This window comes from Cetorhinus maximus, chromosome 14 (genome assembly GCF_964194155.1).
Source record: "Cetorhinus maximus chromosome 14, sCetMax3.hap1.1, whole genome shotgun sequence".
Taxonomy (NCBI): Eukaryota; Metazoa; Chordata; class Chondrichthyes; order Lamniformes; family Cetorhinidae; genus Cetorhinus; species Cetorhinus maximus.
In genome coordinates, this window is record NC_135892.1 from 87,922,931 (window position 1) to 88,499,646 (window position 576,716).

General features: G+C 42.6%; 3 protein-coding genes and 1 pseudogene across 6 annotated transcripts; 2 read left to right on the top strand and 2 right to left on the bottom strand.

Moving 5' to 3' along the window:
• Nucleotides 1-14,328: 14,328 nt before the first annotated feature.
• Nucleotides 14,329-317,534, bottom strand: camkmt (calmodulin-lysine N-methyltransferase). 4 transcript variants are annotated; one of them, XM_078557186.1, is made up of 11 exons: nucleotides 317,209-317,534; nucleotides 307,851-308,026; nucleotides 306,522-306,580; nucleotides 83,850-83,910; nucleotides 81,476-81,530; nucleotides 80,218-80,281; nucleotides 68,723-68,789; nucleotides 44,637-44,711; nucleotides 42,704-42,767; nucleotides 41,203-41,334; nucleotides 14,329-14,810 (listed from the first exon to the last, which is right to left on the bottom strand). In XM_078557186.1, the coding sequence occupies exons 1-11, from the start codon at nucleotides 317,344-317,346 to the stop codon at nucleotides 14,709-14,711; spliced, it is 993 nt and encodes a 330-aa protein (XP_078413312.1). In that variant the 5' UTR covers nucleotides 317,347-317,534; the 3' UTR covers nucleotides 14,329-14,708. The 4 variants fall into 4 exon arrangements, with proteins under 4 accessions (XP_078413312.1, XP_078413311.1, XP_078413313.1 ...); XM_078557185.1 differs by having other exon boundaries at nucleotides 306,522-306,586; nucleotides 317,209-317,492; XM_078557187.1 differs by lacking the exon at nucleotides 14,329-14,810 and adding an exon at nucleotides 35,657-35,829 and having other exon boundaries at nucleotides 306,522-306,586; nucleotides 317,209-317,492.
• Nucleotides 317,535-317,806: 272 nt separating this feature from the next.
• Nucleotides 317,807-387,898, top strand: prepl (prolyl endopeptidase like). Its single transcript, XM_078557184.1, has 14 exons — nucleotides 317,807-318,252; nucleotides 324,820-324,948; nucleotides 327,961-328,024; nucleotides 329,835-330,044; nucleotides 332,296-332,422; nucleotides 332,711-332,927; nucleotides 353,596-353,784; nucleotides 356,855-357,061; nucleotides 360,229-360,404; nucleotides 364,613-364,829; nucleotides 377,330-377,479; nucleotides 380,303-380,414; nucleotides 385,150-385,232; nucleotides 387,553-387,898. Exons 1-14 carry the CDS (start codon nucleotides 318,055-318,057, stop codon nucleotides 387,601-387,603), a joined length of 2,130 nt encoding a protein of 709 aa, XP_078413310.1. The 5' UTR covers nucleotides 317,807-318,054; the 3' UTR covers nucleotides 387,604-387,898.
• A 6,987-nt stretch (nucleotides 387,899-394,885) lies between these two features.
• Nucleotides 394,886-429,983, bottom strand: slc3a1 (solute carrier family 3 member 1). Its single transcript, XM_078557189.1, has 10 exons — nucleotides 429,437-429,983; nucleotides 419,322-419,501; nucleotides 413,251-413,405; nucleotides 411,925-412,050; nucleotides 410,181-410,300; nucleotides 405,473-405,597; nucleotides 403,338-403,539; nucleotides 402,626-402,808; nucleotides 401,549-401,671; nucleotides 394,886-396,241 (listed from the first exon to the last, which is right to left on the bottom strand). The coding sequence occupies exons 1-10, from the start codon at nucleotides 429,885-429,887 to the stop codon at nucleotides 395,801-395,803; spliced, it is 2,106 nt and encodes a 701-aa protein (XP_078413315.1). The 5' UTR covers nucleotides 429,888-429,983; the 3' UTR covers nucleotides 394,886-395,800.
• Nucleotides 429,984-469,916: 39,933 nt separating this feature from the next.
• Nucleotides 469,917-470,230, top strand: LOC144690158 (cytochrome b-c1 complex subunit 6, mitochondrial pseudogene; annotated as a pseudogene).
• The last annotated feature ends 106,486 nt before the right edge of the window (nucleotides 470,231-576,716 follow it).

Below are 576,716 nucleotides of genomic sequence, written 5' to 3' on the forward strand. Positions count from 1 at the left end.
ATATAGATTTTTATTTTCCCACCTATTTCCATTATTTTTATCTCTACCTTTTAGCCTTTTTTGATTCCTTCACCCCACCCCACCCCCACTAGGGCTATCTGTACCTTGCTCGTCCTGCTTTCTACCCTTAATTAGCACATTCCTTTAGATAATATCACCACCTTCAACATCTCTTTTTCCTTTTGTCTGTGACATCTTTTGGTTCTCTCCACCTATCACTGGCCCTCTATCCAGCTCTTCTTGTCCCACCCCTCCCACCCCCCCTTAAGCCAGCTTATATTTCACCCCTTTTCTATTTTTACTTAGTTCTGTTGAAGAGTCATACAGACTCGAAACGTTAACTGTGTCCCTCTCCGCAGATGCTGCCAGACCTGCTGAGTTTTTCCAGGTATTTTTGTTTTTGGATTTCCAGCATCCGCAGTTTTTTGCTTTTATGTTGGTCTAGGAGTTGAAGTCAGTGCTAGGAAGTCACCATGAGGCATGCTAAACAGTTGACTGCCACTTAAAAAGCCTGCTAGCTCTCATTAAAGTGGTTTCACAGCATTTTGATAGCTAGTGCTTCAACTAACACCCTCTCCTAATAGAGACCCGCAGTTTGAGCGTAAACATGGCATTGACATCAATTTCAAGGGCTACTTAAACGGATACTCACCAGTTCATGATCATTGCTGCTATAACGGTGAAGAGAGCCTTTGAAACACATCACAAGGCTTTCTAGGAAAATTTTCAAGATTTCGCTCAACACTCAAGCAGTATTTATTCTGGGAATTCTCTGAGGATATCACCTAATAAGAGCAAGCGCTACTCCATGTTATAGGAATCAACAGGAGAAAAGGAGTGCTCGGCATCTTTCTAGGGGTCCCCCTTGTTCTGGATGAGGAATAGGAGGAGATGAGGGCAGGTGAAGCAGTATGTGCTGCAGCACAAGAGGGAGACAGGAGGGTGAGGATAGGAAGGTGGCATCCTTCCCCCTTGAAGATACAGGACACCCTCCTCCACCAGGACCTCCAATGCCATATCCAATAATCAGTATGCCCTCTCCCCCTCCTGATCCTTCCTTCAGCGTGCCACTCTGTGCCAGCCAGTGCAATCCACACCTTTAGCGGAAGAGGGTGTGAGAAGCACATATATACTGCCTCATGAAAATTGCATCTCATCAACACATGAATGCTAAACCTGCAGGTGTCTGTGTGGCACCTCCAGGCAAGTTCAAATTATGGTAATCAGCAATTAGGATCAAAATTTTCTGCTAAATCTAGACTTTCAAATAGCTTATTAACCGTGCATCCATATAGCAACAGTTTTCAACCTTTGGCCAAAATAACTCCAATTTGTACAATTGCTTTAAGTGCTGAAAAAAAGCAACATATTATCAAAGTTTTTTGTCTTGCACTCATCAGGACAGCTACGCAAGATAAACCAACAGTAAGGGGACAACAATTTATACTGCATGAGAAGAGAATGCTGATTGGTTGGCAAGTGGACTCTGATTGGTATAGGTGTTGCCATGGAAAATGCAGCAGAGAACAGTTCACTGTTCCCTGCCAAACTTATGTTTCAAATTCAAACCAGACAAGTCAATTCTGATTAGTCAAGGCACTGCCATGGGGAATAAACTAGGGAATGGTTGTTCCCTCAAGCTTTTGTTCAGTTGGAAAAGGCGTAACATGTGGACATGCTTCTGTCTGCAAATGACAGGGCCCTGTGTGTATATATATGTGACTTCTAGCATGTGTAAATGAGCCACCCTGAGACCCCAAGTGATAATCTTAAATTGGTTTTTAGTATAATTCTTGGCACCATCAGGATTGCTTAACATGTGCTGTCAAATGGGGGGGACCACATCTAATGTTTGGCACTATGGCTGGAATTTTTTTGGCTCAGTTGGTGTTGGGCCTCATGGCAGGCATGGGGGCTGGGGGGTGAACAATATGGCAAGAAGGCCAAAAATTGGTTTCATGCTGGCGTGAAAGCACAGCAGGATTATCCGATGTGTGCCCGCCATGGCGAAACGCCAATCCTGCTGGAAGCTGGCTTGAACCGTCTTTGCATCCTGCGAATGAGATGCAAAGTAAGGCCCAACCAGAATCATCTACCAATGTCAGATTTACCCTTACACCGCAGGAAAACAGGCCAGCCCAGAACACGTCTAGACAAGTGTGTCGTGCAGAAGTCGGGACTTACTGTTAGGGTCTTGCTCAAATGGCGGACATCTGAGGAGCAGAAGGTGCTGGAGCCTTACAGCTACTGCATTGCATGCTGGGTAGATTCTCATGGACATGGCTCCACCGCGAAGCAGCTCATGGAAGGTGGGAGGTCTCCACTGATGTCTCGGATCTGCTTCAGAACATCACGGTCTTGGCCTAGGGTTGCTATGGATGATCGGGGGAAGGTCCAGCTGTGAGTGTGAGAGGAAGATGTACCGGGGAGGGTTTGGAGGAGAAAGTCTAGGTTTGACTGGGAGGGGAAGGTTTACCAGTGGTTGGGAGGTGAGGCTGTTGGGGGGGGGGCGTGGAAAAGAAGGTGCGGGGGGCTTGACGTTAGGAGGGGATTAAGGGGAGCAGGTTGCAATGAGGGAGAATGTGGCAAGCGGGGAGGTAGGTGTGGGGGGGGAGGAATGTGTAAGAGTAGGAGTTCGGAGGAAGGAGTTTGAGGGGGAAAAGAGTTCAGAGGGAGGGGAAGGAGTTTGGAGGGGGGGAAGGAGTTCGGAGGGGGGTGAAGGTGTTTGGAGGGGGGAAAGGAGTAAGGGTGGAGGGGAGAGGAACAGTGGAGGAGGGAGTAAGGGGGAGGGGATGTATAGATGAATGTGCAAGGGAGGTGTCTGTGGAGTCAATGAATGCCTCCTGGGGAGCGAATTGAGGGTGGGCATGGTAGGAGGGGATGGTGAATATGAGAGAGGGCAGAATGAACCGGAAGGGTGGGAGGGTGAGGGTGTGATGGTAGCAGTATAAAGGGCGGCGAGGGTGTTCGGTGGGGACTTGGAGGAAGACATGGGGGCGGGAAGGAGATGATCAGGGAGGTCAATGTGGATGGGGGTGGGATTCTCAGGAAGGAAGGGAACATGCACGTTCACCTGGACATCCTGGAAAGAAAAAGGTTCTTGTTGGTGGGTGATGGTGGGGAGGTAGAAGGTGATGCCAGGGGAATCAACAGTGATGGGGGAAAGGAAAGGGGAGCTTACAAGAAACTTGATTACGACCGTGTTTTTCAAATAAAAAGTGAGTGGAGCCTCGTGTTGGATGGGAACAGGTGCTGCATGGGAGTGCGGAGATGGACAACTGAAAGAGAACCAAAGCAGGCAGCATTGAAAATGCTCAGGACATTGAGATCAGTGTGATGGATGAAGGTTCTGCAATCGTGAGAGTGCTTGCATGAAGCTCCAAAAGGCCCTGCCACACACACACACACACATACTCCTCCCTCCAGAATCACTCATGGTCCAGCTGTGTGCAGATAAACTGCTAGTGGGGGGAGGATGCAGCGGGAGGACTCACGAAGCCTGTAAATGAGTTGAAAGGCACAATTACACATTATTTAGTGAAAGTGAATATATTTTCAGATTATAAAGTGACAAAATGTGTTCACCAGTGCAAACACTTGTGTTCAGAAATTCTTCATTTTTCCAGGCCTATCACTCCTTCTCGGTGCTGCCCTGGCATCCGCAGGAGGGTGGAGACAGCCTGTGCAATGGAAGGCCCTGCTGCCTTTCATGATTTTGGTGTGCGTCCTCTGGAGAGCCGAGGCCTTGAGGGCCCCGGCTTGCTTTGGCTGTGCTTCTGTGGGCTAGCACTCCCTCTGCAGTGACAGAGCAAAAAATTGAGGGGTTCACAGGCAAAGGGAGCTCGGAGGGTGAGAACAGCCTCTAAGACTCCTGAGGGTGTCCAGCTGCCGCTCCTCCTCCATTCGGGTGCCTGAGGGCCCTGGCCTGGCTCCTTGAGAGGTAGGAGCACCTGGAGGGATGTCAAGGTGCCCCGTTTCACTCTCGCGTTGCCACGGCAAGAACTCACCCATGGCTACCGTGATGGGGTGCAGGTCTACGTGCATTTTTGCGTTCAGCTGGACCACGGTCTCCATGGCGTCCGCCATCTTTCCCATGGAGACCGTGATACATGCTCATGTGGGCACCACTTCATCAGGGAGCAATGGGCCCACTCCTCTGACTCATGTTGAGGCTCCAACGGCTCTGAGTATTGTTCCCCTGCCTTCTGCTGACTCTCCACGATGAGTTGGAAGACCGAATCCAGGGCTTGTCATCTGACTCAGACCTGACGGATGCCTCTTCCCCATCAGTCCTCAGTGCCGGGAGGCTCGGCTGAAGGTGCCTCCTCCTGCTATGCACGTGTCCATGCGGTGACCACCAGATTGTGAACCCGAGCCTGCTCTAGATCTAGGTCCTGCCAAGGTATGTGTCTCTGCGCTGGTGCAGGGTGTGTGTAAGCGCTGTGACAGGTCTTCCAGGCTGCTTATTTCCAGCTCTTCAATGGAGGAGGTGTCTCCTTGGCTGGAGGTGAGGACGTGGATGGAGCTGAGGGACTGGTTGGCTGAAGGTGTTGGTTGCTTGGCAGAGTTCCCTGTGAACTGAAGTAGTGATAATTAGTGCATGGCAGCAGGAGAGAGAGCGTTCACAGTTGGGTTGAGAGGGGGACGATGGGGTGCAGGATCCTCACGTGGGTGTTCGCCGCTGAACTTACCCTCGCCGCAGGCACGATCCATATCCTCACCAGTCAACGTGACGGCACGCTCCTCAAAGTGAATGAGGCACTCCACCCCCTGGTCTGGGACCTCTCCCTGCTGTTGCGAGCCAGCTTCTCCTGCATGATAACAGATGGAGAGGGTGTGAGCAGGACGCATGGCACTGGGTGGAATGTTTGTGTGGTGAGCAGATCCATGGATGGTCTGAGGATGTGTGCTCCAGAGGATATGAGCCTGCTGGAGATGTGAGGGTGTGTGAGAGTTAGTGTTGTTGTCCCTTGAGATGAGAGATCCCTGTGGGTGTGTGATGAGTTTGCGAGTGTGTGTGTTGAGAGTGATGAAGTAGTTGACTTATCCTGGTGAAATGGATGAGAGTATTCGTCCTCTTCCTGCACTGGATGGCTGACCTCTTCTGTGCTCCAGTGACTGCCACTGCCACGGCCTCCCAGGCCAGGTTGATGGCTCTTGTGGACTCCTGTGGCTAGAGTGGTGGTAGAGGACATCGCACTGGCCTTCCACTGCACCTAGCAGGCGCCCCAGAGAAGCGTCACTAAATCTGGGGGCTGCCGTCTTCTTTGCTTTCGGGGCCATCTGTTGCCTGGAGCATTCCTGGTCTGAAGACACGAAGTAGGCATACGCTCTGGTGTGCTTTAATTATGGCACCTGGACGAAGGAAGTGCTGAGGTCACAGCATGGCAGGCAAATCCAAGCCTGCTGTGCCAGCAATCTGGCGTGTTCCCTGTGAATGCATAAATAACAAGGCAGGATGTGTTAGGAATGGGACGATATGGCATGAAAAGCCACCATTATGGCCAGCGGGTAAAACATCCTTTTTCCCGCCAACTACCTTCGTGCAAACTTATGTTTTGAGCTTTGCAAGCATAGGCAAAGTACTGACCATACCCAACCAGCCTGTTATGAACAGCTGAAGGTATGTGCTGTTTAAATTAACCTTAAATTGGTTTTCAGTGTATCAGTCGGGCTTGCAGTGTGGCTCACTTACACATGCTAGAAACCACATATATTCATACACAGGGCCCTATTATTTGCAGACAGAAGAAGAATGTCCACATATTGCACCTTTTCTCAACTAAACAAAAGCTTGGGGGAACAGCCATTACCTGGTTTATTCCCCATGGCAATGCCCTGGCCAATCTGAGTCAACCTGCCTGAACTGAATTTGAAACAAAAGCTTGGCAGTTAAGAGTTCTCTGCTGCATTCTCTGTGGCAATGGCTCTACCAATCAGAGTCCACTTGCCAACTAATCAACACTTTCTTCTCATGCAGTATAAATTGTTGTCCCCTTACTGTTGACTTATCTTGTATAGCAAGACGAAAAGCTTCGACAGTATGTAGCTTCATTTAGCAAGGCTCAAGTTCTGTACTACAAAATGATTAATTGTTTTTATGTTCCATCATCCTTGCTACCCTTGTCCAATCAATTGGTGAGCTAAATGACAAAAGGTGACTGGTGACCTGGTCTCAAGCCTCTGACAGGATTTCTTTGCAAGGCAATCACCAACATTTGCATTACTGCAGCTTTGGATGACTTTCCATCCAATTTTTCCTTCATTGGCGTTCCTCTTCCAAAGCTTACCTGAATTAAGGAACTTGTATGAGGTTTTATATTTTTATACACTCGATTCCCCTTCCTTCCTTTCGAATCCTTGTTTCCTATCTCTTCTCCCTGACATCTAATTGCCCCAACAAGAGATGGCAGATTCTCACTCATACTTGAAATATGTAAGCAGCAAAGAGAGAAATCAATGGATTGTTTGTAATTCCCGAGGTCAAGACACTTACATAAAATGAATGGGCACCCTCACCACAATTAGTACAGCTAGGTTACATACTAGATGGGAGGGAAGTAAATAAAAAAACCAACGGAGCCAAGTGCCAACGGATGCAAACAATCCAGCCAATTACTGCCCTATCAGCCTACTCTCGATCATCAGCAAAGTCATGGAAGATGTCGTCGACAGTGCTACCAAGCAGCATTTACTCAGCAACAATCTATTCACTGATGCCCAGTTTGGGCTCCGCCAGGGCAGCTGGGCTCTGCCAGACCTTGGTCCAAAAATGGACAAAAGAGCTGAATTTCAGAGGTGAGATGAAAGTGATTGCCCTCGACATTAAAGCAGCATTTGGCCGAGTGTGGCATTAAGGAGCCCTAGAAAAATTGGAGTAAATAGGAATAAGGGGAAAAGTTCTTCACTGGCTGGAGACAGCGTATTATCACTGCAGGGCAGCCAAACCAATCAACTTCTCTACCAGGGGGCGTGAACAGTACGACACCCACCTCTCCGCCCCCCCGTAAAATCCAGCCAATGGATGAGGTTTTTGACAGCAAATGGGCTCTGGGATAAGGCAAGGGTGGAAGTGGGTGATATTACGGAGGCAGAAGGAAGCAGTCTTTTTGATGTGGAAGGATTAGAAGCTCAGCTCAGGGTTAAATAGGCCACTGAGGTTTCAAATAGTCTGGCTCAGTTTGGGAATCTTCATATTTGGGTTGGGAAGCAAGTGACAGAATACCTTTGTCTTGGGAAATTTCACAACTAAGAATGGTCCTCTCCTCACCTAAAGTTCCAACAAGTACACAGTCAGCAAGATTACTGGATTTCACAATCAGGAGAAGAAACCTTGTCTTATGTTTCATGGGACACTGAGGCCGATTTATAAAAACACTGCTGTTCTGATTGAAATCAATTATTCAGCATAAATTGGGGTCAAAGCTAGGACCTTATGTACTGAATGACTCAGTATCACAACATTGTGCCTTAGCCACTGAACAATTGAGGGACCAGGCCTGCATAAGAACTGGAAGGTTTTCAGCTTAATACCAACATTCATGAAGGGAGACAGGAAAATTGAGGCAACTATACAAACATACTTACGAATGTACAACTTAGGAGCAGGAAAAGGCCATCCAGCCCCACAAGCCTACTCCACCATTTGATAAGATCATGGCTGATCTGCTTGTGGTCTCAACTCTACTTCCTGTCTACCCCCATGACCTGTGACTCCCTTGTTAATCAAGAATCTAACTCAGCCTAAAAAATATTCAACAACCCTGCCTCTATTGCTCTTTGGAGAAGAGAATTCCACATACTAATGATCCTCTGAGAGAAAAGAATTCTCCTCATCTCTGTCTTAAGTGAGAGATCCCTTATTTTTAAACTGTGTCCCCCTAGTTCTAGTATCTCCAACAAGAGGAATCCTCTCAGCATCTGCCCTGTCAACTCCCCTCTGGATCTCATATGTTTCAATAAGATCGCCTCTCATTATTCTAAACTCCAATGGATACAGGCCCAACCTGTCCAACCTTTCCTCATAAGATAACCCTTTCATCCCAGGAATCAGTTGTGTGAACCTTCTCTGAACTACTTCTAATGCAATTATATCTTAATTATTGAGTCAGAATATCAAAATTATGCACAGTATTCCAAATGTGGTCTCGCAAATACCCTGTATAACTGTAACAAAGCTTTCCAACTTTTATATTCTATTCCCCTTGCAATAAATGCCAACATTCCAAATTACTTGCTGCACCTGCATACCAACGGTTTGTGATTCATTCAGATCCTTCTGTACAACAGAGTTCTGCAATCCTCTCTCCATTTAAATAATACATTGTTTTTCTATTCTCCCTGTCAAAGTGGACAAGTTCACATGTTCATACATTATACTCCATCTGCCAAATTTCTGCCAACTCACCTAACCTGTCTACATCCTTTTGCAGACTCCTTATGTCCTCTTCCAACCTACTTTCTTATCTTTGTCATCAGCAAATTTTAGCAACCACACATTCCATCCTTTCATCCAAGTCATTGACATAGATTGTAAATAGTTGAGACTCCAGCACTGTTCCTTGTGACATTCCACTAGTTTTAGCTTGCCAAACCGAAAATGACCCATTTATCCCTACTCTCTGCTTCCTGTTAGCTAACCAATCCTCTATTCATGTTAACATTTTACCTCCTACACTATGAGCTCTTATTTTAAGTAGTAAATTCTGATGCAGCACCTAACAAAATGCCTTTTGAAAGTCCATGTACACCACATCTACAGGTTCCCCTTTATCCACATGGTTTGTTACTTCATAAAAAACACTAATAAATTAGTCAAACATGACTTCCCTTTCACAAAACCATGTTGGTTTTGCCTGGCTGCATTAAAGATTTTCTAAGTGCCCTGCTACAACCTCCTTAATAATAGATTCCAGCATTTTCCCTATGACAGATGTTAGGCTAACTGGTCTGTAGTTTCCTGCTTTCTGTCTCCCTCCTTTCTTGAATGGAGGAGCTATATTTGCTATTTTCCAATCTGACTGGACCTTTCTAGAATCTAGGGAGTTTTGGAAAATTACAACCAATGCATCTACTATCTCCGCAGCACTTCTTTTAAGACCGTAGGATACAGGTCATCAGGTCCTGGGGACTTGTCAGACTTGAGTCCTAATAATTTTCTCAATACTCTTTCCCTGGTGATTAAAATCATTTTGAGTTCCTCTCTCTATTTCTCCTCTTGATGTACAAGTATTTCTGGGACGTTATTTGAGTCTTCAGTGAAGACAGTCACAAAATATCTGTTCAATGCTTCTACCATGTCCTTGTTTCCCATTATTAATTCCCCATTCTCACTCTCTCAAGGACCAACACTTCCTTTAATTACACTTTTCCTTTTTAAATACTTGCAGATGCTCTTGCTGCCTCCTTTCATATTTCTAGCTACCTTTCCCTCCTTATTACATTTTTAGCCATTGTTTGCTGTTTTTTACATTCTGTCCAATCTTCTGACCTACCACTAATCTTCTCAGAATTGCATGCTTTTTTTTTCCAATTTGATTTTGTCTTTTAACTTCCTTCGTTAGCCATGGATGGCAAATCCTTCTCCTAGAGTCTTTCTTTCTCACTGGAATGTATCTTTGCTGAATGTTATGAAAGATCTCCTTGCCACTGCATCTCTATTGTCTTACCCTTTAACCTAATTTCCTAATTCACTTTAGCCAGCTCTGTCTTCACACCCTTGTAATTGCCTTTATTTAAGTTTAAAACACTAGTCTTAGATTCACTCTTCTCACCCTCAAACTGAATGCAAAATTCAATCATGTTATAATCACGACTACCTAGAGAGTTCTTCACAATGAGGTCATTAATTAATCCTGTCTCACTGCATATTACCATAGTTTGCTCTCTGGTTAGCTCTAGAACATCCTGCTCTAAGAAATTGCCCCAAAAACACTCTATGAACTCATCTTCCAGGCTACCTTGGCCACTATGATTCATCCAATCTATATGTAGATTAAAATCACCCATTATTATTGCAGTTGGATCAGTCAGCCTAATAAGTTAAATAGGAACATGGATTTGTGAAATGCAAGTTGGTATTCCCCACTAAGTAACAGGATACTGGTAAAGGAAAGTCAGTGGATATTGTTTATATGGATTTTGAAAAATCATTTAATGAAGTGCTGCACATAGAGATTTTTAATGACGTTAAGACAGTGTTAAAGTGAATGTGGCAACATGAAAATTCCATTAAAGTTTAGACAACAAAGGATAATGTTTCATGAATATTTTTCAATTAGAGGGATGTAAATCGTGTGTTCCAAGGCTTTTCTCAATGTCACAACTGAGCTAGATTTGAGCATAATATCTATATTTATAGATGACACAAATAAGGGTCCTGGTGAACTAAGAAGTGTACAGCAAGCAACTTGAGGAGGATACAAATTAGCAGATTGAGCAGATAGATGCTAGATGATATTTAATGCTGAGCTGATAAATTTTGAAAGCATGAATAAGGAGGAACTATAGATAACAGCAGCTTACATTTATATAACACCTTTGATGTAGTAAAACATCCCAAGGCACTTAATGGCGCATAAAATGATAAAACCTTATAGGAATACAGCAGTAGAGAGACCAGGGTTCAAATAAATAAACCTTTGAAAATGGGAGGGCATATTGACAAAGCTGTTAAAAAAAAAGTCAGGTCACAAGTTTTACAAATAGGCATAAATAGTACAAAGCAAACAAATGCAAAATGTATACAAACCATTGGTTAGGATTCAGTTGGAATATTGAGTTCAGTTTTGGGCAACCTACTTTTCAAACGATCTCAAGACCATGCAGTGGTTGCAAAGGAGATTCATTGTGATAACAAAAATTAATTGTTTTTGTTATGAGCAGAGTCTCTTTCTTCATTAAAGGAAGAAGGTCAAGAAAAAAAACTGTTAAAGCGTTCAAAATTGTTAGGGGTTTTGATAAGGTAACTGATCAATGATTTGGTAAGAAAGCACAAATTTAAGATCATCACCAAAAGAGCAAAGGTACAGATTAGATCTTTTTTAATATGCAGGGAATTGTTGAGTCAAGAAAGGGTCTTGCTGGAAAGTGGTTGAAGAATTCGTAACAGCTTTTAAAATGTAAGTATTTGAACAATAAGATTTAAAAAGGCAAGAATGCAGAAAACGGGCGGGGAATGGGACTAAGTTGGAAATTCAGAGAGCAGACACAGGTTCACTGACCTACTGGCTTACTTCTGTGCTGTAAAATAAGATTCCGTTATTCATTTTACATACACGGAACTCTAGGTTTATTGCACACGAGAAGTCTATACCAGGATTATTTTTATATGGCTTCCCCTTTCTACTCAAATGGTTCTCTCAACTAGCCCCAAATTACAAAACAAAACTTGACTGTCGGGTAAACCTTGACTTTTCAGTTGTATTTAAGTTTAGCATTCAGCACCATGGATGGTAATAACCTGTTTTTGATTGACAATCTTGCAATGTAATTGTATGCATGAATGGGCATGTTCTCATATAAGTGATGTGATGGTACGCTACCAAAACACCACGCCTCATTTGTAAACAATACATGTACACCCTGCTGTGTGGATGTAAATTGTTAAACATACAAGTCAGTTCCTTACGCCAGCAAAAATGTAAATTTTAAAATATGACAATGCAAGTTTTCTATCATGTCACAAGTCTTAAGTCTCATCATAGCTAGATGACTCACTGCTGTAAAACGAAGTGGAGTCTGGCCAAGAATAGTTTGTAGATTAAACTCTTTAGCCCTCTAATAGGATATTCAAGGTACCAGTCATTTGCTGCAGGACAGATGCATTATACATGATCAAATGGGCAGTACAAAAACATCTTCCAACAGTCATCGTATTTTTTAAATTGAGAAATGTAGGTGAAAGGACAAGGCTGATAGCACAGGACATAGCATCAAAGTTGAAAATAGCATTAATATAACTAAAATAGCAAAATTGTAAAGACAAAAAGAAAACAAATTTAATTAATTTTATATATTCATTATCAGTGGGGAACTGGAATGTAGAACACATTCCAGTTACAAAGGCCTTGATAACTCAATTGTGACTGCGAGCTTTCAAGTTTTCTTCATGAATAGAATCAATTCCCTATTCCACATTTCCCTGTTGTGTATCTTCTACATATATTTTTGAATTGATGCTGTGTGACATATTTGAATATGAAATTACTAACACTTGGTCATTTCATGGGACATTCAAGTATTACTTAAGATCTATAGAAAGTTGAGCTTAATAATTTTTTTCCAAAAATAGATATCTCGCAGTTTTACAATTTTATTCACAATCATTCTTTTAAGGAACATGTGGAAAGGAACAGCAGGCGAATAAGCAGCCTAGAAACAATGAAAGCCATTTCTATATGACAGCAGTAGAAAACTCAAATGGAATTAATAAAGAGTGGCCACAAATCCTCTAGCATTCTCTTCTTACAAAACTCCTCAGAGAATGCCTTGAAAAAGCAGGTCAAAGCCCAGAAAGCTCTTGAACTAAGATTGCCACTGGAAAATCTTCCCAGATGCTGACTAATAGGCAGCAATCACTCCGGGAGTAGAAAAGCCAAGTATGCTTGAAACATAGTCACAATTCCTAATAGCGCTTGTCACACTTAAGAAACTGCAAGCTCCTTCTGAGCAACTGCAAAACTGCCTGGCAATTCATAAAGCCAACAGTTTAAAGTTTATTATGATGAAAGCACTTAATGACACCCATTGCTGGAGGCCCTCCATTTCTGAAGCTGCATTGAATTTCAGATTTTTACCATGCCCACCAATTTCATATCGGAGGCCACAGCCACAAAGTTGACCTTTAAGGCTTGTGCTGCATGGGGTGGATGACTCTTCATTCACATCAGCACAGTATAGCTTTTCTTTAGAGGCTCCTATGCAGTCTGAATCTCCTTTAGAACTGGCATTACTTTAAAACTTTATCATTCTGAGGCCTTTCAGTGGTTAACTGCCACTGCTGTGATATTAGTCTGGCTCAGAGCACTCCCCGTTTGGCCTAGCAATAAGATCGTAGATATATATACACACACACCTAAGCATATGGATGCACACATAGACAAATTCAAGCTGCAATGGAAATTGCTGAAATAAATCTTACTCAAAGGGCACCTTGGCACTCAACAGTTTGTTCCCCAAAGCTTTAAAAAAAACCTTTTTAGTTCTTTATGAGCTACTGCACTGTAGTGCAGATGATACTTCTTCAGTAATGTAAATTGTTACTTGACAAACTCATCTGGGCCGTTATCATCTGCTGTTTGTGTTTAACAACAGGAGAGGAGCTCTGACAAAACTGTTGTAATGGCTGCACAAATTACTCAGCTGAAAGCTCTTCACAAAACCAAACACTATTAATCAGCAGTTCTTACCAAGGTGCTAATTAAAAACAATTTTCCTTCTCAGTTTGCAACACTAAGCTTCCATCATTTGCTCAGCTTCTTGGATTCTGCTACTGTATACATCCTACAACCAGATCCCAGTATTAACTGCTAAGCCCTTCTTTCAGGATCTGCTTAACCACAGGAAAGAAGAAAGACAAAGAAAGAAAAAAAATGCAATGAAAAGCACAAAATAGGAGTACAGAGGCAAAAAAAAAATGAATCATGCACAACACCTCTGAGATTTTACTTCCTTCAAAACTAGGGTTAAAGCGACAATTGGAAAAATAGCAATAAACATCAAGGTTAAAAACTACTTTTCAATTTACTGTCCTAAACTATTGTCCCAGCTTTTGACACCACTTTGGTTGTGTAAGTGATTGCTCATCTAATGTGTGCAATGATATAAGGATTTTCCTGAGAAAGTTTGATGAGAATTATATATGTAATATTTAGGAATCACTCAGAGCTGCAAGTTATCTGCTGTGATGCCATCAAATGGAGGTTTAAAATTAATTACTCCAAAATGTAGGTTTAAAAAAAGGTTACCACAGTGAACTGCTAGAACCAAATACTGCAAAAGATTCATTCACTGCAGAAAGTAAGAAACTGCATGGATTCCTTGCACCTAAACAGATAATAACCGCTCAGCACACTCCTTCATCTTGACACAACACACTGAGACTAATCATACATAATTGGAAGGGAGGGGCAGAGGGTTGGACAGGCTTTATCTCACAAAAGCTGTGGTCAAGTTTACAAGATTTCCTGCAATGATGCAGATAGGTAAAGTAAACCGAATTGAAAACCACCCAAGCTTAAAGCATTTTTGCATAAAATCTAGGTTTGTGCCAAAAGTTGGAGAAAACAAAGGGATTTGCAGATTGCTTATTATTAATGGAGTTTTTTTCTAGAAATTTATTGAAAAATAAACAAGTGTATAATGTTCTTTAGGTAGGAAAACAGCATTAGGAAAAAAAACCTTAGAAAATAAAGGACTTTACATTTTAAATGGCAAAGTAATCAGAAAATAACAATTACATGTATACAATCACCTTCAGTGAGGCAAATTGCTTTAATTGGAAAAACGTGGAACATTGCAAATTCTGTGGAGTTTGTGTTTGGGGGAAGGGGCGAGTTTACACTTGCAAATTTTTCTTACTCTTCAACAACAAAAGTATTCCTTCCATAATGAGCGTCCTCAAGGATAAATTGTTAACGAACTGTGCTTTCGTATTGATGAGTGCAGCCACTAGAAGAACCAGGACAACATCAGTACGTTCTCAGGTCTCAGCTTGGTTGGAGATTGATGGCTGTTTCCTGCTTTGTTAGAGTGACGAGGACAGGATAGTGGAGGTTCTCATCATATTTCTCGGCATTCTCATCCTTCATCTGAGAAATAAAGGCAGAAACATTCAGCTAAACTATAATTTAAACACTTTTGATTATTTTCAGATAGCCTCCTATTCCCACCTACACAAGGATACAAATACCCATAAATTTGGAAAAATAATGTCTCTTCTTTTTTATTTCTCCTGCCTCTTTCCTTCAATTTATCATTGTCTCTCCTCATTTCTCTTTTTTCTCTTCCTACTACCTCACCTTATAATTTTCGCTCTCCAGTTGGTACTCTTTTTCCTTCGCTACCTTCTCTTCTTATCACCCCTCTCCTCTCCTTTTTCTTTCTCATAATCTTCTAACCTCATATTTTGCTCTCTTTTCTGACCACCTGCTTTGGTCTCATCCTCCTTCACTTATGTTTCTCTCCCTGTGCCTTTCAATTCTCCCTTCCTCTCCATTGTTGTTGTATTTTACTTCATTTCCTCTCTTACTTCTCATCATCGGTGCAGGGTGTGGTTACTGAACAAGGAAGCAGAAAGCAGGGAGGGACCAGGTCAATTTGCTGGACGAGTGCACAGAAAGAAGCTGTCAGAAATTGGAGGTGCAGCCCTAAATGGACAAGAAAACCAAGTGCACTCCGAAGGGATGACCATGGTGCAATTGCAATGGCTGCAATCAATTGGGAAGAACCAGTGCTACTTTGGTTCTATGCCATTCAAGTTAAATTAACTTTCAAAACATCACTTCTCAGTCTTCCAGCCCCTTGCTACACCCTACTTGGATATGTGCCCTGCAGTTTAAGAAACCCTCATGCGCTGCTCATGTAGAACTGAGTCATATGGAGTAATGTAGTTCCAATTTAGCTCCATAGCCTCCACTGAGGCAATTGATCTCAGTGTTGCAACAAAGACATTGGGTGGAATATTGTGCCTTCCATGTGGCGAGTTGGTGGGGTGCATTTAATCAGGCAGGAGGGTGGTGGGTAGAGACCCCAACACCACCCCAATTAAGTCCAGCACAGGAAGGCCCTTAGATGGCCTTCCCGCCGCACTGCCAATTTAAAAAAAATTAATTTACGGGATGTGGGTGTCAGTGGCAAGGCCAGCATTTATTGCCCATCCCTAACTGCCCTCGAGAAGGTGGTGGTGAGCTGCCTTGAACTGCTGCAGTCCTTGAGGTGCAGGTACTCCCACAGTGCTGTTACGGAGGGAGTTCCAGGATTTTGATCCAGTGATAGTGAAGGATTCAAGGTCCTTAAATGACAGTTAATGTCCGCATAAGGGCTTCATCCCACTGCCGCTGATATTCACCCAGTGGCAGGCGTGGGACTAACCATGCAGGGAGCAAGACAAGCAAATCCTGGCACTTTGCTTGTGGGCTCCTGGGAGGGGGTTTGGGGCGGTCCCTCGAGGGATCTGGCATCAGGAAGAAGTGGGGTTGCCGTGGAAAGGCACCCTCCTACCCAAAAGAAAAACATCTAGGGCTCCTAGTCCTGACTGTGACCCAGTAATAAATAACTATGGAAACAATGGGCACTAGTTGGCGGCAAGATTGGGTTAAGCTCTGATAACCCAAGGGAGGGCAGTCTAACGGCCCAGTTATGTCTCAAAATGAGGGTGGCCAGTTGCTTGTGAAACCGTTTAAGTGGTGCTTTCAGGGGAGTATGGGAGAAAGTTGGAAGGAGGAGGAAATGCAAGAAGCTTAATTTCTCCATTTGGTGAGTCTTTAATGCCACTTTTGTCAACAGAGGCATCCAATCAGAAAATTCTTTGCACTTTCCAATGAAAGATACAAGAAAACTAAATTAGAAAGCAATTCCTGTACAATTCCTATCAGTTGACTAAGGAGATGAATGGCAGGCCCACAAGCAAGTCACCAGCCCATATTCTCTATGAAATAATGGTAGATGGGGTAAAGGAATTCTAAATGAATAGGCTCTCAAATCATGGTCCCTGGACATTCATTAGGAAATTGCAGACAGTCTATGAGTTAATTACATTTTTACACTTGTCGACTTACTACCACATTGGTCTGTGGGTTTACACCAATAAAAATAATATTTCCTGTATTGGTACTACTGTTTCCTTTTGTATAGCCTCCACTGTCCTTACAAAATTAGGGAGTATGCACTGGGAGTGTGTCAATATTCACACAGGCTCCCAGGAGGTGTCAGTATTTGCAGTGGACTTCTGGAGCATGTCAATATTTGTAAAGAGGTCCTGGGCATGTGTTAATATTTTAAGTGGTGCCTACACAGAAATGTTTGAAAGTCATTTCCTACAAGGGGTAAAAAAAAGATGTTAGTAAGGAGCATTTCATAGAGTCGACAGGGCTGAGTTTGCCATTGCCGTTTCCAGTATCTAGGTCGATGCTCGGTGGTCCGTCCAGTTCCATTCCTTTTTAGACTCTTTAGCACTTTGATACTACTGAATGGTTTACTAGGCCATTTCAAAGTCAACCACATTGCAATGTGTCTGGAGTCACATGTAGGCCAGACCAGGTAAGGACGGCAGATTCTCTTCCCTAAAGGACATTAATGAACCCGATGGGTTTTTAAGAGAATCAACAATGGTTTCAAGGTCATCAGTAGACTTTTCATTCCAGATTTTTATTGAATTCAAATTTCACCATCTGGCATGTTGGGATTCAAACCTGGGTCCCCAGAGCCTGTGGCTCTGGATTACTAGTCCAGTGACAATACCAATATGTCACCACCTCCCCTTCAGGGGAAAGTAATTGAAGGAATAAAACCAGTCCATGTCACTAGGCTATTGACATTAGACAGGTTATGGAAAAAATAAGCACATATGTATAAGTTACAAAGGCGGGACCCTGAAGTTGGGGTCAAATGGGGGTCACCGACCTGTAATATGTGGTGAACAGTCACCCAGCAGTGATTTTCCCTGAATTGCCAATTAGTGGCTAGAGGGCAGGTTTGCCGTCCAATTAAGGGTGGTGAGCAAACTTTTGAAGCTGGAGGGCTAACGGGAGGCCCTCCAGCTCAGGAGCAGCAGCCTACCGTTTCGGGTGAGAAAGAGAGAGAGGGTGTGCCTCAAGATGGAAGCCTCTCTCTGAATTTTTACCATTTAAACATTTTTTAAAATGCCCAGGCCACTATTGTGGAGGGGAAACCCTTCCACAGGGCAGTCTGCAGCTGCAGCTTGAGCAGGCAGGCGGGGAGAGCCTCAGCCTGTGTAGAGCACTGGTCTCCCAGTCTGCTGCCGAAGGCCGCCTCTCGGCAGCTGGTCTAGGCCCAACACCTTCTGGGGTGCAGAGCCTGAGTGGAATATTCCTTAATTCCCTTAATTGGCTACCTACCGTTAACAGATTGTGCAAAAGATGACAAAATTCTCTTTGGGGTAGCCATGCCGCTCACCACCACCACCCGAACTCTGGGAAATTGGCCCAGGGCAGGATGGTGCCTGCAAATTAGCATGTCATCCAGCAGCACGAATTTTCATTCCCACCCACCATCGGGGACTAAAAATCCAGCTCTGGGTGTTACAGATCCTTTTTTTTTTAAGAGCTGTGAACAAATTGTCGGTTGATGCAGTGACTAGTTCACTGCAAATATTCAGAAGGGATCTGGACAAGTTTCTGATTGATACCAAATAACTATGTAGGAGAGTAGGTGAGTATTGAGGGATGTGTCTACCAGTTAACACGGTCTTCTGGGACTTAACTGATGGCCTTTGGAGATAAGAAGAGCTTCCCAGAGTTTGGTTTCTTAAGTTGTCCTAAAGCTCTTTGCCAACAACTAACCATGTCATTTCCAGTAATGACGAGAGATGGGGAGAGAGGGGGTTGAATGGGGATCATGGTGTACATAATTCGCAGCCTGAAACAAGCGCAACACAAAGAGAGAATGCAACAACGTGTAGAACATTTTATCTTCAAAAGTATCAGCTAGCTGTTAATAGTATATTAATTGAGTATTGCTGAAAAAAGACATTTTGTCAAAGTTTTTCATCTAGCACTCATCAGGACAGTCACAAGAATACCAATGTCAGGGGAAGCAACAACATTATACTGTATGAGAAGAGAGTGCTGATTGGTTGGCAAGTGTACTCTGATTGGTAGAAGCATTGCCATGGAGAATGCGCCAGTTAATGGCAACTGGCCAAGCATTGTTTGAAATTTAAACCAGGCAGCCTGACTTTGATTGGTCAAGGCATTGCCCTGAGGAATGAACCAACGAATGGCTATCAATTACTTTGTTTAGCTGAAACAGGCGCAATGTGTGCACATGTTCTTTCTGCCTAAAAAGAACAGGGTCCTGTGTATTAACACATGCAGCTTCCAGTTCTCGCAAATGTGCCACACTGTAAGCCTGACTGACAATCTTCAATTAGTCATCAGGGTAATTTTTAGTACAGATTATTATTTAGCAAATGTTGTCCAATTGCGGTATGACATATAATGCTGGACACTCTGTTTTGAATTTTGCAAACATGGGCTAGTTGGGTACAGTCAGTACCTTGCCTGTTGCGAACAGCAGAAGGGACATGCTGTTTGATACAATCTGCCAGCCTTTGGGACATATGGTCTGCATTCTCCATGGCAATGCCTCTACCAATCAGGACCCACTTGCCAACCAATCAGCACTCTCTTCTCATACAGTATAAAGCTATTGCCTCCCCTGATATTGGTATTCTTGTGACTGTCCTGATGAGTGCTAGATGAAAAACTTTGACAAAATGTCTTTTTTCAGCAATATTCAATTAATATACTATTAACAGCTAGCATCACACTGGCACTGAAATTCATATACCACATTATTCATTTGTATGACAGGCTAGAACGTCTTTTTGGCTTGACGGCAGCATCTTGTTAGTGGCAAATACCACTTCTGTTGCTACTGCACAGTAGCAGTGTGTAACAACTAGCTTGAGCTGTTGCTCAAATTTTTGAGATACCCCAGTCTGAGGCAGTCTGGGCACTTCTCAGGTCTGAAAGTGACGGCCTTAGGCCCATGAGTTTACATAATATACAGCACAAAATGATCTGTTTAGGGTAGCCATTGTCCTGCAGGATGCCTTAGATGCGCCCTATTTCAGCATCAAGCTTGCAGCATGAGCAATTCGTTTGGGCCCTATTTATGAGGTCGCCAATAAGGCCAATCTTGTAGTGTGGGGAACTGTAAGAATCCCATCCATGTCAGCATGTAATAATTTCCTTGCGTGTCTTAATGGGCTCCATCTTGCTCATATTCACCTTTGAAATGGAGCAGTGAAATAAACTCCCTTTCCTTGACGTACTAGTTGAGAAATCTGCCAGGGGATCTCTACCACAGTCTGCCACAAACCTACCTTTACTGGTCAATACACACGTTGGGATTCTTACAGTTGCAGCTGTTTCAGCTAAACAAAATAAGTGATAGCCATTCGCTGGTTCATTCCTCAGGGCAATGCCTTGACCAGAGTCAAGCGGCTTGGTTTAAATTTCAAACAATGCTTGGCAGTTAACTGTCAGTCATCATTAACTGGTGCATTCTCCATGGCAATGCCTCTACCAGAGTCCACTTGTCAACCAATCAGCACTCTCTTCTCATATCGTATGAAGTTGTTGCTTCCCCTGACATTGGCATTCTTGCGATTATCCTGATGAGTGCAAGATGAAAAGCTTTGACAAAATGTCTTTTCAGCAATTTTCAAGTTCTGTAGTACCAATTGCCTATTTGTATATCAATTGAGTTTAATTGTAGACAGGTGGTAGGTATTAACTGGTGAACCACTTGAATCCCTATAAATAGACACAGACAAACTGTGATTGTTGGGAGGTATGTGTTTGTAGTGTTACTCTGTAAATAGATATAAGAATATGTAAAGATTGGCTCCAGTTCTATCCTTCACTAACTGGCTTTCTGGCGTAAAGCATGGTAACAGAGGATGGTTGCCTAAAGGTGAAGGTTGGAAGTTAAGAATGGAAAAAAAAAGACAGAAAAGCACAACCCAATTGCCAATGTTGAAAATGGCAGAAAGTAAGTGTAAATGATTATCCTCTGATGTTCTTGAGGTCTGAACCAAATGACCAGTGGAGGACCGAAGCAGATAGGTGGACACCAGTTATGTCTCTACCAAAGAAGGAAGAATTATAGTCTTGCCACTTCCTACAAAAGGTAAAGTCAGAAGTATGGTATTTTGTGAGCTGGGTCCTGTTAGTTAGGTAATGATGAACATTTGGATCTTCTATTAGAGTTCTTGGATGACATTTACAAGATCGATCTGCAAAGGCATAGTTGTACTTCAATAGATTTCAGGAAAAATATGGCCATTCTATGACAGAATACATCATGAATGTTAACAGAAAATATGAAAGATTGATGAAATTCACTTAAGAGTTCTCTGGATCAGTGCTGGTGTTTTAAATTGCTGGATTGTACTAAGGTGTCTCATCTGGACAGGCTATTGGTTCTAAGCAGTGTGCAGCTCTGAGAGAGATATCCGCTGCCTTGAAAGAATTACTGAGCAAGTAGTCATTTCCTTCATCCTTTATGGAACAAATGGCACATTCTGTGGTGACACAAAAAATAGAGGACTCAATGATTGCCAAGTTCTGGAATGGTTCAGATATGGGATGCAGATACCAAAACAATGGAAGGTTTAAAAGTAGGCAGAATTAGGAATGAAAGCACCTTTAGCAGATCTGACCATTACAACAGGAGATAGAATTGGAACAGCAATAAAAGGTGAATGAAACCCAGCAATGCCCAAGGAGCAGTTAATAGGTGCTTCAGCTGTGACTCGTAAGTACCATTACGTGATGAACTGCCCAAAGTGGAGAGGCAGGCTCCTCAAAATGACACATGACAAACAGAATTCTAAAGAGGATGAAGACAATGACCAATCTGAACAGATTATACTGATCGCAAGGAGTTTTTGTTCTGTGCTAGTTTTAGATTCCTTTAACTGTGCAGTGCTGGACATTGCTACACTTCGACTATTTGTGGAACAGATTGGTTAAAATGTTATGTTGATTCACTAAGTAGTGAAGATTAACAGATGGTTAAGGAATACAAAAGTACTACTTGCTTTAGGTTTGCTGGTGCCAACACATTGAGGACATTTTATATGTACAAATATGGTCACAAGTGGGAAACCAATGCTGAGTAAAGCTTCTATGAAAAAGCTACAAATGAAACTTGGCATGGAGCATGATAAGGCAATTATTTTTGGCAAGTCAGTGGATCTGCTGTTTCCCCATGCAAAACATTATTGCATCTCTTTAACAAAACCTGATGTTTCTCATTAGAACGTTAAACAAGTATTAGTGGCATAATTTGAAAAAAAATCACAGAGACAAAAAGCAAACTGTCTTAAAGTTACATAGACAAATTGCTCACCCAATTTATCAAAGCTCAAAAACTCTGCGAAAGGATTCAGGCGTGGTTGATGAAGAGTACACGTGGTTAATACAAGAGATTGGCCAGAAGGGTGAAATCTGTAAAAAGTATTGAAGGATATAACCACGTCCTATTGCAAGCCTTCCAATGGCATGATGGCATGTGACTTTAGATTTAAAGGTATGGGACAAAGACAGAAATATTTGCATCCTACATTTTATATTAACGAGAAGATTTGTCTTTCTACAGTAATACATAATAAGGACAAAAGGAATATTATAGACAAAATCATGGAGAAGTGGATAGAAACCAGACTTGCGAAATCAACTTGCAAATTTCTGACTGATAGTGGTGAGGAATTTGCTAGTAATAAGCTCAGAGATATGTGTGAAAACATGACAATCATGGCCATGAATGCCACCTGAAAATCCTTTCAGCAATGGACTTAGTGAAAAGAATCATGTGGTAATCGATGAAACGCTGCATTAAATTTTAGCTGGTCAAACAGGCCGTCAGTTAACAATTGCCTTGGCAAAGGTAGTTCATGAAAAGAATTCTCTTCAGATGGTCAGAGAATATAGTCCCTATCAATTAGTCTATGGGCGAAATCCCAAATTGCCTCCCGTGCTGTGCGTTAGTCCTCCTGCTCCAAGAGGTAGTACAATCAGTTCAATTTTTCTGCACATTTGTATGCTTTAAATGCATGGAGATGGGCTTTTGTCAAGGCCGAGGCCTCTGAGAAGATTTGGAACGCATCAAGGTATCGTACAAGACCATTCGAAACAGAATTTAATTCAGGGTATATGATGCATTATAAAAGGGGCGGGGCTAATCAGGAATGAAAAGTTAATAGGTCATGACATGTTATGAGGCTATGCCCCTTTATTCTTGAAAATATGATTTTTCAATTTTCAACTGACTGGAAATTTTGCAATTTGAACTGAGACAGAGCAAACTGCTTAAAAATGCAAGGCCACATTCCAAGGTGAAGGTGAGAAACAAACAAATCATCTTCAGGACAATGTTGAAGAGAGAGACGTTTCCTATAATCCAGACACCTATCGAAACTTGTTACTGTCTAAGGAAGAGACATTAAAAATGCAAGTACTGGATATGGAAACAATGGCTGCCAAAGTCAGACACAACCCGAAACCTCTTGGAAAAACACAATGGGTGAAGTATTTCAAGGCAAGGCTGCCAGTCATTAGAGAGAGATTGCAAGTGACACAGGCAGTGTCAAGAAAGTCTTCAGCAGAGGAAACAAGCTGAAGGCAGCTCTCCCTCTCTCTCCTTTTTTTGGAATAAGAATGAGGCCCAGTTCAAGAAGCCAACTCTACCAGAAACCTACCAGTGAACTGAAATCTCATAATAATTGAAACAACATCTACATTTGATCTACATTTGACCACATCCAAGAAACTAGCTAATCTAAATCAGCCGCAACGTTTAAAAGCTACGCCTCAAGGACAATCAAAGCACACTTAACCATATATTCTTTTACTTTTTAAAAAAAAATTGGACTCTAACTCCCCTTATTTCTGATACCTCTGTGTGTGTGTATATGTATGTAGGCCCAAATGATTGCGTGAGGGCCGAATGCTTTTCTCGGGTTTAGTGGTTAATAAATTTATTCTTGCTTTGACCCAAAAAACCTTATTTGATTGGCTCCTTATTGCTCATAGCTTAAATAGTTCAAATATATTCAGGTTTGAAAAAGGCATATCCTTGTGAAAAAGAAACTCAGAACTTTGTTATGACCAACCAAGGAGGTTGAATAGTGGGGTGCCAGTTCACCCCTTCTCACCTGGTTATAACAGGTGGTAAGACAATATTTATCAAACACGCAATCAAACTGCTAAGGTTCATTACTCTGATTGTTTAGAATTAATTACCCAAATCTCAAGCTCTGAACAGCTAATAGAAGAAAATGAGGCATCTTGTACCTTAACTGCTCATGTGTTTTGTGATGAAGGTCCTGAGGAACAGAATACCGCAGATTAAGGGCTGGTTGGTGGCGATGTGAGTGATCATGGCGAACAGGACAAAGCTATCATGCCCAAAGGCCAATTGCTCAGAGAGGGTACAAAGGTGACATATATTCCAGAGGGGTCTAATGAATGGAGGAACGTGACAATTATAGGACATGCAGAAAAAGCTAATGGAAAGTTTAAATATTGGTTGAATGTTCAGGATGATGGCCAAGAAGTGAGGCCCAAGTACTGGCAGAATGGGGTGAAAAAGTGTGAAAGAGTAGTGAGGAAGAAAGCACAGTGCAAGTACTGATAATGGGTCCAGAAGTGACTCGTGTGTCAGAAAACTATCTACTGGAGAAAGATAGTGCAAGAGGGAGATCTCACAGTTGTAGTCCTGACAAATGGAAAAGTGCAAGCAGAGGCTGTAGCTTGAATAGACTGCATAATGAAACAAAGGTCACAGAACAGTCTTGCAACAGAACTAAAAGCAAAGTTCTCATGATCATGAAGTTCTGGTGGTTGCCAATAAACTTGAGGATAAGCTATTGAGGCAAAACAGGGAATTAGATCATTGGAAAGAACTTGGAGTTTCTCTGAAATACCAGATAAAGGGTAACCAGCTTAGTCTAATTGGTGGATTTGTACTGAAAAAGTGCTTGGAAATGGAACTTCCAAGGCTAATGCAAGGCTAGTTGTTCGGGGCTTTGAAGAGCGACTGGGTGATACAGATGTTAGAGTGAACTTGTCCTACAGTTGGAAAAGTAATCTTGAAAATCTTTTAGCTCTTTTGACTACATATTCTTGGAAATGTAGGCCAATCGACATAAAAGCTGCATTTCTGCAGGGCAATACTTTTTAGAGAGAAATGTTTCTGAAATCGCCCAAAGAGGCAAAAGATACAGAAGGTAAACTTTGGAAACTAAAAAAATGCATCCAAGGCCTGAATATTGCTTCTAGGATCTGGTATTTTTTTCAGTGAGATCTGTTTGCTAAAAACAGTTATATTCAATATAAAGCAGATCCACAATGTTTTATTACTATCATAAAGGAAAATGTTCAGGCATTTTCATGATGCGTGCTAATGATTCCTTATGGGGTGGTACTGCTGAATTTGAGAAATGTGTTATTAATAAAAGATTCGAGTAGAATTTCGAAATGAGAGTCAAACTTGTGGGGCTTTTAAATAAATTGATTTAGGCATGAAGTAGAATAGGTCTAGAATAACTGTAAATCAACAAACCTATTTAGAGAGTATTACTCCCATCCAGGTTAGTCATACTAGATTCTCACAGAAAGATGTAGTACCTAGAGAGAGCAATTGTGAAGCTTGATTGGCCAATTGAGCTGGGTTGGCACTCAGATTAGACCAGATGCTAGTTTTGATTTCTTGGGAGTTAAGCACTACACTGAAACATCCTAAAGTTGAGAATGTTTCAAGGATGAATAAAGCATGAAAAAAATAAATCTGGATAAATGCATACTTAAGTTCCCATCCTTTGATGACCCAAAAGAAAACAAAACTAGTCATTTTTAGCAAATGCCTCCCATGCTAATCTTCCTGATGGGTATTAGAGTGCAGCTGGTTTCATAAATGGGAAATGTCCTTTCACTTGCGACGTTAAGAAATTAAAAAGGGTTGTTAAAAACACTTTGGCTCCTGAAATACTGACTCTTGTGGAGGCAGTGGAAATGAGATTCTCTGTCAAATATTTTAAGTGATAATCTGTACAACAGGCATACTGAAGATAGTAATATTCATTGAATTTTTTGTTGATAATTGTGTGACACAATTGTACTAATTGTACACTTTACAGAAAGTGAGTAAGAAGAGGATACACATTGACTTTGCTGGCTTGAAACAAATGCTCTAGAGAAAGGAAAACTCCAAGTAAATAGGCGGACACAAGTCATCAACTGCCTGACTGTTTTCCCACATGTAATACACATTCAGATAAATTGTTAGGGATCCAAGAGGGGTGTCTTGGAATGTATGCTTTGTACAGAATCAGAGCTTTTTGATTTAATTTGTTTTGAAATCTTGCTTGTACATATTAACTCTAATTTTTATTCAAAGAGAAAAGGAAATCTGTAACTTTATATTAATTGTAGGTGGGTGGTGGGCAGTAATTGGGGATTCATTTGAATCCATATAATAGCCACAGGCTGAAACTGTAAATAAACATAAAAGTGTTTAAGGTTGGCTCCAGTTCTATCCTTCACTAACTGGCTTTCTGGAGTATAACACTTGGTACTGATACTGGGTTCAGGGTTTAGTAAGTCAAAATGCTTTTTGGTTGGGTTCTATAATGGCACCTTGATTGTTTCTTATAAGAGGAGGATGGTGATGACAGGCTCTCTCAAATTTAGGATATTTTATTGCACCATTCATTGGAAGATATCAAGGATCCCAAATTTGAACTACATCATGATGATTGTGCATAGAATTGCAGGCTACATAAAAGTTCAAAAATCAGACTGAACAGCTAAAGCACAAAAAAGTCCCCCAGTCTCTGTGCTCAAGGGAAAGTCATTTTTTTTTGTGTTAACCCAATACTACCAAGATGAACATGATATTGTTCTACATGCGGTACAGAGAGTCTATTAAAATGTCAGTTTGCCATGATTGTTATTTCTTTCATACAAATGTTTTTCCTTCCATACAAAGTACTCTCATGTAGTCTGTTGAGACCAACAGTACAATAAGATCTACATTAGCAATATCATTCAGCTCCATGGAGTCTCTTTTTATGATAATAACATAAAGTAGGCCTGGGCAGCAGTGGGGGAATTCGCTGAAGGTGCAGCTAAAATAGTAGGTTATAAAAAACATTTTGAAGTCAGAGAAAGTTATAACAAGGTTGGCAAGCTTAGGGAGAGTGTGCAACAGATGACTGAATGCAGGAGTAGAAATATGTCAAAGCTGGAAAGCAGTGGGCACAAGCAACCACACAGGGTTGAAGATGGTTGCACAGTTAGAGTGGAGCAAAGCCATGCAAATATTTGTAGACCAGCATGAAAAAATTGAAGTCACGTGCTGAGGTATCAGGACCAACACCCATCAACTAAAGACCAACTTTGTCCAAGACTTCAATAACAATCTCATAGCTAGAAAAGCTTTTCCTTAATACCGCTCTCATATTCCGGAAAAGAATACAAAAAGTTGCTTGGTGTCTAATAGATGATCTCTCTCTGCTCATTTTTATCTTATCAATATATGATCAGTAGGTGTCAGCCTTGGCTCAATGGTAGCACTCTACCTCTGAATCAAAGCAGTGTGGGTTCAAGCCCCACTCTAGGATTTTAGCACATAATCTAGGATGACACGGCAGCGCAATAGAGGGACTTCTTCATTGTCATAGGAAACATGATTTGGATGAGATGTTAAATTGAGGCTCCATAAGCTCTAACAGGTGGATGTAGAAGAATCCCAGAGCAATTTTTGAATAAGTGTCCTGGTCAACATTTAACCCTTAACCAACATAATTTAAATTAATATCTGGGCATTTGTCTCTGTGGGACTTGCTATGCACTAATTGGCTTTTGTTTGTGCCTACATTATAACAGTGATTACCCTTCAAAAAACTGCTTTGGGATATCATGAAGAGTGCTATAAAAATACAAGTTTATTCTTTCTTCTTCTTCTGAAACTTAGAATAGAAAATAAAGTTCAAATAGGTCATTCTACATGCTCTTCCTGCTGACTACATTCTCACTGTATTGAAATTAACACTTCACGATTAGCCCGGTTGGCACAGCACAAAAAGTTCAGAAGGGCCATAAGCAAGGGAGAAAGGAAAACTCACAATGTAGGCGATATGCTTCTGAAGTTGGGATTAAGTCATGTTGCTGGATCGGAGTAGATAGACCATTGTTCATGATATAACCATATTGTACTTGGCCACGGAGTGCTTAAGGAGTGACAAAAGATTGAGAAGAGCCACTCTTCCAAGTCTTTAAAATGGGAGGTATGGTTAATTTTATGAAAGGATACACTGAATTTGGACTGTGATCACAGAATGAGGGGAAAGAGTATAAAATTAACAAGCTTCAAGCAAAACTAGAGATTAGAATCATAAATATCATAAAGTATTGGCAATATGGAATAAAGTCCCAAATAAAAGCAGTTATGCTAATTAACAACTACAAAATAAAACAAAATAAAAACATTTAATGAAAGCATCTCCTATGGATAGACATTGATGATTAAAAACTCCATAAAACAAATTGGGTTGTCCACTACCGAGACCATACTATGGAATTCAATGAGTCAAGAGTTGCAATTAGAGGTTGCAAAATTGGATTAATATTCTGAAGTTTTATCCACAGAAAGATTATACATAGTTATTTGGCCTCGCTTATTGGTAGCATTCACACCTCCAAGGGCTGGATAAAATGGGTGAGTGAGTCACAACAAGCTGCTCCCACACACCTAGGTCTGGATCATGAACACCAGGGGCAGAGCCCTGGTAGCAAGTTGACTGCCTGCCTATCAACCTTCTCAGCCAATGAATGCAGGATGGTGAATGAAAGATGGAAGAGAGAAAATAAAATGGGTTCAAAATTGGCATTAAAAAAAATGCACAAATAAGCTTTTTTTATGCATCAGGGCTCAAAATGTTGTGATTGTAGTCTTTCATGCTGTAATACCACTAAGAAGATGATATGTTATTAAACATTTGAATACATTTCAAGTAGCAAAAAAATTGGTTTTAAGTAAATTTGATAGCCCTACTCCTACTCTGTTGTCAGTTTCATGAATTCATCTATTAAGGCTACTCATACAACTTCAGACGAACGTGACAGTAATTCCTGAATAGTAAAAAAAATTATGTCCCTTTCTGCAAAACATTACAATATTATACACACAGTACTCTATCACAGTAGACAAGAGCATGTAATGCAGCTAAAAAAGATTGGTGCTGATTGTGTAAATAGTCATAGATCAAAGTGGCTCTTTCGATCTGGCTTAATCCATAAATCTAGAATTAATCTATTGACAGTTACCTGCCAATAACAATAGGTGTTAGGAGCTTGCCGACTGACAGAATATGTTAATCAAATAGAGGGTATTGTACAACAAGGCATAGCAGGAAATATCATACCAAATTAAGTGTTCTTGACCTAAATCTTGTAGTGTCTGACACAGGCATTTACCACAACAGCTGTAAAGTATTGTTGGAGCTTTAACAGTCTGGATTGAAGACCTGCATAAAAACCCAAAACAGAACCCTGTGATCAGGGGAGTTTAGAGCACATTATACACTGGACATTGTGTTTCCTGGCAGCCAACTGCAGGTTTTTTCTCATTAAACCTTCAGTAAAACTGTCACATTGAGAAAATCTGGGAACAGCAATATCCGCTTGCCAAGAGGATGGGTTAAGATGGTTCTTTCCAGAATTTTAAAAATATTCTTTCATAGCACGTGGGCACTGTTGGCTAGGCCAGCATTTGTTGCTCATCTTTAATTGCTCTTGAGAAAGTGGCGGTGAGCCACCTTCTTGAACCGCTTGAACAGCAGTCCATGCGGTGACCCAGCGACAATGAAGGAACGGGAATATAATTCAAGTCAGGATGGTGTGTGGCTTGGAGGGGAATTTGCAGATGGTGGTGTTCCCATCCATTTGTTGCCCTTATCCTTATAGGTGGTAGAGGACGCATGTTTGGAAGGTGCTGTCGAAGGAGCCTTGGTGAGTTGCTGCAGTGCATCTTCTATTTGGTGCACACTGGTGCTACTGTGTATCAATGGTGGAGGGAGCGAGTGTTTAAGATGGGGTGCCAATCAAGCAAGCTGCTTTCTCCTGGATAGTACTGAGCTTCTTGAGTGTTGTTGGAGCTGTACTCATCTAGGCAAGTGGAGAGTATTCCATCACACTCCTGACTTGTGCCTTGTAGATGGTGGATAGGCTTTGGGGAGTCAAGAGATGAGTTACTTGTTGCAAAATTCCCAGCCTCTGACCTGCTCTTGTAGCCACAGTATTGTATGATTGCTTCAATTCAGTTCCTAGTCAATGGTAACCTCCAGGATGTTGATAGTGGGGGATTCAGCATGGTAATGCCATTAGATGTCAAGCAGAGCTGGTTAGATTCCCTCTTGTCGGAGATGGTCATTGCCTGGCACTTGTGTGGTACAAATGGTATTTGCCAATTATTAGCCCAAGCCTGGATGATGCCCAGGTCTTGCTGCATATGGACACGGACTACTTCAGTATTTGAAGACTTGCAAATTGGTACTGAACATTCTGCAATCATCAGTGAACATCTTCACTTCTGACCTGATGATGAAGAAGCTGAAGATGGTTGGGCCGAGGGCATTACCCTGAGGAACTCTTGCAGTGATGTCCTGGAACTGAGATAATAGACCTCCAACAACCACAACCATCTTTGTTTGTGCTAGGTATGACTCCAACCAGTGGAGAGTTTTCCCTCAAACTCCCACTGACTCCAGTTTTGTTAGGACTCCTTGATGCCACACTCGGTCAAATGCTGCCTCAATGTCAAGAGCGGTCACTTGCGCCTCACCTCTTGATTCAGCTCTTTAGTCCATGTTTGGACCAAGGTTGTAATGAGGTGAGGAGCTGAGTGGCCCTGGCAGAACACTAAACTGAGTGTCAGCAAGCAGGTTATTGCTGTGTAAGTGCTACTTGATAACACTAACGACAACTTCCATCACTTTGCTGATGATTGAGAGTGGGCTGATGGGGTCGTGATTGGCTGGGTTGGACTTGTTCTGTTTTTTGTGGACAGGACATACCTGGGCAATTGTTCACATTGCCGTGTAGATGCCAGTGTTGTGGCTGTAATGGAACAGCTTGGCTAGGGCGCACTAAATTTTGGGGCACAAGTCTTCAGTCTCACCGCCAGGATGTTGTCTGGATCCAAAGCCTTTGCAGTATCCAGTGACTTCAGTCGACTCTTGATGATATGTGGTGTAAATCAAATTGGCTGAAGGCTGACATCTCTGATGCTGGGGACCTCAGGAGGAGGTTGAGATGGCTCACACATTCGGCACTTCTGGCTGAAGATAGCTGCAAAGGGGAGGCAGTGGCATAGTGGTATTGTCATTAGACTAGTATTCCAGAGACCCAGCATAATGCTCTGGGGACCCAGGTTCGAATCCCACCACGGCAGATAGTGAAATCTGAATTCAATAATTTGGTGATCACCATGAAACCATTACCAATTGTCGTAAAAACTCATCTGATTCACTAATGTCCTCTGGGGAAGGAAATCTGCTGTCCTTACCTTAAGTGAATGGGCAAAAAAGTGGCAGATGGAATATAATGTGGGAAAATGTGAGGTTACGTACTTTTGCAGGAAGAATAGAGGAGCTGAATATTATTTAAATGGAGAAAGACTGCAGAGGGCTGCAGCACAGAGGGATTTGGGAGTCCTTGTGCATGAATCCCAAAAAGCTAACATACAAGTTCACAGGTAATAGGGAAGGCAAATGGAATGTTGGCCTTTATTTCAAAGGAAATGGAGTATAAAAGTAGGGAAGTCTTGCCAAAACTATACAAGTCACTAGTTAGATCACACCTAGAATACTTTGAACAGTTTTGGTCTCCTTATCGAAGGAAAGATATACTGGTATTGGAGGCAGTCCAAAGAAGGTTCACTAGGTTGATTTGGGTATGGAGGGATTTTCTTATGAGGAGAGGTTGAGTAAGTTGGGTCTATACTCATTGGAGTTTAGAAGAATGAGAGGCGACCTTATTGAAACATATAAGATTCTTAGAGGGCTTGACTGGGTAGATGCTGAGAGGTTGTTTCCCCTTGTGGGAGAGCCTAGGACCAGAGGCATAATCTCAGAGTAAGGGGTCACCCATTTAAGACAGAGATGAGGAGGAATTTCTTCTCTTAGAGGGTTGTTAATCTGTGGAATTCTTTACCGCAGAGGGCTGTAGAAGCTGGGTCATTAAGTTTATTCAAGGCGAAGACAGACAGATTTTTAATCAATAAGGGAATCAAGAGTTATGGGGAAAAGGCAGGAAAGTGGAGTTGAGGATTATCAGATCAGCCATGATTTCATTGAATGGCGAAGCAGACTTGATGGGCCGAATGGACTACTTCTGCTCCTATGTCTTATGGTCTTACAATTCTGCTGCAGCTGATGGTCCACAGCGCCCTATGGATGCCCAGTTTTGTGTTGCTAGATCTGTTTGAAGTCTACTCCATTAGCACGAGCATAGTGCCACACAACACAACGGAGGATATCTTCAATGTGAAGATGGGACTTCGTCTCCACAAAGACTGTGCGGTGGTCACTCTTATCAATACTATTATGAAGAGATGCATCTGCGACAGGTAGATTCATGAGGGCAAGGTCAAGTAGCTTTTTCCCTCTTATTGGTTCCCTCACCATCTGTCGCTGACCTAGTTGAGCAGCTATGTCCTTGAGGACTCATCCAGCTCGGTCAGTCGTGGTGCTACCAAGTCGCGCTTGGTGATTCAAGAGTTCATTCTTTGCCCTTGAAACCCTCAGCACATCTTCCAATTGGTGTTCACATGGAGCAGCACTGATTTATCCGCTGCGGGGTGGGGGAGGTGCGGTGGGTGGGTGCAGCAGAAGGTTTCCTTGCCCATATTTGACCTAATGCGATGGCACCTCATTGGCTTCAGAGTCAATGTTGAGGGCTCCCAGGGCAACTCCGTCCTGATTGTATACCACTGTGCCTCCACCTCAGGCATGGTGATGGTAGTATTTAAGACAATATTTGAAAGGTACAATTCAGTAAGTATGACTATGTCAGGCTGTTGGAGAGCTCTCCCAATTTAGGCACAAGACCCCAAATGTTAGTAAGGAGGACTCTGCAGGGTCAACAGGGCTGACTTTGCTATTGTCGTTTCTGGTGCCTAGGTTGATGCTGGGCTGGTTTCATTCCTTTTTTTTTGTAAACGTTTGATACAACTGAGTGACATTTCAGAGGGTATTTAAGAGTCAACCATATTGCTGTGGGTCTGGATTCACATGTAGGCCAGAGCAGGTAAGGACAGCAGATTTCCTTCCCTAAAAGACAACAGTGAATCAGATGGGTTTTTACGACAATTGATGATGGTTTCATGTTCACAATTATTGAGACTACCTTTTAATTCCAGATTTATTAATTTAAATTCCACCAACTGTCATGGTGGGATTTGAACCCATATCCCCAGAGCATTAACGTGAGCCTCTGGATTACTAATCCAGTGACATTACCACTATACCACTGTCTCCCCATGGCCTACGCCACTTCTGCTCTACAGGCACCCACTCCAATACCATGCCCATTGCGTACTCCTATGTGAGTGTCCAGTGGGTTGTTTAACAGCCAATCTTGTCCTCACCTAACACCTACATCACTATCACAGCTAACAGTGGGTAGTTCAGCACCGTCCAGGAATTAAATATATAGCTTTGTGGTTTATAAAGCTCAGGACCACATCAAACAATGTATTTATCGAGTACATATTGGGGTAACCCTTAAGTAGTTTATTTTATAAATGTAAATATGTAAACATCCCGGAACTCCCTTCCTAACAGCATTGTGGGCATTCCTACAACACTTGGATTGCAGCGGTTTAAGAAGGCGGCCCACCACCACCTTCTCAAGGGCAATTAGGGATGGACAATAAATGCTGGCCTAGCCAGCAATGCCCACATCCCATGAATGAATAAATATATTTTTTAAAATTCTGAATTTCTTCCCCTCTATTCTGAAGATGCTGCAATATGGTTCTATAGATGTCAATAGCTAGCCTGTACTATTTCAACTAGCTACACTTAGCGAAGATAAATAGTTGAAATATGAAATGAAAATTTTGTAAAAGTGCTCACTAGAGGAATAATACTAATTTGTTCTTGTATTTTACAGATACCCTCAAGTGTGAGCACAAGCACATTATTAAAAGGACAAAAGCAAAATACTGCGATGTTGAAAGTCTGAAATAAAAAAGAACTGGGAAGAGCTAGCTGTGTATTAGGTTTTAAGCGAGTGAAAGAGCAGAGCGTGAAAATTGTACAAAAAGGAAGGCCTGTGATAGGGTGGAAGCCATGAGAAGTTAAATGATAAAAGAGTTGGTGGTGCAGGGCCAATGGGAACGGGACAAGGAAAGAAACAAAGCATGTGTCTGGGGAAGGTGTGAATGGCAGAACGCTGCTCACAATGCAGTCTGCTTGGGAGACTTGGGAGAGCAAACACATAGTGGGTGAACTGCTTTGCGGAACACTTCTAATCAGTCTGCAAGTGTGACCCTGAGCTTCTAGCCGCCTGTCATTTTAATTCCATGCCTTGCTCTTCCTCTGACCTTTCTGTCCTCAACCTCCTGCAGTATTTCAGTGAAGCTTAATGCTAGCTCGGGCAACAGCACCTAACCTTTCTCTTAGGCACTTTACAACCTTCTGGACTCAGCACAGAGTTCAAAAATTTCATAGCGTAATCTCTGCCCCCATTTTGTTTACTTTCTCTTTGCAGGTTTCAGTTTTATTTGTTTTTCTCTAGCTTTTGAATGAAGCTGTTCATCATTCTGCCATTCACGCCTCCTCTAGGCAAATCTTTTGTTTCTTTTCTTATCCCATTACCACTCCCTCTGCCTCTACTCCATCAACTCTTGTCATTCTACCCAATCACAGGTCTTCCCTTTTGTTTTTATTTCATGCTCCCCCTTTCACTTGCTTCAAGCCACTATATTTCTAACCTTTCCAGTTATGGTGAATGGTCATCAATCTGAAACGTTAACTCTGTTTCTCTCACCAAATATGCTGCTTGACCTGTTGAGTATATCCAACATGTTCTGTTTTTATTTAAATGGACAATCCAGTTCTCATTATCTACACAGCTACCATTATTGGCATCAACTAATCCATCACTTATCAGACAATGACGCTGAGACCAGAAGTATATCCAATGCTTCGGAGAATTTTGAAGCCAGAAAGCGTGATCATTTTGTGGGATTTAAAACTAATAAATGCTAGTGAGCCTCCTGTGATGACTCAGCAAATGTATCCAAGTGAATTGTTGTGCCATTCATGAGAGGATAGTTCCAGGTTCCATCCTGTGCTAAGTTAACTGTCCTCAGGTGGCGGTAGGGGAAAACACAATTGATTCTAGTGTTTCTGAGATGAGTAAAGGAGAATCAGCCTGTACGTTATCTAATGGAACTGTGCATATGTGATTTTTAGATAAGAATAGGAGCACTTGCATAGCCTCCCTAAACTTGCCATCAAGGCTCGCCCATGATTAATGTCCACTTGGTGAAGTATTGGAGGGTATCCTGTATTCTACCTCTAGAAGTAGTGAACAGTTTCAGCTGAGGAAAGGGCGGCAAGCAAATTGAGGAGAGGAGGCAACTGCACGAAACCAAGGAGGAAATTTGTAGTGCATTATGGTGGAAGTATCGCTGATGAAAACTGGAGGTAATCAACTTGCGTATTAATCTCTCTGTGCTTAGTATATGTGACTTATGTTATATATATTTCAAAATATTCAAGAAATGTCAGTATGTGCAAATACCACACATTGTTACAAATGCAGAACAATCTCATGATCCTGTGTGCTTCTGAGATGCAAGCTGAAACTCTTCACCATGCTTCCTTGATCACAAAAAACTCAGTGTCCTCAGGATGTGTTTAATTCTCACAATTAGACTTTGTGGCTATAAAGGACATGCCAGTTTAATACACAATTAACAGTGAAACAATTTGTTTTGTTGTATGATGCCCTTGCCACTGTGATACAGCACATCATCTAAATTACTGTGAGGAGTACAGTGGGAGATCTGACAATACATAACGAGAAACAATTTTAAATTTTTCATGCACATCACAGTTCAAGCATTACACTGGATAGATTCTTCAACTGACACTATCAGGCATGCAGGAAACAGTATTGCACCTAGCAATTCCTATTTCTCACCTGAAGCCATTGTCTCTGGTCTGTTCATTAACCATTAATTCCAACCCTCTTCCCCAGTAGCTCTCTGAAACTGATTCAGACTGGTCGCAGTGTCACAGTTGATACCGAGATGAGCTTCCAACTACATATCTTCTCCATCACCAAAACATCTTATTTCAACCTCTGTAACATTGCCCGACCCAGTCCCACCTCAGCTCATCTGCTGCTGAAATCCTCATCCACGTCTTTGTTATCTCTAGGCTCGGCTATTCCAAAATTAACCTCATCTGAAACACTGCTGCCCGCATCCTAACTCATACTGAGACCCATTCACCCATATCCCCTGTGCTTGCTGGCCGACATTGACTCCCAGTTAAAAAATGCCTCGATTTTAAAATTCTCATTCTTGTTTTCAAATCTGACCATTGCCTCACACCCCCTTCCCATCTCTAACCTCCTCCAGCCCTACAATCCTCTGAGATATCTGCACTCCTCCACTTCTAGTCTCTTGCACTTCCTGATTTAAATCGCTTCACCATTGGCAGCTGTGCCTTCAGCCACTATGGCCCTAAGCTCTGGAGTTCCCTCTCTAACTCTACACGTTCTTTTCTTCTTTAAGACACTCCTTAAAATCTACCTCTTTGACCAAGCTTTGGTCATCTGTCCTAATATCCCCTAGTGTCTCGGTGTCAAATTTTGTTTGATAATGTTCCTGTGAAGTGCGCTGGGACATTTTACTGTTTGAAAGGCACAATATAAATGCAGGTTATTGTTGTTGTTGGGAAACACTAGAACCCATACTACACGTTTTTCTGATTGGGTATTATAAAGTAGCAACTTGTCTTTCTTATTTCCAGACATGACTATTCCAATGATCTCTTACCTAGCAGCCAGTCTCCCATTCCCCACAAACTTCAGCTTATCTAAAACTCCTTTACTCATATCCTAATTTGTACTAAATTCCATTCATGCTTGGCCTGGTCCAGAAATGCCTTGATTCTTAAATTCTCAGCCTTGTCTTGAAATCCCTACATGGCCTCCTTCCTTTCTCCGTAATCTCCTCCAGCCCTACAATCCTCCAAGAAATTGATGTTGCTTCAATTCAGGCCTTCTGTACATTCCCGATTACTTTGCCTCACCATTAGTGGCTCTGCCTTCAGCTCTGGAACTCGCACCCTAAACCTCTCCACTCCCTCCACCGTTAAGATGCTCTTTAAAACCAACAACAGAATTCCAATATATTTTAAATAAAATTACAGAAAATACTGGAACTACTCAGCAGGTCAGGCACTATCTGTGGAGAAAGAAACAGAGCTAACGTTTCAGGTCAATAATCTTCCATCAGGATTAGTTAAAAGGTAGAGATGTAATAGGTTTTAAGTACAGAGGTAGGGAAGGGGAACACATGTGGGTGAGGCGGGGAGTGGGGGAAGGCCTGTGATAGAGTAGGTGAGATTAAATGACAACAGGGCTGATGGTGCAAGACAAACGGAGATGATAATGGGACAAGTGTGATGATATGCATATAATTTTATATTTCTGTGTTTACGTATATATTCTGTGTAAGGTGCACCTGTGTGTGTCCAGGGTTAATCAAAGGTGAGGTTGTTGGAGTCAGACTGCCTGTAGAATCTAAGGGATGAAAGACCAAAGTAGTTATCTTCTTGCATTTTATAATGAGGCCTTATGGTGGGTGTTAACTTACAAGGAAACAAGAGTAGATCTGAAATTAGCATTTGGGGATGAGTTTCGAAATTGATTTGTAGCTGTTGAATTTCAAAAAGTCTCAAAAGGTAGCAGAGAACATTTGCATTTTACAGGAGATTCGTGAGTAAACAGGGGCAGTCGTTTTAAATTTTATTGACCCGAAATAGAGGTGAAATAGGAACATGAAAGGTTTGATGTTTGGGAACCTGAGTTTTCAAAGAGACATTTAAAGACAATGGAAGACTAAGATGAAAGGGGTGAAAAGATATTGATGAAAAAGGGTTTTCAACTGTAGGGAGTTGCTGTGGGGTGGTGGGGGGGGAGGAACACGGGCGCGGGGGAGTGCCATTGAAAGCGAACTCCTGTGCCTTGGAGTGTGCTGAAAAGCTGTGAGAAAGGTTTTTAATTGAAGAAAGCAACTCAGTTTTGGGCCAAGAGAATATTTGTCCTGAGAAACGGTTTGTTTTGAATCTCCCTTTGGAAAAACCACATCAGCGTGGATTTCTTCTGGGAAGTCGTAGATGGTACTTCTGTTCAAAGTGAAAGGAATTTCTCGGCTTGGGTAATAGTTCCTGGATTTTATGGTTAGGAATCTTTAAGGGCTGTTGCCAAAAAGAGAGCTGTATTGTGTGCCTTTGATAAAGCATTTTGGGGGTTATTTTATAAGATTTCTTTCTGTGTATCTTTTATCTTGTGCGTCAAGTTTTATCTCTTCTTTTCTTTCTTTTAATAAATAGTTTATTCTTCAAATTTTTAAAAGTTAACACTGGAGCTTTTGTGTACAGTAGCTTTCCGCCTCATTTCTACAATACAGAAAATAAAAGTATGATCAGCCGAGATGGATTTCAATCTGAAATCTAGCTTGCTCAGCATTAACAGCAGCTGCAGTCGTAACATAAATAAACAAAAGATGGATATAGAGGAGATATAAATGGGAATATCACCAAAAAACTGCCATCTGAAAACATTGGGGCAGAGGTTATGATCCAAAATTGTTGAAATCATTGTTGAATCCAGAAGGCTGTAAAGACCTATTAGAAAGATCTAGAGCCTCGAGCTTACTTTGGGCTTTACTGGAACAGTGTAGGAGGCTGAGGACAGAGAGGTTAGACAGGGAGGAAGAATTAAAATGACGGGCAACTGGAGGCTCAAGGTCACATTTGCGTATAGGATTGAAGTGTTTTGCAAAGCAGTCACCCATCTATCATTGGTATCCCCAGTGTAGAGGGGACTGCATCATGAGCAATGATTACAGTATACAAAATTCAAAGAAGAATGAGTAAATTGCTGTTTTACCTTGAAGGTGTTTTGGGGCCCTGGGCAGTGGGAAGGGAGGAGATAAAAGGGCAGGAATTGCATTCTCCCATCAGATACTCTTCCCCAGAATGCTGAATGACAGTTGTATACCTTTGGTTGATGCATCTTACATACTAATTTGCAACGGGTTCTCTCCATAAAGCGTAGTTACTGTTGTTACGTAGGTAAACTTAGCAGCCAATTTGTACACAGCAAGATCCCACAAACAAAAATGAGAGGAATGATCAATTAATTTCTTCAGTGATATTAGTTGAGGAAAATTAACCAACAGACCAGGGGAAGCTCCCCACTCTTCTTCAAATAGTCCCATGGGTTCTTTTGAAATTACTCCAGAGTGCAGCCGTGTCTCATTCAAAAGATAGCATGTCCAGCAGTACAGCATCCCCCAGCGCTGCAGTTAAGCATTAACCTAGATCAAATACTCATGTCCTGCAGTGGGACACGAACTCATGACTTCCTGACACAGAGGCGCGAGTGCTATCACTGAGTTAAACTCAAAGGCAGTTGGGAACCGTGGCAATGGAAAACGTAGTGAGGTGTAGTTAGGTGTAAGCAGCTGACCCCATGCTTCCAGCCAACTGCCAGGGGATAACATGTAAATAATGAAGAGGAGGGCCAAGAATGGAACGTTGAAGGTGATTGTGCGGGCATGAGATAAGAAACCCATAAAGACAATGTAATATCTATTATGCTACAAGCAGGCGTGGAACCAGCCAGAGAGCAGTGTCATGCAGCTGAACCATCAGAGAAGAGATGTTCAAGGAGGAATGTTTGAAGGCAATGAAGAGGTCGAGAAGAATGAGGAGAGACCATGAGCTGCAGTCACAATTGCATAAAATGTTATTGGTGACTACTGCCAATGCGGTTTTGACACTAATGATTGGGTGGGAATCTGATTGGATATCTTGATAGAGGAGTAGTGGAAGTTTAATAAATCTAGATGTAAACAGTGTTTTTAAAAAAAAATTCAACTGCATTTTGAAGACAAAAAAACTATAGATTCAAAGGAATCAAGTTACATACAAGGTGAGGAACCATGTTATTTTCTTCTCATGGAGTGATTAATGTGTGCAATTGACTCCTATCAAAATCAAGACACTTTGACATCTGCATTTGTTTTATCCTGATTGCAGGAAACTGTGTCCATCTGCCAATTTTCATTGCAAAAATCACAGACCACTGGATCAATTTTGCCACCAGAGCAAGTACATCTGGGTCTAGCAGTGTAAATGCAGAGACTGTAGCATTGAAACTGGCTCTCTGAAATCTGAACTAAACAGGCTCTGTCATGAAGAAGTTTACAGTTACCGCTGATTCACTGAACTACTTTAAACAGAAGTTGGATGATTATTTTGCAAGAATTGGGATTGAAGGTTATGGGGATGATTTTAGTTTATGGAAAATATATGGATGTGATTCAATGTATGGGTAGAATACTCGGAGGAAACATTTTATTTTTGAGTTCCAGGTTTGATTTCTGTGCTGTGCTGAATTTGCTGTTATTAGCCAGTTTGGGAGAATAGTAGTTACAACTGGCAGCAATCCCACTGGGCTAGGAAGAGTACGAAAAAAAACACCAGCTAAAGTTCCCATTCCCGATTAGCGCTGGGCAGTTGCGTGTGTATACACGAGTTGGGGATAGTATTGGGCTCCGCTGTGATGCCCACAGAGTTGAACAGCTTTCTAACCTTGTGATTGGTTATTTGGGCAATGCTTCATAGGACAATTAGCATCCAGGAAAAGTCGGTCTTTTTAGGAGAGAGAAATTGATCATTTACTGAATACTGTTGGCTCGAACATGCTTATGCTCAGAACTGCTGATCAGTGTCACTAAAATAGCAGACAGTGCCTCTGTAAAAGCTCATGAGGAATAGTGAGGAATTGGGGGTGGAAAAGGCACCACTCTAGTAGTGAACACAATCAGACTCTACAAAGGGCACTGGCTTACAGAATGCCACTAAGTACAAGTCCCAGCAAAATAATAAAAAAAAATGGAACTGTTATCCTAAAGATTATGTAGAAAGTGTTAATAAACACTTCCTATAATGAACAGCTTCGGGCAAGGTAGTCTGAGAGGATTTGCTGCGCAAGAACATAATTAATATAATAAAGGAGGAGATGCCAGGGGGGATATTGTAGTCAAAGGCATTTAAGGTATCTGCCAAAAAACTCGTGATCCCTTCTTAATGCAAAATGGATTGTGATGCTACCCTAATATCGGCAGAGCTCTGACCTTGAGATGAAAGTTCCAAACATGGTCGTCGTAATTCATAAGCCTCTGGGCAGTTAAACAGGCTTTCTCTGCAAGGCTGCAAAACTGGTTTAAAGTGCCGCCTCTCTGAGGGGCAAACACAAGCACTTTTCCCTAAAAAGAAAATACAGTTATGAATGGTTACTGATTGTTGACAAGAATATTGCAATCCCACCAGCCATACAACATAGTGCTCCACAGCTCAACACAGAAACACGGATTAACATATTACATTGCACTGTACACCTCACTTAAACACCACATTAATCTGAACATTTGGAAATTAAAGCTGTTTTAATTTTATATACATGTAAAATCAAATGACGAGTAGTATTTCTGATAATGTGAATTCACCTTTAGCCTTAAAAAAATTCAACTATCCAATAATTTGAATTAAGCAACATAAATTAAACAGCAAAGTGTGAATTCAAAACAAAATTAACCAATTATTTGAAATAAGTAATTTTGAAGAATGGTCTTTATAAACTTTATTTATGTATCTGCTCTTTCTTTTCTTCCCACAATATTCTCCACTTCTTTCTGGTGATGACTCACACGGTCCCAGGAAAACCAGCATTTCTTGCCCAAATGGATGTTTTACTGGTAAGAGTCTAAACAAAGCGTTTTGGACAAGCTATGCAACAATGGAGTGCTTCACAGTCTAACCTGATCCTGCAGTAAACCCATGTCGACAGACAAAGCCTGTATAAAAGGAGCAGCTGAGTAGTGGATACGAGTGGAAACCCTAGATTGACTTTTATTCCCCTTTGTAAACAAAGGGAGCCAAAGTCAATTTTAGTGTCCTTATTGCTGCCATGTCAGATATCAGATAATACAGAACAGACTGAGATTAAACTTGAAGGCAACTGATCCTTGGGAGAACATGGGCATTTACGTGGTTTATACAACGCCAGAAATGATTACACTTAATTTCAAAATTAGTGGCTTCTGATTACCTTCCAATAAGTTTTCTTCAACATTCATTTTGGACTATTTAAATACTCTTGCATTATACAAATTCGAAGGTTTATCATCTTTATTTCAAAGAAGGCATCAATATTATTCCTTCTTGTTTAAATTATGTAATACTAAATAAAGGAATAATAACATTTAAAATATTGCATCTAATGGTGGTAAATAATTTAGTATCTGGTTTAACTTTTAAAAAAGGAAGAAAAATGTGCAATAGATTTTGATAACTCAAGACAGACTTTGATTTCAAAAAATCTCATGCATCTTTGGAGCAATTTCATTTCCTTAGCTTTACACTGTGCATCTTATCAGTCAGCTGAACACAAGAAGTTTTCTAGTTTATGATTAAGAAAGAATCAGATAGATAAGACGACTCAATTGAAGTTGAACATGATAAGTATTAAAGTATTACATGACATTAATCCTGCCATTCCATTACATTCTCAATCATTGTGCAGGGGGACTAATTATTCTGAAGTCCATGCTCAGAAGAAAATTGAAACACACTTACATTGGGTTTGAGTAATCTCTTCATTGCATCAACAAGGCTGGCTCTGTATTGGTCCAGAAACAAGCTAACATTGAGGGGGGGTGGGGGGGGAGAAACACAAGAAAAGGGTTTTGAAGCTATTTTGTTTGGTTTATGTAAAAACAGAAGTAGTTATTTTCATGTATCCGTTACAGTAATTGTTAGGAGTCTGACAGATATTTGAGTAATGAACACTTGTTTTTTTTTAAATGTAGGTTTTACTCATCTGTTGGTCAATATTTAGCAGATGGTCTGCGATCTATATCTATATATATATATATATTTTGTTTTTCCTTAAAGTGTTTTATGTCCCACCTAATTTCTTTGCCTTTTGACACAAACAGTTTATTCTAAAATAAGCATAGGCATAAAGACGGAACAGCAAGTTATTTCTGTACTGTGCAAAAACAAATTTAATTTTAAATCTTTTGGTTGGACCTCGCTTCACCTACTTAATCTGCGGAAAGTCCATATGTGAGCCATGCATAAGCTTCCAAAGGAGACCGCAGCCTCCTTCTCCAGTTCTCCTGGCTGCCTTCATTCTTAATCTGATCTAATCCTGACAGCATTATCTTTATCCTTGCAATAAAACCTGAAGTATCCACTCTAATATTAGGTGAGGAAGGCATTTGCTAAATTGCTTGCTGGAATCATATGGCATTGCTTAGCTCTTTGTTTGATTTGGAGAATGCACCTTTGGTTTATACCATTACTGCATAATTACTAATGCAGTCCATTTACCTTGTATAAAAGCAATAAGGTAGAGGGGGTCCATGCAGCAATACAACCTTGTGCATTACTTGCACTTATTTGTTTCTTCCTTTCTAATTTGCACCCTATTCTTTCCTGAAGGTGTTGACTAATTAATGTTGGGTATGACTTCATGGATGCAAGCTGACAGCTGTCCACTTTCTGGCCACTTGCTTCCACATGAAACTAGACAGTGAATGCCAGTGAGCTATTTAACAAAGTAGGGCTGAGGGTGTCGGGTTGTTAGAGGTAGATGCCACAGGAATCAGAGCTGAATCCAATGCTGTCTCACCTGATATCTATATCTGTGCACAATGCAGCAGCAATGACTAGATAGCCACCAGAAACAGGTGTGGTCAGGCTAACTGTGACATGCTTACTGCTATCCTAATTGAGATGAACTAGTGCTGTGTTGACCAAAGATCAAGCTATACATTACTTTCAATTAGGAAGGTTAAAAAATTATACAAAGCAAAGAAATCTGTCTTTGCACCAGTACAATAAACAACTGCAGAATTAGACATGAAATAATGTATCTAGCAATAATCAGTTCAGAATTTAAAAAAAAATATTACAGGCATCTGATACAGTAAGTGGTACAACAGGCTAAATGGCATAACGTATACATCTCTGTCTGACAAAGTTACAAAAATGGATTCTGAAGCTTTATTTATATCAAGAATAATTCCTGTACTATTGGTCAGATATTTGTTTTTGGAAGGGAGAAAAGGGGGCCAAATGACTCTTTTTAATCTGCAGAAAGAGCTGTTTATGTTGATACATTTGCTTTCTCCAGACTGCTTCTCACTGAGCCATAATTATTAGCAATTTGCCTAAGTTGTCCATTTACTGGTACGTCAAGCATGAAAAAGAGGCAATTTCAGAAAATGGAATGCCTCTTAAAATCAATCTTTCGAAATAATGTGGTAGAAGTTACTGTCTGATAGACCACTACTTGATAGCTGTCACATGAAGCTGCATATTAATTTGTCACCATTATGCTACTCTGCACTTCATCTGTTTACTTTGCTTGGATTTTTGGTAAGCAATCTTTCTTTTTCAAAAAAAATACACAGACAAAGCATGAAAAATTATCCCTCGAATATGTTGTGTGTCACAAAATGATATTTGTAATATTTTAAATATATAAAATGTACATACTCACCAATCAGCACAGATAATAACATCGAAATGTCCTTCCAGAAGAGACACATCCGTCTCATTATCCCATCGCATTATGCTGTAGTACAAGTAGCAAATATATAGTCAGGTTACATCACTTTATTCATGTAGCCAGTACACCTCTATTAGCTGTGTATTTTTAGCCAATTGTCTCCATGATTCCTGCTGAGACACTGTTCCATGAGGACCAGGCGCCCTCTGATACCCAGTTCAAGTAGTCTTTTCTCATGTCTGAGCCCAATGACTTTCAGCAGCCGTCTTATCTATGAACATTGCTGCTACTGAGCTCAATTCTGGCCTAACTTGATATGCAGTCCATAGATATCGCTGGATAGTGATCAAAAGGTGGGAATTCTACTTAACTTTTCTATCCCAAGGACAAATCCCTGAAGCTAACTGTAGTATTTCAATTGCTGCTCGGCCTGACAATGACTAACAAAACCCCAATTACAAATTGTATGTGCGACCATTTGGCTAGAGGTATGCCAAGGGCTAGGCTTTACGACACCCCCACCCAGGCCGCTGGGCATGTCTTTTGTTTGGTGGTGGGGGGGGGGTGTTGGCACATTAAAAGCTATGGATGGAAAGCCCACCACCCTCCCATCCATCCCTGGGTTGTTCCCCCATAATACAGTAAGTATTACCAAATTCACCAAAATTCAGCAACCTGCCTGCCATTTTAAAATAAATAAGTAACACAGTCAACTGACATGAATATTATGCAGCCCATGCCATAATGTGGTGGAATGGGCAGGCGGGTGGGAGTGGGCAGGCTTTTTTTTAAACACAAGTGGTTAAAAAGTAGGAAGGGGGCGATGTCATTTGGTGGGAGAGGGTGCCCTGAGCGCATCAGGGCACGCCCGTCCCCAAGTATGTTACCCCCACAAACTTTGTTCCTCCCCACCTGGCCTCCATAACCCGCTTGCCCCCATCCCCTTCCCTAGGCCGTCTGATTCCTCCTTGCCCTAAAAGAAAGGTTCCAGAATCCATCAATGTTCTGTGTGGGCCTCCCTCCAGTCCCAGCAGCACCCACTACTAAGTTCTGGTGCTGCTGGGACTCCCAGAGTTGCCAGCCAATCAGATTGGCTAGCAGCTTTTGAGGGCAGGGCTCCCTCCCACTGAGGGTGGCAGTCCAACCCACAGTCTGTTCAGCCCACCAACATCGCTTTATGGCTGCAGGCTGGGCCTCTTTTTTATAGGTATGTCCACTGCTGTCTGACCCTTACAGCAGGGTGGCAAACAATAGGCCAGCCCCCCAGTTAAATCTAGCCCCGTGTGGAATAGGCCATTGTGGAAATATTGGGGGAGTGTTTTTAAATGTCAACAGAGCGCTAATATATTTAGCAAACCATTACTAGCTTTAAAATTCAAGTGGACAAGCAGAGTGCTGTACATGTTCATTTTCAATGGTCAGGAATTTCCTTGAACCTGATGTCACTCTGCCACTGCAGCTTCACTCAAAGTGCAGTGATAGCCTCATTTACACTGTAACCAGGATTTCTGCTGCACGGTCAGTGAAGTTATGCTGATGGAGTGGGAGCAGCGCCAAGGGAATCCATGACCACTGTCACTTGGAAGAGTGACAAGTGTAATTTGCTCTTATATAGAAATGGATAATGGAAATATAAAAGTACAAGATGTGTAACTTTATAATGGGAACAGAATTAAGTCAAGGCACTCTGGTCCAATTAGTTCCCTGATGTCTAGCCTGACTTCACTGAAGCCTTCACTTGGTCATTAATCGCTGGTGAGTAATTTTAACTTTGGGCGATATTGTAAGAGAATGATACTGGATCAGCTGCCTGCTATACTCCCCTCTAAATTTTCCTTTAGATTGAAGTCAATGGAAATAAAAATTCAGTGGAACCTACAAAGAGAAACTCATCGGTTCCAATATTAGCCTTTAACACTATTTCCAGACACAGGAATTAACTCCCTCCACCATACCTCACCTTCACCACAAAATGTGTAAGACCATAGGGGATTGACATGTAATGCATTAAAAGTCTCATGTTTACAAAACCTCACTTCCTGCTGTCATATTTTGGTCATATTTTTGTGTCAACAATTTCAATTATAAATTCCAGTGTCCATAGCCATAATGGAAATGGTGTATGTAAACTTTTCACACACCAACTACTGCCTTCTGTCAAATTGTGGCACTATCATACTGTGGTTTTGTGTCTCCCAGTTCCTCAGCCTGTGATGTAGAGAAACATCTGTGTCCTAACTAACTTTTTCACTGCTTCCCAAAATGTCGTACATTTGGCTACTTAATTATAAGATAATATAAACTCAGCGCCCATTGTATAAAAATAATGAGGGCAGAATGTATGATTTTAAAATGGTAACTGAATTAAATGTGTGTGCCTTTGAACCAATGACCCTTATTCTCGTACCTCACTTGCAGGCCATATTTGGTTTTGACTCCCCATGTGCAATACCACAGGAGATTGGTGAAATATGAAAATCTAGGCAACCGCATTTCATTATTTTGTTAATGAGCTCAAAAACAAGCTTGAAGTTAGCCTGTCAAGTTTTTGTTCATTTGAGTGAGGCTTTCTTCGAAAGTAAAGAATGCAACTACCAGAATTCAGAATAAAAACTCACTCAAATTTAGCATTCCCGCTGTGTGGAAATCACATATAAAGTTGCAGTATACATTTGGAGTCAGGGCCTGGCTTGAGTCTGAGAGAAGCAGAGTGAGATGCCCTCAAGGGCTATAGACTTACTGCTTGAATTCAACACCGCATGCAATGCAACTCCAGTGTGGTGTCAAAGCAGGTTTAAAAAGGCGTCAGGTATACTTGCTGCTTGTACTCTCTGAATATTTCAATTTTAAACACCAGGCGAGAAGTTCAATGCATACAAATCAGTAAATGCTGTCTAAATGAAGCATAAAAGTGCATACTATTCATTCCAAAGCACAAAGTTAGAACTGCTTGTGTAACACACAATTTTTTTTTTCCTTAACAAACCCAAACGATGCGCACTGACTAGAACTGGGCCCCAGGACTTGCTTCTGAAGCTGCCAGGTTGAATCTTAAGTTTATTTAAGACAGTTATTATTTCAAGTGACTCCAAGCTAAAGTTCTCTGAACCGATAGGACTACAAGCTTATCATGCTGGATGATGGCATTTAATTATGACCATTTGTTTCATAAATTAACAAGAATATCTTTCATTTAAGCATTTGCCAACTCCAACAAATTGAATATCTCAACATACTGTCCACATAATGTTTTATTAATGAAGAACAAAATATATACAAAGATTGAGAACTCATTCAGTAGAGAATATGTAGATTCAGGTCATAAAAAGGGAGTTGGTTCTGTTTGTGAATCTAAAGGCTTAATTTTCTGCTTGAATGTTAGGTTGTCTGGACCAGCCATTAATCTCTTACTTTCTTCCTCCAATTTTCTCCTGAAGGCACTAACTTGTCCTAAGTACAATTTTGTAATTACTGTCCACCTGCCAGTAACTCACACATTTATGTAGTAGTCTTTACATATGAATCTAGACAACATCCTAACTGTTGTCCAAGCTCAGAAAATGGGACCTTTATTTATCTGCACCATGTTGAATTGTGCAATTATCCACTAACTACAGAGTTCCCTAACCTATTCTTTGTAAATAACCTAACTGACAGAAAGTTGGGTATCTTGCCATAAATCCTTGGCTTCTTTTTATTGGCATGTAATAAATGAAATGAAGAATGATGGATATTGGGCAATATCAATTGCCTAGCTGCACTCTTGTTTGAAGCTCCAATCAAAAATCAGGCATAACTTCAGGATTCTAATTTTTAAAAATTATATTGTTAAGCTGTTGTAAAGGTGCTTCTTTAAAAAAATTTTCATGGGATTTGGGCATCACTGGCAAGGCCAGTACTTGTTGTTCATCCCTAATTGCCCTTGAACTGAACATTTCAGAGAGCATTTAAGAGTCAACTATATTGCTGTGGGCCAGACCAAGTAAGGTTGGCAGATTTCCAGACGGGTTTTTACAACAATGATGATAGTCATTATTGTCACCGTTACTGAGACTAGCATTATACTACAAATTTATCAAATGATGTTAAATTCTACCAGCTGCCGTGGTGGGATTTGAACTCATGTCCCCAGAGCATTAGCCTGGGCTTCTGGATTACTAGTCTAGTGACATTACTGAATAAACACCAGTCATTAATCTCGGTGTTTGAATGTTGACTTCAGTTTGTTTTCTTGCATTGTTGGACTCAATAACCCCACCAATCATTGAAATCATGATACATAAACCAAAGCGGTGGTTGTACCCATATATCAAACTGAGCACCAGATCAATGGCTGCACCACGAAATTTAAGGTAGAAGTTATAGCTAAGGATAAGTTTTCATCATTTAAGAACTTGGGTTTCGGGTGCAGCTCATACACTGGTTTGGGAATGTGACTCGTGACCCAGTTTGAGGGCGTGGCATATTGAGCATTTTTTAAGTAAGTATGACTACAACAATTGTATGCAGATGGTCTGGGAGCTGAGTTGGTTCCCTTACTCCCACTTCCCCCATTTCCCTAATTTTAAATAAGGCAGCCATAAATTTCTAACGTATAGTTGAAGTTATAACAATTCTGTAAGGAGCCCAAATTACAACTGACTTTCAACCAAGCAATTTGATGTAGTTCTATAGGAGGATGTTTTTTGTAAAACCATGCACTCTTTGTGGATACACATTCCGAGTTGATATTTAAGACTTAGGTGCTAAAATGTGCTAACCAATTGTCTTTTCAAACAGAAAAAGTGTTTCTTAAGATGATATGCTGTCTCTGCCACCCTGTCATTTACACTTGAAAAATGTCATTGTGTTTCTAAATTACATGATCAACAGCACGTGCATTCCAGAGCAACCATGTCAGTTTAGACTGGAGCATATTGATGGTCAATCTGACTCTGTGAAGTAGCATTTCCAGTGAGTGAGTTGGTAACCTCACTGTTTCGCAAAAACTGATAATTTTGAATCATTTCTTTGTATTCCCCTCCCAATCCCACTTCTTTCTGTTTCTGATCCTGGGAAAAAAAACTCTCCCAAGTCACTTAGCTTTGCATTCTCAAATTTCCAACTGTCCAGCCTTTGGTCTTTAATTTCTTTTATTCATTCAGGGGATGTGGGCATTGCTGTCTAGGCCAGCATTTGTTGCCCATCCCTAATTTCCCTTCACAAGGTGGTATTGAGTTGCCTCCTTGAAGTCCATGTGGTGTAGGTACACCCACAGTGCTGTTAGGGTGGAGGTCCAGGATTTTGACCCAGTGAAGGAACGGTGATATATTTCCAAGTCAAGATGGTGAGTGGCTTGGAGGGGAACATCCAGGTGGTGGTGGTTCCCATGTGTCTGATGCCCTTGTCCTTCTAGATGGTAGCAGTATGAGTTTGGAAGGTGCTGTCTAAGGAGCCTTGGTGAGTTCTGGCAGTGCATCTTGTAGATGGTACACACTGCTGCCACTGTGCATCGGTGGGTGGAGGGAGTGAATGTTTGTGGATGGGTGTCAATCAAGTGGGCTGCTCTGTCCTGGAAGGTGATGAGTTTCTTGAGCGTTATTCAAGCTGCACTAATCCAGGCAAGTGGACAGTATTCCATCACACTCCTGACTTGTGTCTTGTAGATGGTGGACAGGCTTTGGTGGGTCAGGAGATGAGTTACTCACCGCAGGATTCCTACCCTCTGACCTGCTCTTGTAGCTGCAGTATTTATATGGCCAGTCCAGTTCAGTTTCTGGCCAATGGTAACTCCAGGATGTTGATAGTGGGGGATTCAGCGATGGTAATGCCATTGAATGTCAAGGAGCGATGGTTAGATTCTCTCTTGTTGGAGATGGTTACTGCCTGGCACTTGTGTGGCAAGAATGTTAATTGCCACCTATCAGCCCAAGCCTAGGTATTGTCTAGGTCTTGCTGCATTTGGACATGGACTGCTTCAGTATCTGAGGAGACGCAAATGGTTCTGAGCACTCTGCAATCATCAGCAAACATCACCACTTCTGATTTTATTACGGAAGGAAGGTCATTGATGAAGTAGCTGAAGACGATTGGGCCTAGGACACTACCCTGAGGAACTCCTGCAGTGATGTCCTGGTACTGAGATGATTTACTTCCAACGACCACAACCATCTTCCTTTGTGCTAGGTATGACTCCAATTTTGCTAGAGCTCCTTGATGCCACACTTGGTCAAATGTTGCATTGACATCAAGGGCAGGCACTCTAACCTCACCTCGAGTTCAGCTCTTTTCTCCATCTTTGAACCAAGTCTGTAATGAGGCCAGGAACTGAGTGACCCTGGCAGAACCCAAACTGAGCATCAGCGAGCAGGTTATTGCTTAGCAAGTGCCATTTGATAGCACTGTTTTATTTTGCTGTAAAACATTGTATTTAAAATATACAACAGCACAGAGCACTCAGTAGAGGTGCTGAGGCTTACCCATACTGCTCTTGATGTATAGGGCATGCATGTTCTGCCAGTTCTTCTTCAGCAGTGAAACTAGGAAGTTGATGGCCAAATGAATGTTGTCGACCAGCCCCTCTTCAGTCATTTTAATGTGGCCCACTGCAACTGCCAAGCACAGCACCTTTTTCATCTGGAACTTGATGGTCGATTTGACTTCATCCACGTTGGTTGGCATGTTCTCATTGTGAGTGAGGAGAGAGGGGAATTTGCCAGCCTTGTTCAGACCTGGACCCAGGTTACGAGGAATCTATTTAATAAGGGACTCCGAGGCAAGGAAAGCATCATACTTCTTTGCAAGGTTCTTGAACATCTTGTTTTTGTTCAGCTTCTTCAGAGCTTGATGACCCCTCCTATCACTTTACTGATGATCAAGAGTAGGTAATTGGCCGGTTTGGATTTGTCCTGCTTTTTGTGTACATTACATACCTGGGCAATTTTCCACATTGCCAGGTAGATGCCAGTTTGTAGCTGTACTGGAACAGCTTGGCTAGAAGCACGGCAAGTTCTGGAACACAAGTCTTCAGTACTATTTCTGAGATGTTGTCAGGGTCTATAGCCTTTGCAGTATCCAGTGATTTCAGCCGTTTCTTGATATCACGCGGGGTGAAGTAAGTTGGCTGGTGACTGACACTTGTGTTGCTGGGGACCTCTGGAAGAGGCTGTGATGGATCATCCATTCGGCACTTCTGGCTGAAGATTGTTGCAAATGCTTCAGCCTTATCTTTTGCACTGATGTGCTGGGTTCCCCCATCATTGATGATGGGGATATTTGTGGAGCCTTCTCCTCCAGTGAGTTGTTTAATTGTCCACCACCATTCACGACTGAATGTGGCAGGACTGCAGAGCTTAGATCTGATCCCTTGGTTGTGGAATCGCTGTGTCTATCTCATGCTACTTTTGCTTTTTGGCATGCAAGTAGTCCTGTGTTGTAGCTTCACCAAATTGACTCCTCATTTCTGGATATGCCTGGTGCTGCTCCTGGCATGCCGTCCTGCACTCTTCATTGAACCAGGGTTGAATCCGTGGCTTGGTGGTAATGGTGGATTGTGGGATATCCCTGGCCATGAGGTTACAGATTGCGGCTGAGTAGAATTCTGCTGCTGCTGATGGCCCACGGCGCCTCATGGTTGCCCAGCCTTGAGTTGCTAGATCTGTTTGAAATCTATCCCATTTAGCATGGTGGTAGTGCCACACAACATGATTGCAGATATCCTCAATGTGAAGATGGGACATTGTTTCCACAAGGACTGTGCGGTGGTCACTCCTACCGATACTGTTATGGACAGATGCATCTGTGGCAGGCAGGTTGGTGAGGATGAGGTCAAGCATGTTTTTCCCTCTTCGCGGTTCCCTCACCAACTGCCGCAGACCCAGTCAAGCAAATATGTCGTTAAGGATTTGGCCAACTTGATCTGTAGTGGTGTTACCAAGTCACTCTCGGTAATGGAAATTGAAATCCCCCTCCCAGAGTATATTTTGCGCCCTTGCCACCCTCAGTGCTTCCTTAAAGTGGTGTTCAACATGGAGGAGTACTGATTCATCAACTGAGGGGAGGGGAGGGGGGGTGGTGGTGGTCATGGTAATCAGTAGGAGGTTTCCTTGCCCATGTTTGACCTGATGCCATAAAACTTCATGGAGTCCGGAGTCGATGTTGAGGATTCCCAGGGCAACTCCCTCCTGCCACCTCTGCTGCGGCTGTCCTGCCGGTGGGACAGGACATACCCAGGGATGGTCTGGGACATTATCTTTAAGGTATGATTCCGTGAGTATGACTATGTCAGACTGTTGCTTGAATAGTCTATGTGACAGCTCTCCCAATTTTGACACAAGGCCCCAGATGTTAGTAAGGAGGACTTTGCCATTGTCATTTCCAGGTCAATACCAGATGATCTGCCCAGTTTCATTCCTTATTGACTTTCTAGTGGTTTGATACAACTGAGTGGCTTGCTAGGCCATTTCAGAGGGCTTTTAAGAGTCAACCACATTCCTGTCGATCTGGAGTCACATGTAGGCCAGTCAAGGTAAGATTTCCTTCCCTAAAGGACATTAGTAAAACAGATGGTAATTCTTATATATGACAATTGACAATAATTTCATGTTCATCCTTAGACTTTTAATTCCAGACTTTATGGATTGAATTCAAATTCCACCATCTGCCACAGTGGGTTCCCGGAGCATTACCCTGGGTCTCTGGATTACTAGTCCAGTGACAACACCACTATGCCACCACCTCTTTAATTCATCATGATCTTTTAATTCTTTAAAATCACACCCTCTGCATCATCTTTGATGTCTTTGTCCTCACTAGAACTATTAATCTTAATCACCCTAACAATAATAGGTCACTCTTGGCTCCCTTAAGTCCAAAGGCACAGACTGAATGTCCCTGGCAAACAACTAGTTTCACCATTAATCTCTGGATCAAACTAGAAAACTTGTATTATAGGGCCATGCTCTACACCACTAAAACTGCCCACTATTCAAAGATCATCCAGGAAGACAAAGACGAAGTTGACTTCTCTTCTCCGCCATCAAACATCTTCTTAAGTCACCCTCCCCTGCTGCCTCCACTCTCATAAACAACGATAAATGCGATGAGCTAATAGAATTTGTTAGTAAGATTGAGGCCATCCGTTCAGGTGCCTCTGCTGCTTTCCTCTTTCCCCCAGCCAACTGGGACGAACTTCCTCTAAGTCCTCCTTGCCCTAACTCTGAACTTTCATCTTTCTCTAGTTTCTCTCCTAATTCCCGTCATGTCCTCTCCAAGCTCATCTTGTTGATGAGGCCCACTTTTTGCCCCCAAGATTCCGTTCTTACTAAATTGCGGATCACTTAACTTCCTGGCTCCTGAGTTAGCCCACATTATTAATGGTTCTGTCTCCTCAGGTACTGTCTTCCTCTCCTTCAAATCTTCAGCCATCACCCCTCTCCTCACAAAAACCAACCACTGACCCCCTCCACCCTTGCAAAGTACCACTCCATCACAAACCTCCTTTTCCATACCAAAGTCTTGAATGTGTTGTTGTCTCCCATGCCCATCTTTCTTGGAACCCCTTATTTGAATCGTCCATTCAGGTTTCTGCTTCCGTTATAATACCAAAATAGCTCTTACTAAATCACAAATGACATCATAGTTGACTGTGACAAAGTTAAACTATTACTCCTCAACCTTTCTGCAGCCTTTGATATAACTGAAATTCTACTCCAGCGCTCCTCCACCATCATCCAGGGGGTAGGATTGCACTTGCCTGATTTCAACAGCAAACGGTGGTGGGGACAGTGGCATAGCGGTAATGTCACTGAACGAATAATCCAGATGTCCGGGTTCAAAGCCCACCATGGCAGATGGCGGAATTTGAATCCAATTATAAAGCTAGTCTCAATAATGGTGACAATGAAACCATCATTCATTGTTGTAAAAACCCATCTGGTTACCAATGTCCTTTAGGGAAGGAAATCTGTCATCCTTATCTGGTCTGGCAGCAATGTGGTTGACTATTAACCGCCCTCTGAAATGGCCTAGCAAGCCACTCAGTTCAATGGCAATTAGGGATGGGCAACAAATGCTGGCCTTGCCAGTAATGCCCATATCCCATTAAAGTATAAAATAATCAACTGCAATGGCTTCTCTTCTCATTCCCGCATCATTAACTTCTGGTGTTTCCAAAGGATCTATCTTTGGTCCTTGCCTTTTTCACATCTGCAACGCTGCCCCTCAGCGGCAGCATGCAAAATCATGGCATCAGGTTCCACATGTACATTGGTGACACCCAGCTCTACCTCACCTCTGCCTTTCTTTACCCCCACTCTATCTCAAAATTGTCTGACTGCTTGCCTGACAAGCAGTACTGGATGAACAAAAAGTTCTTTCATCTAAACATTAGGAAGATGGATGCTTTTGTCTTCAGTCCCAGTCATAGACTGGTTCCCTTGCAACTGACTCCATCCCACTACCTGGCAATTGTTTGTGGCTGAACCAGACTCTTCGTAGCCTTGGTGTTATATTTGACACAGGGATGAGCTTTCAACCACATATCCGCACAGTAGCCAAGACTGCCCATTTCCACCTCTGTAACATCACCCATTTCTATCTTGCCTCAGCTTATCCGCTGCTGAAACCCTATCCATGCCTTCATTACCTGTAGACTTAATTATTCCAATGCACTCCTGGTCGGTGTCCCATGTTCTAGCCTGCCAACCCCTGCAAATTGAGGACATCCAAAAATCTGGTGCCCATGTCCTAACTCGCAGCAAGTCCTACTCACCCATCTCCCTTTATACTCACTGATCTACATTGGCATCCAGTCATGCAACGTCTTGCTGTTAAAATTCTCATTCATTTTTCAAATCCCTCCATGGTCTTGCCCTTCCCTCCATCTGTAATATCTGACCTCTTTAAGCATTCCTGCTTTTAATCACTCTATCATTGGTGGTCAGGTCTCCAGCTGCCTAGGCCCCAAGCGCTGGAATTCTCTCCCTATATCTCTCCACCTTGCTTCCCACTTTTAAGATGCTCTTCAAAACCTCTCTCCTTGACCAAGCTTTTGGTCATCTGGCCTCATATCTGCTTTGTGGCTCAGTAACAAATTTTGTTCCACAATGCTCCTGTATAGCTCCTTGGGAAGTTTTATGATGTTAAAGGTACCATACAAATGCAAGCTCTTGTTGTTTACTCAATGGAGTCAGTCAATAGTCAAAGAATAGGCCGAAATATTACCAAAATTACTAAGAATTGATCATGAGGATCCCTTTACAAAGAGTGAGAAATGCTATGTTGCAAATCAACTTATCCTGCAGTATATTAGCAGTACAACATAAATCACCAATAACTGGTTCCTTTAGTGTACCAAATGTCCCAGTGGAAAGAGAGGGGGAACGAAGAGAGAGTGGTGAAGGAAGAAACTAGAAGGGATGAACAACAAGATTGGTTGAAATGATGGAGTTTGAAGATTAAGAGTAGAGTAAAACATTGTGAAGTGAAGGGGTTTACTGAGGAATTCTAGAGAGTGGGTTGAAGCAGCTGAAAGTTCCACCAGCAATGGTGGTATGAACAGAGTGTGGGGTGGGGAATAAGCCACAAATGGCCAGAATCAGGAAATAAAAAGGCTTGGGATGGATGCTCTTACAAGTTATGACATTTGCAGTTTGACTGAGGGACAGAGACAAACAGTGTTGCGGAAATCAAAATAATGGGTTCTGCTAATCAATAGGATACAAAGTTTGAAGTTCAACTGGACATAGAGGTTTTCTGTGAGCTGAGCAAATCACTAAGAAGGAGAATAGAGTCAGTGGCAATGGAGTAAAGTTTACTTTGGAAGTTGAAAATGTTTGCTTTTATCTTGCTGATGCACAAATTGCAGGAAGTTGTAGCTTTTCTATGTCCTTATGTTAGACAGACAGGTTGAAAGCATAGGGGCAGTTGTGGGATTGAGGGAGGTGGTGGAGAGGTAAAGTTTCTTATTGTCAGCATAAATGTGGAAATTAATCCCATGGTTATGGGTGACGACACCAAGGTACATTATGTAGATGATAAAGAGAGTGGGGGCAACTCCAGAGGTGATAGTGTGGGTTAGGAGGAGAAAACTGGCTATTTGGATAAATAGGAGCGGAAAGATGCAAAGATGGAAAAAAAGTCACCCCGATCATAGTCAAGAGATGCTATTTGTGACTGGCAAGGATAATTGGTGCTGTGAGAATAATAGAAGTCAGACTGGAGAGGTATATATATTGAGCTAAGCAAGTGATGGTGCATGGAGCTGGGAGAAGGTGGCATGTTCGAGGAAAGTGAGGTTAGAGATGGGGCAGTAATAGGAAAGGAGAGATTGAATGACGTGGAACTTTTGATAACGGTATCCTTGAATGGGATAGGGACAATGCCAGAAGAAAGAGAGGCTTCAACATTACAAGCATGGAGGCCTGCCTGGGATTTAGGTGGTCAGGAATCGAGTGGTGAGGGGATCAAGAGGGCAGCAAGTAGGTCTTATGAAAATGATGTGCAAAGAGCAGGCATTAGCGATGGAGAAGAACTGTAAAGGTGTTTTCCAAGGGAGTGAGAGTAGGAGTCTGGAGGAGTTAGGAGCTGGGAGGGGTAGGGGTCCTTAAGTGAGGTAGTCTGTATAGGTAGAAATGAAGAAATCCATGTGTTATTCACAATTTTTTTACCACGAGTAGAAAGGGCAAAAACAATTAAGTGCATCGATTCATAAAGCGAGGGCAAGTAACTTTTGCCTATCCAGTGTGTGCACCATTTTATCAGCCATGGCAGTTCTTTATCCCTTTAATTGCATTTACCTGCCTTTTTTCACAAACCTTACTCACTTCACTTTCTAAATATGCATCCACTTCCCTGTTAAACACAACATTTGACTCTGCACTTTGAGCCTCCTGGGATAACACATTCTATGTTCTCACAGCCTTTTTATAAAGGAAATCTTTGTGGTTTCACTTCTAACTGACTTAGTTCTAATTTAAAGATTATGTCCCCTTGTTCTAGATCCCCCTACTAGAGGAAAGAATGTTTACGTTATTAAATCCCTTTACCACAATCGGATTAGCTCTTAACGCCTCATATCTGAAGAATATAACCCAAGTTTACCTATTTCACATAATAGCCGAGTGCTTTCATCTCAAGTTATCATCCTAGTGCGTCATTATTGGGACTCCCTGAAGGCCTGTTTATCTTTCACAAGGTGGAGTTCCTAAAATTGAGCACATTATTTCAAACACAATCTGACCAAATTTCTGTATAATTCTAATAGCCATCCTAGGCTTTATATTTCTGATTAGTTCAGGTTTGAGCTAGCCTTTTTTGTTGTGTCTTACACCCACAAATTCTATGACTTGCATGCATCATTCCCTCCAAAAGCCTTTGTTCATTATAATGCAATCTGTTTAATTCAAAGAGTAAAGCTGCTTCTTATGCCTAAAATGATTTGTTCTAAAACTGCAATGTTTTATTTGTTAGAATGTTTGAGACCGTTTTTTAAAATTGCCCACTCACATCAAAGTTGGTTGCCTGCACTCATGTCACCTTCAGATATAAGGGCAGGCATCTCAAGACTTCCATTGTTAGTCTTATTCTATGATCTACCCTATGAGAGACACACTTGCTGGATCTCAATGTGGATCAAGACCATGCTTGCATAGCATGTTTTGCCCTCCATTGTCTTGCTTTCAAATATATTGTGGCAGAATGGGACAGAATGTTTACTTTTGCTGTGAAGGCAAAAACAAAAGAAAATGATTGTGAGGAAGTGTCCATCAACAAAAGGGGAAAAAAGTGGAGTGACTGAGAGTGGGAGACAGAAAAGAGATAATGAGAGAAATGTTTTCTGATACTTGTACACTTAGAGTCATAGAGTCACCATAGCATAGAAGGAACCATTCAGCCCATTGAATTCATGACAGCTGGTACAGCAATCCGGTTAATCCTATTCCCCTGCTCTATCCCTGTAGCCGTACAAGTTTATTTCCATCAAGTGCCCACCCAATTTCCTTTTGAAATGAATAATCGGTTCTTCTTCCACCACCCTCATAGGTAGTGATTTCCAGGTCATTGTCACTCTCTACCTCTCATCCCCCTTCATCTTATGCCCATAACCTTAAATCTATGACCCCTAGTCCTTGTACCATCAACGAATGGAACTGTTTTTCTTTGTCTACCTGATCTAACCCTGTCATAATTTTGTACACCTCTATCAAATTTCCCCTCAATCTCCTTTGCTCCAAAAAGAACAATCCAAATTTCTCCAACCCAATCATGTAGCCAAAATTCCTCATCCTGGAACCATTCTTACAAATCTCCTCTACGCCCTCATATCCTTACTAAAGTGCGGTAGCCAGAACTGAACACAATACTCCAGCTGTGGCCTAATCAGAGCTTTATAAAGGTTCAGCATAACCTCCCTGCTTTTGTACTCAATACACTATTAATGAAGCTCAAGATAACATATTGCTTTGTTAATTACTCTTTCAATATGTCCTGCCACCTTCAATAATCTATGAATATGGGCATCATGGCCCCTCTGTCCCTGCACACTCTTAAGAACTGTGCCATTAAGTCTTTATTGCCTATCCCTTCTGCCAAAATGAATCTGCTCACTTCTCTTGGCATTAAATTCCATCTGCCACTGGTCTGCCCATTCTGCTCACCTATCTATGTCCTGTTGCAAGTGATTGATATTATTCTCACTGTTTGCCACAAGTCCAAGTTTGTATCACGGGTAAATTATTAAATTTTACTGTGTATCCAATATCCAAGTCACACATATATATAAAAAAAGGCAGTGGTCTTAGCACTGAACCTTGGGGAACATCATTGCCTAACATCCTCCAGTCTGAAAAGCAAGCATCTATCACAATTCACTGTTTTCTGTCCTGAAGCCAATTTTTTATCCAAGCTGACACTGACCCTCCTATTCCCCAAGCCTCATATTTGTTAACCAGCCTTTTATGTGGTACTTTGTCAAACACTTTATTAAATGCCACACAAACAACATCATTGTTTTATCAACCTTTTTATTTCATAAAAAAACTTAATGAGATTAATCAAGCACAATATGCATTTTATAAATCCATGCTGGCTCTCCTTAATTAGATCAAGCCCCTCCATTTGCCTGTTGATTGTTTCCCCCGTTTGTTGTTTCTAAAATCTTACCCACCACTGATGATAAACTGACCAGTCTGTAGTTACTAGGAGTGTCCTTACATCCTCCCTTAAATAAGGGTGTCACATTTGCCATTCTCCAATCCTCTGGCATGTCCCCTCAATGTAGGGAAGATTGGAAGATTATGGCAAGCCCATCCATAAGCTCCACTCCCACTTCCTTTAACAATCTGGGATGCCGGCCATCTGGACCAGGCAACTTATCCACTCTAAGCACAGCCAGCCTTTTCAGGACATCCTGCCTATCAATTTTCATAACATCCAATACCTTTATCATCTCCACTTCTACCAATATTTTATCAGCGTCCTCTTCCTTAGTAAAGGCCGATATAAAAGACTCATTAAGAATTCTAGCCTTGCCCTGTGCTACTAAGCATTTATCAATTTCTTTGTTCCTAATGGGTCCTACGCTACCTCTTACTACACACTTAATATTTCCATGCTGGGAGAAGATTTTTGGGTTCCTTTTTAGGTTAACTCCCATTATATTCTCATATTCTCTCTTTGCCAGTCTTATTTCCCTCTTCACTTCCCTTCTCAATTTATTATATATGGTCTGGCTCTGGCTTTAAGAATTCAACTAACAAGCATCATAAACCTGTTACCATCCCAGCTGATGTTAATACTGAGCAAGTCAGATTCCTGAGTGCAACCTGGTTGATAGATCATAACTTTTTTTTTAGAAAACCATGGAGGTAAGTTACTGAACAAGTTCACAGCAGTCTGATGAACTTTTAACACAAAAAATAAAATATTTATTAAACAAGAAAAATGAACTATCTTACATCAGACAAAAAGATTGGAAAGATCTCAATACAAACACAAGACGACGATCCAAATTCACACTATTCCTTTACCCCAGCAATATCTTTACAGACATATAAATTAGGTGAAGAGTTACCACTAGCTTAATACAAAGGTTTCTCGCTTGGGACAGGCACAGTTGCAAACGGTTTTCTTCCGGTGAATTCCTGAGCATTCACTGGATGCTTCCCACCCAACTTGTATCTCTCCCCAAGACACCCAAAAACTGCACTCTAAACTCACCCCTAAACTCAGTCTTCCTGTAGCATCTCCGCTAAATTTATCACTTTACTGAGTTCTATAACTGACTATTCAGTCAACTACTGTCCTCAATAGTCTTGTAGTCTTTCATATCGGGGAACTTAAAATTCCTGTCCTCTCTCTCTGGTACACACTGAACTCTCTCCTCTGTCTTTTCCCTATGTCTATCCCTAGACCACTGTCACTAGGCAACAGCAAAGTTTTTCTACTTTGTGCGTTTTCCCCAAAATCACGACTTTTAACCCATTTTTAACCCATCTCTTTAACTTCAGGACTTGTAAAACCTCATTAAAAATGTATAGATACAAAAAACCCAAAATACATGACCTTTAGACAGGAGTCTATCCAGACTCCCAGGCACCAAGACGCACAAACAATCTAAATGAAACTGAAACCATTTTATATTTCTTAATAAACACATATGTCATAACACACCCTCTTTTTTTTGTTTCATCATGTTCTCTATTTCCCTTGTCATCCAAGGAGTACTGGTGTACCTAGCCTGTACTTGAAACATCTTCTCCTCAAAGATCTTCCATTGCTCAGTTACCATTTTCCTTGTCAGCCTTCAATTCCATTTTACCCTGGCTTGATTTCTTCTCTTCCAATTTAGAAGTTCTACTTCAGATTGCTCCTTGCTCATCTTCATTACTAGTCTAAACCTTACAATATAATGATCATCCTTACCCAAGTATTCCCCTACTGGCACTTGGCCCACCTCATTTTCTAACACCAACTCCAGCAATGCCTCCTCCCTAGTTGGACTGAGAATATACAGGTCAAGGAAATTCTCTTGAACACATTTCAGAAATTCTGTCATCTCCTTACCCTTTACACTTTAATTATCTCAATCCAATTTGGTTAATTGCCTAATATCACCACACTATAGTTCTTGCACATCTCTGTGATTTCTGTGCAGATTTGCTCCTCTGTCTCTCTCACTATTTGGAGGCCTATAGAATATCCCCAAGTAGCGTGATCATGCCCTTTCTGCTTCTCAACTCTAACCAAAAGGATTCTGCCATGAGACCTCAAGGTCATCCTCTCTTTTCAACACTACAGTGTCTTCCATAATCAACACTGCCACCCTACTTCCCTTATTTCCTTCCCCATCTTTTCCGAACATTTTGTATCCCTGTCCAGTCCTCAGAATTTTTAAACCACGTTTCCATTATTGCTGCTGCATCATATTGTGCTTGTAGCTCATGGTTATTCATCGCATTTTGTGCATTTACATACATACATTCTAAATCTGTCCTTGCATTCCTTGCAGTTTTTCTTAGTCTGCTCCTATCGAATATGATACTATTTATTTCTATGGGACTATCCAACACACTTTTCTTTATGCACCTTATTCCTCTTTTCTATTTCTATATGCTGGTGCCCATCCCCAACCTCCTGCCTAAAAATTTAGTTTAAATCTTGCCACACTAATGAACCTCCCTGTGAGGACATTGGTTCCAGTTTTCCTGAGGTACAGCCTCTCCCTTTTCAATTGCTGCCTCCTGCTCCAGAACAAACATACGAACGAGGAACAGGAGTAGGCCATTCAGCCCCTCGAACCTGCTCCACCAATTAATAAGATCATGGCTGATCTGATAGTAACCTGAAATCTGCATCCCACCTACCCCCAATAACCTATCGCCCCCTTGCTTACCAAGAATCTATCCACCTCTGCCTTAAAAATATTCAAAGACTCTGCTTCCACCAGCTTTTCAGCAAGAGAGTTCCAAAGACTCTCAACCCTCTGAGTGAAAAAAATTCACGTCATCTCTGTTTTAAATGAACGGCCTCTTATTTTTAAACAGTGACAGCAATGCCCCAAGAATCCTTCTCTCCTGCACCACAAGCCATGCACTGATCCTCCCTATCTCCCTATTTCCACTTTCACTAGCACATGGCACTAGGAGTAATCCTGAGATTGTTACCTTTAAGGTTCTATTTAGTGTTTTAAGGTATATAAGATGTTGGTCGGTGCACTATCGAGTGTGAAACTGTGACATACAAATGAAGATGGTCTCAGGTTTGTGATCTATACTAAGTTAGCCACTTTCAACCAAAGCAGCTGTAAGGGAACTACAATTGCCCGCTGCAGCTATCAACTAAGAAGAAAATAAACTTGCTAGGATTCTCACTCTTGGCCACTACCCTGTCAGTACCCGTAAGTTCTAGAACAGGAGTTGGTGTGATGCATCCCATAACTAAATAATTAATTTTGGTTCATGTGACAAAATGACCATTTTGGCAATTTATTTAAGAAACAGCTTCATTCAGAAACCAGTAATATAGCATCAGCCCAGATCAGTCAGCAGAGCACAGACCTGGGATCTTCCTAGTCTACATCCTCAATCCTATACTGGGCAGTGCCTTTACTTACCAAGCAATTAGGAGAGGCAATTTGAACAGCTTTAAACTAAACCACTCAAGTTGAATGCCATCCCTAGTAGGTTGATTGTTAGAACATTGTTCTCACTTTGCTGTAATTAAAACATGAACAAAAAACCACCCAAAGCCAGATACACATTGTTTATATTTAAAACAGTATAAACCCTTTACAATGTAAAGACAACAACTTACTATAGCAGTAGCAAGTACCCTCAGCAATGTGAAATAACTGTGCTGTTATTCCCATCACTGAGATTTCCTTGAACCCCATTCGAGAAACTCTGTCCTGTTCTAGAAACATTCTCTATGCTATTGACATTTTCTAAAAATTAAGTAAAAAAAATAATTTTTGTTAAATTATGTTTATCTCATTGTCTCAAGTTCTGTTGGTTAAACAGTGATATTGTGGTAGGATGCACAAATTACTATGAAACAAAATAAGGAAAAAAATTCTTGCAAATGATTTCTGAGTGAAATGATCTAAAATGAAATTGTTGATTATGTGCATTTGGATAAATTGGAAAAGTAAACATATAATTACTCTGCAACATGCTGATTCGTTCTTTTATTTTTTTAAACAGCTTTTTCCCTGACATTGATTTCTGATGTTTAAGGTTACATGAGCATGTTAGAATATTTAAATATTTTGCACTGGTGAATAATACATTTCTACCTCATACCGAGAAAAGAAAATTGTTGAGAAATAGTGCTTCCACAAGACATAATTCTGTGTACTGGGTGTTAATAATGACTGGTTATTTATCACTAACCTCGCTCATCTGCAAAATGTTGCATTTTTGAGGGCAACAGTGCTCTCAGTAATGTGCCTTTAGACTACAGCTGTAGTATTAATGTGAAGAGGTATCACTTCGTAGCAACACTAAAAAGTTACTATGTAAATCCAATATCTGGGTCAGATCAAAAATCTGGAAGGAAAGAATCAAAGCATTTTGGCGAGTAAATTTCACTATGCTTTGTTTTTCAGGTAGGGATCTGACTCTGGATTTACACAGGAGCTTCTTAGAGTTGCTGTGATGTAAAACCAATTCCCACAATTTTCGTTCATAGGCAGTCTAAGATTAAACTAACATACATTTTCAAGTCATTAAAATATAATGAAGCAGTATATTCTGTTTGCTGGTGGGGGGGCAGAGAAAACACTATAATTTTAATGATATAGGTAATTAAATAGCTTACTCAGACACATTAAACTATTAGAGTAGTAAGAATCCCACTTAAAAAGCATTTCAGTGTTCTGCGCAGAGAAATACATAAAACTTAGAATGAAAATGAACCAGCCACCAAGCCCACTTGCTGCACAAATCATGTCCAAACTGTCCAACTGAGGTCTCTAATCCATCCATTTAATATCCCAAGAAAATGTTTTACATTAAAATCTGTGTTCTCAAAGTATCAAACAAATTTCAGAATACAGGGCCATTCATCCTTAGCCTTCTGTCCTGTACTGAAAATATTCCCCACAAACTAATCTGGTGGCAGAGAACCAATGTGTCAGAAGCATTTTATTAAGTACCTCTGCCTACAGCCCTAATTTCCATTCCCAACTGAAAGCTTACCCAGCTCCTTTTAAACTAGTTGATTGTCTTAATCTCAGCTGTTTTTCTGGAAATCCAGTAGTCTGTAAGAAAGGTTTCCTCTTACCTCCAGTCTCGCTTAAGTTATTCTATCTTTAAAAAAGCTTGTGACATCTGGCCAACTAAATATTTTCGAACTATTTCAGCGTTCTGTTTTGACAATGTCTACAAGGTCTACAATGAACCTAAAGAACTGATTTAGGATGTACAGAACAAATGTTGCAGCTATACTTGAGTAGCTCAACAACAATCTGATTAAATACTGATTTAAATATTGAAACCAATTAATCAATTCTGTAGAACTTTCAGGTGGCATTAGAAAAAAAAACAAAATCAAAAATGCACAGGGTGGAATTTTATCAGTGGTGTGCCTTCCCAACAGTAGAACTGGGAGTGTGCACCACTTCTACATTCTTCCCTTTTACTGTTTCCCAAGCAATTACATGCAAAATCTAAAGTGCCAGCAGCATGCACGGGAGACATGTGCGATTCTGTGGTGGGGGAAGCTTTTCAATAGTGAAACCCGCCATCAGCTGACAAGTCCACAGCTACAGGTGGGCTTTGAAACAGCTTCCTGGTCAAAAAGGGAGGCTCTGTATCACAGCCAAAACTTTCCAACCTGATTCCATTGCAATTAACATAAGGCTTATTGAGAGCACAAAGGTGGCACGGGTGTTTTTTCAAATTTAAATTTCACTTGTAAATATGTCACATTACATTGGTTTCACTTTGTTCATGTATGCATCATTGTTATCTGTTGAGGCTAGCTTAGTCAGAGACCTAAATGTACTGGCATGCCTCATGGTTGGCATGCATTGAAGATTACAGGGGAGTTAGGGACATTTCTTTTATTGTGGAAGAAACAATGTTGTGTATTTTTGTTCACTCTTTATTGAATGTTCATGTCAGTATTGTACACGCCACTCTGTGGGACATGGCTGAATTTGCAGGCTCAGCTGGCCCTCCTTTCTATGCATTCTAAAGGACATTGTCTGAGATCACTCTCAACGGGGATAAGTGAAATGTTGTAGGTGAACTCAAAGCCTAGTTAGGACTTTGCCAGCTAACACCCTGAGTTGGACCATACTGATTCTGCCCTCTAGGCCCCTAATCTTCTTACCTTGACTGATTGTCCTCACAACCCCCACCACACCCACGACTCCAGGTTGCTCCCACTTCACTCCTCCAGGTCCCCGACCCCACCCTCTATCCTCCCTTGGATCCCTCTTCTACTCCTCTATGCACCCGAACCTCAATCTTTCAAGCCTCACTCCACCCCTCCTCACCCCTGACTCGCCCTTTCTGGTCCTGAGCTCCATGAAAGCTGCCAATCGCCTGTCCCATTCTCACACATCCCTTGTGCCACAGTGTTTAAGAGGGAAAATCATTGATCTCGGACACAGCTGCACAAGCTCACTGGTGTACACCATCTTTAAACGAACGTCTCTTGTGCCGCTGACTTTATCTTGAAAGTAGGACGTAATTACAAAAACTTTTATACTAATGAGCATTCATGACATGCAAATGTATTGCAAGTATGAACCTGTCACAGGACGTGAGGCTCGACATGCCACAAACACGCTGTTGACATCTGCATCTCAGCCAACAGTCAGGAAATCAAAATTTTACATCCTTTCTACTACAATCACGTGGCACACCACATTTCCTGTTCTTGCGGGCCTCATAAAATCACCCCTATATATTACAGCTAACATCTCACCTCCAAAACTGAGACCGAGAGAGTGGCCTTGAAATCACCCCGAAGCGTCAATTCATCTAAAGACTTAGTATGTGGCAGGAAGTTTTATTCAATCATGGTTAGTTTTTTTTTGAGCCAGTGGTGCTGCTTGGTACAGACATCAATATTTAGCGCGTTGTTATTCCGTTTGCCATTCCCGCAAGCAGATCAATGATTGTGACGCTGTTATTGCAGGTCTATTGAGGAATAATCCACAGTAGATTATCCAGAAATCCTACACTCTATCTATTTTAATCGGCACAGCTTTAAGTGATACTAATCTGACTGATACTAGACCAGACAGATCATTTCATCGGGGAAAACTGTGTGGACTGGATTGTTTTTTTGAAAAGGAATCTCTGATTAAATTAATGAGGCAGTAAAGTTCCTTAAAATGATATTTTCACTGCTTAATTTTCACTAACAAAGAGCTGAAATGAATAAAAATTAAAACATTAAAATGGGGTTTGAATATTAAATCCTTTATATTACAGGTATAAAGCCTCTAAAAGGAGATTAAAGATATTACTCTTTATCTCTGTCAAGCATTTATCTCCCTGATTATTAACTCTATTGTCTTAAAGCTATCACAGATATTAAAACCTGTTTAACTGATTAAAACATTGTAATCAGCTATTTTTTCTTGTGTATACACAAAAGGAAATGTTTAATCATTACTTTGATGCACTTCCTGTAGCAATGTTCCTTTACCCGAGGCTTTGGGTTACCTCGAATTAGAATCATTGTTTTACAGCAGTTACTGTTCCATTTCTTGGCAGAATTTCATGCTTTTATCCCCTTCAATTTCCTCTAGTCTTCTTTTGATTGAAGTGGAGTGTAGTTCTGAGCTATTCCCAATTAGTCATTCTTCCTATGTGTGCCTTAACTAATGACTGTCTGCAAACAATTCACTAATGGCAGCATTACAATTGACCAGGTTCTATCTTTACCCTACATCATTGGCACTTTCCACTGCACAACAGCACTTGCCTAATTCTTGCCCCTTAACTAGGGATGCTGAATCCAATTGCCACCACCCTACCACTCTGAAGAAGAGTCATACAGACTCAGAACGTTAACTCTGTTTTTCTCTCCACAGATGCTGTCAGACCTGCTGAGTTTTTTGAGCATTTTTTGTTTTTGCTACAACCCTATCACTGAGCGGCCTGAGATTGGCCAACTCTGCATAGACCAGGGGTCAAGCCTGTGGCATTACTGGTTTGCACGCACTTATCAGTTCATACAGTGCGGAGCATATCCTCATTGAGCTTTATTCTTGGCTCTAAACAAAAAATTCCTCCCCACCACCTCAACGTGGTTGAAATTTGTTTCAACACACATCTGTACTGCTCAGTACCAATTTACCCTAAAGCAAATATGCCTCCAATGGATTAGATCATGGAACAGGATTGAAACTATAGGTGTTTTTGGGCAGTGTTTACCTGCCTTTAAAACTGAAGGTGAGATGAGTATAGGGAACCAGTTATGATAAAAGAGAAATTTTTAAAAGTGAACAGGCATTTATTTTATTTCCAACCCAAATCATTTAGATTTTGACAAAACAAATAGAATTGCTCTCTTAATGGAATTAAATAAGTTGCATAAAACAACACGCTCTTACTGTCTTCCCTTTAACCATATAAACAATGATTTTCATTGTATTTATTGTATTACAATTTATTGTGATTCTAAAAGAATACAATGAAACATCATAAAGCCCACTTTACTCTGTTATATATAAAAAAAGATGAGTCCCATTGATAACACTTTCCATTTCCCCTTAAGTAATATAAAAAACTTGTACTAGTTAGGAAAACACAAAAGTACATTTGTTACCAATTTGATCCATTTCGGTTGATTTCAACTTCTTTTCTTCACTACCATTTTTCCATCCCTTAATCCCGTTTTCCCAGAGATGGTCTATTTGATGCAGTGATTTTCCCCGTTATTGTTTACATATATTTATAGAATTCTACTTTAAATGTTATTGTAGTTTCAATATTGTTGAAAGACGTTTCCTGCATAAATCTCAAACGGTCCACCAGTGGTGGTATGTGCTGTTTTATAGAATTTGCAGGTTAAAAATACATACAAATTACGATCATTTTTTTCCAATAAAGGAACAGAAATAAGGAACTTCTTACCGACTTGAAACAGAAGAAGCCCTGAATAGTCCATGCTTCTTGTTTCTTTCAATGATGTCACTAACATCTGTAAGGTTTGTTTAATCAAGGATGAAAACAAAGTTATAGTTATGAGACATATAATTCTATTCAAAGTAGAAACTTTTGGAGTTTATATTACTTGGCTCATGGGTGGCCACACCTTGACCCCTAACTGAAGCCTCTCTGCCTAGCTATACCTTCCACCACCTTTCCCACACAAATTGCTGTGATGGCGATGTGGCCCTCATTACCAAATCACATCTTGGTCTCTCCCCTTTACTCCTCTGGTACCTTCTCCTTTTCTCAGTGCCTCACCTTATTCCATCCTTCACACCTCTCCTTTGAAATTCCCATTGTTTAGCAACCACCAGGAAGCTTCTTACCATGATATCTTATCTCATATTTTCCCTCTGCACTGAATGAAATCAACAGGATGAGGAGTCAGTTTCCATCTCATCTTGTCTGCTTTCCTCTGAACTCACTGGCTTTTGTAATCCTAAAATTCTCCCTCTGTGCAAACTCTCCTAACCATATTTATGGCTGCCTCTTTTGTGTTGTGCCTATCTGCTCCCATGGTTTCAATCGTAGAAAATGTAATATTTGATCACTTCTTTGAATCTCTCTTCACCCACATCCCCAACCGCCTTCCGGCTCCACATCATTCTGCTCTGCCCATGGATAAAGCTCTCCCTCCAAGTCACTTACATCTCCACCTTCCCACTTTCCCACAGTACCTTTAGCTCAATCAGTTCTCCTCTTCCACATTTGATGCCCATATCCACAATAAAAATCTTTACTCTCTCCAGTTCTGGTCATTCACCTGTTATAGTCCCCATCTTTCCCTCAAGGACAAGGGGTTCAGGTTGTATGGCTCACAACTGGTTCAGCCATCCATCGCCAGATCTGGCTAGACCACATCAAGTGTTACTGGGCCTTACTCACCCTTGTCAGAACCACTCATTGTTCTAGAATCATCCACTGAGAAAAAAGATACTTTTTCCTAAAAGCCCCTCTCCCAACCCGTCCACTATCATCTCCAACAAGGATAAGGAGCATGTGGGCTTCTTTATCAGCAAGATCAGCAAATTCATTCAGCTGCCTCCCTCGCATTCCATCTTTTCCTTACCCAACCCAAATCTACTCCCCCTCTCCCACCACCCCCCCCACCCCACCACCCCACAACCTGGCACCTCAGGCTCCTTTGTCCCATTCCCAATTAACAGCCAATTACCCAACTTCTTTTCCTGTCCTCTATGCCAGCTGACATTGTAAATAGTTCCCTCTCCTCTGGTACTGTATCTGGTACAGTGCCCATCTTTACACAGGCTAGCAACAGATCATTATTGTATAGCTTCTAATTGAAATGAAGCTCCAAACAGTACATTACAGTTATTAGAATATGATCAACTACTTTTGAAATGTTAGAAACAAGGTGCAATTAAAGAGTTTTGACAATTTTCTTAACAAATCTCATTCAGGGAGAAGTATCAAAGTGGTGAACAAACAGTAGGTATTAAGCAAAAGAAGGAAGGGAAAAAGAATGATGGGGAGATAACACAGAGATAATATCTTAAGGATGTTTTGAAGGCAAGTTGAAAGATGCAAGGCAGAGGTATAGGGAAAAGTTTCTAAATCATGAATAAACTGTAGCTGAAAGACCTGCTACTGATGGTAAGTTGATGAACAAAGGGTAGACCAGTGTCAGTGAGTGAAAGCTAAGTGGAGCGTTAGAATAGATTGTAGAGATAGGATGAGTCAAGACCATGATTGGATCTGAGGCAGGAATGAGGATCTTAACGTAAATTCACTATAGCACATGTGAGAATTGGGATAGGAGTTTGTGGTCTGTGGGCCACAACATTCTGCATTAGTTGTAGTTTCTGGAGGGTGGAGACTGACAAGGACAGAATTATAAAAATTAAATCTTAGATAATGTTTCCAGCAAGAGAGAGAAAGAAGTAGGGACAGAGGATGGAAATGCTACACAGGTGCCACATAGTAAGCTTGCCAGCAAAGTTAAAACCCATGGAACAAAAGGAATAGCGTCAACATGAATACAAAATTGGCAAAGTGGTAGGAAACAAAGATTGGTTGTGAATTGTTCTTTTTCAGCTTGGCAGAAGGTATACAGTGGTGTTCCCCAGAGGTTGGTACGAAGGCCACTGCTTTTCTTGATGTATATTAATCACTTGGACTTGGGTGTATGGGGAACAATTTCAAAATTTGCAGATGATTCAAAACTTGGAAGTGTAGTGAACTATGAGAAAGATAAGTGATAGACTTCAAGAGGGCACAGGCTGGTGGAATGGGTCAATATATGAATGATGAAATTTAATGCAGAGAAGTGCGAAGTGACATATTTTAGTAGGAAGGAGGAGACGCAAAATAAAGGATGCAATGCTAAAGGAAATACAGGAACAGAGAGACCTGGGTTATATGTACAAATCATTGAAGGTGGCCGGGCTGGTTGAGAAAGTGTTTAATAGCGCATATACTGGACTTTATAAACAGAAGCAGAGAGTATAAAAGCAAGGAAGTTATGATGAACCTTTGTAATACACTGGTTCAGTCTCAACTGGAGTATTGTGTCCAATTCTGGACACCCCACTATAGGAAGGATGTGAAGGCTATACAAAAAGTGCAAAAAGATTTACGAGAATGGTTCTAGGGATGAGGAACCTCAGTTACGTGGACAGAATGGAGAGCCTGGGGTTATTCTCCTTTCACCAGAGAAGGTTGACAGAGGATTTAATAGAAGTATTCAAAATCATGAAGGGCCTACACAGAGTAGATAGAGAGAAACTGTTTCCAATGGTGAAAGGCTGGAGAACTACTGGACACAGATTTAAGGTGATCGACAAAAGAATCAATGGCGATAGGAGGAAAAGCTTTATGTAGCAAGCAGTTACGATCAAACGGGTTACTTGAATGGGCAATGAAGGCAGATTCAATTGTGACTTTCAAAAGGCAATTGGATAAGTACTTGATAGGAAATAATTTGCAGGGCTATGGGGAAAGTGTTAGGGAATGGGACTTGCTAAATTGCCCTTGTAGAGAGCAGCATGGCCTCTTTTGTACTGCAATCATTCTATGATTCTATTAGTTGTAGTGGGGGGGGAAGCTAAATTTAGGGCAGGCAGCATACCAAAGTTCTGTACCTCTGTGTTTAGCCTGAGGTAGAAGTCAAGGAAGTTTATGAAATTGAGGTAAGTGAATTGAAGGTATTTGCGAGATCTGCAATGAGTGGCTTCAGTTTTGCTAACATTCAGCCTGATCAAATTTCAATTCATCTAGCTCTTAGTGTCGGATAAGCACTTGTAAGTGGCAACAACCTTCATTTTGGTTAGGAAGTAGTGGGGTCGAACTGGCTTATTTTAGCTTTAAAGGAAGAGGAATAGTCAATTTGCTCACGTCTTTTCTGGATAATAATGATTCTTGTTGGGTTATGGTTCCATGGCTGCCTACCGCCCTCATATAACTTTATCCAAGGGGCCGTTTTCCATGTGCAGGGCTAGACAGTGTGTATCATTAAGTCTTTTTGCTATTGCAGAAGAGAGGAATGTTTCACTCCAAAGGTCAATCCTCTCCATTCATATACCCTCCCTAGCTGTTTTTCCCCTCTCCTCAGGCCAATTGCAGTGCTCCTACTATCACTCTGACAGAGATTAACCAACTCACACAAACCAGAATCAAATCTCGGAGACTCCTGGCTTGTAGCAAAAATCTTACTTAATGTTAATAGCCTGTTATCAGATTCAAAACCAAATATCACCTTCTCAGTCCATAAACCATTTCTTTAGCACGAGCAGATAGTGCTGTAAACCCATGTGTATTTCCACAGAAAGCTGTTCAAAAATGTCTTATTATTTCCTTATAAACGCTCTTGGGCACTTGCCAGTATTTCTTCAGAGGTGTTACTAAGGATCAAGCAGTGCTTTACATTGAGAAGGTGTGAGGCAACCTACTGAATTAACAAACAGGAGCGTCCTTGGAGGCGACGTTTTAATAAACTAAAAAAAGTTAATTATAGATACAGCAAAATCCCTCTCCACGTTTATGGAGTTGAATTGCATATATATAGTGGAATTAGAGTGCATATATAAAAGAGGCTCCTTGTAAACAGTACATTCTTTTTTATTTTGACCACTCGTACACTACATATTTAATCCGTCTCATTGCTTAAACTGACAAAATGCATAACGATTAGCCCTACAGTGCATTAACAAGGTGGAAAAAGCTGAGGAAATTATAATGGACAGAGATTCTGCAGCAGCAGCCAAGGTTTTTCTTTTTTAAGAATCCCCTCAGGCTTTTTAGCATTGAACTGGTTAGGATATAAAATCAGTGGGCCAGGGATCAACAATAATTTTATACCACCTAAATAGCAAGAACTGGTATAGTTATTATCTATAATTAATTACAATCCTTTAGCTTTTCAATCTTTTTTCTTCCAAAATGATGAATGGCAATGGCAAGTGAGTAAAATGATTGCCATATGGACTCAAAAGTTGCAGGTTCCATTCCTGGCCTTTGCCAAGTTGGCTGATTTCAGCTGGGATGCTACATTGGCCTCACCCATCTTGGCTGGGAGGGCTTCTGCACTTGATCACTACCCAGTGGCCCTGTTTGAAGACGTGGGTGATTGATGTTGGGCGAGAACAGCACCTGGCCTTGGCAGTGATATCACCAACAAGACTGCAGTCACCTGAAATCTAGACATGCACAAGAAAAATCGGCATATGGGTGATATGCTGGAACTATAGCCTACCTCCTGGCAAGAGGAGTAGGTGCTTCCAGCACAGGTGAGTGGACAATTGGGCAAAGGAAAGGAAAAGAAAACACAACACATATTGAAAGAAAGCACTTGGAATCATCATAGTGTCTTATCATGTCCTCAAGATGTCACTGTTGTTTCGTACAGCCAACCTAAGCACAGCAAGATCTCACACTAAGCAGATAAAATAATAAACACATAATTCTTTTTAAAATTTTATTGAAGGATGAATGTTAGCTAGGACACCAGAAGAACCCACTGCTTGAATAGCGCTGAAGGATCTTTTAGAGCCACTTGGCCATACCAACTAGGCTTCAGTTTCACATCTCTCCCAAAAGACAGTGCCTCCAATAATGAGAACACTCCCTCAGTATTGCACTTAAGCATAGCCTAGGTTATGTGATCAAGAGGGTACTTGAACCCTCAACCTTCTAACTCAGAGGTGAGTGTGCTTCCTACTGAGTAAAGCTGACATCTCCTGGCTCCCCAGAAGTCTGTCCACCATCTACAAGGCATAAGTCAGGAGTGTCATAAGGTGTTTTTTTTTTCAATGACTATAGGGGTAGGTAATACTATACAACTGCGGCTCTTAAGAGTTTGTGCATTATAGGAGAGCACGTCGTGATGCAGAGGGAGGGAAAAGTTTTGGTAGTTGCTCAGCTCTGAGGAGCCCCTACATTCTCTGATGCTGCTTGGTGCTACTGCTACACAAAGTAAGTAATAAGAGCACAGCACACCAGTGAGAGTCGGCGTCCCAGATGCAGGGGTTCTGGGAGCAGATAAAATCTGCCAAGGATGGACAACCCAGTCATGCTAGCTCTCTCTGATCAACTCCTATTTGTTCAAGTGCTCAGCCACTCTGTCCCTAGTGGCAGATTCTAATAACTTCCCACGACTGTAGTTACTTGGTTTCTCTCTCCCATCCTTCTTAAACAATGGAATGACATTTTCCATATTCCAATCCGACAGTAAAATTCCTGAATTAAGCAAGTGTTCTGAAGATTATGACCAATGCATTTGCAATTTGCTCACTTACTTCTTTCAATGCTCCAGAGCCAAAACACAGGGACACCTTAAATCTCATCATTTTCCCACTTTTAAAAATCTTGTTGGAGAAAATTTAATACAAAAGAGAATCTAACTATCTCCCCATGGTATTCAATGGCATTACCATTGCTGAATCCCCCTCTATCAACATCCTGGGGGTTACCAGTGACCAGAAACTGACCTGGACCAGCCATATAGATACTGTGGCTACAAGAGCAGGTCAGAGGCTGGGAATTCTGTGGCTAGTAACTCACTTCCCGACTCCCCAAAGCCTGTCCACCATCTACAAGACACAAGTCAGGAGTGTGATGGAATACTCTTCACTTGTCTGGATGAGTGCAGCTCCAACACTCAAGAAGCTCAACGCCATCCAGGACAAAGCAGCCTGCTTGATTGACATCTCAACCACCACCTTCAACATTCACTCCCACCACCACCAACACACAGTGGCAGCAGTGTGTACCATCTACAAGATGCACTGCCGCAACTCACCAAGGCTCCTTTGACAGCGCCTTCCAAACCTGTGACCTCTACCATCTAGAAGGACAAGGGCAGCAAATTTGTGTGAAAAGACCACATGCAAGTTCCCCTCCAAGCCATACATCATCCTGACTTGGAAATATACTGCTGTTCTTTCACTGTCACTAGGTCAAAATCCTGGAACTCAATCCATAACAACACTGTGGGTGTACCAACACCACATGAACTGCAGAGGTTCAAGGAGGCAACTCACGCAACACCTTCTCAAGGGTAATTAGGGATGGGCAACTAATGCTGGCCTCGCCAGCAACGCTCACATCGTATGAAAGAATACAAATGCCGTGGCCGGAATTTTCCGGCCCCACTGGTGTCGGGCACCAAGACTGGCAGAGGCGGTGGGGGAGGAAACAATATGGCGAGACCACCAAAAATCAGTCTCACACCATCATAAGACAAGTTTGTGATTATCCGCTTTACCTGTCAATGGCAGGCTGCATTTCCCGCTGCCGCACGTCGGGAAACTATTTTCAATACTTTAGCATTTCATTGTCAGCCCTGCTCGCCGGAATCATCGCCCTACATCAAATTTACTGCCCACGTCGGTGTGGCTTCCGGACGGTGTGCTTCATGACTACCTTTAAAAGGTGTGCACCTGGCGACCTGAACTTCGAGGGGAACACAGATGTGAGTGCACACAATCTTGCACAGCACTCACAAACATTGCCTGTGGGACATCAAAACAGAGGCACCGCTCATTCAAGGGAGGCACAGGCAAGTTGCTTTTTCCCAGCTGGCAAGGCAGCACAGACTGAAGGGAGTACTCAAGCACATGCCGGGGGGCGCTGCAGGGAGGGCGGGTGAGGGAAGGAGCCACGTATTTGGACAGGTTTGTTAAAAGTGAGCATTTTTCCACAGCTGAGACCATTCAGCTACAGTCCCATTGACATGCTTGGGGTCAGGCCTTTGAAGCTTTTCTGCCTATTCAAGCAATGCAAAAGCATGAAAGTGCCACCAAATGTCCCAGAACTATTCACGCCTCGGGCACATACTGCAAATTAATGTGCGGATTAGGAGGCAGCAGAGCAATTGGCCGACTGCGCAAGTTGTACAATCCCCTTGCAAAAGGTGGCCATGGCGCAGTTACTGATGGAGGTACTCACAGCCCCTTGCAATGTCTTTATTAAGGTTTTGACCAGTATCCCTCATGGTTCAAGCTAACAGGGCTGCCATGCAGTGCGGGTTGGGAGAATGTCTGCACCTAAGCTGTGAGCACAGCATTCAGTCCAACGGCCAAAGCTGCCGCCAATCGGTCAAGTGGAGTGGGGCAGAGGTGGGTGTGGGTTTCGGACAGCGATAAGTGCACTACACACTGGCCATCCAAGTGGTGGCCAGCACTCTCCTACATGTGTGAAGGGGTCTTCAAACTTAACCCAGAGAGGTTCTTAGGACACACATGCTAACCCACGCGTCTCTCTCTTTGATCCTGCAGGAGGAGAACATCAGGATCATGGAGCCTGGCAATTTAGCGGCATGCCCCATGGCTTACAGAGAGCAGTGAAGAAGAAGAGAGCAGTGAAGGCACCTGGCTCGGCAAAGGGAAGAGCGCCTCCCTCAAGATGAAGGGACGGTAGGGCCTGCTGTGCACGCAGCTGAAGATCTACAAAGTGTCGTCGCTCATAGGCGTGTTGCTAGACTCAGAGTCTATCGACGGCACTCGTCATTCTTGTAGATGACTGAGAAGTGTCGCCGAAGTCTGCGCTTGTCTGGGAACTAGGTCACATATGCCACCTGCTGCAGGATTTGGCACCATGAGGACATGGAGGATACCTACTGCCAGTGGCTGTGAAAGTGACCTCGGGGCTCAGTTTTTACGCCCGTGGCTCCTTCCAGGACTCCACAGGTGAGCTGTGCAGGATCTCAAAAGTCTCCATGCACAATTGAGTCCAGGATGTCAAGGGTACCGTCTTTGCGAAGGCACAGACTTTGTGCATTTCACTCGGGATCAGGAAAGTGAGGAAGCAAGAGCACTGGGATTTGCGCAGATCTCAGGTTTTCCACAGGTGCAGGGTGCCATCGACTGCACTCACGTGGCGTTTAGATCACCGTGGCAACAAGCAGTCAACTACATCAACCGCAAGGGCTTCCACTCACTGAATGTTCAGCTGGTGTGCGACCAGCACAAACACATTAGTCATGCCTGCACCTCGATGGTGCTTGTCATTGCTGCCAGAATGTCATGATTCCCAGGAAGTGTCCACAACTCTTACATCCTTAGAAGGTCTCAGATCCCTGACGTCTTCCAGGGTCCAGACGGGCTGCAGGGTTGGCTCCCCGGGGAGGAGGGCTACCCACAGAAGGCGTGGCTGATGGCGCCCGTGTGGGGGCCTCAGATTGCAGCAGAGTGATGGTATAACGAGGCTCGTGCCACAACCCCGACTTTGGAGGAGCAAACGATAGGCATATTGAAAATGAGGTTCCGATGCCTTGACAGGTCCCCACAGGGTGTCACGTATCATCGTCGCTTGCTGCGCGCTCCACAACCTGGAGCTGCACCGGGGGGTGGGGAAGGGCTGAGGGGGTAATGGTAGAGCTGCACGACTCCTTCGCTGAGGATGACATCAAAGAGGATGAAGGTGATGAGGTCCTCGAAGGCAAGGATGCCGGTGATAAGGCATCACACTGGCCAGATGAAGCAGATAGCCTTGGGAGGCCTTCGTGGCTGCAAGATTCGTGGAGGATGATGACGAGATGCAGTGAGGACAGTCCTGAAATTCTCACCTTGCACCTGTGAACATTTGGCTCCTGTGTAACTGATGGTAGCGCACACACCCACAGTGCTCAGGCTCAAGTCATGGAGATGCAGCAGAGACCCTAACGGTCACTAGATTCTAGGAGGATGACGACGACATGCAATGAGGACACTCCACAGATCTTCACATTGCCTTTGTGAATGTTTGACTCCTTTCTGGTTGAGGGCAGCTCACTTGTGCTCTGTGATCAGGTTCATATCATGGAGTTGCAGCCGTGAAACTTTAAATGCACCTGATCCTTTGTCAGCCTTCAGCACCTGACCCCTTCAGGAGCACAGTGTCACTGGTCACGGATGCTGAAGAGATGGGGGCCAGCCTCACGTCAAAGGTGCTGAGAGCACACAGAGAGAATGACGGAACTCTGTGACGCCTGCCCACAACATTCTGGCAGCATTGACAAGCACCATCGAGGTGCAGGCATCACAAATGTGACCCGTGAATGTGAAGCTGGACCATCACTTTGGTCTGAAGGTTACACACTGCACAGAGAAGAGGCCCTGGACTTCCAACATGACCTTCTCCAATTCACTCCAATGATTCTGGACCCGCAGGTTCAGGGATCAATGTACCATGTAAAATTTGAATTGTCATGGTTTATCAACTTATTTATATTCCCAGAGAGATATTATTAAACACAGGGAACAATTGTGAAGTTCTTCTAGAATGAATCAGTTATCATTAATGGACAGGAGTGATCATTGCAGAAATTTCAAAAGAATATCATCTTCACAGTCATACAGCAAACACATGCAGTAGGTAGCTGAGTCAACAGATCTAATCAAGCAATTAAACATTTCTATTAAAGCAGGAGAGAGAATAAAATAACCAAAGAAAATACAATTTCCTTTTTCCTGTGAATTGCACTTAATTGTCAGGGTAACAAGGATCTGCCCAGCATAGTTGTTTGATTGTTGAATGTGGTAGGGAAGTTGGCCTTTAGAATACATCCTGGTCATAACCACTGGAAAAGAAATATTATACTACTGTCACAGCCATTTAGCTTCTCCCATCTGCAAAGTGTTATCTCTGTCAAAGAGGCAAATATCCCTTATAAATTCAGTCTTTGCTTTCTTCCATCCCAAAGGCACTTACTTTCTGCTGATTTGATTTCCTCTTATTTCAATTCACATTTTCGCCAAGCAGTGAAAAGTATATCATTTTGAAAATGTTAGAAAACGTCATTTTGATCTACTAACGGAATTAAATAAACCATGCTTTCAACTGTTCCTTGTTATCCAAAGTTTAGATCACACTAAATACTTTTCATTTATATATAGAAATCTATATATTCATTTGGTTGAGACTCTGTACATTTATGGATATAATTCTGAGTTTGGCTATATTGGAGAGCAAACTGTGTGCAAGATATTGCGTTGCATCTAAGTGGGCCACACATTTGCCAATCATATGGGTCTCAAACATCCTTTTGGGTGTTGCCTCCCACCTCACCACCCGCACCCTGACCCCTTGCAGTGTTTCCAGTTACGCATGATCATCTTGCTATCATTTAATGGATAACCATTTGATAATAGCAACTTGTATTAAGATAGCAGCTTTGATGTAGGAGCCCAAAAGGAACTTTATAGAAGAGAAGCAGATGCCAGAAACAGTAGGAGGCCTAGAAGTAGATAATTGGAAGCATGCTTGAAAAGACAGGAGGACTCTAAAGGCAGAAAATTTTGAGGAGGGGCTGTAGGGAGGGAATCATGCTGAAGACCTTACTATTGATGGATCTGGGGGAGAGAAAACACAGAGGAAGCCAGGGTCCGAGGATCACAGATCACGGACTGAGATACAGGGCCGGGGAAGTTTGAAGTGGGAAAATCAATGACCGTCTTTTCATCCTTCCCAGGAAATTCTATATAATACTGGCTTCATGTAAAGTTTCTAGAGATTAACTGAGCACTCATTTTTTGTTTGATCAGCTACTTAATTGTAAGCTACTTCAGTCTACCTCATTTTTAAAAGCATCCATGAATCGGCTTAATGAACACAAGATGAATTCTGGTTTACTCTATCTTGATGAATAAGAAGCAACCTTCATACCTGGAATAAGAACAGAAAATGACGGAAGATGCAGAGCAGGTCAAGTAACATCTGTATGGGAAAGATAGACACAGCCTTTTGGGTATGACAATTGGCATTTCCAAGATTTTGCTCTTTATTTTAGATTTCCTGTATTTGTGGATTTTCCTTTTAGTTTCGTGAGTTATTTCTAGAAATTCATCAGTTTTTTTCTTATTGAAGCCATTCGACTGGAAACAAATGTAGTACAATTCTAGCGATTACCAAATCAAAAACTCTTCTTACATTTAAAAAAAAAACTTCTGAGTTTTGAGATGAGATTGCATGAGGAAGGATACTTTTGATGGCTTTTTCATTCCCATCAGTTAATAGAAGTTCTTTGACATCCGCAGAAATAGCAACCTGCAAAAAGAAAATAGCATCGAACGATGAGCAAATATGCTTGTCTTGTGTGGAAGTGAAGACAGAAGTGACAAGCCTTCAGTATCATGCTTCTTCACCTATTTCTTAGTAACAATCTTCAATCTTTTTTCATTTTATGTCTGCATTATTTTAATCATTCAATCAAATCAGTCAATACTTTTATCATTCCATTTGCGGGAGCCTCTATCTTGCTATCATTCTGTTCGGTAATTGGATTGTGACAGTGGATGATGGTATTCTGAGAGGCTTTCATTTGCAGCCTTCTGTTTATCTAGTACAGCCATCATACTAGGCTGTCACTCTGCCTTTCAGCCTGCCTCTGTCTGCCGGCCTGATGCCCTTCACATAACTTTGCATTGGAAGCAGATGGCTTTGTAAGGGTAATTTTTTTGTGTCTGTGTGTGCGTGTAGCTGACATGCTCGCACATTTGTGAGTAACCTAGACACATTATATAAGAGTACGACAGGTTTGTCAAATGTCAATCAGTGCAACAATATGCTTTTTATTTGAAGAGAAATAAAAACTTGTCTCTGCTGCACTGCAATGGTACATAATATCTGCTCAACACATGACTCAGAGTTTAAAGAATGCAGGGTGACAGCTCCTGAATGGTCAATCTAAGTTAAAAGAATCTAATTACTGGAAGTCTGGATCATGTTTGTTGATATAATAATACAACCAAACATTAACAACTATATCATAGTGCTCCAACTGTGATATTTTTTTTGTTGATGCTTTTCATGTATTTGGGAAAATGGACTGTCAACTGAAATGTTTGACTGTGGCAATGAAAGTAGCTTTTCTTGGGGCCTGCAATGTCACAACAAGGGATATTGAGTGCACCCGGATGAAATGCTTCTGCTCATCTAAAGCAACCATCAAAATCAATATGATACGAAAGCAAGTCAATCTAGAGGGTCTCTCAAGACTGTACAGCTTGACCGCAACCGATGCAGATGACAGTCCCTACGACTGAACAGTCGGAGGCAGCCAAACACTTTCCTCCTTTCTTTATTCACTTCTGAATGGAGTGGGCAGTGGGGGGGGGGGGGGGGGGGGGGGGGCGCGGGGAGGTGTGTGTGTGTGTCAGTGTGTGTGTGTGTGTGTGTGTGTGGTGGTGGGGAAATGTTGCAGGGAGCAGTGGGGAATAGAAGAGAATTGAGAAGACCTACCATGAGCCCAGCCAAGCATGTCATTCCACCTCCCAGTTCACAAACTGCAAGACCTCTGCAGAGAAATAACATTTAAAGAAAAAGGAAATTACAGAACCCAAAGTAAATTAGGCAACATGATTTTGGAGGCATATACATTACAGCACAATTCAACATCTACAGAAACACATCAACAAGCAGGAAGTTACAAAGATATGAGGCAGAAGTCTTGCTGCTTCACTGGACCACCACATGTAGCTTGCTTTTTAAAAATAATTATATAAAAAATAATTGTGTGGCATGCTAAGCAGTGGGGGTTCTCATTAGCGTTCACTGCAACACTAACACTGCTGTGCTGCAATTCTGAAAAGGTTCCTTTTTTTTCCAGAGAGGCTCTGTGTCTTGATTATGCCTCCTGTGATGGCACAGTGAATCACTGAGGAAAGGCTAAACAAAAGAGAGGCAGAAGGAGTTTGAATGTTTCCTTCAGCCAAATACTTGTTCAACTCAGTAACTACTGTAATAGAAGAAAGGCAAGGCAAATAGATTCAGTGGTTCAGCATACTTAAAGGGAGATCTTAGCACAGGACCACTTTGCACATCTTTAGAAGAAGCCTGAAAAATTATAACAATATCTTTTCATTTGTGTTAATTTGATGAGCACTTTTAGTTCAGCTGTGAATAGTCATCATCTGGAACTGCTAGTTAGGAGAACTTACAGATATCAACTATGCAAGCGAGTTGGATTAATGTACTCAGCTGAAGCCAGGATCACTGTAGTATCCAGAGTAAATGACTAATTCAAATACATCACATCTTTGGACTCAGTAATTGATCCCAATCTATTTCCTAGATAATATCGTTAGGCTATACTGCTGAAACCAACATAAATATTTATAGTATTTTAACTGAACAGATAAAAAGATTAAATCGTACCCCTTCCTCATTTTCTCTTCTTCTCCCTCACTCATTAATGGTGGATTATCATCCCAAAGGTACCATCAGTCTTCAGGTACCTCACCAATTTTGCTGCTGTGTGTGTCTAATCGTTGACACAATAAGGTGTCACAGCTGATCCTGATTCTGTCTTCACCAGCTGTATGTTGATCACATGCACATTCCAGCAGAGGTCTCCAGAGTCTAATCACGACTGGAAGCCCTTCTGATTTTTGCCCCCTTATTTAGCCCAGTGGCATTGATTGCCAACTGCAGTCATCTAACTCAGTACCTTCTGGGGATAAAAGCAGGGACCTTCCTAATCTGTATGGCTCAGCTCCACACTGGGAGGTGCACTTCTCAATTTCAGGAGTCATAATTTCTTTTCAAATAGCTGTTCCTTTAATTGGAGTACTGACAATGAGCAAAATACTAAAATAAAACAATAATCTAAGCATAAATAATGTCAATAAATTCAACTGTACCTAACACATTTACAAGACTTAACACTTAGTTTCATGAAAAGATAGCAACATGCAAAAATGGTCAGATCTACAGGGCTATTGCAAGAATTTTGCCAAACCTTAACAGTGAATATTACGGAGTCAATAACTGGCATTGCATACACTTTCCTTTTTAAAATGGAACAATTTAAAAACTGATCTGCCTTCATCTTACCCCAACAACCCAACAAATGTAGAGCTCGCTTTACTTTTAAGAAAAGCCAAAAAAGTATCCTCGTTTCAGTAATTGCCTGACGACCCTCTACTATCATTTATTTGTTTAAAATATTACCTTTTAATTGGAATTGGTTTAATTGTGAAAGAGAGAGAAAATGTCTAAAATGAGATTATTCAGCTGTCAAGTCTAAACCCAAAGAGAAACTGCATTTAAAATGTATGAAGCCTTGCACAGTGTCAACTGTATACGATCAGATCTGACAAGCTGTAAATACTTAGTGACAACACTAGATCATCTGATGTAAATTTCTTTTCCAAAGCGATAAAGTAAAAATAAGTAAATATGTTCATTAAAATATTATAGTAAAACATTAGAGAAACAGAATGAATGTTGAGGCTATATTTGAAAAATGTTTGATGGATAGTTTCAGTGAATCTCCTTTCACATTATATGGTACGTCGGTGAATTCTGTCATTGCCTCTCTCCTTCTGACCTTCACAATGAAGGTTCATCGATTGCAGCTTCACTTTATTTTCCCAAAAAAAAGAAAAAAAAATCAAAGTGAAACCAAATGCCTTGAGTGAAAATCAAAAATCTTCGACAAATTTCACCAAGCAGGAGGCATATACAGTGATCTGGTACCTCCAGGCAATTCCACAAAGTCCAACTGCAAAAGGTACGATTCACCTTGAACTAGCTGGGTTAATATGTAATTATGATAAATTAGCACTAAATAAATGGAGAACCACCAAGTCAGTAGACAATTCCTCTCACATACCTAAATATATCACTGTGCTTTATGCAGTAATAAGCCAAAACCTCTTCTGAAGGCCAGATGCCTGGAACAAAATAAAAGCAAATGTTATTAGCTACTGTACAACATCAACATGAAATCATTACCTTTGTTTACAGAGGGAAAAAAAACCTCACTGAATAATGCGCTCCTAACCAGCATTTTCCATAGCATATTGCATTCATTAAATTGACAAAATAGTTCAAAGCTTTAGAGTTATATGAGGGGAAAAGTACTGATGTTAATTATATAAATTATCTCAGGAACAGGAAACAAAGAGAAAGCTCGTCTCCAAATATCACAAATTATTGATTCATGCAGGTGTCTAATATAAAACCCCATGTGTGTGATAAAACAGCCTGGTACCAGAGCTTCACTCATACAGCTTTATTGGTACCTAAAAAAAAATGTGGAATGAAAGGGTCCAAAGAAACCAAGTCAACCATTTCTTGCCAAAAAAAATGTACCAATGAGCTCAAAACAAAATAAATGAGTAAATGAATGTTCAGCAATAAGTCATCTTATCAGCTACTGCAAGTTGTCATTGTCACTGAATCACACAACACTTACAAAAAAACTTCCTTTGTTTTCCTTTCAGAAGCAATAAACAATTTTTAAGCTTTGATGTAAAAAGCAGCAGAAACACAACAAACAAATTATAATCTTTATTTAATTATTTATGTGGTTTCATTTTTAGCACTGACATTTTGAAACAAGCTTTGATTATCAACAAAAAAATTCCAGGATTTAGTCTGAATTGCATGCATTACAAATGACCAATTGTTGGAAATAGTTTTGGGCATTACCCTTTTGTGAGGTAGAAATGCAGTACTAAAACAAAAAATGGGGAGGCGGTGGCATTGTGATATTGCCACTGGACTAGTATTCTAGAGACCCAGAGTAATGCTCTGAAGACCGGCAGAAGGTGGAATTTGAATTCAATAGAAATCTGGAATTAAAAGTCTAATGATGACACTGAAACCATCGTCAATTGTCATAAAAACCCATCTGGTTCACTAATGTCCTTTAGGGAAGGAAATCTGCCATCCTTACCTGGTCGGGCCTACATGTGACTCCAAAACCACAGCAATGTGGTTGACTCTTAAATGCCCTCTGAACAAGGGCAATTAGGGATGGGCAATAAATGCTGGCTTAGGCAGCGACACCCATATCTCATGAACAAATTTTTAAAAAGTGGTTGCAATATGTTTAAGTCTTTGGCTTTGCATAAGCACAGGTTAAGTTTTAAAAAAGTTTTGTCATAGAACAGCATTGGACCATTCATTTTACCAAGTCTGAATTCCCCGTGTTTAATTTAAGAGACTGGTGGAGATCACCCCTCTCTCAAAGGGTTATAAAGCATTGAAAGCATCTCCCCATGATGGAGATAGAACCTGATCACACACTGTAGATGAGAAAATCTGTGACCTGATTGTTTAACTGCATCTTCACCAACACAGATTAGCACATCACACTTCAGTATCAGCTTTTCCTTCGACCTACACCATGGGTATTTGATGCTGAACTAAAACATCTTAATTTCCTCATCATTCTGCTTTAGAACCTGTGCAATAAGGTCATTAATGTAGACTCGTGAGTCACGTGACTACATTATTCAATTGAACTTTGAAGTGTTTTTCAAATTATTTCAATACTACCAAGGCACAATTAGAATTAAAAAGATTATGTATGCCACGGAGCAAGTAAAATGTTGTAGTTTAATCTCACTGTTCAGATAACCTATTTAACTATCTGAACTTCACTCGCATGGTTGTTTTGGTCTTCTGAACTCCTTTATTAAACTGACTTATTTGCTTCTAACCATCGTAATGCTGTGAACAATACAAAGAAAAGCAAAGGTGTGCAGCAAAGTACCATGCTAGTAAACAAGTTATGTCCCTAGGAATAATGCATTTGAAAATCAAATGCACTTTATTTTGAAACGCTGAAAATGCAGCAATAGTTCTCAAATGTTTATTAAATACACTGAATAGCTTGATGATTTTATAATAAGAAAAAAAAGACCTGCACTTATATAGCACCTTTCATGGCCATCATATGTGCAAAAGCACTTTACAGCCAATTAAATGCTTTTGAAGTGTAGTCACTATTGTAATGTAGGAAACGCAACTGCTAACTTGCACACAACAAACTCCACAAACAGCAATGTGATCATGACCAGGTAATCTGTTTTTGTGATCTCAACTGAGGAATAAATATCGGCAAGAACACTGGGAATAACTCCACTGCTCTTCTTCAAAATAGAGCAATGGGGTCTTTTATGTCTGCTTGACAGGGCAGATGGGACCTTGGTTTAACATCTCACCTGAAAGACAATGCCGCTGACAGTGCAGCACTCACTAAGTACTGCACTAGAGTGCCGTCTTTTGGATGAGGTGTTAAACTTATCTTGGCACAGATCAGAGATTAAACTTGGGATCTTCCTGGCCTGTATGTGTACATAGCCCACTCACTTCACAAACAGAGCCAACTGAGGAACTACTGAAATATTCTGCAAGCAAGAACAAGGCGATCCAAAGACAGTATTAACAAATTATTGGCTGAGATTCTTTTTTGTTCTGTCCGCACGTCGGCATGTTGGCAGAGAGCAATGAAATAAACAACCGGAGAACGGCTGGGATTTTCTGTCCCTGTCATAGCAGACCTGCCGCGGGAAATTCGGCAGCCTAGCCAAATGTCCAGGACCGATTGATCCTGGCAGAGGGTGGAAAATCTCACCCAATGTGTTTTTTATTGATGATGTTGGAGGGATAAATATTGTCCTGGACACCAAGGAAAATTCTACTACATGCTCTTCTTCAAATAGTGCAACGGGATCTGAAATGTCTCCAAGAGAGAAGATGGAACCTTGGTTTAGTTTCTTGTTTTGGATAAAATGCTATGTTAGATATTTGGCACGTAATAATAGTTTCTCTTCCCGCTTCCGCGCCATTACCTCTTGAGTCTCCCAAGCAACAATCCATGGCCCTTTCCTATTTCTCATTTACTGTCCTTCAACAACATTATCCAAAAACACATCTGGTTCCACATGTCTCTGACAACAGAACTCTACCTTGCCAGTCACCACCTCTCTCAATCCCTCTATTGTCACTAATCTGTTTGACCAACATCCAGTACTTGACAAGATGAAATTTTTTCAAAGTAAATATTGATAAGACTGGTAGAAATTCCATTCTCTAGGCACTAACTCCAACCATCTCCCTGGCAACTGGCAGAGATTGAACCAGACTTGCAAACTTGGTGTCACACAAAAAACAGGTGGGAAGGCAAGTGGTGAGGATGACACAAAGAGTTTACAGAGTGATAAAGACAGGTTAAGTGAGTGGGCAAACACGTGGCAGATGGAATATAATGTGGGAAAATGTGAGGTTATGCACTTTGGCAGGAAGAATAGAGGAGCTGAATATTATTTAAATGGAGAAATACTGAAGAAAGCTGCAGCACAGAGGGATTTGAGGGTCCTCATGCATGAATTCCAAAAAGCTAGCATACAAGCTCAGCAGGTAATAGGGAAGGCAAATGGAATGTTGGCCTTTAGTTCAAAGGGAATGGAGTGTAAAAATAGGGAAGTCTTGCTAAAACTGTACAAGGCACTAGTTAGACAACACCTAGAATATCGTGAACAATTTTGGTCTCCTTATCTAAGGAAAGATATACTGGCATTGGAGGCAGTCCAGAGGAGGGTCATTAGGTTGATCCCGGGTATGGAGGGATTTTCTTATGAGGAGAGGTCGAGTAGTTGGGCCTGTACTCATTGGATTTTAGAAGAATGAGAGGCGACCTTATTGAAACATATAAGAATCTTAGAGGGCTTGACAGGGTAGATGCTAAGAGTTTGTTTCCCCTTGTGGGAGAGTCTAGGACCAGAGGGCATAATCTCAGAGTGAGAGGTCGCCCATTTAAGATGGAGATGAGAAGGAATTTCTCCTCTCAGAGGGTAGTTAATCTGTGGAATTCTTTACCACAAAGGGCTGTAGAGGCTGGGCCGTTAAGTATTTTCAAGGTGGAGATAGAGAGATTTTAATCAGTAAGGGAATCAAGGGTTATGAGGAAAAGGCATGAAAGTGGAGTTGAGGATTATCAGATCAGCCATGATCTCATTGAATGGCGGAGCAGACTCGATGGTCTGAATGGACTACTTCTGCTCCTAAATCCTACATCATATTGATGTCATATTTGAGATGAACTTCCAACCGCATATGCGCCCATCACTCACATTACTTACTTACTTGCACCTCCATAACATCACCCAGCTCTGCCTCAGCTCACTGATGGCTGAAACCCTCTTCTATGTCTTTGTCACTTTCAGACTTGACTACTTTAATGTACTCCTGGCCAGCCTCCCATCATCCGCGCTCCATAAGCTTGAGCTCATTCAAAACTCTGCTGCCCACATCCTAACTTGCGCAAAATCACATTCACTATTCGTCCCTGTGCTCGCTGATTTACAACCCAGTTGCAGCAGGCTTCAATTTTAAATTTATCCTTTTTCAAAACCCTCTATTGTTTATCCCATCCCTACCTCTGTAACCTCCGTCAGCCCTACAACCCTTTGCGATATCTGCGCTCCTCCAATTCTGCGCACCCAGGTCTTTTCACTCTACCAGCTGTGCTTCCAACTACCAAGGCCCTAAAGCTCTGCAACTCCCTCCCTAAGCCTCTCCACATCTCCACTTCTCTTGCCCCCTACAAGATGCTCCTTAAAACTTACCTCTTTGGCCTTTGGATCATCTGCCTGAAAATCACCTTATGTGCCTTGGTGCCAAATTTTGTTTGATAACTCTGCTGTGAAGAACCTTGGGACTTCTTGCTAAATTAGAGTCATAGTTTTAACAAATACAAGTTGTTGTTGAGGTATTAAAACAATTTGTTTTTAAATGTTCAGTATTTTCAATTTTGAGGACATGAGCTCCAATTTCATTTATTTGGTTATGGAGATAGCTCACACAGGTTACTTTCTTCTGTTAAAAAGCTGCCATCATGTAAGCAACTGTACTCTAAGCGCTCTGTTTGTAACTGGGACTCCATGCCTGGATAGGTGATAAATTAATTTCTCAGTTAACATGCGGAAAATGTACCATCTTCAACGTTAAACAAGTCTGACTAAATAGTTCCCTGGAAAGTCAATTTATGGAAAGAAATAAAGCTGATTTGCTAAATGCAGTCACCATTTTAACACTATCTCGTCACTCTGATCCATCTGAACTTAGCTTTTTAGATGATTTGCACACTAAGAAGTCAGATAATTCTTAAGCCTCCTCCATTTCAGATCCAATAATGGATAAAGGAGCATCTCTAGATGATCAACCTGCAATCTACCCAAGCATACTGGTTATTCTAGGATTAAGAACAAGGTTTGCATAGTGTTAAAGTAAAACAAAAACAGCTTTCAGAAAGCACTACTTTCCGGTAACAGCTATCAATATGATTCCAAAATTTAAATCTTCACGTGTAGTAGTTCTCTCCTCACCCAAAACTTTTAACCCATACATCATTTCCTTATATATAACAATGTTGATATTTCTATGACAAGACGGAAGAATATGATTGATGAAATGTAATGTGAAAACAGAATAGTGGAAATATATAGTAGACAATCAAGGGACATTCAGACCTCATCAGCCACTCTTCACTACATCTGGCCATGCGGTAGCTGAAAAGCGAATCTCTAATACTGACACTAGAGATGAAATCCTGAGAACATCTTCCAACTGAAAAATTTTGCAGGCCCTTTTGAGGGGGCAGAAGTGTGACAAGATAGCACTTCCACGTGCTGCTTCTGTGCTATGGAGTCTGTCCCAAATCTTGAGGGTGGTGAAGCTATTAGAATATCTGGGGTGAGAGAACATGTTTGTAAGCAGAGCAACAGGGACTTGAGCTTCCTCGGGACGGGTGTCTGAGCGACACTTGGCTGCTCCAACAGGGAGCGCAGGAGGCCAAAGAAAAGAGGCCTTAATTTTTTTTTAAAATGTTCACTATGGAGTAGAGGGCTCACTTTATATCTATGACTGATCCCTCTGGATTGATCATCTATGTTTTTTCTTCTTGGGACTTTCAGTACACCCACATGGGGCCTTCTAGCAAGTGTACATCTCACTGGGCCTCTTGGGGATAGATGAGTCGAATTCCCTGGTTGGTATCACAGCAAACCCAGATATAGCCCTGAAGTTGGGGTATTGATCTAATTGGGGTGGGAAGAGCAGCACCCTGCCCTACCTCCACACCAGCCTCCAGAGCACAATTATGGGGCAAATTATGAGATGGAAATGACCAATTCAAGTTGCAACAAAAATGCAGCCTCGCTGCCAGAATTGTCGGAGTTAGGCGGAATTTCTTACCCATCATTTTTATTTTAAACATACACAAAAAAAAGGAAGAAATACTCCATATTTTTTTTTATTTTTAAACCAGTCCTTTCAGGAATTATTTCCACAGCAAACATAAGGAGCACATTATCAAGTTGACTTAAGAAGAGGGAAAGAGTTAATATTTTGAGTTGAATGTGACTCATTTGACTCGAAACGTTAACTCTGTTTCACTCTTCACAGATGCTGCCAGACCTGCTGAGGATTTCCAGTACTTTGTTTTGATTTCAGATTTCCAGCGTCTGCAGTATTTTGCTTTTATTAACGTAAAAAGAGTCGGGTGTAGAACAACTTGCAGCGAACTTGCAAATGAAAAGCAAATTTTATTAGAAGGTCCCATTCAAAACACACAGATGTGTAAAGATCACCTTTGCTTGGGTGTACTTCAGCTATCAAAACAAAAATGAAACCAACTATTACCACAAATTTAGTCCCATAGAAATAAATGGCTAAAACCAGGAGAATTGCAGGTTTGATTCCTGGTTTGTCGGCTGATCCAGCTGGGTCAGAAAAGGATGAGGTTCAGTTTGGATTGTGCCCATTAGCCTGCAGAAGAAAAAAATAACTGGGCAGGATTGGCCAGAGGTTGCAACTCAGAATGCGCTGCTGGAAATTTGGATGTGTGGAGTCGGGCAGGGTGGAATCGGGATTATCTACCGCTTTTATAATGAAAGTTCTGCAAGCTACACACATTTCCTGCAAAATGTCTCTGTCACACTCATGCAATGCACAAACTTGTTTCCAATCCTCTTTGTTATATTAGCGTCTGGCTGAGTCTTCCATGGCTCTGATGTGAATTTCCAAGGTATGTTGCACTGTTTTTCCATTGTGCCCTGTGCCAGAGGCCAACAAAAATAGGCCCTGTTCTCACCTCTCCAATTCTTGAACCTCTCTGAGCATTGGTGGCCTTTCTAACTTTCCTCACTTGCAATTCCCCACTCCCTCCTGCTGCCTCGCCCTTCTCCTGCCCACATTGCTGGTGCCTTTTCTCCTTCCTGTTGGTGGGAATAGCAAAGGAATAACAAGTGCTTTAAAGAGCTCAAAGATATTTCCTGGGTCTTGGCCAGGAACAAAGCAATAAAGTTTTTGTGGAAGCAGCAATGCTCACAAACTGCTTTCCTGGCTGTGCTGGGTGTCGTGTATTATTTATTTAAAGTGCATAATGTGCTTGTGCCATTATTTGTTGCAGTTATAACATTATATGTTTCAGTTACTTAAAATGTTCAAAGATCAAATTTCTTTGGGGGGTGGGGGTTGGGGAGATGGTATATTTCATTAAAATTTAAAGCCCTCAGTCCCACAATACTGTTATAGAAATTTCACTAATGAAATCAACTCAAATTGGTGATTTTAATGATATGTTGTGCAACATATAGCATAAAACACAATAGCTGGGATTTTCTGTGCCTGCTGGTGTCGGGCGTGTTTGGTAGGGTAGCGAGATAACAGCATAGCGAGAAGGCCAAAAATCAGTTTCATGACATGGTGAAACCGGCTTGCGATCGCCCACTCAGCCTGCCGACGGCGGGCCACGATCCCCACCATCGGATGCCGGGAACCTCATTGTAATACATCAACGTACCATTATAAGGCCAGCCCACCAGGCTCACCACCCCTCCCCTGCAACCACTGGATCATCTGCCCACGTCGGCAGGGAAACACGCTGGTGCAGAAGACGTCTTGGCAACCGTGACGTGCAGAAGTTGGGACTTGGTCACATCGCGGACATCCAAGGGGCAGAAGATGCTGGAGCCCGACAAAAACGGGGTCCTGGAGGAATGTCAATGGCATACTGGGTGGATTCTCATGGACATGGCTCTGCCGCGAAGCAGCTCACGGAAGTTGGAAAGTTACCGTTGATGCTCACAACGGATGATGGTCGAGGGGTGGGAGAGGAAGGTCTACGGTTGACTGGGAGAGGGAGAGGTGTTGGGGGGTGGAATGAAGGTGTCGGGGGAGGTGAGGTTGGCGGGGGGGGGAATAAGGGTGTCGGGGGGGGTGAGGTTGCGGGGGGAGGGAGTATGGGGAAGGAGGGGTAACAGGGGATAAAATAACAACTGGGGAGATAAGTGTAAGGGGGGGATGGAAGGTGTAAGAGGAGTTCGGAGAGGGGAAGGAGTCCAGGGGGAAGAAGGAGTGTGGAGAGGGGAGGGAGTAAGGGTGGAGGAAGGAGTCAGAAAGGGGGAAGGAGTAAAGTTGGAGGAAGAAGTGAGGCTGAAGGAAGGAGTTGGGAAGGACTAAGGGTCGCAGAAGTAGTAAGGGTGTCTGAGGGAGGCAGGAAGGAGAAGGGACTAAGCCGGGGGTGGGGGGGGGGCAATAAAGGGGCAGAGGGGTTCTGGGGTGGGAATGTCCAAGTAAACATGCAAGGGAGGGGTCTGATGGGTCCATGACGGCCTCCTGGAGAGTAAACTGAGGGTGGGAGTGAGGAAATGGTGAGAATGACCGAGGGAAGAATGAAGCGGAAGGATGGGAGGGTGAAGGTTTGACGGTAGTGGTAGAAGGGGCAGCAAGGGTGGTTAGTGAGGACTCGGAGGCAGACAAGGACCCTGGGGTTGGGAAGGAAGAGGTCGGGGAGGTGAATGTAGATGGGGGTGGGGTTTTCAGGAAGGAAGGAAACATGCACGTTCACATGGACAGACCCGAAGGAAAAGGGTTGTGGCTGGTAGGTCACGGAGGGGAGGTGGAAGGTGATGCCGGGGGTGGTCAACTGTGATGGGGAAAGGGAATGGGTAATTGGGGGAGGGGAAAAGGTGGGAGAGCGCACAAAAAACGGAATCCAGACCATGCTGTCCAAATTGAAAGTGAAACATCAGTCGTGGTGGGTGAGATCAGCTGCTGCATGGGAGTGTTACCATTGGGTGGGCGGAGATGCAGGTCAGCTTGGATGGATAACTGAAAACGAACCCCAACAGGCAGCATTCAAACTGCTCAGGATATGTAGGTGAGTATGATACGTGAAGGATCCGCGTGTGTGGGAGGGTGCTTGCATGAGGCTCCAAAAGGCCCTGACACACACACACACACATCTCCCTCTAAATTCACTCATTGGCCAGTTGCTCCCTTTGCGGTGACAGACGGCAAGGCTGAGGGGCTCACAGGCAAAGGGGACTTGTAGGGGGAACTCAGCCTCTGAGATTCCTGAGTGGATGACCCAGGGCTGTCCAGCTGCTGCTGCTCCTCCTTTCGGATGCCCGGGGGCCCCGGCCTGACTCCTCGAGGGGAAGGAGCACCTGGAGGGGCGTCGAGGTGCCCTGCTTCCCTCTCATGTTGCCACTGCAGGAACTCATCCATGGCTCCCACGATGGAGTACAGGTCTGCACATATCTCCTTGTTCTATTGGACCAGGGTCTCCATGGCGTCTGCCATCCTCCCCATGGAGCCCTCCATACATGCACATGTGGGCATCACTTCATCAGAGAGCAGGTGGGTGCACTCCTCCAACTCACGTGTCACTCTGCTGAGGCCTTCCAACAGCTCTGCATGACGTTCCCACGCCTTCTTCTGGCTCTCCAGGATGAGTTGGAAGGCCAAATCTAGAGGCTCGTCATCTGACTCAGATCTCACAGATGCCTGATCCTCAGCAGTCCTCCGGGGAGCTCGCACAAACCTGCCTCCTGCTGCTGTGAACGTGTCCATACGGTGACCATCAGATTGTGAACCCGAGTCTGCTGTGGATCTAGGTTCCACCGAGGTGTGTGTCTCTGCGCTGGTGGAGGGAGTGGGTAAGCGCTGTGACGAGTCTTCTAGGCTGCTTATTTCCAGCTCTGCAATGGAGGAGGTATCCTCTTGGCTGGAGGTGAGGATGGGGATGGAGCTGAGGGAATGGCTGGCTGAGTGTGTCAGTCACTTGGCAGAGATCCCTGTGAACCAAAGTAGAGATGAGTAGTGGCAAGAGTCAAAAGCAGGAGAGAGAGCACTCACATTTTCAGTAAGAGAGGGATGATGTGGTGCAGGATCCTTATGAGGGTGTTCGCCGCCAACCTCACCATCACCGCAGGCATGGTCCATGTCCTCACCAGTCAATGTGTTACACACTCCTCAAAGTGAGTGAGGGGCCTAATGTGGGCCACTCCACCCCCAGTTTGCTGATGTGAGCCAGCTTTCCATCTGTTTTCATGCAGGAGGAGTGTGTGTGAGCAGGACACATGGCACTGCATGAATTCTACCATTCCATGCGTGGAATGTTTGTGTGATGAGTGGAACCATGGACAGGATAAGGATGCGAGTTCGAGAGGGTATGAGATGTGTGATGGAGATGTGAGGGTGTGTCTGAGAGTTAGTGGTGTTGTCCTTTGAGGTGTGAGATCCCTGTGGTTGTGTGATGGGTTTCTGAGTGTGAGAGTTGAGAGTGATGATTAACTTGGCGGAACAGATGAGACCATTCATCCTGTAGCAGCACTGGGTGGCTGTCCTCTTTTGCAGGGCATTGTCACTGATCACTGGTGCCACTGCCGCCTAAGCCGGATTAATGAGGTTGCTGCCCATTCAGCAGCCAGAGCAGGGGTAGAGGACGTCACGATGAGCCTCCACTGCGTTCAAAAGGCACTCGAAGGGCGTGCCACTGAACCTGGGGGGGCTGCAGTCTTTTTGCCTTTCAGGGCCATGTCTTCTTTGCAGCAGTCATGGGCTGGAAGCACTGAGAGGTTTGCGCGCGGCTGGACTTTAAATATGGCGCCCGGCATATGATGATGCAGCCAGGTGATGGCATGGCGGGCAAATGAGAGCCCGTCCGCCATGGAAACGGTGTGTTTCCCAGGAATCAATAATTAATGTGGCGGGTTTGGGATGATAAGGCGTGAAAAGCTGCCATTGTGGCCGGCGGGTAAAACGTCATTTTACCCGTCTGCTACTGCACTTAGTGCAAATCTGGGACGATTCCGCCCATTATCTTCCAACTGACATTGAGCAAAACCATGTGACATCTGCTATTATGAAATAAAAACCACTGCAAGTTTATTTGGAATTGGCGGGGGGAGGGTGTGGTGGTGATCATCGGAGTTGAGCCAGGGGACCCTGGAAAGATGTGGAGATGAGCTGGTTGGAAAGATTGCCTCGGTGCTTCAGCATTTTGTCGAAGAGATCAAGGAATGAATAAAACAAAAAAAAACAGCCTTCCAGCCCTCAGCACATCACACACACATGCCCTGTCTCTGCCAACTCATGCCCCCACCTACCCCCATTGTCTCTCATACTTTCCATGCCAATCTATTCTCCTCCACCCACCTCATGGCCCTTTATAGCCCCATGCCAACTTTTTGCCAACTCATGTCAACCCATGCCCCCCACCCTTTGCCCTTACACCTACCACGTCAAATCACCCAGTATCCACCATAGGCAGGCATTAGGACCCATGCTGAGGTTAAATAAAGTTGTCTCTATTGATGAATTCATTATTTCAAAACAAAATACACTCATTGATAAAAACCCACTCACTAAATTTAATTCCTTTAATTCCCTTATAAAAACAAGCATTTGTATTCGTAACCCTACTTCAAAGAGTTTATAACCACTTGGAGCTGTCAATCAAACTGTGAACTGACAGGCACACCACTGAGATAGTAATAGGTTGTGAAATCAGTCACGGAAGACTGATCCTGTAATAATAGCCCTCAGGCTTATGTCAATAGAGTGAAATAGTAAAGCACAGATTTTGTTTAAACACTGCAGACAGTTTTTTCTAATATTTAAAGGGCAGGATATTTAAATATCTGGACAGTTCTCTTAACAGTTCCAATGACTTGCACTTTTTACGCACATTCATGACCACTTTTAATATCTCAAAGGGAACCTGACCTCTCCCAAAGGTGTCCGGGACCATATCCAAAAGTGTACCTTACTTTCCCAAAAGGGTACCCTAACTCTGTAAAGAACTCTGACAGCTTTAGGCCTTCTACTGCCCAGTTCAAAAATGCAAAAGTGATGTTTTAGATATTACCTATCCGAAATCAGATCAACTGAGGCAGCTGCACTTTAACATGCACAGTTGCCTCCGTGAACCACAGATGTGCACAGTAGAACCCACCCTCATTCCTCCCCCTGCAAAAACCGTGGAGGCCTGGTTTGGGGGTGGGATTTGCAGATTCGGGCCTCTGCTGCCATTTTCGCAATGACGGAGAGCCTCTCTGTTTATGTGAAGGTTCTGGCCTTAGTGTCAGACTGTCTGCCCTGTTCTATGAAAGCATCTTTTAAGAAGATTCCCTCCAAAATTATTTTGACTTCCAAAAATGATATAGATTCATTAAATTATAAAGAGCTGTGGTTGACCTACTCGAGATCTGAGCAGAGAATCTAGGCTGACACTCGAGTATAGCATGGAGGGAGTGCTGTACTGTCAATGGTGCTTTCTTTTGGTTCAGACTTTAAATGTCTGGCCTGTCAGGTGGACATAAAATATCCTAAGATACTATCCCAGGCAGAAACAGGGGCATTTTCCTGATGAACTGGCCAATACTTATCCCTCATTCAACATCATTAAAAACGGGTTGTTATCTGGTCACTAGTCTACTGCATTCGTTGCTCCCAATGCGGTCTCCTCTACATTGGAGAGACCAAACGCAAACTGGGTGACCGTTTTGCGGAACACCTGCGGTCTGTCCGCAAGAAAGACCCAAACCTCCCTGTCGCTTGCCATTTTAACACTCCACCCTGTTCTCTTGCCCACATGTCTGTCCTTGGCTTGCTGCATTGTTCCAGTGAAGCCCAACGCAAACTGGAGGAACAGCACCTCATCTTCCGACTAGGCACTTTACAGCCTTCCGGGCTGAATATTGAATTCAACAACTTTAGATCTTAAACTCCCCCTCCCCCCATCCCCACCCCGTTTCTTCCACCCCCCCCCAACCCCACCCCGCTTTTTTTTCAATAATTTATATAGATTCTTCTTTCCCCACCTATTTCCATTATTTTTAAATCTAAAACTAAAACCTTGTTAGCCTTTCCACCCCACCCCCACTAGAGCTGTACTTTGAATATCCTGTCCTCCATTCTTAATTAGCACTTTTCTCAGACAACACCTCTTTGACCCTTTTGTCTGTGACATCTTTTGATTATCTGCTCATCTCCACAATCACCACACCCTCAATGTCTCTCTCTCCCCCCACCACCCTCCCCCCCGCTCCCCAACCTTAAACCAGTTTATATTTCTCCCTTCTCCTAACTATGCTTCAGTTCTGCCGAAGGGCCATGAAGGCTCGAAACGTTAGCTGATTTCTTCTCCGCCGATGCTGCCAGACCTGCTGAGTTTTTCCAGGTAATTCTGTTTTTGTTTTGGATTTCCAGCATCATCAGTAGCTTTTAGCTTTTTGTTTTTATCACATTCCTGGTTGTGGAACCCTGTTGTGCACAAATTGGTTGTTGTATTTTCAATACAGCCACAATGGCTACTCTTCAAAAATACTTCATTGAGTTAGGAGGTCCTAAGGTCATCAAAGGTGCTACATAAATGCAAGTCTTTCCTACAAAAAAAGGTTTTCCACACGCACATAGTTATTCATACCAGAAGCTGCAGATACACATGAACGTTAGGTGGTTTTCCTCTAAGATTGACCACAATTACTAGTGCAATTGATGTGCTGTACTAGTCCCTGGATGGGTTCACTGCTGCTTCAGGGTGGATCATGGTATCATTAAACTGTATGCTTGCTGCCAATATGGTGCAAAGGGAGTCACTGTACAGGAACCAAACATTCTGTAAAATGATGGCATGTTCAACACAAGCTATCAATTTTCAAGCTGCATCTGGGATTTGAATGAAACAGCAACAGATATTACTGGCATCTTCGCTGTACACTACTGAACATTATGTCTATCCCCATATGTGTTGAGTTAAGTGACAGGACATCGGTGGGGTGCCATACTCGACCTCAGCCACACTACACTGGGAACAGGGAGGAGGGAAAATTAGCCAGGGCTCCTGTGGCTGGCTGATATTCAGTGTTTCGCTAATGGAAAGTCTGCACATGTGGGTGTCTGGTGTTGACAACCTCATTCAATTGTGATACTTCCACGGTTGCATATCTGACCAACATTCGTTTGCTCGGGTCACACAGAGAGAATGATTACTTAGGCAAGGTACTGGCAGGTAGCAGATGCATATAGAACCACATCTGAGCATGACTCAGAATCTCTTCAAGAGGGGAGTAAAAATCACTGGAAATTACAATTAGATTTACCAACTGATCAGTAATAGTTTCTCTGTAATTTCACTTTTCCAAAATTCATATCAAAGCTCAAGGGCTCTAGGGTAGATGACAGAAATTATGACAGAAAATTATGCATTTTGACAGGTATGAAGGGAACTCAGTAGTACAAAGGGTTAAGCTAAAGGTTTTTTAATTCCATGCCAAGCCAATTCTTATTTCAACTAGATGGAGGAAGATGGCTAAAGCTTAACTGTCAAAGGCCTGGATTTTTGCTCCCGAGTTGGGTAGTGGGAGTTCTGAAATCTCCTGGCTCACCATGTCCGCCTCCGGAGAAACTCACCTGATTGGCAGGATCATGGTCCAAGTTGGTTTCTTAAATATTAGGCCTTCTGGCTCTCACCTCACCTCTGGAGTTCAGCTCTTTTGTCCATGTTTGAACCAAGGCTGCAATGAAGTCAGGAGCCGAGTAGCTCTGGTGGCACCCAAAATTAGCGTCAGCGAGCAGATTATTGCTGAGCAAGTACCGCTTCATAGAACTGTTGACGACCCCTTCTACTGCTTTACTGATGATTGAGGGTAGACTGATGGGGCGGTAATCGGCCAGGTTGGATTTGTCCTGCTTTGTATGATGGGACATACCTGGGCAATTTTCCAGATAGCCAGGTAGATGCCAGTGTTGTAGCTGTGCTGGAACAGCTTGGCTAGGGGAGCACAAGTCTTCAGTACTATTCCCGGAATATTGTCAGGGCCCATTACCTTTGCAGCATCCAGTGCCTTCAGCTGTTTCTTGATATCATGTGGAGTGAATCGAATTGGCTGAAGACTGGCATCTGTGATGCTGGGGACCTCTGGATGAGGCCGAGATGGATCATCCGTTTGGAACTTCTGGCTGAAGATTGTTGTGAATGCTTCAGCCTTATCTTTTGCACTGACATGCTGGGCTCCCCCATGATTGAGGATGGGGACATTTATGGAGCCTCCTCCATCAGAGGTTTGTTTAATTGTCCACCACTATTCACGGCTCGATGTGGCAGGACTTCAGAGCTCAGATCTTATCCGTTAGTTGTGGATTTGCCTAGCCCTGTCTATCACTTGCTGCTTATGTTGTTTGGCATGCAGGCAGTCCTGTATTGTAGCTTCACCAGGTTGATGCCTCATTCTTAGGTATGCCTGGTGCTGCTCCTGGCATGCCCTCCTGCACTCTTCAGTGAACCAGCGTTGACAAGGTCCCACATGGGAGACTTATAAAGAAGGCAAAGGCACATGGGATACAGGGTAATTTAGGTGGATTCAAAATTGGCTTAGTTGTAGGAGGCAGAGGGTGATGACAGAAGGATGCTTTAGTGACTGGAAGCCAGTGTCCAGTGGCGTACCACAGGGATCTGTGCTCGGTCCCCTATTATTTGTCATTTATATAAATGACATAGATGACTATGTGGGGGGTAGGATTAGTAAGTTTGTGGATGACACAAAGATTGGCTGGGTGGTTAACAGTGAGGTTGAGTGTCTTGGGCTACAGGAAGATATAGACAGGATGGTCAAATGGGCAGATAAGTGGCAGATGGAATTTAACCCTGCAAAGTGTGAGGTGATACACTTTGGAAGGAGTAATTTGACAAGGAAGTATTCAATGAATGGCATGGCATTAGGAAGTTCTGAGGAACAAAGGGACCTTGGCGTGTGTGTCCATAGATCTCTGAAGGTGGAGGGGCATGTTAGTGGGGTGGTGAAAAAGGCATATGGGACACTTGCCTTTATCAATCAAGGCATAGATTACAAAAGTAGGGAGGTCATGTTGGAGTTGTACAGAACCTTGGTGAGGCCACAGCTGTACTGTGTGCAGTTCTGGTCACCACATTATAGGAAGGATGTGATTGCACTGGAGGGGGTGCAGAGGAGATTCACCAGGATGTTGCCTGGGATGAAACATTTAAGCTATGAAGAGATGTTGGGTAGACTTGGGTTGTTTTCGTTGGAGCAGAGAAGACTGAGGGGCGACCTGATCGAGGTGTACAAGATTATGAGGGGCATGGACAGGGTGGATAGGGAGCAGCTGTTCCCCTTAGTTGAAGGGTCTGTCACAAGGGGGCATAAGTTCAAAGTGAGGGGCAGGAGGTTTAGGGGGATGTGAGGAAAAACCTTTTTACCCAGAGGGTGGTGACGGTCTGGAATGCACTGCCTGGGAGGGTGGTGGAGGAGGGTTGCCTCACATCCTTTAAAAAGTACCTTTGAGCACTTGGCACGTCATAACATTCAAGGCTATGGGCCAAGTGCTGGTAGGTAGGTAGGTCAGGTGTTTCTCACATGTCGGTGCAGACTCGATGGGCTGAAGGGCCTCTTCTGCACTGTGATTCTGTGATCCCCTGGCCTGGTGGTAATGCTAGAGTGGGGAATATGCCAGGCCATGAGGTGACAGATTGTGGTTGAGTACAATTCTGCTGCGCCTGATGGCTCACAGCGCCACATGGTTGCCCAGTTTTGAGTTGCTAGATCTGTTCAAAATCTATCCCAATTAGCGCGGTGGTAGTGCCACACAACACAATGTAGGGTATCCTCAATGTGAAGGCGGAACTTTGTCTCCCCAAGGACTGTGCGGTGATCACTCCTACCAATACTGTCATGGGCAGATGCAACTGCAGCAGGCAGGTTGGTGAGGATGAGGTCAAGTATGTTTTTCCCTCTTGTTTGTTCCCTTACCACCTACTGCAGACCCAGTCTAGCAGCCATGTTCTTTAGGGCTCAGCCAACTCAGTGTGTGATGGTGCTACCAAGCCACTCTTGGTGACAGACATTTAAGTGTCCTGTCCAGGGTACATTCTGCACCTTTGATGCCCTCATTGTTTCCTCCAAGTGATGTTCAACATGAAGGAGTACTGATTCATTAGGTGAGGGGTGCGAGGGGTGAGGAGTGGTGTACGTAGTAGTCTGCAGGAGGTTTCCTTGCCTATGTTTGACCTGATGCCATTAGACTTCATGGGGTCCGGAGTTGATGCCCAAGGCAACTCCCTCCCGACTGTATACCACTGTGCCACCACCTCTGCTGGGTCTGTCCTGCCAGTGATACTGGACATATCCAAGGATGGTGATGGTGGCGTCCGGTGCATTGTCTGTTAGGTATGTTTCCGTGAGTGTGACTATGTCAGGCTGTCTGTGAGACAGCTCTCCAAATTTTGGCACTAGCCCCTAGATGTTAGTAAGGAGGACTTTGAGGGCTGACAGAGCTGAGTTTGTCATTGTTGTTTCTGGTGCCTAGGTCGATGCCAGGTGGTCTGTCCGGTTCCATTCCTTTTAGACTTTTTAGTGGTGCAACTGAGTAGCTTGCTGGGTCATTTCATGCAAAAGTCCACTACATTGCTGTGGGTCTGGAGTCACATGTAGGCCAGGTAAGGACGACAGATTTCTTTTCTTAAAAGGGCATTAGTAAACCAGATGGGTTTTTATGACAATTGAGAACAGTTAGACTTTTAATTCCAGATTTTGATTGAATTCAAATTTCACCATCTGTCATGGTAGGATTCAAACTCGGGTCCCCAGAGCACTACCCTGGGTCTCTGGATTACTAGTCCAGCGGCAAAACCACTAGGCCAGTGCCTCCCCACTCACGTTCATGAAAGCCCATTAAAAACATTTAAATACCCTCAAGTACTTAATCCCTTATAAAAACAAAGATTTATATTCATGACTCTATATCAAAGCCAGCCAATCCTTTAATAACCTCTTTGACCTGTAAATCAAACTGCGAACTTCGGGCCCCCTCCTCAGGTATTAATGGGTTGTGGAAAGTATCAATGGGATAATGTCATTAAACAGCTATTGTAACTGCAAGAACAGATTTCTTTTCAACTCTCACTGACACAGGCAGTCTATTATTTAATTTTAAATGGCTGGGGGTTTAAATAACTCCACATCATGGCTGTTCTACAGAATTCATCCACCCTTCAAGAGCATTTATGCCTAATCTAAAAATTCGTAATTCCCACACTACGTTAAGGCCCTTACTACAGTGAAAATAGGGTTTGTTTGAAGCCAGCATTGAGTTTCTCCACTGGCCGAAAGTGGAATATGTTGGAAATGGACGCAGGGATTCTGAATCCGGGCCCCACCATTTTGGAAGCTCTTTGAAGTCTCCACAACTCCCCAGAGATTTGAGACAAAATATCTTAAGGTTCATTCCGAGGAATATAAACTTCCAGCTAATCCTTTCAAGAAATTAAAGAATATGGGAGTCACAGACCATAATTTGTTATGGACAATTATCACCAATGCAGATTTTTTGTGTGCACTGATCTACAGCAAGAACCACGTTAATTTACATAGCAAAACATCATAAGGCCCTTCACTGGGAAGTGGACAGAGAAGAGATTTAACCACATGCACATGATCCATTCATCATCCCCTTCCCACAGTGGAGTGTCTCAGTATGTTCCGCTATGTTAAAAGTACCATAAATGTACACGTATGTTATGCATAATTATGTGGTCAACGTAAATGATACCAAATTACACTATAGGTTGTCAATAGTTTGGGTGAAAATATTGTAGGTCATGGCATATAAGTCGACCTCTGAAGCTTCAAAAAATCCTTCCAAAAGCAGGGAGGTCAACTTATACATTAAATATAAAATGTGAACAGTCGATGTTGGTGCAGGAGAACCCATTTCTGTTCATCGGTCACCATGCATGGTCTGCTGTGTGGATGTTCGAAGCTTCCATGCATCTTCTTGGCAACACAGCCTGTATTGCCTGCTTGATCCGATAAGCCCAACTTATAAGGCGAGTATAGCCCTAAACATGTATCTCGGAGCTGAAAAATTGAGGAAAGTCCTAATGTGGGTATAGCTCTAAACATGAATTTACTAGCTGAAAAATGGGGTGTCAATTTATAGGCCAAGTATAGGCCTAAACATGCATTTTGACACCCAAAAAATTGGATTGTCTTATATGCCACAATCTATGGTAGTTTTGTTCTTCATTTTAAACAGGTGTTTGCACATGACGTATGTGTGGACTTAAGAGGAAAACAGAGCCAGGGTTGCCTAGGATGCTTTCCATGTGTGAATGGCTTGCCAACAAACACTGTCTAGGATAAAAAGAAGAAGAATAAGTACTTGGCTGAGGTACTGGAGGGTTGCCTACACAGATGGTAGCAAGAATCAGTACTTACAGGAGAAGAGGGGAAAAACTGGGGAAAAGGAGAAAAAAGGAACAGAATCAACAACAAAAATGGCAGCAGAACACAGTTGAGGATGTGTATAATGATTACTGAGTTCAAATCTAAAACCAATGATAACCAACAATTGTGTCGTCAATTAGTACTGTAATATTGTGACAGATCCAGAAGTTGCTCGTACTGTACATACCAGTCACAGCGCATCATATCTCATTTCATAGCTACCTTATAATAAAGGCAAAATGATAGTTTCCAAAATAAAAATTATATATCCAACATATACATATATACTTTAATGGCATCAATACAAAATAATTAAAAGCTACAAAAAATGAATTTTGTATTTTTATAAAAAATCTTCATGTCTAATCTATAAATAGCCTGTGCTTGATATCGTGAGCAGTGGGGTACTTGATTAGTATTGTATTGTCTTGCTCTCCAGGCTTTACCAGATTTTTTTTTACTTTAGTGTTTATCCGGGATTGTGATAGCTCAGTTATCTGCCTCCAAATGCCAGATTGAGAGAATCTCATCAACCAGAGACCAGCTGCATGATGGGCAGTTAATAGATATATCAGACCTCAGGATATATGCTAAGCTGAAGAGATGATTGGTCGGTTGATTTTACTGATTGATTAGCATAGGCTGAATGGGTTTCTTCTTGACAACCCAAGATTACGCTTCAGCTAAGCTCAAATTGCTTACTCTCTTCCTAGTGAGTTTTCAAATAACAGCCTTGTCACCTGGGTTCTCTGGAGACTTTTACAGGAGAGAAAAAAAATCAAGCCAAAGATGGAAAACCGGGTGACAACAATTAGTAAAGGTTTGAGAATAATAATATTATAAAAAAAAACACACAGCAGTGACCTTTCTAACAATCCTCTGCGCAAAGCCATTATTCAGCATTTCCAAACCCCCTGCCTGTGCAAACATGGATTAGGTTGTCATCTAACTTTGGCTAAGTGGTTCATTAAGAAGGTTAAAAACTGCATTAACAAACAGGGCTGGCCCCCTCAGATTTTTTTTCTCCCTATCAGCTAAGTGGCAGGGGATCAGCTGCAGCTCAATCCTTCAGCTGAACAGCCCGCATATAAGCCAGTGAGCAGGCCAAGAACAAGATTGCTCATTGCTGCTTGTTTTTGCAAACAAAAGTCCGCTGGATGCACAATATATGTGGCACATGCTCGCTGTAAAATGGAATTGGATTCTTATACAGAAATAAGACCAAATCCAGCCTTTCGAAACCAGCTATCCTATTGCTTGTACAATGCTGCTTAATGCGATCCAGCCTGAAGCCCTCAGAGGATGAAGGCAATGATATCCAAGGGCAGCAGATTTAAAAAAAAATAAAAAAAGATTTTTGAATCTGATTTAAGAGATAACATGATACTGGAGGCAGCTCCCAGGAGCTGTTTTATACATTCACTCGAACTTAAGACAAGAAGTTAAAGCTTTAGCAGGGGTCAGCAGTGGCATATTGAGTTATCATTTCAGGCCACTCAGGGCAAGAGAGAGACTTTATTTTCAGGTGGCAAGATTAGAACTGCGATTTTCCCCCTCCCCTCTCTCGCTCTTTCACATCTTGATGCCTTTTAAATGTCACTTATTTTACATGAAGCTCTTTGCAGAGACATGAGTCAACAGCAATCACAACCATTATCCCCCACAGCGAGCCCTGGTCCTAATGCATTATGACACCTTAGCTGGCCAGCCATGATTTACCTTTCCACTTCTCAGGGAATTAAGTGGCATCATGTGAAATGGTTGTGATATGAACAGCATGTGCATAACTGGTATTAAATTTACCTCTTGGCCTAAGTGAATTTTAGTCGCCGCAGACTTAATCAAAGTGAAAGCCACAGACAGGGAATGCATTCGGCCAGAAGTGCTCCACTCCTGAATTGCAGCGAATTTGTGTGTGTGTTTTTTTTTAATATCTCCTGTGCAAGCCGCCATAAGTTTGAAGTAAAGAGATAATCCGGAGCGGGTGTCTCTATGAAATAACATCCTTACATGAAGAGGCTTTTAGCTGTCTGCCGCTACGCCTATCAGAGAGAGTGTGACAATCTCATTTTGCTGAGCACCCATGAAAAGAGGAAATAATAGCCAGAACTGTAATGGCTATTACTGACCCCACACCATCCATTATCCACTGAATAGTTGGAAACTCCGTTTTACATGCATTATGGGAAATTAAAGGACTATTAGAAAACAATTACAGTTCATTTAAATTAATTGCAACACAGGGATCAATTGAAACACAAATTACCAATAAATCAAAGCTGTAAACATCAGTTTCATCAATGAATGAAAAATACATTTCTTCTTTCTTTTGGGGTGAAAAACTAATGCTCATTAAAACAATAAAAATCTAAGAATTTACAATAACAAGATAAACACTTGTTATGCTATTTATTGCACAAATATGGTTAAAATAATTCCAATTTTAATTCAAAATTGTTTTTCAGCAAGGTGACAGCCATCCTATATATGGGCTAGCTTTTTTGGTTAAAATATTGACACTGTGATGAACTGATCAAATGTCTTATTAACAACATGCCGATTTTAGAATTTTTATGATCCAGAGAACATGCTCTCAAGTTAAAATGAGAAAACAAATTCGTCACAACTACTCAACTCTTTTTTTCAACTTCCATTATTTCATGTTTGATTCCAAAGTGGCTGCCTTAGGTTTCAGAATTGGACTGATGCTGGAGTAGCATCCTTACCCGACCTGAATTGCTTGACGTCTAGTTGACTGTGCAATGCTTCACGTCTAGTTGACTGTGCAATGCTTCACGTCTAGTTGACTGTGCAATGCTTCATGGGAACTCGAGAAAACTAAGGATGGGATGCCAGAACTTGACTCTCCTCCTTTGCAGTGTAATAACAACTTGCATTTATATAGTGCCTTTAACATAGTGAAACGTCCCAAGACGCTTCAGAGGAGCGATTATCAAACAAAATCTGAACTGAACCACTTAAGGGGGCATTAGGACAAGTGGTCAAAGCAGTTGGTTTTAAGGAACATTTTAAGGAAGAGAGAAGATAGAGAGGCAGATAGTGAATTCCAAGAAATTCTGCAGTAATTCAATCACATGAAGCTCACAAATGGTTAATGCACACTAGATTCATTTATGGCAATTGACATATTAAAACGCACATGCAGCCGTATCATTTTTTATGGCTTGTTATGGGGATTATGTAGATTGGGCATGTTCTCAAGGTTAAGAGGTGATATAATTGCAGTTTTTATGATTCTAAATAATGTAGAACATGGCAACCTGTTTCACCTTGTCCAGAACAGTAGAACCAGAAGGCATGTCCTCCTGCACCTGAGTGGGGGTATATTCAAAACATTATTTCTATGGCCAAATGTTAAATTTATGGAACAGGCTCCCTCAGGAGATGGTGGGAGGCAGGTCATATTGATTCTATCAAATGCAAATTAGATAGATGCCCTTCAAAAAGTTACATTTTGGGACACAGTGAGTAATTTGACATGACATCTGGCAAGTGCAACATGTTTAGGTGCATGGAAAACTGGACCTATGATTCCCAACGTTTCCCATTACTGAACTTTTAGTCATAGAGTCATACAGCACAGAAACAAGCCCTTCGGCCCATCGTGTCCTTGCCGGCCATCAAGCACCTATCTATTCTAATCCCGTAGCCCTGTATGCCATGGCTTTTCAAGTGCTTATCTAAATACTTCTTACACATTGTGAGAGTTCTTGCCTCTACCACCCCCTTACACAGTGTGTTCCATATTCCAACCACCCTCTAGGTGAAAAGATTTTCCTCAAATCCCCTCTAAACCACCTGCCCCTTACCTTAGATCTATGTCCCCTGTTTATTGACACCTCTGCTAAGGGGAAAAGTTTCTTCCTATCTACCCTATCTAAGCCCCTCAATTTTGTATACCTCTATCAGGTCCTCCCTCAGCCTTCTCTGCTCTAAGGAAAACAACCCTAGCCTATCTAGTCTCTCTAAGAGTGTCCACTGCAGTCACCATCGCCGTGAAGCAGTCTGGGAAGAGTGCCCTGTGCAGTCACCATCGCCGTGAAGCAGTCTGGGAAGATTGTCCTCTGCAGTCACTGTCGCCGTGAAGCAGTCTGGGAAGATTGTCCTCTGCAGTCACCATCGCCGTGAAGCAGTCTGAGAAAAGTGTCCTCTGCAGTCACCGTGAAGCAGTCTGTGATGAGTGTCCACTGCAGTCACCATCGCCAAGTGAAAAAAAAAGTGACATCACAGGAGAACCATAAATTCAGTGGTTGGTAGTAACTGCTAGTTTGAACTACCTATTCTAACTTGATTTCAGATTAAAGGTGACCACTGGGCCCTAGGATCAGAGGCCTAACACTTCAGCTTCAACTCAGCATAGAGCGCGAGTTCCAGTTGATTTAAAAAAGTGTATTTTGAACCTCCATTCTAACTTGCTTTCAGATTAAAGGTAAATAGGAGAAATACTTTACAATTTGATAATCTAAAGACCAGTTGGAAATTTAAAAACAAATTGAGAAACTAATTAAATAAAATAGAGATGCAGGGACAGGCGATGTGTTATAGCTGCATGATATGGGAGCTGGTGGACCCCATTGTGGTTCCTAGTGACTACATCTGTAGCAAACGTTGGATGCTCGAGGAACTCTGGCTCAGAGTTGAAGAGCTGGAGTCTGAGCTTCAGACACTGCGACACATCAGGGAGGGGAGAGTTACCTGGACGCTGTCTTTCAGGAGACAGTCACATCCTTTAGATTAACTACCTTAAATTCGGCCAATGGTCAGGGACAGGAGGGTGTGACTATGTGTGAGGCAGGTAGAGGGATCCAGGAAATAGCACTGCAGGAGCCTCAGCCCTTGCCCTTATCCAACAGGTTTGAGATTCTTGCTCCCAGAGTGGACGAGAGCTGGGACTGTAGGGGGGATGAGCAAACTGACCATAGCACCGTGGTACAGAGAGCCTTTCAAGTGAGGCGGGAAAAGAGAAATGTAGTTGTAATCGGGGATAGTATAATTAGGGGAATAGATACTGTTCTCTCTAGCCAGGATCGAGAGTCCTGAAGGCTGTGTTGCCTATCTGGTGCCAGGGTTAAGGATTTCTCACCTGGGCTGCAGAGGAACTTGGAGTGGGAGGGCAAGATCTAGTTGTCATGGTCCACGTAGGTACCAACGATATAGGTAGAAGAAGGAAAGAGGTTCTGCTGAGGGAATATGAGCAGCTAGGGGCTAAATTAAAAAGCAGAACCAAAAAGGTAATAATCTCTGGATTACTACCTGAGCCACAAGCAATTGGCACAGGGTCAATAATTAAAGAGGTAAATGCGTGGCTCAAAGATTGGTGTGGGAGAAATGGGTTTGAATTCATGGGACATTGACACCAGTACTGGGGAATGAGGGAGCTGTTCTGTTCGGACGGGCTCCATTTGAATCATGCTGGGACCAGTGTCCTGGCGAATTACATAACTAGGGTTGTAGATAGGGCTTTAAATTAAATAGTGCGGGGAGGGTTCAGTTGCATGGAAATATAAAAAATCAAAGTTTAAGGAGAGGATAAGAGTGCAGGTTAGTGACGAGGCTGATTATTATCAAAAAGTGAAAGGGGCAGAGTGTGTGAACGCCATATTGCACCAAAGAATTATATAAGAGTTGGGAAAATTGACAATAGGGCAAACTTAAAGGCTTTGTATCTGAATGCGCGTAGCATTCGGAATAAAACTAACGAGTTAACAGCGCAAATAGAGATAAATAGGTATGATTGGGTGGCGATTACTGAGACGTGGTTCCAGGGAGAACAGGTATGGGAGTTGAATATCTAAGGGTACTCTGTTTCGGAAGGATAGGCAGGAAGGAAAAGGAGGTGGTGTAGATTTGTTAGTAAAGGAAGAGATCAGTGCTATAGTGAGGAATGATATAAGCACTGGAGAGCAAGATGTAGAGTCAGTCTGGGTAGAAATAAGAAATAGCAAGGGAAAGAAGTCCCTGTTGGGTTTAAACTATCGGTCCCCAAACAGTAGTTCAGCAGTAGGGCACAGTATAAACCAGGAAATACTGGGAGCATGTAAGAAAAGCACGGCAATAATCATGAGTGATTTTAATAAGCATATAGACTGGACTAATCAAATTGGCAAGGGTAGCCTCGAGGGAGGGTTCATGGAGTGTATTAGAGATTGTTTCTTAGAGCAATATGTTGTGGAACCAACCAGGGAGCAGACCATTCTGGATTTGGTTTTGTGTAATGAGATGGGATTAACTAATGATCTCAGAGTAAAGGATCCTCTAGGGAAGAGTGATCATAGCATGCTAGAATTTCAAGTTCAGTTTGAGAGCGAGAAACTTGAGTCCCACACTAGTGTTCTGGAGTTAAACAAAGGTAACTACGTAGGCATGAGGGCAGATTTGGCCCTAGTGGACTGGGCAGGAAGACTAAAAGGTAGGACAGTTGATGAACAGTGGCAGATATTTAAGGAGATATTCAATTCCTACCAAGTAAAATATATTCCAAAGAGGAAGAAAGATGGTAAGGGGGGGAAAAGCATCCATGGCTAAGCAAGGAAGTTAAAGATAACATTAAGGCAAAAACTGAGGCATACCAAATTGCAAAGGTCAGTGGCAGGCTGGAAGTTTGGGAAACTTTTAAAGTTCAACAAAGGGTTACTAAAAAAATAATAAAAAAGCAAAGGTAAATTATGAAAGTAAACTAGCGCAAAATATAACAACTGACAGCAAAAGCTTCTACAAGTATATAAAAGAAAAGAGAGTAGCTAAAATGAATGTTGGTCCCTTAGAGGATGAGACTGGGGAGTTAATAGTGAGGAACGCAGAAATGGCAGATGCTTAATCAATATTTGATGTCTTCATGGTGGAGGACACTAGTACCACCCCAATAGTAACAGGTAGAGCAGAGGGTATAGAGAAGGAGGAACTTAGAACAATCACGATCACTAGAGAAAAAGTACTGAGCAAACGATTGGGATTAAAGGGTGACAAGTCCCCAAGATCTGATGGCCTACATCCCAGGGTCTTAAAGGCAGCAGAGATAGTGGATGCATTGGCTATAATATTCCAAAATTCCCTGGATTCTGGAAAGGTTCCAGTGGATTGGAAAAATGCTAATACAATGCCCTTATTCAAAAAAGGGGGGAGGCAGAAAGTAGGAAACTATAGACCAGTTAGTTTAATGTCTGTTGTTGGGAAATTGTTGGTTGGAATCCATTATTAAGGAAGTAGTAATGGGGCATTTGGAAAGTGAAAATGCAATCCATCAGAGTCAGCATGGTTTTATGAAGAGTAAATCATGTTTGACTTATTTGCTAGAGTTCTTTGAAGATGTGACAAGCAAAGTGCATAATGGGGATCCTGTAGATGTAGTATATCTGGACTTCCAGAAGGTCTTTGATAAGGTGCCACACAGAAGATTAATACACAAGATAAGATCACACGGAGTTAGGGGTAATATATTAGCTTGGATAGAGGATTGGCTAATCAATGGAAAGCAGAGAGTCAGGATAAATGGGTATTTTTCTGGGTGGCAAGCTGTAACGAGTGGAGTGCCACAGGGTTCGGTCCTTGGGCCCCAACTATTTACAATCTGTATTAATGATTTGGAATTGGGGATAGAAGGTACTATAGCTAAATTTGCAGATGACACCAAAATAGGTGGGAAAGTAAGTTGCAATGAAGAAATAAGAAATTTACAAATGGATATGGACAGGTTAGGTGAATGGGCTAAAATTTGGCAGATGGAGTTTAACGTGGATAAGCGTGAGGTTATCCATTTTGGTCAGAAGAATAAAAAGGCGACTTATTATTTAAATGGAGAGAAACTTCAGAATGCTTCAGTGCAGAGAGATCTGGGTGTCCTTGTGCATGAATCACTGAAAGCTGATATGCAGTTACATCAGGAAATAAGGAAGGCAAATGGAATTTTGGCATTTATTGCTAAAGGAAGAGAGTATAAACATAGGGAAGTGTTACTGCAACTGTACAAGATATTGGTGAGACCACACCTGGAGTACTGTGCACAGTTCTGGTCCCCTTATTTGAGGAAGGATGTAGTTGCATTGGAGGCAGTTCAGAGGAGGTTCACTAGATTGATTCCAAAGATGCGGGGCTTGTCTTATAAGGAGAGTGGAGCAGTTTAGGCCTATACTCGCTAGAGTTTAGAAGGATGAGAGGAGATCTAATTGAGGTATATAATATGCTAAAGGGGATAGACAAAGTAGACGTGGAGCAGATGTTTCCCCTTGTGGGGCATTATAGAATGAGAGGCCATAGTTTTAGGCTAAGGGATGGTGGATTTAAATCAGAGATGAGGAAGAATTACTTTTCTCAAAGGGTCGTGAATCTGGAATTCACTACCTCAGAGTGCAGTGGATGCCGGGATGCTGAATAAATTTAAGGAAGAGATGGACAGACCTTTAATTAGTAACGGGTTGAAAGGTTATGGGGAGAGGGCGGGAAATTGGAGTTGAGGCCGAAATGAGATCAACCACGATCGTATTGAATGGTGGGACAGGCTCGAGGGGCTGAATTGCCTACTCCTGCTCCTAGTTCTTATGTTCTCTTCATAGCTGAAATGTTCCAACCTAGGCAACATCCTGGTGAATCTCCTCTGCACCCTCTCCAGTGCAATCACATCCTTCCTATAGTGTGGCGACCAGAACTGCACACAGTACTCCAGCTGTGGCATAACTAGCTTTTTATACAGCTCCAACATAACTTCCCTGCTCTTACATTCTATGCTTTGGCTAATAAAGGCAAGTATCTCATACGTCTTCTTAACCACCTTATCTACTTGTGCTGCTGCCTTCAGGGATTTATAGACGTGTACACCAAGGTCCCTCTGTTCCTCTGTACTTCCTAGGGTCCTTCCCTTCATTGTTGGAGATCAATCATCTCAGTTCCAGGACATCGCTGCAGGAGTTCTTGTCATGTCTGTTGTAGACTAATAGATTGCTATGATTAGTCAACAACTCCCCTATCATTGTATTATGTAGCTACCAGAATGGCAGAAAACTAGATCGACCTTGGTTTTTGCCCTTTTCACAATTCTTACATTCTGAAGGTTTTGGACCATTAGAACAAAAAATAACATTGTTTTGCATTCTATTGGATGCATTGGGCTGGGTAGTGGTAGGGGAAGTAAAGATTTACAAAATTAAATCCAAGTCTGAAGTGCTGCCAAGCATGAACGGTATTGCAAATTTTAAGGGGAAAAAAAATTGCTAAACATCATAAACATGTTAGAAGTGCTGGATCCAAATCTGTGAACTCTGTTATGGGTAAACAAAACACGTCTTTATTATCCAGTAACATAGGTGGCAGGGCACCTGCGTCTCGACTAGGTAACTCAAAGGTGCAATCTGCCACTCAGGGACTGAGTTCACAGGCTATTGTCCAGAGCAGTAGATTTTTAATTATGTTAGGAGGGTGGGAGATGGAGAAGGTAAGGAAGTATACCAATTCAGCTCCTGCTGCAATATACCATAAGGAGAGTACACACAGAATGAGTGGAAAAATCAGTTGCATCCAGCTGGCCAAAGCTCTGGCTCATACACATGAGGGAAATGAAAAGTAGGAATGAGGTGTCAAAAGGAGGAAAAGGCTATGCTGAGTCATCTGATCTTAGTCAGGACAAAAGTGAGCCACTCATTGATTTCTGCATTGTTCTTTGGACTCTGACAGCCCTCTTTTACCTTGACAGAGCCTTCATCCTTTCACGTATAAGCCCACATGCAGGATTGAGGGATTCCAAAAGGATGCTTGGGATATAGAAGGCTTCCTTTCAGGTCCTGCAGGAACACACCTGCTCCTCCTAGATCCTAAGGAATCCTCCCAAGGAATTAAAATGTTATTTACTTTGGCCTCTTTGGGCCACTCTTCAACATCCGGCTAAGTTTCTCTGCTGCGTTTGTCACTTTGCAGGGCCCACTCTGAGTCTTCATTAAAATCCTGTTGCAACGCTGATGATTGATGTCAATGGGCCATAATCTTTCAATTTAAATTATGTATCACCTACTTGTGGTGGGAAATGTGACCAATTCCAAAGTTGGCAAACACATAATAATACCATGAGGAATAAACAATACAACCTCAGGCCAATATAAAGGCTCGGCCAAATTTAACCTCTCTCACACACACTGTTACTGCCTGGCTTTTGGTGGGGGGTGGGGTGGAAGGAGTGGGAGTGGAGAGAAATGGTGGATGGCGGGGGGATAAAAATCAATGCTACTGTGAGCACAACCACAGCCAAATCCAATCCTTTCCTCACCATACTTCCCAATTTATCAGTCCAATGTGGAACAGTACCTTTAGAGAAAAGTGGCAGGAAATTGGGAGTAAATTAAGAGAAATGAAGTGTTCCTTTTCAGAGATTAAAAAAGACAAACTTTTACAAGCAGATAAAAGTTGCAGCCGATCCTGTAGAAATCACAGGAAAAGCAATTGACACTGCGCACAGCAAGGCTAATGATTATTCATATTTGTTGCATCTCATTCTGCAGCTCCCAATGATATACATTACTGTCACTACAAACGTTTCCAATGTTTTTCTAAACTATGGACCTAACATGTTCACAAGTGTTATTTATATCGTCCCCAAAATTTTAACACTCATCTGTCCTCATTTAACAATAAGCTGTTCTCTCCCATGCTCCTGTACACAATTTAAAAGAAAGAAAACATCATTAAAGACAGATGGGGTCTCCAGCAGGGAAACTATTACCAGCTCAGACAATGCTAACAAAAAAAAAGAGAAAGAAAATCATTTCAAACCGGGTGGAAACCAAGGAAATAAGAATGACAACTGTGTTGCAGGTAAAAAATGCAGAATTGGTGTCTGAATAAACAAGGCATCAGGTTGTGAATAGTAGTGGAAGCTGTAAAGCATTGGTAACACAATCAGTTTAATGGAAAGAGAAGTTGCTCTGTGAAGCTGTGAGGTCATGTGATTGTGCCAACAGTTACTGCAGAAAAGAAGCATGATTCCTATTCAATTACACAGGGCTCAAAATGGAAAAATAGACAAACCAAACACTTCATTTCATTTCTGCCAGGGTCTTATCAAACAGTGCACTTATTTTTTTTTGTTCACATTGAACCTGCATTCTGACGAATACAAATATTTTATATATTAGTGGATCTCCTGTGGACCTGCATACTTTGAGAGAGAGAAATATTTCCCTCACCTACCTCTCATCTGTATGTTGCTGCTTATCTCTCAATTAAGTTGTGCTTTTTTTTCTGCTTCTCGCACTTTAACTTCTCATGTCAGTCTTCCTCAGCTCTTCTCTTTCACTTCTGCTTTTCTCTCCATAGTCTTTTATTTCTATCAGTTTCTTTCTCTTCTCTTAGTGTCTCATTTTGGGTAGGTGGTGGCAGGGTATGAGTCTGTTCAGAGCCACGTGAAGGGCAGGGGAGGGTGTGCGAATTTCTGGTTGGATGGAGAAATTCATCCAAGGCCACAGATCAGTATCTGGTAGGTGGCACATGGCTACAATAATACCTACCTTTAGGAGGACTGGAAAGTAAGTAAATTAATCTTACAGATTAGACTGTGGCATCCAAAATCACGACCGAGGGAATAAGTGTGGCATAAGTAGGAAGGCCTAGAATGGATATGTGATCCCAGAGCAGTAAATGCCACATGTGCCAGGTGAAGCTAGCATATTACCAAAGAGCTGCCAATGCCAGTCATGGCCCCAATGGCACATGGCTGGCTGGGGGAAGGAAGCTAATGTTGTGTGCAGAGCCCAGGTAGGCAGTAGGGAGCGAGGGCAAGTGGTGGCTGGCAGAGACAAATTTAATGTGGAGCCAGAGGAAGCATCGCTACATCTCCCAGGACCACAATTGGGTGAATTAAAAAAAATTGACACTTACTTACCTTCCCAGAGGCAGCCTCCAGTGGTCTCTTTGGTGACTGCTAGTTTGGCTTCCAAGCACTTGAGAATACTGGTTGCAACATGTTGCCCTTAGTCATTGATGAATTTTTTAAATGTGGCCTTAAACAGGCATTAGCCACCTCCATCTGCATATGCAAAGGGGCAAATGGTTGTTTCAGGTGCGAGCACAGGTTGCCAATGCAAGACCCTTTACCAATATGGCAGACAATACATCCCGCATAGATGAGTGCCTGTTTGCCACCTGTAAAATGGATGTGGCATCACCTACCTATATACATATATACATGCTTTTTATATATTAATGGATATCCAAGGCCTTGATAACAGTGAATCAGAACACCAGCTCTTTTATAAGATGAGCTGGTTCAGCCAGATAACAATCATCCTTCTTGTTCCTTACAAAGACAGATGCTCTTGGTAGGATTTATCTCCCCCTTACACCCTGCTGAATAGACTCACTTCTTCTTGGCTCAAATGGTCTTCTCTTCCCTGCCATTCAACAGATTCTTCACCCAGTCTCCAATAGAGCAATGATTTGTTGTTCTACATCTGTTCGCCACACACTGCATGATTTGAACATGCTGCTGCTGACCTCTGCCTGTCCTTTCACTTCTAGCATTAACAGCTAGATCAGCTAACATTCCTCTGGGATCAGTAGTGCTCTCCATGAAGTTGCTAACAGCAGGACAGTAGGTTTGTGCTCCATGGAGCCACTGCCATTCCCCTGGGGCAAAATCTCAGCAATCCTAGTAAGCTGTTGAAGCACAGATTGCTGGGGCACCGAGAGACTCTGCAAATTCCTTTGAGCACTCGTATCCACAGCCACAATGGCAGCTGTCTGAGCCTCCATAGCAGCAAGCTGAGATTTCATGACCTGAATCTGAGCATCCAGTGAAGCATTCAGACGTTGGGTGGCTTCTGCTTGTGCTGCAATAGAAGGCAAAACATTGGTTTCAGATGCAGCATGATGGGGTCCACAATTGCTATCATGATGCTGGCTATCATTTTCATGTTGGAAAAGACAAAACCCTGTGCCAAATTGGTGCTGGATTGCTCCATGCTCCTTGACAGTGACAGCAGGTTTCCTTCTGGCTTGCTAATGCACCAAGCATTCTATTGTGCGTGCCCATCAGCCTTTTTCCGTATGTTGCTCCATCGATGTCCTCATCTGAGTCCCTTGCAGCAGAGCTTGTGCGTGATCTCGCCCTCCGAGGAGCTGGCACCTGCTCTACTTGCTCCCCTTGCCCTAGCGGCAGCTTGTGCAAGTTGACTCACCACATGTGGATCCTGCTTCTACACTATCTTGCAAAGTTCACACAGTGCCAGTATTTGAGCTGGTGATTACAAGTGTGAGATTGAAGGATAGTGTCTCTGCATCACCAGTGTCCTGTGCCTTTTGCACTTCTTGCTCCCACACCAGTCCTTGATCAGATAGCAGTTCTTGGACATCTGAAAGGAGAAAGGCATAAGGGTAGGATTGCAGCTGGAGGATAGTTAAGGGGAAAGCAAGTGGTGCATGCTTACACCATGTGCAGCTTGTATAAAGGAGGGCATGATGGGGCAGGAGGTGGTGTATTAGGTAGGAACATACCATCATCTCCAGCCCCACAGCCCCAATACTGGCCAGCACTTTCCCCTCCATGGGGCTGAGGGTATGCAGACGTACCTGTCTCCCATCGGTAAAGTGCTACTACTTGCAGTTACATGCCACCTTGGTGTGCAAGAGAGGGGGAAATGTTAGTGAGTGTGGTGCAGTGTATTTTTTATAATATGCTTGCCATTGTTGAATATCTGGCAGTGGCAGTGTATGTAAGCTGAGAAACATGAGTGTGAGGCAGGGTGACAAACCTTCCTGGAATTTCTGGGACTATCCCGTAATTCAGCATTTCGCCCCACATCAGGCCCTTCCGAGATGTATTTTGTCCCGGATTTCTGGTGTTGCGGCGGGCCTTTTATCTGTGCACTTTTCAGCAGTTCAGGGCAGTCATGTGTGTGTCTGGGGGGCAGTGGATGTGGCAGGTGGCAGCATCAGAATTGGAGCAGGGCGTGCAGCTGCGGGTACCCCACTCCCACTCTCACAGGTTCGCACCCCCCACCACCCCCAAACTACAGGTTCATCAGCAGCTGCATGACAAAGTGCCCCTTCTTCCTTTTGACCAGAATTGGTCACGCTGGTGTAAGGCTTACAGCAATTGTAAGTGTGCAAGGTTGAAATGAGTCTGAGTGTTAGCTATGAGTTGTACTTGTAAGACAATGTTGGTAGGTGAGTGAAAGTGAATGAAAGTGAATGCAGCAGTCTGTTGGTTGGTGTTTATTTGTAAGGATAAGGTATCTGAAGATGAATTCATTGATCCTGACCACTTCTTTGAGAACTTTAAACTTATTTCTGCACTGCATTCAGGTCCTCGGGGCTAGGCTGCTTTCACCGACAGCAACGGCTATGGGCTCATACTGCCTCCTCTGTCTGGAGGGCCTCCTGGCCCCTTGTGGACAAAAAACCTCTGTCTCCCTGTCCACATCATGTACCAAAGCTGCCAGCACTGCATTACAGAATATTGGATCACATAATCTGTCCTGTTGTGTCATTAGTCACTCTTCTTGCAGGTCAGACAGTCTTCCCCAGTCACTTCCAGCACCTGCTGCAACCAGAATGCTCTTCCGCTTTAAGAGGTGCCAGCCGGCATTAAGTGGTGTTAACATTGCACAAACTTGGGTCCCCTGCTGAGACTTGCAGCCAGTCAGCAGTGCGTTTAGCAGTGGGTTTTATGCTACTATCATTTAAATTAGCAGGCACTGCCTGCATCGCAACAAATGGGCGCAGGTTAATTGCACATTGCAATCCTCACATCTGCTCTCGGGCCTTATCCAATTTTTCTCCCAGACTTTTGCACATTTAAAGCTGCAATGTGATTCATGATATGGGAAGCATTACAGCATTGCACCCTACACTGTTTACATATAAAACCTGTTGCTATGGTAACAAAGCTCCTTTAAATTTCCGTTTCATCCCTTTTGCTCACCTCCTCCCCAGGCTGTGAGCATAAAAGGATAAGTTCCTGTGGATTGTGAAATGATATGAGATACTGTGCCCAAAACCCTTGGCAGCTTATTGAGCCATTCTGTGGCTAGAGTGAATTGCAATAAAAATCATGGGAAGTCGTGAGGAAATAAAATGCAGTTTTAAAGTGGTGTGGAGGATGGGAGACAAAATTAAATAATTTATGGAACTGAAAGGAGCAACTTAGAATGGAATACATAGGAACAGGAGTAGGCCATTTAGCCCCTCGAACCTGTTGTCATTCAATTTGTCTTGAAAATTTCAGCTGACCCAGGATCCACAGGCTTTGGGAGAGTAAGTTCTCAATTTCCACAACATTTTGAGAAAATTGCTTCCTAATTTCACTCTAAATGGCATAGCTCTAATTTTTAAGATTATGCCTTCTTTTTCATGGCTTCCCCCACAGCTTCTAGTCTCTTGCCATGAAGAAAATATTTTGATTTGTCTTTCTCAGATCCTAATTGGATGACCTCACACTTTTACCATAGTGAACTCAAACTGTCTCAGTTTTGGACATTCAGGAAGTCCGACTGTGTCCCTTTGTAACTTGCTTCTCCCATGAAAGCAACTTATTGTGCCTCCTTACTTAGTGTCAGCTGCAGACTTGGATATACAACTCTCCGTTCTTTCATCCAAGTCATTTTCATATATTTAAAAAGTTGAGGCCGCAGTATAGTTTCCTTGGGAATGTCACTGGGACATCCTGCAGTTTTAGAACCTGGATTTCCTAGTCAGGGGTAAAGCGATGACCCTCGCTGTGACCTCAAAAAAAGCTGTCCACAAAGATCTAACGATTTTTATGGTGTGGATTTTCCCTTTCCTGGCGTTACTTTGATTTCCGGGTCAGCTCAAGAGGATCTGTAGCATCCAGCAACAGTGATGGCATCCAACAGGCTAAGCAGCCAATCATATTGAAGAATTTTCACAGATAGCAAGCCAGGAAGTAAAAAAGACACCAATTATTTTTCACTTTTAAATCATTTTATAGACAGTGAAATAAAGATTGAGACAAATAGATGGCATTAAGGTGAATGTAAAAATATTATAAACAAACTATAATTTTATTATTTTAAAAATCTTTGTCATAAAGGAGAAGATTGACAAATATAAAAATTAGTTTTCAGGGCCAGCAAGGTTGTTCAGCTATAATTATGAACTTAGTATGCTGTTAAAAAGCCAGTTATATTCCATTCCACAAGGCATAACTTTTCTGTGAGACTAACTGTGTAAATGCAGAAGTTCATGTCAGTTCAAGTGATTTCAGAAAATTTCCAAGTGTGGGTCAGTTGGTTGTGCGATCGCTTAGCTTTGTCTATAGCAGGTTGTTTCCACTGTTTGCAACACATATATTCCTGTGCTGTAGCTTCACCAAGTTTCCACCTAATTTTTTTTTTAGGAATTCTTGGTTATGTTCCTGGCCAGCTCTTCTACCCTCCTCATTGAACCAAGATTAGTTTTCTCGCTTGTTAAGTGAGGGACATATGCTGGGCCAGGAGGTTTCAGATTGTGGAAGACCACAATTCTGGTGCTTCTGGTGGCCCGCAGCTCCTCATGGCTACCTATTTTTGCTAGATCTGTTCTGAATTGATCCTACTTAGCATAATGGTAGTAGCACCTGGAAGGTGCCCTCAATGTGATGATGCAATTTCATCTCCACAAGGACTCCTATCAATACTCTCATGGGTTGTTGCATCTGCAACTGAGAAGCAAATGTTGAGGACTCCCAGGGGCTTGTATACCCACTATAGCGCTACCTCCGGGTAGAACTGCTATCCAGGGAGGTGATGCAGGAGTCTCTCTTTTTGGCTGAAAGATTTGATTGAGAGTATAACTATTTCAGATTTATGAGGACAAGGCCAAGCAGGTTTTTTTTCCCTAGTGCTGGTTTTCTCAGCACCTGCTGCATCTGACTTGGTCAGCTAGGTCAGTAATGATGCTATCGAGCCACTCTTGGAGATGGACACTGAAGTTTCCCTAACCAGGGTACATTCTGTGCTTTCACTATTCTCAGTGCTTCTTCACGTTCAACATGGAGGAGAAGTACTGATTAATCAACTGAGAGCAGTAGGTGGTAATCAGGAGGAGGTTCTTCACCTATGTTTGACCTAATGCCATGAAAGATCATGGAGTCCAAAGTAAACACTGAGGACTTCAAAAGTCACTCCTCCCTTTCAAATGTACACCTTATAGTGCTGCCTCTGGAGTAGTGCGGCTATCCAGGTGATGCAGGAATCTGGGACTTTGGCTGAAAGTCATATTCACAGAATCAATCTATCTCAGGCTGTTGCTTGACTAGTCCTTGGGGCAGCTCTCCCAATTTTAGCACAAGTCCGCAGATGTTAGTGAGGAGGCATTTGCAGAGACAACTAGGGCTGGGTGGGCCTTTGTCTTGACCGGTGCCTAGGTTGATGCCAGATGAGTCATCTGGTTTTATTTGTATTATATATTTCTGTAGACGTTTGATGTAACAGAATAGCTTGCTAAACCCTTTCAGAGGGCAGTTAAGAGTCGAACACATTGCTGAAGATCTGGAGTCGTAAAGGCCAGACCAGGTTAGGACAGCAGATTTCTTTCCCTAAAAGACATTCATCCATCCGATGGGTTTTTATGACAATCTGGTAGTTTCATGGTCACCATTATTGGTACTTGTTTTTTTAAATTCCAGATTTATTTCATTAACTGAATTTAAATCCCTCTGCTACCCTGATGGGATTTGAACTCTTGTCACTGGATCATTAGTCCAGGTCTTTGGTTACTTGTCCAGTAACATAACCATGATGTTACCATACACATTGATGAAGAGGAGCAGATATTAGCCACTCATAAACAAACTGATGTAGGTACCTATGAGTTGGAGGAGAAACAATACAGGGCCTTGTGGAAAATGGATATATTTCTGTTCCTCAACCTTTGAAATTTTTTATTTTTGTTACAGAAACTCATCCAGAGCATTGGTTGATGGCAATGGCTGAAGACCGAGTGAAGGCATATTTAAGTACCAATATTTGGTAAGTTCCTACCTCGTGTAACTGAAGGGGGAAGTGCTCAGTGGAGGCCAAACATGTACTCTCAAGAACAGAGGAAGAGAAAAGCCACAAGGTGTGCTCAAGTGTAACAACTGAAGTCTGCTTACTCCATATTGCTGCTACATTCCAATTCCATCATTTACATCTAATAGTTAACACTCCAAACTGGACATTACAGTTGTTCTTCTACCTTTTCAGTTATCTGCCAAATGGCTTTTGCTGGGGTATAGTCCAACTGGCTGCAAGTTTCTTGCTCGAGTGGCAGTCTTCTTGCCTGTGCTTGGTAGTGTGTAAACAAGGTACCCAATTGTGGGGTGGGTATCAAGGTGGTGCCTGATCACTGCCTTGCCCAAGGTCAGCAAACATTCTCCATTTCAACAGGTGTCAGCTATAACAATCAAGATCAGTAACTCAGATCAATTCCACCACCCACCTGTGACAGAGAGACAAAATCTCGGGTGGCCATTGCTACTCAATGTAGGCTGGGAAATTTCTGTTCTGTATAGCTACACTCCGCATTTACTATCTGAGCTAGAAGGATTCCTAAACATTACCACTTCATTTGAAAATATTGAGGGCCATACAAAACGCACATTTTTCATTGTGCCCGATTAATGTTTTAAATAAAATGTATAGCAATTAATACGAGAAGTAAAAATCAACCAACAAGCGTATGAACATACAAAAAGATGGATAATCTTCTTTACAACTAACCTTTTGGCTGTTCTAATGGCAGATTTTATATGTTAAGTTGAGTTTGGTAACACTTCGCTTTCTTGGGACTTGCTCCCTCTTAACTTGTAAAAATATTTTCATTGCAATCTAATGTTCTCGACTTTCCCGTAATACTTATGTACTCGTTTTCACAGCTTTACAGGCACAGAAATATTGCAATAAGGACTGCAGTGGTTCAAGAAGGCAGCTCACCACCAACTTCTCAAGGGCAATTAGGGATGGGCAATAAATGATGGCCTAGCCAGTGACACCCACGTCCCATAAAATGAATTTTAAAAATGTTAATAAAAAATGATAGCGGTTTTTGTACCAGTACTTGTCTCATCGTGAATAACTATCCTGCTCAGTTTGAGATAGCGTTGCTATAAACTCAAGACCCGCAATGCTTGCTATTTATATCTAAATTTAAACAAAAAAACTGCGCAATTAAATGCAATGCACAAAATAATAGCTCAAAGTTGTACTATAAGACTGTTTGAATGCGATTAGTGATCATAATTGCACGGCCAATGTTTTAGAATGAAACAGGAGAGGGAAGAGGAGGGGAGGACAGGGGAGAAAAATGGTCATGACCTACAATCCCAGAGTTTACCATAATCTGTACATTCAGTCCAGTGCAGTGATCGATTTTGCCACCGATATTTTACGCTATTAGGTGTGTTTTTTTTAATTGGGAAAGGGGTAGCTTAAACACACTACTATATATATTTTAAGCTGTCTTTAAAATTTAACTTTGAACTGGCGCAACAGGGCAGTCTAGAGAGTATTCCACCAACAGCCACAATGGGGCACAATCTCTCAAAATTCTACAAAATTTCAAAAACCTCATTTAAATCTCCCCTTAGCCTCATCTCCCAATATCTTAAATCTCTTCCTCAAAACTAGAGTCTCCTATGCCTGTCCCTTCCTTGTGAATCTATGCTGAGCTACCCTCAAATGGCTATTATGCCCATTCTATGTGGTGGGGGGGGGAGAGAGCCAAAAGCACACAGCACCCTCCCCCTTGGCTTAACTAGTGTTTTGTATCAATTCATCATTATTTCTTGCATCCTGAGAATAAATCTCAAAATTTTGCTGGACTTTTTATGGTTCTATCTACTTGCATTCGTACTGTTAGGGAATTATGTGAGAATCTGTAGGTCTCTCTGTTCATCCACACCGTTCTGAAGCATACATGCACATTCTGCATTTTTTCTCCAAAAAAAATTACTCTCACTTATTTGCATTAAATTGTAACAACCACCTATCTGTCCAATCCACAAATTCTTTCGACAGTCACAGATTGCAACTATTTTGAGTACAATCACAGTTCTTGGTTTCCGGGAGTGGGACATGAACCCACAACCTTCTGATTCAAAGGCGAGGGTGCTATGGACTGAGCCACAGCTGACACCTCCTAAAAATTCTTTCGAGTTATCAACAGTCACAGATTGCAACTATTTTGAGTACAATCACAGTTCTTGGTTTCCGGGAGTGGGACATGAACCCACAACCTTCTGATTCAAAGGCGAGGGTGCTATGGACTGAGCCACAGCTGACACCACAACCTGCCCATGTCTTCCTTAAGTCTTCTCTAGGCCTTCTCATTGTTTTCCAAATCTGATTTTGAGATTGTGCTCCCTCTACACAGTTTTATATTAAGAGTGAAAATGAAAACAGCACAGATCCTGAGGATACACCACTGCTAACCCTTCTCCAGTCAAAATAACACTGATATATCCTTGGAACATTCCTTGTTCCAGTACTACTCCTGCCCCCGCCCACAACTCTTTCTCCGGTACATAGATGATTACGTTGGTGCTGCTTTATGCTCTCGTCGGGACCTGGAAAAATTTATTAATTTTGCTTCCAATCTCCACCCCTCCATCATTTCCACATGGTCCATCTCTGACACTTCCCTTCCTTTTCCTCTCTGTCTCAATTTCTGGTGATAGATTGTCCACCAATATCCATTATAAGCCTACCGACTCCCACAGCTACCTCGACTACAGCTCCTCACACCCCGCTTCCTGTAAGGACTCCATCCCATTCTCTCAGTTCTTTCGCCTCCGTTGCATCTGTTCTAACGATGCTACCTTCAAAAACAGTTCCTCTGACATGTCCTCCTTCTTCCTTAACCGAGGTTTTCCACTCACGGTAGTTGACAGGGCCCTCAACCGTGTCCAGCCCATCTCCCACGCATCCGCCCTCACACCTTCTTCTCCCTCCCAGAAACATGATAGGGTCCCCCTTGTCCTCGCTTATCACCCCACCGGCCTCCGCATTCAAAGGATCATCCTCCGCCATTTCCGCCAACTCCAGCATGATGCCACCACCAAACACATCTTCCTTTCACCCCCCTGGCAGCATTCCGTAGGGATTGTCCTCTCCGTGACACCCTGGTCCACTCCTCCATCACCCCCTACTCCTCAACCCCCTCCTACGGCACCTCCCCATGCGAACGCAAGGTATGCAACACCTGCCCCTTCACTTCCTCTCTCCTCACCGTCCAAGGGCCCAAACACTCCTTTCAAGTGAAGCAGCATTTCACTTGCATTTCCTTCAACTTAGTCTACTGCATTCGTTGCTCCCAATGTGGTTTCCTCTACATTGGAGAGACCAAACGCAGACTGGGTGACCGCTTTGCAGAACACCTTTGGTCTGTCCGCAAGCATGACCCAGACCTCCCTGCCGCTTGCCATTTGAACACTCCACCCTGCTCTCTTGCCCACATGTCAGTCCTTGGCTTGCTGCATTGTTCCAATGAAGCTCAACGCAAACTGGAGGAACAGCACCTCATCTTCCGACTAGGCACTTTACAGCCTTCCGGACTGAATATTGAGTTCAACAATTTTAGATCTTAAACTCCCTCCTCCATCTCCACCCCCCTTTCCGTTTCTTCCCTCTCCTCCTTGTTTTTTCCAATAATTTATATAGATATTTCTTTTCCCACCTATTTCCATTATTTTTAATGTATTCCACCGATCATTTATCTATACCTTTTATGCCCTTTTAGTCTTATTTCACCCCATCCCCACTAGAGCTACCTGTACTTTGCTTGTCCTGCTATCCATTCTTAATTAGCACATTCTTTTAGATAATATCACCACCTTCAACACCTCTTTCTTCTTTTGTCTGTGGCATCTTTTGGTTATCTCCTCCTTTCATTGCTTGCTTGTCCCAACAACACCCCCCCCCGGCCCCACCACACTCTCTCCCCCCCCACCCCTAAACCAACTTATGTTTCACCCCTCTCCTATTTTTACTTAGTTCTGTTGAAGGGTCATGAGGACTCGAAACGTCAACTGTACTCTTCTCCGCCGATGCTGCCAGACCTGCTGAGTTTTTCCAGGTATTTTTTTATCACTGATATATCCTTATTTATTGCTTCCTATTGATCAACTAACTTTCCATCCATGGTGTTACAATTCTTATGGCATAAATCTTCATTTTTCTAACAAGCCTCTTATGAGAAACCTTACCAAATGCTTTCTGAAAATTCAAATAGATTATTGTATTCCTTTTGTCAATGCATCGCCATTTCTTCAAAAAAAAGTCTAGGCTATCCGTGATACACGACTTGCCTTTAAAAAAAAATGTTGGACTGTCTCTGATTAACCCATGCATCTTAAATGCTTAGTAATTTCAACTTGCAAATTCTCAGTTTTCCAAAAACTAGCATTAGACTAACTGGTTTATGGTTACCTCAGTTATCCTGTTCCTTTTCAGTCCTGTGGCACAACTTGCATATTTATGAGGGACCTAACTGTTACCTTGCACGATCTGGGTGCAGTAACTTACTTACTCTGTTTTAATTTGTTCAGAAACAACTGCTTTTCTATAATTATCTTATCAGCTGTGCCACAACCTCTTGCAGCACACTTTTGTTCGCATTTCTACCATAATTTGTAAAATCCAATGCAAAATTATTTTTATTTGTTCATGGGATGTAAGTGCCATTGTCTAGGCCAGCATTTCTTGTCCATGTCGAGTTGTCTTGAGAAGGTGGCAGTGAGCTGTCTTCTTGAACTGCTGCAGTCCATTTGGTGTAGGCAGACAAGCAGCTAATAAAGTGTTGTTAGGGAGGGAGTTCCAGGATTTTGACCCAGTGACTGAAAACTCTGCAATATGGGCCTAAACATTACATTCTGATGGGCACGTGCCCGACCCAAACGCACGTAAAAATGCGCAAAATGACATCAGGCGTGTGTCCCAACATCAGCACATTGAGGTCCCGTGGGCGCGTGTGGGAGTTGGAGCCATACCCCCCAATTAAAGGGCCAGTTAAGACCATTAAAAAGCCTACTGACCAAGATTTTACGCTGCCCACGCGAATTTGCACTCGTTGCATGGGCAAAACCGATGGGCAGGCAGCACATTTTTATCAAACTGTCATTTAAGAGCGAGATGAAAGATCCCCGGAGCACAAGCACTTTTATTTTCTTTGTGATTTTGTTGCTGTCATATTTCTGAGTTTTGCCAGATATCCTTTTGATTCCGCTAGATTTCTAAGCTGGTTCACCTACAAATCTGTGCCAAAGTTCTAACAAAATAGATTAGTCTGTACAAACCATGGGATCATTGTCATTTACAAAAGATATTGACCTTGAGAATCCATAACCATTTGGCATATTGCCACTACATGGGGAGGGGTGTGGGGGGGCCGTCAAACTGAGGGTAAGGACTCTTTGAACGTGGACCTTAATTGGCCACCCGGCGTGAAATTGCGTTGTAGAATCCACTCCTTGCCCATGAGTGGATTCTACAAATGTTTCCGGGCCCACCAACTTCACACGCATGCCAAGTGTGAAATTCAGGCCATAGCCCAAGTCAGGATGCCATGTAACTTAGAGGGGAACTTGCAGCTAGTGTTCCTATGCATCCACTGCCATTCTCCTACTATGTGGTAGAAGTCATGTATTTGGAAGATGCTGTCAAAGAAGCCTTGGTGAGTTTCTGCAGTGCATCTTGTAGATTATGCACATTGCTGCCAGTTTGCGCTGTTGGAGGGAATGAATGTTTAAGGTGATGGATGGGCTTCATACCCTGGATGGTATCTAGCTTCTTGATTGTTATTAGAGCTGCGCTTATCTAGACAAGAATTCCAGAGGTGAGGTGAGAGTGACTGCCCTTGATATCAAGACAGCTGAGTGTGGCATCAAGGAGCCCTAGCAAAATTGAAGTTAATGGGAATCAGTTAGGGGAAAACTCTCCACTAGTTGGAGTCCTATCCAGCACAAAGCCCACAAAGCGCAAAACATCTCAGGCCCAAGACATCGCTGCAGGAGTTCGTCAGGTAGTTTCCTAGGTGCAACTACCTTCAGCTGCTTCATCAATGACTTGTATCAGTTATCAGTCCCACTTCAATTCCCTCCTGGACTTGAAACACATTGATGTAAGAGGGAGTCCAGAAAAGCTTTTCCCGTTTTTATCACATGCACTGCCTCTATCCCAATCCAGTTTGGGATAGTTTAAAATAGGCAATATTATTGCCCTCTTTTTACACATCTCTGAATGGTCTGCAGACTATTTGGTGGCCTGTAGGGTTTCCCTACCTTTTCCTTAACTCTATCCTGTATAAAAACTGATTTAACAACCCCTTAAGACATACTTATGTTCTAGCGATGTGATAAAATACTTCAACATCATCATCCACTCCATTTATTACCCTCCTGTTATGGCAGGAGGTAAATGCGGAGTTGTTCAAATCCCTAAAGGAAACTTGAAACAACTGCCACAACTTGTTTTGCAATTTGTATAAATTTTGAGGTACGTGCCCTGAATTCAGTAGTAATAAGACCACCAAGTCTTATAGATTTTTTACAAAACTACATTAAACATTTATTAATAGAAGAAATGACTTTAAATATATACATAGATCTACAAATTACTACTAAGATAACTTCTAAATCCCCTAATCAATCTAACTCCCAGTTACACTTTCGTTAAGGCAACAGTAAGACACATAGATTTTAAAAGACCCAGGAAATGAAACATGATAAAAACAAAAATACCTGAAAAAACTCAGCAGGTCTGGCAGCATCTGCGGAGAGGAGCACAGTTAACGTTTTGAGTCCGAATGACCCTTCAACAGAACTAAGTAAAAACAGAAGAGAGGTGAAATATAAGCTGGTTTAAGGGGGGGGTGGGACAAGTAGAGCTGGATAGAGGGCCAGTGATAGGTGGAGATAACCAAAATATGTCACAGACAAAAGGACAAAGAGGTGTTGAAGGTGGTGATATTATCTAAGGACTGTGTTAACTAAGGGTAGAAAGTAGGACAAGCAAGGTACAGATAGCCCTAGTGGGGGTGGGGTGGGGTGAAGGAATTGAAAAAGGCTAAAAGGTAGAGATAAAACAATGGATGGAAATACATTTAAAAATAATGGAAATAGGTGGGAAAAGAAAAATCTATATAAATTATTGGGAAAAAAGGTGGGGGGGATCGGAAAGGGGGTGGGGATGGAGGAGAGAGTTCATGATCTAAAATTGTTGAACTCAATATTCAGTCCGGAAGGCTGTAAAGTGCCTAGTCGGAAGATGAGGTGCTGTTCCTCCAGTTTGCGTTGAGCTTCACTGGAACAATGCAGCAGGCCAAGGATGGACATGTGGGCATGAGAGCAGAGTGGAGTGTTGAAATGGCAAGTGACAGGGAGGTAGAAACATGATATCTTGAACAGGTCAACTTCCAAGTTAGTTTTCTAAACGTCAGCCCTTTGAAGGCAGCAGCTTGAGGCATAGATGCTGAAGGCTTTTCACACACTTGTAAGATCTTAAAAATGCCATCCCTTACACACAGCCCTTGCTCCTTCTTTACACATATCTTTCTCTTTGAATGCAAATACCCAATTGTTTCACTATGTCTTTGGGCTTTATCTCCCTGATAATAAAACCCTCTCATAGCACTAAGTTTACCAGTGATCTTTGGGAAAAATAAACACGCCGTTTCTGAACTTCACCTGGCTAGGTGACACATTTCACCCCTCCTTTGAAAACAATCTAGTCTGGTCTATTTCAAAACACAAAATGTTCCCTTGACACCTATGTTTCTAAATTCCCCCATGTTTAATCTAATTAATATTTCAAACCTAGCCTCTCTTTTTAAATCAAAGCACCCAGACTAGCTGCCTCTAATTCAATTAAATCACACACACATCCCACTATTAATCTTTTTTACAATAAATTCCAATAACATTATGAGAATTATTATATCTTCTTGATACGCCCCATCTCTCCTGAGAAACCCAAGGATTGCCTCTCTTACTTCGGTCCAAACTTAGGCCACGACTCCGTCACAGCTATATATCATATTCCTCTATCAATCCCTCCATTATGAATGCTTCTATCCCACATTCACATTAATGACTCAATTTTGTTTTGTTCATTTATTTTTTAATATCCCTCCACAGCAGTGTTTTTACCTTGCACTACATTAAAGTCTATTTACCTCCCTTTCTCCTGACAGCATGTTCTCAGTTGTTTTTATTTCAATAGCTTTATTAATTCTGATCTTCCTCTTCAGTAGCCTTCTAGGCACCAGGAGAAAACATATCAGAATAGACGTCCTGCTAGACTGTAAAAGATAGTAACCTCTTGGAAAGATAAGAGCTGATTCTGCAATTAGGCATTCTGGCATGTCGCGAAGTTAGCAGGGAGTGCAAGTTAGGAAATTACAGGCCCACACAGCCTGTGATCTTCTATCCATTAAAATTAATGGATGGAAAATCACAGGCTGTAAGCCCCAAGATTTTCTAAGCCACACACCCTCACACTGCCCAATCACATATTCAGCAATGCAGTCTCCTAGATTGTTAGAGAAGTGCATCTTTCTGACAGATGGCCACCTATACCACCAGAAAATCAGACACTTTGAATGCATAAGCGCATTACAAAGCATGCACTGAGAAAACGTCAACCAATAAAACTCATCTGCAATCTACTTTTTCATGGATGCACTCAACTAACTTCAATGCCTGAGGGAACACTCTACATAATTTACCCACTAGAGGCAATCAAGTAAAATCCAGAATATTCATCAATCCTCACAACTTTCACTTAATGACAACTGGATACCTTCAGTATTTAACTCTTTCACCACATGGCTCCAGGAGTACAGGAATCACAGTGTCCCATGGCACTTGATTACATCTGGTTAAACTTATCCCTATAATCTTCATTTCTGTTGCTAACCAAAGTATTTCTTTTTGAAAGGAACTAATTGACATTATATCAGCTGCTTTTGTTAAGAAATGACCTTAAAATCACGAAGGAAACACACATCTCAGATGGAATAGCATGGAAGACCGCAAGACAAACAGCAGGTGTTACGGACAAGGGAGAGATGAAACGGATGGTTCCCCCTTTTTTCCCACTTCTCAACTGACCGAAGACAGATGTGTTTTAGAAGAAAGTAGTGTTTAACAACTATCTCCCATCCTCACCACCACCGAATGCCATAACTGTCAAGAACAGACAAATGACAGGTTTTCTCGTAAGTTTTAAAAATGAAAGATAAATGATTATTCATCACCCAAATGTACGCACAACCACACCCACTCAAATATTACTATAGTAACGCACACTCAAGCATAGATTGTAGGTAGGTCTTAAAAGTTCAAAGGTTCTCTGTTACACTTGCTTTTCCTGAGATTAAGTTTTGAAATGTTGCAGGCCTGAGAGTCCTTTTAGGTTCACTGAAGAATAGAATCTGGAGGAAGACAAATTTACGGTGGTCTATTGCTCGCAGTAGCAGGTTCTCCAGTCCAGGTACAGTTGAATCCCTGTAGTGAAAACCTGGTCCAGTTCCTCAAATAGAGAGGTAAAGGCCAACCCGAATTCCCTGCCTGATGGTTTTTTGGCAGCGTCCTGGTCCTTCACTGGTCTGGATCTTTATCCTTTGCTGCTCCAAAAATATGTGCCTCATTAAATGTCCTCACAAATGGTTTCTGACGATAATGCCATCGTCAATTAATGGGGTCCAAGTTTCACCCATTGACATACCACCATGAAAGAATAGGGTTTTTTCATACCCATTCTCTGGAATTTAACTCTGAAGCCCAAAAGTTTGCAAGCAGTATTGTGAAAACAGTTTCTTTAATTATTTGGAGAAGAGCAACCATTAACCACGGGAAAGATCTGCTGCGTTTTAATGACTTCCCAAAGTTCTGTCTCAGAAGTTTACTTGCATTTTAATAACTTGTCCAGATGGGAAAATTAGCTCGAGGGTCTCGAGTAGATCTATGGTAATGTTAACAGGAAAGAAAAGTTGACCTGACCTCTCAACTCCATTTTGTTTTAAAGTGAATTGTCCATTTTGAAATTATACTCCATAAGTGCATATTGTGAGAGCATGACACAGATCTCAACAGGAGACATGCAGCCATTTGGAAAGTCCTCTACTTGCAAGGAAAATAGATACATCATGCATATTGCAAGGAAATGGGAGAGTAGGATATAGTACTGTCAAGGCTAGGAGATACATGGATACTTCAGGTGCAGAACATAAGGTCACAGCAATAAATGAAACAGAGCTGAAATGAACATCATAAAAGTAACTAAATACTTGCAGATCTGCCTCTGCACTGCTTGTGGATAATTAGAATGCATTGCGCAGCTTCTGATTTTTATGGTAGTCCTGTGACAGCCTAAATGTAACACTGATTCAATTGCTGCTGCTATACAGCAAATTTAGTGAAGCAACATATCACGAGTGGCGTGAGGTAAAAACATCATGTGCCTTACTGAAAGGTCTTACATATGTATCTGCAGCACTATTTACACCCTACATTCAAAACTTGTCTAGGCTGAAAGATCTTCATTTTTTTCTCCCCTACACCTCTTATTCTCAATTAATCACGTCCTAACAATCCACTAAAGTAAAATGGCAGTATTTGATCACGATCAAGATATTTAACTCAAACCATCTTCTTTACTCAAAACCCCTTTATTCGGTTATTTAGGTCACATATAAAAGTTATTTTCCAAATTGCCGCTCCCCACCCCAACCTCAGCTCACCACTTACTGTCCATTCTAAGTTTGAAGCTGTCTTTGGTATTGATAACACTGGGGGAAAAATATCCTTTAAGTCTCCAATAGCCAATAATTTAGCAGGTGCTTTATTGGCATGTTGCAGGAATAACTGACTTACCGGGCAAAATTTTACGGCAGCGGGATTTTATGTTCCCGCCGAAGCCAATGAGGTTTAGAACGTCTCGCCACATTTTACGGCCCCGTCCCCGCCGAAATGGGGCCATAAAATTCTGCCCACCAAGTCTGAAGTGCATGAAGTTCCCCATAAATAACCCTTTCCCCGTGCGATTATCAAGTTCCCACGGTGGGAAGATGATGGGGACAAAGATCATCACAAACTGCCAGCCCAGAATTTTTGTTAACTGCTTAAACCATTTGAAATGCTGACAAAAAAAAACTTAAATCTATGTAATAATTGTTTTATTCCTGCCACTTGCACCTCAGCTTTTTTTGGTAAACTTTTCTACCTTGCTCACATTCTGAATAAGAGCAGGGTCAAACTTGTTTCCACAACTGCTATCAGACCTCAAGCCCTCGCCAACAACACCTCCATTCTCCTGACAACTGCTGACTGTGACCAGGTACCTCTCTCAACCGCCAAATCTCAAACAGCCTCTCCACCAAACACCAACTCAAGTTGGCAATGCCAGGGGAGATATGCTAATATACAGACATAAACATTTTTTAAAAACTTTCCATTGAAGAAGTTGGCTTAAGATATGTGATTATTGTAGGATATTAAGAAATGTAGCGAAGTAATCCACGAGTGATTTTTTTTTTTAAACACAGCCTCTTAAAATACTATAAAATATATTAATCATTTGATGAATGCGCATGGAGATCTCCTTGGACTTATCGAAATGCTTGTGCCTTATAATGATTGAATTTCACACAAAGTTAGACTTGCAACATATTTCTTTTTCTGACATCAGTGAAAAGGGAACATTAACCTTTCAGCACACATCCACCATACATGTACTATATATTGCACTCATCACAAGTATATTGTACTGCCTCTCTGCAAATTTGAGAAATATTCTCTCAAATTTGAAACATTTCCACCTTGACATTTGTCAAAAAAAAATCCGTCAGTGCTCCATTACAGTTAGCATTTTATTTTTAAAATTTATTCCACACTATCTCCTTGGACCTCAGTATCGAAGTTGAAAGCACCAACATTTAGTTGGGTCAGTGTAGCCCCTCCTGCTTGCTGGAATTAGCAATTCTTTAAAATTCTACATTATGTCCAACCCTAATGGCAAGTGAAGTCACGATATCATTAAAAATGAAATGTAACTTTCAGAAATTCTCGAAAAATATTGCGATCATCCAAACTGTCTTAACTGGGAGAGCAGTTATTAAGCGAGACAGTATAAAGCCACTAAACTTGATGCAAATTGATTGACTAAGTCAAGTTGTTTTATGAAGTATGATTTCAGGGTTTCTATCAGTGTTTTGGAAATTATTTTCCACAATTCCAACCATTTATAATTAGGCCCACTGACCCAAGAGTGACTGAATAATCAAATTCTACTTGCATCATCCATTTTCCCCCATATTTTGAGAATTGTTTTCCATGACAGTAACCCCTTGTTAGTTCAGCATGTGTGGTGTCAGCCATGGATAAGTAGGTACTACTCTTGCCTCAGAGTCAGAAGGTTGGGGTTTCAAGCCCCAGTCCAAAGAATTGACTCCAGAGAGCTGAGCACAAAAATCTAGGCTGACACTCCAAAGTAGAGGGAGTGCTGCACTGTTGGAGGTCTCGTATTTTGGATGAAGCTTTAAACCGAGGTCCCATCTGTGCTTTCAGATGGAAGTAAAAGATCCAATTGCAGCATTCCGAAGAAGAGTAAAGGAGTTATTTCTAGTGTCCTGGCCAATATTTATCCCTCAATTAACATTGCTGTTTTGGGACCTTGCTGTGTGCAAATATTTCCTATATTGCACTCGTAAATACTCTTCAAAAGTACTTAATTGTCTGTAAAGTGCTTTGAGCTTCCCTTTTGGAAAGAGGTGAATTACAGCTTCAATCACAAGGACACAAGTATTACTGGCATACAGTGGGATAATAAAGCATGTTGGAAAAAGCAGCTGACACCTCCAACATCCAATTTCATAACTTGACAGCTCTTTGTGAAAGATGTTAATCTTTCCTTATGTTCTAAAATTCTCAACATTCTATTTTGCATCTGTGGCACCTTATTACAGTCCCTTGAAATACTGGAAATAGTACGATGTTCCACCCTTTAACATTAAACCAGATTCTGAATTATTCTAACCAAAAGACGACTCTGAGGGCAATTTTGATAGTACTGCACAGATAGTGGACTAGCTGTCCTTCAGGTCTTTGTGGCCAAAATTACACCCCATTCACAGTTTTCATGTTGAGTTGGACTCTCTATCACGCTCAGTTGTGAATGTGATTTGGTGGATCTGTCCTTTGATAGGTTGTTCTATATGTCAAGCATTTCCTGTACCCTCCGAACTCTGAGGCCACCCTCTTGTCTTGCTGCTCTAAGTTACCTAACAATAGTATTATGACAATAGTACCTGAACGTACCTGACTGGAAATGAAAACTCTTTTGTATTATTCATTTCATCAGTGCTGTAGCAATATTTCATAATCTTTCTTTGATTAACACCCAATTGTGAATACAGGACTCATTTGGTTGATATCCACTTTGCATAACTTTCATGGTTGATCTTAGAGGGACTTGATATGATTTTTCTGCTAACTTTCATTAATTCATATTGGGTCACAGGAGGAACAGCAATATGTAATGGTCAAACATTTTTTGTTCCTTTTCTATTTTATTTGTGAAGAGAGGGGGAAAATATTTCCTCATATTTATGAGCTGCTAAATCTATCAATTGAAGAATATAGCAAAGGTGCATGAAGATAACGTAGACTTTGTAGGGTGAAAAGTAAAGTATATTTACATACATGAATCCTATAAAGTTGTTTCCTTATTTTTTAATATTGAGCTGGATGAAAAATTAAAATACTGTGCCATCATTTGTTAGACAAGAGGCAGATTTTTCAAACAGCCTGAGTACAGGTCTTACGCAGCTAGTAATATTGAAAAAATTCAAGTAGAAAGATTCATATTATATGCAAAAAGCAAATACTGTTTTTTCTTCATGCCTTCCCATTTTACATAATGCTCATCCACTTCAGTCACTGCCACATCTCCAAAAGAGCTACACAAAATGTCTCCACCGGCACAGAGATCCTGGAATTTTCAATTCTATGAAACAAGGCAGAGCACATTAGCTGGAAAAGCCAGCAGATTTGCAGAGTGCAGAAAACCACTTTATTGCCTCTAGTGCAGGCTGAATTTCACCCTTTCAGTACATTGCAACATTGTCTAGAAGTAGTTGTATTTCGGGCAGTGATCATAAGCCTCTGCATCAACAATTATATGATCATAATCTATAGAGTGCAGACACTCCCCACTCGCATGTTTTTTCTTTTACATTTCCTGGATGTACACTGAACTACAATTCAACCCTTGGTACTATTATAACATGATTCACATCTGTCAAAAGCTTTCAATCTGTTGCCTACATTATGAAGTAATTGTTCAAGTTCCTTTGTCAATGGTCAAGTGTCTTTGCTTCTTCCCTTACTAATTGTTGTTATTACTTCCATTGGAGGTTTATTATTCAACAATCATATTGAGCCAAATTTTTCTCCCCTATTTCAAACTTCACAAACACATTCTACTCAAAAGAAACAAGGAAAATACTGCAAATGTTGGAAATCTAAAATGACAACTGAAAATGCTGGACAGCAAGTCAGACAACATCTGTGGAGAGAGGGGCAGAATTAACATTTCAACGGATTGTCTTTCAACAGAACAAAAAAAAATCAGCTCAATCAACATTGCAGCAAAACAAATGTGAGATATGGTTGCATTGATTGTTTTTCATACTTAGCCCTCAAAATAAAAAAAGTTACTTAAGAAACACACCTATAAACTTGGCTCAACTACATCCTCTCCCATAAAAAGCAAATGCGACCGAGGTGGGAACATCCAGAATCCTATGTACAGCCTCTACCCTATGCTTTATGAGCCCCATCTAACTAGCTGGTTCCTCATGTTCAGGGAGTTCCTGATCCTAGCCATCTGATCCAACATTAACTATACTCTGATGGCTCACAAGACTACTGCATCCAGGAGCTGGAGCGCCTTCACACATGCAAAGAAGCATGCTTCATTCCCTGGTAAATCCCTCCTAATCATGTATATTCTTTATATGGGTGATGCGTCCCATTTCCGCCAACAGCAACCCCTGCCCCCATCTCTCACTCTCTATTGCAACAATGTAAATGCTGCAGAAAGTAGAGGGGAAATCATTACAGAACCAACTAGGAAATGCTAAAATAAATAGGAGAGAGAAAATGAGGAAATCTGAAGAGAAACAGGTTACACAAGAGAGAGGGAGAGAGAGAGAGAGAGAAAATGGAAAAGAGGAGAAATATAGAACTGAACGAGGCTCATTTTTGAATGGGGGTGTAGCATTTGCAATCCTCCCGTCCTCTGGGATGTCACCAACATCAAAGGAAAATTGAAAGATTGTAACCAGATCCTCCACAGTTTCCACCCTTACTTCCCGCTGTAACCTAGTATACAACCTATCAGGATCAAGTGACTTTGAAAACCAGCAGCCTTTTAACTTTTTTTAAATCTATTTTTATCCGACCCAATATTGCTGTCACCTCCTCTTTTACTGCAATATTGACAGCACCCTCTTTTCTACTGAAGACAGATGCAATGTACTCATTTAGTACCTTAGCCAAGCCCTCAGGTCTCTACAAGAATATCTTCTTTTTGGTCCCTAATAAAGGAGATAGAAACAAAAATAAATTAGAAAAAATATCCTATTTGTCTGGGTAGGGAAAGAGAAGCAGAGAAGTCATGTTGCAGCGGAAGGGTGTTTTCTCTGAAGTTGCTGGCAGCAAAATGGATAGCTGTTGTCGGGGTTCAGTAGAAGCTAGCTAACAGCCAACAGGTAATGAGCTATCCACTTAAAAAAAAACAATTTTTGTAGCAAAACATTTCATGGCATCACAAGACACTAAAGAGATCAGAGCACAATAAATCCATGAACATTCTCCACATTCATGAAATTGCATTTAAGCTCGGAAATCTCCCCTCCCCCTCCCTTTTATCGCACATTATTCCTGTGTAGTTAAGACTAAAGATCTAGTTGTCCAGGCAACTCTTCTGTCTGTACCAAACAAATTGGCTGTTTTTTCACCTTCACAGTTGCTCTTAGAAATCTGAATATAGGTGGTGCCTTGCAACCAGCAGACAGTGTGCTTAGTTGTTAATTATTTATATTGATACTTGCAGGTTTACACAAAAACCCAGAACAACAATTACTTTCCCCCAAGACAGTCTTTAAAATTTACCTTCATCACAGCCTGCTTTACACATAGACAAAATATAATGTTCTTTAGCTTAAACACAAAAGGGCATGTCAGATACATGTTGTTCATGAAAGATAGGGAAGCAAAGAAAGGAGGACAGATGGCAGTATTAAGGAGAATATTATAATGCTGGAGAGCCAAGTTTTCCTGCAGGGACCAAGGACAGAATCTATTTGGTTAGAATTAAGAAACAACAGAGATGCCATTACAGTACTGGGTGTGTTCCATAGGCCACCAACTAGAGGGAAAGATATTGAGGAGCAAATCTGCAGTGAAATTATAGAAAAAAGTGGAAGAACTACAGAGTAGTGATAATGGGGGATTTCAATTATCCTAATATAAACTAGAATAGTAATAGTATAAAGGGCAGAGTGGGGAGGAGTTTCTGAAGTGTGTTCAGGAGCATTTTCTGTACATTTCAGGCCCAATGAGCAAGAAGGCATTGCTGGATCTGGTTCTGGGTAATGAAGTGGGTCGAGTGGAGCAAGTGTCAGCAGAGGAACATTTAGGGAACAGTGATAAATGTAGCATAACGTTTAGATTAGCTATGAAAAAGGTGAAGGAATGATCTAAAGTAAAAACACACAACTGCAGGAGAGCCAGTTTCAGGAGGTGAGCACGGATCTGTCCCAGGTGAATTGGAATCAAAGATTGGAAGGCAAAGCTGTAATCCAACAGTGGGCTGCCTTTAAAGAGGAGATAGATGGATTGGGTAGGTACAGATGCTGTACATATGCTTCAAACACCAACACTGTGCCTTGCTGTCATGAAAGAAACTCCAGAGAATGCATGCTGCAAATGGCCATTATTTTTCCTTTCTTGCCAACTGTGATTGCAGAGTTCCTGAAGCCAGAGCCTATAGCGAAACAGTAAAGTAGTTGTGCATCCTCCATCTTCTTACACCGAACAGGGAGAACAAACAGTTCAAATTTAAACACTGTTCTTCCATGCTTTCTGCTGCCCCACAATCACATCATCCTTTTGGCATTTCTGGAGATTCACAAAGAACCAAGAGTATTTCTGCTTCTGTACTCCAGCGTGATCAGAGACCCCCCCAAAAGCAGCACTCAGCCCCAGCAGGAGCTTGTGCTACAGTAACACACCGACTTGTTCACACAGTCCACCAGGCCAGTGACATTCTGGTCCACCCAGTCTTTCTGGCTGAGATCAGCGCCAGGCTGCAGCCACTGCTCCTTGAGCATGCGGATTGTTTTCATTGGCGGAAAGGTCGAGAACCAGAGGACAAATATTTAAAGCCATTGGCAAGAGAACCAAAGGATGGAAAAACTTATTTTTTTATGCGGCACGTGATTGCGATCAGCAATGCACAGTTTGAAAGGGTGCTGGAGACAGTTTCAATTGTGGCTTTCAGAAGGGAAATGGATAAGCACCGGAAGAGGAAAAATTGCAGGGCTACGGGGCAAGGACTGGAGAGTGGGACTAGCTAAATTTCTCTTGCAGAGAGTCAGCACAGGTCCAATATGCCAACCATTCTATGATTCTGCAAGGATATGGATTGAGCAATTAGTGATGAGCACGTCTAAATGTGGCATTGGACCTGGATGTCAAAAACTAAAAGATGACAAGTACAACACAAGATGCCTTATTGAATTTTTTCCACCATGCTGAAAGCAAATTTCCACTGTATAGCCAATAAGGAAATTTTGAAACTAGAACTAGCTGCTGCACTGCTTCCTGAAGTTCAGATAAGGGAGCACACAGACATATACCCAGAAATTGCTGCTTACCATGATTAGGTTGCAGAGAAATAAAAAGCTCTGAAGAAACAATGCAGCTCCACTGGTAAAACCAACATTCAGCCAGACAGTGCGTGTCCATAGTGTGGTGGCAACACACTCATACACCTATCAGTGAATTGAACTGTTTATCATGCTGCTCACCATACAGTCAGAGTCATTCACAGCACAGAAGGAGACCATTCAGCCTATCAAGTCTATGCCAGCTCCCCATGGAACAATCCAGTCAGTCCCACTCCCCCGCTTGAAGGAAATAAACTTGCAGGGCTACGGGGATCAAGTGTCTTCCTTTTGAAATCATTGATTGTTTCTATTTCCACCACTCTCATGGGCAACAAGTTGCAGGACATACCACTCTCTACGTAAAGCAGTTCACATTCCTCTGTATCTCTTACCCAAAATCTTAAATCTGTGTCCTCTAGCCCCTATCCCATCAGCTAATGGGAACATTTTTTCATCAGTTGTGTGACAAACAACTAATGATTACCTACCACAGGGGAAGGTAAGTGGAGCCTCTTTGGGGTTGTGATGGCTGTAAGAGAATCAGAACCAAGTCATGCTTCTGTGGCAGGTCCAGTAATATGATGTCTCCACCGGGCAGGTCGACAGTACTCCAGGTCTCCACTGATCATTGACCAAGCAGCATCCAGTGAAGAAGCTTGAGGCAGGGAGGTGGCCGGGGGTGGCGAGGGTGCAGTGTGGGCAGAATCTCATCAAAGGGTGCTGAGATTCTTCCAATTTCTCTCCATAGCCACTGCTGCTTCTTCACCTCTTCCTCTTTGGAGCCTACTCAAAATCTACCCTTTAACCAAAACACATTTCCCTTTTGAAAACAATAAGCTGGGGCTGACTGATACACAATTCCGCAAGCGTTCTGAAAACACAATTGACTCCTGCAGCATGGCAACACTATTTCTCAAATAAAATCAGCAAACACTGGAAATACACTACAGATTGATCAGCAAATTCCTTCATGGGCATCGCTGGAAAGGCCAGCATTTGCTACCCAACCTAATTTTTCTTGAACTGAGTGGCTTGCTAGACCATTTCAGAGCGCAGTTAAGAGCCAACCGCATTGCTGTGGACCTGGAGTCACATGTCCTAAAAGGACATTATTGAACCAGATGGGTTTTTACGACAACCAATGGTTTCATGGTCACCACTACTGCGAGTAGATTACAATTCCAGAATTATTAATTGAATTTTATCAATGAATTGAAGTTCAATTCCATGGGATTTGAATTGAACCCACGCCCCCAGAGCATTAGCCTTGGTCTCTGGATTACTAGTCTAGTGAAATTACCACTATGCCACTGTCTCCCCCTATTACAATGCAATTCATCAGAAAGTTCAAAGGAAGAGTTGCAACCAAAATGTCAACCCGTAATTTTTTTTACCTTTGATGCCAAATATAGATATGTAGCATTTTCTCTTTTAATTTCAGATTGCCAATACTTAACCTTTGCTTTTCAAGTTAACACTTCCAACCTGTTATTGTTTTGCACGTGTTCACTGCTTACATAATGCTAAATTGTAAGTATTTTATTACCTGGTAACCCACAGTTAAAGAAAGCCTTGGTAAAATTGTGCTGTGGCATAGCAACTGAAAGTGTATGGCAGCATGTTGCATATGCAATAAAACCTCTCTGCACCAGTATGATTTTTAATTATCCTTTCACACCTCCCTCTGCACAGCTAAGCTTACCTGCTGAGTGACAATTCTTTCTTTAAAGTTCCGAAAAAAAGAACATTAAAAATATGAAGTCTATAGTTTGTCAAAAATATAAAGATCTGTCAATAAATTAAAGGTTATAGTGCAATCTAGGGCCTCTGCTGAAATTCAAAAACATCACTATGATTGTTCAGTTGAATTACTACCTTCTAGCTTGCTGCCAGTTCTTTATTTACCATACTTATTCTTTAATACATCTATATATTAAAATTGCTGAGTGAGTCTCAATATTGCATCTCATATTGCATTGAAATCTCTGTCAAGTGACCCTTTTAGCATTTTCCCATGATCTATCTGCAGAACCTGTTATGTCTGTAGGGGGTGTCATGTTGGGAGGTTTCAGTGTTATTTGTTAATGTTGATAATGCCATATTGCCAGGGGCAATTCCTGCCTCTTCAAAAATGAAGAAACTTTCAAGATGCAGGCAAATGGCAAAAGGAGTAAATGTGATGTGAGGAATAAATTTTTCACCCAGCAGGTGGTTGAGGTCTGGAACAAACTTCCTGAAGGGGTGGTGGAGACAAGTTCGATCGAGGTATTCAAAAGGGAATTGGATTACTACCTGAAAAGAAAGAATGTGCAAGGTTATGGGGTTAAGGCAGGGGAGTGGGACTAGATGGAATGCTCTCTCAGAGAGCCAGTGGAGACTCAAGGGCCAAATGGCCTCCTGCTGCACTGTAAAGATACTGTGATATTGAGAGGTATCTTACAGATGTACCCCAGTCAAGGGATATTTTAGGGTCATTAATTTGATATAAATAAATAATACTTTTGATGTTGTTTTTGACCATATACTGATCAGAGTAATGACAGTCTCTGAAATGCAAAGTATCATTAAATGCCTCCACATGTATTCAACCATTGGTTTTATACTGCAGTACTTCCAAGTTGGACCAATCATGCATCATATATTTGAGGGCTTGTTTGTTTGCACATGAATCACACCATCTACATTGTGAGTAGCACCCACCTCAGCCAATCTTCTCAGAATCACAGAATTGTTATGGTGCAGAAGGCAGCCATTTGGTCCATCGTGTCTGCACCAGCTATCCGAATGAGCAACTTCTTTTATTTATCACTTTAAACCTGTGCCCTCTCATTCTCGATCATTTCACGAGTGGGAATGGTTTCTCCCTATCTACTCTATCCAGTCCCCTCATGATTTTGAATACCTTTATCAAATCTCCTTTTAACCTTCTTTTCTCTAAGGAAAACAGTCCTAACTTCTTCAATCTATCTTCATAACTGAAGTTCCTCATCCCTGGAACCATTCTCGATGTTCTTTCTACCAAAATGAATTACTTCACATTTTTCTGCATTGAACTTCATCTGCCACCTGTCCGCCCATCCACCAGCTTGTCTATGTCCTTCTGAAGTTCTACACTATCCTCCTCACAGTTCACAATGCTTCTGAGTTTTGTATCATCCGCAAACTTTGAAATTGTGCCCTGTACACCAAGATCTAGGTCATTAATATATTTGAGTAAAAGCAGGGGTCTCAACACTGATCCCTGGGGAATTCCATTATACCTACCTCCAGTCCGAAAAACATCCATTAACTACTCTGTTTCCTGCCACTCAACCAATTCTATATTCATGTTGCTCCTGTCCCTTTTATTCCATGAGCTACAACTTTGCTCACAAGTCTGTTGTGCTGCACTGTATCAAACACTTTTTGGAAGTCCATATACACCACATCAACAGCATTTCCCTCATCAAACCTCACTGTTACCTCTTCAAAAAACTCCAGCAATTTAGTTAAACATGATTTTCCCTTAAGAAATCTATGCTGGCTTTCTGTAACTAACCCGCATTTGTCCATGTGACTATTAACTTTGTTCCAAAGTATTGTTTCTAGAAGTTTCCCCACCGTTGAAGTTAAACTGACTGGCCCTAGTTGCTGAGCTTATTCTTACATCTTTTTTTTGAACAAGGGCGTAACATTTGCAATTCTCCAGTGCTCTGGCACCACCCCCGAGTCTAAGGAACACTGAAAAATTAAATTATAGTAAATGCCTCCGCAATTTCCACTCTCATTTCTCACAGTATTCTTGGGCGCATCTCATCCCATCCTGGTGCCTTATCTACTTTAAGTACAGATAACCTATTCAATACCTCCTCTTTTTTCAATTTTAAACCCTTCTAGTGTCTGAACTGCCTCCACTTTTGCCATGGTCTGGGTAGCATCATCTTCCTTGGTAAAGACAGATGCAAAGTATTAATTTAATACCTCAGCTATGCCCTCTGCCTCCATATGTAAATTCAGTTTTTAGTCCCTAATCGGCCCTGTTCCTCTTTTTACCACTCTTTTACTATTTATGTGCTTATAGAAGACTTTGGGATTCCCTTTTAGGTCAGCTGCCAGTCTCTTTTCATACTCCCTTATTGCTTCCCTCATTTGCTTCTTCACCTCCCCTCTGAACCTTCTATATTCAGCCTGGTTCTCATTTGTAGTTTCTACCCGACACCTGTCATAAGCACACTTTTTCTTCTTTATCTTAATTTCCACCTCCTTTGTCATCCACGGAGCTCTGTATTTTTTTGCCTTATCTTTCCCTTTCAAGGGAATATACCTTGATTGTGCCCATATTAGCTCTCCTTTGAAGGTAACCCATTGATCAGCTACTGCATTTCTTGCCAACTTTTGACTCCAATTTATTTGGCCCAGATCTGTTCTCATTCCATTGAAGTTGGCTTTCCTCCAGTTAATTTTTCTTACTCTGGACTGTTCTTTGACCTTTTCCATAGTCAGCCTGAACCTAATGATGCAATGATCACTGTCCCCTAAACATTCCCACATCATTTCCAAGAACCAGATCTAGCAGTGCCTCCTTCCTCGTTGGACTGAAAACATGAAGAAAATTTTCCTGAACACACTCTAGGGACTCTTGAGCCTCTCTGCCCTTTACATTTATACTCGCCCAGTCTATATTTGGATAATTAAAGTCCCCCAATATAAGTACTCTATAATTTTTGCACCTCTCTAATTTCCTTGTAGTTTTGTTCCTCTACATCCTTCCCACTAGTTGGTGGCCTGTAGACTACACCAAGCAACATAATTGCATCTTTTTGTTGCTTAGCTTTAGCCAAATAGATTCTGTACTTGAACCCTCTGGGTCATCCTCTTTCTCCAGCACTGCAATGATCTCCTGAATCAATACCGCCACCCCTCATCTTTTTTTTCTTTCTTTTCTATCTTTCCTGAACATCTTGTATCCAGGAATATTTAACATCCAGTCCTGCCCTTCTTTGATCCTGGTCTCTGTTATATTTCTACATGGCAATCTGCGCCTGTAATTCACCAATTTTATTTACCTCCGTGCATTCACCTATATGCACAGTAACCCTGATTTAGCTGGCTAACACTTTCTCTTTTCCTCTGACCCCACCTATTAACTTACTATTCCCTACTCTAATACTATATATCTTTCCCAATATTCTGTGCACCTTTGGTTTTCCAATTCTGGCTTCTTTTGAAATTTCCCTCTCCCTTCACCTCAACATCAGACCACGTCTCCACGGTTCAGGCCTATGCTATGATTTTGCACCAGTAAATTTCCTCGACTCGCATCCTCTAAGACTCTTCTTAAAACTTCTCTCTGAAGAAGTTTTTAGTCACCCTTCCAAATACCGTCTTTTTCTGGCTTGACACCCATTTTTGTCTGATTATGCTTTATGAAGCCCCTTGGGATGTTTTTCAATGTTAAAGGTATAGTACAAATGTAATGACCATTATATTTTGCACAAAGCAGTTCAAACAGGAGGATCTTTTGAGTTACACTGCATTTATAATGCAGCATTGCCACCACAAGCAAAGCTAACGCTTCTATTGAAAATTTTGCTACTAGCGGTTTCTGCTGTTGGTTGGACGCAGTATGTTTTCGTTAGCTGCTTGGCCACTTTTGTCCATGGTGAGACTGCTGGCCCTCTAATGTGCTGCCTCCTCTCTTCTGCAAGACAGCGAGCGGAAGGTCCTGTCATGGGCTAATTAGAGCATTTACATTTGAAGGTTGAATTATGTGAGTGATGCAGATGCAAAGCAAGATTGGGAGACGGAAATTATCTGGGCATCAGGTTCCCAGCCTGGATTGACAAGCAAGCCTTGCTGCTCTAGAATACACCCCCAGTGTAAATAGGAAAAGTTCCACTGGAGCTGGAGGCAACACATTCAGAATTATTTGTAAAGTGGCTTTCTACAATTATAAACTTACCTTAACCAAGATAACCCTATAGTATGGCTCAAATTAGCAATTAGAAAGACTAATTATCCACTTAACTGAAGTTGAGGTAAAATTTAGAAATTGGATTGTATGACGACAAATGGTATGCTGGTGTACATCAATAATATAGCAGTTTCAGTGTGTTTACATAAATTTGCGCTAATGTAATCTTTCTCAGTTGCAGAGCATTGTTGTCAATGTGAAATTGGAATAAAGGACAGAACTGCAAATGAGCAAAATCTCACTGATATATTCCCAATAAAGGCTGCATGCAGATGGTCACACAGTATACTTATTATATTCATGATTCTCCAAACAATTTCCTGATATCATCTGAACTATTAAGGAGAAGAGGGAGGGAGAGGCGCGAAATCACCCTGCAGTCTGCATTGTGTCACCCGAAGCATGAAATTTAACATGGACAAATTTAAGATATTGTATATAAGGAGAAAAATGGGCATCACAAGTACTCTAAATTTTTTGAAATAGGGGTGAATATAAGGATCTAGAGGCATTTAATACACTTCATGCATAACCCAATTGATGCCAACATGCACATTCACTGCAGAACAACACACCATATGACGAAGGTAATCTATACAGCCAAAATGTTATAGTTCAAATTGGACACCATTGTGTTTAAACATTAGTGTACTAATCAGACCAGATTTCAAGTATGGTATCCCATTCTCTCAGAGACACAAGGGAAGCTTTGAAGCCCTGGAGCCAAAGTAAAGAATAGCCACAACACAGTGTGAGATGACAAATGTGAGGAAAAACTGGGGAAACAAGCTATTTCTTCTTGAAAGGAGGCAACTGAGAAGAGATTATATAGAGATTCACAAGATTCTAAGCAGTAGAGTCATCGAATGATACAGTGCAGAAATAGATAATTTAATGCAGATGCAGATTTTCATCCTGTGGCCTACCTAGTCTAATCCTACCTTGTTTAATATTTATTTTTTCAAACAAGTGTTGTGCTTTAAAGAATAAATAATCTCTGCTTCAACAACGATTTCTGGTGGAGACTTCTACCTTGCGTAAAGATATTTTCCTAATCCCCGCTTTAATTTTTTGTTGTAATTATGACTGTTTTATTAATCAGTGGAAACAACCCACCGCTATTTACAATATCATAATCTTGAACGTCTTCATCAATTCACCCTTTAATCTATTAGCTGCTGAGGAAAAGGCCAACTTCTCAAGTGTTTGTCCTAATTGCAACTTATCACTCCTGATCGCATCCTCATGAATAGTTCAGACAAGACATAGTTTATAGCTCATTGACCACAGTCCAATTGCAAAGATGGTAAATATCTGCTTGTCTGTCATTCACTTACCAGTCATCTAAAAATAAAAATGGCAGCAATCATAGTTTAAAGTTAGACACCAAACCATGGAAATCCTCTTGGTATTAATTATTTTGTAAGCCTGAGAGAGAACAGTTCCTGAGACCCACAGTTAAAAATGGCCACGGGGAATCAGCAGAGCGAGCGTGAAAAAGAACAGTGCCAGGGATCCACAGTTAAAAGTGATGGCGGGAAGTCAGCAGGAGACAGGGAAAGCGCATTTCGAAAAAAGTGAAAAATAATGAAAATGTGACATCTGAACAAAGTGGGTTATTGATTGGCAGATGAGTATTTCTCTTTTACTCTCTCTAAACTAGGGCATTCATTTAAACTAGGAGATGGGAAATTAAATATTTCAAGCAGGCTAAATATAATAGTAACTGAATAAATAAGCGTAATAGCAGAGAGCAAGTCTACAGGCAATAATTAAAATTGATAGTTTAAACAAGGTACTAACTAGATTCTAAAAGAGGGAATAAAGATTAGTTAGATCATGGATGGGTGGTTAAGACCTACTGCTTACAATCCCTGCATCATGTAGGAACTTCAGACCACATCAAATGTCTTGCAGGACCACATGTGTAAGAAGTGCCTCCAGCTGCTTGAGCTTGAACGCAGGATTTCTGATCGAGGGACAGCTGGAGTCACTGTGGGGCATCAAGGAGGATGAGAGTTTCCTGGATCATACGCTTCAGAAAGTGGTCACCACATGGCACCAAGAGTTCAGGATAGTAGATGGGTGGCCATTTGGAAGAGTCGGAAGAGGCAGGGCGTGCCAGAGACTTCAGGGCATGTGCCACACTCAAACTGGTACTCAGCATTGGAGATTGCTGGGAGTGATGATACCTCGAAGGTGTGCAGTTCAGCCCAAGGCACCAATGGGCAAGAAATTGCACAAGGAGGAATAGCAAAGGGTAGAATCTGCTAAGAGATTCCATAGTTAAGGGGAAAGACAGGCATTTCTGTAACCATTATTGAGAGTCCTGCATGTTGTGCTGCCTCCGTGGTGCCAGGGTAAAGGATATCAAATAGAGGTTGCAGAACATTCTTCAGGGGAGGGAAGTGAGCTAGATGTGTACACATCAGTACCAATGACATAGAGGGAGCAGATATTGAGGTTCTACAGTAAAATTTTCAAAAGCGAAGGAAGAAGTTTAAAAGTAGGACCTCAAAAGTAGTAATCTCTGGATTACTTGCAGTGCCATGCGTGAGTGATAGTAGAAACAGGAAGATAGTGAGGATCAATGTGTGGCTTGAGGCATGATGCAGCAGGGAGAGCTTCAGAAACCTTGGGCATTGGGACCAATTGTGGAGCAGAAGATACCTGTTCAAAAGGGCTGGGCTGCACCTCAACAGGACTGGGAGCAATGTGCTCACGGCAAGGTTCCCTAGTTTGGCTGGGGAGGGTTTAAACTAAATTGGCAGGGGGGTGGGGGTGGTAGGAACCTACAAATAGGCCAGGATTTTCCAGTCCTGCCAGTGGTGGGCATCAAGTGACTTATGGCTGCTCTCCAAATTTTCCCATTCCGCCCCCGACGATGCCCACCACTGGTGGGACCATAAAATCCCACCCATAGAAGCAAAAAAGAGGAATAACGTACATAAGGAAGTGTGTTGGATGGTACTAGAAAAGAAATAGTCTGATATTAGATAGGAACAGACTAAGAAGGATTACGAGGAATTCAAAGCCGGGTTTACAATGCATGTATGTAAACACAGATCACATGGTGAATAAGGTTTGTGAGCTACACACACAAGTAGCCTCATGGGGATATGATGTGGTGGCAATAACGGAAATTTGGCTTAAAAAAATGGTAACGGCTGATGCTTAATATTCAAGGGCACAAATTGTTCAGAAAAGATAGGGAAGGAAAAAAGGGAGGTGGGGTGGCAACACTGATTGGGAAAGGCATTGTAAGATTGAAAAGGGACAATGTCCCGAAGGGGGCAAAGACAGAATCCATTTGATTTAGAGTTGAGAAGGAAAAAGGACTTGATCATACTACTAGTGCTATGATATATGCTTCCAAATAGAGAGAAAGAGATAGGTGAGCAAATCTTCAGGGAAATCATGGAAATGTCCAAGAACTGTATAGTAATGACATTGGGGGACTTTAATTACCAAAATATCATAGGAACATAGGAAATAGGAGTAGGCCATAAAGCCCCTTGAGCCTGCTCCACCATTCAACTAGATCATGGCTGATCTGCTACCTCAATGCCATTTCCCACACTATCCCCATATCCTTTGATACCTTCAATATCTAGAAATCTATCAATCATTATCTTTAATATACTCAATGACTGAGCCTCCATAGCCCTCTAGGGTAAGATTCAACGCCCTTTGTGTGAAGAAATTCCTCCTCATCTCAGTCCCTAATGGCCTACCTCTTATTCTGATCAATACTGGTGTAAAGGATAAGGAGAGGGGTGGAATTTCTGAAATATGCTCAGGAGAACTTCCTTGACCAGTATGTTCTCAGTCCAAGTGGGAAGGAGGCATTGCTGGATCTGATGCTGGGGAATGATTGGGCCAAGTGGACTGTCTGTCTGTGAGGGAAAATTTGGGTAAGTGTGATCATTTTATCATAAGGTTCAGTATAGCAATGGAGAAGAACAAGGACCAATCCAAGGTTGAACTACCAAACTGGAAAAGGACTAACTTCAATGGGATGAGAGGAGTTCTAGCTAGAGTGAGATGGAACCAAACAACAACAGGAAAAACTGTAATGAACGATGGATGATCTTTAAGGAAATTATGTTTCAGGTACAGCCTAGGTACATTCCAACAAGAGTGAAAGGTCAGTGAACCAAAGCCAGGGCTCCATGAATGATGAAGGAGATCAAGAATATGTTGGAACAAAAAAAGAGGATATATAATGCATGTCAGGTGAATTCTTTAAGCGAGAATCAGGCCAAATACAATAAGATTAGAGGGGAGGTGAAGAGGAAAATACGATACCAAAGAGAGAATGTGTGAACAGAATGGCAGTTAACATAAGAGGGAATCCAAAAATCTTCTACCAGCATGTAAATGGTAAGCAGAAAGCAAGAGGTGGGGTAAGGCATTTTAGGGGCAAAGAGGTTTATGTGTATGTAGAGGCGTAGGACAAGAATAACACTTTTTATCGGTGTTCACTAAGGAAGAGGATGCTGACAAAACATTGTTAGGAGCGGCGATGGTAGAGGTAATGGATGGGATGAAAATTGATAGGAAGGATGTACTGGAAAGGTTGGCTATATGGTGAGTGGATAAGTTGCCAGGACCGGATTGCTTACATTCCCAGGTTGCTAAGGGAAGCAGGAGTGGAGTAGAGATAGCAGACTGCCTTAATCTTCCAATCTTTCCTAGATACAGGAGGGGTGCTAGGGGGGTTGGAGAATGGCTAATGTGACACTCTTGTTCAAGAGAGGGTGCAAGGGCATTCCTAGTAACTATAGTCTGGTCAGTTTAACATCAGTGGTGGGTAACGTTTTGGAAACAATAATCTGAAGGAAAAAAAAAATCAACAGACGTTTGGAGAGGTTTGAGTTAATTAAGGAGAGCCAGTACAGACTTGTAAAAGGCAGATCATGCTTGACTAATCTACTTGAATGTTTTGAAGTAGCAGGGAAATTCAATGAAAGGAAAGCAATGGATGTCGTCTGCATGGATTTTAGGAAAGCCTTCTACAAAGTACCACATAAACGCAAGAACACAGGAGATAGGAGCAGCAATAGACCATACAGCCCATTAAGCCTGCTTCACAATTCAATACAATCATGGCTGATCTGGGGCTTCAACTTCACTTTCCCAACCGCTCCCCATATCAGGGTTCAAAATACGGGGGTGCAGTGGGTGAATTCACTATTAAAAGCCACCTAAAAGCCCTAGAAAATTCAATCACGGATGCAACCAATGAGGGAAGTCACCCATGTGTATGTGAAAGAGACAGAATGTGAGAAGCTGTTCCTCCAATCACAGATTCTGTCTCTCCCAATCTTACTACTCCTCTATAGCCAGGATCTGAGATTGGAGAAACAGCAAGGGCAGGAGACCAGAGGCATTTTTTTCCCCCAAACAGTTGCTGGATGGGACAGCTCAAAAGGCTAACCCAATGAGCAAACTTTTGTGAAAAAAACTCGACCCGTGGCCGGACAGAAAGATGATCAGATTAAAAGGAAGCAACCCTTTTTCTCCAATCCTCATGACTCTCTATTCCTAATGCTCTGATGGAGTCCTGTGCCCACAATCTCCAGGGTTCCATGGGTCTTGGGACCTGGATGGGAGCTGCCCCTCTTCCTGCTTGCATCCACTCCTGGATACTGTGCCCCAATTTGTTCTGAAGAAGGGGAGCTTCTTCATCTGTAGCACAATCTAAGGTTAGTGCATTGTGTGGGAGCCATGTTTGAACCACGAGCATGACATGCAGTAGGCAGTGGACAGAATGGGGAGGTGACATAGTGCAGGGAGGTGGCAAAAACAGAGAGAAGCAGAGCGCAATCAAGAGAAGTAACTGAAAACAAAAGTGAACAAATCAGAAGCCAGTCAATCCACCGGGACAATAACTCCATCTCTGACTCTCTCAGACAGTAACCAGTCCTTTCGCAGATCCTGTCGGTAGCTCTGAAAATCAATTATTAGATTTGCATCTTGATCATTCTGTGCTGGTCTAGCAGCACTCAAAGAGTGCTTTACCTCCTTCCGCTGCTGGACTGGAACCCTTGCTCTCAATCCAACTCCCAATCTATCCCCTCTCCCTCTGAGGAATACAGGGCAGGATGTCCTGAGCTTCAGAGATCCCCCACGTCTATTTAAACTCGCCTCTCAGTCCCGGCACCAGAGTGAGGGGATTGACAGTGAGAGCGAATGTAACAGCACTGCAAAGGGACCCATGCACCATAAGCCCAGTAGCATCATGTGGCCAGAGCAACCTTACACCCCAACAGAATTAACACTTCAAATAAGTCTAGCCAGCATATCAGTCTTAATAATGGTTGCAGCCAAAGTAAGCTAATTTTAAAATAAATCATCATTCCTTTGCTGGTGCATTGCCAACAGGGAAAATGCATAGAAACAAAATATTAGACCACAGAGGAAACTGATTATTTTATTCTTATTTATTATATTCAAATTATGCAACAGGCCTCTGACCTTTTGATACCTCAGATTAAGCTTTGTAATGGTAGATCTTGCTAGCCTAGCTATAAGGTAAAGTGGCAGAAGGCATGGACTTACAATATGGGATTGGAAAAGTTATTGAGTGAAATGTCCTAGAAATTTATGCCAGAGCCTCTTGATCTATGTAAATAATCTGGACTGAGTTATAGTGCTAGCGAATTACATTTGAAGCTGGGGTAGCTCACCACCGCCTTTTCAAGGGCACTTAGGGATGGGCAATAAATGGTCAGCCTAGCCAGTGATGCTCACTTCCCATAAAACAAACAAAAAAAAGTCTGAAGGCCTCAAAGCCTTAGATGGGGAACAAAGCAGCATTTAGATTTGACTAAATGAAGTCCAATACAGCAGCTTAAATGTATATAGTGCCTTTAGCATAATGAAACATTCCAAGGCACTTCACAGGAGCATTATAAAACAGAGTATGACACAGAGCGACTAAGGAGATAGTAGACCAAATGACCAAAAGCTTGGTGAAAGAAGTAGGTTTTATTGAGTGTTTTAAAGGAGGAAAGTGAAGCTGAGAAGTGGAGAGTTGTAGGGAGGGTCTAGGCAACTGAAGACATGGCCAATGGTGGAGCAATTAAAATTGGAGATGCCATGGAGGCCAGAATTAAATAGCTTGGAAGATTGTGGAGCTGGAGGAGATTACAGAGATAGGGAGGTGTGATGCCATGGAGGGATTTGAAAACATGTATGATGGATGAGAATTTTAAAATCAAGACATTGCTTGATTGGGAACCAAATGAAGGTCAACAGGGTTGAGCGAGGAACAGAAATTGCTGCAAGTTAAGATACGGGCTGCAGAGTTTTGGATGACCTAAAGAATAAGGAGGTATATCTGCCTTCTTGTTGCCCACTCACTTAACCTGTTTACATCCCTTTGCAGGCTCTCTGCGTCCTCCTCACAACTTACATTTCCACCTAGCTTTGGTTAACAAACCTTGAGGCTTATAGAATCAGAGGGTCAGGGTCAGCTTGGATAAAAAATTGGCTAGAGGTCAGAAAACAGCATGTCATGATAAATGGTTATTTTTCAGACTGAAGTGGTGTTCCCCAAGGGTTACTGCTAGGTCCACCATAAGGAATAAATTTCAGTAAAAGTAGTAACATTTCAAACCTTGCCAATTTTTAAAATAAAGCCCTGGATAGGCCACAACTGGAGTGCTGCTTCCAGTTCTGATCACTGCATTTTAGCAAGATTGAGAGGTCCTTGAAAGGGTGCAAAGGTGATTTACCAGAATGGTTTCAAAATGAGAGATTTTGGCTATAAGGTTCGGATGGAGAACCTAGGGTTGGTCTCCTGGCAGCGAAGGGGATTGAGTGGAGTTTTGATAGAGGTGTACAAGATTATGACAGGTCTAGATAAAGTAGAGAAACAAATGCTATTCCCGTTAGCTGATGGTGCAAGGACTAGGGTATACAGGTTTAAGGTTTTGGGCAAGAGATGCAGAGGGAACGTGAGGAGGAACTTTTTACACAGTGAGTGGTAATGACCTGGAACACACCATCTGCAACAGTGGTGGAAGCGGAGAAGATTACTGATTTCAAAAGGAAATTGGATGGCACTTGAGGGAAATAAACTTACAGGACTATGAGTACACAGCAGGAAAATAGAACTGATTGAATTACTTAATAGAGTGCCGACATGGACTCAAAGGGCCAAATGGACTCCTTCTGTGCTGTAATAACTCTATGATGCTACAGGTACGCACAAAATAAACTCTGTTGCAATACTAATTCCATCAATAGGACATTAAACAAATTACAAAGTGCCATTAAATGTTTAATGTTCTGTTTTTATTCAGTTATATTTATTGTTTTGAATAGTTTTGCTTAAGCAGGGAGTGCTGATGGCATTGTCGGGTGAATCGGCCTGGAGCCTGACAATGTAATCAATACAAATGGCTGAAGGGGAAACTCTGGAGTAAGAATGATATCACTATTGGTGTTAATTTAGGTCTTTTAGTGATGTTGGGCACAGTTGTTCTCACTCGTCCCTTGATGATGCTATCAACAGTCATCGCTTCTTTAACACAAGACAAGCAGGGCAAATAAAAGGATGTGAAAATTAACGATTCTTTGTAACTAGCTTTTATAAACAAGATTCTGAAGACCAGACTTCCTAGCTTTAGATTTTTCATGGAAACGGGAAAGTTACAGCATAGAAAGAGGCCAATGGAAAAGAGCTATCCGGCCTAATCCCATTTTCCAGCTCTTGGTTCTTAGCCTTGTAGGTTACTGCACTTGAAGTACATATCCAAGCTGAAGATCCTGCATTGTCTGTAGAGGCTGCTTATGGAGCACAACAATGCCTCAGCTCAGGAGGGGAAAAAAAAGAGGGTGGAAGTGGGGAAGAACAAAAAGTTGCCGTGAAATCAAAACAATTTTTTTTAAAAATGAGCCCTGCTATTTTCAACATTTCCAAAATAAACAAAACACAGCTAATAAATTCACAAGAGCCCAAGTTCATTTAAAAGATAAAAATACAAATACTACTTCAAGTATTCTCACAAAGTATCACAAATAACATACAACACAAACACCAATATAAAAATTCTTACAAAATTCTTTTCAAAAAGAGGGATTCATTTTTGAATTGCAGCTCTTCCCAACACTGGCAACATAATGAGTATCATATCAACTTAAGTAGGCTTTGTGACTAGTTTGCACCCAAATCTGGATCTATAATTGGTATTCTTTTGGATGGAGCAGGTAAGCACAATATTTTAAAATTTCCCCCATGGATTTTTTAAAATGACTGCTTTGACCATAATAGCAAATTGCCTCGTGCTAGTTCGGAAAACCAGTTTGTGTAATAAAACTTATGTTTTCATTTCAGGCCCATTTTGATGATGATCTGAAACCTGCCTGCACCGATTTGAAAGTGAAAGTCTCTCTCTCTACTGAAAAGCTAAGTTATGCTGAAATGTAATTTAGGCCAGCATCAAAGAATTACCGCTTAGGGCAGCAAAACAGCATGTAGAAGCAGTGAGAGCTTTACTGCTAAACTCTGCAAGAAGAAGCCTTCAAATGAATATTTCAAACCTTCATATGAATATTTTAAGCGTGACAACCACACGTAAACACACAGGCAAAGTGCTCAAATCCACTCAAGAAAGACTATTAAGTCATCAAGCTGCTTCTGACAGGATCCACTGAATATGGCAACAGTGAGAAGTCAGGAGACAGTTGGAATCATTTCAAGACTGCTAATTTAACTTGTCTTAAAAACCAACCGATGCTCAATGTGTCATCATCAATGTCATCTTACCGCAGTCAGAAAAGCCTACGACCTAAAGCAAAAAGGTCCCTGAGTGCCACCCTCCCTGTCTGCTGGTTGAAAATCTAATTGGTTCTGTTGACAGCCTTGGGAATTTGCAAGGAAGGCTGCACAGCTAATCTCCGAGGGCCAGCAAACAGCTCAGTATCCATCTCAGAGCTCTGCTCTCAGGCTGTCGGGAAATGACTCTGATGCTAGCGCAAGCTCTCTTCTGCTTCAGCTGTCTTCTTACTTCCATGAATCAAATTCAATAATATTTGTCACTCAATAATTTGTGAAGTACCCAACAAAAACCTCTCTTGTAATCAATATCAGTTTCCCTGCTCTTACTTGTGAAGGTGACCTATGCTAAGACTGAAAAATAGAAAATACAATTGCTCCTTCAATGCCGCAGTGCCAGAAAGACCCACTAACTTTAAAATCATTCATATGTTTTATTCCCTTGCTCCAATATAAAGCAAAAAATACTTGAATTGACATTTGTACTTTACTGGAAGGGAAAAGAAATTTGCCCTTTCCTATTCCACTTATTCAGATACCTGTGTCTATCCATTCTCTTTCACATAGGTATAATCATAATAAAGTTTTGCTTATTACTCAAAAATTAAACTAGGCCAAATTATTCCTACTTAAATATGTGCTTTGTTCATATTTTGCAACGGAACAACCTTATAGACAGGTAAAAGTACCTTGTGCTGCAGTGCTGAGTACAGACAGACCAGGAAGGTCCAAGGTTAGACAATTGATCTATGAGAGCAGTTGATCTTGGTTATGCACTTACAAAGTCACGGCAGTGAGTCAGTGTGCACAGTTATTTGCTATAAGCCTAGGGAGAAAAAAAATCTTTATCATGATCAGTGTACAATGATACTGCCTCTGCTAGAAAGCACTTATAATGCTGGCCTGCCATGGTTGAATCTGTCAACATTCAGCATTAGGCTCAAGAGTGAAGAAGAGCCACTTCGACAAAGTGATGGAGAGCAGATGGGACCCATGAAATTGCCATAGCATTGGTCAGCATCTTTTGGTGCGGGGTGGGGGAAGGTGTGGTGAAGGAGATTTTGAATCTTTGAAGTGCAGGGGAAAATTCAGAATAATTCAGAAGAACGTTTCCTGGAGATTATAATAGGTGTAAATGGGGCAATCTCGTGCCTAAATTGCAGATTCATGATTTTTTTTAAAATTGGCCCTAAATATAGGAGGTTACTTCTAAAACACATGACTTATGAGAACTTTACTGGGGTAGTAAAATGAACTGAAACACTTGTCTTTATTTGGAGTCCTTCACAACCTCATGACATCCCAAAGCACTTTATGGCCAATGAAGAACTTTTGACATATAGTCACGGTTGAATATGTGAAATATAACAGCCAATTTGCATGCAGCAAGCTCCTGCAAACAGCAATGAAATAATGATCAGATAATGTGTTTTAGGCGTTATTGCGGAATTAATGTTGGCAGGGCCCCAGAGAATGGCTCTGCTCTTCTTCGAATAGCTTAATAGGATCTTTTACAAACATCAAGGAGGGCAAATGGGGCCTCAGTTTAATATCTTATCAGGAAGATGGCACATCCAACATTGCAAGATTCCTTAGTACTTCACTGCAGTTTCAGCCTGGATTATGCGCTAAACTTTCTGGAGTGGGATTTGAACCTATGACCTTCTGACTCAAGAGGAGAGAGTTTTACCATTTAGCCAAGGTTAACACTGGAATTTATTCTGTCATCTCCAGTTAACTCAAAGTTGCTTAGTTTGAATAACTGCACAATGTTTTTTTTAAAAGGAAAAAAAATTCTGTTTTGTTTCAATTGTTTAATTCAAAATATTGGATAATTTGAATGTTTTATTACAAAAAACAACTTTCAATTAACAGGAGCAGATGGTGTAAGAGATTAATAAAAATATACTGCATCAGGATTACCCATGTATCTCATGGCTCAACTACTATAAGGTAGAAGTTAAAACTCATAATTCATTTGTACCTGGTATTGCTTAAGTTCAGTTGAACTCAGAGCACAACAACAAATGGGCTCATGCCTAGCGTCAGCAAGCCATACCCAAGTCTGTTACAGCCTGGGGTGCTCAGCTTCCCATCTCCCGATTCCACTGGAGCAAGCAGCCACCTGTCAATGCCTGCGAGTTTTGGCACACCTTTCTCCATTGGAGCAGGAATGGACTCTGAGGGCTGAAACAAAGTGTTATCTAAGTAGTGGGGTTTCTGCTAGGCTTGCAGAGGGGCCCTGAATGTTTTTGGTGTCCAAGGCCTCAAGAGTTCTTAATTTCACTCTGGTATTTGGTGAATTGTATATCTATAGGAACAAGTTGAAGCTAACTGTTCACTCAGAAACCAATAATGACAGTTTAGGGAAAAGCCACTTCCTAATGGACAATGCCAGACTGGCACTGAAGGCAATCAGTAGGAAGATTGCTCAACTGAGCAAAGCAAAAGCAGAGAAAGGTTGCACAGGAAAAATTAAGAAAAAATAAATTACCAGGAATAGCAAATAAAATATGTCTCAGTGTCATGTCCTTTACGTGTGTTGTATGCACAGAGTTCAATTTGACAATTCACTCGTATCTGATGCCACACTTGCTGTGTGTGCATTTCTCAGTGTCAGTTCTTATCAATGTAACAACACAGGGTCAGTAAAATATGACAACTCACTCAACTTCTGATATTGCATGGTGTGTGCATGTCACAGTGTCACCTCTGGTACATGTACAGTACGTACCAAGTTGAAGCTGACAATTCACTCACATCTGGTACTGTATGGCTTGTGCATATCTGTGTCTCCTTCTGTACAGTCAAATTGTATGCCCACCATAGCAGAGCTGCTGATATCTGGGAGAAAGGGGAGCTGGTATGTGAGAATTTAACAGCTCTGCTAGTAATGGAGGAGTGCTGATTAAGATTATAACCAGCACCCATGTATTATAGAATACATATATTCTATAAGCACCAATATTAATTTTCTTTACATGTACTCTTCTGACAGCACATCTAATGTCACCCTTTCTCACCAGGAATCCCTATTCAATGACATTTATCCAAGTATTCAACTTCGGCATACACAGTCATAGTAAGTGTGAGGGTATGAGGGTACGTCCACAACAAAACACTGCCACTGACCCCAGCAAAGTTTACAGGTCAAATGGAGGTGCATAATTATCATGCTAATGGGCAGCCACACATACCTCTAGCAGCATATCTGGGATACACACAAATTTCATAATGGTGGAAAGTCTGGGGAAGGTGGAGGACTTGTGGTGGGGTGGGGAATCTTGGGGCTGTTGGGTCTCAGCCCTTGCATGGTGGGTGGGGGGGGGTGGGAAAAGAGTGTTTCGCTCACTGATGATTTTTTTAAAACTGTCATTCCACTTCACAGGTCCTAATTTCTGTCCCTGTTGAGATAAGCCTGGTCTGGCAAATCATCTGGTACTAACAGAGAAAAAAAAAATCAACTCTGGGTAACTAAAGGAATACCTGTACTCACAGGGAAGTTAGTTTACAGTTTTGTTATCTAAGGGCAGAGTTACATGTTCAATACCACTCCGGTTTGGAATGAAAATTAAAATAAGGACGTAATGGCATCTCACTTTGTTAAACCGGAGAGCAACAACATGGCCCTTTCAATTCCTGCACAATAACATAAATGTTGTGCACCTGATCTCAGTCATGTTGCTACAGGGAAAAAGTGTACACAGGGCAATTGACAATCCTTTATCATCAAATGCCTCAATATTCTGTAATTGAGCTCAGCTGATGTCCCACATATGTAGTGAAAAAGATTATAGCATGGGACAAAACACTAGCATTACACTGCATTGCCTTAATAACACTGGATCAACCAAAACCTTCTGTCAGTCAAGTTGTACTTCTTGTTCTTATTTTGGGTCATCACAGGTTGATCAATTCTATGCAGATTATGCTCAATACACTAATGTCCTCTGGCAGGTAAAACATACTGATGAAATTTAATGTGTTTTCCAGATACCTGGGATGAAACCTTTCTTTACATGAATTGAATATGTTCCATTAGGTGAAGGGCAATGACTAGGACAGAAGACTTATTCAATTACCGCATGTTAATACAGAGAAAAAACCTTGAGTTAAAAACAGCAATTCACCAATCAGATAATCCTACTTGGTGTAATAATGAACACATACATATCATGCAGAACCCAGATTTAATCCCTTGTCTGGAGTATCAGTTAAAGCACTCATTATTTCTGGAATAGTGAGATACAAATTTGGTAGAGTTCCCATTTCTGGTTGCAATACAATGAGCCCCTGCTGGAAAATACGCATGCATGGATGTTCGGGTGATGGAGGTAAGGCTCGTCTATGACATCCACCATGCTAAAATACTCTACTGATGCTGAATGTTAATTCACACATGTACCAGATTGTGGCAGGGATCCTGAAATGGTCATAGGAATCATTTGCTGCCACTTGAAGCCTTTACAAGTGGCTATCCAATAGGTTCCTTTTGCATAAACCTAAGCTTTATTACATGCCTGTGAACAAATGACAAGTAATTATCCCACCAATGTCCAGAAGTGCAAAGAGTAAGGTAGAAGGTCAATAGGCAACAGCCAATAATTTATCCTAAAATGAGGAATTTTGTCCATCTGCAGCCGCCATCTACTTATTACGTGATCAATATGCCTGGGATGAGAACACCCAACAATTGATATAGACAGATCAATGCTGGCAAATAAGCACTTCATGACAAAAAGTTTGATCCAATTCCACAGGCTTGGTAAATGTTGTTTCTATTACAGCAGCATTCAACATGATACTGCTATGATTGCACTGTTATTATAGGTTTAACGTTAGGCAATCAAACTGTAATGGTTTAGAGATCAACAAACAACACTGTGTTGCACTTTTCTTTTCATATTTCAACCATGATATTTTTTTGAATATCATAGGGAGGGGGTTGAGAGAATATCATACGAGGGAGTAACTGAAATGAGAACAACACATATCAAAGAGTGATTGCAAGGCAGCAATCTCAAAAATCAAAATACAGAACTGAATTGCAATCTGGAAATTCTGTAACTTGTATGTGCATGCACACGTAGATAAAGGGTGAGAATGAGGGGATTTTCAGGCAGTAATTATTTATCATATGCAGTTCACTTTTATAGTTTATACCGTGTAGTTGACTTAGTTTATAGCTTTTACTCCTCCTTAAAGCAAGTCATGAGAACAATGGTGGCCAGGATGCAAAAGATTTGATGCATGATAGTTCACTCAGTGAGCACTTATTAAATGTGATTTGAATGGCAATGCATTTATTGGATAATCTCCACTTGATTATTAGGGCTGTTTACACAAGTTGTGCGCCCTATTATCACTAGTTGTAGTGATATCATAAAGGTGTTTCCAAAAGTGTAATCTGGTGAAATCAGAACCATTGTCTATGTCAATTGCTGGGTGTTCTCATCCGGGCACATTGACCATGAAGTAAGTAGATGGCAGTTGCAGATGGGCAAAATTCTTAATTTTAGTATAAGTTATTGGCTGTTGCCTAGTGACCTTAGTCTTTGCACTTCTGGTGGGATAATTACTCGTCACTTGTTCACAGGTATGTAATAAAACCTAGGTTTATGTAAAAGGAACCTATTGGGTAGCTACTTGTTAAGGCTTTAAGTGGCAGCAAATGATTCCTATGACCATTTCAGGGTCCTCGCCACAATCTGGTACATGTGAGAATCTATATTTAGTATTAGTAGAGTATTTTATGTAAGCAATGCTGGAAGTTACTTTGTCAAAATCATATTTCATCACATTTTGTAGCTGGTTGCGCCAAAAGATTGTAATTAATTCCAAGTATAAGGCCTTCTTACAATTTACATACCAGCTTGCTTCATTCACTGATATTCATAAAACATGTAACTGGGATATACTTGTGTAACAAATGAAAATGAAAGACTAAATAATGCAATGAGTTACCATGCTGCTTTTTCATATCTGGGCCCTGGATTTGAAAGCTACGCACACTGATGGGAGGAAAGTCTCCTCTTATTGTTCAAGGATCCTACATGAAATGTGCTCCGACATTAGTTCCTCATGGGGAAAAGCCTCTAATACAAAACAATTTACATTTCTACACCTATAGAACAGCCAGAACGTTTTGCGAGGTTGTCGGTATAGAACAGAAAGAAGAAAGGAAAGATAGGATGGGAAGATAACATGGTCAAAGAGAAACACATTAGGGAAGGTTGGAGATGAGTCACAAGGTTACAAACACACAAGAGATTGAGGTTTCTTTGAGAGGGCTGATGATGCCAGTTTTGAAAGAGAAAGAGGCAGTATCTGAAAAGAAGGAATCTTCTACAATACAGGCACAGTGTCTCAAATCTGGCTATCTGAAAGCCGGACATTTTTATAAGCTGCCATGCATCAATTTTAATTATTAAAATGGGTCAAATAACTCAGCGGGAATTCGGCTAGGTGTTGCATTGGTGTAGTGGCATGCCAGACTAGTTATTGGTTTCATGCACCGGTCCTTCCCTGTACTCTGAGTGGTCTGAGCAACCCTTGACCCCAACTGACAAGGCTTGGCCTGATCTGCCCTTACCCTATTATTTAATTTCTTCTTCAAACATTATTTCTTCAAACTTTAATAAAATGAAACTTATTCATTTGGTTTCTTGCGTCTCCTGTTAAGGTTCCGATTCTTTTCTTCAAAAACCGGCAAGATCCAAAATCCATCATGGGCTCGATCCTGAGGTTGCCAGTTTTGGGACACTGTAGTTGAATCATGGAGGCCATGAGTTTAAACAGAAAGGGGTTAAGGGAACAGGAGGGGGATTTCATGACTAAGATGATCTCAGAGGGACTTGAGAGTAGATATAAGAGAAACACACGGGTTCAGGACTAGGGCAGGTAGAGGCTGGCAGACAAGGGAAAACAGCAGAGGCAGATGAACAGATAGCTTCAATCTTAGCAACAAATAAATCAGTGTGTTTTTCAACACTCCTTTAGCTGCAACCAGTCAAAGCTTAGTGATTAGGAAGGCTGAAGAAGATCCATCAATAAAAACACAGAAGCTGAAGTGAATGACTCAAAATACTTTTTGAAATTTCTTTCTTCCTGTCATTTTCCATCTCAGTTTGCCAAATAGGGGCTCAAAATCAGATTCCTATCATAAAAAGGTTCTGAAAATTACATATTTCACAAAATATGATTAAACTTACCTGTAAAATTGTCCTGCATGGCATTAATGAACACTTTCATTCACACTTGCACTTTGAGACCTCAGCATCTCTCTGAAGCTTGGTTTTACAGTTGATGTTTGTCCCCAGAGGTTTTGTTCAGTCATCTAAAGAGAATTTAAATCATGTTCTTCCAAATCATTTGAAAACCCAAGTGAAGAGGTAAAAATTTAATATGCAGATAAAGTAACATAATAATAATCAAGGTCAGCGACTTACAATTTTCATATAAAATTGAATAGATTCATGAAATGTGATCCCAAAACACCTATTAAAAAAATCCAATAATACCATCTCATACAAATGCAATCATTGACTGCACTGCTAACATTTCCCCTTTGTTATAAAATAACACATCATCTGACTCACAATAAGCAACGGCATCAAAAAGTACAAATAAGTACTCAGATATACACAGATACAGATGCTATGGAGTGAGACTTAGGACATATTAGATAATGCTCAGTACTCATATGATTTTTACTAGGATCATTTCATTTTCAAATACAGCATGAGCATTAAAAAGACATATAACTGAAATTATAACTGCTAGTTTCAATGCATTTCAAGTGATGGAGGGAATTATGCTGGTTTTCAGAATTGATTCCCATGACAACTCTGCAGCCACCAAAGAAATCACTGGTGCACTGATGTCAATTCACATTGGGAAGTTGCCTGTTTTCTCACATTTGCTCACGGAAGCATTTTTAATATGAATTAATATTTCTCCGATAACTCTTCTGTAGTCACATGTAATTGCTAACACAATAAACTTGATTACGTCACTCCTAATTCTTCAGTATGAACACCTTTAATGATAAGGAAGGTACTGGCCATTGATATTTGCCTTCCCATCTGACAGGCAAAAAAAACCGCCAAGGTAATAAACAGATTACAACTACCTCACATCTCAATTGCTGCCATAAAGCACTTACAAACAAGTAAAACTTGCACTATATTGTGCCTTTAACATAGAAAATCACCCCATGCACTTTACAGAGTTATATAAGAAAAAATAGATGCTAAGGCAGAGAAGGAGATAACTAATTGAAAAAATAGAATACTGCAGATGCTAGAAATCTGAAATAAAAACAGAAAATTTGGAAATACTCAGCAGATTAGAAAACATCTGTAGAGAGAGAAATCAAGTTTCATTTCATTTCAGGTCTGTGACCTTTCATCAGAACGGGGAAAGTTAGAAATGTTATAGGTTTTGAGCAACAGGGTGGGTGGGACAAGGACAAAAAGGAAGGTCTGTGATAGGGTGGAAGATAGGAGAGATTGAATGACAGAAAAGCTAGTTTTACAGGGCCATAGGGGATGGGGATGGAGCAAGAAAAGAAACAAAGAAACAAAACTAAAGCAGGTGTGCTGATGCCAGAAAGCAAATGTGAAGAGAAAACCAAAACAACCAAAGAAAAGGAAACAAAACCAGCACAGAGATTATGGTCTGAAATGTTAATTATAATCTCTGCGCCCATTTTGTTTCCTTTGTTTCGATTTCCCTCTACTTTTGCTTTTATTTAGCAGCACACCTGCTTTAGGCACATCTTTGTTTCTTTTTTTTTTGCTCCATCACCATTCCCTTTGGCTCTAACTTTTGTTTCTAACTAAGAATAACGTTTCTGTCATTCAATCGCTCCTGTCTTTCAGCCCATCACATACCTTCCTTTTGTCCTTGCCCCACCCACCCCTTGTTCAAAACCTATAACATTTCTAACTTTTCCCAGTTCTGATGAAAGGTCGCAGACCTGAAATGTTAACTCTATTTCTGTCTCCACAGATGCTGTCTAACCTGCTGAGTATTTCCATCATTTGTTGTTTTTATTTGAGAAGATAACTAAACTAGTTGTGTGCCACAAGTGCTCAAGTCCGTGCTTCTTAGGTTTGAGAGAGCAAAGATGGGGGCTACACCATGGGGAATAGCCAGGATGGGAGGTCGTCAAAGTGGAAGGGAAGGACTATTTTCAAAAATCAAGAGCTACAAAGATATTGTGACAAATGAAGGACCCAAGAACTTTGGAAGTGAAATCATAAACAATTTGGAGTTTTTTTCTAGGAGCAGGCACAAAATGAAATGGGGTTGGGGATGTAGGTAATGAGGAATATGGCAATGGTTGGAAATTTCGTCGGCATATTCAATTCCTGGCTGGCTCTGACTAAGTCCATTTTATCCAGGGCAACAGTGCTAATTGTGTTTAATTTTATGCAGATGAGGGGCAATGATTGGGGTTTCACTCGAGCAGATACAAAGAGACACTTTATTGAAAGTGGGGTGGTTGAGCTCAGAATTGAATGCTTGTCATGTTTCACTCTGTAAATAAATGTAAGACTGAATAAAGATTAGCTCCAGTACAAGCCTTCACCAAGTGACTTTCCAGAATAGAGCAAATAGTTGGGACACGAGTGGCCAAGATATCTCCGAAGTAGGGATGAAAAAATAATCAACTAGGGTTCGGACTCCTCATCACTAGCTAATGGTGTCCTGCTGGAATTTACAAGGGTGTTGCCTGCGTGCAGACGCCTGGCGAACCCAGGATCGGACTTTGCTGTGATCCCTTCTATGATGGAATAACAAGCTGGCACTCAGCACTTAGGTTTATGGGATAACCATTTGAGCAAGGCACTGGAGAGACTGCTCGTGTTCCAAGAACCTTACCGTAGGAGAAACTTGCAGCTTCAGAAGTGCATCTGTATCTATTGTGAAATGAAAGAGCAGTGCGTGTGCGTGTGTAAAAGTGTTGACAAGAACCTGTCATCTTGAGATTGAAATAAATGCAGCTTTACGTGTGCTCTCCCCTCCCCATATTTCACGCTGCAGAAATCAAGACACGTACCAATCTCCTTTTACAGGAGATCAGGAACTGATCCAAGTTGTACTCTGATCAGTTAGAATATCTTCAGAAACAAGTACATGGTGATCATAGTGGGAATCACACATTCTTTCATCTTTTTGTTTCTCTCCACGCTGGAACAGGTAAGGTAAATAGCGGACATATTTATTCCGGTGGTAGTAGTCCATTCATAATTACTGCTGTATAAAGCATAAATGGTGGTTTGGCAGTTGCAATGATGGAGGTCAGTGCCTGAGCAACATCAACCTTTGCCGGATAGCATTCTAGCTGTAGGTAAGTTTGGTAGTGCTGGTGGAAGGTAAAGGCAACCCAAGTAAAAAAAATACTGCATATCCCTCTCTTGCAACACGTTTGTAATGGGTATTGAGAAACTAAAGCACTTATCAGATATGCCAGGGGTACAGGCCTCATTTGTCTGGACAAATGGGGCCTTGATGACCCTTGTTCATAGTTTACACAGACTCCTTAACATCCACATGCCCAGTGCACAGCACCGTTACAGCTGATAATATGGGACACCGCTGTCACATTCATAGTCTTCTATATCAGAACACTTTTCATCCCAATTAAAAAGTAATTGTCATTAATTATAACTGTTAGCTTTTTTTTAACGTTTGCAGTTTTAAGCATTAACTTTTTTCAGCCAGAAGTCATTGAAGTCAAATAACTTACCTGACCAGTATTTTGCAGGTTCTTTACTGATTGGTTCATTTATCCACAGCCTGGGGCAGATCACCTGCTATGAGTTATTTGTTGAGACAGAAGACCCAAGACAGGTGCAATACTAAAGAATGACAAGGACAAGAAGGGTAGGCCACGTTAAAGCCTATTATTACTGCTAACACAAGTGTCATTTTTCCTTTGCCTACCTAGGTTAAAGCTTTTCTTTTCAGCATTTCCTTTTTTTCTTCTCTCCTTCCTTTAACCCTACTGCCAATTCAAAGAATTTGATTTAAATTAAAATCTTTTCTTTTTTCCCCCCTCTCAAAGATGGGCTCATTTTTATTCAGTGACAATCCCGATGATTGACAGGTGAGTGCTTGGTGCTGAAATTGGACCTGCATAAAGCCTTTGCATTTCATTTGCTCCATTACACCACTGCATGAATTACAGAGCATTCTCTGGCATCATTCCATTTCTTTCAAAAGACCTGACATGAGCAAAAATGACTCTGCTGACATTTGTGTAACAAATTCATTCTGCAAGAACATTTATTATACAATATTATACATGTAGGTAACACAACCTTTTGCCCTAATCTGGCCAGAAAATTTTCGAGTGCATAAATAGCAGCTCATATTGTGAACACACTGTAAGTGACAGCTCAAAAACCAACAATAATATTAAGACAAGTAAATACAATGCATTTTTTTTTTACATCCATGCCGAGCTATGCCTGGCTTTCTAAATACAGTTATCCATGCAATTTATATTTCCAATGCTGTAAATTAACATTTTGTTATTTTAAAAATTATGCTAAATGTCACACGGCGGTATAATGCATTTGACAACATATTTTCTGATTATTTTTCACTCACGCAGACACTGCTTTTATTTTATGGAATTCTCATCCCTCAGCTCTCAGACACAAAAAAGGCTTTGAGAGAATACAAGATTCAGGGTAACAATTTTTTAAAAAGAACAAACTACCCAGGCAATGTTTCCTATTTCATCTCACATAGGTACTTACCAAACATAAAAATAAGCAATTTATCCTTGTTATCATTATTTTCCAGCTCAACACCCGGCTGCACATAATGGAAGAAAGTCCTTTTTTAAAAAATAATGACATTTATCAAGGTTTATTAACTGTAATTATATACTGTAGCTTCTACCTTTTAGCAGGTGAAGAAGAATTATGGATATATTTTGTTCTGTTTTTAGGTCTTCTTAAACCAAATCAGGTAAATTATTTACAATGTGCATGTATAAAGTGGAATAAGAAGCCTCAAAGTAACTGGGCACTTAATCGTTCAAAATATTGCCACTTTAGGCAATGTGGCAATATCGTTATACCAATGCAATGTGATATCATAGGATACTGATTTATGGCCACAATCCCTCACACACAGAAAACGATCTCTGCTGTCCCATAAATGTGAGGGAGAGGGAACAGAGGAAATAAACAAAATTCTAAAAACAGAAGTCAGCCAGCATTCTTGAAAGTAAATGGGGTATTGCTGCTGCTTCTGAAGGTGCCTAGACTTAACCTTAAGAGGTAGTTTACGTTGTTGGCTCTGTGTGTAGCCATGCTATGGTAACCTAATATAAATACTGCCTCTGGAGGTAAAGCATGTTTCTGGCTGCTGTACTGAGTACTCACCCTCCTAGGGGCCAGTGATGAAATGACTTGACCTTTGGCCTGTACAGACTGCATAGAGTCACTTAGGGGGTCCAATGGCCAGAAATTAAGTTGTGACTTTCAAAGAAAAGTGCATGCTCAGCTGCTGTGGGATGCATCCTATGATATGAATTCTACAGCACTGGGAGCTCAGCCTAAGATGGAACTTGTTTTCATGAAGCACAGCATAAAGAAGGCGATAAGGTATACTTGACCTGGCTGATCAGTGCTGCTAATGGGTAGCAGAAGCATGAAAATATTTTCTCTCCAAAGCAGAGAAAAACTTGGCCACAAGACATTTACAAAGCAGTAAGACTCACTCTTTGGAAAGAATCAGTCTGGCTACTTGTCCTCTGCAAAAGGGAAGGCTCTCAGATGAGGAAAGACTTGTCCTTCTCAAAATAAAATTATAATGAATTTAGATTACCTCTATTTTTTAAATTGTTTTATAGGTTCAATATATTATTTTCAGTAAAAATGTTGAATGTAAGAGTCATTATGTAGCACAAGGAGTTGGAATGCAGGAATTATACTGCCACTGAAGTTAAATATTGCATATATTAATAGCTTTTTTAAAGCGGTGTGAATTTATTGTGGGGACAAAAGCAGGGGCTGCAGGATGGATGAGCACATTTACCATGGCACTGTGGAACATTCAAGGGGGCGGGAGGGGTGCAGCAGAAGTTAAGAGGAATGTGGTGGTAATAGGGGACAGTATAGTCAGGAGGATTAAGACAGTTCTTTGCAGCCGAGAGCACGAGTCCAGAAGGCTGTGTTGTCTGTCCAGTGCCACGATTCGGGACATCTGCTCAGAGTTGGAGAAGAACTTGCAATGGGAGGGGTAGGATCCAGTGGTCGTGATCCACATTGGTACCAATGACACAGGTAGCACCAAGAAAGAAGTTCTGCTTAGGGTGTATGAGCAGCTAGAAGTTACATTAAAAAGCAGAACCTCAAAGGTAATAATCAGATTAGAGAGTTATTTGTGAGGCTAAAAGATTGGTGTGGGAGAAATAGGTTTCGATTCATGGGGCACTGGCACCAGTACAGGGGAAAATGAGAGTTGTACCATTGAGACAGTCTTCATCTGAATCACGATGGGTCCAGTTCTCGAAAGTCGCATAACTAGGGCAGTAGAGGCTTTAAACTAAATAGCGGGGGCGAAGGATCAAGTAAGAGAAGATATGATAAATAAAAGAGAGAGGACAAGGCAAGAGAACAGGGTAGCAATAAGGGAAATGAATATCAGAGCGTGGCAGGAAGGGACAGAGCGGACAAACTTAAGAGTCCGCCACCAGATAAGGCTAGAGATTGCCAAAATAATAAAAAGACAGAACTAAAAGCTCTGAATCTGACTGTGAACAGCATTCGCAACAAAACGGATGAATTGACAGCTGAAATAGAAATAAATATATATGATCTTACAGCCAATTCAGAGAAATGGCTGTAAGATGACAAAAGCTAGGACCTGAATATTCAAGGGTACATGACATTGCGGAAGGACATAAAGCTAGGGAAAGGATGGCTAGCTCTGTTAATTAAGGATAATATTTGCACATTAGAGAGAGATGACCTTAGTCTAAAGATCAGGATATAGAATTGGTTTGGGTAGAGATAAGAAACAGTTAAGGTGGGAAGTCACTTCTGGGAGTAGTTGATAGGCCCCGTAACATTAACCACACTGTAGGATGGAGTAGACAGGAAGAAATAATGGAGACTTGTGAGAACTGTATGGTGATAATCATGGGTGGTTTTAATCTACGTATAGATTGGACAAATCAGATTGGCAAAGGTAGCCTGGATGATGAGTTCATAGTGTGTTCTTAGGACAGTTTCTTAGAGCAGCATGTTCTAGAGCTTCCCAGAGAGCAGGCTATTCTAGATCTGGTAATGTGCAATGAGACAGGATTAATTAATGACCTCATAGTAAAGGTACCCCTAGGTAGAAGGTCTAAGAATAGTGTTTTAAACTTAAAAATAGCAATTTATGAGGGTCTGAAGACAGAGCTGGCTAAAGTGAACTGGGAAAGTAGGTTAAGGGATAAGTCAGTAGAGATGCAGGGCAGACATTTAAGGAGATATTTCATAACACTCAGCAAAGATACATTCCAGTGAGAGGAAAACACTCCAGGGTTGGGACACACCATCCGTGGTTAACTAACAAAGTTAAAGGTAGTATCAAATTTAAAGTGTACAATTCTGCAAAGATTAGTGACGGGCCAGAAGATTGGACAGAATATAGAGAATAGCAAAGAATGACAAAAAGAATAATGAGGGAGAAATTAGAGTATGTGAAAAAGCTAGCTAGAAATATAAAAACAGATGGTAAAAGTTTCTACTGATATTTAAAAAGGATAAAAGTAAAGTGAGTGTTGGTCCATAGAGTGTGAGAATGGGGAACTAATAATGGAAAATAAGGAAATGGCAGATGAATTGAACAAATATTTGGCGTCAGTCTTTACTGTAGAGAATACAAGTAATATCCCAGAAATAATTGTGAATCAAGAGGTGAAAAGGAGGGAGAACTTAAAAGCTGACAAATCCCCAGGTCTAGATGTACTTCGTCCTAGGGTCTTAAAAGAAGTGGCTGCTGAGATAGTAGATGCATTAGTTGTGATTTTCCAAAATTCCTGAGATTCTGGAATGGTCCCATCAGAATGGAAAATAGCAAATGTAACTCCTCTATTCAAGATAGGAGGGAGACAGAAAATAAGAAACTACAGACCAATTAGCTTAATATCTGTCATAGAGAAAATATTGAAATCTATTATTGAGGAGATTATAGCACTTAGAAAATCTTAATGCAATCAGGCGGATCAACATGGTTTTGTGAAAGGAAAATCATGTTTGACTAATTTATATGAGCTCTTTGAAGAAGTAACAAGCAATGAGGATAAAGGGGAACCAGTAGATGTGGTGTACTTAGATTTCCAGAAGGCATTTGACAAGGTGCCATATCAAAAGTTACTACATAAGAGCTCATCATGTAGAGGTAACACATTAGCATGGGTAGAGGACTGGTTAGCTAACAGGAAGCAGAGAGTAGGCATAAATAGGTCATTTTTGGATTTGCAAGATGTAACAAGTGGTGTGCCATAGGGATCAGTGATGGGGCCTCAACTATTTACAATCTATATCAATGACTTGGATGATGGGACCAAATGTATGGTTGCTAAATTTGCTGATGACACAAAGATAGGTAGGTAAGTAGCTTATTAAGAGGGCATAAGGAGTCTGCAAAGGGATATAAATAGGTTAAGCGAGTGGGCAAAAATTTGGCAGATGGAGTATAATGTGGGAAAATGTGAACTTGTCCACTTTGGCAGGAAGAATGGAAAAGCAGCATATTATTTAAATGGAGAGAGATTGTAGAACACTGAGGTACAGAGGGATCTGGGAGTCCTCCTATATGAATCCCAAAAAATTAGTATGCGGGTACAGCAAGTGATTAGGAAGGCAAATGGGATGTTGTTGTTTATTGCAAGGGGAATAGAATATAAAAGTAGGGATGTTTTGCTGCAGTTGCACAGGGCATTGGTGAAGCCGTACCTGGAATAATATGTACAGTTTTGGTCTCATTTAAGAAAGGACATAATTCCATTAGAGGCAGTTCAGAGAAGTTTTACTCAACTGATTCCTGGATTGGGGCAAATGGGGCAGGGGCAGGTGGGGTGTAGGTGGTTTATATTAAGAGGAAAGGTTGGGCAGGTTGGGCCTGTATCCATTGGAGTTTAGAAGAATGAGGGGCAATCTTAGTGAAACATATAAGATCCTGAGGGAACTTGACAGGGTGGATGCTGAAAGGATGTTTCCCTTGTGGGAGAGACAAGAACTAGGGAACACAGTTTAAAAATAAGGGGTCTCCCATTTAAGAAGAGATGAGAAGAATTTTTTTCTTTCAGGCAGTCATGAGTCTTTGGAAATCTCTTCCCCAAAGACCGGTGAGGCAGGATTATTGCATATTTTTCAGCAGAAGTAGATAAATTCTTGGCTAACAAGGGAGTCAAAGAGTATTGGGAGTTGCCAGTAAAGTGAAACTGAGTCCACAATGAGATCAGCCATGATTTTATCAAATGGCAGAGCAGACTCAAGGGGCCAAATGGCCTACTCCTGCTCCTTATGCGTATATATATGTCTGTATAATGTGATTTCTGCTACCAGCACTGCTGTGCTCACTGGTCTGGCACATGCAAACTCGCACATGTGCACAAGGCTTTCTACAAATTAAATGTAAACAGCATTTAAAGAACTGATGGGACCATCATTCTCATGCTAATATCAAAATGATTTTGAAGTAAAATTTTAGGAAGCTAGACCATTGCCAAAGTTCCCCTTTTACACTTCAGTGCATGCAAAGCTGAAGCAACATGAGACAACCTCCACATGGTGGTCATACATTGCCTGTCTGAATTCAATATAACATCCAATCAGCCATTTATCTCTGCAGTTTTTGGATCGACAAAAACTCCTGTATAAACGGATTATACCAACTATGGTCATCTTTGTTCTGTGTACAGGACAATGGCTCACGTTTTCATGAATATTTCTTTATGAGTTAAAGAATCTGTAAACATAATATTTAACTATATGAGCAATGTGCATTTTAACACATTGCTGAAAAAATATTTTAAGGAAAATTTTCCAAAGATGTTATTACCTGGAAAATTGTCCTGTACATGTTCTGGATTTATTATCAATGGCAAAGTAATCTGTTGACGTTATGCGGTTCAGTTTTATAGTGGATAACAGAAACCAATAGAGGGAGAAGAGCGTTTCTGATTGCATTCCTATCTCAGTAGAGACCAGTAATTTTTACAGAAGAAATTAATAACAAAGAATTATGCCACAAGATTTCACACTTTAAACAAAAACTTTTACTGGACAAGAGTTAAAAAGAAGTAAGTATTACTAGGTTAGCACTATATTTTGTAGACATACTTTAAACTCGAAAATCGCAACAGCACACTCCTTGTTCTACTTTTATTTCCTCCCAAGAGTTCCCCTATACTTTATGGAATCTTGAGGGATCCTTCACTTTTCCTAGGGCCAAGCTAAGATGTGCCACAGCTCTCAGGAATTCATTGATTCTCCTTTGTGTTCCCGCTCTTCTCGGAGGTATGAGATTTCTTGGGGTCCTTTCACGAGCATCCGGCAAGGCAAATCCTCCAAGTCTCTTCAACACTTCACGATTGTGAACACCCCAACTCAAGCATAGGCCTCATTGCATTCTTGTAGAGTCATTCCAAATCAGAAAACACTTTGAGAGTCCTCTGCTTTTAGTTCCAGCTGCTTTACAGCTTCTGACAGATTGACTCTTTGCCCGTCTCAAAACTGTTCCCAAGCTGACTGCCCAGACTTCAACTAACTGTTCCTGTGAGAAATCACACAAATAAAACCCAAAATCAAAAAAAAAACCTCCCTGCAATCTATCTCCACAGCAATGTGGCATATCTGGAATGTCCCAGAAAGAAATTTAAATTAATTACCTCCAACTTTAAACCTGTCATTTGATTTGAAAAGTATATGAATACTTTAATAACTTGTTCATATGTTGCTTTCAAACCTTACTTTGATCTGGGGAAATTACATGAATAATGTAAACCCCCGATTGTCTCCACAACAAAGCCTAAACAAGGGTCACCAATTGTTTAGCACCTTCGCACAACCAACTCTGACCTTGATTTGCAATCACTTTAGGTTTGTTTACCGGCTTCTCAAACTGGGTGTTTTCATTTATCTTACATTTAAAAAATACAATTCGCAAACTAAAAGTTATACTCTAAAAACACAAATCACAAAATTAGATGTTCGTAACACACTGCATAACAACATTATTGACAAGTTCCTTTGATACTTTATGACATTGCTACGTTTAACAACCAGGGAAATTTTTACCCTAGAGGCCTCAGGAGCCAACAACTCTAATGTTAAAAGATAGATTAGGAGGAGGGGATCATCTAGTTGAAATTCTTTCAAGCATAAGTTCCAGCCTTAAACACTGATCCAATCTGGACAGATTTAATACTGATAGAGTGCAGAGGAAAGCATATCTGCACAGAAGTCTGTCAACTAAAGAGAAAGCATCTACATTCATATTACACAGCTTGCTCGATTTATTTTCAGGGATTCATTGCATGTTGGGAATTAATATTTCTGTCCATCTCAAAAAAATAAAAAAAACATTGACACTTTGCAAAAATATTACACTGGTGGCAAAATTCCAAGCTTGGAAAATATTACTGAGCCTTAGGAATGACTTAACCCTCAGTGGTAAAAGGGTTCAGAAGTCAACACCTAAAGAAAAAATTTCAGTGTATAAAAAACACAATCATTTTTGCTATGTTGTTCAGTGCCTTTATAACAGCAGACAATCTAAGTCCCACTGAAAAATCAGATAGGTCTAGAATGAGTAAATCAAGATATTGAATAAAAAACACCACGTCGAACTTCAGATGACTGCAAAAATGCAGCACAACATGGATCAATTTGTGAACTACAAACCCAAGAATGGAGCGTTATCTCCAAATTACTAGATTACTAAATTACTTCAAAAACAAAATTGGAAAGCTAACACAACAGTAATAAAACTACGGATTCCATTCAGAAAAAAATTATTTTAAAGCAAAATCTTGTTTTCTCAGAAAAAGAAAAATGAAGGTAAAGACCTGGTGCAGGATAGCATACGGACAGCAGAATTTTGGATGAGCTGCAACTCATAATGGAGGTGTGTAGGATAGGCCGGTCAGTAGAGAAGTGGAATAGTCAAGTCTGGAATTGACAAAGCATGGACGAGTGTTTGGGCATCCAATGGGCTGTGATAGGGATGGAGACTGGTGACATTACAGAACTGGAGGAAGACGGTCTTTGTGATGGAGAGGGTGTGGAACTGGGAACTCAGCTTGGGATCAACTAGTATGCTCAAGTTGCAGAGAATCTGGTTCAGCATGAGGCAGTGACCAGGGAAGAGGGGAATGCAATCCTTGGGTAGGGCTGGAGTTTATGGCAGGGACCATATTTGTTTTTCCTATTTTTAATTGGATGAAATTGTGGCTCATCTACGACTGGATGTTGGACAAGCAGTCTGCCACATAAAGAGGTGAAGAGAAGTGGTGGGCATGTCCTGGGAGGTGACATTATGTTCAAAGAGAGGGAGGAAAGAGAGGCTGGAAATGGGCAATAGTTTTCAAGAACAGAGGGTTTTTGAGGTGGGGGCTGATGACGACAGTTTTGAAAGAGAAGACGACAATACCTGAGGAGTGGGAACTATTTACAATGTTATCAGCTATCATGAAGATCAGGAAAGGAACTGCAGTTTAGTGTGAATAGGATTAAGAGAGCAGAAGATTGGTCTCAAGGATAATATGAGACGGCATGAGAAGAGGTAGGTGAGAAATAACGATTGCGTCAGCAAAATTTAAAACTTGGAAAATAAAGTTAAGTTAGCGCTTCGTACTCAATCCTTTGTTGGAAAATGCTAAACCATGTTTTGTCACAATTGATGATGGCTGTGCATTTCTACCACATTTTTAAACATTTCTGGTTACTAGCAATCATCTTTTTTTAAAATTACAATTGATCGTTTCTATCTTTTCACCCCCAAGTACAAGATTTTGTTTTTTGTTCCCATCACCCTAATACCACGCTTAATTGATCATTTTGCTTGTTTTCTTAGAAGACAGACACCAATCATTTATTTTGAAAGGCAATTACAATGACACTTTGAATCCTTCCAAGAGACTCCTAAAAATAGGACTGTTAGCAGACCAGCCACGGCAATATGGCAGCCCTCATCCTCTTAATTCCAAGAAAACAAAAACCAAACCATCAAAAAAAATACACAAAAAGATAAAACAAAAAAAAATATTTTATCATAGCTGAAATTTCACCTAAACATAACAGCCCTCTCTGGCCCTTTCATTGAACAGATGCCCTTGCAGATGAATAGGTTTAAGAAAAATACAATGCCTTTTAAAAACCACTGCAGAACACCAAAGCATGTTCCAAAGCACAGTTTTTTTAAAAAAAATTCCAATAGCAAATGCCGAAGTATAAATATTTGCCTTATTCCTGAGTTGAATTCAGTACAATCCAAACTAGTGAAAATGCAGAAAGCTTCCTCTGCATGTTGCATGGAAGCACAGAGTAGATATAAGGGTTGCCATGTGCACAATTTGGGAAAAAGGGGGTGAAATGAAATATAGTATCCAGGAATCATTACTGAGATATCTTCTGTTCTTGGTATGTCCATAGTATCAATAAAAGCCAGTTAAATTTACAAATGAGCAAAATGACTTATAGAGGGCAGTCAAGTTCTAACAATAGAGCTTGAAATGGTTTGCATCCAGGCTGATCAGTGGCAAATTGAATTCAATACAGATGACTATAAAGTTCCTGCAGAAAAAGCAGGTACTTAAAACGTTGGCAGTCCTCCCAAGTGGAAAAGTCACCTGCTCTGGATGGGAAGCACCCTAGGATAAGGGTGGAAATTGCAGAGACTGTGACCACAGTCTTCAATCCTCATTAGACATGGAGATGATGCCAAAGGACTGGAGGAACCCAAATGCTTAAAGAGGGGAGATGGATATCCGCAAATAATACACCACTGTTTAAAAAGGGGGAGAAGGATAAACCTGGTCATGTTAAATCAACCAGCCTAATGTAGGTGTGATAGAACTTTGAGACACGATAATCAGGGACAAAAATAATTGGAATATAGGTAAGCATGGGACAATAACTGAAAATCATGGATTTGTTCAAGGCAAACTGAGTTTGACTAATTTGATAAGTTAATTGACGAGACTGATGAAGATAGTCCAGCTGATGTTGTGGAGATGGACTTTCAAAAGCTGATAAAGTAATAAGTCTTTTTTCCAAAATTAAAACCCATAGGATTAAAGACAGAGTGGATATGAAATTGGCTAAGGGACAGAAAGCAGAGATTGTTGGCAAATTGTTCTTTTAAGGCTGACCCCTGCACACTAGGACCACTGCTCTTTTTGAGATATGTCAGTGATTTGGACCTGAGTATGCAGAGCATAATTTCAAAGTTTGCAGATGACACAAAATTCGGAAATGTAATAAACGATGAGGAGAATAACAGACTTCAGAAGGATATAGACCGGTAAAATAGTTCTACACTTGAAAATTAAAAGTAACAGAGGCGTGAAGCAATACATTTTGGTAGAAGAAATTAAGAAATTAGAGAGGCAATATGAAATAGTACAATTTTGAATGGGATGCAGGAAGAGAGAGACCTGGGGACTGTACATAAATATTTCAAGGTAGCAAAAGTTGAGAAGACTTTGAAAATACAAATGTGATCCATAGCATCATAGAGGCATAGGGCAGAATTTTTGCCCCCAAATGGGGTGAATATGGAAGGGGGGGGGGCATGTGCACATGAAAATTCATATCACTGACCTTTGTACTGATTCCTGCTCGATTCAGACAACGGGCCAATTCATCGTTAATGAATCTGTTGTTAGCTGGTGCTGCTTTTGCAAGTAGACCAGTTTCGAATTTTTGTGGGGGGGCAGATGGGTTACACGATGGATCAGGAACCATCCAAGTGAAAAGAGGCGACAAAACAGAGGGGAGTCAGTTATAGACACGCCATTCAATTAAGTGGGCCTGTAAATGGGTGCACAGGTGAGGGGGGCATTCGGCCACTGGCACACAGATGCCATTGGGAGAGCAGAGTTAATGGAGCAAGTAGTCTAGACACTGGAGCAGTGGAGGCAGTCATAACTCTCCAGAGATCATGAGATCCTTAAGACGAGGGTCCATTAAGCATTGTGATGCAGCAGACCACATGCAAAAGCTGGACGTGGGATTAAGTTCCTCAGAGATAGGGCCAAGGAGCAACATCCTTGGGAACAGATGCCGAGCCCTAGCTACAAGGGCAGAGGAAAGGAAAAATGAGCAGGAAGGCAATGTAGGCCATACCCTCAGCCTCAAGTGCATCACCGAAGAAGAAGCTACCTGGAAAATTCAGAGAATCAGCGCTGCAGGAGACTGTGCCTATCTCGGGAGATGGTCACTGAGATTTGTGTCCTCATTGATGAAGACCTTGGATCTCTCAGTACTGCTCGCCAGTAGCTGTTAAAGCCGCAGGCCTTGAACTTCTTCACCTCTGGTCCCTGCCAAAGATCAGCAGAGGATCTTGGTAGTGTCTCTCAAGCAGCAGCAGGCCACTGTATCGCGCAATTCACTGATGCCCTATTTGCAAAAGCAGCAAAGTATAAGCAATTCCAGACAGAGGGGGCCTCGCATGCTCAATGGGCAAATCAATTCGCCTCCACCACTGGATTCCTGCATTATGGTGCTGCAGCTCTTTATTGCACCACCCAGACTTTGTGGATGAATTCTAGGGGACAAGGGATATCCCTTGTAAAGATGGCAATTCACTCTTGCTACATGGCTGGTGGTATGAAGAGGTGCAGAAGCCTGGGCTAGCGGAGTCATGGCAGCTGCCAGACGAGTGCACACATGCATGAAGCTCTTGTTGTCGTAGACCAGCTCAACATTTAGGGATTGGAAGCCCTTCTTGTCGATGAATCTCATTGGCCGCTCACTCCACACCTTGATGGTCACATGGATGCAACTGATGATGCCCTGCACCTTTAGGAAACCAGCAATGGAGACAATTCCCTTTGCATGACCCGAGATGGACGCATAGAAACGCTACAGCCGAAGCCATCTATTCACAAGGACCACCAATGAACAGACCATTAGGCTTCTGCAGATGCAGTTCTGGTGCCTGGTCTGATCAGTGACGCCCTACAGTACATTCCTCAAGAGTCTTGAGTATAGTAGTGATCTGTTGCAATCTTCATAAATGGCCTTCCAGAGAGGAATGTATATTGAAGAGGATGCGGTGCTAGATCAACAAAGAGCAAGAGGAGAAGGAGGTTGAGGAGGCAGAAGAGTAAGAGAAGAAAGGGGAAGATGCAGCGCAGAGAAGCCCCATGCTGAAGAGAGAGCTGCACATGCTGCGCAGGCAAATGCCCAGGCGCAGCGTAGGAGTCAAAGGTCTCAGTTGCTTGAAGTAAACGCCAGGGCACATCTGATCCAGGCACATTTCACCTGAGTGCTTCTCATCCAGTAGGGCTGATGCTCTGGAAGGTACTTTGATCTGATTGTGAGAACACTTCCACTGAAGACACAACCTTGAATAGATCTGATCACCAAGGCATGGTGCACTCTATCTAGTGGTCTCAGTGTCCCCATTCAAAGACCATGGCTTCCTTTCACCATTTCATTCATCTTATCCATTTTTGCCATTAAAGGATGGAAGCTCATAAGTCCGAGATCACAGCTCAACATTTCCATTGTTAATAAGAAATGACAACATGCACATTAACAAGTGAAATAAAACTTAGTGAATCACCCAGTACTCTGACCAGGGCAGTGGCCTCCGTTCTTGGCCACTTCTATATGATACCCCCCTTGTGGCCTTGGATGAGGTGGAGGTAGACTATTTGAGTGTGTCTGCTTGTGGCCGAGAAGCCATTGATAGTCGCCCTCATCACAGAGATGCCAGTGGAGCTACCTCCAGCGGGTGCTGCACCGGTATCAATGCAGGTCAGCCTCCATCACAGGGCACTACTCCATCGATGGTCCATCAGTCACAAGGGCCAAGAAGGCTACTGATAATTAAGGTGCTCCATATGGGGTGGCACCCTTATCCTCATTGGTGACTGCCTCAGCCCTTGGGTGGAGTACTGGATGACTGAAGGGGACCACCAGCTGGGACGCAAATAACATCCACTCCGTGCATCTTTGTGTCATCAGCGCCACAGTCTGGTCAGTGCTATAGAGCATTGGAAGCATTCTGTTCATGCATCCACTCAGAGTGCTGCTGCAGAATGCTCTCCTTGAAGTTGGCCACTCTCTCAATGGAGAAGCACATGAGCCAGGATGGTGCACATGAGCTGAACCGGAGCCCCTGACCCCATGTTGCCTCATGGAACTCCGACATGTGGGTACACATCTTGCGCTGCTGGTCAAAGAAGAGTTGCCTTGCTTGTGACTGCCAAGGCCCTGCATCTGCATGCAGCTGAGCATGTCTGTGTCTGTCCTCCATCCTCTAATGAGGACTGCCAACATTTGCCTCTGCTGCTCCCACTTCCTCCTGCTCACGAGTATCGTGTTCTTCACACAGTGTCTCCCTTTCTAACCGCGCACAAGGAATAAGAGTGTGTCCGTGCTGGTGGAGACTGTGTTTGAATAATAGGATTGTGCTGGCTCTGCTGGTCTGCTTTCCTGGAAGGCTCCCCAAGATGGTGCTGCACTCATGCTTCCTCTTAATGACTGACCCTGTGGGAGACATGAGAACTTGCCTGCACAGCAGAAGCCTCTGCAGAGCTGCTTTGGCATGCTATCAGACAGGGAGGTGTGCATCTACAAAATTCAATATCTTTTCATCCCCTCTTCCAGGTATTCTCATCTCTCCATCGCCCACTTGGTCATGCGGGGCCACCCTGGATTTCTATTGTAGCCTCCTCCATGGCAGTGAGGAAGGTGAGCTGGACACTCTTCCTCTGTAAATTCTCCACCCTCTTCTCTGCAAGGACAAATAACAGAGAGATAAGGTAATGCTGGCCTCTCTCACCAATGCTAGTGGCTCATTTTAAGAAGAAGTTGCATGCATCAGTGCTGCCAAGTCCTCAATGCCACTAGGGCTCTGGGCATTAGGTGATTAATTACCCTCAGCACACATTTCTCATGTTCAGGAGCAGCATGCACCCTCAGGCTGCTCAAATAGCATATCTGCTGGTGGCTGCAAACCTGGAGGTCTGTGATCTGCACTCATCTTGCCGGGGGTCATTAAGCCTCATGTGGCACTACAGCCAGTTTCTCCAGATGACACTTTGGCCACTGACAATTTCTGCCACCGCCAGCCAGGCCTGCTTGCCACCCTCCAAAAGGATCTCTCAGTGCTCTCTCACTGCCTCCAAGAGAACCTCATGAGCTACATCTGTGAACTGTGGGGCAGCCCTGCCCAGATGTCAAGCCTCTGCCTCTCCTCCTGCTGACCTCGAGTTTCCACTGGAAATCAATTGGCTGCAACAGTAATGGCTGCTATCATGCCGTTAAATCCGGTCCATACTTTACAAGATCCGCCTCCACCCCACAGCTGTCACCACCAATTGGTCACAAATCCCACTTCCAGCCAATTAGCTGCTGACATCGGGGAAAATCACAGGCGGAAAACCTGTGCGTCTCTCTCCACAGATGCTGCCAGACCAGCTGAGCAGTTCCAGCTTTTATTTCATATTTCCAGAATCTGCAGTACTTTACTCCTGACAAAAGTTAAACTGAAATTTTATAAACCACTGCAAATCCCCAGCTGGAGTTATGAGCTTTAACTTCCCAGCTCCCCAGCGCCGGATTGGAGGTGGTGCCCCGAAGATGTGCTGGGGAATCCCCTTCGGAGGTTCCCAGGTAGGGTTTGCATGGCAATTTCCCAGAAGTGCAAACTTCCCCTGGGCAATTGCCCTGCACTGGGAACCGCCCGAAAATACGATTTTGAATGGTTCCGAATGGGTTACACAATAGTTACCCAGAAAAAGTTAGAAGGATTAAAACCACTTTTAATTTCTGGATAACTATTGCACAGACCCAGACCAACCCTCACAGGACTTCCCTGTCCTCACGCCCCCACCACCCCAATGGGACTTCCCCATCTCCCAGGGGTCTCCCCACCCCCCAACAGGGCTCCCCCATCCTGCAGGGGTTTCCCTATCCCTCTATCCCAAAAGGACTCCCCCATCCACCATAGGTCTTTCACCACCCCCCCGCCCCCCACCACCACCCCCCACCACCCCAAATGGGATTTCCCCCATCCCTATCTGCTTACCTTCTCCCTCTGGCCTATCAAGGACCTTTAAATGTCAATGGACCTTTAAACTTACCTGGTTTACGACAGCTAGTGCCATAAAAATGGTGTGTGGCCTCCTTCTCTTCAATTCTCTTGCTCTTCAACGCTAGGCTCCAGCGACGCGCTGCACTGCCTGGATCTTACCCAGCCTGAGTCAGAAGGTCAGGCGAGACAGGCTGGTAAAATAAAATCAACTAAGATACTGGGCATGGAATGGCAATCTGACACTGATGAAGTTCAGGTCCATTATATTCAGTTCATGGCACCACACTTTACGAAGGACATCAAGGTCTTAGCGAGTGTGCAGAAGAGATTTATGAGAATAGTACCAGGGATGAGGGACTTCAATTATGTGGAGAAACTGGAGAAGCTAGAGTTGTTCTCAGAGAAGGTTAAGAGGAGATTTGACAGCAAAATCATGAACAGTTTTGATAGAATAAATAAGATGAAACTGTTTCCAGTGGCAGAAGGGTCAGTAACCAGGTTTAAGATGGTTGGAAAAAGAACCAGAGGCAACATGAGGAATCATTTTTAGTGCAGTGAACTTTTGTGATCTGGAATGCATTGACTGAAAGGATACAGATTCAATAGCAATTTTCAAAAGGGAATTAGATAAATACTTGAAGGGAAAAATGTGTAAGGTTACAGGGAGTGGGACTAATTGGATAGCTCTACCAGAGTCAGCACAGGCACAATGGGCAGAATGTCATTCTTCCGTGCTATATTATTCTATGATTTTGAGATATTGGAAGTAAGCATAGGATGGTAAATATAATCTATTGATAGGACTGAACAAGGGAGAAATTGGAAGTGATGTAAGGGTATTGGTTGACTTGTTGCTCATCATGCTAGTTGGCAGTGCCACATACTGATCGCAATGTGACTTATCTCCTTTGTCCATGGGGAGGCCTATGAGGAATGGACAAGTTCGGCCTCTCCAGTCTCACAGAGGGATGTTTCAGTGGGGACTTTATAAAGATGTATAGAATAATCACTGGGCTAGAGAAAACGGACCCAATAAAATAATGTCAGATGTGTCAGAGCCAAGACACAAGACGACAGATTCAGCGCTATGAAGTGCAAATTTAGAATTGATGTTCAGGAGTATTTCTTTACGCAGAAGGGTATGACTTCCGGGAGGGGTGGAAGCTGGGATACTAGACTCATTTAAGAGTCACCTAGATGGTGTAATCGAACAACAACAATTTATATTTATATAGTGCCTTTAACATAATGAACCATCCCAAGGTGTTTCATAGAAGCATCATAAGATGTGACACTGAGCCCTGTAAAGAGATATTAGGTCGGGTGACCAAAAGCTTGGTCAGAGAGATAGATTTTAAGAAGTGTCTTAAAGGAGGAAAGCAAGGTAGAGAGGCGGAGGGGAGTAGGTCAGGAATTCCAGAGCTTGGGGCCTAGGTAACTGAAGGCACGGCCAACAGCGCCATGATGGCTTGGATTACACAAGAGGCTAGAATTAGAAGAGTGCAGATATCACAGCGGCTTGTGTGGTTGGAGGAGAATACAGAGATAGGGAAGGGCAAGACCGTGGAGGGATTTGAAAATAAGGGTGAGAATTTTAAAAATCAAGACATTGCTTTACTGGCAGTGAATGTAGGTCAGCAAGCACAGGGATGATAGGGGAACGGGACTTGCAAGTTAAGACACAAGTAGCAGAGTTTTGGATGACCTCAAGTTAACGAAGGAAAGAATGTGGGAGGCCAACCAGTGGCGCGTTGGAATAGTCAATCTAGAGGTAGCAAACGCATGGATGGATGGTTTCAGCAGCAGATAAGCTGAGACAGGGCAAAATAGAGTAGTACAGAGATGCCTTCAGGAATGGTGGCATATGAGGGAATAATGAAAAGGCAATAATTTATTGCTTGAAAGCAATTAATTCTCATTGATGACACATTTTGAACACAACACATTTATCACTTCATACTGTGGCATATTATCTGATAGAAAACATGTGGACAACTTGAGTCTGCTGTGATTTTTCAATAAGCTCTGTTTAATCATTTTCCTTGCTGGACTGTCATAAAAACATTACCAGTAGACCCACTTGAAGCGGTATGTCTGCATATAATAACTCCAATTATATAAAAATGCAAAAACAAGGAAGTACATAACTGCCTGAATCCACGAGGCCACTGCCTGAACGTATAGCTGTTAGCAGATATAAAGATTCAGTACCGCAAACAATGCCCTAGATTTTGGTGTAGTGGCACATCTCGCGGTGTGCCTAATTAGTTATGCTTTTTCCCTGGGCCAACATATTGTCTGGCTTAAAAAGGAGTTGCTCAAAAAAAAAAGCAGACCGTACTGGATTCTGATAGCAAATAGCAAAATCAGTGCATATAAAATGCAGAATTCATTCAGCTATGGAGGAAGTCGGGGCTGGGGCATAAAAGAGGGCAGGAGGGAGGGAGGGAGAGAGAGACAGAGGGAGAGAGAGACAGAGGGAGGGAGGGGGAGAGAGAGAGAGAGAGAGGCGGAGGGAGGGAGGGGAAGAGAGAGAGAGGCGGAGGGAGGGAGGGGGCGAGAGAGAGAGACGGAGGGAGGGTGGGGGAGAGAGAGAGACAGAGGGAGGGGGAGAAAGAGACAGAGGGAGGGGGAGAAAGAGACAGAGGGAGGGGAAGAAAAAGAGAGAGAGAGATGATGGGAGAGCAGGAGAGATGGAGTGACAGGGAGAGACACGGGGTGAGAGATAGAGGAGGCAGTAGGGGAGGGAGGGAAAGACAGAGAGAGAGAGAGAGAGAGAGAGAGGGAGAAAATCAGGGACTGCTAGATTATTAGTTTACTAACAAGAGTGCTAATTATTAAAATCTAATTTTATTAGTAGAAACTAACCTCTAACCTTATAGTTTACTAACACTTGACTTTATTAGATATTCTTCTTGCACAATAGTAAAGTGGGAAAACTTAGAAATAGGGCAGAAAGAAGATGTCAAGGTAGAGGGATCTTGTGAGTTTATGTCAAGTTGTAAAAAGCTTACTCTCATGAAAAAAACCAAAACCTTGAAGCTGTGAGACAACTTGTATATGTGAAAGCCCAGGATCGGAATGTCTAGGCCCCTCTAGGAGATAAGTCCTTGGAACATTGAGATAAGAGACACAGGTGGATATTCACATGAAAGATGCCGACCTGGTTGATCAGAGAAAATATCCTCACACACGGGGCTAAAGATTAGTGGGGTAAGGGAGGGGTTAATTGGATAAAAACTAGGATAAAGGATGCCCTCATGTTGGTTTTCACACAGCTGAGGGAGACACCATCCAGAAACAGAACAAACAAGACACAAGTGAGAGTATAACACGGATAGTATAATGCAGGTATAACTGTAAATCACCACCCAGGTTTATTGACATACAGTAGTTTATTCTAGAATTTAACAAACCTAACCTGACTTTGTCTCAATAAAGTTAATTCACAACAAAGCTTTACTACCAAGTCTGCTGCTGCCTTAAAGGGGCGCAAGGCCCCCAAAACCTTACAAGGCAGACAGTGAGAAAGATGGGGGGTGGAGCGAGCGAGAGAGGGGAGATAGGGAGCGAGAGAGGGAGTGAGGGAGGGGAGAGAGGGAGAGGAGCGAGGGAGGGGAGAGAGGGAGCGAGGGAGGGGAGAGAGGGAGCGAGGGAGGAGAGAGAGGGAGCAGGGAGGGGAGAGAGGGGGGAGGGCGTGAGAGGGGAGCGAGGGGAGGGCGAGAGGGGGGTGCGGTGGGAGGGTGGGGTGGGATGGGCGGGGACGTGGTAGGGAGGGAGGTGTGTAGGGTGGGATGAGGGAGAGAGGGAGGGAGGGCTGGGTGGCTGTAGGGAGGGGGAAAGGGAAGGGAGGGGGAAAGGGGAGGGAGGGGGACAAAGGGGTGAAGGGAGGGAGGACGGAGGGAGTAGGGTAAGGGGAGGGGGGAGAGAGGGAGGGAAGGAAGGGGAGGGGAAGGGAAGGAGGGAGGGAAGTTACCTGCCAAGAAATTGAACTTATATTTTAAAATTTGATACTTTTAGATAATGTACACAGGGTGTATCTTTTACATATTCCGAACAGCACGGCTAACTCCCTAGCTTCTGTTGATATTTACTTTGTATCTTCCAAAATTGTGTTTGTATGTATATGAATAGCTATTTTTAATCCATCAAACAAGTACCTGAAACTGCACAACATGGTCATTCCATTACGGGTCAAGTGACAAAGAAGGATAGAATCTTTGCAGCCACTTAAGAATTAACCTTTCATGCTCTGTTAAGCCTAAAGTCACCTGAGCCCTTTACAGTGGTAAGAGCTAAGAGCTGCTGAGCCTGTTTAGGCCTAATTGTTTCCAGTGAACACAAGCACCATACTCGCCTAGCTTACTTAATTCTTTCCAGATAACCGTCTAGGAGTAATGCAGCAACAACTTAGGTTATCACAGTTACAGGTCGTTTTTTTAAAAAAAGGCTCTAGCCAATTATTAGTCACATTCTAATTATTCAAGCTTCTATGCAAACTATGTCCAGGAAGTTAAGATTGGAAAGAAGCTTCAGCGAAAAAAAGCTTTCACTATATTGAAGATAAAAGCACCATAGCACTTTGATCAGCAAATTAGAAAGAATCCTTGCTGTAATAGGATTACAATGAAAAAAATACAGTTCAATGACACATTGCTACTGGTTGTACAACCACATGATCTGTCTATGCTGAAGCTTCTACCCTGATCACAATGTATTTGCATTCTATGAGAAAATAAGTAATAAGTGGTTCTAAAGTATTTTAGGTTATCATTAACTTGTGGCTACTGGCAAATTACCACAGCAACAGTCTCTCTTTCCTCACAAGTTTCATGAATTATCTTCCATCAATGTGTCAGGCCTTGGGTTTAAAATGTAACATGGTGGCAATGGAAAATTTCATGTTGCTTCATTGAGGGTTAATTTTAAATTCTTTCTTGGCTGTTTTAACTGTTGGGTCATAGCAAAACAAGGCTTGCAGTGCATTTCTTATATTTTCGTCAACGTTTTAGGTTAACTTTTTTCCTCCTGAATAAAAGTCAAACTAATTCCACAGTTTGCAAAGAAACGTGACTGACATGTTTGAGGGTGTGAAAAGGTACAAAATGAAGACAACACAGATATTCTTTTTCCCATTTTATATTACAAACGGCAGCAAAATCACATCTTATTTGCTGTATATGGGGCTATCAACAATAATCATATTTTTTCACAAGAAAAGACAGCGCATTGACTTTGCCTCCTTCAACAAAAGCGTATTCTTAAAAAAGCCTTAAATGGAATTATTTTCCCTATGTATTATATTGAAATGCAGATCAGGAGTTTCTCAACATATTCTTTCATTTTTAAAAAATGACAATTACAGATTATGCAGTTCCCAAGAATAAGTATTCAGGAACAAAATCCTCCCAAATACCATTACATGATTTTATTTTTAAAATGGGGAATTTTAGATATTTCTTTTTGTAATAAAAAGTGATTTACTTCAATTCCATTAAACTTGTGTATTTTTAATCAGGGAATCACATTGCAATAAAATGTTTGGTTTCTGACAAGAAGCCACTGAACCATATTAGGGACCAAAGCCTACAATTGTGCTCCTTTGATGGCTCAGCAAATTTACACAGTGTGTAACTGAACCATACAGATCAGAAGGTCCAATGCTTAATCCCCAGTTTGCCATGTCAGCAAACGCAGTAAATTGGGCACTATAATTAACCTCAGCACCCTGGGTTAGGATGGAGACAAAGATCCATTTTCCTGATCACTAGCTGATGGTCCCTGCTGGAGGTTGTTTGAAACTGGGTGATAACAGAATTGGACTCAGCTATATGATTCCCCTTTTCTGCTGTCTAACACTCTCTGTCAAAGCTCACATATAAGTAGCGTTCATATAATAAATTCTGATAAACTGCTCTTGTTCTCAGAAAGAAAAGGTTTAGACTTACCTGAAGATATGCTTCTGCCTAGCGGGAAAGCTGTGGCGACTTTCCCGCTCAGGCCTCCATTAACTTAATAGGACCCCAACTAGCACAAATGTATGAGTCTCCTGCCTTCTTTTGTTTGGGGCTGCTTCTGCCTGCAAAACCTTGCAGGTTAACATCAGGAAGATCAAGATCTGGCCTGTGTACGTACCCTGCTGGTTTTCAACCGCTGACCCAACCAGTTATCATCAGACACGTGTGGTTAAAATCAATGTATCAATTCATCCACCATCATCTTTAACAGTTTATCCAGATCAGGTGTACGGCACGTGGGGAAAATTGCTGTCGCAGCCTCACAATCTGCCACTATTACTTACAGCCAGAATTTTACATCCCTTTGGCAACAGGCTGGGAGGTGGGCCCGCGTATTCCTGCCACCATATCATTTTGCCAGTGGCAGGAAAGCTGGCAGATGAGCCACCCACTGGAAACGCCAATCCAGTCAGAAGTGGCCAATTAAAGGCCACCTCCCACCTCCACAGGATTTTAGTCTGCATTGGGAGTCTTTGCAGTGAAACCTTTCTGCTTCTCAGCAGCCTCTGGGTGAGGAAAGGAGCCTCCTTTTTGGGCCAGGAGAGGCCCCTCACGACAACGGCATCGCCTGTCCACGAGACTCCACATTTTCCAGCATTACCATATCCAACCACCCCCCGCCCCCCCCACCAGCCCTGCAAACTGAGGCCTGCCTGTCTGGCCCCAGCATCCCCAGGCCCTACTTACCACTCCAAGGGCACCCAGCCATTGAAGCGCCCTCATCCTGCAGCCCAATGGAATGGCACCCCCAGGGTCAGTGACTTATTTGGTCACCACCAGGAGTGTCTGAGTCCAGCCACCAGTCTTAGCAGGGTCACCTCCTGCTTTCAGCCCCATGGCAGGACTTCAGCTGTCCTGGAAAAATTCTGCTCCATGATACCACCTGCAAGTAGCTTGAAAGCAAAAACTTGCAGAGAAAAATGTCAAATCACTTCAAAATTTCAAGATACAGCTCGTCCAGTGGCATATGGGGTGAATACTGGAGAGTGTTGCGGGTGGGGTAAGCGGTCAGTGAAGTGGTTATCCAGGTTATCTACTCCTAATCGGTATTTAATCACCACAATGGCAAGGAGCAGGATTAATTCTGCAATAATGCAAATTGTGGTGGAACAGCCTATCGACGTCCAGCTGAAGAATGACCATAGTACTGATAAGATTGTGTGGTGCGGCAGCAGGATGGGGATGGGTTGGGGTTGGGGATGGGGACGGGGAGCACTGGTTAGGTTTGCTTTGAATTATACCTCAAGCAACATTAGCATTTTCACTTTTCTGAAGCATTTGTACCAGCTCACACTCAATACAATTAGTAAAACCTGAATTGATACCTGAAACAACAAGCTTATAATTAATAGACCTATTCAAGCCGATTCTTAACCTCAGATGGGTTGACACTGAGAAATAATCCTCGGCCTGCCAAGACTGACAGACAACTGAAACAAACAATTAAGTACATCAGACTAGGCTACTGGCCAAAAAACAATTACAAATTTCAATCAAATCAACCTAGAAGCTATTTGAAATCTTTTCCCCTCTTCACATCACTTCAAGTTACAATGTTGTCAACATACATTAAAATTTGAGTGTCAGCAACAACAGATAAGATTTTTTTCATCGGTTTTTTTCTCCCTCTTCTCTCTTGCAGGTGCCAAATGTCACTGGGAAATGGGTCTCCAGGCACCCTTTGGTACATCATCCAAGTGTCAAGTATCAATATCTGCAATGTCCAGCAGAGGGTCACAGGACAGCAATCAGGATCGTCTGATTTTTTTTTATTCCCCTTCTCTCTTGCCTAGAGGTACAGAGACCAACTGTAATAATCCTGATTGCTGTCCTGTGACCCTCTCCTGGACATTGCTTATGTGCAGATATTGATAACGTGACACTTGGATGATGTACCAAAGGGTGCCTGGAGACCTATACTCCAGTGACATTTGGCACCTGCAGGAGAGGGGGGTGGGGGGGGATGAAAGAAACCATAATAATCAATTACTGCTAACTCAACAAGGATTACGGATCAGGGGATAGCCTATTGCATTAATTGTGTGCTCCGATGTGGCGTATCAAACCATAAGTTCACAGGCTCCAACTTGAAAATTAGAAGTTAATGCTACAAAACAAAAAGAAAATCTCAGGGTGAAGTCTCACAGATACAACAGACAGCAGTGATGATCTGTGTCCATCAGACCCTACAATATGCATTCTACGGTGTATCGTATCATTAACCAATTCCTGGAATTTACAAACTATTGTTTGGAACATATTGGTTCAATGTTCTATCGAAATGATGCAAATAAGATTAGCCAAGCCTCATACCTGGTGAATAGAATTTGTAAGTCAAGTAAAGTCGAATGGTGCGATGTGGATGAAAATCTATTCCATATTAATGAGGTTAAATAAAGGACAGGTGCCAATATAGTGCAAGGTGAAGTTGGCTCTCTGCCAGGGACAAACAAAGCACTACAATTGTGCGCACTGAGGTATAAAGATGGATGCAGTTTTACAGCCTTATACCTTTGAGATAGGCTTTTGCCTGTGATCCTGTTTGGATGTACTCAATGAAAGTCTCTGGAAAATTTGCCTGCGAACCAATAGCATTAACCCTGGCTTCCTGTGTACATACTAGTGGATACTTCTCCACATTAACAAAGGCTTTAACTATCTGATGTTGGGAGTTTCCAAGCAGTTTAGCAGGTAGACATCAGGAAAAATCTCTCATCTTCTTCTAATTTTGGAGTTGTCAAACTCACCTTTTGCCTTTCAAATGCATGTTCACAGAGTCAGAGATGACCACTGTCTATCAGTCAGCAATTTTAACCCTTTTCCAACTTTGAATAAGAATCTATTTACTGGCATATCAATAAAATCGGGATCCCCTTTGAACAGTGGTTGGTATTTTTGCAATCATTGCCTTCACCTCCTGCTCTCTCCTTAACTCTGTTTTGCTGAGTTTTATAAATGGGCGCAAGAGTGGTCTTTTTTTCATGTCCATTGAAAGGCCTCCAACGGAATTGTTGCTCTAGTTGTTCTCAAATGCTGATGTTTCTGCACAGTATTTTCAGTATTCTTTCATTTTTATCCTTAGGTTTGTGCAAAGTTAGCTGATCTCCAGTAAGATGTCAGTGGAACTACTACAATTTGGAGTCAGTATCCTCCAAAAGGGAAAGAAATGAACATATCGGCCAGGTTTCTTAATCCTAATCTCTGTCCAGTGAATCTTGCTACATAGTGAACATCTCCGAATTGGCAAAATTGTGATCTCCCACTAAACAAATAACCTGTTGACTAGCCTCACAAAGAATTGCTGAGATAGCAGAAATAACCCAGTGCTTTAGAAACAATGCCTCAGCACATATTACCATCTTCAGGAGAGGGTAGGGAAAAAAAAGGAAGAAAACTGTCATGGATGGGGAGCAGAGGGATGCTGTGCATGTTAAAGGCAACATACAAAATTGCAACTTGCAATTTGTTTGCACCGCTCATTGGGCTACTCCACTGTACCACCCATAAGTAGAGATTTGGAGAAAATTGATTAAATTCCTACACTTCCTTATCGATGCAGGACTGGTGCATTCTAGAGTTTAGTAATGACCAGATGAAAGTCACTGAAGACCTAAAGGAACTTTGAGATTTAAGCATTCTGAAGCTCATCTTAGGCTCAGTGTAAATTTATACCCTTATCTTAGCCTCACCATTAATATATCTGGCTTGTTTCCCACCTCCATGTAACAGTTGCAGATATTATGTCTAGGCTTTTTTTAAACAGGGGCACTGAGTTATAGTCTTGGTGCTATTTAATCCTACAGTACCCATTTCACTTGAAAATGAAGTATGATTCAAGAAACCTGAATTTAAGGTATGTAAAACAGGATTATCCTTGACTTTATTTTTTAAAAATATACTCGCAAGTACCTGACCATATTGACAAACCAACAAATCACAGACTTTGAATAATGAACAGCACCACTGATTTTTCAGTAATACTCTAGATTACAAATAATTCATATATGTAAAAATTCTGATTTGTTTACAGATTAACAGAATCACATTTTAAATGAAGTCAGGAATAATCAAATTCCATATGATACTGCTGTTCAAACCCCCTACATCCAAATGTATAAATATATAAGTCGTCCTTCCCAAAAACTGTGGACTCATGTCAGGCCACAACTCCATGGGGCTTGGAAGTCATTTGGTACTTCAGCAAAGTGGTCATTCTTCATGTCTCACTAGATGCTGAGTATTTCATTATGGAGGGCATCATTCACATATACAGTTTTTAATAGCATACAATTGGAGCACAAGGAACTCAAACACTGACTGCTTTTCTCCTCAATAGCCAGGGGCAGTGAGGTTAACTGTAGCAGCCATCACAAGCTTGGCTAAGAATCAATTACCTCAGGAATGATCCTGGGTTGAACCTGATCTGTTTGACTCAGTGGCATACAGCATGTTCCTCTGATGGTTCTATGGATAAATGATTGGTAATTTTTGTAAAATGCTGATTTATAACATAGATACTGCAGCATTTAATTTGTGGCACTTCCATCTGCTAAAATCTAGAACATTACTTAGGGATACAGGAGCAATGTAAGCACAGGACAGCACTAAGATTGAAAAGAGTTGGTGAGGAGACAGTCAGTCTCAAGTTCCATAGCTTTGAGAAAGGAGCTAAAAGATGGTGCAATGAGTCTCAAGTGCAATGTAGAAAGGGATGCAATATGCCTACCAATATATTAATTTAAAATAACTAAAGCTATTTTGTTCACGTAATCTGGCATTCTAATAATAAAGGCCAAATTAAATAGAATAGTAATATTTTAATTTGCAGTCAATAATTTTGTGTTGTAATTGATAAACTGGTGTTAGTAAACAAAAGAAAGGTTGAGCAGACCACTTGCCATTTATGCAAGCTACAATGTTAGCAGTAGCAGCAGTCTAGATTATTAACTTCTAACCTCATTACAGGCTGTACATTTTTAAAATAACCTTGGGAAGTAAAAGCACAGTCTTTCTAGGACTGCTGTTGCTAACATAGTGGATCAAAACACGTCACAATAAGCTACTCTGTGCTCATAAATAGAGAATGAAGCATATGTGAAGGTAAAAGGTTCAAATCTAATAGGTATTTGCATATTATCCAAATGAGGGCCACTATTTTACATTGACTGATTAAGTCAAATGACATTTTTACTAATTAGAATTCAGCCTTTGAGAGATCATATTAGGGAAGCCAGTCCATTTGTTAAGGAAAATCTCATATAAACAGTGGGAATAAACTTTAAGAAGTTTATAATTGTTGTTAAAAAGTTACAATGAGATTACAACATGAAATTGTGCCTTCATATATTTGAATATTGCTGAAAAAAAGACATTTTGTCGAAGTTTTTCATTTTGCATTCATCAGGACAATCACAAGAATACCAATGTCAGGGGAGCAACAACTTTAAACTTGATGAGAAGGAAGTGCTGATTGGTTGGCAAGTGGGCATTGATTGGTAAAGGTGTTGCCATGGAGAATGCACAGTTAATGGTGACTGACAGTTAACTGCCAAGCATTGCTTGAAATTTTAAGCCAGGCAGCTTGGCTCTGATTGGTCAAGGCATTGCCTTGAGGAATGAACCAATGAATGGCTATCACTTACTTTGTTTAGCTGAAACAGGCGCAATGTGTTGTTAGATCTCCATGACCTCCCCTGCTCCATGACCTCCCTTAGTTCATTCATCCTTGATGGATGAGCTAAGTCTAGAATTGGACCATTAGATGTGGTGGTTATTAGATTGAACACATTTGATGATAGCTAACTTGTCCCATTCACTGTGTTTGAAGCAGGCTTGATGTTTCTCGAGTCAGTGTGTAGGCTTAAACCTGTTCCCCAATGTAGATAAATCTACAATTGCATGGTATGTTGTAAATTCTTGTTATATAGAGATAATTTCTTGTTTTTGTCTATTTGAAGGATGGAGTGGGGCTTCTTAGATGATTTGTATCAGACTTCTATGTCCACTGACTTGAGTGTAAATTATAGTCCATGTGAGGTGGAAGGCTGACTCACCTTAATTGAAGTAGTTGTTATGCAGCAAGTAACGGCGTGCGTTAACAACAAGAAACATCTACAACAAGAGCTTTGCCATATTAAGTCTACACTTCCACTCAATGGATTCCCTTCACACAAGATTAACATACGCCCGCCTGTTGCTCTTTTAGCAGGCTCCTGAGGATGTAGGGCCAACAGGAAGCCCTCCAGTGCTGATAGATCAGCAGCCCCACCAAGGTGAGATCTGCCAATGTAGAGGAAGAAATGGGAGGGTGCCTCAAGACGGAGGTGCCAGCTGACAAGTTTGCAAAGTTTAAAAATAAGAAGTGGCCCCAGCTGTCAGACCGTCACAGGGCAGCCTGCAACCCCAGTTGTGGCCTTCTGGCAATTGCAGTTGTGGGGTGGGGAAGGATTAAATTGAATGAGGCATCAATGGCTCCTCTATCTGTCACCAGGAGGCCACCTCCATTCATCAGCTGGGTTTCAGCCTCAGCTGGGGAGTTGCTTGCCATCTGAAAAATTCCAGACGACTTCTGATCAACGTCCTCAATTGGAAATTTAATTAGCCTCATTAGCTACTCACCACTGGTGGACAGGTAGCTGTTCCCACCCTCGGATACAGCATCCCTCAAAGTAACCTGGAGGTGGGCCCATGGCAGCAGGCTGGCATGCTTACCAGTAGTAGGTAATCAGCCCATTAATTCTGATCTTTAAGGAAATCAGGAAAAGGGAGCTTGCAGCATTATTATGAAGCCACCTTGTAGATCATCTGGTCAACCAGATAGTGATAAGTGTGGGAATAAACAACTAAAAAATGGTTATATACAAAGTAATTTAAGAGTAGGTTATTCAGCCCCTTGAGCCGTTCCACTATTCATTTAGATCATGGTTGATCTGTTGCCCAAATCCAATTACCCACCTTTCTCCATATTTCTTGACATACTTACCTAACAAAAATTATATCGATCCCAGCCTTGAAAATTATAATTGGCCCTACATCCACAGACTTCTGGGGGAAATTTTTCCAGATTTCCATAATGTGAAAAAATGCTTCCCGATTTGTTTCCTAACTGGCTCAGCTGTAATGTTAAGATCATTTCCCCTTGTTTTGGATTCCTCATTAGTGGAAATAGCTTCTCTGTATCCAACCTTTACCTTTTTAAACACTTTGATTAGAATACCCTCAAACTTTATGAACAAACCAAGTTAATGCAAGCTGTCCACATAAACGAATGCTTTAGCTCCGGTATCATTCTGCTATCTCGGTGCTGTACCCCTCCAAGAATAATGTATCTTTCCTGTAGTGGCCATGAATGTATTAAAGCTAACATATCAATACATTTACCTTTTTTTGACCTCAAAACTCAATGAGCATTGATGATTGTAGACAGAAGGTTATTACCGATGCTCTAGTGCTCAGGAAATCAGCTACAAACTTGGGCATTGTAAGTGAACACAAGTACCATCCACACCCTTGCCATCAGGCTAGATTTTGATCAATGAGCCGGAAGCTCGATTTCCCCAAATTTTACTGGGACTGTCATTTAATTTTCAAGAAAACTTCCCATGAAATGTTACTGGTCCTCAAAAATAGTTATAAATGCATATTTTGTACTCCAAGACAGAGTAAGCAGATTACATAATTAAAATATTGCTGAAAATAGAGACATGTCTAAGCTTTTCATCTTGCACTCATCAGGACACTCGCAAGAATGTCAATATAAGGGGGAAAAACAATTTATCCAGTATAAATTGTTGTTTTTCCCCCTTATATTGATATCCTTGTGAGCGTCCTGGTGAGTGCAAGACGAAAAGCTTAGACCTGCCTCTTTTTTTCAGCAATACTCAAGTTCTGTGCTACCAAGCGTCTATACTTAAAATAACTGACACTGATCACAAGGCTGTACCTGAGGATGTTGTGAAGCTCAAAATTAGGTTACAGTTTTTAACTCAAAATTCTTTGGTGCAATATTTAATATGATATATATATTATACATGAAATGCCACAGTTAAAATTGCACAGTATGTGTGACAGTTCTTTTTTTTTTGACATTTGTGCAAATTTTTCAATACTTGGCATCTTTCCATCTGTGACAGATGATGAGAATGCAGCCTTAGATTTGGTGAGGTCAGACAAGATTGTCTGCTGCATTTCTTTTGATGGCTGAGCAAGCCAATTCTGGAAAGGCAAAGTCTGCCACAAGTGCTGCACTTGAAGTTGCCCCTTGCCAGTGAGGCGGGGTGATTTCTGCTGATGCCTTGTTTGCAAGGCCAGCATCTGCTTTGGAGCTTCTAAAACCACACGTTGCCTTAGTGGCGGCCTCCTGCCCACAGCTCGTGTCACCATTTTCAACAGTTGTAAGCCTGAGTTTCCCACTTGTTGTGATTGGCGTTGAGGGCTTTCATATCTTTATTGACAGCATTCTTGAAGCAGAGTTTGGGCTTGCTGGTTTCTTGGCACAGACTACCTCCCCATAGAGCATATCCTTGGAGATACAGCCATCTTCCATCCTGTGCACATACCCAAGCCAGCAAAGCCCTCTTTGTTTGACCCGCGCTAACATGCTTGGCATGTTTGCCCTAAAAAGAACTGCTTTATTGATGACTTTGTCTATGTGATGCCAAGGATGCATCTTAGACACTGGTGATGCAAGTTATTCTGCCTTTTCTCTTGGTAGGTGTAGGTTGTCCAGGCTTCACTGCCATATAGCAATGAGCTGAGAATGCAGGCATCTTGTTCCTGTGGGTCAGTTTGTTGTTTTTCCATGCCTGTTTTGTTAGTTGGCCAAAGTTGATGGCTGCCTTTCCAATATGTGTACTGAGCACTTGGTCAAGAGGCAGATTATTTGTCACCATATATCCAAGGTAGCAGAATTTGCTGACTCCTTCCAGTGGTGTGTTGTTGAGTTTGATCACAGGCCCTGTCCCATAACTACAGTTTTCTTGTCATTGATGTAAAGGAGAACATGATACAGGCATAGGACAGATGATCCATGAGCCTTTGGAGCTGGTCTTCTATTTGAGCAACTAGTGCCATCATCAGCATACAGAAGTTCTCTGATCAGGACAGGCCACATTTTACCTTGGCTTTCAGTCTAGATAAGCTGAAGAGTTTCCTGTCTGATCGTGTGTGAAGGTACACTCCTGCCATGTCGACAGGAAAAGCATAGTTCAGTAGGACAGAGAAAAAGATACCAAACAGAGAGGGGCGTAAGGCACAGCCCTGCTTCACCCCCATTTTTGATCTCAAAACTGTTAGAGGTGGAGTCGTTGAACTGAATGGTGCCATGCATGTATAATGGACGGACTGTACGAGACTGTGAAGCTTGGGAGAACAGCCAATTTTCTCTTGTATCGGTAGAGGCATCTCATACTCTCAGTGTGAAATCTTTTGTGAAATCCACAAAAGCTATACAGTTCGCTGCACCTCTCTTGAAGCAGACTTAGAGAGATCATCTGCCTGCTCTGAAGCCACGTAGTGCCTCTGGATATCTTCTGTTGGCTGCTCGATGGAGCTTCGTTAAAATGACTCTGCAAAGGCCTTCCCAGTGATGCTGAGGAGTCAGATGTCTTGGTAGTTGTTGCAATCAACTTGATCACCTTTCTTCTTATGTAATGTGATAATATTTACAAAGTCTCAAAATGTTAGTTCAAGTCTCGTCCCAGGACTTAAGCACAATTTAAGAGAGGGACTGCTGTGTTGTTAAATGTATGCTGTTTGTAAACACTGCTAAGTGAAGACCCGAGCTGTCTGCTCAAGTTCAACCTTCTGACTTCAAAGTGAGAGGCACCACAGAGGAGCCCAATGACGTCTTCACCCAAACATGTGCGCCCACAGACCAGTTCCAGCAGAAATCTTGACTTTGTTCCCTCTCCATCATCCAGGGCAAGTAGACCAACTGCAGTTAGTGTCCAATGACTGTCACCGCTGAGGTCAGCAAACCCAGAGTCCAGTAATGAAACTTGGAAACTTCTGTATTGCTTTGTAGGACAAGGCACCACAAAAAAAGTACATAACTTGTACTTTTATCACTGATTTATTTCTTATTATATTTCCCCACACATAATCCCCGTCTTAAAACTCATTCTGATTCTAAGACTAATTTTATTGCCACAAATATAGTATACTTAACCTACAATAATGTACTTTGTCACTTTTAATACACAGATATTAAAAAAATATTTCTACTCATCTGACACAGGCTCATATTGCATTTCAATAGGAGTTTGGGTTGCGTACTAATCAGTACTTCATTAACCCTGGCCTAGATTAAATTCTAAGTATAATTTTTTTTTACATAGGAGTGAAATGTGGTTATGCACAGGACATAAGATACAGGATACAACAGCACAAACCTATATATGCTATATCCATACTAAATATTTCAATACATAATCAGTTCTAGTATATTGCACTGGATCAGCATCAGAGAAAATTAACTGAGGTAAACACTGCAGCAGCCCAGGGACACTTCTACGTAAATTTTGTGATTACATTTTAAGTGCTCCCTGTCACAGATATCATAAACTGATTAAATCATTTTATGCCTGACCCCTACTGACTATGCTAAGTGGAGATGGAGCTATTAATAACTACCCATTTCTGACAGCCGCCCAGGGGCAATGCAGCCTTTTGCGGCAACAGCCTCTCTCTCTCTCTCTCTCTCACACTTTCCCAATGCTGAATATTGATTCGTATTCTAAATGTTGTCAAACATGGTACACAGTTCAGTAGATCCAGAGTGGCAGGTCGTCAGCAGCAGCATTAGCAGATGTCAGGTCAGGAATCAAAGGGTCTGCTGGACGCTTTGGGGATGAGATTCATCGATTCTATAAAACCATGAAACAGATCAAGCACTTGAAATGATGGAAGCAGTCATGGCAGAATGAGGATGAACCTTCCTACATGATCGTCCCAGGAGAAAAGCTTCATATGTAAGTGCTGGTTTACATCTTTTTATTAATTATTTTTATTGGTATTCCCAATCTTCTTCCTCTTCCCCAACCCCACAAAGACACAATGTTTTCTTACTTTCAAAGGCCTCCAGCAACATATGCTGCATCCTTTGCTAAGATAGAATGCTGCTGGCTTGACTGCTCCTCAATTCCAAAGTCAAATTCAGCACCATTATCTTTTTTTTAAAAAAAAAATCTTTCATGGGATGAGCGTCGATAGCAAGGGCAGTATTTGTTGCCCATCCCAAATTGCCCTTGAACTGCTCAGCCACATCAGAGGGGAGTTAAGAGTCAATCACATTGCTGTGGATCTGGAGTCACATGTAGGCCAGACCAGGTAAGGATGGCAGATTTCCTTCCCTAAAAGGACATTAGAGAACCAGATAGGTTTTTACAACAATCGATGATAATTTCCTAGTCACCATTACTGAGATAAGCTTTCAATTCCAGATATATTAATTAATTGAATTTAAATTCCACGAGAGAACGTGGTGGGATTTGAATCTGTCTCTACAAAGAATTAGGTTGGATCTCTGAATTACAAGTTAAGTGTCAATACCACTATGCCAGCATTTGCCCATTGCCTCATAATAATCCACATCAGGAGTATTTAAGAGGGGCAAAAAAAAGTAACAGCACTTATATGTTCAATGCCCTCGATTGAATATTTTGTTTCGCAAAGCAGACCACCCAGCAATCTATTTCAGAACTGACAAAACTCACTTAAACTGAGTGAAATGTGGGTCATTTCAGTTAAAGTAATTTTTAAAAGAAAGTATAAAAGAAACCAAAAGCAATGGCAAGCACATAATAAATGTGTTGTCCAGGATTGTACCCAAGACCAAAATCAGGAAACATATGAACTTCAAGATCATTCTAAGATAGCATTACCTGTGATTGCTTGCAGTAACTATGCTTCTGGCAAGATGAGAATCAATAAAGAAAAGTATCAAAAATTCCTTTTTCACATACTAAAGCAACCCACCCCCAGCTGATGTTCTCCCCGTCATTCATGCTGTTGGCATGCAAAGTAAAATTTGCAGCGACATTGGTCCTAATGTGATGCAGAGCATTGCATTCCAAACTTACCGCACCTCCCAACTTCACTGCTAATGTTTCATCATGTAACCCACAAGATTGGGTCGCACACGCCAACTTGCAAACTTTATCGACAATATTGCGTATTATTTATGCTTTCTGCATGCCCCAACTGAGAAACAAGTAAGAACTTTCAGTTACTACTGATACTGCTAATAATGTTAGTACATATGCAGGCAGAAATCATACTGCAAACCATATTGCTGTGAAGAGCTAGGACAGCAGTTCTCAAGTGTATGATATTGAACACAATTCTCCTTTAAACTTGCACTAGAAAGCTGGTACGGTTTCTGGGTCCCATTAAACAGCCAATAGTTGAATCCTTTTGCACTTATCCAACGTCTGCTATTGTGTTGCACTAAGAAGTGGGTCTTGGAGAACTCCGCACCTTCGATAATGTCTTTTATACTATGTGGTGCTATCAGCAGTGACAATGCCACATACCATGCACAGATGGTATCATTCAATTAATAACTGCTTGTAGTGTGGAACCTACTGCACTTAGGTTGGGTGCATCAATTCCACATCATTAGCCACAACAGAGAAATAGCTGTACATGCACAAGCTTATGTATGGACAAATGTTGTTCTCCATATTTCCCAATGTCCACAAAAAGTCCATATTAGCTTGCAATTAGGAAAACCTCATAGTTGACCTGCACATGCAGGTGGGTGTTCAATGTTCAGTCAGAAGAAAATGGCAGCCAGCCACAGTAAAGTTGTGATTTGCCACTGAAAACAACCCTGGACACCACCCGTTAAGGCAGGTCTTGACACCTCTGAAGGTAGCAGCACTGCTATCTTTATTTTATAAAGTTGCTGCAGTCTATTGATGGCAGATCTGTAGAGTAAATGTATAATTACACTATCGTTTTACCTGGAACAATGCAAATACACAAATCATTTGACTTTGCACATTGTGTAGAAAAACCACGGCAACTTGAAATATCTCAAATTAGACAAAATCAATTTAATGCTAATTCCCTTAGTAAGGCCAAATTAATTAGATAGTAATCAAAACATGATGAACAAATGCCTTAGTGCGATTATTTAACTTTTGAACAGCCTCACCTTTGTTATATCTTCTGAAAAGAAAAATTAAACAGTTAAATGGATTTACAACCAAACAACCTTTCTTCCATGCTATCCATCTCAGACAATGTTTGAATATTTCAGTCTAGCCAGTGCTGATGATATCAGTGGTACTAGCTCGGGGAAGTTATTGATGGAGCAATGGAATTGAATTAACATTGGGAGATGCAGCCATAAACTCAGTGACTCAGCACGAGTTGTGTCTGCTATTCTGCTCACTCACACTCTCAGATTCAGTAACTGCTCCAAGCCAGTATTCCCAATATCAACAGTACTCACTGTTCAACAAGCTCTCCAAAAAAAAAGATTAAATGCACGGACTCAAGTTTGTGTCCAAATGTAACATCCTTACTTCTCAATACGAGAAGGGAACTACAGTTAGAGTTTTTCTTTAATTCTTTCATGGGATCTAGGTGTCACTGGCTAGGCCAGCATTTGTTGCCCATCCATAATTGCCCTTGAACTGAGTGGCTTGCTAGACCATTTCAATCCAATTTTTAAAATTAATTAATTGAATTCAAATTCCACTAGTTGCTGTGGTGAGATTTGAACCCATGTCCCCAGGGTATTAGCCTGGGCCTCTGCTTTACTAGTCCAGTGACATGACCACTACGTCACAATCTCCCCAAGTCCATAAAACCTTTCCAGTGACTCCAGTTGGAATGTTAGATGGTTGAAATAACATACTGAGATTTATTGTTGTTCATACATGAAGAGAAGATACCACTGTGAAATCATAACCCAATACAAATGGAGGAAAGAAACCAACACAAGACTTCATAAGAATTTTCCCTAAATAGAAAGGATTTTTATGATCAGTACTCTATTTATCAACTAAATTACAAACAAAAGCTACAATCAATTTTTAAATGTTCTGTTTGTGTAGTAAATGCTGACATCATCAGGAAATTGGCTTCCAGGAGTTAGTGACAATGTGAAGGAGCTGAATTAACATACACAATTGAAATGACACAATTGCTGATGTTAACTCTGTTTTCCCATAATGTCAGCTCAGTAACTCATCCAGCCCAGTTCCCCAAGGATATTTTTTTGAAAAAAAGACAAGACAAATATACAGAAATAAAAAACAAAACAAGTTATTAAAGTGCATTGTATTGGCAGTGTAAGTCAGAGTGGTCTAAACTGTTGGATTAGGAACTTGTCTCTTCAGAGATACATGCTGAAACCCAACACTTCCAGATTTTTTTATTCATTCATGGGATGTGAGCATTGCTGGCTAGGCCAGCCTTTATTGCCCTTGTCCAAAGTGCATTTAAGAGTCAACCACATTGCTATGGGTCTGGAGTCACATGTAGGCCAGACCAGGTAAGGATGGCAGATTTCCTTCCCTAAAGGACAGTAGTGAACCAGATGGGTTCTTACAAAAATTGACAATGGTTTCATGGCCATCCTAGACTTTAATCCCAGTTTTTTTTTATTGAATTCAAATTCCAACATCTGCCATGGTGGGATTCGAACTTGGGTCCCCTGGGTCTCTGGATTACTAGTCCAGTGACAATACACTATCTAGACTCTCAGAAGAAAACTTAAAGAATTGCAATTCTAGTTTCTCCAAGTTTTCATTTACTCAAATGCTCCCTAGACTTTCAGTTGATGGAGGAGCTATGACTATCATTGCGAGCTTATGCAATGGTTCAAATGGCTACTTGAGTGAGATACCAATGAATGGCTGGTGCCATGGGCCATGGTCAACATGCGTTACTGCTTTCAGAAGAAAGGAGAACAATTGGGGGGGAAAGTTTAAAGAGGGGGAAAGCTAAAAAATAAAATCCCCAAGTTGGAACATTGTTCATGAAATCGCTACACAGCTGTCATGCTAATGAGGGAGCTATGCATTGTTAGAGATACCCTATTTTGGATATGTTAAACTGGTATCTGAGTGTTCCAGTGGTTCATGGAGAAATTAAGGATCCCAAGGCACTATTCAAAGAGCAACAGAGTGTCGGCATGGATTCCTGCGAAACATTCTCCTTCAAAATACCATCATTAAAGCAGATCAACTGATCATTCATTTCACTAACATTTGCGGGAACTTGCTGTGCACAATATGGTTGCCACGCTTTTTCTTAATCATTCTTGGGATGTGAGTATCACTGGCAAGGCCAGTATTTATTGCCAATCCCTAAATGTCCTCGCGGTGGTGATGGTGAATCGCCATCTTGAACTACTGCAGTCCATGTGGTGTAGCTCCATTCACAATGAAGTTAGGCAGGGCATTCCAGAATATCAGCCCTGCGACAGTAAAGGAACAACGATATAGTTCCAAGCCAGGATGGTGTGTGACCTAGAAGGGGACTTGAAGGGGGTGGCATTCCCATGCACCTGCTGCCCTTGTTCTTCTAGGTGGTAACACTCATGAGTTTGGAAGATGCTGTTGAAGGAGCCTTGCTGAGTTACTGCAATACATCTTGTAGATGGCACACACTGCTGCCACTGCGCACCATTGGTGGAGGGAGTGAATGTTTAAGGTGGGGAATTAGGTGCCAATCAAGCACCTTTTGGCCTGCTTCATGTCAAGCTTGAGAGCTGTTGGAGCTGCATTCATCCAGGAAAGTGGAGATCTTTTGAGCACATTCCTGACTTCTGCCTTGTAGATGGTGGACAGGCTTTGCGGAGTCAGGAGGCGAGTTACTAACCACAGAATTCCCAGCCTCTGACCTGATCTTGTAGCTGCAATATTTATATGCTGGTGCATTTCAGTTTCTGGTCAGTGGTAACCCCCAGGATGTTGATGGTGTGTGATTCAGCATTCTAATAACATTAAGTGCCATGGGGAGATAGTTAGGTCCTCCCTTGTTGGAGATAATCATTGCCTGGAACTTGTGTGGCATGAATATTACTTGCCACTTATCAGCCTAAGCTGATACATTATCCAGATCTTGCTATATATGGGCAAAGACAGCTTCAGTATCTGGGGAGTTGCAAATGATACTGAACATTGTGCAATCATCAGTGAACATCTCCTCTTCCGATCTTATGTTGGAGGCGGAGATGATTTGCCTGCAGTCATCTGCCTTTGTGTTTCCTTTAACTCCAACCAGTGGAGAATTTTTTCCCAATTCCCACTGACCTCAATTTTGTTGGGGCTCCTTGATGTCAAATGCTGCCTTGATGTCAAGGGCAGTCATTCTCACCTCACATCTGGAATTCAACTCTTTTGCCCACGTTTGGCCAAGCTGTAATGAGGTCTGGAGCTGAGTGACCCTGGAATACCCAAATTGAGTTGTTGCTGAGTAAATGCCCTGAGCGAATGGCACTTTCAATGACACCTTCCATCACTTTGCTAATGATTTGAGTATAGACTGATGGATGGGACAGCAAGTTGCTGAATTGTATTTGTTCTGCTTTTTATTGACAGGAGATACCTGGGAAATTTTCCACATTGTCAGGTATGTGCGTGTTCCATAATATCAGTCATTGTACTTGCATGAAACATTTTGAGACATTTCTGAACCATGATTTAAGTATTTTTTCTAAACTTTGCTACAGTGCCAATTAAACAGTACCACTATTCGTACTACCATTCTATACTCAACAAACTCAGAGGTTCAAACAATACCAAAGCACTTATTATGTATGCATGGTTCATGCCACTCTCCAGCCGCATACAAACTGGCACCAATCTACTAGCCTCCAGTGAAAGGGGGGTGCTATCAGACTTCAATCAATAATTATCCTGATCACCCTTCAATTGTACGTTTTAGAGTCTGCATAAGACTCTATTTCCAGAGAGGTGAGAAATTGAAATAGTGGGGAATGGCAGAGGAGGGCATAATCTCTACAGTAATAATATACTGTTGGTATCCATTCATAATGGAGTGGTAATTTGATTTAACTGAAGGCATTCTTGTCACCGAGTCAAAACTCCAGGGCTTGAGCACATAATCCAGGCTGACACGGCAGTGCAGTTGGAAGTTTTGCATTGCTGGAAATGCCCATTTTTGGAAGTTAAGCCAATGAAAATTAATCCCATTGCAACAGGGAATTCTCCTGCTGTCCTGACCAACATTTCTCCCTCAACCAACAGAAGCAGATTAATTGGTCAATTATCTCACTTGACTTTCGTGTGACCTTGCTGTAAAGGATGCAAAAACCTTATAAATGCAAGTTCTTTCTTTGCACAGACAATGAAGTACTTTTTTTAAGCAAATTGCTTATAATCGCAGCACAAAAGCAACAATTTAGAGGATAAAAGCAAGTTTGGCACTAAATAATCGACCAAAGCAGAGGTACAGTTTGTTCTAATTTTCTGTATTGATACAACTTCTACAGTCACTTGCACTTTTACTTATCTAAAAGTTTTAGAAAGAACAATATGTCCAGTACTGCACTAAAAGGAGTTTGGGAAGAGCAATTATTCATCAGTGTGACACACTCTTGTCTTACACACAGAGGCCTTCAGTGAGTTACAAGCATATTTGGGTTATAGAAGGACAAGCTGCAAAAATGTTTACTTCACACTGTGAACTCACAAAGAAAGGAATGGCACAAAATCAGTGGGGCAGCAATCAATGGCAACTTACCAGATCAACCCCTTAGATAAAGAGGAATGGAAGATGCATCATCTGAACCAGAAATTTCTCTCTCTAGAACAATACACTCAAGTGTCAGAAAGCACAGCTAAAATTCCACCAATAGGGGAAAAAACAGATTTGTTTTTCTGTGCAAGGCTTTCTGTTACACAGATGGCACATGGTTTGCAACACAGTAATGTAGAGAACATCAACAGCAGTACCAAATAAAAACAAAAGATGCTGGAAAAACTCAGCAGATCTGAGAGCATCTGTGGAGAGAAAAACAGAATTAACATTTCAAGTCCGTGTGACTTATTCAGAGCTGAAGAGAAGTAGAAATGTAATCCCTATCAGAATATCCTTCTATTCCTTTCTTCCTCATGTAACTTATCTCGTTTCCCCTTAAATGTATCAATGCTATTCACTTCAACTACTCCATGTGGTAGCAAGTCCCATATTCTAACCAGCAGTCCCAAATTTGGCAACAATGCAACTGTTCCCAGAATGGTAGAGAATCAACTATCAAAACTCTCCCAGAAGCAATATTGCTGGTGGCAGAAAATGATAACAATTTCTGCCACCATTGGTTGCCTATTTTTCCAGCTGCAATCTAACTAAGTGCACACCCTGCCTGTATATATTAACAAAGTAATTTTGCATTGGTGGCAAGCAAGGACCCCTCCCCCTTAATCAAGCAAGGTCTGCAACTGGGACTCATGACTTTTGGTAACCTGTTAGGAAACAGATAGTTTAAGTTAGTTATATTGGTATTTGTAGGTGTTAGGAACGAATTTTAGCTTTAAAGTTTAAGTTTGATTTGTATTTCTGTGTGTGTTAAGAAAGGTCAAATTGAGTTTTAGTTTCATTTTTAAAAAGTGCTTGCATTTCTAATAAGGTTTCTTACAGCTGTTGCAACAGGGGTCCAGAGAGGCAGGTCCCTTCCACAGACACTAACAGAAGAAAAGAAACAGCAGTTTGTTTTGGAAGGTGTTGGAGTTCAGCTGGTTTTGAAGATAGCTACCAGACAGGCAGCCTAGAATGGACAGATAGCCAGTTCCAAGCTAAAGTTGGTTGAAAGTAGCTGCCAGAGAGAGAGACTGGAGCAAGAGGGACAGATAGCCAGTCCCAAGTTAAGGAGCAAACCCAAAAATCCAGGGTAGTGGAACAGGGGAAAGTCCCAAGCAGACTTTCTAGTCAAAGGAAGGATAGGAGCCTGGAAAAGGTCCTGTTAATGAGGTTAAGAGTGAGGGGCAGAGAGAAAGGCTCCAAGCTTCAGATTTAAAGAGACAAAAGCTGCAGAAAGCAGATTTAAAGCAAGAACAGCTTGCAAGAGGCAAGAAGGACCAAAGATACAACTGAAGGTCTGCAACTCTTTGCTATGGGCATGTGAAGCAGTGGTACTGTTGACGGCTGAGACGGTGAGAGAAAGTGTGTGGAAGACAGCTTGAATGCATGTGGTGACCCAGGGAAGAGGAACATCAGAAGGAGAGTTCGAAGCCCTGGAGGTGAATCCTTGCAGAAGGTGTCTGTGAGAGAGCATCGGTTTGGGAGAAGATACCAAAGTGAGGCCTTGGAGAGTGGCGATTGAAACCCTTGTGTGAAAGTAGGAGAGCAGTGAGACCAGTTGGCTCACAGTGTGACAAGCATCTGCGGGAAGTTGAGGAGAGATCCATAGCATATGGTTGGAGTGGCATCTGTCACTTAGTTTCAGAGTGTGGTGTGTCTGACCACAGGGTGCCTACTGATTTAAATGGACTGTGTACTTACTGTGAACAGAGTATAAGAGAGCTTTTTGTAACTTGTGTTATCCTTAAAAATATATATATATATATATCTGTAAAGGTATAGTTGTGGGGGAAGGGGTATTGTAATATTGTTCTTCTTTTCTTGTTTAATAAATGTTTAATTCTTTTGTTAAAAGTTCATCAGCTGCCTTCTGTAACTCTGTTCATCAGAAGATAGGAACAGGAGAAGGCCATTCAGCCTGTCTAGCCTCCTCTGCCACACAATACGATCATGGCTGATGGAACACTTCAATGCTTTTTACCCACACTATCCCCATAACCCTTTACGTTATTGATAGATTTCTGATTAACAATATCTACCTTAAATATACCCAATGACTGAGCTTCTACGGCTCTCTGGGGTAGAGAATTCCAAAGATTCACAAACCTCTGAGTAAAGAAATTTCTCCTCATCTCGGTTCTAAGTGGCTTTCCTTTATTTTGAAATTGTGTTCACTAGTTCTAGACTCCCCAACCGGGGCAAACATCTTACCTGCATCTACCCTGTCTATTCCTTTAAGTATTTTGTTGGTTTCAGTAACTACTCTCCACGCCTCTAAACAAACAAATAAAAGTTAGGGTCTATCAAGCTGGGTTCCAATCTGGGATCAGGCTTGTCCAGGGGTAACCTCAGCTGGGATAATAACAAACTTCACTTGGACAGTTGTCCATGCATGGCCACTGGCACTCCAAATTCCCAGGACTCTAGAACACTAGCATCCCTGGAATATTGCAGACCAACATTATGTAGGAACAATTCATAGAAATTACAGGCCAATGTCAGTGTTTATGCTCCCCATAAGGTTTCCCAAGAATTCTTTATTGAATTTATTAGCGACTATCTTATATCTATGGCCTCTAGTTTTGGACTCCCCGAAAACTGAAACCATCCTCTCCAGCTCTACCTATTGTTACAACCAAGTTAACAGGGGTGAACTGACTCCTCTCTTTGCCCAACTCCTGGGTTGGTTATAGAAGAGTTTGAATTTATAAAGTACGTGATATTGCCAACTCAATATACATACTTAACTGCGTGTAGTATGGTGTAAGAAATAAGCCAGCTAGGTTCCTTAATTTAACAAGTAAAGAGTTAGTTTTTATTGCTAAAATTCACTCAGGAAAAATTGCAGAAATTATCAAAAAGCTTTAAAATGTATGAATATATCCAACCTCCCACTAATGCAAAAACACACACAACCCCCCAAGCATACACAAAAGCAATAAAACTTTATAGAGTATCAGATCTTAAAGCCTGGTCAAGTAAAAAATAAAGTCAGTAAAAAAACTATTCACGACTGTCGGATGTTTGTTTGCAGTTAAAGTCAAACTACTTTCCGCAGTAGCTACTGGTACTGGGGTTTCCCACTGAAGCAGTTTCTCTACAGTCGTGGCTGGTTAATTCTCTTTTCTTTTGGGGACAGTGGTGTTGATTTGGAATCCTCCTTTAAGAACTCTCAGTTTGCAGCTATGAGGTCTTCTGGTGGGTTTTCAAATCACAAACAGCTCAGCTTTGATGAGAGGGATTTCAGAAGATAGACAGATGAGGCATGGTTGCCCCTTCTATCCCCATGGCAGTCTCTCTTCCTGTTAGGTCAAATCCAGTATCTCTTTTACACCCAAGAGCTGGGTCACATGATCTCTCTCTGTGGTTTCAATCCCCCTAGGCTTATTTTAGCCATTGTCACTGAGATCCCCATAGTCTGTGTCTCCATAAAGCAGCTTATGCTCTTTCTCAAATACAACAGTAGCTGCTGTAGTTCAGTGTCCTTTCCTCAGCAAAAGTATATATATATCCAGCTGATGACATTATAAATTAATATTCTGTATAAATGATCTTCATAACAATATCAAACCCCTTCATAATTTTAAAGACAGGTCACCCCTCAGTCTTCTCTTTTCTAGAAATATAAATTCTGTAATATAAAAGGGGCTGTCTGCAAAATGACACCTAAAATGTTAAACTGCTGCTTTTAACACACACAACAGCCTTTGTATGAAATAATATACAAAATTAAACGTTTTAGCAGGGGGTAGTTCATTAACGAAACTACAATGACAGAGACTTACCTGGTGAAATTGGCTGTTCTCTTGTTGTTTGGAGGTCACCATGACAGCATTGAGTGCATTTGATCAGTCACGTGATAGCTTTTCATGTCAATGATTTTAAGTTATCGATCATGCAGCCCAAAGAAAAGAAAAACTAGGCTGCATTTTCAGGAGAGTTACAGGGTTATTCTCTGTATTGTATATATTATTACACTATCTTTTCTTACGTTGTCAAAGGTTACGGGGAGAGAAAAGCAGGCAAAAAGGCATACAAAACACTAGTAGAAAGAAAATGAATGATGAGGTCAAGAAAGAAAATTCTGCACAGCCTTACACACACTCTGGTTACATCAATATTTCTTGTCTGGATGCAGATCCAATCAAAAACAAATTAGGCTTGGAAAGATATCAAGAGCAATCAAAATGTAATTCTTTTACGCACACCTCGTTTTCTACACGAGGCTCCATTCTGCATTATTAAACAGCAATCATAAGGTAGGTTTCACAACATAAGTGAGTTTCTCTAATCTCAATTGACAAATGCAATATTAGGGAAGAATAACAATGTGACAAAAAAACAGGAATTGGTAGTTCTTGAGGCTTGTGGGGGGCAGGAGGGGATGGAGGGGAAGGTGGGACAAATGTAATAGAGAAAGCAAAAATTGGTGCATACTCTTGGAAGATTAGACATAAAAATACTGTGGCTAGGATTGCTAACAACAAACAATAGCATTTGCTCAGAAGCCTAAAGACCTCTTTCAGAGAGCAAGTGCACACTTGATGGGCCAAACGGCTTCCTTCTGCACTGTGAAGATTCTGAGATTCTGTGCTAAATGTGACCGACCCATCCTACCCTTCTCGTTGCTGTGCATTCTTAGCATTCACATTTCTGCTTTGTGGCTCGACATTTCTCGTTGTTGCCATTCTTGGGCAATGACTGATGTATTAGTAACATAGTTATCATTCATATGACAGCATTAAACACCTTATATAATAGAAGAGTTCAGTGGGATCTCCCTCATCCATCATAGAGGACCCTCAGCAACCTGCTCCAGTCCCAAAAATACTCAAACTTCCTCTCTTCCCATCAAGGCATATGGAGTTACATAAGAATGACAGCAACATATAATAACTTATATAACATGTAACCTCCATTATTGCTACTTTATAAGCTCAACAAATAATTTTCTGCGACAAACTTAATTTACACTCATGGGTTAAGGAGGAGACTATTTTAATGTGCTGCTGCAAATGGCATTCTGAATACAGTATTTTCCATGCTGCATATCTTTTAAAGTCCATTGCACATAATACTCCACCACCAGGGAGGAGTATTAGTAGTACATATAAAAAATCTTTTCCTGCTATTTTTCTCTCCTCATCAAGATGCTAGCACTAAGGAAGACAACAATTTCCCATTTCAAGTACCCAGTGTCAGCATCAAGCACTTCCAGGTCAAGCAGAGTGCCCCCAACATGCCCCCAATCTCTACAGCACAGTGAGAGATATTTTTGCATTTTCCATTCCAACAAGATGGCAAAATTAGCACTAGATTACAACATAAAGGATAATACTAAAATCTGACACAAATTACAGAAAATGTCAATGAAGAGTGCAGGATAGCATGCCAGGAGCAGCACCAGGCATGGCTAAAAATGAGGTGTCAACCTGGTGAAGCTATGACACAGGACTACTTGCCTGCCAAACAGCATAAGCAGCAAGTGATAGACAGAGCTAAGCGATCCCACAGCCAATGGCTCAGAGCTAAGCTCTGCAGTCCTGCCACATTCAGTCGTGAATGGTGGTGGACAATTAGACAACTCACTGGAGGGGGTAGCTCCACAAATATCCCCATCCTCAATGATGGGGGGGGGGGTCCCAGCACGTCAACGCTAAAGATAAGGCTGAAGCATTTGCTACAATCTTCAGCCAGAAGGGCCAAGTTGATGATCCATCTCTGCCTCCCTCGGAGGTCCCCAGCATCACAGATGCCAGTCTTCAGGGAATTCGATTCACTCCACGTGATGTCAAGAATTGGCTGAAGGCACTGGATTGTGCAAAGACTATGGGCCCTGACAATATTCCAGCAATAATACTGAAAACTTGTGCTCCAGAACTTGCCGTGCTCCTAGCCAAGCTGTTCCAGTGCAGCTACAACACTGGCATCTACCCGGATATGTGGAAAATTGTCCAGGTATGTCCTCTACATGAAAAGCAGGACAAATCCAACCTGGCCAATTACCACCCCATCAGTCTACTCTCCATCATCAGTAAAGTAATGGAACGGGTCATCAACAGTGTTATCAAGCGACATTTGCTTGGCAATAACCTGATCACTGACGCCCAGTTTGGGTTCCGCCAGGCCACTAAGCTCCTGACCTTATTACAGCCTTAATTCAAACATGGGCAAAAGAGCTGAAATCCCAAGGTGAGGGGAGAGTGACTGCCCTTGGCATCAAGGCTGCATTTGATCGAGTGTGGCAGCAAGGAGCCCTAGCAAAACTGGAGTCAATGGGAATCAGGGGGAAAACTCTCCACTGGTTGGAGTCATACCTAGCAAAAAGGAAGATGGTTGTTGGAGTTCACTGCAGGAGTTCCTCAGGGTTGTGTCCTAGGCCCAACCATCTTCAGCTGCTTCATCAATGACCTTTCTTCCATCATAAGGTCAGAAGTGGGGATGTTGGCTGATGATTACACAATGTTCAGCACCATTTGTGACTCCTCAGATATTGAAGCAGTCCATATCCAAATGCAGCAAGACCTGGACAATATCCAGGCTTGGACTGACAAGTGGCAAGTAACATTCGTGCCACACAAGTGCCAGGCAATGACCATCTCCAACAAGAGAGAATTTAATCATCGCCCCTTGATGTTCAAAGTTCATTACCATCACTGAATTCCCCACTATCAACATTCTGGGGATTACCATTGACCAGAAACTGAACTGAACTAGCCATATAAATACTGTGGCTACAAGAGCAGGTGAGAGGCTAGGAATACTGTGACGAGTAATTCACCTCCTGACTCCCCAAATCCTGTCCACCATCTGCAAGGCACAATTCAGGAGTGCGATCGAATACTCCCCACTTGCCTGGATGAGTGCAGCTCCCACAATGCTCAAGAAGCTTGACACCATCCAGGACAAAGCAGCTCGCTTGATTGGCACCACAACCATAAATATTCATTCCCTCCTCCACTACCAACGCACAGTAGCAGCAGTGTGTATCATCTACAAGATGCACTGCAGGAATGCACCAAGGCTCCTTAGACAGCACCTTCGAAACCCACGACCAAAGGACAAAGGCAACAAATAGATGTGGAACCACCACCTGGAAGTTCCCCTCCAAGTCTCTCATTATCCTGACTTGGAAATATATCGCCGTTCCTTCACTGTAGCTGGGTCAAAATCCTGGGACTCCCTCCCTAACAACATTGTGGGTGTACCTACACCACATGGACTGCAGCGGTTTAAGGAGGCAGCTCACCACCACCTTCTCAAGGGCAACTGGGGATGGGCAATAAATGCTGGCCCAGCCAGCGAAGCCCACATCCCGTGAATGAATAAAACAATAAGTCCACCACATTAGTCAATGTCTGTTAGGAGTAAATATAGATAATCATTCCAGACTCATGCCTCTTATCAGAACTGTTATGACTTGTAACCTATCTTTTCTCTTCACAGAAGCTGACTGACATGCTGTGCATTTCCAATATTCTGTTTTTATTTTAGTGATTTACATTTGGGGCAGCTTAGTACTGGAAATTAAATCGAGACAAGCCAAATTCCTTTGATGGGTGGCGGTTCACTGGCATCCTTCAGGTAAGGGAACCTGCCATGCCTATGTCTGGCATACACTGCCGGCTGAAGCAATAAATATTGCTTTGCCTAAATTCAAAGAATTAATTTTTAAAAATTAAGAACCTGGGTTGGAAAATAAATATTCCTTCCTTCGGTCTAGACCGAATTTGCATCCAGATTCCAGAGATGATAACAGTGGATTAACCCATTACTTTTAATAGTCTCAATAGTGTTTCCAATCTTTCAGCCTTCAACACAGGTACAAAGTAATCTCAGTACTTTATAGGAACAGGAATAGATCATTTAGCCCATTAAGTTTGTTCTGCTGTTCGATGAGATCGTGGCTAATCTTCAACCTAACTCCACATACCTGCCTTCACCCCATATTTCTTAAAACCCTTGGTTAACAAAAACCTGTCACCTCAGATTTAAAATTAATAATTGACTCAGCATCAATTGCCATTTGTGGAAGCAAGCTCCAAAGTTCTATCACTCTTTACGTGTATAAATGTTTCCTGTATTCCATCCTGATAGGCCTGACCCCTATTGCTAGACTGCCCACTTATTAGAAATAGTTTCTATCTATCCTATCAATTCTCTTTAATATCTTAAAAACTTTGATCCAATCACCCTTTAACCTTCTAACATCCAGGGACTACAACAACAGTTTGTGAAATTTCTCCTTGTAGTTTAACCCTTGGAATCCAGGTATCATTCTGGTCAATCTACACTGCACTCCCTCCAAAGTCAATATATCCTTCCTAAAGTGTGGTGCCCCAAAATGCTCACAATACTCCAGGATGGGGTCTAACTAGGACTTTATATAGCTAAAGAATGATTTCTACCTCCTGGTTTTCTAGTCTGCTAGATATAAAACCCACCATTCCTTTCTGATCATTTCCTGTACCTGTTCGCTCTGACCCTCCAATTTATTGTTGATTTTGCCGTTTAGGCCATATTCCCCTCCTTTCTTCTTCCCGAATGTACCACTTCACAATTATCTACATTTTACTAGCCCACCTACATTCTTCTTCAGTCTCTCACCTTACTACTTAGTTTGTCATGCCCCTATTGTGGTACAGTCAACAAGTATTGATGTTTCTCTATGCTTATTTATAATATTCTTTTAATTAGTTCTTGTTGTTACCAATCTGAGTGGCTTGCTAGCTCACATAAGCGGGCAGTTAAGAATCAATCATGTTGGATTGGAACTGTAACCACATTTAGGCCAGATCAGATAAAGATGGCAGACTTTCCTTCCCAAAAGGACACTAGAGAACGAACTGGATATTTATGACAATTTTTCAGCTTTGTAGTCAAATTCTACAAATCATTAATGTAAATGGACAATAAGATAAGTTATACCACAGATCCCTATAACTGGCTAGATCTTGCCAGACAAATAAGGAACTGGTCAAATAATAAATAATGATCCAATACTTCTGCATTTCTGTCAACAGGAGTATCTTTTCTTGCCCGTGTTTTGATTTCAGTAGAGACCAGTAACTTTTTTTTTAGTAGATGAAATTCGATATCCCGCTTATTTACTAAGAGAATGAAGCCAAAAGATTCCACAGTTTCAAACCAAAGAATTTTTACTACACAAGAGTCAACAAAGCAAACACTAAATACTATCTATCCTATACTCTAACATCCAGAATTAACATGAGTTAACCATGAATTAACAGGCAAATTATGGTTGAATATGGACTATAAGTTGCGCATTAAAGGGCAGAAACAACAACAAAGAAAGATCTTACGAATTGATTCAGCAGTCCACTCCAGATTTTAATGATCATAGGGAGTCACAAAGTCCTTCAAACTCTGACTTCCTCATGAGAAATTTCAGCTGCTCCTTCTAGGATGTAGTCGGATCACCAGCCAAGAGCAGCGCACAATCAACCTGAGTTCCACATGCATAATTTGCACCACAAATGTCACACATCTACTCAACTTGGTCTGGATGGTATAGATCCATCACTGTTATCTTCAAGTAACAGAAACAGTTACAACAACTTATTTTCTTTTGCTTATTCTCAGCTTCTGGATCTATCCTCTTATTCTTGAGTCTTCATCAGCTTGTCTGTTCTGCTCCAGCAGCAAGGGTCACATTGGGGCATCGTTGCTTACTGGGGAGTTTGGTTAATAAGAGAGACAGCTACCAATCCAGCATAGCTTTTTAATACAGTAATTTATTTTCTCTGAAATCTTCATTGAAGACTCCTTCATCTAAAAATGTTCTTGAAGGGGAGAAATTTCTGACAGCAACATTTTTAATTGCCAAACAAGAAATTATAATTAAGGTGGTTGTTTTCTATAGAGTTGCATACTTGTTTAGATTAGTTAAATAAAGAATTTGGACCGCAACAGATGTAAAAAAGTCAGATTAGCTCATATAGAAAGTGGGGAGGTGTGCCCACAAATGGAAGAGGTACATGCGGGATTTACTCACACACACACTTGGAGTAAGAGTGGCTGTAATGTCCAGGTCCTTTGGCAAGTAAGCTGGGGTATTCCCTTCAGTTTAGGGGAATAAATACAAGAATTATACCTCTTAATAGTAAATGATTGTCAATAGCCTAATGTTGCAAATATTTTTCCAAATGGATGTAGAGACAGCCGCAATTGGACATTAGCTTAGTTCTTGCAATCAGGGTTAAAATCATTTTAATGTTTTACACAGATCACACCAAGATCCGCTTAATAAATACTATCAGTGCTTTGAAGGCCATATTAAGACAACAGGAGTATTACCAAATTAATTATGGCTCTTAGTAATACCAAAAAATGTTTTTAAATGTTTTACTACGTGGTAACGATATGTCTATTTCCTCATCGAGACAAACTACAAAAATCTCTCAAAATCATTTTGTACAACAAATGAATTTGACCAACGAGTCGGGTCTTTGTGCTATATAAATACTTCTGTACTGGACCTTAAATGGATCATATTTACACAATAAACTTGCTCGTGTATTTTTTTTAAAAAGGCTTAGAAATTAATTTAGATGTCATACTCAATTCTGAAGGTAGCATGGTACTTGGCAAAATGCATTTATCAACTACAAAGACCCAATGCACCCTCCAAAGTCAGGCACCCGTTTTAAACATCAAATTCACACATCACAAGAACAGCAACGCCAAAATAAGGACAAGTTTAATGGCATTCACCAATTCTAATACGTAAATGGTTAAGCAACATGTGCCAAGGGAGAGATAGTCCTTGAATTGCAAATCGGCACAAGTTGATGGACGATTTGCACTGCTCCACCATTAGCCTCGCGAAGATTCAGCCCACGCTTCACTTCCTCATGGGTTCATGAAATTTATGGATTTTCTGCATACATTGTCAATTAAATTCAACACAGAAAGTTAGGGGCGCTACTTAAGATCGTAAATCCCCTCAGTAAAATAATGTTTATGTTCTTACAATGCCCCTCAAACTCTCTGGAAGGGAAAACTTATGCTGTGCAGTCTTACTCCCACATCAAAGGAGGATTTTTAAATTTAAAGTTCTTTTTCTTACTTTTGTTTTGTCTCTTTTCTCTCTCTCATAATCCAATCTATCATTTCTTTATTTCTTTTTCTGTACTGGATTTAACTCTAAGTCAATGTCTTTCCCTTTCTAATGTTCCTCGGTTTCTTTTTCAATCCTTAAATCTCATTGGTTAAGGAGATAGACTGCTGACTCTATAATTCACCAAGGGTTCGGATGCCCATTTCCCCAGCCACACCATTATCATCTTGCATTTCCAACAACTTAGAAAGCAAAAACAAAAATCGAGCTGAAGGTTGAGGGGGAAAAAGTCCAACAAACAGACCATGCCACACGATATCCCACTCCAGCAAAATCTGAGCCACTGTATGTACAATAAATTACGAGGTGTACCCTTGCCTGGCTGAATTAATTCCACCTCTCCCCATGGCCACTGCCACCAAGACAATCCAGAACCTGAAGTGTGCAATATTGTTATACCACTATATTCAACTGGACATATAAAATATATGGTGGATAGCACAAAATGTGCATCTGTACCAACCTATGTAACTTTTTTTATGGCTTGGAAAGAGTGCGCATACCATCCATCATTTTTGATTAGACAGCTCCGTAGGAGTTCAGGGTGTGCACCGAAAGTTTGTAAAACATAGTTATAAGACAGAAAATTAGCAGTACTAGAGAATATAATTTGAGCAGGGATTATTTTGTGATAGTGTTCAAGTTTAGTTTGTTAATGTTGGATAGCCTAGCCAAGCTGAGTGACTATTCACACACTTACTGTGGTTTTCATGGTTCCTAATGAAAAATTTGAGAATTGGGTTTGTCAGTGATTAAATTTACTATCAAGAATTGATGCTGTGGTAATGCGATTAATGGCTTCCTCTTGGTTTAGTTTAATTTAAATTATATAAACAATAAAGCTGTTAGCCGCAGAGTCCATATCCTAATATGCTACTGACGTGAAGTGTTTCTACAAGTCCAAGGTGGCAGTGTAACAGTAAGAGCTTGAGGCAAGTGGCAGCACAGTTTTGAGGATTTGGAAGAGATATTTAATAGCACAGCAATGGAATGAATTAAGCATCAACAATGTAGAGTTTGATTCCTGCAAGAATAAGTTACGTTAAATAAATTTAAGGAGGCATCTGATCAAAATGTAAACATGAATTTGAGGATGCATACCTTAGTACTAACTCTTTGCCAGGATGCAGTAAGCACAATACAGTAACAAGTGTTCATGATCCCCTTTCATATGTGTACAGGTCATTAAAGGTGCTGGAACAGTTGAGAAATCAGTTAATAAGGCAGATAGGATCCTGGGCTTTATACACAGAAGCATGGGGTACAAAAGCCAAGAAGCTATGATGAACCTTTATAGAACTTTGGTTTGGCCTCAACTGGAATACTGTGTCCAATCCTGGGCACCCCAGTTGAGGGAGGAAGGAAGTGATGACTTTAAACAAGGGATTTGGGGTCCTTGTGCATGAATCACAAAAAGATAGCATACAAGTTCAGCAGGTAATAGGGAAGGCAAATGGAATGTTGGCCTTTAGTTCAAAGGGAATGGAGTGTAAAAATAGGAAAGCGCTGCTAAAGCCATACAAGGCATTAGTTAGACCACACCTAGAATGCTGTGAACAGTTTTGGTCCCCTTATCTAAGGAAAGATATACTGGCATTGGAGGCAGTCCAGAGAAGGTTCACTAGGTTGATCCCTGGTATGGAGGGATTTTCTTACGAGGAGAGGTTGAGTAGGTTGGGCCTGTACTCACTGGAGTTTGAATGAGAGGCAACTTTACTGAAACATATAAGATTCTTAGGGGGCTTGACTGGGTAAATGCTGAGAGGTTGTTTCCCCTTGTGGGAGTCTAGGACCAGAGGGCATAATCTCAGAGTAAGGGATTTAAAACAGAGACGAGAGCGGATAGTGAATTCGTGGAATTCTTTACTGCAGAGGCTGGGACGTTAAGTTTATTCAAGGCTGAAATAGACAGATTTTTAATCAATAAGGGAATCAAGGGTTATGGGGAAAAGGCAGGAAAGTGGAGTTGAGGATTATCAGATCAGCCATGATCTCATTGAATGGCGGAGCAGACTCAGTGGGCCAAATGGCCTACTTCTGCTCCTGCGTCTTATGGTCTTATGGCTCTATAGTTCTATGGAGGGTGGTTCCAGGGATGAGGCGTTTCAGTTCTTGGATAGATTGGAGGAGCTGGGTTGTTCGCCTTAGGTAAGGTCAAGAGGAGATTTGATAGAAGTGTTCAAAATCATGATGGGTCTAGACAGTGTAGATAGAGGGAAACACTTCCCATTGGCAGAAGAGTCAAGAACCAAATGGCACCAAGTTAAGGCAATTGGCAAATGGGAACGTGAGGAAAAACACAGCGAATAATTAGGATTTGGGATCCACTGCTGGAAAGTGTGGTGGAAGCAGAAACACTTAGGACTTTCAAAAGGGAATTGGATAAACACCTGAAAAGAAAATAATTGCGGGGCTGCGAGGAAGGGAAGAGAGAGTGGGATTGATAGCTGAACTGTTCTTGCAGAGAACTGGCATGGTGCAACAGGCCAAATGGCCACCTCCTCTGCTGCAACCATTCTATGATTCAATTTTTTTAATAAAAACTTGCTAGGAGAAATGTACTTGCCCCATGTTCACCCTCCAAACAACCTACCTTTATGCAATGAGCCAGAATTGCACAAACCTCTAACATACTTCCCTATCATTCCCACCATATTGTATTTTAGAACTACAACAGGCAGCAGGAAGGTGCTGGAGGAGGGGAGCAACAGATCCAAAATTTCAATTAACTGTACCTTGTTCAGATTCTTAGTCCATAAAAAGGTCTTTAAAAGGAGGAAACAGTAAGTCTTGCAAGTTTGGGGATGTAAATATGGAGAGGAAAAGTAACAGCAAAACATTACCCGGGTTTTTCTGGCCCACTTTGAAACACAGGGTCAAACATAGTTTAGTACATTTTTGTGATATTCTCACAGAGAGGAGAAACCGATCCTAGTTCCTATCTTGCGGACGGCTACTTTCATACCACCATAAAGTTGGTGGCGTAAATAGGGGTGTTCGAACTCGAGGAGTTAATGACAATTAGAGGAGATTAAAGTCACATTTTTATGGTAATTTGCATTCACCAATGAAGTCTGAATAAAGACATTTCACACAAATTAGGGAAAGTATTGGAAACAAGAAAACACAGCAGATGCTGCACACATGAAAATAAACTGTTTGCCTATTAGTCCTGAAACACAGTCAATTTACAGAGCAACAGCTCCGCTGAGAAGGAAAAGAGAAGAAACAGTTCATTGTCCATGATGCAGGTTTCCGTGGTGCGGTAGAGAGTGATATATTACAATAACAAAGAGCTCTGAAATCTGCTAAGGTAGGTGGTCGCTGAATGTGGAAAACCCTGCGTATACGTGTGAGAGTATGCCAACCAAAAAAAAATGAGCAAGAAGAAAACTTAAAATTCATTTTGTATTTTCTTACATCCCTTAAAAAGAATTGAAGCATTGAAGCAAATCTACATACCATTGCAAAGTTTAAGAGCTCCATTGTAGATTCATTGCCTTAGAAAGGAAAAATATCCTACTTGAATTTTAGCAATTTCAAATTAAACATTCTTGCCCAGATAAATTATATTTTTCCTTCAAGGCTTCTAACAGTTTTGAGTTCATGATGCTAACGTTAAATTTAAGTTTACCTTCGAGCCGTTAGTTCCAGTTTTAACTAAGATGAGATACTTTGGTGAAACATTTAGGAACATCAAAAGCTCAAAATTATCATCAGGGCCCTAAAAGTATCTTTTATCCTCCCTCACGTTTTTGTACAAACGCAAAGATTTTGCTACCAGAATTTGGGAGCAGGGATCTGTGAAATCCTTCAGTTATGCTGGGTATATTTCAAAAGTCACTTAGATTTTATTGACCTAAACAGGTACTGGGGATCCTACATTTCTAGTACACTAAATCTATTTTTCTCTCCACTTAACAAAAGATTTGGACAGTGAAATATAAATTTAGTTCCACCGCCCCCCCACCTTGAACAAATTTGGGGATGGGTTAAATGCAATAGCCACTGAGAAACTGTATCACAGGAGAGATTATCTGCTGGGAGTTTGATTCCTGGCCTGTATTGAATTAGCTGATATTTCAGCTGGCAGCAGTAGGAATGCTGTGATTGGACTGTGAACCCCCAGACCGTTGAGGAGAAAAATCAGCTAGCTCATGGCTAACTTGTTGTTTTATACCAGAGACTTAGCAAAAGTTGATCAATAGCTTTGAAAAGCTAACAGATCAAAAGCAGTCCAGAATATGGATTTACAACATGTCATTATGCTGAAAGTGCAGTGGGCCCTGGGCTTGTCATAATTAAAGCTGCAGGATAAATCCAACATTATCACTTGCAGAACAAGTGGCATAATTTGAAAGAATTCTTAGTGTATTTCTTGCTAAGAGATTGTAGGCTCTTATTGATAAGCTTTGGCACTCTATGTTCCTAAAGTCAATCAATAACTTAAAAAAAGACTTGCATTTATATAGTGCCTTTCACTACCACCATCTGACATCTCAAAGTATTTGACAGCCAATAAAGTACTTTTGAAGCATAGTCGCTGTTGTAACATAGTAATACGGTGGCCAACTTGTGCACAGCCAACTCCCACAAACAGCAATGTGATAACAGCCAGATAATTTGTTTTTCTAATGTTGATTTTTTATTTATTCACTCATGGGATGCTAGACCACACCTTCAAAGTCAGGATGGTGTGTGGCTTGGAGGGGAACTTGCAGGTGGCAGTATTTCCATGCATCTGGTGCCCTTGTCCTTCCAGGCAACAGAGGATGCAGGTTTGAAAGATTGAGATATAAATATTGGCCAGGGCACTAAAGATAACTGTTTTTTGAAATGGTGTCATAGGTTCTTTTACGTCCACCTCATAGGGCAACCAGGTCTCGGTTTAATAATTCACCTAAAAGATGGCATGTCCAGCAGTGCAGCACTCCTCAGTACCGCACCAGAGTGTCAGCCTGATTTTTGTGCTTAAGTCTTGGAGCGGCCATTGAATCCACAACCTTCTGACTCAGAGGCAGCCAACTAAACCCCCAACTGACGCCTTAATTATTTTAAAATTGTTCTTTTTTTAAATAATTGTCATAAAGAGATTGGAAATTCTTCTTTTTTCCTCCCACACCATTTGTGCTGCAAATTCTCTCTTTCCGATTTCATGGTAGAATTTTCCTTCTTTCCACTCACGCATCCACAACTTGCACCAGTGACCACCTCTTCATCCTCTGTCAGATCATGATGGCAGCACCATCCCTTCCCAGGGCACACTGGCCCTTTCGTCCTCAATTAAATTGATCTGACCATAAACTGCAGCATTTTTACGAGTTGAAAATTCAAAGGAGTTAGAGGGTAGATATCAAACAAGATTGTTCCAATCCAGAGGCCCTTCTGAAACCATTAGGAGATGAGCAGAATAGCTCTATTTTTATACTAATTAAAGTCTGCTTTTGGTTTTGCTATTGTTGACTTACCCATTTACAGTAAATACAAATTTGTTCACTAGTTCCTGGTCAAAGTCATGATCTGAAAGATTGCTTATTCAATAGTTCTGTTCTTCTCATGTGCACTTAAAAACGGTTTTGTGCTTGGGAGTGAATCACCAGCCCACATCAGAATGGAATCCATCAACTGTTGGAATATGGCAGATGCATTTTTCATGCGGCAAAGCATAACTGCAAACTCATGTAGCCCTGACAGTATGACTACATCAGAATGCAATTGATTCTCCACGCTAAGTGGCAAATGCAATGAAATTAGTTTATGAGCACAGTTGCCAGCTATTTGCTGCCCTCGAGCTTCTCCAAGAGTAATCTGCACAAAACTCATGTGATCTTGTTCTTCTGAGAGACCCATACTACCAGCAATGACCATGAACCCATGTTATATGACATGGGCATTGTGCACTGGAGGACTAATTTTGACGTGCCTATACTTACCTCATTTACAAACTACTCTGCATGGTTCAGTTTGCTCAAACAGTAGGCAAAAATGTAGCAGTTTCTTGATTTGCTGGGAGAGTTGATAGATTAAAACAAGATCCTTGAGATTACTCTAAGATAGAAAATCAATAATTTCACTTTCCTTTTCTTCCTTCAGATGATAATGCATAGAACCCACTTCCTTGTGAGAAATGCAGGTGCTTAAACATATTTAGGTAACAGACCAAGCATTTGCAATCAGTGTGTGCCACAACTGCCTAATCAACCTCACAGTGTCTTTCCACATACATATGTGGCCAAAAAATCTGTAACTTGTTTGGCTTCACTGGTAGTAGCATCAAGGTGCCTATCTGATACAACCACATTCTTAGATATTGGAGTATCAGCACTTTTTGGTGGTGGTGCACATTTTAGATCCTGTGCAAGTTAGGGCACCCCATAATTTAACTGATCAACTCAGCTCTCTTTCTGTCCTCACCTAAGAGGTTTCCTGACCGCACCTCTCTGATTAGTGTTAACCATGTAATCAGCAATTATATAGTAGCTCAGTTGCTGAGACCCACAGATTCTTGGAATACTAGAGCCATACATACTTGTCAGTACTTTGTACAATAACAACTTGCATTTGTAAGAAGTCTTTTTGTCAAAAAATGTCCTAAACCACTTCAGTGAAGTATAGTCAGACAAAATTCTGCTAATCTGAGGTGTTGTGCGACAGACGAGTTGTCAGTATGTATGGTGACACATCAATGCTTATGATATGGATCTGGGTATCAGGTCAACAGATCACTGGCTTATAGAACTCTTGGTCAAAACTGCACAACAGAGGTAAAGAACTGAAAGCTCTATGCTGGGCTGTGTGTCATACTTTTGACTATAATGTTAAAAATCCTAATACAACAAATATCAGAGAGGCCCACAAAGACAGCTAGTGTGCAAATTGGTAAATGGCACATCTGAGACTCTGAATAAAAGCACATTGTTGAAGCAGAGTACACAGAACTTCATCCTGTTATCTGTGACCTGGGAGAGCCTGATGCAGACAATGGATAACAAAGTCCAAAGAGGTTCGGTTCCCCCCTGAAATCCCTCACCTTGGTAAGCACAATTAGAAAAGCAAAGTGAATAATAAGAAAATGAACAAAAGCCGTGACAAAATAAAACTGAAAACTGAAGCCCTTTAAGTCCCCATCTTAAACTCAAGGTAGGCAACATAATCCTAAAAATTACATTCACGTTTAAACTCCACACTTAATACTCAAATTTCTACTGGATGCACTTTTAAACAATTCCAAGTAAACACCTTGCAATCATGTTGATTTGAAAGTAAAGTAATTTCCTGCCATCCAAACACCGATATTATTTTTGATCTGTATATATGCAGCCGCCTGGTGAAGAAAAGAGGTAACAAAGTTAATGCTTACGACATGCAGGAAGCTTTAACAGTCTGCTGTTGTGTTATGCATTGCTCTTATCATTAGCTTAATCAGACCTTTAATGAAAAATTAGTTTATGCTATTCATATTTTTCTGAAGGATTAAAAGGGTAACCATGCTGAAATGCTCAGATTTTACTTTCCTTACAAAGCCATTACTGCTCTACAACACAAAGTAAATTTCAGCACTAAGGAGTTGCAGACAGAAAAATCAAATTCCAAAGAAATTAAAACTTGCAAGGGAATTTCCTTAGTTGTATATTTTTTTTCACCTTGTAAAACACACAGATAATCAAATGTCAGAATGACATAGCGGAGTCACCAGACCCCAAGTAGAATTGTAAATGAATATCCACACACTTCTGTTAAAGCAGAAAAATATTTTTCCTGAGTGTATCCCAACAATAATTTAAAAAGAACCACATGCCTTAACCCAAACCAGAAGTGATGGGGAACTAAAATATAATGTTTGCCAAAGCAAAGCTTTGTGTGTGGCAAAATATCATATAATCTTCTATTCCCCACAATAATATACTCTCAGTTCTGTGATAATTTTAAAAACATATTTAGTTATAACGTTGAAGCTGCAGCAGTATGAATGACAGATTTGCTTTCACGTAGCTAATGCAATGATTTTAGAACACAAAAACAAAAATACCTGGAAAAACTCAGCAGGTCTGGCAGCATCTGTGGAAGGGAGCACAGTTAACGTTTCAAGTCCGCATGACTCTTCGACTGGGAACTCATTTATGAGGCAACAACCTTTTTAAAATGAAGTATGGCTAAAACTGCAAGTGAATCTTCAGAAAATCCTTAGGCATAAATGAGTGACAGGTACTTCATACATCACTCCAGCTGGACCTTAATCCTTCCAGTGTTGAATTACATTTCCAGCTTTCCAAATAACCACAGTTATACAAAAAGCACCTACAAAGATGATTTTTTTTCTGCTCGCATACTTCTACTATAATTCTGATTATGTCTCCAATACTGATTTATCATAAAGAACTGCAAAATATTTGCCAATTAAAAAATTGATATTTTTAAAATTGCTTATAAAAATTTATTTTGATATAGAATCCTTTTTACAGTCCTCAAATAGCTATATATTCGTATCATGCAACATAAAATTAAACCAATTTAGATAAGCGCAAATATAGACCAGAAATTACATTATTACAAATGCACTTAAGATCATTTCAATCGTAACTATTCTCTTTTCTCAAGTAGAAACCTCTTGGAAAGCGAAATGACTTGGCATCATAAAGTCTACAGGGCAAGAAAGATGAAAAGTCAGATTTGATTTAATAACAGAAGGTTTTATTTAACGTGCAATGTGTTGTTTAATGAGATGGAGGGTCAAAATCATTGCAGGTTATTTTTTTCTGGTCATGAAGATGATACAAATTACAGGCAGTCAAATTGTGGAGTCAAAGACAAAACACAGGTGACAATTTACTGGGTGGCAGGGATAATGGGAGGAAAAGATTAGCAACTTTGCATTGCATCTGGATTTTCTGAACAGAGAAATTGGCTAAATAAGAAATCAATACCAGCCCAGTAGCTCCAAATACCAGAGCTTTGGGATTCTCAACTATATTAGAGAACTGAAGCACAATACGAAAGTTGCTAATATTCAGTATTCAGGCTTCCTCAATTTCTGATAGATCTACTGAAGGAAGGGCAGGAAGAACATTCATCCCACTATTGAAATGCAAACTCATTGTGGGTCAGCAAGGTACTGGCTCTTACAGCAATAAGGGGAGATGTCAATTGATTGAACTCCTCTTTGTTCCCAACTATAAAAGATCTGAGGAAATTAATTTGAGAAGGGAAGAAATCTAGATTTGATGAGTACAAATACAAGTCCTGGGTGTAATCTGATATGTTTTGTTATAAAAAGCATGAAAAAGAAAATTATTTTTGTCTTCCCTTAACCCATTTAAAAGAACAAAAAGATGACTTTCGCTATCAGGTGTGCAAAGAAAGTTTGGAGAGACTTCCTATGAGTTCTGCTCCTTTCTTCCCTCTATTAGGCTCCCCTCCTTAATTGCTCTGCCAAGATCCAGAACTCTCTGCTGTTGGATACAGTGGTCTGGAAACCTGCATTCTACCAAACTGTGACAGTATCCTGGAAAGCCCATGGATTGTACTAGCACACAGCAATGTGACCCAGGTCAATTTAGCCAATCAAGGTTCAGTTTTTTTCAGTTTCTCGCCCCTTCAAATCTTGGAGATCAATATATAATTTCTGCACAAAAATAAACTATGATTTCTTTTCTCTAAAACAACTACTAATCATTTAAAGTTTTATTTTGTCCTTTGTTCATTTATGGTATTTACAATAAATAATGTATAAAAGATATTGGGGCCAAAAATTGACCTGTGTTATTTATTTTTAGTGATTTGAGTATCTATACCCACCCTCCTCCCATCCCAATTCCAAAGATCTTCTACCTCATTTAGACACATGGGGGCGGCATTTTGCTACCGAGGCAGGTAGCTCAAGTCAGGAAATTTCCTGACTTGGCAGACCTGCCTCTGTTTCAAGGGCTTAGTTAGATCCAATTTTTTCTTGGGGGAGGTTGGGGGGGGCGGTGTGGTGGGCAGGGGAGGGATAACATTGGGCCTACCAACCCTGGAAGCAGATCCTGGGCGGCCATGGGGCAGGTAAGTGCCAAGACAGGCTGGTTAGAAGGCCTGCTTTGGTTCTCTGGGACTGCATCCAAATTGCATTAGAAGCTGTTAAGCCCTCTAGCCCTCACCTCTTCATACCAAACCATGACCTCCATCCAACCCCATTTCCCCTCATAACCCCTATGACATCTCTATAGCCAGTCACCCAGTATCCAGTGGAGATGAAAAAAAACCTTCTAACAATCTAATACAGCTCTCACTCTTACACACTTGATAGTGAAAAAACTCCAATTCATGAAACTCATTCAAAGCTTTAAACTGCAAGCAGTTAATCTCTTATAAAAAACAAAATTTATATCCAGACCCCACATCAAAGACGGCTAATCCTTTAATAGCCTCTTTTAAACTGTCAACCAAACTGCGAACACAGAAGCCCTGGCTGAGATAATTGTAGCTTTTGAAACTTGGCCAAGCATTCATGACAACATAATAATAGCCCTTGGGAAACGTTAACAAAGACCTCTATTGAAAATGCACAAACGGATGGTAGTTTTTTTTCTAACCTACACCAGATGGCTCGTCAATCAAAGCAGTCCAGCAGAGGGTTGTTTTAACTCTCAATGACAGCTTCAGACTGTTTTTTTTTAATGTTTAAAGAGCGAGAGATTTAGAAAATCTTCAGATAATGACACAAACAGACCCTATCCACCCTTCAAGAGAATTTATGTCTACTCACCAATTTGTGACTCCCACACTGGGGACTAAGGTCCTTGGATCAGCCAAAACAGGGTCTGTTTGAACTCAGCAACCAAGTTCAAATGGCCTTGCTGAATTCAGGTTTCCCTCCAATTCCCAGCCCCTCCCACCTGCTGGCATTAATTGGATCTGTTGGAAATGGGGCAACACCTCCAGATCCCTCCCACCATTTTTAAAGGTTTGGCGGAGTTTCGCAACTCTGTGAAAATCCAGCCCTTATGCCCCAAGGGTGTATGTGGACCCTTATTCTTCCTATCAAAATGTACTACCTAAAACTTATCTATGCTGAAGTTCATTTGTCAACTGTATACCCATTCTGCAAGTTTATTAATGACTTCCTGTATTTTGTCACTCTCCTCTTCTATCATCATAGTGGTAATGTTACTGGACTAGTAATCCAGGGGCCTGGACTAACGCTCTGGAGACACTATTTCAAATCCCACCACCGCAGCTGGAGGAATTTAAATTCTGTTAATTAATATATCTGGAATAAAGTTCTAATCTCAATAATAATGATCACGAAACTACCAGATTAGTATAAAAACCCGTCTGGCTCACTGATGTCCTCAGGGGAGGTAATCTGTCATCCATACCCGGTCTGGCCTATAAGTGGCCCCAGAACCAGACCAATATGACTGACTCTTAACTGCTCCCTACACTGGCCTAGAAAGCTACTCTAGACAGCTCACCACCAGCTGCTCAAGGGCAATTAAAAATGGGCAATAAATGCTGGCCTTGCCAGCAATGCTCATATCCCACGAACAAACAAAAAGTTATACACATTCCAATTTGAGATCTTCAACAAATTTTGATATTTCCTTCCAATTTCAGAGCCCAAATTATTTATGTAAACGGTTAGCAACAGTAGTCCCTTCATGGATCCATGGAACACCACTACCTTTTGTCAATTTGAGCAACTACCTTTAACCCCTGCTCTCTGATTTCTGCTTTGCTGCCAGCTTGTTATCCATTCTGCTACTTGTCCCTGACTCTGCATGTTCTGACCTTAGCTATGAATCTACTATGCAATATCTTATCAAAAGCATTTGAAAATCTAAATATATTACATCTACAATGTTACCCTTATCTATCCTGCGTTATTGCTTCAAAGAATTGAATAAGAATTCTCAAGGATTACCTTCCTTATTAAAATCCATGCTACTATATTTTCGGTTTCTAGATGTTTTCTGTTACATTATTGGCTAAGGATTCAAATATATTTCCTACCACTGTTGCGTTAATTGGTCTATATTCTTCATCTCCCCTTTAAAATTTTTAGTCCCCCATCCTCTGACAATATTTCCTTTTCTAATGAATTGTTTTATATATTACCCCTCATTTTTTAATATGCATAGATGCAGTCCCTCCTGATCGGAGGTTTTGGCTTCTCTAAGCCAAAATTATTCTTAATGAGCCACTTCAGCCCATGAGGTCCTATAGCACAGTTTGGTAGAGTTTCAGGATTTTGACAAAACACGAAGAAACAACAATATATGCTCAAGTCAGGATGTTGTGTGACTTGAAGGCATACAAATATAAACACTAAACTGTTGACTGTATATTTAGGTATAACAGGGCACAGCACAGATAACTGTAATGTTTTTGCTGCAGCAAAATTGATCTGCCTATATGTCACCACAAAATTCAGATAGAGCAGGACTCTTTTGATAGCAACAAGCAGCATTAAAACAAGCCATCAAACTGCTGCATTAGAGTCCCATAGTGACTAATGGGGCATCTTGCCCTTTGAGAGGGAGTCAATTGTTTGCATATTTGAATGCTCCTTGCTACTGTTAAAGAGGCGTTTGCTCTCCTCAAAACTTTATTTGATGTATGAGGCAGATCGTTTCAATGCTGTGGAGGGAATACAAATATTTTACAGTCTTAAAACGATTTAGTGTATCAAAAACTATTTCTGATTATATCAACATACTGTCTAGCAGAAGGATTTGAATTTAAAATAAGCATTTAGCACTGAGACTGTTCAGATTTTGAAGCCCAAGCATGATATCAAAGCAGAGTACAGGATAGTACAATAGTTAAGAGTTTCAAGTAGTTAATTGGACTGCCAATGATGTATTTAAACTCGACTTTGCACAAGTCTAGGAGGCAGTCTCACATTCTTTGGTTCCGTATGATTCTACAAATCACCGAGTGCCAAATTGTTACTAAAAATCTAGAACAACAGATGCATTATTTAATGGATAGGTGGGGAAAAATATCAGCAATCAAAAACCTGGATTGACTGCAAATTATAATTTTATGATCCCTAAAACTCAGCCATGACTTGACTATGGGTGTTTCCTTAAAATTCCCTTTCCTTCCTCAATGGCATCTTGCCTTTGTAACTCAGTGATATTAGCTCACGAGAAGCAATAGACACGGCCTGACTACCTCAGTTGGTCTCCACCTCCTGGACTGGTTCAACTTCCAATATAATAGGAGCAACATGTGATACCTTCGCAACCAGCCATGATCTCATAATCCGAAAATTGCCAACTTGGAGACCAACAAAAGCCAAAAACTAATCTCTTGAATTTCAAATATGGGCTTGGGAAAGAATAAGGTACAGTACAGACAACATCTATAGTTTGTATCGAAGTGTTGCAGCTATTGTGACAGAACCCAAATTTCACAGAAGCCAACTGTAATAATAGCCTTTTACACAAAAATAATTAACTTCTGAAAAAAACGATTCAAATCAAGGTTGGAGCCAAGCATTTTGTTTGCATTAGGTTATGCATAAAGAGGAATTATTTAATTCAAATGGCATTCATTATCAACTAAAAATTGAGTTTGAAGTGTCCTGCTTTTGTGTTCAACAAAATTACTGTTTGGAAGGGGAAAGAGGTTGTGTATGTACAAATCTTATGTACAGCAAAAATATAAAAGTTGAGCAAATTTAGGCCATTAACTGCATACTGCCCCTCCCCCCAAACCACACCAAGTTGCAAAAATGCTCACCCTTATATAGGTTTCATTATGAAATTGATATGATTTTACACTTATCACCTAGGCAAATCAGCCCCGCAATAAACCTCCTCACTACCATCTGCAGGCTGGTGCCAAAGTTGGGATAGCTGTCCCATAGACTAATCAAGTTGACAATTCAAGCTGACATCACTTCTTGACATTTAATGACATTACCATCGTTGAATCTCCCACTACAACATCCTGGGGTCACCACTGACCAGAAGATGAACTGAACCAGCCATATAAGTACTATGACAAGAGAGGTCAGGTGCTGGGAATTCCGTGACAAGTAACTCACCTCTCAATTCCCCAAAGCCTGTCCACCATCTACAGGGTACAAGTCAGGAGTGTGATGGAATACTCTCCACCTGCCTCGATGAGTGCAGCTCCAACAGCACCCAAGAAACCTGATAGTATCTAGGACAAAGCAGCCCGCTTGTTTGGCACCCCACCCATCATCTTAAACACTCATTCTCTCCACCGACAGTGGCAGCAGTGTACAATCTACAGGATGCACTGCAGCAACTCACCAAGGCTCCTTCAACAGCACGCTCCAAACCTGTGACCTCTACCAACTAGAAGGACAACAACAGCAGATGCATTGAAACACCACCACCTATAAGTTCCCCTCTGAGCCACACGCCATCTTGACGTGGAACTATATTGCAATTCCTTCACTATTATTGTCAAAATCCTGGAATTCCCTTCCTAAAGCATTTCTTTCCTAGACGGTGCACCTGCCCCACATGGACTGCAGCGGTTCAAGGCAGCGGCTCACCACCACCTTCTCGAGGACAATTAGGGTCAGGCAATAAATGCTGGACTAGCCAACGATGCCCACATCCTGTGAAAGAATAAATAGCATAGATATGACTCAATCAGTATGACTATCTGCCAATGTCCCAGACTCCTTAAACTCTATCCTAATGGCAGGACATACCTAATAGATGTGGCAGTATAGTGGTATACATTTGAGATTAAGGGGCCAAGGAATCCTCAACATCGACTTCAGACTCTGCAAAGTTTTATAGCTTCAGGAAAACTATAGACAAGGAAATCTCCTGTTGATTACCATCCACCTCTCTCCATCAGCTGATAAATCAATGCACCTCCATGTGTGGAGGAAACACTGAGGGTAGCAAAGGCCTAGAATATACTTTAAGCGGGGACTTCAATGTCCGTTACCAAGAGTGGCTTGGTAGTATACCCAAAATCTCAAACCCATGAACTCCACAATCACCTAGCAGGAGGACAGCAAGTGCTTGGGAACACCATCACCTCCAAAGCATACACCATCCTGGGTTGGACATACGTCACTATTCCTCCTTCAACACCAAGTCAAAATCTGAACTGCCCAACTCTGGGAGCATTTTCATCATAAGGACGACTGCAGTCCAAGGTAGTAGTCCACCCTTCTCAATGGAAACTAGGTCTTAAGAAATAGGAGTAGGCCATTTGGCCCATCAAGCCTGCTCCACCATTCGATAAGATCATGGCTGATCCAATTGTGGCCTTAACTCCACTTTCCTGCATGTTCCCCATATAGCAAATCAATGGCAGTTTTGTCAGTGGCACTCACATCCTAGAGATTTTTTTTTAATTCCTGGCATGATGTTGAGGAACTCATTACAAGGGGTCCCTCTGAGTTTGCTATTACTATACAAACACAGCATTCTCAGTGTAAGGCTATTTTTTTTCCCGAATTAATCCTTTATTTTTGACGCTACTGAATTCTAATTCATGCAAGAAATTGGGCATTTTTGTTCTACTAACATCGTGGAATTGTTTCTAAAGAACTCCGAGCAATCGACTGAATTTTTTTCATCTTTCCACTTTAAGAATCTAAGAACTTCCTGTGCAAAAGAAGACTATCATGGCCATCTCAATCCCATTCTCTGGAACTCTCTCCCTAAATCCCGCCACTATCTTGCCCACCACCCTGCCACCTCGCACTGTTCAAATGTCTCCATAAAGTCTCTCACCTCAACAGCTCCTTCAGCCACTTCCCCTACTCCCCTATGACTTTGAACATAAGCTGCTATTGTAGTTGGAAACAGTGCCAATGGCAACAGGGGCACATCAGTCTCTCTTATATCTCAAATAGCCAATCTCCATTTTTGAGAAAGCCTGTACAGTAATCAGCAATCTATTTACCTATGATGAGGAGACTTCTTATGTCCTCGACTAACATACAGTCATGCTTCCAGAGGCAGGTGTTGAATAGTGATCTGGAATGGGATCCTTGATGAATATTTAGTTCTCAAACAGTTTGGGGGCATCAAGGCCAATTGTGTGGAGTCCACTTCCCAATCTGACAAAGATCAGTTAGCAAACCATCGAACCTACAATCTTACTGTCTACGTGATTCAGTGCCATACCACAGAGGGCATTTTCCCCCAAGGTGGTCCCTAATTTCTATTTGTTTACTCAATGAGTAAATTAAACCATAATTTAAAGAGCGTGCTTTTTCACCATTGGCATCTCTTGAAAAGATCAAAGTTTTATAGCTACCATCTCTTTACTATGATTCAAGTTTCTTTGTTTTTAAAAGTTTTTTTTAAAAATAATAATGGTCAAAGTCATTGGGGAAGAAGTTGAACATGGCAATGATAAAACAGACAAATTAAAATACGAATGTTGAGCTGATGATTCTCCCTTCTTCGGCGTCTCTAGATGCGGGAGCTACTAAGGCTTCTTAGGCAGTCCCCCAGGATGGAGGAGACTTGCTTCCACTCTGATTTGATGGGTTCTGAAATGGATGACAAGTCCAATGCACAATCTGCAGACTCTGCCACATGCTGGGCAGATGGTGTTTGAAGGATTGGGTAGGTGGGTTGTTTGGAGGTTTGCATGCTCCCTCTGAAGCCTTCACTTCACCTCTGCATATTCCCAATGAAGTCTCTCGGTGTGTTCAGTGCCTTCCCAAATGAGCCTTCTCCATTTGCTCAGTCACAAGCCAAGGTCTCCAATGAGTTGATAGTGACCTCTTCAGGGATGCTTTGAGGGAATCCCTAAAGTGTTTCCACTGTCCTCCTGGGAGTCTTCTACCATGACCGAGTCCCAACTAAAGCAGTTACTTTGGAAGTCTGGAGTTAGGGACATACAAACTACATATCTCACACAGCAGAGCTGGTTTTGAGTGATTAGTGCCTTGATGCTGGGCAAGTTGACTTGGGAGAGGACACTGCTGTTGGACCGCCTTTCTTGTCACTGGATTTGGAGAATCTTGTAAAGGCACTGCTGGTAGTACTTCTCCAGTGCTGTAGGTTGTCTAAGTCTCCGAGGAATATAGACACATGGGGGTCACTGTTGTCTAGTGAACCATGGAGACATTAGTCTCAGGTTTGAGATCCTGGTCCTCAAATACTCTTTTCCTCAGCTGGCCAAAGGCTGAGCTGGCACATTGGAGATGACTACGAATGTTGTCATCTATATTTATGACTGCAGTATGGCTGTAACACAAGGTGCCTTGACCTGTTTGATTCTGATCACAAGTGCATGCCATTTAAGGGCTGATTCCCCGTTTATATTGCTGAAACCAATTCCCTTAAACCAGTGGTAAAATTGAGAAAGGAAAACAAGGCAAAATCAATTCAAATCTGAAAGTCTTCAAGCTTCACTTGTTTTTGCTGAGATTCAAAGATAAAAAGTGTTCTGAACATCACCTACAAAAAGAATCAACCATGAAGAAGTCAATGGCATAAATGGGTTACAATGCACGAGCCCAGAACGCAATGTATTGCAAAGGAAAACAAGCCAAGAACACAATAGGAATGAGGGCATGTGGTAACGGCAGAGGAAACGATATGCAAGATCATGAAAACAAGGGTTAGAAGGGAAGCAACAAGGATGGAGTAAAGTATAGGACACATGAAAAGAGGCACATCTTCCCTAACGCCCCACCGCCAGACCTTGCAGCAACCCTATCCACAACACCGCCATCAACTTTCACCTGTGAAAAAGAATAGAAAGCAGAAACTGCATAGACACATGGAAGAAATAATAGAAACACAGATAAGTAGATGAGGTGAGAAACAGACTTAACATGGGATACAATGCAGCCAACATCATTTTGAACAAGCTGAAGTTTATGCAAGAAGCTCAGAAGGTCAGCAAAGAACATGTAAAACAAAGAAACACAAGAAAGATTTCTTAAGAGATCAAATCTGGTTTTGAGACTGACATCGTTGAAGCACAGTCGCAAGGGGGTGGACAATGTTACAGAAGATTCCTTTAATGAAACCATCCCAAAATTCCTATTTACCTATTAATACTCTTGGCTTTGTCCACCTCTTTTAAACTCAAGCGGAATCCCTTCATTTCCTCACTTATCAAATTCCTCCAAGAACCTAGTTTTTTTCTTTGACACTGAACACGTCTTTTCCTTCAAAAGCTCAACTCTCCATAACATTCTCACATATAAAAGGTTCATCCAGCATCATTTTTGAACTCTTAGACAGGACTCAAAAAATGGTCATCTAATAAGCAATTCCTCTTTCCCTCCAGTCTCCTACATTTCGTCTTCCAATCCTTTCTTGTGTGTCTCCATTTTATCAACACTGTGGTGGTTAGTGCTACCCTTAATGTTTCTCACTTATTTCTTCTTCCTTTCATCCAAATGTGCTATATTACATCCTCCTGCTCATATTCTCACCATGTTGAAATCGCACCTCATTCCCTCAAAAAAACATGAACTGATACTAGGAACATAGGCACAAGAGTAAGCCATACAGCCCTTCGAGCCTGTTCTGCCCTTCACTGAGGTCATGATTGATACTAATTTGCTCTTCACTCAAAATATACAAAAACAAATTTGGGAAATAGAGTCGAAATAGTATAGTTGGGAGTGCTGCTCTTAGTTTACAGTACAAGTACCTCATAAGGGTAATGTGAAGAGAATTGTATACTTCTAATCTATGCAATGCGTGACTTGACCATACATAATGAGCGCACTTGGCGCAAATTGGGGAAATGTTCCAGTTCTGAGCAATGATTACCTGATCTTGATGAGCACAAATATAGAAAGAAATTGCTTAAATTAAAATGCACAAAACTACTGAAGTCAACCCAATAAGCACTGCTTGAGCAGCACATATTAAAATAATTCAAAGATGTTCAACAAAGTCAATTATTTTTTTCTTGACCACTGCACCATATAAGTGAGATACATATTTAATTTCATTTAGTCACTTCAGAATTTCATGCATAAACATTCCTGCACCTGCTCTTCCTATCTCTAATGCAAATCCTTTATCCGTGGACTGGGATGGAAATCTTTCGTGTCTGGTTCAATATGTACTAAGTAGCTGTCAACTTGGGTCATGTAGTCATCTTGCTAATAATAGTTAATCACAAGTCTGCCCAATATGCCGTACCATACTAATTCTACCGGTGCTGCCCCCATTTTGCAAAGATTCTGAATTTCACAACCTTCAAGTGTTTCTTCAATCACATTTCAAACAGATTTTTGATTTTTTTTTACAGCGTTGCCTTAAAAAACTGTTTTAAAAAGAGTATGTGCAATTTTAAAGTCATATGATACTTGACTGCCTTTAATAGTTATAGATCTGTTATTAGCTTAAGTATAGGAATAAAAGAATGTCCTAGAACCAAGGTGATCCAATCTACAACATCGCTGCTACTCTTTGAAAACTTGCAATTTGAAAACCAGGATAAATAATGGAAAACACCTGATTTAATCTTTGAATAAGCATATCAAGTGCTTTTATTAATATATCATTTTATAAATATATTTAACCTATAAAGGATTTCTTTAGTAACGATAACTATATTTTGCTTATTAACACATATTTTGGAAATGGTTCCAAGGTGTGCATTGTTATGGTTGATAGAATTTTTCCCTGTGTATTTATGGTCACGGCAGGGTTGGGCTGAGGGGTAAGTGAATACAGCCTCATTGTGAAAAAGATTGGCATATGGCACTCCAGGGTCATGTGCATCATGGTCAAATACAACATGCTGCTTTCCTTACATTACTATGACAACACTGGCATTGAGACAACTTCTCCCATTTTCACCTACTCGATATTTCTATTTTGCTCACTGAGATGTTCTTACAACAGCTGAGAAAAACTGAATTTGTGTCAATTGGAGGGTAGTTTCATGCATTGAACATCTTCCATTGTAAACTGGATAGAGGTTAACTTTTAAGTGACAATATTTTTAAAATATATTAAAAAAAACTCATGCCCACATTCACAAGAAAGGCTGCTGTACATCAGGAGGTATCTTTAAAAATTAAACCTTTTTTCTCCACATACTTTTTCTGGATAACAAAGATTAGCTTAAGACCCACTACCAGGCATCAGCCAAAACCACGCACATCAGAAGAGCAGCATAGCATAACTGATCGTTGCTTGTTCCCAATGATGAAGCAACTTTCCTCCAATAAATCCCCACAAAGCATAGTTAATATTTGGACACGCATCATGTAGACAGAATTACATGAAACACAAAGTCTTATATTAGTACAATTTAGGATGTTTAAGAAATATATCTGGTGTCCAAATGCTATTTCTTTTTTTTATTCATTCATGGGATGTGGGCGTTGATGGCTAGGCCAGCATTTTTTGCCCATCCCTAATTTCACTTGAAAAGGTGATGGTGAGCTGCCTTCTTGAACTTGTGGTCTATATGGTGTAGGTACACTCACAGTGCTGCCAGGGAGGGAGTTTGTCCCAGTGAGTGAAGGATCGGCAATATCGCGATTACCAATACCGTTGGGACGGCCTACACCTGAACAGTGCTGGGAGTGAGCCGCACAAGTAGGGAAGTAGAGACAGCTTTAAACTAAACAAGGGGTCGTTGGGCGGCGGGGGGAGGCGGGGGGAAGGTGTGGTTAGTGAGAGATCAAGCTTGGGTAGATGTAGCAAATCAAGGGGTAGAGTCAAAGCAGGAAAGCAAAATAGTAATATGGGAAATAACAGTCAGAGAATGGCAGGATGGGACAGATGTTACAAAGATAACAAGACGACAAAACTAAAGGCTCTGTATCTGAATGTGTGTAGCATTCATAACAAAGTAAATTAATTGATTGTGCACATAGGATGGCATTAGTACAATAGTTACAAATGACCTTGGTTCAGGAGAGGGGAGATGGTGGCCTAGTAATGCAGAGGCCCAGGTGAATTCTTTGGGGATATGGGTTCAAATCCCACCAAGGCAGCTGGTGGAATTTAACTTTCAATTCATAAAATCTGGAATTAAATGCTAATCTCAGTGATGGTGACCATGAAACTATCATTGATTGTTGTAAAAACCCATCTAATGTCCATTAGGAAAGGAAATCTGCCATCATCACCTGGTCTGGTCTACATGTGACTCCAGACCCACAGCAACGTGGTTGACTCTTAAATGTCCTCTGAAATGGCTGGACAAGCCAGTCAGTTCAAGGGAAATTTGAGATGGGCAACAAACACTAGCCTTGCCAGCAAAGCCCACATCCCACGAAAGAACAAAGAAAAAAAAAGAATTGGTCTGGGTAGAGATGAGGAATAGTAAGGGAAAGTCGTCATTAATGGGAGAGGTCTACAGGCCCCCTAACAGTAACCACAATGTAGGGAAAAGTATTCAAGAAGAAATATTGGGTGCTTATGATAAAGGGATGGCAATAATCATGGGTGATTTTAATCTACATATAAACTGGAAAAATCAGATTAGCAGTAGTAGCCTGGATGAGGAGTTCATAGAATGCTTTCGAGATAGTTTCTTAGAGCAGCATGTTCTGGAACCAACTAGAGAGCATGCTATATTAGACTTGGTAATTTGTGATGTGACAGGATTAATTTATGATCTCAGAGTAATTTATGACCTCAGAGTAGCAGCAGCCACAATATGATTGATTTTTACATCCAGTTTTAAAGGGAGAAGAGTGGGTCCAAGACCAGTATTTTAAACTTAAATAAGGGCAACTATGTGGGCTGAGCTAGCTGAAGTGAACTAGGATACTAGGCTAGAGGATAGATCAATAGAGAAGCAGTGGCAGACATTTAAGGGGATATTTTGGAATACATAGAATAATTTATTCCTACTATAAAGAAAAATTCTAAGGGGAGGACTCACCATCCGTGGTTAACTAAAGAAGTTAAGGAAAGCACCAAACTTAAGGAAAAAGCATATTACTGCACAAAAATGAGAGGCAGGTCAAATGATCGGTCAGAATGTAAAGAACGACAGAGAACGACCAAAATCAGGAGAAAGAAATTAGAGTATGAGGGGAAGCTAGCTAGAAATGTAAAAATGGATAGCAAGAGTTTCTACAGGTATTTAAAAAGGAAAAGAGTAAGTAAAGTGAGAGTTGGTCCTCTAGAGAGTGACAATGGAGAGTTGATAGGAACTGGCAGATGAAATGTTTTGCTTCTGTCTTCACTGTAGAAGATACAAAAAATGTTACAATAATAGCTGTAAATCAGGAGGTGGAAGGGAGAGAGGGACTTGATGAAATTACAATTACTAGGGAAGTGATACTGAGCAAACTGATGGAGTTGCAGGCTGACAAGTCTCTGGGCCCAGATGTACTTCATCCTAGGAATTTAAAAGAGATTGCTAATGAGGTAATAGATGCGTTGCTGTTAATTTTCCAAGATTCCAAAATTCACTAGATTCTGGAAAGGTTCCAACAGACTGGACAGTAGCAAATATAACCACTCTATTCAAGAAGGAAGGGAGGCAGAAAATAGGAAGCTATAGGTCAGTTGGTTTGATGTTTGTCGTGGGGAAGGTGTTAGAATCGAACATTAAGGAGGTTATGGCTGAGCACTTAGAAAAACTCAAGGGAATCGGAAAGAGTCAGCTTGGTTTTGTGAAAAGGAAATCATATTTAACCAATTTATTGCAGCTCTTTGAAGAAGTAACATGTGCAGTGGATAAAGAGGAGCCTGTAGACGTACTGTACTTGGATTTCCAGAAGGCATTTGATAGGGTGCCACAAGGTTATTGTGGAAAATGAAAACTCATGGTGTGGGGATAACATATTAGCCTGAATAGAGGATTGGCTGGCTGGCAGGAAACAGAGTACGTATAAATGGGTCTTTTTCTAATTGGCAGTATGTGACAAGTGGAGTCCCGCAAGGGTCTGTGCTGGGGCCTCAGCTTTTTACAATTTATATCAATAATTTAGAAGAGGAGAGCAAAGGAATGGCTGCTAAATATGTAGATGACACAAAGATAGGTAGGGAAATATGGTGAAGAGGATATAGGAGGTTGCAGATGCATATAGGTAGGTTGAGTAAGTGGGCAAGAATCTGGCAGATGGAGTATCATGTGGGATAATGTGAAGTTGTTCACTTTGGCCAGAAGAATAAAAATGCAGAGTATTACTTAAACAGAGAACAACTGCAGAATTCCAAGCTGCAGAGGGGTCTAGGTATTCTAGTGCATGAGTCAAAAAAAGTTAGCATGCAGGTACAGCAAGTAATTAAGGAGGCTAATGGAATGCTCTCCTTTATTGAGAGAGGAATTGAACGTAAAAGTAAGGATGCTATGCTTCCTTATACAGGACATTGGTAAGACCACACCTCAAATACTGAGTGCAGTTTTAGTCTGTAAATGTGTTGGAGGCAGTTCAGGGGAGGTTTACTAGATTGATACCTGGAATGAGTGGGTTGTCTTATGAGGAAAAGTTGCACAGACTGGGGTGACTTGGTTGAAGTATATAAGATCCTGAATGGTCTCAACAAGGTGGACATGGAAAGGATGTTTCCTCTTGTGGGTGAGTCCAGAACTAGGGGCACTGTTTTAAAATTAGAGGTCACCCTTTTAGGGCAAAGATGAGGAGAATTTTTTTCTCTCAGAGGGTTGCGTGACTTTGCCACTCTCTGCCTCAGAAGGCGGTGGTGGCGACGTCATTCAATATTTCTAAGGCAGGTGTGGATAGATTATCGTTCGGCAAGGATTTCAAAGGCTATAGCAGGTAGATGGGAATGTGGAATTTGAAACACAAACCGATCAGCCACGATCTTACTGAATGGCGAAGCAGGCTCAGGGGGCCGAATGGCTTATTTCTGCTTCTATTTCATTTGTTCGTATGTTGTTCGGATATTTCCAAGTCCGGATGGTGTGTAGGTTGGAGAGGAACTTCCAGGTGGTGGTGTCCCCATGTGTCTGCTGCCATTGTCCATCTAGATGGTAGCAGTCATGGGTTTGGAAGGTGCTGTCTAAGAAGCCATGGTGAGTTCTTGCAGTGCATCTTGTATATGGTACACACTGTTGCCACTGTGTGTCGGTGGCGGAGGGAGTGAATGTTTCTGGATGAGATGCCAATCAAGCGGGCTGCTTTGTCCTGGACGGTGTCAAGCTTCTTGAGTGTTGTTGGAGCTGAACTCATCCAGGCAAGTGGAGCATATTCCATCACATTCCTGACTTGTGTCTTGTAGATAGTAGACAGGCTTTGGGGAGTCAGGAGGTGAGTTACTCTCCGTAGGATTCCTAGCCCCTGACCTGCTCTTGTAGCCACAGTATTTATATAGCTAGTCCAGTTCAGTTTCTGGTCAATGGTAACCCCTAGGATGTTGACAATGGGGGATTCAGCGATGGTAATGCCATTGAATGTCAAGAGGAGATGGTTAGATTCTCTCTTGTTGGAGATGGTCATTGCCTGGTGCTTGTGTGGCATGAATGTTACTTGCCACTTGTCAGCCCAAGCCTGGATATTGTCCAGGTCTTGCTGCTTGTAAATGGACTGCTTCTCCTCTCCATATTCTCAGTATGTTGAAATCAAACCCCCAATGCACAATCTCAGGTTCTGAAATCTTTCTAGAATTGTGGATACTGGGAGTCCTGCAACCTATGCATGCCATTCTTTGTTTCTCTTTTCATCTATCACACCCAGTTTTTATTGGAAGGAGCCCACGATCTGCTATGCCTCTCAATGCCCAAAAGTCATCAACAAATTTGGATTTTACCTACATAGTCATTGTGTCCACTTGCTTTGCATTAAGGTGCTGTCAACAGGACCAGCTCATCACAAAGGCTGCAGGCTGCAGGCTGTGTTATCAATATAAAACAGCCTTAGCTCATCTGTTGTTAGGACCTCAGAACTTCCTCCAACAAGCTTAATACTTTTAAGTTTCCATCACCTACCCTGTACCTCTTTTGTCTATGAGTTAGAGTGACATTAGTTTCCTTAATTCTGTCACAGTACATAAGGTATTAAATATCAACTTCACTCAGAAAATTTACCCTGGAATATATTAGAATTGTCACAGATTTTAGTTGTTTTTATCTTGGAAATTCAATTTAAAGACAACTGTGTTACGGGATTTATCAAAATGTGTTTAATTGCCAGCTTTTTGTTAATTTAACAGATGGTTCTTTATATTTATTTAGTCCCAGTCATTTTCAGAAAGGTAGTTCTCAGTCTGGTTCAAGTTCAGGAGTCTGCCTGAAGCCTCAGAAATGTGAAAAATCAGACAAAATTGCTTCCGGTTAAGTTTAATGACTATCATACAGTTAAGCTATGGTATTTTTATAACTCATTTATTTCTTTAACTGTTTAATAAATTTGTTTGGCAGTTATTCAGAATTTACAGCAGAGGTACAGGCCATTCAAACCAACTGGTCTATGCCAGTGTTTACGCTCCACAGCAGCTACCTCTCATCCTATTTCATCTAACTCCATCTAACATCAGCACAACCTTCTTATACCTTTCTATTTCGTGTACTTATGTAGCTGCCCACTAAATGCATCTATGCTATTTGCTTCAACTGCTCCTTGTGATAGCTAGTACCACGTTCTAACCACTCTAGGTAAAAGATGTTTCTTCTGAATGAGCTTAAATCTTACATAGTATTATTCTGCAACCTTTGAAAATAGAGATAGATTATTTGAGGGTACTTGCTAAATGCAGAAAGCAGAAAATGGTTCTTTATTAATCTCATGGGCATGCTACAAATGTATCTAGATATTTGGGCAACTGAATGCACACCCTGGCTGTGGGTGCAGTTAGTGATACTTAAACCTAAATAAGGAGTAAAAATCCTAAAAGCATAACATAGCAAAAGCTCCCTAGTAAGTGTTGGTTGACCATTCATCTAGTAAGCATCTGGCAACCCAGCCCAATCCTGTCCTTCTCCGATGTCCGCACATGCATACTTCTAACAGGGTCACTGGGTGTTTGTCGTCCTCTTTTCAACCTCAATTAAATTAAAAATGACATTCTCTAGTTTTCATTTTTCAAAACTTAGATTTCACCATCTCGTGCACAAACTGTCAGCACTAAGTGAACCCCCCCAAGAGAGTTACTTTGAGAAAGTACAATATCTGTACAGCTCTTGAAATGCAAATGTTAAGTGGCAGAAAATAACTTTAAATTACCGTGAATTGCACAGCATTTTAAGACACACAGGAAAACAACTCCTAACTTCTATGCATCACATTCACAGCCATTTAATAATAAAGCTATGAACTATAGGGACATTACTCAATTTTTGTCCATAAAACAGATTTAGAACATCTTATCTATGTTAGGGATATGCTTTTTACAACCGTTGAGCCATTTGTTCAATATAACAAACCTTTTGTGGGAAAGCCAGTGTTTTTTGGTTTATGAAAAATGCATTCACTGTTTTTTACATATTGTATATATTTATATTACAGTCAATCCCTTTAAGTGAATAATCAGCTTTCCACACTACATTATCAAAAATTCATTCAAATTGTATTGGTGTACAATGCATTGCATACTTTCAATTGGAATGGAGGATTTTTGACAAATGTAATTTTTTTTTAAAAAACAGTTATCATTCAAGCTGCTATATTCTGAAAGACTTCCATAGATACTACACACCAATGGTTTAGTTGGTAACAGCAGTGTGTAACACAAGATATGCAAACCATGAGATTCCAGGTTCAATTCCCTGCTTGTGCTGATTTAGCTTACCTCAGACAGATTTGTTCTAATTGGCCTCAGTGTCCCTATACTAGAAGAGGATAATAAGCCAGAGTTCCGGCTCCTGCTACTGGAAAAAAAATTGTGCTGATGTCACATGTGGCAAGGGTCTGGCATGGCAGTGATGCCCCTTCCCCTCTCCCACAGTTGTCAACCTTCACTGTTTAGGTTAACTATGAAGAAATGCCACTTGGGTACCAGAAGACAGCCTGTGCCCATGTCCAAGAATGAGCAACAGCAAGCTTTAAATGGAGATTTATTTTCTGCCAAAAGTTACCTTCTACTTTAAATAGAGGTTAAGGCCTTTTTAGCTTTCCCCATATTTTTATCCTTTTGTCCAGTAATAGCTTTCTTTTTTTAAAAAAAAATTAAGGACCCACCACATATAATTTCTCACCCAAGAGGACAGGCACCCATCCAGGAGGGGGTGGCGGATACCTCAAGTGGAAATGCGAGTGCAATGCAGATTAATTCTACGTTCAGATTTCCCTTCCTCTTTTCCAGGAAAGGAAAAAATTGATCCTCTTCTCTTCCTCAGTTGGGAATCCTAATAAGGGGAAATGTTATCACTGTTAGTGAACAGTTCAAAACATTTCTGACAGAACACCTGGTATTCTGCCTGCCCTATATGCTGCCATTGATGTTTGGGCTGGGAAGTGTCCTGAGAAAGGGAAGGGCAGTACTTACCTACAGGCAAGCACAAAGGAGACAATTAACTTACAATCATTTTTCCCTACTGCTGAAGAGAAAGTGGAAGATTTAGTGTTGATTTATAATCAGAATCAGAATATTCACATCCAGCACACCTTCTGTAATGTATCCGTTAATGATTATTTTATGAAATTAACCATTGTACTAACATATCTATAAATAACCAAAAGCTGCCTCGTCTTTAGTCTCATGTCATTTTGCAAAAGTAAGGTTTTACCGGTGCCGGGGTGGGAGCGAGGCTACACCAGGGCTGGGGTTGTGGGAGGGGGAGCAGGTGGGATGGGGGGGGGATGGGAGGATGGGAGCAAGACTACGTCAGAGCTGGGATGGGGGTGGGTGGTGCGAGAGAGAGTGAAGTTGGGCAGTTGGGGTGCAGTGCTAAGGCTACACCGGGACCTGAGGTAGGTGGGTGGGGGGTTGGGGGGGCGTTGGGAAAGGGGTGGAGAGCAACACTACACTGGAACATGTACGGGCCAGGGTAAGTGAGGCATTACTGAGGCCAGGGAGAGCGAGGTGACTGAGTCGGGCAAGACCAAATGGGACCAGAGGGAAGCGAGGATCGCTGAGGATGGGAACTAGTGAAGCTGCCTACCATTAAATCATGTACGACTGCCAGGCTGCATGAACTTGCAGGAACTACAACATTGTGAGTTACACCCATAATTTTGCCCATGTTGGTACCAACAAGAGACAACCTGTTTTCAGGGCCAAAGTGGCCTCAATTCAAATGAAGAGGGAAACAAGAAGGCATGAGAGAGTGTATGAAATGGAGAGGGCAACATTTATCAACAAGGGCCAACCTGATTTTGGGGCCAGGGCAGCCTCAATTCAGGTGAAGGGGGAACAAGGAGGTGTGAGGCAGTGAGTGAAAAAGAGGCTGATGTCCACCACTTCCAGTCATTACTCTTAGTAATGAAAGTTTAGTGAGAAATAAAGATTGATGAGATTCAGATCTGCATGAGATTTTTGTCAGAATTCAGGGAGCCAAGTATGCTCTGTTTCACCAAAATCTGGTTAACTTCAGACATTCCAGACAATGCAATTGACATTGACAGATTTGCTCTACCATGCAAGGATAGATCCACTACTGCCACAAATACATTCCGAGGAGGAGGTAAAGGTATGTGAATAAACGTTGGTGCTGAAATTTTCAGGCTAAGAAACATATCTGCTTTGCCAACATTGAATTACTGTGTATGGCTTTAGGCCCTTCTATCTGCCCCATGAATTCAATTAATTGTACACTATTAAATGTGGAAGAGGTGTCAAGAGTTGTTTGTGAAACAGTCCAAGAAATGGCTGCTCCTTCTTCAGATTCACCAAAGATCATCCTTGGTGATATCAATCATTGTTCACTGTCCGTAACTACACTAGGTGTGTTGACAAACCAACACGCCTAGTGTAGAGAAGACATTGGATCAATGTTTTTGCTCCATTCTTTACTCTTACAAGTCCTGGTTTGACCAGGGATTTAAGATTCAGATCATAGTGTTGTGCATCGCCTCCCTAAATATTGACAAAATCTGAAAACAGTAAAACCTGACAAAAAATGTGGTTAAAGTTCGGGATAATGTGACCATTCAAGATCTGCAAAGTTGCTTTGATAACACAATTTGGGATATTTTTTATGGAGGATGAGAATAAGAGCACAAGTATCATAAATCTTCGGTGAACAGCTTCATGTCTAAACTAAAAGAATTAAGATCTATCCAAATTAGAAGCCCTGGATTGCAAAGGTCTTGAAAGTAATAAGAAGAAAAGACAAATTGTATTTAGTTTAGGGGTTCAAGACAAACATGACAGACTAATAAAAATCAAGCTGAGAAAGGAAATTCAGAAAACGAAAGATGCATATAGAGACAAGCTGCAAAGCTGGTTTTGGGCAAATAATCCCAGAGATGCACGGAAGTATGTGCATAAAATGTCAGGTTCACATCGAAAAGAGAAATTACCTCATTTTGTCTGCAGATTGCAAGCGAATGGAATAGATTTTTTAGCTGGTTTGTAAATTATATTTAAGGAACAAGTGATTCGGCAGCAGGCTTCACTTCGTGAACTAGGGGATCCTGTATTACTATCAACAAGTGAGAGAATCCACGGAAAGCATGTGGTCCAGATCAGAGCAGTGGAAAAATTCTTAAGGAATGTACTCATCAGTTGGCAGTTCCTTTCTCTCTGGTCCTTCAGAAATCGTTTGACGTGCATACTGTTCCTTGCTCTTGGAAATCAGCCATCATCGTCCCGGTGCTAAGGTGTTACGGCCAGCTAAGTTGAATGTTTACCAACCAATTGCTCATACATCGATAGTCAAAGTGTTGAGATCATTGTGCCAAAGCATCTTTGAATCCTCTTGCTCCACATATTGATCAGTTACGGGTTGCCTTTCAACCCTGTGTCAGTGGGTGAAGCTTTGTTGAACTTGGTTCATCTAATCAAACAGCACATGGATAAATTAGACAACTATGCTATGCTACCTTTGTTGATTTCTCTTCAGCTTTTAATATCATGCAACCATTCAAGCTTATTGAAAAATTGAAAAACCTTGATGTTAATCCTACTTCAGATCAGTGATTTCCTTCCCAACAGGCGTTAGTTTCTGGGATTTACTCAGAGTCTATGTTAGAGAATACTAGACCTCCTCGGGGCTGTCACCTTTACTTTTCATCCTCTATACGAGTGATTGTCGATCAGAGCACGATCCTGAAGTACGCTGATGATACAATACTGATAGATCTCATAAAGGTAACAAAGTAAACTATAGGAACTTGGAGAAGTTCGTAAAATGGTGTGACGCAAACAAGACAAAAAAAAAGTTATAGACTTTAGGAAAAAGCCAATTAATGATATTGCTCCTGTGAAGATTCATGATGTAGACATTGAAGTATTTACTAACTACAAGTATCTAGGTGTCAAACTGGATGGTAAATTGAATTGGAGGGAACAGTGTACCAGTGTAGCGGTCAAGGGACATACACGATTCTACTACCTCAGAAAATTAAAATCCTTTTGAGGTGATCCCACAATTATGAAACTCTTCTGTACAGCTGTAGTTGAGTGTCTACCCATTTTTGGATGTGACGCCTGATACTGTTGATAGGAAAGCAAACCCCTTAAGGGTACATTATTGAACCAGGCAGGAAGGGTATTTGATGAGTAGATCTTTCCTGACGAAAGTAAAGAGTGTAATGAACAATGAGAATCACTCTTTGTCTCAGTGTTACTGTTGGATGAGCTCAGGGAAAAGGCTACAATCCCTCAGATGCAAGACAAGTCAGTTCTTTAACTCGCTTGTTCTCTTCTCTATAAGAACTTTTAACAGGGGCTTGATGTCTGGATGATGGTATGTACTCAGGGTGGGACTCTCTGACTGATTATTTAATACATATTTTAATGAGATTAGATCTCTGTGATAGGGTGATTTTCTTCTTATTGTTATTATTCATTTATATGTAATGTTTAATGTGTGATCAATGTACCAAAATTAATTTCCATATGGACATTTTTTTAAATTTCACTTTGTTAAGCACAAACATAATGGAAAAACACTGCATGGGCCATCTAAATAAATAAAGGCACTAATAAGTGCTAATTGCAACACCAGAGATCTGGATTGCAGAATTGGAGAAACAATCTGGGAACCCTATGTTTTACTGAGGTTTGTATTTGTATATCCAAAAAAGGCAATGTTCCAGGAAATGTTTAGTTCTGTCTTTCCACTGAAGGAGGAAAGGAAAACTGGTGATCAAAGGCTGTTCTTACAAGCTCCTTAGGCTAGAAGTATCAACCCACGTGAAACATGGGGTGAAATCGTCCCAGATTTACACTGTGTGGTAGCGGACAGGAAAAAGGACGTTTTACCCACCGGTTGCAGTGGCGGCTTTTCGCGCCATATTGTCCGCTTCCCACCTCATTAAATATGCAGCCACGGGAAACATGCTGGCAGGCAGCCTCTGAATCGCTCGCCACGCCATTATCTCTCTGTTCCCTCACTTTGGGTGCGATATCTAAATGGCAACTGCCCACACAGTTCTCAATGCTAGCAGCTCAGGACTGCTCCAGTGAAGACATGGCCCTGAAAGCCAAGAAGAGTTCAGTGACCCATTGCTGAAATGCCTTTCAGAGGCCCACTGTGATGTCCTCCACTCCCACTCTGGCCGCAGAAGGTCCAACAAGTTTACCACTCAGGCTTGGGGGGGTGGTGGCAGTGGTGGCCGGTGCCAATGCTGCACAGAAGAGGTCGGCCATCCCAGTGCAGAAAGAGGATGAATGATCTCATCCCTGCCACCAGGGTAAGGCAACCATCTCATCACTCTAAATTCACACACACACACACACACAAGCCCATCACACATTCATTGGCATCTCACTAACTGCCAGCTCAAGGGACATCACCACTCACTCACTCTCTCACACACACCCTCACATCTCCATCTGACCTCATCTCCTCTGGAGACTGCCTCCTTAGCCCTCACCATCTTGAGGCCACTTGCACAGATCAACATGTGACCCCGCTTGCACCCTGGGATAGCCCCCTTCCCCAGCACAACCTTCACCCAACAGCCTCTTTCCTTGCCTTAGGCCATTTCTCCCCATTCCCCAATCAAGCCCTTGCCGTGCAGCCATTGAAAAGCCATCCCAGTCTGGTAGGTACAGATCTACCCATGAGTCCCCCTAAAAGTGATGTGATCGCTGCGAAGCTTGGCGCAGATGACCACAAGTGCTACCCAAAGCAAGGTAGGCAAACAAACCTTGAAGTTCTGAACATAGTGCAGTTCGCCAGGTGCATGTCACACAGTTGTGAAACACGTCAATGTGTGCCCGGATGATCCAGTGTGGGGGGATGATTCTGGCGAGCAGGGCTTATAATGATATGCAGATGTATTAAAATTAAGTTCCCGACATCTGGCAGCAGGAAAGGCAGCCCGCCATTGACGGGCACAAGACAATCGCAAACTGGTTTCATGATGGCATCAAACCGATTTTTGGCCTTCCCACCATATTGTCTGCTCATGACACCTGACACCAACACGCAAGGAAAATTCTGCCCATGGCCTTTTCCCCCAGCCAGCAGTGTTTTTACACAATGTGGTCTACAATTGCTCATTCCGAACAAATTGGTACCTCACACTTTGATTGGCTTTCAGAGTAAACTGGAGTGTAGATTTAATTTTCGTGTATACAATTATGAGTGGCTGAGTTAAGAAGGAACTATTCTCCTTAATGAGTTTGGAACCAGCTATGGCTCAGTTGCAAGCATTCTCACCTCTTGAGTCACACAGTCGCAGGTTGAAGTCCTACTCCAGGATTTCAATACAAAAGTTAAGGCTTGCACTCCAATGCAGTACTGAGAGCGTGTTGCACCATTGGAGGTTATCGATATGGAGTTTACTGATAGAGAGTTGAAGGTGCTGTGTTGGTTGTTCCGTTGGCAGGTCAGATGCCACACAAGTACTCTGGAAGGACTTCCTCTACAATTGGCAAGAGGCAGTTAAGAGGTAACCTAGCCTTGACTTTGCCAACAGTTGAGAGTAATGCCGTGTCTCTGCTACAGTTTGACTTGTCTCCTTTCTTGAAGATTGTGATCATTACATCACCTCTAAAGTCATTTTGAATTTCTTTATTCTGCCAGAGCTTCACAAATAGGGCATGTATCCAAGAGATCCGTATGTTTCCTCCATGATTAAGCACTCCCACGAGATATTATCACAGGGATCGTGTCAGGACCAGAAGTTTGACATTTTCCAACTGGTTGACAGTAGTTATCATTTCGTTGAGAGTGTTGGATCACTGTCTAGATCACATCTGATTTTATTTTGTGGGAGGTTTTCCAACAGGTACATGGCCACAGAGGAGTTCTGATTGACTTGTTCCAGCTCTTTCGAGCTTGTGTTGATACGGTCAGTGTCTTTAAGTGGAGTCTTTGGATCTTACCAGTGTTGATCCATTTGTTGAGGATCCGATGATCCCTTCGGTTGTCTTGAAAAAGATGTGCATGTCATGCGTATCAGTGAGGAGTTGAATTTCCTCAGCCTTCTCGGTTCACCAATTGTCCTTCAAATTGCTTTGAGCTTCAGCTATTTTGCGGGCAAATTTTTATTTCTGTGGAGCTTGGATCCTGTTGCCAGGTTTGGAATGCTGTCCATTTATAATTGATTAATTTGCATATTTCTATATTGCTCTCAAACCAGTCTTGTTGTCTTTTAGTTGTGTGTCCAAGGATTTCTTGGTATGTATTAGTGATGGTGGATTTCAATGATTGCTAGTCATCTTGGACATTGGGTGATGGCGTGACTATCCATCCCTGCAGTTTCTGATTGATTTGTTCTTGAAATTCCTTGAGTTTGGTGTTTTTTTGACAGGCGAGAAACCTTGAACTTTCTCTGTACCTGTCGCAGCTGTGGGGGTCACCCAAGCATGATTCTGCATTATTCGTGTGATTTCCCTTTCCAGAAGAAAGTATAGCCACCTCCACATTCGTTGATTGCACATCAAATACAGGAAAAGTGCAAAGAGCCAGAACATTCCTTTTCATATGGCTTTCTTTGATCTTACAAAAGCCTTCCACTTTTGATTCGAACAATCCTTTGGAAAGCGTTACAGCAACGTGGCTACCCAGCTAGGTGTTACAATTATGAGATTTATAAGACTGTTGTTTTTGGACTGTATCTTTAAATTTAAGGTAAAATGAAGGAGATCACATGACCTGTTCTGAAGTCAGCCTGACAATAAGCCTGGTTGGTTTGATTGTTAGAGTTCAAAGGAAGGTTTTGATTGTTTTACTGCGAAGAGAAGGTGCAAGGTATTTACTTGGAGGCAATGGCAGCAGCCTGTGTGTTAAGAATAAAAACAGAGAGTCTCCAAAGTCCCAGAAAAGTGTTGAGAATGTTGTTTGTAAACAGTTGTGCTTTAAATTGTCCATTTACTTCCAAAATAAGAGAGTTGGGGTCTCAAGGAGAGCTAGTTAGCATTTCTACCTAGATACAAGACCAATGTGATTCACATTGCCACGGAGAAGGATGCAGAGGAAGCCACCGTAAAGCTCAGCTTATAGGCTTTCCTAGGATATCACTGAATACCACAGGCAATGTTTGAGCTTGCCTGTATCTGGGAGGGAGGTAAGGAGCAGCTGGAGGCCAAAGAAATCTCTATGGTTTGAGCGTAGAGACCATGGTGATCTCTCATTAGCTGAGGTGGACCAGGATCTGTCATCAGAATGCCCGACTCAAGACTGTCCAAACAGGCATTCTACTCAGAACTGTGACAGGGAGCCCATTCATAGGGGGCCAAAGGAAACAAAGACAATCTCAAAATCTCCATGAAGGTCTGCTCTATTAGCATCAACACATGGGAAGCAGATGCCGAATCCTGACCAAAATGGCGATTCATCTTCAAAAATGGTGCCAAGACCTTCTAGTCAACAAGAGCAGCTATTGAAAGAGAACAGTGAGAGAGATGGAAAGAGAGGGCAGCTGTTTGAGCTAACAATCTGCCACCTCCTCTACTGACTGACAACCGATGTCTTCGCTACAGCAGAGCCTGAAAGGCTAAGATAGGGTTCATAAACTATCTGCAAACCCACAACCAACAATGACATCTCATTTCCACTGAGCCACCTGCAAGAAAGAATCATCCTCAACATGAGGGATTGCTGATAGAGTAATGGTTTCCAAACTTCTTTGGTCATGACCCTCTATTCAAGTTTACCAACTTTTGGTGCACTCGTACAAGCAATTACTTTTTTTGAAACTATCCCTCTAATGACCATACATTTTGTAAATCATTATAATTACACATAACAAGTCTGTCTATAATAAGAATTTTTTAAACTTATCATTAATGTAATGGATGAGCTTATTTGTTAGAGCATTAGCACTTGAATTTAGGGGAAGTATTAATGAACCCTCTTCCTCTGCCCCCCTTCCCCACAGAATCATTCACTCAGCAGTCCCTCTTCCCAATCCTACCAAGTCCCTCACTCAACTCAGCAGCCCCTCTACCCAAACCCCCTACCCCCACTCACCCCTTTGTATCTTTGTGAGAAGGCTGCACCAGGTTGATGGCCTTGGCCAGGCAGGCCATGTCCTCCCTGCTGACCGGCCGATCAAGCAGCTGCCTCTCCTATTTGGACAGTGTTTCGGCCAGCAGTTGCTGCCCTTGCACCGCCAGCGCGCCAATACTCAGGATCACGCGCCGCCACTCATATTCCCGCTGCTTGCTGCTCCTCCAATCACTAGTGCGCCTATTAGTAGCAAGCATAGGAAAGGAAAAACCTGTGATTGGAAAAGCACTGAGCAGTGGGAAGGTGAATGGCAGTGCATTAGCCCAAGCATTAGAGACACTTGCCTTTGGGAACCTCAACTACGGAGAGGGGGAGGCAGAGGTTGGGAAAAAAAGCGTGCTCATCCCGGAAAATCTGCCATTACGCAATTAAGAAAAAAGTACCCCTGAAAGACATCTGTCGTACCCCCAATTGTTCACATACCCAACTTTGGCAGTAGAGAGACCAAGAGTTGGAGGTGCAGTCTTTCGGATGAGATGTCAAACCGAGGTCTCATTAGGTCTCTCGGGTGGATGTAAAAGATCCCATTGCAAAGAGCAGGAGGGAAGTTATCCCTGGTGTCTTTGTCAATGATTTATCCTTCACTGAACATAACAAACACAAATTATCTGGTCATTCTCACATTGCTGTTTGTGGGAGCTTGCTATGCATGTAGTGGCTGCCGCATTTCCCACATTACAACGGTGACTGCACTTCCAAAGTACTTCACTGGCTGCAAAGCACTTTGAGTTGTGACACGTACTACATAAATGCAAATCTTTCTTTAGGTTAATAGCCAGGGGGCGTTGATTTGAAGTAGTTGGTGGAAGGATTGGAGGAGAGTTGAGGAGAATTCTTCTCACCCTTAGGTTGATGGGGGGAACTCACTGCGGAGAAGGGTGGTAAAGGTGGAAACTCTCTTTACATTTTTAAAGGGCTTGGACACGCACTTGGAAGTGCCATAACCTACAAAGCTATGGACCAAGAACTGGAAAGTGAGATTAAGCTGGATAACTCTTTTTCTCATGCATAGGCATGATCAGCTGAATGGCCTGGTGTGAAAGATCCTGTAAATTGCTGTGATTTTGGGTACAAGAGTTACTCAGGAAATAGGTTGAGTCAAACAGGCATAAAATTGTCTAGTTTTCAAATTCTTAATTGTTCTACTGGTCCTGTTACATCTCTCTCCAGTTCAGATGCTCCTCAATGTTTTCCTAGGTTAACAAGACTGTGTTAACCCCACAAACTTGTGTTAGATGAGAGTAAATCAACTCCCAATGACTTTGGAGTCTTCATTACGGGTCAGCCATCAAAGATAAAGGGTATCCGCATTCTACATTCCTAAATTACTTTGTTGCCTTGAACCAGCACGCAAGTTGATCTGAAAATGAGTATGTAGTATGGAATGCAGGGAGCCTCAATTTCATTTTGTGCCTGTAGCAAAATTAGTCTTTAATCCAGTCGTAAACACATGTATCTGGCCCTGAAATGTTGGGTGGTGTCGGGAGTAGGAGGTAGAAAGTCCCTTCAGGAAATGAATTTCTTCATAAATTTCACAGCTCAAATGAACACATGATTTACTGGATCATCCTTTATCTGAGACCGCTCAAAGAACGATTTCAGTGAAAAACTCAGTGAATGCCAATAGGTTAGACCCATCTCCCAGACTGAGGGATAATGTGGTTGGAATAGTGCAAGAAAAGATGGTAAGTGATGCTTGCAGACTGTTACATGCAGAGGATTCTTTCAAACTGCCAAGATTACTTTTAGGTGTCACTCTGCATTTCACAATCATTTAGTCTGCATGGCCTCATTAACCAAGGGATAATGCTTGAATGCTAATTTGCATTAAGAACATAGAATCACGCCACCACCAGATAAGACGGGCTGCAACATTTCCAGTGTGTCGGAAATTTACTAATGTTCATGAAGCAACTAAACCCTCTTTAAACATTATTTTATGTGGATATGTAAATGAGCATATCCAAGCATGCATGTATGTGTATTCAATGGGAAATAAATTATGCAGAATTAGAACCAGTTTCATACTTTGCATTTGTGCTGGATTTAAGGGAAAGAAAAATAAAGCTGAAAATGTCATTAGCACACTGGTTTCTTTACTACTTCTGTGCAATCATAGAGTTGGAGATTTATGGCAGGCTTTTACTGCCTAAGACTTTGCTCCATTAAACGTTTCTCTATGTGTTTGTTTATGCTACACTCAGTGTTAGGACCTGAATTTCCAACCACCAGTGCTAAGAAACATTTATAAGTGCTCATGGTAAAATCACAAACCCACAGAAAATATGGAATCATGTAATGTCCAACGCTGCCACCAGCAGCCATTTATGTTTGCTTTTGCTGTGCTTTCAGGGGACAAAACACTTCGAAGTGCTACTCAGTTCAGCTAGGGGCACTGGCACTGCCTTATCTACTGCACTGTTGCCAAAGTCAGAGCTGCCTCCAGCATTTTAGAAGCACACTATTGATGCAATCCATTTTGACATCTGGTTAAAGAAAAATACCTTTTTTTTTAAAATCGCTCCCATTTTTCCCTCTTTCTACATTTGGATATGTCATCATTGGTTGCAGCTTAAACATAAAATAATTCTTCCTGCTAAATCAACCAACTAAAGAGTTTTAAATGCTGTAATCGTATCGGTTTGTGGTTTATTTAAAAATGTAACCCAGGTTCAACGTGCGTAAAATCTTATTGCACAGGAACTGCTGCCACCTATAGCAATCCAAGATAGAGATAAATAATCTGTCAAGCTCCCTCTGGTGGTAATGACGGAAGCCAAATGAACCCTGCAGCTGCCTGTTTTCAACAGCAGGTGTCTCTTCACCTATGCAGATACTGTTCAGTCCCAGGACAAACAGCGGCCACCCAGATGAATGATTCCAAATAGCCCAAATCAAAATGGTCTATGTACACACATACATCTGCAGCAACTCAGATTTATATAGCACCTTCAACATAGTGAGTGTCCCAACACACTTCACAGGAGCATCAAGCAGAATTTGACACTGGGCCACATATGGCATAGGACAGTTGATCAAGAGCTTCAACAAAGCAGTAGGTTTTAAAGAACGTGTTAAAGGAGACAGTAGCAGAGGTTTAGGGAAGGAATTAAAGAGCTTAGGGACGGGGCAGCTGAAGGTACAACTGTGAATGATTGGGCGAAGGAAATTGGGGATGCGCACATTGCCAAAATTGCAGGATCACAGGGGTGTAGGACTGGAGAAGGATACAGAAATTAGGAAGGGAAAACAATGCAAGGATTTGGAAGCAAAGGTGAGAATTAGTAAGAATGAATGTGTTTATTGCATTTTGGAATCTCCCAGCTAAGGCAGGAAAATCAATATATGATTATGGCCCCATATTTTCACAACATTATCTTTGCACGGTATTTTCATACGGCTATCAACCATTCAAAGTTCACTTTAAAACAATCCAAAACTGAAATGCCCAAATATATTTAAGCTGTGAATCATTTAGAAAGATTTTTAAAGGCTTTCCCAACGGCCCCAGGGGAAATTACAAAAAAGATGCGGCAATCAAACACGGAGACTAAAGAGGTCCACTGTTCAATCACCGAACCGTGCAACACCAACCGTTTGTTGATGTCATGAGGTTGTGAAATTGAACTCTCAACAATTTTTTGGGCTGGCACCACAAATAACACAATCATGAAAGCCGCCAAATGTTTCAGAATTGTGTTTCAGGGAACTGCACTGGCTACCCCTGCCCAATCTAGCCTATACATGACTTCAGTCTCCTCAATATGTCGCTGACTTTTATTGTCACTTGGTTGTAAATAAATGTGGCCTTTCCAGTATCACCCACATTTCAAAAAAAACACTTGAGTCTGGCTGTTAAACACTGCTTTTCCCTCTTCTACTCTCATCACCAGAACTGAATAGCTCATCTAAATTCACTGTCAAGGATCTTGTCAAGAATAGCCACTTGAACAAGGTACCAGAGGGCTCCAGTTATTTTTCAGCACAACAGGCCTGTGGCTAAAGCTTTCCATGTTGATGAAACATCATATTTCCAGGGGAAGGAGGAGAAAAAACTGATGAGGCCACTCCAGTTATGCAGAAAGACAAGTCCTGCTGGCCAGTCATGCAGAGGTGTTGAAACTGGTTCAGTTTGCCTCACCATGTTGGATCAAGGATAAAGCATAGCAATCAGTAGCTACAATGGAACAATTAAAGTGACTGATTGAAGGAGCTTTTTTCATACAATCGCCAAATCAGGCAGCCAGCAGTGTATACACTTGGCATGTAACTATATACTGCAGAGTCAAAACCATGTACATTCCCAGAGGTACACTTCAGCTGCATGGCAAGGATTTGATCCCCAATTAGTTTTACCTTCGTGATCTGAAAACTGTCCATAAACGAGGTCTTTTCCCCCAAACCACCATCACCACCACCTCATTTTCACCGCCCACCCACATCCACCCCCCCGCCACCCCGCCCCCACATAATGTTCTTAAGGGAGTGTCAAGTGTACAGTTAAGACTGGGAGTTAGGCTTAAGTTTCAATACACTCCAAACCATCTGTCTACTTTTAAATGGCACTTCTAGAGATGTCACATGAGTTTACTAGGTACTAATTTAGTTAAGTAATCAAATAAATAAATAAAGTTTGGCAAAAATAGGCAGGTGACAAGTCGTGAGCGCACCACGTGGGTTTGTGGCACTGCAGGGACAGGCAACTATATCTGTGGTGAGTGTCTGCAGCTTGAGCAACTTTGGCTCAGAGGTGCTGAGCTGGAGTCTGAGTGCAGCCATTGCAGGGCATCAGGAAGAAAAACTGTTAACCAGGCACTTTGTTCTAAGAGGTAGTCACATCCCCTGTAACTTTCGAGCTGGTCAATCGTCAGGGACAGGAGGGTGTGACTGCAAGTCAGGTAGGTATGGGGATCCAGCAGAGAGCCTCAGCTCTCAATCTTGCCCAACAAGTACAAGGTACTTACTATCTGTATGGCTGAGAAAATGTACAGCAGGTTGGATGAGCAAACTGGCCATGGCATGAGGTGCAGGATGCCATTCAAGTGGGGGGGAGGGAACAGTATAGTCAGGGGGATAGATACTTTTCTCTGCAGCTGTGACAAGGAGTTCCGAAAGTTGTGTCGCCTGCCTAATGCTGGGCGAGGGACATTTTACAGCTGAAGACAACCTTGGAGTGGGAGGGGGAGGATCCAGTTGTCAGGGTCCAGATAGGAACCAATGACATAGGTAGAACTAGGAGTGATATTCTGCTAAGAGAGTATGAGGGGCTATGGTCCAAATTAAACACAGAACCTCAAAGGTAATCATCTCTTCATTATTACTTGAGCCTCGGGCCAATTGGAATAGGATTAAGCAGGTTAAAGAGTTAAATAAATGGCTCAAATAGTGGTGTGGGAAGAAGGGATTTTGATAAATGTGGCACTGGTATCAGTGCTCAGGAAAGAGCCCAATGAGATGGGCTCCACTTAAACTGAGCTGGGATCAGTAGTGTCCTAGTGAATCAGATAACTAGGGCTGTGGATAGGATTTTAAACTACAACTGGACAGGGAAGAGGAGGAGACAGAGGGTTCTGGTGAAAGGAAAATTAGAAATCTAAAGAGAAGGCAAAGGCAAGTGGGTAAAGGCAAGTGAAGACAAGTGGGACAGGAAGGGACAGTGAGTTTAATGGTAATAGTGCATCAATGAACAAGGTCCATGCAAATAATAGTATAGAGTAAAATTAAGGCTCTTATCTGAACCCATGAAGCATTCACATTAAGATAGATGAACTACTGATAAAAATAGAGATAAATAGTTTAGATCTATTTACCATTACAGAGACATGGGTGCAAGGTGACCAAGGCTGGGAAATCATGCCACACAACCTTTAAAAAAAAACCAGACAGAATGGAAAAGGGTGTGTAGCCCTGATAATAAAGGATGACAAAGGACAGTAATGAGAAAGGATCTTGGCTCAGAAGATCAGGAAGTAAAATTAGTACGGGTGGTGATTCAGAATAACAAGGGTCAAAAATGCCAGTAGGAATAGTTTATAGGCCCCCTAACAGTAGTTACACTGTTGGACAGAGCATTAAGCAATAAATAATTGGAGACCGTAATAAAGGCAATGTAATAATTGTGTTGGACTTTAGTCTTCATATAGCTGGACAACACGGCAAAGGTGGTCCAGAAGATGAGTTTGCAGAATACTTTGTGGAACCAACTAGGGATAAAGCTAAAATAAAAGCAAAATACTGCAGATGCTGGAAATCGGCAATAAAAACAAAACACTGGGAAAAACTCAGCAGGTCTGGCAGCATCTGTGGAGAGAGAAACAGAATTAATGCTTGGAGTCCAATATGACTCTTCTTTGGAACTGGTTCCAAAGTCAGCATTTTCTGTTTTTAATTAGGGATAAAACTATTTTAAATCTAGTATTGTGCAATGAGGCTGGGTTAATTAATAATGCAATCACAAAAGATCCGCTGGGGAAAAATGATCGTAATACAATTGAGTTCATTAATAAGTTTGAAAGTGACATACTCCAGATCCGAAGAAGAATCTTAAACAAAGCCAATTAGATAGATATGAGGGAAGAGCTGGCTAAGGCTGGGTAAATAGATTTAAAAGTATGGTGGTAAATAGATAGTGGGAAACATTTAAAGAAACAGTTCAAAATGTTCAACAAGAACGTATTCCATTAAAGAACAAAAACTCAGCAAAAGTCTATCCATGGCTCACTAAGGAAATTAAGAATAATATTAGGTTAAAAGAACAGGCTTATAATGTGGCAAAGAATAGTAATAAGCCTGAAGAATGGGAGTGCTTTAGAAACCAGCAATGGGTCACCAAAGCGTCAAGAAAAATGGAAAAAACAGATTAGAATAAACTAGCCAGGAATATAAAAATAGATTGTAGGAGCTTTTACAAGTATATAAAAGGAAGGGAGTAGCTAGAGTAAACATGGGTTTCTTAGAGACAGAGGCCAGGAAAAATTATCACAGGGAATGGGCACTGAACAAATTCTGTGTGTCTGCCTTCACAGTAGAAGCCACCCAGAAATACAGGGTAACCTAGAGGCTAAAAAGAGTGAGGAATTTAAGGTAAATATCATCAACAAATACTCAGGACATGATGGCTACATCCCAGTTTTCTAAAAGAGATAGCTGCAGAGATAGTGGATGTGTTGGTTATGATTTTGCAAAATTCCCTAATTTTAAGAATGGTTTCAGCAGATTCAAAGTTAGCAAATGTAACATGCTATTCAAGAAAAGAGGGAGAAAGAAAAAGCTGGGAATTACAGGGTAGTTAGCCTAACATCAGTCATCGGGAAAATGCTGGAATCTCTTATTAAGGAAGACTTAACTATGCACACAGAAAATCACAGAAATGATTAAAGTCAACATGGTTTTACAAAGGGAAATTGTGTTTGACAACTTTATCAAAGTTTTTTGAGGAAATAACTAGTAGGATAGGAAAAGGGGTGCCAGTGGATGTAGCATACTTGCATTTCCAAAAGGCATTCAATAAGGTGTCACACATAATACAAGGACTCATGGAGTTGGGGGTAATATATTAGCATGAATTGAGGATTGGTTAATGGACAGGAAGCAGAAAATAGAAATAAATGGGGCATTTTCAAGTTGGCAGGCTGTGACTAGTGGAGTGCTGCAAAGATCAGTGCTAAGGCCTCAGCTATATACAACCTATATTAATGGATTGGATCAAGAGACAGGTCTGAATTTTCACAACAGATGGGGTCTCTGGCTTAGCCAAAATGGCACTGGAACTCTGATTCTGGAAGTCCCACTCTCCAAGCCTGGCACCCACCATTTTCACCGGTGGGGGTGGGAGGATCTAGCCATCAATTTGTACTTTGGTTCATGGAGACAGCTGCACGTGCAGAAGTGCAGCTGCCTTCAAACAGATACAATTTTCATTAGTGGGATATCCAAAACATGACCTGTGTGCTTTACACTTTTCAAGAAGATTTAAACTTACTGGAGTTCTTTGGAGAGGTAGGATACCCTTTTGGAGAGGGAAGGTACCCTTTTGGATGGGTCAAGGAACACATTTGGGAGAGGTCAAGTGCTCTTTGGGAGAAATCAAGTGATCTTTGAGATTCTTAAAATTAGACATGCATGTGCATAAAAAGTGGATAAACTCATTGGAACTATCAAGTAGTCAAAGCATTTAAATCCCCTTATAGCTGTCAATCTGTCAAGGCAATTAAATCTGCTGGCCTTTAAATTAAAACAAAATGTCTGTAGTTCAAAGAAAAAAAATCAATGCTTGCTATTTTACTCTGTCTGTTGACATAAGCCTGAGGGTTATCATTATAGGATTTGTGCTGCATGACTGATTTCACAACTTACAATTTGATTGACAGCTCCAAGTAGTTATAAAGTCTTGATGTGGGAATATGAATACAAATGCTTTTTTTAAGGGGTTAAGTTGTTGATGGAATTTAAATGCAGTGAATGGGTTCTTATCAAAAAGAGTGTATTTTTTAAAATTGTGAAATCATCAATAGGAATGTAGAATTTTATTTTATTTCATCTCAGCATGGGTCCTGAGGTCTGCCAATGGTGGGGATGTGTGAGGTCATTCACTTTGGCAGTAATAGAGAAGCAGGGTTTTTTTTTAAAGTGTGAAACTTTGTAAATGTTGATAATCAGACGGACATGGGTGGACTCATACTAGGAACACAGAAAATTAACATGCAGGTAGAGCTAGCAATTAGCAAGGTGAGTGACATATTGCAAGCAGATTGGAGTACAAGAGTAAGGCAGTCTTGCTACAATTGTACAGGGCATTGGTGAGACCATACCCAGAGTACTGTGTGTAGTATTGGTCTCCATATTTAAGGAAGGATATACTTGCATTAGAGGCAGTGCTATGAAGGTTCACCAGATTGGTACCTGTGTTGAGAAGGTTGTCCTATGCTGAGAGGCGGAGTAAATTGGGCCTATATTCTCTGGAGTTCAGAAGAATGAGAGTGATCTCATTGAAACAGACAAAATTCTGGACAGGTTTGATAGGGTAGACACTGAGACGTTGTTTCCCCTGGGAGGGGAATCTAGAATACACCGATACAGTCTCAGGACACGGGGGCCAATCATTTAGGGCTGAAATAAAGAGAAATTTCTTCACTCAGAGTTGTGAATCTTTGGAATTCTATACCCCAGGGGATTGTAGATGCTCCATTGTTGAATCCCCTCCATTATTAAGACTGAGATAGGCAGGTTTTTGATCTCTTAGGGAATCAAGTGATATAGGAAGCGGGTGGGAAAGTGGGGTTAAGGCCAATGACCAGCCATGATCGCACTGAATGGTGGATTAAGCTTGATAAATTGTATAGTCTACTCCTGCTCTTATTTCTTATGTTATATTCTTATGAGCTGAAGAAGCAAAATTTAATTCTGGACTAGCATAAAATAGATCAAGTCACCTGCTCAATTAAGCTAAGGCATCACTTTTTCTATATGACTACTATTAATATATTTTTTTTAAAAGTTAATTCATAAAGTCAATCATTTTAAAATGAAAAGGAGGAGGGTTGACTTAGCAGACTTACCCAACTGTTCTCTGACTTTTTGGCCTCAAATTCAAATCTACGCCCTATCTTTTAAATATGTGTTTGGCAAAAGTGAGGAATGAAGCGTTTCCAATCACACCACTGAAAACTTTGAGCATAAAATTCACACAAGGAAAATTAAAGAAAACATCAGAAAATTCTTAGTACTTATTGCAAAACTACTCTATTAATCCCCATTTCTAAATCCATCCAAGTATGCAAAGGTTGCTGAAGGTTAGCAAATTGACCTGAAATTGATCCATTGCTTGGACTAATGTTACTCATACTGCTTTGTTGTGAAACAAGAGGTAGCAATTTAGTCTGCAAGGTCTTAGCAAAGACACTGTTGTTGATACAGTCAGGCTGATTCAAATCACCAGTACCAACAAATGCATTGTTTGACACTGCTATCATAAATTATCAATGTAGGTAATGAAAGGTGGGTGTTGGTGACTAATGTACTTTAAGTTCTGATCTGAAGTTAATCTGGATGAATGGCTTCGAGATCTGGTGATCATTAAGAATCGCACAGGGATTCCCCCAACAACCTGGTGCATTCCTAAGCCACAGAGAGCAATCTCTGGTGCGATCGTGACTATCTGTTAAGAGGGAAACCCCTTTGAGGACAAGATCAAATAACGTGCTCACCATCTAGAATAATATTTACAGAATTGCAAATTTGACAAGGCACCAACAAGCTATTATTATACATTATCCCTTACCTATCCAGAAGGTTAAAAAAAACTCCATGGCAGGACACTAATATGACAATTAAGTTGAAATGTGACACAGAAAGCACACCATACTCGATCCCTAGTGATAAACACATTCCATTAAAGAAAAACAAAAACTCAGCAAGAAAAACCCATCAGTGGATCACTCAGAAAGTTAAGGACAGCATTAGATTGGAAGAAGAGGCTTATAGTGTTGCAAAAAACAGTAGCAAGTCTGAGGACTGGGAGTGTTTTAGATAGAAGGAAAGGGTCACCAAAAAGTTGATAAAAAGGGGGAAAAAGAATAAACTAGCTAGGAGTATTAAAAGAAATGTCAGGAGCTTTTACAAGTATATAAAAAAGAATAGCTAAAGTAAATGTTGGTCCCTTAGAAGCAGAGGCAGGAAAAATTATTGTGGGGAATGAGGAAATAAATATGTATTGAACAAATTGGATGTGTCTGTCTTCACAGTATAAGACACTAGTTGCATACCAGAAATAGACTGTAACCTAGAGGTTAAAAATAGTGAGGAAATTAAGGTAATTAATATCAGCAGAGAAAAAGCATTGAAAATACTTAAGGAACTAAAATCCGTCAATTCCCGGAACATAATGGTATATATCATAAGGTTTCAAAAGAGATAGCTGCAGAGATAGTGGCTTTGATTTTTCAAAATTCCTTTAATTTGGGAATGGTCCCATTAGATTGGAAGTTGACAAATGTTACACCAAGAGAGGAGGGAGGGAGAAAACAGGGAACTACAGGTCAGGTAGCCTGACATAATTTGTTGGGAAAATGCTGGAATCTATTATTAAGGAAGTTTTAACAATACACTTAGAAAAGCATAGCCTGATTAAAACAAGGCAACATGATTTTACGAAAGGGAAATCCTGTTTGACAAATTTAGAGTTTTTTGAGGATGGAACTAGTAGGGTAGATAAAGGGGAATGAGTTGATGTATTATACCTAGATTTCCAAAAAGCATTCAATAAGGTGCCACACAAAAGGTTACCATGCAAGATAAGGGCTCATGGGTTTGGATAGTTATTAGCATAGTTAGAGGATTGGTTAATGGGAAGAAAGCAAAGAGTTGGCGTAAACAGGGCATTTTCAAGTTGGCAGGCTGTGACTAGTGGAGTGCTGCGACAATCAGTGCTGGGGCCTCAGCTATTTACAATCTATATCAATGACTTAAAAGAAGAAACAGAGAGTAATGCACCCAAATTTGCAGACAAAAAAAAGCTAGGTGGAAATGTAAGCTGTGGGGAGGACAAAGAGAGGCTGTAAAATGATAAAGGCAGGCTAAGCTAGTGGGCAACAACAAGACAGATGGAGTATAATGCGGTACATGTGAAGTTATTCACTTCAGTCATAAAAAAGCAGAATTTTTTTGCAAGTGTGAAACTTATAAATGTTGATGCTCAGAGAGATTTGGGTGTGCTTGCACAGGGAATGCCAAGAAGTTAGCATGCAATTAGGAAGGCAAATTGCATGTTGGCCTTTATTGCAAGGGGACTGGACAACAAGAATGAAGAAGTCTTGCTACAATTATACAGGGCTTTGTTGAGACTATATCTGGAATACTGTGTGCCGTTTTGGTGTCATGTTTAAGGAAGGTTATTGGATTGCATTGGAGGTGGTACTGCAAAGGTTCACTAGATTGAACAACCCTTTCATCCTAGCACCAATAATGAGAAGCTGAGTAAATTGGACCTATATTCTCTGGAATTTAGAAGAATGAGTGGCAATCTCATTGAAACATGCAAGGTTCTGAAGGGGATTGATAGAGCAGACGCTGAGAGATTGTTTTTGCTGGCCAGAGAATCTAAAACATGGGGGCACAGTCTCAGGGTAAGGAGATGATCATTTAGGATTGAGATGAAGAGAAATTACTTCACTCAAAGGGTTGTGATTCTTTAGCATTCTCTACTCCAGAGGATTGTGAATGCTCCACCGTTGAATATATTTAAGGATAGGACAGCCAGATTTTTGGTCTCTCAGGAAATCAAGGGATATGGGGAGCGGGTGGGAAAGTGAAGTTGAAGCCAGAGATCAGCCATGATCATATTGAACGGCAGAACAGGCTCAACGAGCGGCATGGTCTGCTTCTGGTCCTTTTTCTTGTGTTCGTGTATGCACGAAAGATTACAATGACTTGTGATATCATGGATTCTTTTGTATCTGTGGGAAGTGAGAATCATCAGGCCCATTTGGCACTCAATGTTGTGATAAAAAAATAAAGCATTTGTCTCTAGGATTTTTATTTTTGCCATGGGTGAAATCCACGCTGGTCCAGAAAACTTATTTTGTTACAGATTTTATTCATTTCGTATGAGGGATCTCCAAGCCATTCAACACATTCCTCTTGGACATATTCAAATATGCATTTGACTGGTGACAGACAATAATTTCAATTTATTTGATCCTGATTACATTTTGAACCAGCAGAACTGCGGAATACTTTCCAGAAAGTAGAATCTGTTTGGAGATTTTGGAGAGAGATATTCTCACTGGCTACTGGGTTTGGTGATAAAAAAAAAACCCACTATATGAGAATGAATAGTCATTTTCTACTTACCCAAGGATATAATTAAATTTCAAAACTACTATACAATCTACAGTGAATCATTGTAACTGCTCATTTATGCTTTTACCGTTGAATCAATTTGTTTGGCAACTAAGGAGGAGGCCAAAAATAGGGATAAGTAAAAGTCAGCCATTAATAAATCAAATAAGAAATTCAGAAGTGGTTAGAATGTGTAACTTACTACCACTAAGAGGTGATTACGGTGAATAGCATAGATGCATACAAGAGGAAGCTAGATAAACATGTGAGGATAAAAGGAATGGATGGTTATTCTGATAGGAGATGAAAAGTTGAAGGAGTCTGGCATGGAGCACAAACACTAGCATGGATCAGCTGGACTGAATGGTGTGTTTTTTTGCTGTATATTCTATGTAACTCTGTATAAAGCCAATATCAGTCAAAGAACACTGTTATTTTGCTCCCTTCCAAAGATGAAGATGATCAGTTGAGGGCACATGATAAAACCAGTAAGCCAAATGCAATGAAAAGGATTCTCTGTTCAATTTCCACTGCAAACTATATAAATAATGGGCAAGTAATTACACTGTCTTGGATGTCAGAAGCAGGGGTTCATTTACAGGAGTGGCTTGAGATACTGAACTCAAGCAAAGAAAAAAACTCCATTGCACAAGAAATTCTGAGAAGGGAATTGGCAGGAAAATAGGACTATTGAAACAAAAATTGGGTAGGTGTTCCATTTTCTGCTAGTGCTCATCACTTTTCTCCCATAGTGACCCAACAAAAAAAGTTACTCAACTTCAAAACAGTAATTAATTACCTTTTAAAACTTTTAGGCACCACACGATGCACAATGTGATGAGGCACCAACATGTAACACCTTGCAATCACCTATCCAATTTTGTTCTGAGACACGTCACATATGGAAGCACCAGGTGAGTCAAGATACCTTCACACAAAGGGGATGGGGGTGGTGGTGGGGAAATAATCAGGCAAGGCTATTCTCTATGTCCTAATAACCAGTTACAGACCAGTATTTGAGAAAGCTTGCAGCAAGACAGCCATCCACTCAGTCAGGTCAAGGCTCTAGGAGACAACTATGGAAAAGGGAACAAAGTAAGTCTGACATACTGAAAAAAAAATTATTTAAACCATTACTACCTACAAAGGTATTTCTAACACATCACTTGGGTATGATCTTCTGTAATATTTTCAAAAGATGTTTAGCTTCTGAACTTTTCGTCATAGGCATTTCAAATTCAAAACCATATGATAGCAAGTCATAAATTACAGAACTTAGAGAGATTCAACTTGCACGTAAAGTGCTCTTTGGACATTCTCATTAAAAATTACTTTTTAAAAAATAATTAAACCTTGAACGTTGGATATACTTTAACGTCCTTTGAACATGGAGCTTACTTACACCCATACATACATAATAGTGGAAATTCTGCATTTTTTCTTACTGCTGAATACACTCCATAAGTCTGCATAAACATAAAATGTTTCTAAATCAACTACATTCACAAATTTAGTGTCAAAACTAAATAGAGGCTTTCAAAGACACAACAGTATTACAAATTATCCTTACTACTTTAAAAGGTTGCTGACAAAAACAAGTTAAGCTTCTAAAATACAAACCAGTGGAAAGAAGTTAGTCTTGTACCATTTTTCACAAATCTGGAGATTATAAACACAGAAGATCTCATTAATACTCCCCCAAAGGCCTGCACCTTGTAAATCTCAAATAGGGATTAAGTCTTACATTCATTGCACTGCCTCAGCTATAATTATGACTTGACTCAGCAATGAGTCAGAATTAACCTGAATTTTGAATTCCATGATTCACAAACGAATGTTCAAATAAAAATTAAATGTGGTCAAATTTACCATCGCTTGCTACATAGAAATAACACCCACTGTACTACATGGTCTGTGACTCATCGCTGACTCAAACTGTACTAAAGGTCAATGCAACTGCCTGGAAGAGGGAAAAGCTGCAAAATTTCCTCAGGAAGTAGCGTTTGGAAGTCGAATTGTTCAATGCTACCTGTGAATGCCGATTCTATTTTCCAACTATAGAAATGCCATTGTGAAATGTAATGTGTCAGGTTTGACCAGTAACTCTGATAATATAAATCAGCCTTCCCATTTAAACAAAGATATTATTCCTCGAATAATCAACAGAGGGACTGGAGTAAAAGCTTCACAATATAAAGAAAGAAGTTCAAAGAATTACTTCATTGAAGTATGTAAAGTATTAAGTGGCATATACAAGATAAGTCCAGAATATAACGCTGTCAGACAGGTCAGTAAAACTGGAAGATATGCATTTTAACTAATAAAAAATACATTTAAAACAACTTAGAAAAAACATTTGGATGCCAGGTTGGGGAATTGAAAAATTAGAAGGATGAGTTCCATGGACCATGTCTGGTTAAACACAAGCAAGCAACTTGGCAGGAGGGATAGAACCATGAAATAGATACTGTTTATTTGGCAGGGACCAAATAGGATCACGTTAGTTTTCCTCACTGTTTAACTAGAGAAGGCTCAGAATTATCAATAGCTTGAAGTTGAATAGGTAGTCTGAGGTAGTTCTGAAATCAAGTATGGTGGTGGAGGTGTATAGCTGGGTGGCAGCAGTATACAACGAAATCTGACTTTAGGTTACAGAACATGAAACCAAGAGATAACATGTAAATGAAGGAGGGAAAGGAATCAAGGATAAAACCTTGGGGTAAACCCAAGGTAACTGTGAAGAGGCAAGAGTAGAAACCATTGCTAGAGATATGCTGTGTCTGTTGCAACAAACAGAAATTGGAACCATATGCAGGCCATTTCCAGCAGGCAAACAGGATTGGTTGGCCCATGTTTGCTGACATGGTTTGGTCAAGAAAGAAAAGAAATTACGCACCTTGGGCCCTTTCAAGAATTGTGCCATTACTGACTCAGGTGGTACTGTGGGCAGGGCAGAAACCAAACTGCAGAGATTTTTAAGGAGGAAGGAAACAATGCAGTTTGAAGCATATGTGAATTTCACCGGAACTTACTTTTGTGTCCGTGTGGTTCTCGCCTTTTGTCCCAGAGTGTGTGTGGTTTTCTCTCTGCCCAAATGCATCAGTGGATTCTTAGTCCCATGTGCGTAATTCATTATCGCTCATTCTCTCTGTCTAACTGTGATTCTGCCTCTGTGTATAATAGTGAACCTTACTCTGCCATTGTGTAATGTGATTATCACTCTCCCCTTTCGTGTATCTGTGATTCTTTCTCTCCCTCACTATACATTTCTGCACTTCTCCTTGTCCCTGCATATCTTTTCTCTTTTTCTTGCCAAACATATATCTATGATTCTTTCTGTTCATGTTTTTGATTCTCTTGCTGTGTGTACCTATGATTACCCCTTTGTTTTTGTGTATAAACTGGTTTTCTGCCTCTAGCCTTGTGTGCATCTATAGTTCTTTTCTCTCACTGTCACTCTTTATACTTGTATGTGCTACCTTAAATAAAATGGGCGACATTACAACCAGGTGAGAAGGGGTCAACTGGCTCCTCTCTATTCAACCTCCTCGGTTGGTCACAACAAAGGTTTAAGTTTCTTTTTCTTGAGGATGTGCCTTTTCCAAATCAGAATATACTTAATTATTTAAACTGTGAGCAATATGGAGCCAATCAAACAAGGTTTTCTTGAGTCAAAGGAAGGGCAAATTTATTAACCACTGAGCCTGAGAAAAGTAATAAAAATCCAATGTCAAGCATTTGGCCCTCATGCAGTCATTCAGACCCACACACAGGTAACAGAAAAAAAAATGAGCTAGAGTCCAATTAAAAAAAGTAAAAGAATATATGGTTAAGCATCCTTTGATTGTTCTTGAGGCGTAGATTTTAAATGCTGCGGCCAATCTGGGTTAGCTGGTTTCTTGGATGCGGTCAGATGTAGAAGACGTTGCAATTATTACGAGATCTCAGTTTACTGGTAGGTTTCTGATGGAATTGGCTTCTTGAACCAGGTGGCACATTTATTCCAAAAGAGAGCAGCCTTCAGCCTGCTTCCACTGCTGAAGACTTTCTTGACACCGCCTGTGTCACTTCCAATCTGTCTCAAGTGGCTGGGCAGCCTTGCCTTGAAATGCTTCACCCGTTATGTATTTCCAAGAGGTTTTGAGTGTATCTGTCAGTGGCAGTCATTGTTTCAATATCCAGCACTTTGCATTTTTAACACCTCTTCCTTAGACAGTTATGGTTGTCTGGATTATAGGAAATCGGTCCCTCTTCACACTTCCCCGAGGGCGACTTGTTTGTTTCTCACCTTCACCTTGGAATGTTGGCTTGCATTTTAAGCATTTGCTCTGTCTCAGTTTAAGCTGCAAAATTTCCAGTCAGTTGAAAGTCAAAAAATCATATTTTTAAAAATAAAGGGGCATAGCCTCATGACAACGAGACTTTGACAATGCAGTTATCGGCGTTGCATACAGTTATTAACTGCCTAGCAATGTTAGAGTCAATTGTAAGAAGAGAACCATTATATCCAAATATACTAATACTACAGAAGGGGCATTTTCCAGCAATGTAAAATATCTGTCTGTAGCCTCTATACCCCTAGAGGCTATTGACAGATTCTCTATATCCTCCTGAATTTCATTCATTTGGGTCCTAGTTGCTCCCCCATGTTGATCTGTCCAGAGAAGGAACAAACTTTCTTCTAAAGGCCTGCATTTCAGCTCTACCTGCAACAATCCAGGCCCAAATCCAATTTGAAGAGCAATTTTGAATAATTCATACTAACAAATGATTGTTGAGTTTAGTTACAAATCCCTTTAGCTGACATTTGCAGCCATCCAAGCAGAAGATCACCCAAATGGCCAGACAGTTCATTGACACATGGTCTGTTGAGTCACACATGAAAAATAAACTGCTGGGTGGAATACTGGTGAGCAGCTGGTGTCCATGGATCACACTCCAATAGGAAAGGAGAGGCAGAATTAAAGGGAGAATTGGGGGAGAAACAAAATCAACTCTTTCCTTAGAAAAAACATTTGCTAATCATTTTGTTCTTAAAGGTGACCCAATAATCTGCGAATCTAAACTGAACCATATACTCCAAGATAATCACATAATTCAATCCCTGATCTTTGTTTTCAGCCAGTGTGCAAGCAAATGTCCTTCAATTGGCCTCAGTATTCCTCAATTAGGGAAACATAGAAAATAGGAGCAAGTCATTCAGCCCTTCAAGCCTGCTCCGTTATTCAGTATGATCATGGCTGATCCACTACCTCAATGCCATACTCCTGCACTCTCTCCATATCCCTTGATGCCTTTAGAGTCCAGAAATCTATCTATTTCATTCTTAAATATATTCAGCGACTTGGCCTCGAAAAACTTCTGTGGTAGAGAATTCCATTGGTACACCACCCTCTGAGTGAAGACGTTTCCCCTCATCTCAGTCCTAAATGGTCTACTGAGACTATGACCCCTTGTTCTAGACCCTCCCCAGCTAGGGGAAATATCATCCCTTCATCCAGTCTGTCCATCCCTGTCAGAATTTTATATGTTTCAATGAGATCTCTTCTCAGTCTTCTAAACTCCAGTGAATGCGGGCCTAGTCGGCCCAATCTCTCCTCATATGACAATCCTGCCATCCCAGGAATCAGTCCGGTAAACCTTTGCTGCACTTTCTCTATGGCAAGTATATCCTTTCTTAGGTAAGGAGCCCAAAACTGCACACAATACTCCAGGTGTAGTCTCATCAAGGCCCAGTACAGCTGCAGTAAGAATAGATTAAAAAGTCATTTGACTTTTGGCCGCTCTCCAAATTTTCCCATCCCAAAGACTGGCAGATCATATCAAACAACAGGCAAGGTACAGACCATACCCAACCAGCCCGTGCTTGCAAAACTCAAAACACAGTGTCCAACATTAGATGTAATTTCGTGATTGGACAACATTTGCTAAATAATCCTCAGTGTGCCGACAACCAATTTAAAATTGTAAGTCGAGCTCACAGTGTAATACATTTGCATGTACTGCAAGCTACATATAGTCATACACAGGGTCCTGTTCTTTGCAGACAGAAAGAACATGTACACACATTGCACCTGTTTCAGCTAAACAAAATAAGTGACAGCCATTCACTGGTTCATTACTCAGGGCAATGTCTTGACCAATCAGAGTCAAGCTGCCTGGTTTAAGTTTTAAACAATGCTTGGAAGTTAAGTGTCAGGCACCATCAACTGGTGCATTTTCCATGACAACACCTCTACCAATCAGAGTTCACTTGCTAACTAATTAGCACTCCCTTCTCATACAGTATAAATTTGTTGTTTCCCCTGACATTGGCATTTTCTTGCAAATTGACCTGATGAAAGTAAGATGAAAAGCTTTGACAAAAAATCTCTTTTTCAGCAATAGAGTTTCTTTTGTGAAAATAGCAAACCATAATATAACACTAACATCCTCTATATCACAAGTTTTAACGCCATTAGTCTTAAAAACTTCATCTTACTAATTTTTAGTATGCAATCCTTTTGACATCCTCGCAAAATATACTTCTAATAGTAGGATTCAATAAGCATGCATACTTGTCAGAGTCACCAACAAAAGATTGCATGTACTGGTGAACACAAGTAAAGTAATTTTTCCCCTCTTTACCTCTGCTGTCTCAAGGCACTCATCCAGATAGCAATGGGATCGGAGGCACCAAGGGCTGGCAGAAGAAATCACCTTCAAGTCCAAGCATATCCCCACTCAAAGACCATACATGCACACATGCACTTTCCAGCACAGTTCATCGGATAACAAATCAGCAGGAGAATTTTGGCTGAATTTTCCCTTCCCCATCCCAAGATAACTGAGACCAAACATAATGCTCCAACCTCAGACTTGCTTGAGGTCAGATAACTCAACACAGACCAGGGCTTGAATCCGATACTGCAAACGTTGCTGCAGGCCGAGGAACTATCTACCCACTAAGTCAATTTGGAAGGGTAAAGAAACTGGATTTTTTTGCTTTCAACAAACTATAATGAATATAATTTTTCACGTAGTGATTTGTTAACCCCACCAAAATTTCCTTTTCAAAATGTTTCTTTGACCTATTGTGCATATCCAGTGTGTTCAAGCATGTTAAGCATTGCTTTTAATTTCACCGGTAATAAAAAATTAAGAACAGTCCGTATCAAATCTATTATTATATGAATTAAATATAGATTTGCAGCTGATCAACTGCACAGTATATCTTTACACACGTGGCAAAGTGGAATTTTAAGCAATTTAGTGGCAAAAAATGCTGACCCAATCAAGAATACATTCCAAGTACATAAACTTGAACAGAACAGTTTATAAATGATAAAAAGACAATGCATGGATAATGTGGTAATGGAGGACTTTGGCATAAAGGAGGGACCGGGCATAGGTTGAATTCCAGAACACCACTTATTTCCTAATCTCAATTCTATCATCCTAGGGAATTGCAAAGTTCCAGCAGGAAACATACCCGTGTGAATGGGGAATTCAAGGCTGACAGAGAGAAAACTTGAGGACCCACTGACACTGGGCTGCTCACATATCCCTCCAACTCACATTTAACACAGCCACTTTGGAGGAGGCCTAGATACAACTCTGTAGAGGATCCTTTCAAGCACAGAAAGTCAGTCAAAATTGTGGAAGGAGTAGAGAAAGAATACAATATACAAAAACAGACCAGGGAACGATTTCCGGTCTGTCGTCCATTTCATGTTTTTTTTGTACATCAATGGAACTTCTCCCTCAATCTCTTGGCATCCTCTGCACAGAGTCTTTGGCAGATTTCAGCACATAATAAGGAAATCAAGGAAGTTGTTGACTTACCTTCATCTTAGAATAGGTAGGCATCTGAATTTGTAAACAACTTTTTAAATTCCCCAACATGCATAACCAGTAAGTGAAAGAAAAATGCTTATATGGTTATATCATAACGTAAATCAGGTAAAAGTTTTGCATAGGTTTTACTTTCACAAATTTTATATGAATTGCTTTGTTGTTAACCCACTAAATGTATGTTTATTACAAAAATTAAACCCATACAAATTTTTCAGTAAGTTGTGACTCACAAACGTTTAACCTTGTAAATATTATTTAACGTATTACATTTTAGTCTTGATAACACACAAGTTAAATGCCTGTGCCAGAACATTAAGCTGCCCTAGCCATTGCTTTAGGTTTGGAATCAATAATATATTTTAAAATAAATGCAATCTACCCAAGTTAAATAATGTATGGAGATCTGCTTCTATCTCTTTACTAACATAATAATGGTTTCTCTATTTTACCAAATCATTAAGCAGCAAAATGTAAAATGTTCATTCTTTTCCACCTCTTCTGATCATAAGGAGTAGATCTGTTGTTATGTTAAAGTATCAGAGGCTTGTTTGCATGTTTGGTTTCAAGCAATACTGTACGTAAGCAGTCAGTTGGTTTGGGTCTGTCTACCCATATCAGTTCGATCCAAACCCCAGTGCTTAATGGTACCTCAGGCCAAAAACGAAAGCTGATCCATCAGTCTAACATTAACATAGAATAACACTTGATGATTATTGATGTGCACTCATTGCACCTCTAGTTGCACAGTCCCCAAACCCCGGCCGCCAGCTCAGTCCATTATTTTCATTACTGAATCAAGTCATCTGTATGGGGCTTGTCTGCCCCAGTTACTCCTGTGGCAAGCCCAGTATACTTAAATGAGTTTCTGATGGAAAAAGACAAATTACCTCCTAACTTGAGGCACTTTCATCCCCTCCCCCATTGCAGTTTGTTAAATTCATTGGGAATATCAGTGATGTGCATATCACATTCAATAAAACAATTCATTAATTTGTAAGTTTGCTTTGTTTTTAATAGAAGGGGTTCGTGAACTTGGACTCAAATTTACAGAGCAAAAAAAATTATGCCACTAGCTGAATTTCATTTTTGTCCTGTCAAGTTGAATTTTTTCCATTTCAAAAGCAGTTCATTATATTCTATAATAGGCTGTCAAAGCACCACAATGCCAAATCCAGAACATACACAATCAGGCAATGAGCATTACACAGTTAGGAGATCCATATTTCTACCAGTCCTCAGGCTAATTTTTAAATGCAGGGTTTCAATGCAGTCCTGTTACATTTCACTTAACTGCTATAACCCATTTGGAAAAATAAGTTATTGAATATCATTACTGTCAACACAAGATGAAAGTTTATTTATTTTTGCTTGGCTTTCATAAACATAGGACACTTAATAAAAGAGACAAGTTTTTTTAGGTTTGCTTCTTGAGATTTTTAATCTCCACTCTTCTGTTTAGTCACACTATATTCATTAAATGATGAATAAAAAAAAAGTCTGTTCTTCCAAAATGAAAAGCACAGTAGGAAAGCTTTACTATAAATAAGTCTGAAGCTTGTTTCAACAGAAAGCCGCCTGTAATCCTGTCCGGAAATGTCTGAGTCCGAGCCATGAATATTACACCTCTTTCAATAAATGTTATGAAGCATAAAACTGGAAGATGCAGTTAAATGCCTTTTCCAATATTAGATCTTGCAGCCAAACCATGCAAGATCAAGTGCATCTGTCATGCCTTGCAAATGGTTTTAATTTAGCTCAAACAAATGCTTAAAAAATATCTCAATTAACACTAGTAAAACAGCAAATAAGGGTAAGTGGGATGGTCAGTATTACTTTAGCATCTAGTATTTAAAAGAATGAACCATTTAAAGGCTCAAAACATATTTATAAACAATAGTTTCATCAGGAAAAAAAACTCTTGTAGGTTTAATTGGTTGATCCAAAATGCATTTTGTTTCAGTATTTGCAAACTCAATCGCAGTGTTTCCTAAATAACACAAAAAAAGCTAACAAGACTAACAGAGCCAAACAATTGAGATTCTTTACCTATTGCACAACAAAACTACTTGCAGTAGCTTTGATTCCGTACACTTTAATATAAATTTCCAGAACATTCTGCTGTAATTGAGCCTTGAGGTGTCATGTTTCAAGTACGTTTTCAAACATTCCTATTTTTTTCAGATGAATTGGCAGTGTTTGTAACAAGGGCATAATTAACACTAAGATCTTCAAAACTCAATGACTGAAAATAATTACTTCTGTTCTTCTTTCTTCAGTCACTCTGAGTCCCAGCCAAAGATTCAGAGATGACTGGACAAACATAAAGGATGTCAGGAACACTGCCCACTGACATACCATTCAAGGCACATGGAAGAGAGTTCAGGCTTGAATGCCTTAACCTGCTCACTGGTAAGATCAGCTATCAGAAAGACACAGCGTAAGTCAGCACTATTCACTGAGCCAGCTATGACCTTAAAATCATTGCTCCGGGGGCATGTTCATCCACCAATTAGTCTCTTCGCTCACTGGCAATCCTTTCTGCGGCGATGCTCAGGTCGCTTCATTCCACAGTGTTGATGAAGTGTGTGTGATGGTTTTTTCTCTTCATGACTGACCGCAAAAAGCTGACCCATTAGGAACTTAAATCTATTCATGCCACTTGAACGCACCTTCAGTTATTGCAAATTTTGACACTTTTTCCACCCCCACCACCCCCACCCTTGCTCTCCAGAATGCCGTATAAGCTGTTGGAAGATTTTAAACAAGTGCGATTTGCAAACACTGAATCATACACAGGCTGTTGCCGAAATCAAAGTTAGCATTTGATAGCTTGCTGACAATATCGCTCATGCTTCAATCCTCTTCATTTAGTTTAGTTCCAATTTTCCATTTGAATGCACTGTAAGAGGGTGATTTTTTTTTCATTCTCAGGTCAAACAGGAATATGTTCATCTATAAAGCTTCTAAGTTGTATGTCATAACACACATTTCCCCCTCACTGAGCTGAAGCCAAGGCACATGGGTCCATCTTATTCTTTCCTGGGACCTCAAAACTGTGGAACTCACCCAACCACTACACCCCACCATACTCCAAACTTTCCTCCAATCAACATGTTTTTAAAGTTTAAAAACTTTGCATACCATAATTTATATTTCTTAATTTACTTTGCTCCTATCCTATCCGTGTCAGCTCTGGTCAGCACTATAGGCCTTTTCACCTCACCATGGTTTAATGTTTACAATGTTTAAAAAAATTACTAGGCTTTGACATCTAGTGTTTTTGAATCCATAATGATTACATTTTACACCCAGGAGTATCAGAATCTGACTGACACACATTGTTTTAACAAGCACACAGGAAAAAGAAACAACTCCTAGCTCCCATCAAGGAGTAGTTCCAACGAGGGCCAAATATGTTGCATCCATTGTGAAGGCTGTGCCTTATTCTACTCTGGCCTAGTAAGGAAAGGCACTGTGCCGTGCTAAGGTACAGAGATGCAATCACAGACAGGGATGAGATGAAGAAACCCCTCATTTTTTGGCATGAATTATCTCTCCTCCATCTTCCAGCTGCAGATTGCAGAACTGACCCCGTTGTCCCCTTCCCTGCAAAGTCTTTATGTGTGGTTACTCCACTAAGGATACAGACAGAAGGTCACAAAGGTTCAATTCCAAGTCTGCCTGATTTAGTTGATATCAGTCTGGACAGTAGCAGGGGTGCTGCAATTGTTAGCAGTCCCACTGGGCTCAGGGTGGAAAAATTAGGTATATGTGCAGATGTTCTGGGAGGACAAGACCAGGCTCAACGGTGACGTTCCCTATGGTCAACTCACCTGCATACATTGGTGAGGTTCACAGTGAAGAAAGGTTGTTTGTGCAAAGTTTTGAAGGTTCTTTCAATTTGCAGACAGATGGAAAACAGAGTTTTGCCTTTTGACACTCAGTGACGAGTTCCACTATGTATTCCTGTGGACTTTTTTTCAATTTAAATTGATCAATAGCAGGAATTGAATCCTCTTTGTGAAGGGCTTGACCAAATACTATCCTTGAATTACCTTTGGAATCCACAGAACAAAAAATGATCCACAACAATATGAGGAGAGCACTTATGGACAAGATTTTAATCAGCTTAATCATGATCTATTTATTTTAGGAACGAAATGCTGCAAGAATTTAAAGCGAAAAACCAACAGCAAATTTGCATACGAAAATAGTTGCTAGGGTGACGACAAAATTGTTTCTAGCTTGGGGAATAATGGTAACTGTATAAAAGATTGCATTATTCATCACCATTTTAAAACAACAGCATTTAATTACATTTGATGTTATATGCCACACACAGAGACTTGTATTTTGGTTTCAGGTAATGGGAATTTTTGATTTCAAGTCAGTAATTGGTATTCACCAGTGAAGCTGCAAAAACAAAGGACATTCTGTTTTTAACCATTGTTCAAATGGAAGGTGCAATGATTTCACACAGTAACTTTCACTGTACTAGTAAAAGTACCTTCTATACTACTACTTGGGGTTTTACAAGAAAGGTGCATCTTTCCTGAAATTACTTTGCAATGCACACTATCGGATCCTTGTGAACAAGTGGCAAAATGCATTAAGATGGGCAACCATGCAGAGAGCAGCCATAAGAAACTAGTGACAACACATCAGAAACGTAATTTTTAGAATTTTATGGCACAGGAGGAGAACATTTGGTCCATCATCCCTGTGCAAACTCTTTGAAAGATCTATCCAATTTGATTCACTCTCTTGCTCTTTCCCATAGACCTGAAAATCTTCCCAAATGCAAATTGCATTATGCCACTGACCAATGATAAATGATTTGCACTTATATAGAGCCTTTCATGACCCCAGAACATCCCAAAGCACTTTACCAAGTACTTTCAAAGTGGAGTCAGTTATAATGTAGGTAACACAGCAGCCAATTTGTGCACAAAAAGCAGCAATAAATGAACTATTTATCTGTTTGGATGTTGGTTTGAGGGATAAATGTTAGCCAGGAGAGCTCCCCTACTCTTCTTGAAATAGTGAGGCTCCATCTTTTAAGTCTAGCTGTGAGGTTAGACAGGGCCTTAGATTAATGCCTTATCCAACCAAAAGATGACACTTCCAACAGTGCAGTACTCCACATAAATGTAAACCTAGATTATGTACTCTGGTCTTGAGCGCAAATTATTCAAGGCTTCTTTCTGAAGCCATTTAGATTGGCATGTACTTGAGCTGTTTGTGGAAGTTGCTGCTAATGCCCAGCTAAGTTTTTTTTCTGATGTAAACTGTATATTTTTCCATTGAAATCTTTTGGTTTAGTTGTCTCACAAGGCAGTCATGCATGTGATGATGTTATGACTCAAGGTCCCAAAGACAGTGTGTGTGTGTGTGGGGTGGGGGGGCGGAACAGTAGGCTTAATCTCTACAAAGATTGTGTTTTTTTTGTCAGACTCTTTGTTGACTCTGTCAACAAGGAGTGCGACTTTGAACAGAGGGCTGGGAGTTCGGTGAGTGAGGGAGTTAGATGGGGGGGGGGGGGGGGGGGGGGCGAAGAAGGGGAAGAGAAGAGTGGTTCTAGGACTAGTATTTGAAACTTGAATAAGTGCAAAAACAAAAAGCTACAGCGGGTGCTGGAAATCCAAAACAAAAACAGAATTACCTGGAAAATTTGAGGCCATGAAAGCAGAGCTAGCTAAAGTGAACTGGCAAATTAGGTTAAGGGATAGGTAGGCAGACATTTAAAGGGATATTTCAGAATATACAGAATAGATGCATTCCAACAAGAAAGAAAAATTCTAAGGTGAGGACCCACCATCCGTGGTTAACTAAAAAAGTTAAAGATAGTATGAAATGTAAAGAAAAGGCATATAATTGTGCAAGGATGATGGTAGGTCAGAAGATTGGACAGAGTATAAAAAACAGCAAAGAATTACTAAAACTCAATAAGGCGGGAAAAATTAGAGTATGAGAGAAAGCTAGCTAGAAATATAAAACAGATAGTAAGTGTTTCTGTAGATATTTAAATAAGGAGAGAGTTAATGCTATAATGTCTTTAATAATAGCTTCTAACATTTTCCTTATGACAGATGTTAAGCTAACTGGCCTGTAGTTTCCTGCTTTCTGTCTCCCTCTCTTTTTGAATAAAGAAGTTACATTTGCTATTTTCCAATCTTATGGAGCCTTCCCCGAATCTATGAAATTTCAGAAAATTCAAACCAATGCATCAACTATCGCATGAGTCACTTCTTTTAAGACCATAGGATGAAGTCCCTCAGGACCTGGGGATTTGTCAGCCACAGCTCCAACAATTTTCTCCGTACCAATTCCCTGGTGATTGTAATTTTCTTGAGTTCCTCCCTCCCTTCCATTTCCTGATTTACAGCTATTTCTGGGATGTTACTTGTTTCCTGTATAGTGAAAACTGATGCAAAATGTTGGTTCAATTCATCTGCCATCTCATTTTCCATTATTAATTCCCCAGACTCATTTTCTATAGGACCAATGCTCAACTTTGTTAGCTCTCTTCTGGATATATAAGATCCTGATGAATTGAACCAGTATTTTGCATTGGTCTGGATTGTTGGAACTCCTTTAATCAAAAAGAGGAGACAGAAAGCAGGAAAGTACAGGCCAGTTAGCTTAACATCTGTCATAGGGAAAATATTAGAAGCTATTATTAAAGACATTACAGCAGGCCACTTAGATAAATTCAAGGTAATCAAGCAGGGTCAACATGGTTTTGAGAGGAAAATCATTTTAACCAATTTATTGGAGTTCTTTGAAGAAGTAACATGTGCTGGTGGATAAAAGGGAGCCAGTGGATGTACTGTACTTAGATCTCCAGATGGCATTTGATAAAGTGCCATATTCAAGGTTATTACGGAAAATTAAAGCTTGTCATGTATTGACATGGATAGAGGATTAGCAAACAAAGAGGAAGAAGAGAGTAGGCATAAATGGGACATTTTCTGGCTGGCAGGGTGTAACAATTGGTGTGCCATAAGGATCAGTGCTGGGGCCTTAACTTATTACAATTTACATAATTGTCTTGGATGAAGGGACCAAATATATGGTTGCTAAATTTGCTAATGACACAAAGATAGATAGGAAAGTAAGTTGTGAAGAGGACATAAGGGGGCTACAAAGGGATATAGATAGGTTAGATGAGTGGGCAAAGATCTGGCAAATGGAGTATAGTGTGGGAAAATGTGAAATTGTCCATTCTAGCAGGAAGAATAAAAAAGCTTATTATCTAAATGGTGAGAGATTGCAGAGCTCTGAGATGCAGAGGTTTCTGGGTCTCCTGAATTGCATGAATTGCAAAAGGTTAGTATGCATGTGCAGCAAATAATTGGGAAAGTTAATAGAATGTTATCGTTTATTGCAAGGGGCATTGAATACAAAAATAGAGAGTTTATGGTTCAGTTATACAGGGCATTGGTGAGACCACATTTGGAGTACTGTGTATAATATTGGTCCCTTTACTTAAGAAGGATGTGAATGCGTTGGAAGCCATTCAGAGAAGGATTACTAGACTAATGCCTGGAATAGGAGGGTTGTCTTATGAGGAAAGTTTGGACAGGCGAGGCTTGTATACAATGGAATTTAGAAGAGTAAGAGGCACCTAGATTGAAATATATAAGATCCTGAAATTGAAATACTAAAGAGCCTTGACAGGGCGGATGTGGAAAGGATGTTTCCTCTAGAACTAGGAGTAACTGTTTAAAAATAAGGGGTCGCCCATTTCAGACAGAGATGAGAAGATATTTTTCTCTCAGAGGGTGCTGAGTCTTTGGAACACACTCCTCAAAAGGTAGTGGAAGCAGGGTCCTTTGAATATTTTTAAGGCAGAGCTAGATAGATTCTTGAAAAGTCAGTGGGTGAAAGGTTATTGGGGGTAGGTGGGAAAGTGAAGTTGAGGTGACAATCAGATCAGCCATGAAATTATTGAATGGTGGAGCAGGCTCAAGGGGCCAAGTGGCTTACTCCCGCTCCTAATTCGTATGTCCACATGTTGTTGCAGAGATTTATTTATCTGCCCACAATTAGACTGCAGGAGATATGGAGATCCTGGGAAAAACAGGCATTCTCTCTACCATCCTGGGGGAAAACGTCAGATTAACATTCATCTAGGTGGCAGCCGAGGAAACTGCAAGCACAATTCATCTTATTGGTGCTTTATGTATGTTTTATGTCAAACCCCTCCAAGACACACACCATCCTGACTTGGAAATATATCACCATTCCTTCACTGTCACTGGATCAAAATCCTGGAACACTCTCCCTTTGAGTGTACCTACACCACATGGACTTCAGCGGTTCAAAAAGGCAGCTCACCACCACCTTCTCAATGGCAATCAGGGATGGGCAATAAATGCTGGCCTAGTGAGCGATGTCCACATCCCATGAATGAATTAAAAAAAGCCAACAAAAATCAAAAAAACTTCAAAAGGTGGGCATGAAATATATCAATAGTACCGAGTAAAACATATGATACAGTGTCATATTTCAGAATTGAATTGATGTTCAAGTTTCCTTAAAATGTAGGCTAATGAAAAAAAGCTACAAGACCACCATCTTTACTCATGAATCTCTATGAGCAATATTTCATAGCTATAATTCCTCCAGGAGTTATTTAAAAGCTCAATTGAATACACTGTAGGGACATTATATTTTTTCTCCAATCAGAACATCACAAGTAATCAGATGTTTCAGTACCTCTAGCAATACCTTTATATAACAATGAACCACTCAAAGATCAGTTCCAACAAAAGGCCACCAATCTGAAAAGTTAACCCTGTTTCTCTCTCTGGAGATGCTGCTTGATCTGTCAATTATTTCCAGCATTTCCTGCTTTTATTTCAGATTTTCGGCATTTACAGTATTTTGCTTTGGCACTCAAAAGCCTGGATTTTCATCTTTGAGGCGGGTAGTGGGAGTTGGGAAAATTCCCAGCTTTGCCTGCCTACCTTGGGAGAAAGTGACCACAAAGGCTGGATCTTCTTTGCCTGGGACAGGTGCAGGCTACAGGTCAGGCCAGCTGACCCAGGAAGAGGTTGGAGGCAGCCACAGGAGCTGCTAGGTGCCAATGCAGGCTGTTTAAAAAGCTTGCCTCAAAAAAAGCTTTGAAAAAAGTAATTCATAACTTACCACTGCATTTTTAAAACAAGTCCTTTTATTACAGAGCAATAAAAGTGTCCATCATCCAGACCCTTTAAAGTAACAATAGTAGAAACTGTAAGCACTTAAAACCTCTATCTTGCGTAAACATTGCTGTCAATTGCACAGAGATCAGGCAGCCAGAGCTGTCAATCAAGAAATGTTTTCCCTGTTTCAACAGACTAATGAATTTCTAGGGTCTCAGCCAAGCCTCATAATTCATTCTTGGCTGAAAGCCCAGCCATCCATCAGAGTATGAAAACACCTGATCCCCAGAGAAAACATAGCTTGATTGACAGCCCTGGCTCTCTGATCTCTGCAGTCAATTTCACAATGTTTATTTACACAAGATGAAGAGGTTTCAAGTGGCAGTTTCTGAAATTGTTACTCTAAATGGTCTGGATGATTGACACTTAATTTCCCTGCAGTAAAAGGACTGTTTTTTTAAACATAGTGAAAAGTTATCAATGGCTCTTTTTAAAAGTTTTTTTTTAAACACATCCTATTGTTTAAATAAGGTTTAATTGATCCACTGTATACTATAGAACCAATAGGCATGGAAGTGCCGTAGCTTGGCATAGGGGGCATGAGGAGGACCTTTTGAACTTACCTTTCAAAAGGTTTCCTCCTACAGGCTATGGTTCACAATGCCTCTGAGGTGCGTGAACCATGGCTCTTTAAAAAGCTGGCTAGACTTCATGAAAATTGTGGAGAACATGCCTAACTCTGCAACGGAGCCAGCCAGGTCACAAGCACAGGATACAGGCTCATGGCCCGAACCAGCTCACACCTTTTAGAGGCCCTGGTGAAAATTGGAAAGCCTAGGGATGGAGTTGGGAATCCTGGAATCGGGACCAGTATGCCAATTTTAAAGGGCTCCCCAGTCACTCTGACTCAGCGAAAATCCAGGAGAAAGTGTCTGTTTAGCTTGTGTCGTGCCAATTTACTTCAGATTTGCTTGTGATAGCAGAGACCACTTTGCGAACAGGTGGCACTGGGTACAACAAAATCTTCACTGACACTCTAGTGCAATATCGTGGCAGAGCTCCATGTCAGAGCTGCCATTTTTCAGATAGGACGTTAACTGAAGCCCTCTCAAGTGGGCGTAAAGGAAGGCAGGAGGAGCTTTCCCTGGTGTCTTGATTAATATTTATCCCTCGACCAATATCACTAAAAACAGATTGCCTGGTCATTATCACATTTCAGTTTGTGGGCCTGTGTAGGAATTGGCCACCATGTTTTATACAGTACAACAGGGACTTCGCTGGCTTCAAAGTGTTTTGGGGCATCCTGAGGTTGTGAAAGGCGCTATATACATGCAAGTCTTTCTTTCTTTCATTAGAGGTGCATCTGAACTGGTGGCAGTGCCAGCAGCAGCAAATATAAAGTTGCAGATTGTGACTAAAGGTACAGTCATTATTTAAAATCTTACTGTAGGTAGCTGGCACCTTGGCAAACTGTAACAGGTTCCACTGCTGTTTCTGGGTGTTCCACTTAACAACGGGTTTATCACCAATTTTATCCTTTGTGTGGTTTTTATAGAAACAGGCAAAACCAAAAATCTTTCCACTTTGATCTTCTTTATGGGAGGAAGAAACTCCCAAGTCAATAACCTTGAAACCATTTTAATAACACATTGAAAATAATGAATAATGCTCAGTTGATCATTTTATTCATTGTAAATAACACTTTTTTGAAAATGTTTTGCGTGTAGTCCCTTCATTATTCTCAAATTACATGGTCTGGAAGGTAATATCCTTAGTTCCACTGACGGTTTCTCAATGGTATCCAGGTGCCTTTTATTTTCGCTTGTCTTCACTATTAAATTTAATTTGCAGACTTCATTTCCTTTCCTAATCTCATGTCACCTCATCGAATTAGTTAATTCCTCCCGATACACTACAAATGCTGTTTCTCCCACCCACAGCTTTCTTCACTGGTCATTTACTTTTCACAGTGTAACCAAACTTATTTGGATGAATAATCTTGCCAGCAAATCCTGCCCGGGATAAGTGTTCTTATTTGTGCAGCATCTTTGTCCCTTGAATTGAAGCATTATCGATCAGGGTAAGCAATAAACAAAAACACCTCAGGGGCCTGGGAGGAGCAATATAACCAATTACATTTAATTAAATCAAAAGATGGGAACCCTAGGGCTGAATGAGCTGTAGAACAAATCTGCATTAACACCTTCGCAACCAAACAAGCACTTCTTGGTTTAGTCCAAGGGTGCAATTGTTGACGTCTATGCTTTACACAGGAGGGAGCCATTAACTAAATTCCTAAATCATTGTTTATGTACTGATGGGAAGGGGGTTGGGGGGGTGGGGTAACCTTCACTTTATTTCATATGGAAATTACTCAATCTAAAACAAAGAAAGTCAGCAAACAAATATCATCCTCCATAATCTGCAAAACAAAGACGAGAACAAAACAGCTTGATACTTCAGGTAATTGATCCATTATTTAACAAGAAACGTATCCCAAAATTGTTTGGATGCAGGGAGGATGTTTGCCCCAAGGCATAAACACCAATCATTCTTTGCATTATAAACACTAAAAGAAATATTAAGTGACAATCAGATCCCAACAAAAATATATGATAAATCAATTATACCACACCATTTTTTGTCAATGTGCTTTTTAGTTATCATCAATATGAACAGTATACATCAGCACAACTCAGGTGTAGTCACCTAAATCATACTTGGGTTCGATATGAATGATATAAGTCCAGCTTAGCAGATAAATCTCCCTTTGTATCAGTTTCACACCAGCAACATGATGACGACAGCCCATGCAAAGCTCATTGTAAAATGTTTCCACGCTGTCCAATTAATTACACAAGAACTTTTTAAAACTTCGTTTTAAATATTTTTCATTGCAGCAGGGAGCTTATGGGGCAGTCTCTCAATAACAACAGTACAGGGCCTTGGTGAGGCCACACCTGGCGTATAGTATGCAATTTTGGTCTCCTTACCTAAGAAAAGATATACTTGCCATAGAGGGGATGCAGCGAAGGTTCATCAGACTGATTCCTGGGATGGCAGGATTGTTGTACGAGAAGGGATTGGGCCAACAAGGTCTGTATTCACTGGAGTTTAGGAGAATGAGGGGGGATCTCATTGAAACGTATAAAATTCTGACAGGGATGGACAGACTGGATACAGGGATGATATTTCCTCTGGCTGGAGGGGTCTAGAACAAGGGGTCACAGTCTCAGGATATGGGGTAGGCCATTTAGGATTGAGATGAGGAGAAACTTCTTTACTCAGGGGGTGGTGAACCTGTGGAATTATCTACCACAGAGGGCTGTGGAGGCCAAGTCACTGAATATATTTAAGAAGGAAATAGATTTCTGGGCCCTAAAGGCATCAGGGGTATGGGAAGAGCATGGGAGTATGGTGCTGAGGTAGAGGACCAGCCATGATCATATTAAATGGCAGAGCAGGCTTGGAGGGCCAAATGACCTACTCCTGCTCCTATTTTCTATGTCTATATAGCACCTTTACTGTAGCAAAATGTCCCAAGTTGCATCACAGAAGTGTTATTCGATCAAATTTGACATCAAGCCACTCTTCCCAGTTCAAAAAGGGGAGGCAGATAAACCTAGCAATTTCAGGTCAGTCAGCCCAATTCCAGTGGTGGGAGTCGTTCAGGGGCAAAAAACAAAATTGATTGCCATTTGAAAAATTATGGATTTGTTAAAAGCAAATCATGTTTAACTAACAAATTCCTTGATGAAGTAATCAAGAAGTTTGATGAGGGTAGGGTAATTGATATTTGTATCTGGATATTCGCAAGTGGTTTGACAAAGTGCCACATAACTCATTGGTAAAATTGAAGCCAATGGAATTAAAGAGACAGTGACAACGTGGGTACAAAAATTGGCTAAGGGACAGAAGCAACTCTGTATTGTATTTCAGTCTGGAGGAAATTATACAATGATGTTCCCCAAGACTTTGGCATTTGGACCACTGCTAAATGACCTGGACTTGGGTGCGTGGGGCTTAACTCTAAATTTGCAAATGACACGAAACTGTGAAACGTAGCAAACAATGAGGAAGATAGTGACAGACTTCAGGAAAACATACGTTGGTGAAATGGATCAACACATGGCAGATAAAATTTAATGAAAAATGTGACGTGATACACTTTGGTACGAAAAACGAGGAAAGATAATGGCCCAGATCTTCTGCTCTCCAGATTGTTGGAGGCCGGACATACAACCCAAGATGCACATCAGCACTCCATGGAAGTCCCGATGCGCTGACCTCCATGGGAATTGTTCCAGGAAGTTTGAACTTCCGACGGGCAGTTCCCCTGCTCCTTGGCACCCTCCGTAACAGTCTCTGATTCAGTTAGAGTTGCAGTCTTCGGACAGTTCTGTGGGACTTACTTGGATAGTTAGTCAGGAAAAGTTAGGCAGAAAAAAAACCTAGTCTAACTCCTGGGTAACTATAGAACTGTCTCCCCATCCCCTCGCCCCCACATCACTCACACTAATGCCCCCCAACACCTTCCTACCCTCAACACCCTCCTGGCCGCAACCACCTACCGCCTCACCCATATTCACTCAGTCATCCACTCATTAATAGTCACACTGGACATTTAAACTTGTCATAAGGCAGCTTTTGACCCCCCGATGCTACAGCACTACAATGGAGTTTTCCAATGGATGCGGCGCACTGCATTTCTAGGAAAGCCAGGCTCAGAAGACCTGGGAAGAAACGTGGAGCAGTGTCAGGGCGTGGATTGGCAATGATGATTGCGGCTTCATGGAATATCCAGGCCAATATAAACCAAATAGGACAATTTTAAAGGGCTCCAGTAACAGAAAGACCTTTGAAGGTGATAGGACAAGTTGAGAATGTCATTAAAAAGCCATGTGGGGCCTTTGGCATTATTAATAAAAGAAGAGAGCACAAAAGCAAGGAAGTCATGCTATAAAGCATAGGTTAGGCCTCATTTGGAATGCTGTGTTCAATTTTGTGCACCACATTTTTGAAAGGTTGTCAACGCCTTAGAGCAGGTGGAGAAGAAATTTACTAGAAAGCTATCAGGGATGACATATTAATATGGAGAATGTAGGGTTGTTCTCTTTGCAGCAGAGGAAGTTAACAAAAGATTTGATAGAGGGGTTCAAAATTATGAAAGGTTTAGACAGAGCAAACATGGAGAAATTTTACAGAGTCAAAAGGATCAGTAAGCAGGAGACAAAGATTTTAGTTGATAGGCCAAAAAATTAGAGGTGATATGAGGAAAGGGTTTTTTTTTAAAAACACCAAGTTTTTTTGGATTGGAAATGCACTGCCTGAACTGGTGGTGGAAGCAGGTTCAAAAGTAACTTTCAAAAGGCTCAATGCTTAAAGTGCAAAATTTACAGAGTTAATTTACAGGCTCTTGCTGTATCTGCATGCTAACTTTTTGTGACTGATGTACAAGAACACTCTTAGCATTTTTCAGTCTTTTTCCATTTAAATAATATTCTGCTTTTCTATTCTTCCCGCCAAAGTGGACAACCTCACATTTTCCCATATTATAGTCGATCTGACAGATTTTTGCCCACTCACTTAACCATCTATATCCCTTTGCAGACTCTGTATCCTCCTCACAACTTGCTTTCCTACCTATCTTTGTATCAGCAGCAAAATTGGCTACAATTTACAGTCTGTCCCTTTATCGATAACGAAGGGAAACCAATGATGGCAGCACAGGAGGAGGCCTTTTGGCCTATCAGGCTTGCGCAGGTCATACAAAGACTACAACAATTCAGCACCATTGTAAGAAGGGGCTGTTGGTCAATTTAAGTTACAACCCTCATCACCAGAGACAAACTACAAAACAGTGAATAGCACTTTAAACAGTAAAGCTCTCAAAAGTTCCTCCTCACTGCTAATGGGGCGCGCAGCATAAGGTTAGTTGGATGGTGGTTTTGCGTGACTATGTCAATTGCATGTATAATTCTCCCACAGTTAAAGCAACACTGGGTGAGATTTCTTCTTACAAATCAGCCTCCTATGGTAGTTACAAATTCAGCATTAATAGGCATTTAAGCTCCTTGCAGGTCACCAGGTCATTGACTAGTAAATTAGTGAATTCCACAATGGAAAAACGTGGTAGGCTGACTAGATGCCTTTATTTCAGATGCTAAGCAACAAACTTTATAAATCATTTTACAACAAACAATGTTAGTTATTAAGCAGGCCATTGTTCAAGGTTGCAGTCTCACAGCCTGGCTCACAGGTTTCAAGCAGTCATGTTTCTTTTACTTGCCAATATTATGGTGCAGAGCGTTGAGTATCTTTGCAGGGCGCCAAGGATTGGCTTACGTGTTGCATGTTTGATCCCCCATCTGATTCAGTGAAGCACGAAGTGGAGTAGTTTTCACCAATCATTCTCCAGCACTATCAGATGGCTAGCCTACAATGGTATTGCAGCCGCCTGGGAGTGTGCTGTTTCCCCCCCATCGTTCTCTCACCTTGTCCCCTCATTTTCTGAAGGTTCATAGTTCCACAGGCAGCGTCAGACCTCTAGTATCTCAGTCAAAGTAGTGACATCTTTTTTGTATTAGAGTGCCACTGACAGTTACAGCTTTGATGTGGGTGACAGCACTGTTGTGCAAACAGAGCTTTTACACACTCCAGTGGTGATGGTGCTGACACCACCTAGTGGTTACTTCGCAACACTAAGATCGATCTAGCACCAGGTCCTCTACCTGCTTGCCCACCGATTCAGCAAGAAACGGAAGCTGGCCAAAATAGTTCCAGGTAAAATGGGAAAAGATAATTAAACTGGGAAATAAGCGTACCCTGATTAAAAAAAACAACAAAACTGATCAAACTTCAGCAGTGTCAAACGTACAAACTTTTAAGGGAATCCAGACACACAATCCAAGCAACAGCCCCAAGGCTAAGTGCCACTCTTGGCCCAGGTACCAAGACCTGGTTCAGAAGGTCATGGATTCAAGTCCCACTTGAGACACTGGCACACAATCTAGTCTAAAACTTCAGAGCATCCAAGAAGGAAATAGGGAGAGTACAGGGCCAACATATTCCAGTAAAGACAAATGGTGGGACCAACAAATCCAGGGAACCCTGGGTGTCGAGGGATATACAGGATTGGATAAAGAGAAAAATGAAGGCTTATGGCTGATACCGAGGGCTCAAAACAGCAGAAGCCCTAGAGTATAGAATGTGTAGAGGGGAACTTAAAAAGGAAATTAGGAGAGCAAAAAGGGGGCATGAAAAAGCATTGGCAGATAAAATAAATGAAAACTCAAAGTTATTTTGAGTGCATTAAGAGTAAGAGGATAACTAGGGAAAGAGTAGGGCCCATTAAGGGTCATAGTGGTAATTTGTGTGTGGAGCCGGATGACGTAGGTAGAGTTCTAAATGAATACTTTGTGTCAGTGTTCACAAGTAAGAGGGACAACATGGATATTAAAATCAGGCAGAAGGACTGTGATATAATTAAAGAAATTAGCATAGAAAGAGAGGAGGTTCTAAGTGGTTTGGCAGGCTTAAAAGTAGATAAATCTCCAGATGAAATGTATCCCAGGCTGTTGAGTGAGGCAAGGGAGGAGATAGCAGGGGCACTGGCAATAATTTTCAATACCTCTCTGGCCACAGGAGAGGTGCCAGAGGACAGCCAATGTGGTACTGTTATTCAAGGAGGGAATAAGGGATAAACCAGGGAACTACAGGCCAGTCAGTCTAACCTCAGTGGTGGGGAAACTATTGGAAGCAATTCTGAGGGACAGAATTAATCTACACTTGGAGAGGCAGAGATTGATCTAGGACAGTCAGCATGGTTTTGTTAAGGGGAGGTCATGTCTGACCAATTTGACTGAATTTTTCGAAGAGGTGACCAGGTGTGTAGATGAGGGCAATGCATTTGATGTAATCTACTTGGACTTCAGCAAGGCTTTTGATAAGGTCCTGCATGGGAGACTGATAATGAAGCTAAGAGCCCATGGGATCCAAGGCAATTTGGAAAATTGGATCCAGAATTGGCTGAGGCAGGAAGCAGAGGGTGATGGTCGAGGGGTGTTTTTGTGACTGGATGCCAGTGTCCAGTGGGGTTCCACAGGGATCACTGTTGGGTCCCTTGCTGTTTGTGATATATATATATATATATATATATAAAAAAGATTTAGACTTGCATGTAGGAGGGTTGATCAGTAAGTTCACAGATGACATGAAAATTGGTGGGGTGGTAAATAGTGAGGAGGATAGCCTTAGATTACAGGAGGATATAAACGGGCTGATCAGTGGCAAACGGAATTTAATCCGGATAAGTGTGAGGTGATGCACCTGGGCAGGACAAACGAGGCACGGGAATACACAATGAATGGTAGGACCCTGGGAAGTACCGAGGATCAGGGGGACCTTGGTATGCATGTCCACCGGTCCCTTAAGGTAGCGGGGCAGGTAGATAAGGTGGTTAAGAAGGCATATGGGATACTTGCCTTTATTAGCCGAGGCACAGAATATATGAGCAGGGAGGTTATGCTGGAACTGTATAAAACACTGGTTAGGCCACAGCTAGAGTATTGCGTGCAGTTCTGGAATCCACATTATAGGAAGGATGTGATTGCACTAAAGAGTGTGCAGAGGAGATTTACCAGGATGTTGCCTGGGCTGGAGAGCTTTAGTTATATGAGGAGAGATTGGATAGATTGGGGTTATTTTCCCTAGAGCAGAGGAGATTGAGGGGGGACATGATTGAGGTGTATAAAATTATGTGGGGCATAGATAGAGTAGACAGGAAGGAACCTTTCCCACTGGTGGAGGGATCAATAACCAGAGGGCATAGATTTAAGGTAAGGAGCAAGGGGTTTAGAGGGGATGAGAGGAAGAATTTTTTCACCCAGAGGGTGGTGGGAATCTGGAACTCACAGCCTGAAAGGGTGGTGGAGACAGAAACCCTCATAACATTTAAGAAGTATTTGGATGTGCACTTGCAATGCCATGGCATACAAGTCTATGGGCCTAGTGCTGGAAAATGGGGTTAGAACTTGTTTGACCGGATGGGCCAAAGGGCCTTTTTCTGTGCTGTAGACCTCTATGACTCTATGAGCAGGGCAGAGAAAGTAGTACAGTGTCAAAGGTGCTGTCTTTGTAAGAGATTGGATGTTGAACAAAGACCCTGCCCTGCCTAGGCAGAGGATAAAGATTGCATGGCTTGATTTGATTTGAAGTAGAGCAGAGCTCTCCTGGTGCACTGACCAAAGTGTATCCCTTCAATACCACCACTAAAACAGATTATTTGGTCATTTATTTCATTGCAGTTTGTGGGACCTTGTGTGCAAATTGTCTGCTGTGTCATCTACACTATAATAGTAACTGCATTTCAAAAAATAATTCATTGACTGTGAAGAGCTTTGGGACATCCTGAGGGCATATACAAGTTCTATCAAATTCACTCAACTTCAAAGGGAATATTTGTTTATGACATCATTTAAAATCTGATCAGATTATTCACAGGCATCCAGTATTGCCAATATAAAACAAAACATAGCATATTAATGAAATAAAGCAAAACTGTTTTCAAAAGGGGGCTGCTGATGTAGTAACTTTTCAAGTCATGCTCATTTTAATTTCTTACCTTGCCTCCTACCTCCAAGCCAACAGCTCCTTCCAGATACCTTTCTGGTATCTCCTAGCATGCAACATATTCCTGCCCCATGCTCTTCTATCTGATTGCCTTTCATGTTTATTGGACCCTCTGCCCCCATTCCTTTAATTTTTAGAGAATATATTGCTGCGCTCTTGTGGCAAACACTTTGCTCTGGAAATCCTGATCTGTAAATCTTAACTTGCATCTCAGCGCTATCCTTCCATATTTAACAGCAGTTGCACTCTGTAGCTGAACTGGACCACATATTATTTATATGGGTTAAGTCACCATTTAACTAGTTGAGCAACAGTCTTGCAGTTGTTCACTGATTGGCATTAATTGTGTGTACAACTAAATCTTCCAGAAAGCGCATACAATAAATTTGGCCAGTATCATAAAAAGTCCATAAAAACGCAAACATGCAAGGAATTTTAGTGATCCACTCAATACAGTGTTTAGGCAGAGAAAACAATTGCAGCTGCCAAATCTTTCTAATCCTCAATTCAACAACATTTACCTGCATGGTAAAGATTTTAAGCCAGCTGTAAGCATTTTGACCAAGTGTTTAATTTTAGATACAAGGTATTTAGAGAAAACTCAAGTTCCATTCTCAAGAACATTTCAAAATCTTTTGAGATAATCAAATGAAATAATCTCCATCCTCCTTCCCCATTGAGACAAGTAGATTGGCCCATATTTTGCTATCACAATAGCTCAGATCTTCATGTCTCCAGATGGTTGTACCCCAGGAGGTATCCTCCCAGGAGATATCCTGAAAGATGTGCGGAGATACCCTGGAAGACGTGCTGCTGGCCCCTTCAGAAGTCCCCAATGCAAGAAATACGCTGAAATTGCCTGGGAAGTTTCAACGTCCAATGGGCAATTCCACTGCGGCCGGAACCCTCCGAAAAAGTCTCGAACTCGGAGTTAGAGATGGAGACTTCGGAGGGTTGCAACTCACTCACTTGGACAGTTACCCAGAAATGTCAGACAGGAAAAAAACCATATCTAACACCTGGGTAACTAACTGCACAACTGACCACCACCCCCCACCCCGACCCAATCCTCGGATGCCCACCCTTGAGCCTCCAACCCAACCTCACCACCCTGCCACCTTACCCAGCAGGCACCTTACCCACCTGCCGGGAGCTGGCATTCTACCCACCCTATCCACCTACCTCGCTCATACTCATTCACTAACATAGTGAAAAGCTATTTAAATGTCCCAAAGCTTTTCACTGTGTTAGTGAATGAAGACTTTCCAAAATACAGCACCTTGTGCCATTACAATGGGTGTGGTTTGGCTTCCCACAACAATCCTGCCCTACAAGGAAAGACTCCGAGAACAGGTACACGCCATACTTCTGAAGAGGCCCAGTTCAGTAGTCCAGGCATGAAATGTGGAGCTCCGGCATGGTGTTTAAAAAAAAAACAGGAGTGGAGTGGCAATCCAACTGTGATTGCGACTCCTCGGAAGATTCGGTCCATTAATGAACCAAACAGTACTCACTGTCGTTAGGGATAAATTGAACAGCAATTTCTGCCGTCTGCACATATGCAATTAAATGTGGAAATCCAATGGTTGCCGTCAGAGATCCCCTGCTCCACCACAGGGTTTACCTTTGCTATCTTCATCGACAGACTGAAATGACTGAACCAATGGAATTTGGAGTACTGAACCACTAGTTTTGCACTAAAAATGACTGAAGAAATTAGGGCTTTTGCATTCAGGAATAAATTAGTTTTTAAATGGAGTGATAAGTGATAATTGCTGCTGAACTACATTTCTGGCCCTTGTTATGATCCCAACTGAGATTATCCTTTGACAAACCTGATCCCAGGGTGGAATCCAGCTTGATAGATCCTAGCTTTTATTTGTTTGTTTAGATACATAGAGAGTGGCTAATGAACAGAGTCAGCGGAGTCAGCTAATGAACTTTTAACAAAAGAATAAAAATTTATTAAACAAAAGATGAACTATATTACAATACTCCTTCACCCAGAACTATACTGAAAGAATAATATATATAATAATTATAATAAAAAATATACTGAAAGAGCACTGTGCAGTTTTGGTCCCCTTACTTGAGGAAGGATGTAGTTTCATTGGAGGCGGTTCAGAGGAGGTTCACTAGATTGATTCCAGAGATGCGGGGCTTGTCTTATGAGGAGAGATTGAGCAGTTTAGGCCTATACTCGCTAGAGTTTAGAAGGATGAGAGGAGATCTAACTGAGGTATATAAGGTGCTAATGAGGATAGATAAAGTAGACGTGGAGCAGATGTTTCCCCTTGTGGGGCATTCTAGAACAAGAGGCCATAGTTTTAGGCTAAGAGGTGGTAGATTTAAATCAGAGATGAGGAGGAATTATTTTTCTCAAAGGATCGTGAATCTGTGGAATTCGCTACCTCAGAGTGCAGTGGATGCCGGGACACTGAATAAATTTAAGGAGGAGACAGACAGATTTTTAATTAGTAACGGGTTGAAAGGTTATGGAGAGAGGGCAGGAAATTGGAGTTGAGGCCGAAATGAGATCAGCCATGATTGCATTGCATGGCGGGGCAGGCTCGAGGAGCTGAATTGCCTACTCCTGCTCCTAGTTCTTATATTCTATGTTCTTATACCTTTACAGATATATACAGATTTGTAAGGGTAACACAAGTCACAAAAGCTATCACATACTCTCATGTCCACAAATATGTAAATCTATGGCATCCTGCGGTCAGACACACCACACTCTGAAACCAAGTGACAGAAGCCACTTCAACCAGATACCATGGATCTCTCCTCAACTCCCCCCAGACGCTTGTCACGCAATGAACCAACCGGTCTCACTGCACTCTGTCTTTCACACAAGAGTTTCAATCTCCACTCTCCAAGGACTCGTTTTGGAATCTTCTCCCAAACCAATACTTTCTCTCAGATGCCTTCCACAAGGGTTCACCTCCAGGGTTTCGAACTCTCCTTCTGATGTTCCTCTTCCGTGGGTCACCACATACATTCAAGCTGTCTTCCATGCACTCTCTCTCACTAACTCTGCCGAACACAGTACCACTAACTCACATGCTCATAGCAAAGAGTTACAGACCTTCAGTTGCCTCTTTGGACTTTATTGCCTCTTGCAAGCTGTTCTCATTTTAAATCTGCTTTCTGCAGCTTTTGTCTCTTTAAATCCGTAGCTTGGAGCCTTTCTCTCTGCCCTTCGCTCTTAACTTTGTTAACAGGACCTTTTCCAGGATCCTGTCCTTCCTTTGACTCGAAGGCCTGCTTGGGACTTTCCCCTGTTTCCGTCTCACTCCCTTGGCCCTGGGCCCTTTTGGTTCTTTTGGGAAATCTGCAGTTCCCTCTCCCACTGTCCAGTCTCTCTGGGGTCTTGGCTTCAAACTGAGCTTAAAACTACAATTTCTTTAGTTTTTCTGTGTATCTGTGGGAGGGACCTGCCTCTCTGGGCCCCTGTTGCTAGGCAACAGCCCAATTCTTCCATGCTTGTTTATTTGACCTAGCTGCAAGTGTTTTAAAAAAATCCTCATTAGAAATGCAGGCACCTTTTTAAAGTGAAGCTAAAACCCAATTTGACCTTTCTTAACACAGTTGCAAAAATACAAATCAAACTTAAACTTTAAAGCTAAAACTCATTCCTAACACCTACAAATATCAATATAACTTACTTAAACTATTTCCTAACACCCTGAAAAAAATTTCTAAAGTGTGAAGTTTCATTCCCTAAGAAAATGAATGTTGGAGGTTTGTCAAAAATAAAAAAAATATTTTTGTTTCACTTTTTCTGTCTGCCTCTTTTATCTCTCCCCCTTAATCCCATCTGTATTCCCCAGTCTTTACTTTGCTTTTGGTACATCATTTATTCAATTTATATTTCCTGTGTTATACTTCTTGTTTTGGGCTCTGCATGGCTCAGTGAAGATTCTTCAGCCTGGCTGGTTGAAGAGCCACGCTGTTTCTTGCCCTGTTCACCGATGCCCTTTAGAGGCTGCCATGCTGGAATAGATGCCTGATGACAAAGTACCCACTCTAAAGCTGGTTAAATCTTTGCACCATTCCTTCATCGTTGACTGCAAAATACAGGCCATTATTAACAAATGCAGTAAGTCTAGATCACATTTTGTTAGAATTAAACAAAGTCGATTTCTAAACCAATGTCACACCAGCACCAGAGGTATTCATCAAACTATTGCAGCATCCATATGGGCCAGCAAACCAGGCTCGAACTAGTTGGGCAGGTAGATCCATGAAAAATAGTCTAACCAGCAGCCTTACACTGATCCTGTGTAATTTTTCATGGCTGGTTCCATGCGCACGACAATTTTTGGGTCTCTTTCAGCTTCAACTCCATTCACGGAAGGCTAATCTAACCATTTTTCTTCCCAAGTGCAGTACTTTATACTTGTATGCATTAAACTTATCGAATTTTGCCTTCCCGCTTATGTATTTTGTTCAACTGATTTTGTAGTCTCCAGACTGCTCCCTCAGATTCAACTGCACGCGCTAATGACATAATTTGCAAGTTTGACCAGCATGTACTGCACCTATGTTAATACTGAGTTGTACCAGTATGCATTGAGCCAAGTCATTGTAAACTAGAAATTATAACTGCAGTACTTCCAAGCTTCACTTTTAAATGAACAAATTTCATGCAACCTAAATTGGTATAAAATTCATTCTCCTATTGGCTTAATGAGCATCTAAGTCGCATAGATCAGGAAAACTTTAGGTCCAATTCTCAGTCTGTGTTGAGCTTGCAGATCTCTTTAAAAGGCATTACAATTCACTTCAGTATCCCAATTAGTTAGGAAGGCAGAGAGAAAAAAAAAATCAGCCCACGCTCCCACTCCTGATCTCTATCCAATATCACCAGTTGGAGGAGCAGTGTTTGGGTTCCTGTGACATTTCCCATGTTGAAGCCCTTATTGATATTGTTGGAAATCCATATCTCCAAGGACTATGTTTTTTTTCAAAATGGAAGGGCATTGAATTATTCAGACACTCTCCTGAGTTTTTTTTTCTACAATGCTACAAGTTCACTCTGGTCTGTGAGCAAGCTGTTTGTTCTAAGAAATCACATGACTTCAGCTAAGTAACCAGCTAGACACCTGGGGAAATGAGAGTTATTTTGTTTACTCGAGTTAAAACAAAAATAACTACTGTTTCCAGGCTCTGTAGGCTCCTGCTGATTGGCTGAAAAAACACCTAGCCTGGGAGAAGTTCTGTCTGAGCATATTTTTTCAACTCAGTATGTGTCTCAGGGGCAAACTGTGACAGAAAATTGCTCCTCTGTTTCTCCCTGTATTGCCTGCAGTCCAGAATGGATGTTCACCTTCAGTCAGAATAACTCATCGCAGAATAACTCGTCTGTATTTGAAAGCCTGCGAAGCTGCGACAAGGGAGGGTTAACAAAGAGTGCTTCACAGAAGATCCTTTGGAAAGGGCTTCCAAACAACTGTGACCAGCGCTCTTTCCTCACACACAGGAACACCAAATCGACAGCGTCAAGACCTTTTTGAGCTTTACCTTTTATTGAAAGGAGCCTGATTAAAGTCATTTTTATTCTGGGTCTAGTAGTCGCGAGGGTAAACAATTGGCCATTTTGGTGAGTGAATTAAACATTTACACTTATGGTGCAACATGTGGAGTCATGGGGCCAGAGAAACTGTGTTCATTCTGGTCATAACAACATTTGCTTATCTATTTTGATACCATTACAATTATGTACTTTATAAACATTCTACCAAAAGAAACAAGTTTGAAATCTGTAATACTTGAGGATAAGGCAGTGCAAAATACCAACGACTTGCTTTGACAGAGCACTATTAATGTAGTAAAACATCCCAAGGTGCTTCACAAGAGAGTTATCAAACAAAATCAGGGCAGATGACCAAAAGCTTGGTTTAAGGAGCATCTTAGAGGAGGAAAAGAGGGTAGAGAGGCAGAGAGGTGTAGAGAGGGAATTATGGAGCTTAGGGTCTTGGCAGCTGAAGGCACAGACACCAGTGGTGGAGCATATAAAATCAAGTGCTGCTCAAGAGACCAGAACTGGAGCAGCATAGGTATCTGGAGGATATTACAGAGATAGGGAGAGGTGAGGTCATGGAGGGGTTTGAAAACAAGGATGAGAGTTTTAAAATGAAGATGTTGCTTGACCAGGGGGGGCTAACGTAGTACAGCGGTGATGAATGAATGGGACTTGTGAGTAAGGACATGGGCTGCAGGGATTTCAAGTTTACAGAGTGTAGAAAATGGGAGGTCAGCAGGAGTGTGTTGGAATAGTCAAGTCTAGAGGTAACAAAGGCATGGTCGAGGGTTTTAGCTACAGATGAGCTGAGGCAGCAACAGAGTCAGATGGTGTCATGCAGATGGAAATAGGCGGTCTTAGTGAAGGTACAGATATGTTGTCCAAAGTTCATCTCAGGGTCAAATGCGACAGCAAGGCTGCAAGCAGTCTGGTTCAGCCTCAGCTAATTGCCAGCGAAAGGGACGGAATGGGAGGCTAGAAGACGTATTTGTGGGAGGAACTGAAGACAATGGCTTCAGTCTTTCCAATATTGAGTTGGACGAAGTTTCTGCTCATTCAGTACTGACTGTTGGAAAAGCAGTCTGACAATTTAGAAATAGTGGAGGGGTCGAGAGAAATGGCGTTGAGTTAGGAGTTGGGTGTTGTCAGCGTTTGGATGATGTCGCAGAGGGGCAGCTTGTGGGCGAGAAATGAGAGGGAGCCAAAGACAGATCTTTGGGAGACACCAGAGGTAACAGTGGAGCAGGAAGAGAAGCCATTGCAGGTGAATCTCTGACTATAATTGAAAAGATAAGAATAGAACCATGCAAATGCAGTCCCACGCAACTGGACAAACGACAGATAGGCATTGGAGGAGGATGGCGTGGTCAACCATGTTAAAGGTTACAGGCAGGTCAAGAAGGAAGAAGAGGGATATGTCATGGTCACAAAGGATGTCATTTGAGACCTTAATAAGAACAGTTTTGGTAGTGTGGCAGAAGCAGAAACAATTAGAGGGATTCAAGCATCAAGTTCTGGGAAAGATGGACAGATTTGGGAAGCAGCAACACATTCAAGGACTTGAGAGAAAGGGGAAGTTGGAGATGGGACGCTTGTTAGCAAGGGCAGAGGAGTCGAGGGTTGGGTTTTTTTGAGGAGGGGGTGACAATGGGAGATTTGAAGAAGAGCAAGAACTAATAACAACAGCAGTTAACATGGGGACCAGGAAGGGAAGTTGTGAAGTCAGCAGTTTATTGAGAATAAGGTCAAGGGAGAAGGCAAGTGCACCTCATGGGCCAGATCTGCTCAGAGAGCGCGAGTGACGATAGGACAGAAACTACAGAAGGATGTAAGTTGAGGCTAGGCAGGGGGGCCCTTAGAGAAAGGGTGGCCTGGTGGGCTATGAGTAGGGAGGAAAGCAGCAGAGAGAGCTGATCAGATAGTTTTGACATTGGTGACAGTAATTTATGAGTTCCTCACACTTGTTTGAGAAGGTGGTCGATGAAACGGGGGAGGAGCTAAAGAAAACAGTTTGCATTCAAGAAAAGAAACTGAGGGTTATCTTTGTATTCTGGGTTTATATTAGAAGTGAGTAGTTTTAGCAGGTGAGAGCAGGAGCCAAAGTGCTTTATGTGGTCCAGCCAGATCTGTTAGCAAATAATTAAACCAGTTGTCCGCCATATCCATTCAAGTCTGCTTCCCTTGGACTTAAGGGACAGGGGATGAGAGCTGTAGTGGGGGAATGGCCAGGGTGATGCTTATGAAAACGGATAAGTTTCACAATCTCCATTTTAAAAATCATGACAAAATATCATTTATACCCCTGAAATCAGCCCTTAAAATTAATCCCTAAAATTAGCCCCCAAAAGGTAGGCAGAGGGTAGGATCCATTCGAGAGTCAACAGGTGCCAACATTGTCAACCAATCAGGCAAGAAGGGAACCCTTCGATGCCCCTGCTCCTACCAGTTTTCAACCCTGCTGCAAAATCCTGCTGTGGTGGCAAAATACGCCCTCTAGGGGGAAACCTGAGATAAGCGCATCTCTAACATTAAAGCTGTATACATATTTAATGCCTTCTGTAGCAGACTGCGATACAGTAAATTAAAATCCAACCTCAGATAAACACTAAGATTTAGACATATAGATCGACTAACTATTCTGTAAATTACAAAACTGAGCATTCCAGTTGTCCGATTAATAAGTGCACTTTGCAACGAATCCACATAGAATGGAAAAGGTCAAACTTTTGATCCCCCATCTATGCTTATTTGGATGATCTCAGTTTATGAAGCAGTCTTAGCACATGCTCTGGGATTGGAGGAGCTGGGAATCAGTGAATGGGAGTTTGACTGCTAAGTCCTCAATACTTTTTTTTATTTGTTTATGGGATGCGGGCATCAATGTCAAGGCCGGTATTTATTGCCCATCCCTAATTGCCCTTGAGGTGGTGGTGTTGAGCTGCCTGCTTGAGCGTATGCTGGCCATGTGGTGAAAGTGTTCCCACAGTGCTGTTGGGAAGGGAGCTCCAGGTTTTTGAACCAGCAACAATGAGGGAACAGTGATATACTTCCAAGTCAGGTTGATGTATGACTTGGAGAAAAATTTGCAGATGGTGATGTTTTCAAGTGCCTGCTGCCCCTGTTCTTCTAGGTGGTAAAAGTCACAGGTTTAGGAGGTGCTGTAGAAGAAGCCTTGGTGAGTTTCTGCAGTGCATCTTATAAAAGATACATACTACTGCCACAGGGAGCTGGTAGTGGAAGAGGTGAATGTTTAAGGTGGTGGATAGGGTATCAGTGAAGTGAACTGCTTTTGCCCTGAACAGTGTTGAGCTTCTCGAGAGCTTTCAGAACTGCATTCATCCAGGCAAGTGGAGAATATTCCATCACCCTCCTGACTTGTGCTTTGGGGGAAGTCAGGAAGCGAGTCACTCTCCAGAGAATACCCAGCCTCTGACCTACCCTTGTCACCAGGGTATTTATTCTGCTGGTTCAGTTAAGTTTCTAGTCAATAGTAACCCCCAGGATGTTAATGGTGGGGGATTCAGCAATGATAATACCATTAAATGTACCATTAAAGGGGAAGTGGTTAGATTCTTTCTTGTCTGAGATGGACATTGTATGACAATTGTGTGGCACGAATATTACTTGACAGTTATCAGTTCAAGGCTGAATATTTGCCAGATCTTGCTGCTTGCAGGGTACAGACTGGTTCATTATCTGAGGAATTGCAAATGAAACTGAAATCAGTGCAATCATCAGCGAACATCCCCATCTCTGGCCTAATGATGATGGAGAGAAGATTTCTGATGAAACAGCTGAAAATGGTTGGGCCTAGGACGCTTCCCTGGCGAACCCCTACAATGATGTCCTGGGGCTTAGAGGATTGGTTTCCAACAACCTTAACAATCTTCCTTTGCAATAGGTATGACTCCAGCCAGTGGAAGGTTCCACCCCCAACCCTGAGTCCCACTGAGTACAATTTTACTAGGGCTCCTTGACAGCATTTGACCAAGTGTGGTATCTTGATGTCAATGGCAGTCACTCTCACGTCACCTTGGGAATTCAGCTCTTTTGTCCATGTTTGGACCAAGGTTGTAATGAGGTCTAGGGTAGCGTGGCCCTGAGCAGTTTATTGTTGAGCAGGTACCGCTTGACAGCAATGTCGACAACACCTTCCATCACACAACACCTTCCATCACTTTGCTGAGGTATGAGAGTATGCAGATGTAGCATTAATTGGCCAGGTTGGATTTCTCCTGCTTTTTGTGGACAAAACGTGCCTGGTCCACTTCCCACAGTGTCATGTAAATGACAGTGTCATAGCTGTACTGGAACAGCATGGCTAGAGGCACAGCTAGTTCTGAAGCAAATCGACAGCACTACAGCTAAGATGTTGTCACAGCCCAAAGCCTTTGTCATATCCAGGATTCTCAGCAGTTTCTTGATATCAAGTGAATCGAATTGGTTGGAGATTGGCTCCTGTGATGGTGAGACCTTCAAGAGGAGGCAGTGTTGGATCATTCGCTCGCACTTCTGGTTGAGGATGGTTGCAAACGCTTCAGCCTCATCTTTTGCACCGACATGCCAGGCTCCACCTCATTAAAAATCAAGTTGCTCATAGTGCCTCTTCCTCATGTTACTTGCTGAAACGGCTATCACTATCATGACTGGATGTGACAGGACTCCAGTGCTTTGAATTGATCCATTGGTTGTGGGATCACTTAGTTCTGTCTATAACATGTTGCTTCCACTGTTTAGCTTTGTCAGGCTGGATACACTGGACCAAGGGGTTATAGATTGTGCTGCTGCTGCTGCTGATGGTCCACAGCACCCCATGGATGCTCACTTTTGAGCTGATAGATCTGTTCTGAATGGGTCGCATTTGGTGCAGTCATGGTGGCACTCAACATGATAGAGGGTGCCCTCAGTGCAAAGATAGGACTTTGTCTCAGAGCTGTGCAATGGGCACTCCTGCCAATACAGTCATGAGCAGATGCAATTTCCACAGGTAGAGTGGTGAGGACAAAGTCAAGGGGGTTTATCCCTTATGTTGGTTCACTCAATCACCTGCCACAAGCCCAATCTAACAGCTAAGTTCTTCTGGACTCAGCCAGCTCGGTCAGTAGTGGTGCTACTGAGCCATTCTTGGTGATGAACTGCTTCAAATGTAGTTCAGAAACGTAAGGTTTGCTGCAAAACCTGAAGGAATAAGCATTTTTAAAAATCCTTAGGTTTGTATATTCCACTACACAAATGGCTGCAATTTTTCAATTATAACACAAAGACCTAAAAATAGCATTAACTCAGTGAACCTAAGGGTCATTATGCCAAATTATTCTAAAGGCAAAATTAGTTAAGAGCAAGAGGAAAAAAAATGTAAATACCAGCATTGTCAAAGAGTAAGACTGCAAGGCTTCCTTTTAAAACAAAATATAAATGTATTGCCATCAAGTTGCAAGGCTCACTGAATGTTTATAAGAATATATGAGTGCTGCGACTCAATTATCCTTTGTATTTGCTGAAAGACATATTGCTTAAAGATTATATTGGTGGCAACTGACTTCATTATTGCTGGAGATGGCATTCTATGAAGCAGCAGGAGTTGATGCTCTGATGCAAGTGATACCATGGATTTGAGACATATGGATTATTCAGTCTTAAAAAAACTGCTCAACAAAAAAAGCTACAATGTTTTCAACAAATCATGTAATACAGCACAATATATGTCAGATATTACTTCTTATATAGTATTTTGTTTATTAATACATTAATATTCAGCAAAATTCAATTAATGATAACCTGGTCTTTAAAATGTCTATTTCTTCTTCTCCATCGTGCCTCCCCACCGCCCCATACCATCATGTAAATGCTCATCAGAAACAGTACAACTGAAGGAGTAATTCAAACCTATCCTGCTTAATAATCCAGACTTTATTTTACAACAATGGATTCCTTAACTAGCTGGAAGATAAGGATTACTGTACCAGAGAATTATACACTGTTCATTTGAAAAAAAAAGAAAAAGAATTGTTTCATAAATCTATATAATCAACCCCAGGATTTAATAGCATGATGATTATGACAGTGAAATAGATATTGATAAGACAATGCACGCATTGTGTTTGATCACAGGGTTATTTCAGAAGTACTAAACATCCAATTCTCATGAGAGATGAAGTTGGGAGGTAATTATGTCGCACTCTAGCATGAGAGATGCAACCGTGTAATTAAGACCTAACAGCATAATGTTCCTTGCATTATGTTGGTGAGTCTCAATAAGTGGAGAAATTGGAAGTGTTGGAGAAATTGGAAGTGTTTTTGGAGAGGGCTTTAATTACTGGATTAAGTGCTTTTGCAGCTCGAGTGCATATGCGGTATGATCGGGCTTTTCTTTTATTCCCTCCAATGAACTCTCATCCTTTCAGGCTGGACTACAGTTCCGCAGGCTTTCAGCACCCTCCAGTACCTGGTGCAATTTGAAATTCTTCACATGTGAGCATACACAGTGAATCTTGACAGACTGTCCATACAGAGTATAAGAGCAATAACTATTCTACCTTTGCCCAATATACACATAAACATAGCATTTTCCAGCGCAGGTCACTGGACTATGAATACCAGCAAGCAACGTGGATGGTTATTTCCCTCCATATTACAGAGGCACTCAGACAACATTAGGTACTCCTGCCACCCCAAACAAAAACCTGTATATCAGACCATTCCTTTGTACCCTTTATAATGCAAACCAATTCATGGAATCATAGAAATTTATGGCACAGGAGGAGGCCATTTGGTTCCTTGTATCTGTGCCAGCCGAGAAAGAACTATCCAGTCTAATCCCACTTTCAAGCTGCTGCTTCTTAAGCTTGTAGGTTAGAGCACTTCAAATGCATATTTAAGCAATTTTTAAAACCGATGGAAGTTTCTGCCTTTACCATCCTTTCAGGCAGTGTTCCAGACACCCACCAACCTCTGGGTGAAAAAGTTTCTCCTCAACTCCCCTCTACCAAATACTTTAAATCTATGCCCCCGGTTATTGACCTCGCTGCTAAGGGAAATAGGTTCTTCATATACGCTCCATCCAGGCCCCTCATAACTTTATGCAATTAATTCTTCCCTCAGCACTCCTCTGCTCCAAAGAAAACAAGTCCAGCCTATCCAATCTTTCCTCACAGTTAAAATTCTCCAGTCCTGGCAACAGCCTCATTGATCTGCTCTGCACTATCAGTAGTGGTATCACATCTTTCCTGTTAAGTGGTGACGAGAACCATATGCAATACTCTAGCTCCGGTTTAGCTAGTGTTTTATACAGATCTATCCTGACCTCCCTTCTCCATCATCCAATGCCTTGGCTAATAAAGTAAAGAGTCCCACATTCATTTTTTCTTCATTCTTGGGATGTGCACATCGCTGGCACGGCTAGTATTTATTGCCCATAGCTAATGCCTTCTTACCAGCTTATCTACCTGTCCTGCTCCTTCAGTAATCTCTGGACATGCACTCCAAGGCCCCTGTTATTTACACTTCACAGTAATCTACCATTTATTGTATAATCCCTTGCCTTATTTGCCCTCCCCAAATGCATTACCTCACACTTCTCTGGATTGAATTGCATTTGTAATTTTTCGGCTCACTCAACCAGTCCATTGATGTCTTCCTGCAGCATATAGCTTTCTTCCTCAATATCAACCACACAAACAATTTTTGTATCATCCTCAAACTTCTTTATCATGCCATCTACATGCAGGTCTAAATAATTGATATGTATTATGGAAGGCATGGAGACTGAGTACTGAGGCCTGTGGCACTCTACTGGAATGAGTCACAGAAACATCCACTGATCTTCTGCTTCCTGCCACTGAGCCAATTTTAGATCCAACTTGTCACTTTCCCTTGGATCCTATGGGCTTTTACTTTTCTGATCAATCTACCACTTTGGGCCTTAACCTCAATGTCTGCTGCACTCCCCCTCTTTTGTGAAGACAGACGCAGTGTTCCCTCTAAGCTGCATGCCTACACGGCCACACAACAGTCCAGCAAGTGCTGCACACTTAATTATTACAGCCGCATGCATCCTGATGGTTAAATAAGTTCACTGCCACTGTAGCTCATGAGCAAAGAACTGGTAGGCTACCCCATGATAGGAAATTAACAGATGAGAGTCAAGCCTGATATAATTAATCAGGTGGAATTAATCAGCCGAAATTCCCCCGTGTCAGTTCCTGGAGCTCAAAGCGATGTCAGTACTTGTCTTTCCCATGGTCCACTCACCGACCCTTTCACTCACCACTTCCCTCCCTAACCCTTCCGCTCGCAGCCCCTTTCACTCCCTCGCTCGCTTCCACCCTCTCGAATCACTATCAAACACTTGTAGGCAATGGTGGCAAGTGCAGATGTAGACAAAAGCACTTTCTACAGCATTGCTGTGAAACTTTCTACTTCCCATTCAGGGTATTACTGGTAATTCAGTGCCAAGTTATGTTGGCTTATGGGCAGATTGGTGCTGTGGTGCACGCTCAGTAGCTGAGCAACTGGGCTGCTATAGCCACAAACCCATTTTACAGGCAGTAAAGAGCTGGCTTTCAACCTATAAATGTGACTACAGTGGTGCCAAGACAGTGTGCACCCAGTTGCTCCCACCCTAGTAAGAAAATTTAAACCATTGCTCTGGAGAGAAAAAGTTCAACCTACCCATTACAAAACAGACATATCAATGTATAGTCCCACTCTGATTGTGCCCCTTGGTGTCAGCTGTGGCTCAGTCCATAGCACCCTCGCCTCTGAATCAGAGGGTTGTGGGTTCATGTCCCACTCCTGGAAAACCAAGAACTGTGATTGTACTCGAAAGAAGTTGCAATCTGTGACTGTTGGTAACTCGAAAGAGTTTCCACTGACAATCACCTCCGAAGCTCAATCACCTGAACAATTGGATTCACTGTCCCAAACATACAAAACACATGAAATGATTTACTTTTTCAAAAATCCAATAAACATGTTATAAAAACATTCAACTAAGATGTTGTTTTAGTACCTCAGGCAGATCACAAAAGGGCTTTGATGTAATTAGACTTATGTCTGTAATACATTTTTTGGTCCTAAAAAAAATTATAAATTCTGCCAATCTGTTACTGAACAATCATCATTCTGTTCTTCAGCATAACTGCACATCCCATCCACCCCCAAATAAAATAATTAATGCACATGGTGACTATTCTTAAACCTAAACTCAGCAGAAATCACACATACACACAAATAAGCACAAAAAACACAATAAACTAATACAAAGAAATTAGGCATACAGAAAAATAAAATCTGCTGCATAATTATAAATTTGAAAGCTGCAAAACAACCTTCCTTAAATCATTTCACTAACCAATATATGAAACTATGTATTAGTGAAGTAACAGATCTAAACAAATAAACACATTTACAGTGTAATCAGTTCCATCATTAAAGAGGCACTGTTTTGTCAAAGTCTTTGACAATTTTTTCATTTGCCAATAACTCAGCATACGAACCCAATCTGCATTACTCATGACATAACACTGTGGAAACACCACTGTCATGAAATAACACATAATGATTTTTCTTTCCATGATATAGACGGTGCCTCTTTAAGAAAAATGCAATGAGTTTTCTTTCCCCCAACATCACATCACATTTGAACATAAAATGAAATGGACTCACAGACATTTCCTGTGTTGTCAAAACTGGTGAGAACATCTTCAACATTCAGAGGGCCAACACTGTGTCTTAACAAAGTAAATGGTTGTTAAGTACAAAATCTTCCCATGATGAAAGATTTTTAAAAATCAAGTCCCAATCTATATTTATCAATTATTATTATACAAACTGTGTCACGCTGAATACAAATAAAAATATGAGTACATTTCTAATATGCCTTAGCAGCTGATTTTAGCAATGTGAATAATCTCTGCCCAGTCCTTGGTTAACAAGTGGGGAAACTTTAGATATCAATCCATATAACCCTATCTGAGAAACCTATATAGACGGTTAGTGTGGACAGGTCCAGGTATAGCTGTAATGCCCCATAAAGACCCATCCAACATTTAGCAATACCCATTCATGAGCAAGGGGATTAAGTAAAGATACAAGAGAATAACTTAAAATATGAAGCAACAAGGTAAGTTGGTACATTATCAACTACATCCATGATTCAAATATGGCAAAATTTATAAAAGTTATACATTAATGAATGTCTTTGGAAGTGTTTTATTTTGTGCAATTTAGTCCTGTAAACAGAAGAAATCTAGAATGCTGCACATGGATCGATCACGCAACTTAAACGAGAAGGTGTTGGCATTCTCAGGTATATAGGGGATGAATATTGATTGGCAATTAAAAATGTTTTAACTTAATGTATTGTCTGCGTATAAGAAAATTTTAATGGATCACATGGAATAAATCAAGTTGTGATTATGTACTAGGGCAACTTATTAATTTCACAGAGTTCAACAAATATACCAGACAGGGACTGCAGTAATCATTTGGATTAAGAATCTTTTACTGCAACACCTAGTAATTTAAAATATTCGCATTCATTCTCTGCTGTTTTGATTTTTTGTTACCCATCAATGTAATTAGAAAGTCAGGTAAATTTAAGCATCTGGTGGGTATAGTAATTAAGTGAACCATATTGTGATAAGACATAGGTTTCAGCTCTACCGCTCAACAGCGTAGGTTCCCCGATCTTGGCTGGACTGGCCAGAAGGGGCAAAATGCTTTCCCAACGTAATGGGTAGATCACCCTAGTAGTCGGTTAAAGTGTAGCAGTGTCAGGAATTTCAGAGTAAATTGCTATCCTATCTGGCATCCCTTACTGCATGTGATGTGTAAACAGACACAGAGGAAGTCAAAGAAGAGACAACATAAATTCCCCAAATTGGAGGGGCAAGGAACAGGGTTAGGAAGTCACATAAACGGAGATGAATATTTTTGCAATTTAGTACTACACATCAAACAAACAAGAACAAGACATTTAAGACAATAGATTACCTTAAATACACCCTATACTGTGGATAGGGAACGCAAGTGTATTCAACCCACATTTCGTTATCAGAATCGGACTCCAATTTCTTCACCACATTTGTGGAAAATATGTTGAAAGTCAAACATCTTCTTACAGAAACCTGCTGCAGATTTTCTTTATCTATATTCTTCTGTTTCAGCACCTGTTGAAAGAAGAAACGATTAGTCCGACTCATACAATCACATTTGTCTTGAGAAGGTTCGAACAATGGTTCATAAGAGGAGGCTGAGAGGAGATTTGATTGAGATGTACAAAACTGTGAAGGGCCTATTTACTTTAGCAGAGGGGCCATTGATTAGGGGGCATAGATTTAACGTGATTAGTAGAAGGATTAGAGTGGAGGTAATGAAAAAATGTTTCATCCAGAGGGTAGTAGGGGTCTGGAACTCACTGCCTGAAAACCGTAGGAGAGGCAGAAACCCTCAACTCATTTAAAACGTATCTGGATATGCATCTGAAGTACTTTAACCTGCAAGACGACAGACCAAATGCTGGAAAGTGGGATTAGGCTGGTGGCTTGTTTGTTTATCGGCCAGCGCAGACACGATGGGCCAAGTGACCTCTTTCTGCACCGTAAACTATGATTCTATGCAGCTTACATCTTTATTGACTGCACAATAACTTATATACACCAGTAACTTTCCTGTAGAGAGCCATCTGCCCCAAGATTTTGTGTATCTCATATTTTATCCTCTCAATTCCATTCAATCCTTCAAGCATGTTCTGCCATTCACTTAGATCATGGCTGATCTGTATCTGTACCGAAACTCCATTTGCCTGCCTTTGTTTCATATCTTTCGATATACCTACTTAACTAAAATCTAATCAATTTCACTGTTGAAGATTTCAGTTGACCTAGTAGCCACAGCTTTTGGATTATCCTTTGTGTGAAGGCCTGGAGACAGGATGGTGGGAGAAGGGAAGTAGGGGGAATGCACGACATTCAGGACCAGCGGCATCGACAAGAAACAGAAAAGAAACAAAAATAGCCCCATCAGGCTGAAAAAAGACCTGGTGGAGGATGAAGGGCCGGAAGTGCAGAAAAAAAAATGTCAAAGGCCCATAGAGTTGAAGGAAGCAGGGGAAACCATAAAGCTAGTCTGTGGGGTTGAAGAAACAGGCAAGGTGGAGACAGGACTAGGAGGGAACGAAGGGCCTAAGGGAGCAGTACCTTTGAAATGGACTGTACAGGCTGGAGCTTGAGGCCCAATGAAGGTGTGAAAATCAAATTGGGAACAGAGGCACAAAGTTTTGTGAGCATATAGTTTAAATAGAAACACAAGTTTAAAATTCAACATAACTTTCAGGATAGTTGCGCAGGCCTTAAACTTAAATGAGTGGGCTGGTGCTTTGTAGTTGGGAGACAAACAAGAGATAATTAGGCAGCAGGTAGTGGCAGAATGCCTATAACTACAGCTTGGCTGGCAGCATTTACATAGGAAAATTTCCGTTACAAATATTCACATATGCAATTCCAATTGTAAATGCTGACATAAAAATGTTAACAAAAATCTTGACAACAGGAAGCTCACGCCATATGTAAAATATTTTATATATATTCTCGTGATGTCTCTCCGTGGCAGCTGTCTGGGACTAAACTAGACTGTTTGTAACCTATCATATTTGACCCTAAGATAAGCTTCTGACAACTTATCCACACAATCACTAAGATTGCCTATTTCTGCCTCTGTAACATGGCCCAGCTTCACTCTCTCTCAGCTCACCTGCTGCTGAAACCCTCATTCATGCCTTTGTTACCTCTAGACACGACTGTTCCAGTACACTGCTGGCTGGCCTCCCACATTATACCGTCTGTAAACTCGAGGTCGTCCAAAACTCTGCTGTTCGTGTCATTATTCACACCAAGTCCGGTTCACTTTTTGCCTCTGTGCTTGCTGACCTACATTGGCTCCTGGTTAAGTAACACTTTGATTTCAAAATTGTCATCCTTGTTTTCAAATCATTACATGGCCTCGCCCTTCCTACCTCTGATTTTCTCTAGTCCCTTAGCCTTCAGAGATATCCTCTCTTAACTAATTCTGGCTTCTTGAGCATCCCCAATTTTAATCGAGCCACCACTGGTTGCTGTGTCTTCAACTGTGTCAAGGCCCTATGTTCTGGAATTTAATTCATAAACTTCTTTGCCTCTCTACCTCTCATTCTTCCTTTAAGACGTTCCTTAAAATCTACCTCATTGACCAAGCTTTTGGCCATCTGCCCCAATATCACTGTATGTAGCTCAGTGTCTAATTTTAAAATGCTCCTGTAAAGCAATTCAGGACTTTTTATAGCACGAAAAACATTACACAAATGTAAGTTGCTGTTTTGGTTGTTGGTCGGGTGTGAAGTTTCAGTTTGATAAGGGCAGGAACAGTTAAAAGACAGCCCTCTAGTTTTTCTGATCTGGTTGATCTGAAAAATATGCAAAACTCACCACAGATTAGGGTCCCTCCAGTTCACTGCCTTATGCAGTTGCCCTGTAGAATTTCTGGGTACCATTCATGCAGCTGTAAGTGTGCTCAGAATTTTGTACTTATACCCTTGATGCTGTTTCCTCATGTTCCTGCCAGTTACTGCCACTTCACCTACTTATCCAAAGAAAACACGTCTGGTATTGCTGGCCCAAGTTGCTTTTTGAATCACTTTCAAAGAGTGCTGCCTTAATACTATAAAGAGAATTTTTTTGTGTGTGCTCATCCTCTTTTTCATTGCTGAAGTATCTTTGGGACAACTGCCGTAATCTCAGAACCACAATTAGTCTCTTCATGGAAAGCTCCTTATACTTGTATGCTTTATTTGAAAAATATTTGTTCTTGGAATATGAGCATTGCTGGCGACGATGCATTTATTGCCCATTCTCTAGTTGCCCTGAAATGGTGGTTGGTAGTCCTACTCCTTGAACTGTGCAATCTTTGTGGCGATGATGCTCTCAAACAGCATTATGTAGGTAATTCCACATTTTTTGACTTGGTAACAGTGAAGGAATAGCAATATATGTTCAATCTGGATGATACAGGATTTGAAGTGGAGCTTGCTGTGATAGTGTTTCCACAAATTACTGTTACTGGGTTATGCAGTACTGAGGGAGTGCTGAATTGTCAGAGGTGACGCTTCTTGAGCAGGAGTAAATGAACCCCCAAGGCACAATTTCAGGGGTGTGCTGATGAAAGGTCACAGACCGGAAACCTTAGCTCTGTTTTTTTTTCTCCTCAGATGCTGCCTGACCTCAGTATTTCCAGCATTTTCTGTTTTTATTTCCAATTTCCAGCATCAGTAGTTTTTTGCTTTTGTTTTCTCCCATCTCACTGGGCAACAGTCCCTCAATCAACATCACTTAAACTAAAACAGATTATCTGATCATTTATCTCACTGGTGTTTATAGGACCTTGCTGGGCACAAATTAACCACAGTGTACCATGTTTACCTGCATGACTACAGTGATCACTTTTCAGATATACTTCATTTGCTGTTTTGGAACATCTTGAGTTCGTGAAAGGCACCAAGTAAATAAAAGTTCTTTCTTTTCTACCTCCTCAGCGGTAGAAGTCACAGAGCTGGGAGATGCAGTTTTAACTTGTAGCATTTGAAGGAAGAAGAGGACCACCAACAAAGCAATGCAGGTGAAGTAAGATGCACCAGTATTATACAGCACTCACTATTACAGAGTGAGGTATATGTCAATATGTCAGAGATGCAGCTCTTGTCTAGCTGAGATTTACAAAGGGGCTGTGATGTAGTTGTGTGCATGTTCCAACGTGGCCTGCAGCCAAAATCTTCCACAAGCAAGGCACAGCCAATGGTTATGAAGGTCACTGCAGCCCTTGACTTCTATGCTTCCAGGTCATTTAGGACATCAATCACATTAATTAATCTGCAACAGAGATTTTAGGAAACAACTGACACCTTGTTGCTTAAGCAAGTAATCTGATAACCTTCCCTGTGGAAAGCTTGAAGCAGCAGGCAAGAGCTGCAAAATTTCACAGAGCAGCAGGGTGTCTGTAGAATCTGGGCACTGCATACTCATATCTGGCTACATGCTCCATCGCATAATTCCACTACATACACCAAGGAAAAATGATTACTTTCTCTAAACGTTCATCTTATTTGGAATTTTCATTACAGGATTATGCAAATCAATGCTCACATCCCTGGCAGCTCTTACAATGTCTGCATTTTAAGACTGTCTACCATCTCGCAATTATTTGACCGACAAATGTAAGTGGATTCTGTGTGATGCTGTAGCCATCTGCCCCATCTGGCTCATGATATCCTCGCAGCAAGGGCAAAGTAACCAAAGAGCACGCCACTGGCATGCTGATGCACTGCTTCAGGTACTTGAACAGATCTGGGGGCATCCTGAAGTACAACCAGGTAGAGGTGTCAAGGATCATGGTAATCTGCTGGAACAAAATGGCACCTCATTAAGGAGGCCCTGGAAAAGGAGGGAAGCAAGCCACAGCAATGAGGTTAACTTGGAGAACAGAGGAACCCAAAGAAGCTTCAAAAGAGGATTTGTTTCCAGCTGTGAGCACCATTTGGGAAGATGTAATGCAGAAGATATAATCTAATCACTAATAGCTGTGGACAAACAGAGACACCTAGGGGTTTAAATAAATAACTCCTTTAGAGTGTGGATACAGATTTGCAGAAACTATTAAAAAAAAGGCCAGTAGCAATATGAGTTTTACAAATGGGGCATAGTGTACAAGAGTTAGGGTGAATTTATACAAAATATTAGTTAGGTCACAGAATACCATGCTGGTTTGGTCAGGCTAACACTGAAAGGGTATTAAAGCCATAGAAAGATTGCATACCGTAGATTCACCAAAAATTATGTCAGTTATGGTAAACTATAGAGACTACATTACAATATTCAAACTATTTCCAATAGAGCAGAAATAGATAAAAGGAGGTTTGATGAAGGTTTTTAAATGAAGACGACTGTCGGTACTATGAACAGGAAAATACTATTACCTCTGACTGGGGAGTCAGGTCTGAGTGGCTGCCAATTAGAATTCTGGTAGGTGACACAGGTCAGTGGCTGCCTGCCTGCTCTTAGAGCAGCCTCCATATAATAGAGGAGCAGTGCAAGATATCTTGTTGCAAAACACCTGCATGCAGCAAGGCCTCCTTTGTCCTTGCCTCCCTCACCATCTTCTTTGAATCTCAGTGGGTCTGTGCTGCCATGCTACTACTGCTGCTCCCCAAAGTGTGACAGCCTGAATGACGCTCCCAGAAACATTTCCACCTTTTTACAGGATTCCTGCAGACACATTCATTTCTCCAAAAGCTAATGAATATTAAAAAACCTTCCAAAGTCAGCCAAAGCAGCAAAGAATTGCCTCTGAAAATCCCAAACCGTGAAACTGATATGTTGAACGCCAAAAAAACTAGGCAAACCTTAATTTCTACCTCAAAGAGAGTGTTTATATTTTCTAATTGTTAACATAACAGGTAATAACTGAGCTGTTCTAACTGTCAACACAACAAGGGTGATAATTAAAGACTATCTGCTTCAAAATTCAGTAAGTCAACTCAATTACAATGAGCAAAAGACACATGGAACTTAATGCACTGAAGAGTACAAAAGGCTGAAGTCTGCTATCAGCAGTCTCATTCTTCAGTCACACTTCACCAAAGAATAAACCAACCCAGCTAAAGAACACTGATGCATCCTGGGAAATTTGGTATATCGTATACACTCAAGACTACACGGCAAGCTTATCAAGTCAAAGCCCAGAATTTTGGGGTAGGTGCAGGCCTGAAGTTACAAGGAATAATTCAATGTGTAAGATGGCTATTGTGCAAATTTCTTAACACAAGTTTTAGTCAAAAACCTTAGTTTGACATTAGAAATTTCAATTATTGGGAATCAAAAGGAGAAGACTTATTTTTGAAAGAAAATGACTTATTTAGTTATAGTTAACCTTCTTATGTTAATGTTTAATATCATACAAGAGGTGACAATCACATTTTTAAACATAAATTAAATGTAAGAGGCATAGTAGAATTGTTGACTTCATAAATGTTGACACAAGGTGGCAACATTTCTGTCATGCCTCTCAAATTAAACCATATGAAAATTAATGACGTTGAAAGAAAGTTAAATGTATACAGGGAGTGGGCAGTATGTACGAGACTTCTAATATTGAAAAATATAAAAGCATACATTTGCATGTACATCTATTCAACTTATTCCATTATTAATATCTACAACCACATTAATATCCTTTGACAGCACCTTCCAAACCTGCAACCTCTACCACCTAGAAGGATAAGGGCAGCAAATGCTTAGGAACATGACCCCTTGCAAGTTCCCCTCCAAGCTATACGCCATCCCGATTTGGAACAATAATTCAATTTCTTCAGTTGTTGGGTCATAAACCTGGAACTCCCTTCTTAACAGCACAAGTGTACTTGCAACCATATGGACTGCAGCAGTTCAAGAATGTGGCTCACCACCAACTTCTCAAGGGCAATTAGGGATGGGCAAGAAATACTGACCTTGCCATCCTATGAAAGAATAAAAAAAATTAGAGGGGGGCAAATTTACATTGGCAGTATACACCGAGGGCATATCTTATCAACAATCACAATAACCTGTATTCATATAGCATCTTGAAAGTAATGCCTAAGACAATTCGTAAAAACAGAATCTGGCAAAATTTGACACCAAGCCACGAATGGTAGGGGCAAAAGAAGTGGGGCACATAGAATAGATCAGAATTGGAGGAACACACAGAGTTTTCGAAGGGTTGAAATCATAGGGTGGTATTTAATGGAGGCGACTGACCAGCTGGAGAGCCAGAAAAATCCCCGCATCGCCTCTTTTCAGCGAGGTCCAACAAATTAAGTGCCAATCCAGTATTTAAATGGACAGTGGCAGGCCTTCCCCAGGATCAAGCACTCCAGGGGCAGAAGTCCTGCCTACCGAGGGCTGCCAGCCAATCAGGGGCTAGCAGCTCTTCATTGCTTTCTGGTGCCACCAGGCAGGTGGTGGCTGTTGCCAGTACTACACCCACCCAAAGCCCAGGATTACTAATGGGCCAAGGCACAGGTGACATCGGGAGCAGGCAGCAAGGACAAGGGTCTGGCTCTCAGCAGCCACACCCCTGATGTCACGTCACTTGATCAAGCACTGAATACCTCTGAACGATGGACCCTGCACCACCACCCCCCAACCCCTCAGAAACCTTCAAGCAACCCCGACAGGATTTACTTTACTGGCTTCCCAAATGGCAAGTCTTCCGCCCATCACTGACTGAATTCCAGCGACGATGGGATGAGGCCCTCGAGTGGGCATTAACATCCCACTTAAGCACCTCAACTGGCAGCAGGGCGGGAAGGCCGCTCACAAGCCTCCCCACCATGGACTTAATCGGGGCAGAGGCGCGAAGGCAGCAGGGTCCCACCCACTACGCTCCTGCCCAATTAAATGCCCCCCACCACCAAACTCGCCACAGGGAGGGCATTAAATGCCACTCAAAATCTTACAGCACAGAATGAGGCCCGTCAGCCTATCATGCCTTTGCCATTTAGGTAATACTGCCTCTCCATTTTGTTTCTCCCAAAGTGGGTTCCTTCACACTTCTCTGCTTTAAATTTCACCTGCCATGTATCTGCCCATTCCACCAGTCTGTCTATGACCTCATGAAATTTTCAACTATCCTGCTCACTATTTACTACATTTTGTATCATCCTCAAACTTCAAAATTGTATTCCCTCTACCCAAGTCCAGTTCATTTTTGGATAAGAAGAAATGGTTCTAATACTGACCCCTGGGGAACCTCACTGCATACTTCAGTCCAATCAGACAAACAGTTGTTTGTCATGACTCTCTGCCTCCTATACCTGTTAATTATGTACCCAAGTTCCCACCATCCCTTTAATTCAATATGCTTCGATGGCTGAAGAGAGATAAGACCATGAAAACACAAGGATGAGAACTTTAAACTTGAGATTATGGGGACCGTGAACTAATATTGTTCAGCGAATGCAAGTATGATGGGTGAACAGGATGTGGCACAGGACAGGAAGTAGGCAACAGAGTACTGAATAAGCCAAAATTTATGGAGGCTTCAGGATGCAAGACTAGCCAGGAGACAATTGGAACAAGTTGAGACTGGAGGTGGTGACAGCATTGGTGAGAGTTTCAGCAGCAGGTGGCCTGAGGCTGGACATAGACTGGTGATGTTATGGAGATGGAAGGAGGCAGTGTTTATGATGGAGAGGATTTGGAGTTAGAAGCCCAGCTCTGGGTAAAATAGGACACCAAGTTTACAAAGAGTTCCATTCATCCTGAGACAGTGGTTGGGTAGGATATGGATGAGAGTCAGCTATGATCGGATGTCAGACAAGCAGACTGACAACACAGAAGCAATGGAGGAGTCATGACAGATGGTGGAGGTAGAGCTGGGTTTCTTCAGTGTACATGTGGAATCTGGCTTCGTAGCATTATATGCTGCTGCCAAGGGGTGGCATACAGATGAAGGAGAGGAAGTGGCCACATAGATGCTTAGGTGGACTCCAGGGTTAAGAACATTGAGATGTGAAGAGAGCCCTTTGAGGCAGATGCTCTTGGTTTGATTGGATAGGTAAGATTGGAGGCAAGTGAGAGCAATCCCACTGAGCTGGACAGAAGTTGTTGAAGGAAAATTGCGAGGTCAACAGTGTCAAAGGCTGCAAAAAGGTCGACAAGGGCAAGGAAGAAATAGTGCACTACCATCACAATCACAATGTATGTCCTTTGTGACTTTGGGTAGAGCTGTTTCAGTACTGAGGTGGGGATGGAAAGCTGATTGAAGAGATTCAAACCTGGAGTGGTGGGAAAGATGAGCACACATTTGGGAGGTGACTATGTTGAAGCACTTGAAGAAAGGAAGATTGGCAAAGAATGATCATTTGGAAGACAGAAGGATTGACGGTGGGTTTTCTTTTCTGAAGAGTGGGTGATGACAGCAGTTTTCAAACAGGTGACAGCACCTAAAGGGAATTCAATTAAGGCCAGAACTAAAAGGCCTTCTGTGCCATATAATCTGATCTAATGTATAACTTTAAAATAAGGACTAAATTGTCTGCTCCCCTTCGTCGAATTATCCCTTGTTCTCGAATCTTACCACTTTAAGACGACACTTGGTCTTGACAGTGTGTGTGCAATGCAGCGGCTAATTTATAACAGATATGTGATGTAGAATACAGCACTTCCATCATATGCATTGTCGAAAATTATGCTGCAGCCTTCTGCCTTCCCGCTCTTCCCAATGTATGCATATGATAAAAGGCGAAATCTCTGCGGCAACACCCTCCCCCAGGTTGGCTCCTTACCCATTGCAGCAGTTTCCAGCGGGCTCTCGCCGGACTGGACGGGGGCTGCTCGCGCGCCCTCCCGTTTCCATGGCAGCCCTGGGCAGCCCCGAGTTCGGAGCCGGCCGCCGCATTCTGATTCCCGGGGCCGCATTCCATCCGCGCGACAAACGATCAACTGGTTCCCAGAGCAGCAGAAAGAACAAAGTCTCGCTCGCTCTTAAACTACTGCTATTCTCTTTGGTTTAATCTGATTGACACACGCTTCACAGTGATGCATCTTAATGATGGCTTCCCGCTCACAATGCTCCAGTCTTTGTTCTTTCTTTCTTTCCCCCCCCCCCCCCAGAAAAGGCACAGAAATTTTGCTAAATAAATATAGGGAGGGGGGGCGGGGGGGGTGGCGGTTTGGAAAGTGGAGCAAAAAATAAGTCAGAGTCAGAGCCGGCTCGCGCGTGCATTTGTTTTACTTCCGGTTAGAAGGCACTGAAGACCAAAGCGATCGACATGGAGTTGAAATCGACGTGAAGGGCGGTGGTGATTGGACGGTGATTGACGGGTGGGTGATTGATTTGTTCAGTCTCAGGGTGACATCCTAACTGGCGCCTGGGTCGCTGACAGGACAGTGAGGCTATCGGCTGTCGGGACTGTTCATTTGTCATTTCTCCCAGTCTAAACAGTAATTGTCATCTGTAGACTTTTTTTTTGGAAACAAAATTTGGGGGGGGGGGGGGTGGGATTAAGAGACCAGCACGTGTGGCCTTTGATTTTATTTCCTGTGGTCCTCCAAGGCAGCGATCTCCCCATTGTTTGGTTTGACGTGTATTCGACTCAGTGACTGACTTTACGGCGTGGATTGGGATTAAAATGCACAGGGTGCTCAGTATGTTGCTGAAGGGGAAGTTGGCCGTTCATCGGTCCGGGTGCTTTGCAGCAGCTCCGTGTGCTCTGTTAAGGAACCCCTATGAAACTCAGTCTAGCAGCCAGAGCTTCACCAGCCTTGCGAGAAACTGTAAAAACTTAGAAATGGAAAAAAATAAGCAATCTCGAGGTTTTAATGATCAGGTGAGTACTGCTCCCCCCCCCCCCCCCAAATGAATTGAGCTTCATCAGCAAGACGATCAAAGTCACTTGTATAATTTAGAATATATATCTCAAATTTTTCTGCACGTGTACATTGTTTTACAGTTATGGCCAAGCCTAGTTATGTCCTGTTGCTTTCACATCTGTGTTTTATACCTCAAGTATGTGCTTTTGTGGCAGTGTCCCCTGCCCCTGAGCCAGAAGCTCCAGATTGGAGTCCCACTCCAGGACTTGATGGCTAAGGAAGGTGTGTTCATAACGTAGTCATTATCAAACTGTAAATCCTTCCAATCCACCTTTGGCAGGTGGTAGCAACGGGGGAGTCTGCGGAGTGGTGCCCCTCAAGCCTCTGGCGACAGGCCATCAACCTGTTCCAGGAAAAACTAGCCATGGAAACAAATATAACCACGTTCTTTGTTTGCCTTACATGCCACTAGACATGGGAGAGAACCAAGGAAGGATATACTTGCCATATGCAACTATTGTATTTAATACATATGCATGCGTGCCCTTCCTTTAAACTTTCCCGTTGTATTTTGCTGTATTCACCTTTATACTGGAAAGTGCTTATGAAAACTTGTCAACCTGTATTTATCATTTTCTACCAATGGAGATGCTGCAGTGACATCATTGGTGGGGTTGGCGTAGGTGGTGGTGTGTAATTAGAATGTGACATGTTTACATAGGGCAAGATCCATCATAAATGTGGACATAGAAAGCTTTAATTAAAAAGAACAGAATGACTGACTGAATAGACTTGCCTCGCATTTTCTCCATCACTTGATGTCTAAGTAACATCTCTTGATGTCTCCATCCCTTGTGTCTAAGTGACCAAACTGGACACAATCCAAGTTTGAAGGCAACTTTCTCCAGCTATTTTGGCTTCATAGTTTAACGTGCTACCACAAAAGCAAAATACTGCAGATGCTGGAAATCTGAAATAAAATCAGAAATTTCTGGAAACACTCAGCAGGAGAGGCAGCATCTATGAAGAGAGAAACAGAGTTAACTTTTCAGGTCAATGCCCTTTCATTAGAACTAGAAGAAGTTAGAGATTTAACAGTTTATAAGCAAATACAGAGCGTCAGGATAGGGAAGTTAGGGGGAGAAAAGGAAAGAAGGGAAGGTTTGCAATAGGGGAGAGGGCAGGAGTGACAGAATGATAAAAAGAATGATGGTGCAAAGCAAAAGAGGGTAGTGATGAACCAATAAAGAAACAAAAGATGGATCCGGAGGAGATGACATTGTGGTATTGTCACTGGATTAGTAATCCAGAGGCCCAGGGTAACGTTGTTGGGACCTGAGTTTGAATCCACCATGGCAGATGGTGAAATTTCAATTCAAAAAACCTGGAATTGAAAGGAGTCTAATGACCACCATGAAATGATTGTCATAAAAACCCATCTGGTTCATTCACATCCTTGAGGGAAGGAAATCTGCCGTCCTTACCTGGTCTGGCCTACATGTAACTCCAGACCCAGCAATGTGGTTGACTTTTAACTGCCCACTGAAATGGCCTAGCAAGCAACTCAGTTGTATCAAACCACTAAAAAGTCTAAAAGCAATGAAACCGGATGGACCACCAGGCATCGATCTAGGCACCGGAAATGACAACAGCAAACACAGCCCTGTCAACCTTGCAAAGTCCTCCTTACTAACATCCTGTGGCTTGTGCCAAAATTGGGAGCGCTGTCTCACAGACTAGTCATGCTTAGTCATACAGAATTACACCTTACAGACAATGTCCCAGACACCACCACCACCATCCCCTGGATATGTCCTGTCCCACCAGCTGAACAGACCCAGCAGAGGTGGTGGCACAGTGTGGTATACAGTTGGGAGCGAGTTGTCCTGGGAGTCCTTAACGTCGACTCCAGACCTCATGAACTCTCATGGCATCGGGTCAAACATGGGCAAGGAAACCCTCTGCTGATTACCACGTACCACCCTGCCCCCCCCGCCCCCTCTGCTGATGAATCAGTACTCCTCCATATTGAACACCTCTTGGAGGAAGCACTGAGGGTGGCAAGAGCACAGAATGTACTCTGGGTGGGGGGCTTCAATGTTCATTACCAGAGTGGCTTGGCAGCACCACTACTGACTGAGTGCTAAGTGACATAGCTGCTAGACTGGGTCTGCAGCAGTGGTGAGGGAGCCAACAAGAGGGAAAAACATACTTGACCTCATCCTCACCAACCTGCCTGCCACAGATGCATCTGTCCATGATAATATCAGTAGGAATGACCACCGCACAGTCCTTGTGGAGACGAAGTCCCGTCTTCACACTGAGGATACCCTCCATCGTGTTGAGTGGCACTACCATTGTGCTAAATAGGATAGATTTCAGACAGATCTATCAACTCAAGCCGGCAACCATGAAGCGCTGTGGGCCATCAGCAGCAGCAGAATTGTACTCAACCACAATCTGTAGCTAGATGGCCTGGCATATCCCCCATCTAGCATTACCACCAAGCCAGGGGATCAATCCTGGTTCAATGAAGAGTGCAGGAGAGCATGCCAGGAGCAGCACCAGGCATACCTAAAAACGAGGTGTCAACCTGGTGAAGCTACAACACAGGATTACCTGCGTGCCAGACAGCATAAGCACTAAGCAATTCCACAACCAATGGATCAGATCTAAGCTCTGCAATCCCGCCACATCCAGCCGTGAATGGTTGTTGACAAACAACTCACTGGAGGAGGAGGCTCCACAAACATCCCCATCCTCAATGATGGAGGAGCCCAGCACATCAGTGCAGAAGATAAAGCTGAAGCATTTGCAATAATCTTCAGTCAGAAGTGCCGAGTGGATGATCCATCTCAGCCTCCTCCGGAGGTTCCCAGCCTCACAGATGGGCCAAGCACAGACTAGCCAATTCAATTCACTCCACGTGATATCGGGAAACGGCTGAAGGTACAGGATACTGCAAAGGCTATGGACCCTGACAATATTCCAGCAATAGTACCGTAGACCTGTGCTCCAGAATGTGCCGCGCCCCTAGCCAAGCTGTTCCAGTACAGCTACAACACTGGCATCTACCTGGCAATGTGAAAAATTGCCCAGGTATACCCTATACACACAAAGCAGGACAAATCCAACCCGGCCAATTACAGCCCCATCGGCCTACTTTCGATCATCAGTAAAGTAATGGAAGGGGTCATCGACAGTGCTATCAAGTGGTACTTGCTTAGCAAAAACCTGTTCACTGACACTCAGTTCGGGTTCTGCCAGGGTCACTCAGCTTCTGACTTCATTACAGCCTCGGTTCAAACATGGACAAAAGAGCTGAACGTCAGAGGTGAGGTGAGAGTGACTGCCCTTGACACCGAGGCAGCATTTTATCGAGTGTGGCATCAAGGAGTCTTCGCAAAACTGGAGTCAATGGGAATCAGGGGGGAAACTCTCAACTGGTTGGAGTCATACCTAGCACAAAGAAAGATGGTTGTGGTTGTTGGAGGTCAATCATCTCAGTTCCAGGACATCAATGCAGGAGTTCCTCAGGGTAGTGTCCTTGGCCCAACCATCTTCAATTGCATCATCAATGACCTTCCATCATAAGGTCAGAAGTGGGGATGTTCGCTGATGAATGCACAATGTTTAGTACTATTCGTGACTCCTCAGATATTGAAGCAATCTATGTCCAAATGCAGCAAGACCTGGGCCTGGGCCAGAATTTTATCCTCCAGAAGCGGGCTCGTGGCCAACCCGAACTTACGTGAGAAAATGTCAGACGTGCGTCCCAACTTCGTCTCACCATAGTACGGTCAGCGGGCACGCGTGGGTGTTGGAAGCGTGCTGCAGACAATTAAACAGGCAATTAAGCCCATTGAAAAGGCAATTGTATGAAATTTTACGTGGCCCGTGCGAGTTAACGGTTGGCGCATGGACCACACGGACAGGCGGCCATCCCATTTTTAATTGAAACTCAGTCCAGGGCGGGATAAAAGTTGACCAGAGCTGTGGCTATGTGAGTTGGTAGGAGTTTAGGTGAGATAAAAGCAAAAAGCTCCCCTCCAAGCCACTCACCATTCTGACTTGGAAATATATCCCCGTTCCTTCACTGTTACTGGGTCTAAATCCTGGAACTCTCTCCCTAACAGCAATGTTGGTGTACCTACACCACGTGGACTGCAGCAGTTCAAGAAGGCGGCTCACTACCACCTTCTCAAGGGCAATTAGGGATGGACAATAAACGCTAGCCTAGTCAGTGATGCCCACATCCCTTGAATGAATGAAAAAAGGTGTAAATGGCAACAGCAGAACCCCTAACAGCACCTGCTCTCGAATAAATGGTGGTTATGATCTGAAGTAGTTGAACTCTTTATTAAGGCCGTTAGGCCGTAAGGTGTCTGATCAAAAAATGAGGTGCTGTTCTTCGAGCTTCCATTCCATGGAACAGTGTAGGTGACTGAACACAGAATGCTCAGAGTGGGATGGAAAGTTAAAGTAGCAAATTACTTGAAAACTCAGAGTCACACTGGAGACTGAAGAGAGATGTTCAGCAAAGCGGTCACTCAATCTGCAGGAGACCCTGATGTTTAACCTTCTGTTGACTTTGGTATTTGCTGCTCCATACTAGTTGAATATGCTGAGTATCATGCCTTATGATTCCTAGGTCTTGTTATCAAATGCCTTCTGAATGTCTAGACACAACTTGTCTTAGGGGTTGTCATAGTCTACTTGAGATGTTGTAAAGAACATATCTTTTTATTTCTGTTAGACTGTGGATTAAAATTACAATGGCTACAGTTTGAAGGACATGTCTACTGGAACAGTGTCAGGGATATATGCAATGTTTCTGTCCTGGAACAGAGTGTGCCATGAAAGACAGGATGGTGCCGAGGAGGAGTCCGGTCGAATAGGGAACTGCCTGGCAACAACATTTTAATTGGCTCCTGACCGGGTGACTAGGGTTTGTGTGAGAGCAGTGCAGCAGAATAGCTCCTAGCCTGAAAGAGAAAAGACCTAAACCCTCTTGACCCTGTGTGTGTAAGATTCCAGTAATATTACAATAATAGCTAGCTGGCTTTTTCTCCTCATATCTCTGTAACCTGCTCTCTCTCTGAAAACCCCTGTCAAGAGGAAAAGGTGAAAATCACTGTTAGAGGCATTGAAAGGCTCAACCAGTGAACTAAAGACTGAAAATGCTGGAAGACCACCTCGTATCATCAACAAAGACCAATTTAGAAGACATTGATCAAAATCAACCCCTCGAATCCTGTACTCTGGAATTAGTGCTATTGAACTGTTTTATCCCACCCTTAAAATCCATGTTCTTTGTGTGTCTTATGTGTCTTGTATGTGTGTATAGGGATTTAAGAAGGGGTAGAGTTTAAGTTATAGATTTAGAAATTAGCAGTTCATATTTCTCTCTTTTGCCACTGGTTAAAGTCAATTTGTTCAATAAACAGTTATTTACTTATTAAGTTTACAAACCTGATGCTTGTATTCTGTTAACCTAAATTAAACAATATGTGGGTTAGTCAAACTTTTTACATTTGTCGCGGCTCGGAGAGCAGTGAGGCTTGATATTGCAGTGCACCATCCTCAGTTAGTCGTGACAATGTCACTTCCTCAAAGTAGGAAGTTGGTCAAGCAGGATCATTCCTTTTTTGATTCATGGCTGATTGTTATTCACTAAATTATTATTGTAAAGATAATCATCAAATTTGGTCCTAATAACTCCATTATTTTACATAATATTAAAATAAGTTACTTTTTTGTACGGTTAATGTGTTTTTAAACCTTTTCAGTGTCCAGTGATTCCCTCAATGCCATACAAAACTCCTCCCTCATCTTCTTTAATATCTTGGGATAAGCGCCATCCATCTCTGGGGATTTACTGTTTTTGAGACCTTTTAGTTTTATCAATATTTATGACTTACGACTTCAAAATCTGGAGTCACATCTACCTTGACAGTTCAACTATCAGAGCAGCAAAATTAAAAAAATATATATCTTGTTTCATTTAAAAGGAAACATAAATTTAAAAATGGTCCCAGTGCTTTCTGAAAGGAAACTTGTGTTGACTAGTAATTTGTCACTTGGTAGTACAGAATTTGAATATCGCTGAAAAGAGAGACATGTTGTCAAAATTTTGCATCTTGCACTCATTAGGACAAATGCAAGAATACCAAATTTCAACCAACCACCACAATTTTCCCCTGTGGTTATAAATTATTGTGATGATTTGAAATTTGGCATTCTTACGTTTGCCCTGATGAGTGCAATATGAAAAGCTTTGTCAACGTGACACTCTGTTCAGCAATATTCAACAAACAATTTATTTTTGTTTAGTGTGTTGAAAAATATATCCTGGAACAATTCCTTGTTTATGTTAGCTTTTGAAACTACGCGTCCTGTCCCCTACCTTCATATCACAGAAGGGACGCTTTTAAAAAATCTTCACTTATATCATAATTCAGGATGTATTGAAATCATCTAGATATGAAAAATTGATATATAGTTATCCAATATTGGCTTTATAAACGTTAACAATTTTTGGGGGGATTTCTAATGAATAGCATACTCGTTTTTTGTCTCTCAAGGAACTTTTGGAAGCAGAACTAAAATATTACAAATCTAAATCACGCAAGTACAGTAAACTCGAAGACTGGTTTAAAAAGAGGTTGGAAGCCATGTGCAACAAATATGTTTCTAACAGTTACAGTCCTGTGGTAAGTCTATTCCAGCATATTGCCGAAAATAAGTCATTATCATTGATTTTACAATGTTTTTTTTAGAACGTGCTTTATGTAGGCACCAATCCTTGATCGAGCACAGTACATCATCTTGAGTTATGAGCTTTGGATCTTGACTCGATGAAGGGAGCGGTAATGCACAAAGGCGGAATTCAGAGGAATGGAGAGTTAGGCCTGTAGGAGATTGCTGAGATAGAGGCCGGAGCAGTACTATGAAGCGTATAAACACAATGTTCAAATTTTTAATGCAAGATGTTTGGGGGACTGGAAGACAAACATAGCAAGGAAATAGCGATGCAAGCAGATCTAGTTATGGACTAGGATCAGGGCAGCAGAGTTTTTGATGAGTTGAAGTTTGCAGAGCGTGAAGAATGGAGAGTCGGCAAGGGAACATTGGAATAGTTGAGTCTGAATGAGGGTTTCAGCAGTGGGCGGTTTGAGGCTGGGTCAGCAAATGACAGCATAGTCAGCGTATACAATTGCAGATCTTCTGCTCACAAATTCATTTCAGGTCAGATCAATGTTTTCAGGTCAGATCAATGTTTCCAGGTCCTGCGGTTCCCACCTCATCACTGCATTCCATCTTATATTCATAGATAGCAATATCACCTTTAATGTGTTCAGGCAAAGGTGCTGGCTAAGCACTCTTCAAGTGCTGCCAGATCCCTACATTCCAACACTCAGTGCTACCAAATCCAGGTACCCGCTTCACAGTATTGCCGTGCCATTGAACTGGCTCCTAGTCCCAGCAAAGCCCACTGCTTTACCGCTAAACCTCACATACCAAACTCCAAACTACAACATATTGTCCACTCAATTTTGAATTGTATTTCCAAAAATTTTGGAAGGCTTAGGAGGTAGTGATTTGATACCTTCCTTCAGGGCAGGGTTACCCAATTTATTCTCTTTGTGGGCTGCTTGGATGTATACCATGGAGCCCATTGTTACAAATGAAAGTTTGACCCAATGCCTCGAACGCAAATTGGCTTTGAAATTTGGCATTTATCCATGTCTGAGTGAGCAATGCTGAGAACAGAACTTCTCAAATTACCAAGACAGCAAAATTCAAACTGGAGAAATCAAATGAGGAAGATGTATTAACATGTCGAAATAGTGAGAGTTTGAGGGTTGCAGAATGTTCAAGCACATCATTTGATACCTCATATCCAGATCATTAGCTTCATATAGTCTATTAACTTTTGGGATGTAAGTGGTGGGATGCGTCTGACCCCTGGCAAAGTTTGTGTGCTTGGCGTTGGGCCACGTAAAGTTGTACTTATGTGATGAATCTGGGGCATCCCCGACCAGAAGAGTTTGAATCAGGTGGTGTAAGTGGTCAGCTAGGAAGGGGTGTAGAGGATTCCTCCCACCATAGAAACAAAATGAAAGAATCCCCTGCAACCTCCTGGAGGCCAGTATGCTTCTTCTGCTTTGGCAGACTGACATTGTAGTTAAACCTTGGCCAGGATTTTGAGGCCCTGCCACAGCGTCTCCCCCACGGTGGATGCAGCAAGCCATTTAAATCTCCATTCGGGGGCTGTAAAATCCTGGCCCATGTCACTTGTAAACAAGGGCACAAGACCTCCAAACTCGCTGCCCTTCCCTCCACCTCTCCGAAATGGATTCTATATTAAATAGAATTACATTTAAGTCACAGCCCAGAAACAGGCCATTGATTTGTAGCAGTGTTTATGCTGCACCTGAACCTCCTCTGCCTTACTTCATTTCACCCTTTCAACATACCCTTCTTTTCTCCTTCACGTACTTATCTAAATCCCCTTATATGCACCTATGCTGTCTAATGTGTCCTGTGGAAACTCTCAGAAACAGTGGAGACCCAGTTCAATTCCCAAAGTATTTTGGCCTTGTAATATTTTGAAATAGGCCTAGTTATTCAGCAGACTAACGGTCCAAGTAGGTAACCTGCTTATTAATAACAGCACACAAAAGGTGAGAAATCAGTCACCTGCCATTTTAAAGTTGATGTTGTTTCGACTGGAAGTCAACTTAAACATTCAAATCACCCGTCTTTGTTTCTAAAAGGTGAATGTACCATTGGCTCCTGAGTGTTTTGTTTATGAACAAATTTGCTAGAATGAAAGTTGTAAAAATCTAGTCAGATTCTCAAGGACAAAAATATTCTGCCTTTTTTATTCATTCACAGAATTTGCATGTCACTGACAAGGCCAGCATTTATTACCCATCCCTAATTGTCCTTGAGAAGATGGTGGTGAGTCAGCTTCTTGAACAGCTGCAGTCCGTGTGGTGAAGGTATGCCTACAGTGCTGTTAGGTAGAGAGTTCCAGGATTTTGACCCAGCAGCAATGAAGGAATAGCAATATATTTCCAAGTCAAGATGGTTGTGGGATTGGAAGGGAACTTGCAGGTGGTGGTATTCCCATGCACTTCCTGCTTCTAGGCAGTAGAGGTTACGGGTTTAGGAGGTGCTGTTGAAGAAGCCTGGCAACTTCCTCCAGTGCATCTTGTAAGTGGTACCCACTGTAGCCACATTGTGCTAGTGGTGGAGGGAGTAAATGATTAAGGCAGTGGACAGGGTGCCAATAAAGCGAACCGCTTTGCCTTGAATGGTATTGAGTTTCTTGAGTATTGTTGGAGCTGCACTCATCCAGGTAAGTGGAGAGTATTCCATTACACTCCTGACTTGTGCCTTGTAGGCGGTGGACAGGCTTTGGGGAGTCAGAAGGTGAGTTACTTGCCGCAGAACTCCCAGCCCCTGACCCGCTTTTGTAGCCAAAGTATTGATGTGACTGTTCGAGTTAAGTTTCTGCTCCGAGTTATTTATTCGGGCATAATCCATTTTCTGACCCAGTAAAACATGTATTTGTAGATTTTTCATGTTCCTCTTCACTGATCCCTCTGTGTTTGGTAGGGACAGGGCCAATAGAGTGCTGGATTGTGTGAATAATAATAGACGTGTATTGTGATTAGTATTTTGATGTGGTTACCTTTGTTAAATTGTTTTCACAGATACAAATAAATGACCTTGAATACTTCGAAGAAGATGGCTGCATTTATAGAAGACTTCAGAATAGTAAGTCTTTCAGTATAACATAATCAGCATAGAAACCATAATGAATAGAACCTAACTGAAGCCACTCAGACACTGATACAAGATGAGGCTTTTCAGCTGAAGCATACTGGCTCAAATCTGCCTGAGGCTGATCACTGAGATCTTTTTCTCTGAAGATATCCATAGCCCATACATTAAATGGTGCTGTAACAATATCAATCTTGTGAACCTGTCTAGAGGACAAAAGTAATAATTCTGTGCCAGTTCAATTAAAATCCATTTGAACTCCTTAATTTTTGCTCTTAAAAGACTGTTAAATTTAACTTCCCACTGCAAAAACTTAAGTAAACAATTTTGTGAATTAAAATTGAGCTTGAGACAACTTAAATTTTTCTTTGAAAAACCCCAAACTTCCTCTCCTCTCCTAAAAGCACTAAGTTTTGTTGAGGTGCAGTACCAGCTGTGACCTTGTTCCAATATCTCATGCAAGTGATCATTCTTAATGTCTGATTCCAAACAGGCTGGTCACCACTCAGAGCATTTCAGTCAAGCACCATCATGTTATCATCCAAATTCCACATTATTGTCAGTTTGGCTAAGTGGGACTACACTCACCTTTGAGTCAGAGGTTTAGACCCCTGACTTATGAGAGAAAATTATCAGCCTGATTTCTCATTACTGATCACTGTCTACAGAATCCTGTTGAAAAGTACATTAACATATGAGTATTAGGCTCACGCTCATACCGCCCACCGACGTTCACTATCTAGGTTAACACATGACGAATAATCATTTGGGCAAGGTACTGGGGGCTGTCAGCATGAAATAAGGACAAATAAATTAGCAATTAGAAAATTGGCAGAAAGGAAGAAAATTGACAAAGAGAAAAGTTAATGTTTGGAAATTCCATAGGCCCTAGTTCCCAAACTTGCTGTGATTTAACAGGCTACTACCTTCCAGTCATTAAGAGTTTTTATTTTTGCAACTACAAACATTACAGTTTTATGCTGAATATTATCTTAAGTTCAGCCTTGTCGGTCACTACCATAAGCAGACCTCGCATCCACTACAATCTGGAGTGCACTTTTTCTGTCCAATTTCTCTTATGATCTTGTTAGGTCATTGAACCTCTTTGCGCACTGAACCCAGACCCTAGATATAATGCTGATGGCACTTGATCCTGTCAGCCACCTCTTTCCACACTTGCTTTATAGAAGCCAAGGGGATGCTCCTGCAGCCACTTGGGAACAGCACCTCCCTCCTTGCTCTGACTTCTTCCATCAGGCTCTCCAGGGAGGCATCAGAAGAATAGAGGGACAGATAAGGAGACAGCTCTTCAATTCATTTATGGCACTAAAATTTGTTCTATGGTCGGACAAGCAAAAAAAAACAACATGAGAATGTGACCTCGTTTTAATTAGGACTCAGGAGGTGCAGTGGAAATTACATGCGTCATGTGGGCAGGTTGCCAAATCCCCATCACGATTGGGAAAGCAGCCCATTAGTTAAGTAGAAATGAGGCCCAGAAGTTAAAATTTCCTGGGGCTCACCCTTGGGATGTCATAGTTTCCTTCTGGCTTCCTGATATGTGCCCACAAGTTAAAATTGAAGTATTATTGTTTATTGATTTTGTTATTTAAAGAAGCCTGTATAAAAAAGGAAAATGCGACAATAACATTCTTGTACAATATCATAGGAATTTACTCCCATCATCATAGAAAGACATCCAGTTGCATGTATGGAGCAGAATTCTGTGCTATTGATTTGTAACTGAACATTTCAGTTGTTCTACTTTGTACTGTACAATGTGAAACATTATTTATGTCCAAAGGTGATCAAGTTCCTGAAGTTGTGTTATGCTTGGATCGGCTGCATTTTCTTCAAACAAAGGATACTCAATTTCAACGTATCAGAGTCTCACCAAACCAGAAGTATTTGGCTTCAAGCATACATACTTTATCGGATGAGTCCACTTGTGTTGTGGTCAAGCTTGATCCTAAACCAGAGGTGGTGCATGTTTTGCCAAGAGCATTTAGTTTTGGTGAGTCTGGGACAGTGTTTCATGAATTCACACTTACAAGATCATTCTCAAGTTATTTGTTTTGTTCTGTTTTGTGGATGAGATACTAAACTGAGTCCTATCTCTGTGTTTGCAGTAGATCAGCTGAAGGTTACAGATCCTTTGGCACTATTCAAAGACATACAGAATGTTCTCATGGTGCCATTGCAATATTCATCCCTTGTCCAACACCAGTAACATCATATGAGCTAATCATTCATTCCTTTGCTGGCACCTCCCTAAGACAGTCACTGAATTTCATTCTGACATGATATGTTGCTATATAGATACAGGTATAATTTTAATTTATGTTAAATTTATATTACGGAACTTTTACAAAAAGCTTCTTTCAAAGAAAGTCTTTCAGATGAGACCTTAAACCTGTCCTCTCAAGTGGGCGTAAATGATCTCATGGCACTATTTTGACCAAAAGCAGAGACGTTCTCCCTGGTATCCTGCCCAATATTTATCCCTCATCACTAATTAACTGGTCATTTAACCAACATCACTAATTAACTGGTCATTTTCACATTGCTGTTTGTGGGACTTTGCTGTGCATAAATGGGCATTCACGTTTCGTACATTACTACAGTGACTATAAAAGTAATTCATTGGTTGTAAAGTAGTTTGGGACATTCTGAGGTCATGAAAGTTGTTATATAAATGCAGGTCTTTCTTTCCTTAATGTTAATCATACTCCCCCTCTCTTTTTCCCTATCCCTGCAATTTTTGCTCCTTCAAATATTTATTTTGTGGTTTGAAAGATAATAGAGGTCTGCACATATAGTCTAATTCAGGACTATTTCACTATGTGCTCATTACTAGTTGAAAATTATGATTCTATTTAAATCTTATTGAGACCCATGTACCCTCTAAGCAACATAGCTTGCAGCAACCCAGTAGTTGCCACACACAAGTCACCCCATTTAAGATACCATCGCGCAAAATAATTTGCGTACTTATATTAATAGGCCGCATAAAAAATGAGGGGCTGTTGATTGGGACACTGGTGATTTTTCTGAAGTGAGGAAGACGAGGTATTTTTAATACATTCCTGAGATGTGTGCATCACTGACAGGGTCAGCATTTATTGCCCACCTAGTTGCCCTGAACTGAGTGGATTACCAGGCTGCATTAGAGGACAGTTGTCAGAGACATAGGCATGGCAATGAAATTATTGAAACAGATTTAGTATATAGAGGTGGATCACCTGTTGAGGAATGGGCGTTGAAGTGGAGGTGAGGTAATTATGGAGCAGGCCAGCAAAGGCACCAGTCTCAAAGCAGGTGATGGGCCAGCTGGAGACTGGAGACATTTGAAATGGAGGTGATAGTTTTATTCAGTGACAGACTGGGAAAGTGGTGTGTGTTGGATCCAGCAAGGGAATGTAAACAAGGATGAGATGTGGAAGCTGATAGAGATGAACATGTCTGTGAATTAGATGTGTAAGACAGTGAGGTCATGTGTTGTGGTGAGGTCGAGGGGTGGGGGTGTTTTGAAGGAGAGTGATTGCAAAAACAGAGCAGAGAATACAGAGGATGTGGCTCCAAGTGAAAGTTCAAATCTCCAACGGTAGCATCATGCATTGCCGAGTCTAAATGAGGCTAAAGGAGAGGAGAATTCAGTAAAGAAGGTAGCTGCAAGTTGAGGGTGTGATAGATAATGAAGGTCTGAAAGAAGGGGTAGAACTGGTGGTAAAGAATAAGGTGCCTGGGGACTAGGAGCTGTTTAAGGGAGATGAATAGCCAAGATGGAACTTAAAGTCAGTTGCCACAGTAAACCATGGCAATTTGACAAACGATATGAAGCAAAAAGTAGCTGGCCATTACAGCCTTTACAACAGAGAAGGAGTCATATCAGGAGACAGATCGATCAGGCCCAACATGTCAATGTACCCCTTCAGAATGAGAGCATGAATGGAGAAGCAATCCATTGTTGCAAGACTTACAGAAATGTTAGAGTTAATATTTGACTGAAACAGAATGCAAGAAATGACAGTCATTGTACAGTTTGCTGTGTTGATGTTTCTGTTTAACCAGTTAATCCAGGGTGCGGACCTGCATCTGAATCCAGCCCTCTAATACTTCACTTTGGGCTTGTGAGGTCTGTAATAATAGACTCCAGTACCATACAGTTAAAACACTTTATTTTATTCATACTTTTAAAATGTACTGTCTTTGCAAATATACTTTCTTGACTTTAAAGCCAGTTAGCAACATGTTGTTTGTTTCAGAATGGGGCACAGACAATAGTCTGTTTTACACCAATTTAGAGAAACTTCAGTCCCATCATGTTTTCAGGCTTCTACTGGAAGACACAAGAGCAATATCTGAGATGGTTTACAAAGAAAATGACCCAAGGTAATATTAGGGTGGAACAAAAAATGCCAGTCAGATTACTGTTTTGGACATGACTTTTCATCAGATGCTGTTGAGTCTATTGTGCATTTTCTGTCTATTCAAGACTTTCAGTATTTGCACATTTCTTTTTACATAATAATGCAACATGTTTGAACAGGCTAGTAACTATTATATAGTGGAATTATATTCCTTGGTTCCTAAAATAACTTAAATACTAATCTGATTTAATCTGAATCACGAGCAATTTGTTTAAAGAGTTCCTTCTGTTCTTTCTGTCAATGTTTCAAGGTTTTTTGTGGAACTGACCTGCACCAAGGATGGGAGATTCATCACCATCAACAGTAACAGTAAGAATAGCTCAGAGGTCTGGTTACTTGATCGTTTGTATGCACTAGGTAGCCCTAAGATTGTGCAAGACCGAGTCCCTGGAGTAATTTACCATGTGGAACATTGGAGAAATCAGCTGTACATTCTGACCAATTTTGGTGCAACAAAAGAATACAGAGTAAGTTTTTTTTTAAAAGTTGAACACCATCTCACTACCAGACAGCCTGTGGCGTGTAATTAAAAGGTGATCTGACAGCAACTATGTTAATACATTGGTCTGCTCACTTTAGGACCTGATGAACTCTGTTCCCAATTCCAACTAACATTTGTATTCTGTTATCCCTGGATTTCGCTGGGTCCAACAGGATCTTCTCTGGGTGGGGGCAAAGGAAAAAAGGAAGCTCACCTTGAAATTATTAGAGTGTGGCTCCTGGTGAGTTAAACACAAGGCAATGTTAACAACAAATGAAGTAAGGAATTTCTTTATCTTCATGTGTTCTTTAAACACATGAAATAGATTTCCAAATAGGATTTCCAGGCAAATAGCTGGAAATCAAGACATATTTGGATGCAATGATGAAAATACACAGTCTTTCTGGATAACTGAGTTAAGACTTCCTTATCTATAACTAATGACCAATAGGGTTAGTTGAAGGCTCAACCTGCCTGTCCTCCCAAGCAAACATGAGTTTAGAAGGAAGAATAAAAACAAAACAATTTCAAAAAAAGCTGTTAAAATGAAACAATTAAAGCATGAATGTAGTTATGAATTTGTCCAGTGACCATTGAATTACTTCTGACAGAGATGCTCATTAGGTTGAGGTTCACACAAATAAAAGGTAATGAACAGGTTTTATCCCTTAAGGCTTGTGTTGTTTATTCTATAAAATAACAACTTACAAAACAGCAGTGTCAATTTGGCTGAGTGGTAATCAACTGAGTTAGAAGATTGTAGGCTTAAGCCCCACTCCAGAACCTGAGCATACAATCACAAGCAAACCCTGGCGTGTTTGCCTGCAGGCTTTCAAAGGCACTCAGTGCCTGATTGAGGGACCTAGCATTGGAGGGGGTGCTGCTGAAAGCACCCCCGCCCTTGCTGCAAACCCCCAGCCCCCACAACCACCTGCCCCATGACCCCCATTCCCTGCCATCACACATCGGTGCCGGGATCCCTCCTCGATCCAAGACCTTGGGTGGTTGTAGTAATGCCAGAAGCAACCACCTCCCCATGGCACTGCTGAGTACGAAAGAGTTGCCAGCATCTGATTCATCAGCAGCTCTTGGTGGGCGTGACTTTCACCCTAGGGTCCTTGATCGCGGGAGAAAGGCCCACCATTGGCCTATTAGGTGCCTGAGTGGCACAAGATGCGGCGGGACCCCTCAAAAAGCGACAACGCAGATGTCTTGCGAATCTTCAGCCAGTGGCCGGGACCCCCATCTCTTCCAGAAGATTTCACCCTTTTGGATAAAATGTTACACACAGTCCTGCCTGACTGGGTGGACACAAAAGATCTTATGGCACTGATGGAAAAAGAGCAGGGGAGTGCTCCTAGTGTTGTTGCCCAAACTTATCCTTCAACCAACCTGACTAAAACAGATAGTCTGGCCTTTTTTCTGATTTCTGTTTGTGGGATCTACATGCAAATTGGCTAATGCGTTTCCTTACATTTCAACAATGACCACACTTCAAAATTATTTCATTGATAGTAATGCACTTTGGGTGCTATGTGGACACAGGCTTATTTTGTTTTTCTAGCAGACAGAAAAGAATCAAACAGAAAGTTATAGATGAGATAAGTGTGGAACCAGGTTGCAAAGGTGTATTCTAGAACGTTTGAGAGGAAAGGAAGGTTGGAGATGGCGTAGTGGTCTAGATGGGTTACTTAACGTTGCAGATGGTGATGGCAGTTTTGATGGGGACAGATGGCAAGCAGTAAAAAAAAAATTACAATATCATCTAGCATTGTGGTGAGGAAAGGTAGTTGGTCAAGTGTTAGGAAGAAAGGTGATTGGGGAGCATGATCTGGGCCTCAGCAATCCACCCCTGCCAAACATCTAATCCCTAGGCCGACCCCCACTCTATTAACAATCCTCAAAAAACCTCAAGCTGCAGCACCCCAAGTCCAACCAAGTTCCACTAAACCAAGTGCAAACTTCAAGACTACCAAGCCCAGAACCTTACTTGATATAAGTCAGTGCTTTCCCCATTTCCCATATTTGCGACATACCTGCTGCCTTCCTAGAACTGTTAGTACCTTCGCATCATGTTGTGCCCTATCACTGGCTTTAAAAAGTTAAGACATAAAGCCAAGCATATAATAATAATTATTAACAATTTCCTTGAAAAACACTTCACTTGAACGTGAAAATACTGCTAGTGTTCCTTTCTTACTTTGTAATAAAATGGTAGTGACACTGATATATACGGCAAAACATTTTTATAAAATGCGCCCTCCAACTCATCATGAATAGTAACACGGAAGATCTGTCAATATGAAAAAATACATCTATTTGCAAAGTGAACCAATCAAAAAACAGTTAAACTAAGTGACTTGTTCTTGAGTTTACTTAACAATATAAAGTTAAGACTTTATTGTCTTCTCTGGTTGCAGCAAAATAATGCACTACATTTATTTATTTTTTATTCGTTCATGGGATGTGAGTGTCTCTGGGTAAGATGGCATTTATTGCCCATCCCTAATTGCCCTTGAGAAGGTGGTGGTGGTGTGGTGCCTTCTTGAACCGCTGCAGTCCATGTGGTGTAGGTACACCCACCGTGCTGTTACGGAGGGAGTTCCAGGATTTTGGCCCAGTGACAGTGAAGGAATAGTGATGTATTTCCAAGGCAGGATGGTGAGTGGCTTGGAGGGGAGCTTCCAGGTGATGGTGTTCCCTTGTGTCTGCTGCCTTTGTCCTTCTAGATGGTGGTGGTCATGGGTTTGGAAGGTGCTGTCTAAGGATCCTTGATGAGTTTCTGCAGTGCATCTAGTAGATGGTGCACACTGCTGCCACTGTGCATCAGTGGTGGAGGGAGTGAATGTTTGTGGATAGGGTGCCAATCAAGTGGCTGCTTTGTCCTTGAGGGTGTCAAGCTTCTTGAGTATTGTTGGAGCTGCACTCAACCAGGCAAGTGGAGAGTATTCCATCACACTCCTGACTTGTGCCTTGTGGATGGCGGACAGGCTTCGGGGTGTCAGGAGGTAAGTTACATGCTGCAGGATTCCTAACCTGAATTGCTCTTGTAGCCACAGTATTTATATGGCTAGCCTAGTTCATTTTCTGGTCAATGGTAATCTACAGGATGTTGATAGTGGAGGATTCAATAATGTTAATGCCATTGAATGTCAAGGGGCAATGGTTAGATTCACTCTTGTTGGAGATGATCATTGCCTGGCACTTGTGTGGCATGAATTTTATTTGCCACTTGTCAGCCCAAGTCTGGATATTATCCAGATCTTGCTGCATCTGGACATGGACTGCTTCAGTATCTGAGGTGTCGCGAATGGTGCTGAACATTGTGCAGTCATCAGTGGACATCCCCACTTCTGACCTTATGATGGAAGGAAGGTCATTGATGAAGCAGCTGATGATTGTAGGGCCGAGGACAGTACCCTGAGGAACTCCTGCAGTGATGTCCTGGAGCGGAGATGATTGACCTCCAACAACCACAACCATCTTCCTTGTTCTGTTGGATTGACCTCCAACAAGTGGACAGTTTTCCCCCTGATTCCCATTGATCCCAGGGATCCTAGATGCCACACCTGGTCAAGTGCTGCCTTGATGTCAAGGGCAACCACTCTCACCTCAGCTCTTTTGTCCATGTTTGAACCGATGCTGTAATGAAGTCAGGAGCTAAGTGGCCCTGGCAGAACCAAACTGAGCATCAGTAAGCAGTTTATTGCTAAGCAAGTGCCGCTTGATAGCACTATTGGTGACACCTTCCACCACTTTACTGATGATCGAGAGTAGACTGATGGGGCAATAGTTGGCCGGGTTGGATTTAGAAACATAGAAACTAAGAGCCATTCGGCCCTTAGAGCCTGCTCCGCCATTCATTATGTTCATGGTTGATCATCCAACTCAATAGCCTGCTCCCGCTTTCTCCCCATACCCTTTGATCCCTTTCGCCCCAAGAGCTAAAGCTAACTCCTTCTTGAAAGCATACAATGTTTTCATCTCAACTACTTTCTGTGGTAACGAATTCCACAGGCTCACCACTCTCTGGGTGGAGAAATTTCTCCTCATCTCAGTCCTAAATGGTCTACCCCGTATCCTCAGACTGTGACCCCTGGTTCTGGACTCCCCCACCATTGGGAACATCCTTCCTGCATCTACCCTGTCTAGCCCTGTTAAAATTTTATAGGTTTCTATGAGATCCCCCTTCAATCTTCTGAACTCCAGCAAATATAATCCTAATCGACTCAATCTCTCCTCATATGTCAGTCCCAACATCCCAGGAATCAGTCGGGTAAACCTTTGCTGCACTCCCTCTATAGCAAGTACATCCTTCCTCAGATAAGGAGACCAAAACTGCACACAATATTCCAGGTGTGGTCTCACCAAGGCCCTGTACAATTGCAGCAAGACACCCCTGTTCCTATACTCGAATCCTCTGGCTATGAAGGCCAACATACGATTTGCCTTCTTTACCACCTGCTGCACCTGCATGCTTACCTTCAACGACTTGTGTACAAGGACACCCACGTCTCGTTGCATATTTCCCTCTCTCAATTTGTAGCCATTCAGATAATAACCTGCCTTCCTGTTTTTGCTACCAAAATGGACAACCTCACATTTATCCACATTATACTGCATCTGCCATGCATTTGCCCACTCATTCAGCTTGTCCAAATCACACTGAAGCATCTCTGCATCCTCCTCACAGCTCACCCTCCCACCCAGTTTTGTGTCATCTGCAAATTTGGAGATATTGCATTTAATTCCCTCATCTAAATCATTAATATATATTGTGAATAACTGGGGTCCCAGCACCGATCCCTGTGGTACCCCACTAGTCACTGCCTGCCATTCGGAAAAAGACGCGTTTATTCCTACTCTTTCTTTCCTGTCTGCCAACCAGTTTTCTATCCATCTCAGTACACTACCCCCAATCCCATGCGCTTTAATTTTACACACCAATCTCTTATGTGGGACTTTGTCGAAAGCCTTCTGAAAGTCCTAATAAACCACATCCACTGGCTCCCCCTAATCAACTCTACTAGTTACATCCTTGAAAAATTCCAGTAGATTTGTCAAACATGATTTCCCTTTCATAAATCCATGCTGACTCTGTCCGATTCTGCCACTGTTTTCCACGTGCTCAGCTATTAAATCTTTCGTAATGGACTCTAGAATTTCCCTTGTAAGCCATGGTTTGACCACCTTTCCTGTTTTACTTTTGCACTAGACAGGAATAAACAATTGTTGCAGTTCACCCATGCGCTCTTTGAATGTTTGCCATTGCTTATCCACCGACATCCCTCTAAGTAACGTTTCCCAATCCATCATAGCCCACTCGCGCCTCATACCATCGTAGTTTCCTCTATTAAGATTCAGGACCCAAGCCTCAGAATCAACTACGTCACTCTCCATCTTGATGAAGAATTCTATCATATTATGGTCGCTCATTCCCAACGGGCCTCACACAACTAGATTGCCAATTATTCCTTTCTCATTACACAATACCCAGTCGAGGGTGGCCGGTTCTCTCGTTGGTTCCTCAATGTATTGATCCAGAAAAACATCCCGTATACACTCCAGGAATTCCTCCTCTACAGTATTGTTACTAATTTGATTTGCCCAATCTATATGCATATTAAAGTCACCCATAATTACAGATGTTCCTTTATTACATGTGTCTCTAATTTCCTGTTTAATGCCATTCCCAATGTCACCACTATAGTTTGGGGGTCTATATGCAACCTCCGCTAACGTTTTTTGCCCCTTAGTGTTTCTCAGCTCTACCCATACAGATTCCATATCGTCGGAGCTAATATTTTTCCTCACGATTGCATTAATTTCTTCTTTAACCAGCAATGCAACTCCGCCGCCTTTTCCTTTTTGTCAGTCCTTCCTAAATACTGAATACCCCTGGATGTTCAGTTCCCAACCCTGGTCACCCTGCAGCCATGTCTCTGTAATCCCGACTGTTTCATACCTGTTTACATTTATTTGCGCGGTTAATTCATCCACTTTATTGCGAATGTTCCTTGCATTAAGGCACAAAGCCTTAAGGCTTGTCTTTTTAACATTACTTGTCCCGTTCCCACTATTTTTCACTGAGGCCCTGGTTGATTCTTGCCCTTGATTTCTCTGACTATCACTTTTCTTATTCCACTTTCTGTCTTTTGTTCTTGTCTTTGATTCCCCTTCCTCTGACTCCTTGCATAGGTTCCCACCCCCCTGTCATTTTAGTTTAAACCCTCCCCAACCAAGGGAGGTACCGGAGGACTGGAGAAATGCAAACGTGGTTCCATTGTTTAAAAAGGGATCAAATGAAATGCCAAACAATTATAGGCCAGTTAGTCTTACATCGGTGGTGAGTAAATTAGTAGAATCAATCCTGAGAGATCGGATTAACCGTCATGTGGAAAGGCATGGACTATCAGAGATGGTCAGCATGGATTTGTTAAAGGAAGGTCTTGCCTCACAAATTTGACTGAATTCTTTGAGGAAGTGACAAGAAGGGTTGATGAAGGTAGTGCAATGGATGTTGTGTACATGGATTTTAGCAAGGCATTTGACAAGGTTCCACATGGCAGACTGGTAAGGAAAGTAAAAGCCCATGGGATTCAGTGTAATGTGGCAAACTGGATGAAAGGTTGGCTTTGTAACAGGAAACAAAGGGTAATGGTCGATGGATGTCCTAGCGAATGAAAAGTTGTCTCAAGTGGTGTTCCACAAGGCTCAGTGTTGGGACCCTTGCTGTTTGTGTTATATATTAACGATTTGGACCTGAACGTGGGGGGCACGATTGGGAAATTTGCAGATGACACGAAGACTGGCCGAGTAGTGGATAGTGTAGAGGATAGCCATAATCTCCAAAACAATATAGATGGGTTGGTGGAGCGGGCAGTAAAGTGGCAGATGGATTTTAACATAGAGAAGTGTGAGGTCATACATTTAGGGAGGTCAAATAGTTACAGGGATTACAAAATAAATGGAAATATACTAAGAGTAGATGAAGTGAGAGATCTTGGCAGAGGTATAGAATATAAAAATAAGGATATAATGTTGGAATTGTATAAAACACTGGTGAGGCCACAACTGGAATATTGTGTCCAGTTCTGGTCACCACATTACAGGAAGGACGTAATAGCTCTGGAGCGAGTGCAGAGGAGTTTTACAAGGATGTTGCCAGGGTTGGAAAAGTGTAGCTATGAGGAGAGATCGGATAGGTTGGGGTTATTTTCCTTAAAACAAAGAAGGCTGAGAGGTGACTTGATTGAGGTGTACAAAATTATGAGGGGAATAGATAGAGTGGACAGGATAAAATTGTTTCCCTTAGTGGAGAATTCTAGAACCAGGGGATTCAAGATAAGTGGCAGAAGGTGTAGGGGGGACATGAGGAAGAACTTTTTTACGCAGAGGGTAGTGGGTGTCTGGAATTCGCTGCCCAAGTTGGTGGTAGAGGCAGAAACTTTAAACTCTTTTAAAAAGTACCTGGATCTGCACCTTAAGTGCTGTAAGCTGCAGGGCTATGGGCCGGGTGCAGGAAGGTGGGATTAGAAAGGGCACCTGGATGTCCTCGGGCTGGCATGGATAAGATGGGCCGAATGGCCTCCTTCTGTGCTGTAACTTTTCTATGACTCTATGGTTCTAACCACTATAGCAAATGTTCCCCCTAGGATATCAGTCCCAGTCCTGCCCAGGTATAACCCGTCCAGTTTGTACTGGTCCCACCTCCCCCAGAACCAGTCCCAATGCCCCAGGAATCTGAACCCTCCCCTTCACACCATCTCTTCAGCCACATATTCATCCAATATATCCTGCTATTTCTACTCTGACTGGCCTGAGATCACTCCCTTTGAGGTCCTACTTTTCAACTTACTTCCTAATTCCCTATATTCTGCTTTTAGGACCTCATCCCTTTTTTTACCTATGTCGTTTGTACCTATGTGTAACTCGACCACTGACTGTTCACCCTCCCCCTTCAGAATGTCCTGTAGCTGCTCTGAGACATCCTTGACCTTAGCACCAGGGAGGCAACATACCACCCTGGAGTTTCGTTTGCGACCACAGAAACGCTTATCTATTCCCCCTACAATCGAATCCCCTATAACTATTGCATTCACACACTTTTACTCCTCCCCTGTGCAGCAGAGCCAACCGCAGTGCAACAAATTTGTCCTGCTTTTTGAGTACAGGTCAAACATGGGCAATTTTCCACATTGCTTGGTAGATGCCAGTGTTGTAGCTGTACTGGAACAGCTTGACAAGGGCAAGTTCTGGAGCACAAGTCTTCAGTACTATTGCTGAAGCCTCAATTAGATTATATAAAACTGCTCTGCTTATGCAATGTTGCTGTGTTCATTGTGTTTTCATTTATTCATTCTTGGAATGTGACCGGGCTGGAGTTTGACATGCTGAGGCCCTAAGCTATGTCAAGCTTAAGAGGCCCTATGGCATTACCAAAAAAAAGCGTATTATCCTAACGGAAAGGACAATGAAAATTGAAGTATTAAAGCTTTATATTTACATACAGACATAGGCAAGGCGCAACAAAAAAACTAATAATCTAACTAAAACATATATCTTGCCTATTTGCATTATGAAATACTTACAGATTTCTTAATTAGCTTGCATGAAAACTTTTAATCTACAGCAACACAAGAGCAATTATACAGATCAGCACTTACTAAATGGAAGCAGCAATACAACCTGCACAAAACTTAAAATATTGTTTTCATGATTTTTGGGCAGCAAAGTCACTGATGATGTCCTCAAATGATAAGCTACAAAGTTTATCATTTTCACTGCACGAAATGCTTGGTGCAGACAGCTTTTCCAGCAGCATTGTTGTCCGCAGTTCATTCTTGCTGTTTTCCAGCTACAAAAATGACCTTTCTCCTGAGCAGTTTGTCACCAATATACTCAAAAAGAGCTGCAATATTGCTTCTATATTAGGGAAATTTGATACAGGTCCTAGTGGCATTCAAACTGCTAGTTTGAACTACCTATTCTAAGTTGATTTTAGATTAATGGTGACTACTGGGGCCCAGGATCAGAGGCCTAATGTTTCAGCTTCAACTCAGCAGAGAGAGCGAGTTCCAGTTGATTTTTAAACAGTGTAGTTTGAATCTCTATTTTAACTTGCTTTCAGATTAATGGTAAATAAGAGAAATATTTTACAGATTGATAAATTAAAGACCACCAGGAAATTTAAAAACAAATTGAAAAACTAATTAAATAAAACAGAGATGCAGGGCCAGGCGATGTGTTATAGCTGCATGATGTGGGAGCTGTTGGACCCCATTGTGGTTCCTAGTGACCACATCTGTAGCAAATGTTGGTTGCTCGAGGGACTCCGGCTCAGAGTTGATGAGCTGGAATCTGAGCTTTGGACACTGCGGCACATCAGGGAGGGGGAGAGTTACCTGGACGCTGTGTTTCAGGAGACAGTCACACCCCTTAGATTAACTACCTTAAATTCGGCCAGTGGTCAGGGACAGGAGGGTGTGACTATGAGTGAGGCAGGTAGAGGGATCCAGGAAGTAGCACTGCAGGAGCCTCAGCCCTTGCCCTTATCCAACAGGTTCAAGATTATTGCTCCCTGTGTGGACGAGAGCTGGGACTGTAGGGAGGATGAGCAAACTGACCATAGCACTGTGGTACAGGGAGCCATTCAAGTGAGGCGGGAAAAGAGAAATGTAGTTGTAATCGGGGATTGTATAGTTAGGGGAATAGATACTGTTCTCTATAGCCAGGATCGAGAGTCCCGAAGGTTATGTTGCCTACCTGGTGCCAGGGTTAAAGATATCTCATCTGGGCTGCAGAGGAACTTGGAGTAGGAGGGGAAAGATCCAGTTGTCGTGGTCCACATAGGTACCAACGATATAGGTTAGAACGAGGAAAGAGGTTCTGCTGTGGGAATACAAGCAGCTAGAGGCTAAATTAAAAAGCAGAACCAAAAAGGTAATAATCTCCGGATTACTACCTGAGCCACGAGTTAATTGGCACAGGGTCACTAAGATTAAAGAGGTAAATGCGTGGCTCAAAGATTGGTGTGGGAGAAATGGGTTTGAATTCATGGGACATTGGCACCAGTACTGGGGAAAGAGGGAGCTATTCCATTCGGGTGGTCTCCACTTGAATCAGGCTGGGACCAGTGTCCTGGCGAATCGCATAACTAGGGTTGTAGATAGGGCTTTAAACTAAATAGTGGGGGGAGGGTTCAGTTGCATGGAAATATAAAAAAATCAAAGTTTAAGGAGAGGGTAAGAGTGCAGGTTAGTGACGAGGCTGATTGTTACCAAAAAGTGAAAGGAAGGGACAGAGTGTGTGAACGCCATATAGCACCAAAGAATCATATAAGAGTAGGGAAAATTGACAATAGGGCAAACTTAAAGGCTTTGTATCTGAATGCGCGAAGCTTTGTATCTGAATAAAACTAATGAGTTAACAGCACAAATAGAGATAAATTTGGTGGCGATTACTGAGACGTGGTTACAGGGAGAACAGGTATGGGAGTTGAATATCCAAGGGTACTCAGTGTTTCAGAAGGATAGGCAGGAAGGGAAAGGAGGTGGTGTAGCTTTGTTAGTAAAGGAAGAGATCAGTGCTATAGTGAGGAATGATATAGGCACTGGAGAGCAAGACGTAGAGTCAGTCTGGGTAGAAATAAGAAATAGCAAGGGAAAGAAGTCCCTGGTGGGTGTAATCTATAGGTCCCCAAACAGTAGTTCAGCAGTAGGGCACAGTATAAACCAGGAAATACTGGGAACATGTAAGAAAGGCATGACAGTCAATGCATATAGACTGGACTAATCAAATTGGCAAGGGTAGCCTTGAGGGAGAGTTCATAGAGTGTATTAGAGATTGTTTCTTGGAGCAATATGTTCTGGAACCAACCAGGGAGCAGGCTTTTCTGGATTTGGTTTTGTGTAATGAGATGGGATTAATTAATGATCTCAAAGTAAAGGATCCTCTAGGGAGGAGTGATCATAGCATGCTAGAATTTCAAGTTCAGTTTGAGAGCGAGAAACTTGAGTCCCACACTAGTGTTCTGGAGTTAAACAAAGGTAACTACGTAGGCATGAGGGCAGACTTGGCCCTAGTGGACTGGACAGGAAGACTACAAGGTAGGACAGTTGATGAACAGTGGCAGATATTTAATGAGATATTCAATTCCTCCCAAGTAAAATATATTCCAAAGAGGAAGAAAGATGGTAACAGGGGAAAAAGCATCCATGGCTAAGCAAGGAAGTTAAAGATAACATTAAGGCAAAAACTAAGGCATACCAAATTGTAAAGGTCAGTGGCAGGCTGGAAGATTGGGAAACTTTTAAAGATCAACAAAAAAGGTTACTAAAAAATTAATAAAGAAAGCAAAGGTAAATTATGAAAGAAAACTAGCGCAAAATATAAAAACTGATAGCAAAAGCTTCTACAAGTATATAAAAGGAAAGAGAGTAGCTAAAGTGAATGTTGGACCCTTGGAGGATGAGATTGGGGAGTTAATAATGGGGAACGCAGAAATGGCAGAGACGCTTAATCAATATTTTGCCTCAGTTTTCACGGTGGAGGACACTAGTACCACCCAAATAGTAACAGGTAGAGCAGAGGGTATAGAGAAGGAGGAACTTAGAACAATCACCTTCACTTTGGCTTCATTATAAAAATGTCTCATTTTGTGCAATGGCATTAGCGCACTTCATGCTTTCAATAGGGTATAGGCCTGGGAGTCGTGTGTGGCACAGAGGAAGGACTGCAAATTTTATTTCAGAGGTTGGACCTTAACTTAAGGGTGACAAAAGCATCTCATCAGGAAAGACCATTAATGTGTCGTACCCTTTGCCATCACCTTGACTCCTTGATTTGGATGCCTAGCTGAAAGTCCTCTGAATCAAGGCCTCCCTGCCTCCTATAAGGATCCTCACATCAGCATCGTGCTCCTCACCCTGGGGCTCCTCCTCAGACCCAGCACTTGAGTCGTCCTCTGCGGCCTGTACAGCAGGATCACTGTCTTCATCCTCCAATGGGTCCCCCCTTAACAGAGCCAGATTGTGCAGTGCACAGCAGACATCAACAATAAGGGAAACGCACACTGGAGTGCGTCTGAGGAATTGGTAATACAAAGTAGGGAGATAGTGGACAAATTAAACTGGTATTTTGTTTCTGTCTTCACTATAGAAGACGCAAGTAACATATCGGAAATAGCTGTAAATCAGGAAATGGAAGGGAGGGAGGAACTCAAGAAAATCACAATCACAAGGGAAGTGGTATTGAGCAAATTGCTGGGACCGTGGGCTGACAAACCCCCAGGTCCGGATGGACATTATCCTAAGATCTTGAAAGAAGTGACTAGTGAGATAGTTGGTACACCTGGAGTATTGTGTACAGTACTGGTCTCCTTATTTAAAGAAAGATGTAAATGCGTTAGAAGCAGTTCAGAGAAGGTTTGCTAGACTATTACAAGGAATGGATGGGTTGTTTTATGAGGAAAGGCTGGATAGGTTAGGCTTGTATCCACTGGAATTTAGAAGAGTAAGAGGTGACTTAATTGAAACCTTTAAGATCATGAAGGGCTTTGACAGGGTGGATGTGGAGAGGATGTTTCTTCTTGTGGGAGAATCTAGAACTAGGGGTCACTGTTTAGAAACAAGGGGTCACTCATTTAAGACAGAGATAAGAATTTTTTTCTCTCAGAATATTGTGAGTCTTTGGAACTCTCTTCTTCAAAAGGCGGTGGAAGAAGAGTCTGAATATTTTTAAGGCAGAGCTAAATAGATTCTTGATTAGCAAGGGGATGAAAGGCTATCAGGGTAGGCAGGAATGTGGGATTGAGGTTACATTCAGATCAGCCATGATCTTATTGAATAGCGGAGCAGGCTCGAGGGGCTGAGTGGCCTACTCCTGCTCCTAGTTTGTATATTCGTATGTCCCCCTGAGCGGTCCAGAAGCAGAACCTCATCTTGTGCAGGCCTATGGTCCTCTCGATTACTGCCCTTGTGGAGGTATGACTGCGATTATAGCTCTCCTTGGCTTCTGTCCCCAGGTGTCTCAATGGGGTCATGAGCCACCTTTTCAGCAGATACCCTTTGTTCCCCAGGAGCCAACGATCCAAGCTAGCTGGAGCAACGAAAAACCCTGGCACCTGTGCGTGATGGAGGATGTAAGCATCATGACAGCTTCCAGGAAACCTGGCACAAACCTACAAAATCTAACTGTTGTGGTCACACACAATCTGCAGTTAAGGGAGTGGAAGCCGTTTCTGATGACCAAGGCACCCGGCTCCCCCGCTGGCGCCTTTATGGGCGCATTTTTAAAAATTCACTCATGGTATGTGGGCTTCAATGGCTGGGCTAGCATTTATTGCCCATCCCTAGTTGCCCTTGAGAAAGTGGTGGTGAGCTGCATTCTTGAACTGCTGCAGGCCATTTGGTGTAGGTACATCCACACTGCTGTTAGGGAGGGAGTTCCAGGATTTTGACCCAGCGACCGTGAAGGAACGGCAATATATTTCCAAGTCAGGATGGTGAGTGACTTGGAGGGGAACTTCCAGGTAGTGGTGTTCCCATCTATCTGCTGCCATTGTCCTTCTAGATGGTAGTGGTCATGGGTTTGGAAGGTTCTATCTAAGGAGCCTTGGTGAATTTCTGCAGTGCATCTTGTAGATGGTACACATTGCTGCCACTGTGCGTTGGTGGTGGAGGGAGTGAATGTTTGTGGATGTGGTGCCAATAAAGCAGGCTGCTTTGTCCTGGACAGTGTCAAGCTTCTTAAGTGTTGTGGAAGCTGCACTCATCCAAGCAAGTGGGGAGTATTCCATCACACTCCTGACTTGTGCCTTGTAGATGGTGGACAGGCTTTGGGGAGTCAGAAGGTGAGTTACATGCCACAGGATTCCTAGCCTCTGACCTGCTCTTGTAGCCACAGTATTTATATGGCTAGTCCAGTTCAGTTTCTGATCAATGGTAACCCCCAGGATGTTGATAGTTGGGGATTCAGTGATGGTACTGCCATTGAACGTCAAGGGAAGATGGTTAGATTCTCTCTTGCTGGAGATGGTCATTGCCTGACACTTGTGTGGCACGAGTGTTACTTGCCACTTGTCAGCCCAAGCCTGGATATTGTTTGCTTCAGTATCTGAGGAGTCACGAATGGTGCTGAACATCATGCAATCATCAGCGAACACCCTCACTTCTGACCTTCTGATGGAAGAAAGGTCATTGATGAAGCAGCTAAAGATAGTTGGGCCGAGGACACTACCCTGAGGAACTCCTGCAGTGATGTCCTGGAGCTGAGATGACTGACTTTGAACAACCACAGCCATCTTCCTTTGTGCTAGGTATAACTCCAAGCAATGGAAAGTTTCCCTCCTGATTCCCATTGACTCCAGTTTTGCTAGGACTCCTTGATGCCACACTAGTTCAAATGTGGCCTTGATGTCAAGGGCAGTCACTCTCACCTTACCTCTAGAGTTCAGCTCTTTTGTCCATGTTTGAACCAAGGCTTTGATGAGGTCAGGAGCTGAGTGAGCCTGGCGGAACTCAAACTGGGCGTTAGTGAGCAGGTTCTTGCTAAGCAAGTGCCACTTGATAGCACTGTTGTTGACTCCGTTACTTTACTGATGATCAAGAGTAGTCTGATAGGATGGTAATTGGCCATGAAGCGGGAGTTCAGTCACCATCCTCGTGTTCAATTATCAGACAAGGCTCAAGTTCTTTTATTCACCAGTTTATTCGAGCATATGGAAGGGGGCCCATACGTATCATCCTTAGATCACGCACGAGTTCCACCAAGTAACTACGTGTCAGGGTTCTTATACATTTCTGGAGATTCAGCTTAATTTAATTAACACGAGTCATGATTACATTGAAATTCACCAATCAACTATTTACACAAAAGGTATACTGCCCTATTACAGTGAGACATGTTTTTTTTAAACAGATTAACAGCTTGCCCTTCCCCTATTTACACAGTTTCACACTGAACAAAGCATATTTTGTGACTGATCAAGGACACCCACTCTGCCTGGTTCTGTTGACAGCTGCGTCTTGCTTCTTTACCACACATGACTACTCGACCTTGTGTATGCTTAAACAGAAATCCTCTGTCCCTTCCCCCTTTCATGCTGGGTTGGATTTGTCCTTTTTGTGTACAGGACATACCTGGGCAATTTTCCACATAGCTGGGCAGATGCCAGTATTGTAGCATTGAGTCGATGGCTCACTGGATACAGGGAGATCTTGCAATTGCAGTGAAGCCTTTGGCTCGCTCAGATTGGCTGACTTCATCAGTCCGGAAGTGAATGAAACTCTTTCGAGTTATCAACAGTCACAGATTGCAACCCTTTCGAGTACAATCACAGTTCTTGGTTTCCGGGAGTGGAACATGAACCCACAACCCTCTGATTCAAAGGCGAGGGTGCTATGAACTGAGCCACAGCTGACACCTCTCGGAAGTGAATGAAGATGCTGGTTCTTCGGAACAGAGCTTCATTGACCAGTTGGATGCAGCTGTGGGCAGCCTATTGCAGCACACCACATAAATCTCCCATTTACTCCTGGAATGAACCTGAGGCATTAAAGTTCACGGCCACTGTAACCTCAAAAGCCACTGGCATAGAATGGCCATCTGCACAGTTGGAGGCGATATCTGGACCAATCATCTAGCATATGGAGGTGAGAGTCTCCCTGGAGAGGTGGAGCCTTCTTCAGCACTGAACCTCAGACATGTCCAGGTAGCAGGAGCGTTGACTGTAGACTCTGCTGGATAATGACGTCCTCTCCGGACCCTTTTGGCCTTGCACTTCCTGCTGGCGCTGCATCCCTTCTGGCTGTACCTCCTGATCCACAGGTCCCAGGTAACATTCTCAGGTGTAGTTAGTCACATTCACATCTGTATCATCTATCTTAGTAGACGAGGTGGATGCTTGTGGTTGTTGTGTGCCCGGCTGACTCTCTTGAGTGTAGGGTTCCTCCTCTTTTACAGTGAAATAACTGTCAATTTTCGGTAATTGTTTCTTTTCTGACATCCACTTTCAAAAGTTGTTTTCATTTTTAACAGGCCTCTCTGTAATAATGAGACAATTAAACCTTAGACAAATTCCTTGAACTCAATCCTTTATGTTTACAAGTAAAGTAGAAGTAAAAAAACAAAGTACATATATTCCAACAGTATATATATTTACCTGGTGTCAAGGAGAGAAGGGAGATCCCAGCGCAAAATTTTCTGAAAGCAATTGTATCATGGATTACAACTGCATCATGTGTGTTTTTCACACTTTATTCATTTTTAGATTTTTTTTAAAGGAAGATATTTTAAAATAAAAATTATATATTTATTATTGCCTTGAAAAAGCCATATAAGGCACTTTTAATTAGTGATTGAAGTGTCTAAATGGATCATGTGACTCTCAGAGGTCAGGGGAAAGGGCATCACGGTCCAGCATCACGAGTATGAATTATTGTTATTTCTGCACAGATTTATAAATTCAGTATGACAAATAATTGCGTAGCCATATAACTATATTTTTGTCATATCAGATCCAAAATATCCATTTTAGAAAGCCTTTTTTTTCATCCGTCTCCTTTATTTTTCAACTGATTATGTAAAACTTGAAATTGAGTCTTTTTTTCGCATTTTGAGGCCCCTCATAATGTGAGGCCCTAAGCTGTAGCTTACTTGGTTTATGCATAAATCTGGCACTAGAATGTGTGTATCGCTGGAAAGGCCAGCATTTATTGCCCATCGCTAATTGCCCTTGAAAAGTTGGTGGTGAGCCATCTTCTTGAACTGCTGCAGTGCATGTAGTGTAGGTACACCCAACAGTGCTATTAGGGAGGGAGTTCCTGGATTTTGAGCCCGTGACGATGGAGGAATAGCATTATACCTCCAAACCAAGATTGTGAGTGACTTGGAGAGGAACATACAGGTGGTGGTGTTCCCGTGCATCTGCTGCCCTTGTCCTTTTATGTGGGAGAGGTCATGTGTTTGGAAGATGCTGTCAAAGGAATGTTGGCCAGTTGCTGCAGTGCATCTTGTGGATGGTAAACAATGCTGCCACTATGCACCAGTGGTGGAGGGAGTGAATGTTTAAGGTTCTAGATGGAATGCCATTCAAGTGAGCAGCTTTGTCTTGGACGGTGTCAAGGTTCTTGAGTGTTATTGGAACTGCACTTATCCAGGCAAGTGGAGAATATTCCATCACATTCCTGACTTTCACCTTGTAGATAGTTGACAGGCTTTGAAAGGTCACCAGGTGAGTTTCTCGCTGCAGAATTACCAGCCTCTGACCTGCTCTCTTGTAGCCGCAGCATTAATATGGCTGATCCAGTTAAGTTTCTGGTTAATGGTAATTCTCCAGGATGTTAATGGTGGGGGATTCAGCATTAGTAATGCTGTTGAATATCAGGGGGAGCTGGTGAGATTCTCTCTTGTTGGAGATAGTCATTGCTTGACACTTGCATGACACAAATGTCACTTATCAGCCTAAGCCTGCATGTTGTTCCAGTCTTGCTGAATGCTGGCACGGATTGCTAAATGTCCAAACTTTCTGGGTAGATGACTAAAGTGTTAAAGCCTGGAAGTTTGAGACCTCAACGGTTTTGAGCTCGCACCAAGTGAAGTATGACTTCACCCTAAAAGAAAGCCTGTATGAGGTCTACTGTAACAGCCCCATTGTTACAACAATAGGGTAGCAGCAGTACAAGTTGTTAGATCAAAAGCAATACTCATTCCAGTGATGGCAACAATTGTTCCTGATACTTCATCATTGAGGGTATGTAAAGTGATTATAAATAAACAAATGAAAAGTGTAGATTTAAACCCATCAAATGCTTGCATGTATCAGAATCAAAAAGTAATGGATATTCAGATTTATATAATTGGAGCATCAACATGCACTACTTAAATAGAATTCAAGACATTGTACTGACATGCTTCACAGTGACGTTTCCTGGGCATTAATTTTTATCTAAATACATGTATAGCATTGTATCAATGACAGAAGCTGAGCAGCCATTTAAACTCATCTCACAAAATGTCTATTGCACTGATCAATACCTGAAAATGGCCTGTACACAGACTTTGGGGAATTACATGACTGCTGTTCTTCACAGTTCAGACTTCTATTCAACAGAGTGTACACTAACACTTACTATACAGAATTTGCCTTTCTGCTGTGAACTTAATAATCATTCATCTATCAATTTTCATTGTACATCACTGTGACTTTATTAAAGTATGTTTGGAAAGATGGTGCATTTCATATTTGTTTTATTCATTTTGCATTTAACTTAATTCAGTCATGTAGAATCTCTCAAGTGTACTCATATTGCAGATTTATTGGAAAAATGTCTGATATCATAGGTCAGGTGCATTTTCTAGTAGCTATAGAGAGCCACATTGGAATTGGATGCAATTTGTTTTTAGAGATGATTAAAATATTTACTTTTTTGCCTTGTGTGAGTAATTTGTTAGTTTTGGGTTGTGTTTCTTTACAAGCGATCATAATGAGTTAAGCTAAAGGTGATAATGCGTCCAAGCTTTGCACAGGTTGGCCATAGGATGCTGTTCAAGCAATGATGAATCTAACAGGCCAATGTGATTAGATAACTAGAGTGACCAGCATGGTTGTAACTCCTAAAAGGAATGCATAGTGTTCTCAGCTGAACTATCCACTGCAGTGAGTTGCAAGTTGCCTATCTTCTTCTTCTTAGGCAGTCCCTCAAGATCGAGGATGACTTGCTTCCACTCTGTTTCAATGGGGTTCTGAGATGGCAGGTAAGTCCAATGCATGATCTGCAGACTCTATCACATGCAGGGCAGGTGGTGTTTGAAGGGTTGGGTAGGTGGGCGATTTGAAAATTTGTGCACTCCCTCTGACACCTTGACTTTGCCTCTGCACATTCCCAAAGAAGTCTCTCGATGTGTTCGGTGTCTTCTCCATTTGGGTTTGTCACAAGCAAGAGACTCCCATGAGTCCCATTGAGGGTTGTTTGACCTCTTCAGTGATGCTTTGAGGACATCCCTAAAGCGTTTCCATTGTCCTCCTGGGAGCCTGCTGCCACGACCGAGTTCCGAGTAGAGCAGTTGTTTCTGGAGTCTGGTATCAGGTATGGATTACCTGTCCTGCCCAGCAGAGCTGGTCTTGATGATTGGCGCCTCAGTGCTGGGCAAGTTGGCTTGGGAGAGGACGCTGCTATTGGACTGCCTTTCTTGCCACAGGATTTGGAGGATCTTACGAAGGCACTGCTGGTAGTTCTTCTCCAGTAGGTGTCTGCTGTAAGTTTCCAAGCGTCCAAAGCATAAATGAGTGTTGGGATCACTACTATCCAATAGCCATGACCTTAGTCTCAAGTTTGAGATCCTGGTCCTCAAATACCCTTTTGCCCAGTCGACTGATAGCTGTTCTGACACATTGGAGGCGATGATGAATTCGTCATCTACATCTGCCTTCGTCAAGAGGAGCACCCAAAATTCGAAAATGGTCCACCTTTTTCAGGCTCTTGTCGTTGATCTTAATTGAAGGGAGGAGGTGTTGTGCTGTGGGAGCTGGTTGGAAGAGGACTTTAGTTTTCTGGGTGTTTTGTGAAAGGTCCATTTTCTCATATGCACCGGAGAAGGAGTCAATAATGAGCACGAGCTCAGTTTCTGAGTGACTGCAGGCAGAAGTGTCATTTGCATACTGAAGCACTATGACTGAGGTTGGAGTGGTTTTGGCTTTGGATTGAAGACAGTGCAGGTTGAACAGTTTCCTGTCTGTTCTGTAGATTATCTCCACCCCTGTGGGTAATTTGTTGGATGTGAAGTGCAGTATTGCAGCGAGGAGAATGGAGAAGAGTTGGTGCAATGACACGGCCTTGTTTGACGTTCAAAAGAAAGCAGGATCAGCAGCATGGTGGTGGAAGGGGATGATTTTGGGTCGGATCCACAGATCCAGATCTGCTCCCTTGAGGACTTTACCTTGTTCCATGAAACTTGACTTGCTTTTTAAAATCCTACTATCTCCCTGCCTCTGTCTACCGCCTCCCAATTTCTTATGGAGCAGTCCTCCCCACTTTTTTCCCCTTAGTCTTTCCTACAAAGCGGGAAGACCACCCTGGGCCACTCATGCAGTTCCCTTCACCTTACTACAAAACAGCACTGATACTGGCAAAAACCTTGCTAACATCGCCTCCTTGCTCAGTTAGCTAGATTAGTTCAGCTGAAAATTTCCTGCATGTGGGAATACAGAAGGAAAATAGGAAGAAAAGTAAATCTCCTTCAGGGGGACTAAATTGACAAACAAAATTAAACCTCTAAAGAAAACAAATTTCTTGTTATATGTTGAATTGGGTTGTACAAAAAAATGAAGTTATTTTTTGATTTTGTGTTCCTATCGAGGAGCATAGAATCTTTACTGCACAGAAGGAGGCCATTCGGCTCATCAAGCCCATGCCAGCTCTCTGTAGAACAACCCAGCCCATCCTATTCCCCTACTCCATCAATGAATAGGAGAAAATATCAGGTATTTGAGCATTTACTGCAGACAGTTTCCTGACCATTGACTTCAATTATCAAAATAAATGTAAAATGCACCTGAATTTCCAACATTTATTTCCAGTCTGTAACAGATAGAAACACTTCAATTGTCGAGGGAACTCGTACAAAGCTCTGAATTCTATGTTTTTCTTTTTTAGCTGATGAAGGCACCAGTTTCTTCCCTTGAAATGAAGAACTGGCAGACTGTATATGCAGTAAAAGAAAGAACCAAGTTAATCGATATGGAGCTGTTCAAGGATCACTGCATAATGATACTGAAGTGTTATGGTCACTTATATCTACATGTGTTTTCTCTCAATGAACCAAAAACTGTTAAGTGCATCCAGGTATGTGGGGAATTCCTAGTATTTTTGGTCCATTATTTTATCATGCTGCACACAACACTTTATTTCAACAGTGAGAACTTGTTGTTGAACTGCAAGGGCTTTAATGTGGCTGTCAAGTTCTGAATAAATATGTAGTTATGACAAATCCCGAAACATGTTGTGTTTGTCAGCAGTTTTTTTTAAATCAATTATTCAGGTTTTGACAGCTTTCTCTCCTTGCTGAGGGGGATTCCCTGGGGTGAAATTCTTCTTTGAATAACCAGAAGTTACTGACCTGATCACATCATTTGTTTCAGAGCTTACATTCCTGCACATTTCTTAGTGAGTCATTACTTACAGAGGAAAACAAGCATCCTTCTATTTTTTTGTTAAGAGTTTTTTCAGTCCCTGCTCTTTATCTATTTTCTGCCTATGCGTTTTTTGGACTTTTTGCGCGAAGTACCACACATGACAGTTGCTACTACGACAAATAATAGTGTCACAACCACATAAAAAGTGTTTCCTCAAAGTGGTCCATGAGCTAACAATTTGTGCGTGTGTATGGAGCTCCCTTTTAATTTATGAGTGATTCAATTTGAAAATAACCCAGCAGACAAGCTTTAGCCTTAAACAAGATAAAGATTAGTTTATTACAAAATCTACTGCTAAGATTTACTTAGGTAAAAGTGTTAACGTTATTAATTCAAATACAGATTAAAAGCAGATAAAGGAAAAAAAAAAGATACTTAAAGATGAGCTTTCAAATCAGTCTCTGTGAGATATTGTTGCAGGCCTGTTGCTTGAGTTTCTTCTTTCCGAAGTGAAGGGGTTGAAACTTGAGGTTCGGTTTAGCAGCTGTGATGGCTTCTGCAGTCAACTGGTCGGTGTTTGTCTTTCTCAAGTGGACTCAGCAGGTCCGCAGGTTTTTGGGAGAGAGAAGAGATTTCTTGTTCCCTACTAGTTCTGCAGTTACGGCACTTTCAAATTGTCTGGACTCTTTTGGCAGAACAACAGTTAATCTCTCAACACCTTCCTCTTTGTCCTCCCTTGGCCAAAAACCTTTTCTGATGTTGTTTCTCAGAGTTCTTCCTGGGGTTCTGCACACAAAATGGCTGTTCTTAGCCAGACTTTATCACGAACAAAACAAAATGGCTGCTATGTTAATTCCGATGAAGTATTATTCCACCAGGCAAAGAAGTTAATTATGTTGAGGTCTTTTTAAGTCCCTTCCTGTCTCCTGTTCTCTCAAAAGTAAAAGGGTTCTTCACATCTTTTAGAATTCAGTAGCAATCCTGGAGGGGTCTTTTTATTTTTAATGCCTCTTTGTAACCAGCCCTAGAGATACAGTCTGGCAAGGTTTAAATAAGCACTAGAAGGTGCCATGTTGTTTGTCCATACTTCCATTTTGAAAAAGGCTTTTAAACTCAATTTAAAGGTTTGAAAACAGAAATGTGCATTTAAAACACTTGTCCTTAAAATCTGTACTATCGCGATTACACATTTATGACAAATAGACCAAAAGAAGGTACAAAGAGATATGTTAAGATGTGGGAATGAATGAAAAAAATGTCTGATCGAAGTCTGAATGTCGAATGTCACTGCCAGTAGGCATAGTGAAACACTTTGTGTAGCAAATAAATAACAGCTTTAATTTTACTCTGTTTGGAAGTAGGCTTGGTGGTGTGAAAGAGCAGAGGGATTTGGGGGTACAGGTTTACTGATGTTAGAGGCAGCACTGTAAATCAATGAGGCCATAAAGAAATCTAATGGAACTCTCAGTTTTATCTCCATAGGAATCGAATATAAAAGCCAAGGAGTAATGATGACCCTGAGTAAAAATATAATAAGACTCTAGGGTATTATTTGTAGTATTGGCCTCTGTGAAAAAGAAAGAATTTTGAGTCTTTAGAGAGGAAGCATTGCGTGTTCACTAGGATGCTACCTGGTATGAGAAAATATATGAAGGAAGGCTTGAAAAATTGGGGCTTTTTCATTAGATCAGTGCAGATTACAGGGCAATATAATAGAAACTTTCAAAATTATGAAAGGATTGATTGAACAGAACAGATAAAAGTAAACTTCTTTCAGTAGTTGAGGAGTCCAGAACAAAGAGCCATAGATATAAGATTAAATGCAAGGGATTTAGAATAGAGAGCAAGAGTAGTACACAGAGTTTTTGTGAGACTGTGAAATTACCTAGTATTACAAACATACTATTGCAAAGGATGCTGAAGTTTATTATGAGGCTTCCAAGTATTTTGGTATTTGTTACTGTTATGACACAACAGTTGTTAAAGGCTGAGTTATTTTAAATCCCAGAGGGAAACTTCAAACGACTGTCATAACCTATATTTTCAATTGGTATGTTTTGAGTTGCAGCTCTAAATTCAGGAGAAGACCACCAGTTCTTGAGAGGTTTTTATATCAAACTAAATGAGACATTTATTGATTTACAACAAACTAAACACATACACATGGCTACAAATTACTACTATCATAACTTTTAGCAAATTCCCAAATTAATCTCTGATAAAGCAACAATAACCAATAGACTTAACCAGACACCAGGCAAAGCATTTTTACCTTACAAGTTCAAAATGAGGTTCCTTTCAATTTTGTTCCTTTGCAGACAGTTGTATGCTTATAGCTACTTTGATATTACATGCCTCTGACCTGCACACACAAACTCCTCTCAGTTATACCTAGCTGTCCCTTTTGAATGCAAATTCTCATTGTTTCACCAGGCCCTTTGAACACCACCTCTTCTAACAATAAAACCCCTTTCATAGTACCAATTTTATGAGTAATATAAACATTGCTTGGTGTCTCCTAGCTAGATGCAAGATTTCACCCCCAATGTTGAATGCTCTATTCAACAAAATGTAAATGTCCCCTCTACCTACTGTCTACATCTCAAAACTATTATACATCAAAGCACCCAGACTGGTTGGCTTTAATCCAATTAACACACACACAGACTACACATCTATTTAAAATAATATCTCTTCCCGACAGTTACATAACATAATGTTAGGACTTACTCTGGGAGGGGGAGTTGCATTTAAACAATGATGCCCTTTTATTTCCTTAGCTCCCATCTTGGGCCTGTGCTATCGAGTCTGAGGATAACCTAAAGTGCAAGGCAAACAAATTTTCCTTTCGGCTTTCCTCTCCAGTTCAGCCACCAGTGAGTCTTCTGTATTCAATAGAAGATAATGAGCTCTATATTCAAGAAGATGAATCTAAGTCGATGATTACAGGGGACTATAAAGTGACTCGTTTAAAAGCACCAAGCATGGTAAGATGTAGTATAATAGTTATATTACTGGACTAATAATCCAAGAGAACATGAGTTCAAATCCCACTCAAACTGGCAGTTTGAAAATTTGAATTCTGAATTTATTTTTTTTATTTGACAATATAAAGATGGTATCAGTAAAAAAAAAGTGACTATGAAGCTAGCAGATTGTTGTAAAAATTGAATTAGTTTTAGATTTGAGGAATTTGCTCAGTCTGACCTATATGTGACTCCAATCCAATAACCATCATTGTTAATTAACTTTTAACTGTCCTGTGAAGTAGCCTTGCAAGCCATCAGATAGCAGGGTAACTAGGGATGGACAAAGGCTTCCAAACTGAAGAATGAATATTTAAAGGTAAAAGTATTCTCAGGGAGATGGTTATGCCATCTCCAACTTGGACCTCCGTGTAAAATTGTATGATGCTATCAGGACCCAACATGCATTTTCTCTTTAAAAGAGCCTCAGTGGTTTGGGCAGATGTCCTTGCTGCCTGCTTAGTGGAGCAGGTTAAAATCTTGGCTAGTTAGCTCCCAGCAGCTCTAGGGTGTGTAAGTGGCCTGGGAGATTCCAACTACCCACTCACTGGTTTCCCCTGGGCGAATACAGTTAAAAAAACACTTAGGATCTCAGAAACCAGACTACAGTTGAAAAGTTACTTATCAGTATTCTGTGACGTAGTTCATACTACGTCTTTAATCATGGATAAGTTGACCACTGTTACATCGGAGGCTGATGTTCCAAAACCAACCTTATTGTTTATAAGTAATGTTCTAATTTAGTATCTAGATTTCTGTGTATTAATTAATTTGTAAATAAATCCAACCTAGTAAATTTTAGTTTATATGCATTGATCTGCTATTTTCCACTTTTCTGGAAAGACAGGAGAATTTGGTGTACACCCCAAATATTTCCAGTGCTACATATCATAATTAGGGCTTAACTGTTAATCATGAGCGCATCATCCCATGTTGCAAATATCTAGTTCATAATTCATTTGTTTTAGAGTATATCTTTTGGTTTCAGGAATTAAAGTGTTACATATAAGATAAATGGAAACTTCTGGTTAAGAAATTGGTATGCATCTCAAGTGAATGCAATTCAAACAAGCTTGGAGATAATTACAGTTAAAAGCGCATCTATGTTTATCTTACAAGGACGGAGGTAGAGGTGTGAATGCAATAAACAACAGGAGGTCTTCTACCTTAGCTTAATGGAGCCAGGAGATTTAATCTATACATGTAGGCCCCAGTTCAAAAGAAGATGAAACCAGGTTGTACACAAAGAGAGTTATTTGATCGGATCCAGCAAGTCTGGGGAAAGGGCAATCACTTCCGTTAGCAATATAAATTATTCATGTAGGTTATGGGAACAAAGATTTGTGTTGAAGGTAAAATAATTAGTTTACATTTCCGTTTGAGAACATCCCAAAGCATGCCACATTGTCATGGAGATGGGCTGTGGGAGTTAGAAAGTTTCTTTGTTTAAGTTATCCGGGTATTTGCTCACAGAAAGCAGGCAGTTACAGTTTTGGTTTGGTGTAGAGTGCAGCTCACTGTGTTGGGAGAGCCAAAAGAGATGAATGTTAGTCAGGCCTACACTTAAGCAGAGAAAATACTAACTTTATCATTCACCACACGGAATGCAAATGGGGCTCAAGCTCAGTTTGGAATTTATGAGGGGGAAAGAAGCTGGAAGACTTGCCTAGTTTGAAGCTAGAGAAAGAAATCTACAGTGGTCCCCACAGAACCTTGTGGCAGAAAGCAATCAGCAGAATTGACTTGGAAAGCTATGAGAAGACAGTTGGGTATCTTCCAGCATTTAGAACAAGGAGCAGAGACATCCACAATCATGAGGTCTTGCAGAAAAGTTGGAGAGTCGCTTAGCCAAAAAGCTAATAGAAGGACCCCAATAAAATCTAACCTCAGAGAGTAGCTGGAACACTGAGGAGCTGCCTGGATGAGTACAGCTCCAACAACAGTAACAAACATTCACTCCCTCCCCCTCTGATGCACAGTGGCAGCAGTATGTACCATCTACAAGATGCACTGCAGAAATTCACCAAACTTCCTTAGACAGCACCTTCCAAACCCATGACCACTACCATCTAGAAGGACAAAGGCAGCAGACACATGGGAACACCACCACCTAGAAATTCCCCTCCATGCCACTCACCATCCTGACTTGGAAATATATCGCCGTTCCTTCACTGTCGTTGAGTCAAAATCCTGGAACTCCTTCCCTAACAGCACTATGGATGTACCTACACCACATGGACTGCAGCAGTTCAAGAAGGCAGCTCACCACCGCCTTCTCAAGGGCAGTTAGGGATGGGCAATAAATGCTGGCTTAGCCAGCGACGCCCACATGCCATGAATGAGTAAAAAAAGAAGTAAAGTGAATTCTGGAGGCCTGTTGCATAGCTTTGGGTTGGTCCCTTAAGAAGTGAATGAACCTTCAACTCTTGAGCAGAAGTAAAAAGCAGAGCCGAGTTCATAACTAAGTAGTTATAAACCACAGTGTTAATTTAATAGTGCTTGCTTTGCTTAATTCTTTTTATATACAATAAAGTTTGTCTTTATATAAAAATGTGAAATCTTGTGGCGTAGCTCTGTCAGTTAATCACAGAGTGTTAGGATTTCTCTTTAAACATTGACGGTCTCTAGGATCATAATCCCATACACAGTACATGTAAGGAAACAGGCTACTTTTACCACGATCACAAGGCAAAAAGGTTGAGCATTATTAAGTATGAGCTAGCACACATTGACTTGTGCTTCTTCTTCATCAGAAATAAATTTAATACATAACAATTCAACAATAAATGCTTGAGAAGAAAAAGTAAGTGAGAGGGCACATTTAGGTTACTGACAGATGAATTCAGAGTGTCAGGCCAAAATTGGTACTGAGCTATATGAGCAATTGAATTGAAAGCAGTGTAATAAATATTAGCAGACTTGCATTGCGGAGCATGATGTTGGGGATGGGTTAGATAAGAGTATGTAGCATTACATGACTAATACTGTAAGTTTAATTGTAGAAGCAGATTATCATTGAATATTCATCATTAATATATATAATTTAATGAGACAGTAATGTGAGGGAAAAACATTTTTACGAATGCAACCTTTTCAGCAATTATTTACATTATTATTTTTATTTTCAGGATGGTACTTTGATACCCATCACAGTTTTTCATAAAGCTATATTGAATCACATGAACAAAAAACCTTTGTTGGTCCATGTCTATGGAGCTTATGGCATGGATTTGAATCTTGACTTTAAACCAGAGCAAATGGTTCTATTGGAAGATGGCTGGATTTTAGCATATTGCCATGTTAGGTATTGTCTCCACGCCTCATTTCATCAATTTAAGCTGTCAAGTTATGCTACTGTTTAAGTTAAGGTTTTGTCTAATAATACAATTTATGGTTTAAGGCTACAGGAAGGTAATTTATTTTATGTTTAATGTCACATAGATAGACTGGTTTTATGTGTGGAGACTAGTTCTGAAACTGGTACTTTAATTCCTCAGAAAATAAAATGTTTGCATTTTTCTAATCAGCAAATCTATAAGGGGTTGGGGGAGCTGGGAGTGGTGGGGGGGAATGACTCCTGAGCCTGAAAGGCTAAATCTGAGAAATATTTTTACAAAGACAATAATGCTGCTTTGCAGAAGCAGAGGATTGCGTTTAACCTTTTGATTCCCTTTTCTCTTTTCATATCAGCTTATTTTCCATTTTACTGTTTTTCTCTTTGCTCCCATGCTGAGGACAGAAAGTGATGTGCTATTACCGACATTTTCAGTAACATTGTAAAAGCTGAATATTGGAGAAACATTTAGAGTGGCAATTACAATCAATGAGAGTGACATACAACTCCTTATAAACATATGAAGCTGTATTTATTTTTAAGAGCAACATACATCAAAGTAGTTCACATTTTAATCTAAAAGTAAGTAATTGTACCTCATGAGTAATGGCCGTTAGTGTGGGAGTGAACAGTTTAAACAGGATAGATTTTTATTTTTTTAATCAACAGATAGACATGCACCAAATCTCCAATTTTTACTCAGATTGGGCAGGGGTTGAGGGCAAGAGAGTTGGGCCCACAACCTTCAAGTAACTCACAAGGAGTGGATTTGGGAGGGTCTTGCAATTAGGTAAGGGGAAACCCAGTGAAGACATAAGGGGATACTCCTGATCCTCCTGGCCCCACAAAGTGAATGAATAAAATGTTTTAAAACTTAACTGTTTTCGGGCCATTTCTTTCCCCAACTATTGTTCTTGCTTGCTTGACTTGGCTGGAAGGTCACAATAACCTCTGGTTAAATTAGTAGTCGAGCTGCACTGGTTAAAGTAGTAGTAGAGATCAATCTGCCATTTCCAGTGTATGTCCTTCTCACCTGCTAAAATGGAAGACTGCAAGGGTGTCCAAGTTTCCCAAGTGATTTTAAATAGCTGGCTACCCAGTTTGCACTGGGAAGGCAGAGGTTAAAAATCATCCAAAATTCTCCTCCCTCAATTCAGATGACCACAACAGCGAATGTGTTTCTGTATGATTCACCTGACATCCATCCATCCAGTTTCTAGCAATGATCACTGAATCACAATCACAGGGGCACTGAGGCCAATTATAATCCTCCAACATTGCCACAACTGTGATCAGCTGGCTCAGTGTACTTCCAGTTTGGCTTGCTGACAGTGAAGTGTCGCCAATAGGAGTCAAGCGAAGTGGGGAAAAATCTGTACCGATCTGGACCACCAGACTTTTCCAGCCCATGGTGGTTTATCCCTCCGCGACCTCTCTATAACTTTCGACATAGTTGTTGACACTATCTTCTTCCAGCATTTCTCCTCTGTTGTCTCGTCCGTGGGAGGGATTTTACAGCCCTGTCATGGCAGGGACAGGGCCATAAACTGCAGCGAATCATTCAAAAGTTCACTGACTTCAGCGGGACCATAAAATTCCACCCCTTGCCTCATTCCACTTTTGCCTATCTAAATACAACAACAAAGTACTCTCTATCAGTGGATTCTATTGCCTCTTCATTGCCTCCTGCAGAGTCCCTCAAGAATCCATACTTGGTTCCCTCCTCTTCTTTTTCTACATGCTTCCCCTTGGCAACATCATCCACAGGCATGAGGTCAGCTTCTTATCCTCGGGGGTTATCCCATGTTGGACACATTGGGCCTGTATCCATTGGAGTTTACAAGAATGAGAGGCGATCTTATTGAAACATATAAGATCCTGAGGGGACTTGACAGGTAGAATGCTGAAGGGATGTTTCCCCTTGTGGGAGAGACTAGAACTAGGGGATACAGAATCACAGAATCACACAGTGCAGAAGAGACCCTTCGGCCCATCAAGCCTGCACCGACACGTGAGAAACACCTGACCTACCTACCTAATCCCATTTACCAGCACTTGGCCCATAGCCTTAAATGTTATGACGTGCCAAGTGCTCATCCAGGTAGTTTTTAAAGGATGTGAGGCAACCCGCCTCCACCACCCTCCCAGGCAGTGCAATCCAGACCATCACCACCCTCTGGATAAAAATGTTTTTCCTCACATCCCCCTTAAACCTCCTGCCCCTCGCCTTGAACCTGTGTCCCCTCATGACTGACCTTTCAACTAAGGGGAACAGCTGCTCCCTATCCACCCTGACCATGCCCCTCATAATCTTGTACACTTCGATCAGTTCGCCCCTCAGTCTTCTCTGCTCCAACGAAAACAACCCAAGTCTTTCCAACCTCTCTTCATAACTTAGATGTTTCATCCCAGGCAACATCCTGGTGAATCTCCTCTGCACCCCCTCCAGATACAGGCAAGGAGAAATGCTTTCTTAGAGGGTTGTGAGCCTGTGGAACTCTCTTCCCCAGAGAGTGGTGGAGGCAAGGTCATTAAATATTTTTAAGGCTGAGTGAGATAGATTCTTGATTGACAAGGGGGTCAATGGGTATAGGGGATAGGAAGGAAAGTGGAGTTGAGGTCACAGTCCGATCAGCCACGATCGTGTTGAATGGCGGAGCAGGCTTGGGAGCCTAATGACTTACTCCTGCTCCTTTGTATGTTCGTATCTTCCTATGTTGCACAGACAGGCTGACAATATCCAGCTCTGGATCTCCATCCCCTCAATTCCTTCACTGCCTCAACTTTCAGACTGCTTATCAGATATCTAGTCATGGGTGGCACTATAACTTCCTCCAGCTAAATATTTGATTAAAAACCCCCTCCACAACTTAAGGATGTTCAAAAATGCTCTCTGACCAATTAAGTACTTTTGAAGTGCAGTTGGTGTTGTAACATAGGGAAACACGACAGCTAATTTGTGCACAAAATGCCACATACAACAATGAGATGAATGACCAGCTTATTGCTTTATTTATGTTGGTTGAGGCATAAATGTGGGCCAGACAAAATTCCCTGGTTTTTCATCAAATAGTGCCATGAGATCATGGTATCTTTACTGACCATCCCCATGCTCCCACTCTCCACCACCACCTCCCCCCCAACCCAACTGAGCTTCTGACCCAGTATCATCATGAAGCTCACTAACTTCTAACCCCATAACGTAAGCCTGCCTCCACCCCTACCTCAGCTTATCTGCTGCTGAATTCTCATCCATGCCTTTGTCACGTCCAGACACGACTATCCCAGTGCTCTCCTGGCCAGTCTCCCTTTCTCCTTCCATAAACTTCAACTCATTCAAAATTCTGCTTGGTTGTTTCCTATCCCACACCAGGTCCAACTGCCCTATTTCCAATCCTCAATCCTCACTGATCCATCTTGGTCCACAATCACCCACCAGCTTCAGCCCTACAACCCCACAGAGCCCCATCCCTCCACAAATTCTCAATTACTCTGCCTAAGCTTCTTGTGCCTCATCTACCATTGGAAGCCATCCTAAATCTCGCTGTCTGGAATTTCCTCCTGAAAGTTCTCCAACTCTGTCCTCCTTCAGGATCTTTGGTCATCCTGTTTTCTTTGGCTTGGTGTCAGCCGTTCTCCATATCTCTGTGAAACAGTTTGAGAAATGTTTCCATGTTAGAGGTAATGTATACATATATGTTTGCAGTTGATGGTGGAAAATGCATGTTTTTAAATGTTTGGCTTTAGAAAATGGAAAGGGGAAAGAAAATTAAAACCTGAAACTAGGAGTGTTATCCTTTGAACTTGTGATAAACTTGTTTATGGTTTCAATTATTTAATTGAGTTTGGTGAGAAGGCCTTTTTTTAAATTCTAACCATGTTTGGAGATTTCACTTTAATTAAGTAAAGGTCACATTCCTGGATATTGTATTGATTTGATTGTAACATTTGTTTTAATATAAAAACAGAAAATGTTAGTAATGCTCAGCAAGTCAGGCAGTATCTAACGAAAGGTCATCAACCTAAAATGTTAATTCAGCTTTGCTTTCAGCAGATGCCGCCTGACCTGCTGAGTATTCGCAGCATTTTCTGTTTTCTTTTAATTTCAGATATCCATAATCTGCAGTGTTTGCTTTAGCCGTTGGGTTTGTTTTAATATATTTTATTCTTATCACCAGAGGAGGCGGAGAGTTAGGTTTAAGCTGGCACAAAGCAAGTCGATTGGACAAAAAGTGCGTAGGCATAGATGACTTAGAGGCTTGTCTGCTTCACTTGCACACAATGGGATATTCAACCCCAAGGCGAACTGCTCTCTCAGCAAACAGTGCAGGTGGAGTCCTAGCAGGAGGCTTGTGCAATGTATCACCTGATTTCATCAGAGCTGTTGTTCTACGAGTAAGTTGGAAAATATTTCTTTTTACATGTGTTTCAGAAATATTGTATAGGTAATGAACTAATATCAAATACTAGTGGGTCTTCTGCGACATTGCTAAAGGTAAGTCACTTGTCTGTATGTTTTCATTCTGCATGTGTGAGTCTCCCTCTCCATTTTGTAGTTCTCAATGTCTCTCTGTACTTTACAGGTTCTTTTTTCTCTTTTGTTATTTTACCTTTGCTCTCTTTTCTTTGATTAGTGAGAGGTGCTGATGCTGGTCAGTTAACAGGCAACAGTGATGCTCATTGGAGGGATCTGACCAGGATCTAACATCTGGGGGCTAGTGCCAAAATTGGGAGAGCTGTCTCACAGACTAGTCAAGCAACAGCCATACATAGTCATCCTCACAGAATCATACCTTACAGGTAATGTCCCAGACTCCACTATCACCACCCCTGGGTATGTCCTGTCCCATCAGCAGGACAGATCCAGCAGAGGTGGCGGCACAGTGGTATACATTCGGGACGGAGTTGCCCTGGGAGTCCTCAACATCGACTGTGGACCCCATGATGTCTCATGGTATCAGGTCAAACATGGGCAAGGAAACCTCCTGCTGATTACCACATACCGCCCTCCCTCAGCTGATGAATCAGTGCTTCTCCATGTTGAACATTACTTGGAGGAAGCACTGAGGGTGGCAAGGGCACAGAATGTACTCTGGGTGAGGGACTTCAATGTCAATCACCAAGAGTGGCTCGGTAGCACCACTACTGACCGAGCTGGCCGAGTCCAAAATGACATAGCTGTTAGACTGGGTCTGTGGCAGGTGGTGAGGGAACCAACAAGAGGGAAAAACATACTTGACCTCATCCTTAGCAACCTTCCTGCCACAGACGCATCTGTCCATGACATTAGCGGTAGGAGTGACCACCGCATAGTCATTGTGGAGATGAACTCCCGCCTTCACATTAAGGATACCCTCCATTGTGTTGTGTGGCACGACTGCCGTGCTAAATAGGATAGATTTCGAACAGGTTTTGCAACTCAAGATTGGGCATCCATGAGGCGCTGTGGGCCATCAGTAGCAGCAGAATTGTACTCAAATACAATCTGTAACCTCATGGCTTGGCATATCCCTCACTCTACCATTACCATCAAGCCAGGGGATCAACCTTGGTTCAATGAAGAGTGCAGGAGGGCATGTCAGGAGCAGCACCAGGTATACTAAAAATGAGGTGTCAACCTGATGAAGCTATAACACAGGACTACTTGCGTGCCAAACAGCATAAGCGGCAAGTGATAGACAGAGCTAAATGATCCCACAACTAACGGATCAGATCCAAGCTCTGAAGTCCTGCTATATCCAGTCGTTAATGGTGGTGGACAACTAAACAACTCACTGGAGGAGGAGGCTCCACAAATATCCCCATCCTCACTGATGGAGGAGCCCAGCACAGCAGTGCAAAAGATAATTTTCAGCCAGAAGTGCCGAGTGGATGATCCATCTTAGCCTCCTCCGGAGGTCCCCAGCATCACAGATGCCAGTCTTCAGCCAATTCAATTCACTCCACGTAATATCAAGAAACGGCTGAAGGCACTGGATACTGCTAAGGCTGTGGGCCCTGACAATATTCTGGCAATAGTACTGAATACTCCAGAAATTGCCGTGCCCCTAGCCAAGCTGTTCCAGTGCAGCTACAACGCTGGCATCTACCCGGCTATGTGGAAAATTGACCAAGTATGTCCTGTAGTCAAAAAGTCGGACAAATCCAGCCCAGCCAATTACCACCCCATCAGTCTACTCTCGATCATCAATAAAGTAATGGAAGGGGTCATCAACAGTGTTATCAAGTGGTACTTGCTTAGCAATAACCTGCTCACTGATGCCCAGTTTGGGTTCCACCAGGGCCACTCAGATCCTGACCTCATTACAGCCTTGGTTCAAACATGGACAAAAGAGCTGAACTCCTGAGGTGAGGTGAGAATGACTGCCCTTGACATCAAGGCAGCATCTGACCGAGTGTGGCACCAAGGAGCCCTAGCAAAACTGGAGTCAATGGGAATCAGGGGGAAAACTCTCCACTGGTTGGAGTCATACCTAGCACAAAGGAAGATGGTTGTGGTTGTTGGAGGTCAGTCATCTTAGCTCCAGGATATCACTGCAGGAGTTCCTCAGGGTAATGTCCTAGGCCCAACCATCTTCAGCTGCTTCATCAATGACCTGCCTTCCATCATAAGGTCAGAAGTGGGGATGTTCGCTGATGATTAGACAGTGTTCAGCACCATTCGTGATTCCTCAGATACTAAAGCAGTCCATGTCCAAATGCAGCAAGACCTGGACAATATCCAGGCTTGGGCTGACAAGTGGCAAGTAACATTCATGCCACACAAGTGCAGGCAATGACCATCTCCAACAAGAGAGAATCCAACCTTCTCCCCTTGATGTTCAATGGCATTACCATTACTGAATCCTCAACCATCAACATCCTGGGGGTTACCACTGACCTGGACTAGCCATATAAATACTGTGGCTACAAGAGCAGGTCAGAGGCTAAGAATCGTGTGACGAGTAACTCACCTCCTGATTCCCCAAAGCCTGTCCACCATCTACAAGGCACAAGTCAGGAGCGCAATGGAATACTCCCCACTTGCCTGGATGAGTGCAGCTCCTACAACACTGAAGAAGCTGGACACTGTCCAAGACAAAGCAGCCCACTTGATTGGCACCACATCCATAAACATTGACTCTCTCCACCACTGACTCACATTAACAGTAGTGTGTACCATCTACAAGATGCACTGCTGGAATTCACCAAGGCTCCTTAGACAGCACCTTACAAACCCACAACCACTACCACCTAGAAGGACAAGGGCCAACACCCACCTGGTTCCCCTCCAAGTAACTCACCACCTCAACTTGGAAATATATCGCCGTTCCTTCATTGTCTCTGGGTCAAAATCCTGGAACTCCCTCCTTAACAGCATTGTGGGTGTACCATTGAACACCATATGGACTGCAGCAGTCCAATAAGGCAGCTCACCACCATCTTCTCAAGGGCAACTAGGGATGGGCAATAAAAATGCTGGCCCAGCCAGCGAAATCCACATCCTGTGAGTGAATTAAAAAAACAATTTTGGATCCAGAGTGATAGGAGTGACCCAGCAAGGATGACAAAATGGTTTAGGATTGATAGATGGTGTCCACCTGAACTGGCAAATGGGCCACAAGACATCAGTGAACAGCAGAAAAAAGTGCTGGCACTACATCTCCTCCTTGAGCCCTAACCATCTCATCCTCTCTCTCTATGGCCTTTTCCCTCCATTCATATCTACTCTCACCTTATGTCCTCCCTCCCCCTCCTCCTCCTCACCGACATCCCTTCCACAATTTTACGTCACCCCTTCATTTCATCTTCTCCTAATATCCCCTCTTTCTGCAGTTTTCCCTACTACTCCTGCTGTTCCTTCCCCATCCCCCAGTACTTCTCTTAGCCCCCAGTATAGTCAGCAAATCCATTCTAAGTGCGATGCATGCTTTAAATTAAAACAAACTACAGGTTTCCTAGTTGATTGGTGGGAAACTGATGAAGAGAAGGCAGCAGGCCTAGGGAAAGAGTGAGAGAATAAAATCAGCCAAGGTCCACAGGTGGGGCATGAAGTACAAGAGACCTGGGTAGTCGGCATGTAGCTGAGGACAGTGTATTTACAAAACAATGCTGAAACCCAAGGTAGCAGGCTCAGTAAGGAGTGACAGCCAAAGCAGTGGTAACCAAAACTAACAAGAAGGGAACAGATTCACACCTCAGACCAAAGGTAGCAGTGAAAACAAATGGGAAGGGGAAGGATGAGCTGCCGGAGCCAGAGAAGTGTTGAAAGTAGGTGGGGAATATGAGAATGGGCAAGTGGAGGCAACATGCTGGCTGCATTAGAGACTGGAGGGTTTATGAAGTGTCATCTAACTTTTAGCCATGATGGGTGTAGAGTGATGCAAATTTCCTGAAAGCATACATTGTAAATTTTTGGTACATTATTTAGGTAGATGTTAGCTGGAATTCACGGTTCTGTGGCTTTTTTATAGTAAAACCCTTCTTAAATGTTGTGATTTTAAGAATATAGACTATTTTTGTTGAATATTTAGTTATATTACAAATTACAAAATCAAACCAACATTCCCTCTATCAAAAGTGAAGTTTTATTTTTGAAAATGATTTTTTCTGATGCCATTCACCCCTGAACAGACTGAATTTAGCAGAGGTGCAGCTCTATGGGTAATGTCATCTTAGTTGACCTCCGTCAAAAAGTTGTGGGTTTGACATAACTCCAAGGACTTAAATCTAGGCTGACAAGTCAGTTTAATACTGAGGCACTACGACATTAGAAGTGCCTTCTTTAAGATGAGATGTTAAACTAGCCCCATCTGCCAGTTCAGGTGGACACAAAAGAATCCTGTGGCTCAGGACAGTTGTCCCAGTGCCTGCACTAAAATTTAGCCCTAAATCAAAGATCTTGGATAAATCTCATTGGTGTTTACGAGACCTTGCTTTGTGCAAATTTACTATAATTTTTGACATTCTGAGGATGTTAAAGGCATTATGCAACTGTAAGCTCTTTCTTTATTGTGTCCAACTGTACCTCATTGAAGTAACTTTCCTGTGAGTCTGGCTCACTATTTTGGCAGGTCTTTTATCTGTAGCGTGTTATAACTGAGGCCACTCCTGTCCTTACCTGGACTTACATTTCCAGCTAAGGGAAGGTAACTAGCAATTTTTTCTGTAACTTACGGATGCTAAAGAAAAATGTAGCATTGTTACTCCTATCCAACTTAGACATGGGAACCATCTTGATCTGCATTACTGAGTAAATATATAACATGTGAATGTACTGTGGAATTATTAATTGGAGCTTTATTAATAAATTTACAAAGCATGGTCAAAGACTGTATATATCACCCACACAAAAAAAATTGTACAATAGCTAAAAATGTCTGGTTTGATCCAAATGTTACAACAAATATGCCATTGCACTGTACCTTGAAGCCACAGTGCTATAACCAGGAACATGTTAATGCTCCTTTATATTTAGGGGGTCAATCAACTTTGATTGGGATTAAGATTAAACATGATCAGAGTAATGTTCCAAAATAGCATTTAGTCAGATGTGGAATTAATGCTTTGTTTCTCCATCAGTTGGCTCTCTTATTCTGAATAAGCTCCCAATTTTACCCATAACTGGGCAAAAATGTCTCTATTCCTGCTGTAATAAAGGTACCCCACTGAGATAACTAAGTGTTCAGGAGAATGCTGTATAATGGCCAAAACTATTTCATATTACAACATTGCTTCAGCTTATGTTGACAACTTCCTTAAATAGAATGAAGTCCTCAGTCCACCAATTAAAATAGATTACAGAAACAATTCATGCTGCTTCCAATTGGTTCAGGCTGTATAAATGGAACAGGTAGGTGAAGTTCAGCCTATCAGAAGGCTCTCAATAGTTTTTCTTAAAACCTTTGGATGACTACAAGAATAAAGTCTTACAGAGTCTTAAGCCGTTCGTACTCAGCTGTATGAATGAAATATTGGAGATATGGTTGGTCACATTCTGAAGGAGAAACATTGGAGATTGGTCAGTTGATGCAGCAGAAAGGATGGCCGGGAATTTCCCTGAATTGTGCAAAGTCCGTTAGCAGGCGGGGAAAACGGCGTTCCACCCACCGGCCGCCGTGGCAGCTTTTTGCGGTGAATCGTTCGCATTGCAGCTGATTAATTATTCATCAACGGGGAACATGCTGTTCCACAGGTGGGCAGCATCTATTAGCCCGCCCCGCCGTTACCTTAGTTCTCCTTAACTCCGTACGCCATATTTAAATGGTGCCCCTGCACAGCGTTCACACTCTCTGCAGCAGCTCTAGTGAAGACATGGCTCCCAAAGGCAGAAAGCATGCTGTGCCCAAATTCAGTGACGACTCAATGAAGCGCCTGTTGAATGCAGTCGAGGCCCGTCGCGATGTCCTCTACCTCTGCTTCAGCTGCAGACCTTCCATCAAGGTGATCAATCCAGCTTGGGAGGTGATCGCAGTGGTGGTGAGTGCAAATGCCCAGCAGAAGAGGTGAGCCACCCAGTGCAGGAAGAGGATGAACAATCTCATCCATTCCGCCAGGGTAAGTCAACCATCTCATCACTTTCAACTCACACACTCTTACATTACACCATCACACATTCACAAGGATCTCACTCGCTGCCACCTCAAGGGATATCATCATTCACTCTCACACAACCTCACATCTCTTTCTGGCCTCATCTCCTTTGGAGTTTGCATCCTAATCCTGTCCAGGGCTCCACTTGCCACCCACACATGCCAGGCATCCTTGTCATCTGCCCTCGCATGTGTCTTGCTCACACTCTCTCCATCTATCTTCATGCAGGACAAGCTGGCTCACAGTAAGGGGTGGAGTTCCCGAGATCAAGGTTCTCACGGACTTTGAGAACAGAGGCATAGAGCTGGTCGCTGAGGATGTAGACCGTGCCTGCACTGACAGTGAGGTCGATGGTGTACACCCAAGTGAGGATCCTGCACTGCAACACCCATCAGACGACCATACTGTGAGTGATTTCTCCTGTTTCGGAGTCACCTGCCATGCACTAATTGTCACTCCTTTCTTTCATAGTCACCTCTGGGAAGTTGCCGAGGGCATCCATGAGCCAGGTCCTCAACCCCAGCCCCGATGACACCTTGGATGAGGACAACACCTTTGAAGACCGTCACAGCGCTCACCCACACCCTCCACCAGCTCAGGGACGCAAACCTCCGTGGGATCTAGTTCTAGAGTAGCCTCGATCACAGTCTGGTGAACACAGTGCACCATCTGTTCCACAGCAGGTGGAGGTGGGGACATTAGAGGTTGCCGGCACTCGGAGGACTGCTAGAGGCCATGATTCTGCTGAATTTGAATCCAATGACGAGCCTCCTGACTCGGTTCTAAATAAGTTGTTGGAGCTGCAAAGACAAGCACAGGGACATCAGGAAGTGATATCTCCTGCACTCCTCACATTGCAATGCACAGTGGAAGAGTCTGTCTGCCTTCAGTCTCAGGTGATAGCGCTGGCAAGCCAGTGCACCGAGGTCAACACTAGCAAGTTGGCACCCGCCGTGGAGACCTTGGTCCAAGACAATGTTGCAGGAATTCACAAGGGCTCCTTCGACAGCACCTTCCAAACCCACGACCAGTACCATCTAGGAGGACAAGGGCAGCAGATAGATGGGAACTCCACCACCTGGAAGTTCCCCTCCGAGTCACTCACCATCCTGACTTGGAAATATATCACTGTTCCTTCACTGTCACTGGGTCAAAATCCTGGAACCCGCTTCATAATAGCACTGTGGGTGTACCAACAACCACATGGACTGCAGTGGTTTAAGAAGGCAGCTCACCACTATGTTCTCAAGAGCAACTAGGGATGGGCAATAAATGCTGGCCCAGCCAGCGAAGCCCACATCCTGTGAATGAATAAAAAAAAACATTGGCCTTGCACTGTTGCAGGAGCTGCACTCCATCACTGTAACCATTGGTGGCACCTATCGGTGTCCACGCGAGAGCGCTGCGGGGCACCTCGATCTCACTGAGGCTGCCCCTTCTTCTCAAGGAGTCAGCCAGCGGCTCTTGGCCACCCACAGGGAGGAGGTTCAACAGCTGGATATCTCAGGGCCATCCATCCACGTGACTCCGGGAGTGTCCAGCCGATCCAAATCCTCTCTCGCTGTGACCCCATCAGCTTCAACAAGCCAAGGAGGGTGCACCTGGTCCACAGCAGGACACCCAAAGCAGCCAGGGCCTAACAGGTCTTGGCCCTCCAGAGGACGCACTCCAAAGTCATCACAGACAACAGGGTGTGGCAGTCAGCAGGCTACCTCCGCCTCTGCTGTAGATGTTAGGAGAGCACCAAGACAAGGTAAGGAAAGTGCAGAAGATGTAGTTGCACAACGTTGGTACAGGTGTTAGCCACATGTATATAATGTTCACAAATGTAAATAGACTCACAATTATTTCATATCTCCTCTTGTCTATTCCTCCTTCTTATGATGAGCTGTGTCAATCATGTGTGGTACCTTGGTTCCTGTACTCATTTATGCCAATTGTCTCTATCCTGGGCCACTCTTCTGAGCACTATACTACCACCTCACCACAGTGAGTGTCCCATTTCAACATAATATACCATATCAGTAATGCCTGCACCTTCCTGTTAAGTATGCTTGTGGAACAAATCTTGTTCCCGGCCTCGTGGGGTCCCATCATGTGCATTGTTGGCTCTGAACGATTGAGGCAGGGGTGTGCCCCTATCTCGTCTGCATTCTTGACAGGTGAAAGTTTGGTGTTTAAGGAGAGATGTGCTCACACATGGAGAAGGCTCATGCACTGTCCAACTCCATGTTCCCTCTGTCTCTTGGCGGGGTTATAATGAAGTGAGCCTATACACAGAGCTTATGTGGCTGCCTTCATCCAAACAGGTTTCCAACATGCCCAGTGTGAATCTGCGCTGCTCAGCAAAAAAACTCAGCCATCTTGAGGTGATGAAGCAATAGCACATTTGTGTGCAGGCGCTGAGATATTCAACCTTAAGCATTTCTCACCCTGTAGTTGTGACCATTATGGGTAGAAGGGTCTGGCCACAAAGTTGGTAGACAGCGCTGTGTGTCCCATCACCTTGACACTCCAAGAAGTTACTGATGCTACTTCCAAATGGTGATTTCTGGAGGTCAAAACCATCTTTAAGCATGCTCTGGAATTGCTGCTTCAAACTAGGTTGAAGGATGCAAAGGGATTGGAGTGAGTATGTGATGAAGCAGAACGGTGCTCCTCATTAGCAATGACACGTGCCCCTGAGGGCTTCATGTTCTCTGATCATGTTGGACTTCACCAGGGCCAGAGCTGGTCATCAAGGCACACTGGTTGTGTGTAAGAGGAGGCATCTCAGTATCAGGCAGCCAAGTGTCTGACCTTGTCATGCTCAGATGCTCCGCCTCCATAATGGGGTTAGGAGAAACGCAGTCCAGGATTCCTAACTTTAACTGCCGGGTGCCACTGCCATTTCGGAGAGTGTATCACAGCTGGCTGAGTCATCGTTAAGTGCAGTCACAACAGCAATATTTCATCAGCTGCCTTGTCCCAAGTGTTATGTTTCTGTGTCACTATCGATATAACATTTCATGTGTGACTGCATTGGTTCCAATGGATCTCCATGAGGAGCCTTGCCAGATTTAAGGCATACAGGCACTAGGCCACTGGGAGTTGTGCAAGTGCCCCTGCATCTTATAGGGTGCTGTTGTGACTGGGATGCTGGATGGACGTATGAAGAGGCAACACTTTGTGATATCTGATGCCGGAACACCTTTTTCCAGGTAGCACCTCATCTCAACACAGACACATGCCCTTGAGACTTGCTCATCCTTCACAGCATCAGGGCTATGTGAGCGTTCTGTGCAACGATGCACTGTCATCTGGAAGTTAATGGGTGAACCCTATGAACCAGCTATGCTGGTGGTCATGCTGGCCCATGATGGAGGAGAGTTGTCCAGGAGGATCCTCTGTGCATCTCATCATCCTCCTCCTGAAATCTGCTGGCAATGAGGGCCTCACGAGCATGCCTGCCTCGTCTGGCCTATGCAATCTCCTCTTCACCTGCAACTTCGGCTTCCAAGACCTCATCTCCTTTGAGGCCCTCCTCATTGGAAGAGATGTGCAGCTCCTCCATCTCGTCATTTGCCAAGACATCCCCCCCTTTGTAGCACCAGCTTGTGTAGTGTACAACAAGCCATGATGATGCGTGAAACCCTCTGGGGAGTGTACTGGAGCACTCTGCCAGATCTGTTCAGGCATCGAAATCGTATTTTCAGGATCCCTATTGTGTGTTCCACAAATGTCCAGGTTGCGGCATGAGCCTTATTGTACTTCTCTGCAGGAGTCTGAGGCTGCCACATGGGCTTCATCAGCCATATCCTTTGCAGGTAATCCTTGGCCCCAGTGAGCCAACCCTACGTCCTGTGTGGTCCCTCGAAGATGTCAGCAACCTGAGATCTACTCAGGATACTTACGAGTCATGGACACTACCTGGGAATTTGGTACACAACTGCATGATAAGTTTATTATGATCGCACACCAGCTGTGCATTGAGTGATGGTAGCCTTTCCGGTTGACGTTCGGTTGACGTACTGGACTGCATGTTGCCAGGGAGCTTTTATAGCCACAGGAATGCAGTCGATAGCATCTTGCGCCTGTGGGAAACCAGAAAGCTCTGCAAAGCCCAGTGCTCTGGCATCCTGACTTGCTTGATCTCTGTCGATGTTGACAAAATTGTGGGCCTTTGCAAAAAGGGCGTCTGTGACATCCTGGATGCATTTGTGGGTAGACGCTTGGGAGATGCCACAGAGGTCCCCAGTGGAGCCCTGGAAGGAGATACAGGTGTAAAAGTTGAGTGCGACGGTTACTTTCACAGCCACTGGCAATGGATGCCCTCCAAGTCCCCGTGGTGCCAAATCCTGCCGAATGTGGCAAATGTGAGCCACCAGATCCCTTGGCATGTGGAGGCGTCTGCGAAACTGGCTCTCGCTCATCTTCAGATAACAAATGCGACGTCTATACACCCAGGGTCTAGCAAGGAGCCTACACATTACGGCTCTCTGAGGATCATGCTCTGCGTTCGGAGGAGAACCTGCTGCCCCTTAGCCTTTAGAGTTCTGCTCCTCCCTTTGGTGGGTCAGGTGTCTCCGTTGCCGCCTTCTCATTCTTCTCTCCTGCCTCTAAGCAATAATGCAGGCAGCGATAACACCAGGCTCCATCTTCCTGATGGTCTCCTCACTGCAGTATCAATGAGAACCACGCAAGAGCCAGCATTTGTTGCCAAGGGTCCTCTTTCTGTCTGTGATTTTGTGCTCGAGGCCTTTTCATGCATCCAGAGAGTACTGACCCCTGAAATGATGCCCTTATGGGCCGTGCATGAACTTTCACCACAAACCACACCGTCCCCCACCAGCCTACATGATCAACTGGCAGCAGCTTCAGCCACAGTACTGGATGTTCTGCTTTCTGTCCAGGCGCTGGGATCATCATTACCTGCACTCCAAGAGTGCGTTGTTTGGACTAAACATGAAGGTGAATGTTCAGTGACTACATGAGATTAATTTATCCAGACTGGAGGCTTCTCCTCAATGAGTGGTGAATGGCCACATTTCCAAGGAGGTTCAAAAGCTTGTCCAGTCGCCCAATAGTTCTGCAGTTCCATAATACACTGGTGAATTTGAAGGCTGTGAATGAAGTTAAAACTAGGGGAACAATCATTGCCACTTTGAGGGATCAATGTTGCATGAATGGGTATTATCGCTTCACTTTTCTGACTCCCTGCATGTCAGTTGAACAGCTGCGAACCTGTCTCTGGTGTGCCTGTGTCCTCATTTTGAAACTATCAATACAATTGGGTGGCCCATTAGTGCCCGCTAACCCCCCCCGCCCCAAAATCATGTGTAACCTTCCCCACTCATTCTCCCAATGGAGTCCTTGTTCTGCAGCCCCTTCCCTTCCCTCAGTCCTGTCTGGCCCCTTCCCCAGCGGAACCCTTGCCCTGCAGCACAGTAAAAGCCACCACTGCATTCACCTTACTGTGGTACCTGTAGAGACTTGCTTTGAGACTCCCTGAAACCAGTGCAGTGAAGCCTGACGCTGACCCCCATGAGCGCTGCGCGATGCAAGGTATGCGAACTCATCTTGGGGTCAGGAGCGAGGTGCAGGTCACCAGCTGCACGGTGTTTAAATCCTGTTGTGAGATACGTCGTTCTAATTGCACGCGGACATGGGCTCTTAATCCAGCTTGGAGGGATGATTCCAGCGAGCAGGCGTAATAATGAGCTGCTGATTTATGCTCATGATGTCCGCATTGCTCGGCGATGGGAAACGCGGCCTGCCATTGACAGCTGAAGCGCACAATTGCTTCCTCGTTTTACGTTGTCATAAAACTGGTTTTGGGCCTTCTCACGAGATTTCGCTCTCATGCCCGCCATGACGCCTGCCCTGATTGGGAGCAGAAAGTCCTGGCCGATGAGTGTACATCTGCTTTACCTTTTCCTTGTCACTAATCACAGCAAGAGAGGTTAGCCCTGGGGAATTTAACACTTTTACATCTAAGCAATTACGCGGTATTCTTAGTGTATAAGATGGTATACTGGCGCAGCATATAGGAGCATTGATCATGGTGAGGAAGGACAGGATTTGTTACCCCTTTTATTGGATTCCTGATTTATCTGCACTTTTGTGGAGTCTTTCACTGAATGTACCTGATAACAGATGGCTGTTGCCCACCAAACCACTCTCTCCACCGTAGGTCTTTATGTTTGGCCCATAGAGATCTTTATGAGAAAAATAGGAAAGTAGAAGGTTTTTATACATTGCGCATTTTGACTATGTTCTTTTCACAATAATCATAGCTTGTAATAATAATAATTGTTGACTAGATCAGATGTTTTGTTTCGCAGGCTCCTTTCCTTGATGTTCTCAACACCATGCTGAATCCTTCATTACCACTCACAATTGAAGAGCAGGAAGAGTGGGGAGATCCTTTATCTGACCAAAATCTTTTTAAATGCATTCAAGCCTATTGTCCTTATCAGAATATCAAGCCACAGGTAAATTTAAATAGTAATTGTAATGCTAAGAGTTTACTGTGTCTTAAAATGCAACTTCACTGAAGATGCAGCCCAGCAACTTCAGAGGTTAGCTAACTTTGCATTTAAACCCTATTCTTGGTCTGTGCTACTCTTCTCTATTCCCTCCACCTCAAGGACATATGAGCTGGAATAGGCAACAAATACCGTTAGTGGGAAGGATATCATCTTTAACCAATCAAGCACTTTCTAGTGTAATAAAAACAGAAAATGTTGGAACTACTCAGCGGATCTGGCAGAATCTGAAGGGAGATAAATGGAAAAAGGAGAGAGTTAATGTTTCAAGTCTGTGACCTTTCATGGGAACTAGGTTTCTTGTGGTAGACAACTTGGATTTCCAGAAAGCATTTGATAAAGTGCCAAATCAAAGGTAATTGCAGAAAATAAAAGCTCATGGTGTAGGGGGTACATACTAGCCTGGAAAAAACATTGGCTGACTGGCAGAAAACAGAGAGTATGCATAAATGGGTCTTTGTCTGATTGCCAGGGTGTGACGGGTAGAGTCCCTCAGGGATCTGTGCTGGGGCCTCAACTTTTTACAATTTACATCAATGATTTAGATGAGGAGGGGGCGGCGAAAGCATGGTAGCTAAATTTGCAGACGACACAAAGATAGGTAGGAAAGTATGTTGTGAAGAAGACATAAGGACTTTGCAGACGGATATAGATAGGTTGAGTGAGTGGGCAAAAATGTGGCAGATGGAGTGCAATGTGGGAAAATGTGAAGTTGTTCACTTTGGCAGGAAGAATAAAAAAAGAGTATTACTTAAATGGAAAACGACTGCAGAATTCCAAGATATAGAAGGATCTAGGTATTCTTGTGCGTGAGTCACAAGAAGTTAATATGCAGGTACAGCACGTAATCAGGAAGGCTAATGGAATGCTATCCTTTATGACAAGAGGAATTGAACATAAAAGTAAGGATATTATGCTTCAGTTATACAGGGCATTGGTGAGGACATCTCGAATACTGTGTGCAGCTTTGGTCTCCTTATTTAAGGAAGGATGTAAATGCATTGGAGGCGGTTCAGAGGAGGTTTTCTAGATTGATACCTGGAATGAGCAGGTTGTCTTTTGAGGATGGGTTAGACAAGCTGGGCTTGTTTCCATTGGAATTTAGAAGAGTGAGGGGTGACTTGACTGAAGTATATTAGATCCTGAATGGTCTTGACAAGGTGGACATGGAAAGGATGTTTCCTCTTGTGGATGAGTCCAGAACTAGGGGGCACTGTTTTAAAATTAGGGGTCGCCCTTTTCGGACAGAGACGAGGAGAAATTGTTTCTCTCTGAGGGTTGTGCAACTTTGGAACTCTCTGCCTCAGAAGGTGATTGAGGCGGGGTCACTGAATATTTTTAAGGCAGTGGTAGATAGATTCATGTTAGAATAGGAAATCAAAAGTTATTAGTGGTAGATGGGAATGTGGAACTCAAAACACAAACAAATCCGCCACCATCTTATTGAATGGCGGAGCAGGCCTGAGGGGCCAAATGACCTTCTTCTGCTCCTATCTAGTATGTTTGTATGTATCGTAAATAGCAGTCTTGATGGTGTCAGCCAAGGTACTGTTATGGAGTTACAGGTAAAAGAAAGACAAAGCGGAAAGTAATAATAAGAAAGGTGAATGTGTTTGGGACTGGACACTAACTCAGAGTTTGATAACTGCAGTAAGGTAACCACAGAGATGTTGTGGTTAAAGTTTACCTTTTAGAACTAAAGTTGAGCTCTGATATGACAAACTTCAGTTTAGTAATGACGCTGACAGCTTGCAGCACAATTTGGCTGCACCACAGCACTAGCAAGCATGCAACATGTTTTGACCATTTTTACATAAAGATAGTAATAATAAATAATGGTAAATAAGCCTGTCACCCTCTTACATTAGTCAGTAACTGTTAACATATTCTAACCGAGACCTTAACTGTCTTTGCAGGATAAACAGTCCTTAGAGCAACACTCACTCTCAAACAGTTACAAAGAACTATTAACTTCAATATATATTTTCCTCCTTCTATAATTTTATGAAATTAAATATCTGAGATTGAAGGAAATGCATGATACAGTGGGTTAGACACTAACCTCCCACCATTACTTTCTATGCTTTTACCTAATCCCCATTACCAGGATGAAAGTGCAACTTAGGAAAATATCCTTCCTTTAATGGTATTCTCTTCATCCTCCACCTAACCTGTCTTTCTCTTCTGATTTCCTTCAGGATCCAATGTGAAATGATGGTTCCTAGTTGACATGGACCCACAGCACAAACTAACAGTGAAAATCTGTGGCAGGGGGTGTATAATGGGTGGCCAATCACCTACCCAGTAATATTCCATCTGCGAATGAAAGTTAAAATATACCTCTAGATGTCTGTAATGTGAAACTATTGAATTTTCCAACACTAACATACTTCATACAAAAATGTGACATCAGTAGTGGATGTGTTAGTGAGCCCGATACTGGAAGGAAGCTCAATTAACAGTGACTCATCAGTCAGAATGCTTCTACTGTAGATGAACTATATGAACACAGCTCCCTCACACTGTTGGGCTTAATAGCTCTTCCAAACATTTCCCCTTCTTGATAGAAGGGGAAGCTACATAGCAAAGTTTATGGGCCATCAGTTCAAAATATCTTTTTAACTCCAATTTTTGAATATTATGATAACTGCCATCACAATGGTAACATAGATAATGTTTTCCATGTTGATATTTTGAAATTGTAATCTATTTATGAAAGTGCAATCCAAGCAAGAATTAAGATTTCAACACTATTGACTGTTTTTTCAGAAATACCCTTCTGTATTCATCACAGCCTACCAGGATGACAAGCGTGTGCCATTATCAGGGTTGCTAAGATATACAAGAAAACTGAGAAATGCTGTGGCTGTTAATGCAACAGGTAAGATTGGCTACTACTAAATATAAGTCACTGTGCCAATTCTATTACTCCAAGCAATGAAGTGTCTCGGAAACTTAAAACAAATTACAAGTTTTAAGGTCATATATTTATTTAAGTCAAAGTATATTTAGTCACACAGCATCAAATATATACTACGATATACACTTTTACAATACTTTTCAGCTACCAGAATGCCTGAGGAGAATCAGCACATGGTATAGTCACTGGTATATAGTTAGTTGTGGACTATTGCGTAGCACTACCAAGTGGCTGCAGGCCAAATATGGGGAAGGGAGGATCAAGAGATTGTGGTCACCTGTTGTGAGTAAAGCCTTTAACTACTGTTGAAGTTTCTAATGATGGAAATTGGTGCACTACAAAGGAGACTGTTGAGGTGTCAGCTGTGGCTCAGTTCATAGCACCCTCGCCTTTGAATCAGAGGGTTGTGGGTCCATGTCCCACTCCCGGAAAACCAAGAACTGTGATTGTACTCGAAAGAGTTGCAATCTGTGATTGTTGATAACTCGAAAGAGTTTGATTCACTGCTCTGCATTGAAAATACAAAGGAGACTGTTGGGCTTATCCACAGGTGATGCTAGAACCTGGCTGCCAGCCCTAATGGGATAAGGCTCCTGGAGGTGGCTTCTTGGGGGGGTGGTGGCATAGTGGTATTGTCACTCAACTAGTATTCTGGGGACACGGGTTCAAATCCCACCACTGCAGAGAGTAGAATTTGAATGTAATAAAAATGGAGGTGGCTTCTTAATTGGCTGCCACCAGGAACACCATATCTAAAGTCCTGCTGTGACTACATCCAGGTTCCCAACCCGGAATTGAAATCAACATCAGGATCATGACCCAATCAGCCCATTGTTTCACCGGTGCCAAAGGTCAACTTGACAATTCATTTGGTTGCACACAGGTCAATGCATGTGTCGGAGGAATTTAAAGAATTATTGTTTTTTAGATTACCTGGTTGTTATTTACCAACCTGCTTACTGAGCATAGTTTGGGTTACATTTGCGTTCTTTATGGCATTTGCTAATAATTATAAAACACATAATGAAATGAAGCCACTTGATTTACTGATAGCTACAATGAACTCCAAGCTTAAAAAAAACAATTTCCATTTCAATAAGAATTTGAAGATATGTGCCTAACTGCAGGGACAAATGTTGTGGTATATTCTTCTACTCCCTAAAAGGGCAAGCTCCTCTTTTCTACTTGTGAACTGTTTATCAGATTTTCATTACCCCAGGCCTGGTAACATCATATCGCTAGGCCATCTGCACTAATTAAGACTCCGAATTTTGGTGTTGTGACTTTTTTATGGAATTCACTGCCATCTATTAATTTTTATCACAATATGAACAGTGGTGCAAATGATGGCCCACTGCCATTGTATCAGTATCTGGCTTTGCTGGTAATCAGCTGTGAACAATTTGGAATTGCTTATCAATTACTATAAAATGCAAACTCAAGAAGATTGAAAGTATAAGCTCAAAGACCCACCGCACAGACATCACTCTACTGCAGTGTCTTCCAAAGTGTTAAATGTAGAAGTGTCTGTAATGTGGTGGGATCGGGTTGGGGGGATAATTGATTCACCAGAAGTGAAAGGCCTTTGTGAATAATTATGACAACAATGGCCCCTTTGACTATCTGCGCTGTGGAGAGAAAGTAACATTGTAAATGCACCGTGGAAAAGTGTCACTGCTAACACAAATACTGCAGATAGAATTGAGTTAAAGTATATTAAATATACTGGAACATATACTTCTAAAACCTCAGAATTAAAATCTGGGTGAATAGGTTGCTTTATAAGAATTTTTATTCTGATATATTTTTACTTACTGTTTGCAAGTATTTATTATATATTATTAATGAATAAAAATGAAAATAAATAAAAATAAATGGATAAAAATTTTAAAATGAAAATGAAAAAGGGGGGTGACAATGGAGGAGAGAGCTCATGGGTCTGAAGTTGTTGAACTCAATGTTAAGTCCGGAAGGCTGTAAAGTGCCTAATCAGAAGATGAGGTGCTGTTCCTCCAGTTTGCATTGGGCTTCACTGGAACATTGCAGCAGGCCAAGGACGGACATGTGGGCATTACAGCTGGATGAGGTGTTGAAATGGCAAGCGACAGGAAGGTCTGGGTCATGTTTGCGGACAGACCCAAGGTGTTCCGCAATGCGGTCACCCAGTCTGCGTTTGGTCTTTCCAATGTAGAGGAGACCGCATTGGGAGCAGCGAATCAGTAGACCAAATTGAAGCAGGTGCAAGTGAAGCGCTGCTCCGCCTGAAAGGAGTGTTTGAGCCCTTAGACGGTGAGGAACGAGGAGGTAAAGGGACAGGTGTTGCACCTTCTGCGATTGCATGGGAAGGTGCCATGGGAGGGAGATAAGGTATTGGGGGTGATGGAGGAGTGGACCAGGGTGTCCCGGAGGGAACGGTCCCTACGGAATGCCGACGGGGGTGGGGTGAAGGGAAGATGTGTTTGGTGGTGGCACCATGCTGGAGTTGGCGGAAATGGCAGAGGATGATCCTTTGAATGCGGAGGCTGGTGGGGTGAAAAGTGAAGACAAGGGTAACCCTATCATGGTTCTGGGAGGGATAGGAAGGTGTGAGGGCAGAGGCACAGGAGGTGGGTCAGACACAGTTGAGGGCCCTGTCAACCACAGTGGGTGGGAAACCTCGGTTTCCAGTCCTACTCAAGCCCTCTCCCACAACTCTTTTTTCGGTGCATCTTGCTCTCGTCTGGACCTGGAAAAATTTATCAATTTTGCTTCCAATTTCCACCCCTCCATCACCTTCACATGGTCCATCTCTGACACTTCCCTCCCCTTCCTTGATCTCTTTGTCTCAATTTCTGGTGATAGACTGTCCACCAATATTCACTACAAGCCCACCAACTCCCTCAGCTAGCTCAACTACAGCTCCTCACACCCTGCTTCCTGTAAGGACTCCATCACATTCTCAGTTCCTTCGCCTCCGTTGCATCTGTTCCAATGATGCCACTTTCCAAAACTGCACTTCTGACATGTCTTCCTTCTTAACCGAGATTTCCCACACACAATGATTGACAGGGCCCTCAACCGTGTCCGACCCATCTCCCGCGCCTCTGCCCTCACACCTTCCTCTCACTTCTAGAACCATGATAGGGTACCCCTTGTCCTCACTTTTCATCCCACCAGCCTCCACATTCAAAGGATCATCCTCCGCCTTTTCCACCAACTCCAGCATGATGCCACCACCAAACACACCTTCCCTTCACCCTCCCTGTCGACATTCTGTAGGGACCGTTCCCTCTGAGACACGCTGGTCCACTCCTCCATCACCCCCAACGCCTTATCTCCCTCCCCTGGCACCTTCCCATGCAATCGCAGAAGGTGCAACACCTGTCCCTTTACCTCCTCCCTCCTCACCGTCCAAGGACCCAAACACTCCTTTCAGGTGAAGCAGCGCTTCACTTGCACCTGCTTCAATTTGGTCTACTGATTCACTGCTCCCAATGCGGTCTCCTCTACATTGGAAAGACCAAACGCAGACTGGGTGACCGCATTGCGGAACACCTTGGGTCTGTCTGCAAGCATGACCCAGACCTTCCTGCTGCTTGCCATTTCAATACCCCATCCTGCTCTCATGCCCATGTGTCTGTCCTTGGCCTGCTGCAATGTTCCAGTGAAGCCCAACGCAAACTGGAGGAACAGCACCTCATCTTCCAATTAGGCACTTTAAAGCCTTCCAGACTTAACATTGAGTTCAACAGCTACAGACCATGAACTCTCTCCTCCATCGTCACCCCCTTTTTTCACTTTCATTTTAAAATTTTTTAAATCTTTTAATTATTATTTTTTATCCACTTATTTTTATTTTTATTTATTTTCATTTTTATTCATTGCTTTATCCCCACCTTTTATCCTATTTTCAATCTTATTTCCCACCACCGTCCCCTCCCCCCATCCCAGCCCCACAAGGGCCATCTGTCACTTGTTCATGTTGTTCTTTCCAGAATGCTTACCCTTGTCCTGCTGTTATCACATTCTGCTTTCTGACATTAATGCCACCATTAGCACCTCCTTTAGCCAGTACCATTATCATTAATACTCCTTTGTCCTTTTGTCCATGACATCTTTGGCAATCTCTCCTTTGCCTCCTCCTATCGCTGGCCTTCTATCCAGCTTCACCTGCTCCACCCCGCTTAAACAGTATAAATTTCATCACAATTTTACTTCTCTTTAGCTCTGAAGAAAAGTCATTAGGACTCGAAATGGTAACTCTGTTCCTTTTTCTCTCCACAGATGCTGAGTTTATTTGCTTTTATCTTAATGTTTCAAAACAAAAGTTTTTTAAAATTGCTTTAAAAAATTGCCTTGCTACATTTAGGAGCGGTAGCATTTGATTAATACAGATCAATTCCTGATCCTGGATACCTGTCTGACTCAGTCAGACCTGATCCTGAGTGTAGTCTGGTCAGTTTCCTTCTTCCCCACACAAATATTATATATAATAAGAATTATGCTCCATGCCTATCAAATGAGTCCAAACAGAAGAAAATTACCCAACCCATTAAATTTTAAAGCACAAACACGATGTCACAGTTTAACAAAACTCTTCTATGTAGGTATGATTGAATTGGAATAATTTTGATTAATAATTGAATGAGATAATATACTGCATAAAGTACCTTTTCAATTTTTCTGAATTATTTTTGCATGTTATCTTGAATCAAAGATGAATTACCAGCCGTCATTTTGGATATTCAACCTGGGGGCGATCACTTTGGTCCATCTACTTGGGAAGAATCAATAGACGAAGTAAACCTTTATTTTTCTCTCCACAATAAAGTGTTCTCTCCTTCAGATCAGTAAGATGTATTTTAACTGTTCATATCAGGTGTGTTGTAATGTGGTAATGCATTAGCACACTGACCCTGTGTGTCACAATGATTTTGCTTGATGTGGAGCAATTGAAGGGTTTATTCCAAGTCTCTTAAGCTTGGGTTTTTAATAGAACAAAGATCTTAAGATACCCCTCCACCTCGGCTCAGAGACATGACTAAATTGCATTGCCCTGCCACGAACCTGGGACTCCAGTGCCTATCCTTCCAGCATCAGCCACATCCTCCCCAGTGGCGCTGCTGAGCACAAGAGCTACAGGCTCGGTAGGTGAGATTTCCGCCCCCCCCGGGGATCTTGATTCCAGGGGAAGGCCCACTGCTGGCCTTGCCACTCCCTAATCGGCATGTGGTTTGATGGGCCTTCCCAAAAAATGGCAGCACAGGTCTCTCGCTGCCTCTCCAAGATTCTGCCTTGAGTTGAGTCAGAGACTTCGGACAGTTCTGATGTACAGCCCTGTATAGTTACCCATGAAATGTTAGACATAAAAATCCTAGTCTATCTCCTGGGTAACTACACATCGACCCCCAATCACTTACACTGATCTTCCAACTCCGCTCTTAAACCCTGACTACCCCTTTGACCCACTCAACTACTTCCCAACCCCCAACTACCTCCCATGAACCCCTGACCTAACTACCCACCCGATCAACCCCTTGACTACCCACCCGATCTGACTTGACTGTGCATCACAACCACCCTAAACCCACTACCTGACTACCCTCTCGACCAGACCTGTCTAGCCCCACCACCCCACTTCCCCCTGATCCGACCTGACTAGCCCCCAACACCTGACTACCTCCCAATCCCACCTAATTAGCCCCCACCATCCATCTAGCACCCTGAGCTGAACTGACTAGTCTCCACCACCCGACTCCCCTAATCCATCCACCCACTCACCCACCTGCCACCCTACACCCTACTCACTTACCACCCTACCCCCTTACCCACCTATCACCCTACTCACCTGCCATGCTACCACCCTATACACCAACCACCCTACCCACCTTCCAACCTTCCACTTGCCACCCTATCCACCTGTCACCTCACCCACCCTACCCATTCACTCATTCATCCATCACCCGCTCACTAACGTTCGCGCTGGACACTTATACTTACCTTACGGCAGCTAGTACCTTACAAAGGTGCATGTCCAGTCCTCCCCTTATGCCACAGCACTCCAACGGAGCTCTTAGATGGAAGCTGCACTCTGCTTTTCTGAAGAAACTGGGCTCGGAATTCCTGGTCAGAAATGTGGAGCAGCGTCGCAGGAGCAGAGCGGCAATCCGATGATAACTGCTGCTTCTCAGAAGATCCGGGCCATTGTTGCCCACTCCAGCAAACTCTGGGGCAATAACGTTCTTAATAGTGAAGGAACAGAAAAGTAATTGCTGTCGAAGGCACATAAATCCTTAAAGTTGGGATTGCAGGTAAAAAAAAGTGGCAAAATAAGAGAAATGGAAATTTTAGGTTTTATTAATAGGGGCATTGAATATTAAAGGAAAAAGTGACATTTCTAAATATTTAAGATCACGATTGGGTTTGGTGAATGTGCAGAGTGATACATATTTGTTTGCCATGTTCAAAATTCAAGAGTAAGAAGGCATAGCATTAAATTAAGGAGAGCAGCATGAGAAATTCAGACAAAATGTTTTAAATAAAATGGCAATGAATATGTAGGACAGACTATCAAGCTGCCACTTCAGTCAGTAGAAACCAGCTAACTTAGCACCGACTGGGGATCAAATCTGGAACTTCCTTGTTTTTTGATGGCTCACTATCACAGAATTATGCCTTTTCGGTATTGGGTAGTTTTATGAGACTCAACTCAGCAATGAAAGGGAAAAATATTTGTCACTCAATGCCTATATTTAGATTACTTTAAATGTGTAATTTTTGAAACAGATAGACAGGATGTATACTTTTAAGTCTATCACCACCACCCACCACCCCCCCCTCTCCCTCCCTCCGACACACACCATGCATGCACACTCACTCTGAGGAGGGTAAACATTGCCAGGAATTTCCAGCCCTGCTGTGGCAGAAACCGCCGCAGTGGGACATTCAAACATCCATTCACATTGGCAGGAGGGGCACCAGAAAATTCCAGCCCACATTTGGTTTTAAAATGTACCCAAAGGAGTGATGAATGTTTTAATTGTTGTAATGACCAAAGTATCACATTTGTGCAATAAGAAATCATTTTCTGGCAAATAACTACACCTTTTTTAATTTATAGGTTGCCGGGCATTACGCATTTTTATACAAGGAGCTAGAACTTGTTGTGTAGAAGCATCCAGGAATAACTGTTGTAGGTTTTCTATACAGCTCACCAACATGGTTGACATGGTTTCAATGAAAAATTATTCTTCAAAATCACTGCAATTGAATTCTGTATTTGTAGGATTCATTCTTTTGTACTGATGAACTTTGAATTTAATATTTATTTCTGGTAGCCAACCCTGGATGTTCAGTGATCAATTTAAAGTATTTCAAACCAGCAGCATTATTTGTGTATTGGGCAACAATTAAGATATAACATCATTGCAATGTTTTAAATGCCAATAAACCATTTTTATAATTTCTGTTCCCTTGTGTATACTTTTTTATTATTCATTCATGGAATATGAGCGTCGCTGGCTAGGCCATCCCTAGTTGCCCTTGAGAAGGTGGTGGTGAGCTGCCTTCTTGAACCGCTGCAGCCCATGTGGTGTAGATACACCCACAGTGCTGTTGGGGAGGGAGTTCCAGGATTTTGACCCAGTGACAGTGAAGGAACTGAGATATATTTCCAAGTCAGGATGCTGAGTGGCTTGGAGGGGAGCTTCCATGTCCTTCTAGAATCTAGATGGTAGTGGTCACGGGTTTGGAAGATGCTGCCTAAGGAGCTTTGGTGTGTTACTGCAGTGCATCTTGTAGCTGGTATGCACTGCTGCCACTGTGCGCCAGTGGTGGAAGGAGTGAATGTTCGTGGGTGGGATGCCAATTAAGTGGGCTGCTTTGCCCTGGAAGGTTACAAGCTTCATGAGTATTGTTGGAGCTGCATACATCCAGGCAAGTGGGGAGAATTTCATCACACTCCTGACTTGTGTCTTGTGGATGATGGGCAGGCTTTACGGAGTCAGGAGGCGAGTTACTCGCCGCAGGATTCCTAGCCTCTGACCTGCTCTTGTTGCCACAATATTTATATGGGCTTGTCCAGTTCAGTTTCTGGCCAATGGCAACCCCCAGGATGTTAATAGTGGGAGGTTCAGCGATGGCAATGCCATTGAATGTCATGGGGTAATGGTTAGACCCTCTCTTGTTGGTGATGGCCATTGCCTGGCACTTGTGTGGCACAAATGTTACTTGCCACTTGTCAGCCCAAACTTGGATATTGTCCAGGTATTGCTACATTTGGACATGGACTGCTTCAGTATCTTTTTTTAATTCATTCATGGGATGTGGGCATCGCTGGCTAGGTCAGCATTTATTGCCAATCCCTAATTGCCCTTGAGAAGGTGGAGGTGAGCTGCCTTCTTGAACCACTGCAGTCCATGTGGTGTAGGTACACCCACAGGAGCTTTGGTGGGCTCCTGCAGCCCATCTAAGGAGTTGCAAATGCTGCTGAACTTTGTGCAATCATCAGCGAACACCCTCACTTCCGACCTTATGGTGGAAGGAAGGTCAATGATGAAGCAGCTAAAGATGATTGGGTCCAGGACATTACCCTGAGGAACTCCTACAGTGATGTTGTGGAACCGAGATGATTCACCTCTAACAACCACAACCACCTTCCTTTATGCCAGGTATGACTAACAACCAGCGGAGAGTTTCCACCCTGATTCCCATTGACCCCAGTTTGGCTAGGGCTCCTTGATGCCACACTCGGTCAAATGCAGCCTTGATGTCAAGGCCAGTCACTCTCACCTCACCTCTGGAGTCCAGTTCTTTTGTCCATGTTTAAACCAAGGCTATTATGAAATCAGGAACTTAATGACCCTGGGGGAGCCCAAACTGAGCATCAGTGAGCAGGTTATTGCTAAGCAAGTGCAGCTTGATTGTACTGTTGATGACCCCTTCAGGAGTAGACTGATGGGGCAGTAATTGGCTGTGTTGCATTTGTCCTGCGTTTTGTGTACAGGACATTCCTGGGTAATTTTCCAAATTCCCAGGCAGATGCCAGTGTTGTTGCTGTACTGGAACAGCTTGGTGGGGGCGCAGAAAGTTTCGGAGCACAAGTCTTCAGTATTGTGATGATGGATGTAATTTTTTAAATATTTTTGGGAATATGGTGGTATTCTGTAAAGAAGGCTGTGTATGTGTGTGCGTACGTGTGTGTGTGCGTGTACATGATTGAACTGGGGGAGGGTTAGTAAACACAACTTGACTGTGAGAACTGTCTGACTGCATTTAAATGTTGACTGCAAGTAACATTCATGCCACACAAGTGCCAAGCAATGACCATCTCCAACAAGAGAGAATCTAACCTTCGCCACTTGGCATTCAATGGCATTACCATCACAGAATCCCCCACCATCAACATCCTGGGGGCTACCATTGACCAGAAACTGAACTGACCTAGCCAAATAAATACTGTGGCTACAACAGCAGGTCAGAGGCTAGGAATCCTGTGGCAGATAGCTCACCTCCGGACTCCCCAAAGCTTGCCAACAATCTAGAAGGCACAAATCAGGAATGTGATGGAATACTCTCCACTTGTTTAGATGAGTGCAGCTTCCACAACACTCAAGAAGCATGACACCATTCAGTTCAAAGCAGCCCACTTGATTGGCACCCCACCCACAAACATTAATTCCCTCCACCACTGACGCACAGTGCAGCAGTGTGTACCATCTACAAGATGCACTGCAGGAGCTCATAAAGGATCCTCAGACAGCACTTTCCAAACCCATGACCACCACCATCTAGAAGGACAAGTGCAGCAGACTCACGGGAACACCACCACCTGGAAGTTCCCCTCCAAGCCACTCGTCATCCTGACTTGGAAATATATTGCCGTTCCTTCACTGCCGCTGGGTCAAAATCCTGGAACTTGCTCCCTATCATGACTGTGGGTGTACTTACACCACATGGATTGCAGTGGTTCAAGAAGGCAGCTCATCTCCACCTTCTCAAGGGCAGTTAGGGATGGGCAATAAATGCTGGCCCAGCCAGCGATGCCCTCATCCCTTGAATGAATTAAAAAAAAAGGTCAAGTATGTTTTTCCCTCTTGTTGGTTCCCTACACTGCAGAATTTTTATTTTCATCCACACATCTTAAATAAAGCAATAATTTAGTGAGACAAATCAAGGGATAATTTTAATTTAAACGCATGATGATCTCTCGTCGCCGTTTGTGTTTCAAGCGTACTTTCCTTATCCTTCTTTCATCAGAACTTGTTGCATAATGAGACTTGAGCAATATTTACACCCTTTATTGCAAGAACTCTATGCTTCCTCTGCTGTCCTTGGCATTTTCTTTATCAATAGAACATGTGACTTTAAATGTGTAGGTGTTTTATTACACATCCAACCTACAGTGCTAGGGCTGCAAGGCTACAGGAGAGTGAGTACTTATCAAGGAAGTTTGTGTTTTTTATTGCTCCTCTTTTATGGAGTTCCTCAAAAAGATAAATCAAACGATCTTGTTATACACTGTCATTCAAGCTCAGAGGTCTTGCTTCAAGCTGCAAAAGCAATTTAGAAGATGATATCACATGTGAGAACTACTGTATTGACTAACACGAAGCATATAACTTTGGAAGACATTTGCAACATTATTTGGAATAATTTGTACTTTATAATGAAGAAGTTAGATAATTCTTCAGCTCGTCTGCTACTGAAACCCTCATTCATGTCTTTGTTACCTCTATAGATTCAGCTATTCCAAAGCACTCCTGGCGGGTCTCTCATGTTGTAAACTTGAGGTCCCCCAAAACTAAACTCTGCTGCTTGTGTCTTAACTTGCACCAAGTCCCGCTCCTCTAACATCCCTGTTTTCGTTGCCCTATATTAGTTCCCAGTCAAGCAACAGCTTGATTTTAAAATTCACATCCTTCTTTCAGGTTCCTCCATGGCCTTGGCCCTCCCTATTTCTGTAATCTCTTCTAGCCTCACAACCCTCCAAGGTATCTCTGTTCCTTTAATTCTGACCTCTTGTGCATCACCAATTTTAATCGCTCTATTGATGGCATTGTCTTCAGTTGTCTAAGTCACAAACTCTGGAATACCCTCCCTACACCTTTTCACCTCACTTTCCTCCTATAAGACAATCCTTAAAATCTACCTCTTTGACCAAGCTTTTGATCATCAACCTCATATGCCTTCCTGTGGCTCAATGTTATACTTTGTTTTGCTTCTCTGAAGTGCCTTGGGATGTTTCCTTATGTTAAATCCACTACGTAAATATAAGTTGTGGTCGTTATTCAAATGCAAAGTATCTACCTGTGTTAAGATGCGTACATTGTTAAATAAAAAACATGGGAGGGGTGGGGGCAGTTGCAGGCAAGAAAATGAAGTTAAGGTCACACCAGATCAGCCATGATCTTATTGAAAGGAGGAACAGGCTCGAGGGCCCAAATGGCCTACTCCTGCTCCCATTTCTTACGCTCTTATGAAAGGGAAAAAGTTAACCAACCCAATTTCCTAATGGAACTTTTGTTTTCTGTTGCTCGGTATGACCTGTATGAGTTTTACCCACTGCCTGTATTATCTGTGGCTCTCAATCAATCATCAGTTAAGGAGGAAAGAAAGAACTTGTATTTAAATAACAGCAATGCAAATGAAAGGCTTTTTTCATATCTAGAGGATCTCCCAAAGTGCTCCAGCTATCCTAGAGCTTACTTTTCCTTCCATGCAGCATTTCCTCTGCCGAGGAAACATAGGTCAGAATTTTTCGGATGGCGGGATCTCCCCGCTGCAGCTGGGATCCGTCCCTCACTCAGGAGGAAGTGGCATCTAAAAGAGCTGATGGCCAATCAGAGATAAAAACAAAAAACTGCGGATGCTGGAAATCCAAAACAAAAACAGAAACAGAAATACCTGGAAAAACTCAGCAGGTCTGGCAGCATCGGCGGAGAAGAGCACAGTTGACATTTCAAGTCCTCATGACCCTGTTCTGTTGAAGGGTCATGAGGACTCGAAACATCAACTGTGCTCTTCTCCGCCGATGCTCCCAGACTTGCTGAGTTTTTCCAGGTATTTCTGTTTCTGTTTTTGTGCTAGCCAATCAGATTGGCCAGCAGTTCTCCAGTCCCTGCAGCAACAGGAGCTGCAGTGGACTGAAGAGAAAGCGCATGAAGGTGCCTGAGCCTAAGTCCCAAGACCAGAGGACATGTTAAGTTTAAGGGGTTCCAGGGCAGGGAGGGTAGAAAAGGCAAAAGGGGCAATTAGCATGTTGGGGGAGAGGCCGGGGGCAAGGGAGGTCCAGCAGCCACTGGACCCTCCTGCAGTCAGAAGGGGACTTCTAATGGAGGCACCCCTCACCCCCACTGCCCTTCCCGCCCGAGATCTAAACCCGTTCTTTTTTGACCTTTCCCCATGCCAGGTAAATCCTCCCGCTAGCCTAAAAATTGAGGCTGGGTGGAAACAGCTTTTAAGTGGCCAATAATTGACCACTTAAGGGCGTCAATTGGGAAAAGGGCAGATGTCCCATCTGAGGCCTTGCCCCCCCCGTGTAAAATCGCAGTGAGGTCAGGGCGGGCGGGAACCGAAAGGGAATCCTGTTCCTTCAATTTCACGCTCTCCCCTGACCTAAAAACCCCACCAGCGGGGGAGCATGAAATTCAGGCCATAACCTTCATTACTACTGTTGGCCCTGGAGTACCAGATCAAAGTTTCCTTGAATGCTGACTTCAGAGTTGGGCTAAAACTTTATCTCTCTCAAATGTCTTGCACTTTAGTGAAGACAAACCAGTCATTCATCTACCTTCTCCGTCTATTCACAGGACAGCTTATGAAAATGAGCTCCTGTGTATCAAGGATAAATCTCAGTATTTACTCACCCTTAATCCCTGTCTAGCTCCTTCACATTGACCCCCTGAGGTAGCCACAGTTAAAATAAGATGAGCTTTCATGAAATGCTAATAATTCAGAATTAATCTCTGGAAACAATGGGTGGAATTTTATCAGCTTAGTTTCTGCAGAAACTGTGGGGTCATTAGTGTGTTGGCAAACCATTGGGCTCTTCAGTGGGCTTCACCTTGGCTCACTAACTGAATCTTCTTGTTTTCAGGTGATAAGAAGCACACATTGCATCTGTCAAAGGAAGGATTTCTAATTAGAGGGACCTTGGCATGGGTTACATTGGCTCACCTGCACATAGATTTTTGAGGCTCCAGGACCATAGAAATGGAGAGGAGATCAGGGATGGCTGGTGGCCTGGTCTCTCACTCTTATCTGGAGGTCCTACTGTGGGATATAAGGAACTACAGTGAGGTGATCTTTCCCAAGGACAGGTGGAACAGGACAACCTCTGCAACCAAGCAGGCATGGATAGAAATGACCAAGGAAGGCAAGAGCACAAGTGTGGCTCCTCCAAACGGGAGATGGTGCACCTAGAGGATCCAGGACCTCATGAAGGCAGGAAAGACAAGTGGTCTCACACTTTCAGGTTCCACTCACCACACTGACTTTCCCAGCATTCTCTTGCACAGCACTCCTCAGAACAACTCGCCTTGTAGTCCCACTCATTCCTCTCCCTCCAGGCATCTAATTTCCTCATCTGAACAACCAACATTCACACTCACCCTCATCTTATTGCCCCCTCACACCCATATTTCATTGTAACCCTTCACATATCCCTCCCACTTCTTCACAAGCCATTTCTAACATTCATAACTCTGCATTCAGGAGAAGACAGCACATAACTTGGCAAGAGGCAGAGGTATTGGGGTGGTGGGGTGGTGGTGGGGGTTGGGGGGGTGGCTCTCCAATAATAGGCAGCCTGACGGCCGCTGACAATATGTGCCCACTTGGCCCTCTAGGAAAGAAGTCTTGTTCCAAAAGGCTGTAGATGTTCAGCAATGACCTGCCATGAAAACCTGAATGTCCTGCAGCACTGGTGCTCACACATCTCGAGAGAGCTCATTCTGTACCTGTAAACCAAGTGTTGGGGGTCTCACCTCCTTGGAGCTAGATCCCTGTGTACATCCCATCTGGCCAGTGGAGGGGCAATGCAGTTGAGGAGAAGGCAGCTGGTCCTGCTATTGGTGTTGCTCCTACTGGTATTGGTGCTGACGGTGATAGTGTTGCTTTTATTCCTTCCGTCTTTAGAAGTTCAAGGTACAATTGTGTAAGCTGCTCCCATGTCACGGTGAAGGCTGGCAGCAGGGATGTGTGGCTGAAGGTGAATGAAGTGCTAGACAGGTGAAGCACCTTCCAAAAAGTTGACAATCATTTGTCAAACAATGAAAGCACTCTGATAGAAAAAATGCTTTGAACAGCAGTCTTTCATGTGGCCATGGCTGGAGCCGTTCAGTTTCTTCCCGCTATGCACCCGCCTCGGTCACCCTGATGAGTTGCTGACAGGTCAAGAAATAGGTGCCCGGGCCAGGAAATCGAGAATTGAAGGTTAAGCAGCTCTTAATAAGCTTTTTAATTACATTAATTACTTAGTCAACAGATCTAATTGGATTCCCCACTTGCCTTCAATATCACCCTGCAGAAACCCAAAAGAAGTCAGGATGATGTTGGGACACTAAACTGTCATCAGTTTTGGGGGATTTATCTCCCTGCACACATGCAAACCCTCTTCGCCTTGCTTGGGAAAAATCACCCCCTATATTTTAGTGAGCAAGCAGCCAATCTATGGAATAGCAACTTGCATTTGAACTAAGAGAGGCCATGCCATAAAGCAGGAGCACAGAAGGGACAAGGAGAAGGAATTTGGCTATGTCAATATCATGCAGAGAATGAGAGTGAACAAATAGAGCACAGTCCAGCAACAAAGCAGGTTTTTACCGGTCTTAGCTGAGTAAGAAGACAGAATGATAGCCTGAAAGAATGCAAACTCAGAATGATTGGAATTGTGTGGACAGAATTTGGGTGGCAACAATACATTGAAGTGCTTTACAAAGAAAAGGGAGAGTGAAAATAGGCATTAAGAGGATGCAAGGGTCAGGCATGGACTTCATATGGAAAGATAGCAACAGTTTTATTAAATGATGGAACAAGGCCTGACGAAAAGGGACCACTGATGATGTCAAAGAGCATTGTGCTGAGCTGAGGTAACTGTATGGTGCAAATCTGGGTCAGAAGGGGATTCAGGGTACAAGGTAGAGGTCTCATGGAGGGGATGAGTTCTTAGAAGCATGCATTTTTGACTAAATGTTTTACAGAAGAGTTTTGCATACAATAAACAAAGTAAACTGTAGTTTTATTAATGCATAATTTGCTCACAGATCAATGGTTGAATTTCTTATAATTTCATGCATATTTCACTTTTTTTCTATACCACATTAGTGAATCATCAGAACATCTTTAAAAACTTTTCTTTTCAAAAACTCTTAACAATTCTTGTAAAGTATATCAAATGTACTCAAATAACATGCTTTCTGTGAAATATAGCAGCTGTCTTTGAATTCTGCCTTATTGTGAACTGGATTGCTCGTTTTGTATTCCAGTACAAGACCTTCACCAGCACTAGTTACCACTGATGCTGTTTGAACCTGATTTCGTTTTTCATTAAAGTCGGTACTGAGCCGCACATTTACTTCTTTAGGAAGATCTGGAACTTTGCTTGCCAGGTTGGTTGTTGAAGCGTTACCAAAATTTAGTACAATCAGGAAGACTGAATCCAAACCATCCAATTCTCTCACATATGCAAACACATCTGTATCATTCCAAATGTAACACATCCATCCCCTATGAATAGGCAACTCATTCTGACGAAGAAAGCTCAGCTCACGGTACAGGGTCAAGGTGGAGTTTTGTTGTTTCCTTTCAACCTGTCAAAATGATCACACAGGAAGTGATGAACTTCGGGAATATACGTCAGTATAATTTAAAAAGCGCTTGAATTACAAGTCCCCTAGAAACTAAATAGGTTTAAAATACCTAGATAGAGAATGTATTGTTTAACTGATCCCATTTTCCCCCATTTCTGACCAAATGATCTACACCTGCACTTATTTAAATCCTTCATTTTACCGTCAGCGAGCAGAGGGCGGGGCCCGTTCACCGACACCTAAAATGACACAGGATAATGTCAGGCGGAACCCCCGACGTCATCCCACCCCATTTAAATTTTCAGGAAGGCGGGAGCGCAGCAAAATCAGCTGTGCGCCCACCGACCTGTCAATGGCCAATGGAGGCCATTGACAGGATCATTAAAAAATTAAAGGACCTGCCCGTCCAACCTTAAGGTTGGCAGGCAGGCCGGGAGCCCCGGCGGGGAATAGAAAAAACATGAAACCTCATCCACCGGCGGGATGAGGTTTCATGCAGGGTTCTAAAAAGTTTAATAAAGTTTTACTGTAATTTATGAACAAGTCCCATCTCATGTGACATTGTCACATGAGGGGGACATGTTAGGGAATTTTTTTTTTCTATTTTTAATCTTTTTAAAAGTGTAAGTGATCTCCCTGAGGCAGCACTTAGTGTTTGTTCAGTCAATTGGTCTCTCTCTGCCTATATTGTTTCAAGCATCAATTAATATCAAGGGTGCAGCCCGCGTTCACTGGACAAAGTGAACCTGATAACCAAAAACATAAAATTGGCGACGAGGATAAACTGGATCAATTGATGGTAATCAAGAAAGCCTCAGTAAGCTATCTGCGTTACTTCGCCACTACCTTGAAAGCTGTTTGAAAGTGCAGTCTCCTTAGTCATCGAGTGGGCCGTGGTTTGGACATCTTGAACCATTTGACCCTGTTTCTGATGACTGGTCTCATTACATCGAACGCCTAGCATTCTTCTTTATCACTAACAACATCGTGGGGAAGGACAAGACACGTGTAGGAGCAAGACATATGGGCTGATCTACAGCCTCACATCACCTAACACCCCCAATACGAAGACTTCTGACAAGTTAGTAAATATTGTCAAAAACCACCTGAAGCCAAAGCCTGTTTTAAATTCAATTCGAGGAATAAGCTTCCAGGCGGGACAATCACTGGCTATGTGGCTGCTTTAAAGGAATTAACGGAATATTGTGAGTTTGGAACTTCAATTAATGACATGTTGAGAGACTGATTGGTATGTGGAATCGGGGACGATGCTATTCAAAAGCAATTGCTATCTGAAATTAACCTAGACTTCAGTAAGGCATTAGAATTGGCAACAGCCATGGAGAGCGCTGTTAGAGACTCGGAGGCAATAAAAGATACACAAAATGGTGCCGTCCATCTTGCAGGAGTGGGGAGGGCCAGTAACAAAAGGCGTGGAAATGCCGGACTCTGCAAAATGGCGTGAAAGGGCCACTATGTACAGACCATTGAAGAACAACAGCACTACAGTGAAAACCCATGACATTAATGAGAGAAATACATCCAGGCAGCCTGCAGGCGATCGACAGTTCAGAAATATCGAATGCTTTTTCTGCCACCATAATGGTCACATAATGCAGCACTGTAAGGATAGGCTGAAACTGCATTTTGAAAAAAAGGGAGAAATCGCAAAATCTGTCTCATTGAAGAACCAGAAGAAGCAGAATCTGACACTTATTCATTAAACAACCTGAAAGTGGGTAGAACTGAGCCAATCCAGGTGGTCATTAGAGTCAATAAACAACCCATCAAGATGGAGGTCGATACTGGGTCAACAATGCCAGTCATAGGAGAACATATGTTCAGGTACTTGAATAAAGGAGTCCATTCTTTAAGTTTGCAAGAATCAGACACTAAGTTAAAAACGGCAAAGAAATAAGAGCGAAAGCGATATGTCAAGTCCTGGTGTAGTATAGGGATCAGTCTGCAAATTTACCCCTTATAGTAGTAGCTGGGGCGGGCCCCAGTTCAATTGGTCGCAACTGACTCAAAAAGATTAAATTGCAATGAGTGGAGATTTTTCAAATCAGAACGAGAAACTTGTAGGAATTGTAACAAAAGTACACTTCCATTTTCAGTGACAAGCTAGGAAGGATTCGTGGGCTACAAGCCAAAATCCACGTAGACCCTAATGCAACCCCCAGATTTATGAGAGCCAGATCAGTCCCTTATGCTCTATGGGACAAAGTTGAGACCAAGCTAAGCAGGCTGGAAAAGTTGGGCATCTTACAACCAGTGCAATTTTTCGATTGAGCAGCACCCATAATACCCGTACTGAAGCCAGACCAAAGTGTTTGCTTATGCGGTGGCTATAAGTTAATTGTAAACAGGGTGGCCAAACTTGATAGACACATGATACCAAAGATTGATGAATTATATTCAAAATTGGCAGGGGGCAGCACATATTCAAAACTCGACATGAGCCACGCCTACCAGCAGGTAGAGTTGGAAGAAGGCTCCAGGGAATTTGTGACCATTAATACACATCGAGGATTGTATCAATATACTCGACTACCCTTTGGGGTCTCATCGGCGTGTGCTATTTTTCCAACGTTCCATGGAAAATCTACTTCAGGGACTGCCCCATGTCGTTGTCAATCTGGATGATGTTTTAGTCACTGGACTAACTGATGAAGAACACTTAGCTAATTTGGAGGAGGTGCTGAAACACTTCTCACAAGCAGGGGTACGCTTGAAATGAGAAAAATGTACTTTCCAAGCCAAAGGGATAATCTCTTGGGCCATAAGGTCAACACACAGAGCCTGCATCCCGTGGAAGAAAAGGTCAAGATTATTCGCAAGGCGCCTGCACCGAAAGACACAACAGAAATAAAGGCCCTCTGAGGCATGACAAACTACTATGGGCAATTTCTCTCAAATCTATCAACTGCACTGGCTCCGTTATACACATTGCTTAAGAAAAACTGTAAATGGATTTGGTAAGCTCTGCACCAGGAGGCGTTTCTGAAGGTAAAGCAGTTGTCAAGATCATTGGCCCTACTGGCCCACTCTGACCCAAAGAAAGAATTGATTTTAACTTGTGACACATCCCCTTATGGAGTAGGGGCTATACTTTCACGTCGGATGGTGGATGGCTCCGAACGACCCATGGGTTATACATCTCAAACGCTCAGTGCTGCAGAGCGACGATATTCTCAAATTGAGAAGAAGGGCTTGTATATTGTGTTTGGTGTTCAGAAATTCCATCAATACCTCCATGGTTGCCATTTTCACATTATATCCGACCACAAGCCTCTGCTGGGATTATTTGGAGAAGATAAGGCGATACCCCCCATCATATCTGCCCACATCCAGAGGTGTCCTGCTTACTAGTATACTTTTATTCACTGACAGGGAAGCCAGATCGCACATGCTGATGCACTGTGCCACCTCCCCTGCCAGATAACAATGTGAAGATTCCAATTCCCCAGGAACTTGTCTTAGTACTAAATTTTTTGGATTTCTCTCCTGTCCAGGCCAAACAAATCTGTGAGTGGACAAGCCGAGGTCCACTTTTATCTCACATCAGGGAGCAAGTCTTGAAAGGATGGTCAGGCAAGCCAAAGCCTGATGACATGAAGCTCTACTTCAATCGCAGATATGAGCTCACCTGCCAGGATGGCGTATTGCTCTGGGGAGCAAGAGCTATTGTGCCCCTAAGAGGGCGAAGGCCATTATTGGCCGAATTACATAGCGCTCACCCTGGCATTTAGTAGGATGAAGATGCTCACGTGCAGCTACTTGTGGTGGCCAGGGGTGGACGTGGACATCAAAACCCTAGTCAAAAGTTGTCTTCAATGCCAGCAGGTACAAAAGCTACCTCCCCTTAGCTCCACTACACCCCTGGGAATGGCCGGGGCGGCCATGGGTGCGCCTCCACATCGACTACGGGGGGCCCTCTTGGGCACGATGTTCCTTTTACTAATAGACACCCATTTCAAGTAGATGGATGTCTATGGAGTCCGGTCACCCATGTCTGCTGCCACCATAGACCGTTTGCGACAGAGTTTTGCAATACACGGATTACCAGAGGTGCTCGTGTCAGGTAACCGGACTGCATTTACCAGCGGGGAGTTCCACAGGTTTAAAACCCTCAACGGAATAACTCATATCAAAACCTCACCTAACCGCCCTGCCTCTAATGGTTTAGCTGAGCAGGCAGTCCAAACTTTTAAGTTCGGGATGATAAAGCTGGACGGGGATTCCATCAGCATCAGATTGTCACAGCTCCTGTTCGCATACCGGAGAATGCCACGCACAACCACCGGTATTGCCCCACTGAATTACTAGTGAAGAGACGTCTCTGCACCCGTCTAACCTTTATCAGGACCAATTTATGGGGGAGGGTGGAGAGAAGCCAAGAGGCTCAGAAGACCAGACATGATGGCCATAATCATGAAAGAAATTTCATGGTGAGAGACATAGTTCTCACAAAGAACTTTGGAGATGGGCCCAATTGGCTATTAGGTGAAGTGAGTGCCGTGACAAGACCTCTCTCCTATAGTGTATTGATAAACGGCTGAATAATTAGACGACACATGGATCATCTCCAGAGAGGCGAGATAGTCCCATAAGAAGGAATGCAATCATCATTTGCGTTTCAGTCTGCACCGTACATGGAAGAAATGTCATACGATGTGGAAGTACCGGTGGAGCCTGTTGGACCCAAGAGAGTCGAAGACACAAACTTGCCCACTTCCACCAAAGAGCCTGGTGGACAGTTGACACCTGAGGAGGGGGTCTCAGAAAAACCAGCCGAGATCATTGAGCTATGATGCTCGACACGTCCAAGGAAGCCTCCTGAGAGTCTTGACTTGTAAACAGTTATTCATGTAAATAGTTGGAATGTTATGAAATTTGTCAATTGTACTTTCAAGTAAAGGGGGAGGGATGTGGTAAAGTGAAGCGCTATGTGCCTTTAAGAGAATGTATTTAACTGACCATTTGATTGTATCGACCAATCGCTATACAGCGCGGGCTACTTGGGTAATGGTAAGTCTAGAGCTGGAGGTGATTGAAGAAGCACACATTGTGTTAATGTTCTGTTCTTAATTCCAATAAACCACCAGTGTTTGTTCAGTCAATCAGTCTCTCTCTGCCTATGTTGTTTCAAACACCAACTAATGTGCTAATGTCAAGGACGCAGCCCGCGTTTGCTGGACAAAGCGAGACTGCTAACCAAAAACATAAAAACAAGTTTAGCTCTTTGAACTCACTTCACTTGATCAGTTTTTGTATAAATAATTCTGAAAATTCTGTCTCACTTACTTCAACATTTACTGTAGCATAATTTGGGTGGACACTCAGCCAAGTTTTGTTTGCTGTACTGAAGCCAGCATTGGCACTGCTATCCCATTGCATTGGTGAGCATTGTGAATCTCGATTTGCTGTCTGTAACCAAATTTAGATGAAATTTCAGCTGCTTGAAGAAGTTATTCAACTTTTTTTTTCTTATGTAAAAATATTTGTCTATAAACTTTATTCATATTATTTGCCCACACGTTTCCTTTAGATTTGCATTTCATTTAGCTTATGGGATGGGAAACATTTTTGTTCCATGCCAATCATATCCCATATCAATACAAGGAATACTGTCAGTCTGTAACAATTCAGAACACGGTAAGTGCCAATCTCCAGTTAACACAATTAGGAACTGAAAAGTGATTATCAATTTACATGTGAATTTTAGGTTTAAGTTTTATTTTCCATTGCAATTTAAAATCAACAAACACATTATGGCACTATCAAGTGAATAATTAAATTCTTCTTTCATGTACAACTAGAGAATATTGGGATAAAAGCAAAACACTGTGGATGCAGGAGACCTGAAATAAAAACAGAAAGTGCTGGAAAAACTCAAGCGGTCTGGCAGCATCCGTTAAGAAGGAGAGTCATATTGGACTCGAAATGTAAGCTCTGTTTCTCACTCCACAGATGCTGCCAGACTGGCTGAGTTTTTCCAGCACTTTCTGGTTTTATTAAGGAATATTGAGACCTATTTTGAGGTAAGTGGCATCCTTACCACCAATTTTCAGATGTTAGGGAGAATTCTAACTGGCAGCAAGTTTTGGCTGGGCGTGGAGGCAGACTAAGCAGCCCCTGATGTTATTAGTGGTGATTTTAACTGCCAGGCCTCATAAACATTGGTGTGGCTGCCTCCATTTTTATGAGGTGGCCACAAAGAAAAGAATGGAGACTGTCCAAATCCATTTCATGTAGATCTGTTTGCCAACAGGGAAGAAATTTCATTCTAACAATCTAGACCAGACTTTGGCCCAAATCCCAGATGCCATCGATTTAATCTCCTAAATGTTCTAAAAACTTAAAATGTAGTCAAATACATACTAGATTGAATTTCCCAAAAGGATCTTGAATCTCTGTTTCAGATACATTGATATTTTCCATTCCTAATTCTTCCCCATAGTAAGTGGTAGGAGTTCCAGGAAGAGTCAGCAGAAGCATATTAATGACATTAGTGTACATTGCACCAACACGGGATGCAATACGCGAATTGTCATGATTTCCTACCTAAAAGTTAAGCAAATAGTCTCTTTTAAATAGCATCTAGTAACACTACCATGCATAATTTAAACATTGGATTACAACATCCAGCGTGTTACATTGATAAACCAGTTCTTATCACACATATCTTTAAAACATGTAAGTATTCCCAGATAAACTCTACTTTGATTTCTCTACTCTGCTCACTACTTTGCATACTCTCAAACCAAGAGGAATTTCCCTATTTGCTTCAAAGTGAGCTTTGTATTTCTCTAACAAGCCAGCTTTGGAGATTCACTGAGTGAGATTCACAAATGATTGCTGAAACTAATGTTTTTTACTGTGGATTTCTGTTCCCCACAAATGTAAGTTGAAACGATGCCAACATATTTCACAATTTAGACTCAGCAGCAAAAGAGAACTTTGGATTCAAATCTAACCTGCTACGCTGGAAGAAAAATATTTAAGCCAACCAAGATAGCAAATCAATTAAAACATTACCAGTGACCTATAAAATTAACTATTTGCTATGAAGTGTTTGTAGGTAAAGACATACCACCCAGTTTGGCCATGCTCCTGCAGGCATGTTGCGCATCCAATAATCTACAATTTTAAGTACTCCATTTCCTGACAAATCTTTATAGAGATCAATAAGGTAGAAGTTAGAGGGAAAGTCAGCTTCTTGTTGTATTGGTGTTCCATAGTACATCATAGTCTTATAAATTTCTTCATTGTCATAGGATTCAGTCACCAAAAATCTGCAAAGATAATATGGCTAAGAATTTAGTCCATTCTCTGACAAGCAATCAAAAAATAAATTATTTGTCTTAACCTTATCACAATGTACTCCTCTAACCTGTATAATATGAATAAAGTCAAGTGTTTGCACATATAGGGGTAAAAATGTTTTGTGTCGACCTCATGTCAGTACTTACCATCTTCTGAAGATGAGGAAGCGCGTATATTTTAACCAATGAGCTAAACTACAATAAGAAGGAATTTTTCAAGGATCCACAAAGGACCTAGATATTGGGCAGGTATAGGCTTATTCCAGGCCAAAGGAAATTAAGGTTTATATCAAAAAGTGGTTTTCATTACTGAACACAGGAAAATTAGAGTAAAAATCTAATGAGATCAATAGGAACAGCACAAGAGGCAGCGCTGGGGCAGGATTTTGGATATGTCTCTCTGACTTCAAACTTGATAGCAAGACTTGAATAAGATGACAACAAAGACCTGTAACCAGAAAAATATACATAAAGTTTCTACTTTTCAGAAGCTGCAGACTACAAGCTAGATTTTCTTGCCTTTTTTTCTATAACATCATGGCAGAAAGCAAAGGCATTATTTAGAAAAAGGGAGGGTTTTGTTCAGATAGGAGAGCAAAATGTAAAAAATTTCAAACCTAAACTCAGCCCTTTCCCTAGAGGTGACCATCACTTAAATATTTTAATGATGCTGTGTTCTTAAGATTTTAACTCTCTTCCAGTGTTAATGAAAGCCCATCCGGTTTCCTGGGTCTAAGGAAATGCAACATCTGAAGGGAACTGAGGACTGTTGGATCAACCGGTAAGTGCCTTACTGACTCTAGGGCCAAAGGAGCAGGAGTGCCGCTTCTGGCCCACCAAGCTACTTTGTAAATCTCCCCATCAATCAAATACTTCTCCCAACTGCAATCTAATGTGCTGCATGACCTGCAATCTTCCCCTGACCTCCCCTCTATGACCTCTTCTGCATGTGATCTCCTCCAACCCAACCCACACAATCTCCAAGCTACACACCATTGAGGGTCCTCTGACACCTGATTTTTCCAAGTCCCCCCATCAATGTTCCCCCTTCCCCTCCATGCTTCAAGGCTATGGCCTGATTCTCCAGGCCCAAACCCTCACTCCGCAACAGCTAGACAGCCTCTTAATCTGCCTGGATGCAGCAGTGAAATTTGATGGGTCCTGAGGGAAACCTGTCCTTCTCCCCCCAATCCACCAACAGCCCCAGCTCCCAGCCTCCACCCAATCCCATTTCCCTGGCCCCCTCACCCTAAGTTTCTGCCTCCCCCCCACCCCAATGCCCTCCAGCTCCCTCCTTCCATCTCCCCTTCAGGCTCCCTCCCTCCCCATGTCCCTCATCATCTCCCAATAAATATCAGGCTCAAGAGTTTGCTGTGTTAGAAGCAAACAGCTGAATATAGCTTATTCTTGGCAGGAACTGACCCGTGGGACAGACTTGGCAGTTATAATGCTCCCTACTGGAGTTATACCTGTAACTTTGTAAAACAGTGAATGGTTAATATTCTTGATCATATTGCAATACAAGGGTATTTAACATTGCAAAGAGGAGGAACTTAACTTTATTGATCATGCTCCAGCAGAAAGTCAAAACGGACTCTCTGGTCAAATAGGATAGCACTCTCACCTCTGAGTCAGAAGGTTATGATTCAAGGCCTATTGCAGGACTTGAGCTCATAATCTCAACTGACACTACAGTGCAGTACTAAGGGGATGTTTTACTGTTGAGATGCTCTCCTTCCTGTTCCATTGGTTAACATGGATGTTAATGACTGCATGACAAGGAAAAACAAGAATTCTTCAATTGTCCTAATGAAAAACCCTCATTTAAACAATACCATTAACCACTTTTGAAGATCTTTAGGATCTTCAGGAAAATAGTATCGAAGTACAAGACTTTCCTTACCTGTATCTGTTAGCTTCTCTACTAAACTCCTTCAAAAGATGTTGCCAGCTACGGATAATATCATGCAAGCCCACTTGTGTGGCTGTGTGATCATGATAGAGCTCATCATATGATATGATACTATTCTGGAAGAATAAAAAAAGAAAATCACATTAGTACAACTAACTCAGTGCTCTTTATAAGCTGGAACTAACAGAAGAATTTCAACCTTGGAGATCATTACACCTGAGCCTGGCTGGAAGGAGACATTGTAAAGTGAACCCTAGCTGATTTCTCCGTAGTCCAAGGCCATTTAGATTATCTTGTTCTCTGAAACCAGCTAGCTGAGCACAGACCAAAGACCTACAAGAAATTCTGGGTGGGATTTTACAGCCCCCCACCCCCAGGGGGAGGGTTGGCAGGCAGGCATGGGCCATAAAATTGGGCACCATGCCATAGGGGCCATTCCCAGCACTTACCAGCCTGCCCCGGAGGGTTGTGTCAGGAGGCCTGCCTGGCCGTAGGTCAGTTAAGGCCCTTAGGTGGTCAATTAATGGCCGCTTAAAGGTGTCCTTTTAGAGAGGCCCATGCCGAGTGTGCAGCCAACAGGTTTCGCTGTTCAGGCTGGTAGCAGTCAATGGGGGGTGTACCTCCTTTGCAGACCTCCCCAGCCTCACATTTCTCCTTGCCCCTGTCCTGTCCCACCCCCAAACCCCCACCCCCGCCCAGCACCCTAGGCAGGGCCTGCCAATCTGGCCCCAGAAAGACAGCAACTTACCTTATGTCCAGGTCCATCGCTGCACACTTTCTTGGGGGCTGGCTGTGGTCCCAGCTCCCGGTGGTGTTGCTGGGACCAGAAAGCTGCCAGCCATTTGATTGATTGGCAGCTCTCGGAGGCAGGACTTCCTCCTCAGAAGGGATTGGAAGACCCACCTCAAGCCAATGAACAACCCAATGACCATGGAATGGCTACAGGGCAAGGAGGGGTAGGCTCACTCCTGACTTTAATGTAATTGCACTGGGACACCACCAACTCCCACAAAATCTAGTCCTCTGTTTCTGTTTCATGTTATGCATAGATCAGTAGGCAGGGTTTTCCCAATGCTTATGATATGATGATACCTTATGACATCAATGGGAGACGCAGACCATCTTTGTGATCATACCATGCCAGAATTTTGTGTTCTGCCCAAGAGTGGATTGACAGGTGGGGGGGATGTAAATTGGGCACTATGGTGGTGGCCCCAGTGCCTAATTAATTGTCACTTATCAGCCTCCTCCTGCCGTCACTGGGATTTTATCCACATCAAAGGATGCCAGGGCCCAGTATCCCAGCCACCAGTTAGAACCTGGTGACCTATTTGTTGGCTAGGGTGGTGCTTCCAGTTCACACACCCTGTTCCCAACAAAAGCTCCCTGCAAGGCCTTCCCCCAACCAACCCCACCTCCCCCCCCCCATCCCCACCACTGCCCTGACAAACTTGGCTCCCCATCCCCACTACCTTTAAGTCCAGATCCATGATATTTCTTCTTTGGGGACTGCCTGTAGTCCCAGCAGCAGCCTCCACTCCCAGTGGCGCTGCTGGGACTGGAGAGCTGCCAAGCTATATGATTGGCCGGCAACTCTCAGAGGCAGGATTTCCTCCCAGATTGGCAGCTGTCTCGTCTGAGTCAACTAACAGCCTGGCAGCCATTAAATTGCTGGGAAGCAACCTGGCTAACAGAGGCGAGGTCACACCTGACTTTTCATCTGGGATGTTGGGCCACCGACTCTGCTTCAAATTCTGAGTCACATTCCAATATTCAGGGTGAACTGCAAATTCTATCTGTGCTCTTGATAGGCAGCTCACTCTTTGGGAGCAGGCTGTAGTGGGGGGTGGGGGGTGGGGGTGGTGGGGGGACTTGGGGGCATGGTGGATGTGGATTCTGGCGAGGCCACTGTCTTTTGAAGGCAGCCTGCACCCCTGAAGGAAAAGGTGCAGTTTGTGCAATAAAAGATATAATAGATGACTGCAGCTACAGCCCTTCTCCCAAGTCCCAGGTTTTCAGATGGTGAATGTGGTGGTGCTTGTTGAGCAAGCAAAAAGTAGGAAGGAAGCCCTCTTTCCCAGTTACAAGATGCCAGGCACCCAGGAAAATAGCACAGCAGTAGTGGAGACATATACCGCCAATATCAATGTGAACAGTATCATTCTCAAAATCAGCCAACAATGCCAGAAAAGTTCAATGCTCACACCAGAGGTGCAAAGATAAGTCTCCTAGTCACACCTCTTTTACTCTGTGCTTACCTTTCACCACCATACTTTAGCCTCCGCTCTATCAATCCTCCCCTTCCACCCTCCCCATGCCTCTTCCCTAGTCACATCTCCCCATTTCCATTTGCACACTCAACACTGGCTACTGCCGCTATGACTTTGCCCCCATCCCCACACCTGTTGCTTCTCACTCTCAACTAAGCTGACTCACACTTCTTCATAATTCTGCAACAGAGTGCCTGCTAACCCCTTCAGTCTTCTTGCAGTGCAAGCTAGTACACAACAGGAGAAAGATGACAAGACCTAAAAGAGGGTTGGTATCAGTGCAAAGCTCGTGCCAAGGTGAGGCATTGCCATCCTGGCATAGGAGGGACATGCTGTGTGGCAGATGGTGAGGCTGGAGGACACGCACAGCTGTGTTTTTAAACATTGGCCTCTTTCCGTATACTCACCTCACTCCCCCACTCATTCTGCATTACAAGCTAGTGGTGCACAACACTGTCTCTCATCTGCTACTGCTAATCTTTGCCATTACCTGCTAACTCTTGTCCCTCTTCTCTTAGAAGAGGAACTCTTTTAAAGATGTACCATCACTAAAGGGCGCAGTCCTGCAGTATGTGTTGCTGGTCGTCGTACACCATTTAGACATTCAGAAAGTGAAAGTCCTTGAGATTCAGGGCCTTCTGAGGGAGCATGTGGTAATGTGTGGCAGTCGATGATGCCCTGAACTTAAGGGAAGCCTAAAATTTGTGCAATCTCCAGAACTCTATCTTGCTGTTTCCAGTTGTCCACAGGAAAACGTGCTTGCTCTGGCCCACATGGCATTGGCCACTTGCCTGATGCAAACATGAACTGCAGACTGGCCAATGTTATTGATGTTCCCTTTAGCAGCCTGGGCGGATATGGAGGAAAATAAGTTCTGGGAAGCAATGACTTTAACTGGAATATCAAGGCGGTGGTCGCAGATCTTGCTGAAAGAGGTGACACTATACTGTCACTACTTTCTTAAGCAATGCTCCTCTGAGAACTACTGGCATGATGTCTTGGGTCTGTAAACTCTGGAAGGGTAAGGATTCCTGCAAACTCTCTTCCTTCTACTGGCTCTCTTGACAGCTGCAGCTCTGTGTGTCTTCTTTCTGTTCCTCCTCCTCCTTTAGCTACAATGAAATAGTCAGCAAGGCCCCTATGATGACAAAGGTGGGTTGTTAAAAGCCCTTTGCCATTTGTCAAAAGTGTAGAGCGGTAGCCTCTATGTTAATTGTATCAATTGAAGTTAAGGATAGTTAGTCCTTATTTTAAGTTGCCCCACTTTAAGTTGTTTCATTTGAAAGTTGCTTTTGTTTTAGGTCCTTTCCCCCCGACTTGAGTCACATTTTCCACTTGAGAGTCGTTTCGCATCATCGCCTTCTGTGAGTCATCGCTGTCCATTTTTAATGATGATTGCGTGTCATCACCACCTGTGTTCATTGCTGTCCATCTTCATTGGCGTGTGCGTCATCACCGCCCATTGTCATCAGGCAGCATGCATCATCGCGCACGGCTCCCTTCATGCAATCTCGGGTCCTGTGACCCAATCAGCGCCATTGTTAAAGAAGCTGTTTGTACTGTATTTGAGCCAACATCAATTTTTTTAAAAACCTAAAGTATCCAAAACCAGAGTTGATTTTTTCAAGCAAAATTTTGGATTTAAATTTGATTTAAATTTTGGAATTTCAGGAGTGTGTTGTGGGTGAGACTTTTACATTACTTTTAACCATGAGCCAGAAATGCCCAGTAATTGCTGGTAGTGTGCCTGCTGCTGCAAAGAAAGCATGAAAAACCATCAGCCTAGCAGTAAGGCTGGTGAATATTATCTAATTTGAATTATACAGGATTTCTTTTATATTTAGTGATGGATTTTATTTTGCAAGTTATTTCAGCTAGGAATGCATAGTGCTACACACGTATGGTATAGTACATTGATTTTTTCCAGGTGACAAATGTCTGACAGAACCTAACTCCAGCTTTAAGATTGATTCCTAAGAGAACCCATGATTCACATAAAGTTGTTTCACTTAAAGTTGTGATTTCCAGGAATGCAACCGCAACTTAAAATGAGGACTTACTGTATGTACAGGGGGAAGGCATATAAAGAGACACTTACTGACCCAAGTATTGGGTCAAGAGATATATATAAATATACTTATAATGTTTCACTCTGTGAATAAGTTTATTCCAAGTAAAGATTGGCTTTGGTTTATTCCTTCATTAACTGGCCATCAACTGGCTCTCTGCGGCCAAGTAACAATGTTTCACAAGTCAAAGAACTGCAAAAATGCTCCAGCAATCATCTTTAATGTTATATCCACATTTATGTTCTTCAACTTTCCATCTTCCATCTTTACTTAGAACTCTTATTGTGTCCTGCAATTCAAGTACCATGGACTGTGCTAGAGGAGATTTACTAATTTTAGATAAAAAACCAGGGAGCTCACCGGGTTCTGTGTTAAGTTGACCTGAGGCTCATTTCTTAGGCTTTCAGCTTCCAGAAGGTATTTGACGGCATCCATCCTGAAACCATCAACCCCTTTCTTCAGCCAAAACCGTAATACATTCTTGAAATAATAGAAAAAATATCATTAAAATACACACATCACATTTTTAATGAAAATACTAAGTGAAAATTCCCTTGTCAATTCCACACTCAACAGAAAATACAAGACCATAGCTAAACCAAGAGGGCAGTCAGTCAACCTACTCCCAGGACTTTGTCATTGCCACTAGTAATCAACAAAATGGTGACAAAGCTTGTTTGCTAGCTTCACCTTCACCTCTGTGTGGGATTTTAACATGGCAAAACCCAGGAGCCTATGGTATGAAAAATTGTGGGCACTCATGATGTCCCTTTTGGAATCCCAGTTCAGATCACCCTCAGTGCTTTCTAATTATGTTTTAAAAACCTTGAAGTAGTATCCCGGTAGTTGGATTGGTAAATTCCCTGTTCAGTATTGGACTGAGGCATTCAGACCAATATGTTCCCAGATTCAACTTTACGGGCAGAATTTTGCTGTTGGCGAGCAGGGGGCGGGGCCCGCTCGCCGATGCGTAAAATGATGCGGGATGATGTCGGGTGGAACCCCTGACGTCATCCCACCCCATTTAAATTTTCAGGAAGGCGGGGGCACTGCAAAATCAGCTGCGGGCCCGCCGACCTGTCAATGGCCAATTGAGGCCGTTGACAGGATCATTTAAACAATTGAAGGCCCTGCCCATCCAACCTTAAGGTTGGCAGGCAGGCCAGGAGCCCTGGCAGGGAATAGAAAAAACATGAAACCTCATCCACCGGCAGGATGAGGTTTCATGCAGGGTTTTAAACAGTTTAATAAAGTTTTGCTGTAATTTATGAACATGTCCCATCTCATGTAACATTGTCACATGAGGGGGACATGTTAAGGATTTTTTTTAATTTCTATTTTTAATCGTTTTTAAAGTGTCAGCGATCTCCCTGAGGCAGCACTTATCCTCAGGGAGATGTGCACTCTTTCGTGCGCATGCGCAAAAGAGCGCACTCTCGCTTTTGGGGAATCCCCCCACCCCCGCCTGCACAAGGAGCGCATAGCGCTTCCCGCCGGATGTCATTCTGGGCGGGCCTTAATTGGCCCACATAAAATGGCGGCTGGGCCCACTTCTGCAGTGGGGATCGGCTCCCCGCCCGCCGGAGATTGGGTCGGGCCCGCTCGGTCGACAGGCAGAAAATTCTGCGCTATGACATCACTGTGTCCTGACCACCTCATTTAAATATGACTTATCGACCTGGATATGGAGGAAAATTAGACATCCACCAAAAATTGGCAGGTTCTTACACAAGTGACTCTGGCCCCATATTCCATTCCCATGTGTTAGAATACACTCTGAATATCAACCATGAGTGGCAAATCCAGGTAGATAGTTGCTATGGATAATGTTCTAGTCAGTGGAAACTAAGGATATCTATCAGCTGATCTAATGTTGACTATTCACCCGCGCTGAATTTGGTCAAAAGTAATACTTAACGCTGGTTTCTAGAGCATCTACCAACCGGTTTCTTTATTTTCTAATGCAGAGTTGGAAGCAATGGTTAACGCATATATTACAGGTTGGCGTTTAGATAATGAAGAAACCTTAAATCTGTGCTGTAGATTTATGTAGTCAACAACATAACTTGATTCAAATCATGGGATAAAACCAATAACTACCTACTTTAATTTCTTCCTGCACATCAACATTTCTGTAATTCAAATCCGGTTGTTCCTTAAAGAACTGATGTAAATAACACTGCCCTCGAATCTCATCAAATTGCCAAGCAGAGTGTCCAAACACACTAACCTGAAAAAAATAGACAGTTGCTAATTTATTCTGTCTGGAATGTAATTTTCAAACTGATACATAATAATTCACTGCAATATCCCTTAATGGGAAGCTGTTCTCACTATTGGAAACTCATCTAAAAATTAAGCTTTTACCAACAATTTTTATTATCCCTATCAATTATTGCTTTATTTTTGATTATTTCGCTAATTTTTATTTAAATAGAGAGTGCTAATGACATGTTCAAGAATATTTGCTTTAAGGAGTGACTAAGCGTTAAATTTTATGGCAACTGAAACAAAATTTCCCCTCATCTGGGTTAAGAGAAGAGGGAATCTTACATAGAATGAGATAGAAATTACAACACAGAATTAGGTCATTCACCCCATCCTGTCTGTATTGGTGTTTATTTTCCACATGAACAGTAGTCCTAATTCCATGTTTGCTTTGTTCCCATACCCTTTCCTTCAACTACCTTTCTAGCCTATTCTTAAAAGTTGATTAAAATTCAGATTCAGGGTTTGCCTGCCTCCTGGAGAGCCCTGCTATATTTAGTGCCAGTTGGGCACTTAAGTGGACGGTGGCCTTCCCCAGGATTAAGGACCCCAGAAGTGGAAATACCCCTCCCAACCCCCATGAGCTGCCAGCCAATCAAAGGCTGGCAGGTCCTCATTGCAGAGAGCACCACCAGGAGAGTATTGTTAGCTTGTGGCAATGCAACCACCGGAGGCTCAAGATCAGCGAGGGACTCAGGCCACAAGTGAGTGAGGCCAAGATGGGGACAGGAACACTGACTGAGGCGGGGAGGGGAATTAGAAGAAAGGGCAGAGGGGTGGCTCTCAGTGGACAACCAATACCCCACCCCCTTCCCAATGCCAGGTCCCTCGATCAGGAACTGAGTGGCTGACAACGATGGAACAGCCCTCCCTGCACCACCCGGAGCCCACAAGAAAACACGACAGGCTTAGTTTATTGGGCTCATAACTGGTGACTGCCCTGCCTGCCTCTGGCTGTATTTTTTAAATTCTACTTGTGGCCAGATTAACATTTTCCAATACCCCAACTGACCCTCATTACTTTTCTAGTGAATACCACTGGCCTAAAGAAAAAGGTGAGAAATAAGAAAATGTGCAATAAAAATAAAATTGATACGCTTTTGTTGTTATAAGATCAGAAAGCATAGATAAAGTAACAAAAAAATAAGTTTGACATTATTACCCAGTTGTTGGGGTTGGTGGTTTTGTTCATCGCGTGTTTACAATTGACCCAGACATAGTAATCAGTGTATTTTCCTGTTCGATTCCGGCTAAGTTGAAACCAACGGTGTTTGTTGCCAGTGTGATTTGGAATGAAATCCATTATCAGTTTCAAACCTTTTAAAAAGTATATGAAAACCATTTCAGTAAAGTTAAATCCTTCAGAAGTAAACCAAGTTACACATTTTCATGATTATTCATCAAGAATCATGTTAAAACTATAATTCAGGAAAAGCACTTGGGCTTAGAACCAGAACTTTTAACATCAATGGAATGATTTTCCTGCCTTTACAGCACAGAGCAGCTGATGTGAAGGTAGGAGGATTGCATTCTCACAATGGATGCCGGTGAAATAGTCTTCTATGCATACATGTTTACCATTAGCATTAGACTCTTACAAATTAGACAATGTTCAATAGTTGGCTTGTAATACTTTCATCGGATGTTACATCCACTCATAGAATGCTACATTTGCTTGAACAGTGAAAAATACTCAGCCATACAGTAAACTTAGAAATTTCCTTCATAGGAACATAGGAGCAGGAGTAGGTCATTCAGCCCATTGAGCCTGCTCCACCATTCAATACGATCATGGCTGATCATTCACTTCAATGTCTTCTTCCCACACTATCCCCATGTCCCCTTATGCCATTGGTATTTAGAAACCTGTCAATCTCTGCTTTAAACATACTCAATGACTTAGCTTCCACAGCCCTCTGGGGTAGACAATTCCAAAGATTTACAACCCTCTGAGTAAAAAAATTCTCCTCATCCCGGTCCTAAGTGGCTTCCTCTTATTTTGAAATTTTGTCCCCTGGTTCTAGACTCTGCAACCAGGGAAACATCTTATCTGCATCTACCGTGTCTATCCTTTTAAGTATGCTGTAGGTTTCAACAAGATCACCTCTCATTCTTTGAATTTCTAGAGAATACAGACCCAGTTTCCCCAATCTCTCTTCATAGGACAGTCCTGCCATCCCAGGAACAAGTCTATTGAACCTTTGTTTCCCTTCATCTATGGCAATAATATTGGTTCCCTAAGGTAAGGGGACCAAAAGTGCATACAGTACTCCAGCAGTGGTCTAACCAACGTTCTACGCAATTGAAGCAAGACTTCACCATTCCTGTTTTCAAATCCTCTTGCAATTAGCCTTCTTAATTGCTTGCTGCATCTGCATGTTAGCCTTCAGTGATTTATTGACGAGGACACCCAAGATCCCTTTGCACATCTACATTTTCTAATCACTTACCATTTAAAAAATACTCTGCACATCTGTTCCTCATACCAAAGTAGATAACCTCACATTTTTCCACATTATATTCCATGTTCTTGCCCACTCACTAAATCTGTCCAAATCCTCTTGAAGCCTCTTTGCATCTTCCTCACAACACATATTGTCACTTAGCTTTGTGTCATCCGCAAACCTTGAAATATTACATTTAGTCCCCAAATCCAGATCATTGATATATATTATGAACAACTTGGGCCCGAGTACTGATCCCTGCATTACCCCACAAGTCACAGCCTGCCAATGCAAGATTGATCCATTTATTCCTGCTCTCTGTTTCCTGCCTGTTAATCAAACAGAATCAGAACTTCTTATTAGCTCTATCTATACTCCTCATAATTTTATACACTTCAGTTCAGTTTCCCTAAACAGCCGAGGATACATTTCATCTGGGTCTGGGGATTTATCCACTTTCAAAGATGTTAAACCCCTTAATCCTCTCACACTATGTTAATTTTATCCAATATTCAGTCTCGACCTCCAAGGTTATATTGCCTGTGTCAACTCTCTCTGTTGTGAAATAGACGCAAAGTATTAAGTGCCATACCAATGGTCTCTGGCTCCACAAATAGATTACCTTCATCATCTCTAATAGGACCTATTCTTTCTTTAGTTATCCTTTTGCTCTTTGTGTATTTATGAAAAATCTTTGGGTTTTCCTTCATTTCACTTGCCAATATTTTTTCATATCCTATCTTTGCTTTCCTAATTTCCTTTTTAATTTTACCCCTATTCTTTTCATATTCCACTAGTTTTTCTGCAGTATTGAGCCTCTGCTTTCTGTCATAAACTTTTATTCTTTAACGTCTCCTTTAAACCCCTTGCCATCCAAAGGGCCTGGATTTTTTAGTCCCACTCTTCCTCTTTAAGGGAACATACTTGCTCTGAACCCTCACTATCTCTTCCTCAAATGTGTCCCACTGATATGACACTGATTACCTTTAAGTAGTTGTTTCCTGTTCACTTTAATTAAATCACATCTCAGCTTAGTAAACTTGCTTTTCCCCAATTTGGAACTTTCATTCCTGGTCTATCTTTATCCTTTTCTATAACTACCCTAAGTCTATCTGAATTTTGGTCACTTCCACCAAAGTGGTCCCGAACTGATACCCCTACCACCTGCCCAGCTTCATTCCATAAAACTAAGTCCAGAAGCACCCGCTGTGTTGCTGGGCTTGCTATGCACTAGCTAAAAAAGTTCCACTGAATAACTTACAAGAATTTGGCTCACTCTTTGCCTTTCACACTAATTCTATCCCAGTTTATATTAAGGTTGTTGAAATTGCCCACTATTATTGCCCTATTGTTTTTGTACATCCCAGATTTGCCTATATATTTTCTCTGCCATCACCCTCTGACTATTTTGGGGTCTATTGCACACTCCCAGGGCAGGATTTTTCAGTCAGCATGCGGGGGCGGGCCTGACATGCTGACGCGTAAAATGACGCGCGATGATGTTGGGTGTGTGTCCTGACGTCATCGCGCTGAGTTGCGATGTTTTGCTCGGCAGGCGTGCGCTAAAGTCGGCTGTGCACCCGCCGATATGTCAACGGCCAATTAAGGACATTAGGGATCTAATTAAGGTTATTGTAAATGCTGCCTGTCCAACCTTAAGGGTGACAGGCAGCAAAAAGGCCAAGTGGCCTTTGTGTTTTTTAGGAAACCTCATCCACCAGTGGGATGAGGTTTCCTAAAGTTTTTATTAAATAAATTTTTAAAAGTTCATAAATCTAAAAACATGCCCCATCTCATGTGACACAGTCGCATGAGGGGACATGTTTAACTGCATTTTTAAACCTTTTATTCAATAATTTCAGAAGACCTTCAATCTCCCTGAAGCAGCTGGCCCCGACATTCCCTCCTCCCCCTGCACACACAGGTAGCGCTGAGTACAACGGCTCATGTATTACACTGGGTGGGCCTTAATTGGCCCATCAGCATAAAATGGCAGTGTGGAGCCGATCGCGGGTGCTGATTGGCTCCAGGACCGCCCCCGCCCGCTCCTGCCAAGCACGCCCGCCACCTGAAAAATTCAGGCCCCAGTAGTGTAATTGCTCCTTTTTTGTTCTTCAGTTCAGCCCATAGGCCTTATCTGATGACCCTGCTATCATATCATTCCTCCTCATGGGTCAGAATTTTTTGCTGAGTAGGCGGGCAGGCGCCCGACCCACTCGAGCATAAAATAGCGTGTGATGACATCGGGCGGGCGTCCCAACGTCATTGCGCACTCACACGATATTTTGGTCAGAGGGCACGCGCTAAACTCAGAAGCACACCCGCCGATAATTAAGAGGGCTATGAAGCCCATTAATGGCAAACTAACTAGGACTTTTCACTGCCCGTCCAATGTTACGGTTGGCGAGCAGGTAAATTGGTCAGGCGGCCTTTGCATTTTTCAGAAAACCTCATCCAAGGGCTGGATGAGGTTTCCGTTATTAAATAAAAATAAAATAAAAATCTATGCACTGAATTTTTATAATGTCTATGCTCAGGTAATTGCTTGTGTTGCGTGGACATTTTTTCCAGATTTAAATATCTTTATCTGATACTTTTGAAGTCTTCAGCTCCCTAAAGCAGCTCTTTGCCTTCAGGGAGCTTTCTGTGAGTTCTCCCCCGCACCCGCGCTGACTTCAGTGCTTGCCCTCCTCCCGCCCCCAACCCAGGCAATGCTGATCATATCAGCGCGCGCTTCACGCCCGCTGGCCGTTAATTGGTCAGCCAGTGTGAAATCGCAGTCAGGGGCCACTCACGGGTGGCGGTCTGTTCCCCAGCCTTCCCTGGGCCCGCCAATCACGCCCACATACTGACCTAAAAATCCTGCCCATAGTTATAATTGTTTTTAATCAATATTGCGACCCCTCCTTCTTTAATGTATCCTCTTCTCTATCTCATCTGAGAACCTGATAACCAAAAATGTTGAGCTGCCATTCTTCCCCTTCTTTCAGTCATGCCTCAGTAATAGCTAAAACATCATACTCCCATGTGTCAATCTGTGCTCTCAGATCATCTGCCTTATTTCCTAGACTTCTTGCCTTGAAGTATATATCATTTAGCGCAGCCAAACTTCTTTGCTGCCGATTTTCGAGCCCTGGTTTCTTCTGCCTTCCAAATATATTTCAACTTCTCTACTGTCTTCTGAATCTATTCTCAGGTTCCCATTCCTCTGCCAAGCTAGTTTAAACCCTTTCCAAAAACAGCACTAGCAAAACCCGCTGCGAGGTTATTGCTCCCAACCCTGTTGAGATGCAGTCCATCTGACATGTACAGGTCCCAACTCCCCCAGAGGCTGTCACAATATGCCAAGAATCTAAAGCTCTCTCTCCTGCACCATATTTCCAGCCACGCATACATCAGCTCTATCTTCCTATTTCTGCTCTCGCTAGCACGTAACACTGGAAGTAATCCTGAGATTAACTTCAAGCTCCTGCTTTTTAATCTCTCTCCTAGCTTCCTAAACTCTGCCTTCAGGGCCTCATAGCTCTTTCTGTCTATGCCAATGAGGCCAATATGTACCATGACCTCTGGCTGTTCATCCTCTCCTTTCAGAATCTCCTGCAGCCACTCAGTGACATCCTTGACCTTGGCACCAGAGAGGCAACATACCACCCCGGAGTCACACCTGCAGCCGCAGGAGTTCGCCTCACTATCGAAACCCCTGCCACTATTGCTCTTTCACTTTCCTTCCTCTCCCACGTACCATTCCACTCCCACCCTCCCCATGAAGCTAAGCTGTCCATGATGCCATAGACTTGGTGCTGCATTCACCGCATAGAGGAATCATCATTGTCACCAGTATTCATAACTGAATATTAGCTGGAGAGTGAGATGCATTGGTGGGATCCCTGCCCTGACTGCCTGGTCCTCCTTGTCCTGGTGGTCACCCATTCCCTCTCTGCCTGCATGTTTTTTAGTTTTGGGTTGACCACCTCCAGAAACATACCAGTCACTATGCTGTCAGCATTGCAAATGTCCTGTAGTGACTCCTGCCACCGCTCAAGCTCCAAAACCCAATGTAGATGTAAATTGGGAAGATCAAAAATGGGCTATCGACTCAACTATCCCGTGCTTTGCACTATTGCACAAAGTCATGGTGCACACCCAGTTGTTAATTTCTGCTTTCAGGACAGTCATTTCCTTTCCTGACCTTCTCTGAAAAAAAATCATGTTGAGTTTCCAAATACCTCTATGGTTATCAATCCAGCTTTGTCAATGAACCCCCTTAAATTAGTATTAGCAAATAATTATTTGAGGGAGCAGCTGTATAGCCATTTTCATGTTAATGTACAGTTGCATTTGTGATACATAGGGTGAAAGCAGGACAATTGTTCTGGAACTGATTTGCAATCTGTTTCTGAAATACAACAGGGTAAGATTCTTTGAGGGAAATGAGCGGACAGGATATGGAATATAACTTCAATAAAGTATCATTCAAGCCAGATTGTTTAAAAGTTCAACTACTCCTTTGGACTTTGTAAACTTACAAAAGGCTGCCCTTCTAATGCTTTGAGGAAGCAAACACACCCATCCATATCTTCAAAACATAAAAAATTTACATCAGGAAGTGGAATTCTAACACACACATGCACATAAACACACATGCTCACTCCTAGCATGTAGAGTACAATTTGCAGTCAGACAATGGGAAACTTGTCAATGTTTTGCATTCTACAGGAACCAGTCAAACTGGGGCTGCAAAATAATGGCAGCCTGAAAGTAAAATTGAATACTTTCAATCTACTCCCACCTTTGTTGTGTGCAGCTTCTAAGAGATTGTCAAACTCTTCCATAGTTCCAAAAATTGGATCGATTTCTTCAAAATCTTCCACATCATACCCAAAATCTTTCATTGGAGACTTGTACACTGGACTTAACCAGATAGCTTTGATGTTTAATTCCACAAAGTAATTCAGTTTTTCTGTAATGCCTGGTAGCAACAGACAGAAGATATTTTAATGTATTTCTCTTTCTTTTACATTAGATGCTGAATCAAAATTGTAATTACAAAATAATATAAAATTATGACAACACTTGTATATGTATAAAAAAAGTGGTTCTCCAATCCTGAGTAAAATGGCCCTGATACCTTGTTGTTCCTGGACTGCAAGAATCTGATGTTCATTTGCAAAATGCACAATCTCTTGTGCATTTTCCATATGCATGGAGAACATGATGGCAGCATGCTTGTAGGGCATCAGGAATGAAGCAGATCCCATTTGCCTGGATGCAGGCAAACTTCAGTAAATAGAATGGCTCTGCATCCAGAGCCAAGTGTCAGAACTGCTTCTTCCAAGTAGGGTACTCTGAATATGCAACCACTGGAGATGCATTCTGGGGATTAAATAGAATCCCATTATGTGCAGCAATCATGGAAGGAGACAGGCATTCCTCTGTGTAGGACCTCCCAAGATGAATCCTCTCCTAAAAGATGAGCAGAGAGCTGGTTAGGCAGGAGGATAGAGAGTAGAAGTTAAGGGTGAAGGGTAAGTTATCAAAATTGGCAATAGATAGTGATGTCCCATTCCATTCTGGGACTACTTCTATTCACTGTATATATCAATCTTTTTGAATGTAGGGCTTTGGAGAATGGTGTTTAATTTTCAAGAGATACTAAAATAGGTGAATAATTCTGAGGCCCAAAGGAAACTGTAACAGGATATTCATAAAATTGTGCAACAAACCAATAATGTGGCCTCACCATTACACATTCTCTTACCAAGTTCACATGGCATCTTGAATTGCAAATCATCTGTTTGCACAGTGTAAATGGTCACTACGATGCAACTCATGTTACATCCAAATATTGAAAAGTTTGTTTCAAAAGAGAATACTACCCACAGCTGCCAAGCGTCAACCCACACCGATGACCACTCAGTCAACATCCTTACATCAGGGCCATGAGAAGTTTGATCCAGAAATCAGAGGGATAAACACTTCATAGGGTGTGGGTGAAGGAGAATATATAAATTAAGTTTGTGATTGTGAATCTATATTAACGTTCAGTAAGATGTTAGTTGAAGTACTGCATTAAATTTATAGCTTAACTAGTTAAACTAGTAATATAACTACAGATAACAATTGAGTGCTATTTCTAAACTTGGAACATATTTCGTTAAATAAAATGCAATAAAGATGGCAGAGCAGGTGATGTTTTGCAGTTGTAGCATGTGGGAGCTGGTGGATACCAATGTGACCCATCGTAACCACATCTGCAGTAAGAGTCTGCAACTTGAGGAACTTTGGTTTAGAGTTGATGGGCTGGAGTCTGAGTTTCAGACACTGCGATGCATCAGGGAGGGGAAAAGAGACCTGGACACTTTGTTCAAGGAGGCAGTCACACCCCTTTGGCTAGGTGTTTTTGATTTCTTCTGTGGTCATGGAAAGGAAGGTGTGATTGTGAATGAGGTAGGTATGGGGACCCAGAAGGCTGCAATGAAGGAGACTCAGCCCCAGCAATTGTCCAACAGGTTCAAGTTACCTAGAAGTTTGTGTGGATGAGGGCAGGCACTGCATGCTGGATGAGCAAACTGACTACGTTACCACGGTGTAGGGGGCCATTGAAGTGGGGCAGGGGAATAAAAACAAAAGTACTGTAATTGTAGAAAGGAGCAGTAAAGTTGGGGGAATAGTTACTGTTCTTCGCAGCCAAGGACATGAGTGTCGAAGACTATGTTGTCTGCCCGGTGCCAGGGTTAAGGACATTTTTTCCGGGCTGGAGAGGAAGTTGGTGTGAGAGGGGAAGGATCCAGTTCTCGCGGTCCACATGGGTACCACCACCATAGGTAGAACTAAAAAAGAGATTCTACTGAGGGAGTATGAGCAGCTAGGCGCTAAATTAAAAAGCAGAACCACAAAGGTAGTAATCTCTGAATTACTACCTGAGCCATGAGCTAACTGGCATAATGTAAATAAGATCAGAGAATTGAATGTGTGGCTCAAAGATTGATGTGGGATAAATGGGTTTCAATTCATGGGGCACCGGCACTAGTACTGGTGAAAGAGGAAGCTGTACGACTGGGATGGTCTGCACCTGAACCGCGCTGGGACCAATGTCCTGGCAAGTCATATAACCAGGACTGTAGAAAGGGCTTTCAATGAAATTATGGGACAGGGGGTCATATAGAGGGAGATTTGGAAAGTTAGAAAAAGGACGAGGCAATAGTGCTGGGTAGCATAGGAGAAATGATAACCAGAGTGTGACAGAAAGGCACAGAGTGTACAAACATAAGAGTTCACCAGCAAATATGCAGTGGGATTTTCTGGCCCCTCCCACTGGTGGGATCTCCTGGTCTTGCCAAAGTCAATGGAGATTTGAATGGCTCACCTCATCTGCCGTGGGGAAGCACACCGTGGTGAGGCTGAAAAATCCCGGCCATGGTTAAGGGAGGGAAAATGGCTTTAAGCTAACAGAGCGTGAGGGTGGTTCAGGTGAAGGGAGATTTTGAAATCCAAAGATAAAAGTTGAGGCAATAGAAAAGTATATCGATGTGCGTAAAGACAAGCTGAATAGCAGAGGAAGGAACAGAGATTTTAATGATAATAGTGCATCAGAGAGTAAGGCCCGTGCAGGGAATAGTGGTAAGAAAGTAAAATTTGAATCACTTCATCTGAATGTGCAAAGCATCCGCAATAGAGATAGATGAACTAATGGCACAAATGTGGATAAATGGTTTAGATCTAATCACCATTACAGAGAAACAAATTGACCAAGATTGGGAAATATATTTAAGGGTTCACAACATTTCGAAAAGGCAGGCAGAATGGAAAAGGAGGATTGGTAGCCCTGTTAATAAAGGATGTCATAAGGACATTAGTGAGAAAGGATCTTGGCTCAGAAAGTTGAATCAGTATGGTTAGGAGGTTAGGAATAGTGAGGGTCAGAAAATGCTGGTGGGAATAGTTCATAGGCTCTCTAACATTAGTTATACCATTGGATAGAGCATTAAACAATCAATTATTGGAGCTTGCAACAAGGCAATGTAATAGCTATGGGCCAGTTAATCTTCATATGGACTGGATCAATCAAATTGGCCAAAGTGGTCTGGAAAATGAATTTGTTGAATGGTTTCATGTAAGTTTCCTGGAGCTACACATTGTGGAACCAACACGAGATGTAGTACTTTTAGAGCTAGTACAGTGCAATAAGGCAGGGTTAATTAGTAATGTCATAGTAAAAGATTCACTGGGAAATAGTGATCATAATATAATTGAATTCCACATTAATTTTGAAAATGACACACTCCAATTACAAACAAAAATCTTAACCTTTAATAAAGCCAAGTAGATAGGCATAAGGGGAAAGCTGGCTAAGGTTGATTGAGTAAATAGACTAAAAGGATTGGCAGTAAATAAACAGTGAGAAACATTTAAAGAAGCAATTCTAAATGTTCAACAAAAATATATTCCATTGAAAAACAAAAACTCAGCAAGAAAGATTCATCCATGGCTTACTAAAGAGGTTAAGGATAGTATTACATTAAAAGAAAAGGCTTATAATGTTACAAAGAATAGTAGTAAGTTTAAGGATTTGAAGTGTTTCAGAAGCAGCAAAGGACCACCAAAAAAGTTGATGAAAAGGGAAAAAATAGAATATGAGAGTAAACTAGCCAGAAATGCATTAAAAAAACAATTTGTAAGAGCTTTTACGAGCACATGCGAAGAAGAAAGCAACTAAAGTAAACATTGGGTCCTTAGAGGCAAATACCGGATAAATTATCATGGGCAATGAAGATATGACAGACATTGAACAAATATTTTGTGTCTGTCATCACAGTAGAAGACACAAGTTACATAGCAGAAATAGAGGATAAGGTAGGGGCTAATAAAAGTGGGAAAATTAAGGCAATTAATATCAGCAGAGAAAAAGTACTGGAGAAACTCAAGGGACTAAAATCCAATAAATCCACAGGACCTGATGGCCTACATGCTAGGGTTCTAAAAGAGGTAGCTGCAGAGATAGTGGATGCACTGGCTATGGTTTTGCAAAATTCCCAAGATTCTGGAATGTTCCCATCAAATTGGAAGTTGGCAAATGTAACATCACTACTGATGATGGGAAAGGGAGATAAAACAGGGAAGTAGAGGCCAGTTAGCCTGATAACAGTCACTGGGAAAGTGCTAGAATTTGTTATTATGGAAGTATTAAAAATGCACCTTCTCAAGGGCAATTAAGGGTGGGCAACAAATTCTGGCATTGCCAGCAACACTCACACCCCATGAATGAATAAAGAAAAATCTCCAATAACACTCAAGAAGTTTGACACCATCCAGGACAAAGCAGCCTGCGTGATTGGCACCCCATCCACTGCCTGGCTCCTCTATCAGTGCACCATGGCTATAGTGTGTACCATCTACAAGATGCAAGCAACAACTTGCCAAGATTACTTTGACAGCACCTTCCAAGCCCACGACCTCTACCACCTAGATCAAGGGCAGCAGGCATATGGGAACACCACCACCTGCAAGTTCTCCTCCAAGTCACATATAGCCCTTGGAAATATATCACCTTTCCCTCTGGTCACTGGGTCAAAATCCTGGAACTGACTCTCCAACAGTATTGTTAGAATACCTACACCACATGGATTGCAGCAGTTCAAGAAGATGGTTCATCATCACCTTCTCAGGGCAATTATGGATGGACAATAAATGCTGGCTTTGCCAAGATGCATCACATTTCATGAACAAATAAAAATAAGGATCTACTTGTGTAAAAACTTGTGTGCTGTAATGACTTTTACATCATTAAGCAGGATTGTCCCTGTTCTAGAGCTTTTATACAAGCCAGACGGCAGTAGACAACACAGTTGTAGCCTCCCTCATGGAGAGGAATATTTTTAGTGCATGAAGTTCTCTGAGAAAGTAATACTATTTTCCCAAAATTAAGCAGCAAACTACAAAAAAGAAGAAGAAAAAGTAACAGAGGAACAGTAGTATGACAAATCAAACATGGTAGAAAATCCAAGTTACAAAAGGAAAAACATCAGTTATTTCCAGCTTTAAAAATCAAAATTCACTCGCAATCAGTATGGAAACCAAAGAGCACTTGTTCTATATGGGCCACATTGCTGAAATGATGAAGAGGGCAGAAAAAAAGTGAATTTGTGATGGGATTAATTAAGTACATTTGCACACAAGTTTGGGTGCAGCATTAAAAAAATGTAGTAATTTCATATTTGGGAAATTAAGATCACTACAATATTGGGGAAATGGCCCACCAACCCAATTCAGAATGCATGTATGAACTCCATTAGCACACATTGGGAAACCAACTTTATTGTGACTTATTACATCAAAACATCACATAGCCACTAAAATAAAAACAGAAAATGCTGGAAAAACTCAGCAAGTCTGACAGCATCTCTGAAGAGAGAAACAGAGTTGACGTTTCAAGTATTTTTTTTGGTTTTTCCAGCATTTTCTGGTTTTATTTCAGACTTCTAGCGTCTGCTGTATTTTGCTTTTAACATAGCCACTAAAGATGGGTTGATGAAAGATCACATTTAAATTTGGAAGGCAAGCTCCGAACTTCGCCAGATTGGGGCTTCATGATTGGGTTGGGTTGGGACAGCTGCCATTAAGGTAAGTTGTGGAATAGAGTGGTCATGAAGAAAGTGGGGCCCTGGTGGAGGTGTGTGGGGTTGTGCAGCTGCTCAGATTATGTTTGAGGGCCCTAGGGCAGATAGGGAGCCTGGACCATAGTTTAGTCAGGGTGGCGGAGGAGGGCAAGCACCAGACCTAGCTCTGCTACAGATGTTTGAGATGCAAACTTTAGAGGCTCAGACCATGAAAGGAGACTCCCTGACATGTACCAGCAGTTATTGAGGGGTTTTTGAAAGTCAGCCTAGGAGTTACCACAGCATATCTGAGAGTATGGAGGAATTCCATTCCAGCATAATCGGCATTCTGGCCAGTGGCATGAGTAGTCGACAGTCTACTATGGAGCATGTGGTTATCTCTGTGGACACTAAAAATACCCTCTACAAAGGAATTTGTGTCACCAGCTCTTGGCAACATCGATCGATTTTCAGGCTGGTGCCATGTAGCTTGACGTTTCTCAATATCCGTTGGCTTCAAAATGTTGGTAGTACACATAGATATGGACTTCCAAAACATCTCTGATCACTTCTAATCTGCTCTCCAGCAGACCACGATGAGTGAAGTGCTACTGGTTTATGTGAATGGTGGTGTCTCCATTGAGGTGGGGCTTGCTGCTCCCTCTCAGTGTGGCACACTAGCTGCTGAAGCAGTGCCCATAATGATGCATGAAAGGCATCTAAACCAGTTTGTCTTGGCACTAGCCAAGACTCTTCAAAAATTGGGTTTCTAGAATGACTTCCATTCCTCCTCTTCTCACTCACCCTTGCTGCTGGCAAAGAATGAATTCTGTTAATAATTGCCAAAGAAAAAACTCAGCATTGTAATCGCAGCTCAAGTTGCAAAACTTTCCACAGTATTGAAATATTAAACAAAAACAGAATTACCTGGAAAAACTCAGCAGGTCTGGCAGCATCGGCGGAGAAGAAATCAGTTAACGTTTCGAGCCTTCATGGCCCTTCGGCAGAACTGAAGCATAGTTAGGAGAAGGGAGAAATATAAACTGGTTTAAGGTGGGGTGGGGGGGGGGGGGGAGGGGCGGGGGGGGAGAGAGACGTTGAGGGTGTGGTGATTGTGGAGATGAGGAGTTAATCAAAAGATGTCACAGACAAAAGGGTCAAAGAGGTGTTGAAGGTGGTGATATTTGTCTAAGAAAAGTGCTAATTAAGAATGGAAGACAGGATATTCAAAGTACAGCTCTAGTGGGGGTGGGGTGGACAGATTAACAAGGTTTTAGTTTTAGATTTAAAAATAATGGAAATAGGTGGGGAAAGAAGAATCTATATAAATTATTGAAAAAAAAGGGGGGGGGGGAGAAACGGGGTGGGGATGGGGGGAGGGGGAGTTTAAGGTCTAAAGTTGTTGAATTCAATATTCAGCCCGGAATGCTGTAAAGTGCCTAGTCGGAAGATGAGGTGCTGTTCCTCCAGTTTGTGTTGGGCTTCACTGGAACAATGCAGCAAGCCAAGGACAGACATGTGGGCAAGAGAACAGGGTGGAATGTTAAAATGGCAAGCGACAGGGAGGTTTGGGTCTTTCTTGCGGACAGACCGCAGGTGTTCCGCAAAACGGTCGCCCAGTTTGCGTTTGGTCTCTCCAATGTAGAGGAGACCGCATTGGGAGCAACGAATGCAGTAGACTAAGTTAGGGGAAATGCAAGTGAAATGCTGCTTCACTTGAAAGGAGTGTTTGGGCCCTTGGACGGTGAGGAGAGAGGAAGTGAAGGGGCAGGTGTTGCATCTTCTGCGTGGGCATGGGGAGGTGCCATAAGTGGGGGTTGAGGAGTAGGGGGTGATGGAGGAGTGGACCAGGGTGTCCCGGAGGGAACGATCCCTACGGAATGCCGTCAGGGGGGGTGAAGGGAAGATGTGTTTGGTGGTGGCATCATGCTGGAGTTGGTGGAAATGGCGGAGGATGATCCTTTGAATGCGGAGGCTGGTGGGGTGATAAGTGAGGACAAGGGGGACCCTATCATGTTTCTGGGAAGGAGGAGAAGGCGTGAGGGAGGATGCGTGGGATATGGGCCGGACACGGTTGAGGGCCCTGTCAACGACCGTGGATGGAAAACCTCGGTTAAGGGAGAAGGAGGACATGTCAGAGGAGCTGTTTTTGAAGGTAGCGTCATCAGAACAGATGTGACGGAGGCGAAGGAACTGAGAGAATGGGATGGAGTCTTTACAAGAAGCGGGGTGTGAGGAGCTGTAGTCGAGGTAGCTGTGGGAGTCGGTAGGCTTGTAATGGATATTGGTGGACAGTCTATCATCAGAAATTGAGACAGAGAGGTCAAGGAAGGGAAGAGAAGTGTCAGAGATGGACCATGTGAAGATGATGGAGGGGTGGAGATTGGAAGCAAAATTAATAAATTTTTCCAGGTCCCGACGAGAGCATGAAGCAGCACCGAAGTAATCATCGATGTACCGGAGAAAGAGTTGTGGGAGGGGGCCGGAGTAGGACTGGAACAAGGAATGTTCCACATACCCCATAAAGAGACAGGCATAGCTGGGGCCCATGCGGGTACCCATAGCCACACCTTTTATTTGGAGGAAGTGAGAGGAGTTTAAAGGAGAAATTGTTCAGTGTGAGAACAAGTTCAGCCAGACGGAGGAGAGTAGTGGTGGATGGGGATTGTTGGGGCCTCTGTTCAAGGAAGAAGCTAAGGGCCCTCAGACCATCATGGTGGGGGATGGAGGTGTAGAGGGATTGGACATCCATGGTGAAGAGGAAGCGGTTGGGGCCAGGGAACTGGAAATTGTTGATGTGACGTAAGGTGTCAGAGGAATCACGGATGTAGGTGGGAAGGGACTGGACAAGGGGAGAGAGAATGGAGTCAAGATAACGAGAAATGAGTTCCGTGGGGCAGGAACAGGCTGACACGATCGGTCTGCCAGGACAGTTCTATTTGTGGATTTTGGGTAGGAGGTAGAAGCGGGCCGTCCGAGGTTGGGCGACTATCAAGTTGGAAGCTGTGGGAGGAAGAAAGACCCAAACCTCCCTGTCGCTTGCCATTTTAACACTCCACCCTGTTCTCTTGCCCACATGTCTGTCCTTGGCTTGCTGCATTGTTCCAGTGAAGCCCAACACAAACTGGAGGAACAGCACCTCATCTTCCGACTAGGCATTTTACAGCATTCCGGGCTGAATATTGAATTCAACAACTTTAGATCTTAAACTCCCCCTCCCCCCATCCCCACCCCGTTTCTCCCCACCACCCCCCTTTTTTTTCAATAATTTATATCGATTCTTCTTTCCCCACCTATTTCCATTATTTTTAAATCTAAAACTAAAACCTTGTTAGTCTGTCCACCCCACCCCCACTAGAGCTGTACTTTGAATATCCTGTCTTCCATTCTTAATTAGCACTTTTCTTAGACAAATATCACCACCTTCAACACCTCTTTGACCCTTTTGTCTGTGACATCTTTTGATTATCTGCTCATCTCCACAATCACCACACCCTCAATGTCTCTCTCTCCCCACCTCCCCCCCCCACCTTAAACCAGTTTATATTTCTCCCTTCTCCTAACTATGCTTCAGTTCTGCCGAAGGGCCATGAAGGCTCGAAACGTTAACTGATTTCTTCTCCGCCGATGCTGCCAGACCTGCTGAGTTTTTCCAGGTAATTCTGTTTTTGTTTTGGATTTCCAGCATCCGCAGTAGCTTTTAGCTTTTTGTTTTTATCATTGAAATATTAATGTCAGCAAAAGTACTGCCCATTTTACTGTACAGTGGCTTGCCCCTTTAAATACCACTCCTAAATGACAATTCCTGCCTGCAACAGCAAAGGATTACTGGTCAGGCCCACAGAATTTTGGTACTCACAAATTGCATTGGGATTCTAATTGATTGGAATATCAATGGTACTTTATTATTGAGTTCAGGTTACCCAGGCTGCCTAATCTATGGGTCTCAGGAAAATGGCACCAGCAGCATCATCAATGAAAAAAAGGATGTTAAGTCTTTCCTTGTGATTTTTGGCCTCCTATCACCCTGTTTACACTGGGTGGGAAGCCTGAAAATTCAGCCATTAGTTTAATCATAAACCATCATAAATTAGATATGAAACTAGAGTTTCTTTCAATGGCACAAATATCCTTTTGTGCTCCACAAGTGCAAATTTAACTATTAGTAAGTCTTAAAATATTCTTTGTTTAATCAAGAGCAATTACATTCTGGAACGCAACTGAGCAGATGGCTTACAATATCAGAATTACCCGCTTAGCAGGATATATGCCCCAACACCACTTCTCTATTAGAATTATTGTTGCTTACCATTCAGATCTCCGACACCATTCCCATCAGAGTCTTTGAAAGATAATGGGTAGATTTGGTAGATTTGGCTGGTTTGCCACCAGTCCAGACACTTGGGAGACAGGGCAATGATGCTAATAGTACAAGTTATCAGAACAAGGGTGGCTACCACAGTCAGCCAAAAAATAATTTCTCTGGGCAGCCTGTAACACAATTGGCTTGAATAGCGTATGAGGTCTTCTTTGGGCATTCCAGCATAGGGTCCAGCATCATGATATACTTTCGCTTGGTCATTTATGCCACAATTCACTGCCACAATACAATCAGGCACTTCTTCTAGGATAGCAGCACCACTCAAGTTGCTAGATCTTTTTTCCTGGCCTTCATCCTCTTCAAAAGCTTGATTGGTATTACCTTTTACTTCTTTCAGATCTATAGAGGCAAGATTTGCTTTATCTGCATCTGAAGACATCTTAAGAGTTGTTTTGTGATCACACTATCTTTGTAGCTGCCAGTCTGAGTGGGTTGGTGATAGGATTGCATTTTATATAGTCACATCCATTACTTTGGACTTTGAACTTTCAAGCACTTAACAGCTGATAGTGCAAGCGGACCAAAAATCATTAACTATGTGAGAAAGATATGTTTTTACCAATGCATACAAATGCCATTTTCCATTTCTCAATGCAATTGAAAATTTTGAATTTCGAAACAAGTCATACATGATTCTATTTTTGTTTTATGGAAATGCAGACATCTTTTAAAACTCAGGGTGGAATCATCCCAGATTTGCACTAAATGCTTCAGCAGGTGGGAAAAAGAACGTTTTACTCACCAACCGCAATGGTAGCTTTTCACACCATATGGTCCCAATCCGGCCTCATCAAACATGTATTCCAAGGAAACATGCCATTTTGATGGCGGGTGGGCTCTCATTTGCCCACCATGCCGTCACCTCACCACTTCCTCACGCTGGGTGCAATATTTAAAGTGCAGCTGCGTGCACAGCTCTCAGTGCTTCTAGCCCGGGACTGCTGCACAGAAGACATGGCCCCGAAAGGCAAAAAGACTGCAGACCCACGATTCAGTGACGCATCCCTGGGACACCTTTTCGGCGCCGTGGAGGCCCGCCGTGATGTCCTCTACCCCCACTCTGGCCGCAGGAGGCCCAGCAATCTCACCACTCCAGCTTGGTAGACGACGGCAGTGGTGATCAGTGCCAATGCTGCACAGAAGAGATGTAGAAAGAGGAGGAATGATCTCATCTGTGCAGCCAGGGTATGGCAACCATCTCATCACTCTAAACTCAACCATTCAGAAGCCAATCACACATTCATTGGCATCTCACTCACTGCCAGCTCAAGAGACATCACCACTCACTCTCTCACACACATCCTCACATCTCCATCTGGCCTCATCTCTTCTGGAGACTGCCTCCTCAGTCCTCACCATCTTGTGACCACTTGCACCAATCAACTTGTGCCCCCACACACACCCTGGGTTACCCCACTTCCCCAGTACAGCCCTCACCCTGCAACCTCTTCCATTGCTTAAGGTCACTTCTGCTCCCTTCCCCAAGCAGGCCATAGCCTGTAGCTGTTGAAAAGCCACCCCTGCCTTATGGCTGGTCTGGTAGAGGGACCTGCCCATGAGACCCCTAAAAGTGATGTTGTGCTGTCTGCGAAGCATAGCGCGGAAGCAAGGTAGACAAACAAACCTCGAAGTCCCAAGCGAAGTGTAGCTCGCCAGGAGCACATCACTTATGTACAGTTATGAAACACATCAGTGCGCAATGACGCCAAAAAGCTCGGATGATCCAGCGTTGGAGGGGGGTTGATTCCGGCGAGCTGGGCTTATAATGATATGCAACTGTATTACAATGAAGTTCCCGATGTCTGATGGCAGGAAACGTAGTCTGCTATTGACGGGCAGAACAGACAATTGCAAACTGGTTCCACAATGTTGTGAAACTAATTTTTGGCCTTCTCGCCATATTGTCCGCTCATGCCACCAAACACGCCCGCTACCAACGGGCACAGAAAATTCCACTCTCAATTTTTTCTAAAGGTTAAAAAATGACATTTTTAGGTGCATTTAATTTTCCTTCTTTCTTCAATCTTCTCCGTTTTAATCTGGTAACACTTGCAATATGTTATTTATATGATCAGTTTGATAGCATCGCTAAGGTCAACACCAAACTGGCAATATAAAATTTTTTGGCCTTGGGAGTCAAAAGCAAATATACCACTAAAGATAATGGCCTCCACCAGCACCTTTGATACTGGTATGACTTCTAGTGATAAGATAAACACAACTGCTGAAACTCCAGGCAAAGGTAGCAAAAAAACCATGGCCAATGACAAAATGAGCAACTGAAGTGTTCTGGCTTCCCTCTGGACAAGTAAAGAACTGGTTTCTGTATAACCTCCTTGTACATTGTTTTCTGAATCATTGAACAATTTAGGAAATTGGAAGAAAAATATATTTCTGAAAGATTTTCAAACTGAGTATGCACAAGAAGCAATGACACGAATGTTTTAGAAAACAGCATTGCTCACACCCCGCTTCCTGTAAGGACTCCATCCCATTCTCTCAGTTCCTTCGCCTCCGTCGCATCTGTTCTGATGACGCTACCTTCAAAAACAGCTCCTCTGACATGTCCTCCTTCTTCCTTAACCGATGTTTTCCACCCACGGTAGTTGACAGGGCCCTCAACCGTGTCCGGCCCATATCCCGCGCATCCTCCCTCACGCCTTCTCCTCCTTCCCAAAAACATGATAGGGTCCCCCTTGTCCTCACTTATCACCCCACCAGCCTCCGCATTCAAAGGATCATCCTCCGCCATTTCCGCCAACTTCAGCATGATGCCACCACCAAACACATCTTCCCTTCACCCCCCCTGACGGCATTCTGTAGGGATCGTTCCCTCCGGGACACCCCGGTCCACTCCTCCATCACCCCCTACTCCTCAACCCCGACCTATGGCACCTCCCCATGCCCACGCAGAAGATGCAACACCTGCCCCTTCACTTCCTCTCTCCTCACCGTCCAAGGGCCCAAACACTCCTTTCAAGTGAAGCAGCATTTCACTTGCATTTCCCCTAGCTTAGTCTACTGCATTCGTTGCTCCCAATGCGGTCTCCTCTACATTGGAGAGACCAAACGCAAACTGGGCGACTGCTTTGCAGAACACCTGCGGTCTGTCCGCAAGAAAGACCCAAACCTCCCTGTCGCTTGCCATTTTAACACTCCACCCTGCTCTCTTGCCCACATGTCTGTCCTTGGCTTGCTGCATTGTTCCAGTGAAGCTCAACACAAACTGGAGGAACGGCACCTCATCTTCCGACTAGGCACTTTACAGCCTTCCGTGCTGAATATTGAATTCAACAACTTTAGATCTTAAACTCCCCCTCCCCCCATCCCCACCCCGTTTCTTCCCCCTCCCTTTTGGTTTTTTTTTTCTCAATAATTTATATAGATTCTTCTTTTCCCACCTATTTCTATTATTTTTAAATCTACAACTAATACCTTGTTAGTCTTTCCACCCCACCCCCACTAGAGCTGTACCTTGAGTGTCCTGCCATCCATTCTTAATTAGCACTTTTCTTAGATAATATCACCACCTTCAACACCTCTTTGATCCTTTTGTCTGTGACATCTTTTGATTATCTGCTCCTATCACTGCTTGCTTGTCCCCACAACCACCCCACCCTCAACTTCTCTCCCCCTGCCCCCCCCACCTTAAACCAGCTTATATTTCACCCCTCTCCTAACTATACTTCAGTTCTGCTAAAGGGTCATGTTGGACTCGAAACGTCAACTCTTTTCTTCTCCAACGATGCTGCCAGACCTGCTGAGTTTTTCCAGGTAATTCTGTTTTTGCATTGCTCCTTTGCTGTTGTTTGTACAAATGCAGTGATTTTAAAATCTTTTCCACACAATCTGTTTTCTTGTAACTTGCAGAGTGGCCAAGGAATTTCTGTACTGGTGAGTGACACTGAAAGTGCTTGAGTTCGTGTGTGGGTGGGACAGAAATGGGGGCAGTTGGAGAGGGACAAATATGTTCACCCTGTTCATTGCCTTTTGTCTTCCTTATCTTGCATTCATGCTCTGTTCAAAGTACCATGTATTGCAAATGGGGCATTTTTAACAACAGCTGAGCTGGAAATCAGATTAGTAGAACTGTTCATGTAAGCAGTTCTGCCATTTAAAGAGGCTATAAATTTCATGTTTGACATTTAAGATACTGATCAGGAATATAAGTACAACTGCCTGGTTACTAAGAGCCAAATAAATAATGAGCAACTGAACTGTCATAAAATAGACACATCAACAATATATTACAGAAACATTAAAAGTATCTTTAAAATTTCTGTTAGTCATGAAATAAACAATGAATTCTATGTAATTTTGGGAAACTAAAAGCGTTTATGACTCATGGGGCCTAAATTCGATAGCCCTCGAGAGCAGTTTAGCAGCTCCCATTCAATGCAATGCAGGCAACATACCAACTTTGTTATTTGTCTGTTATTTTAAACAGTTTCAGCATTCAGCTAGTGCTAACTGCACTGTTCATTGACTGGATGTATCAGCAGAAGGCCAATGTTGTGAGTGGTTAACACTATTTAAAGCTAGCATCTCTTAAAGGGGAGATGCATTGTGGCTGGAAGAAGTGCTGGCAATCATGCAGGAAGTGACTCTGATCTGTGAAACATTGAATAATGGCACAATATAGGAGAGAACAGGCTCCAATGGGATGCTGCACTGGAGGTCTTGTTGAGGAGGTGGAAAGAGGAGAGATGTCCTGTATCAGGGCCAAGAAGCCCTCCAGATACATGCTCAGAAGCCAGTGGGAACAGATATTCATGGAGGTCAATGCCAGGAGACAAACCCTGCAGACCTTGATGCGGTTCCGTAAGACATTCAGTGAACTGCATCTTAAATGCCGTATCTCACAAACTGCATGCTATCATCAGACTCTCCCAATTCACTACAACCCTATCACTCACCAACAAAGTCTATCAATCAGGACTCATGTATATGCTCCAACACACCCTCACACATTTACCATTGTTGCAAGCCTCACACCCACATATCATAGCTTGCATACATTGCTAGCTATACATCCAAAGACAGCACATCACCCAAACAGATTGCATCACATTCACTGACACACCCTTTCTCTGGTAGGATAATGTGGTGTGCAACCACAGATAGGCACTAACTGGAGGGATACTCCTATGGAGGAGCAGCACTGGTCATTATTGGGATGGGCATTGCTGAGGCCATGGGCAGCAGAGGGAGTGAAACCATCAAAAATAATGGTATCCTCATATCTAATCCTCCTTCTCACATCCCACTTGCCTCTCCTTCCGCCTATCCTTTGATTTAAAAGTTGCAGATAGTGTAAGCATGCACCTCTAATTTTCCTCCCTGCCACAACCCTCCCCTTGTGCCTTACTCCTTTCAGATACCCAAGAAGTGCAACATGCCAGGGACAGCATGAAGACTGTGATGATGAAGATGCACCAGCAATTGATTTCACACTCGCGGCCACAAACTCAAATGCTGACACTGCGCATAATTTAGAGGATAGCCTAGAGGTGGGATTGCATTTGGTGAGTCACTGGCCACGAGTGACCTGCAGGCAGAAAACGGGGCAAAGATAGCACAGGTGCCAACTTCCTTGGAGGACAAGTTCACACACATGAGTTTTGCTGCAGAGGATTCAGATTGGCTCAGATGCCTCGACACACAGAAGAACACTGGTGAGTATACACATGGAAATGTTGGGTACTTTGGGAAGCCTCGGTTACTATCAAGAAAAATGGAGGAGTTCAACACCAACTTCACACATGGCTTACACGGGGATTGGAGTTCATAACTTCCACCAATTCAATCAGCACATTTGTGAACCCAACCATGATCAGTGTCTGATGGTCAATATCACATCTTCCATTGCATTTCATGATGGCTCCTGAAATTTTGTCCTTCTTCCTGTAAACACCCAACACATCGCATTGCATTGCACGTAGCGGACCTGGTGTCCCTCCCCTCACTTCCCCCTTATCGTCTCCAAGGGAGTTGTCACTACCTTTTTGGCACTGACGGCTCCATTGCTGATGACACCTTTTAAACAATCTACTGAATAGTTGGACATACGAACATGTGAACAAGGAGCAGGAATAGGCCATTCGGCACCTCAAGCCTACCCAGCCATTTAATAAGATCATGACTGATCGGATAGTAACCTCCAATCTGCATCTCGCCTACCCTCGATAACCTATCATCCCCTTGTTTACCAAGAATCTATTCCCCTCTGCCTTAAAAATATTCAAAGACTCTGCTTACACTGCCTTTTCAGGACGAGAGTTCCAAAACTCACGACCCTCTGAGAGAAAAAAATGTTGCCTCATCTCCATTTTTAATGGGCAGCCCCTTATGTTTAAACAGTGACCCCTAGTTCTAGATTCTCCCACAAGAGGAAACATCCTCTCCACATCCACCCTGTCAAGTCCGCTCAGGATCTTATATGTTTCAAACAAATTGCCTCCTACTCTTCTAAACTCCAGTGGATACAAACCTAGCCTGTCCAACCTTTCCTCATAAGACAACCCGCTCATTCCAGGTATGAGTCTGGGTAAACCTTCTCTGAACTGCTTCCAATATTGCATTCACAATAAAGTAGATGAATTAACCATGCAAGTTGATGTAAACAGGTATGATATAGTCGAGATTACAGAGACATGGCTGCAGGGTGACCAGGGATGGGAACTGAACATCCAGGAATATTCAGTATTTAGGAAGGACAGACAAAAAGGAAAAGACAGTGGAGTTGCATTGCTGGTTAAAGAGGAAATTAATGCAATAGTGAGGAAAGATATTAGCTCCGACGATGTGGAGTCTGTATGGGTGGAGCTGAGAAACACTAAGGGGCAAAAAAACGTTAGTGGGGGCTGTATATAGACCCCCAAACTGTAGTGGTGATGTTGGGAATGGTATTAAACAGGAAATTAGAGACGCATGCAATAAAGGAACATCTGTAATTATGGGTGACTTTAATCTGCATATTGATTGGGCAAATCAAATTAGTAACAATACCGTAGAGGAGAAATTTCTGGAGTGTATACGGGATGGTTTTCTGGACCAATATGTTGAGGAACCAACTAGAGAATAGGCCATCCTAGACTGGGTATTGTGTAATGAGAAAGGAATAATTGGCAATCTAGTTGTGTGAGGCCCCTTGGGAATGAGCGACCATAATATGATAGACTTTTTCATCAAGATGGAGAGTGATGTAGATGGCTCTGAGACTAGGGTCCTGAATCTTAATAAAGGAAACTACAGTGGTATGAGGCGTGAGTTGGCTGTGATGGATTGGGAAACATTACTTAAAGGGATGACGGTGGATAGGCAATGGCAAACATTCAAAGAGCGCATGGGTGAATTGCAACAATTATTTATTCCTGTCTGGCGCAAAAGAAAAATAGGACAGGAGTTTAAGGAGAAATTGTTCAGTGACAGAACAACTTCAGCCAGACAGAGGAGAGTAGTGGTGGATGGGGATTGTTCGGGCCTCTGTTCGAGGAAGAATCGGAGAGCCCTCAGACCATCCCGGTGGGGGATGGAGGTGTAGAGGGATTGGACATCCATGGTGAAGAGGAGCTGGTTGGGGCCAGGGAACTGGAAATTGTTGATATGATATAGGGTGTCAGAGCAATCGCGGATGTAGGTGGGAAGGGACTGGACAAGGGGAGAGAGAATGGAGTCAAGATAGCAAGAAATGAGTTCCATAGGGCAGGAACAGGCTGACACGATTGGTCTGCCGGGACAGTCCTGTTTGTGGATTTTGGGTAGGAGGTAGAAGCGGGCCGTCCGAGTTTGGGAGACTATGAGGTTGGAAGCTGTGGAAGGAAGATCTCCAGAGGAGATGAGGTCAGTACAGTCTTGGAAACAATGGCTTGATGTTCAGTGGTGGGGTTATGGTCCAGGGGGAGGAGGAGGAAGTGTCTGCGAGTTGACGCCTAGTCTCTGCGAGGTAGAGGTCAGTGCGCCAGACAACAACAGCACCACCCTTGTCAGCAGGTTTGATGACAATGTCAGGGTTGGACCTGAGAGAACGGAGTGCAGCAAGTTCAGAAAGAGACAGGTTAGAGTGGGTGAGAGGAGCAGAGAAATTGGGATGACTGATGTCACGCCGACAGTTCTCAATGAAAAGATCAAGAGAAGGTAAGAATACAGAGGGAGGGGTTCAGGTGGAGGGAGAATATTGGAGGCGGGTAAAATGATCCGTTGAACGGGGAGAGGACTCCTGCCCAAAGAAGATGATCCGCTTCTACCTCCTACCCAAAATCCACAACAGGACTGTCCTGGCAGACCGATCATGTCAGCCTGTTCCTGCCCCACGGAACTCATTTCTTACTTTCTTGACTCTATTCTCTCTCCCCTTGTCCAGTCCCTTCCCACCTACATCCGCGATTCCTCTGATACCCTACATCATATCAACAATTTCCAGTTCTCTGGCCCCAACCGCCTCCTCTTCACCATGGACGTTCAATCCCTCTACATCTCCATCCCTCACCGGGATGGTCTGAGGGCTCTCCGCTTCTTCCTCGAACAGAGACCCGAACAATCCCTATCCACCATTACTCTCCTCCGTCTGGCTGAACTTGTTCTCTCACTGAACAATTTCTCCTTAAACTCCTCTCACTTCCTCCAAATAAACGGTGTGGCTATGGGTACCCACATGGGCCCCAGTTATGCCTGTCTCTGTATGGGGTATGTGGAACATTCCTTGTTCCAGACCTACTCCTGCCCCCTCCCACAACTCTTTCTCCGGTACATCGATGATTGCTTCGGTGCTGCTTCATGCTCTCGTCTGGACTTGGAAAAATTTATTAATTTTGTTTCCAATTTCCACCCTTCCATCATTTTCACACGGTCCATCTCTGACACTTCCCTTCCCTTCCTTGACCTCTCTGTCTCAATTTCTGGTGATAGACTGTCCACCAATATTCATAACAAGCCTACCGACTCCCACAGCTATCTTGACTACAGCTCCTCACACCCCACTTCATGTAAGGGCTCCATCCCATTCTCTCAGTTCCTTCGCCTCCGTTGCATCTGTTCTGATGATGCCACTTTCAAAAACAGTTCCTCAGACATGTCTTCCTTCTTCCTTAACCGAGGTTTTCCATCCATGGTAGTTGACAGGGCCCTCAACGGTGTGCGGCCCATCTCCCGCGCATCCGCCCTCACACCTTCCTCTCCCTCCCAGAACCACGATAGGGTCCCCCTTGTCCTCACTTATCACCCCACCAGCCTCCGCATTCAAAGGATCATCGTCCGCCATTTCCGCCAACTCCAGCATGATGCCACCACCAAACACATCTTCCCTTAACCACCCCTGGCGACATTCCGCAGGGATCATTCCCTCCAGGACACCCTGGTCCACTCCTCCATCACCCCCTACACCTCAACCCCCTCCCACGACACCTTCCCATGCAACTGCAGAAGGTGTAACACCTGCCCCTTTACTTCCCCTCTCCTCACCGCCCAAGAGCCCAAACACTCCTTTCAAGTGAAGCAGCATTTCACTTGCACTTCCCTCAATTTAGTCTACTGCATTCGCTGTTCCCAATGCAGTCTCCTCTACACTGGAGAGACCAAACGCAGACTGGGTGACCGCTTTGCGGAACACCTTCGGTCTGTCCGCATGCATGATCCAGACCTCCCTGTCGCTTGCCATTTCAACACTCCACCTTGTTCCCATGCCCACATGTCCGTTCTTGGCCTGCTGCAGTGTTCCAGTGAAGCTCAACGCAAACTGGAGGAACAGCACTTCATCTTCCGACTAGGCACTTTACAGCTTTCCGGACTGAATATTGAGTTCAACAACTTTAGATCATGAACTCTCTCCTCCATCCCCACTCCCTTTCCGATCCCCCTTTTTTCCAATAATTTATATAGATTTTTCTTTTCCCACCTATTTCCATTATTTTTAAATGTATTTCCATCCATTGTTTTATCGCTACCTTTTAGCCTATTTCGATCCCTTCCCCCCACCCCACCCCCACTAGGGCTATCTGTACCTTGCTCGTCCTGCTTTCTACCCTTAATGTCACCTATTAGCACATATCTTAGCTAATGTCACCACCGTCAATGCCTCTTTGTCCTTCTGTCTATGAGATCTTTGACAATCTCTTCTTTGCCTCCACCTATCACTGGCCCTCTATCCAGCTCTACTTGTCCCACCCCGCCTTAAACCAGCTTATATTTCACCTCTCTTCTATTTTTCCTTAGTTCTGTTGAAGAGTCATACGGACTCGAAACGTTAACTGTATTCGTCTCTGCAGATGCTGTCAGACCTGCTGAGTTTTTCCAGGTATTTTTAGTTTTGTTTTTATTATAAATGATTTAATAGCTGACCACTTGGAAAACAGTGGCAGAATCGGTCAGATTCAGCATGGATTTATGAAAGGGAAATCATACTTGACAAATCTACTGGAATTTTTTGGGAATGTAACTAGTAGAGTTGATGAGGGGGAGCCAGTGGATGTGGTTTATTTGGACTTGCAGAAGGCTTTCGACAAAGTCCCACATAAGAGATTAGCGTGTAAAATTAAAGTGCATGGGATTGGGGGTAGTGTATTGAGATGGATAGAAAACTGGTTGGCAGACAGGAAACAAAGAGTAGGAATAAACGGGTCTTTTTCCGAATGGCAGGCAGTGACTAATGGGGTACTGCAGGGATTGGTGCTGGGACCCCAGCTATTCACAATATATATTAATGATTTAGGTGAGGGAACTAAATGCAATATCTCCAAATTTGCAGATGACACAAAGCTGGGTGGGAGGGTGAGCTGTGAGGAGGATGCAGAAATGCTTCAGTGTGATTTGGACAAGCTGAGTGAGTGGGCAAATGCATGGCAGATGCAGTATAATGTGGATAAATGTGAGGTTATCCACTTTGGTAACAAAAACAGGAAGGCAGATTATTATCTGAATGGCTATAAATTGAGAGAGGGGAATGTGCAACGAGATCTGGGTGTCCTCGTACACCAGTTGCTGAAGGTAAGCATGCAGGTGCAGCAGGCGGTAAAGAAGGCAAATGGTTTGTTGGCCTTCATAGCCAGAGGATTCGAGTACAGGAGCAGGGATGTCTTGCTGCAATTATACAGGGCCATGGTGATACTATGCCTGGAATATTGTATGCAGTTTTGGTCTCCTTATCTGAGGAAGGATGTTCTTGCTATAGAAGGAGTGCAGCGAATGTTTACCAGACTGATTCCTGGGATGGCGGGACTGACATATGAGGGGAGATTGAGTCGGTAAGGATTATATTTGCCAGAGTTCAGAAGAATGAGGGGGAATCTCATAGAAACCTATAAAATTCTAACAGGACTAGACAGGGTAGATGCAGGAAGGATGTTCCCAATGGTGGGGGAGTCCAGGACCAGGGGTCACAGTCTGAGGATACGGGGTAGATCATTTAGGACTGAGATGAGAAGAAATTTCTTCACCCAGAGAGTGGTGAGCCTGTAGAATTCGCTACCACAGAAAGTAGTTGAGGCTAAGACATTGTATGTTTTCAAGAAGGTGTTAGATATAGCTCTTGGGGCGAAAGGGATTAAAGGATTTGGGGAGAAAGCGGGAGCAGGCTACTGAGTTGGATAATTAGCCATGATCATAATGAATGGCGGAGCAGGCTCGAAGGGCCAAATGGCCTACTCCTGCTCCTATTTTCTGTGTTTCTATGTTTCTATGTAACACATTTACATCCTTCCTTAAATAAGGTGACCAATACTGTACACAGTACTCCGGATGTGGTCTCACTAGTGCTCTGTGTAACTGAAGCATAACCTCCCTATTTTTCTATTCAATTCCCCTTGCAACGAATGATAACATTCTATTAGCTTTCCTAATTATTTGCTGTACCTGTATACTAGCCATATTCCAGGAGATGTCATCAATGACCTCCTACCTTCTACTGCTCCTCCCCTGGATCCCCGGCATTGACCACCCAAACATTGGTCAATCATCATGGAGCCCCACCTTCCCAAGGCTTTTCAATGTGTCCCAGCTTTGACTTTTGAAAATCTGGTCATCCTAACTGCACAACAGTGCAAGATCAGATATGATTTGACCAGAGTGGACTCAGGGCAGCTACTTTTAGGTAAATCTGTGTCAGTGCAGTGGGACTCATTCAAGAAGGACATAGGGAGAGTACAGGGCCAACATATTCCGGTAAAGATAAAGGGTGGAACCAACAAATCCAGGGAACCCTGGATGTTGAGGGATATACAAGATTGGATAAAGAGAAAAAGGGAGGCTTATGGCAGATACCGAGGGCTCAAAACAGCGGAAGCCCTAGAGGAGTATAGAATGTGTAGGGGGGATCTTAAAAAGGAAACTAGGAGAGCAAAAAGGGGACATGAAAAAGCATTGGCAGGTAAAATAAAGGAAAACCCAAAGTTATTTTGCAAGTACATTAAGAGTAAGAGGATAATTAAGGAAAGAGTAAGGTCCATTAAGGACCATAGTGGTAATTTGTGTGTGGAGCTGGAAGACATAGGCAGGGTTCTAAATGAATACTTTATGTCAGTGTTCACAAGTGAGAGGGACGACGTGGGTATGGAAATCAGGCAGAAGGACTGTGATATAATTAAAGAAATTAGCATAGAAAGGGAGGAGTTTCTAAGAGGTCTGGCAGGCTTAAAAGTAGGTAAATCTCCAAGCCCAGATGAAATGTATCCCAGGCAAGGGAGGAGGTAGAAGGGGCACTGGCAATAATTTTAATACCTCTCTGGCCACAGGAGAAGTGCCAGAGGACTGGAGGACAGCCAGTGTGGTACCGTTATTCAAGAAGGGAGAGAGGGATAAACCAAGGAACTACAGGTCAGTCAGTCTAACCTCAGTGATGGGGAAACTATTGGAAGCAATTCTGAGGTTCAGAATTAATCTACACTTGGAGAGGCAGGGATTAATCAAAAACAGTCAGCATGGTTTGGTTAAGGGGAGGTCATGTCTGACCAATTTGATTGAATTTTTCGAAGTGGTGACCAGGTGTGTAGATGAGGGCAATGTGTTTGACTTCAACAATAAGGTCCCGCATGGGAGACTGATAATGAAGATAAGAGCCCATGGGATCCAAGGCAATTTCTATGTAAACTCCAAATTAATTGGTCAAATAATGTTATTTCTGTCTGTGAACAACTTTCCTCAATTTTTTGCCTTTTTCAAATCATTCATGGAATGTGGGTATCACTGGCAAGGTCAGAATTTATTGCCCATTTCTAATTGCCCTTGAGAAGGTGATGGTGAGCCACCTTCTTGAACCACTGCGGTCCTTGTGGTGCAGGTACATCCACAGTGCTGTCAGGACCATGAAATAGGGTGGAACTGATCATCTGGAGAGAAACAGTGTTGCCCAAATTAGGATAAAGACTGTGGGAAGAGTTGTTTCTCTTTTACCCCCTCAGCAAAATGGGGGTCGCTTTGGGAATTCCTTTGTTTTTAGCTTATTTGAAGAGGAGAAAAATGAGTCAGAAGCATGTCTGAATGCCTAGGATATGAGGCATCACAGGAAGAAGAGGGCAGCCATCCCCTGTTACCCTATAACAAAGTTATTATCTCCAAATTACTTATATTAACTTAATAGAGGAGGTTTGCCTTCAAAAACTATAATTCACAAGAGAGGTAGACTGAGAACTATGGGCCTGAACTTCTGCGAAGTGGCAATCAGAGTCAGATTGCCACTCCACTCCTCGTTTCCTGCCTGGAAATGCAGCAATCCTTTCTCACGCAATCTTCTGACTCAGGCCATGTGAGAATGTTGTGGGGCAGCATGTTCCTGAGGCCTTCAGTCGAGGGCTGCAGTGGGAGGTAAGGAAATGCCCCCCATTCTTTATGGCACAAGCTGCTGTAAAGCAGGTAAGTTTAAAGGTCCAGTCACTTTCAGAAGCCATGGAGAAGGTAGGTTTGTAAGGCAAGTGGGTAGGATTGAGTTGGTAGGGATTGATTGGCGGGGGGGGGGGGGGGAGGTGGTCAGCGGGGTGGGAGGAGTCCCATTTGGGGGATGGGGGTGAGCTTGTAGGGGTGTTCAGTGTTAAAGTTACCCAAGAGTTAGAAGTGGTTTTAATTCTTCTAACTTTTCCTGGGTAACTATTACTGCAAGATAGTTGGAACCATCCGTAGTTCACGATTTATATCGGACTTTTGGATGGTTCTGATTGCAGGGCAATTGCCCAATGGAAGTTTGAACTTCCTGGACAATTGCTGGGTAATCCTTACCTTGGGACATCACGGAGTGGGGGCAGTGTTCCCCAGCGCATTTTTGGGGTACCTCCCAGTTACGATGCCCCGGAGTCTGGAAGTTATAGGCTGATGTGTCTTATTGAAAGAGAATCTACAATGCAGAAAAAGCATGATGCTCCCTGTTGTTGTTAATCACTTAATTAACTTTTAGATTTTTCTAAAATGTCTTGGGGGGGCAAGGGGGTATGTGGCACTTCTTCCAGGGGACTGCAAAGAGCTACACAGATCCTACCTATAATAATTGAGATAGTATGAAGCAGTGGTGTCATGCCAGGTGAGAAGCTTTGTGATTACTCATGGGAAGAACTTGCTGGCTCTTTTTCTGGCTTACCTGCAGATACAGAAAGAGCCAACTGTTAGGACAAGGAAATTGGTACTTTGGGAAAGCAGCTGACATTTTTTTGCAGATGTATGCCAATTTGTGTGTCAGTACTTGTGGGAAGATCAGGGTTGGACAGTGTAAGAATTGATTGACCTAAATAACATTATGTTCTCCTGTTTTTCTGTACCTGCTTTCTCCAGAAACTCCGGGTACGAGATTTGCAGCACCCTCTCCTCAAATGGGCTGAGCTTGTAATTGCTCAGAACCTTTCCAGGTGCAGTCTGCTGTGTGGATACTTCAGTTGCAAAAAAAACAAACAGGCTTGAAGACCCTATTAGGATCGTGACAAAAGATATGTGCAACGGAAACTCCATGATTTGTTTGTGCAGCAGGGAGGGATGTTGGGCAAGGAAGACAGTGGAAAGTGCACAATGGAATGTAGGAATTTTCTAAAGAAATAAAGGAGTAGGAGGTTCTAGATCACATTTCTACTGGTTGATTTAAATCAGAAAGAGGTATCAATGCAGCTGCCTAGTGACATAGTGGAGATATCTTTGAATTGCTTACAGCACTGCAGCAAGCTTTTCTATGGTGCTGCTCATACTACTGGACCACTTCCTGCTAAACCTTTTTGCTACAGTCTGTGGCATCTTATGGCAATCTCTATTGTATCAATATGCCCTGCTTCTTCCTGTCCTACTAACAGACATGAGCATTTTTTTAATGTTGTTTGCGAGGTGTGGACAATGCTGATATGGCCATATTTATTTCCCATTCCTAGTTGCTCTGGAAATCTTGTACTGGACCTACTTCTGGAACTGAATGTAATCTTTGTGATGATGGTGCTTCTAAAATAGCGTTAGATGCAGAATTCCAAGATATGTCAAGAACTGTCACTACACAACAGCAGCTGTAGGACATCCTTCGGGGGAGGGGGATCAGCCAGAAGTTGTCGTCCACATTGGTACCAACGACATAGGTAGGAAAAGGGATGAGGTCCTGAAAGCAAATTTCAGGGAGTTAGGAAGGAAATTAAAAGCAGGACCTGAAGAGCAGTAATCTCAGGATTATTCCCAGTGCCACATGCTAGTGAGCATAGGAATAGGAGGATTGCTCGATTAAATATGTGGCTGGAGAACTGGTGTAGGAGGGAGGGCATCAGGTTTCTGAGCCTTTGGGGCCACTTCTGGGGCAGGTGGTGCCTGTACAAGCTGGACGGGTTACATCTTAACAGGACTGGAACTGATATACTCGCAGGGAGATATGCTAGTGCTGTTGAGGTGGATTTAAGCTAGCTTGTCAGAGGGTGGAAACCTGAGGGGTAGCCCAAATTGGAAGAAAGTAAAGTTGGTAACAGGAAGTAGTAGTGAGGCTGGAAGGCAGGAAAAACAAAGCAGAGCATTTGAGTGTGCTTCGAATGCGGAATGATGTCAAAAAGTCAAAGTTAAGGGCATTCTACCTGAATGCGCGCAGCATTCGCAATAAGGTAGATGATCTAAAGGCACAAATAGAGGTAAATGGGTATGATATAATTGCTATTACGGAAACATGGCTGCATGGTAACCAAGGCTGGGAACTGAATATTCAAGGATATTTGACATTTAGGGAGGACAGACAAAAAGGGAAAGGAGATGGAGTTGTGCTGATAATAAGGGATGGGATGGGATCAGTAAGGGAGGATCTCAGATCACAAAAACAATGTGTGGAATCTGTTTGGGTGAAGCTAAGAAACTGCATAGGGCAGCAGCCATTGGTTGGAGTTGTTTATAGGTCACCAAACAGTAGTGGTAATGTGGGGCATGGTATTAATCAGGAGATGAGAGAGGCATGTAGCATGGGCAATACAGTAATCATGGTCAATCTGCATATAGGCTGGGTAAACCAACTGAGCACTAATGCTGTGGAAGATGAGTTTCTGGAGTGTGCTAGGGATGGTTTTCTAGAGCAGTATGTTGAGAAGCCGACTACAAATCAGGCTATTTTAGATCTAGTATTATGTAATGAAAAAGGGCTAATTAATAATCTTGTTGTAAAAGAACCTTTAGGGGTGTGTGACCATAATATGATAGAATTTTACTTTATGTTTGAAAGTGAGGTGGTTCACTCTGAAGCAAGGATGTTAAAGTTGAATAAAGGAAATTATGAAGTCATGAGGAACAAATTGGCTGAGGTGGATTGGGAAAATATATTAAAAGGTATGACTGTACATAGGCAATGGATAGTCTTCAAAGAACTATTACATAGCTTACAGCACCTATACATTCCTTCAAAGTGCAAAAACCCCAAAAAGTCAGTTAACCGTGGCTGACAAAGAAAGTTAAGGATTGTATAAGATTAAAAGAAAAGACTCATAAAGTTGCCAAAAGTAGTAGTAAATGTGAGGATTGGGAGGTTTTTAGAATACAGCAATGGAAGACCAAGAAACTGGCAAAGGGAGAATAGAATATGAATGCAATCTAGCAAAAAAACATAAAAACGGACTGTAAAAGCTTCCAAGTATGTAAAAAGGAAGTGTTTGGGTCCATTACAGGCAGGGTCAGGAGAATTCATAGTGGGGAATAGGGGATTGGCAGAGAAGCTAAATGATTACTTTGTGTCTGTTTTCACTGAGGAGGATACAGGAAATCTCCCAGATTTAGAGATCCAAAGGACTAGGGAGAATGAGGAGTTGAAGGAAATTAGTATAAGTAAGAAGGTTGTATTGGAGAAATTAATGGAACTGAAAGTTGATAAACCCCCGGGACTTGATATTCTGCATCTTAGAGTGTTGAAAGAGGTTGCTATAGAGGTAGTGGATGCATTGGTGATCATTTTCCAAAATTCTATAGATTCTAGAATGCTTCCTGAAGATTGGAAGGTAGCAAATGTCACCCCACTATTTAAGAAGGGAGGGAGAGAGAAAACAGGGAATTACAGACCTGTTAGCCTTACATCAGCAGTAGGAAAAATGCTAGGATCTATTATAAAGGATGTGATAAATGGTTAATTGGATATTCATGAGCTGATTGGGCATAGACAGCATGGATTTGCAAATGGGAAATCATGTTTGATGAACTTGTTGGAGTTTTTTAAGGACGTTGTTAACAAAATTGATAAAGGAGGGTTGATGGACGTAGTATACTTGGATTTTCAGAAGGCTTTTGATAAAATCCCCCACAGGAGCTGGATTAGAAAAATAAAAGCACATGGGATAGGAGGCAATATACTGGCATGGATTAAGAATTGGCCAAAGGCAGAAAACATAGAATAGGAATAAACAGGTCATTCTTGTGTTGGCAGGTTGTGACTCGTGGGGTACCGCAAGTATCAGTACTTGGGCCCCTACTGTTCACAATATATATCAATGATTTGGGTGTGGGGACCAAATGTAATATTTCCAAGTTCACAGATGATACAAAGCTAGGCAGGAATGTGTGTTGTTAGGAAGATGTGAAGCAGCTACAGAAGGATTTGGACAGACTTAGTGAGTGGGCAAGAACATAGCAGATGGAATATAATGTGGAAAAATGTGAGGTTATCCACTTTGGTAGAAGGAACAGATGTGCAGAGTATTTCCTAAATGGTAAGAGATTAGGAAATGTAGATGTCCTTGTCCATAAGTCACTGAAAGCTAACATGCAGGTTCAGCAGGCATTTAGGAAGGCTAATGGAATGTTAGCCTTTATCGCAAGAGGATCTGAGTACAGGAGTAGTGAAGTCTTGCTTTAACTGTATAGAAGCTTGGTTAGACCGTACCTGGAGTGGTGTGTGCAGTTTTGGTCCCCTTACCTCAGAAAGGATATTATTGCCATTGAGGGAGCACAATGAAGGTTCACCAGACTTGTTCCAGGGATGGGTGGACTGTCTTATGAAGAGAGATTGTGGAAACCGAGCCTATATTCTCTAGAGTTTCAAAGAATGAGAGGTAATCTCATTGAAACCTACAAAATACTTAAAGGGATAGACAGGGTAGATGCAGCTAAGATGTTTCCCCTGGTTGGGGAGTCTAGAACCAGGGGATACAATTTCAAAATAAGGGGAAAGCCACTTAGGACTGAGATGCAAAGAAATTTCTTTACTCAGACGGTTGTAAATCTTTGGAATTGTCTACCCCAGCAGTGGAAGCTCAGTCATTGAGTATTTTAAGGTAGAGATTGATAGATTTCTGATTAACAATAACGTAAAGGGTTATGGGGATAGTGTGGGTAAAAGGCATTGAAGTGTTCGATCAGCCATGATCATATTGAATGACAGAGCAGGCTCGACAGGCTGAATGGCCTTCTCCTGTTCCTATGTTCCTAATATGGAACAGAAACATTAAAGAAGTATTTGGATGCTGTAATGTAAGGGGTGGTTGGAAAATTGCATATGCCTATGGAAGAATAACCTTGGCTGAATGACTTCCCTTTTATCTATCTTGTGATATTGAAATGACAACCAGGAAATAAAATATTAGTGAGTTACATTTGAAATGGATCCAGCATATATAAACTTACATTGCATGACTGATGAGATAATTAATGAGGAACTTCATTTCATATCCATATTGAATCTCACAAACTAGATTGTAGAAACAAATTGAAATCTATTCATTTTGCACATTTTTCAATATCAGGGGAAAATATAAGTCCACCCATCTTGTGTTCAGTTTCTGAGGTCAGTCCCTTAAACTGAACATTTCTTGTTGAGGTAAACTCACTAATGTTAACTGATTTTGTTTAAATTGAAATAAAAATATAGATCTGATATTTAAGTGGTTTTCATTTATTGTATGAAAAACAATCAATGTGCTTGTATTTAACATGTGTATAATTAGACACACTTAATATTCTTTTAATTCAAAAAGTGTAAGACAATGGTTCAAGAATCATTATTTAATAAAATATTTTACTATATATCCTGTGCCTGCTTCTACTTCCATTTTATCCAAATGTATTAACTGGCATGGTGTTAAACCTCTTGACTTTGCGAGTAGAAAAGCAGATGCAGGCAAATATGTCCCAGTAAAATCTACAGTAGACATGTTACCAAAATTCAAGACAACTAAAAGTCCAGTTTGATCCAATTGTCTTGTGAAAGCAATTAAGTTTGTTGCATTTGCCACAATATTGAATTCACCAAACTGTAGAGACTCTTCTTCACTTCTTATCTTCCCAAGGTTCCGGTAATATGACAAAGTTGATAGTGGGTCTTCAGATTGTTGCTGTTAAAAACCAAAGAAAAATCTTAGGCCCCAAATTAAAGATCTTACAATCATAGAATCATGCAGCACAGAAGGATGTCATTGTGCCCATGTTGAAAGAGCTGTCCATTGGTCTCACTTCCCTGTTCTTTCTCAAGAGTTCTGCAAAATTTTGCCCCTTCATGTATTTATCCAATTCCTTTTAAAAGCTACTCTTGTATCTGCTTCCCCCATACTTTGAAGCAATGCACTCCATTTAAAATCACATGCGTTGGTTACCCCCTTCCTTCCACCATGTCCCAATACTGACCTGCTCTTATGAGCCAGTGAGTGGGATACTCACCGAAGGAAGTGGGGTCCTTTAAATATGCAGATTGGGTATGATGATGTCATCAATTTAAGCTGAGGCCTGGGTGGGGCTTTGTTCTGGGCAGGAGTGAGGAGTGCGGGATGGGCAGCCACTGTTGGCTCCTCCATCAGACAAAGATTTGGCAGGAGCTGGAACCTGTGCCAGAAGAAGCCCACAATATAAATTTAAAACTTGTATTTCAATTTTCCTTTACGAAGTGCAGTTTCGCTCTTCTGGACCTCACAAGGAAGCCTTAGGCCTCCTTTTGGACCAGGCTAACACCTTTCCCACTGATCACAGCCAGACCCACATTCCCAATCGGAGCCAGAACCTCATCTCCCTACACCCAATCTTTGATTCAAACTGGGATTTCAACGTACTTCTTGATAAGAAATGTATCCACCATTCGAACATATTTGAGAGTATGCTATTCTTAAGTTTTAGCATTGCTGTCTTTAGCATTTAGCATTAGTTTTGGCATGCACAGCTTGTGAATAATCTCAGTTGATCAACATTATTGAATTGCATAAAGGTGAGGTACTGTGCATACGCACCTCTGAGATGAGAAACATATACTGTTTACAGTTAATGTAGGTTTGCTTCATTCACCTTCATAGAATGGAATATGAGATCAGTCACAACATAACAGTTTGCACCTCCACTCTTTGCAGCATTACATTTAACAATGCCTATCCTCCCTAAACCTCTCCACCTCTTTCTTCTTTGAAATGCTCCTTTAACCAAGCTCATGGTCAATTGTCCTATTGTCTCAGGTGTCACATTTTGTTTGATATGACTCCAATGTTTGTTTCACAATGTTAAAGATGCTATATAAATGCAAGTTGCTGTTGTCTTGCACTCCTGTCACAGACAGGGATAAAAGGGAACTAAAGCCCCTGTTCCCTTCCCTTAATCTCTGTAATCTGTGTTTTTTTTGAAAAGGAAGAGGTATGCGTTTTTTAACCCCTGACTGTGTGGACAATTTGAATCACCAGCAGCAAGCTTTTCATGGGTTCAAATAAAGAGGGATATTTATTCATGGGTTCACCCTGAAAATCTAATGCTACGTCACTCACTCAGTCACTCAAACACACACACATATACACACACACACGCACACTTGAAGAAAATAATTAAAGAGCATGTTTACAAGTTATAAACAAAAATATAAACAAAATAATAGTCCATAATTCACGTGATTGGCTCATCTTGGAAAGCACATGGCCTGATGAAGAAGGGATTTTTCACTCCTGAAGTGTAGTTAGGTGAATTCAATAGCCAAAATAGTTTGCCAGAGTTGTTGCATGTTTCTCTCAAAGAGATGGACTTTCTACAGGTCATGGAGTTAGTTACTTGTAGTCTTGTTCCCAGGAGGTTGGTTTGTTGTATTGATGAACTTGAAAAAGAATAGACTTGGAGACCTTACTGTCTCTGGCTCTTAAGGATCAGGGTTGTTACCCTTTCAGCTGTTGTTGTTGTTGAGTTTTTGTGTCTGTTGTCGGCAGCACTTAAAGATTAAATAGGGAGATCAGTATGGCTGCCTTACCATGTGGGTTTCTCACAGGTCTCCTTTCCAAATATAGCATTGGACATAGGGTGCTTAGCCACATCCAGGATTATTGTTTGTAGACATTCACTCTGGGTGTTTGAGACAATCACTGCCTTGGTTTCAGAATGACCCATTCAAGTCAGGAAATACCTTTTTGGATAGTTTCAGATGGGTAGTGACACCTCTAGTCTGGAATGTGTTCTTTTGTCCTTTTGAGACAATGAGTCCATAGCCCAAGTCGCGTGTCTCTCAGTGACCAGCATGAGCAGCCCATCCATGATCATTTTAAAAATAAAATAAGGTCCAGAAGATTCCACACTGAGTACAGTTTATGTTTTAAAGTTATGAAAATGACATGCCTTTACTGGGCATGATACTCCATTTTAATGGAATGCCATTAGATTTCCTTAATATGCCAGAATTACACTGTTATTGCAAAAGAAACTTCAGTCATTCGACAGCGAAAGGAGTTACACACAAATTTCCTGAGTAAGTTAATTACCATATTAATGAGTATTAAGAATCAGTGGCCAGGATTTTACATTAATTGGACGGGCTTGCGGGAGCGGGCAGGGGCGGTCGTGGAGCTGACCGCTGTCTGCGATTGGCTCCACATCGCATTTTCACACAGGCGGGCCAATTAAGGCCTAGCATGGATCGCGTGAGGTAGCACTGAGTGCTACTTGTGCGGGCAGGGGGAGGAAGGAAAGTCGGGTCTAGCGCTTTTTCGCAAAAGAGCGCTTCAATTTCCCTGAGGCACAGAGCTACCTCAGGGAGATTGAAGCGCTTGTTAAAAAAATAAATAAATACATTAAAAATTTAATGAAACATGTCCCCTCATGTGACTGTGTCACATGAGATGGGACATGTTTTTATTTTTCAAAGAAAGTTTTTATTTAATTTGTAATAGCTTTAGGAAACCTCATCCCGCTCATGGACGATGTTTCTTAAAAAATGTAAAGGTCGTTTGGCCTTTTTGCCTGCCCGCCAACTGTTAAGTTGGACGGGCAGCATAAATTTGAAGTTAATTAGTTTGTTAATGGCCTTAATAGGCCTTTCAATTATTGGCAGGTGTGCAGCCGACTCCGGCGCACGCCCGCCGAACGAAATATCGCGAGACAGTGCGATGAAGTCGGGATGCATGTCCGACGTTATCGCGCGTCACATTACGTTTCGGTGTGTCGGGTGCGCGCCCACACACCAACTGTAAAATTCTGCCCAGTATGAAAAATTGCTGTAAGCATCTGAACCAAAAGAAAATTGTGTGCAATAATGATGTTGATGTTTAAAAGCACTCTGCAAGCTCCAACATATTCCTGTGACTATTTTCTTTTCCAGTATTGCCTCCAAGTAACATTTGTGCCACACTAGTTCAAGACCATCTTCAACAAGAGAGAATCTCACCATCTTTCATTGACGTTCAACAGAATTCTCACCGATGACTTACCCACCATCAACATCCTGGGCTCACCATTGACCAGAAACTTAACTGGAACAGCCATATAAATGCTGTGGCTATAAGAGCAGGTCACAAGCCAGACATTCTGCAGTGAATAACTCATCTCCTGGCTCTGCAAAGCCTGTCCACCATCTACAAATTCCAAGTCGGGAGTATGGTGGGATACTCTCCATTTGCCTAGATGTGTGCAGCTCCAACAACACTCGAGAAGCTTGAGGCCATTCATGGCAAAGAAGCCTGCTTGATAGACACTCCATCCAGCACTTTAAACCGTTACACTCTCCATCACCAATGCACAATGGTAGCAGTGTATACCATCTACAAGATGCACGGCAGCAAATCAGCAAAGCTTCTTTGTCAGCATCTTCCAAGCCCACAACCTAGAAGAATAGCAGATGCATGGGAAGACAACCAGTTACAAGCTTTCCTCCAAGTCACACACTGGCCCAGCTTGTGCCTACATCACCGGTCCTTCTGGCTTTGTCAGTGTTGCTTACATCTCATGAGTAATAAAAAAGGATCCAAGGGTTGTGGGTTCAAACTCATTCCAGATTCTTGAGCACAAAATCTAGGCTGACACTCCAGTGCCATATGGAGATAGTGATGTTGGAGATGCTGTCTTCTGGATGATGCATTATAGCACAATTCTTAAGTGGATGTAAAGGATCTCATGGCACTGTTTTGAAGAAGGGCTGGGGAGTTCTTCCCAATGTCCTGGCCAATATTTATCTCTCAACAAACAACACTAAAACAGATTATCTGATCATTGTCATGTTGTTGTTTGCAGGACCATCTTGTGGGCAAGTTGTCTGTCACATTTTCTATTTAAAAGTGTCTACTCTTAAAAAGTACTTCACTGGCTATAAAAAGAACTTTGGGACATGAAGTTATGATATAAATGTAAGTCTTCATTTTGTCTTTTTACTACTCAAGTCTCTACATGGCATCTATAGCCCATATTTTTGTTCCACGTTTCCATTAGTGTAGCAACCCATGTGACACTTGTGCCCACTGGACAGGACAGCTGAAGAAGTGGGAAAAGAACAGTTCTGGGAGGAGGACAGATGTCTTTTTAGACAAGGTGGCAGAGGGAAGGTATAGCTTCTGAAACAGCACTCCTCTGAGCCTGGCAGAGCAGTGAGCTGTAACTCCTAGAGGGAAATGGCACTGACATTCTCGATCAAATAGCTTACTCCTGGAACAACAGTGGCATGTAGGAAAAATTCAACAATCTCACCAGATCTTGTAAAGGTAAGGCACTTACAGAGGTTTTTCTTCTTCCTTCCCACCTTGGACTTCACCTCCATCTCCTCCCTTTTAAAAGCAATATTCAAATGACTAATCTTTCACATTGTGCTCTGTTCAAGGGCATCAACTAACTTTCTTTCCTGAACTATGGTTACATGCCTCCTCTAACATATTATAACTGCCTTGCCCAATGCACAAAACCTTCCTTCACCCTGAATGATATCCCCATATCTCTTATTTCACCTCTCCCATCACATTCATTCTGTACCTCTGCTGCCTAGGGATGATGGCAGAGGTGGGGGAACCCAACTGCTCTATCAAAGTGTGGGTCTGTCATCTGCACAATACACCCCGCAGCTTAAGGAAGTGCAAGCAGAGAGGGAATGGCCCCCCCAGTTAGAAGAAAGAGGCCAGACAGGTAGTGAGGGAATCCCCTAAGTGCATGTCACATGGAAACCGTTTTTTGGCCTTGGAAAGCAGTGAGGGTGATGGTTCTTCTGTGGAGGCCAACCAGAGCTAAGGCCATGGTACCATGGCTGGTCCAGCTGCTCAGGGGGGGTAGGAAGAAATGTGGAAGGGCAATAGTGGTAGGGGATTCATTAGTGAGGGGAGTAGACCAGCGCTTCTGCAGCTGTAGACATGACTCCAATTTGGTATGTTGCCTCCCGGGTGCCAAGGTTAAGGATGTCATGGAACGGCTGCAGGGCATTCTGAAGGGGGAGGGTGAACAGCCCACGGTCGTGGTCCAGGTTGGGACCAATGACATAGGAAGAAAAGAAAATGAGGTCCTGCAAGCTGACTTTAAGGGGTTAGGTAGGAATTTGAAAAGCAGGACTTCAAAGGTAGTAGTCTCCGGAGTATTCCTGGTGCCACGCCATAGTGAGTATAGGCGCAGATGAATGCGTGGCTGGAGAGATGGTGCAGGAGGGAGGGCTTTAGATTCCTGGGGAATTGGGATGCTTTCTGGGGGAGGTGGGACCTGTACAAGTTGGACGGGATCTGAACAGGAACAGGGCCAGCATCCTCGCGGGGAGGTTTGCTTATGCTGTTGGGGTGGATTTAAACTAAATTGGCAGGTGGATGGGATCCTGAAAAGTAGTTCAGAGGGGAGAGAAGCTGAGATGGAATTACAAGTCAAAACGCTATTAAATGAATCTGGAAGGCAGCGGAAACATAGGCTAGATAAGAAAGAAGTGAGTTTAGCAAGGCTAAATGGAATATATTTTAATGCAAGGAGCCTGAGGAATGAGACAGACGAGCTAAGGGCACAGACAGGCATGTGGGAGTATGATATCATAGTTATGACTGAGGCTTGGCTAAAAGAAGGGCAGGATTGGCAGCTCAGCATTCCAGGTTATAGGATATTCAGCCGAGATAGAGACGGGGATAGAAGAGGAAGGGGTGTCACAATATTGATCAAGGAATCAATTACAGCAGTGAGGAGGGATGATATCTTGGAAGGATCATCAAATGAGACAATATGGGTAGAAGTAAAAAAACAAAAAAGGGGCAAACATGCTATTGGGTATGTGCAATAAGCCCCCAAATAGTCAGGGAGAGATAGAGGATCAAATATGTCATCAAATTTCAAAGAAGTGTAAGAATAATAAGACAGTAATAGTAGGGGATTTTAACTACCCGACTGTTAGCTGGGATAGTTTTAGTGTGCAAGGTAGGGAGCAAAATTCTTAAGTTGCATCCAGGAGAACCTTTTTAGCCAGAATTTAGGAAACCCAACAAGAAAGGGGGCAGTTCTGGACCTCATATTCGGAAATAAGCCTGGGCAAGTGGAAGGTGTATCAGTAGGGGAGCATTTTGGAGATAGTGACCATAACTCAGATTTAGGATTGTTATGGAAAAGGATACAGTTGGGCTGGGGATAAATGTTCTAAACTGGGGAAAGGCTAATTTTACTAAGATGAGAATGATTTGGCCCAAGTGGACTGGGGGCAGCTATTTGCAGACAAAACTGTGTCAGAGCAGTGGGAGGCATTCAAGGAGGAAATAGTAAGAGTACAGGGCAAATACGTTCCCATAAAGACAAAGTGGGGGACCAAGTCCAAAGAACCCTGGGTGTCAAGGGACATAAAGAAAGAAAGAAAAACTTATAGCAGATACTGAAGGCTCAATACGGCAGAGTCCCTAGAGGAGTATAAAAAAGTGCAGGAGGGAACTTAAAAAGGAAATTAGGAAAGCTAAGAGAGTACATGAGAAAGCATTGCTGGGTAGAATAAAGGAAAACCCAAAGGGGTTTTTTAAAATATATAAAGAGCAAGAGAATAACTAGGGAAAGAGTAGGGCCAATTAGAGACCATAGAGGTAATCTGTGTGTGGACCCGGAAGACGTGGGTACAGTCCTCAATGAATACTTTGCGATGGTCTTCACAATGGAAAAGGATGATGCAGGTATAGGCATCAGGGTGGAGGACTGTGAAATATTAGAGGAAATTAACATAAAGAGAGAGGAAGTACTAGCGGGTTTAGCGGTCTTAAAATCGGATAAATCCGCAGGCCTGGATGAGATGCATCCCAGGCTATTGAGGGAGGCAAGGGAAGAGATATCAGGGGCACTGGCAGTAATTTTCCAATTTTCTCTGGCTACAGGTGAAGTGCCAAATGACTGGAGGGCTGCTAATGTTGTCCCATTATTAAAAAAGGGAGGAAGGGATAGACCAGGCCAGTCAGTCTAACCTCGGTGGTGGGGAAGCTACTAGAAAGAATTCTGAGGGACAGAATGTATCTGCACTAGGAGAGACACGGATTAATCAGGGATAGTCAGCATGGAATTGTTAAGCGAAAATTTAACAAATTTGATCAAATTTTTCGAGGAGGTAACCAGAAGTGTTGATGAGGGTAATGCATTTGATGTGGTCTACATGGACTTTAGCAAGGCTTTTGATAAGGTCCTTCATGGCAGACTGGTCAAGAAAGTAAGAGCTCATGGGATCCAAGGCCAAGTAGCATGTTGGATCCAAAATTGGCTGAGAGGCAGGAAGCAGAGGGTGATGGTAGAGGAATGTTTCTGTGACTGGAAGTCTGTTTCCAGTGGGGTTCCACAGGGCATGGTGCTGGGGCCCTTGCTGTTTGTGGTGTACATAAATGATTTGGACTTAAATAAAGGGGGTGTGATAAAGAAGTTCGTGGATGACACAAAAATTGGTAAGGTGGTAAATAGTGAGGATGATAGTTGTAAACTGTAGGAAGATATAAATGAACTGGTCAGGTGGGCAGAGCAATGGCAAATGGAATTCAACCCGGAAAAGTGTGAGGTAATGCATGTGGAGAGGGCTAACAAGGCAAAGGATTACACTATGAAGGGTAGGACCTTGGAAAGCACTGAAGATCAGAGGGACCTTGCTGTGCATATCCACAGGTCCCTGAAGGTAGCAGGGCAGGTAGATAAGGCGGTTAAGAAGGCACATGGGATACTTGTATTCTATGCTTCAGCTCATAAAGGCAAGAGCAGGGAGGTTATGCTGGAAGTATATAAAATGCTGCTTAGGCCACAACTGGAGTACTGCGTGCAGTTCTGGTCACCACATTATTGAAAGGATGTGATTGCACTGGAGAAGGTGGAGAGGAGATTTACCAGGATGTTGCTTGGGCTGGAGAATCTGAACTAAGGAAAAATTGGATAGGGTGGAGTTGTTTTCCTTGGAGCAGCGAAGGTTGAGAGGGGACCTGATAGAGGTGCGTAAGATTATGAGGGGCATAGATAGGGTGGAGAGGAAGGCACCTTTTCCATTAGTAGAGGGGTTAATAACCAGGGGGCATAGATTTAAGATGAGGTAGAGGGCTAAGAGGGGATTTGAGGAGAAAACTTTTCACCAGAGGGTGGTGGGAGTCTGGAACTCACTGCCTGAAAGGGTGGTTGAGTCAGAAACGCTCGTAACACTTAAGAAGTATTTAGATATTCACTTGCGTTGCCATAGCCTCCAGGGCTATGGGCCAAAAGCTGGAAAATGGGATTAGTGTAGTCAGATCTTTGATGACCGGCACAGACACAATGGGCTGAATGGCCTCCTTCTGTGCTATAAATGTCTATGAGTCTACAGCTCAACAACTCGCTAGCTAATTATGCATAGATGATCTATAGTGGCTAGGAAGAAAAGCAACCCTTGAAGGCAGACAATAACTGTCATGTCAGGGCAGTTTGTGACAATGGAGCCTACAGATGGTTGTAAGGAAGTTGATAGAGGGGCCAATGGCTTCCTCAGACAGGTGCAGCTTTTGGGTGCATCGTTCCTTGGATAGGCCTCATTGGACCTGTGTAGCCTGCACACACGTTGGGTAGAATTTTACCCTTGGCGAGTGTGAAATAAAGCACGTTGACGTCAGCCAAGCATGCAGGCAGGCCACAATTTGCAAAACCTCATCCATGGGCGGGATAAGATGGGTCAGTGGCCTTGTCAAAACGATTAGTGAGGAGTTCTGGATATCACTTGCTGCGGCTTGCTTCTGTGAACAGGACAGCTTCATTTCGCTACAGAGTTACATTTAGAGCATTTAGAGGCTTCAGTCAGGACTCAGTGTTGTTTTCCAGGTCCCCAGAGGATTCACATCGCGTGGGGCCTTCCAAGTATCAGAAGGCCTTTCCATATCCTGGTAATGGGGATTGTGCTGTCCGCTGGAGGTACCTCCTCTGAAGAGGGGGCCAAAAGCGGGAGGAGGCCAGGTGTCCCTGTTGAGCTCCCAGGGGAGCGCCCTGTGGGAGGAGAGGCGCAGGCACAAGGGTCAGAGGGCCAACAGGATGGGGCTGCAGAAGGCGCCAATATCCTGCTGCCAGGGTTTACAGGCGGCAATGCAGCTACCTCAATATGTCTGAGGTGCAGTGCCAAAGGAGGCTCCATCTCTCAAGGGAGACAGTGGCCTCCACCTAAGAGGATCGGCCCTGAGATCAGCTCTGGCTGTGTGGGTGGACACCCCATGCCGGTGGTGCTGAAGGTCACAGTGGCCCTCAACTTCTATGCCTCTGGCTCCTTTCAGGGGTCAGTGGGGCATCTGTGTTGAGTCTCCCAATCAGCTGTCCACAGTTGCGTCAAACTGGGGACAGATGCTCTGTTCAGGTGTGCATTGACTTTCATTCATTACGGACGAGGCCAGCAAGGCAGAGCGAGCCAGAGGCTTCGCAGTGATTATTGGGTTTCCCCACATCCAGGGTCCAATTGACTGCACACATGGCCATTATCGATGTACCGGAGAAAGAGTTGTGGGAGGGGGCTGGAGTAGGACTGGAACAAGGAATGTTCCACATCCCCCATAAAGAGACAGGCATTGCTTGTTCCAGTCCTACTCCTGCCCCCTCCCACAACTCTTTCTCCGGTATATCGATGATTGCTTTGGTGCTGCTTCATGCTCTTGTCTGGACTTGGAAAAATTTATTAATTTTGCTTCCAATTTCCACCCCTCCATCATTTTCACATGGTCCATCTCTGACACTTCCCTTCCCTTCCCTTCCTTGACCTCTCTGTCTCAATTTCTGGTGATAGACTGTCCACCAATATTCATTACAAGCCTACCGACTCCCACAGCTACCTCGACTACAGCTCCTCACACCCCGCTTCCTGTAAGGACTCCATCCCATTCTCTCAGTTCCTTCGCCTCCGTCGCATCTGATGATGCCACTTTCAAAAACAGTTCCTCTAACATGTCTTCCTTCTTCCTTAACCGAGGTTTTCCACACACGGTGGTTGACAGGGCCCTCAACGGTGTGCGGCCCATCTCCCACGCATCCGCCCTCACACCTTCCTCTCCCTCCCAGAACCATGATAGGGTCCCCCTTGTCCTCACTTATCACCCCACCAGCCTCCGCATTCAAAGGATCATCCTCCGCCATTTCCAGCATGATGCCACCACCAAACATATCTTCCCTTCACCACCCCCGGTGGCATTCCGCAGGGATCGTTCCCTCCGGGACACCCTGGTCCACTCCTCCATCACCCCCTACACCTCAACCCCCTCCCACGGCACCTTCCCATGCAAACACAGAAGGTGCAACACCTGCCCCTTTACTTCCCCTCTCCTCTCACTGTCCAAGGGCCCAAACACTCCTTTCAAGTGAAGCAGCATTTCACTTGCACTTCCCTCAATTTAGCCTATTGCATTCGCTGCTCCCAATGCGGTTTCCTCTACATTGGAGAGACCAAGCGCAGACTGGGTGACCGCTTTGCGGAACACCTTCGGTCTGTCTGCTAGCATGACCCAGACCTCCCTGTCGCTTGCCATTTCAACACTCCACCATGCTCTCGAGCCCACATGTCTGTCCTTGGCCTACTGCATTGTTCCAGTGAAGCTCAACGCAAACTGGAGGAACAGCACCCCATCTTCTGACTAGGCACTTTACAGCCTTCTGGACTGAATATTTGAGTTCAACAATTTTAGATCATGAACTCTCTCCTCCATCCCCACCCCCTTTCCGATCCCCTGTTTTTTCAATAATTTATATAGATTTTTTTTTCCCCACCTATTTCCATTATTTTTAAATGTATTTCCATCCATTGTTTTATCTCTACCTTTTAGCCTATTTCGATCTCTTCCCCCTACCCCACCCCCACTAGGGTTATCTGTACCTTACTCGTCCTGCTTCCTACCCTTAATGTCACCTATTATCACATTCCTTAGATAATATCACCACCTTCAACACCTCTTTGTCCTTTTGTCTATGACATCTTTTGGTTATCTCCGCCTATCACTGGCCCTCTATCCAGCTCTACCTGTCCCACCCCGCCTTAAACCAGCTTATAGTTCACCTTTTTTCTATTTTTCCTTAGTTCTGTTGAAGAGTCATATGGACTCAAAATGTCACCTGTGTTCCGCTCCGCAGATGCTGTCAGACCTGCTGAGTTTTTCCAGGTATTTTTGTTTTTGTTTTGGATTTCCAGCATCCGCAGTTTTTTGCTTTTATCTAGGAATTTATCCATTTCCTTCTTTAATGTTTGCAGTGAATCCATGTTCACTGCACAAGCCAGCAATTTGTTCCATAAGTTGATGACCCTCTGAATAATAAATACTGCCTCATATTTACATAAACTGCTGGAAACATTCAGCATATCAGGCAGCATTTGTGGCAAAACAAGCGGAGTTAACAGTTCAGTCAATGACCTTTCATCAAACGATAAGTCATCCACCTAAAATGTTGGAATGGATTTTAAGTTGCCAATGTGCAGGGAATGGTGGTGGGGGCTGGGAGTTGGGGGGCTCCAGTAGGACTGTAGTAACTGAAGCTATAGGTTCTCCTGTTGTCTATCAAGGGGTCACGTGATGTTCTTGGAGCCTCCAACCAATGAGCCCTAAGTGTGGGCAATCTGGGGTGTGGGGCTTCCTGACAAGATTCCTGATAGAGCATTTAGCACCTGAAAAGCTCTCTAATAAAGCTTATCTGTTTCTTGTTGAAATCTGTCCTCTCCATCAAGTCATTACATTTGGCGACGAGGGTAAGATAGCTCTGAAGCTGCACCTTGCCTTGTTAACATGAGTACATCGAATCTTAAGAAAAAGAAGAGACTACTCATCAGTCATGCCACTTTTGGCAGAATCAATCCTTACAATGCGACTATGGAGGACTGGAGCCAGTACGTAGCGCCTTGGTTTTTATTTTGTAGTGAACAAAATTAGCACGGAATGTGTGGGTGTGTGCTAGCAAGGCATATGATCTCATTCACAGCCTGACGTGCCCAATTCTAAGCCCATTAGTGAAATAGTGGACCTTGTGAAAACGGATTTCCAGCCGAAGCCATCCGTAATAATGCAGCGTTTTAAATTTAATTCCAGAGTTAGGGCTCTGGGAGAGTCCATCGCAATCTATGTAATGAAATTGAAGCAAGTTGAAAGAACACTGCGACTTTGGGGACAATTTAAATGATATGCTGCTGGACCAATTAGTTTGCGGTGTTCAGGACGACGCCATTCAACGCCATTTACTCGCCAAGGTCAACATTGACTTGAAGTGCGCCCTAGAAATCTCCCTTGCCACGGAAAGTGCTGCGAGAGACTTACAGGCTTTGCAACACATACAACACGGCGCTGTTCTTCATGTGGGGTGGGAACCTGCTGCTGAGCGTGGCATGAAAACCAGGCCCATAGCATTGAAGCAAGAGGCAATGTCCACTGTTACAAATATGAAAGGAACACTTCAGCAGCGGCTGAAAGTAAAAACTTCGGGCACGTCAGGCTGCAAATGAGGTAATATGCCTTGCTATCACACACCCACACACTCTGTGCTAACTTTGTTTGCTACAAAATAAAAACCAAGGCGCTCTACATACTGGCTCCAGTCTTCCATAGTCGCATTGTAAGGATTGATTCTGCCAAAAGTGGCATGACTGATGAGTAGTCTCTTCTTTTTCTTAAGATTCGATGTACGACGAACAAGGTTAATTTGTTATCGATGTGGGGTTGACCACAGACCGGACACCTGTAAATTTAAGGACGCAGAATGCCATTACTGCCATAAGAAAGGTCAGGTAGTAAGGCAATGCAGGGCAAAGTCAAAACAGCCCGTAAAGTAGCAAACCAACATGATTGAATTTAAAATACAGCAGAACCTGAAGCTACTGTCACCAACATCTATTCCCTGTATAACGTCACCGCTGTAAAGACTGAACCTATCACACTCACAATCCAAGTTAATGGGAAGCCACTCATAATGGAGGTGGATATGGAAGCCTCAACTACAGTTGGGAGAGAGCACACTTTCGAATACGTTAATGAAGGTATCCAGCCACTAAACCTGGAGTGGACAACAGCTAAATTAAAGACATACACTGGACAATTTATTCAGGTAAAGGGCATCGCCACAGTACCAGTGTCTTATAGGCAATGGACAGCCCAGCTCACCGTGATAATAGTGAAAGGAGAAGGACCTGGTCTTCTAGGCTGAGACTGGCCAGAAAAGCAAGCTTGACTAGACTGGGATATTTCACCTGAAAATAGGAGGAGTTCCAGAACTGCTAAGGAAATACGACAGTGTATTTTGGGACAAATTAGGGAAGTTAAAAGACTTGCAAGCAAAAATATATGTGGATCCTCAAGCGACATCACGTTTCTTTAAGGCCAGTCCTGTGCCTTATGCGTTGAAGGGGAAGGTGGACGCAGAACTGTGCCAGTTAGAAAAGCTAGGCATCATCCAACCTGTCCAATTCTCAGAATCAGCAGCACCCATAGTTCCAGTGGTTAAGCCTGATCAAACCATATGCATTTTTGGGGACTATAAATTGACCATAAATAAGGCAGCAAAACTAGATAAGTACCCCATTCCAAGGATAGACAACTTTACATGCAAAGCGGGCTGGAGGCAAATCCTATACAAAATTGGATATGAGCCATGCCAACTAACAACTAGAACTGGATAGTGCGTTGAGAGAATACGTGACACAAGTGTCTTTATCAGTGCACTCGCCTGCCCTTTAGAATACTGTCTGCATGTGCTATCTTCCAAAGAACAATGGAGAATCTTTAGCAAGGATTTCCCCAAGTGGTAGTATACGTAGATGATGTTCTGATCACAGGGTCAACTGAGACCGAACACTTAGCCAACCTGGAGGAGGTGCTAAGAAGGTTTATATAAGCCGACGTATGATCAAAGAAGGAAAAATGCACATTTCAAGCACCAGAAGTTACTTACCTGGGTCACAGGGTGGACGCCATGAGTTTGCATCTGGTAGAACAGAAAGTTCGGACAATAAAAGATTCACCCTCACTGTTCAGTGTAACCAAAATCAAGTCCTTCCTGGGTTTGATCAACTGCTATAGCTGTTTCTTGGTTAACTTATCAACAGGGTTGGCATCAAGGATCACTGTTGGTCACGGAATTCACAACAGGAAGCAGCCTTTGTGAAAGTAAGGAAACTTTTGCATTCTTGGGTATACTATAACCCATTGAAAGAATTGGTATTAACATGTGATGCCTCTTCTTATGGTGTAGGAGCCATGTTATCTCACAGAATGAAAATGGTTCAAAAAGGCCCATTGGCTATGTCTTGAGAACCATCTCCACAGCCGAGAAAGGTTGATCCCAGCTAGAAAAGGAAGGTTTATTGGCGGTATTTGGAATGAAAAAATTCCACCAGTAACTGCGTGGACAATATTTCACCATTTTGTTGGACCATAAACCATTAATGGGTTTATTCAGTGAGGATAAGTCCATTCTATCAATAGCATCAGCAAGAATGCAACATTGGGCTTTGATATTATCTGCGTATGAGTGTACTTTTATGTACCATCTGGCTTACATATTGCAAATGTGGACGCATTCAGTCATCTCCCATTACCAGATAGCATTGTACATGCTCTAGAATCACAAGAAGTTGTGCTATTACTGAATTTCTTGGATTCTTCGCCTGTGTGTTGAAAGCAAATTAGAAATTGGATGAACAGAGATCCAATATTTTCGCAAGTCAGAGACCCTGTTTTGCAAGGATGGTAAAATTCATCCGTATCTGAAGAGTTAAGACCATTCCATGCCAGAAAAACAGAGTTAAGTTGTCAAGATGGAATTTTGTTGTGGGGATCAAGAGTTGTCATCCCTTCACAAGGTAGAGAACCACTCTTGACAGAGCTTCACAGTGCGCATCCAGGCATATCAAAGATGAAAATGCTTGTGTGAAGCTATGTCTGGTGGCTAGGCATTGACAGCGACACTGAAAGCATGGTCAAGTGCTGTCTCCACTGTCAGAAACAATAGAAGTTGCCTTTTTCAGCTCCCCTGCATCCATGGGAGTGGCTTGGTCGATCCTGGATTAGACTACATATTGATTATGTAGGACCATTCTTCGGTATCATGTTTTTGTTGAATGTAGATGCACATTCTAAATGGATGGACCTATACGATGTCAAATCGCCAACATCGAGCGCAACTATCAAGAAGCTGCGTCACTGTTTTAGCATACATGGCCTACCGGGAATCATTTTTTCTGAAAACCGGACTGCCTTTACAAGCACGGTTTCAGAGACTCGTGAATCTGAATGGAATCAGACATATTACAACAGCCATTCCCATCCCTCATCCAATGGTTTAGTTGAGAGAGCTGTGCAAGTCTGGTATGAAGAGATTTTCAGAAGGTACTCTAGAAACATAACTTTCCCGCTTTCTTCTCAATTATCGTACGCCACATTCGACAATGGGTTCAACACTGTCTGAATTATTGATGAAATGCCACCAACATACAAGGTTAAATCTGGTGTTTCCAAATTTAGAGGGGAAAGTTGAGAGGAATCAGAGTAATCAAAAATTGAATGATGATATTCACAGCAAAGCTTGCACATTCAGTGTAGGTGACACGGCATTCATGCAAAATTTCAGAAGTGGACCTTCTTGGGTTTCTGGAACCATTGCCTGAGGGACTGGTCCATTATCTTTCCAAGTACAAGTGGAAGATAGAATCGTTTGTAAGCACATGGCCCATGTTCGTGATAGGGAGACTTTCCAATAACCAGTTATTCTGCCTGTGATTAATGTCGAGGTGAGAGATCAACGTAGAATAGACATGCCTGATGTCTCTGTAGAGTTGCCAAACCCAGAACTACCACTTTCTAACAATGTGTCTCGTGCTGCAGTATCTGATCAAGTCAATCCTGTTGAGGAACCTCAAGTGGTGGAGCTACGTGGCTCTAGCTGTATAAGGAGAGTACCTCAGAGACTTAATCTTTAATCACCTGAAGTTGTATATATGTATATGTTGTTGGATATTCAAATGTTCCCTGTAAATAAAAACTGTAAAAAAAACTAAAGGGGAGGAAATGTAGTAACTGTAGGTATAGCTCTCCTGCTGTCTGTCAGGGGTCATGTGATGCTCTTGGAGCATCCGACCAATCAGCCCTAAGCACGGGCAATCCGGGGGGCGGGGTGAGGCCTCCTGACGAGAGTCCTGATTGAGCATATAGCACCCAAAAAGCTCTCTGTAATAAAGTTTATCTGTTTCTTGTTGAAATCTGTCAGCTCCATCAACTTATTACAAGAACACAGGAAACACAGTAGAATGTGCAGCACATCTGTCAGTGGCTTTTACACCGAGCCATTGCACTATATTATTTCTTGTTTTCCAGGTTAAGTTGCAAGAGCATAACCCACATGAGTCAATTTTAACTCCAGTATTTAAAGGGACATTGAAAGCATGAAATTTGATGGATTTTGGAGTTGGGATCAGAACACATGGCAGTGACAAAATGGAACATATGTACTCAAAGACTACGCCTTTCTGGATGTGGTGTTGTTGTCTGAAAAGACCTGCAGGCAAATACTATTAAAGTTATTACAGAATCACAGAATTGCTACAAAACAAAGGGAGACCATTTGGCCCATTGGATGGAATTCTCCCATCTGGAACTAAGTCTCGTGGTGGGAAATGTTTCCCGCTGTGGAGGCCGACCAGAAACCATGCTATATCTTCCAGCTCTGACGTAATTAATTTTGTATCTGGGGGTTTCGCACCATCATTTGTTGTGGGGCAGGCTTGATGGTGCGCATCCTGCCATCATATCAAGGCGGCATATTTAAAAGGTGCCCGACGTCCACAATTTCAGACCAAAAACAGAGAGATGTCTGCAAGGTCATCTGCCAGCCCAGCTCCGAAATTTAGTGATGCCTCCCTGCATGTCCTCCTGAACCATGTTGAGGTGCGCAGGAATGTGCTGTATCCGTCTGATGGGAGGAGGAGGCAAAGCAGTGTTATGACGTGGCAGAATGTGTGCTGGGTGGATCAAATCCATGAAGGAAAATTGATCACGCGGTCACAACTGTTTTGCAATTTGTATTTTGTTTTGAGATGCTCACCCACTGATCGCATTCCCATGCAGCATCTGCGCCCTTCCAACACAAGGCTCCGCTCAATTTCGACTTCGAACAGATGGCAGTGGTCAAATTCCTCATGAGCTCTGCCATCCTTTCCCCTCCTCCAGTCATCCATGTCCTTTCTCCCATAACAATAGACACTCCTGGCATAACCTATGACCTTTCCACCTTCACCTTCCAGCCCGAACCTTTCCCATTCCAGGATATCCAGGTGAATGTGCATATTCGCTTCCTTTCTGAAAATCCCGCCCACGTCCATGTCAAACTTCCTGACCTCCTCCTTCCCACCCCTAGAGTTAGTGTTTGCCTCCATGTCCCCACTAACCACCCTCGCCACCCTTTCTACCGTTACCGACGCGCCCTCAACCTCCCACCCTATTGGCTCCCTCTGCCCCGCTGTCACTCTAACCATCCCCTCCTACCACGCCCACCCTCAGTTTGCTTCCCAGGGGCAATCATTGATTCCACAAATGTCTCACCTGCACGTTTGCCTGCACATTCCACTCCCCCCTTACACCATCCTCCCCCTCACTCCATCCTCCCCCCTGTACTCCCTCCTCCCCCAGTCACCTTCCCCTCTCCAAACTCCCTCCCTTACACCTTCCTCCCACCTACACCTGCCTCCCCACTTGCACTTTACCCCCTCCGAACTCCCTATCCCCCTCCCATCTTCACCCTCCCGACACCTACCCCCCCGTGATCTGAGCGAGGTCCTAAAGGTAAGTCCCGACTTCTCACTTGTCCATATGTGTTCTGGACCGGCATGTTTTCCTGCTGGTGGGAATCAGGTGTGGGGGTGCAATTCCAGTTGGACCTTAATTTGCATGCCCAGGCAGGATACAAATTGGCTTCACACCAACCTCCAGTGGGATTCCCGATCCGCCATGGTAGGCAGCATTGGAAGATCCCACTGATAATTCATGCTGGTGTGAAACTGATTTTTGGGCCTCCTGCCAAATTCTCCCCCCCAGCCCACCATTAATCCCACCAGCAGGGGCATGGGAGAATTCCAGCCACCGTGTCTGCATCAGCCCTCTGAATGAGCAACTCACTTAGTGTCACTCACATGCTTGCTCCCCATAACCCTGGACATTCTTCCTTTTCAGACAACAGTCTAATTCCCTTTTGAATGCTTCGATTGAACTTGCCTCACCAGTTTCAGGCAGTGTATTCCAGACCTTAACCACTCGCTGTGTGAACATTTTTTTTTGTCATATTGCTTTTGCTTCTTTTGCCAATTACTTTAAATCTCCGCCTTCTTGTTCTCATTGATCTTTCATGAGTTGCAACAACTTCTCTACGAATGGAAGGCAAAAGCCTTCCAGTGAAACCAAGAAGGCATGGTAGGATGCAGTGGAGGGGGTTGACAGCAGGATTGTGGTCCCATGCTTATGAAGTCAACACCAAGTGTTTTAATAGCCTAAGAAGGGCAGGAAAGGTGAGTACAGTGGCACATTCAACTACATCTTGATGTACGGATCTATGCCAACCACTTCATTCTGCCTTCTCAAGCCTACTCCAACACTCCTCACACGTTATCTTGCAGATGCATTTCTCCACATCACCATCCATCTATCCATCCATCCACAACTGACATTCATCCTGAACTTTATGCAATGTCACGTATCTCCTTCATGGGCACCCACATCAAATGATCTCCATCCACAAGTGTTCCATCCATTCAACTTGTGTCATTATTCTCTCTCACAGTTCTCAACTATCTCTCCTTGCATAGAATCATGAGCGGTTACAACAGCAAAGTAGACCATTCGGCCTGGTGTCGATGCCAGCTCTCTGCAAGAGCAACTCACCTAGTCCTACTCCCCTGTCTTCTTCCTGTAGCTCTGAAAATCTTCTCGATACAAATAATTATGCAATTTCCTTTTGAAAACCACAATTGAATGTACCTCCACCACACTCTCAGGTACTGCATTTCAGATGCTGACCACTAGCTGCGTAAAAAGTTTTTTCCTCATGTTGCCTTTGGTTCTATTGCCATTCATCTTAAATCAGTGCCCTCTGGTTCTCAGCTCTTTCACCAATGTGAGTGATTTCTCCCTATCTACTGTCCAGATCCCTCTATCAAATCTTCTCTTATCCTTCCCTGCTCTAAGGAGAACAGCCCCAGCTTCTGCAATCTATCCACACAACTGAAGTTGCTCATCCTTGGAACCATTCTAATAAATCTTTTCTGCACACTCTCTAATGCCTTCATTTGCTTTGTAAAATAAGATACCCAGAATTGGACACAGTACTCAAATTGTTGTTGAATCAGTGTTTTATAAAGGTTCACCATAACTTCCTTGCTTTTGTACTCTATGGGTTGGATTTTCATGGAATTGGGGTGTCTCCATAGAGGGTTGAAAATGGTGAGCAGGACCCAGATCCAGAAGTCCCAACTGCATTCTTGGCGTTTCCGATATTGAAAGGCGGGGGGTGGTAAATAGCATACACAGTACTTATACAAAGCAGCCAGACCATTTAAAAAGATAGGGCAGGTAGGGTAGGGCAGAACAGAAAGTTGTGATTTTCACCCTCAGAATTTCCAGAACTCGGAGTGTATGTTACACAACTTGGAGAAGGGGTGGGGTGTCTGTAAAAGATCAAAAACTCATCCATGTGGGCTCCAGTTCATTACTCCTTGCTCCGTCAAGCAAGTGGGTGACATTGCAGACTACCAGTCTCACTGGATTAGGAGTGCGCAGGCCACAAAGGAAGAAGTTTGCTGAAATGGACACAGGACCTTCACACATGCGCCATATAGAGAAGAGGCAGCTAGAGTCAGGGCACCTGGGCATGAGGTGGCAGAGACCCCAGCAAGGAGGAGAAGGGTGACATATTACCCTGAAAGAAGGGTATACAGGAACAGGTTCAGCTTTCTGGACATGAATGAGAGACAGTGCAGGTGAAGACTTAGGATGTCTTAGGATGTGGTAAGAGAAATCTGTGTCATGTTAGAGGTAGACTTCACGCCTCGAACAACTAGTGTGCACATCCTTCTAATAGCAGTCAAAGTTATCATGGCCCTCAACTTTGAATCAATTGAATCCTTCCAGCGCTCTGCTGCAAACCTCTGGCATCTCACAATCAACTGCCCACAGGTGCATAGCAGCAGTCACCGATGCCCTTTTTGCGAGGTTAGGGGAGCACATTAAGTCTCAGAGCCCAAAAGCAATGGGTTCATTAAAATGGCAGGCTTTCCACAAGTGCAAGGCGTAATAGATTGCACACACATCGCCATTAAAGTACCATCGCAAGAGGCATACAGACATATAAATAGAAAGCCTTTTTACTCCATCAATCACGGAAGGTCGGCGCCAAGGGGATGGAGGATGAGTTGATGTTGACCGGAGGACCTGAGGATGAGGATGAAGAACCATCAGGGAGTGCAAGCAGATTGAAAAATGCATGAAACTGCAAGAAATATTGGACGCCTGTATAGAGCGAGTGAATTCTTGATCACAAACAGAAGAAGCCTGTACTGAGGAGCTGTTTGACTTCTTGCATGCCCGGGACCACTGTGTAGCTGAAAGTATCTTCAGTAAGTTAAAGTGAAGTCCAGTACCTGAGGAATTCAACTGTACCAGAATTCGTAACAGTTGTGGGGAATTCAGTTATTCACTGATTTCTGTTTGTGAGAATAAATCTTGTGACCCATTACACGATGGTTCAGACATTGCCTTTGTCAAACATTTACTCTGTTTGTGATTGAGTTTGGAGCCAGATACTTTATACTTGCCATTATAAATAAATGTATTGAACTAAAAACAACCTCCAGCTTGTTTGCGACCACAATAAGGTTTTTCTGCATGTCTATGTACGATTCCCTGGAAGCTGCCATGATTCATTCATCTAGGCCAAGTCCAACCTGCCACAACTTTGAGTCTACACCCAGATCTGTGGCTGGCAAAGATTATCCATTGCAGGGGTGCCTGCTTACTTAGTTTCCAGATAGTGCAATGGTGTCAGAACAGTGTTACAACACCAGTCACCATCAGATTAGGGAAAACATCGGAGCAGGCTACTGGCATTTTAGAATGCATTTCTGATGTCTAGACCACCTGCAAGGAGCACTGCACTCACCTGTAATGATATCAAGAATATTGGTGGCCTGTTTTATGAGGCATAATATGGAGCAGCGAAGCAATGTTTTCATGCAGGATCCAGAGCCCAGTGATGGAGACCACTTATCAGAGGAAGAGGAGGAGGTGGAGAAGGAGGAGAGCCATTTAATTCAAATGAAGATGGAACTGAGGAGGGGAACAATGGTGAAAACATTAAGAGGTGTGCCCAGGTACCCAGGGTCAGTGCTGCACCTGACACCAAAGTCAACAGGGATCACCTAATTCAGAGGCACTTCTCCACACCAACATTGAGGATTTAGATGCACCCTCGGAAGCAAATGACTGTCAAGCCATTACTATATAAGTGCTTGAGACCATAGGTAGAACACCTCTTCCAGGAAATGCCCATTCCTGACAGGAGAGAAAATCTGGAATATCCTTAAAACTCTGACATCACAATGGCTGAAATTTTCACCATCATATATCTGTATTCAGCCACATTATAGGCTAGGTGCCCGTCCATCAATGGTGAGCAGGGAGGTCCAGAGCAACCTCACATTGGTGCATGACCTGCTTGTTGTCCTCTGCCATTTCCTGGTTCCCCATTATTATTTCCCAGCCTCATTCTCTAAGGGGTCTATGCTCACTTTAGCCTCTCACTTCCTTTTTATATATTTAAAGGAGCTCTTACTATCCGTTTTTATATTACTTGCTAGTTTATCCTCAGTTTATTTTCTCCCTCTTTGTTATCTTTGTCATCTTCTGTTGGTTTTTAAACTTTCCCAATCCTCTGGTTTACCACTAATCTTTGCCATATTGTACGTTTCTATCTTTCAATTTGATACTACCCTTAATTTCCTTGGTTAACCATGGTTGGTTTACCCCCTTCCTAGAATCCTTCTTCCTCACTGGGATATATCTTTATTGTGAGTCATGATCTATTTTCTGAAACATCTGCCATTGCTCAACAACTGTCTTTTCTGCTAAACTCCTTTCCCAATCCAGTCCAGCCAACTCCGCCCTCATTTTTTTGTCATTACCCTTATTTAAATTAAGCTTAACACAGTTGTTTCCGACCCAAGTTTCTGGCTCTCAAACTGAATGCTAAATTCTACCATGTTGTGGACACTGTTTCCTAGGGGTTCTTATGCTGCAAGATCATTTATTAAACCTGCCTTATTACACATTACCAGATCCAAAATAGCCTGATCTCTGGTTGGATCCACAACATATTGTTCTAGGAAACTCCAGAATACATTCTTATGGGTAAAATTTTTCGCTCAGTGGGCAGGTGTGTGCCTGACCAAGCGTAAAGTGGCGCGCGAGGACGTTGGGAGAGTGCCCCAATGTCATCACGCACTCATGCGATATTTTGGTCAGCGAGCACATGCCAGAATCAGCATCACGCCCACTGGCAATTAAAGGGCCTAGTAAGGCCATTAAAAAGTTAATTAAAATAAATTTTTCACTGCCCATCCAACCTTACGGTTGGCAGGCAGGCAAAAACGCCAAGCGGCCTTTGCACTTTTTTGGAAACCTTATCCACGGGTGGGATGAGGTTTCCAAAAGCAAATAAAAATAAAAACATGTTTCATTACATTTTTACTTAAAATTATTTTTTTCATATATATTCATCTCCCAAGCAGCTCTCTGCCTCAGGGAGATTATGTAATGTGCAAAGATTGCGCTCGTCCAGCTCACATTCCTCCCCCTGCCCACACAGGCAATGCTAAGCGCTGCTGCTTGCATTTCACGCTGGGTGGGCCTGGATTGGCCCACCAGTGTGAAATTGTCCTCCGGGCCCGATTGCAGATGGCAGTCGGCTTTCCAACCACCCCTGCGTGCCAAGAGCAAAATTCTGCCCTATGAATTCTTCCTCGTGGCTTCCTCTGCCAATTTGATTTTCCCCAATCTACATGAAGATTAAAGACATCCATTATTGATGTACTGCCTTTTTTACATGCCCTGCAATGATTAGGGAGATGCCAGCCATGGCATTGGCTGCTCCCTCCCAGGTAGGGCCAGCACAGGCTCCACTGGCCAGAGGATGACCGCCAATGTCATCAAGGTGAACAAGACAGCAGTGTCAGCAGGCTGCCTCCAAAGCTGCTGCCAGCGAGGGGTGGGGCAACAAGGCACCGCACTCGTAAACTTAAGTTGTGCTCATGGTGCCTTAAAGAGGGACAGTGATCATCTGTTCTGCCACATTCTGTTAGTATGTTTCCTGGTGTGGCTATTAACACCAGATATAGTTATGTTCATTTGTTGTGAGTGTCAAAATAATATAAATTTTGCTTTAGTGTTAATGGCCTGACTCCTATTATAACATTGTGTCTGTTCTTGGGTGGTGGAGGGGTGTCATAAGCCACTTTTTCAACGGATAGCCCTCGTCACCCAACAGTCATCTACCCAGTCACACTGGAGCACTGAACAGCCTCGGCACCTGGGAGTGTCTCAGGATATAAATGTCATGGAAGCTGTCAGGGTATCTTGCACAGACTTGCAGAATCTGCATCTTGTGGTCGCTCATCTATTGGAAGCCCTTTCTGTTGACAAAGGCACCCAGCTGACCTGCTGGTGCTTTGATGGCCACGTACCTGGATGCGGGAGAACACAGAAATTGCTGAAAACCCTCTGGCTCACTCAGCCTGACTGGCCTTGTCCGTTCGGAAATAAATAAGTGTCATTACCTGTCTGAACAGAGTATCAGTCACCAGCTTGGCCCACTGTGGACAGCTGATTGGGAAACTCCAAAGATCCCCCACTGACCCCTGGAAAGAACTGGAGGGATAGAAGCTGAGGGCCACTGTGACCTTCAGAGCCACTGGCATGGGTTGTCCACCCACACAGTTGGAGATGATCTCAGGCCCAATCATATGACAAACGAAGGTCACTGTTTCCTTGGAGAGGTGGCGCCTTCTTCGACATTGCACGTCGAGCATATGGAGGTAGCTGCATTGCTGCCTATAAACACTGGCAGCAGGATAGTGGTGTCTTCTGCAGCCCCTTACACCTTGGACTACCTGCTGGTCTTGCGCCCCTTGTGCCTGCGCCTCTCCTCTCACAGGTCGTTCCCCTTGAAGCTGCATTGGGACATCTGGCCTCCTCTCCCTTCCACCCCTCACTTCCTCCTCAGAGGAGGTGTCACCAGCAGAGAACACAATCCCCATTATAGGGGTACAGTCGGCTATCTGATACCTGGATGGGTCCACACAGTCAAAATTCTCCGGGGGCCTTGGAACAACCAATGCATCCTGAAATGAAGCCTAGAAATGCTAAGACTGAAGCTCAGAACAGAGATGAAGCTGTCAAGTTCAAATAAACAACCAACCAGTCTCCTAAACTCCCTCACTACTCACAATGGCAATGCTGCTGACCCTTTTTATCCTGCCCTCGGATGAGGTTTTGTAAAAGTAGCTTTTTAATTGATGGCGGACACGGTTCCACCACCTGCCAACCTGAAGATTGGTCATGTGCAGGGTGATGTCCGGACACTCGCCCATTGTCATCTTGCGCTATTTCATGTTGGTTTGGGTCGGGTGCGTGCCAGCCTGCAAGGCATCAAATTGTGCCAATACTCTTATGTGCGTGCGTGCGGACATTGGCTGTTCGTCTGGGTGACTGTTGTTGTTCCATTGTTGTTGTTGGGGAGGACCTCTGGGATTGATGGTAGTTCTGCCCGATTGCTGTGAAGGAACAGCTTCACTAGTTGTTTGGATATGCCTGCGGTTGTGCTGGTATATTTGGTTGTTCACTTCCGCTGCGTACAATGTGACAATTTCTCTACACATGTGGTAAGTTGCCATATGGGCTGACTCCTGTTGAGAGCATTGAAGGTTTGCACCCTGACTGGCTCCCTGGCAAATGGTTTGGCAGTATTGTCAAACTGAAATTTGGCTGTCGTTTCACCTTGATCTTTTCACTCATGCCTGTTAATACTTCTGGTTTCAGCAGCTTTTTTCCCTATTGGAAGATTAGTTTGCGTACAGCATCACATCAGTCTCTGGACAGGACTACTTTCCATGGCTTCAGTCTGTGTTTCTCCACTCAAGGGTTGCATTGTTATACGTCAGTGTTAGATTTGCTCAATTTCTTGTCACGCGTCAATGGCTCTCTAGCTTGTTTAGCTTGGTACTCATTACATGCAACACACTGGTCAGTGTGGTCTTTAATTTCATTGCTCATGTTTGGCCAGTAGAGTATCTCTCTTGGCTCTCTCAGAGTTGATTCAATTCTTTGATGACTTGCAAGGGTGCGTTTCAGCGTTTCTCCTCTCATCTCTTTAGGGATGATGACTATTTCCTTTGTACAAGATGCCATCTTGAGTTGTCATTTCATCTTGGTATGCCCAATATGCTCTTGCAACCATAGGTGGGTCTTTGATGCTTTCAAGCCATCTTTTCATCACCACTTCCTGTAGCGCTTGTAAAGTTGAGTAGTTCACTTGATTTGAGCAAGGCGCTTGTCTGTCAGATTCAATATCTCTGCTGCGTTTATGGCTTCCAGATCATGTCAAGTTGCTGCTTCATGTTGAATCTGGAAGATTTTGCATTCTGTTGTAGCATCCTCAAACTTTCTTCATGGGGAGGGCTGCTCTCGACTGCATCTCTGCAATGTACATCTGTTTTCCTTGGTTGTATGTCACATCCAGATTATGTCATTTTAAGTGAAGTGACATTCTTTGCAGTCGCTTTGGAGTAAATAGTCGAGGTTTGCAAAAAATGCTCTGAAGGGGCTTGTGGTCAGACTTCACTGTTACTTTGTCTCTCCAAAGCAGGTACTGATGAAAATGCTCACAGGCAAAAACAATAGCCAGGCACTCTTTCTCAATCTGAACATAGTGTCATACCATTTGTGTTAGTTCTCTTGATGCAAAAATGACCGGTTGTCCTTGCTGCATCAGAGTTGCTCCCAGACTCGTGTTGCTGGCATCACACTGCAAGGTGACTTCCTCATTGACATCACAATACTTCAACACTGGCATTGTTGTCACCAGTTTCTTGATTTTAGTGAATGCTGCTTCTTGTTCTGTATTTCCTTTGTCCTTTACTCTGCACAATCTCCTACATGGTGCCCCCCTCAGAGGAGGTAGTGGCAGGTTGCACAACTCTAAGGCATTGAGCTCATGTGCTTGAGCCGGCGAGACAAAGTCAAGCTCATCGCCGTGAAGGATTCCTCCACTCACAGTGCATATTGCCGTGGGGAACTCTGCCAGATTTGTGCACATCTGTTGCTGCCAATCTAAATACTGTGCCCCATAAGGTGACTCCTGAAGTCCTACCTCAATGCCAACTTGAGCATCATTGTCACGGCCCTTCCACCTTGAGGAGGAACTGTGCGCAGATGTTTCTAACTCTGACATTCCCTCCTGCACTCTGGCATGGTGCCCTTTCTCATACGCAACTTACTCTACATGCACTATTCCCCTCCACAGTGCTAGTATCTGTGCTGGTAGATTGTGGGCAGATAAGATGGGATGGTGCTTCCTCAGACATCTCTTCCTTCTCCTTTTGCCAAAGGGATGTTCTGGCTCTGGAGGGAGGGCATACAACAATGGGATCTACGGGAGACAGAACTGGATATAATTAGTGTAATCCTTGGCCAGTGCTGGCAGTTACAGGGCAATATCAGAAACCATAGGGCTGAGCCATTGGCTCGATATTCTTCCTTCATGGTCTACCATGCACCAGCTGTCCATTATGCTCAGTTCACATCTCCTGTGGAGAATAACCCATCAATGAAACCATGCTCCAAGATGCCCATAACACTGCCTTTGGAACTTGCAATGGGTGATTCATTATCTCCAACACTGGACTGCAAGGCCAAAGGTACAATTTGCAAGGCCCTGTTCTCCAAAGGATGAATCGCTCTCAGTTTCGTTCTCCCGCCCCACCACCTTGGGCCAACTCTTTAGAATTTTGTGTTTTCTTTTCCTATAAAGAACCAATAAAGACAAGATTAAGGACATTAGACTCCCACCTGAATACAGGAGTCAAACTATTTGAGAGTGTGTCAAAATGGGCATTCCATTGCCACCCCATGAATGCTTGGACATACAAGAGTATCATGTCCTATCAGTCATCTTTGACCATGGACAAATAGGCACCAGCTATGTCCCAACTGATGTCTCATGTATGTGGCACCCAAACCAGATGAAAATACATGCTTCAGTTGAACAACTCACCTTGCCTGAATGCAGCAGATCATGGAACCACTTGTCTAACTATATCCAAGATCTTTGCTGTTTGCCTGATGTGTGCACCGCTACTACTATTGCCTGCCAGGCTCTCTGGGTAACTGCAGGACGGTTCCTTTTACCTGCTGGATACAGTGTATCTCTCCGGCCTTCAACCTCCTGCACTAGGATCTCCAGGTCCTGGTCAGTGAACCTGGGTGCATTTAATCCATGAGATGCACTCACTGTGCTCCTCTGGGACATTCTACCATCACAATGAATAAAGTACATGGATATATAAGGGTTCTTTCTATGTGCAGCACAACTGAATGCCCATATGCAATGTCCTGCTGCAACCTTAATCCGGAGTTGTGCACAGGTTGATGTTGTTGGTGGGGGTCTATCCTTAAGTTGGGTGTAGGATTGGCAGCTGCAGTAGGACATATTCCTGAAGGTTTCATCATTTGAATTCCTGTGTCCAAACAGCCTTTCCGTCTGTTGCTGGAGAGTCCAGGGCAATCCTGGAGGCTGGGCAACCCTCATTGGGTACACTATACTTGTGAGCACCCAAAATAGCACAGTGTGTCCTGGAGCTTATTGGACTCTGTTGTGATACTCCCTTGGAGTCACAGTGAAGACAGTGTGCTGATGTCATAGTTATGCATGAGGCACTTTTGGGTGCCCACAATGGAAAGGTGACAAGTAAAACGGCGTGTGGCAGCACATGAAGGATCTGCAGGCAGGGTCCTGAGGTCAGCCCAAGTTATCATGTTCATTTCACTTGTTGCACACAGTGTTGTGACCTGCTGCAGCTGCAAAGATGCAGACATATTCATGGCTGGGTGTGGTGGATCTTTGGCAACAGTGAATGATTGCTGTGGGAACAATCTTTACACAGTTCCATGGGCCAGGCTTCACAATCTAAAGTTTCCTATATGGGCCATCTCTTATAACATTAAAACCAGTTGGCCAACATTTTGAACTTTCACTCACCTAACAACGTCTGAAATGTCCCCCCACACAGCCTTGTGAACACTTAACAGTCTCCTTCCTCTCACAGTGACCGACTTTCAGGATGGCCCTTTATATAAGGCCTGAGTCGTGAAAAGCCCATCTCCTAATTCACTTATAGCCTTTGCCTAAAAAGTGTTTCCAGGATCAGCTGCATCAACTGCTGCCCGCACCTGCCATCCCCTCCCCCTCCCCCAGCAATGAAGATCACGCCTCCGGAGCCACTCTCTCCAGAGGCAGGCATGTGAAGCCAAGAATTTTCCCAACTCCCGCTACTTGCCTCGAGGATGAAAATCCAGGCCTATATCTCTGCTTATAAAATCCACGATCCCAGATGCCTTATTAACTGCTTTCTCAATCTGCCTTACAACCTTCAACAATTTATGCACATATGCCTCCCAGTCTCTCTGCTCCTGCGCCCCTTTTAGAATTATATCCTTTATTTTATATTGCATCTCCTCATTCCTGCTACCAAAATGTATCACTCCGCACTTGTGTATTAAATTTCATCTGCCACATGTCCACCCATTCCAGCAGTCTGTCTATGTCCTCTTGAGGTCTATCACTATCCTCACAATTCAAAATGCTTCCAAGTTTTGCATCATCTGCAATTTTTTAAGTTCTGCCTTTGTCCCGCCAATGTCAAGGTCATTAATAATAGAACCCCACTATACACACCTGCCTCCAGTACAAAATAAACAACTGTTCACCACCATTCTGTTTCTTGTCATTCAGTCAAATACTTATCCATGTTGTTTTTGTCCCTTTTATTCCATGGGCTTTCATTCCATGGGCTTTTATTTTGTTGACAAGCCTGTTATGGGGCACTTATCAAATGTTTTTTGAAGTCCACATATACCAGATCAACCGTATCACCCTATCAAACTCTGTTACCTCATCAAAAAACTCAATCAAGTTAGTTAAATGTGGTTTTCCTTTAACAAATCCATGCAGGCTTTCCTTAATTAATCAACATTTGTTCAAGTGATTATTACTTTTACAAATAGACATACACACAAACATACAAATTAGGAGGAGTAGAACTTACCAACTTACCAGGTACCAAAAAGCTCGTTCATTTCTCTATAGTAGAGCAAGAACCAATTTCTATGGGGTGAAAAATGTAGAAAGAGGAAACTAACAACTCCTTCTCTGAGCAACCCTCTCACCAAATTCCAAGTCTTCACTCAGTTAGTCAGCTGCACTCTGTTTGCCAAACTGCATGAAAGAGCCCTGAATTTATAGTAAACTGATCTGGGGCTACAGTAGCCAGATTCAACCAGTTAACTAATTAACTGCTCAGCTTCTACAGCTGAGAGTCAGTTTAACATGTCTAAATGCAAGAAAGAAAGAACTTAACCTGCTTACACAGTACATTCCAGTTACTGCTAATTACAGACTAGATTAGATTTTAAGAGCAAAATTTAAGACCAAAATTAACACTAAAAACTCCCCTCTCACCAAGCTCCAAGAGCAGAATTTTGCTGTCGGCGAGCAGGGGGCGGGGCCCGCTCGCCGACGCGTAAAATGACGCGAGATGACATCAGGCGGAACACCCGATGTCATCCCGCCCCATTTAAATTTTCAGGAAGGCGGGGGCGCAGCAAAATCAGCTGCTGGCCCACCGACCTGTCAATGGCCAATCATTTAAACAACTAAAGGACCTGCCCGTCCAACCTTAAGATTGGCGGGCAGGCCAGGAGCCCTGGCGGCAAATAGAGAAAACATGAAACCTCATCCAGCGGCAGGATGAGGTTTCATGCAGGGTTTTAAAAATTTTAATAAAGTTTTTCTGTAAATTATGAACATGTCCCATCTCATGTGGGGGACATGTTAGGGAATTTTTTTTTCTATTTTTAATATTTTTCAAAGAGTTAGCGATCTCCCTGAGGCTGCACTTAGCCTCAGGGAGATGTGCACTCTTTCGTGCGCATGCGCGAAAGAGCACATTCTCGCTTTTAGGGAATCCCTCCCCCCCGCCCACACAGGAATCACATAGCACTTTCCGCCGGACATCACGCTGGGCGGGCTTTAATTGGCCCGCCCACGTAAAATGGCGGTGCGGCCTGCTTCACTGGCGGGGATTGGCTCCCCACCCGCCGGAGATTGGGTCGGGCCTGCCCGCCCGACAGGCAGAAAATTCTGCCCCAAGACTTCACTCAGTTAGTCAGCTGCAGTGTGTTTGCTAAGGCTTTGCTCAATTTTGTCCCGGATTATAGTTTATAAAAGCTTTCCCATCACTAAGGAGTTATGGACAGGGAAGAAAGACAGACTGAAACCCCCTAATTCTTCAACCCTTCTGTCCATACTGTGTGGTTTAATTTAGATAAGGCTGAGATGTGTTCCCAAACCCCTGTTTGTGTGTGGTCAGTTTTTACAAAGTCGCTGGTAGCAGACTTGCATGGATTTTTAAACCAGGAATGTTATTTATTCACACACACTTTTCCCAGAGAGGTTTATTAGCACTTCACACACACACCACATACACACAAGAAAGATTTAATTTCTATGAATATTAAAACCAAACAGAATAGTTAACAGTTTGTAAGAGTACAGTGAGATTGGCTTTTCCACTAGGGAGCTGAAGTTCAGGTGAATCCAGATAGTGGAATACAGGATTGCATAGAGTTTCTTCAGAATAAGAGATGTGCAGTGAGTAGACACCTTGATATTTGTAGCTAGAGGACCAATTTTCTTTTCCAGGCAAATTTGGAATCTTTTGGAAACAGGCTTTCAGGGAGGCTTTAAACTTTAAGCCTCATTGCTTGGCAGAAATTAGATGCTATAGCCTAATGTTCTTTCTGATATTACTCCTACATTCTGCAATCTACTGCAAAAAACAAGCAGGACTTATAATAAAAGGCTTTTAAACATTGAAGTGTTTTGATCATGTGACAAGTGGCCATTGATACGTGATAGAAAACAATCAATAGTCTATTCAAGTTATCGAAGGAGTTTCTACCTCTCATGGTCAAAAACCATTGACATACGATAGAGGCAGGTAGGAGTCCTTATATCTTCCCTGGTATATAATAAGCTTTGTTAATTCTCCTTTGTTGCCTGGTAGTCCTGGAGAAAATCTGAGGGCTTGTTGTCCTTGTTATTTTGGGGTAAGTCCTGACAATGCAGGTGTGACATTCCACAAGGATGCTGTCTAGGCATGTCAATCGTAATTTTAGCACCTTGGCAGTTCTAAATGTCAGGTGACCTGTGGCCACCATCTTAAAGATAAACAGTGTTCTTTTTAAAGAGGGCATACAGGTTTTTAAAAAATTATAATGTTCTCATGTCTGCTCGGCAGGACAATGGTTAAACAGGCTCACTTGTAGTTGCTGTTGTATGGGGATATTTTGAGGTGGTATCATTATAACATTTTGTTCCAATGTTTTGTTGATTTCCTCCCATCTGGCTTTTCGCACGTTCCACTTCTTTTTCGTTGAGCAGGTGACGATCAGTAGTTGAAGTCCAATGTAGATCAGAGATGGTCTGTGATGACTGTGTGGAAAATTGGGCAGGACTTGGCATGATGCAGGAAGTGGATGCTATGCGCTGAGCTGACCCAGTATAAATCAGGAGAGTTGTCATGTTTCCATCTAGCTGAGTGGAAAGTTCCAGTCTGTTTTGGATCATGGATGAGGTCATGCTGTGACATCTAGTCTGCAAGTTTTTCACCATCTCCATTAACTTCTTGGCAGTCCCAGTCATGAGGTGGCTATTAAAGTTTTAAGTCCAGACAGCTGGGTATGATAGGATTGGGAGGACCTCATATTTCCAGTTAATGCTCAGAGGCTTGTAGACATTTGCAAACTGAATTCAACAAGTTTGCATTTGAAGAATCCTGGTATCCCAGAATCAAAAGCCACCAGCAATATGAAATAGACCTAGTAGTGTAATGGTGCCTCGATTGTTTCTTAGGTCTAACCAATAGATTGCCTTTGACCCCTCCAGCATCCTCACTTTCTAGCACTGTGATATTTTCCTTCCATCTGTCTGAGGTTTCTTTCCTTCCCCAACTTTCCAGGAATATTTATTACTCATTCCTGCTATTTTATGAACCAGGTTTCCATTATCACCATGACATCATGTTCCCACTTGACTATCTGTTGCTGCAGCTCATCAACCTTATTTACCACACTCAATGTGTTCACATACATGCACTGTAAGCCTAATTTAAGCATTATTGCATTCACTCTAACTCTGACTCCACCTAAGACCTTACCTATTACTTAATCTAGGGCTATCACTCTTTCCCAATTCTTTGTGCACCTTATTTTTCCTCTCTAATGTTACATTATTTTTTCTATTTGCCCTGCCAACTTACTTTAAACCCTCCCCAATAGCACTAGCAAACTGCCCTGTAAGGACTTTGGTCCCCACTCTGCTGAGATGCAACCCATTGGCCTGCATAAGTCCCAACTTCCTCAGCACTAGTTCCAATGTTGCAGGATTCTAAGCTCTCTCTCCTGCACCATCTCTCCAGCCACATGTTCATCTGCTCTGTTCTCCTATTTCTAGGAGGGTAATCCAAAGATTACTGCCTTTGAGGTCCTGCTTGCTAGTTTCTTTCTTAGCTCCCTAAAATCTGCCGCAGGACCTCATCCTTCTTTCTAGCTATGTGGTTGACACCATTACGGATCCTGTCCACTGGCTGTTTACCCGACAGAGTGCTCTGCAGCAACTCAGGGACATCATTGACCCTGAGGCACCAGGAAAGCAATGTACCATCCTGGATTTACATCTGTGCTGCAGAAACACCTGTCTGTTCCCTTAACCATAGAATCCCCTCTCACTATTACTTTCCTAATCTTTCTTTTGCCCCCCCTGTACAGTTAAGCCACCCTTGGTGCTGTGGACTTGGCTCTGGCTGCACTCCCCAGAAGAACCATGCAGGAGAAGGAAGCACTGATCATAAGGTAGAGTGGCCCTTCAGCCATCTCATAATTGATAGCTGCAGAGGAGCTACTATTTGACATCAGTGGAGTCCAGGCATCCTTGGCCTGCAGATATGGGGAGCTGGTGCCTTCCAGCTACCCAGTGACAGAATTAAATATTAGACAACCAAGTGGAATTCAACACTCACTGATATTGGCATGATATCAGCAATAAGTGAAATATAATCATATCCATAATGAACATTTAAAACATTCTTAGCATATAAATTCTAATTTATGTCTTAATCTCTCACAGGGCCTTCAAACAGTATGAAGACGGTGTCACAGAAGGATGATAATGACTCCTCAGAGGAAGTCACTCCTTCTGAGGGTGCACTGTTACAGAACTCATGCACCAACTCAGCTACTCACACTTCGGTGGAGCCAGTTAGCAAGGTAGTTGGGTTTTCATCTGGTAACTCACACATCACAAGTGAGCAAGAGCAGGTGGTGGAGATAAGGACAGCAGTGAATAGTCCACATTGGAAGCCAAAGATGGTCCAAATTCTGGTCAGCTGGATGCAGATGCTGTACCCCATGGGCTGTGTCAAAGAGGATACTCCTGAAGCAGCGGCAAAGAATCTGTGACATAGTGGCAGGTAGTCAAGCCGCACTCCACACACTTATAGAAATTAGAGAACTCTGGCTCAAGTGTGAGGTTTGATGTTGCAGGCCTTTGCAATGATGTCACCATGCATGGAAGTAGCATGGAGCTTCAAAAATGGCAACCAAATGAGCGCATGCAGGCCCTCACCAATCGCTTGCACATGATGAATTCCACCTTAAATAGGATTATGATAACCCAATCTTTACCATTCAGCAAAGAGCTCTTCAGTGAAGTGCAGATGGGTGATGAGAGGGATGATGATGAAAGGGAAGTAGGGACTCAGGTCAATGTTTTCACTTCTCACTCGCTGACCCCTTCCACCTTCCCTAGTCAGTACCCTATCTTCTGTCTCATTGGCTGAGTCTGCCCCTGCATTGAAAAAGGTGGGGGAATCTTTGATTTGGGAGGGGGGCGGTTGGAGGTGGGGGGTGGCTCACAGGCTACAAAACCCAAAGGATGTTGACCAAGAGCATTTGAACAGTCAGAGCAGGGATTGAAGCAACTTGCCTCTGCCTCTGTTGAAGCCACAGGAGTTGCACCACACAGAAGAGTTAGGAAGAGGAACAGTAAATAACATAAAAACAAATGAAATAGGAGAAAGAATAGGCTATTTGGCCCTTCACGTCTGTTCCACCATTCAATAAGATCATGGCTGATCTTTTATGTCAGCTACACCTTCCAACATTTTCTCTATATCCCTTGATTCCTTTAGTATCTAAAAATCTATTGATCTCCGACTTGAATACTCTCAACGACAGCTCTCTGCGGTAGAGAATTCCAAATATTTGTAGCTGTGCAAGGATATGTACACACATGTGACCTAATTGAGGTGTACACAATTATGAGGGGCCTAGATAGGGTAGACAGGAAATAGTTTCCCCTAGCTGAGGGGTCAATGACCAGGGGGCATAGATTTAAGGTAATTGGTAGAAGGATTAGAGGGGACATGAGGAAAAAGTTTTTCACCCAGAGGGTGGTGGGTGTCTGGAATTCACTGCCTAAATTGGTGGTTGAAGCTGAAATGCTCAGCTTATTTAAAAAGTATCTGGATCTGCATCCAAAGTGCTGTAACCTGCAAGGCTATGGACCAGGTACTGGAAAGTGAGGTTAAAATGAGTGGCTAGTTTCTTTTCTCTTTTTGGCCGGCGCAGACACGAAGGACTGAATGGTCTCTTTCTGCACCTTTAGTTCTAATGTTACAATGCTAAATATCCGTTTAATTTTTGAGCTACAAAAATATTACTTATTTCCATCACTTTCTTGCATTGCTCATTTTGGCTAGCTGCCTGAGAAGTGGTCTTTAAGTTTTTCTTTTCTTATTTAATCATTCACAGAATGTGAGCATTGTAGGCAAGACCAGCATTGATCACTCACCTTCGGGAAGAGCAGTCAGAGAGGCGGACCTGTGGGAGATACATGGATTGGGGAGAGAATAAATACAGCCCGGGGAGCGCAGCCTACATCACTCACCTGCAGGAAGAGTAGTCGGAGAGGCAGACCTGTCAACTGCTCGGAACCAGCCTGTGCTGAGTTTGAAAGGAGAATGAGAAAAACAAATCGTGTCATCACAGGAAAGAAGCAATTTGATTGGTTGAAGAAGAAGCTAGCTGTTTGGTGAGTATCTAGTAAGTATTTAAGGCTTATTCTATTCCTAAGGTTTAGTATAAAGTAGGAACTGTACTTTTTGGTAAGGTTTATTAAGTAGGATTTAACAGTTTAAGTGATTTTTAAGGTTAAGGCATGCCGGGCAGTTCAGCCAAGCGGAGTGACTGTCCTGTGGCATGTGGGGAGTCGTGGACACTTCTTATGGCCCAGATGAGCCCATGTGCACTGGCTGCACAAGCTTGAGTTCTGCTTTTCAGAGCTTGAGCAGCAGCTGGAGTCACTGAGGTGCATCCATGAGGCAGAGAACTACATGGATAGCATAAAAGCAAAAAACTGCGGATGCTGGAAATGCAAAACAAAAACAAAAATAAAAATACCTGGAAAAACTCAGCAGGTCTGACAGCATCTGCAGAGAGGAACACAGTTAACTTTTCGCATCCGTATGACTTTTCAACAGAACTAAGGAAAAATAGAAGAGGTGAAATATAAACTGGTTTAAGGGAGGGTGGGACAAGTAGAGCTGGATAGAGGGCCAGTGATAGGTGGAGATTGCCAAAAAATGTCATAGACAAAAGGTCAAAGAGGTGTTGACGGTGGTGATATTAGCTAAGAAATGTGCTAATAGGTGACATTAAGGGTAGAAAGCAGGACGAGCAAGGTACAGATAGCTCTAGTGGGGGTGGGGTGGTGGGAAGGGATTGAAATAGGCTAAAAGGTAGAGATAAAACCATGGATGTAAATACATTTAAAAATAATGGAAATAGGTGGGAAAAGAAAAATCTATATAAATTATTGGAAAAAAGGGGGATCGGAAAGGGGGTGGGGATGGAGGAGAGAGTTCATGAACTAAAATTGTTGAACTCAATGTTCAGTCTGGAAGGCTGTAAAGTGCCTAGTTGGAAGATGAGGTACTGTTCCTCCGGTTTGCGTTGAGCTTCACTGGAACACTGCAGCAGGCCAAGGACGGACATGTGGGCATGAGAGCATGGTGGAGTGTTGAAATGGAAAGCGACAGGGAGCTCTGGATCATGCTTGCAGACAGACCGAAGGTGTTCCGCAGAGCGGTCACCCAGTCTGCGTTTGGTCTCTCCAATGTAGAGGAAACCGCATTGGGAGCAGCAAATGCAATAGGCTAAATTGAGGGAAGTGCAAGTGAAATGCTGCTTCACTTGAAAGGAGTGTTTGGGCTCTTGGACGGTGAGGAGAGGGGAAGTAAAGGGGCAGGTGTTGCACCTTCTGCGGTTGCATGGGAAGGTGCCGTGGGAGGGGGTTGAGGTGTAGGGGGTGATGGAGGAGTGGATCAGGGTGTCCCGGAAGGAACGATCCCTGTGGGATGCTGCTGGGGGGTTAAAGGGAAGATGTGTTTGGTGGTGGCATCATGCTGGAGATGGCAGAAATGGCGGAGGATGATCCTTTGAATGCGGAGGCTGGTGGGATGATAAGTGAGGACAACCTATCATGGTTCTGGGAGGGAGAGGAAGGTATGAGGGCGGATGCGCGGGAGATGGGCAGGACACGGTTGAGGGCCCTGTCAACCACCATGGGTGGAAAACCTCAGTTAAGGAAGAAGGAAGACATGTCAGAGGAACTGTTTTTGAAAGTGGCATCATCAGAACAGGTGCGACAAAAACGAAGGAATTGAGAGAATGGGATGGAGTCCTTACAGGAAGTGAGGTGTGAGGAGCTGTAGTCAAGGTAGCTGTGGGAGTCGGTAGGCTTGTTATGTATATTGGTGGACAGTCTATCACCAGAAATTGAGACAGAGAGGTCAAGGAAGGGAAGGGAGGTGTCAGAGATGGACCATGTGAAAATGATGGAGGGGTGTAAATTGGAAACAAAATTAATAAATTTTTCCAGGTCCAGACGAGAGCATGAAGCAGCACCGAAGCAGTCATCGATGTACCGGAGAAAGAGCTGTGGGAGGGGGCCAGACAATTTCTTGCTATCTTGACTGCATTCTCTCTCCCCTTGTCTAGTCCCTTCCCACCTACATCCTCGATTCCTCTGACACCCTACATCATATCAACAATTTCCAGTTCGCTGGCCCCAACCTCCTCCTCTTCACCATGGACGTCCAATCCTTCTACACCTCCATCCCCCACCGGGATGGTCTGAGGGCTCTCCACTTCTTCCTCGAACATAGGCCCGAACAATCCCCATCCACCACTACTCTCCTGCGTCTGGCTGAACTTGTTCTCTCACTGAACAATTTCTCCTTAAACTCCTCTCACTTCCTCCAAATAAAAATGGGTGGCTATGGGTACCCGCATGAGCCCCAGTTATACCTGTCTCTGTATGGGGTATGTGGAACATTCCTTGTTCCAGTCCTGCTCTGGCCCCCTCCCACAACTCTTTCTCCGATACATCGATGACTGCTTCGGTGCTGCTTCATGCTCTCATCTGGACCTGGAAAAATTTATTAATTTTGTTTCCAATTTCCACCCCTCCATCATTTTCACATGGTCCATCTCTGACACTTCCCTTCCCTTCCTTGACCCCTCTGTCTCAATTTCTGGTGATAGACTGTCCATCAATATTCATTACAAGCCTACCCACTCCCACAACTATCTCAACTACAGCTCCTCACATCCGGCTTCGTCTAAGGACTCCATCCCATTCTCTCAATTCCTTCCCCTCCGTCGCATCTGTTCTGATGATGCCACTTTCAAAAACAGTTCCTCTGACATGTCTTCCTTCACCGAGGTTTTCCACACACAGTGGTTGACAGGGCCCTCAACCGTGTCCGGCCCATCTCCCGCACATCCGCCCTCACACCTTCCTCTCCCTCCCAGAACCATGATAGGGTCCCCCTTGTCCTCACTTATCACCCCACCAGCCTCCGCATTCAAAGGATCATCCTCCACCATTTCCGCCATCTCCAGCATGATGCCACCACCAAACACATCTTCCCTTTACCTCCATCCCCCGGCGGCATTCCACAGGGATCGTTCCTTCCGGGACACCCTGGTCCACTCCTTCATCACCCCCTACGCCTCAACCCCCTCCCACGGCACCTTCCCATGCAACCGCAGAAGGTGCAACACCTGCCCCTTTACTTCCCCTCTCCTCAACGTCCAAGAGCCCAAACACTCCTTTCAAGTGAAGCAGCATTTCACTTGCACTTCCCTCAATTTAGTCTACTGCATTCGCTGCTCCCAATGCGGTTTCCTCTACATTGGAGAGACCAAACGCAGACTGGGTGACCGCTTTGCGGAACACCTTCGGTCTGTCTGCAAGCATGATCCAGACCTCTCTGTCGCTTGCCATTTCAACATTCCACCCTGCTCTCATGCGCACATGTCCGTCCTTGGCCTGCTGCAATGTTCCAGTGAAGCTCAACGCAAACTGGAGGCACAGCATCTCATCTTCCGACTAGGCACTCTACAGCCTTCCCTACTGAATATTGAGTTCAACAATTTTAGTTCATGAACTCTCTCCTCCATCCCCACCCCCTTTCCGATCCCCCTTTTTTCCAATAATTTATATAGATTTTTCTTTTCCCACCTATTTCCATTATTTTTAAATGTATTTACATCCACTGTTTTATCTCTACCTTTTAGCCTATTTCGATCCATTCTCCGCTCCCCACCCCCACTAGGGCTATCTGTACCTTGCTCGTCCTGCTTTCTACCCTTAATGTCACCTATTAGCACAATTCTTAGCTAATATCACCACTGTCAACACCTCTTTGACCTTTTGTCTATGACATCTTTTGGCAATCTCCACCTATCACTGGCCCTCTATCCAGCTCTACTTGTCTCCCCCCACCCCACCATTAAACCAGCTTATATTTCACCTCTCTTCTATTTTTCCTTAGTTCTGTTGAAGAGTCATACGGACTCGAAACGTTAACAGTATTCCTCTCCGCAGATGCTGTCAGACCTGCCGAGTTTTTCCAGGTATTTTTATTTTTGTTTTTGTACATGATTAGCATGTTTAGAGAGTTGGCACACCGCAAGTTAGGGGCAAGCAAGCAGATAGGGAATGGGTGACTGTCAGTCACTCCAAGAGAAACAGGCAGGTAGTGCCGGAGTCCCCAGAGCTCCCACTCGCTAACCGGTTTTCTATTCTGGATATTGGTGAGGGTAATGGGTTCTTGGAGGATTTTCAGATATCGAGTATTAGGGTTTGGAATGCACTGCCTGGAAGTGTGGTGGAGGCAGGTTCAATTGAGGCATTCAAGAGGGCATTAGATGATTATCTAAATAGAAACAATGTGCAGGGTTCCAGTGAAAAGGCAGGAGGTTAGGTTAATTTAAAATGCTCAGAGAGCCGGTGCAGACATGATGGGACGTATGACCTCCTTCTACACCATAAGAATTCTGTGATTCTGTGATTTATTGCCTATCGCTAACTGCCTTTGAGAAGGCAGTGGTGACCCTCTGTCTTGAACCATTGCAATCAGTTTTCATTTATTCATTCATGGGATGCAAGCATTGCTGGTAAGGCCTGCATCTATTGCCTATCCCTAGCTACCCTTGAAATGGTGGTCATGAGCCAACTGCTGTGGACCTAGAGTGCCGTTAACTATATCATGGAAACATAGAAAATAGGAGCAGGAGTAGGCCATTTGGCCCTTCGAGCCAGCTCCACCATTCATTATGATCACGGCTGATCATCCAACTCAATAGCCTGCTCCCGCTTTCTCCCCATACCCTTTGATCCCTTTCGCCCCAAGAGCTATATCTAACTCCTTCTTGAAAACATACAATGTTTTGGCCTCAACTACTTTCTAAGATAGCAAATTCCACAGGCTCACCACTCTCTGGGTGAAGAAATTTCTCCTCATCTCAGTCCTAAATAGCCTACTCCGTATCCTCAGACTGTGACCCCTGGTTCTGGACTCCCCCACCATCGGGAACATCCTTCCTGCATCTACCCTATCTAGTCCTGTTAGAATTTTATAGGTTTCTATGAGATCCCCCCTCATTCTTCTGAACTCCAGCAAATATAATCCTTACCGACTCACTCTCTCCTCATATGTCAGTCCCGCCATCCCAGGAATCAGTCTGGTAAACCTTCGCTGCACTCCCTCTATAGCAAGATAAGGAGACCAAAACTGCACACAATATTCCAGGTGTGGTCTCACCAAGGCCCTGTATAATTGCAGCAAGTCATCCCTGTTCCTGTACTCGAATCCTCTCGCTATGAAGGCCAACATACCATTTGGCTTCTTTAACGCCTGTTGCACCTGCACGCTTACCTTCAGCGACTGGTGTACGAGGACACCCAGGTCTCGTTGCATATTCCCCTCTCTCAATTTATAGCCATTCAGATAATAATTTGCCTTCCTGTTTTTGTTACCAAAGTGGATAACCTCACATTTATCCACATTTTCCTGCATCTGCCATGCATTTGCCCACTCACTCAGCTTATCCAAATCAGACTGAAGCATCTCTGCATCCTCCTCACAGCTCACCCTCCCACCCAGCTTTCTGTCATCTGCAAATTTGGAGATATTACATTTAGTTCCCTCATGTAAATCATTAATATATATTGTGAATAGCTGGGGTCCCAGCACCGATCCCTGCGGTACCCCACTAGTCACTGCCTGCCATTCGGAAAAAGGCCCGTTTATTACTACTCTTTGTTTCCTGTCTGCCAACCAGTTTTCTATCCATCTCAATACACTACCCCCAATCCCATGCACTTTAATTTTACACGTTAATCTCTTATGTGGGTCTTTGTCGAAAGCCTTCTGAAAGTCCAAATAAACCACATCCACTGGCTCCCCCTCATCAACTCTACTAGTTACATTCTTGAAAAATTCCAGATTTGTCAAGCATGATTTCCCTTTCGTAAATCCATGGTGACTCTATCTGATCCTGCCACTGTTTTCTAAGTGCTCAGCTATTAAATCTTTTATAATGCACTCCTGAATTTTCCTCACTATCGATGTCAGGCTGACTGGTCTATAATTCCCTGTTTTCTCTCTACCTCCCTTTTTAAATAGTGGGGTTACATTAGCTACCCTCCAATCTGTAGGAACTGTTCCAGAGTCTATAGAATCTCGGAAAATGACCACCAATGCATCCACTATTTCTAGGGCCACTTCCTTAAATGCTCTGGGATGTAGATTATCAGGCTTTGGGGATTTATCAGCCTTCAAACCCATCAATTTCCCCAACACCATTTCCCTACTAATACTGATTTCCTTCAGTTCCTCCCTCCCACTAAACCCTGTGTTCCCCAACATTTCTGGTATGTTATTTGTGTCCTCCTTTGTAAAGACAGAACCCAAGTATGTATTTAGTTGGTCAGCCATTTCTTTGTCCCCCATTATAAATTCCCCTCTTTCTGACTGTAAGGGACTTACATTTGTCTTCACCAATCTTTTTCTCTTCATATACTTATAGAAACTTTTACAGTCAGTTTTTATGTTCCCCGCAAGCTTACTGTTGTACTCTATTTTCCTCTTCTTAATCAATGCCTTGGTCCTCCTTTGCTGAATTCTAAAGTGCTCCCAATCCTTAGGTCTATTGTTTTTTCTGGCCAATTTGTATGCCTCTTCCTTGGATCTAATACTATCTCTAATTTCCCTTGTAAGCCATGGTTTGGTCACCTTTCCTATTTTACTTTTGCGCCAGATAGGAATAAACAATTGTTGCAGTTCACCCATGCGCTCTTTGAATGTTTGCCATTGCCTATCCACCGTCATCCCTTTAAGTAACGTTTCCCAATCATTCATAGCCAATTCACACCTCATACCATTGCAGTTTCCTTTATTAAGACTCAGGACCCTAGTCTCAGAGTCAACTATGTCAGTCTCCATCTTGATGAAGAATTCTATCATATTATGGTCACTCATCCCCAAGGGGCCTCGCACAACTAGATTGCCAATTATTCCTTTCTCATTACACAATACCCAGTCTAGGATGGCCTGTTCTCCAGTTGGTTCCTCAATGTGTTGGTCCAGAAAACCATCCTGGATACACTCCAGGAATTCTTCCTCTACGGTATTGTTACTAATTTGATTTGGCCAATCTAAATGCATATTAAAGTCACCCTTAATTACAGATGCTCCTTTATTGCATGCGTCTCTAATTTCCTGTTTAATGCCATTCCCAACATCACCATTACAGTTTGGGGGTCTATATGCAACCCCCACTAACATTTTTTGCCCCTTAGTGTTTCTCAGCTCTACCCATACAGATTCCACATCGTCGGAGCTAATATCTTTCCTCACTATTGCATGAATTTCCTCTTTAACCAGCAATGCAACTCTGCCGCCTTTTCCTTTTTGTCTGTCTTTCCTAAATACTGAATGCCCCTGGATGTTCAGTTCCCATCCCTGGTCACCCTGCAGCCATGTCTTCGTAATCCCGGCTATATCATACCTGTTTACATCTATTTGCGCGGTTAATTCATCCACTTTATTGCGAATGCTCCTCGCTTTAAGGCACAAAGCCTTAAGGCTTGTCTTTTTAACATTACTTGTCCCGTTCCCACTATTTTTCAATGAGGCCCTGGTTGATTCTTGCCCTTGATTTCTCTGCCTATCACTTTTCTTATTCCCCTTTCAGTCTTTTGTTCTTGTCCTTGATTTCCCCCTCCTCTGACTCCTTGCATAGGTTCTCATCCCCCTGCCATTTTAGTTTAAACCCTCCCCAACTACTCTAGCAAATATTCCCCCAGGTCATCAGTCCCTGTCCTGCCCAGGTGTAACCCATCCAGTTTGTACTGGTCCCACCTCCCCCAGAACTGGTCCCAATGTCCCAGGAATCTGAAACCCTCCCCCTCACACCATCTCTTCAGCCACGTATTTATCCGATATATCCTGCTATTTCTACTCTGACCAGCACATGGCACTGGTAGTAATCCTGAGATCACTACCTTTGAGGTCCTACTTTTCAGCTTACTTCCTAACTCCCTTTATTCTGCTTTTAGGAGTTCATCCCTTTTTTTTACCTATGTCGTTTGTGCCAATGTGTACCACGACCACTGGCTCTCCATTCTCCCCCTTCAGAATATCCTGTAGCCGCTCTGAGACATCCTTGACCCTAGCACCAAGGAGGCAACATACCATCCTGGAGTCTCGTTTGCAGCCACAGAATGCCTATCTATTCCCCTTACAATTGAATCCCCTATAGCTATTTCATTCCAATACTTTTTACTCCTCCCCTGTGCAGCAGTGCCAACCATGCTGCTACAAATTTGGCTGTTGCTGCTTTCCCCTGAGAGGCCATTCTCCCCAACAGTATCCAAAGCGGTATATCTGTTTTGTAGGGGAATAGCCACAAGTGATTCCTGCACTGCCTGCCTAGTCCTCTTGCTCTGCCTAGTGGTCACCCATTCCCTTCCTGCCTGTGAACTCTTAGCCTGTGGTGTGATCACCTCTCTATACGTGCTATCCACGATACTCTCCGCCTTGTGGATGTTCCACAGTGTCGCCAGCCGCTGCTCCAGCTCCGAAACCCGGGCTTCCAGGAGCTGCAGCTGGAGAAACTTCCCACACACATGCTGGCCCCGGGCACTGGAAATGTTCCCGGCTTCCCACATAGAGCAGGGGAGCACACCACAGCTTTGAGCTCTCCTGCCATGGCTTACCCTTTTAAATTAAACCTTTTGGAAGATACCTAATATCAAACAATATCAATTGCTCTAGGGCCCTTCTTCCCTGCTCCTCATTTTTACAGAATATAGCCCTTACAAACGATGAACCACAAAATAAGACCTTAAAAACTATAAGCGATAAAAGTAGTAAATACTTACCCGACCATATTCATGGTAATCAAAGGATCACCTCATTCCCTCCTCACCGAACTCCTTCAGTAACCAAACTCCAACTTAAGCACTCTACTACAGCCTAAAGAAGCACTCCAGTATTCCAATAGTTATCACTGTTCCTTCATCGTCACTGGATTAAAAACCTGGAACTGTCTTCCCAACAGAACTGTGGGTGTACCTATACCACATGGACTGCAGTGGTTCAAGAAGGCAGCTCATCATCACCTTCTCAAGGGCAATTAGAGATGAGCAATAAATGCTGGTCTTTCCCACATCCCATGAATGAATGAATGAATGAGAGGCCCACATGCCAAGAAAGAATAAAAGAAAGGAGGCAGTTCCAGGATTTTGATACAGTCACAGTGAAGGAACAGCAATGTAGCTCCAAGTCAGGATGATGTGTTACTTGGAGGGAAGCCTGCAGGCATTGGTGTTCCCATGCATCTGCTGCCCTTCACCACTCTAAGCATCGCTAGCCTTTCCAGTACATCCTTCCAATCAATTTTCACCCATCCATTACCTCTAACATCTTCACTTCTACTGATACTTTTTCAGCATCTCTTCCTTAGTAAACACCAATACAAAGTACTCTAAGTATTCTAGCTCTGCCCTGTACCTCCAAGCATATATGATCCTCCTTGTCCGGAATAAGACCCTGTAAGTTGAAATACCGTACATTCCTAAATTCCTATATTTGTAAATGAAATAATTTTTAAAATAAAATAAATTTAAAAATGTAAAAGAAATATAATAACTTGAGTATTGCTGAAAAAAGAGACATGTCTAAGCTTTTTGTTTTGCACTCAGCAGGACACTTGCAAGAATACCAATATAAAGGGGGAAACATTTATGCTGTATGTGAAGAGAGTGCTGATTGGTTGGCAAGTGGCTTTGACATGGAGAATGCACCACTGATGCCAAGCATTGTTTGAAATTTAAACCAGGCAGCTTGACCCTGATTGCTGCCTCTCCCGCATGCTGATAGTCCTGCTTACTGAAACTCCACTCCTTGACCCTTCCCCTCCCCAACCCTCCCACTTAACACCGTTCCTACTCCCTACCTCTCCTGCTCGCCAGTTCCCTCTCCTGTTTGCGCTTCCCTCTCCTGAACCCTTGCTGTGACCAAGGGCTCTGGAGTGGGGTGGCGAGAGGGAGGAAGCAAGTGAGGGAACGAGAGGAGTTGTGAGTAGGGAGATCAGGGAGGGAAGTGGTTGGAGGGAGGCAAGTGGGAGAGAAGTGGTGAGTGGGAGGGTCAAAGAACAGAAGAGGTAATGAATAGGAGGGTCAGGTATAGGCGTTGATTGGGTCACGTAACACCCAATTTGATACTGCACAAAACCGCTAAAATGGAAATCCTGATGTTAAGTGTGCATACTGGCCCTGTTATATTTGCAATATTAAAGAGGAATGACTAAAACAAAACAAACTAATATGGAGTCTTACTATATTCTCCTATTCTCTCTTTGCCTGTCTTACTTTCCTCTTCACTTCCCTCCTCAAATTATTGTATTTGGCCTGGTCCGCGCTTGAACAATTCACCTGGCGTGCAGCATGCACCTGAAACATCTCCTCCTTAAAGATCATCCATTGTTCAGTTAGTTTTTTATGTCAGTCTTTGGTTCCATTGTACTTGGGGCTATGTTATGTTTTAACTTGGATTGCTTTGCTCACGAACCAGTGCATGCTTATCTGTCGGCAGCCAAGTCAATTACAATACGTGGCAGATGCAGGGACCAATATGAAATGAAACAAATACTATTTATTTGTACAAATAACAGAGCATTAACATGATTGTGTGATTCTCCAGCCAGACTCTACTTTAGACTAACATTAACCTGGTAGCCCACGCTACATAGCTATTGTGTCTTACAGTCACATGATCAATTTGCTCAAAGTCTCTTAAAGGTGTATTACACCTCAGATTACCACACCCCTCCCCTTTTACTTGAAAGTACATTTTACAATATATAAACTATTTACAAAAATGAGCTATTTACAAATTTAGTCCCTCAGGAGGCTTTTTCAAACGTGTCGACAGTCGTAGTTCTATGACTACAGCTGGTTTATCTGAGGCCTCCCTCTCAGGAGTTATCTGTCCACTAGGAACCTAGAAGTTTGCCTCTTCAACTCTCTCAGGCTCAACGGGTTCTTCAGGTACTTCCAAAGCAAGAGGGGTTCCTTCTACCTGTGGTGTAGACTCCAACGGGAATGCTTGGCACACCCTTTCTTGTGGATCTGTTTCCTGTTTCCTGAGGTGATCTATATGTCTCCTGATTATCCAACCTTCAACCGATATATGGTAGGACAGGGGTCCTATCACTGCACTGACTTTACCTGAAAGCCATTTGGACCCATCTCCAAAGTTCTTTGTGAAAGCAGCTTCTCCTACAACAAAGTTTCTTTCACAACTATGGTAATTGTGTTCACTTTTCTGGGCCTCCTGACTTCTTTCTTCCATCCCCCCTAAATTTGGCCTTATGAGGTTTAACCATGTCCTGAGATGTCTCTTCAATAATAACTCCATGGCAGCAATACCAGTGGTTGTGGCATGTAGCTGATCAGGAAATGTGATAATTTCGTTGCTATAGAGTTTTTTCATTCCGGCCTTGAATGTCTGGACTACCCTCTTGGTCAACCCATTAGATGCAGGGTGGTATGGCGAGGTCTTGACATGTGTTATGCCATTGAGAGTTGTAAATCTCTGGGACTCCCCGCTAGTGAATGCCATTCCATTGTCAGATGCTATTACCTTTGGTAAACCATCTATTGCAAAACTCTGACGCAATCTGTCTATGGTGGCAGCAGATGTGGGTGATTGCATCTCGTATACGTCCATCCATTTGGAGTGGGAGTAGATAAGTAAGAGGAACATTGTGCCCAAAAAGGGTCCCATGTAGTCAACCTGGAGGCAGACCCATGGCCTTCCAGGCCATTCCAAAGGATGCAGTGGAGCAGAAGGAGGCAATTTCTGCACCTGTTGGCACTGCATGCAGCTCTTGACCATGTTTTCAATTCCAGTGTCCATCCTTGGCCACCAAAATTAGCTGTGCGCCACCGCTGTCATTCTGGAAATGCCAGGGTGAGTAATGGTTGTCTTCCTCTGAGAAGCACAATGACTCTCACTCCCCACAATAAGATGCCATCCTGGCAGGTGAGCGTGTATCTCCTGTTAAAATAGGGCTTCATTTCACCCAACTTTGTCTCATTAGACCAACCCTGCAAGACTTGTTCCCTGACATGAGACAAAACTGGATCATGGCTGGTCTATTCTCTGATCTGTTTGGCATTTACTGGTGATGAATCCAGAAAATTTAATAATAAGGCAAGTTCTTGAGGGATGAGGACATTCACATTGCTGTCCTTTAGGTGTAATCGGCTCAGCACGTCGGCATTGGCAATCTGGCTTCCTGGCCGGTGGATAAAAGTATATTCGTAAGCAGATAGAATCAGCATCCGCCTTTGGATGCTTGCCGAGGCATTGGAGGTATTGCCTTTTCTTTCCCAAACAAGCCTAGTGGTGGCTTGTGGTCGGATACGATGGTGAAGCGGTAACTATGGATGAATTGGTCGAATTTCTTAATGCCAAATACGATGGATAAGCCTTCTTTTTCTATTTGTGAGTATCTTCATTCTGCCTCACTGAATGGTCTTGAAACGTAACCAATGGGCCGTTTGGAGCCATCTGTCATCCGGTGGGAGAGTACTGCCCCTACTCCATAAGGGGATGCACCACATGTTAAAATCAACTGTTTCTGTGAGTCGAAATGTACCAACAAGGCCAATGAATGTAGTAACTGCTTAACTACCGTAAAAGCCTGTTGTTGTGGGGCTTGCCAAGTCCACCTGTGGTTTTTCTTGAGAAACCCATATAATGGAGCCAGTACTGTTGACAAATTTGGGAGAAAACAACTGTATTAGTTAACCATTCCCAAGAAGGTCTGAGTTCTGTGGCATTTTTCTGGGCTAGCACCTCATGAATAGCTCTCACCTTGTCTTCTACTGGATGAAGGCCCTGCAAGTCGACCCTATGACCCAGGTAAATCACTTATTTTGCTTGGAGGATACATTTTTCTCTTTTCAAACGTACTCCGGCTTGTGAGAAATGCTTCAATACCTCTTCAATAACCAGGTGTTCTTCATCAGTTAGTACTGTTATTAGGACATCGAGATAAACCACCACATCAGGTTGGAACAAATTTTCCATAGTCCCTTGGAAAATGGCACAAGCTGATGAGACTCCGAAGGGTAATCTGGTATACTGGTATAACCCACTATGTGTGCTGATAGTCACAAAATACTGAGAGGCCTTTTCTAGCTCAACTTGCTGGTAATCGTGTCTCATGTCAAGTTTCATATATGCAGTTCCCCCTGCCAGCTTGGAGTACAATTCATCAATTTTTGGTATAGGGTGCCTATCAAATCTGGCTACTTTGTTAACGGTCAACTTGTAGTCCCTGCATATTCACACACTCTGGTCAGGCTTTAGTACTGGAACTATGGGCACTGCCCATTAGGAAAATTATATAGGTTGTAAGACTCCCAACCTTTCCGTCCTGTCTAATTCAATATCCACTTTTTCTCGTAACACATAGGGGAGTGGATTCGCCTTCAAATATCTGGGGGTTGCTCTGGGATCCATGTGGATTTTAGCTTGCAGTCCCTGAATCTTTCCGAGCTCTTCCCTGCATACAGGGACATATTTCTGTAATAATTGTTGTAGATCTTTCATTTTGAGTTAGAAAAGCTCAGTCCACTCCAATTTTATTACCTTAAGCCAGTTCTGACCAAGTAGAGTTGGAACCTCCCCTGCTACCAGCAGACTACTAGTAGACTGGCCTCCATCTTGAACTGGAACCTTGCTCAAATCTTTTACTCGTATGTTTTCGCCAATATATGTCTTTAGTCTGGCATCTGAGTTTTCCAGCTTTAGTGAGTGGCCTCCTCCGTTCAGATACTTTAAAGTGTGCTCTCCTATGACTGTCATGGATGTGCCTGTATCTACCTCCATTTGAAGGAGTTTTCTGTTGACTTCTACTGTCATGTAGATAGACTCTGTTTTACCCATTTTTAAATTGTAATGAGAGTAAATTCTGACTCTGTTTCTTCTGGCTCCTCCATTATATAAATTTCACGACTTCTGCCTTATTGTTTGGACTTTGGCCTCAATCTTTCTTTACAATATTACATAATGTGCCCATTGCAATGGCAACAGAAGCACTCAGTTCTTTTAAATTGTCGTTCGTTTGTAGGCTGTCTGGTACCAATTCTGCTATTATAAATGTAGTTTTTATCTGTTAAGCCATTGCTTTTTGTTGGTCTGTTAATGGTGGCTGTTTCCTGCCTTTCCACAGAGTTCTGCACTTCCGCACCATTTCTAGCCGGTGCCTCCCTCCCGAACTCTTCTGAGTCCCTGACCGCACTTTCCATTGCGAGCGCCACATCCAGGGCTTTGCTGAAATCCAAATTTGTCTCAGACAGCAACGTTTTTTGAATGGCATCTTCATTAATCCCACACACTAATTGGCCTCTTAGCATGTTATTAATCAACATCCCAAATTCACAGTGCTCTGTCAATTGTTTTAAAGCTGCTACATAGCAAATGACTTTCTCTCCAGGGACACGACACCTCGAATTGAATTTAAAATGCTGCATTGTTACCGAGCGTTTCGGTTGGAAATGGCCTTTCACTAGATTCACCAACTCATCAACGCTCTTGGAATCTGGGGCGTTGGGTGCCAATAAACTACGAATTACGCGATACCTTTTACTGCCACATGTCAACAAGAGGATCACCCGCCTTTTCTCCTCCCCCATATATCATTGGCCAAAAATCAATATAATGTGGCCAGTCATCGGTGGTCTGATCAAACAGTTCAATGCGGCCAAATTATGGCATATTGGAGGGCGATGACTTCGACAACTACTGTGAGGGTTTACAATTGTAATGTACTTACAATCTTCAATACAGTTGAGTTTTCGTAGCTTTCCTAGGTGTCGTTGACTGGAGTGTTTTGCCTTATCGCCAGTTATGTTTTAACTGTGGGTCACGTTGCTTGCGAACCGGTTGCACGTTTATTTGTCAGCAGGTGAGTCGATTACAATATACGACAGATGCAGAGACCAATATGGAATGAAGCACATACTATTTATTTATATAAACAACACAGCATTAATATGACGTGTGGTTCTCCAGCCAGACCTACTCTAGATTGACATTAACCTGGTAGACCATACTACATAGCTATTGGGTCTTACAATCACGTGGTCAATCTGCTCACAGTCTCAGATTACCACAGGCTAGACCCCCTCTCATCCCATTGAAGTTAGCACTCTTTCTACTTTAAATTGTTGCTTGCCCTTCTCCATTACTAACCTGAACCTTATGATACAATAATCACTCTTGCACAAGTGTTCTCCCACAGACACTGGCCCAGTGGGCCTATCTCATTTCCCAGTACCAGATTTAGCAACACCTTTTCCTAGGTGGAACAAGGACATAAACAGCAAGGAAGTTGACTTGAACATATTTGAGAAATTCCTCTCCCTCTTTACTCTTACACTATCTCAATCAATATTTGATTATTTAAAGTCCCCCAATATTACCACTCTGTAGCTCTTGCACATTTCTGTGATTTCCCTGCAAATCTGCTTCTTTAGATCTCCCTCACTATTTGGAGATTTATAGAATACCCCCAGTAGCATGATCATCCTTTTTTGCTTCTCAACTCTAACCAAATAGATTCTGTCCATGAACCTTCAAGGACATCCTTTCTTTCTAACACTATAATGTCTTCCCTAATCAGTACTGCCACCTCACCTCCCTTTTTTACTTCCCTATCTTTTTTGAACCCTTTGTATCCTTCAGTACTATGCATCCTGTCCTCACATTTTTAAGTAACATTTCTGTTTTTGTTTTGCAGTTATTACCACTGCATCATATTCCCACATAACTAGCTGTGCTTATAACTCACCAATCTTATTTGCCACACTTTGTGTGTTTACATACAAGCATTTTAAATCAATCTTTGTATTCTTTGTAGTCCTTCTTAGTCATCTCCTATCTAATACAGTACTACTTCCTTCTCTACTACTTTCCAACACTCTCACTTTGTGCACCTTATTCTTCTTTTCTACTTCTATGTGCTGGTGCCATCCCTCTGTCAACTTAGTTAAATCCTACCCAACCACAGTAGTGAATCTCCCTGCGAGGACATTGGTCCCAGTCCTGTTTAGGCACAACCCATCTCTTTTCAACAGGTGCTTCCTGCCCCAGAACTGGTCCCAATGCCCCAAGAATCTGAAGCCCTCCTTCTTGCACCATACCTCAAGCCACGCATTGATCCTTCCTATCTTCCTATTTCTACTCTTGCTAGTGCTTGACACTGGGAGTAATCCAGAGAGATTGAGGACCTTTGAGGTCCTACTTTTTACCTTATTCCATACTCCTGGAAGTCCGACTGTAGGACCTCGATATCGACGATGCTGATCATACCAACATGTACACAAATTCTGGCTCATTTCTTTCCCCCTGCAGAATATACTGCACCCTCTTTGTGAAATCCTTGACCTTGGTAGCAAAGAGGCAATACACCATGTGGGACTCATTATGAGGGTTACATAAAATGCCGGTCTATCCCGCTAACTATGGAATTTCCTGTAACAACTGCAGTTCTATTCTTTGCTGTTGCCTCCTGCGCAGTGCCTTGCCCATTGGTGCCATGGTCTGATCTTCACTCCTACAAGGTGTCATCACTTCCAAGCAATCTCTAATGCTGGATACTGGTTTGGGAGTAGCACACAGACTGAAGGCTCCTGCATTTCCTGCCTCTTCTGGATGGCCAGTCATCTACTATCCTAATTCTTACAGCACATGCAGTAATAATTGCCTGCAGTCTACAGCTTTCTTCCTCACTATTAACCAATGTTTGTATCATCTGCAAACTTCCTTTTCATGTCCCTACATTTAAATTAAAATCATTGATAAATACCAGGAACAGCAAGGGATCCAGTACTCAGTCCTGCAGAAACCCACTGGAAACAGCCTACCAGTCACAATTGATCACAATCTTTCTTGCTTGCCATTGAGCCAAATTTGGATCCAACTTGCTATTTTCCCTTGGATCCCAAAAGTTTCCAACTTACTAATCAGTCTACCATTATATTCCTTGTCAAAAGTCTTGCTGAACTCCATGTAAAATACATCAAATTCACTACCAGCATCAGTCTTGCTTGTTACTGTCTCAAAACATTCAGTTAAATTGACAGACATGACATTCCTTTAACAATTCATCTGTTACGACACAGCAGTTGGTAAAGGCTGTTATTTAAAATCCCAGAGGGTACTTTAAACAACTGTCATAACCTATATTTTCAATTGGTATGTTTGAGATGAAACTCTGAATTCAGAAATGAACCCACCAAGCTTCAAGAGGTTTTATTACTAAACTAAATGAAACATTTATTAATTTACAACAAGGTATTAAACACATGTCTACAAATTACTACCATCATAACTTTTAACAAATTGCAGCTCCCTGAAAGAGCTTTTGCAACATCCTGGCCAATGGTCCTGTTTAAGAACTGGGCGCCACATGCATCATTCCTGGCTTCCACATATATTTCTGCAAACTGCCCAAATCACATCCTGTGACACCTGGAATGCCACTCTAGTGGGCACAACAGTTGACTGATATTACCTGAACAATATGTGGCCTGCTGAGCTGCAATGCCCACACCTAGGTCAAAGTGCAACATTACAGTGCGGATGAATGGCTTGCATCCAGCATTCATGTTGGAGATGCTCTTGATGGCCAGAATCTGGTTCTGGAGTCTGATCTTTAAGCCTCCCTTAAAGGCACGCTAAGATGGAAAATGAAAGATACAAGGAGCATCTCAATGCTTGAGCCTTTGACCTCTCGAGTCTTATCTGGATCTTATAGCAGAGAAGGAAGAAGCCCTCACCTAATGGCCCAAATCCTTGCTCTTGTTGATGACATATTGAGATGGACCTGTTTTCCGCCCTCCGTTATTACAGATAAGATATGCCTTCATATTTTAATCATTCTTTTTGAACTCTCTAGTGTAGAAACACACACCAAGTCATCTAGAAGTGAAAGTAACTATATTCAAAAAGTGCTCAAATGTGATAAGTACAATGTGACAAATGTAATCACAGTGACCCCATTAATGCTCTAGGTGAGACAGCATCCTTCGCTCTTGCACACTCCTATGAAGTGCTTCACCTCGGAGGAGGTGGAGACAGGCTGCTCGCTTCTCGGTCTATGTGGCAATGAGGAGTGTGGTGGCCGGGCTCATTGTGCAGTATTTTGAGGATGTGCTTTTTAAAGATACAATTTCTAATTTTTCCTTTTCCTGGCTGATTTTTTAAAAACTGGAACCCTCTAAGAAACAATGATGAAACTGCCCAGACTACTACAATACACACAATTTCACATTCCACAAAGTGGGGTGAAAAAAACAGACACTCAACCCCTTGGGAAGAGTGAAAGGACCCATACCCTGTTGACTTCACACCATCCTGAGATTTTACAAATGTTTCTGAGATGAGACTTCAAAATGCTCTGAAACAATAACTGCAGCAGACATGAACTATTAGAATTTCTCTGGAATACACATCCGGCAAAGTACTTTAAGGATCCCTTACCAAGCAAGGCTGAACCCAGGTTGTTGAAGCTGTGTGACCCCTCTGCCTCTCACTCTCAGAAGTGTTGTGTCCAGTTTTGCAAAGTAACCATCCTGAGAAGAGAAATCTAATGCGAACTGAGACCTTTTAGGAATAAAATGTGGAAACTTGGCTCCATACAACTACACCCAGGAAGACAACTGAACAAAACAGCTGCAATGTGGAATCATGGAATCGAGACCAGCCAAAGAACAACTAACTGTTTAATCCTTTGTTTTATTTATTATGAACTGTAAAAACCCTATAGGCCTATCCTCCTACTCTGTTATCTGTACTGGTGTGTGTGTGGGCCCAGATGAATGTGTGTGATGTATGAATGGTGGTTGTGATTTACCTAGTTTCTTTAGTTCGGGAAGGCATTTCAATAAACTTACCTTGTTTTTTGCTTAACCTAAGAAAACCTGTCCAACTAATTCTTTACAATCTGAAGGCATAAATAGTGGGACTCCTACAGAATTGGCAAAGCACATTCTCTCTAAATTCACAAAAAACCCTGTTATGGTTAAACCTAGAGTGGAAGGATAGGGGAGTCATTTCACACCTCCTCACGTGGCCGTGACATTAGAACAATAGATGTTAACCATATCCTGTAGAAACTCAAGAGTAAGGATCAAAATTTCCAAGTGGTCACGTAGTCAAGAATCAGTGATAAGCCCAAGGCTCTACAAACAGAATGCCAAACATTGTCAAGAAACGAAAAATGTCATTCCCAGTTTCATTAATTACTACTCAAACTTTCCATAATCTTCAGGCTCAGAATCACCTTACTTTGCCCTATCTCAACTTATCATGAAAGCAGCTATGCCCTATAATTCTCATTCTCACTTGCATTTACTGCATGGTGAATATAATCCAGGATATTTATGTCTGCAGCACCACTCCGCCTTGTCACCATGTATTATAGTAAGTGTACTGACAGCCCACTGAGCAGATTGCAGGAACAGCAAAATCACATTGGGAATCTTGAGAGGAACAGCGGAAAACCAGTGGAAGTGGTTTCCGTTCCATCTTGCTGCTCAAAGCAAAACGAACCCCCCATTTTGCACAGAAACAATGCTGAAAACAGTTTGAAAATCTGAGGCCATACTGTGCATGCACATGTATTGAAAACTGAACAGTACTAATTATTACATCACAATACTGTTAAAGACCTTGTGTACATAAGTAGCAACAAATTGTTGAAGTTGTTGCATAGCTACAATCTTACAATCTAATAGCAAAATAACTATACCAAAATGTATACTTAAAATATTTGGATAAGTTAGTTAGATGGACGCAATATACAATGATTCGTAAAATACTACATTTTAAAAAATTATGATAGCTAAATATTTTTGTAGTTTTATGATTTGCAACTAGACAGGCATCCAAAATTAAGTTTTGAGATGCAAACTGAAACCTGGTATTAGGGAGTAAATTAAAACAGAATCATGTTAAGACTGTTCCCCAAAATGTTTTCTTTGTCAATCATTATTATTAAAATTTTGAACAGAAATACATCAGGGTAATGCGTTTTAATATGAATTTTTGAAGGTGCTATTAAAAAGATTTGTTTTATTTTCTACAAATGAATGTATTCTTTAGTAAATAAATAAATATTGTTAGTTAGCCCTCGAGTCGAAAATGTCATTTACTCAGTGTTGCGAGTTTCTGCCACAAAAGGTAAATACAAATAAATAAGTAATAATAAATAAATAATATTAAATAACAACAGCAATGCCCAATGTGGAGTTCACTACAAACTGAGCTAGCTGGGAATTGCCTTCACAAAGCCTTTCCAAATTGCTCCAGAAGACTATCACTATTTCCATTTTGTATACCTATGGTGTGTTGCAAATTCAACAAGTTTATCCGGAATAATAAAGAATAAATGGGATTTGATGCTCTACAGCTGTGCGTGCGTCACACATTAACCTGCCGCTGAATGGAAAGGTGCCAGGATCTGTTGTGCAGGCACCAGTGGGGCTCAGGTGCGCATGCACAACTGTTGCTGATGCCTTTCTGGCAGCAGATGTTACTACTTTTCGAGACTTCCCCTGGCCAAAGTGAAACTAAGATAATTCAGAAAAGGGGTGTAATTGGATTTCCTGTCTGTGACATCATTTCTCAGAAGTGACCTGGTGGCTTGAGGTTCCTATGGAAATGAAAACAATGTAACCAAAAAAGACAAATAGAATAATTGTGGATATCATGTTTCAGCCTGTTGTGCTGCAGAAGAACACAGGGAACTCTTGGAGCTCTTGGTGAAGCAATGTGCGAGCTAGCTAAAAGTGGTGTGAATAGCTCATTCATGCTAAAGATCTGGGGTTTGCACCAGAGGTGACCAGACAATGTACAGGGTGTTGTGAGTTAGTCAATTGAAAAGGAACTCTGGACAGCTACGCCATCAGGACTGACATGATCCAAAGGAAATAGGGTTCAGAGAGGTGCACCTTTATAGTGGTAATTGTATCCAGGGAACTCGGATGGAATAAAGCTGCTGGTGAAAGTGATTCAAGAGCCAAATCCAGTCAGTAGCAGAAGAGAGAGATGCTGTGTATAGGAGGGAGATTTTAAAGAATTTTGAGACTGCACAGTGTGGCACAAACGTGCCGGGAGTGATGCTAAGAATTGTGTGAGAATGAGCTTTGCTGTAATGGCTACATAGTGTGGAATTTATCGTTTCCATTTAGATACCATTTGTCTGTTAATGCATGCTTAATTTATGTTAATTTTCGGTTTAATTGTTGCAGTAAAAGTTTTAAGAAGTGAAATCTTGTCCATCTTTTTTATCGTTCGGGTTGTGTGGGGATTCCTTTCTTTTCAGGTTATTGGTCTCTACGGAGATTACAACAAAAGAAAATTGTGAGGAGGACACGAAAAGGCTGCAAAGGGATATAGATAAAATTTGGCAGATGGAGTATAATGTGGGAAAATATGGGGTTGTCCACTTCGGTGGGAAGAATACAAAAGTAGAATATTATTTTAGACTGCAGAGTGCTGCTGTACAGAACAATCTGGGTGTCCTAGAACATGAATCACAAAACGTTGGCGTGTAGGTACAGCAAGTAATTAGGAAGGCAAATGGACTGTTAGCCTTTATTGCAAGGGGGTGAAGTATAAAAGTAGGGAAGTTTTCCTTCAACTGTGGAGGGAATTGGTGATATCGCAACTAGAGTATTGAGTCCAATTTTGGCCTCCCACTTAAGGTGGAATATATTTGCATTGGAGGTGGTTCCAAGAAGGTTCACTAGGTTGATTCCTGGATGAAGGGATTGTTTTATGAGGAAAGGTTGACCAGGTTGGGCCTATCCTCACTGGAGTTTAGAGGAGTGAGGTGGTCTTATTGAAATATATAGGATTCTAAAAGGGCTTGACACATTAGAAGCCAAGAGGATGTTTCCCCACTTAGGAGAATCTAGAACTAAGGGAACAGTTTCAAAATATGGCGTCTATCATTTAAGACAGAGATTAAGTGGAATTTCTTCTCTGAGTGTAATTAATCTTTGGAATTCAGTACCCAGAGAGCAGTGGGGAGGCTGGGTCACTTAATATACTCAAGGCTGTGTTAGACAGATTTTTGATCTACAAGTGAGTCAAAGGATTTAGGGGAAAAGCAGGAAAGTGGAGTTAAAACCACAATAAATCAGTCATGACCTTATTGAATGGCAGAGCAGCCCTGAGAGGCCAAATGGCCTATTCCCACTCTGATTTCTTATGCTCCTATATTCTTATAGCACCTTGACCAAAATTTTGTTCTTGCGGTGGGTTCCCTCAATGGGCCCAAAAGTGGTGGTGGGGGGTGGGTCGTTGAGGGGGAGGCGATGGGGGGAGGCAGAGACAGTGGGGACGACCCTGCTTCAGCGTTCGTGGGGACCCGGAGGCACATTTTACAGGGGCAGGCAACTAATTGATTGCTGTCTGGGCTGTCACCCTATTAAGTCTGACCGCCCACCCTTAGGAGCTGCCAACAAATTGAAGGGCCAAATCAAAGCAGTCACCAGGAATGTTGGGGCTGCTGCTGGGAGGACAGCACCCAACCAAACAGGTAAGATTGGGGGTGCCAGAGCCAGTCAGTCAGGTCCCAGCAAGGGGAGGAGATTTGCAGGGCAGGCAGTACCATTGCCGTAGGAGATGCTATTTCTGCCAGGAGCCCCTCTGCGGGCCAATGAGTACCTGAAATAGGAAGGCCCCTACCACGAACCCACTGGGAAGATGCCAAGGTTTACCTGGCAACTTCCCAGTGTGGTGGAGAGCTCATTTGCCTTCCAGCCCATCCCTCAAAGCGCTGTTAAACTTCAGGCTCTTGCATTGATGTATATACCACTAATCATTGACAGCTCCTTTTTTGTCTATTTTCTAATCCTTTGTTTCCTCGAGTTTCTATACACACTTACTAATTTTCTGCCTTCTATTTCCACCTTTGCTTTTCTTCCTTCTACATCTAGGCTCAGGTTCTCAACCCCTTTCAAGCTAATTTACACCCTCCACAGCAGCACTACCAAATGTACCTGCCAAGATATTGTTCCTGGACCTGCTGGGATGTAACCCATCTGCCTTTTGCACGTCTCACCTTCACAAAATGGGTCCCAATCCCCCAGAAATCTAAAGCCCTCCCTCCTACACCATCTTTCCAGCTAGGCATTCAACTGCACTATCATTCTAGTTCTGTACTCACTAGGGTGTGGTACAGAGAGTGATCAGAAGATTACTATCTTTGGGATCCTACTTTTCAATTATTCTCCTAGCTCCCTGAAATCTGTTTGAGATCTCAACTCTCTTTGTTATGCACTATGATATCTGGCATTTCACCCTCCCTGCTCAGAATGTTCTTAGCTGCTCAATAACATCCTTTATCCTGGCACAAGAAAGACAAATTACTGCCCATTAGCCACGTCTTTCGCCACAGAAATACCTGTCTGCTCTTCTTACTACTGAATGCCTACCACTATTGCATTCCTGACCTTCTTCTTCCCTTCCCTGCATAGCTGAAACACTCACAATGCCATGGACTTGGCACTGGCTGTATTCCCCAGAAGAACCATTGCCCTCACTAATATTCAGAACTGAGTATCGGTTGGAGAGGGAAATGCACTCACAAGACCCCTGCACTACCTGCCTTGTACGCTTTGACTACCTGGTGGTCAACCAATTCTTCTCTGCCCATATACCCTTAAATGCAGAAATATGCTATTCATATAGTTTTTCATATACAGTAGTTTTCAGCCTCATGGTTGCCAACTGCTTCTCAAGCTCCAAAAATCAAAGCTCAAGTTCCTCCAGCTGATGGCACTTTCTGCACAAGTGATTGTCCAGGGGGCAAGAAGATTTCCGGAGTTCCCACATGGAACACAATGTGCATTCCACTGTACTCAATTGCCCTACCATTCTCTATTTACAAAGCTATTAAGTAACTAAACAGAAATAAGCTGAAGAAAAAGCACTTACCAGCTACTGACCAATCAGCACCTTCCCTTGTGCTGACATCACTTCCTTCATGCCTGTGCTCCTTTACCTCTGGTTAGATGCTAAAAATACTAAATACAAAAATGTGAAATATAGATCCTTAACCTATATATTTTTCTTAAAAGCCTCGTGTTCTGGTCCTCCCACAGTGTTGATTGTATTGTTATTCTGACGTCACTTTTTGGACTTCTCTGCCACCGCTCCTTTTCAATACCTGGTGCTTGGTGTTCCCATTCTATCCAATCATCTCTTTCTCTTTGCTGCCACTCCTTATCAATTATTGGTACTCGGGGTTCCGAATCTCGCTAATCAGTTGCTGCCCTCTGTCACAGCTCCTTTTCAAATCCTGGTGCCTCTGGTTCCTGCTCCGTCCAATCAGCTGATGTTCTCTACCACCACTCCTTTTCAACCTCTGGTGCCTGGTTGTTCCCAATCTCTCCACTCAGTTGCTACTCTTTGCCGCTACTCCATTTCAATACCTGGTTCTTTCTGTGGACAGGAAATACCAGGCATATTTTGACAATGTTGGGTAGATGCCAGCGTTGTCGCTGTGCTGGAATAGCTTGGCTAGGGGAGCAGATAGTTCTGGAACACAAGTCTTCAGTACTAGAGCCAGAATGTTGTCAGTCTAATTGCCTTTGATGTATCCAGTACACTCAGATGTTTCTTGAAATCATGTGGAATTAGTTGAATTGAATGAAGGCTGTCATCTGTGATGATGGAGACCTCAGGAAGAGGTCAAAATGGATCTTCTCCGATATCTGGCTGAAGATAGTTGCAAATGCTTCAACCTTATCTTTTGCACTCACTTTCTGGGCTCCACCATCATTGAGGATGGGAATGCGCATGAAGCCTCCCCTTCTTGTTAGTTGTTTAATTGTCCACCAGCATTCATGATTGAATGTAGTAAGAAGGCAGAGCTTTTATCTGATCTGTTGGTTGTGGGTTTGCTTAGCTCTGTCTGTTGCATGCTGCTTCTATTGTTAAGCATGCATGTAACCCTGTATTATAGCTTCACCAGGTTTTAGAGTCAAATAATGTATTGCACAAGAGGCCATTTGGCCCATCATATCCATGCCAGCTCTCTACAAGAGCAACTCACCTAATCTCACTCCCATGCCTTTTCCCTGTAGTCCTACAAATCTTTGCTCTTCAGGTAATTATCCAATTCTTCTTTAAAGGTCTTGATTTAATCTGCCTCCATCACACTTTCAATACAGATCCTTATCTTACCTTTTTGTGCCAATCACCTTAAATCGGTGTCCTCTGGTTCTTGATCCTTCCGCCAATGGGAACAGTTTCTCCATATCTACTCTGTCTAGACCCTCATGATTTTGAGCACCTCTATCAAAGCTACTCTTAATCTGCTCTTCTCCAAGGAGAACAGCCTCAGTTTCTCCAATTTATCCACGTAACTGAAGTTCCTCAACCTAGGAACCTTTCTCCTCACTGCATCATCTCTAATGCCTTCACATCCTTCCATAACTGTGCTGCCCAGTACTGGACACAAAACCACAGTTGAGGCTAAACCCATATTTTATACAGGTTGAGCATACCTTCCTTACATTTGTACTCTGGCCCTATTTATAAAGCTCAGGATCCTGTGTTCTTTATTTACAGCCTCCTTAACCTGCCTTACATCTCAACAATTTATGCACATGTGCACCCAGGTCCCTTTGCTCCTGCAACCCTTTAGAATTGTTCATTTTATTTTATACCATCCCTGTATCTAAGGAGGATTAGAAGGTTATGACCAGCATCTGTGCAATTCCCACTCTTACTTCCCTCAGTATCCTTGGATGGACCTCATCCTGTCCTGGTGACTTATCAACTTTAAGTGCGGCCAGAGTCATGGCTGAGGTACTAACTGATTTCTTTGCATCTGTCTTTACCAAGGAAGAAGATGAAAGAGGAGAGAGAAAACAGGGAACAACAGGCCTTTTAGCCTTTCATCAGTCATTGGAAAAGTGCTAAAATCTATTATAGAAAATCATTGTATGATCAGACGAAGTCACATGGCTTTACAAAAGGGAAATCATGTTTGACAAATTCATTAGAAGCAAAGAGTAAGGATCAACCGGACATTTTCATGTTGGCAGGTTATAACTAGAATCAGTGCTGGGGCCTGGGCTATTTACAATCTACATTGATGACTTAGACAAAGAGGTAGACAGTAATGTATCTAAGTTGCTGACGATACAAAGGTAGGTGAGAATGCAAGCTGTGACAAGAATACAAAGAAGCTGCAAAGAGATAGAGATAAGTTAAGTAAGTGGGCAACAAGACGGGAGATAGAACATAATGTAGTGACGTGAGAGGTTATTCACTTTGATCTTACGAATAGAAAAGCATAATATGTTTCAAAAGACATGAAACATGTAACTGTTAATGTTCAGAGGTACTTGGACATATACAAGGAACACAAGTTAGTGTTATGGCACAGCTGATGGTAAATGCTGAGTTGTTCAAATCCCAAAGGGAAACTTGAAACAACTGTCCCAACTTGTTTTGCAGTTTGTATAAATTTTGAGATGCGTGGCTTGAATTAAGTAGTAATAAGACCACCAAGTCTTACAGGTTTTTACAAAACTACATTAAACATTTATTAATAGAAGCAATGACTTTAAATATATACACAGATCTACAAATTACTACTTTGATAACTTCTAAATCTCCTAATCAATCTAACTCCCAGTTACACTTTCATTAAGGTAACAGTAAGACACATAGATTTTAAAAGACCCAGGCAAAGAAACATGATACCCTGAACAAGTCAAATTCAAAGTGAGTTTTCTTAACTTCAGTCCTTTGAAGACATCAGCTTGAGGCATAGATGTTGAAGGCTTTTCACACTTAAATCTTTTCACACTTAAATCTTAAAATGCCTACCGTTACACACTTCCTTTGCTCCTTTATACATATTTAAATTATACATATTTCCCTCTTTGAATGCAAATTCCCATTGTTTCACTATGTCTTTGGACTTTATCTTCCTGATAATAAAAACCTGTCTTGGCACCAAAGATTGCAGTTTTCTCAGAATATTGAACCCCAAAACACAAAAAATCCTGGGATCACGATTGTGATTTGCTTGCCGCCCTGCTCACTGCCTCACTGGCTGCCCCACTCCTGACCCCTCACTACAACCCTCTCACTCGTTGCTCTGCTGTCTCACTGTCAACAGGCAGCAAGTAGAGCTGCGAGCAAAGCAGCTAGTGAAACAGCGAGTGAGGTGGAGAGTGGGGTGAGCAGGTGAGTGTTCAATGGGCGTACGGTTCAAAGGGCGCAAAATGATTATGTCAGCAGCACTGCGCATGTGCCTATGGTCAGAGTGGGTATATCAACTTCCTGTTCCAGGCAAACAAGGATGATGTTAGCAGCATCAACTTCTTGTACCACCGCAGTGGCAGGAGATACAGTGCTACCCATCTCCAGGATTCTCCCTCCGCCTAGACCTTCGTCTGGCCTCTTGCCCTCTCTTGATCTTTTCATTGAGAACTGCTGGTGTGACGTCGCCATCTCAATTTCTCTGTTCCCCTCACTCATTCTAGCTGCACTCCATTCTCTCATTGGCATCAAACCTGTTGTCCAGGTTGATGCTGGTGCTGTCTGGCAAACCAACCTCTACCTCACAGAGGCTGAACGCCAACTTTCTGACACCTCTTCCTATCTCCGCCGGACCATGGTGCCACCACCAAGCATCAATCCATCACCTGCAGGACTTTCGCAGACCTCATCTCCTCTGAAGACCTTCATGGCTTCCAACCTCAGTAGGCATAATTGTCCCAGAAATCGGCAAAGTCTGAAAGCGGGCGGGGAAATCAACGTTTTACCCACCGACAGCAATGGCAGCTTTTTCCATAGTATTGTGCGCCACTTTGTTGAAAAAATTGAGAGGCATGGGTTTCATGTCAGATTGTTGATCCTGAACAATCTGTCCTTAGCTAAAGCCTCAGCTTCATCCCCTTACATCCTCACCTCAATGAATTTTGAGTTCTGATTCACCCACCTGCCCCATCACCTCAGGCCTTCTGTAATCCGGGCGCCATATTTAAAGGTTGCTCCTGCACAGAGCTAGCACTCTCTAAGGGATTGAAAGATGGTGGAAAGTTATGGCTTCCAAAGGGAGGAAACATGCTGGCCCCAAATTCAGCGACACCACTCCCGAGTGCCTACTGGGCACAGGAGGCGCCCGCCGCAAATTCCTCTACCCCTGCTCTGGGTGAAGAACCTCACCCAATGTGACAAATCCAGCACAGGAGGCAGTAGCAGTGAGCGCCAACGCCCTACTCAAGAGGACAGTCACCCAGTGCAGGAAGAGGATGAATGATCTCCTCCATTCTGCCAGGGTAAGTCATCCTTCTCAACACCTTCAACTCACACACTCAGAAGCCCATCACACATCCACAGGGATCTCACTCACTGCCAGCTGAAGGGACATCACCATTCGCTCTCTCTCATACAAGGTGATCACCTCTGTGGATCAGGTCTTCATCCCATCCATGGCCCCACTCACCACCCACACATGCCAGGCATCCTTCTCATCTGGCCTGGCAGGCATCCTGCTTACACGCTCTCCATCTGTCTTCATGCAGGACAAGCTGGCTCATAACAATAGGGAGGGGTCCCAGACTGGAGTGGAATGCCTCAACTGAAGGTCCTGACTGACTTTGAGAATAGAGCCATCCACCTGACCAGTGAGGATATAGACCAATCCTGTGTTGACGGCAAGGTCGGCGGCACTCAACTAAATGAGGATCCTGCACTAAAATATCCATCAGACAATCATACTGTGAGTGATGTCTCCTGTCCCGCAGTCCCCTGCCATGCGCTAATGATCCCTCCTTGCTTTTACAGGCACATCTGAGAAGCATCCGAGGACATCCACGAGCCAGACCCTCAACTCAAGCTCCAAAGACACCTTAGAAGAGGAATCTTATGACACCCTAATTGAAGGCCCGTTACAGCGCTCACCTACACTCTTCACCAGTGCAGAGACGTACACCTCAGTGAGACAGCAGCTCCAGTTCCACAGGCTGAGGAGAGTGGCACTGCCACACATCAGGACCTTGAAAGCAGGCCAGGGCCCTCCTGGTCTCAGCCCACCAGAGGACACAAGCCAAGCTCATCACAAACAACAGGGCACAGCAGTCAGCAGGCCACCTCCACCTCTGTGGATGTTGGGGATGCACCAAGATGCAGCAGCAGGGTTAGGAAAGTCAAGAAGGTGTAGTTGCACAACGTGGACACAGGTGTTAATCACTTGTTTATAATGTTCACCAACATAAATACACTCATAATCATGTGTCTTTTGTCTATGGCTCCTCGTTATGATAAGCTGTGTTCATATCATTCAGAAGCGAAACCATGGTCCCTGAACAAAATCAAGTCATGAGTCGCAGTCCAGGGCCTCTCCTCTGTGCAGTGCGTAATCCTCTCATGCTGATCTTTCTATCCATGGTTTACTGAAAAGTTCCAATGAAGCTCAAGAAAGCTCGAGAAATAGCATCTCATCCTTTAATTAGGCACTCTACAGCCTTCTGGACTCAACATTGAGTTCAACAATTTCACACAGTAATCTCTGCTCCCAATTTTGTTTCTTGTTTCTTTGGAGATTTCGGTTTTATGCTCATTTGTAGACAACAGCTGTTTATCTTCTCAACCGTGAATCCATAGTAGCAGCTGATACTCTCCAGGCTATGCCCCAGTACTCTGTGGTGGAATACATGGGTGAACTACCACCAATGGAAGAGCTGTAACAAGCAATCAAACAGATGAAAAACAACAAAGCCTCCTGTGGTGATGATATTCCAGCTGAGGTTTTCAAAGCTGGTGGACTTTTACTCACATCAAGACACCATGCACTCACCCTACAGATTTGGGAGGAAAAAGAACTCCCCAATTGACTTCAGCAATGTGACAATTGTCTTAAAGAAGGGAGCTATATTAGGCTGTGGAAATTATTGAGGCATCTTACTCTTGTCTGTAGCAGGGAAATTCCTGACACACATCTCCTGAATTGCCTACTTCCTGTGGCTGAGGAAATCCTCCCAGAGACACGGCATGGCTATAGACTTTCCAGAGGAATCTCTGACATAGTCCTTATTGCCAGACAAATCCAAGAAAAATGTCAAGAACAACTACAGGAAATCTTTGTTGCATTCATCAACCTGACCAAAGCTTTTGATTCAGTGAATCGCGAGGCTCTGTGGACTGTGCTCCAAAGATTTGGATATCCAAGAAATGTCATTGCAATCCTGCAATTGCTTCATGATGATAGTGGTGTAGTGCTGCTAGAGCACGCACCTTCTCTTCCGACCAGCAACAACCACAATTCCGCGAACAGCCCCGACTCCCCCAGACAGCCCCGACTCCTCTTGAGCCCAAGGAACAGATTGGGAACTTGCTGCCACTGCCATTACAGTGGAACTACATTTCCCAGCAGGCTGCAGCCATTCTCAGGTCTTTTGCGCATGCACCTGCCGGGAATTGGCTGGCACATGCGCAATTTGTCCTTGGGCTGGGGTATGGCCCTGTGCATATGCGCAGTAGAAAAAAGGCTTAAAGGGCCCAAACACCATGAAAGTACAGGTCAGGTGACCTGAGCAGGAGGGCCATTACAGAGGTGTCAGCAAGGAAACAGCAAGGTGGGCAGGAGAAAGATCCCAGAACTTCTAGAAGTAAAGTTAAACAAAGCTCCAAGTTAAAGAAAGAGCTGCAGAGGGAGAAGCAAAGTGGGGTTGAAAGAAGCCCTGAAGATCCAAGGTGACAGTCAAAGGTTGGTGACCCCTTATTGATGGCCTTTGGAGCGGTTGTGTTCTGCTTGACACGGCCAAAGATCTGAAAATGTGCTTGGAAGGTGAAACTTGACTGTATGTGGAGATCCAGAGTAATTGCAGAAGGTAAGATAGAAACCCTGGAGATGAACAATGTGCCAAAATTACTTTCCATTTCTGGCACTGCTGCATTGCTTGCCAGTCATAGCCAGTTTAATGTCTACGTATTTTGTCTTTTTTTCTCTGACTCTAAGCTCTTGACACCTCAAAGTGGCAGGTTAACAGCTAATAAAATAAACAGCCTAAAATCCACTGGCCTACTCAGTATTCATTGCCAGTCCAAAGGGAGAAAGGCCTCAGTCAGAATTGCTAACAGCTGCCTACAGGAAATGGGACAATTTCAAAAATCTTCAAGCCCAATGTAACATCATTAATTTAGCCAGTGGACCAAGGCAATTTTCAGGTCATGAAATGTAAATGATAAAAACAGTGATAACGAGGATGACATAGTGAATCCAGTAGAGAAAGTGCCCATAGACAATATTATTAAGATGCGTGACGGGTTGATAGATACATTCGAGTAACATGCATTTATAAGTGAGCAAGAAATAATGTCAAACTTATGAAACAAAAACCAATGTTGATGAGGCAGATGAAGCTGGAAGAACTATTCAAGAATGCCTCCCAGAAGAGCACATCAACACTCTGAACCCTCTCCTACAAGCAGGATTGAAGATGGTGCCTTGGGTGGAAACTTATTACAGGTATCCTGCATTTATTACTTAGTGATACATCTTACTTTTCTAGCCATTTTATTGGCTTTAGATTACAGCCAGCCTAGGCTTAGGCCATTGTAATGTAAGTAATCCTAGTCCTATATGTGACGTATGAAAACCGAAATTATCTGAAATCCGAAGTGTGATCGGCCCCGAGGATTTCAGATGATGGATACTCAGCCTGCAAAATGTTGCATAATCAAATTTTAGCTACGCTAAAGACTAGTGATTCAAAATACCACAGTTCAAAATAAAATGCCTACCACCACCAATATTTTTCACTTAAAAAGCATTGTTTACTGATTTTTGGGGACTCAAATGATTAATATAAAGGAAAACAACGTAATAGTAGATTTAGAAAGTGGCTGGACCTTTAGGAACATAGGAACAGGAGTAGCCATTCAACCTGTCAAGCCTGCTCCTCCATTCAATTTGGTCATGGCTGATCATTTACCTCAATGCCACTTTCCCGCACTATCTCCATATCCTTGATGTTATTGGTCTCCAGCAATCTGGAGATTTCTATCTTGAACATGCTCAATGATTGAACTTCCACAGCCCTCTGGGTAGAGAATTCCAAAGATTCACCACCCTCTGAGTGAAGAAATTCCTCCTCATCTCAGTCTTAAATGGTCTACCCCTTATCCTGAGATTATGTCCCCTGATTTTAGATTCACCAGCCAGGGAAACATCTTATCTACATCTACCCTGTCTCGCCCCGTAAAAATTTTGTAAGTTTCAATGAGGTCACCCCTCATTCTTCAAAACTTTAGGGAATACAGACCCAGTCTCCTCAATCTCTCCTTATATGACAATCCTGCCATCCCAGGGATTAATCTGGTGAACCTCCGTTGCACTCCTTTTATGGCAAGTATATCCTTCCTTAGATAAGGGGGCCAAAGCTGTGCACAATACTTCAGGTGAGGTCTCTGCAAGGCTCTATATAACTGCAGCAAGGCTTCCTTTCTCCTGTATACAAATTCCCTTGTGATGAAGGCCAACATGCCATTTGCCTTCCTAATTGCTTGCTGCAGCTGCATGCTCACTTTTAGTGGCTCATGAACAAGGTCACCAAGGCCCCTTTGGACACCTGCACTTTCCAACCTCTCACCATTTAAGAAATACTCCGCCTTCTTGTTTTTTCTATCAAAGTGAATAACATCACACTTATTCACATTATATTCCATCTGCCATGTTCTAGCTCATTCACTTAGCCTGTCTAAGTCCTCTTGAAGCCTCCTTGCATTCTCCTCACAATTTACATCCTCACCAAGATTCATGTCATCAGTAACTTTAGAAATATTACAATTGGTCCCCATATCCAAATCATTTATGTAGATTGTTAACAGCCATGGACCTAGCACAGATCCTTGCGGTACTCCACCACTATCAGCCTGCCATCCTGAGAATGAACTGTTTATTCCTACTCCCTGCATTCTGTCTGATAACCAATCCATACCAGTGTATTTCCCCCAATCCCATGCACTCTAATTTTATTTATTAACCTCCTGTGTGGGATCTTATCAAAAGCCTTCTGAAAATCTAAATACACCATATCAATTGGTTCTCCTTCATCTATGCTCCAAGTAACAGCCTCAAAAAACTCCAACAAGTTTGTCAAACATGACTTCCCTGTCATAAATCCATGTAGACTCTGATCAATTTTACCATTTCTTTCTAAATGTTCAGTTATCAAAACTTTATTAATAGATTCTAACATTTTCCCTAATTGCTGGGTGCTCGGATTTCATCTTTAGATGTTATTGGTCCCTAACAGGATTGTAACAATATCAAGAAATGGATGAGCTCACTCGATGCAATCATGGCCTTGACAACATCCCAGCTGTAGTGATGAGGACTTATGTTCCAGGACTATCCATTCTTCTAGCTAAGCTGTTCCAGTATGGCTTCTACACTGACATCCATACTGCAAAGTGGAAAATTTCCCAGGTATGTCCAGTCCACAAAAAGCAGACCAAATTCATTTGGCCAATTATCACCCCACCAGCCTACTCTCAATCATCATCAGGAACTCATCAACAGTGTTGTCAAACCACACTTACTCACCAACAACCTGACCATCGATGCTCAGTTTGGGTTCTGTCAAGAACACTTGGCTCCAGAACATATTACAACCTTGATGCAAACATGAACCAAAGAGCTGAATTTCAGAGGTAAGGTCAGAGTGAATGTCCTTGATATCAAGGCAGCATTTGACCAAGTGTGGCATCAAGGAGCCTCAGTAAAGTCGAAAGTGGTGGGAACAATGGGAGAGAACTCTCTACTGTCTGAAGTCATACCTAGCACAAAGGAAGATGCTTGTTGTTCCTGGAAGAGAATCACCTCAGCCGCAGGGTATCATTGCAGCAGTTCCTCAGCCCAGTGTCCTAGGCCCAAACATCTTCATGCATTTCATCATGACCTTCCTTCAACATCAGGGCAAAGTCGGGATGCTCGCTGATGATTGTACAGTGGTTGCTTCCATTCACAAATCCTTGAATAAGGAGGCTGTCCATGCCTGCATGCAGGAAGACATTTACAACATGCAGGCTTTGGCTAACAAGTAGCAATTCATACCACACAAATGCGAAGCAATAACTATCTCCAATATGAGTACCTAACCATCTCCCTTTGATGTTCAATGACAATACCATCACTAAATCTCCCATCATCAACATCCTGAGAGTCACTGTTGACCAGAAACTTAACTCAATATATGAATACATATAAATATTGTGACTACAGAAGCAGGTCAGAGATTGATGGTGAGTATCTTGGCTCCTAACTCTCCAAAGACTGTCCACCATCTACAAGGCACAAATCAGGAATGTGACAGAATACTCCTTCTCACCTGGATGGGTGCAGCTCCAATAACACAGAAGAAGATCGAGCTCATCCAGAACAAAGCAGCCGCTCGATTAGCAAGCATTCCATCCACCACCTTAAACATTCACTCCCTTCAACAAAAGGTGCCTTGGGTCTGGAGTGCATACAATCCGCAAAATGCATTCTAGCAATTCACCAAGGGTTTTGATGTCATTAGGCAGGCGCGGTCAGCGGGCCCGGGTGCGGCCGGGAAACGGTCTGCCACCTGTGATCAGCCCCCGACCACGATTTCACGCTGGCAGGCCAAATTATGCCTACACAGTGTGAAACGCGGCTCGTCACTGGTTGGAAGTGCGCGGGTGCCTGTCGGCCACTGGGTCCAATGGGAACGGGCAGCCGGTTTAAAAACAGTGCAGGCAACCCCAGAAAGACTGCCACGAAAGAACGTCTGGAGGAGGTGGCTGCCAGGAGGAACACCCTTGTACCCAGAGATGGAAGGAGGAGGCCACCACACCTCGCCAAGAGAGCATGGGAGGAGGTGGCAGCGCTGGTGAACAGCCATGAAGTGGTGCAGTGCCGGAAGCAGTTCAATGACCTGCTGCACTCAGGAAGGGTGAGTACCGTGTTGGCATGGTCAGTGTGCAGAAGTGTTAAGGCGTGGCCGCACCCCACGACACCACCACCCCCCCCCCCCGCCCCACCCCACCCCCACCCCACGACACCACCCCCCCCACCCCATGACACCCCCCACCCACCCCCCCTCCCCCCCCCGCACCCCACGACACCACCCCCCCCACCCCATGACACCCCCCTCCCCCACCCCCCGCCCTCCTCCCTTCCCCCCCCGCCCTCCTCCCCTCCCCCCCACCCCTCCCCCCTCCTCACCCGACAGGTGGTGAGGGAGCCAACAAGAGGGAAAAACTAACCTGACCTCGTATTCACCAATCTTTCAGTCGCAGATTCATCTGTACAATACATCATTTGTAGGGGTGACCACTGCACAGTTCTTGTGGAGGCTAAGCCCCATCTTCACATTGAGGATACCCTTCATCGTGTTGTGTAGCACTACCACCATGCTGAATGGGATAGATTTTGAACAGTTCTAGCAACTCAAAACTGAGCATCCATGAGGCGTTGTGGGTCACATCCAATCATGAATGGTCATGGGCAATTAAACAACTAATTGGAGGAGAAGTCTCCACAAATATCCCCATCCTCAATGCTGGGGGAGCCCAGCCCATCAATGCAAAAGACAAGGCTGAAGCATTTGCAACCGTCTTCAGCCAGAAGTGCCAAGTGGATGATCCATCTCGGCCTCCCCAGCATCACAGATGCCAATCTTTAGCCAACTCAATTCACTCCACTGATATCAAGAAATGGTTGAAGGCACTGGATACTGCAAAGACTATGGGCACTGACAAGATTCCAGCAACAGTACTGAGGGCTTACGCTGCAGAAGTATCCGTGCCCCTAGCCAAGCTGTTCCAGTACAGCTACAACACTGGCAGATGTGGAAAATTGCCCAGGTATGTTCTACCCATAAGAAGCAGGACAAATCCAACGTGGCTAATTGCCGTGCCATCAGTCTACTCTCGATCATCAGCAAAGTGATGGAAGAGGTCATCGACAGAGCTATTAAGCGGCACTTGTTTGCAATAACCTGCTCTCTCTCCTCAGTTTGGATTCCGCCAGGGTCACTCAGCTCCTGACCTCATTACCACTTTTGTCTAAACATGGGCAAAAGAGCTGAACGCAAGAGGTGAGGTGAGAGTGACTGCCCTTGACATCAAGGCAGCATTTGATCGAGTGTGGCATCAAGGAGCCCTAGCAAAATTGGTGTCAATGGGAATAAGGGGAAAAACTCTCCACTGGTTGGCACCATACCTAGCACAATGGAAGATGGCTGTGGTTGTTTACAGGTCAATCAACTCAGTCCCAGGACATCTCTGCAGGAGTTCCTCAGGGTAGTGACCTAGGCCAACCATCTTCAGCTGCTTCATCAATGACCTTCCCTCCATCATAAAGGTCAGAAGTGGGAATGTTCGCTGATGATTTCACAATGTTCAATACCATTTGCGACTCCTCAGATACTGAAGCAGTCCGTACCCATATGCAGCAAGACCTGGACAACATTCAGGCTTGGGCTGATAAGTGGCAAGAAACATTCATGCCATAGAAGCACCTGGCAATGATCATCTCCATTAAGAGAGAATCCAACCATCTCCCTTTGACATTCAATGGCTTTCCCATCAATGAATCTCCCTCTATCAACATCCTGGGAGTTACCATTAGCCAGGAATTGAACTGGACAAGCCAGATAAATATTGTGGTTACAAGAGCAGGTTAGAGGCTAGGAATTCTGCACAAAGAGTACAGAGGACATTCACAAGAGCTATTCCAGAGACAAAGAACTGTAGCCAAGAGGGTAGATTGGAGAGATTGAGACTCTTTCCCTTGGAGAAAAGAAGGCTGAGAGGAGACTTAATAGAGGTATTCAAGATCCTGAGGGGTATGGACAGGGTAAATAGTGAGGAACTGTTCCCACTCAAGAGGGCAACAAGAACTAGAGGGCGCAGATTCAAAATAATTGGCAAAGGAGTAAATGTGATGTGAGGAAAATATTTTTCACCCAGAGGGTGGTTGGAGTCTGGAACGAACTTCCTGAAAGGGTGGTAGAGGCAGGTTCGATCGAGGTATTCAAAAGGGAATTGGATTGCTTTCTGAAAAGAAATAATGTGCAAGATTAAGGGAATAAGGCAGGGGACTGGGACCAGGTGGAATGCCCTTTCAGAAAGCCAGTGCAGACTCAATGGGCCAAATGGCCTCCTTCTGCAATGTAAAGATCTGTGATCCTAAGTAACTCCCCTCCTGACTCTCCAAAGCCTGTCCACTATCTAGAAGGCACAAGTTAGGACTGTGATGGAATACTCTCCATTTTCCTGAATGAGTACAGTTCCAACAACACTCAAGAAACTCAACACCATCCAGGACAAAGCAACCCACTTGACTGGCACCCCATCCACCACCTTCAAGATCATTCCCTCCACTACCAATGCACAGTGGCACTGCAGCAACTCAACCAGTCTTCTTCAAAAGCACCTTACAAACCCACAACCTCTGCCACCTAGAAGGACAAGGCCAGCAGATGCATGGGAACAGCACTGCCTGCAAGTTCCTCTCCAAGCCACACACCATCCAGAGTTGGAACTATATCACCATTCCTTCACTGTCACTGGGTCAAATCCTGGAACTCCCTTCCTAACAGCACTGTGGGTGTACATACACCACATGGGCCGCAGCGGTTCAAGAAGGCAACTCATCACCACCTTCTCAAGGGCAATTAGGGATGGACAATAAATGCTGGCCTAGTCAGCGGCACCCACATCCTGTGAAAGAATAAAAAATACATGCATTCAGTCACGGATGCCCTGGATCTGGAAGAAGCCAGTGAAAACTGCCAATCCTAGCACCAGTTCACTCTTTCTGGCACTATGGTCGACAAAGTTGACATAATTGCTTGCCCCCAATCATGAGCTCTTATTTTACTTGTCCCTACCTAATGGCTGAGAGATTCTACAAATGTCTCCAGCATGCCGTGGAAGGAATCAGAGGCAAAGAAGTTAAAGGTGGTGGTGGCTTGACAGTCACTGATAAAACATGGTCACCAAGTCCACATGGCAGCAAGTCATGTGCCAGTAGGTTGCAAACATCTTCCACACTTGAGAGTCTGAACCTTTTGAGACACTGGTATTCTGGCATGTTCAAGGAAGCTTCTGTATACCCTGTGTTGCAGGTATGTCCTCCTATAAGCTACAGTTCTCTGCTCATCGCCTCTCTTCTGTGGAACGGAGCAGCAGGTCTGTGGGCAGCAAGCTGTTGCTCCTCCTCCTGATGATGCTGCTCCTTGTGCTCTTGCTGGTGCTCTTCTTGCTGCTCCTTCTGTTGCCAATGCTGTTAATGCTGCTGGTCCTTTTGTGAAGGTTTGACTTGCATCTCCAAAATTGGGAAAATAATCTCCAAACTTGTGAAAATAACATCTCAGCACAAGCTCTGTAAATAAGGGCTTTCACAAAATCAGGCAAGAAAGCAGCTGTAAGGTTTCAGTACTTATTGGCCTATTTCCTGTCATGATTTCAGCCCCCTCAATTGCTTTTTTTGTCTTGCTTTACTTTCATTGGCAAGATGCAGGAAACCTGGGACAACTGAGCCTCCACAGTGAAATTGCAAAAACCATGTTAACATCACTGAAGTTGAGCAATTTATTGAAATTGACAACCTAACTCTTCCAAGAGAGTTGCTTTCAAGCAGCATAATGCATCACAGTTAAACGCAGAAGTCAGTGGGTTGGAGCCAGCTTCCTGATGCAGTGTCAATTTCTGTACTTTTAACCCCCCATCTGCAACTGCTTTCAAAGTCACACTTGCAATGTGTGCAATGTCACGCTGTTGAAAGTGGAGGCAAACACAAGACTGGGCCAAACCTGTCTGGTTTATTTGAATGCAAGACCGGCCAGACTGAAGCAAACATAAGCAAAGGTATCACCTGGGATGAGGACACACTCAGGATTTACCTGGAGAATCCGAAGAAATATATCTGAGGATCAAAAATGATCTTTTTAGGTCTCAAGAAGAAGTTTGAGTGTGAACACTTGGTAGCTTATCTCAAATCTGCCACCGCCAAATAACTTTCTGCAAGTTAAAATTCATTCCCTTAATTTTGTTTTTGTCTCCCAGATGCCTCCTGACCTGCTGAGTGTTTCCAGCACTTATTGTTTTTATTTCATATTTCCAGTGTCTAAATATTTTGCATTTGGTTTCCCTCCTCACTTTTTATTAAACAGGTCCAGGTCCATTCTTCTCTATTTTTAGGCATATTAAGCAGTTCAGGATGTAAACTTAACACAGAATCTAACTCATGCTACAGGTCTTTTCTTTTTGGAACTATTATCAAAATAAATTCATGATTTGGATTTATTTGGATTCTAGTCTTTAGTTTCATGCCAATATTATAGTAATTACAACATATTATTTAGTCATACGTACCAAAACATTGGGTGTAAAAGCACTCACATCTGGTATTACCCAAGGCAAATTTTTAGTGAATCCGGCATATTTGGAATTGTCCCACCGCATTAGGGGATGTGTTGTTATCTATTATGAAAAGTAGAACATTAAAACCATTCCTAACTTTGATGAAATAATGATTTAAAATATGATAATCTAATTAAATCAGTAGGTTTCTGATTACCATGTAGTCTTTGAGACTAATTTCATCGCCATAATAAATGATTGGAGTCCCAGGCATTGAAAAGAGAAGCATTATAAATAATCTGTCTTCAATTCCGACATGTTTTTTAGCGAACACAGATGAAATATGCCCTTTAAAAAACTACAAAGAGAGCATCATATATATCTATATATATAGATAGCTATATTACTTGCACTTAAAACACATGTTTCTACAAATTGGATGAGGTTTCAATAAAGATGATTTTCCCCGGACACATTTTACAATGTCGAAAAAACCCTTGTTTAAATCTAATAAAGGAAGGGAAAGAGAAGCATATTTAACTAGGTCACTATTTTATAGAAACTGAATAAATCATATTCTGTTTTTATCACATGGAATCCCAGAATTTTACTGATGTTTTGGCCATAGACATGGAATTTTCTTAGTGTCCTTGCTGAAATTGCAGAGAACCCGAACGGTGAAGGAGCAGGCTTTGCCATAGCTCTTGAACTCAGCCAAAGCATTAAGCATCCTCCTTCTGGGTTCCCCCAGCAATCAGAGAGGACAGGTAGGATTACTCCCCAAATCTAACAAAGGAATAATTTCTAATTTAAGGAACTCCATGAGGGATCAGAATGGTTGAACTGCAGGCATGCATGGAAGCAGCAAGAGTGTAGTCCTTCCAACCTGGAGCCAGTATATCAGAATGATCCAGGACCTCAGGATGACGGGAAAGGTGAGCGGCACTGCATCTTCAGATGCCAACCCCCATGTTCTGATTTTTCCAGCTTTCTCCTGCACAGCACTCCTCAGAACAACACACCTTGCAGCTCCATTCATTCCTCTCTCCAGGCACCTCAAATCCCCATCTGAAAATCCAATTCTCACTTCAACCTCATCCTAATGCCCTTTGGCATCCATGCCTCACAGTCATGCTCCGCCAATGTTGTCCTTTCCACCTATGCACACAAGTCATTTCTAACACATAATTCCCTGCTTTCTCTCCTTGCAGGAGAAGATAGCTCAGAATGGGAACAGGCAGAGATCCAGGAATGGTGGGGGAGGGGGGTGGTGGGGTGGGGAGTGGTTGATTGACCTTTTAGTGGCAGGCATCTTGACAGTCACAAGCAATGCCTGCCCACACAGCTTACTGGGAAGGAGATCTTGTCCAGGAGGCTGCAGATGTTGGCAATGATCTGCCATGAAACTCTGAGCCTCCTGAGGCACTGATGCCTACACATGTTGAGAGAACTGATCCTCTGCTGAGTTGGGGGTATTACCTTCTTTGAGCTGGAGCTTGGTGTCCATCTCTGATCTGTTGAGTGGCATGTGGCTGTGGAGAAGGCAATGGCTGTTGTTGTTATTACTGCTCCTCCTGGTGCTGTTACTTCTCTTGTTCTTCACCAGGTATTCAAGGTAAAGTTGCATCAGCTGCTCCCATACAGTGGTGGAGGCTGGCAGCAGGGAAGTGCAGTTGAAGATGAGTGAAGTGCAAGAGAGGTAAAGTGACTTCAGAGATGTGAGCTGTTATCTGGCAAGAAGTAGAAGTGCTCGAGAAGAATGCTGTAAGCAGCAGCCTCTCACCTGGCTATGACTAAAGATCTTTAGTTTCACTCATCAAATGTTTCCTAGCCTGTTAGTTTGGCTGAAGAAGCACTCCTCACTGTGCACTTGCCTCGATGACTGGTGAGTTGCTGACAGCTTGGGAAATAGATTCACTGGCTGTTAAACCCTGAATGCAGTGGTAAAGAGACACTTGATTGTTTGCAATACCTTCCCTAGAGGATTTCCTACTCGTAGGTGAAACCCCAGGTGAAATGCAGAAGAGGGTGGGCTGATATTGGAATCCCCACCTGATGTCACTTTTAACTCCCTGTAGGCACCCAAACCTGCCTTCCCTTACCTGTGAAAATTTCTCCCAGTGATTTCATTTCTTCATAATTATGCTCACTGATTTGTGAATGAATCATAAACTTTAACAAAGCAAAAGAATGTAAAACGTTTGACGTATTGCTGAAAAAATTACTTTCTATCAAAGCTTTTCGTCTTGCACTCATCAGAACAATCGCAAGAATACCAATGTCAGGGGAAGCAACTTTATACTGTATAAGAAGGGAGTGTTGATTGGTTGGCAAGTGGACACTGATTGGAAGAGGCATTGCCATGGAGAGTGCACCAGTTAATGGTGACTGACAGTTAACTGCCAGGCATTGTTTGAAATTTAAACCAGGCAGCTTGACTCTGATTGATCAACACATTGTCCTGAGGAATGAACCAGCGAATGGCTATCAATTATTTTGTTTAGCTGAAACAGGCCCAATGTGTGTGCACATTCAGCTAAACAGAATAAGTGAGAGCCATTTGCTGGTTCATTCTTCTCTTCTCTTAAAACATAGGGCTGAATTTCCCAGTTGGCGTGCAGAGGTGGGACGCATAAAATGACGTAGGGTGACGTTGGGTGTGCGTCCGGACGTCACCCCACGTTATTTAGATTTTCAGTTCAGCGGGCACGCAGCCAATTTGGCCGCGCGCCCACCAAACTGTCAAAGGCCTATTAAGGCCTGTTAATTACCTAATTGCGGTTGTTGTCAGGGCTGCCCATCCAACCTTATGGCTGGCGGGCAGGACAGGGGCCCAGGCATGCTTCCGAAAAAACCTCAAACCTCAAACCTCATCCATGGGCGGGATGAGGTTTCGTGAGAGTTTTAAAAATGTTTATTAAGTTTTAACATTCAAGTAATTGACATGTCCCAGCTCATGTGACAGTGTCACATGAGGGGACATGTCAATAATGCTTTTCTTCTCCGTTCAACACAGTTTTTAAAGTTGAAGCGATCTCCTTGAGGCAGCACTTTGCCTCAGGGAGATCTGTGGGCTCTTTCGTGCATGTGTGAAAGAGAACAAAGACCTGCTCAGGGAATCCCCCCGTGCCCACACAGGGAGTGCACAGTGCTTCAGGGTGGACATCACGCCTTAATTGGCCCGCCCGTGTAAAATGGTGGTGCACCCCCGATTGTGGGTGCCGATCGGGAACCTGCCCACCCTCAAGCGTGCCCGCACAACCCCCCCCGACAGGCAGAAAATTCTGCCCATAAAGTTGTTGCTTCCCCTGACATTGGTATTCTTGCAATTGTCCTGATGAGTGCAAGATGAAAAGCTTTGACAAAGTTAAAAACAAAAAGCTAAAAGCTACTGCGGATGCTGGAAATCCAAAACAAAAACAGAATTACCTGGAAAAACTCAGCAAGTCTGGTAGCATCGGCGGAGAAGAAATCAGTTAACGTTTCGAGCCTTCATGGCCCTTCGGCAGAACTGAGTTCTGCCGAAGGGCCATGAAGGCTCGAAATGTTAACTGATTTCTTCTCCGCCGATGCTGCCAGACTTGCTGAGTTTTTCCAGGTAATTCTGTTTTAGCTTTGACAAAGTGTCTTTTTTCAGAATACTCAAGTTCTGTACTACCAAAAGACTATTTGTAAAATGTTTTATTATATTTTTGTCTGCTCTTAGGGAACCATCCAATTAACCAAATGTTCTTGAAACTGCCACATTCTCTTTCAAAATTGTAGAATTATAAAACCAAATTTTGTTCACTTTACATTAGATTTTTGGGTTATATTCCATAACTTCATCCATTATCCATCAATAGCCTTGGTCATTGTATTGGGGAGGTGAGTGGGCCCTCAGCATCCCAATTTCCCGTTTCCAACTTCGGAGTGGGGCCGGAAGCTGGGCCCTGTCCATTGCGGGGCACTAGGTCTCTGCTAGCAGAGGTTATTGGCCTGGGAAGACAACGTGCAGGGGATTTGGTCAGCCTTGGGGGAATCCCCTCAGAAAAGGAGCTTAAGCCCTCGGCATACCGGGGGTGGAGCTTAAGCCTGGAGCCATTTAGGAATCCTCTTAATTGAGAGCAGGTAAGTTTAAAGGTTCAGCCACTTTGAGAAGCCAGGGAGAAGGTAAGTGTTTGAGGCAAGTGGGTAGGATGGTGGCGGGTATGGAGGGGCAGATGGTCATTGCAGGGCTGGTGATCAGTGTGGGGAGGGGTTGGATGGTCAATGGGAGGGTCAGGTGATCGGTGGGGGTGATCGTATGGTCAGTAGGGGTGTTGGATGGTCATTTGGGAGGGCAGTTGGATGGTCGAGGGAGTGGTCTGGAGGGTAATCGGTGGGTAGGGAGTGATTGGGGTATGGGGGGTAGTCGGGGGGTGTGGGGGATAGCCAGGAGGGTAGTCAGGAGGTGGGGTGTAATTGGGGTTGTGTGGGCTGGTTGGGGGTTGAGGGGGGTAGCTGGGGAGGTGAAGGATCCTGTGGGAGTTCGCAAAGTTAGTTGGGGCATCCCGTGGGGGGGGTCGGGTGGTCAGTACTATAGTTATGCAGGGGTTAGGAAGTGGTTTTAATGCTTCTAAATTTTTCTGGGTAGCTATTCCTGTCAGACAGTTTGAACCATTTGAAGACTGTGATTTAAATTGGAGTATTGGATAGTTCCCAGTGCAGGGTAATTGCTCAATGGAAGTTTGAACTTCCCGGGAAATTGCCAGGCAATCCTTACGTAGAGACATCTGGGGGAGACCCCAGCACATCTTTGGGGTACTTCGCAGATACGACACCCCAGAGATCAGAAGTTATGGGCCAACGTGTTAAATGAGGCCCTGGTCTTGTCTCTCAGGTGGAAGTAAGAAATTTTGTGGCACCATTTGAAAAAGAACAGAGGAGTTCTCCCAGTATCTTAGCAACATTTATCCCTCAAACAACATTACTAAAAACAATTATCTGGTCATTTATCACATCGCTGCTTATGGGACCTTGCTGAATGTAAAATGAGCTAGAAGGGGAGGGGGAATCATTTAATTTGATTCTTCAGTTGTATAGTTGTATGCAGGTGTGTTTTGCTTTTTTCACTTTTTGAGTAGTCCTATAATGCCATAACAGCCTCGCAGTATTGTCTTTGGATGAACTGCTATGGGAGGGTACAACCACAAACTGCTTTAGATATATTGATAGTACACATTTTCCCTGGTCACCACTGGAAAAACTTGTACTGTTAAAAATAATATTATTAAGGACTACCAGTTAGGCCTTTTGTAAATCAATTAGGCAGCCCAATTTTACAAATGGTGCCTCAAGCAAGCATGTAGTATTTTCATTTGCCTTATTCATTGGGCTGGGGAGAGGAGTGTCGGAGACCCCAGACACTTCATTGTGAGCAGCACAATTTCATCATGTTATAAGTACACTATGTTGAATATTTGGGTGTCCATTTTGAGCCCTAAAAGCAGACACTGAACCATAATATTTTTAGGCCATGATATGATTCTGTAGTGTTAAGCATTTCTGATTTTTTAACAAATCAGACAATAAATAGATTCATTAATTAATGATTAAGCAAATTCATAAGTGCCAATCTCTGCACATACAATTTCATGTACAAATCTTAAAACATTTGCAGGTGATATATATTAGATTTCTTACAAGGAAGGCACACCATGTATCCTCCATCTTGTGATGATAGGCATTCAAAATTTCTGCAGCCTCATCTAGATTAGACTTTATCAGGTCAGTTAGATAATAAAGAAAGATCAAATTCCCTTTAATATTCTGGAGCATTGAAATTAGGTGATCACTTTCTTCTCTTTCAGTCGCAATAATAAATAGTCTGCAAGAAAATACATTTTATTTTTAATGCTACTCATTACAATGACATTCTTTCCAAATTCAATTAAACTTCTGATAGTATTAACTTTCTCCACAACACATTACTGTGCTAGTCTGAGGTCATAAATTTCAAATTCGCACTTCACAATTTTCTTGCCACAGTTGCTCCTTTACCTGTAAGTGTGCATGGGCATGAAGAGCCCTCCATTATATTCACCCATGAAAAGGAGTGTACACTGAAGACAATTAATTTTAGTGAGGGGAATTTTTGGGCCATGAGGAATCAGGTAATAGAGATATGCTAGATTATTGTTGGAATAAACTTGGGAGAAGTGGTATATTTTTAAATATAAAAGTGCAAGAATCACAGTTAATTTATACCATTATGTCAGAAGTAAGTTGAAATGTTGAAGACAGTGAAAAAGATTACATCACCAAGGCTGGCTGGCCTGCACACAAGGCTATTTAAAAAATGGTTGACAAAATTGGTTATGTTCTGGCTGGGGTCTTTCCAGAATTAAGTACAGACCCAAAGCTCTGGATCTCCCTAAAACTTTCCAACTCTCCATCACGCTCTCCTTCTTAAAACCTGCCCCTTTAAGCAAGCTTTTAGTAACACCCATCTAATATCTTATTCTTTGGCTTGTTGCCCATTTTTGTCTTATTATGTTTCTGTGAAGCACTTTGGGACTTTTTTTTTGGAAAAATATACTTTACTCATAAAATATCTGAAAGAACATTACAAAACATTTCAAAATGGCCATCACAAAAAATGCAATCATATTCAACTTTTCCACATAGATCATGAGGTGCTTCAATACAATAAATGAACAATACAGATAGCTCAACATGGTCATTACAGACAGTCAGACAGTGCAATGGTATTCAAGTTATCTACATAGATCATGTTGCACTCTGAGGTGCTTCAATACAATTGTGATACCAGTATTATTCATTGCATACATTCCTTCTGAGTCATACAGCCCGAGGCGTCTATACTATTCTCAGCACCTCGGTGCACTGTGGCATAAAGGTACTATATAAATGCAGGATGGCATTGAATACCCACATAACTGATGTAGGCATCCATTTCCTTAAAGCACTTCTCAGTCGTATTATCTCTTCTTATTCTTACTTCCAAAATATATCACTTCATTTTTCTCTACATGAAATTGCAATTGCCCATTTCACCAGTCTGTTCAAGTCCCCATGAAGTATGTTACGATCTGCCTGTTTACTACCTTCCTGAGTTTCATATGAACTGCAAACTTTGAAATTATGTTCTTTAAGTTCAACTCCCAGTCACTAATACATATCAAACATTATTATTATTATTATTGGCTATCTCTCGCTAGCGAGGATGATTGTCTTCCAAAAGTCCAAAGGTGGCTGATGAGGCCGTTTCGGGTTCTGCAGACTTTATGGCACATAGAGCATCTTACTGAACCCAAGAGATACCACTAGTATACTAGCCTTGAATCTGAAAAACAACCTCTTGCCAGTACTTTCTGGTTTCTGTCCCTCAGCCAATTTCATAATCATGCTGCCACTATTCTTTTAATCTCATGGGGCAGAATATTTTGCTCAGTGGGCGGGTGCGGGCCCAACCTGCTCGAGCATGAAATGATGTGCGTTGACGATAGCTGAGCATGCCGACGTCAATGCGCACTCGCGATATTTTGCTAGGCAGGCGCATGAGGGAGACAGAGGCGTGCCCGCCATTAATTAAGAGGCCAGTTAAGGCCCTTGACACGCCAGTGGTTTACGTAACCTGTGCGAATTTTCGGCCATCGCATGGGCAAAACAGGCAGGCGGGCAGGCCACAATTTTCAACGGCTCATTCACGAGCAGACTAAGAAGGGTCAGCAGTATTGTCAACATGAGTTGTGAGGAGTTTCAGAGATTGCGTGTGCTGGTTGATTTTGTGAACTGGACAGCTTCATATAGCTTTGAGCTGCATTCTGAGCATTTCTAGACTTCGTTTCAGGACTCATTGGTGTATTCCAGGCCCCCGGAGGATTCAGACTGTATGGGCCCTTTCAGGTATCAGACAGCCTTCCATAACCCTGGTAATGGGAATTGTGGTCTCAACTGGTGGCACTTCCTCTGAAGAGGAAGAGAGGGGCAGAAGGGAGAGGCTGAAAGGTGTCCTATTGCAGCTTCCAGAGGAGCCACCTGTGGGAGGACAGGCGCAGGTACAAGGGGAGCAGGGCTAGCTGGCAGTCCAAAGCAGAAGGAGCTACAGAAGATGGCACTAACCCACTGCCAGGGTTTACAGGTGGCGATGCAGCTACCTCAATATGTCCGAGGTGCAATGCCAAAGGAGGCTCCATCTCTCAAGGGCGACAGTGACCTCCATTTGTCAGAGGATCGGGCCTGAGATCAGCTCCAACTGTGTGGCTGGACACTCCCATGCCAGTGGCTCTAAAGGTCACAGTGGCCCTCAGCTTCTATGCCTCCAGCTTTTTCCAGGGCTCAGTGGGGGATCTGTGTGGAATCTCCCAATCAGCTGTCCATAGTTGCATCAAACTGGTGACAGAAGCTCTGTTCAGGTGTGTGTTGACTTTATTTCATTACCGTACGGATGAGACCAGCTAGGCTGAGCAAGCTAGAGGCTTTGCAGTGGTTGCTGAGTTCCCCACATCCAGGGTGCCATTGACTGCACACATGTAGCCATCAAGGCACCAGCAGGTGAGCTGGGTGCCTTTGTCAACAGGAAGGGATTCCACTCCAAGAACATTCAGATAGTGTGTGATCACAAAATGCAGATTCTGCAAGTCTGTGCAAGGTACCCTGGCAGCTCCCATGATACTTACATCCTGAGAAACTCCCAGGTCCCGAGGCTCTCCAGTGCTCCAGCCCGACTGGATGGATGGCTGCTGGGTGACAAGGGCTCTCCCCTGAAAAGGTGGCTCATGATGCCACTCCGCCACCCAAGAGACCAAGCAACGGGACAACAGGAGCCATGCCTCCACAAGGGTGGTGGTAAAGAGAACCATAGGTCTTCTCAAGATGCGCTTCCGATGCCTGGGTCATACAAAGGGAGCACTCCAATACCCCGCAGAGCACATTTCACTGATAGTGGTTCATGCTGCACTCTCCACAATCTGGCACTGTCGAGAAGGGAACCCAGTGGAGGAAGAGGATGCTGACGCAGTTGCACAGACCACAGATGATGAGTCCAGTAGTGAGTCCGAGGATGAGTATGGTGAAGAGAGGGCATGGACGAGCATGCTGGGGGCATGGACACTGACCTGAGTAACCTCCAGGGAGGTAGGGACGTCTGGGACACTTTGGTCCAACACTCTTTCAGCTAGCCTACCAAATAAGAACCACCACCTTATGCAGGGCTCCATACTTGACCCCAGAAAGGGCCATTTCCTTGGCCACCAACATACACTCTGTGCCTGTGAGGGTCAACACAGTGGTCATGCTCCGAAGGGATTCCTCCTAAACGGACACCATGGCACGCACTCCCTCATGTATCTCCACCAGATCCTCCCGCACACCCAGTTGGACTTCCAGCATCTGCTGCCGAATGGATGACTCCAGAGGGCCATCATCAGCCATTGACTGAGCATTGTACTGGTCTCCATCAGTCCTCTGACTGCTGGCACCCTGGGCACTCTTTGCCTCTGCCTGCATCTGAAGCGAGTGTGAAGTGCCTTCACTAATGTGCAACGAGATACTAGATGGCGATCTTATGCCCACCGAGGTGCTGGTATCTGCGCTGGTGCCTGCTTGACAGAGAGGGTGTGACGCAGTAGTGTGCTGAGTATGGTGGTCCTTCATGGTCAGGGATGGGCTTTCAGGGTCCTCACTGCAAGCACCTGCTGGTGAACCTAAAAGGGAGAAGTAGTACATGTCATTGGTTCAAGTCATGACACTGTCACTGTGCATGCCAGGCACCCTGGTAAGACAACAGATATCTGCATCATGGTGCCCTTTGTCTTTCGATTATCAATGGGGATTCCAGTTTCAAGGCTCATATCAATGTAGAGGCAACACTACAATGGTTGCAATAGCCGACATTCTCACCTCAGTGCACTGCACTCTTACCTTCGTCTGACACCCCAACCTCACTGTAGCCGGTTGACCGAGGTGCATACTGCCTCCCGAGCTCCAGTGCCTCCTGTGGGGGTCCCCCTCCAGTCCACGATCTGTCAATATTGATATGGGATGTCTTCTCCTGAAAGGATAGAGGAGCATTGATTAGTCCACTCTGTAACCATCGTCATTGCAGCCTGGCCAACCCCAGTTGAGGAACACCTGGCAGGGCTCAGATGACTCATGGCCCTTGAGCTGCAAGGCACCCAGACCATGCAGCCAGGGCTCACCCTCTTGGCCCGCACCGGCAACATTGACAGTTGCCACTCACACTCTAACACCCCTCAGGTCCATGGTGGCCGGGGGGTGGGGGGGCAGCGGGGGTCATGGTGGACAGCCCTTAACTGTTCTGAACACTGACGCATGCCAACACGGTATTCACTGTTCCCAATAGCAGCAGATCTTTGAAGCTCTTCCGGCACTGCGCCCATGTGCGCATCACCACGTCGTGGCTGCTCACCCTGGATGCCACCTCTTCTCAGGCCTTTTTGGTTAGGTGCTAGGGCCTCCTCCTCCTGTCTCTGGGGACAAGGGTTTTCCTCCTGACTGCCACCTCCTCCAGGAGGGCAGTGAGGCACTCATCAGAGAAACGCGGGGCCAATGGCCCCGCCGACCTGCCCTCCCGCCTGCCATGTCCAACCACAATGGAATCCATTGAGACTTCCATGTCCTTCAGTGGCAGCCTTTCAGGGCTGCCTGGGCTGATTTTGAATCAGCTGCTGGGTCACCATTGGACCCGGAGGACATCATGCCCCCACTGCCCCTCCTCGGAGCTTACCCAGCTGCCTTTCATCCTGGGTGGGCCTTAGTTGGCGATTGCGGGCAGCAGTCGGCTTTCCGGCCGCCCCTGCCCATCCCCACTGAGCCTGCCCGCCAAGGGCTAAATTCTGCCCATGTACTTCAATTTTGGTTACAAGTCGATCATATGTTAAGTTATCAAACACATTTTGAAAATCCATATGCATACCAACCAGACGGTCCTCATCAACCATTTCCATTACTTCAAAGAATTCAAACAAGTTATTCAAACACAATTTGCCTTAAACAATTCCATGCTGGCTTTACTTGATTAACCCATGGTTTACCAAGTGAAAATTAAATTTTGTCCCTGATCATTGTTTCCAAAGGATTCCCCACCAATATTAAGCTGACTGCCCTGTTATTCCCTGGTTTTTCCCTCTCCCCACTTTTGAACAGGAGTGTAACATCCCTATTGCCTCTTTGGTGAAGTACATTGTTCTAATATACATTGTCACACTGGAGTCTTCATAGGACCTGTGTTGCTTATATAATCTTCGGAAGGGGAAATATTTGTTATACAAACAGTCGTTTGGTAGTATTGCTGAAAAAAGAGACAATTTTTGTAGAAAATTTTCTTCTTGCACACATCAGGACAATTCACAAGAATACTAAATATAAAGGGAACAACAATTTATACTATATGAAAAGAGATTGCTGATTAGTAAAGACATTGCCATGGAGTGTACACCAATTGATGGTGACTGACAGTTAACTGCCAAGCATTGTTTGAAATTTAAACTTGGCAGCTTGACTCTGATTGGTCAAGGCATTGCTCTGAGGTATGAATCAGTGAATGCCTGTCACATATTTTGTTTAGCTGACACAGGTGCAATGTGTTCTTTCTGTCTGCAAAGAACAAGGCCCTGCGTTTTTCATTCGTTCATGGGATGTGGGCGTCGCTGACTAGGTTAGCATTTATTGCCCAACCCTAACTGCCCTTGAACTGAATGGCTTGCTAGGGGCCATTTCAGAGGACATTTATGAGTCAACCACATTGCTGCAGGTCTGGAGTCACGCGTAGGCCAGACCAGGTAAGGATGGCAGGATTCCTTCCGTAACGGACATTAGTGAACCAGATGGGTTTTCCCAACAATCGACAATGATTTTTTTACGGTCATCATTAGACTTTTAATTCCAAGTTTTTTTTATTGAATTCAAATTCAACCATCTGTCATGGTGGGATTCGAACTCTGGTCCCCAGAGCATTACCCTGGCTCTTTGGATTACCAGTCCAGTGACAAAACCACTGCGCCACTGCCTCCCCCACTACTAATATATGTGGCTTCCAATACATGCATGCCTCTCTTATATAGTATAAATTGGTGTTCCCTTTACATTTGGTATTTTTGCGAATTGTCCTGATGAATGCAAGATGAAAACTTTGACAAAAAATGTCTCCTTTTTCAGCAATATTTGATATAGTGCATCCTCTTCCAATGTTTCTTCAGTTTCCTTTCCTCCTTTGCTGATCTTTCTTCTCCCCTGCTCCTCCATTACAATAGCATGCAGATAGGGAATGCCAAGCTTGCTCTTGCAAATCTTTCACTGATGGTGGGAGTAGATTTAAGTATTGGTATGGGAGGTAATTTTTAAAAAAACAAAGTAGGCAATGAATGAGCAGAAATTCCTTCCAATTAAATATTGGGAAAGCCAAAGCTATTGTATTTGGCCCCTGCCAAAAATTCTGTTCACTGGCCATCGATTACATCCCTCTCCCCAGCAGTTGTCTGAAGCTGAGCCAGGCCATTCAAAACTTCAGTTTTGTTTTGACCCTGGGATGAGATTCTGGCCACATATCCACCTCATCACACTTCCACCTCTGTAACAGTGTCCAACTTCAATCCTGCCTCAGTTCATCTGCTGCTGAAACCCTAATTCATATCTTTTTTACTTCTAGACTTAGCTATTCCAATATTCTCCTGGCTATTCTCCCAGTTTCCACCCTGTATAAACTTATACTCATCAAAAACTCTGCTGTTGTATCTTAACTCACACTAAGTTCTGTTTACCCATCATTCCCATGCGTTTGTTGACCTACATTGGCTCCCAATCCTGCAAGGTTCTCATCCTTATTTTCAAATCCTTACATGGCTTCTCCCCTTCCTTTCTCTGTACAGGAACATAGGAGACCATTCAACTAGACCTGATCGTCTACATCAATGTCATTTTCCCATGCTATCCCCCTATCCCTTGATGTCACTAATATCTAGAAATCTATTGATCTAGAGATCAATGACTGAGCCTCCACAGCCCTCTGGGCTAGAGAATTCCTTGATTCACTACTCTCTGAGTGAAGAAATTCCTCCTCAGCTCAGTCCTAAATGGCTTGCTCCTTATTCTAACAAACTAATAAGTTTGTTATTTATTGAAAGAAGCCTGGTTAAAGTCTCTTTTATTCTGGGTACTAGTAGTGAAGGTAAACGATTGGCCACATTAGTGAATAACCTAATGGTATGATGTGTGGAGTAGTGGGGCTAGATCAACTGTGCACTCCTCCCATCCCAGTCATAACACCGGATGTGGAGTATATTTCTGTGTTTTCTATTCCTCAAATTTGTAATAGTATAATGAGGATGTGCTTTTTAAAGATACAATTTCTATTTTTTTATTTTTCTGGCTGCATTTTAAAAAACTGGAATTCTCTAAGAGACAATGACGAAATTGCCCAGACTGCTACAATGCACACAATTTCGCAATCCACAAAGTGGGATGAGAAAAAACAGACATTCAACCCATTGGGGAGAGTAAAAAACCCCATCCCCTCTTGACTTCACACCATCCTGAGACTTTACAAACGTTTCTGAGATAGATATCAAAATGCAATTACCTGCTCTGAAACATTGGGCTGTAACTTCCAACTAGCATCAGAAAGAGATGGCCTACAGGAATTAGAAGAAATAAATACATATTTCCTGCCCTTGAAAATTAAGCTGACACTTTCGTTCACCAGACCTGCCTGGAGTCTGCATCGAAAAACTCCTTGCAGGCCCCAGCGTAGTGCGGCCCCAACGAATTCAAGGAGGCCACGTTCACTTTTTTACAGCACTATCCTCCTACTCTGTTATCTGTACTGGTGTGTGCGTGTGTGTGCCCAGACAAATGTGTGTGATAGATGAATGGTGGTTGTGATTCATCAAGTTTCTTTAGTTCGGGAAGGAATTTCAATAAACATATCTTGTTTTTTGTTTAACCTAAGAAAACCAGTTGTCTGACTAATTCTTTACAATCTGAAAGCGTAAATAATGTGACTCCTACAGAATTGGCAAAGCACATCCTCTCTAAATTCATAAAAAACCCTGTTACGGTCAAACCTGGAGTGGGAAGATAGGGCAGTTACTTCACACCTCCTCACCAGTGGAAATGGCTTTTGCCCTATCTTGCCATTCAAAGCAAAAAGATCCCACTATTTTGCATAGAAACAGTTTGAAAATCTGAGGCCAGACTGTGCACATTAGGTAGAAATTCTTTCACCAACTATATGTGGATTGAAAACTGAACAGTGCTAAATATTACATTACAATACTGTTTAAAAACCATGGGTATTTAGGTAACCACAAATTGTTGGAGTTGTGGTATAGCAACAATCTTACAATCTAACAGCAAAATAACTATACTTTACCAAAATATATACTTAAAATATTTGACTAAGTTATTGAGATGGACACAATATACAATTATTTATAAAATATTACATTTTAAAAAATGATGATAGCTAAATATATTTTTCGTAGCTGTGGAGTTCCACATCCGTACCTTTTTTTTGCACTTGTACTGTAGCTTCTGGTTACATCTTTCCACGATTTTAGAAGATCCATAACCTACAGCCAAATAAAGTTACCATTACTAAATGGTAAGTTACTTAAGTACATTTTCCTCATTCTTTGAATGCAATTTGATCTCTCATATAAATGAAGTTTTGACTTCCGTAGGAACAGGTGAGCTTTCATAATCCTTGCTGAATCACTATGGCCTGAATCTCAAATTCTTGTTTGGCAAAGAATGAGGGAAGAATCCCTTTATTAAACTTTCCTTTTCTTGCCCTTCGTTTCATGTTTCTTGTTTGGTCTGGACCTTCCTAAGTTAAAGAATTGGCTCACAAGTTTATCTTGTAAGCTTATCTTGACTGATAGTCAAGTGGGAGGAATCAGTCTGCAGCAGCAGGACTAGCACGCTAAATTTGAGTCATGATCCACACTTGCTACTCAATCAGTAACAGTACAATGGGGGACTGTGAATTTACCTGTTCAGATGCTTGATTTCCAATCTGCCATAGAGGTCATTATTAAGCATGCTAACTTAGAGCCATCTTGACCCCCCTAATCCTTTTATTTCAAATCTCTTCATCTTACCTCTTCTCCCCCAAGGAAAATGGACTAATGGGTCATTAGATAGCTGACAAACATGAAGCACATTTCAATAGGCAATTAACAAGTACAGGGACTCCTCATAAGCATCATGGAAAGCAGCATCTCTGGCAGCATCGGCGGAGAAGAAATCAGTTAACGTTTCGAGCCTTCATGGCCCTTCGGCAGAACTGGAGCATAGTTAGAAGAAAGGAGAAATATAAATTGGTTTAAGGTGGGGGGGGGGGGGGGGAAGAGACACATTGAGGGTGTGGTGTGATGATTGTGGAGATGAGCAGATAATCAAAAGATGTCACAGACAAAAGGGTCAAAGAGGTGTTGAAGGTGGTGGTCTTTGTCTGAGAAAAGTGCTAATTAAGAATGGAAGACAGGATATTCAAAGTACAGCTCTAGTGGGGGTGGGGTGGAAAGACTAGAGGTTTTAGTTTTAGATTTAAAAATAATGGAAATAGGTGGGGAAAGAAGAATCTATATAAATTATTGAAAAAAAAGCGGGGGGGTGGGAAAAGAAACGGGGTGGGGATGGGGGGAGGGGGAGTTTAAGATCTAAAGTTGTTGAATTCAATATTCAGCCCAGAGGGCTGTAAAGTGCCTAGTCGGAAGATGAGGTGCTGTTCCTCCAGTTTGCGTTGGGCTTCACTGGAACAATACAGCAAGCCAAGGACAGACATGTTGGCAAGAGAACAGGGTGGAGTGTTAAAATGGCAAGCGACAGGGAGGTTTGGGTCTTTCTTGCGGACAGACCGCAGGTGTTCCGCAAAACGGTCGCCCAGTTTGCGTTTGGTCTCTCCAATGTAGAGGAGACCGCATTGGGAGCAACGAATGCAGTAGACTAAGTTAGGGGAAATGCAAGTGAAATGCTGCTTCACTTGAAAGGAGTGTTTGGGCCCTTGGACGGTGAGGAGAGAGGAAGTGAAGGGGCAGGTGTTGCATCTTCTGCGTGGGCATGGGGAGGTGCCATAAGTGGGGGTTGAGGAGTAGGGGGTGATGGAGGAGTGGACCAGGGTGTCCCGGAGGGAACGATCCCTACGGAATGCCGTCAAGGGGGGTGAAGGGAAGATGTGTTTGGTGGTGGCATCATGCTGGAGTTGGCGGAAATGGCGGAGGATGATCCTTTGAATGCGGAGGCTGGTGGGGTGATAAGTGAGGACAAGGGGGACCCTATCATGTTTCTGGGAAGGAGGAGAAGGCGTGAGGGAGGATGCGCGGGATATGGGCCGGACACGGTTGAGGGCCCTGTCAACAACCGTGGATGGAAAACCTCGGTTAAGGAAGAAGGAGGACATGTCAGAGGAGCTGTTTTTGAAGGTAACGTCATCAGAACAGATGCGACGGAGGCGAAGGAACTGAGAGAATGGGATGGAGTCTTTACAGGAAGCGGGGTGTGAGGAGCTGTAGTCGAGGTAGCTGTGGGAGTCGGTAGGTTTGTAATGGATACAAGCCTACCGACTCCCACAGCTACCTCGACTACAGCTCCTCACACCCCGCTTCCTGTAAAGACTCCATCCCATTCTCTCAGTTCCTTCGCCTCCATCGCATCTGTTCTGATGACGCTACCTTCAAAAACAGCTCCTCTGACATGTCCTCCTTCTTCCTTAACCGAGGTTTTCCATCCACGGTTGTTGACAGGGCGCTCAACCGTGTCCGGCCCATATCCCGCGCATCCTCCCTCACGCCTTCTCCTCCTTCCCAGAAACATGATAGGGTCCCCCTTGTCCTCACTTATCACCCCACCAGCCTCCGCATTCAAAGGATCATCCTCCGCCATTTCCGCCAACTCCAGCATGATGCCACCACCAAACACATCTTCCCTTCACCCCCCTTGACGGCATTCCGTAGGGATCGTTCCCTCCGGGACACCCTGGTCCACTCCTCCATCACCCCCTACTCCTCAACCCCCACTTATGGCACCTCCCCATGCCCACGCAGAAGATGCAACACCTGCCCCTTCACTTCCTCTCTCCTCACCGTCCAAGGGCCCAAACACTCCTTTCAAGTGAAGCAGCATTTCACTTGCATTTCCCCTAACTTAGTCTACTGCATTCGTTGCTCCCAATGCGGTCTCCTCTACATTGGAGAGACCAAACGCAAACTGGGCGACCGTTTTGCGGAACACCTGCGGTCTGTCCGCAAGAAAGACCCAAACCTCCCTGTCGCTTGCCATTTTAACACTCCACCCTGTTCTCTTGCCAACATGTCTGTCCTTGGCTTGCTGTATTGTTCCAGTGAAGCCCAACGCAAACTGGAGGAACAGCACCTCATCTTCCGACTAGGCACTTTACAGCCCTCTGGGCTGAATATTGAATTCAACAACTTTAGATCTTAAACTCCCCCTCCCCCCATCCCCACCCCGTTTCTTTTCCCACCCCCCCGCTTTTTTTTCAATAATTTATATAGATTCTTCTTTCCCCACCTATTTCCATTATTTTTAAATCTAAAACTAAAACCTCTAGTCTTTCCACCCCACCCCCACTAGAGCTGTACTTTGAATATCCTGTCTTCCATTCTTAATTAGCACTTTTCTCAGACAAAGACCACCACCTTCAACACCTCTTTGACCCTTTTGTCTGTGACATCTTTTGATTATCTGCTCAACTCCACAATCATCACATCACACCCTCAATGTGTCTCTTCCCCCCCCCCCCCCCCCCCCCCCCGACCCCACCACCTTAAACCAATTTATATTTCTCCTTTCTTCTAACTATGCTCCAGTTCTGCTGAAGGGCCATGAAGGCTCAAAACGTTAACTGATTTCTTCTCCACCGATGCTGCCAGACTTGCTGAGTTTTTCCAGGTAATTCTGTTTTTGTTTTGGATTTCCAGCATCCGCAGTAGCTTTTAGCTTTTTGTTTTTATGGAAAGCAGCATAATGGGGTGATGGGTGAGTAAACACAGTGGCCGGTATTTTCTGCTCCCAATCGTGGCAGGCATCATGACGGTTGCAAGAGATAAACCACGCGAGAAGGCCCAAAACCGGTTTTACGGCAATGTGAAACAATGAAGCGATTGTACACTTCAGCTATCAATGGTGAGCTGTGTTTCCGCCACAAACGTTGTGAACGTCATTAGCGTAAATCAGCATCTCATTATGATGCCTACTCGCTAGAATCAGCCCTCCACACTGGCTTAAGAGCCCACATGTTTTACAACAGGATTTAAACAACGTGCAGCTGGCGACCTGCACTTTGCTCCTGACACCGAGGTCACCGCATCATCCAGCACTCACAGGTGTCAGCGTCAGGCAATCGTTTCAGGGAGGTCTCACAGCAAGTCTCTACAGGTACCACAGCAGCATTAATGCAGGGGTAGCTTTTACTGTGCTCCAGAGCAAGGGCTCCACTGGGGAAGGGGCCAGACAGGAGTGAGGGAAGGGAAGGGGTTGCCATTGTGCCATTGTCCCATTTGGGATAATGAGTGGGGAAGGTTGCACAGAGAAACATCACTGGAGGGTGGGGAGGCACTAAAGGGCCACCCAACTTAATTGATAGTTCCAAAATGAGGACACAGGCGCAGCTGACACAGGTTCAGAGCTGTTCAATTGACATGCAGGGAGTCAGTAAAGTGAAGCAATAATGCCCTTTCACGCAACACTGATCCCTCAAAGCAGCAATGATTGTTCCCCTAGTTTTAACCCCTCGTTTGCAGCCTTCAAATTCACCAGAGTATTATGGAACTCCATTAGGTGACTGGACAGGCTTAAGAACACACTTGGAAATGTGGCCATTCACCACTCACAGAGGAAAAGCCTTTGAACCCCCTAAATTAATCTCATGTATTAACTGAACATTAAGCCTCATGTTTAATCCAAACAATGCAGTCTTGCAGGGCAAGTAATGATGATTCCTGCAGCTGGGCTGAAAACAGAACATCCAGCCACATGGCCGAAGCTGTGCCAGTTGGTCATAAGGGCAAGAGGGGGTGGGTGGGATTTGTGGTGAATGATCATGCGCACCTGCACTGGGCATCATTTCAGCAGTAATTACACTCTGGCATGCGTAAAAAGGCCTTGAGCCCACATTCACAGAAAATGGACATTTGGCAACACATGCTGACTCTTGTGTGTTTCTCACTGATACTGCAGTGAGTAGACCATTAGAAAGATGGAGCCTAGTTTTATCGCAGCCTGCATTATTGCTTATTGGGAGTAGAGAAGAATGAGAAGGTGGCGATGGGGCCGCCTGGCTTGCCAAAGAGAGGAGCAGAACCCTCAAGACCAAGGGGCCACAGGTTCAAGCAAAGTGACAAGCAAAGTGGATAATGGGGATCCTGTAGATGTAGTATATCTGGACTTCCAGATGGCCTTTGATAAGGTCCTGCACAAAAGATTAATATACAAGATAAGATCACACGGAATTAGGGGTAATATATTAGCTTGGATAGAGGATTGGCTAACCAACTCAAAGCAGAGAGTCAGGATAAATGGGCCTTTTTCTGGATGGCAAGCTGTAACTAGTGGGGTGCCACAGGGTTTGGTCCTTGGGCCCGAACTATTTACAATCTATATGAATGATTTGGATTCAGGGAGAGAAGGTACTATAGCTAAATTTGCAGACGGCACCAAAATAGGTGGGAAAGTAAGTTGCAATGAAGAAATAAGAAATTTACAAATGGATATGGACAGGTTAGGTGAATGGGCCAAAATTTGGCAGATGGAGTTTAACGTGGATAAGTGTGAGGTTATCCATTTTGGTCAAAAGAATAAAAAGGCGACTTATTATTTAAATGGAGAGAAACTTCAGAATGCTTCAATGCAGAGGGATCTGGGTGTCCTCGTGCATGAATTGCTGAAAGTTAGTATGCAGGTACAGCAGGTAATAAGGTAGGCAAATGGAATTTTGGTATTTATTGCTAAAGGAAGAGAGTATAAAAATAGGGAAGTGTTGTTGTAACTGTACAAGGCATTGGTGAGACCACACCTGGAGTACTGTGCACAGTTTTGGTCCCCTTACTTGAGCAAGGATGTAGTTGCATTGGAGGCGGTTCAGAGGAGGTTCACTAGATTGATTCCAGAGATGCGGGGCATGTCTTATGAGGAGAGATTGAGCAGCTTAGGCCTATACTCACTAGAGTTTAGAAGGATGAGAGGAGATCTAATTGAGGTATATAAGAAGCTAAAGGGGATAGACAATGTAGACGTAGAGCAGATGTTTCCTCTTGTGGGGCATTCTAGAACGAGAGGCCATAGTTTTAGGCTAAGAGGTGGTAGATTTAAATCAGAGATGAGGAGAAATTACTTTTCTCAAAGGGTCATGAATCTGTGGAATTCACTACCTCAGAGTGCTGAATAAATTTAAGGTGTAGATAGACAGATTTTTAATTAGTAACGGGTTGTAAGATTACGGGGAGAGGGCGGGAAATTGGAGTTGAGGCCGAAATGAGATCAGCCATGATCATATTGAATGGCGGGGCAGGCTCGAGGGGCTGAATTGCCTACTCCTGCTCCTAGTTCTTATATTCTCCTCTAGATGCAGAGCATGATCCTCAGAGAGCCATAACTCATAGGTGCCACACTAGACCCGGGGTATAGATGTCACATGTGTTATCTGCAGATGAATGAGAACCAGTGGCGCTGACGCCTCCGCATGTCAAGGGATCTGGTGACTCACGTTTGCCACAATCTGCAGGATTTGGTGCCATGGGGCCATGGGGAGGGCATCCATTGCCAGTGGCTGTGAAAGTAACTGTCGCACTCAACTTCTACGCCAGTGGCTCTTTCCAGGGCTTCACAGGGGACTCTGTGGCAACTCCCAAGCGTCCATTCACAAATGCATCCAGGAGGTCACAGACACCATTTTTGCAAGGCCCACAATTTTGTCCACTTCAACAGAGATCAAGCAAGTAGGATGCAAAAGCACTGGGCCTTGAAGAGCTTTCCATTTTCCCATAGGCACAGGGTGCTATCAACTGCATTCACATGGCTATAAAAGCTCCCTGGCAACATGCAGTCCAGTATATCAACTGGAAAGGGTACCACTCACTCAATGTGCAGCTGGCATGCGACCATAACAATCTTATCGTGCAGGTGTGCATCAGATTCTCAGGTAGCTTCCACGACTCATACATCCTGAGCAGGTCTCAGATCCCTTATATCTTTGAGGGACCACAAGGATGCAGGCTTGGCTCCTCAGAGACAAGGATTACCCGCAAAGAATGGAGCTGATGACGTCCATGCAGCAGCCTCAGACTCTTACAGAGAGAAGGTACAATGGAGTTCAGGCCACAACCCAGACATTGGAGGAACACACCATCGGAATCCTGAAAATGTGATTCCAATGCCTGGAGACATCTGGTGGAGCACTGCAGTACACTCCCTAGAGGGTCTTACACATCATCCTGGCTTGCTGTGTGCTGTATAACTGGCGCTACAAAGCGGGAAGGACTTGGCAGATGATGAAATGGAGGAGCCGCACATCTCCTCCAATGAGGAGGACCTTGAAAGGGATGATGGTGATGAAGTCTTGGAAGCCAAGGCTGCAGGTGAAGAGGCTGTGCTCGTGAGGCCCTCATTGCCAGCAGGTTTCAGGAGCAGGATGACGAGATGCACCGAGGATCCTTCTGGACAACTCTCCTCCATCATGGGCCAGCATGACCACCAACATAGCTAATCTCTAATTTCACCCATGAACTTCCAGATGACAGTGCATCGTTGCACAAAATGCTCACATAGCCCTGATGCTGTGAAGGATGAGGAAGTCTCAAGGGCATGTGACTGTGCTGAAATGAGGTGCTACCTGGAGGAGGGTGTTTCGGCATCAGATATATAAGTGCTGCCTCTTCATGGGTCCATCCAGAATTCTAGTCACAAAAGCACCCTACAAGACACAGGGGCACTTGCACGATCCTCAGTGGCCTCGTGCCAACATGCCTTAAATCTGGCATGACTCTTCATGGAGGTCCATCAGAACCAATGCAGCTACGTGAGATGTGTTACATCGATGATGACACAGAAACATAACACTTGGGACAAGGCAGTCAATGAAATACCGCTGCTGTGACTGCACTTAGAGATGACTCAGCCAGCTGTGATACATTCCCCGAAATGACTGTGACATCTGGCAGCTAAAGTTAGGTATCCTGAGCTGCATTTCTCCTAACCAAACTATGGAGGCAGAGCACCCGAGCATTTCAAGATCAGGCACTTGGCTGCCTGATACTGAGATGTCTCCTCTCACACACAACCAGTGTGCCCTGATGACCAGCTCTGGCCCTAGTGAAGTCCAACATGATCAGAGAACATGAAGTCCTCAAAGGCACACGCCATTGCTAATGAGAAGCACTGTACTGCTTCATCACATATTCGCTCCTATTCCTTTGCACCCTTCAACACTGTCTGAAGCAACAATGTGTGAGTCCAGAGCATGCCTAAAGGCTGTTTTGGCCTCCAGAATCACCATTTTGAAGTGGCATCAGTAACCCTTGGAGTGTCAAGGTGATGGGACGCACACCACTTTCTACCAAGTTTGTGACCAGACCCTTCTACAAGGTGAGAAATGCTTAAGATTGGATGTCTCAGCACCTGCACACAAATGTGCAATTGCTTCATCACCTTGAGGTGGCAAGGTTGTCCCAGTTTTTGCTGAACTCTGCAGATTGACACTGGGAACGTCAAAAACCTGTTTGGCTGAGAGCAGCGCACATAAGCCCTGAGTATAAGCTCATTTCATTATAACCCTGCCGGCAGACAACGGGGACATGGAGTTGGACAGTACATGAGCTTTCTCCATGCATTAGCACATCTCTCCTTAAACACCACACCTTCACCTGTCAAGAATGCAGACAAGATAGGGGCACATCCCTGCCTCACTCATTCAGAGCCAAGAATGCACATGACAGGACCCTACGAGGAATGGGAATGAGGTTTGTTCCACAAGCACACTTAACATGAAGGTGTAGGCATTACTGATATGGAGCATTATGTTGAAATGGGATAATCATTGTGGTGTGATGGTAGCACACTGCACAGAAGGGAGGCCCAGGATAGAGACAATTGCCATAAGTGGGTGCAGGAGCCAAGGTATCACACCTGATTGGCAGTAGCACTGCTGATCATAAGAAGAAGGCATAGACAAGAGGAGATATGAAATGATTGATAGTCTATTTACATTTGTGAACAATATATACATGTTGGTGACAAACATGCCAGCATTGTGCAACTACAGCTTCTTCACTTTCCTTACCCTGCTGTTACATCTTGGTGCTCCCCTGACATCCACAGCAGAGGTGGAGATAGCCTGCTGACTGCTATGCCCTGTTGTCTGTGATGACCTTGGCAGGCATCCTCTGGAGGGCCGAGACCTGGTAGGCCCCGGCCTGCTTTGGGTGTCCTGCTGTGGTGCAGGTGCACATTCATGGGCCTGTGGAGCTGGAGCCTGATGGGGTCACAAGAAGAGGGGATCTGGATCGGCCAGACGTTCCTGGAGTTACCTGGGTGCGTGGTCCTGGGGTGTCAAGCTGCGGGCCCTCCTCCCCATGAGTAGTCAGGGGCACCTGGCTGACTCCTTGAAGAGAAAGGGCAGTTGAAGTGAGATCGAAGTGCCCCACAGCCCTCTAGTGTTGACAATGATGAATGCCACCAATGGCTACTGTGATGGAAGTGCAGCAGCAGTGCAGGACTGATAACCTGGACCAAGGTCTCCATGGCAGCCGGCAGCCTGCCAGTGTTGATCTCGGTGCGTTGGCATCCCAATGCTATCATTTTAGGTCGAAAGTGGATGGACTCCTCCATCATGCATTGCAATCTGAGGAGTGCTGCTGATATCATTTCCTGATGTTCCCTTGCTTGTCTTTGCACCTCCAGCAACTGATTTGCAACAGAGTCCAAAGGCTTGTCATCGGACTCGGACTCAGCAGGATCGTGGCCTCCAGTGGTCCTCTGAGTGCTGGTGACCTCTGATGTCCTTGCCTCCTCCTGCTGTGGAACAGAGGACCAAATTGTGACCCCGAGGCTACTCTAGGATTAGGTCCCACCAAGATGTGCATCTCTGAGCTGGTGGAGGGTGGTTGAGAACTGTGACGGGTCTTCAAAGATGCTGTCCTCAGGATCCTCATTTGAGGTGTCGTCGGGGCTGGAGTTGAGGACCTAGCTTGGTTATGCCCTTGGAAGCTTCCCAGAGGTGCCTATAAAAGTAAGGGGAAACAATTAGTGCATGGCAGGTGACTCTGAAACAGGAGAAATCACTCACAGTATGGTTGTCTGATGGATATGCTAATGCAGGATCCTCACTTGGGTGTGCGCCACCGACCTCAACGTCAGCACAAGCATAGTCTACATCCTCAGCGGCCAGCTCTATGGCTCTGTCCTCGAAGTCCATAAGAACTTTGATCTCTGGAACTCTACCCTTGATATGGGACGTCTCCTTCTTAACATGAGCCATCATGTCCTGCATGAAGATAGATGGAGAGAGTGTGAGCAAGACACATGCGAGGGCAAGTGATAAGGATGCCTGGCATGTTTGGTTGGTGAGTGGAGTCCTGGACAGGATTAGGATGCAAATTCCAAAGGGGATGAGGCCAGATGGAGGCATGAGGGTGTGTGAGAGTGAATGGTGATATCCCCTGAGGTGGCAGCGAGTGAAATCCTTGTGAATGTGTGATGGGCTTGAGAGTGTGTGAGATGAGAGTGATGAGATGGTTGACTTACCGTGGTGGAATGGGTGAGATCATTCATCCTCTTCCTGCACTGGGTGGTTGACCTCTTCTGCAGGGCATTTGCACTGACCGCCACTGCGACCGCCTTCCAAGCTGGATTGATCACTTTGGTGGAAGGCCTGCAGCCACAGCACAGGTAGAGGACATTGCGGCGGCCCTTGGCTGCATTCAATGGGCGCTCCAGTGAGGCGTCATGAATTTGGGCACAGCATGCTTTCTGCCTTTGGGAACCATGTCTTCACTGGAGCTGCTGCAGGGAGTGTGAACGGTGTGCAGGGGCGCCATTTAAATATGACACTCGGAGTTAGGGAGCATTAAGGTCACAGTGAGGCAGGCTAATCAGATGCTGCCCGTCAGAGGAATAGTGTGTTCCCCGTGGATGAATAATTAATCAACTGCGGTGCAGACAATTCACCGCAAAAAACTGCCATTGCGACTGAAGGTGGAACGCCGATTTTCCTGCCTACTAATAGACTTTGTGGATTTCAGGGAAAATTTTGGCCATCATGGGCATCCAGGGATGAGAGTGGCCAAAGACAAAAGCTTTGAAAATTAGCGGCCGAAAAGAAAAAGATCTGAAATATTTTTGTGACAAGGAATCATGTACACTTTATAATGCAAAGTGGCAAAGTCACTGTAGCATGAGGGGCTATAAAATTATTGCTCTTTTTACCATCTGTGGTGAAATGCAAATGCTTCTAGGTCACTTCCAATGGGTGGAATTGTAAAAGTACCGTGAGGAGAATGCAGTTGGATACATTTTTGGACTCTAAATCTAACAGTGACCTGATCCGGCCAGGATGCTGACTTTCTAGTTATCTCATTATAGAGGAACAGAATACAAACCCTTCCAAAGTATTGGTGATACCCAAGGTGGGGGGCAGGGAAGGAGTGGATGGGGATGACAGAAGGTGGGGAGAGGCGGAGGGGGGAAAAGGAAAGGGAGTGCGGGAGCAATGCAAGGGAGTCACCTGTGCTCGCTGTGCATTAACTGCAGTAAGGGCCTCACAGCAGGTATCCAGGTGAGTGCTGTGTTCAGTCTGACGTGGGAGAACAGCCAGATTCGGGATTTTGGAAGTTTGGAGCAGAGTTGGGAACAAACAACCTCCTTCCTTCCTTCAACAACTGCACCACTCACCCCTTCCGGAAAGTCTGACCCTGTACCTGCAGCTGTGATTGCCCCACATGCTGACACATCATTCACCTCACTCAACATCACTGCACCAGGTTAACAGATAATTCACTAATGGCTTAATGCAGTATCACTAGAAGCAAAGAGGACCAAATTAGTGCCCTACAGTTCCCCCAGGAGTGGCTCAAGCTGTAGACGTGGACGACAGCTGTGTCTGGCCTGGCGTAAGGCTGAGTGATGGCTACCCTGGGCTTGCTCTGGCCTCATTACTGGCAGAGATTTCCTCTGCTTTTCATTTTCTGCTTCTTCTCCTCGGCCTCCTGGGCATGTTGAATCATAGATTCTGTCTCTGGAGGTGCAGCAAGAGCGGGAGGGAAGGAACCTATGATTGAAGGAACAGGAGCAGCAAGCATAGGAATCCATGATTGGTGAAGCAGCTCTGTCCCTCATGTGCTCCTCCAATCAGAGCTTTGCAGTTAGTTAAATGCTCTCACTGACAGCAGAGTTGTGATTTTTTTTAAAGCCCTGTACTAGCCCTGAAGGTCATTACATATATTAAAAATGGTGGATTTCCGAGATGCCAAAGTCAGAAATCTGCCAAACGACGGAAATTTCTCACCCCTAGGCATCTAACATATTCCACTTGGCAGTGGTTCCATCAGATGGAGAGGTAATTATTCAACTGGAATAGTGAAAAGTCCAGCACATCCCAGTTCTAGGAAGCCAGGAGCAGCAAAGAGGAACAGAGGGGAAAGACAGCACCAACGGGGGGAGATTTGGGGTAATGTTTCTGGACTAATAATCTAGAGGCCCAGGCTAATTCTCTGGGGACATGGGTTCAAATCCCACCATAGCAGCTAGTGGAATTTGAATTCAATTGATAAATCTGTAATTAAAAGCTAGTCCCAGTAATTGTAATCATGGAGCATGTTGTAAAAACCCATCTGGTTCACTAATCTCCTTTAGGGAAGGAAATCAGCCATCTGCTCGGGCGTCCATGTGATTCCAGACCCGGAGCAATGTGGTTGATTATGTAGCAAACAACTCAGTTCAAGGGAAATTAGGGATGGGCAAGAAATTCTGGTCTTGGCCCGCATCGTACAAATGAATAAGTAAAAAAAAAGGACAGCCCAAACCTCTGTGTGCACGACCCTGCTGATGTCACTCGGATGGAACAATCTCTTCTGGGGGGACAAGGGCAGTTTTCTCAGCCCTACAACAGTGAAACTGTGAATCCTATTGGAATGCAGGAACATACCCAAGAGCTGAGATAAACAAGGACAATTGGACTGGTAAGCGACACAGTTTTAATGGATCTAAAAATTGCCTCCAAAAACATGCAGGAAGACAACTTCACCATCTCTGAATTTGAGGAGGTGGTGGGCAGTCACCTCCTTGTAGCAGATGTACTGTACAGAAATGCTCCACTCTGGATAATCAACGTATACGTCCTGGCTCTAACCAGCGAGCAGTTGACCATCCTCCAGCAGCTCCCACTGTTGCTGGTGACATCCAGGCTCGTCATTCTATGTGGTGACTTCAACTGCATCATCGATGCAGGACCAACAGCAAACCGGATGCCATTTCCAGACTCCTGCTGGAAACGGCAAAAGACACCGAGCTGTGCAATATCTTCAACGACCCTGCAGATGATATATAGATACACCTGGTTAAGGCCTGACAGGTCTATCCATTCCAGAGTAGACTTCCTGCTTATGTCCCAAATGTTCATGGCCGGATCCACCAATATCAAGCTGATGTTCTTCTGGCCACTGCCTCCTACTGGCCGAATGTCACCTATAAGAAGGCCAGAGGGGGGCATGGGGACATGGAAGCTGAATGTGAAATTGTTGAACTGAGAAAACATTGGGAACTCAAAGGAGATTACAAAGGTTGGAGAGCTGTGAAACCCCTCTTTGAGTCCCCGTTGTGCTGGTAAGAAGTGATCAAGGTGAATATCAAGAGTTTCGTCATCCACAACGGTGTTCAGAAGGTAAGACAGAGACAGGAGGAAATGTCCCGACTCAAGGAAAGCATGCAGAATCTCCTCCTGCTACAGTCAATGGGGACCGATGTCAGGGAGGATCTCAAAGAGGTGAAAAGCCAACTCTTTGCTTCAGAGGCTTCCAAGATTATCTTCAGATCCACAGTCCGCTCTGTGGCTTAGATGAAATGTTCTTACATTTCCTCTTTCAAAATGTGCACATAGAAAGCTCTATGATCAACAGCCTGAAGGAAGAGGATAACTTGGTAATACCATCAAAGTCTGACATACTAAGGATCAGCAAATTCACTTATGCCAGGCTGTATGATGTGAAGCCCACAGACAGTACAGCCTCCTAGACTTCCTGTTCTCTACCATAGAGATCTTAGGTGACATTACATGGGGGAGTCTAGACAAACAGCTATCTCCAAACAAGTTGACAAATGCCATCAGGTCCTTCGAGACCAGTAAAACTCCCGGAAGCAATGGCTTCCCGGCCGAGTTGTATTTGACTCTGGAACTGGATCATCCCAGGCAAGAGACTGTCGCCCACCTCCTTCTAGAATGTGACTTTGCAAAGTAGGTCTGGAAGGAGATGCATTTGCTTTTGTTGAGTTCATTCCAAGCAACTCCGTAATGCAGGACTCAGTACTCTATGGGCTCTTCCCAGGTACGCACAGGGGAGGCAGTGGCATAGTGATAATGTCACTCGACAAGTGATCCAGATGTCCAGGCTAATGCTCTGTGGAAAGGCAGCTGGCGGAATTTAAATTCAATTAATAAATCTGGAATTAAAAGCTAGTCTCAGTAATGGTGACCATGAAACCATCTGGTTCACAAATTTCCTTCAGAGAAGGAAATCTGCTATCCTTACGTGGTCTAGCCTATATGTGACTCCAGTCCCACAGGAGTGTTGTTCACACTTAAATGCCCTCAGAAATGACCTAGCACGTCACCCAGTTGGATCAAACTGCTACAAAGTCAAAAACAAAAAAAACCAGATGGACCAGCTGGCATTAATCTAGACACTGGAATTATAATGGCACACTCAGACCTATCGATGGTTTTTCTGTGTTCTGTAGTGCGAGCAATGATTTGTTTCTTTAGGATAAGATTTTACACAAATGTATTTGTAAGTTTGATGCTGGTGGAATAAAAGATTACTATTCTGGAACTTTAGTGTATTCAGTATGCTTAAATCCTGTGTTAAATTTTTTGCATAGTTGACAGGATTTCACACTGCAGGCATTGAACCTAAGAAATTTTCTTCACATGTGGCCACCGAGGTCCAGGGTAACACTGGCATCACTCCATCTCTTGTGGAACACTCAATGTTTGAATCATGGTGGATAAGATGGAGCTGATGGTGAAGGAGCTGAAGGCGGCTATGAACACGAGGGAGGCCAAAACAGCTTCAGTCTCTTCAGAAGCACAGGCTTTGGAGGAGGAAGTTGAACATTTAAGCTGAAACCAGAAAGAGGGTCTCAATGTGTCATCTTCCTTTCTCCGCTGGGTTAAGAGAAGTATCCCTTCATGGATATTCTACCTACCAAACAGAAGGAAGCTGGATAGATAGAAGCGGATGCCGAGATAGCAGATGCATTGGTTTTGATTTTCCAAAATTCCCTAGATTCTGGAAAGGTCCCTTCAGAATGGAAAATTGCAAATGTGACTCCTACAATCAAGAAAGGAGGGAGACAGAAATCAGGAAACTACAGGCCTGTTAGCTTAACACCTGTCATAGTGAAAATGCTAGAATCTATTATTAAGGAGTTTATAGCAGAGCACTTGGACAATCTGAATGCAATCAGGCAGAATCAACATGGTTTAATGAAGAGGAAATCGTATTTGACTAATTTATTAGAGTTCTTTGAGGAAATAACAAGCAACGTGAATAAAGACAAACCTATCAAAATGACGTACTTAGATTCTAGAAGGCACTTGACAAGGTGCCACATTGAAGGTTACTATAGAAAATAAGAGCTCATGTGTAGGGGATAATATATTAGCACGGTTAACTAACAGGAAACAGAAAGGAAGCATAAATGGGTCATTTTCTGGTTGACAGGATGTAACGAGTGGAGCACCACAGGGATCAGTGTTGGAGCCTCAACCATTTACAATCTATATCAATGATTTAGATGAAGGGACCAAATGCATAGTGCTAAATTTGCTGATGACACAAATATAGGTAGGAAAGTAAGTTGCAAAGAGGACATAAGGAGTCTGCAAAGGGAGAAAGATGGGTGAAGTGAGTGGGCAAAAATTTGGCATATGGTGTATAATGTGGGGAAATGTGAACTTGTCCACTTTGGCAGGAAGAACAGAAAAGTAGCATGTAATCTAAGTGGAGAGAGATTACAGAACTCTGAGATACAGAGGTATCTGGGTGTCCTGGTACCTGAATCACAAAAAGTTAGTATGCAGGTACAGCAAGTAACTAGGAAGGCAAATGGAATGTTGTGAGTTATTGCAGGGGAATGGAATATAAAAGTAGGGATGTTTCGCTACAGTTCTACAGGGCATTGGTGAGACCACATCTGGAGTACTGTGTACAGTTTTGGTCTCCTTATTTAAGAAAGGACATAATTGCATTAGAAGCAGTTCAAAGAACGTTTACTCGACTGATACCTGGGTGGGGGGTTTATCTTATGTGGAAAAGTTGGACAGGTTAGACCTGTGTCCTTTGGAGTTTAGAGGAAAGAGAAGTGATCTTATTGAAACATATAAGTTCCTGAGATCTTGACAGAGTGGATGCTGAGTGGATATTTCCTCTTGTGGGAGACACTCAAATTAGGGGACTATTTGTTTGTTGGGGCTAAAGGATCCAGGTTGCACACTTTGTTCAGGGTGACTGAGTCGGTACAGAAACAGAGAACATCAGGAGGTCATTGTTAGAATAAACACATGCTGTTTATTTACAAACTAAACTCTGCAACTACACTTGTGTGCTCACAACATAAAGCTCTGTCTTTACTCATCAGTGACTAACTCAAGACTCTGTCACATAGAGGTAGCCTGTGCTATTCTGCTATTGGACATTATGATCATGTGACCTAATATTACAATACTTGTCTTAAAGGTATATTATATCTCAGATTACTACATCCTTTCCCCTTTATTGAAAAATACATTTTACAATTTTTCAATATATCAAGTTATTTACACAGTTCAATTATTTACAAAATTATTCTCTCTGGGGGTTTCCTTGTGTGTGTAGAATGTCTCAGCTCTACAGTTTCTGAAGTTTTCTTTGAAGTCTCCCATACTGAAGTCGTCTGAGCATCAGGTTCTACAGCAGGTACCTGTAAATTTGTTTCTTTGACTTTTTTAGGTACAGTTGACCCTTCAAATACATTTGCACTTGGTTGAGTTCTTTCAACAGGAAATGTTGATTCAGTCTCAAACACAGGTGGAATCACTTCAGGATATTTGGCTTCTCCACTTCGTATGTGATCCACGTGTCTTCTTATTATTTGATCTTTGACTTTCACATGGTAGGAAAGAGATCCCATTACAGCATTTATTTCACAGAACAACCATGCTGGTCCTTCTCTAAAATTTTTCACAAATACCTTCTCTCCTACATTACATGTTCTGTCCCGACTGTGACAATCATGTCCCTTTTTCTGCTTTTCCTGCCTTCTTTCTACCTTCCCCCAGAAGTTTGGCATAATTAGGCTCAGTCTCGATCGGAGACGGCACTTCATCAACAGTTCAGCAGATGTGACACCTGTTGTCGAATGAGGGGTGGTTTGATAACGGAAGAAAAATCGTGCTAAGCTAGTCGCTAACAAATCTCCAGACAAATTCTTCACACCAGTCTGAACTGCTATCTTGGCAAGTCCATTTGAAGAAGGATGGTATGGAGATGTTTTCACATGAACAATACTATCGAGGCTTGTAAATCAGTTAAATTCAGTACTTGTGAATACTGTTCCATTATTTGATACTAGCACTTCAGGTAACGCTTTTATAGCGAAGCTTTGTTGTAGCTTGTCTATTGTCGCTGAAGATGTGGGTGACCTTACTTCATATATATCCATCCATTTCGAATGAGCATCTATGATAAGGAGAAACATTGTTCCCATAAAAGGTCCCACATAATCGATGTGTACTCGTACCCATGGTCTTCCTGACCATTCCCAGGGTGTAATGGGGCTGTTGCAGGTAATTTTTGTGCTTGTTGACACTGCATACAACTTCTTACTAGGTTTTCTATTTCTCCATCCATTTTCGTCCACGACATGCTATTGCCTTCATTTTGGAAATTCCAGGATGTGCAGTTCAGATAACAATGGTTTCCGTCCTTTTGGAGGAACAATCACACGAGCTCCGCACAATAAAATACCTTCTTGGCTGGTTATCCTGTATCTTCGCTGGAAATAAAGTTTCATTTCATCGGATTCTTGTGTTTGCGACCAACCATAAAGAACTTGATTTTTCACTTTGGATAAGACTGGGTCTCGGTTCATCCAATTTTTTTTTAATTCGTTCGTGGGATGTGGGCATTGCTGGCTCAGCCAGCATTTATTGCCCATTCCCAATTGCCCTTGTTCAGAGGACATTTAAGAGTCAACCACATTGCTGTGGATCTGGAGTCACATGTAGACCAGACCAGGTAAGGACTGCAGATTTCCTTCCCTAGAGAGAAATAGTGAACCAGATGGGTTTTTATGACAATCGGCAATGGTTTTACGGTCATCATTAGACTTTTTAAATTCAAGATTTTTATGGAATTCAAATTCCACCATCTGCTGCGGTGGGATTCAAGCCCAGGCCCCCAGAGCATTACCCCTAGGTTTTCGGATTAATGGTCCAGTGACAATACCACTATGCCATCACCTCCCCTATAATTTGTTTAGCACATATTGGTGATGAGTCCAGGGAGTTCAATAACAAGACGTATTCCTGAGGAATTGGAACATCCTCATCTTTTACCTGGAAGGCTAAATGACTGAGGGCATCTGCATTTGCAATTTGACTTCCAGGTCTATGAATTAAAGTGTACTCACGCTGCCAAGGTCAACGCCTTTGTACTCTTGCTGGGGGTATAGCCTCGTCTTCACCGAATAGTCCCAATAATGGCTTGTGGTCTGTTATGGTGGTAAAATGACAACCTTGCACTTATTGATGAAACATTTTAACACTGAAAATGATCACCAGGCCTTCTTTTACAATTTGAGAGCACTTTTTCTCTGCAGTACTAAGTGTTCTCGACACATAACCTATAGGTCATTCTGATTCATTATCCATTCGATGGGAAAGCACTACTTCCACTGCATAAGGTGATGCTTCACACTCTTGCTTTGGGTCAAAATGTATTAGAAGTGTAGATGACAATAACAACTTATTCACTTTTGTGAAAGCTTCTTCTTGCGGTATTTGCCATGACCATCTCTGGTTTTTCTTGAACAAACCATACAATGGTGCCAATCCTGTCAATAAATTAGGCAAGAAGCATCCAAAGTAATTAATCATTCCCAAGAATGATTTCAACTCAGATGTATTCTTTGGGTTCTGGGGCTTCTTTAATTGCTCTCACTTTTTCTTCAAGTGGATGTAAGCCTTGTGAGTCTACCTTGTGACCCAGTTAAGATACCTCTTTTGCCTGGAATGTGCACTTTTCGTTTCTCAATCTCACTCCAACCTGTGAAAAACGTTTCAGGATTTCTTCCAAGTTCATCAAATATTCCTTTTCTGTGAGTCCAGTCACGAGAAAGTCATACAAATAAACTACAACATGGGGCAATCCCTGTAACAAACTTTCCATGGTTCTTTGGAATGTGGCGTATGCAGAAGATACGCCAAATGGTCAGTGGGCTTAATGATATAATCCTTTACGTGTATTTATGGTGACAAACTTTCGGGATGCCTGCTCTAATTCCAATTGCTGGTAGGCATGACTCAAATCTAACTTCGTGTAAGCCTTTCCACCTACCAGTTTAGTGTATAAGTCTTCAATTTTAGGTTTGGGGTGTCTATCCAATTTTGCAACTTTGCTAGCTGTTAGTTTATAGTCCCCACATATTCTAATTCTTCGGTCAGGTTTGAGAACAGGTGCAATTGGAGCTGCCCACTTTGCAAATTGTACTGGCTGTATCACTTGCAGTTTTTCTAATTTGTCCAGTTTGGCGTCTACCTTATTCTGCATTGCATAAGTTACTGGTCTTGCCTTCATGAATCTTGCTGTTGCTTCTGGATCTACATAAATTTTTGCTTGTAGCCCTTCAATTTTTCCAAGTTCTTCCTTGAAAACTGAGGCACGTTTTTGTAGTAGCTGTGAAAGTCCATTGGTTTTTTTTGGAAGATTTCATTCCATTCCAATTTAATTTCTTTCAGCCAGTTTCATCTGAGGTCACTAGGTCCCTCACCTGCTACTATCATCAAGGGTAATCTCACTGTTTGACCTTCACAGTTTACTGTGACTTTACATACGCTCTTGACTTGTATGTCTTCTCCTGTGTAAGTGTTTAATTTTTTACCAGTTTCTTCTAAATTCAGCTTACGTTCTCCATGATTCAGGTATTGAAAAGTATGCTCATCAATCACCATAGTAGCTGCACCAGTATCCACCTCCACTCTGATAGGTTTTCCATTCACTCTCATGGTTACATAGATAGGCTCTGTTTTTCCTACCTTTAAATTATATAGTGAATAGATATCAGCATCTGTTACTTCAGGCTTTTCGATGCTGTTTATCTCATTGGGTTTTTGCTTTGTTTGACAGTCTGTCTGATTCTATCTTTACAATTTCTCATGAGGTCTCCATATTGATGGCAGGAGAAACATTCAATCCTTTTAAATTGTGTTTCATTACAGAGCTGTCTACTTCTATCTCTGTTACTATGGTGCCATGCTTTTGAAGATAAGTTTTCCTTTTTAATTTCCCGCTTCCCGCTTTGGAACGAAGCTTTGCGTTCTTTTTGGTTGAAGCTTCCTGCCTAACATGGAGGATGGCACCATTTTGTGCTCCTCGAATGGCTTCCAAGTCTCATGCTGCATCTTCCATTGCAAGAGCAATTTCCAATGCCTTCAAAAAATCTAGATTTCTTTCAGCCAACAATCTCCTCTGAATCACATTTTTGTTTATACTACGCACCAAACGATCTCTAAGCATATCATTGATAGGAATACCAAACCCTCAATATTCAGTTAATTGCTTCAGACTTGCCACATAAGAAGCAACTGTCTCCCCCGCAGCTCTAAATTCTTGAGTTGAATTTAAGCCGTTGTATAGTCACCGACGGCTTGGGCTGGTAATGATTCTTTATGAGGTTCACTAAATTATCAAAACTTTTGGAGTCTGGGGCACTGGGCACCAACAGATTTTGAATTAATCTATATGTCTTACTCCCACAAGTGGACAGAAGGATCGCACACCTCTTCTCCCCCGCAATGTCGCTCACCTGGAAGAAGGACGCGAGGCGTTCAACATGGTGAGGCCAGTCGTCCGAGGTTGGATCGAATAGCTCCACTCTTCCAAATTGTGGCATGCTGTGAAGAGATTACTTTGACACTCAGAAGGAAATTTCCTTTTAATTACAACTACCATGCGAGGTATGGCCCGATTTCGGTTCTTCTGATTTCCTTCATTTTTCTTGCTTTATATCTTGTTTTTTTCCGTGATTTTTTGTGCTTTTACTCTCATCGCTGGTTTGTTGGATCCAGTGCCTTTAGTTTGTTGGGGCTAAAGAATCCAGGTTGCAAGCTTTGTTTGGGGTGACTGAGTCGGTACAGAGACAGCAAACATCAGGAGATCATTCTTAGAATAAACACATGCTGTTTATTAACAAACTAAACTCTGCAACTATACTTGTGTGCTCTCAACATAAAACTCTGTCTTTACTGATTGGTGACTAACTCAAGACACTCTCAGACAGAGGTAGCCTGCGCTACTCTGCTATTGGACATTAAGATCATGTGACCTTACATTACAATACTTGCCTTAAAGGTATATTACATCTCTGATTACTACAGGGACACCGTTTAAAAAAAGGGGTCTCCCATTTGAGACAGAGATGAGCAATCTTTTCTCTCAGAGGATCATGAGTCTGTGGAATTCTCTTCCCCAAAGAGTGGCAGAGGCAGTGTCATTGAATATTTTTAAGGCAGAGGTAGATAGATTCTTGACTAACACGGAAGTCAAAGGATATAAGAGGTAGGCAGGAAAGTGGCATTGAGGCCACAATCGGATCAGCCATGGTCTTATTGGATGGTGGAGCAGGCTGAAGGGGCCAGATGGCCTATTCCTGCTCCTAATCCATATGTTTGTATGTTCATTTTTGGAGGGAGCAATGTCAAATGACCCTTAGGCTGAAGACTGGATCAAGGACACGTAGATGGTCATGGCATCCCGGGGCCTAAACGAGGGGGAGTAAGCAGCATTCTTAATGGAGTATCTGTTCAGAAAAACCCATAGAGAGAGAAATACTTGGGAGAGGTATTGATATCCAAAGGAGCTCCCAACTGATCTTCAAAGTCCTAACAAGGGTATTTGGGGACAGTAATAGTATGCCACCACTGCAGCAGAAGTTCCACAGGTATAACCAGTCCAAAGGCGAGGACTTGGTCTCAATATCCCTTCAGTTTGTCAATTTATTTGACTGAATCGTCCTCTTGGATCCTTCCTTCAAACCAATAAAGGTCGCACAATTGAAAAATCATTTAGCTGAAGCAGTGAGGGACGAAAATATCCAGATGGAGTTGAGACCTATCAGTGACAAGCCACAGTTTCCCTTCTTCAATGCATATGATCATATTATCAAGATCATGGGAAAAGACAGGATTATGAAGACCAGGAAGGAGGCTACCATCAGACAAGAGACTGTCAGCGCTGATGGAGATGCAAGCATCATGCTGAAGAGGCAAGCAGAGCAGATTGCTGCACAACCAGTGTAGATTCAATCTTTATAAAATAAAAACAGAAACACCTGGAAAAACTCAGCAGGTCTGGCAGCAATTCAAAGATTCAACCTTTGATGTCTTACCTTCAAAACAAGCTTCAAGGCCGATCATGCCCAAGTGATACTCCAAAAATGTTTTGGAATTGCAACAGTGTTGGGAACCTCAAATGAGACTTCCCTCAGCAACCACTGATGCCACAGACAGCAGGGACAGAAACTCAATCGAGCACAACTACATTAGTTGCATGAATTCTCTCATCAGATGTTAAACTCATTAAGCCTTCCGCCGAGAACCAGGCAGGGTGCGGGCATGGAGGGGTGGTTGGGTGAAATTTTTCTGGAAGAGACTCGGTCTTATGCAAAGCAATAGGAACATGCCCAATGATGGTTATGAGATTTGGTGAGGTAGAGGCATCATGCCTAATTTACACAGGAGCGAAAGTGTCAAGCATTACCAATCAATTTTTCAGGAAGCACCTAGCAGGAGGCAGAAGAGTGTGAGCGTTTAGATGTCTCTTTACTCATCCGAATCTTTGCCTCGTAAGGATTGGACATCCCTTATCATGGGGTATGTGAAGTTCTCCACATCTGTCCTCAATCACAGCTTCCACAACTCTGGATTTTGGGTAGTTCATGACCCAAAAGGTACTCCAGAGGAAGCAAGGAAGTTGAGAATACTCATACTATTAGGGTCGAATGTGTTAAGAGACATCCGAACATCCCTGGAAAACATGTATGGTAGCCAGTATATGCAATAGGGAGAGGGTGATGGAGTGGAGAAATAAGCTCTGTGACAAGCAATAAACAGTCTCCAGCAAAGCATCCTAGTCTCAGTGTCTTCTTCACAACCAGGCTTGAGAATTCCTTTGACATTTGGTGCAGAGGATGGTTGCCTGAAATTGAAGATTGGAGACTAAGATTTATTTGCATACAGAAGGCTAGTATTGGAGTTTTTTTTGAGAGAAGACTGTAATTGGAGACTATTTATACTAACAATTTACATTCAGGGATAGGTCAATAACGATGCAGTGACAAACGTTTAAGGGGACATTTTAGAATACACAGGGTAGATACATTCCAATGAGAAAGAAAAATTCCAAGGGGAGGACCCACCATCCATGGTTAGTGTCAAACTTGAAGCAAAAACATATAATTGTGCAAAGATGGATGGCAGGTCAGAAGATTGGACACAATATAAACATCAATAAAGAATGACTAAAAGATTAATAAGGAGGGAAAAAATAGAGCATAAGAGAAAGCTAGCTAGAAATATAAAGGCAGATAGCAAGAGTTTCTATAGATATTTTAAAACTAAAAGAGTTAACAAAGTGAGTGTTGGTCCTATAGAAAGTGGATCTGGGGAATTAATAATGGAAAATAAGCAGATGGCAGATGAACTGAACCAGTATTTTGTATCGATCTTCAGGAATTGGGAGGGATGGAGGAACTCAAGAAAATCACAATCACCAGGGAAGCGGTTCTTAGTAAATTGTTGGAACTGCGGGCTGACAAGTACCGGGGGTCCTGATGGACTTCATCCTAAGGTCTTAAAAAAGTGGCTAGCAAGCTATTTGATAACAAAACAAAAATAAAAATACCTGGAAAAACTCAGCAGCTCTGGCAGCATCTGCGGAGAGGAACACAGTTAACGTTTCGAGTCCGTATGACTCTTGAACAGAACTAATTAAAAATTGAACAGAGGTGAAATATAAGCTGGTTTGGTTGGGGGCGGGGTGGGGGGGGGTGGGGTGTTGGTAGAGCTGGATAGAGGGCCAGTGATAGGTGGAGATCGAGGTGTTGAAGCAAGTTACAGATAGCCCTAGTGGGGGTGGGGTGGAGTGGGGTGAAGGGAAGGGATTGAAATAGGCTAAAAGTTAGAGATAAAACAATGGATGGAAATACATTTAAAAATAATGGAAATAGGTAGGAAAAGAAAAATCTATATAAATTATTGGAAAAAAACGGGGGGGGATTGGAGAGGGGGGTGGGGATGGAGGAGAGGGTTCATGATCTAAAATTGTTGAACTCAATATTCAGTCCGGAAGGCTGTAAAGTGCCTAGTTGGAAGATGAGGTGCTGTTCCTCCGGGTTGCGTTGAGCTATTTGATACATTGGTTTTAATTTTCCAAAATTCACTAGATTCAGGGAAGATTCCATTAGATTGGAAAAAAGTGAATGTAACTCCTTTATTCAAAAAGGGAAGGAGACAGAAAGTAGGAATCTACGGGCCCATTAGCTTAACATCTGTCATAGGGAAAATGTTAGAAGCTATTAATAAGGACGTTGTAGCAGGGCACTTAGATAAATTCAAGGTAATCAGGTAGAGTCAACATGGTTTTGTGAAAGGGAAGTCATATTTAACCAATTTATTGGAGTTCTTTGAGGGAGTAACATGTGCTGTGGATAAGGGGGGTACTGGTGAATGTGTTGTACTTGGATTTCAAGAAGGCATTTGATAAGGTGCTACATCAAAGATTATTGCAGAAAATAAAAGCTCATGGTGTCGGGGGTAATCTATTGGCATAGGTTGAAGACTGGCTAGCTAACAGGAAACAGAGGGTACCCATAAATGTGTCATTTTCGGGTTGGCAAGATGTATGAGTAGGGTGCCACAGGGATCAGTGCTGGGGCCTCAAATTTTTACAATTCATATAAATGATTTGGATGTAGGGCCAGAAGGTATGGTTGTTAAATTTGCAGAAAATACAAAGGCAGGTAGAAAAGTAAGCTGTGAAGAGGACATACGGAGGCTACAAAGAGATATGGATAGGTTAGATGAGTGGGCAAGGATCTGGAAACGGAACATAATGTGGGCAAATGTGACATCATCCATTTTGACAGGAAGAATAAAAAGTGAGGGTATTATCTAAATGGTGAGAGATTGCAGGGTACCGAGATGCAGAGGAATCTGGGTGTCCTAGTTCATGAACTGTAAAAGTTCGTATGGAGGTACAGCAAGTAATTAGGAAAGTTAATAGAATGTTATCATTTATTGCAAGAAGAATTTAATACAAAAGTAGAGAGGTTATGCTTCAGTTATACAGGGCATTGGTGAGACCGCATCCAGAGTGCTGTGTACAGTATTGGTCTCCTTATTTAAGGAAGTATGTAAACATGTTGGAAGAAGTTCAGAGAAGGTTTACTAGACTAATACCTGGAATGGGCCGGTTGTTTTATGAGGAAAGGTTGGGCAAGCTATCCACTGGAGTTCAGTAGCATAAGAGGCAACTTGATTGAAACACATAAGATCCTGAAGGGTCTTGACAGGGTGGATGTGGATGTATGAGAATCTAGAACTAGGAGTCACAATGTAAAAATAAGGGGTTGCCCACTTAGGATGAAGATGAGAAGAATTTTTTTCTGTCAAGAGGGTAGTGAGTCTTTGGAACTCTTCCTCAAAAGGCAGAGGAAGCAGAGTCTTTGAACATTTTTAAGGCAGAGCTAGATAGATTCTTGCTAAAAAAGTGGGTGAAAGATTATCAGGGGTAGGTGGGAATATGGGAATTTACATATGAGTTGAGGTTGCAGTCAGATCAACCATGATCTTATTGAATGGCGGAGCAGGCTCAAGGGGCCGAGTGGCTTACTGCTCCTAATTCGTATGCATTAATGGCAACTGGGGATATGGGTCTAAAGGAGAGGCAGCAAATTATCACCAAACTACATCGACAATTTGTACATCCCTCTGGTCATAGGTTGAAGAATCTGTTAAAGGATGCAGGGGTACTGGATGAGGAATACATTAGACTTGTCAAGGATATTAATGAGAAATGTGATATATGTAAAAATCACAGGAGAACACCATCACGACCAGTAGTAAGTCTTCCATTGGCAAGAGACTTTAATGAAACTGTAGCAATAGACCTCAAAGAATGGGACAAAGAAAAACATTTTTCTTCTACATTTTGTAGACGTAGCAACTAGAATTTGTCTGTCAACAGTAATTTTTAGTAAAGACAAACAAAAAAATTATTGATTAATTAATAGAAAGATGGATAGGAATGGGGCTGGGAGCACCAGCTAAATTCTTAACAGACAATGGAGGAGAATTTACCAATGGTGAATTCAGGAGTGTGTATGAAAATATGAATATTGTAGCGATCCACAAAGCAGCAGAAAGTCCTTTTAACAATGGGATATGTGGGAGAAATCACGCCATGATTGATGAAATGCTCCGAAAAATTTTAGCTGATCAACCAAATTGTAAATTGACAACTGCTCTAGCATGGGCAGTACATGCAAAAAACATACTTCAGATGGTTGGAGGCTACAGACCCTATCAATTAGTTTATGGCAGGAATCCAAAGATACCTTCATGTGGGACCATCCTGCAGCTTTGGTGTGGACAACCATTAGTTCAATTTTTGCAGGAGATTTGAATTTTATGCATGCAGGGAGGAGAGCCCAAGGAAACCTCCAAGGTGGAGGTTTCAGAAAAAATCAGGAGAGCTTTGAGGTATCGAATCAGGCCATCAGAAATGAATTTTAAGCCCAGTGTTATGGCACAGCTGATGGTAAATGCTGAACTACTCAAATCCCAAAGGGAAACTTCAAACAACTGCCACAACTGTTTTGCAACTTGTATAAATTTCGAGGTACGTGCCTTGAATTCAGTAGTAATAAGAACACCAAGTCTTATAGGTTTCTTACAAAACTAAATTGAACCTTTATTAATAGAAGAAATGATTTTGAGTACACACATAGATCTACAAATTGCTACTTTGATAAATTCTAAATCCCCTAATTAATCTAACTCCCAGTTACACTTTCGTTAAGGCAACAGTAAGACACAGATTTTAAAAGGCCCAGACAAAGAAACACGATACCTTGAACAATCCAATTCAAAGTGAGTTTCCTTAACTTCAGTTCTTTGTAGACAGCAGCTTGAGGCTTAGTCGCTGAAGGCATTTCACACTTGTTAGATCTTAGAATGCCTTCCCTTGCACACAACCTCTGCTCCTTTACACATATTTTCCCCTTTGAATGCAAATTCCCATTGTTTCACTAAGTCTTTGGGCTTTACCTCTCTGATAATAAAGATCTCTCATAGTACCAATTTTACCAGTAATCTTTGGGAAAAATAAACACACTGTTTCTGAACTTCTCCTGGCTAGGTGACACATTTCACCTCTCCTTTGAAATCAATCTAGTCTGGTTTATTTAAAAATACAAATGTTCCCTTTATCCCTATATTTACCTACTTAACATTTTAAACCTAGCTTATCTTCTAATGCATCAAAGACTTCAGACCAGCTGCCTTTAATTCAATTAAGTCTCACACACCCACACACAGACATAGACCCATAGACACAGGCCCCACTATTACTCTACTTGATAATAAATTCCAATAGCATTATGAGAACTATTATATCTTCCTGACACCCAGAGACATGGCATATTATAAAAGAGAAGGGCGGAAAGAATGGAGAGGCCCAGGAAAAGTTATAGGCATTGATTACAAAATGATAATCTTGCAAAATGGTAACCAAACTGTTAAGAGTACATTCCACATGGCTTACTGGCACTGATTACACATTGACGGAACCTGAACAGATGATGGAAACTGAAGATACATCATGCACTTCGCACACATATAAGCCAAGTCTGTATGAACAACAGATTGTGGCAGATAACAGGCTAACTGAGAGCAGAGCAAGTGATAGTGAAGATCAGGACAGGGCCATTTATCACAAGGATCAACTACCGAAAGTTGGAACTAGGGTGGCATATATGCCAGAAGGGGCTAGTGAATGGAGGGAAGCCACCAGAGTAGGAAGGGCAGGAAAGGCCACAGGGAAATACAAAAAACTGGCTGAATGTTCAAAACAGGGGGAAGAATATCAGATCTATGGATTGGCAGAAGGAAGTAAAAATGTGGAAAGCCAGGTAACGTCGTGTAAGTCCACACAATGGACCTAATGATGATCATAGCCCTAGGAAAGGATCAAGAACTTGTGAAAAGAAGTCTAGTCACAGGAGGGACAAGTCGAGTAGTAGTAGTCCAGATAGGGACAGGAGATCTAGTAGGGGACATAGTTTAACGTGAGCAAGGACTGAAGGACAGGTGAGAAGTAGGAGCCCCTATAATGGAGAAGATCTAGTGGCTACTAACAAGATAGATGGTAAATTAGTAAAGGGGGCAAAACAAAAAGAACTTGACAGTTGGAGAGAGTTTGGCATTACACAGAGGTGCCAAACGAAGGACAACCAGCATCGTCCCATAGATGGATACGTATGGAGAAAGTACTTCCCAATAGTACATATAAAGCTAAAGCCAGACTTGTAGCTCGGGGATTTGAAGAACCAGGAGTAGACTCCCCAACATCAGGAAAAGTAAGCTTGAGGACTTTCCCAGCACTTTTAGTGAAATACTCATGGAAATGCAAATCCATTGATGTCAAAGCAGCATTTTTGCAAGGGGAACAATTTCAAAGAGTATTCTTAAAGGCTTCAAAAGAAGCTGGAGATATAGATGGGAAATTATGGAGGCTAAATAAATGTATCTACAGGCTAAACGATGCATCCAGAGTGTGGTATTTTTCAGTTAGGTCCATTCTACAAAAAGCTGGTTGTCTTAAGCTAAAAGCAGATCCAGCAATGTTTTATTGGCACTATGAAAGGAAACGAGCAGTCATTTTCTTAATGCACATAGGTGATTTCCTGTGGGGGAGAGGGGGGGGCGGGGGTGGGATCTGCGGCATTTGAAAAATTAGTGATAGATAAAATTATAAAGGAATTCAAAATTGGAAGTCTGGCTTCTGGAGCTTATATAGGGTTGGACATTCAGCAGACTAAGCTGGGAATAACTCTGATTCAACAGTCTTACCTAGAGAATGTTAATAAGATTCTGATAAATCAGACTAGATCTTCACAAAAAGACTCTACAATCAACCAATGGAGAAGCAGATCAATTAAGAAGCTTAATTGGGCAAGTAAACTAGTTATGCATGCAAACTAGACCAGATGCGTGCTATTATGTATTAGAATTGAGCACTATGCTGAAGCATGCTGACGTTGGGGAAGTGCTAAAAGCAAATGAGACAGTGAAGAAATTAAGTTTAGAATAATGTATGCTCAGATTTCCAAAAGGGATGAAAATAGTCAGTTTTAGTGACGCCTCACACACTAACCTTCTCGATAATCATTCAAGCACAGCAGGATTCATTATATTTTTACTGGGAAGAAATGATAAATGTTTCCTTTAGCCTGTGAAGCAAAAAATATGGAGGCCAGGAACTTACGGCCTCTCCCGCCTGGCGGGATATTACAGTCCCGCTGAACTGAATGGAGATTTAAATGGCTTGCTGCATTCAATGGAGGGATCCATGCCACGGCAGGGCCGTAAAATCCTGGCAAGAGAGTAGTTAAAAGCACCTTAGCTGCAGTGACACTTGCACTGGTAGAAGTGACAGATATGGCTATGTATTTATCGAGTATTTTAAAGAAACTCCTATATAAGGGGCAGCCGGGGAAAAGATTGCCTATAAAATGCTATACAGATAACCGTTCACTCTGGGGCAATGTCCATTTGACAAAGAGAATCACAGAAAAGAGGTTGAGGATTGATCTCATGATGTTGATCTCATAAAAGGGATGTTGGAAAGGAAGGAGATTTCCAAAATCAAATGGGTCAACGCAAGTCACCAGTTGTCGGATTGTTTCACAAAAATAACTGCTTGTACAAAGAAATTGTTGGATATCCCCGAAGAGGGAAGCCTTGTATTCTAATGGATTATGAGAACATGGAAATTTTCATGTTGTAACTTTAATTTTTTATTGTTTTCAAGACAGGTAAAATGGAGTATGTTAAAGATTGATTGTATAATAAGATAATATATATTCTCATTTTGTATTTTTTCATATGAATAGTTTTTGTTTGCATATCAATTTAACTTAAAGATGAGGGGAATCGGTTAGTATCTAATAGTTCTGTTGATGGATGTTAAATACCTAGTAATTTAAGGTAATAAGATTAACAGGTGTTGGGTATTGATTAGTTAATTATACACAGATGTGCATATAAAGAAGAGTCAGCCAGCTCTGGGGAGGGGGTTTTGGAGTGGAGAAGAAAGCTCTGACTAGCAATAAACAGTCTCCACCCAAAGCATAAAAGCAAAAAAACTGCAGATGCTGGAAATCCAAAACAAAAACAAAAATACCTGGAAAAACTCAGCAGGTCTGGCAGCATCTGCAGAGAGGAGCACAGTTAACGTTTCGAGTCCAAATGACCCTTCAACAGAACTAAGTAAAAATAGAAGAGAGGTGAAATATAATCTGGTTTAAGGGGGAGGTGGGACAAGAAGAGCTGGATAGAGGGCCAGTGATAGGTGGAGATTGCCAAAAGATGTCACAGACAAAAGGACAAAGAGGTGTTGACGGTGGTGATATTATCTAAAGGAATGTGCTAATTAAGGGTAGAAAGCAGGACGAGCAAGGTACAGATAGCCCTAGTAGGGGCGGGGTGGGGGGAAGGGATCGAAATAGGCTAAAAGGTAGAGATAAAACAATGGATGGAAATACATTTAAAAATAATGGAAGTAGGTGGGAAAAGAAAAATCTATATAAATTATTGGAAAAAACAAAAAGGAGGGGGAAAATCGGAAATGGGGTGGGGATGGAGGAGAGAGTTCACGATCTAAAATTGTTGAACTCAATATTCAGTCCGGAAGGCTGTTAAGTGCCTAGTCGGAAGATGAGATGCTGTTCCTCCAGTTTGTGTTGAGCTTCACTGGAACAATGCAGCAAGCCTAGGACGGACATGTGGGCATGAGAGCAGGGTGGAGTGTTGAAATGGCAAGCGACAGGGAGGTCTGGGTAATACTTGCGAACAGACCGAAGGTGTTCTGCAAAGTGGTCACCCAGTCTGCGTTCGGTCTCTCCAATGTAGAGGAAACCGCATTGGGAGCAATGAATGCAGTAGACTAAGTTGAGGGAAGTGCAAGTGAAATGCTGCTTCACTTGAAAGGAGTATTTGGGCCCTTGGATGGTGAGGAGAGGGGAAGTAAAGGGGCAGGTGTTGCACCTTCTGCGGTTGCATGGGAAGGTGCCGTGGGAGGGGGTTGAGGTATAGGGGGTGATGGAGGAAATCCACCCAAAGCATCTTAGTCTGTGTCTTCTTCAAAACCAGACCTGGGAATTTCTCTGACAAGGATTGTCACTGAAGGATGACCGCCTGGTAAAGGTTCCTCAACGCAGATTCCATCACATCATTGGGATGAAGTCAGTGAGTACTTGCAGAAGTCCTTGAAATGAGGTGTCATCGGAGAGTCAAGTCCATACACCTCTCCCATAGTCCTCAAGAGGAAGAAAGACAGGAAGCTAAGAGTTTGTGTCGACAACAGGGCACTCAACGCAAGGACTCATAAGGAGGCTTACCCTCTACCTAAGATTGAAGAGACATTAAAGCCCTTAAAGGGACAAAGTATTTCTGCAACCTTGATTTGGCCAGTTCCCCTGCCACCTTCATGCGTGTAATGGATAAGGCCTTTGGTGACCTCAATTTCCAGTTCCTCCTTGTGTATCTGAACAATATACTCATTTTTGATTCCATGTATAAGAACACTCTTGGAAGACTGGACACTGTCTTATCTCGCTTATTGGAGTTCAACTTGAAAGTCAAACCAGAGAAATGCCAAATTTTCCAGACAAAGGTACAGGACCTTGGACATATCGACCTGAGTGATACCTTCACCGTTTACAGTGAGAAAATCCACGCCATACAACATTGACACTGGCCAAACACAAAGAGAACTATGCGAGCTCCTTAGTCTGGCTGGTTACTATCAGAAGTTTGTGCAAGGCTATGCCTAGTTGGTCAACTCACTCCACAACCTACCAAGGAAGTATTGAAGGAGCTGGTGAAAAAGGATGCACAAGGCATGATCCTTCACAGAGCATCGGAGGGAATTGGAGACAAGCATGTGAAGAATCCTTTTGCACTCTCAAGCAGAAACTCATTTCAGCACCTGTCCTTGATTACCTGAACTTCCATTTCCCTTTTATACTGGAAACTGATGCCAGTTTTCCTGGCCTAGGAGCGGTGCTATCACAGATTCAGGGCAGAAAAAGGTGGTGATCACTTATGCCAGCCGGAGTCTCAAGCTGAATGAATGGAATATGCAGAATTATTCCAACATGAAACTCGAACCTTTAGCTTTGAGGTGAGCTATTTCAATTCAGAGACATGCTGATCAGCACAGAGTTGGAAGTATTTACCGACAACAACCCACTCAGTTACTTCCAGATGTCCACCAAACTTGGAGCAACAGAGACCTGATGGGCAGCCAAACTCCCATGTCAGATTCCAGATAAGGTACAGGTCAAACAAAAGTAATGTGAATGCTGTTGCTGTCAGCTGGAATACTGAACACGGAAAGGAACCCGTGACCAGGTTAAAGAGGGTTGGCAGATGCTATGCCCATGCCTTGAGTAAAAAGCAGCATTCAACCTCCAATTCTCTTGGAAATCTGGGCAGGGATTCTTCAAAGCATCACCAAAGCGAATGAGTGAGATCCAAACCAGATCCAGAGGCATAGAGCCATGCACAGTCTTACCTCTGCCATCTATCTCAAAGGAAAACCTCAGGCAGCTTGGAAGACCAAACATCCAACTACCCAATGCTATCTCATGAATGAGTCCAAAAAGGCAGGTAAACCGTTGAGGTACTGGAAGAGGATCAGGGAGGAAGAGTTCTCTATCGGCTGCATCATGACAATGGGAAAGAGGTGAAACAACTCATCATTCTTGGCAGTCTCCAGCTTCAAGTGTTGAAAGCAGTTCACAGTCAGGCAGGGCACCAGGCTTGGAAAAGACAACTGCATAGAGGTGTTACTGGTCTGGAATGGCTGCAGAAATAGACAATTTACTGTCAGAACTGCGAGAGATGTACTTTGGCCAAAGCAAGGAAGCGGCTTTACACCAGCATGGAATCCCTGACTGCCACCCGGCCAATCATGATAGATTTCATTGTTCTTGACCTCAGCAGCAATGAGACTGAACACATCCTCACACCAACAGATGTCTTCACCAAGTTTATACAGGAAATTCTCACTTATGATCAGAAAGTCTCAACTATAGCCTGGATCTTAGTGCATGATTAGTTCTCATTGCAGCATTGCATGCGGAATACACAACCAGAAGCGCAACTTTGAGGACAAGATCTTACAGGAGTTCTGAAAGGTGTACAGGATTTCCAAGAGTTGCACTACCCCACTATCATCCAGATGGTAAAACGAAGTGGCCTGAGTACGTTCCAGAACTGGCTTATGCATATAATAGTACGCCACCTTCCTCAATAGGCTGTTCTCTGCACTACCACTTCTTTGAGAGATGTCCAGTTCTCTCAGTGGACCATCACTGGGACACAGCACACAGTTTGAAGGTGATGGCCAAGTTGACAATTAGATAGCTGAACATCATACAAGGCTAAATCAGACATTTGGGATGGCATTCAGAAGAGAGAGAGAGAAACACTGAGAAAAAAGCACTGCATAACCATAAGTCTGATTATGTTGATTTCCTGATTGGTGCAAGAGCATTCCTCAAGAAAAGGCATATAAAGGGTCAAAATAAGATACAGATGTCTGGGATCCTGAACCCCACAAAGTCATTAAGCATCTTGACATTAGTAGTCACAATTACGTCATTGAACCGGTAACTGGAAGGCAACCTCAGGAGACAGTTCACAGAGGGGAGCTGCTTGATGCCAAAAGCTTTGTAGATGATGCGTGATCAAACAGCAAACTCGATGTTATAGCTGAACCTGAGGTGCCAGCTGGCAGTAGCTCAAGAGACGAAGAGTTAGATAGTGACATTGAACCCTAGAATGGCCTTCAGCGGGTGGATTTGGTGCAAGCAGGCCTGCTCCAGTACCTGAGGAAGATACAGAAACATCATGTGGTGAGACTGCAGCTGAAGCAACAAGCGTTCTTGCTCATGACATCCCTGAAGACAGGAATGACATAGGCGCCAACATGACTGAACCACTATCTAGCCCAGGTCCTGTTGAGAAAGAGAAAGTTAATGGTGTTTCTCACATCCCGGATGCTCCTACAAATTCTGTTGAAAATACATGATTGTGGACAAAGAATGGATATCATCCTAACTCTCACCACTTACCCAGATTGTTGATTAATGAAGGAAATCATGTTTGACAAATTTGCTAGAGTTCTTTGAGGATACAACAAGCAGAGTTGATAAAGGGAGCTGGCAGATGTAGTGTATTTGGATTTCCAGAAGGCATTCGATAAGGTGCCACATAAAAGGTTATTGCACAAGATAAGAGCTCACAGTATTGGAGATAATGCATTAGCATGGATTGAGGATTGGTTAACACACGGAAGACAGAGAGTCGGGATTAATGAGTCTTCTTCAGGTTGGAAAGACGTAACTAGTGGAGTGCCACAAGGATCAGTCCTAGGGCCTCAATTATTTACTATCTATATTAATGACTTGGAGGAGGGGCAGAGTGTAATGTATCCAAATTTGCTGATGATACAAAAATAGGTGGGAGGGCATGTTGTGATGAGGATATAAGGAATCTGCAAGGGGATAAAGACAAGTTGAGTGAATGGACAAAAACTTGGCAGATGGAGTTTAATGTAGGAAAGTGTGAGGTCATGCACTTTGCTGAGAAAAATAAAAAGGCAGAATATTATTTAAATGGAGAGAGACTCCAAAAAAGTGCAGCACAGAGGGATCTGAGTGTTCTTGTACATGAAACACAAAAACATTAGCGTGCAGGTGCAACAAGTAATTAAGGAGGCAAATGGAATTTTGGCCTGTATTGCCAGGGGGTTGGAGTTTAAAAATAGGGAAGTCTTGTTACAACTGTACAGGGTGTTGGTAAGGCCGCACCTGGAGCACTGTGTACAGTTCTGGTCTCCGTATTGAAGAAAGGATATACTGGCATTGAAAGCAGTTCAAAAGAGATTCACTAGGCTGATTCCTGGGAATGAAGGGGTTGACTTATCAAGAACAGCTAAACATGTTAGACCTTTATTCATTAGAGGTTAGAAGAATGAGGGGTGATCTTTTTGAAATGTACAAGATTCCGAGAGGGCTCAACAGGGTAGATGTTGAGAAGATATTAGTGGGGGAATCGCGAACTAGGGGACATAGTTACAGAATAAGGGGACACTCATTTAAAACTGAGGTGCGAAGGAATTTCTTCTCTCAGAGGGTAGTAAATGTCTGGAATTCTCTACCCCAGAGAGTTGTGGAGGCTAGATCACTGAAAGTATTTAAAGAGGAGGTAGGTAGATTTTTGAAATATCAGGGTGCTGAGGGCTATGAGGAGCTAGCACGAAAGAGGATTTGAGGCCTGGGACAGATCAGCCATGATCTTTTTGAATGGTGGGGCAGGTTTGAGGGGCCAAATGGCCTACTCCTGCTGCCATTTCTTATGTTATGTAAAAGCTGTCACTCATGTTGATTTGAAAGTTTTAGCTATTGTAGATCAAAACTGGTTAGTAAATAGTAATTGTGTGATGTGTATAGTTGTGGGACAGCGACTCTTAAGCGGGGAAGTGTGTACCGGGGATGGTGGGGGGTGGGGGAGGGGGAACAAGTCGTGCTGGACCCCAGCTCCTGACTTCAGTGCGAGGCCAGATGCCAGCCCCTGCCATCTGCGGTTCATTGCCCATGGCCACTGACAGAGTTCTGTCAGCTGGGCCTCCACCAACAGGTGACGATGAAGAGCACCGCGGGCAGGAGAATTGGTTGGCCGCTGTGGGCCCTTCCGGTGCAGGGAACACTATCCATGGTAAGCTGGGGAGCAGAGCCAGATGCCATGAGGAGTGTGCTAGAGCAAGAGCAGGGGCAGAAGCAGGAGCCAGAGAGATCAGCCTGAGGCCTATATGCCGGGGCCTTGAGACCGGGTGAGGAGAACTGGAGTAGGCATCCATCTGACAGGGACCCACGAGGATCGTCTGGACAGCACAGAATCCCCCCTCAGTCTGAGGAGCCCTGAGAAGCTGGTGATACCATTCATGGTCTGGATGGCAAGCTAACTTAGCCTGCATGATCAAGGGAATCTAGCGAAAAGAATGCAGTGAGTGTGCCGGCTCTGAACTTTGTTTGTCTGCTGCACTTCAAGTCCAGTAAGAAGCTCAAGTCCATTTGGTGAAGACTGAGGATAGGGCATTCTCTCCAATGCGTTCACATCCTTCCTATAGTGTGGCACCCAGAACTGTAGACAATACTCCAGTTGAGGTCTAACCAGTGTCTTATATAAGTTCATCATAACCTCCCTGCTCTTGTACTCTATGCCCCTATTAATGAATCCTAGAATACTGTATGCTTTAGAAACCTGTCCTGCCACCTTTAATGATTTATGTACATATATACCCAGGTCTCTCTGCTCCTGCACACCCTTTAGAATAGTATCCTTTTATACTATCTCTCCATGCTCTTTGCACAAAAGTGTATTACCTCACACTTCTCCACATTGAACTTCATCTGCCACTTATCTGCCCACTCCACCAATGTGTCAATGTCATTTTGAAGTTTTACACTGTCCTTACAGTTTACAATTCTCACAAGTTCTGTGTCGTCCGGAGTTGAGTGCTCCATCATTTTTCTGTGTTCTGTAGTGCCGAGCACCAGTCGTCCTCTGTAAGTTGTTTGTTTCTTTAGGATAAGCTTTTACATTAATGTATTTTACAGGTTTGATGCCAATGGAATAAAAGATTACTGTGCTTGAACTTCCATGCATTCCGTGTGTTTAAATCCTGCATTACAAATTTATTTTAATAAAACTGCTACTGATCTCTGCTGGATTCCTTGAGGTCTATTCGTTGTTCTTTTGTTCCCTACTTGGGATTTGAAAAAAATTTCATCCTGGTTTTCAACCCCTCCATGGCCTCATGTCTCCCTATCCCTGTAATCTCCTGAAGCCTTACAGCCTCCAGGATCTCTGCGTTCCTCCAATTCTGGTTTATTTCACACCTCCAATTTTAATTGCTCTACAGTTGGTGGCTGTGCCTTCTGCTCATTTTCCCAAGCTTTGGAATTTCCACCCTTAATCTCTCCACATTTCTATCCTCTTTTAAGATTCTCCTTAAAACCTATTCTTACCTGGCCAAGTATCTCTTTATGAGGTATCTCTTTAAGCTCAACGCAAACTGAAGGAACAGCACCTCATCTTCCGACTAGGCACTCTACAGCCTTCCGGACTTAACATTGAGTTCAACAACTTCAGATCATGAACTCTCTCCTCCATCCCCACCCCCTTTCCGATTCCCCTTTTTCCAAATTTATATTTTTTAAATATATTTTTCTTTTCCCACCTATTTTTAAATTTATTTCGATCTGTCAGTTTATCTCCACCTTTTAGCCCATTTCGATCCCTTCCCCCCACCCCACCCCCACTAGGGCCATCTGCCACTTGTTTGTCCTGCTTTCTACCCTTAATGTCACCATTAGCACATTCCTTAGATAATATCACCACCATCAACACCCCTTTGTCCTTTCGTCTATGACATCTTTGGCAATCTCTTCTTTGCCTCCACCCATCACTGGCCAGCTCTCTCTGTCCCAGCCCCCCCACCCCAACAACTTATATTTCACCACATTTCTATATTTCTTTAGTTCTGATGAAGTGTCATTCGGACTCAAAACGTTAACTGTTCCTCTCTGCTGATGCTG

What these genes read in the sequence shown, in the direction of transcription:
- camkmt (XM_078557185.1), bottom strand. Translation starts at nt 317,346, where the DNA reads ATGGAATGCGGCCCCGGGAATCAGAATGCGGCGGCCGGCTCCGAACTC. An exon ending in GAATGAAAAAGCCATCAAAA is followed by an intron (nt 68,790 to 80,217) that starts GTATCCTTCCTC and finishes CAAACCTTACAG; the next exon opens with ATGTTAGTGACATCATTGAA. An exon ending in GCTTCTTCTGTTTCAAGTCG is followed by an intron (nt 44,712 to 68,722) that starts GTAAGAAGTTCC and finishes CTTGTACTACAG; the next exon opens with CATAATGCGATGGGATAATG.
- prepl (XM_078557184.1), top strand. Translation starts at nt 318,055, where the DNA reads ATGCACAGGGTGCTCAGTATGTTGCTGAAGGGGAAGTTGGCCGTTCAT. An exon ending in AAACTGTTAAGTGCATCCAG is followed by an intron (nt 353,785 to 356,854) that starts GTATGTGGGGAA and finishes TTATTTCCTTAG; the next exon opens with CTCCCATCTTGGGCCTGTGC. An exon ending in TGTGGCTGTTAATGCAACAG is followed by an intron (nt 380,415 to 385,149) that starts GTAAGATTGGCT and finishes CTTGAATCAAAG; the next exon opens with ATGAATTACCAGCCGTCATT.
- slc3a1 (XM_078557189.1), bottom strand. Translation starts at nt 429,887, where the DNA reads ATGTCTTCAGATGCAGATAAAGCAAATCTTGCCTCTATAGATCTGAAA. An exon ending in AGAAGCTGCACACAACAAAG is followed by an intron (nt 413,406 to 419,321) that starts GTGGGAGTAGAT and finishes ACTTTTTAAAAG; the next exon opens with GTTTGAAACTGATAATGGAT. An exon ending in ATGCTACAGTAAATGTTGAA is followed by an intron (nt 396,242 to 401,548) that starts GTAAGTGAGACA and finishes TCATTTTGACAG; the next exon opens with GTTGAAAGGAAACAACAAAA.